This window comes from Callithrix jacchus, chromosome 14, assembly GCF_049354715.1.
Source record: "Callithrix jacchus isolate 240 chromosome 14, calJac240_pri, whole genome shotgun sequence".
NCBI classification, from domain to species: domain Eukaryota; kingdom Metazoa; phylum Chordata; class Mammalia; order Primates; family Cebidae; genus Callithrix; species Callithrix jacchus.
The window spans coordinates 88,267,650-88,828,223 of NC_133515.1; the positions used below are offsets into that span (position 1 = coordinate 88,267,650).

General features: G+C 47.1%; 9 protein-coding genes, 1 long non-coding RNA gene and 7 pseudogenes across 40 annotated transcripts; 7 read left to right on the forward strand and 10 right to left on the reverse strand.

Moving 5' to 3' along the window:
• Positions 1-629: 629 nt before the first annotated feature.
• On the reverse strand, positions 630-45,677 carry KCNK3 (potassium two pore domain channel subfamily K member 3). Its single transcript, XM_017964485.4, has 2 exons — positions 45,250-45,677; positions 630-6,366 (listed from the first exon to the last, which is right to left on the reverse strand). The coding sequence occupies exons 1-2, from the start codon at positions 45,530-45,532 to the stop codon at positions 5,450-5,452; spliced, it is 1,200 nt and encodes a 399-aa protein (XP_017819974.2). The 5' UTR covers positions 45,533-45,677; the 3' UTR covers positions 630-5,449.
• Positions 45,678-68,585: 22,908 nt separating this feature from the next.
• On the forward strand, positions 68,586-70,229 carry LOC100408336 (putative cytosolic acyl coenzyme A thioester hydrolase-like pseudogene; annotated as a pseudogene).
• Positions 70,230-93,709: 23,480 nt separating this feature from the next.
• Positions 93,710-158,231, forward strand: CIB4 (calcium and integrin binding family member 4). 3 transcript variants are annotated; one of them, XM_002757955.6, is made up of 7 exons: positions 93,710-93,807; positions 94,500-94,534; positions 105,371-105,467; positions 145,421-145,562; positions 156,154-156,263; positions 157,142-157,230; positions 158,095-158,231. In XM_002757955.6, the coding sequence occupies exons 1-7, from the start codon at positions 93,754-93,756 to the stop codon at positions 158,123-158,125; spliced, it is 558 nt and encodes a 185-aa protein (XP_002758001.1). In that variant the 5' UTR covers positions 93,710-93,753; the 3' UTR covers positions 158,126-158,231. The 3 variants fall into 3 exon arrangements, with proteins under 3 accessions (XP_002758001.1, XP_078205825.1, XP_078205826.1); XM_078349699.1 differs by having other exon boundaries at positions 105,371-105,443; XM_078349700.1 differs by lacking the exons at positions 145,421-145,562; positions 156,154-156,263; positions 157,142-157,230; positions 158,095-158,231 and adding an exon at positions 115,291-122,621.
• CIMIP2C (ciliary microtubule inner protein 2C) lies at positions 158,230-177,661 on the reverse strand. Its single transcript, XM_002757956.5, has 4 exons — positions 177,520-177,661; positions 163,150-163,423; positions 161,744-161,856; positions 158,230-160,099 (listed from the first exon to the last, which is right to left on the reverse strand). The coding sequence occupies exons 1-4, from the start codon at positions 177,591-177,593 to the stop codon at positions 159,955-159,957; spliced, it is 606 nt and encodes a 201-aa protein (XP_002758002.1). The 5' UTR covers positions 177,594-177,661; the 3' UTR covers positions 158,230-159,954.
• A 4,796-nt stretch (positions 177,662-182,457) lies between these two features.
• On the forward strand, positions 182,458-280,089 carry OTOF (otoferlin). 11 transcript variants are annotated; one of them, XM_035273590.3, is made up of 48 exons: positions 182,458-182,622; positions 204,131-204,189; positions 214,381-214,469; positions 222,914-223,013; positions 226,515-226,696; positions 230,196-230,240; positions 237,296-237,369; positions 238,720-238,846; positions 239,659-239,713; positions 247,327-247,458; positions 251,200-251,262; positions 251,639-251,723; positions 253,924-254,083; positions 254,886-255,072; positions 255,783-255,969; positions 257,284-257,507; positions 257,976-258,084; positions 258,577-258,757; positions 258,844-258,964; positions 260,349-260,449; positions 260,590-260,680; positions 260,779-260,895; positions 261,016-261,168; positions 261,502-261,691; positions 261,779-261,903; positions 262,259-262,393; positions 263,082-263,243; positions 263,446-263,565; positions 263,980-264,141; positions 264,252-264,414; positions 264,898-265,028; positions 266,259-266,288; positions 266,700-266,828; positions 268,539-268,605; positions 269,493-269,629; positions 269,769-269,903; positions 270,162-270,299; positions 270,927-271,054; positions 271,161-271,331; positions 271,975-272,135; positions 272,892-273,034; positions 273,428-273,516; positions 275,026-275,124; positions 275,271-275,512; positions 276,166-276,344; positions 276,439-276,539; positions 276,970-277,167; positions 279,080-280,089. In XM_035273590.3, exons 1-47 carry the CDS (start codon positions 182,544-182,546, stop codon positions 277,148-277,150), a joined length of 6,039 nt encoding a protein of 2,012 aa, XP_035129481.3. In that variant the 5' UTR covers positions 182,458-182,543; the 3' UTR covers positions 277,151-277,167; positions 279,080-280,089. The 11 variants fall into 11 exon arrangements, with proteins under 11 accessions (XP_035129481.3, XP_035129485.3, XP_078205830.1 ...); XM_035273594.3 differs by having other exon boundaries at positions 264,958-265,028; XM_078349704.1 differs by having other exon boundaries at positions 247,327-247,395; positions 264,958-265,028.
• On the reverse strand, positions 230,408-232,698 carry LOC144579338 (uncharacterized). Its single transcript, XR_013526728.1, has 3 exons — positions 232,620-232,698; positions 231,412-231,507; positions 230,408-230,539 (listed from the first exon to the last, which is right to left on the reverse strand). It is a non-coding gene; the product is annotated as an uncharacterized LOC144579338 (long non-coding RNA).
• A 517-nt stretch (positions 280,090-280,606) lies between the features above and the next one.
• Positions 280,607-335,236, reverse strand: DRC1 (dynein regulatory complex subunit 1). 3 transcript variants are annotated; one of them, XM_035273600.3, is made up of 17 exons: positions 335,019-335,236; positions 323,651-323,738; positions 314,558-314,667; positions 311,850-312,033; positions 306,266-306,403; positions 305,175-305,261; positions 304,354-304,476; positions 294,717-294,856; positions 292,506-292,640; positions 291,912-292,144; positions 288,746-288,858; positions 287,526-287,615; positions 286,971-287,060; positions 284,140-284,369; positions 282,515-282,658; positions 282,071-282,173; positions 280,607-280,858 (listed from the first exon to the last, which is right to left on the reverse strand). In XM_035273600.3, exons 1-17 carry the CDS (start codon positions 335,171-335,173, stop codon positions 280,802-280,804), a joined length of 2,220 nt encoding a protein of 739 aa, XP_035129491.1. In that variant the 5' UTR covers positions 335,174-335,236; the 3' UTR covers positions 280,607-280,801. The 3 variants fall into 3 exon arrangements, with proteins under 3 accessions (XP_035129491.1, XP_078205839.1, XP_017819975.2); XM_078349713.1 differs by lacking the exon at positions 323,651-323,738; XM_017964486.4 differs by lacking the exon at positions 284,140-284,369.
• On the reverse strand, positions 319,273-320,653 carry LOC144579368 (forkhead box protein K2 pseudogene; annotated as a pseudogene).
• On the reverse strand, positions 320,708-323,632 carry LOC103788048 (forkhead box protein K2 pseudogene; annotated as a pseudogene).
• On the reverse strand, positions 326,012-327,088 carry LOC103788049 (large ribosomal subunit protein eL22 pseudogene; annotated as a pseudogene).
• Positions 335,237-345,492: 10,256 nt separating the features above from the next.
• SELENOI (selenoprotein I) lies at positions 345,493-383,202 on the reverse strand. Of its 4 annotated transcripts, none has more exons than XM_054244392.2 (10): positions 383,049-383,202; positions 370,430-370,498; positions 369,894-370,002; positions 367,622-367,696; positions 363,934-364,196; positions 362,575-362,624; positions 354,794-354,842; positions 352,925-353,105; positions 351,472-351,654; positions 345,493-348,449 (listed from the first exon to the last, which is right to left on the reverse strand). In XM_054244392.2, the coding sequence occupies exons 1-8, from the start codon at positions 383,103-383,105 to the stop codon at positions 353,097-353,099; spliced, it is 681 nt and encodes a 226-aa protein (XP_054100367.1). In that variant the 5' UTR covers positions 383,106-383,202; the 3' UTR covers positions 345,493-348,449; positions 351,472-351,654; positions 352,925-353,096. The 4 variants fall into 4 exon arrangements, with proteins under 4 accessions (XP_054100367.1, XP_035129498.1, XP_035129499.1 ...); XM_035273607.3 differs by having other exon boundaries at positions 362,516-362,624; XM_035273608.3 differs by lacking the exons at positions 351,472-351,654; positions 352,925-353,105 and having other exon boundaries at positions 362,516-362,624.
• Positions 382,536-419,746, forward strand: ADGRF3 (adhesion G protein-coupled receptor F3). Of its 6 annotated transcripts, XM_078349710.1 has the most exons (15): positions 382,536-382,776; positions 382,915-383,453; positions 409,833-409,899; positions 410,304-410,447; positions 410,914-411,087; positions 411,953-412,171; positions 413,372-413,581; positions 414,084-414,227; positions 414,413-414,609; positions 414,862-415,041; positions 415,912-417,294; positions 417,723-417,764; positions 417,855-417,917; positions 418,376-418,431; positions 419,229-419,746. In XM_078349710.1, exons 6-15 carry the CDS (start codon positions 411,988-411,990, stop codon positions 419,251-419,253), a joined length of 2,484 nt encoding a protein of 827 aa, XP_078205836.1. In that variant the 5' UTR covers positions 382,536-382,776; positions 382,915-383,453; positions 409,833-409,899; positions 410,304-410,447; positions 410,914-411,087; positions 411,953-411,987; the 3' UTR covers positions 419,254-419,746. The 6 variants fall into 6 exon arrangements, with proteins under 6 accessions (XP_078205836.1, XP_054100366.1, XP_078205837.1 ...); XM_054244391.2 differs by having other exon boundaries at positions 382,536-383,453; XM_078349711.1 differs by lacking the exon at positions 418,376-418,431.
• LOC100896839 (glucokinase regulatory protein) lies at positions 415,126-469,935 on the reverse strand. Of its 7 annotated transcripts, XM_054244393.2 has the most exons (8): positions 469,819-469,935; positions 469,367-469,522; positions 469,136-469,204; positions 468,472-468,540; positions 468,004-468,077; positions 451,003-451,085; positions 417,503-417,588; positions 415,126-415,260 (listed from the first exon to the last, which is right to left on the reverse strand). In XM_054244393.2, exons 1-6 carry the CDS (start codon positions 469,876-469,878, stop codon positions 451,079-451,081), a joined length of 435 nt encoding a protein of 144 aa, XP_054100368.1. In that variant the 5' UTR covers positions 469,879-469,935; the 3' UTR covers positions 415,126-415,260; positions 417,503-417,588; positions 451,003-451,078. The 7 variants fall into 7 exon arrangements, 2 of the variants coding, with proteins under 2 accessions (XP_054100368.1, XP_054100369.1); XM_054244394.2 differs by lacking the exons at positions 415,126-415,260; positions 417,503-417,588 and adding an exon at positions 445,898-446,102; XR_004733927.3 differs by lacking the exons at positions 468,004-468,077; positions 468,472-468,540; positions 469,136-469,204; positions 469,367-469,522; positions 469,819-469,935 and adding an exon at positions 464,373-464,518.
• A 2,197-nt stretch (positions 469,936-472,132) lies between these two features.
• LOC100390078 (fibronectin type III domain-containing protein 4-like) lies at positions 472,133-474,905 on the forward strand (annotated as a pseudogene). The gene is made up of 7 exons (XR_004733932.3): positions 472,133-472,249; positions 472,289-472,303; positions 472,342-472,457; positions 472,670-472,874; positions 473,326-473,415; positions 474,003-474,127; positions 474,314-474,905. The product of XR_004733932.3 is annotated as a fibronectin type III domain-containing protein 4-like (transcript).
• A 4,215-nt stretch (positions 474,906-479,120) lies between these two features.
• On the forward strand, positions 479,121-531,001 carry LOC100396415 (intraflagellar transport protein 172 homolog; annotated as a pseudogene). The gene is made up of 29 exons (XR_013526045.1): positions 479,121-479,126; positions 480,363-480,545; positions 481,665-481,730; positions 481,941-482,020; positions 482,222-482,309; positions 484,118-484,330; positions 491,303-491,410; positions 493,298-493,382; positions 493,721-493,813; positions 494,697-494,774; positions 495,012-495,258; positions 495,433-495,511; positions 495,731-495,851; positions 496,042-496,186; positions 496,686-496,775; positions 497,311-497,408; positions 497,559-497,694; positions 497,780-497,896; positions 498,860-499,002; positions 500,337-500,430; positions 500,576-500,640; positions 500,832-500,996; positions 501,237-501,346; positions 501,459-501,587; positions 503,520-503,555; positions 529,537-529,579; positions 530,273-530,327; positions 530,527-530,614; positions 530,950-531,001. The product of XR_013526045.1 is annotated as an intraflagellar transport protein 172 homolog (transcript).
• Positions 488,248-488,986, reverse strand: LOC144579337 (p53 apoptosis effector related to PMP-22 pseudogene; annotated as a pseudogene).
• A 411-nt stretch (positions 531,002-531,412) lies between the features above and the next one.
• Positions 531,413-543,001, forward strand: LOC144579336 (uncharacterized). The gene has a single exon (XM_078349701.1). It carries the CDS (start codon positions 531,518-531,520, stop codon positions 542,966-542,968), a length of 11,451 nt encoding a protein of 3,816 aa, XP_078205827.1. The 5' UTR covers positions 531,413-531,517; the 3' UTR covers positions 542,969-543,001.
• Positions 543,002-560,574: the final 17,573 nt, after the last annotated feature.

Below are 560,574 nucleotides of genomic sequence, written 5' to 3' on the forward strand. Positions count from 1 at the left end.
CTGACCTCAGGTGATCTGCCTGCTTTGCCTCCCAAAATGCTGGGATTACAAGCATTGAGCCACCAGGCCTGGCCGGAATAGGATTTCTTAGCTCAAATAGAATCTGTCATCTTTGAAGGATGCTATCTTTAGACTACAGTTTTCTCTGTCACCGAGGTTCTGAATAAGAAATGACCACATTGTAAATAGTTCTGAACTTCTGCCAAACCTTTGCTGAAGATGTGGACCATCATGGGACAGTACACAACAGGTGGGCCAGAGCATATGCCTCGAAGCCATTGGCCTGGGTTCAAATCCCCGCTTTGCCATCAATTCACTGCCTGATATTGAGCAAGCGGGCTGCTTTGAGCTTTGGTTGAATCTGGCACATAATTGAGAATAACATATGTATTTTATGTTGTTGTGGTCTTCACTTACAGAAGGACTTGCAAGCTAAACTTCTTTTATAATTTAGTGTGGGGCGAGGAGGAAGGATCAGGCTTCTCCCTTCACCGGTGAGGTTTCGATAGATCAGCATTTCCCAAAGCCTGTGCTGTGACATACAGGACGTGGGGAGATGTCACGCAGACAGAGGCTCTGGTACTGAAATAGTTTGGGCGGTGCCAGGTTAAGCAGGGGTAAACAGCAGCTTTGCTGCGAGACTTTTCATAACCTTTATTAAGCTAAGATGCCTTGCACAGCTCCATGAGTGGGTGATATTGACAGAATTTTCTCAAATTCATTTGACCAACGAACCCCTTTTCCACGAGGCATACCATGGGACACGTTTTGGAAAGAATTGTCGTTACATCCCTCTTTCTCTCTTGGCCCCCGGAAACTTCTATTTCCATCTGATGCTCACCCCGAGTATCCAAATCAGCGGGGATCTGGGTATATTTATACCCCACCTCCACTCTGCTGTGCTGGTTTTCTATTTTTGTTTTGCTGTACATATATCTTTTAGTGCAGGATGCCTCAGATGCTGTGTAGCAATGAGGGGGGTGGGGATGGCATCATCTGGAGAGAAAGAGCCCACGCTGGAATCTCAGGCAGTTCTGAGATCTTAGGAGCTGTGAGCAGGGACATGGGTGCAGTTCCTCACTGCTCTGCCCAGCTGCCACAATGCTGATCATCCCTAGGGAGACTGGGATAAATGCAGCCCCTTAGGGGACCCCTTCAAGGTCTGTTTGTGAATTCTGTCCCAAGCAATGAAGAAAGGAGGGCAAGTGTCAGCACGTTTATGTCCTGTAAGCACTGCTTAAGAAAATGAGTCACCTTGAACTGATCACTGCCGACCTCAGAAACAAGTTATTTCTGCTGTTGTTGCATTTAGTGGTTCTAAGAAAGACAAAGGCAGGTGGGCCAAGGCTGTATGTCGCAGATTTTGAAGTGGTGGCCTTAGGAGTGGGTGAGCCAATGGCAGTGAAGCCCCCTGAGGGCTGCAGGCCAACAAGGAGCTGCCAGGAGCAATGTCACAGGAGGGCTGGCTGTGTCCTGCCTCTGGGGGCAGGGAGTGCAGGTGCCATCATTTCTTTCTTTGAACTCTGAACCCCCCTCAACGGATCCCTCTCTGTACCTTTCAACTGACCCACGTGGGTAAGGCGAGGGGTGGGGACTGGGAGAAAGTCTCCTTACCCCAACTCCCTTTATTTCTGCAGCATATTTCAATCTGCAGTTATTAAACCATTAGTGGGTAGAGACATCAATTCAGTGGGTCGTGACTAGCATTTTATAACATGAAATAGAATAGAAAGTATTAGAGTCATTGGCTGTAGCAGGGTTGCTAAGTATGATTTTGTGAAAGGTCGACAGATAGGTAGGCACGGAGCTAGATAGGTATGGAGCTGTGTGCTGTGGATGAAGTTTGGGGGTCACTGTAGTTGACCTGGGGAGCTGGCACCAGATGGGCAAGGTGGATCTGCTCTCAGGGTCTGTCTGGGCTCTGAGGCCCAGTCCCAAGCCTGAGGTGTCCCTCTAGACCCAGAGAATAACATACCCCAAAGAAAGGTGCTTGTGATGCACTCTCTTTCAAAGAGTCATGTTTTAGTCAATCAGGCCACTCAGCCAGGGGCCCCTCCTGCAGGAGAAGGGCATCCTTGCTCCTGGCTGACTGGGAGGCACCACTGTCAGCTGCAGTATGTCCAGGTGGACTCTGCAGGCTGTGTGAGGAGGGGGAGCACTGGAATAGGAGTCCCAGTTCTGGTTCCTAGCCCAGGTCTGCCACTTACTGCTGTGTCTCAGGGCAGGTGAGTTGTTCTCTGTGGGTATCAGTTACTCATGTACGGGGGGACAACAGGACCAGGTGATTTCTAATGTAGAACAGACTCTCTTAGTCTGTTCTAGCAGGACATTAAGAATATCTGGATCTTCTGGGAAATCCCAAAAGGGAAGCCAGTGTCACCCCAGGCTTCTCCCGAAGGCCCCTGGAGCAGGGTCCAGTGAGCCCACGGTGAGTCAGCTAGGTATGTTATTTTATTTTATTATTATTATTCTTTTAGACAGGGTCTTACTCTGTCACTCGGTCTGGAGTGAAGTGGTGCAATCTCAGCTCACTGCAACTCCCGCCTCCCGGGTTCAAGTGATTCTCGTGCATCAGCATCCTGAGTAGCCAAGTAGCAGGATCACAGACATGGGCCACCATGCTCAGCTAATTGTTGTGTTTTTTTGTAGAGATGGGGTTTTACCATGTTGGCCAGGCTAGTCTTGAACTCCTGACCTCAGATGATCCGCCCACCTCGGCCTCCCAAAGTGCTCGGATTTCAGGCGTGAGCCACAGCACCCGGCAGCTAAGTATGTTTGTAGACCCCGGCAGGGAAGTGGGTGGGAGATGGCCCCTCCCTGGCAGCAGCAAGGGCACACGATGACAGAGGCAGCTGGAGCCTGAGCCTGGTCTCCGTGGATAGCATTTATTAGGTGCCATACTCAGTGTGAAGACAGATAGGCAGGAAGAGCTGAGGGAGGCTGTGGCGGCCACTGCCTTTGGAGTCCAGGGGCTGCCTGGGGTAGGGGTGTGGGCGTGAGGGCACGTCACCCACACATATTGCATATTCTGTGGCAGTATGCCCAGGCATAAGGCATTGGGGAAGCAGAGAGGCTGCCTGCAGTGAAAGGGGGTAAGGGGGAAGCAACACTGGCCTTCCAGGTCCCTAGGAAAGACCCAGCAGAGACCGGACAGTCTGCCATGCTGTGCCCCATGGCCTTCTGTGCCCTTCCCCACCTTTTCTCCGCAGCTTTGGTTGTGGCTCCCTCGGAACTGACAGGACAGGACCCTTCGAGGGCAGGGTCACACACAGGACAGAGGCAGCCAGTGCTGCCCTCCCACCCCCAACATAAACATACAGGGCACCTGAGGTCCTGGGCCCTGCTTTCCTGGCACGTGGGCAGCCAGTTCCTTGACACCGAGATGGGACTCACAAGCTGGGTAGACTTCTTCCCCTCAAGGTTCCCCAGAGACTAGAGGACATGGCTGGGGAAGGGGGGGCCTGCGGCTGGCAACCCTGTGGGTGCTGCCTTCCAGCTTCCCTGAATGCCAGGGCTGGCCTTGGTCGGCAGTGTTAAGGAGCTGGCAGGGGGAACAGCATGGGAAGGCAGTGTTGTGGAAGGAAAGGCCCCTCATCCACCCCTTGATGCTGTCCTGGTCACTGTACCAGCTCCAGCTGTGGGGCCCCAACAGTGAACCTTGGGCATCACCTTCGGCAGCTGCATTCCATCTGGGTTTCTGGGTTGGTGGGCAGAGGGCACCTCTGGTCCAAATCCTGCCACCTGGGAAGGGTGTTTCCTGCTGCAGCCTCAGCTTATCATTAGGTACTTGGGACACAGGCACCAACAACGACAATGGTGCCAGGGGTGATGTCCCATAGGATATGCCAGCCAGCTTTCTTTGCAGCTCTGCCCAATTTCCAAAGTCCTAGAGCCCCAGATCTTGGCCCTTCTGCCATGGGATCCAGCCCTGGTTACCTCAGTCCTGTGAACTGCACTGTTCGTAAGCATGCAGCCCAGTGACAAAGGCCCCTGTGCTGCCTCAGGGGCCCATTCAGAGCCATTGCCTCCTGGCCAAGAAAAGAGGCTGAGCTGCAGCAGTCCCCTCTGCCCTGGGACTTCTAATTCAGGTTTAAGCCCTGGCTAGCCACACAATGCCAGGATGTACACTGCAGGAACTTTGCTTTCAAGAACAGGCCAAGCTGGAAGGAAAGAAAACCTCAGCTAGGAACAAGTAGGCTGGGCTCTTGTCTCCCTTTGCCTTTTTTTTTTGAGACAGGGTCTTGACCTGTCACCCAGGCTGGAGTACAGTGGATCAGGGCTCACTGCAGCCTCTCAAGTAGCTGGGACTCCCAGGCATGTGCCACCACACCTGGCTAATTTTTTATTTTTTTTGTAGAGATGGGGTTTCACCATATTGCCCGGGCTGGTCTTGAATTCTTGGGCTCAAGCAATTCTCCCACCTCAGCCTCCAAAGGTGTTGGGAATACAGGCGTGAGCCACTGCATGCAGCCCCCCACCCCTTTGCCTTTTGCTATCTGGTCACTTCACCTGTCCAGGCCTCAGTGTTCTCATCTGTAAAATGGGGGTTAGAACTCCTGCCTTCATGACCTAAGTAGGGTGTTGTGAGACTCAGAGGAATCAGTGGCAAGCACAGAGGCTAAAAATCACTCCACAAATGTAAGAGTTGGTAATTATTAGTGGCTGGGGATGGCGAAGTTTTCTGTTCCAGATTCTAAGGGCAGTGTCTGGAAGGCTGAAGTCCGACCTGCTATGAGAATCTGGCTGGAGGCCAGTTAACTTGAACCTCCAGTGTGACCATTCTGCAGACTGGCAAGCCTCCTGGCTCACCCCTCCTGCTGCCTGCCGGTCCTTTCTTTCTGTCCTGCTCTCTGGGGACTAGCTTTAGGGACTGCTGGGTTTCCACTTTCTCCATAACTGCAAAGCCATGCAAAACAACACGAAGGGAGTGGGAGGCTGGGAGACACAGCTGGGGACCGAGTAGGGGAGTGGGACTGAACGGGGTGACTTGGACAAAGACACACTGGCTTTTGGAACCAAGGAAAGGTGGGAGACCTAGCAGGACAGAGGTATAAATAGAGATGCAAACGTACACGGAACATGAATGAAGTCCCCTCCGGAGGTGGGGGTCTGGGTACCAGCAGGGTCTCTGAGGACTGGGAGCTTCTTAGATTTTCAAAGGGAAGGGAGGCTCCCAGCTTCTGTCTTCCCTCCCTGACTTCACCAAGTTTCACATTTCTCGGAATTTGCAGGGCTCGGACCCAGGGGTCCTCAGAGCCCGGCCTCCTGCCGGCTGGTGCAAGCAGGCACAGTCGGAGATGGGGGCGCTGGGGGAGAGTGGTGAGGGGATGTCGTGGGGGGTCCCACTGGGCAGAAGGCGGCGGGGGCAGTCTCCTGGCCGACAGCAGCAGGTCCGCCCGGCAGGGGTCCCCCGTTCGCACCCCCAGGCGCTCCAGGCCCCTCAGGGCGGTTACACCGAGCTCCTGCGCTTCATGAGGCCGCGGAAGGTGGACAGGCTGTGCAGGCCCGTAGACACCGAGCTGATGGCGGAGCGGGGCGCCCCGCTGCACAGGCAGCGTCGCGAGGGCGTGTCGCTGTAGCGGCCGCCCCCTCCTGGCGAAGAGTGGCTCTGCTCCACGCACGTGTCGGACGTGGAGAGGTCCCGCGGGATGATCATGGGGATGGAGTACTGCAGCTTCTCGCGGCTCTTGTACCACAGGCACGAGCACATGGACTGGAAGTGCAGCACCTCCGCGTAGACGTTGCGGAAGCCGCCGCTGCCCGCCGCCGCCATGGACGAGGCGGTATCCGTGGTGTGCGCGCTGCCGCCGCCGCCGCCGCCGCCGCCGCCACCACAGCCCGCCTGCCCGTTGCGCGTGAGCAGCGCGCGGTGCTCGGCGTCGCGCTTCTCGTCCTCGGCGTTCATGGTCATGAAGCGCAGCACCACTAGGTTGAGGAAGGCGCCGATGACCGTGAGGCCCGTGAGGATGTAGACGAAGCTGAAGGCCACGTACTGCGGCTGCGTCTGCAGGGCCTGGTCCTTTTGCAGCGCCACGTAGTCGCCGAAGCCGATGGTGGTGAGCGTGATGAAGCAGTAGTAGTAGGCCTGGAAGAAGGTCCAGTGCTCGTAGTGGGAGAAGGCGGCGGCGCCGATGCACAGCGTGCTGATGCACGAGAAGAAGCCGATGAGCACCATGTTGGCCATGGACACGTCGGCGCGCCGCATGCCCAGCCCCTTCTTGGCACGGTGCAGCAGGTACCTCACCAAGGTGTTGATGCGCTCGCCCAGGCTCTGGAACATGACGAGTGTGAGCGGGATGCCCAGCAGCGCGTAGAACATGCAGAACACCTTGCCGCCATCTGTGCTGGGCGCCGCGTGCCCGTAGCCTGAGGGAAGGCATGGCAGAGGAGAGAAAGCACATGCTATGGAGCTGCCCTTCCAGAAACTCTCCTCTCCCTCCTCCTTGCCCCGCCACCTAGCCACCCTGCGGGTCTGGGCCCACAATGATGGGTGCTCCTTGTCCCCATGCACTGGGCTTGGCCCTTGCTCATGCTTTCTACTGTACTCTTGTAACGCCTGCAGAAGGTATGTAGGAAGGAAGAGATAGGGAGGGCTAAGTGACCTCCAAGGTCACATGGCTTGGAAGCAGAGCAACCCGTGTTTGAACTTGAGTCTGTTTGACCTCAATGACTGGACTGTTTTGTATGCCTGGAGAAGGAGTGGCGTTGGTGCTACTGAGAACTCATCAAGAGGAACAGGGAGAGTGTAATGGCATAGGTCAGCTGGGAGAGCTGGATTCTAGCTCAGTGTCCTGGGCTGCCAGCATGCTCCTTGTCCTTTCCATGTCTCAGTTTCCTTGACTACAAGGGGAGGTGGTTGCCCTGAATGGGTTCTGACATCCTGTGATCCAGTGTACAGGAAGGGAGTCTGAGGTAGGGTGGCTTCTTGATGGTTTCCCTACTGCCAATCAAAGCTTATGGGGGGTTTGGTTGGCAACAGGGGCCCTCCAGTCTCCCGGGGGCAGCTGGCCCACTGTGCCAGGGGATAAAGGAGATTGCCTGCCCCTCCCTGCAACAGCTGGATGAATGAGTGCTCCAGGGTCCTCATCAGCCTCCAGTCAGAGGCCCTGGGGTCTTCCTCTGTGCTTCCTCTGTCCTCATGAGGAGGTGGCGTAACCCTTGGCAAAGCAGGAGCCCTGGTTGTCCTTCCAGATATCTTACTATCATCAGCCAGACAACCTCTCTGTGGCCCACCTCCACCCTGGCCTTCCCTGAGCCAGGATCAGGACAGAGGCAAAGCTTCCCTCTGCACCAGCCATCCAAAGGCCTAAGTTGAGAATTCTACCTGGCTACCTGGAGGGAGAATGGCCCTGGATGGGAAGTCATCCCTAGTGACAGGGCCCTAGTGGCTGTGTGACCTTGGGCAAATTACTCCCCCTCTCTGAGCATGTTTCTTCATTTGTAAAGTGTATTTACTGGTGCTGGCCTGCTTCTTTCATTGTTGAGATATTTACTAGGTTTATTAATAGAATCACAATAATAAAACAATGCTGACATTTTCCTCCTTTCTAAGCCTTATGAAATCTTAACCAAATGTTTCTTCTTCCATGCAGTCCTCCTGGATTACTCACAGCTAAAAGTGATCTCTGCCTTATTTGAGTGGCACTGAAAATGTTCAGCTTTTAACTCCAGGGCCAATATTTCCACCACCTTTTGTCCTCCAGGATCCCCAACTACAGAGGGCAAACGCTAGCTCGGGGGAAGGGGTGGCACTGATGGGCCTTGTCACATTGCTCTCTAGCTCTACTTCCACATTGCCAGCCAACCTATGGAGGCCCAGAATACGTTTGATGATTAAATTGCAGGGCAAGATATGTGTGACTCTGTTGTGGACTTGTGCGTTCTCTCTCTCTCTCTCTCTCTCTCTGTGTGTGTGTGTGTGTCTGTGAGAGAGAGAGATCTCTGAGCCTTAGTTTCTACATCTGTAAAATGGGTTAATAATGCACTTGCCTCACAGAGCTTTGGGAAGGAATAAGTAAGATGATGTGTGTATCACTTAGCCCAGAGCCTGGTACATATCAAGTGCTCAATAATGGCTCCCTGTGATTAATAATGAGTGAAGTGCCAGATTACTCTGATGTTTCCAAGTGAGCAGCCAGGCTTGGGGGCAGCTCAGTTCCAGTAAAGCTGGCACCTCTGTCAACCCAGGGCCATTCGGATCTTAAAGCTCAGGGAGCTCTGGGGACAGCTGCTTGGGCTGCCCTTAGAACCGGCTCCCCTGCCCGCCTCAACAGCGTCGGGCCAGTGACTGTGTCACTGTTTGCCAGTGACCCGGACAGCTGAGCTGTTGAGCCGCCGTGCTTGGGATGTCTGCGCCCCAGCAGGGTGAGAACAGATTGTGCCCGCCAGCTCGGCCATGGCAGCCAGACCACAACTCACCTCGACAGCTGGGCAGGCCCTGAGCCAGAGCTGCTTCTCACCCGGTCCTTCCCTGTCCCCCAGGCCAGCACTACTTGGTGGAGGGGGGAGGGCATGGCACCATGGATGGGGCTCAACAGGGAGTAGGGAGTGTGGACACAGCCCCAGCTTGACCACGTGATAGCTGTGTGACCTTGGGCAAATCCCTAGCCCTCTCTGGGCTTACTTGCCTCGCCTGCACTCTGCAGGTTTGAGCTAGAGCTATTAATTCCCACCCTTGCTGCCCATGAGAGCTGTCTGCAGGAGCACAGAAGAGACTGGGCGTGAGAGTTCTTTGGAAACTGTGGCTTGTGAGATGGAAGCAGTGGTGGTGGGATCTCACAGGGGAAGGGTGACCTGAGAGTGTGGGCCTTGGGATAGGGCCATCTCCGTGGGGTCAGGCAGCCACGTACCACTGCCAGGGGCCCTCACCCCCTCTCCGCCACCACTGCTCCCTTGTCCCGTGTTTGTCATAGCCTGTGGCTTCCCGGGGCCCAATGTCTCTTAGGAAAAGCCAGTGCCCGCCTATCTGGCAGCCTCACTGCTCACCGTGACTGTGCTCACAACCCCCCCCCTGCCCCCACCGCATCAAGCAGCCACACATCCCTTCCTTGCCCTTCTCTTGTTGTACCCTGCAGCCACCCCAGAGACCTGTCCTCACCCTACACCCAGCCAAACCAGCCCCTGCTACACAGTGCTTCCCACACTGCCTCGTGGCCCTCTTCCACCTCTCCTACCCCAGCCCGCAAGGACCTAGCTTCAGCTGCAAATGACAACCCCTTCCCAGGCTTAACCAGAGGCTCTTATCCCAGGCAGAGCCTCATGCCCCACCACAGCCACTGTCCTCTCTGGGGCAGCCATGGCCTAGATGTGCCTCCTCTTTGAAGGGCTCAATCTCACTTCCTACTGCAGGCTGAGGCTTAAGAATAAGGGTGTGTTTTTTTGTTGTTTTTTTTTTTTTTGTTTTTGGATGAAGTCTTGCTTTGCCCAGGCTGGAGTGCAATGGTGTGATCTTGGCTCACTGCAACCTCCGCCTCCCGAGTTCAAGCAATTCTCCTGCCTCAGCCTCCCAAGTAGCTGGGCCTACAGGCACGCGCCACCACACCCAGCTAATTTTTTATATTTTTAGTAGAGACAGGGTTCCACCATGTTAGCTGGGATGGTCTCGATCTCCTGACCTCGTGATCTGCCCGCCTTGGCCTCCCAAAGTGAGCCACCATGCCCGGCAAGAATAAGTTCTTACCCTTCAGATGTATTTTTAACTTAATTCTCAAAAACTTCTTACAAGATCACTATTATGACTGTCTCTATATTACAGTTGGGGTCAGGAAGTCCAGAGAGGCCTTGTGGGTTGGCCAAGGCCACTGAGCCTTTCTGACTCAGCATTCATTCCGGTACACGGGAGCCAATGCATCACCCAGAAAGGGCGATCAGGCAGGGAGGCCTTGGGAGGAGAGCATTTCACTTGGGCATCGGCCTCAGGCATTGCCCTGTGCTGGATGCAGCAGAGGTGGGAACAGAAAGGCCATGCTCAGGCAGACAGACATTTCTCCAAGTATCGGGCCTAAGGTGCCCTCCCCCCCACCCATCTCCTGTCCTATTGTCACTGGGTGAAAGGACAAGGGAGTGTGAGGACCTGCTGACGTGGGTGCCCAACTCGGAGGGGTGCCAGCTGGGTGGAGCCACTCCCAGGGGACCCTGGAGCTTCTGGGAAGTAAGTGGGAGTTTGGCAAGACCCATCTGGCTGCCAAGAGGCCTGCTGCCTGCCTGGTCCTTGCCCATGTCGGACTTGGCTTTACAAGGCAGGGGGCAAAAGATGTTCTCTATCTTCTCTTCTCTGTCCTGCCCTTTGAGTCTCTGGGTGAGGGCTGCATCTGTCCTTACGTGGCATCCATGCACACAGAGGCTTCTCGGCGGCTGACTCTCTGAGGACTCTCTTGCAGTACCTGCTGGACTCATCAGCCAGAGCATGTGTTCCGGCGAGGAGACTCCAGCCACTGCCTCTCAGAAAATGACTGGGACTGTCTACACCTCCTCTCCCAGCCTCCCTTCCCTGAATCCAGCATAGGTTTAAAGATTCTTAGAGCCAGAAATACCCTTATCCATCATTTGGTCCAGTCTTTGCACAGATGAGGAAATGGAGGCCCAGAGAAGGAAAGCAATCTGTTCAAGGTCACAAAGCTTGTGAATGGCAGAACCAGGACTACAACCAGGATACTTGGTTCCAAAACCAATGCTCTGTCCACCGCCCTGGCTCAGGTATGACCACAATTATGCCTTTTCATTCGACCATGGTCCTGCAGCTCCTATTTGGGAGCAACTCAGCTCAGACATGAGCCTGGGAACCTGGCTGGAGGCACAGAATCCACCTAAGGAAGCCAGGTGGCTAGACATAAAAATTAATTATTAGTGTAAATATTTTAGGATAGCAGGAAAACTGAGAGATCGGATGCAAACCCTGGACCACCTCAGTTCCTCTGTTTTCCTCCCAGAATCACCAAGGAGGTCAGAAGCTGGCTGAAGCTGTCTTCCAGGGTGATGTGGGGTGGGGATGGGGGTGTAGGAGTGGGGTTGGGTCTGGCCTTCCCTTTTACTGGTCTTTCTCTCCATGTAGTTTATTTCCTTCTAGTGGAAGCATAAGCAGCCACTCTGGGCCCTTGGTCATGGCTTTGGCTGGACTGGGCTTGGCTGCTTGTTCCCCACTGGCCTCCTATGCCTGCTAGCCTGCTAGCCTGACCTCCTACCCCTGGCCTAGCTGGCCACAGCCTTGGGCGGAGGAAAGAGCATGGGGCTAGGAGTCAGGAGACCTGGGGTCTGACCTGACCCTGTTCAAAGACAGCTTTGTGTCTTGGCAAGTTCCTTCTGGGCCTCAGGTTTCCTCATCTGTGACATCGAAGATGGGGCAAGAGATGAGGCTCCCACCTTTTCCCACTACCTTTTATTATTTTCACTGTTTACTCACCCATTCATAGAGTCAAAATTTTGAAAGATTTTATTTCTGCAGTTTGACGTGGTGATCAGTGCAGTGTGGATACTCTCTAGAGGAGGCACTGAATAATCATTGTTAGGGTCATAATTAATTTCTTTCTCCATGAAAATTAATTAAGAACACATCTGCCAGTCAGAACGTCTGATTAGCCTGAGAGAATCTTTGAGATGGAGTTAAGTTATTATATGTTTGAAATACTGAACCACAGGGAGAGGATCTCTGCAGTTTAGGGGAGTAGGGAAGATCACAGACTCTGAAGCCAAACAACTTTATCCTTGGCCACATTGCTTAATCCACCGTACCTCAGTTTTCTCATCTGTAAAATGGCAATAAGGAAGTACTCACTTCATAGACTTGGTGTGGGGACTTGATTGAGTAATTAGACTTAAGGTGCTTAGGAGATCAATAAACATTAATTGTTAATATGAATATTTTGGGGAGCACCAAGATTCGATCATCTTTAAAGTTCCCTTCAGTGCCAACATTCTGTGATCAGTGTTGACTCAAGTTGTTTTTCTGAAATGCCAGCTCCATGGAATGTTAACAACTGTTGGATGAGAAGAGCTGCTTGGTTCAATTAAACTGGAAAAATGCTGAATTTAACAGGAGTCACTGTCATTTGATTTGAGCATAGGCTTTCTTAGGGCTATGCATGTGTTCACGTGCAAGGTCATTCACGGTCAGGAAAAGGTGCCTGTCTTCCCGCTTCCTTGACCATAGGGCACTTTTCTCATAGCACACATCACCAAGCAAGTGTTCCTGGGAGCACCGTTTGCGAATTGCTCCCATGCAGCATCAGGAACCTCTAAGGTCCTTCCCCCAGGTCTCTGATGTTATGATTCTTTGATCTCCTTCTCTGGGTGGCCCAGCCCTTCTGTAGATTAGAAACTACAGCCCTTGGCAATGCCAGCTGTGCCTGTCTCCAGGCTGACCTAGTTATCTAATGTAAATAGGCAATGGCTGGGCTAATGTTTGTCCTGAGGGAAGATGGATGAGGGACCTGTGGCCTGAGGAGCCCAAAGGCCATGAACTCTGGGCTGATGCTGAAGTGCATGGGTGCATGGGTGACCTCAGTGTGTCTTGGGCCTGGTGTGGCCGCCAGAGAGGATGTGGGCTTGGTGGAGATAGAGGCAGCTCTGGGGGCTGCAAGAAACAGGGAGGCCCCTGAGGAAGGCCGGGCTCCCCTGCTGGATGGCAGAGGGCAGCTGGGCTCAGAGGGCACCTAGGGGAGGGCCCAGGAGGAACCAGCCCTTCAGGGGCCTGAGGCACAGACAGGGAGCCACCCCTCGGTGTGGGGATGGCAGCAGTGTGGAGCCAGGAAGTGGAACTGCAGGCTCCAAGTTGCCTAACTGGTGTGTTAAAGGAGATGAGGCAGAAGGAGCCTCTGCTGTGTGCCCAGGTCCTGGGGGAGGAGAGAGGAGGGAGGAGGGAGGCGCTGCAGCTTGGTGGAGATGGGAGGAGGGCGCAGGTGCTCTCCTTCATCCTGTGAGATGCAGCTCAGACACTGCCTTTCCCAAGAACCTTCTGGGAACCTTCTCTGGGCACTGGAGGGGCCCCTTTCGTCCCCCACTCCGTATTTGGGCACTGAGGTCTACAGAGGAGTCCTGCAAGGCTGGCTTGTCCTCTCAGTGTCCAGCACAGGCTAGGGTGGGGGCAGCTGCCCAGCAAGGGCTGCAGAACCCAGAGGCCCCATTTCTGAAGGACTTTGAGGTCTGGGATGGTGATGAGAAACTACCCCTTAGACACCCAGGATGAGGACGGGAGGTGGCCCTTGGCAGGAGGGCTTCGGGTGACTCATCACTCCTGCCCTCACTGTGGACCCTAGCCGCTTCAAAATGAGGTCAGCTGCAAGGCTTAGAAGAAATCCCCCTGCTCTGGGCCTGGCCAAGCCCCTAGTTAGGCCTGGGAACCACAGGGTTTCATGAGCTGGAGTGGGGGTAGGGCCAGTGTACAGAACAGGGTCTGGAGTTTGTTTCCCTTCAGGCCAGAACTCCTGGGAAGAACAGCTCTGAAGCAGAGCACCCATCTGCTTCTCCTGCTCTGCCCCTTCCTGAGGCCTCTCTTCCCATCGTCCCATCTCCTCTCCCAGCTCTTCTCCCAACTACCCCCAGCAGTTTATCTCCCTGACCCATCCTTTCTCCCAGACTCCCCACTCCTGGGCCCACTGCTCTCTCTTCTCTCACCTTGATCTGCCTCCCATCCATAGGTGGCCCTAGTTGCAGGCTCCCTGATTTGGGAGCCTCTGATATAGGACAAATCCTCAAAGGCCCCTCCCCCACCCTCCCCAGGCCTATGTGCGAGGCCGGGGAGCTCAGAGGGAGGGTGCTGGTGTCATGGAAAATCCCTGCAGCAGCCAAGGTCAGTGTTTGCAGACACAGCCTGGCCTAGAGCCAGGCCTGCCTCCCTGGCCAGCTCCCTCTGGCCCATCCCAGAGGCCGGCTTTGTGCAGGGGCCCTCAGAGGCATCCCAGGGCTGCTCTGGGTGCCTGGGGATAGGGACCTTAGGAGCGATCAGTCCTGGTGTGACAACTTACATAGTTCAACCCACTTTTTATTTTATTTTTTTGAGACGGAATCTCACTCTGTCGCCCAGTCTGGAGTGCAGTGGCGTGATCTTGGCTCACGGCAACCTCTGCCTCCCGGGTTCAAGCGATTCTTCTGCCTCAGCCTCTGAGTAGCTGGGACTACAGGTGTGCGCCACCATGCCCAGCTAATTTTTGCATTTTTAGTAGAGGCAGGGTTTCACTATATTGAACTCCTGACCTCGTAATTCACACCTCCCCTCGGCCTCCCAAAGTGCTGGGATTACAGGTGTGAGCCACTACACCCGGCCTCCACTCATTTTATAAATGGGTAAACTGAAGCTAAGAGAGGTGCAGGGACTAGCCCGAGGTCACAGCAGCTCAGTGACACAGCTGGGACTGGGATCCAGGGCCCTCATGTTGTCTTTTACTGCCCCATGCTGCAGACAGGAGCATCCTGAAGTCTGTTCTCATAGGCCAAGGAATAACAAAGGCTGCTTAAACACTTCTGTTATACAAGGGCTAGCCTGAGGTTGTGCTGGACTTGAGCTGGTGATGTGGCCAGGAGAAATAGACCTAGATGTTCTATTGATGAGATCCCTGACCTCAAAACACTTTCCATTTGTTATTGAATCAAATGAAACCTCTCAGTGGAAGCACTTTGAAAACTTCAGTGCCCCACATAAAGCAGAGGTTATTATTACACAAATTATTAAAATGCATGGCAAAAGTGGGGAATATTTTAGGAGGGATTTAAGATAGAGGCTGAAGGAGTGCTGGAGATAGGGAACTTTAGTTGGGGTATCAGGGAGGGCTTCATGGAGGAAGTGACATTTGCTCTGAGCTCTGAAGGGTAGATGGGAAACGCAGGGTTCTGATGAGTGGAGCTACTGAGGCAAGGATACAGTGTTAGGATGACACACGATGTGTTAAGGCCAGAGAAAATACACCTGCGTAGGACTGGTGGGTGTGCTCCCAAATGGGGATGGGTGGGGGCTGGCAGACTCTCTCAGAAAGGCAGCTGCATGATACACATCAAGAACCTTAGAACTGTGTCTGCCCGGTGGCCCTGCAGTGCCACTTCTAGGAATCTCTGCTCGGAAAATAACCAGAGATCAGAACAAAGATTTATGAACAAGGATGTTTATAGCAGCATTTTCATTGTGAAAAATTGTAAACAATCCAAATGTCCACCAATAGGTGGTTAAACATATTAAGGTGTATTTATGTGGTGGAATACTGTGCAGCCATTAAAGTGCCATTGTTGAGAAGTCTCCTGATTACGTAGAAAACTACCACATCATGTTAAGTTACAAGAGTAGGAGACAACGCTTTCTATACTGTGGGATCCCATGCTGACATGAAAATATGAAAGATGTGGCTGGGCACACCGTTCTTGCCTGTAAACCCACCATTTGGGGAGGCTCAGGCGGGAGGATTGCTTGAGCCTGGGAATTCAAGACCAACCTGGGCAACACAGTGAGACTCATGCATAGAAAAAAACAAAAAAATTAGCTAGGCATGGTGGCATGCAGGTGTAGTCCCAGCTACTGGAGACGCTGAGGTGGGAGGATCACTTGAGCCTGGGAGGTCGAGGCTGCAGTGAGCTGTGATTGCACCACTACACTCCAGCCTGGGTGACAGAGGGAGACCTGTTCCAAAAAAATAATGTATATACACATATACATTTTGTGTGTGTACACACACATATACAGCTGTAAGGAAATATTCTAAAGCTCACATGGCTTCTCCGGGAATAATGGGCTCATGATTAATTTTAATTTTCTTCTTATAAATTCTATACTACAAAAAACTATTACTTTTGTAAGTAGAAAATGTTGAATATTAGAAACCTAACAACATCACAAATGCTTTTGGTGTTCTTGGAGAAGGAAGTACAGTTGAAAAGTGAAGATTGGCAAGGTGGGAAGGGGCCGACATTTGAGGAGCTTTGAAGGGTGGGTTCAGGAACGAAGTCTTCATGTTAAGGCAATGAGGAGCCACATATGGCTCTTGAGGAGGGGAGGGCTGTGCTAAGAGAGAGATTGAGCTGAACGCCTGGCATCCCTGGGTGGGGGGTGGCTGTGGGAGATGGAGGCAGGAGGCTCCACTGGGGGCCTCTGCATGGTCTAGTTGTCAAGTGCTCAGGCCTGAGCTAGAGCAAAGCAGAGGATCCAAGAGTTCGGGCTGAGAGGAGGAGGTAGGGACGAGGGGCTGAGAAGGGAGAGGAGAGGAAGGGGTGAGGGGAGGTGAGTGGATGCATGGTGTGCGAGATGGCCTGCATTCTTGGGTGAAACCGTCAGCCTCATGAGGACAGGGGTTCTCGTCTCTTCTGTTTGCTAGTCAATCCCCCACACCTGGAAGGAGGCTTGGCACGGAGCTGCTGCTTCATCAATTTCTGTTGAATGAATGACTTAGGGAGAGGGAGGCATCAGAGATGAGCCTGAGGTTTGAACAGAATGGAGACACAGGGGATAAGCAGAGAGTGAGGCCTAAGGGGGGCAGTGGCACATCACCAGCCAGTGATCCTGGGGGTCCTGGGCAAGGCCCTGACTGGGGCCAGTGGGGCCTGTTTTAAGCTAGCCACTAAGCCAGTTGCCATGGCCCAGGCCTGTGGCCTGTCTGCGTCCTCATGACCAGCTGGACAGGGCATCTGTGAGCCCAGAACTTCTAACAGATTGGATCTGGTGGGGTTTTAATTAAACGAATCCACCAGGAACAGCCTGGCATTGCGCAAGGAATTCCACAGCACAATTTAAAGTGGACTTGGCCCTCTCTGCGGATGGCTGAGGTGCCAGTTCTCCCCCACATGCTTTTTTCAAGGCCCTGTCCATGACACTGGCATCTGGCTGGCCTGAGTCTTACACACTTCCACTCCCTGGCTTTCCTGTTGAGCCCATTGAGGAGAAGCCGGGTGTGTTGACATCTCCTTGCCACAATCCCCAAAAGGGAATGAATTGCTCCCAGCTGGAAGCCCTGTTGGGTCTGAGGAGCGGCAGAGGCCAGCCTAGGTGTGGGCCCAGAGCCTGGCTGCCTGAAATCTCACCTTGTGGGCAGTGTTTCGGGAGCAAGGCAGGGTCTAGAGGGTGATGGTGCATAGGAATTACAAAGCACTAGGAGTCAGGAGGCCTGGCTCCATCCTAGCTCTGCTATTACCTTGCTGTAGGACAGGGGTCAGTGAATTGTTTCCTATAAAGAGCCAGATAGTAAATATTTTAGGCTTTATGAATCTATGGTCTCTTGCAACTACTTGACTCTGCCATAGAACCAAGAAAGCAGCCATGGATACTATATGGGATTGGCATGGCAAATTAAGTGTTCCAATAAAACTTTATTGACAGCAACAGGTGGTGGGCCAGATTCAGCCCATAGATCCTAGTTTGCTAAGCCTACTGCAGGGTACTTGTTAAGGCACACCACCTCCTTGAGACTTATATGAGTCAGTTTTCTTAACTTCAAAAGAGAAGTTAGATTAGAAGATCCCTAATGTCGACTATAAATCGTTCTACTGTAAGGACACATGTACACGAATGTTCATTGCAGCACTGTTTACAATAGCAAAGACCTGGAATCAACCCAAATGCCCATTGATAATAGACTGGATTGGAAAAATGTGGCACATATACACCATGGAATATTATGCAGCAGTCAGAAATGATGAGTTTGGGTCGTTTGTAGGGACATGGATGAATCTGGAGAACATCATCCTCAGCAAACTGACACAAGAACAGAAAATGAAACACCGCATATTCTCACTCATAGGTGGGTGATGAAAAATGAGAACACATGGACACAGAAAGGGGAGTACTAAACACTGGGGTCTTTTGGGGGGAAAAGGGGAGGACCAGTGGGAGGGGTGGTGTGGAGGGATAGCCTGGGGAGAAATGCCAAATGTGGGTGAAGGGGAGAAGAAAAGCAAAGCACACTGCCATGTGTGTACCTACGCAACTGTCTTGCATGCTCTGCTCATGTACCCCAAAACCTATAATCCAATAAAAAATTAAAAAAAAAAAAAAAGAAGATCCCTAATGTCTCTTCCTCCCTGAAAAGCTATATTTTATCATTGAGTAAATTACTACTTCCTCCTGTTCCATGTACCATGCAGAGGCCCCGAGGAGAGGGGTACATTTTGAGCAGCATCTGGTGCCTCAACCTGGCTGTGGGTATGGTATCAGCAGCTCTTAGGGAAGCCTCATTTCCACATCTCTGGACACTGCTGGTGCTCTTTGTTCTCCCTGTTGGGCTTCTACTCCTCCGTCCAAGCCCATTTCAAAAGTCACCCCCTCTCTGAAGCCTTCCTTGATCCCACCCACCTAAACAAATCAGTGCTCTGGGCCCTTCGTTCATTACTCATCATACTTCACACATTCCTCCACTCAACCAGCAGATGCTTTTGAATCCTTAATAGGTGCTGTGCTCCAAGTTCCGGAATAATAATTCCTTGTATTTCATTTGCCCAGGACTTTATCATTTACAAAGCAATCTCTGTCCATTCTATTGTTTGAGCATGCATTGCTATCCTATAAAGGAGGTGTTATTGTTATTCTTATTTTACAGATGTGGAACTTGAGGCTCAGAGAGACAGTGTTTTATCTCAGGCCACAAATGCTAGAATCAAACTTGACATTCAAAAGCAGTTTTTTCTGCTGCACTTGGCTGCCCCAGGACTCTTCACACCAAGATGGAAGTCAGAAGACCTGGGGTGTGATTCTAGTTGTGCTGCTGTGTGATCCCAGGCAAGACGCTGCCCTCTCTGGGTCTTGAGTGCTTCTTTTGGGAAATGAAGAAATTAGAAGATGTTCTTGAGGCCCTTCAGTATTATAGGATTGTGGGCTTTCAAAGGGCCATGATCTCTCCCCCACAAACAGTGGAGATAGCAGTAGTCTCAGTCAGACAAAGGCCAATGGGAATGTCAGCTGCCTCAAGCAATGACACTGGGCATTTGGGTGTATGTCAGCCCCACAGTCCTGGTGGGCACTGATCAGATGCTGTGGAGAGAGTGAGGGCCTGGCCAGCCCAGCTCTGATTGTAACATTCCCCAGCTGAAGAGGAGGGGAAGCTGTTTGTTTGCAGTCCAATGCTCTACCCCTGAGCTATACCCACTCCTTAAGGTAGAGATCCTACTTTCAAAATGTTTACAGAACTAGGGAGATGAATATGGACAAGATGTAAAGAACTATTTTAAGAAGAATAAAATGTGATTTATGAACAAAGCATATATACTGTGTGTGTGTGTGTGTGTGTGTGTGTGTGTGTGCCAACAAAGAGGCAGTTAGGAGGATTGCACAGGGAGGTATCATTAGAACAAAGCCTTAGCAGGTGAGAAGGCTATAAAGACATTTAGAATATGGAAGACTTTTGACAGTGGGAACAAAGGCATAATGACAAAAGTCAAGGGCATATTTTGGCCTGGAGTGGTGTGTGTGGCTTGAGAGTGGGCAAGAAGAAAACCGCCTCTGTAACAGGAAAGTAGACAGAGGCATGACATTGAGAGCTTTGTCAGCACGCTAAATGTAGTGAACAAGAGCTAATAAAATAAAGTAATGTTAAAAAAAAAAAAGAGGAGGGACAGACAGAGCCAGGTGGAAAATCTCCCACCCATCCCATACAGCTTCCTGACCCTCGGGGGCACATAGAGTCAGGGAGGGGATGGCCACATGTCCCTGCTTGAGTCTCCCATGCCAAGACAAGCCAGAGCATTTGGGAGTCTTGTTGGTCCCAGCTTCTCCCCTGCTCCCTGTCACTCATCTCACGCTGGAGACCAGGTTCCCGGAGGCTTGAGCCTTTGCTTTCTTTCATTGGTTTAGCTGTTGCTGCTCTTTATTTTGGGTCTCATTTTGTCCTTTGAGTCTGGGCGCAGGGGCTGTGGAGGGCAGAGGTCCTGCCTTGTGCTTTTCAGTGGCTCTGTGCCTGGCACACAGCAGCTGATGGTGGTGGTGGTAACAGCAGCAGCAGCAGTAGTGATAATAACAAAACTCGCATTTATGAAGCACTTTATGCCAGACACTATACACACCGTACACTGTACTAAGTGCTTGCTGCATATTATTTTTAGTCTTCACAGAAATGTTAGTTGAGTATTATGTCCATTTTGCAGGTGAGAAGACTGAGGCACAGACAGTTTCCATGATTTATTCAAGCCCATACAGCTAGTGAATGTCTGAGCCAGGGGACAAGATCAGGACTGTCACCTTGTCCAGTCTAATGTTAGTTGAATGGATGCTGAATTCTGGAAGGCAGGTGCCCTGGTTTTCCAGCTAAGGAGACTGGGCTGAGTGAGTGGCTGGTGATTTGGACAAAGCCACACAGGTATGCAGCCTCCAGGGCCTCTAGGCTGGGGCCCAGGGATCAGGGTCCATGGGCCATCTGAGTGGGATCTTGATGCATTCCTCCTTTTTTCGTTTTTTTGAGATGGAGCCTCACTCTATCACTCAGGCTGGGGTGCAGTGGCATGATCTCAGCTCACTGCAACCTCTACCTCCCAGGTTCAAGTGATTCTCCTGCTTCAGCCTCCTGAGTAGCTGGGACTACAGGTGCATACCACCAGTCCTGGCTAATTTTTGTATTTTTAGTGGAGATGGGGTTTCGCCATGTTGGCCAGGCTGGTCTTGAACTCCTGACCTCAAATGATCTGCTAGCCCTGGCCTCCCAAAGTGCTGGGATTACAGGCATAAGCCACTGCCCCCTGCCTGTGTGCTTCCTCTTAAGGTTGTTCTGGACAGTGACGGCCTGGGGAGGGCAGGCAGGTTGGTGCTCTCTCCAGCTTGGCCTCCTGCTCCTTCCTGCCCAACCCCTCCCCAGTAGCATCCACTGGCCTGAGCCACATGTCAGGAGGCCATAGGCCAAGGCTGGCTACAGGCTGTGGGGGCTCATGGCCAGCCCTGGAAGAAGACACCCTGCCTCTGGCAGAGGGAGCTGTGGTACCTGGGGAGGCTGAGCGGGAAGCAGGGTCCCCAGGGAGGCTGCAGCACTTACTTGGCCGGTCTCAAGAATTTCGTTTGGAAAATCAGCAAGGCGAAAATGGCTTTATTCCCTCTTAGCTTGTCTTAATTAATTAATTGAGCAAACATTTCTTAAGCACCTACTACTCTGTGCCAGGCACCAGGCTAAGCGCAGGAGAGGATGCAAAGACAGTCCAGCTGGATCTTGCCCTCTGGGAACAGAGACTTGTTGAGAAAGGAAGGAGGTCTTTGCACTAACTGTGGAAATCTGAAACTGCTCTAAAACAATTGCCAGCAGGTAGGTGGGACATGGCTCTAAGTAAAGCTTTGCCCCAGGATATGCCAGGTCTATGCAAGAGGGGCCCATTGGGTGAAGGCAGGACCCAGGGACTTGGAAAGGGCGTCAGAAGGCCAGGGAGTCTTGCCAGCGCTCCTGCGGCAGGGAGCATGGCATTTTCTGCTTCTCACAGCCTCCAAAAATGACCCTGGACACCTGGAAACGTTCAGGGTCGGTGTGAACACCTGGCTGGTGAGCAGAGCTGCTTGACGCTGGTTGTCACTGCATATTGGATCAAGGTCAGTGTCGGAGGCCACGCCCTCTTTTTTCCTCCTTCCTTCTTTGTTTTCTGGTTTGTTTGCAATTTACTATTTTTTAAAACCAACTTCTTATTTTAGAAGAGTTTTAGATTTACAGAGTTAGAGCAAAGACCTCCCTTCCTTTCTCAACACTCAGCACTTCTCCTACGTTGATGCACTGCTGGCTGCTGTTCCTCCCCCTGCACCTTGCCTTCCCCCAGAAAGCCTCCTTCCTGCTGTGGCCCCAGGAGCCTCCTCTGCTCTCCCCACGTGACACCCATCTCTGCCACTCAGTGGGCCTCTCTTGGCAGGCACTGGCTGGCCTATTTACCCATCTCCTTATGCACAGCGGTGCCTCTATGAGCAAAGCTCCTTTTAGTCAAGTCTGCCTACACAGCATGGGGGATGAGGGCTGGCTCACACGGAGGGGTGCTGGGCACTGGACAAGCCTTTTGGGAGGTGGTCAGGACTCAGGCCTGGACCCCTGGGTGGGTGCTCTCCTCCTGGCCTCCCCTCTGTACAGCTGAGTCTGGGGCTGCAGGTGGGAATGCAGAGGATGGCGTGTAGGAAGTAAGGGTGAGAAAGGGAGGCATTCACATGCCAGAGCAGAGCCTGTGCTATGGGAGCCTCTGTGAACAGTGGCAACGGTGGCAGGAACCTGGACGCCCTCACGCTTCTTATCCCTATTGTCCCCCATGACTCTCAAGGTGGCCATGATTTGCTCCTTTTTGATGGAGAAACTAAGGCTCAGGAAGGCTAGACACTGCTGGCTCAAAGTCGCACAGATAAAAGTTGGCAAAGGTAGGATTCAACCTTGTCTGACCCCCTTAGATCTCCCCAGGACCACTCCCTTTGTCAAAGTGCATAGAAATCACGTCCAACAGGCCAACATCCCAAGACCGCTGTACGCCGCTCAAGGCAGAACCTGGTCTTGCGGTCTCGGTGCCCCGAGTATAGCAGGTGCTCTAACTCTGTGAGGGTGAAGGAGGCCTTCCTAGCTAAAGACCCTCTCTCCTGAGCCCTGCCCGACCCTGCTTTCTGGAGGTGGATGCACCCTGAGTTTGGGTAGCCATGGCTTTCTGTCCTAGGGATGCATCAGTGTGGCCCTGAGCCAGACAGAGCAGGAGGTGAGAGAGGGAAGCTGGAGTGCAGGGGTCAGGGCCCGAGGGAGGCTGCCTATGGTGGGCATGGTTGGGGGCCTGCCCACTTCTACCTCTTTGGAACTGTCCATCCTATAACAACCCTAGTCAAGAGGGGATCAAGGCAGCCCCTTTGTACCATGTCACCTTGGCACCAGAGCAGATTAGACCAGGGTTGGACACTGGGGCTGAGAGGACTGGGCTGGACTGAGCAATTCTTGGGCCCCAGGAATTGTGATGAGGGGCTGAGGGGCTGGGTCAGCTGTACAGGGCTGAGCTGCAGGGTTAGAAAGAGGTGAATCTGGCTGGGTGTGGTGGCTTGCACCTGTAATCTCAGAACTTTGGGAGGCCAAGGTGGGTGGATCACGAGGTCAGGAGTTCAAGACCAGCCTGGCCAACATGGCAAAACCCTGCCTTTACTAAAAATACAAAAAAAATTAGCCAGGCATTGTGGTGGGTGCCTGTAATCCCAGCTACTCTGGAGGCTAAGGCGGAGAAGTGCTTGAACCTAGGAGGTGGAGGTTGCAGTGAGCCGAGATTGTGCCACTGCACTCCAGCCTGGGTAACTGACTGAGACCTTGTCTCAAATAAAAAAAAAAAAAAAAAAAAAAAAGAAAGAGGTGAGTCCTAGCTGGGACCAGGGTGAGCCAAAGCCACATGCAAGTCAGTTACAGGGGAAGAGAAGCCCAAGAATGGTGGAGCAAGGCAGAGACAGGAACGACACAGCCTGAGGGATGGGAGGGAGAGGGCTGGGCTTTGGCCTGCTGGCCTTTGACATTGGCTGTGTGGCACTGTTTCCCTTGAGAAGTCCCCTTTACTTACTCTGGTCCAAAGGGGCACTGTGCCCTGTCTATGCCCCAGCCACTCTAGACAGAGGGTCCTAGTTCCCAAGCACTGTGTCCCAGGGGTCCCCAGCATAGTGAGCAGTGCAGGCCCATTCCTGTTGAATTCCTGTGGCTCACTGGGTGAGGTGGTGTCCATTCAACAGTCGGGGACACCGAGGCATGGGGAGATTGGGTGTGTTGCCCACAGTTGGAACTCCTGAGCTGGACCTGGGACCTCAGCCTCTTGCTTCCAGACCTGCTGCTTCTCTCCCTACCCACACTGCCTCGCTGAGTGCATCTCTTGCTAGGTGGCTAGGTGACCCTGGGGTTAGAAGACAGCATGTAAAATAGTGTCCAGTACAAGGCCTGGCATCTGGAGGGTTTTGCAAAGTAGGAGCTGTTATTAACACATACATGTTTCTTTCTTTTTCTTTTTTATTTGAGATGGAATTTTGTGCTGTTTCCCAGTCTGGGTTCAAGCGATTCTCCTGCCTCAGCCTCCTGAGTAGCTAGGATTACAGGTGCGCCACTACGTCCAGCTAATTTTTGTATTAGTAGAGATGGGGTTTCACCATATTGGCCAGGCTGGTCTCAAACTCCTGACATCAAGCGATCCACCCACCTTGGCCTTCCAAAGTGCTGGGATTACAGGCGTGAGCCACTGCGCCCAGCTCCACTCACCTATTTTTTTTCTTTTTCAGATGGATTCTCACTCTCTTACCCAGTCTGGTGGTGCGATCTCAGCTCACTGCAACCTCTGCCTCTGGGTTCAAGCAATTCTCCTGCCTCAGCCTCCTGAGTAGTTGGGATTACAGGCATGTACCACCACACCTGGCTATTTTTTTTGTATTTTTTAGTAGAGATGGGGTTTCACCATGTTGGCCAGGCTGGTCTTGAACTCCTGACCTCAAGTGATATGCCCACTTTGGTCTCCCAAAGTGCCGGGATTATGGGCGTGAGCACCGTGTCCAGACCGCATACATGTTTCTAAGACCAGCTCTGTGCTGCCATTCACTACTCAGAAACCTTCCTTAGTTTCCTGAGTCCACACAATACAGTCTGGGGTTTCCTGGCCAGCAAGTGGACTCTCCATCCACCACCTGATCCCGCACTACTGGCCTGCCCTCTCCTGACTCCCTCACCATTTCTGGTCCCATCTGTCCCCGCCTCCACTCTGAGCACTTCTACATGGAGTGGCCGCTGCCCTGACTTCTCTCCCTCATCTCTTCTGGGCTCCATGGAAAGCCCCAGGGCTGCCTCCTCCTTGCTGTCTCCCCGGGGAATGGCATCTTCTTCTGCCCTTACCTCCATCTGCCAGGTATTAGGTTTTGCATGGAGATGGCCCCTCTCCGGCTGCTCTGCCTTGCCCAGTACCCACAGTGGAAAACTAGCAGCTGTATGAAGAGCTAGTCTTGATGAATGAGTTGGGTGTGGTGGAGGGAGCTTGGGGCATGTGTGGCCCCATCTCCATCTTCTGTTCCTCACTCTCCTTTCTGGTCATGGCCCAGACAGCTCTGGGCTGGCAGGGAATTTGGAAGCAGATGCCAGGAGATGTGAAAGGAGGCTTTTCTTAGGCTCTGCACCCTCCCCAGGGCTCAGGAGCTCAGATGGTGTAGGTTGGCAGAGTGCCCAGGAAGAGAGGGACTCCAGGCAACAGGGACTTCAGCCTGGAGGCAGCTGCTAGGACCTTCTCTCCCTCAGAGCCAGCCTGCAGACATGGGGTCCTCACCCCCAACATTCACATGTGTGTGTGCAGTCCTACACACACATACACACAAACACACAGTACAACACCCAGCCTCTCCCCCACTGTGGCCTCTGGGCTACCATCCAGATAGGTTACAGGATGGAGAGACCCAGGGAAGGGGGACTTCTGCACCTCAACAAAGGAGAGGGAGCACCCCACAGGACCTGGTCTGCTGTTCCCACAAGCACCAGGCCCTTAGGGATCTAAAGAAGCCCCTGAATTCAGCCTCCCCTTCTCTCCAACCAAGGGGACACAGACTCTTCTGGGAGGCGATTCCACCACTCTCCATAGAAACACACTCTCAACCCTGCATCCTATCAGAAATGCTCTTTCTGCAGAATGAAGTGAACAAGGCTTCAGCTGCTTGACTCAGTCTATCCTCTGGGGAGACAGAAAACAGCTGTCCTCATCCTTGGGGACACTGCCCTTTACACGAAGACAGGGAGGCAGCTGCCCACCCCAGCCTGTTTCTGAGACCTGACTCGCCCCAGGCTTGCTGCTCTCTTCTGACCTCTGATTTTCCAGCCTCTCCAGTGGCTTTGGCCACCCTGAAGTCTCCAGCTTCTCTGTTTGCACCCACTGTTCACAGTGCAGAATCAGCAAGAGATCAGCCAGCATAGGGTATAAGAGGAGAGTGATTTCCTGGTTCCTGTGGTCTATAGAGGCTGCCTGTTTATGCACTTGTGTCCTGAGCTTGCTTTTTATGGTGCCAAGAGCTCTAAGCTGAGCAGCCTCCCCAGCACCCAGGCAGTGTCCCCAGGACCCAGCTCCCCCCAGCTGCTGCTTACAGTGCTACCCTGCTCCCCTCCCCCTAGCCTCAATATGGAATCTGGGCAAGCTGGCTTTCCCTGCAATTGACTTTTTATTCAAATGATTAAATACCGCTGTCACTGATCCTCCTCTCCAATTCAAAACAATACTAGCTAACATTTATAGAGTGCTTACTACGTGCCAGGCACTGCTCTAAGCCAGCTAATATACGTTCGTTGTATAATCTTCAAAGGACACTATTTGTAGGTATTATTATTATCCCCATTCGAAGATGCAGGAACGGAGCCACAGAGAGGTCAAGTCATTGCTCAAGATCATATAGCAAGTAAAAGCAGAGCTAGTCTCTCCCTTATACTGTCTCCCCTATACTGGCTCCCTTCACCCCAGGCAGCCTGGATTAGGGTTCATCCAGACAGAAAATATGGAGGGCAGGTCTCAGGGCAGGTGGGAAAGGGAGAAATGGGAGAGGAGCCTTCCAGACTGCGAGTCACTCTGCTCGGGAGAAAGATGTGCCTTGGAGGGGACTTCGTGAGAGAGTGCAGGGCGGCATGCTTGTACGGGAGTTCATCACGCTGTTCCTTGATGTCTGAGCACCGATTCAGTTTATTGCACACATCAGAGAGTTTTGACGGTGTGAAAGGCAATGTCACTTTCACTCATCCCACTGAGAAATGAGGAGGCGATGCTGAGACAGGTGAGGTGACTCGGTAAAGGTCAGGCAACACGTGTCTCAGCGGCATGACGGAGACCTGGGCATTTCCCAGGGGTCTTCCCCAGGGGTCTTCCACTGCTGGCCTACCTGCTTACCCCAGGCTGGACCCTGGGCTTCAGAGCAGCAAGAATCCCCCTGGAGCCAGCCAGTGAGGGGCCGGGTAGCTCCGGCTCTCCGGGCAGGACCATGAGGGAGGGGGCACATCTTGCCCTGCTCCATTCCTGGCCCAAATTGGCACAGGCACCTGGGAAGGGCAACCGGCCAGCCACGTGCCAGTGTTACTTTAAAAATAAACCAGGGGAGAATGAGACAAAAATAACCCTGGGGATATGTGGGGAGCTAATTACTACTGCAGCCCCCTGTCAAGCTTTGGGGAGAGTGGTTGGGCCTCCGTGGTGTCTGGGTGTTGGTTCTGCTCTACTCATCTCTTCCAGTTGGGAATAGGCTTCCAGCCCCTCCCAGAGCAGCTAGGGGTTAGCAAGGCCTCAGAATCCCAAGGGTCAGAGCTGGAGGCTGCTCTGGGAATCCCAGACAGCCTCCTTTATCCCAGAGACCAGGGTAGGGCAGCTAGGCTGGGCAGGCCCCAGCTCCTGCCAGGGCTTCCCACTTCCCCTACACTGTCTCTGGGCCTTGAACATGACTTCCCACTGGAGTCACCCTGGCTCCAAAAGGGACTTTGAAGTCCTGAGCCCCTCCTCTCTTCTCTGAAGCCTGTATGGTGGTGGCAACCCACACTGGAGGGCGTTGCTGGCTACCACTCCCTATTTACTCCCTGTGTGTGTTTGTTTATATACAGAGAGTGAGACTCTGGCCCACTGCTCTTCATCTGTGCCCTTCTCTCGAGAAGCACTGAGGCCTTTCTTGACCCATCAGGGTAAGGAGACATGGCCCTGCTGGCTGCTTGCTCCTGGCTGCCTCTGTAGGCCTCGATGGACTGCGCGCTTGCCCAGCCAGGCCCAAAGAAACCCAGGCTCTTTCCCAAAGAGCAGTTGGAGACCGGGCACCACACTCCTGTCTTCAGGCCCAGGTTCCCTGCAAAGCTCTTGGTTACTCTTCAGCCCCTGACCCTTGGCAGAGGGTGCAGGAACATCTTGCTGGGACAGGGCGGGAAGGACATAGGGCCCAGCTGAGGATGCAGCAGAGGACAGACGCACAGGATCAAAGAGAAAAAGCAGAGCTTTCCCGGAGGAGTGAGGCAGAGGCCAAGACTGCTGGAAGCTGACAGAAATGATCAAAGGACAAGGATGGATGAGGTGGGAGGGAATGTGGAAGGCAGTGGTGGGGGAAGGTGGACGGAGCTGGTGGGGCTGGGGCAAAGGGCTGCTGGGGAAGTGCAGGGGCTTTGGAGTCAGACTGGCTGGGACTCAGCTTCCTGGCAGTGGCTCTGGGCCCAGCGCCTTGCTGGGCCTCAGGCCTCATTTGCTGGAGGGATATAAGGCTAACTCCTTGGGTCTCTGCAGGGGGAGGGTGGGAAGCATTTGTGGAAAGGCCTGAATATAGGGCGACCTGTGGTATGGTCTGCTCTGTTCCTGCCTCTCCTGGAATCTGGCCTCTCTGACTCCCACCACCCTCCTCTTCCCTCGCTCCTGGAGCAAGCTGTTGAATGTTGCACTGCGTTCATGGCCAGTGTCTCCAGTGACCTCCATGCTGCAGTTCTACTGGCGGTTTCCAACCTATTTCATCCCCAGCAGTGGCTTGCTTGGTTGATTGTTCCCTCTCCAGAAACACTCCCTCAGCCCCTGGGCTGCCACAGTGCCCAGGTCTCCAATCTGTCTCCTGGCAGGTGCCCTTCCTTGCTTGACCTCCCGGCACTGGAGGAAGGGCTGGGCGCTCTGCTCTTCTGCCAGTTCTACCCCTTCCCAGCTGATCTCATCTGGCTCATGACTTTCAATATTATTTCCATCTGATAACTCCTGAGTTTATATCTCAGCTTTGACTTCTCCCTCGAGCTGCAGACTTATCTGTCTGACTGGCTTCCTGGATTTGAAATGAGCATCTCAAAATTAACCTGGGTATCAAAAACGGAAGTCTGGAATCTCTACCAAACCTTCTAGTCTCTGGATGTTCTTTTCCATCTAGTAAATGTACATCCTCCACTTTGTTGCTCAAGTCAAAGCCTGAGGATCATTCTTGATTGTTCTCTTCCCCCTACTCCTACAGACCTCTCCGTCAACATATGTACCCCACCCATCAGCAAATCCTATCTCCCCTGCCTCTCAAACAGAACCCAGTCCACCCACGAGCTCTGTCTCCACTGCCATCAGGCTGGTCTAGTCTGCTACCATCCTCTCTTTGGAGGGGTTGACTTGTGGGTGGCCTGGTGACCTGTGGCCTGGTGGTGTCCCTGCTTTCACTTTGCACCACCCCCATCCGATCTCTGCAGAGCAGCCAGAGTGATCTTGTAAGAATTTCTGTCATGTCACATCACAACCCACTTAGAACCTTCCAGTGACTTTTATCATACCTAAAAATCCAAACTCAGTATTTTTTATTTATTTTTTATTTTTGAGATGGAGTTTTTGCTCTTGTTGCCCAGGCTGGAGCGCAATGGCACAATCTTGGCTCACTATAACCTCTGCCTCCCAGGTTCAAGAGATCCTTGTGCCTCAGCCTCCTGAGTAGCTAGGATCACAGGTACACACCACCATGCCCGGCTAATTTTTTTGTGTTTCTTTTAGTAGAGACAGGGTTTCATCACATTGGCCAGGCTGGTCTCGAACTCCTGACATCAGGTGATCCTCCCACCTCAGCCTCCCAAAGTGCTGCGATTACAGGTGTGAGCCACTGCGCCCAACCAAAAATCCAAACTGTTGACCATGGTCTCCATGGCCCTGCAGGGTCCAGCCCTTACAGATTTCTGCTTCTTCTCCCCAGTTCACTCAGCATGCCACAGGCACACTGCTCTGGTTCCACCCAGCACTGGCCTACTTGAGGCCTCTGCATCTGCTCTTCCCCTGCCCAGTAGTCTCTTCCCCCACCTCTGCCTTCTACAGCCCCCTCCCAGAAGGTAGCTTTCCCTGTCTCTTTCATCCCCTGGCTTTCTTATCTCGCTGGCACATATTACCATTGAGATGATGTTTATTTTTTACAACATAGTTTAGTTTGTTGACTCTCTACTTTTAAAATGAAGTCCCCATGAGAACAGGGGCTGCTTTTTTTCCCTGCTGAGTCTCTGGGGCCTAGAATGGGGCCTGACACAGGGAAGATGCTCAGAGAGGCCGAGTGAATGGAGGAATGACTGCGTGGGTGCCTGAGGGGAGTGGAAAGAGTTGGGAGCCTGAGTTGAGGACTGCTTTATCACCAGACTGCTGTGCGGACATGCCACTGCCCATCTCCCCCGTGCCCTGCCTTGGGTCTCATCCTCTCATCTGGAAGAGAGAAGGGTTGGGCCGCCTCAGTGGTTCTCAAAGAATCTGAAGCATCTGCAGGACTCCGGGAATTGCCAGAATGCTATCTGCTGTCCACACGAGCCCCTTCTCTGCAGGGGCGGGCCAACAGCAGCACCCTGAACTTACCCCATCCTGGCCAAAGGTTTAGTACATGTCCATGGAGGCTCTGCAGCAGGGAATCATGCCTTGCCCCATAAACATTCTGAGTGATCAAACCACAGTGGGGACCCCTAGAGCTAAGCCCTGGCCCCGAGGAGATCCAGCGGGTTTCTGGTCAAGGTGAGATGTTGAAGGTTGATGCATGAGCAGAACACAGCTCCTGAGACCCTGGGAGCCTTGGACCAAGCCCAGGGCCTGGATGGCAGAACTGACCGCCAGGGCACTCATCCTGGGTCAGCTCTGGTGCAACAAAGCTGTGTCTGCAGCCTGGCTCCTGGCCACTCCCTGTCCGAAGGCAGTGGCTGGGATCAGCCTGCCCTAAGCACCAGTGCTCAGTCACTCCTGCACTCCATTCCAGGGACTACTGTGGGAGCCCGAGCAGCTGACCCTGTCTGGGTGGGAGGCTCCTGCATTCCAGCAGCCCCAGGGGCTGGGGCAGTGGACTCGCTGGGCTGATAAGCAGGACCTCGGCCACACTCAAAAATGCTCTCTTTCCAGAAAGGGTGACATGGAGGTCCCCGACAGAGCTCTATTCTTGGGACTGGACCCAGAGGAAGTCCCTCCAAGGCTGGGACAGCATGGGGTGAAGTGGGGACAAGAGTGTAATCTTGGGTAGCATGCTTCTCGGGAGGGCTGGAGGGGAGGCCAGGGCAGGTGCAACAGAGACAGCCCTAACTGGAAGGGCATTAGGTGCCACCAGCCCAGTCCCTCACAGCCAAGGCCAGGGGCAGGTGTGACTCGCCTCAGGTTTCATAGCCAGATGGGAACAGAGGAGCAGTGGAGGGGGCTGGATCCCTACTTCCCTTGGCCCAGTCACAGCTCTGAGAAAGGATAAGACGCCTGCCTCTAGAATCCACTGGTCCATCCCCTGGGAGCAGGCAGGGGACAGCAGGGCCTCTTTGGAGCCCAGGCAGATGAGTGCTCAGGGCTTGGGGCATTGAGCTGGGTACAGCCTGCAAGAGGAGGGCTGCCACTGAGTTTAGTTCCAGGTTTTCTTGCTCTGGCCCCTTTTGGTGGGCCAAGGACAAGAGGGGCCCCTGCTCCAGAGCTCCAGGAAGCCCTGGAGGGTCTTACTCAGCTTAACCCTCACAGTGGAAAATCCATGACTCAGTCACACTGAAGAGGGGCCACACTGGCTCAGCCTGGCTGCAATCCTGGATTTGTTCCCAGTGCAGGGGGCCTCCCCTGGGCTGACCCCCTTCCTTGGGGTTGTTTGAGAGTAGGCAGTGAGAGCTAAAACCATGACAGGGAAGACATGGCCTGTCCCTGGGACTCCGCCTGAGGCCCTCTCCATCTCCTTCTCCCCTAGGGGAGGGGAAATGACCTTCTCCTGGGGCCACCTACTGACTCCTGATGTCTTGGCCACCTGGCTCACCCCAGGAGATTTGGCTTGAGAATGACCAAAGATCTTCCTTAGCCACCTTTGCATGTTTCTGAAACACCAAGGGCAGCCAGAAAGAAAATTCTAGCAGCTGGTGAGTGGCCCAGCTTCCCAAGTATGGAATACAGATCCCAACAAATTCTCTTCTCCGTTATCCCCAGTCCAGGCTCAGATTCCAATTGCCTGAGGGGTCCTTCAGACTTGAAGCCTCCTGGGCTTACCCCAGCCCTAATGAATCAACTCCCGTGGGCAGGTCCCTCACACCCATGACTCTGGCTCCAACAACCACTGTTACGAGCAACACCTCCCTACTCAGCACACAAGGGCCGTCTGACCTGTCCCCAAACCTCTGTACAAGGGAGTAGGTGAGTTGCCTAAGTCACCCCCAACAAGGCCCCCTCTCCACCCAGTGGCCACTCTTAAGAACTGTCACTCTGTCCCCATTCTAATCTCAGATTCTCATCCTATGCAGTGGGATGGTGTGGACAAAGGCTAGGAACCAAGGCCATTCTGTGACAACTGCCCCTGCCCCCAACACTGCCTTTTTGCCCTTCATAGGCCAACAAAACCTCTGTGACATCTCTAACATCCCTACGACAGGAATGACCTATTTTCTGCCATGTCAAGGGGGCAAGGGCACTTGTGGTTGGGGTGGGTTGGGGAGAAGCTTGGTGTTAAGGTTGGGAAGTCTGGACTGGACTCTGGCTCCTGCATTCACTGGCCCTCAATTGCAGGAAGTGACCTTATGTCTCAAGTCCAGTTTCTTTGTTGGCAAAGTGGGAATAATGATGTCTACACTTTGGGGTAGACATGAGGCTCAGAAGAGACACTCGATGATGGAGTGCTTAACATATCCCTGCTCTGCCACCCGCCAGCTGCATGACTTTGGACACATCCTCCGGCCCTGTGACTCTCAGTGTTCTCATCTGTAAAATGGGGATTATAATACTGCCTCCAGGCCACATGCAGTGGCTCTCACCTGTAATCCCAGAACTTTTGGAGGCCAAGATAGGAGGATTGCTTGAGCCCAGGAATTTGAGACCAGCTTGGACAACATAGAGAGATCGTGTCTCTACTTAAAATTTAAAAATTAGCTGGGTGTGGTGGCATATGCCTGTGGTCCCAACTACTTGGGAGGCTGAGGTGGGAGGATCATTTGAGCCAGGGAGGTCGAGGCTGCCAGTGATCCATGATCGTGGCTGCACTCCAGCCTGGGAGACACAGTGAGACCCTGCCTCAAAAAGAAAAAAAAGAAAAAAGAAAAAGAAAAAATTGTGTCTCCATCCTAGGGTAGCTGTGAGGATTGGATGGGGTAATGTCTATAAAGGGCTTGGCCTAGAGTGACCTCCCAATGAATGCCACCCTTAGTTCATGACTATGGAAACTGAGGTAGGCTTCCTGAGGAGTGGCTGCTCCACTGATCTGTGTGGAACAGCCCAGGGCAGATCCATCTGTTGCATTGATTGGGGAGGCTTGCTCTGCCTGGAACTGTCTGTACCGTGCCTGCCCCCAGAGCCCCATGGAAGGTCCTCTGTCTGGGCAGGGGGATTAAACCTTGTCCTGGAGGAGCAGCCGCCCCTGTCTGAGTGCCTGTGCTGAGCTCTTCAGGCTGCCCCACTGGGCCCTGACAGTTCACTTCCTTGGAGAAAGCCCCTCACATGGTCCTATGACTGTTGGGCTGGAATGTGACTCTCAGGATGTTTCCAAGATGGTTATTTCTGAATTGGAGCTGTGGTTAGGAGAGGCCCTGCGCATTCCTGATGAGGGACACTGAGTCCATGCCAAGCTTCGGAGCCCGGAGCAGAAATCAAGGAGGATACACTTAGGATCCAGAAACGTGGACTTGTGGGAGGGTATGTGGGAGAGAAAAGGTGTCTGAGAGCAGGGGCCTGGGGCTTTCCGTGTAGAAACTATGCACTCAGTGTTGGGTGACAGCATCACCTTCAGCTCAGCGCTGTCCTGCAAACCGTCAATAAAACTGTGCTTGATCTGAGCTCCAGGGTGGACCTTTGGCTCAGAAAAGGAAATGGGGCAGGGGAGTCAAAAACTCCCTGGGGACTGACTAAGGGCTGCTGGGTGAGCAGGGCAAGCAGCAAGTGAGGCAATCAGGATTCAGGTCACTATTACCTTTGGGTTCGACTGGAATCACAGGACACCCACTGCTTCAACTGGGATCATGGGGTGTTCACTGGTCAGGACCCAGACAGGGGCACACAGATCGGGCCTGTCACCTCTGTCTTCAGTGCTTGTCCACTCAAGTCTACCCACCAGAGCCCGGAGCCCTCCAGGGTCTGCTCACGAGCACTTTTCCTTGGGCACGCTCAAGCCCTGGCCTGTGTAATGCTCACCCCGGAAAGCTCTGGCTGCCGATCTTCACCTCCTAAAGTCCTCACTCATAGTTCAAGCCTGTCCCAGGACACCTTCTCAGACCCCTCTTTGAGTCACTCCACTTGGATTTAGCATGTACACCATGTAACTGATGCTTTTCAGACCCAAGCCTCCTTGGGGAAGGCTCTAGGTCTTAGTCTTCTGTTCTCCTGATGCCTCACATAGTGCCTGGCATGCAGGATCTCAGGACATCTCAAATGATCTTTAGTTAACTGAACTGAAAGGAAGGCTGAAGCCAATTCTATTTGGAAGCGAACCCGGGGGTCTGAGGGCCTCAAGGACACTCCTGAGTCCCACTCTGGGTGTTCTAACTCTCCGGGCTGCCCCTTTGAAGATCAAGAAATCAAAGCATCTCAGAGTTGGGAAGAATCTTAAATGCCATTTATTGTGACCCTTAGTGGGATATATGGGTGGTGTGACAGTCTTTTTGATGTGTCATCTTGGCTAGGCTAAAGCCCCTGGTTGTTAAATCCAACAGGAACCGAGGGTTGCTGTGAAGACATTCTGTAGATGTGACTGAAGTCCATAATCAGTTGTCTTTAAGTCTGGGAGATAATCCTAGATAATCTGGGTGGGCCTAATACTAATCAGTTGAAAACCTTAAGAGTAGAGCTGAAGCTCCCTTGAAGAAAAAGCTCTGGATAGCAGCATTAGCACATACTGAAGAGAGCTCTAGCCAGCCTTTTTTTTTTTGAGACAAGAGTGTCACTCTGTCATACAGGCTGGAGTGCAGTGGTGCAATTTTAGCTCACTGCAGCCTCTGCCTCCCAGGTTCAAGCAATTCTCCTGCCTTAGCCTCCCGAGTAGCTGGGATTACAGGTATCCACCACCACACCTGGCTAATTTTTGTATTTTTAGTAGAGATGGGGTTTCACCACGTTGGCCAGGCTGAACTCAAACTCCCAACCTCAGGTAATCCACCTGCCTCGGCCTCCCAAAGTGCTAGGACTACGGACATAAGCCACCACACCTGGCCCGGCCTGCCCTTCTTGATGGCCTGCCCGATGGATCTCAAACTTGCCAAGCCATCCCCTCCCAGTCTATATGCTGATTCCTTGCAATACCTCTCTCATTACGCATCGCCTGTTGGTTCTGCTTCTCTGGTGGAACCCTGGCTAATACAAGCGGCCTTTGCAGTACATCCATCCAGGTGTCTGCTTATATGCTTCTTGTGATGGGAAGCTCACTAACTCTTGAGGCAGCGCAATTCATATTTGGTTAGCTTCGATTTTAACAAGTTCTGCTTTACAGTGAACTAAATCAAGTCTTTCTATGAACTTGACCCCACTGGTGCTGCTTCAACCCCTTGGACACAGTCAGAACCAGGTTGGTCCTTTTACCTCGCAATAGCCCAGCAGATATTTGAAGCTGGTACTCATGCTGTCCATGCCCGCCCCACCAAGTGTCCCTCATTTGACCTGCGGCTCCCCTCCTCTGACAGTCCCCCAGTTGTTGATGTCCCTCTTAAAGTTTGCATACACACATGGCCCGAGGGTTCCAGAAGAAAACAGGTCTGTGCTACTATCTGCATTCCACACTGTAGCCTGCAGCAGGGTGAGTGTCTGGTAGCTCTCTCTCTCTCTGTGTCATGTGAGGATGTGAGGACACAGTAAGAAGATGGCTATCTGTAAGCCAGGAAGCCAGCTCTCACCAGACACTGGATCCACACACACTGGGGCCCACTAGAGGGTGGACGGTGGGAGGAGGGAGAGGATCAGGAAAAATAACTAATGGGCTTAATACCTGGTGATGAAATTAATCTGTATGACAAACCCCCATGTCACAGGTTTACCTGTATAACAAACCTGCACGTGTATCCCTGGACTTAAAATTAAAGTTTTTATTGATTGAGACGTGGTCTCTCTCTGTTGCCCAGGCTGGAGTGAGATGGTGCTCTCTTGGCTCACTACAACCTCTGCCTTCCAGGTTCAAGTGATTCTCCTGCCTCAGCCCCTGAGTACCTAGGATTATAGGTGTGTACCACTAAGCCCAGCTAATTTTTGCATTTTTAGTAGAGACAGGTTTCACCAAGTTGGCCAGGATGGTCTCAGACTTTTGACCTCAAGTGATCCTCCCGCCTTGGCCTCCCAAAGTGTTAGGATCACAGGCGAGAGGCATCGTGCCCGACAAAATAAAAGTTTTTTTAAAATGTGCGTTGTTCAAGCCCCCCAGTCTGCAGTCATTTATGATAGCAGCCCAGACTAAGACAGGCTGATGGCATGAGGGAGGAGCCAGTTCCCTACTTTGATGTTTAATCTCTGGGGTGCCGGTTCTCCATTGATCTAAGGCACTTTCCGAGCAGACAGCGGGTGGGGGGGAATGGCAACAGCTGAGGACCAGCAGTCTCCTGCTCCCCAGCTTCCTCATGGGGAAAGCCTTTCTCCACTTCTCCCTTCTCTTTTTCTATCCACAGTCTCCACTTCCCTTTCTTCTATCCCACGGTGTGAGCCACAGCACGTGGCTCCACCCAGGCCCTGTAGCTGGCTCCTATGGGGCAAGACACAGCATTTCTCCAGCCTCAGGGAAGAGGCCACAGCTCCTGGAACCCCAGCTCTGACATTTTACCGCCAGATTCCCAAGGGCTTTTCCAGCTGTAAACATTCCTTTTCTTAAAACCAGGGTCCACACCTCATGGCTATTCCCAGAAGTCAGGCCTCTAGGTTCCTTAGATCCTTGCTTCTCAAAATGTGGACCATGGATCTGATCCACAGTGTCAGTGTCACCTGGGGGCTTTTCAGAAATGCAGAATCTCAGGCTCTGCCCCAGATCTGCTGATTCAGAACCTGCATTTACACCAAATCAATCAGGTTATTCCCTGTACATTATAGTTTGTGAAGTAGAACTCCGCATTGCTGAGCTGGCTTCCTCAGTTCCCTCTGTGGACTGCCTCCTCTATACAGATGGGAAGACTGAAGTACATCAGGGAAGTGTCTGTTTCTTCAGTGATCACAGAGACACCAGAGAGAGAGAGAGAGAGAGAGAGAGAGAGCGAGAAGGATGATGATGATGGGAATGATGATGGTGACGATGATGATAGTGAGGATGGTGATGGTAATGATGATGGTGATGGTGATGCTGATGATAGTGAGATGGTGATGGTGATGGTGATGATGATGGTGATGATGGTGTTGGTGATGGTGATGGTGATGATGACGAGATGATGATGATGATGATGGTGATGATGGTGATGATGGTGATGGATGATGGTGATGATGATGATGAAGAAGCAGAAACAACAGCAGCAGCAGCAGGAAACGATTTGTCTAAGATCTCTCTAGTACCAAAGCCAGCCTCCTTCCCCACATTCTTGGCAGCCATGTGCCCCCTTCACTAAGGGATCTTTGCTGTGTCACTGGAGAAAGCAGGGGTAGTAAAAAACTTGCTTTTGTGAAGGATGAGGATGGGATGTCAGGCCCAGCCTGAGACGCCACCAGCCCAGGAGAACTGGAGCTATGGCTCCAGGCAGCAGTTGAGGCTGGCTCTAGCAAATGGGAAAGTGAAGGTGTGACTTGTGGCAGTAGCTTGGGGATACTGGCCCCAGCTGAGGGGCAGGTCTCTGGGAGCCACGTGGGAGCTGCTGCAGCGTGGGCAGTTTCTGGACAAAGAGATAGTGTGGACAGACAGGGAGGCAGTGGCATTAGCTGGATGGTCAACTGCTCTCTGTGCTGCCAGGAAAGACATTTGTCATGTGGCTCTCTGAGGACAGAGGCTGGCGGAAGGGTCAGGAAACAGGGCTCTAAGCCCAGCTCTGATGAGAGCTGTAAGCATGACCTTTAGCAGGCCCCTTCTCCAGCCTGGCTTTTAGTCTCCACACTGTGAACTGAGCGAATTGGAGCTAAAATTCTGTTCTGTCTTTGGGCTAAATGCTCTATCCATAGTTCTGAGGGCAAGAGACCCTGAAGCTGAGCCCACAACTGAGCACCCTGCATAGACCCTGGTGCCCATCTGCCATTCCAGCTGCGTTCACATAGAAGGAATCGCAGAGGCTCTGTGGGGAGTGGGGGTTGCATGACTCCATGAAGATATATTCCCTGCAGACCTGGGTGCAAGTCCTGGTGCTGTCATTTTATATTTGTAGGGTCCTGCACAGATTTCTGACCCTCTCTGAGGGTCCTTTTCCTTGACTGTGCAGGATGGCACTGCCTGCCTTCCTGGAGTGGTGTGGGGATGCTGGTGACAGGACATGTGGACAGCACCTGGCCTGTTATAGACACTTGTCTGTTCCCTGTGTCCAAGGTGGAGCAGGAGTGGAGGAGGGAGTGCCCGTCCTGGGTCTCCGCTCAGCTTAGCCTGGACCCACTGTGGTCTCAGTTAGAGCTTGGTCTCTCCACTTGCTGCTGGTTGATTGCAGGGAAATCATTTCTACATTTTTTTTATTACAAAATCAACTCACAGATTCACCGTTTGTGCAGCCAGCTGAAAGCTGTTTATAGTGGTGATTTGCACCACATTCATCTGTGCTTGTTTATGTTTGCTTTGAAAATACTTATTGTGTTTGTCCTGTCCCCACTGTGGCCAGGCGTGTGTGTTCTATTTTTGTCCTGTTCTCACCCCCACTCTCTCTGTGCCTCCAGACCCTGACGGCGATGGTGGAAACGGGACCTGCAGACAGGAGCACGGCAGAGTCAGAAAGATCTTCGGCCAAACACACTCTGTAGGTTCTCCTAGTGCCATGTACCTCTCTCCCCTGCTAGCTTTCTTTTCTTTTCTTTTTTTTTTGAGAAAGTCTCACTCTGTCGCCCAGGCTGGAGTGCAGTGGTGCTATCTCAGCTCACTGCAATCTCCACCTCCAAGATTCAAGTGATTCTCCTGCCTCAACCACCTGAGTAGCTGGGTTCACAGATGTGTGCCACCATGCCCAGTTAATTTTTATATTTTTAGTAGAGACAGGGTTTCACCATGTTAGCCAGGCTGGTCAAACTCCTGACCTCAGGTGATCTGCCCACCTTGGCCTCCCAAAGTGCTGGGATTACAAGTGTGAGCCACTGTGCCTGACCCCTGGCTAGCTTTCTGCAGGGTCTGCCTGCTCAGAGGAGGGGTAGGAGCCTGAACAGTTAGGGAGACTCCAGGCATGGTTTAGGAACGGGAAACGAGGGGTGGTTAGTGGGATTGGGAAGATAAGGGGAAGGGATGTGGCAGTCTCCTGGCCCCTAACCCCATTGACCCCGCCTGTTAGGAAGCAGCAGAAGTAGCCATGGTCATGGTAACCCTTGGGAGACAGAGCAGTTCTTTGGTAGGTCAAGTAATAATACACAAACAATAGTATTAATAATAATAATAATGGTAGATTATTAAGTGCCTTCTCTGTACCAGGCAGTTTCTTTTCATGATCCCATTTAATCCTGGCAGGCAGATATTATTATCCTCATTTTGTAAATGACAAAACAAGCTCAGAGAGATTAGATAACATGTCCAAGGACATACAGCTAGTGGGGGTAGGGTGGATTGAGATTAACCCAGGCACTTCGGCTTCCAAGTCAGTGCCTATGCTCCTCCACTGGTCTGCTTCCAAGTCAGTGCCTATGCTCCTCCACTGGTCTGCAGAAATTGGGGCTGGAAGAAGAAGGGCTAGCCTGTGGGCAGGAAAGGAATGCTGACTGAGGTGGGTGCCGGGACTTTTCTAGGCTGGGCTGCCCTTCCTTTACCATGGAAAGTCGAAAGAGGACTTGAGCAGTGGAGTGATGAGCTGCCAGAGGCCTGAGTGCTGGGGCATGGGGGAACAGACTGGAGGATGGAGCGTGTGGGCACTTCCAGGGTGGGCACTGGAAGGCCTGGTTTCTAATCAGGGTCATATTCTCAACTCCCTGTGTGAGTGTGGACAAGCCGCTCACCTCTCTGGGTGTTTGGAAGATTGCTAATGTCTCCTCTCACTCTTATTTTAGGACTTCTGGGATTTTGGAGGTGGCAGGTCACATCTGTACTTTCCTTCTTGAAAACATGGAAAAAGTATAGGTTTCCTCATGAATCACCTGCTTGAATTAACAGTCTAAGGGTTTTCAGGCCACATGGGGGGTGACGGGAGGCAGTGCTCAGCTGAGCACAGGCTAGAAGCTGGGAAAAGAGCGGAACAGAAGGTTTCTGCCCAGCTTCATCAGTGAATCAGTTACCTGGTCTCTTTCTTGTTGCCTTAGAGCCAAAAGGATTCCCAGGATCTGCAGTGGGAGAATGGGCACCTGTGAGCCTGTGGCAGGTGCCCATGGCAGGTTCCGGGCACAGCTGTGACAAGTCATCTGGTTTGATCAGGGGCCAGTGTGCAGGGAGCAGCAGGCCTGACTGGTGTATGCTGGAACAAGAGGCCCCCTGCTTCCAGGGAGGACTTTGCCGGGTAAAGGCAAGCCTTGGCTTCTAGGTGCCCTAGGCTGGAGTGCAGTGGTTAGATCTCTGCTCACTGCAGCCTCTACCTCCTGGGTTCAAGTGATTTTCATGCCTCAGCTTCCTGAGTAGCTGGGACTACAGGCATGAACCACCACGACTGGCTAATTTTTGTATTTTCAGTAGAGACTGGGTTTTGCCATGTTGGCCAGGCTGGTCTTGACCTCCTGGCCTCAGGTGATTTGTCCGCCTCCCAAAGTGCTGGAATTACAGGTGTGAGCCATCACATCTGGTGTGGAATGGGCTCTTAAAATGGAGAAAGAATTGGTGAAAAATCCAGGGCATGAGAGTCAGAGAGGTCCAATCGAATCTGGGCAAGTGCCATGATTCCAAGGTCTGCAGTGGATAGACTGCAGGGACAGTGTCCAGTCCTGCCCTTTACTCCCTCAGCTCCTGTTGACCCCCAGGAAAACAATGCCCTCTGCATGGGCTGCGCTAAGTGGCAGTGAGCCCCTGGGAGCCTGGCCAAGGCAGGGAAGGGGGCTAGGGAGAGGAGAGGGAATGGGAAAGATGGAGAAAACTGCTCTGGAGGCATCTCAATGGGCTTTAAGGGAAGGTGGGTTTCATCTCAGAATCCAAGCACATCGGGGCTGGGGAGGAGCTTTTGAGATCATTTCGGCCAGCTCTCTTTGTCTGGAGGTGAGCCTGAGATCCAGGTGGGGGAAGGGACTTGCCAAAGGTCTTATAGCACAGTAATGATGGGGCTAAGCCGGAATCATAGGGAATTGGGGATGGATGAGGTGTTATTCCTGTCTGGACAGTTTCTAATAGCACCACCAAGGGCCTGGCTAGAGATTCCTTTCCTGGACATCATTTGTGCTCTCTCTCTCTGGGTGTGTGTGTGTGCCCACCCGGTGTGCCCTGCGAGTTCCTGTGTGTACCTGTGTGTATGTGTGCCTATGACTGTGTTGTGGATAGACTGGGTGTACCTGTGGCCTCCTACATGGTGATCCACCCTGGCTCTGAGGCCATAGGTGAGTCATCTACCCTCAGAGCCTCAGATTCCTCAGCTAAAAAATGGGGGTAATAATGCCCATCTAGAGATGTTGGTGAGAGAATTAAATGAGAGGGTACAAATGAAGCGTCTAGTATAGAGCCTGCCAAAGAGTAAATAATAAATGGTGGTTGCCATTGTTATTATTGTTGCTGCTGCTGTTGTTAATAAAAATAATACATAAATATCCGAACAAGTTAGGAGTGGGGACTGGGGGTCAGGTTTTTGCTACCGTCTGTGTGATTTCTGTCACTTCTCTGACTCCTTATCTGTAGAACAGGGGCTGGTACCAGCTGATCTCCAAAGCCCTTCCTGCTCTGACAGCCTCTGAGCTGTGAATAGATGGGGCTGGGGCCCTGGAGGAGTTTAATGACTCAACAGCTAAAGAGGTTAAGGCTTCCCAAGAAATCACTTTCAATTAGTGTTGGGTGAACTTAGGGCACCAGCTAAGGAAGTGTTTCCTGGCTGGGAGACCAGGGAGAGGGAGCTAGAGGAATACTTCCGGCCAGTGGAGACTGTGACTAACCAGGTGAATGACTAAGTCAGACCCTGCCGACCTCCAGCCAATCAGGGCTGCCCATGAGTGCCCTATGAGCTGGCATCACTGAGCACGGCTTGGCTGTGTCAGGCCTGGCTGGGTCTGAGCTTCACAGCATATGGAGGGAAAGGAAGCAGCCAAGAGACCAGCAGGGAAAGAGCACTGGGCTTGGAGTCAGAAGACCCAGCTTCCCACTCTGACTCTGCTGTTCACCAGCTGGGTGACTCTGAGGGAGCTGCTTCCCCTCCCTGAGCCTTCACACCTTCATCCATGCAGCAGAGCCAACAATACCTGCCCAGCAACTTCACCAAGTGGTGAAGACTGAGAATCATGACATGAGATACAAGTGCATTGTGTTCACTAAGGTACCAAATGATGGGAGGTGTGGTCAACATTCCATCCCAGTGGGATGCCCGGTATCTCAGAAGGAGACTCATTTATATCTTCAGAGGGGTCAGGTGAACCAGGCTGTTACCCTTGGGTTTGGGGCTAGAATCACCCTAACCTAGGGCCTCTTCCACCCATCTGATTACAGTCCAGTTAGGTTTTTCTTAGAGCAGAGCCCCTGTGGACAGCTTCCAGCAAGGTGGCATAGCAGCAGTGGAAGGCAACATAAAGCCAGGATGGCTGGGTGGGGCAGGAAGGAGCAGTGCTAGACTGGGGCCCTCACGGAACCAGGGTGGTGGTTTGATGTCTTTCCTCTTGCCCAGCACATTATAAATAAATAATCACTGGAACCGCACTCTGTCTGTCTCTCCCCCCATAGCTTTTAGCAACTCTCTTGGTGAGGACTGCAAGCACTTTGGGAAACAGCAGGGATGAAGGGAAGGATGCTGCCCTTTCATTTCTGCACACGTTAAACCCATCAATAGCATTCTGCGTGTGCTCACAGCCTCTGGGTACAATGCTGGCACTTGGAGCACAGAGATAGAAACTGCAGTGTCCTGCACATGTGGAGGTTAAGTACAGCATGGCCAAAGAGACAAAACACTTCCCCTATAATGTAAATAACCACTCAAAAGAGCCCACAGTGTGTCACCAGATCATCTTGACAGTGAGACCTGCAATTGTGCAGAGCAGTGGCCTGGGAGGCTTTGAGGAGGAGGTGGAATTTGAGCTGGACCTGGAAGTTTAGCATGGACAAGATACACGGAAGGTAGAGCCAGGAGCAGTGGCTCACACCTGTAATCCCTGCTCTTTGGGAGGCCACGGTGAGATTGCTTGAGCCCAGGGATTTGAGGTTGTACTGAACTATGATTACACCACTGCACTCCAGCCTGGAGGAGACAGAGTAAGACCCTGTCTCTCAAAGAAAGAAAGAAGAAAAGAAAGGAAAAGAAAAGAAAAGAAAAAGGACAGAGAAAAAAGCATGCCAGACAGGTATACTTATGGTACTCTCAGAGGACAGGTTGGCAGCCATTGAGAGGGATCACGTAAAAAGTGAGAAGTGAAGTCAGACATGGAGGTTGGAGCCAGATATGGAGATCCTCAAAATTTGAGAAGAGCATAGACCAGATTCCAGGGGCAGTGGAGAGCCCTGAGGACTTCCAAGAAGGGGTCGGTTTGATGACAGCTGAGATTTTCTTTCTGGCAACATTGTCCAGGGGAGCATGCCTTGTTGCGCGGTAGGCAGGGAGGTCAGTTGGGGGTTACTGTGGAGCTGGGGACCATGGGCCTGAGAAGGAAAGAGGACACACACACAAAGGCTTGGTGTGTGGAAAAGAAGCATAGGGAGGATCCGAGGATGCTCAGTCTGATTTGTCTGATTCTCCAGACAGCTAAACAGCTACTGAAACCCTGGCAAGTGGTAGCAGGGTGTGAGAGTGGAGGAGACTGCAGACCAAACCTGGGCTGGTCTTTTTCAGGAAGCAGGCTCCTCTTCGGGCAGGCCTAAGTCTGATCATCCTATGCTAAACTCACAGGGTCAGCAGGACCCAGAGGTGCCCCAGCTGGGCCATATCCACTCCCAGGGCCCTTTCCTTTCTCTTCCAAGAGAAGACTCCAGAAACCACACAGCATAGCTCCTCATGGTCCCCAGGGAGCAGTAGATTCTTGGAAGAGTGTCTTGCAGTGGACAGACTGCAGGGACAGCATCCAGTCCTGCCTTTTACTCCCTCAGCTCCTGTTGACCCCCAGGAAAACAATGCCCTCTTCATGGGCTGTGCTAAGTGGCAGTGAGCCCCTGGGAGCCTGGCCAAGGCAGGGAAGGGGGCTAGGGAGAGGAGAGGGAACGGGAAAGATGGAGGAAACTGCTCTGGAGGCATCTCAATGGGCTTTGGGGGAAGGTGGGTTTCATCTCAGAATCCAAGCACGTTGGGGCTGGGGAGGAGCTCTTGAGATCATTTTGGCCAACCTTCCTTGTCTGGAGGTGAGCCTGAGACCCAGGCAGGGGAAGGGACTTGCCCAAGGTCATATAGCACAGTAGTGATGGGGCTGAGCCGGAATCATAGGGTATTGGGGATGGGTGAGGTGTTACTCCTGTCTGGACAGTTTCGAATAGCACCACCAAGGGCCTGGCTAGAGATTCCTTTCCTGGACATCATTCGTGCTCTCTCTGTTTGTGTGTGTGTGCCCACCTTGTGTGCCCTGTTAGTGCCTGTGTGGACCTATGTGCCTATGACTGTGTTGTGGATAGTCTGGGTGTACCTGTAGCCTCCTACATGGTCATCCGCCCAGGCTTGGAGAGGAGAACTGGGGTCATGCCTGTGAGGTGATTGTTTTGCTGGGACAGCAGAGAAGAAGGCTGACAAGGCCGGATCTGGTTTCCCGCACCAGTTCCGCCGCCCTGAGAAAATCACAGGCACTGACTGGTGGCGAGCAAACTCCTGGAGCTGGAACACGCAGACACACGCACACTCGCAGCCGCCGTTAGAGGGTGGCCCCGAGTGCCCCGAAGTGCCGCATTCCGGCATCCTCATGCCTCCCCGGAGTCCAGCAGGTGTAGACCCGCTAGGCTGTGGAAGCCGATTCGCAGGGACACGGAGCAGTGGCGCGCTCCCGCCGCTCACACTCAGCGCCCTGCTCCAGGGCCTGGCCCGGCCACACCCCTCCCGCCCGAGCCTCCGCCGCCGTCTCTGCCCCTCTCACACACTCCGGAGTCCCTGGGGGGCCTCCGCAACCTGGCAGGGCCAAGTTAGGGCTGGCCCGGCCAGAGAGTCAGGTCCGGAGCCAGGAATCGACGCCTCCCCGAGTCCCGTCCCCGCGGAGCAGACGCGCCAGGCTGAACTCGGGTTTCTGCGAGCGCGGGGTTCGGCGCACAGTCCCGCACGGGGGAACCCCTGCTCCCAGCCCCAGCCCGCCCCGGACAACCCTGGGAGCCCCGCGCCCAGCCCCGGGTTCCCGCCCCCCGCACCGCGCCGGGCGAGCGGTTACCGATAGTGGTGATGACGGTGATGGCGAAGTAGAAGGAGCCGGCGAAGCGCCACTGCACGCCGGCCTTGTGCGGCTTGAGGCGCAGCACGACGCGCTCCAGCTCCTCGTAGCCGCCCTGGCTGAGGTTGTAGCGCTCCCGCAGCTCCTGCTGCCGCAGCTCCAGCCGCTGCCGCTCGATAAGCTCGGGCTCCGACTCCAGCGCGTCGAAGACCGCGGCGCCCACCAGCAGGTAGGTGAAGGTGCACACGATGAGCGCCAGCGTGCGCACGTTCTGCCGCTTCATCGTCCCGCCCGGGCCGCCGCCGGCCCCCCGGCGCCCCCGGCCCCGGCCGCCGCTGCTGCTGCCCCGGAGGCGGCCTGGGGCATGGCTGCGCTCGCAGCTCTCCGCACCGGGCACCCGCTCCGCGCCCGGGGCCGCCGCCGCCACTGCAGCCGCCGCGGAGCTGTCCCTTCAGCACCACCCACCGCCCTCCTCCGCCCGGCCCCGCGCCCGCCCCCCGCCCCCCGCCCGCAGGCCGCCTCCTCCCGCCAGCCCTCCCGCCCAGCCAAATAAGGACTGGGAGACGCGCCGAGGAGGGAGGAGGGGGGCTGGCGGAGGGGACGGGAGGGGCGGCCGCGGGAGAGCCCGGGCAGGACAGAGAGAGAGAGAGAGAGAGAGAGAGAGAGAGAGAGAGAGAGAGAGAGAGAGAGAGCCCAAGAGACAGAGAAAACTAGACAGCGAAACGCTGATAACTACAGAGGACGGGGAGAAAGCAGTGTAGGACTGAGGGAGGGGGCTGTGTGACAGAGGAGGAGATAAAATCAGAGGTGCACTCAGACAGAAAAAGAAGAGAGGCAGGCAGAAAAATACAGAGCAAAAGATGGAAACAGAGAGAGCAACAGACTGAGACAGAGAGCCTGGATTGCTGAAGATAAACTAATGACACAGAAACAGACAGGCAAGGAAGGCAAAGCGATCCCCTCCCCACCCACCCACCACCCTCATCACAGCATATTGCAGCCTGGAGGCACCTGGGGCCTCGCTGTCTTGCCCTTATCCTATGGATGAGGAAACCGAGGCCCAGATAGGTCAAGTGACACGCATGGGCACGCAGTGTGAGTTCGTGACAGCACTGGAACTCAGCCAAGCGTTCCTTCCTCCCAGGCCACACTCCTTCCTCCCTTGGGCCAGGCTCTGGCTGTCTTGGAAGCAGGCAGGGCCCAGCTGTGGACCTGGGAACACATGAGCTGACACCCAAGGGAAAGTCCTGTCCTCAGGCAATGTGGGCCTCGCCAGGTCAGCACAGCTCTTGGAACTGGCTGAGAAGGCACAGGCTGGGAGTCTAGGGCTCCTGCTTTGCTCCCAGGGGCTTCCAGGCTGTCCCGACTCCCATGGCTCCTGTCCTGCACCCATGCACCAGGCTGGGCTTAGGTTGGGCTGTCAGGGATTGCACCTGCCACCACCTTGAAGCATCCCAGCAGAACTGGGATCTAGCTGGAACTGGGCAGGTGGGGCCCACAGCAGGAGGCTCACTGGCAGACTGGGGGGAACTGGGGCAGGAGGGGGTTCCCCATGCCTCAGTTTCTTCATTTGTCAACATGGTAGCTATCGTGTGAGGTGAGAAGAGCAGCAGAAACTCAGACATCACTGCCCCTCTCAGAGCCTCGTTTCCTTATCTCTTCAACGAGGTGTCATAGCAGAAGATCCCACAGGCCTTGCCCAGCTCCAAACAACTCCAGACTTGGATGTGCTGAGTGAGCAGAATGATTGGAATGCAAATCTCAGTGCCAAGGAGGGTTAAAAAGTCCTTCACAGGACCCTGGCATGGGCTACGCAGAGAGACGTGGAAGAGACACCAAGGCCCCTATCTGCGAGCAGACTCAGGAGGCAGTCAGCCGGAAGCCGGAGAACTATCTGCCCACAGGTTGGGCTGACCTGTCACTGCCAGATACTACCCTCCTTCTTTAATGACACCCCAGAAATGCCGCCAACTCATTCCTTCCTTCGACAAGTATTTATTAAGCATCTGCTGTGTGTCAGGCTGTCATCATTTCTAGTCCTTACCTCAACCCTGAAAGGTAGATATGGTCATGCCTATTTTATAGATGGGGAAACTGAGGCTAAAGGCAATGTAGAGAATCACTGAAGTTCACTCAGCTAGGAAGAGGCTTCAGTCTGTCTGCATCTGTCTTAAGCCCATGCTCTTTGCCATGACTCCTTGAGTCTCTAATTTTTCAATTTGTAAAGCAGAATGGATAATAATATTAGCTCTACCACCTCTTTAACCATTTGTTTTGAGAGATCAAAGAACACATGTGTGCAAATCAGATGATATTAAGCACTCTAATGACTTCTGGTTTCTGAACCAGAGCCTGATGAGAGGGTCCTACATTTATAGCACCATGTTTCCTCTCTCCCTTCAAAGGAAGATCTTTGTTTCTTTGCAAGCAGAAACCTTCTGGTCTTGCCCTCTGACCAGGAACTCAGCCTATTGCAGGCTTTTTCCCTTGCATCTTCTGGCTTCCTGGAAGGAAAGTGCTGCCTTTCCTGGCTTCTCAGAGGTGAAAGTATAAGTTAGGTTCTGTGCCTTTCTGACATATTGGCTCCTGGAGCCAATTACCCCAGAAGCCAATTCCCCTAAAGCTTGCCTAGATGAGCAAGTGGCTTGCTAGACCAGGCTTCCAAGGTGAAAAGGCTGTGTCCAGGTTCTGCTTGCTTGTGACTGCCAGGCTAGACAGCTGTACGAATGAAAGGTGATATTGTGAGCGAAAGAGCTTTGGAAACGGGAAAAAGCTGTCTTTAGGGGCAGGACATGTATTATTAATCATGATGAAGCTTTTTCTCACAGCACTTCAATACTGAAAGGACCTTTAGAGATCATCTGGCCCAACCTTCTTATGTTACATATGAGGAAACTGAGGCTCAGAGAGTAGGAAGGGTGTTGTCCAAGGTCACACAGTTAGTGAGGGGGGACCAGGACTCATGTCTCAAGGCTGGCATTTTCTTGTTGCAACCATTATGTATGGGACCAGGGCATCTATCAGTGGGGAGGCCCTGAAGCCCAGAGGGCAGCCTGGGTCTCCTTCTTCCTGCCCCTCTTCTCTCCGTTCTCTTGGGGAGACGGTTCTGCGGTAGAAGCCATGCTGGTACAAGTCTAGGTTTCTGAGTAACCCCTGGGACTTGTAGGCAACCTGGGTCAGATTGTGCCAAAGGCCTATCAACTTATACCATTTCCTCCCATCCTGGGCTCCTCAGACCTGCCTGCACCTGCCCAGTTTCTGTAACCTGTCTCTGCCACATGTTTGCTGTGGCACTGGGGGCCGGTTGCTCCTTCTCCCTGGGGCTTGAAGGGTTTGGAAATGTCTACACTCCCTTCATTTATAGCATCCCATGACCATCCTGGACTCTGTTTTTCTAGCTCTCCCAAGAATCAGACAAAAAGAGGAGATAGCATCACTTTTAAGATTCTAGTTTGTTAGGTAGGATAAATTGAGCATAATGTGTCATTAGTTACTATATTTTATTATATACTAATATCATCCACAATTATTTTCCAGCTTTATCTTCCACTCCATTCCTCTCTAAGTTCTAAACACATCCAAGTTCTTCCATGCTTCACATGGCTCATGTGGCTCCCGTAACCTGGGATGTTGCTGCCCCTTTGCCTTTCTCATCTTCTCTCTGTTGAACTCTTATTTCAACAGAGTTCGGCTCCAAGACCCAGCTCAAAGACCACTCCCTCCATGAAGCATTTCCCAGTTGTCTCTGATCAGAACCACTGGCTCCTTTTGTGCTCACATTACCCTAAGCATCAACTCAGCAGGTGTTCCTCCTGCTTAGAAGATTAGTGGCTCTTTCATATCTGTCTTCCCCGCTGGCTCATTATCTTCTCCAGGGTGGAAGAAACCCTTCTCACTCATGCTTCTCTCCCCTCAGTGCTTTGCACCTTAGAGCTGTCCCACATGTTTCCTTGGGTGACTCACTCAAATGAAAGCTTTAAAGAACTCTATACCTGAGTTAGAGACCATCAGTGTCAGAGGGAGAGGGGCACAGATGGCTGAGTCTGCAGGCAGAAAAACCCTAGCAATCTGCTTCTGTGGCTCTCTGAAGAGAGATATTCTAAAGCTGGAACAAGCACTGTCTAGGTTAGGAGAGGAGGATAAAGACAGATGTGAGTGTTTCGAGGCCCAAGGAAGCATGTTGTGTAGTGGAGAAAGCATTGAACTAGAAGTCCAGAGGCTGGAGATTGGTCCCAGTTCTGCCATGCGTTCCCACCAACTAGATGGGTGGACTCAGGAAACTCACATGGCCTCTATGTGTCTCAGTTTCCTTTTCTACAAGACAAAAGTATTGGCCGTATTCAAAGGTCCTTTCCTGCGCTGACATTCTGGGATATTAATGAGAGCCCTGGCCATTTGACCAGCAGTGTTTATTATATAATGGCCAAGAATGTGGCCTGGAGGATGAGGCGCCCAAAGACCTATCCATTGCTTTCCAGCCCTCTGTATGGGCAGTTTGGCTGGAGGATGGGGGCAGGATCAATGAGGTAGGACCCTGAGTCAGACAAGCTGACCTTCAAAGCCTGACTCCATCAGTTTCTAGACCAGATCCTCACATGAATTTCAAGTTAGTTCTGTTTAGACCAGACCATAAGCTCCTGAAGGACAGGGGTAGGGCCTTACTCATGTCTGTAACCCACAGATTCCTTACACAGAGAAGGTGCTCTGTAAATACCCCTCTACTTGGTCCCGTTGGCCTGGGGGGCTCAGATGGGTTGGTAGGGCCTGGGGCCCGTGGTTCATGTAGGAAGCAGGATCCAGAGCCATCTCGACATTAACCCAGGGACAGGCCTGAGAAGGGGGAGAGAAGCCCAGAAACTGCTGCAGAAAGACAGGGAGGACATTGCTGACACTGAGCACTGCACCAGGGATCCCAGTCCCCGACTGTGGGATGATCAGATTTAGGGTGCTTTGGGTATGATTGGGGCATTTCTTGGTGTATCTTTGTCAGGAGAGAAGTCAGGGGATTAGCTTGGCTTTACGGAGCGTAACTGGTCCCAGTGCAGCCGGCTTGCGTTTGTCAAGAGACACTATTTGTTTAACATCTCAAGCCCAAATCAAACACAAAAGGCAACTGTTAACAAAGAGAGGCTCTGCAGGCTGAGGGGGAGAGTGCACAGGGTTGGGAGGCTGGACACCTGGCCCTGATCTTAACCCTGCCCAGTCGTGTGGTGGGATGGGGAGAAAGGGTTCCCACCCGGAAAGGAGGGGTCAAATTCAAAGATCTGTGAGGCCAGCCCCATACCAGGACTGGGCTTGGCTCTCCTACTAGTGAGAGTGAGGAATAGCTGGGCTTTGTGGAGTTGCTGTGGGGTCAGGCTTGCTCCTGCTCACAGCAGCCGTCATCAGCATTAAGCCGTACCCCTCATTCCACAGTCTGCACCCCCTACGTGTGACAAAGCCCTGCCCCTAGTGCGGCCTCCTAAGTGGCCTCCGCCTCTCTCAGCCTGTGCTGAGCATCCTTGTGTGTGTGTGCTTAAGGATCTGCAGGGAATTGTTCAGTGGCCACAGTGCTTATGCCCACTGCATGTCACTAAACACTGCCGGGCTGTCCTTGGCACGGCTGTCTTGGTTTTCATTCTCCCCAGCAGTGCACAAGATTGCCCGCCTTGTCCTCACTGGCACTGGGATGATTCACTTTTCTGACTTTGCTGTTTGCATGCCTCCCTCTGCACTTTCTACTCATCTGCCCCTCTTCCTTTTCCTTTTCTCGTCAATGCCTTCCCCTCCCCGCACTTGGGGCAGGGGCTGGGATAGACCAAGGCATTACTGAGGTTTCAGGAGAGCCAGCAGGTGATACAGAGCTACACCTGGGAGGAAACAGCCTTTGTTCTCCAGCCTGGCACGCGCGTGTGTGTGCGTGTGTGTGTGAGGCTGTGAGCCTGAGAATTTCAGTTTCAGTCCAGGTCTCCGCTTCGCCCCTTCTTTTGTCTCCTGGCCCTTTGCATTTTTCCCTCCATGCCCAGTCTTCTCTGTATTTGGCCAAGGATCACAGACTAATTAAACCTGGAGAAAACTGTAGAACACCCAGTGCCCATGAGGAAACTGAACACCTCCAGGCCTCACAGTTATCCTACTTCCTAACAAAATACCACAAGGTAAGTTCCCTAAACTCACTCTCTTCCCACTACAAGAATTAAGTCCCTTAAGCTTGTCCTCTGCAGAGGTTCTGGAGTGGCCACAGCCTGTATTTCCTGACAAACATGTTGTTGCTAAGGAAGAAAGTGAGCCCGGAGATCACGTCAACAGCCTCACAAATCTTGAAATCCTTCTGTGCAGGTTTATGGCTTCTGAGAAGCAAGCAGAGGCAGCGTGTTCTCAGCACCAAATGCAATAATTACAAGAACACTTGCAATGATTAATCAGCTGGTGTGTATTGAGTGGTGCCTGTGAGCATGCACAGCAGTGTGTGTGTGTGTGTGTGTGTATGTGTCTCGGGGCGAGGCAGAGGGCAGCAGAGTCGACTGCTACTGGTGAGCAGGCTGCAGGTGTCCTTTCTTCAGTGGACAGGCTCAGGTGGCCACCATGGTGCTCCTCGGGTAGTGTCATGTTCTGCTAGGGCTGTAGTTGTTTCTGCCAAGGGAGGAATCTTGACACCTGTGGCCCTGGCTGCTGGGCTCCTGACCAGCATGCTGGGAGGAAGGAATTGACAAACAGAAGCAAGTTGCAGGCCTGTCAACCAGATTAATGAGGGGCCCTGCCAGCATGATGTGCATGGCACAATGGAGGGGCCTTGGGAGATTCAGCCGGAAGAAAAGACCCAGGGGACACGTGAACTGCCACCTGAGGAGGGATTGGCTTTGCTCTGTGTAGCCAAGAAGGGGCCAGTGATCTGTGGGGATGATGTGACAGGGGAAGAACTTTCGGTTCAACATAAGAGGAACATTCTCCATGCCCCTGAAGAAGGAGTGAGCTTTCCAGGATGGTGATGAGCACTTGGCCACCAGAGGTATACAAGCACAGTCTGGTCGATCCCTTGGCTTGAGGCTATTTTAGAAAGATTCTAGGAACTGCCTGGCACATGGCAGGTCGCAAGAATTGCCTTTTGTCTTGACTGTTGAATGTGTTGAGTTTGGGGCTGGACTAGATGCCCTTTGTGGAACCGTTGGGCCCAGTTTAACATTATGGAGCCATCTGTCTATGCCAGACTCTTTATCCCTCCCACCTGGAAATGCTGTATTCCCTGGCTCCAGGCCTCAGGAAGGGATGCATCTGGAGTTCTTGCATAGCCTCCACAGCACTGCTTTCTCCCAGCTCCCCACCCGAAGTCGGAAGCCCACCCACATACACCCTACACCCTGTTACCTGCAGAGGGAGGCCCATCATGCACAGGTTGGAGTGAGGGCTTGGGGGCCCTAGGACTTCAGCAAAGGAAATGGGCCTCTGGCAGGCTAATTACTGGGAGCTGATTGTATTAAGCAGATAGCTCGCTCTAGGCAAAGCAATTACATCTAATCAGCCCCTTGCAGCGGTCCAAAGGGACAGCCATTTGAGCCAGACACATGCGTGAGTAGGAGCATCAGAGCAGTCTGAGGTCCAGGCCTGGGCAGGCTGGTCTGAGGCCAGGGGCTGCTCAGAAAGCAGTTCTCTGGCCCCTTCCACAGGCTTCCCGGATCTCAGGGCACAGGGCACTGTAGAAACAGTACCAAAGGGGGACTCAAAGACCTGAGCCGAGACTTGGCTCTGCCACAAAGGAGCTGAATTTCACTGGGGAGAGCACTTCTCTATTCTGGGCCTCGGTTTCCCTATCTGTCAAACAAACAGGATGGACTAGAGAAGATCCTTTCTAATCTTGAAACGCTGCTTTATCCAGCCCAGCTGGCTTGAATTCTGGTTCAGGTTAAAGTGAGCTGATTAGCTAGAGAAAAATTTGTTTGAAATCCCCAAACATAAAACATACACACTACAGGATCTAGTTATTCAGACTGTGTTTTAAAAAATAACTAAAATAACACATTAAAAAATATGGATGTCCTGGTGGTATTTTTCTTTTTCTCTAGAAATTTTATAAAATGAGTGTTCCCCTCAAAACAGCTATGATATTTTGGACCATGATTTAGTGGCTTCGGAGTCCCAGATTCGTCGAGGAAGTTGGGTGGGTCATGTTAAGAGTGTTAACAAACGGGAAGGGTGTCCCTGGAAATGAAGGGGGATGAGCAAGATGGAAAGAGACCAGGTGTGGGCCACGATGGCATCTGCTCTATTCATGCTGCTTCACACGGCATTCTCCTTTTCCAGAGGAAGAACTCCCTTGAAGATTTTCTGAGTGCTGCCCCCTCCCCATGCTGGAGGAGGTTTTTAAACAGAAGTTCTAGAACTCTGGATCAGTACCAAACAACTAATGTAAACCAAACTCACCAGATGGGCAGCCCGGTGGAAGGGACCAGAAGGCAAGAGGCCTCTGCAGTGATCAGCAGTGAGACCTTGGGCAGGCCATGGCCCTTCTCTGAGCCTCAGTTTTCCCTCTACATGAGAAAATGGAGGGAGCAATGCCTGTGTAGCCTATCTCACACAGGGCTGGGGAGACTGCAAGTGAGGTGTGAATGTGAAAGGAAGATAATATTTTAGTAAAAAGTGAGAATGTTGTTAATAGCCGGGCTCAGGTCTCCCTCTCCAGCTTCGCCCTGCTCTCTGTTTTGATGGTCATGACTGTAGCTTTGAGAGCCGGCCAGCCTTGCTGGAGCAGACAGTGGGAGCTACCTGACTTAGCTCTTCCTAGCCTTGGTGATCTCAGATGCCTGGTGCCCATGTCATCAGACCAAAGCCTCCATCTGTCCTCAAAGAAGAGCCCTGGTGCTTACTGGCAACCATTGGCCTTGCTGAGCCACACACAACCTTTGTGTGGTATTTAGAGGGGTGGGGAAGGGGGCAAGGAGCAACCTTGATTCAGAGACTGGGGTTGGGGAGAGCTGATCTCCTGGATCAGGCTCAAAGGAGAAGAGAAGGGAGGAGGCAGGACATGGGGGCTGGAGCACGGAGGCAGGCCCGGACTGTCCTGCTCCTCCGCACCTGGCACTAATCATTCACTGAGAAAGAGGCTATAAAGAAGATGCCACTTTATTCCCCATCTTTTTCGCGGTGTGATGGGAGAGAAGACTAGACAGGATGCTTGCTGGAAAGCCTCAAGGGTTGGCTAAAGAAACTTGCACTGCCATTTGGAGGCAGTTGGGGGACATGAAGGTGCTTGGGCAGGGGCATGACATGATGAGCTCCTGGCTTTGTTGGCTCTGCCTGGCCTGGGTTCCTTGCTTGGTCCCCCGTGCCATGCACCATTCCCCCAGCTGGCCTCTCCGGCCACATGCCCTATTGCTCCCCTTAGGGTTCCTCGGACCTGCCATTCTGTGTTCTTTGCAGTTCCTCCAAATATACCGGGCTCTTTCTTGCCTTTATGCCAGAAATACACATCACACCAGGTACATACGTGAATGCACTTAGTGCCCCCAACAGCCCTAGGAATGGCAGCATTCCCAGCTGACAGGTGAGGAAACTGGAGCTTCCAGCAAAGCAACTTGTCTAAATTTTCGTAATTAAATAGACGACATGGCCAGGTGTGGTGGCTCACGCCTGTAATCCCAGCACTTCGGAGGCTGAGGCAGGCAGATTACTTCAGGTCAGAAGTTTGAGACCAGCCTGGCCAACACGGTGAAAACCTATTTCTACTAAAAAAAAAAAATGCAAAAATTAGCCAGTGGCACACTCCTGTAATCTCAGCTACTTGGGAGGCTGAGGCACCAGAATTGCTTGAACCTGGGAGGTGGAGGTTGCAGTGAGCAGAGATCATGCCACTGCATTCCAGCCTGGGTGACAGAGCGAGACTCAGTCTCAAATAAATAAATAAACAAACAGATGAAAGATCCAGGGCTGAAACCCAGATCAATCTGACTCCAAAGTGTGTGCTTTGCCTTCTGTGCCACACTACCTCACTAGCAAATGGTGGGGCCAGCGCTATCAATGGCAGGGGAGTAAAACAGAAGGTGCTGGCAACACTGGTCCTGGCACATAGTGAGAGCTTAGGATCATACTGGTCACATGAATGAGTAGCTCAGAAGGGAAGGCTGTTGGGAGGGCCGGGACCCAGCACCTGGGTTCATCCAGAAGGAACTGACGCTTGACTTGGAACAGGAAGTATGTAGAACTGTGGTACCAAGTGACTTGAGCATGCAAAGGGCCTGGGAGAGAAGACTGCCATGCAAGGTGGAGGTGGGGGACAGGAAGAGCTGGCCATGGCCCAACCTGACATCCAGCCCAGGAAGGGACTCACAAGGGTCTCCATATCTGTGCACAAGTTAAAGGATGAGGAGAAGAGCCATGTCTCCAGGGCACCCAGGGATTTGAAGGGGCAGGGACCATCCAACCACATGGACAAAGTTGGTCATGGTGTTGGGTCACCATGGGGAGGCCCGGGAGTACCCAGGCTCTGAGCTTCACAGATCTCAGATGATCCACAGATGATGCACTCAGTGGTCCATGGAAACTACAGTATGCCAGGGAGATGGAGATCAGCTGGGAGGCAGTGCTCAGGCGGGAGGGCACAGTGCCTTTGGGAGATGGAAAAAGTGATGTCGTTAAGGAACAATGTGGGCCAAAGGAATGAGCTGCAACTTGCTGGATCCAAAAGAACAATTGGGAAAACAGCTGCCAGAGGCCCATGGGTGTCTGATGATGGCCTGCCACTGTCATGGGGGCACGACTGGGCCCAGCCCAGGGGCTGGAAGGGAATCACCCTATAGGTTCCACAGTCACCTTCTGACCCCTAACACCATGCCAAGCAAACCTTCTGGTCTATTAATAAATATTTGATGAATTGAGTTAAAGCAGGACTCCTGGCCAAATAACTCTGCCCTCCTTTCCCAGAGGAGATCTAAGGAGGCAGCACGAGGCTGAGGAAGGAGCCCAAACTCTGGAGTCGGCACACCTGGGTGGGGCCTGCCCCCACCCCTTCTTATTAAAGTGGGGTTCCAGCCCCGTCTGCCTCTGGAGGATGGCAGGATTAAGGGAGATAATGGAAGCGACAGTCATTACAGTAGGGCTGGCATACCATAGCCCTCTGTTCCCTCTTTTCTTGATAAGGGCTGGAAACCAGTGCATGCCATCGCCCAAGAAGGAAGCCAGCCTGAGGCTTAGGTGATCTGCCTGGGTAACAGGGACTGCCAAGGAAGGAATCCTGACACCCATGGCCTCAGCTGCTGGGCTCTGGACCAGCATGCTGGGAAGAAGGGACTGACAAACAGAAGCAGGTCCTAGGCCTGTCAACCAGATTAACAAGGGGCCTCGCTAGCATCTAGCCTGGGGTTGGGGGTGGGCTGTGGAAGGACTGAGTTGACGAGAGGCAGGCAAGGGTCTTAGCAGGACTCTGAAGTCTAGAATCTTGAAATGAGTGCCAAAGGGAACTTGTGTGTGATAGAGGAGGTCATCTGGGCGAAATTCCCATTTAACATGCGATGAAACAGAGGCCCAGAGTGGGCAAGGGCCGAAGGCTAACATGATGAGGGCACCAACACTTGATTGAGCTCAAAGCTTGCTACTGAGTTTCCTAGTAAGACAAATTGAGGCCTAGCAAAGGGATGATGGTATTCCAGGCACAGGCCAGGGCCCTGGACTGGAGCAGATACTTGTGCTGACCTTGGGAATCTGGAGGAACTGGGACCTGCTTTTTTGTTGCAGTCAAAATTTCTGGGAACCTGATTAGCCCTGGGTGAGGGCACTAGCTCACTTTGTGCTACCCTGGGGAGTCCGGCCATCTGCAAAGTGGAATTCTCTTGGGATTTTTGGGCAAGGAAGCTACTGGGTCTGATGGACTGGGACGCCAGGAGGCAGTTGATCTCCAGTGGCTTGATGAAGGTTGGTGGGGACCACAGATGGTCACACCAAGGCCTCTGTCCACCTACCAATGCTGGCCTTAGAAATGCATTCTCATGCTTGCCCCAAAACTCAGTTGTAAGAGCATAGCCAGCGCAAATGTGGTCCCACAGTCACCCCCATTTTTCCAGGGAGGAAAGGTCACTCCAAGTTTCATCCAGACAGGTGGGATTCCTGGCAAGTATGCCACAACACACTGCTGTCTGTGCACCTTCCTCCTCTCTCTGCTCACACCGCAGAGCCTCCCTCAGAGCCTATTGTCCTCTCTCAGCTGCCAGGCCAGGCCCCCCAGCTTCAACTGTGAATCCTGCTTCTCATCTCCTGTGTCTGAGCCCTTTTGCTCTAGGGCTGGACAAACCACTCTTGAGAAAATGGATGGAAAAGGAAGCCCCAGGCCTCTGTATGGAGAAAAACTGAGGCATGGAGCTGGCCTGAGTAGAGACCAGGTTCCAGGCATCCCTGTCTTCAGGGCCAATAAGAGAGGCCCAGAACTTCAGGGATAGGCCGAGGCTGAAAAATGCAGATCTGTTTCCTTAAGCTCCAGCTGGGGCTGAGAACACCAAATCCTCTTTGAATAAAACAGAAAAGGGATTTAAAAAAAATCAAGACATTAACCTTCTGAAACTGGATCCACCCACCCCCATGTAGAGATTAACCTCTTTCCTAAGCATTTTTTTTTTTCATTTTTATAAACATCTTAATTCATGTTGACATCATGGCCATCCTGGATTACAGATGGATGGAGAGACAGATGACCTTGTCTCAGCCATCTATGTGTGTGCACACACACACACCTACACACACGGTATGCACACATGCACGCACACAAGGATCTGTGTACACACTTTGAGTAGTAGGAAGAGCAATGGAGAAGGAGCTAAAGAGCTGGGTTTTATTTCCAGTTCTGCTACTGAACCCTGGACCTCAGTTTCCTCATTTGTAAAAGGGGTAGTTGGACCCACCGATTTCTAAGATTCCTTCTCAGCTCGCTCTCTGGAGGTGCTCTGATTGTGTGGGGCAGTATCTCTTGCTTATTTCCTTCTCCTCCTCCCCTCCTGCTCCTCCAGCTTCTCAAGGGTCCTGCCTGTTTCTCCTGGAAGCTCCCTGACAACCTTCAGGCTTGGGACACCCAACTCACTGCGGGGTGGGGGAAAAGCATGCACCCCAGCTTTGAGTGGGCCAGGGCTTCTTTTCTGGTTATTTCAGCTCTGCTGTAAATGCAATGCCACATGTGAGGCACCCAGCGTGCTGCCTGAGCTCACTAGGTACTTCCCAAAGTCCATTCTTTTCCTTCTGCCTCCTTCTTTTTAGTTCACCTGGACCCCAATCCCCACCTGAGGTGAGGTGAAAAAGCCACATTGGATTTTGTAGTTTCAGATCAGGTGGGATCGGGGTCCAGGTGATGCTCCCACTTTTCTGCCTCACGAGTTTTAGATTGAAAGCCTGGGAAAATGCACGTGACTGGTGGAGGGAGGTCACATGCCTCTCGCCTAGCTGCAAGAGAGGCCGGCACAATGTGGACTGGCTTCATAGAGCTTCTATTCTGGGCACAGCCTCTGCCTCAAAACATAGGAAGTCCTCAAACATAGGAATGGGGAGCAGATGCTGGGTGGTCCAAAAGAGTGACAAATGTTCTCTACGCTGTGGCCCCTGAACACCTCCCTTGAGTTCTCTGCAACACTCTAGGACAACGTTTCTCAGTCTCAGCACTGTTGACATTTGGGCCTGAATACTTCTTTATTGTGGGGTGTCCTGGACATTGTAGGATGTTTAGCAACCAGGCCTCTACCCATTAGATACCAGTAATACCCTCCCAGTTGTGATAACTAAAAATGTCAAAATACAGAATGCAGAATGAGGGGTCACAAGCTCCTAAAGTATGGGCCCCGACCTCCTGGCCTTGCCTTTGGGAAGGAGCTGTTCGTGTTGCTGCTGCCGGGCTGGAGTGACACAGCACAGGGACATGTGTGTCACTGGCACACTCAGCTATCCAATCCAGGGACTTCTGTGAGCTGGCAGTGTCCCCACATGGATGGCCTAGCTCCCTCTTGCAGATTTTTTTTTTTTTTTGAGACAGAGTCTCACTCTGTCACCCAGGCTGGAGTGCAGTGGTGTGATCTCAGCTCACTGCAACCTCTGCCTCTTGGGTTCAAGTGATTCCCCTGCCTCAGCCTCCTGAGTAGCTGGGACTACAGGCGTGTGCCACCACAGCTGGCTAATTTTTGTATTTTTGGTAGAGACAGGGTTTTATCATGTTGGCCAAGCTGTTCTCAAACTCCTGACGTCAGGTGATCTGCCCACCTCGGCCTCCCAACATGCTGGGATTAAAGGTGTGAGCCACTGTACCTGGCTGCAGCTTCATCTTTGAAACTCCCCCCTGCAGTGAATTCCGGTGACCTTAGCTCTTAACCTTGGGAAGCTGGTACAGGGGAAATAGGATGGGCCAGACTTAGACAAGCCTGTGTTGATGTACCTTGGGCATGTCACCTTCTCTCTGAACTGTAATTTTACCATCGATATAGATTTTTTAAAAGTGATTTTCCTTTCCTTCATTCTGTATTTTAGGTACTGACTGGTGGCTTCTGGGTCAGAGAAGGGGAGCTCCCTGAAGGCTCTCTGAAGACTCACGGCCCCCATGCTCCGGTCTTCAGGTTTCATCTTCATGGGGCAGGGGAGACAACTGGAGTGAAACAAAAAGGCTCGAAAATGCGTTGGATCCCAACCAGCCAGAGGATGCACCAGTGGAAAATTCCTGCTGTGTGTCAGAGGTCCACCTGGCCCGGGGGACAGCCAGCCAGACACGCGGGCCCCACAGTGTGTTTAGACAGTGCTTTCCTGCCTCAGCCAGAGCTCGTCCTGGCCCTCACCAATGCTCATCCTGGGACAGTAGCGTGGGCCAGGTCCTTGCCTGGGCTCAAAAGGCTTCTGCGGCTCTGTTTCTGGAGCAGGGTCTTGGGACAGTAGCATGAACTTTGACAGAAAAAAGTGGGCAGTGGGGGTGGGCATGGTGGCTCATGCCTGTAATCCCAGCACTTTGAGAGGCTGAGGCGGGTGGATCACCTGAGGTCAAGGGACTGAGATAATCCTGGTCAACCTGGTGAAACCCCATCTCTACTAAAAATACAAAAATTAGCCGGGTGTAGTGGTGCCTGCCTGTAGTTCCAGCTACTCAGGAGGCTGAGGCAGGAGAATCTCTTGAACCCAGGAGGAGGAGGTTGCAGTGAGCCAAGAAAGTACCACTGCACTCCAGCCTGGAAACAGAGTCTCTCTCTGTCTCAAAAAAGAAAAAGAAAATAAGAAAAAATGGACAGTGGGAGCCCCAAGTTCAGCCCCAGATCTGCCCTGAACCCACCTCTGGGGCCCAGGAGTAACTGTGTCCCCTCTTTGGGCCTCAGGCTCCTCATCTGTGCAGCACATGGGGTGGACAAGCATGTCTAAGGAGTCTTCACCAGCCCCGCCCTTCTGCTGGTGCAGATCCGCAATCTCTAAGGGATCCCACATCTGCCTCTGGAGAGGCCAAGGCTTCTTTCCTGGGCAGAACCAGGGGGCAACTCTCAGAAGCTGCCCTCAGAGACAGGTGGCCCATTGGCTGTCAGAAACTGTGGGGTCCATGCCTTTGAGAGTGTTCTCAGCACCCACTGAGGTTCACTGGGATGGGGGTGATGAATCTGGGAGGAAAAAAAGGTAACCCTGAGCCCCAGGGCATGGGATTTGTCCAACACTGTAAGGGGAAGTCCTTGAATCTAGAAATGACCCAGGGACCAGGCCACATGCTCTGATGTGGTCTGGGCAGGTTATTGGGCCTCCCAAGGCCGCATGGAGTGGCCCTAAGACTTTGCACAGACCCCACACTCACAGCTTCAGTCATGGGGGTGTCCTGTGCCAGGCTAAGGCAGCCTAGGGTGTGGGGCATGGGCATTCCAAGCCCTCATAAAGGTTGAACACGTTGGCCAAGGAGGGTCTGCAGGTTCCCCTCTCTTTGGAGTTTGATTGGCTCCATCTGGGATACTGGTCAATTCACCAGGGCAATGCCACCTGGGAGGTCCCTTAGGTGATGCTTCCTGTCCTACTAGACTACTTATCCCCACCCTACTAATCACCTCTTCTTAGCTCAGGTTCCCACAGCAAGAGCTGCTCTCAGTGCCTGTTATCACCCCAGTTAATGCCAAGAGGACATGACAAACCTCCCAGGGCCACCCCAGCTTCCAAACTCTGCCCCCGCCCCCCTTCCCTTGCCCCCGACATCCCCAGCCCATCTGTGTACAGACCACCCCCCAGGCATATACTTAAAGGAAAGCTCTGGATGACATCACACACAAGCCAGGACAAAGAGAAGCCCTGGCCCACAAGACCCACTCTGGCTGGTTGCTTGTCCCAGCCCATTGGAGGGGTTTCAGGCCTCATCACAGCCTGCGCTTCCTTTCATCCTTTGATCTAAGGCCAGATCAGTCCTTACTCAGAGATCCCCCCGTCGCTCAGAATGAATGGTCCCTTTCTCAGATCCTAGGTCTGTTCCTCTTTGTTCCAGGTTAAACCTGCCCTTTGCAAAGCTCCTGCTGTCCATGTTCTACCCAGAAGCTAGCCGCAGGGAAGCTGCCCCTCCGGAGGTGGCTCCAGAATCCTTCTTCCACTCAGGAATCCCTTCTCCTGTTTCTTGTTCTCTTGCAGTTTCCAGTCCATGCTCTTCCCCTTCTGCTCTTCCCAGAGCTCTAGGGGCTCTGTTGGGATTTGGGTCACCCCAAAATCTCTTTCTTGCCTCTTCTGAGGACCACAGTCAGCATCACAATGTGCATCTCTGCATCTCCAGAATCTCAGGGCTCTCCAGGATGAATAAGATGGGAGTGGGTGCACATGTAGGTGAGTGTGTGTGTGTATGCACATGGGCACACGTGTGTGTGTGTGCAAGGGCATGTGTGCACACATGTATGTGTGTAAACTCATGTGATTTGGGGATAGTCTTGGCTTCTAAAGAGAACACAATGTCTCCCTCTTCCACAAGTTCCCCAAAGAACTTCTGTCTCTGTCAGTCAGCTAGGATGGGTGAGTGCAGGTTTCAGGAGGGTACCTGAGCTCCCTCTGGGCCATGCCACCAAGCAGGGCATGGTTTCCAGGAGCCCTGAGCCCTGCTGCAGGGCCCTTTGTATCCCATGCTGCTTGAGCATCAAGAGAAGGAAGTTTGAGCCCCAAATATCCTTACTGGGGGTGGTGGTGGTGGAAGGCCGTTTGATCCCATGGGTAGGTCTGAGTTCCTGAGATGATATTTAAAAACAATCATCAGGTGATTGACTTCCTTTTCCAGAGCATTCCTTTGGTCTCTCAGCTGAGCATACTGATTTATGGGGCACAGGATTCCAGCAGCTCTGAGAAGGGTTCTGGTTTTTGCTGGGCTTAACTCACAGGGAGGGGCAGAAGGGAGGGACTTGTGCTGGAATGTTAGGGGTTGGGAGCCGAGGGAGGGGAGCTCCATGGTAGGACTGAAGCAGAAGCCCCGAGATGCTTATACTGGCCTTCGAGTACAGATCCTTGGGCACAGGGAAGTGGGCTGGGGGCCCCAAGTCCTACTGGAAGCCGTAGGTGAGCAGCTCATCACCACTGTGGCTCCAGGTGCTGCTGCTTACAAAATGAGCTTCTCTGTCTCAAAGCACAGTCATATTCACTGCAGTCACAGGGAAACTGTGTGTGCTGGGCACTCACTCTTTTCCATTTAACAGATGAGAAAACTGAGGCCTTAGGTTAGGAGTAGCTAAGTGGTGCATTCAAGGCTCTCACAGCCAGGAAGAAAGGGAGCCAGGCTTCAAACCTGCACCTTCTGATTTAAAAGTTCAGCCTCTCTCTATGAGTGCAGGCAGCCCCCGTTACCCTCAGCAGAGAGAAGAGCAGGGGCCACTGAGCTTCTAGACAGTCAGGCTTGGGTTTCAATCCTGACTCTGCTAGTATTGACTGTGAATCTGGACATGTTTCTGAATTTGCTTTCTTATAAATAAAGTGGATAGAGACGGTGATGGACTGGAGCTGGCTGGTTTCCACCCTGGAAAGCCAACTACATGCATTTCTCCCCAGCTCTGCATTCAGTAACATGAGATTGCTCAGCTGGAAAGGGCCAAAGTGGAAGCATTGACACCACAGAAATGGGCAAACACCACAAATCAGGGCCTTCCCCGCAGCTGGCTGGCGGCTAAGCATTTACCCGCACAACCCTGGGTACAGTTCTCACCTCTAGGTCTCAGTATGAACTTAGATAAAGTATGTAAGTTTCTCACCACAATGCCCGGATGAGCAGATGCTCACAAATACTTAGCAAGAGTAAACATTTTACATTGTCTGCAGCTTTATTGTTTTTTATTCACTCAGGAAAGTAATTTGGGCAATAATGACTTTTTTCATCCTGTAGATGAGGATAATGAAGCTCTGAGGGGCACAGAGGTGCTAAGTGGCGCCCAGATCTGAACCTGGATCTTTGTACCCCTCACCTTAGACTCTGTCCATGACCCTCAGCTGCCCTCTCACAGGCCAGGCAATTTACAATCTTAGAAATAAAAGAATCCCAGTGCCAGAAGAGATGTTTCAGACCACCTGTCGGTAACACAAGCCTCTCACATGACCAACAAGGGAATTGTTGCCCAGAGAAGGGAACAGACGAGCCCAAGATCACTCAGCCAATTATGGCAAAGCTGGACTTTGGATCCCAGATCTCTGGATTCCCCGTCTGCATCTCTCTCACTGGACCAAACTGCCTTTAGACCCATGCACGGGGGTGGGATTGTCCTGTCTGAAGGGCATGGCTGCTGCCCAGTGGGAGGGGGTAGGATGGCTACTGGGGCAACCACCACTTGTCCACCCTGAGGAGAGAGGAAACTGTCTTGGGCATGCTAAAGCTTTCGTAAATGTAAGTTACTAACATTTTGTCAACCAGCAAACCCTGAAGAGCCAGATCTTCCTACAGTCTCATGCTTGGGCCTCTGTGGGCAACAGAGCACTGGGATTCATGGGCCAGTGCTCTGGAATCCAGCTCCAGAATCTCCATGGCCTTGCTCGTCTCCCTGCCTCCCTTCCCGTCATCCCTCCCTTCTTCCCTCCCTCCCTCCCTCCCTTCCTTCCTTCCTTCTTCCCTTCTCCTCATCTTCTCTAGAGACCCATCCTTGGGCTACTGGAGCCTGCTTTTCCTGCAGGCACCAGAACAGCCTGGAAATTTACATCCCTGGGTGTCCTCTAACCAGTGACTAAGTGTGTGGGGGTGTGGAGGGCTGGGACCATGCCGGTGATTCCTGCAAGATCAGGCTGAAGCCTCCTCTGTGAGGCTCAACTTGAGGCTGAATCCCTGAGGGCCTCCTCATCCCCTGCCCTTCACCCCCAGTCCCTTACCAGCAGACCCTGGGAGCACTTTCTTAGCAACTGCTTGTCTCAGGGGCTGCTCCTGGGGAGCCCAATCTGATACACCTGTTTTACTGTTTTGCAGTCACTTACCACTACTTGACATGATGTCATGCTTTCATTTATTCACTGTCTGTCTCCCTCCACTAGAATATGAGCCCCATGAGGGCAGGGACTTGATCTATTTTGTTTACTGTATGCCAAACACAGGCTGAAGCTGTGTTTGGCATACAGTAGGTGTCCAAAAGATATTTTGTGGGATAAATATTCTCAATTAATTCTCACAATGACCCTATGAAATGAGAATTATTATCCCCACTTTACAAATGAAGAAATAGTTTCAAAAAAGTTTAATAACTCACCTTGGCTACACACGTTGTGTGTGGCACAGCCAGGATGCCAAACTCTGCCTGTGTATCTCCAGACCAGAGCTTCGGCTTTAAAACCTGACCCCATGTTTGCAGTTTCCAGAACATTCCAGGCTTTGTCGCACCTCCTCAGTGAGGCTGAAGCTGCTTCTTTTGCAAAGAAATGCTTCCCCGACACCCCCCAACCCCCACAGTACCCTTTGAGACCTTTGCATCCCTATGGTTCCTAGACAGACTAGTGATGGCTATTTCTTATGATTCTTTTCTCTTTCTCTTTCCTATAATCATTTGGGATAAGGCTTCGTCTTGCATCTTTGCTTCTCTAGCACCTAGTTAGAGCCTGGCAGAAGGCCAGCAATCTGTGAATGTTTGTTGAATGAAAAAAAAAAAAAGGAAGGGAGGGAGGGACAGAGGGAGAAAGGGAAGAAAGGAGAGAGAGGAAGGGAGAGAGACGTTCTGTACTATGAGAGGGCAGAGGGTGTAAGCCCCACACGGACAGGGAAGGCTGTGCTGGGATGTTGTAGGAAGCCAGGGGAGTCGGCCACATCCTGGGCCCTCTTGTCATGTGGTGTGGTTGGGACAGCTCTGAGCAGTCACTTTTTTTTTTTTTTTGAGATGAAGTCTCTCTCTGTTGCCAGGCTGGAGTGTAGTGGTGCGATCTTGGCTCACCGCAACCTCTGCCTCCTGGGTTCAAGCAATTCTCCTGCCTCAGCCTCCTGAGTAGCTGAGACTACAGGTGCATGCTACCATGTCCAGCTAATTTTTGGCATTTTTTTTAAAGTAGAGACAAGGTTTCACCATGTTGGCCAGAATGGTCTCCATCTTTTGACCTGGTGATCCTCCTGCCTTGGCCTCCCAAAGTGTTGGGATTACAGGCATAAGCCACTGTACCCGGCCTTGATTGGTCACCTTTTTAAGCTCTGAGTCCAGCCGTAGGGCAGAAGCAGGATGTATCCTGGAAGCCAGCACCCAGTCTGGTACCCAGTAAGGTCTTAGTAAGTGCTGAATAACTGAGTGACAGCGTGGTATGAAAAGCAGATATGATTTGGAGTCTGAGTCTGAGGTTCAAGTCTTGATGGCCTCTTTTCCAGCCTTTCTTCTCTATTCGCTGGCAGCTGCCTTAGTTCAGGTATCATGTGTGCCCAGACATCATCTCTCCTGAGGCTGCTGCTGAAATGAGCCTCTTGCAAGAGGAATTGCCATGTCTCTCCTTTCCTGGTTTAGCAAATCTTATTTGTAAGGTATAGTCAGACTCTACAGGCTCATCCTTGTTCATCTGTGGGCAACAGAGCCCTGGGATTAATGGGCTGGGGCTCTGTGCTTCAGTCTATGAGGCTCTTCAGACAGTGTGGAGATAAGAAGATGGATGGCCCCTGGGGACCATCTCCCTGGGCTTCGGTCTTACTTCCATTACTTTCTAGCCACATGGCTTTCAGATGGTCACTTAACTTCTCTCTCTGTCTCTCTCTTTCTCCTGGGCTCAAGTGATCCTCTCACCTCAGCCTCCCAAGTAGCTGGGACTACAGATGTGTACCACCACTCCCAGCTAATTAAAAAAAATTCTTTATAGAGGGGTCTCATTATGTTCCCCCAGGCTGGTCTCAAGCACCTGGGCTCAAGTGATCCTCCTGCCTTGGCCCCCCAAAGTGCTGGGACTATAACATGAGCCACTGCGACCAGCTGACTTCTCTAACTATATTGTCTCACAGTAACATGGAGATCATGACAGTAGCTTTGTAACTGGGGTGTTGTACATGTTCAATAAGCTAATGCTTAGGATCGTGCCTAGCACACACATTGGCCGTCAGATGATAAACCCTCTGGTCAAATCAGTCACTGTTTTGGTGCCACCTCTCCCAACCCCCTTGCCACTGCCTGCTTGAGTGATCCAGAACAACCTGTGATTTCCCAAACACTCCAGGTCGTCTCATACCAGGGTACCTTGGCTCATGCTGTCCCTTCCTGGGATAGAAAAATCTTAGTCATCCTTCATGTCTCAGCTCAGATGCTGCCTTTATGCCTGTGAATACTTTCTGGACTCTCCCAGGGCATCCTGGAGGCTCTCTCTGCAACCTCTGCATTGGGTACTGAGGCAATAATCTGATGGCATTGGAATTGCCTGCTCTTCAATCTGTGTGCCTTCAAGCTTCAGGCCTATTCCTAAGCCATTTAGCCAGCCCCCAATACAAACGGACCTTGGTGAAGATCCAATATTGTAAAAACGTAAATTTTCCCAAAATTAATCTATAAATTCAGTGAAGTCCCAATAAAAACTTAACAAGAGTTCTAAAAATGTAACTTTACAAGCTAATTCTAAAAGTCATCTTAGAAGAAAAAATGTACAAGAATAGTCAAACAAATTTTGACACAGCAAGAACAGTGAAGAAGAAACAGCCCTTTCACATACAAATATTTACTGTGAAGTGATTAGTGCAGAGTGATGGTGGTGTAATTCAATCAATGGGACAGTAAAGAAACAGATCCATGGAAATGTAGTGTATGCTAAAGGGGCATTTTTAAACCAGTACAAAAGGACTGGCTATTCAAAAATGGTTTGGGGGCAATGATTTGGGGACAACAGATTTCCCACTGGGAAAAAATTAACTTAGATAAAATATTGGTGATGACTTTGCTTCCTGCAAAGAGAATTTATTCTAAATATTTTAATCAGAAAGGAATTTATGGAAGGTACATATAACAGTCAGGGTTGTAGGAGGCATTGAAGAAAAAGACTTTAGTTGAGCATACCAGACACATTTCCAAAGTCACATTGCAGAACTGAGCCACTGATGGAGATGATGTGTGCTACAGTCTGGAAGCTGCCAGATAGTAGGAAGTTTTTGCCATGGATGCTGTTCTGAGACCACACCACTTCTACCAGGATCTGTGCTAATAAAATGGAGGTGGTGCTAGCTATTTCTCCAAATAACTTGAAGCTTCATGTCAGTTGTATCTGCTTAGGTCCCCAGGATGCAGACATCAAGATGGAGTTTAAGAGGGTAAGAGATGTGTTGTGGTACTGTCCATGTAAGGTAAAAGGGAGAGGGAGCAGAAATAGCAGGGAAAGTCTTCTGACTGTGACACAGTTATGGCACCTGTGAAAGGAAAGAGAGAAGGAAGAAGCAATGGCCAGAAAAGGCCTCAGACTCTGGTGAAGCTCTGAGGAAAGTCTTGGCTACCCCAGATTGCCCGTAAAGAAGTCTCATGGTGGGAAGAACTGGCTATGCCCTAATTTCCTCTCTGTGCTCAGTCATTGGCTTGGAGCTGTGATGGACCCTGAAGACATCTAACCAGGGGATTCTTCATTACATCTGGAATTCTAGGGCATGAGGGGAATTTTTGCAATACAGGAAGACATACCAGAAGGGCACTGATATGAATTTCGAGTCAGCCACCATAGAGTATCTATCTGCCACAGACCCCTATCTCACACCACATACAAAATAATTTTCAGATGGATTAAAGAAGCATAGGTAAAAAGCAAACCTATACAACTATTAAAAGCAAGAAAATATAGGGATGTACTTCTATAACCCTGGAGTAGGGAAGGTCTTTTTAAGAAAGGCACAAAATCTAGGAAATATAGACATATTTTAAATTAGTTTTTATTGCTTTCCACATTGTAAGAAAGCACTTGGTACTATCATACTTAGTGATGAGAAACTAAATGCTTTCTCCCTAAGATTGGAAACAAGACAAGAATGTTGCCTTTCTCCAGTCCTATTCAACATTGTCCTGAAAGACATAGCTAATGTGATAGGACAAGAAAAGAAAAAAAAGGTATACAGAATGGAAAGGAAGAAAATAGTTTTGCTTGTGAATAATGTGATTATCTATGTAGAAAATTTCAAAGAATAGACAAAAAAACTCCCAGAACTAATACATAAGTGCAAGGGGCAGCATACAAGGTTAATTAATATATAAAAGTCGATTGCTCTGCTCCGGGCCTGCCAGACACCTGTGCCCTCCTGCAGCCACCTGCCTGCCGCTGCCAGTACAGCTGCCAGCATGTCGGGCCGAGATGTCAAGACGCCATCCACCATCCAGATCTGCAGGGTCATGCGGCCAGATGATGCCAACATGGTCGGCAATGTCCATGGGGAACCATCCTGAAGATGATTGAGGAGGCGGGTGCCATCATCAGCACCTGGCATTGCAACAGCCAGAACGGGGAGCACTGTGTAGCTGTGCTGGCTTGGGTTGAGTGCACCAACTTCCTGTCGCCCATGTGCAGCCAGGAGGTGGCCCATGTCAGCGCGGAGATCACCTATACCACCTATAAGCACTCGGTGGAGGTGCAGGTCAACGTGTTGTCTGAAAACATCCTCACAGGTGCCAAAAAGTTGACCAATAAGGCCACCCTCTGGTATGTGCCCCTGTCGCTGAAGAATGTGGACAAGGTCCTCGAGGTGCCTCCTGTTGTGTATTCCCGGCAGGAGCAGGAGGAGGAGGGCCGGAAGCCTTATGAAGCTCAGAAGCTGGAGCACGTGGAGACCAAGTGGAGGAACGGGGACATCATCCAGCCAGCCCTCAACCCAGAGCCAAACACTATCAGCTACAGCCAGTCCAGCTTGATTCACCTGGTGTGGCCTTCAGACTGTACCCTACACGGCCTTGTGCATGGAGGTGTGACCATGAAGCTCATGGACGAGGTCGCCGGGATCGTGGCTGCACGTCACTGCAAGACCAGCATCGTCACAGCTTCCAGGGACGCCACTAATTTTCACAACAAGATCAGAAAAGGCTTCGGTCATCACCATCTCAGGACGAATGACCTTCACGAGCAATAAGTCCATGGAGAGATTGAGGCCTTGGTGGATGCCGACCCTGTTGTGGACAGCTCTCAGAAGTGCTACCAGGCCGCCAGTGCCTTCTTCACCTACGTGTCGCTGAGCCAGGAGGGCAGGTCGCTGCCCATGCCCCAGCTTGTGCCCGAGACCGAGGACAAGAAGAAGCGCTTTGAGGAAGGCAAAGGGCAGTACCTGCAGATGAAGGTGAAGCGATAGGGCCATGCAGGCCCCAGCCCTAGATACCCTCTTCCCCCCTGATGGGGCCCCAAGTAGCCATGGCAACAGGCCCAGTGTCCAGTCACTTAGAAGTTACCCCCTTGGCCAGAAACCCAATTCACACTGAGAGCTGGTGTCTGAAGTTTTCGTATCACAGTGTTAATCTATACTCTCTCCTGCAAACCTACACACCAAAGCTTTATTTATATCATCCCAGTGTTGATGCTACAGTGTTGTCCTGAGTGCCGGGAGGCATTCCATGGAAACCCTCGGAAATGCTTCCAAGCACACTGTAAGGTATGGGGAGAACCCAGTGCCACTAATAAAGCTGCTGCTTGGCTGGAAAAAAAAAAAAAAAAGTCAATTGCTTTCTTATATACCAGCAATTAACAACTGGAATTTGACATTAAAATCACAATGCCGTTTACATTAGAACCAGAAAGAAGGAAAGATAGAAGAAAAGAAAGAGAAGGAATGAAGGAAAGAGGAGAGGGAGGGAGGGAAGGGAATTAAGTAAGACAGGCTGACTTAGGCATAAATCTAACAAAATATATACAGGATCTATACAAAGAAAACTACAAAACTCTGAGGAAAGAAAACTCTGGTAAATAAATGGATAAATATTTCATGTTCATCAATAGGAAGACTCAATATTGTTAAGATGTTAGTTCCTCCCAACTTGACCTATAAATCTAACACAATTTCAATAAAAACCCCAACGAGTTATTTTGTGGATTTCAACAACTTGATTTAAAAATTTATATGGCGAGGCAAAAGACCCAGAATATCCAACACAATACTAAAAGAGGGCAATGTCAGAGGACTGACCCTACCTGACTTTAAGATACTGTAAAGCTACGGTGATCAAGACAGTATGGCACTGGCGGAAGAATAGGCATATCAATCAATGGAATAGAATAAAGAGCCTAGAAATAGACTAACACAAATATAGCCAATTAGTCTTTGACAAAGGAGCAAAGGTAATTTAATGAAGAAAAGTCTTTACAACAAATAGTGCTGGAACAATTGGGCACAAATGCAAAATCAATGAATCTAGACACAGACCTTATACACTTCACAAAAATTACTTTAAAATGGATCATAGACCTAAGTAAAATTCAGAACCACAAAGTTTTTAGAAGATAATATGGGAGAAAATCTAGGTGACCTTGGGTTTGGTGATGATGTTTTAGATATAACACAAAAAACATGATTCATGAAATAAGAAATTGCTAAGTTGTACTTCATTAAAATTAAAAATTTCTGTTCTGTGAAGGACACTGTTAAGAGAATGAAGGACAAACCACAGACTGGGAGAAAATCATTGCCAAACACATATCTGATAAAAGACTTGCATCCAAAATACAAAAAGGACTTAAAACCTAATTTTAAAAGTTCTGAATAAGCACCTAAATAAAGAAGATACCCAGGTGGCAAATAAGCATATGAAAATATGTCCAATGTCATATGCCACTAGACACTTGCAAACTAAAACAACAATCAGATGTCACTATACACCCAAGATGGCTCAAATCCAAAACACTGACACCACCAAATGCTGGTTAGGACATGGAGTAACAGGAACTCTCATTTATTGTCAGTGAGAATGCAAATGATACGGCCACTTAGTTTTAGTTTTTTTTCTGAGATAGTCTTACTCTGTTACTTAGGCAGGAGTGCAGTGGCATGATCTCAGCTCACTGCAACCTCCACCCCCCAGGTTCAAGCAAAGTACTAGCTCAGCCTCCCTAGTACCCGGGACTATAGGTGGGCACCACCACGCATGACTAATGTTTTGTATTGGTGGGGCCACTTTGAAAGATAGTTTAGCAATTTGTTACAAAGGTAAACATAGGCTTACCATAAAGTCCAGCAATTGTGCTCCTAGGTGTTTACCATAATGAGTTAAAAACTTTGCCCATGAAAAAACCTGCACATGAATGTTTATAGCAGCTTTGTTTGTAATTGCCAGTAATCGGAAACAACCAAGATATTATTCTTCAATAGATAAATGGATAAACAAACTGTGGCACATCACTGCAACGAAATATTATTCATCATTAAAAATAAAGGAGCTATTAAGCCACGAAAAAGCATAGGAGAACTTTAAACGTGGATTGCTAAGTGAAAAAAGCCAGTCTGAAAAGGGTACATGCTGTTTGATTCCAATGATATGATACTCTGGAAGGGGCAAACTATAGAGACAGTAAAAAGATCAGTAGCCTCTAGAGATACAGGGGAGAGTGGGAGGAACGAATAGATAGAGTACAAACCATTTTTAAGGTGATGAACTATTCTGTATAATACTGTTATGGTAGATATAGGGTACTATGTATTTGTCATCACCCATAAAATTGTACAACACAGAGAATGAAAGTTAACGTAAACTACAGACTTTAGTAAATAATAATATATTGGTACTTGTTAATCAATGGTAACAAATACCACACTGATGCAAGGTGATAATAACAGGAGTGTGCGCATGCATGGGGTTGGGGAGGGTGCAGGGCATATATGAGAACTCTGTATTTTCTGCTTAATATTTCTGTAAGCTTTATACTGTTCTAAAAATATGTCTATTAAAATGTTTTAAAACAATATACTTGGAGAAAAGTTGAGCAGCAAATACAACAGACAATAAGATAACTACACATTCTAGTTTTCCCAGAACACTTCTAGTTTATATTTGTTGTCCTGGTGTTCCATCTGGTTTAGGATTTGTCACTCTCAAAGTGTATCACTTTGGACAATAGCTTATATAATTGCCCTAGACAAAAGTTTCTATTGTTAACATATAAAAAACTCTTATAAAGTAATAAGATAGTCCAGAAGAAAAATGGGCAATATATGTGGACAGGTGTATTAGTTTGATTCCATAAAATCCCACAGATTAGGTGGCTTAAACAATAGGAATTTATTTTCTCATAGCTCTGGAGACTGCAAGCCCAAGATCAAGATATTGGCAGGTTTGGTTTTTTCTGAGCTCTCTGTCTTTGGCGTGCAAATGGCTGTCTTCTCACTGTGCCTTTCCTCTGTGTGTGCTCAAGTCTGTGTCCTAACTTCTTGTAACACTAGTCATATTGCATTAGAGCCTACCCATATGACTCATTTTACATTAATTACTTATTTAAAGGCCCTATCTTGGCTGGGAGTGGTGGCTCACACTTGTAATCCCATAACTTTGGGAGGCTGAGGCAGATGGATCATCTGAGGTCAGGAGTTCAAGACCAGCCTGACCAACATGGTGAAACCCCGTCACTACTAAAAACATGAAAATTAGCTGGGCATGGTGGCGCATGCCTGTAATCCCAGCTACTCGAGAGGCTGAGGCAGGAGAATAGCTTGAACCCGCAAGGCAGAGATTGCAGTGAGCCGAGATCGTGCCATTGCACTCCAACCTGGGCAACAAGAGCAAAACTCTGTCTCGAAAATAAAAATAAAAATAAATAGAAATAGAAATAAAGGCCCTATCTTCAAATATAGTTATATTATGAGATGCTGGGGACAAGGACTTCAACATGTAAATTTTGGGGAGATTCTATTTAAGGTTGGCAAGAATGTAGGAAAATGCTATTAGTGAGAGAAACAGATATAGCTTTTTTTGAGGTGAACTTAGCAGTCTCCATCCAAATGAATATATGCATATCTTTCTACCCAGAAGTTTCACTTTTGAGACTTGACCCTACAGAAATACTTAGAGAGGCTCAAAGAGGCATGGCTGGGCATGGTGACTCATGCCTGTGATCCCAGCACTTTAAGAGGCCAAGGCATGAGGACTGCTTGAGGCCAGGAGTTTGAGACCAGTCTCGGCAACATGGCAAAATCCTGTTTTTACAGAAAATACAAAAAGAGCTGGGCATGGTGGCACACACTTGTAGTCCAGCTACTCAGGTGGCTGAGGTGGGAGGGTCACTTGAGCCCAAGAGGTGAAGGTTGTAGTGAGCAGAGATTGCACCACAGCCTGGGTGACAGTAAGACCTTATCTCAAAAAACAAAACAAACAAACAAAAACAAAGAGGCATGAATAAAGATATTAATTACGATATTTCTTGTAACAATACAAATTTGAAAAAATATTTAAGTTTCTATTGATAAATAAGCTATGGTACATCCATACTGTGGAATACTAAACAGAGGTTAAAAGAATAAGGTAGATCTATGATAAAATGAATATCATGTAATATCCAATGAATAAAGTAAACCTATGATAAATGGAATCATGAAACATATTAAGTAACTCAAAAAGAGAGAACAAAGAACAAGGAATAAATGGAATAACTAGAATACAAATAGAAATATGGGAGATTTAAACTCAACCATATCAACAATCACATTAAATGTAAATGATCTAAACACCCCAATTAAAAGGCATAGATTGTCAGGTTGTGTTTTTTAAAAAAATCATGATCCAACTATATACTGCCTACAAAAAATGCACTTTAAATATAGTCATAAATAGGTCAAAAAAGAAAAATGTCATAAACATATAGCCTGAAAATATTAATAAAAAGAAAGCTGGAGTGGCTATATTACTATCATACAAAGCAAATTTCAGAGTAAAAAATATTTCCAAAGATAAAGAAGATTATTTCATAGTAACAACAGGATCTATTTATCAATAAGCCATAGTAGTCTGAAATGTACATGCACCTAATAAGAAAGCTGACTCAAAATACATGAAGCAAAATGAGATAGAACTGCAAGGAAAAATAGACAAATGCATAATTATAGCTAGAATTTGCAAATCCTCTTGTTCTTATTTTATAATTTTCTACTCTTGTTGTATGGGAACCTCCTTTATCTGTTTCACTTCTTAATCAAACGTAAGGCCCTTTCAGATCACTTTTTAGTCTCTAGTTCCTCTGATGTGTTATTCCATTTGTTAAGTCAGTAGAATATTTATCTTGGCACTGAACTTTCCCATCTATTGTATAATTTTTGTGTGTAAGCTCATCTTCAATAAGTGTTATTTTTCACAGGAATTCTGTAAGTGCCTTGAGTTATTGAGGCCTTCTTATGGGATTATTTCACTATTCTTCTACTCTTTTTGGGGTTTCTCCTTTCTGCCCTCTGTGGTTACAGGTTTCTGCTTCATTTCTGGTACCTGGAAATTTTCTTTTTCTTGCTTTTGATCTTAGTTATCTTTTAAACTGAAGTTTTATATACAATGTTATAAAATGCTACAATTATATAACCTTTAACTGTGTGGAACAGATTTGGGAAACTCCCATGTCTGATTAAATTTTAGTTTTGACTGGATGTCTTAATATGTCTTCTATAACAAAATCTTGAAGTCAGCCTTCACCGTCTGTCTCTCCTTGTTGTCCTTTGTCCTGGAATTAAAAAGTTACTCTATAGTAAATTGAAGTTTGTTTTGTTTTGTTTTTAACTGAGAAAAAAATGACATTTTAGGAATACAAACCATGTCTACCTTTTCAGATGGAGACTAGAATTTGCTTTGTGGCAGATGTTTTTTTGTTTTGGAATGTACCACTAGAGTTGACCCTTGGAGCTATGCTAATATAAAGCAGCCAGTGTCTACCTATCATTCTTGGGGAGTATGAGAAAGCACGGACAGGCCCCTAACCGGGATTACTTAGTTTGAGATGTTAATACCCTTTAGTAATATACATGTAATGAATTTGCTGAATGATGTCTCTGAGGATTGTTTTATTTAGAGCACCACCATCTCCTAATTTGGAATGAGACTGTTTTATGCCTGAAATTGGTGTGTTCTTACAAAGTTGTGTGTGTTACTCCGGGGTCAGTTGTTTGCACAAGATAAGGAGCTGCAGTGGAGAAGAATGTGGGAGAGAAGGGATCACTTCTTCAGCTTAGGCTGGAGAAACAGCTGTGCAAGTGAGCCTGATGGGGCCCTGCAGAGCCCAGCCTGGACCTGGGAGTTTGTGCCCCACTGAGGTGCTAGTTTATGCTGCCCAACCCAGCTTTGGGGAAATATCCTAGCCAGTATTATAGATATATATGCCCTTATTATCAGTAATGCAAGGAAGAGGCTAATTCTGGGGTAGGCAAGGGGACATGGGAAGCAGATCTTAGATGTGAGTGAGAGGAAAAAAACACTTCCTGGGGCTGGGGAGGTTGGAAGAGTTGCTTAGACCTGGACTCCAAGGAGGGGGATAGCTGGTATAGGCCCAGTGGTGGAAGAAGATTCATCCTTCCAGCTCCAGGCAGCTGGTGGGTGAGGTAGGGAGGTTGCCTATGAAGGACTTTGAGGGTTTGTGTTTTTTTTTTCTGAGATGGAGTCTCGCTCTGTCACCCAGGCTGGAGTGCAGTGGTGCAATCTTGGCTCACTGTAACCTCCACCTCCAGAGTTCAAGTGATTCTCTGCCTTATCCTCCCAAATAGCTGGGATTGTGCACCACCACGCCCAGCTAATTTTTGTATTTTTAGTAGAGATGAGATTTTGCCATGTTGCCCAGGCTGGTCTCAAACTCCTGACCTCAAGTGATCTGCCTGCCTCAGCCTCCCAAAGTGCTAAGATTACAGGGATGAACCACTGCATTTGGCCATGGCTTAAGTTAGCTCTGGGCCATGTGCTCTCAGCAGAGCCACTTCTAAGAATAGTTATAGGTTACACTTGGGCGTGTACTTCCCTTTTCTCCCTAAGATTTTAGGAAACTTTTGTTAATTTGTCTTTGGCTGTGCTGTAGAATTAGGAGAAAGTCTGGCACATGGGAGGACGGAGTGAAGCCTGACTGGCTCTGGGTGGGATGGTGTCAGGGACCGGGGGGAGGGGGCAGTGGGCAGAGAGTGGTTGGAGGCGATGCTGAGCAGGGCACCAGGGCCAGAGCCTGGAGGGCTTTGCACACCATTTGAAGGAAGCTGACCTTACCCTGTAGGCCACTGAAGGATATTAAGCAAGATGGTGATGTGCTCAAACCTGCATTACAGAGAAATGCCCCAGGCTTCCTCATGACTTTATAGACAGCCACAGCAGATGCCGGCTGTTTTCATCTGTCCAGCACCTCTTCCACCCCTGCTGCAGTAACGGAACCCCTCTTTCCTGTGGGAAACCTTTTTCATGTGATTTGGACAGAGCTGACCCCAGTCTTTTCAAAACCAGAGAGTGTGCTTATGACCTAGGCCAGGCCAACAGGAATACCTTATTGGGCAATGGGTACGGCTTCAGGGACAGGGCTGTGATTCAAGTTTGGGCCTAGGACTTTCCCAATAGAGCTTCAAGGAGAAACCAATTCATTCTGGTGGGGTCTATAAGCTGATAGGATAAGAATCTAGTGCTACTGATGACCAAGAAGGCTTCCTACCATGTGGAGAGAAAATATTTGATAGATGGCATGAGACAGAGCCCAGAGATATAGTTTGAGGCACAAGATCCAGACATAGATAATGCCAAGTAGAGTCAGGTGAAGGAGAGAGAGACTGAGAGAACCCTGAGGATCTTGTTGAGCTATTAGAACCGTTCCTGAAGCTTACTTGACCTGCCCTTTTACATAAGCCAATACATTTTTTTTCTTGCTTAACTTACTTGGTTGGATTTTTCTCACTTAGCAGTGAGAGTCCTCACTAATAATTGCATGTTCTTCACAACTGGCTCTTCCCTAGACTCAATATCCCAAATTCATTTTACTTCTGAGATGGTTTCTAGATCCCCTCCTTCCTGGTCATCCTCCTCTAGAGGGAGATGCCACACTAGTTCTCTGAGGAACTCTGCTTTCTAAGGGTTGTATTACAGTAAAGCATACGATGGATTCTTCCCTGAAGAAATTGAGATATAAAGTTGATCCCTGTGGCTTAGGTGTTGTAAGGCCTTTTGAGGGCACCCTGGTCAGGGCCATCCAGGACTTGAAGTAGCTACACCTTTTTTAAAAAAATAATATATTATTTATTATTATTGTTATTATTATTATTTTGAGAGAGTCTCACTCTGTTGCCCAGGCTGGAGTGCAGTGGTGCAATCTCGACTCACTGCAACCTCTACCTCCTGGGTTCAAGCAATTCTCCTGCCTCAGTCTGCCAAGCACCTGGGACGAAAGGCACCCACCACCACGCCAAGCTAATTTTTGTAGTTTTAGTAGAGAAGGGGTTTCACCATATTGGCCAGGCTGGTCTTGAACTTCTGACCTCATGATCCACCCGCCTCAGCCTCCCAAAGTGTTGGGATTACAGGCGTGAGCCACTGCATCCAGCCAAATTTTATTTCTATTTCTATAGTTTTTGGGGTACGATTGGTTTGGGGTTACAAGGGTAAGTTCTTTAGTGGTGATTTCTGAGGTTTCAGTGTACCTATCACCTGAGCAGTGTACACTGTACCCAATGTGTAGTCTTTTCTCCCTCGTCCCCCTCCCAAGAAGTAGCTATGCTTCTATAAAGAAAAAAGCAGGCCAGGTATGATGGCTCACACCTGTAATCCCAGCACTTTTGGAGGCTGAGGCAGGAAGATTGCTTGAGGCCAGGAGTTTAAGACCAGCCTAGGCAATATAGTGAGACCCCATCTCCGTTTTAAAAAACAAGAAGAAAAAGAACAAGCAACTTGACTTGAATATGGGGAGTTCTGGGGTCAGCCCCTTGAGTGACCTCAGTTTCTAAGTGGTAGGGAAAGAAATGTGTTCTCATCTACAGCCAGAAGGATGCCAGGGCTGCCCTGAAATACTGAGGAAACCACTCAGTCATCTTAACTGGCTACTAATGAGCTGATCCATAATTTACAAATGGCTTCAAAGCCACTTTTTCTGCTTTAAGAAACAGCAAAATGGAGGGGTCAGGGGAGACATGAGTCAGACCTGTACTTTTCTGAGCTGAGGTGGTTTGTGGGGGGCCAGGGTGAAGGGGACATGGGGGTGGGTGCACACAGGTGTGTGACGCAGGAAAGGGCAAGCCTAGGTGACCTGAGGACCTGCCTTTGACAGAACAGACCTGGATTTAGACTTGAAGGTGATGAATCTCCTCCTGCCCCTTAGCGACTGCCCTGAACTTCCCCAAGTTCTGCTCTTCTTGCTGATCACTTAGTAAGCTACACACAAAAATAAAACCCAGGTGTCTGCCATTTGGATGTTTCCACGTCCTGTGGCCTTATGTAGCCACCTTGCTTTTTATCCAAGAGAAAGTAGATGAAACCCTCAACCCACGATAGAGAAAAACCCAAGATTTCCTGCAATAACTCTGGGGACTTGTTTGCAAACCCCTTTTACTCTGATATTCTGTTTCTACTGAAGTCCAGTCCTCCCTCCCTCCCTCCCTCCCTCCCTCCCTCCTTCCTTCCTTCCTTCCCTCCCTCCCTCCCTCCTGAGGCTGCTATCATTTCTGCCTTCTATAAAGACAAATGTAAAACATAGATTCTTTTCCTTGATTTCCTCCAAGAAGCTCTAGCATAAGGCATATGAAACATGTTTTTTTCTGTGTGCAATTGGGAGAGCTACGTGCATTTTAGCACAGAAAACCTTAAGGTTGATATTCTTTTGGCCATGTCCTCTACCCACCTCCCCACTCCCAAGAGCCATGTTGCCTCCTTGAGGCCCAGCTTCCACCAGACTTATTCTCTCTCTCTCTCACACACACACACACACAGCCAGACTCCCATCACATCCTTTTCCTTTCTCTTGTGGAGTAGTCAGCCCCCATCCCCCACCCCAGACTGCATCTGGGCCCATCTCTGTCTGCTCAGAAACCCACTAAGGACCAGCTTTGAAATTACTTTTTCCTTTAACACTACCAAATTATCCGTCATAACTCCTTCCCCTAGCAGCCTCTACAGGCATGTAAAAATGCATCATCTTTTTGATATGAATTATACCACCCCCTTAGGAGGCAGAAGAAGCTAGAATAATTTTGCTGGTTGTTTAAATAGCAGCTTTTTCTTTTCTGTTGCTCAAGTTTAACTATAGCCTAGAGATGCTTCCATGGGCCCCACCTGCCTTGTTGGATAAATCTTACCCCACCTGGCTCCATCCTGCACTTGTCAGCATCTCCCTAGCCACACCCTACTTCCCCAATACACGAGAATTCTCAAAATAGCCTAAGTCCTTATGTCCCCGTTCTCACTGCCTCCCAAGCTGGAGTATCAGCCATGGGGCACCCTGAGCCATAAGAAGGCCCTCTTTCCCCTCCTCCAGGAAGACCTTAGGGCCCTGCTGCTTGTCTGGGGTCAGTCTCCCATGTCACTCTGCCTCCGTGTGGTTGAGGGTCTCCTAGTGTGTGATTCAGACCCAGGGTCCCTAGCCCTGGCAAGTCCCCGACACTGAGCAGAGCCCCAGGCTCATAAGCAGCACTCCAGACACGTTCGCCTGCCTCATCCAGAGCTGCACTGTGTCCTAGGCCCAGGATGGAAGCAATCAGACTGAAATTCAGTCTCTCAAGCGTTGCACAAACTGCAGCCTGTTCCTTGGGCTGCCCTGTGGTTTCTGAGCAGGCAGCCTGAGGAAGAAAAAGGAGCCCTGCTCCGGGAGGCGAGACACCGGCCAGTTCTGCTCTCAGCTCACTCCAAGTGCTGGGCAACCTTTCGCCCCTATTTGGGCCTCTGTCTCTCATCTGAAAAAGGAGGGGCTTGATAAGGCCCAGAGAGCTCCTGGGAAGGGCTAATCTTACCTCTGGCAGGAGTTCACTGTGGCGCCTGGAGCCAGGCGACCTGTGAGTGCTGCCCCAGCTGGAGGGATGAAGGCTGCTACCAGCTCTTGGCCTGGGGTGTCCAGGATGCTGGTGCCCTGAGGAATGGAGGGAGGTTAGTGTGGCTGGGGTGAGTGGGAGAGAGTCACTCAGGATGGGGCTGGAGAGACAGACAGGCAGGGGCGCACAGGCTATCGCAAGGTACTGGTGTTTTGTTGTAAGTGCAATGGAGCGCCACAGAGAAGGTTTTTGTGGGAGGCCTGACATGATCTGATCTGTGTTTAAAAGATTGTGCTGCCTTCATGCAGAATGGACTAAAGGGAGGCCAGAGGGGAATCAGGGCCATGCAGGGGCTGGCGCAGTGGTCTGGGCGGGAGAGGAGGGTGCCAGACAAGGGAAGACTGTGGGGATGGAGGTAGAAATGAATATTTTTGCAATTAACGTGGTAGGTGAGGATACTGGAAAACAGGGGTCTCTTACCACCTACTTTCCAGTGATTTCTCCGGGACTCAGGTACCTCTGGCTGTCTACACAGAATGCAGCTCAGCTAGCCTCAGGAGGAAGGGTGGTCAGGTGGGCTAAGGCTCACCAAGCTTCACTGCTAACCTAGAAAGTGACTAAGGTGGAAGGCTGGCGTCATCCTCCCAGTGACTCCAGGAAGGGTAGGAACTGCTGGGAGCAGAGGTGGGGAAGCCTGTGCGAGGGATTGGAGCTTGGCCACTGCCCTGCATCAGCACTGAGGAAGAACACCCCAAATGTCATCAGCCTCCAAGCCCAACACCGGCCTCGCCCCCAGCCCTGTCCCTGCAGCAGGGAAGACCAGCTCCTGCGGGCGAACCAGCTGAAACTCAGGAACCTTCTCCTCTAGAGGTGCTTCAGACTCAGCTCGTCCGCTCCAACTCCCAGAGGCCTTTGGGCTGACTTCCTGCTTCCGGCTCGGCTGGCCAGGAGTGGCTGACGGGAGCAACTCAATTGATCGGGTTCGCCTGGCAGGTGGGTTGGTGCTCTCTGGGAATGGGGATAGAGGCAGGATCCTGAGAGACAGAGGAAGAGGGAGAAGAGCAAATAGGGGCTTGGTGTGAGAGGGGTGGGCCATTTGCTAAATAAAATTTAAATCCTTGCCTTGGTGGCTGCCAAGAAGAGAGAAGTGACTGATGAAAACCATATGTCTCCAAGTAAGTGGAAAGAGGAGCCCTGCGTGGTGTGTGGAAGATGTTGCTGTTGGTCTCCATGCAATGGAAAAATCTCCTGTTCTCAAGAATACAATGTTAAGAGGCACGCTGAGACAAACCACGTTTCGCAATTAAGTAGTTTACAAGGTCAGTAAAGGAAGGACAAAATAAACCAGCTGAAAAAGGTCTTGCTCAATAACACAATTTGTTTAAAAGTTCAATCTTACAGTCCAAAACGGTAATATAGGCTCGTCACATAGCTTTTGGAAAAAAAATAGCAAACAAAAGATGAAACTTTTCAGGAATGTTGAAGCAGATCAAAATGCTTTAAGTATGGATGCTGCTATTGTATCTCCTGATGTTTGGGGAAAAAAAAGAGTAATTAAAAAAAACCGTAAACTGTATCACTTTTTACTTTTTCTAAATTGACCCGGAGACAAACTAAAAGCAGAGAAGCAGACAAACATAACTACTGTGCACTCAGTCTGCGAACAGAATTCTAATTTCATCATCCAACATTCAAGTTCCAGCAGTTCCAGCATAATGTGGTCCCAATTGTCCTTTCTTGAATTTTCCTCCATGGAAAGCTGCTGCCCCTTCCATCCCCCACCCCCACCCCCACAATCCATCCTGTTTCAGGCTGCCACCGTGGGGCTTCCTGGTACACCTACTTCCCCCTGGAATGCCTTCCTCCCTGCTGTATGGAAAAATGTCAGCCCTTCTTCAAGATTATCTATTTCCAGCTGGTGGCTCATGCCTGTAAATCTCTGCACTTTGGGAGGCCGAGGTGGGCGAATCATGAGGTCAGGAGTTCGAGACCAGCCTGACCAACATGGTGAAACTCTTGCCTCTATAAAAAAAAAAAAAAAATCCATTTACAAATTCTACCCATTCCACCATAATTTACATTGGATACTTTTGCATACATTCCAGTTCTCTGGTGAAATTCTCTATCTTGTCATCTATTTTCTTAACTATGTGAATCACATTTATTTTGAAGTCTGTGTCAGGGAGCTCCAGTATCTGGGTCACCTGCGGGGCTGTTTCTATGATGGAGATACTTTTTGGCTCCGACTGATGCTGTCCTTCATCATGGAGGATTTACATCACTTTCCGGAAGGCAGTTAGAGAAGGGAAGGTCATTTGTAATCCAGGCTGCGGTTGAGCTGGTTTGAAGCTGTCAGGCTTTTTGAAGGCCGCTCTATTTCCAGCTCACCCTGTCTCCTGGTGTGTAACCCATCGGAGGTTCTCGCTGGAAGTCTGGCTTGTTTTCTAGGGCCCTTCCTTTTTGGTGGGCCTTCAGTTCCAACTTTCGTCTTCCAAGCCCCGCGAGACTGCCAAAAACTCTGCTCAACTTCCCGTCTCTTAGCCATGCTTCACTCCCTGGCTGGGTGCTGGTTACGATCCGTGAATGCCTTCCAGATAAAGGGGCCTTAGAAACAAATCTCCACGTGTTTCTCTTCTCCAGACATCTTGGCCCCCAGGTCCTGCTTGCCTTGTAGTTTGAGCTCCAGATTTGTCTCCCAGCCCTTGGAAATTGCCAAAGTCTCCTACTCAAGTTCTCAGCTTCTTATCCACACTTTCTGCTTGGCTTTAGCCTCTTGGCCCCCACGCTGCTCACGAATCAGCAGATGTCTCCAGGGGAGGAGTGGCGCTCCTACTACCCATAGGCTTCCCTTTCCCCGGGGACCCTGCCCTCTCCAGCCTGGCTGCCCTCAACAGACAGCTTTGGGATTTTATTCAGCTCACTCCTGGTGGGAGGCCTGGCTACTCTGACATGCCAGAAAGTGAAGTCTTCTATCCATCCATTAGAATGCAAGCTCCGTGAGGGCAGGAACCATGTCTCTGCCACCACTGAGATCGCTGGCTAATCTCTTCCATGGCTTTAAACATTCCTGGACATTCCCAGATGCCTGTCTGAAGCCCAGAGCTCTGTTCTGAGCCCCCAGCCCCACACATCTAACTGCCTCCTTGTCATCTCCATGTGGCTGCCACACAGACATCTCAAATGCAACACCTCCAAAATCTTGTTCTTCTACCCAAGTCTGCATCCTGCTGCTTCTGTCAGAATCCCCAGGGTCACCGAGACAATTCCTGCTCCCTCCCCTCCCACATCCAATCTCCCCATGTTGCCGATTCCGCCTTAAACCTCACATGAAGTCATCTTCCCCTTCTTGAAGCCAAAACTTGTCCCCAAGACTGTGCCCTTCTGTAGGTTACTCAGCAGTCCCCTCACAGTCCTCTAGAGCCATGCTGGCCTCCTTCCAACACGCTCGCCAGCCACCCTGTGGGCAGAATGATCCCTTGAACACAAAAATCGGATGATGTCATTTCTCTGCAGAACATCCTCCAATGACTTCCCAGGGCTTTTAACAGAAGCTTTGAAGACCAACTCTCAAGAGCCACTGGTCCTTCCTGGGCTGCCCCAAGCCTCCTCCCAGTCTCTCCTGGCTCTTGACCTTGAACACACCTCATCCTTGGGGCCTTCTCTGTTTTGCCTTCTCGGACGTCCATAATTCGTTAGGTGCCCTTGGTCCTCCTTGCCATCACTGCATCCTCCACTCTGCTTATAACGCCCAGCACAGTCTTCTTCATTAATTGAGAGATCATTGCCTCCCTTTCTCCCCTAATAGACTCTAACCTCCCTGAGGCCAGGAACTGTGTCTGTCTTGGTCACCATTCTATCCCCAGCACCAGCAAGCTACCCAGGATACCTTAGAAGACTTATAAATAATCTTCTGAATAAATGAATAAAAGATGGACAAAGACAGCAGATACCCCAAACCCCTGGGCACTCAGCAGAAGGCCATGCAGGGAGCACTTGGCAGTCAGGGCAGCTGGGAGAGGGCTTTTAGTTAGCAAGTGTCTGAGGACGAGACTACGAAAATAAGCAATTGTGTCTAATGCAGTCTTCTGCTGTCCAGGGAGCCAGTAGATCTGGGTTCCTGTCCCAGGTCTGGCACACATCATGACAAATAGCATTTTTATGATGCTTCACACTTTACAAGGCATTTCCACAGATGGGATCAAATTAAACCAGCTCTGTGACCTCCACAAGCAGCTTTGAGAGGCCCCTGGGGAGGAAAGAGCCAGGCAGCTGGCTCCAGAGCCAGCTCGGCCGTCAGCTCCATGTGCTGGTTGGCCAGCCTCTCCAGTCTCAGTCTCCTCATCTGTTAAATGAAGGGCTCCATCAAGATGACCTTTAAGGTTTGTCTGTGACATTTTAGAATTAGAACTTCAGAATTGCTCAAATCAGAAAGCAAGTTTTTGGAGTCCCCCTTCTCAAATAGCTGCTCCCTATTTTCAGCATAAGTAGCAGGGCAGCGTCACCAGAAGCTCCTAACAGTACCAGGGTGACTTAGTCTTCGTGTGACTTTGTGTCACATCAAAGCAGAACCTGAAACCAGGGCTTTTTTTTTTTGGTTTTTCTTTGGGATGAAGTTTCCCTCTTGTCGCCCAGGCTGGAGTACAATGGCACGATCTCAGCTCACTGCAAACCCTGCCTCCCAGGTTTAAGCGATTCTCCTATCTTAGCCTCCCAAGTATCTGGATACCAGACACCTGCCACCAAGCCCAGCTAATATTTGTATTTTTAGTAGACATGGGGTTTCACCATGTTGGCCAGGCTGGTCTCGAACTCCTGACCTTAGGTGATCTGCCTCCTCAGCCTTCCAAAGTGCTGGGATTACAGGTGTGAGTCACTGTGCCCAGCCTGAAACCAGGGCTTTTGAGAGCTGACCCCAGAGGAGGAGTGAGGGGCTGGTAAGGGAGAGGCAGGGAAGAGGAGAAGCCCAGGTGGGCATCCAGGTGTGTCTAGGCCACCTCCAGGTGTCTAAGGGCCTTGACTCCACCAGGACCTGCTAAGAAGCCACAGAACCCCTCCAGAGCTGTCACCCAGAAATGTGGGTGAGGGAGCTTTTCCACCAGCTTCCAGCCCCACTGGCTGAAGGTCAGTGTTGCTCTGAACTTCGGGTCTGTGTGTACCCATAGCCTGAGGGGTCAACTTGATAGTGAAGGTTCTGAGGCAGAAAATGAGGCCTTATGAGCCCTTGAGGCAACACTGCCTCGGTGAGAGAAAAACTAGGTTCACAGGAACCTGTCTGTGTAGCAGCACCTGAAATCAGGTGTCTCCTGGGGCACCAGGGCATCTAATGCAAATTGCAAAATGCAGGATGACTGCTGTCCAGCCCTGCCCAAGAACTAGCACTGGAGTTTTCTCCCATGCCCATCAACCCTCCGCTCGCTGAATGTCAAGGCCCCTCATCCTCTTTTCTGGGAAACTTTTCGGTGTCCTGTGTCATTGGAAATGGAGGATGCCTCTCTACTGGGGCAATTCAGATGGGGCTCAGCAAAGCCTTCAGACACAAGCAGCTGCCACTCTGCTGGGCAGTCCCTGAGGACTGGATGCTGTGATGGGTGTCCTGCCCATAATGAGGCAGTGCTGGTCCATATGGCTCCTTCCCCTCCTCCCCTAGGCAGTGAGTAGTGCTCCCAGGGCTGGCAATGGTGATGCCCCTGTCCCGTTGGGAGACCCTCACCTGAGCTCCCTGGTGACATGGTGCTTCCTCCCTGTCTTCCTCATCTGTACTTATTTTATTAACTTTAGACTCTGCTTCCCTCATCTTCCCTGATTCTTTTTTTTTTCTTTCTAATATTGAGTCTCACTCTGTCGCCCAGCCTGGAGTGCAATGGTGTGATGTCAGTTCATTGCAACCTCTACCTCCTGGGTTGAAGCAATTCTCCTGTCTAACCCTCCTGAGTAGCTAGGATTACAGGCGCTTACCACCATGCCCGGCTAATTTTTGTAGTTTTAGTAGAGATGCGGTTTCACCATGTTGGCCAGGCTGGTCTCGAATTCCTGACCTTGTGATCCGCCTGCCTTGGCCTCCCACAGTGCCGGGATTATAGGCACTTTGAGCCACCGCCCCTATCCCCTTCCCCCACCATTCTTTTTTTTTGAGATGGAGTTTCTCTCTTGTTACCCAGGCTGGAGTGCAATGGTGTGATCTCGGCTCACCGCAACCTCCGCCTCCTGGGTTCAGGCAATTCTCCTGCCTCAGCCTCCTGAGTAGCTGGGATTACAGGCACACGCCACCATGCCCAGCTAATGTCTTGTATTTTTAGTAGAGATGGGGTTTCACCATGTTGACCAGGATGGTCTTGATCTCTTGACCTCGTGATCCACCCGCCTCGGCCTCCCAAAGTGCTGGGATTACAGGCGTGAGCCACCGCGCCCCCACCATTCTTAACTGTCTGATTTGTTAGTAAAAAAGGAGCGTTGGCTCTTCCAGCTGGCTGCTTCCAGCTTTTTCCCTCAGGCTTTAGCAATTCTGCTTTTCCCTCAGGCAACATGAATGGGAGACTAAAGAAAAAAAAGGTCTCTCATGAGAAGATGGGAGAAGAACACGAAGGTTTAAATTTCAAGATACTGTCTTCTCCTTCTCCGCACTGCTGTGGGAGTCCTCGGCATCTCATTTCACCCTGGGAAGTGTGCTGAGCAGGCTCTTGATCCTGGCCAGGACTTTGCCAGGCCACTGTGCTCTCAGGCCCTCTGCATCCCCTCCCCGGGGCATGTGGGAGCTTTTGGGTTCCTACACGGTGCCATCAGGCCAGGGAAGCCAGGTGCCCTGCCTCGGGAGTCGGCTAGAAATGGCTAAGAACAGGAGGCAGGCTTCTAGAGATGGGCAGGCTCCCAAGGCCCCTGCCCAGTGAGCTCAGGGAAGATCCTAAGCAGCCCTGCACTCCCCACTCCATCCCTGGGTAGCTAGTTCTGGGAAATCTCACATCCTCACGGCCTTCTTCAGCCCCTCTCTCCCCAAGACCAGCAGGATAGCCCTGCCATCCTTTTCTTCTTGTCTACCCAGGAGGCCCCCATAGAAACCAGGATCGGCTTCCCCTAGGCCCGCTTCTTGCCACACAAAAGGAATTTAGAAAATCTTCCCTCCAGACAGAGCATAGCTTTCCAGCCTACTCGTTTGCTGGAAACTCAAACAAAAGTCTAACTGATGTTTGGAGCGGGGAGGGAGGGGGGGTTGACTTGCCTCAATAGGTTTTACCTTTGCCCCCAGCGTGGAATGACTGCAGTGCTGGAGCCCCCTGGGCTGCAAGACTCAGGCTGAGGAAACAGACCTGAAACAATTTCAAATATAGTCTCCCATGTACACATTCCTTTAATAATACTCATGGTGAAGCACTGAGTTAGGACTTAACCCCTTGACATTTAAAAAAATCACAGCTTTTTAAGATGTAATGGACATATCATGCAATTCACTTTTTTAAAGTGTACAACACAATGGTTTTTAGCATGTTCACAGTTGTACAACCATCACCATCATCTAAAATCATATTTTCAACCCGCCAAAAAGAAACTCCATGCCCATAAGCAGCCACCCTCCAGTCTCCCCACCACCCAGTTCCCAGCAACTACCAATCTACTTTCTGTCTCTATGGATTTGTCTGTTCTGGACATTTCCTATAAATAGAATCCTACCATACATAGTCCTTTGTGACTGGCTTCTTCCACTTCAAATAACGTTTTTAAAATTCATTCATATCGTAGTGTGTATCAATACTTCATTTCTTTTTATTGCCAAATAATACCCTACTGTATGGACATACCGCATTTCATTTAATTAGTCGATGAACATTTGGGCTGTTTCTACTTTGGGCTTTTGTGAATAATGCTGCGATGAACATTATGTGAAGTTTCTGTGTAGACTTTGTTTCCATGTTTCTTGCGGATGCACCTGGGCGTGGAATTGCTGGGTCCTACTGTAACTGCTTAAAACTGCAAGGAGCTGCCAAACTTTCTCCCAATGCGGCCGCACCGGCCAACATTCCCATCAGCAACGTATGAGGGTTGCAATTTCTCTATATCTTCATCAACACTTACTACTTGAGCTTTCTTTTATTTCTTTCTGTTGTTATTGTTTTGAGACAACGTCTTGTACTGTTGCCCAGGCTGGAAGTGCAGTGGCACAATCTCAGCTCACTGCAACCTCTGCCTCCCAGGCTCAAGCGATCCTACTGCTTCAGCCTCCTGAGTAGCCGCAGCTACAGGTGCATGCCACCATGCCCCGCTGATCTTTGTATTTTTTGTAGAGACGGGGTTACACTCTGTTGCCCAGGCTGGTCTTGAACTCTAGGGCTCAAGTCATCTGCCTGCTTCAGCCTCCCAAAGTGCTGGGATTACAGGCATGAGCCACCATGTCCAACACTTCTTCCTTGTTCTTTTGATTTTGGCCATGCTGGTGGGTGTGAAGAGGTGCCTCACTGTGGTTTTGATCTGCATCTCCCTGGTGGCTATTGATGTTGAGCTTCTTTTTATATGTTCATCGGCCATTCATGTATCTTCTTACATGTCTATTCAAATCTTTTGCTCATTTTTAGTTTGCTTATTTGGCCTTTTATTGTTGAATTGTAAAAGTTCTTTATATATTCTGAATGCAAGTTTCTTTTCAATTCCTCTTGAATTCTAAGAGACCCCTAGATCAGGGTTGGAGCAGGGGTTGTAGTTTTACCTGTCTGTAAAACTGTAAGTTGCAAGGTGACAGAAACCTTGCAAAGAATACATTCTGCCCTACACAGAGGATTCCTGCAGGGGCGGACTCTGGAGGGGAAGGCCGTGGAAGTGCCCTTCCCCAGAGCCTCCTCCCTGCTCAATGACATCCCTTTCAAAATCTCTGCTGAAGAGGAGTTTGAGGGTTGTAATGGGCTGGAGATGGTAGAGAGGCAGGTTGGTTAGTGTATCAAAGGCAGAATCATATGGAGGGAGGATTTCTCTCTCTTTTTAAAAGAACAATAGCTTTTATTTCTGGGGCAAATGAGATGGTACATAGAAAAGCATTTTGGAATTATAAAGGAATATGCAAATATAAAGTGATATTCTTATTGTTAGTATTGTTATTGTAGAAACCAATGAAAACCCCCTCTGTGATGAAATGACAGAGCCTTTGGGGGTGCAGGGCAGACAGGGGTTGGGGAATTAGGGGGATGAAAGATCAAGGAGAGAGAAAGGCAGCAGAGTTTGCAAATCTTGGTTTTGTGCGTGTGTGTGTGTGTGTGTGTGTGTGTGTGTGTGAGAGAGAGAGAGAGAGAGAGAGAGAGAGGGAGAAAGAGACAGAGACAGAGAGAGACCTTTGTGATTTCTGGCATATTTCTTTACCACCTGTATAATTATTTACTTATTATTTTTTTAATAAGTTCCTATTTCTTTTAATTAAATAGATACATTTATAAAGGAAACTTTAGATCACAGTAATAAATGGCAAACCTGCATCATTTTCAACATGGAAGATACCTTTATATAAACAAATACAGTGAAAACCCGTGTTATTAAATTCTAGCTGGATCCCGTGGCCATCTGGGCCTGTGCAACTACCCCTGACTTCTTAGCCTGGCTCACTCCTCCGGTTCCTCAGGTCTCTGCTCTGGTGCTTCCATGACCACCAGCCCCTCCATTGTCACACCCTCTTCCCCCCCCACCCCATTCTCTGCTTTCCTTCTTCCACAGCATGTATGGCTGTCTAACGGATGGGGGTGCACGTATTGGTATCTGGCTCCATGAGGGCATCGTCTGTCTCATTCACCTCTGTCTCCACTGCCTGGCTCTGTGAATAGAGTCAGTAGCTTAAAGCTACAGGGCAGCTCCCTCCTTTGTTTTTGTTTTCTTTTTAGCAAGTGTCAGCCAGGTTGTTAAAGTCACAGTCAGTCAGTGACAAGCTGCCACTTGCACCTGATGTGGTCAGGAGCCCTGAGGCCGGAGAAGGAAGTGGCTTTCTGGGGTGTGGTCCTGCAGGTCACCTGGATTCCTTGAGTTTCCTGTTCTGTGCTTTGGGAATCCACAGACCTGCAGCTGGCCCACTTACCAGCTGCCTGGCCCAAGAGCCAGTCTTTGCCTTCCCCTGAGCTGAGGAGCGAGGATGCCCTACGGCCCTCGCTGAGCTGCCTGAACCTGAAGGCAGACAGTTTACACGGACACACCTGGCAGATAGAAGCTGCTCAATCAAAGATGGGAGAAGTTCAAAGGGGTTAGGAGACGATGGGGTGTAACCACTGGCTTAGCCTGCAAAGTCCGACCCTTCTTTCTGGGCCCACCTTTTTTATTTTTTATTTTTGAGATGGAGTTTTGCTCTTGTTGCCCAGGCTGGAGTGCAATGGCACGATCTCAGCTCACTGCAACCTCCGCTTCTCGGGTTCAAGTGATTCTCCTGTCTCAGTCTCCTGAGTAGCTGGGATTACAGGTGCATCCCACCATGACAAGCTAATTTTTGTATTTTTAGTAGAGATAGAGTTTCATCACATTGGTCAGGCTGGTCTCCAACTCCTGACCTCAGGTGATCTGCCCACCTTTGCCTCCCAAAGTGCCATGATTTCGGGCCTGAGACACTGTGCCCAGCCCAGGCCCAACTTTTAAAATTAGCTATATAATTTGCACTGTTTTTTCTTTCTTTGAGACAAGGTCTCGCTCTGTTGCCTAGTTTGGAGTGGAGAGGCACGATCTTGGCTCACTGCAACCTGCGCCTCCTGGGTTCAAGCAATTCTCATACCTCAGCTTCCCGAGCATCTGGGACTACCAGTGCATGCCACCATGCCTGGCTAATTTTTGTGTTTTTAGTAGAGATGGGGTTTCGCCATGTTGGCCAGGCTGGTAATTTACCCTTTACTGAGAATGCACTACGTAACAGGTATCTTGCTAAATAAGAGCTTTACGTTACACTCGTCATTTTATTTTGTGCCTGCAATTCTTATGAAGTAGGGGTTTACCACTCCCCTTTTACAGATGAAGAAACTGAGGCTTATAGTATTTTATGACTTGCTTGAGGTGATGCAGTAAGAAATGACAGGCCTTTCAGATTTCAGAGCCCATATTCTTAACTCACGCATGATAACCACATAAATGTCTCCACCTACATGAAAGCTTGCTGCCCAGCAAGTCTTTCCTCTTCGAAACACTCGTAACTCTGTACTCTCCCCCGTCTGACATCTGCCTCCATCTGCTTTACCGGGTGTGTATGTGTGTGTGTATGTGTGCATGGTGAGAATACATTTCTTTCTTTCTTTCTTTCTTTCTTTCTTTCTTTCTTTCTTTCCTATTCCTTAAGAGTATGAAAAGCATATGTTTCTTGAGGTCTGAAGTCATGTTCAGTCCTCTCTCCCCCAGGTCAAGCCAAGTCCCTGGCACACTGTGGATATTCTACCTGTGTCTGGTGAGCAAATGAAGGAATGAGGGCCCCAGGTTTCCTTCTGCCAGGCTCCAGCCCCATGGAGGACAGTCAAAGAAAAAGCAGGCAGTTGCACTTCAGAGATATAAATAAGCTTCATCAGAGAGCCACTGGGATGTTTACTCAGGAGGGCACAGGGAAGACGCATCCTAGAACAAGGGGACCAGCCCTTCACAACAAAGGTGGGTGTGCAGACCCTCCCGGAGGCAGGGGATGGAGAGATGGCTTCTGGAAGACCCTGCTGGCCTGTGATGTTGATGGCTGTGCTGGGCGTTGTCTCTGTCTACCCTGCTCCACCCTCCTCTCTGCCCTGCAAGAGATCAGAGGAAGAGGAGAGAGTAGGGCTGGGGTATGGCTTCCAGGTGGGTGGTGCCAGGGCGTGGTGGGTAGCAACTCTTTTATTTTTGAGACAGAGTGTCATACTGTTACCCAGGCTGTAATGCAATGGCTAGATCTCGGCTCACTGCAACTTCTCCTCCACCTCCCGGGTACACGCAATTCTCCTGCCTCAGCCTGCTGAGTAGCTGGGACTACAGGTGCTCACCACCATGTCCTGTTAATTTTTTTTTGTATTTTTAGTAGAGACCGTGCTTCAATATGTTGGCCAGACTGGTCTCGAACTCCTGACCTCAGATGATCCACCTGCCTCAGTCTCCCAAAGTGCTGGGATTACAGGCGTGAGCCACCGCTCATGGCCAGTAGCAGCTCTTTGTTGTTGGCCTCGGGAGTCTGTGTTGTCCGTGTGATTTCCCTACACCCTGAGAGTCCCTTTATTAGACTCTCTTCACACGATCCTGACTTGATGGTGCCTTTTGTTCCTGTATGTTCCTGCAGAGACCCTGACTGATGGGCTGGAGTGCCTTTTTCTGTTCTTCTGGGCCACTTCCTGAAGTCGGATCTATGCTGATTTATTTCTGTATCCTTTTGCCTGGCACAATCTGGGGGTCATGGTTCTTGTTTATTTTTTATTTTTATTTATTAGAGACAAGATCTCACTCTGTCACCAAGCTGAGATGCAGTGGTATGATCATCGCTTAATGCCGCCTTGAACTCCTGGGCTCAAGTAATCCTCCTGCCTCAGCCACCTAAGTAGTTGGGACTATAGGCATGCACCTCTGCACCTGGCAGGTTGTAGGTTTTTTTTGTTTTTTTTTTGAGATAGGTTCTCACTCTGTCACCCAGGCTGGAGTGCAGTGGTGCGATCTTGGCTCACTGCAACCTGTGCTTCCCAGGTTCAAGTGATTGTCCCACTGCATCCTCGGGAGTCACTGGGACTATAGGTGTGTACCACCACGCCCAGCTAATTTTTGTATTTTTTGGTAGAGATGGGATTTCACGCCAGGCTGGTAGCAAACTCCTGACCTCAAGTGATCCACCAGCCTTGGCCTCCTGAAGTGTTGGGATTACAGACGTGAGCCACCACATCCAGCTAGGTTGTGATTCTAACAGCTAGCGTCTATTGAGCACTTACTATGTGCCAGACATTATTCCCTGTATTAGTCAATCCTCGAAACAATCCCTTGATTATCATCCCCGCTTTACAGATGAGGAAGCTAAGACACACAGACATTGAAGAGCTTGCCTCAGGTGACATGGTCAGTGTGGGGCAGATCTGGGATTGGAGCCCAGGCAGTGTGACTCCTGAGCGGACAGTGTGACTCTCAGTCCTGCCGTCGGGCTGCCTTTCTGCTTGTTGTGTTGGGAGTGATGTCTCTTAGCCTTGGGAATGAAAAGTATTTGGTTTCTTTGCCAACTCAGTGACTCAGGTGGAATGGGCAGAAGGTGGAATGTAGGTCACCATGGCAACCAGATCAATAAGGTGCCCCAGCTGGTGAGTGCTTGGGGCTGAGGTTCTACTGCTGGCAGAGAGAAAGGCAGGGTTGGCATGGGGCAATGCTTGAGATACCAGATGCACTGGGAGGACCTGGAAGAGTACCAGGTAGGTAGATGAGGCCAGGGATTCTGGGCAGAGGTGGGTGCTTTCTGAAGCAGATGGAATGAATGGGAGAATTCTTTCCTGAAGCTCTAGCAGGGGTGTCCAATCTTTTGGCTTCCCTGGGCCTCACTGGAAGCAGAAGAATTGTCTTGGGCCACACATAAAATACACTAACACTAAGGCTAGCTGATGAGCTAAAAAAAAATCCATGAAAAAAATCTGATAATGTTTGAAGAAAGCTTATAAATATGTGTTGGGCCCCGTTCAAAGCTGCCCTGGGCTGCATGTGGCCTGCAGGCCATGGGTCAGACAAGCCTGCTCTAGAGTTTACCACAGGGTGGTAGTAGTCTTCGTCTTTGCTAAACCTGTATCCATGTGGCCCAGACTGGTTCTCTGAGGTCACCTTCCTCCATCTGTCTCCTGCTCCAGAGCCCAGAGTTTCTATCTTGTCTCTGATCTCTTTTCCATGTCTGTGCCAGTGCCCTTCTTCCCAGGGCCATCAGAGACTGGGGGGTAAGAAAGAGCCCCATTTCCTCTCCTGCTGCCCCCCAGGCATCCACCTTAGCCTGGGGTTCCCCCAGCTGTGTAACAAAAGAATGAGCATTTCCTCCCCAGCCCCTGAAGTATCCCAATCCCCAGGGGTCACAGCAGGGATGAATGGAGTGGACACATCACTTCTCTGTGATTTGTTGCAGGCCCTGACCTTCCTGACCAGAAATGAAATTCTGTGGTGAGTAAAGGCCCCACCCTGTTTTCCCTCTCCAGGCTCCTCCCTCTGAGCTGGGTTCTTGCCCTAATACAGCCTCGCTCTGGTCCCTGAGTGTGGTCCCTGCTCAGAGCCACACATGCCTGGAGATGGGGCTGGGACAGGGCAGGCAGGAATCGGAGGGCCCAGGGGCCATGATCCCCAGAGCCCCACTGGAGTTGAATGAGACATCAGGCTGTAGGATGCTAACCCTTTACTGGGATCCAAGGTGGGGTTTCTTCATAAGATCATGGAACTTTCTTTCCTTGCAAGAAAGAAAGTGTAATGACAAAACCTCTTTGGAATAATGATGAAGCAAGGAAAGGACTTGGGGAGCTTAGGTCTGAAGCCCATTTTGGCTGTTCACTGGCTGGGTAAACTTGGATGACTAAAGCCCAGCCCTTCCTCCCTCCCTCCCTGCCCTCTCTCCAGTGTTTGTGATGGGCCCAATGGAGGCCCTGGGGGTGGGATGGTGAACAGCCCTGCTCCCTGTTGTCATAGGGACCCCTGTCCAGTGGGGAAGGACCCTCATTCAGCGTGGAGGTGGGCAAATGCCCTTCTGGTGGGGAGGCTATGGGGAGAGTGAACAACGTGAGAGGTGTGTTTGCGTGTTTGGGCCAAGCCAGGTACTCAACAAAACCTGTTAGATGAATAAAGAGACTCACCAAGGCACTCCCAGGAGAAGGTGGAGGAAGGTTCCTTCTCATCATCTGTGCTTGGACTAACCCTCCCCAGTTACCACGTGGAAGCCACATTTCCCACTCAGGGTCGGGGAGGGGGAGGGTAATGACTCTGTCGCAAGCACAAGACTCTCCAGGCACAAACAGGGATGGGGGATGGCCAGGGCATGGGGAGTTACAGAAACCTTTTGAAAATAATATTCACTCACTTTTTTAAATATAGAAAAATATGACATAACTCCAAATGACCCATATCCTACTACCCATATAACCTCTATTGAAATTTTCTGAAAAGTAACATGTGAATAAAAATAAATGAAGTCTAAAAGAAAAATCTGTGAGCATGGCTAGAAAATCCAAATCGTGTGAAAGTTCTAAGTGAAAAGTAAATGTCTCCATTCTCTCCTCCCAGTCCTTTTCCCTCAAGGCCACCTCTGCTCACTGTCGGCTTTTCTTAGCATCTAGCCTTCCAGAAGAATATTCTATGCATAGGCAGACACATTTATCCTTCCTTTTACCCCAGTCACACTGTTGCATTGATCCCATTCATACTGTTCTGTACCTTTTTAAAAAAAGTTTTTGGGGTTTTTTTGAGATGGAGTCTCACTCTGTCGCCCAGGTTGGAGTGCAGTGGTCCAATCTTGGCTCACTGCAACCTCCGCCTCTTGGATTTAAGTGATGCTTGTGCTTCAGCCTCCTGAGTAGCTGGGACTACAGGTACCTGCCACCACATCTGACCAATTTTTGTATTTCTATAGAGACAGGGTTTCACCATGTTGGCCAGGCTGCTTTTGAACTCCTGACCTCAAGTGATCCACCCACTTCAGCCTCCCAAAATGTTGGGATTACATGGGTGAACCACCACACCCTGCCTACACTTTAGAACTTCGATAGGTATGACAATGTTGTCCTTCAAAGGAGCTGCACCAGTTTATACTCTCATCAATGGGGTATAGCCATGCCTGGCCCTCTTTCCACCCCAGGGGCTTCAAATGACATTCTTGGATCCACCCCTGGGGCTCCTCCTATATGCCAGGAAAGAGCATGGGGTGGGGGATGAGGGGAGAGAGAAGAGGATGGGAGGGGTTCAGACTCTCTCTTGAACACCGATCCTCCATTTTCATTTGTTCTCCATTGGCCTTCAGAGAAAGATTTCCTTGGAAGCGAGCCATGCTTAGGGACCCTTCCCTTTTGAACCTCCCACCCAGGCCCTGAGATGGCCTCCTCCCAGATCCTGTTTCCTGTCTGTTTCCATCCCCGTGGAAGGTGCCTTTCCCCTGAGAAGAGCACAGCTTGGCTCTGTGTTTTGCTGGGAAGGCGGGTCCTGGTGAATGCTGCCAGGGAAGGCTCCAGTTCACAGCTCACAGTTCATGGTTCAGTGCAAACTTCTCCAACAAGCAGTTCTCAAAGCTCTTTCTGGCCTGCCCCTTCTCCTGACAGCCCATTCCTGAGCCTGAGGGGCCCATGCCTGCCCCTGGGTAGCTCCTGCTGGTGGGGTTGGGGCAGCAGTGCAGAAACTCCCAAATGGGAAGGTGATACCAGGAAGAGCTCTCTGCTGCTTTAAGCCAAGGGGAGTCTCCAGACCCAGGAGACCACAACCTGGGGAGAGCTGAGGATGTGGAACAGTTGTCAAGAGCTTTGAAGAATGGAAGAAGACCAATGAAAGCAGGAGGTGCTGAAATGTCTCAGTTCAAAATGAGACGTACACCTTGACCCAGCCATTGAACTTGCACAAAGAGGACATAGGTGAAGTAAGCACTGATTCATCCATCTGTGGGAGACTGCCCTTGGAGAGGAGGAGGAGGAGCTTTCTGTTCCATATAAAGCCATCTCCAAGATATGTTATGAAGTAAAGAAAGCAAAGTGCAGGGGGCTTCCAGTTACATGGAGAATAGAGCATTTTCTTTGACCTCTGTTTCCTCTACTAAAAGGAGATTAAAGGAATTTAAAAAGAAGAAGGAGGAGGAAAAGGAGGAGGAGAAGGAGGATGAGGAGGAGAAAAAGAAAGAAAGAAACCCATAAGGACAAAGAGGACACAAGCGATGACAGCAGATGAGAGAGGTCAACAAAAATTATTGAAGTGCAAAGCAGATAGACCCATGATACAGACTTAGCTGAATAGAAAGCTGAAAGAGTTTTGCCTGCAGGGGCTGGGTGATGGAATTGAGAACCCAGAAAGTCTCAGGAACCTCTGAATGCTGGGATGCAGGAGCAGGTGAAAACAGAAAGGCAGACTGAAGGTTTTATGTGATTCCTTCTTTCTTACTTTGCCATCCACTTCCCTGCCCTGCCCCAGTGGAAGGCAGGAGCTAACCATCTGGGGAGAGCTGGAGCCAGACTTGGGCCCCTGACTTGGGCCACCAGAGTGATGAAGAGCAGGGTGAGCTTCTGGTCAGCATTTTAGAACCACCTCATAAGTAGAAATCAAAAGTTAAGGGCCACCAGTTATTTGAGGAAAGAATAAAAAACATCCGCCTACATATACTAAGTCATATAATCATGACATTTTAGAACGCCAGAGATGATGGGAAGATCCTAAGTGCATCCATAGAGAGAAAAACAGACTACAGAGAATCAGGAATCAGAATAGCTTTGGACTTATGTTGAAAGACAGTGGCTAAACATATTCAAAATTCTAAGGAAAAAATTTCAATCTAGAATTAAGTTCTAGCTAAACCATTAATCAAGAGTGAAGGCAGGATAACAATACTTTTTGACATGCAAATTAAACAAAAATTATCTCTTATGGCTCTTCTCTTAGAAAGCGTTTGGGGGATGTTCTTCATTAAAACTAGTGAGTAAACCAAGAAGAAAGAAAACCCAGGATCAGGGAAAGAAAGACTTTCAACCCAGAGGCAAAATGAATTACAAGGAAGATAGCAAAGGGAAGCTGAAGGATGACAGCAGTATGGTTGGCCTGGAAAGCAATCAGTCCAGATTAGAATTAAGCAGTCAGGGGTTCCAGGAGTGGTGCTTCTAAGAAGACATAATGAATCTGTCTACATACCATATTGAGAGGTACTTTATAGTTCTGCGGAAAGTTTGGGGATGAAATAAAGATATACAAACACTGAAGCAAAAAACCAAAGGTGATTATTAACTCTGGGAAAAACAAAAAGCTTTGCAAGAAAGGAAACACAATCATGTTGCACTAGGGAACTCAGCTTGAGCAATGTTTGAATAATGCATATACTATATTTAATATTATTATAAAGACTGAATATTCATTCAGGAAAATTGCTTTATATTAGGAGTTTGGGGAAAAGAAAAGAAGTATATATAGAGAAAAAAATCCTCTTTTTTCCTAGTAAGAGGTCACAAGATAATGTCAATAGTGAAAACAACAACAACAGAAGGCAGTGGCAGCACAGCATTTAGAAGTGCCATGTAAATATTAAGCAGAAACCAAGTGAAATAGCAAAATGCTGCCAAACTCCTGCCTCTGGAGAGCAGGGTTAGAGAGGTGGTGTGGGGTACAGAGTATTAGTACTTTGATTGTAAGCCTCACAGTGCGATTTGCATTTTTCATCTATTTAACTGTATTTCTTTGGCAAACAAGACTAGTACATACAGGCTGCTACTGCTCTTGTGAAATAAAGGGCTGTTCATACATAACACCCAGAGGAGAATATCCCTGGAAGCAGACACACAAGCAGATACTAGGTTATCTTCTTGGTGGGGCCGTGGGGAGTGGAATATGTTAGGGTTGGTGTGAGTGTACTGTCTGTAAAGTGAGGGGACAGCTGTGATGTGGATGCCCAGCTGGTCTGGCTCAGGGAGCAGAAAGCCTGTGATACTCTGGGAGAAAATGGCCATCCTGGGCTGCCAAAGACAAGTTGAGCCAGACCAAGCCCCAGTCACTTTTGAATGATTTTCCACTGTGGCCTCTGACAATGTCTTGTGATTTTCCTATGGGTATGATAGAGAAATGTGGCCCAGATGGCAGTACAGTTGGATGGACTTAGCCAGTTAAAAATGTATTCAAGAGACCTATGGGTAGGAGTAAGCTTTGCAGAAAGGCTGCTCTGTCCAGCACTTTCCCACCTTCTTATCTGTGGCTTGCATAAGGACATAAAGGCCTGGTCACCAGACCTGCAGATGGCACCTCCTGGGGACAGGTCGGGGAGACCTCATGTGCTAGACTTGTCTTGGAGCCAGCCCCTTCCCCGTCCATGGCTGCTTTGGTTTGGCCCTCCAGTAAGAGGTCTGTTCACTCTAAGTTTCAGCCTATGGGACTTTCCTTTCACATATTTTTGATCTCAGCAAAAGCAAGGTCCCTTTCCTCCTCAGCATCGGAGCAGCCCTCTCTGACTCTGATTAAATTGGTTTGTCCCAGAAGAAGCCTTTTCCCTATATGCCTCTTCTGGGCCCAGGCCCTTCTGGCTGTGACTTCAGACCTTGCAGACCCAAAGAGGGCCCATGTGGCTTCCTGGGCAAGGCGCAGCCTGACTCCAGCTCAGACCTCTGTGTCTCAGGCACAGGACAGCCTGACTCAGTCTGAGCCCTTTGGACTACTCTGCGTCACCTAGGATGGCTCCTGACACCCTCTTGGGTGGGGTGGGGTCTTGTTTAGGAGCCTGCAGCTTTGCTCTCAGCCTCTGCCCAGGCTGATCCAGCCACAGGGCCTGATTCTTCCTAGCATCCGTGGAGGCTCCAATGCTTTATAGACTCTATGGCCCTGTCCTGGCCATTAACGGGCACCTCAAGGCCAGCAGGTGGAGTGGTTGGTTACAGGTTTATTTCCTGGAAGCCAAAGGCCTGGGTTTGAGGCTCGGCTCTGCCACTTAGTAGCTGTGCCAACATGGGGGAGTTTCTTACCCTCACTGAGCCTCAGTTTCCATCCTTACAAAATAGTTGAGAGAAGTAGAACCTAATTTCACAAGGTGTTATTAGGACAACTGGAAGATCAAGTCTATCATGGTTAGAGCGACGCCTGGCACATGGGTCAGCCCCGAGTATGTGGCTGCTGTGATTATCATGGTATTATTATCCCTCTTTTTGCAAATGAGGAAATCAGCTCAAAGAAATGAAGTGATTTTCTCAAGCTCACGCAGATTGGAAGTGGCAGATCAGGGAACTAAAAGCCACGTTTTCAGGCTAAAGAAGGACCATTTATAAAATACGTACTATGCAGTGCCATAGAGCAAAGGACTATTGACCCCATGGAGTGTGGGTGAAGCCAGAAAGCTGAGTCCAGGCTGGGACTTGAGGAGCGGGAATTCGGGGTTGTCATGTTCTTGATCTTGCTGGGGCAGTAGAAATACTGAGAAGCTTGTGGAACCGGTGGACACCTGGGGCTGTATCCTGGCTTTGAATGAGAATCTCAAGGGGTGGGGAGGGCAGATTCTTTTACAAACTCCCTATGTGATTCTTACATCGGACCCCCTTGAGAACCACTAAACTAGAGGGTCAGAGGCAAGGGGGTAAATGGGATGTCAGAGAGAGGCAGGAAAACCTAGAATCACAGGATTCCTAAATTGGTGGGAGCCAGAGGGGATGCTGTGACTCTCATTTTACAGAAGGGAAACTGAGGCCCAAGAGGGGACTTGGTGAGTCCAAGGTCCCAAGGAGAGTTGGCGGCAGAGTGGCCTCCACCCCATCTTAGGGCCCCTGCTCCCACAGACAGCCCCTCCTACCTCTCTGGGCAGTGTGGAAGGGAGCCATGGCCTGGCTGCTGGATTGCTGGCAGGCTGAACGTGTGAGTTATTCAAATGGCTTTGACTTTTGAGTCCATTAGTGATTAATTCAGGGTTCCTTTTAGAGCTGGCTGATCCATATTTGGAGGAGGAGAACATTTTGTGGCAGCCGAGATGCAGCCACGATTCATCTGTGGGCAGCCTGCCCACTCTGCAGCCTAGGAAGGCACCAACTCCAGGCAGGGCCCCCCACCAGCACCCTCCCCAGAGGACTCTCCATGGGGGCGACTTGAGTCTCTCACCTGGAAGAAGGGTGGGCCCTTTAGGGGTGCGTGGCACAGCCTGAAGATCATGGTTTAGGAGTCAGCCCTCCACTTTGTCTCTTCCCAGCTGTATAACCTTAGGTGCAACCCTTAAACTCTCTGAGCCTCAGTTTACCCATCTATAGATATGGTGGTCCCTCTACTTCTCCCACAGGGAATTGTTGGGAAGATTCAGTGAGAAGATGTGTTTGTGTACCTGGCACACAGGCTTTGTCATGAGAAGAGGGTGTCGAGGGTGGGGGAGTTTCTTCTCTGTCCTTCAGCAGTCCCTGATGCCTCCTGGGGAAAGAGCTTTGTGTCTGTGTCTTTAACATTTAACACTGTGTGACCGTAGGTAGATTATTTTACCTACTTGACTTTCGGTTTCGTCTCTTGTAAAAGAAACAATGGCCCCTTCCTTGCAAGATTGGCATGAAAAATGAAGAATATCCGCGAGAGCTGCCTGCGTAGAGTAGGGACTCCCAGTGGTGCCCGTGGTTGGGGGCAGGGAGCCCAAGTGCACTTGCACATTGCCTTAGAGATTAAAAAATGACAAAATATTAATTTTTGTTGAAAATTGGTCTTAGTAAAAGTTCATCTGCTCTTTATCACCTCACACCAGCAATTCTTTTTTTTTTTTCTTTTTTTTTTTTTTGAGACAGAGTCTCGTTCTATCACCCAGGCTGGAGTGCAATGGCTCACTCTTGGCTCACCACAACCTCCATCTCCAGGGGTTCAAGTGATTCTTCTGCCTCAGTCTCCCAAGTAGCTGGGATTACAGGCATGCAGCACCATGCCCGGCTAATTTTTGTATTTTTTTAGTAGGGATGGGTTTCACCATGGTGATCAGGCTGGTCTTGAATTCCTGACCTTGTGATCTGCCTGCCTAGGCCTTCCAAAGTGCTGGGATTACAGCTATGAGTCTTTGTGCTGGGCCTCACGCCAGCAATTCTAATAATGACAGGGACAGAATGCTCCTTTTGGTTGGCGTCGACCACTCCCACTGCCCCGACTCCCCCCGGCTTTTTTTTTTTTTTTGAGATGGAGTCTTGCTCTGTCGCTCAGGCAGGCTGGAGTGCAGTGGCACGATCTCAGCTCACCACAACCTCCACCTCCTGGGTTCAAGTGATTCTCTTGCCTCAGCCTCCCTGGTAGCTGGGATTACAGGAGCGCACTGCCATGCTCAGCTAATTTTTAATATTTTTGGTAGAGATGGGGTTTCACCATGTTGGCCAGGCTGGTCTCAAATCCCTGACCTCAAGCGATCTGCCTGCCTCAGCCTCCCAAAATGCTGGGATTACAGGCATGAGCCACTGCGCCTGGCCTGCCCCCTGCCCCTTGTGGGCCACTGGAGACTTCAGCAGTGACAGATTTTCTCCCTCCTTGTTGACCTGTGGTGCCCACCCCCACCCCAATACCTTCCTCGATAATCTCTTCCCCAACCCATTCCATACCCTGCTTTCCTCTCCCTCCCAAATGTGTGCAGTCCCTAGACCCTAGTGACAGCTCAGGCTCCTCTTGTGGCCAAGGTAGCAGTCATGGTGTTCTCCATGGATACCACAGGGCACTCCAGCTCCCATCCGTCAGCCCTCGCACAGGTCTGCGCAATGCCTCTGGAAAGAGGTTGGCTCCCCATAGGACAGAGTCGAGATTTGAACCTGGGCCTACATGTGCACAGAGGTCTGGCAGTTTGCCTCAGATCTCACAGCTAGAGGTAGAGAAATAGGATCCAGATAGATCTGTGAGCGTCCCGGCGGGAAACAGGTGGCAGACTTAGCAGGGTCTTTGAAGGTGCTTTGCAGTGAAGGAACTGTTCAGAAGGAGGCCCAGGGACCCACCCAGGGGCTAGTCCTGACTGCCCCAGGCGTGAGGTGCCAGCTGAGAGCTGGAGCTGCAGAAGTTGGCTGCTAGCCTGAGATAGCAGAACACAGACATTGCAGAGTCGTGTGGGGCTGGAGGGAGGGGAGGATAAATCCCCACCCCTCTCTCATGCCTCCAATCCTCCTAGAGCTTCCTTTAAGCCGGAGGGCAAGGGAGGTGGGAACGCTGTCGGTAGAGATGAGCCTCACAGGCCACAGAGCGCAGTGGGTGCGCAGAATTCCAGCACAGTTTCTCTCCATGCTCCCACGGCTGGGATCTGAAGGATGTTTTTCTAGTCAGTGAGATGTGAAACAGTGAGTGGTGGTGGTGTGCGAGGCATCCACCTGCTATCGTCAGGGCCCTGGGAGAGCCTCCTGCTCTATCTCTGAGTCTCTGCCCATAAAATCACCCTCCACATTCTTCACTTAGTTTTTGTTGTTCTTTGAGACAGGGTCTTGCTCTGTTGCCCAGGCTGGAGTGCAGTAGTATAATCACAGTTTGCTGCAGCCTCAACCTCCTGGACTCAAGCGATCCTCCTACTTCAGCCTCCCGAATAGCTAGAACTATAGATACGTGCCAACATGCCTGGCTAATTTTCAAAGTTTTTGTAGAGATGGAGTCTCCCTATGTTGCCAGGGTAGTCTTAAACTCTTCGACTCAAGCGATTCTCCCACCTCGGCCTCCCAAAGGGCTCGGATTACTGGTGGTGTGAGCCGCTGCACCGTCTTCACTTCGTTACATGTCCCTAATTCCACCAATCAGAGCCTCACTTGAGTCAACAAACCACAAGCCCTGGAATGTCAATAGGGGACTATTAGTCACTCACTCCTGCCAGCAGAGTCCTTTCATGGGATTGCTGGCCTCTTAGCACTCCAAGGAGAATAGAGGTTTGATGGCAGACAGGAGAGGAACAGGAAAGGTGTAAAGGAGGGAGAGGTCATTTTGGAGTACGGCGGGGACTATGAAGAGAGGGGAGAGAAAGTTGGGGTCAGGGTGGGGGGCTCCCACTGTCACAATCTAGGTGTGGGTTGTGCCCAGCCTGAGGGCACAGGGGCTCCTGGAGTATAGGAGAGGAACACAGAGAGAGGGGCAGGCTGGATGTCCCCTCCGGGGCCCCAGGTAACACAAACACTCTAACTTACCACACACTGCCCTGACGTTTCATATACCTCCCCTCATTTAATCCTCACTAGCGTGTGCGGGGAGATTTATTACCCCCATTGCAAAGAGGAGGCTCAGGTAGATTCAGAACCTTGCTCCACGTCTTAGAACTATGAAGTAGCAGAGTCAGGATTTGAACGTAGATCTGGCTGGCTCTAGAGACAGTGTTTTTAACCAGCCTGTGGTTACCCCACCATCCACCATTTACACATAAACACACACACCCTTCAGCCTCCTTCACACCACAACCTCCAAGAGTGGTATCATTCTCTCCCTTATCCAGATGATGAAACTAGAGCTCAGAAGTGTCAGGTGAGTTGCCCGAGGTCACACAGCCCTGCCACAGCAGTTCAGGTTCTGACATCCAGGCCTCCTGGGTCCCAGGACACCACTGTCCTCCCTTCACTGTCTGCCTAAGGGCCTGCTGGTGGACAGGGACCCGGGTGCAGGATAGGGTGAGAGGGACAGGGAATGAGGGCTCATCCTCTCTTGGCCTGGGGCAGCGCTCCTTCCTGCCCTCTTCCTCTCAGGGGTCACACGGCCTCAGGGGTCATCCCCTGCCTGTATCTTATAAGCAAAATCCTCTTGACTGGCATGGGGTCTTATAGACAGAGACGTCAATGACAGGGACAATTAGGAAGACACCCAGTCCACATCTGCTGGAACCAAGCTTGCTGTCAAGTGGCCTAGGAAGGCTGGTGGTTGGCTGGTGGCAGGCAGCTGGGTTTTAATCCCAGCTCACTCAGGCCCATGAAGTGACCTCTTTTCTCGGGTTGAGGATGGAACCGGGCAGATGGCCAGAGGAGGGGACCCTGGCTTCCCCACAGTCCTGCTGGCTTCCCCATCGGTAACCAAGGGACTGGACAGAGGCCCTTCAGCTCTGACATCCTGTGATGACCCCTTGTAGAGTGTGCAGCTGGCTACAGGATGTATTTGCCTAACTTTCCTCTCATGTGGCTAATTTCTGCATCCCCCATGGTGTGCCTGGCACGCCTGAGGGTCCAGGGATGTTTCTAGAAGACATATTTGTTACTGTGTTTTATTATTATTGATTACAGCCTTCTCTGTGTCAGTCAAGCCCGAGTCTCCTTCCCCAGAGTGACACCCCCCCACCCCCCGCAGCAGGAGACGAGCTTGCTGGTCTTCCTCTCACTCACATGGCCTTCACGCCTCTCTTCTCAGCATCCACGACACCTTCCTGAAGCTCTGTCCTCCCGGGAAGCACTACAAGGAGGCAACACTCACTATGGACCAGGTCAGCTCCCTGCCGGCCCTGCGGGTGAGTCCAGGATGGTGGCTGGGGCGAGGCAGCATCAGTGGGACCTGCTGATGGGCTGATGGGTGCTGGGAGGGGTGGGGTGGGGTGGGGTGAGCACTCTGGGCTGTGGGATGGTCACCTCACTCCAAGGGGCTTCTGGTCCTCCAGGCAGAGGACCCTGAGGACCTGGCCTCCAAATGCTTCCTGGCCACATCTGGCCTCCCTCTATCCTCACCTTGGTCCTGGAGCAGGACAGTGTGGTAACTGTCACTACTTCTCAGGTGAGGCCAGGGGCAGAGAGGGCATGAGACTTGCTCCAGGCCTCACCACGGGAGGTGGTGCCTAGCTGGAGGCTCTTACTGGCCCAGCCTCCGGGGCCAGCCTGTGGGTCCTGGGGTGGGCTTCAGCTTGCGGTCCACCTGACGCTGTCTGCTCACTCTTTAGTTAATCCTCACCCCAGCGACCCCGCACCAGCCAGTTCCCTCTGATGCCTGTCAAGCCCCAAACCAGGGCAAGTGATCCTAGACCAATACCCTGCAGGACCGTTAGGCCTTGAGGAAGCCAGGGCGCCACCCTGGCCATCAGCACAGCCCCTCAGCCCTTCTCTTCTCCTCAGGCAGCCTCAGGGGACTGACGCTTTTCTGGAGGGACTGAGAATTCTCTCAGGTATCTTCTCTGAGAAGCCGGGGTTAGACTGTCCTCCCAACCTGACTTCTTCCAGCTCCAGGAGTGGCTAACAGAAAGCAGGGCGCTTGCATTTCTGCTCTTGCAATCCTCTCTCCTCATCTCACCCTCAATTTAGCCAACTGTCCCTGAGCTAGTGGCTCCTGTTACACAGAGGGCTGGTTGAATGCTTATTCCCTCTCAGCTTCCCCAACTTTTCCTGGGCTGAATCTTACCTTCCACGCACCCAGAACATGCTCCCGCGCCCCACAAACACACACCCTTGCTATGGGTGGGTCCTTGTCAAACCTTCCCTGGTCTTGGTTTCCTCACCTGTAAAATGGGTAGAGCGGTGGGGGAGGCTGGGAGTGACCATGTGCTCACTAAGACCCGGGCCCCTCACGGGCTGTGCGGGCCTGAGCTGTCCCTGTTCCCCCCACCTCCCAATCCTTTAGGGACAGTTATCTGAGCCTTTGTCTGTGTTATAAAGAGGCCCTGCCCTTCCCCCAGGGCAGCCTGGAAGAGCCCAGAGGCACACAATAAAGGACTCCAAAATCACTCCTGAGATTTTAATTAAAATTTGTGCATTGCATTGAGAGGCAATGTCACGGTAACAAATCATGGCTACGTCAGGCTTCCGTATTTTTCATTCGGATCTTGGCAGAATAATGATTTCAGTTTGTCATTGTGCAATGAGAGCCCATCTTCATTTCTCTCTGGAATGAACTGGGCTCTGAGCGCTGTGGGCACCACTTGGAAGAGGCCCGGGAACACCAGGGCAGTGGAGGCTGGCTCTTGAGAGAGGGACATGGAGAGGGCACAGACATGTCATTCAACCCACAGCTGCACTGCCTTTCCTAGGTGACAGGCCTATCTGTAGGGCAGACAGAGACAGAGGAAAATGCACAAACCTGGGTCTTGAAATAGAGGCTGGAGTGGAGAAGATGAATGCGAAAGGGTGAGGGGTGGGTAGTTGGGTGGGGGAGCTGGAAGAAGCTGGGATTCAGGAGGGGAAAGAAATAGAATCCCCGGAAAGGTGAGTGAATCAGAGACTATGATGGTTGTGCCAGAAACAAAATGGGGAGCCTGTCTTCCTAGCACCCTTTCCCTTCCCAGCCTTACCTCCACACAGCCACACCCCATATGCACACATGCTCCACCACACATACACATGCAGCTGGGACTTCCCTCAGACCCAGACCATCCACTAAGGGATCCGGGACCAGGGCCAGCCAGAGAGGCAGGACTGATGGGAAGCTTCTGCCTCCCTTGGGTGGGGGCAGGGTCATTGGTCAGCCCCAGACTCTCTGAATGCTGAGACTAGAAAGAAACTTAACGACTACCCAGTCTAGTCACTGTCAAATGCTCCCCACCTTGATTTTACTCATGGGAAAATTGAGGTCCCAAGAGGGAAACAACTTCCCAGGGGCCATGTGATGGAATAGTCTGAACTGGTCCTTGCTCTGGGGGAGTCAGTCTGGACTCTGACACAGGCAGGGTCCCCCAGTTCTAATCAGGGCTTGGCTGAGCATAGACCATGTGCCTGGGTCTTCCAGGCACCACAGAGGGCCCATGGGGAGCCAAACTGGAGGGGTGGCATGGAAGATGCTGGTGACCCATGGCCCCAACACATCCTCCCCCAGAAATAGCTTAGTGTCAGCAAGGCCTGGGACTCTGTTTGAAACCCCAAAGGAGTAAGCACTGGACTTAGATCAGGAGGGCTGTGTCTGGGCCAGGGGTAATCATACTCCACGCATGTTACATCCCCCATCTATAAACCAATATGAACAACTTGTGCTGGGTGAGAGATCCGGGGCAGGGGGCGGCGGTTAGCCATCATCCTCTGCACCCTTTTATGCTCCCCACCTCTTCCTCTCTTGCATATCAGGGATGAGGAGCCTGTTGTGGTTAGGCATGGGGTACAGCAAGGCTTGAGAAGACCTGGGGTGGGGCAGGTGGGGCGAGGCCTGCTCTTCCCAGCTGGTAGGCTGGGTGCACAGGGTGGGGCTGGGATGCTCCACCTTTTCTGGAGTCTCAGACTCCCTCTTCCCCCTGAGCTTGCTCACTGGAGAGCACCTGGGAAGCAGGGTCTTGGCCTTTAATTTTACTTTTCTGATTTAATCTTCCTAAATGGTCATGATTTTATTCTATTATACAAATAAGAGCCAAGTCATTGTAGAAAAACTAGAAAACACAGAAAAACAAAAATAAGATAAAAATGATCTATTAGTTCACTTCAAGGGATGACTGCCACAACCATTTTGGCTTATTTCCTTCCAGACTTTCTTTCATACAGACATAGACATGTTGATTGGGATCCCATTGTGTTTCTATGTATGTGTTGCTTTTTCTTTCTACTTGAGTTTCTTTCTTGCTTTTCCAACTGGCCTCCAACAGCCACAACCATCTTATGAACTGAAGACGCTGAGCCATTGCCCCACCTAGAGAACTAGGGATAGGCACCGGGCCAGGTGTGAAAGAACTAGGCTTGGATTCACTTGCTAGCCATGTGATCTTGGGCAAATCACACCACAAGAGGAACGGGGTGGGGAGAAGCAAAGAGGCAATTAGATCTCAGCTAACTATACTACAAGGCTACAGTAACCAAAACAGCATGATACTGAAACACAAACAGACACATAGACCAATGCAACAGAATAAAGAACCCAGAAATAAGGCCACACATCTACAACAATCTGATCTTTGACACACGACAAAAATAAGCAGTGCGTAAAGAGTTCCCTATTTAGTAAATGATTCTGGGAGAACTGGCTAGCCATATGCAGAAAATGGAAACCGGATCTCTTCCTTATACCTTATACAAAAATTAACTCAAGGTGGATTAAAAACTTAAGTGTAAAACCCCAAACCATAAAAACCCTAGAAGAAAATCTAGGCAATACCATTCGGGACATAGGCACGGGCAGAGATTTCATGATGAAATTGCCAAAAGCAATCACAACAAAAGCAAAGTTGACAAATGAGATGTAATTAAACTAAAGAGCTTCTGCACAGCAAACAAAACTGTGAGAGTCAGGGCAGGAAGCGGTGGGGGGTGGAGCCTGTTTTCTGCAGGTGAAAGGCTGTCCTTAGAAGAGGAAAGGCCTTGCTCTAGGTGGTCCCAGGCATAGGTCCAGGTTCCAGCACATGTAGGTTTCTCCACAATACAAGGAAACACTCCCTAACTGCCAGCGCTATGAACTGAGGGAATGCGCGCTCTGTCACTGAGGCATGTTCCAGCATCCTTAGGTCTCAAAGGGAGATTGGACCGATGCTCTGGTGCCCTCCTCACTCTCTGAGTCTGTGGTTCTGGCCCTAGGGCTTGGTCTTACTCTCTTTTGTAGTGTGTTATCTACCACAGTATGTCCCAGACTTAAAAAAAAATTACGGTATATATTAGGTGTATATATTTATGGGGTACACAAGATGCTGTGGTGCAAAGTGAAATAAGCGCATCGTGGAGAATGGGGCATCCATCTCTTTAAGCATTTATCCTATAAGTTATAAACAATCCAATTACACTGCAAGTTATTTCCAAATGTGCAATTATTATTGACTACAATACCTATATATGTAACATATATATAGACCACAATACCCTGTTGTGCTATCCAATAGCAGGTCTTATTCATTCTATTTTTTTTGTACCCATTAACCATCCCTGCCTGCCTGCCCGCCCCCCGCCCTTCCACTAGCCTCCCTAGCCTGGTCCCAGACTTTTTATTTAAAAAAAAATTCTTTTTTGAGGTGGGACTAGAGATGCCAACTTTCAGTTTTGCCAAGTAAGGACATTAAAAAAATATGTCATCCACCGTCAGTGACCATCATTTTATTTTAAAGAAATGTTACTTTTAAAACAAAAATATAAGAAGGCTTGCCTGTTTTTCAGACACACCCCTTTTTGTCTTTATTGTTCTCCGTTTGTCACTGGTTGTCAAGAACTTTGTCACTGACTCATCCCTAGGGCTCGCACCAGCTTTTGGAGACCTAGTGTGAGGACTAAAGATTCCTTCCATGTCTTTCCGATTCTGGACAAAGCAGAAGCCTTGCTTCCCAAAATGAGCAAGGAGAGGCTTGCTGGGAGGTGGGGGCCTGGGTGTGCCTGCGTCCTCTGCGGCCGCAACGACGGGAGCTTCGTGACTCACACTGCCCAGAACTGGGCCCCAGGGAGCTCTGGGTACTGATATAACTTGGCTCAGGGGCTTGAGTGGTCTGGGAAGAAAGTTCTGTTTTCTTAACTCGTGGAAGGAGCGGGCTTGTGGATATTGGGAAGGGTCTGCCCATCCTCGGAGAGCAAGGCGAGAGAACGTCCTGGGTAGCGAGAGGAGCCTGCTGACCGGAGTGCCCTGCACAGCGACAGCACGCCGTGCCCCCTTTCCACTCGGTAGTTTCTGTTTTCTTCTGGTCTGATGTATTTGGTATATTTAAGAGTGTATTAGCTCAGTGTTTCTGTTCTTGTAAATAATTATCTTGCTTTCTGTAAACACAGATGAGTGTGGCATGGCGTGACTAGGGTTTCTAGTTTCCGGGCCCAGAGCTGACTTTTTGAGCACGGATGGCCGGAAACAGGGCCTGAAGGAAGATGGCAGGGTCTTGGAGCAGGCAGGGTGGAGGCCTGTGCACTGGCGGGGGCCACCCCAAACCCCTGGCCTCTTCCCTCCTCCCGCTTGGGACTTCCTGCAGGCAGATGGTCTTTGCATAGACCCGCCCCTACTACACTTTATCCCATCTGTCACAGCGCAGAGAGGTTTGGAAACCTGCCCAGAGAGCTGTAGGGAGGTACGGTCAGGATGGCTCCCAAGGTTTCAGCTCCATCTCAGCTTCCATCTATCCCCCAAAGTTTTCTGAGACTTTCTGAGATCTGCTTACAGTCTGGTACCTATCTGCTTAGATAGCTTGCAAAGAACTCACTCCAAGGCTGAAAGCAATGAAAAATCCTAATATTTATTTACTCAGACTCTCAAGAAATCCTAAAAGTAGGTGGAGTTGGGATGGTAGTGTATTTTTAAACATTTAATATTTATTTATTTAGAGACAGGGTCGCACTCTGTTGCTCAGGCTAGTGTGCAGTGGTGTGAACACAGTTCCCTGCAGCCTCAATCTCCCAGCTGAAGCAATTCTCCCACCTCATCTTCCTGAGAAGCTGGGACCACAGGCGTGTACCACCACACCCAGCTAATTTTTTTATTTTGCATAGAGATGGGGCCTTGCCATGTTGTCTGGCTGGTCTTGAACTCCCGGGTTTAAGCAATCCTGCCTCAGCCTCCCAGAGTGCTGGGATTACAGGCATGAGCCACCATACCTAGCCTTAATTTTCCCTTAATTTTCATTCTAATTACACATTTTTATTATTTATTTATTTGAGATGGTGTCTCACTTTGTTGCCCAGGCTAAAGTGCAGTGGCACCATCTAGGCTCGCTGCAACCTCTGCCTCCCAGGTTCAAGCAATTCTCCTGCCTCAGTCTCCCGAGTAGCTGAGATTGCAGGTGCCTGCCATCATGCCTGGCTAATTTTTGTATTTTTAACAGAGATGGGGTTTCACCATGTTGGCTAGGCTGGTCTTGAACGCCTGACCTTAACTGATCTGCCCGCCTTGGCCTCCCAAAGTGCTAGGATTACAGGTATAAGCCACTGTGCCTGGTCTTTTTTTTAATTTTTTTTTTTTGAGACGAAGTTTCTTGCTCTTGTCACCCAGGCTGGAGTACAATGGGGCAGTCTCAGCTCACTGAACCTCTGCCTCCCAGGTTCAAGCAATTTTCCCACCTCAGTCTCCCAGGTAGCTGGGATTACAGGCGCCTGCCACCACGCCCAGCTAATTTTTGTATTTTTTTAGTAGAGTTGGAGTTTCACTGTATTGGCCAGGCTAGCCTCAAACTCCTGACCTCAGGTGATCCACCTCAGGCATTGGCCTCCCAAAGTGCTGGAATTACAGGTGTGAGCCGCTGCTCTGTTTTAAGTTTTTAAATCAAAATTATTCATGTGCGCCAGGAGTTAAGTTGCTCTATGAAGGTTGCTACATTTCCCCTTCTCTAAGACAACATTTTCAGCTGTTGGCTGATTCTTTTCTTATTTGCCTCTATATCTTTATAGAGCACCTTGTATTGCCCCTTTTGATAGTTCAGCTGTTGACTTCCCCCTAAGAAGAGCTACAGCTCTTCCCCTCCCCAACACCTGTTCTATTCCTCACTCCTCGTCCCCCTGCCCTCCCAATATAGTTATTTCATAGTTTGGGAGAGATCAGTATTCAATGTTTTGTATTACTATGACCACATGCACTGTTCAGAGCTGAGTCATGAAATAAGCTGTGGTTACTTTCCCTTTCTGTTTAGTTTTATTTTTCCTGGACGTAATCATTGTTTTTGCTTAGTTGTCCATGTACTTTTCACTGAATTGACACCAAACCTTTGCCAATCTTCTAAATCTTCTCCAAAGGCATTTAGAAATGAGGAGTTTCCTGTACATTTTATTTACCTAGCAAAATTTCTCTTAGAGCCTTGTAACATGCTCTAACCAGGAATGGGTTGCCCTCTGAGACTGGTACATGTTACCACCCTGGTCCTTTCATGACCATCTCAGATTCTTCTCATCCCTCTCTTGGGTCTTGCATTTTCTGATTTCATGTCTCTCCATTTACTCCCCTTCTTTTGGTGGAGCACATCCTCTGGTAGCTTTCTGATAAAGGGTGCATGGAGGTAAATGTTTTTACAACTTACATATCTGAAAATGTCTTTTTCTCCTCTTATACTTGACTGAGAATTTACTTATTTATTTATTTTTTGTAGAGATGAGGTTCCACTATGTTGCCTAAGCTGGTCTTGAACTCCTGGGCTCAATTAATTCTCCTGCCTCAGCCTCCCAAAGCGCTGGGATTGCAGGTGCACGCCACTGAACCTGGCCTTTGACTGAGCATTGAGATGGAATTATAGGTTGGCTATCATTTTTCTTCAGAATTTGGAAAGCATCGCTTAACTGCATTTTAGCTTTCGCTGTTATCGAGCGGTCCAAAGCCTTTCTATTTCCTGGTCTTCCTTCATGACCTGTGTTTTTTTTTTGAAACTTGTAGACTCTTTTATTTGACTATCCTGATATTTCCAACAACAATTAATAATCATTGGCGTGAGTCCTTTTCCCTGTGTGTGAGGGATGCAGAGGACCCATTCAGTCTGGAAACTCATGCCCTTCAGCTCTGGGACCTTTCCTTGAATTATTTGATTGATAACTTTCTCCTTTCTGTTTCCAACTCTCACATCCTGCTGCTATACATTCTAGATTGGTCCTTTATTCTCTCTTTTCTCTTCTACTTTTTACCTTCCCCTTTTTGTTCTTCTTTCTGGGCGATTTCCTCTAATCTTTCTCTTTTTTGGAGCGTCCTCTCCTTTTTCCTTCAAGGTGCTTTCCCCACTTGCCTGTTTGGGTCCTTGACTTTCACGTCAGAGGCCTTCCTCAGATATCTGGTCATCAGCGGCTCAGGATTATGAGTGAAGGGTGGTGGCTAAAAAGTTGTTTTAAAGCTAAAGTCCATAGGTGGGATTTATCACCTGGGTCCTGCTTCCTCTTGCAGAGGCCTGGGCTGGAGGGGTCTCAAAGGCTTTTGGGTTTTTGAGCTTCTTTCCCCTAGTTATGGCATAGCTGGAGGGCGTTAGAACCTGCTAGAGGAGGTAGGGCTGGGAGGGAGGCAGAGAGGAGGTCATTTTGAGGATGACCTAGAACAGTGGGGAGTAAAATTCTGCCTGCTAGCATCCTAGGGCCACGTTCAGAAAGAAGACTGATGAGGTCTCAGAGCTTAGCACCTATGTATTTATTCACTCCCCACTTCTCAACTGTGTCGGACGTCCTCTGTGGAGAAAGCCTCTACTGTACTCTCCCCAGAGAACAACCACCCGTCTTTTACAGGGGCTGGGGATGGGCAGTCGCCCCATGGTGCTGAGCGGGGTGGTGTCTAGGACTCTCACTGCTTTCAACACTTGCCACTGGCCTTCCTTTTAGCCAACCTCTATTCCCAGAGCTTCCAGGAGCTTCCAGTCGCAGAGCCTATAGGGGATTCCGAGATGTAGATCAGGGTGGTGTCACCTTCCCTGCCGTGGGCTTAGGGTTCTGCTTCCTTAGTCATAGATTCTGTAGAGGATTCTGGGATGTAAATCAGGATGGTGTTGCCTTCCCCACTGTGGGCTTCGGGTCCTGCTTCCTCAGTTGCAGAGTCTGTAGGGGCTTCCTGGATGTAGATCAGGGTGGTATCACCTTCCCCACTGTAGGCTTGGTTAGGGTCCTCCTTCCTCAGTCACAGAGCCTGTAGGGGATTCTGGGATGTAGATCAGGGTGGCGTCACCTTCACCACTGTGGGCTTAGGGTCCTGTTTCCTCTTGTCTGCTGGGTCACTTCCCCCTGTCTGTTTCCCGTGGATGTCACTGTGAACCTGCTGCTGTTTCCCTGTCACGATCTCTATGTTTTTGTGGGTCACGCCACTGAGAAACCCCTTTACTTTCATTTTAGCAGGTGTCAGGAGAGAGTGATGTATGATGCAAGGGATCGTTCACCAGGAATCGCACTTGCCATTCCTATGTGCAGTAAAACATTACAGAACCCCCCCGTCCCCACCTCATCATTGTCCTTGCAGAACTTCCATACACACAGCCGCTGCCCCACAACTTTCCTCTTCCACTGTCCACTCCCAAGCACTCCACATGGCTGGTGTCCTCAGAGCCTGGTACTGTGCTGTCCTTCTTCCGGTCCCCATGCTGGGAGGCCCAACAGCCAGGCATCTCCAGAGCCTCCCTCACCGCCTGAGAGGGCCCTGTGCAGAGACTCCTGGGAGATGTCTCTCCTCTTCCCTTTGATTTCATCCCCAGAGGGAAGAGACCATGAATAAGAGATGTCTTTGTGGAGAGGCTCTCATGCCTTGTTCTCATCTGTCGCCCCGTAAGAAGTTACTACACGTTTACTGTGCGTTGTGCACTGAGTTTGGTCATGGGAGCTGATGGGGCCTCTTCCCAGGGAATTCTGGGTAAAGAACAGGAGACTCACTAGCCACGGGGCTTCTCAGAGCTCAGATTCTTGACCCAAGTGCCCAAAACTGGGTCCCAGATGGTCTCACCCAGGCTAACGGTAGGCACAGTCCCTCCAAGAGAGGCCAGTGGGAGACGCCTTGGTCATGCCAGTCAGCATCTGCTTCCTACCTCCTAGGAGCTGAGTGGCTTCTTGGACGGCCATGCAAGTCTTGGCACAACTCCCCCCGCCACAAGGATCCAGGAAGGACCTCACCAGTGCTGCCTGCGGCCAGGCCAGGACCAGACCCTCGGAGCACCCACATGTAGACTCTCCCCCAGCACTCCACCTGGCTGGACCCCCAGCCCCCAGACAGGCTTGGTTCTCTGGCCCAATGAAAACTTTGCCATTAAAAATGACAGTCTTGGCTGGGTGCAGTGGCCCATGCCTGCGATCCCAGTACTTTGGGAGGCCAAAGTGGGAGGAATGCTTGAGCCCAGGAGTTCAAGACCAGCTTCGTCTTGATCTCACTGTGTTGCATAGTGAGATCCTTTCTCTACAAACAATAAAATTAGCCAGGTAAGGTGGTATGTGCCAGTAGCCTCAGCTACTCAGAAGGCTGAGGTGGGAGGATGGCTTGAGCCTGGGAGGTTGAGGCTGCAGTGAGCCATGGTGGCACCACTGCACTCCAGCCTGGGTGACAGAGTGAGATTCTGTCTAAAAGAAAAAAGAAAAGAAAAGACAGTCCTGCTTCCTTTTGCAGAGACCTGGACTGGAGGGGTCTCAAAGGCTTTTGGGTTTTTGAGCCTCTTTCCCCTGGATATGGCACAGCTGGAGGGTGTTAGGACCTACCTGTCCACCTGAGAGGAGGTCGGGCTGGGAGGGAGGCAGGATGTGGACTCCAGGGAGCTTCCTGGTGCATTTTTTGATCAATTTTGTCAGAGCCGCGTCATGGCCACCACCTCAGCACACTTCCCAAGGGTAAGCACGCCTTCATAGATGGAGAAACTGAGGCTTATGGGCAGGATGCAACCTACACATGTAACAGGGCCAGTCAGAGGCTGAGCCAAGGTTTCAACCCAGGTTTCCCTCCCCAGCATAGGCTGTTCCACACTCAGTGTTCTGATTTTCTACTGTGTCCAGAGGAAACTCTATGTCTGAGGTTTGGTCCGTGAATGAGGAGTTGCCTGACCTCCAGACTCCCACAAGCTCAGAGCAGCCCTTGGGGCATGCCATGCGCAGCCAGAGGGCAGAGGATCGAGCAGGAGCGAGGAGCCACAGGGGAGTCTTTGATTATCCTCAACCCAGGCAGGGACAGCTGGACTGGTGATAATCCTCCTCCTGTATTTAGGCCACTGCCCTGAGCCCCTCTCACTCTCATTCTTCCTGGTTTGTTGATGAAAACAGCAGATCAGATGAGTATGGCAATTCCACTCTCCAGCCCCATGTGTTCTCTGCCCTAGTCACTGCTTTATGGTTTACCCTCTGCCTAGTTTGATCCTCACAGCAACTCTGTAAAATGCAGTGGTATCTCCCCATTTTACAGATGAGGAAACTGATGCTCTGAGAAGCTAAAATCCCTCCCCAAGGCCACACAATTGCCCAGAGACTGTCCTGCCAACCCGCCTTCATCCAGCTCCAGGAGCGGCCACAGGAAGGAAGGGCATTTGCATTTCTGCTCTTGCCAACTTCTCTCTCCTCATCGCGCCCTCAATTTAGCCAACCCTCCCTGAGCTACAGGCTCCTGTCACACAGAGGGCTGGTTGAATGTTCATTCCCTCCCAGCTTCCCCAACTGTTCCTGCGCTGAATCCCACCTCCTACACACCCAGGACACAATCGTGCCCACACACACACACACACACACACACACACACACACACACACACACTCTGTGCCCTTGCTGTGGGTAAGTTCTTGGCAAACCACTTCCCTGGTCTCGGATTCTTCACCTGTAAAATGGGTAGAGTGGTGGGTGATGCTGGGAGTGACCATGCGTGCACTAAGGCTCCTGGCCCCTCACAGGCTGTGTTGGCCTGAGCTGTCCCTGCTCCCCCAACCTCTCAGTCCTTCAGAGGCAATCCTTTGAGCCTCTGTCCCTGTTATAAAGAGACTCTGCCCTTCCCCCAAGACATCCGTTTGCTCTTCTCCATCCCTCTTCATCTTCTGGGAAAGATAGAAGTCAAGGTCACCATGAAGGTGACATGTGTGTATGCCTGTGTGGGTACACATGTGTGCACATGTCTATGTATGTATATGTGTGTGGCAGGGGGAGGAAGGAGGAGCAAGGAGGATGGGAAGGAGCTGGTGGCCTGGGTGGCTGATGGCTGAGAGGGAATTCATTTTCTCATATACATCTGGGAAGCCCTGCGGGGTGTGTGTCCTGGGTGTTGGGGTGGCCTGGGCTTGGGTCCAGCTCCTGATAGCAGGGCCCCTTCAGCTCCGAGCACCCAGTTTCTCAGGCTCCTGTGGCAGGCCTGGGAGTTGTCTGATTCCTGAGTCCCCAAGCCAGGCCCCACCCTTAGTGCCCAGACTCCCCATTGGGACAAATCTTCCGTTGAGAAAGGAGAGAGAGAACAAAGAGCCCAGCCCGGCCTCCCAGACTCCCACCCTGAGGCTCCACCTCACAGGGCCTGAGGTCATGGAGGCTTTCATCCCATTGGAGAGGGGCACACTGGCTCTGCACGCACCCTCCACGCTGGCGACCTCCTCTCTTTGCTCACCCAGGGCTGCAGGCATGGCCCCTGTGCTGCATCCAGCTGACCTCAAGCCAGCTGGTTGCTCCCTTGACCAACCCCGGCCCCCAGGCAGTCCTGAGATCTGGCCTGTGCCCAGCTCAGTGTGGGATTCACACGTGCCTCATCTCACTTCCTCCTCAAGGTAACTGCCTGAGGAGGCAGTTGCTCGCCTCATTTACAGCTGGGCAGCAGAGGCCCACAGGGGTTAAGCAGCCCAGCCACCACCGTCACAGGGCTGATGGAAATCGGCAGCCTTGCTCTCCAGCGCTCACCCCCACCACCCCCCAGCACTGGTGGGAGGGTCCTGACGCCTGCTGCCAGTCGGAGCTGGGAGGGCAACTTGGCAGCTGGCTCATACCCTGCATTTTCAAGCATCATTAGATCTTTTTCTGACAACTTCATCAGTTAGCAGGGCTCAGAATTGGCAAAAATCCTTATTTAGACATTCAGCCAAAGAATTAAGAAGTGGTTTGTTTCAGAAAAAGCTCAGTGATGTAGGAGGCAGTCTCTGTTCTGGGTCGAGCAGGCAGCAGTGGAGGGACAGGCTCTGGGCCTCGCCGCTGCCACCCTGAGGTCTCCGGCTCCGAACCACCCTTCTCAGGGCCTCAGTGTCTTTATCTGCCAAATGGGTGTGGTAGCACCTCCCGCAGGTGAGGAAGGTAGCAAGGAAAGCCTGGGAAGGTGGGGAAGAGCTGGGGCTCTAGCTTTAGCTTTCCCATCTGCTGGCTGTGTGGCTGGGGGCCAGTTCCTTCCTCTTCCTGGGCCTCAACTTTCTACCTGGACCAAGGGGCGAGGCATGGACGACCTGAGACTCTCATCTCACCGGGTGAAGGGAGCCTGCGGGGATGGAAGCCCCTCCCCCAGGATGCCCTGGGAGCCTGCAGCCGATGTGTGATACCTCTTGCAGGGGACGATGGATGGGTAGGACTCCCCACTGCTCACCTGGGTGCACTTTGCTCCACCCCTCTTTCATGCTGTCTTGCGGGGATGAAGAGGAATTCTGCTTTCATTTGTCCAGAGCTTGGCAGTTCCCCTGGCTCCTCACATGCCACATCCTACTGGGAAGCAGCATCCAGCTTCTTACTGTCTCCAGTTCATGGAGGAAAAAATTGGGCAGAGGGGACCTGAGCGACCTGCCTGAGTCACCCAGCTTGTCCTGTACGAGGCCAGGCCCCGGAACTCAAGCCAGGACTGGCGACTGCAGGGCCAACTCTCCTTGCTTCTCACCACACTTCTCACTTCCTGGGAAGATTTTCTCATCCAGCCAAACCCACCCAGGCCTCTAGTTGGTTCTGCCAATGATTTGTGACTTCTCTCAAAGCTTCCGAGAGCAGGGCTCATGGTCCTTGCCATGCAGCGCTGGAGAGGCCATTCAGCAAATGGAGGGCCTGCAGGCCTCTGGCCAAGCCGCTCCACCTCCCGGAGCCTCCGCTTCCTCACCTTGAACTTGGGCATGGCAAGTTCCCTTTGCAGGGCTGTGTAAAGATTCTGCAGCTCAGCCCTTCCCTAAGGACCCTCATGTGCTTCTCCCTGCGAGGGGTGCGTGCGAGTCAAGATGGGAATAATCAGCCCCACTTGACAGATGAGTAAATGGAGGCTTCGCCGATGGTGGAGTTACCCGAGGTGGCAGGACCAGCCAGTGACCAGCCGGAACTGGGCGCCCTGTGGTGCACGAACTCTGCCAGGCTCTGCCTCCTGGGAAAATTGTTCATGTGTCTGAGGTGAGAAGTGAGTCCAGGCTTCTTTCCAGAGGCGGAGCCTCCTCCCTCTAGTGCAAATGACACGCTGATGGGATCATTTAAAAGGGATTACTCGTGCCTGAATTCCCCAGTGGCACCAAGGGACAGGCAGATGAGGGCCTGGGGAAGGGGCCGGCGGGCTTGGTGCCATGCTCGTCCAGTCCCTCGGCCACAGTCCTGCACTCCCAGAGCACAAGATAAACAAACTCCATTTCAGCTTTTCAAGAGTCCTGGTCCCAAGGGCCCTGCTCTGCCTGCTGGCTTAGGGCTTTATTCCATCATGTCTTTTCTGATAACTTCATTTGTGCCCCAGAGACCTCAGACTTGTTTAAAAATAGAAAAATAAACAATATTGTTCCTGAAGTGCCCCCTCCCCACTTTGGGCCTCCTAACGAGGTGCTGGCCGAGCTGGCTGGGGCTGTGTTCCCAGGGTTTTTGACCCTCTGCAGGCCCCGGGCCTGCTGCTGCCTCCACAGGGAGGAGACGCCCTGCAGCTTTGGAGGGCTTCCCGGCAGCCTGGATGGCTAGTTAGGGGAGGCGGTCAACCACCTGCCTGCCGCTGTTGGCGGCCTCTGCTCCTCACAGCTCGGGCAGCTGGGATGCGGAGATATATTCACCTGCAGAAGGGCAGGACAGGGCCCGCACAGGCCCAACCACAGAGAGACCTGGTGGGGACATTTCCCCTCCTCTAAGCTCTGGCCCCAGCCCCTCACAAGACCACAGGCCCCTTCTGTGTGCCAGGCACCAGATTTGACTCCTGGATGCAACCTCCAGAGTCTCCTAGGCTCTTCAGGCTTGTCATCAAAAGTCCTGGAGTTGAATTGCACTTTGTGTATAACCTCAGCTTTCCCCATCTGAAAAATAGATCCAATGATGGCAGCGCTGCCTACTTCAGAGGGTTTTTATAAAGACTGGATGAGTGAATGGGGGTGAAATGCTAAAATTCTCCAGGAAAGTGAGGGGGATTTCAGGCAGCATTCCTAGAAACGGCACGAGGAGGGAGGGCGTGGCTGTGCCCTCTGAGTGGCAGGATGACCTGGGGAGTCTTTATGTGTAAACTCCAGCCTCACACCAGGGGCTTAGAGGGAAGGGGCAGGTCTCTCCAAGACACACCACTGGGAAGGTGGCTGAGAAACTGGGGAGTTCTTGGCTGGGTGTGGTGGCTCACGCCTGTAATCCCAGGATTTTGGGAGGCTGAGGTGGATGAATCACAAGGTCAGGAGTTCAAGACCAGACTGGCCAACGTGGTGAAACCCCATCTCTACTTAAAGTACAAAAAATTAGCTGGGCATAGTGGCAGGCACCTGTAAGCCAGCAACTTGGGAAGCTGAGGCAGGAGAATCACTTGAACCTGGGAAGGGGAGGTTGCAGTGAGCCGAGATCCCGCCACTGGCAATGGAGCGAGAGACTCCTCTGTCTCAAAAAAAAAAGGAAAGAAAGAAAGAAACTGGGGTGTTCCGCCTGCAGAAATACTTGAGAAGATGCACATTCCTTACATACTTGCTGGTGGGTAGAGAGGAGGAATTAGATTTGGCCCTGGAGGTACTACTAAGGTGGGTGGGAGAAGTGAACCTGGGGTCCTTTTTATTGGCCCTAGAGAGAAAATACCCTAACAAAGAGATGAGGCACTTTTAAGAGAAAGCCAACTCCCTGCCGCTGGAGGCCTCCAGGGGTGAGATGGGGGATGGGGCTCTGGTGGGAACAACCCACTCTCCCAAAAAGCGGAAGCAGAGAGGAGGAAGAGAGAGGATGAATGTCCTTGCATCTGCTGAAAGACCCACCCAGCATCTAGGGGAAGGCAGGCAAAGGGCAGTGACCAAGACGTCACTTCTCAGGTGGCAGAAAACCCAGAGATGGGAGAGAAGTTCTCTCTGGAGATGGTTGGAGCACCTGCCACCCTGGCCCCTGTTGATGCAGAGCCTCCCCCTTGTCCCATACTCCGTGAACTGCCCCAGGGCTCAAGCCACCCCACCTACAGGAGGGTCGCCAGGGGGAGCAGCTGGCAGGGCTGTTGTGGATGGAGGACAGTTTCCTTCTCTGCACATGCAGCTACTCGCTGGGCCAGCTGCTCCTGCTCTCTCTCTGGGCAAATGGCCTCCTGGAATAGGAAGAATCACCCAGAAAAGGGAAGGCTCCCAGCAGGGTCAGGCAGTTGGCAGTGGTCCCACTTGTTCCCTTAAGTCCCTTCCTCCTTAGAGAGGCCTCTGAGCCACCAGGGACCCTGGGTAGGGAGGGAGGCCAGGAAACCACTGCTTTTTCAGGCCTGCACACCGAGAAAGTAGAAGCAGTAGGGGGGCCAACAAGGCTCTTAGAATCCTGTAGAATTAGCCACAAAAATGCCCACTGCATCTTAGTTATCCATCTTTGGCTCCGTATTTTGGAAACCGTATGGAAAAGTATGGACATAGATCGATGCTCTAAGACTCAAAGATGGTGAGATGAGCTGGGGCCATCTTCTACTGAACTTCCATTCTTATTGAGCTCTGAGCTTAACAGGACTCCTGTTTCCTGCCAGGCCTTAAAGGAGAAGGGCTCCTGTTTCCTGCCAGGCCTTAAAGGAGAAGGGCGTACATCAGCCCCTCACTGGGTCTGGGAGCCAGGAGTTAGCTCTGCCTGGGTTCAGCCCTTGCCCTGCAGAGAACAAAGCAGAAGAGAGAAGCAAAAGCTCCTGCCTCCAACCCACTGGGAAAGAAAGTTTTTTTGCTGGCTTAGCAGATTGTCTCTGGAGTGCACTTTTAAAATTTGCTTATTTATTGTTAAAATAGTATGACAGGAATAAAATAAAACTTTAGGAAAGCAATTCCTAAGCACCCAACCACCCTAATATAAATTTTCATTTTCTATTTTCGTTTGCCATCTTTCCCCCAGGCAAGCTTTATTTTATGATATTACAGACATACATAGATATAATTTTATTCCGTGCTCTTTTCCATGAGGCATAAATGCTTTTTCTTGCTGCTACGTAGTCTGTGTAATTATCATTTTAATGGTGTGTAATTGCATTGAGTTCTGATTTACTAAACCATCTCCTCATTGCTGGACATTCACATCGTTTCCAGGGGTTTATTTATTTGTTTGTTACTATAAATACTTTTGTAATAGACATCCTCATCTATTATTTTTTTCATTTTTTGAATCGTTTTCTTAGTTTAGATATCCAGGTTCTCCCTGGAGGCTTCAGATGGATACAACTGTCCACTCCAAGAATCTGAACTATGCAATCATTAAAATGTTAATTATACTGAGTATGTAGCAACATGAAAAAAAACCTTTATGCCTCATGGGGGAAACTGCACAAAATAAAAAGCTTGAGCTTTAGAATATCCTTAACCCAAATCAATCACAAAAGGTAGAGCCCTGGGACACAACACTAGAAACCTCTCTCTAAAGTCAACATTGCTCTGTAAAGGTCTCATCACAATGTCACATGCGGTTTTCTTTCTTTCTTTCTTTCTTTTTTTTTTGAGACGGAGTCTTGCTCTGCGGTGCCATGTCGGCTCACTGCAACCTCCACCCACCAGTTCAAGCAATTCTCCTGTCTCAGCCCCCCTGAGTAGCTGGGACTGCAGGTATGTGCCACCATGCCCAGCTAACTTTTGTATTAAGTGGAGACAGAGTTTTACCATGTTAGCCAGTCTGGTTTCGAACTCCTGACCTCCTAATCCGCCCTCCTTGGCCTCCCAAAGTGTGGGGAGTACAGGGGTGAGCCACAGCTCCCAGCCTCACATTTGGTTTTTCAATAGGCAGCTGGGCCTGTGTTATCATACAATCCATTCTCTCCATCCTCCCATGGAGGGTTTTATGTGAGAACTTCCCAGATGGATGGTGTTGATCAGGGGCCATAGCACTGCTGGGCTGCATCTCCTGCTGAGTGTGCAGTGGACCACAGCCCCAAGTCTCCTCCACCGGCACTGCTGCCCAGAGGGTGCCATCCTAGAGGGAGAGATGCAGAAGTTCTCACCACTCCTGTGACACATCATCAGCTCATCTGGCCACCCTAGCAAACGCAGGGATTCACAGGGCATTTTTCACTTTTCCCCTTAGTCTTCCGGGAGTGAGCTTGTTCCTGGACTCTGAGCCTGGACTTGTTTGCTGGCCCAGGAGTATGACACCCCCATGTGCATTTTTTTCCATTGCAATGCAGTTTTCCTGGAAAACATTCCAGGGAAGGAGCTCAGGCTTGAGGGTCAGACAGACCTAGGATTAAATTCCTGCCTTTTCTGTTATTTGGTTAAGCTCTCTAACCTCCCTGCTTCTCAGTTTTCTTATCTATACAATGGACTTGCTGGTCTTCACTGCTTGGTTTCTTGTAAGGGATTAATGGATAAATAGATGTGAATTTGGCTGACACAGCAACTGATGTACAGTAAATGTTTAACAAGCACGAGTTTCCTTCCTTCCTTTCTGCCCTTCTTGGGCCTAAGGGAAGGTATAGATAAGGTGTGGTGCCCAGAGGTCTGGGTGCTTAATAAATGCCAACGATAAATCAGGCTGGCTGCTGGGGCCCTTAGCAGGCAAGGGCAGCCTGATGTTACTGGGGCAAAGTCCCCAGGATAAAGGAGAGAGGAGAACAGAAAGCTGGGGGTTTCAAAAATCCAATAATCCAAAATGTCAAGGGCTGAAACATTAAAAGAACTTTGAGTTGCTTAGGTTTAGACTGGGTTGTTTAGAGTCACCGAGCATGGGGCAGTGGGTAGGCAGGGGAAGAGGTGGATTTTGGTGAGAGGAGGCTGCAGTGCAAGTCAATTTCTGTTTATATCAGTTGATTCAAAATGAGGGACAAAATAGATCAATTGTTGCTTAGATGTGTTGATAAAAGAGAAACTGTTGTCTTGATGCAAAGATCTACAGCCTGCAGAGTTCACAGGGAACATGGTTCCCAGCGTGTCCTGGACTGGGTGTCCCCAAACAGCTGCAAAGCAGCCCCGACACCATCTCAGAACCTCTGGCGGTTTACAAACAGGAAGGCTGCTTGTAAACAGTAGGCCGGAACCCGGAGGGTCTCGGAGGCACAGTGGGGCCTGGCCACTCAAAGCAGGACCCAGCCTGCTCCCATGAGAAGCAGAGGAGCTAATGTTCTAGGCAGTTTTCTAAGCGCCCGCTGCCTGGTCTGCCCTTGAGTGGGTGACTTCATCCTGTTAGTTACAGTCTCTGGCTTTGTACTAACTGCCTGTAAAGTACAGGTACAGATTGTGTTTTAAAGGGTTTTTTATGTTGGTTGTTTGAAATGCTGTTTGTATTTTCCATGGGAAAACATATAAACTGTCTTTAAGTTCCCAGCCTGAGCCACAAGCATTCAGGCTATTCAGTGCAACAGCATTAAAATTGAGAGAACAACCTTGCTGCCCAGACCTGGAGCCCTAATGCGCCTGGGACCTTCCCGACATGAAAAATGGAGTTGAAATGGCTGTGAAATCCCTTCCCTCCTCCTCTGGCTCTTGAGACTACTCGGCCTCCCCTATCTTTCTGTTCTTTTGTTTGGGGTGGGGGTGAGGGTCACCAGGAAGAGGGGCTCCTACATCTTCCTTCTATTCCCTCTGCCTGCATCTCCTGCTTCACTTCATATTCACCCAAACAAAACTCTCAGCCTCTTCACTGACATCTGCAAAAATTCCACTCATGTCAAGCACTGTGTGAATTTCGGTCAGCGCCACTGAAGGCTGGGGAGAGGGAGGTGGGGAGAGGAGGGAGGTGGTCTCCAGAAGGGCCCTGGCTTGTAGCGTTTGCATCTGCTGCTGCCTCTCCCCTCCCTCCTCTCCCTGCCCTGCTCAGCCTCTCTCCTGGCATGCCAGTAGGGGCCCCATTCTCTCTGTACTAGGCACCAGCTTCTGCCCCGACCCAGGCCTCTTTAGCACAGAGGGGCATCCCCACTCACAGGACTCACCTTCCCTTACACCAGTTGTTTTAATGTCAATAGCAATCTTTTTCTTGTTACTGTCGTAATTCGATAAAACAAGCGAAGTGGCGGAATGCACTAGAGCCATCCATTTCACAGCAGTGCTTTATATGGGGCTCTGGGAGAAGTGGTTTTTGTCAAAAGGGCTGCAGTGGTCAATAGAAACATTTCCTAAATAAATCTGGCAGAAATGGGAAGCAGTTAAAGGACAGCCTTGCAGGAGAGGCAGTTCATCTTGGGGAAGTGACCGTGAGCAACGAGAGAGTGCAAGAGAGGGAGAGATGAGAAGTGGGTGGGCCCTGGGGTGGGGTGATATGACATGCTGCCGAGACAGGGGTGCAGGGAGGGAAAGGAGGCCTGGAGAGATCCGTGCCAAACCACTGTTTCCAGGTTGGTTGTTTGCTCTGGAGTGAGGCCGGGTGTGGTCTGTGCTCCGTGCCACTTCTCTCCACAGCCCCTGTTGCATGGCAGGCTCCATCTGGGCAAGGATAGGGCAGCCTGGGAGTCAGTCCGACAGCATCTGGTGTCATGTCTCTGCCATGTAGTGGCCCTTGGAGTTTGATCAGGTCATTTAGTGTGTGTAGTCTAAGGATTGTCCTCAGAAAAACCCTGGAAGCTCGTTCACATAGACTCTTGGGTCTTATGACTTAGAGGGGCTGACTCGGAAAGTCTATGCTGGAGTTAAGGAATCTGAATTTTGTTTAAAACTCCCTGTGGGACTCAGACACACAGCCAGTGTGTTGGCGTCTCTGTGATTCTCTAGCCTCAACTGCAGAACAAGGTGAAAGGTAGGTAGGTGCGCAGCCTGCGAGCCCCCTTCTCACCCGCTTCTCACCAGAGCTGCTCTCCTTTTTTTGTTTTGAGACAGAGTCTCACTCCCAGGCTGGAGTGCAGTGGTGCAATCTCGGCTCACTGCAACCTCCGTCTCTGGGTTCGAGTGATTCTCCTGCCTCAGCCTCCCAAGTAGCTGGGATTATAGGTATGCACCACCGTGCCTGGCTAACTTTTGTATTTTTAGTAGAGATAGGGTTTCATTGTGTTGGCCAGGCTGGCCTCGAACACCTGACCTCAGGTGATCCATTCGCCTCAGCCTCCCAAAGTGTTGGGATTACAGGCATGAGCCACTGCGCCCCGCCAGACCTTCTCTCCTTTGAATCCCCTGGAGATTTCACGTGGAGGCAACATCCACATCAGCCTGGCTGGCCATCTGAGCCTCTGGTCAAGCCCAGCATCTGAAGAGCCAGAACACACATTTCTGCTGTCCTCCGGCAGGCATGGTGAACCCCTGAACACACGCTGTCCCAGGTAACAGCTTTGCTTGGAGCTCAAAATGAGCAGCTCTACCAGAGCCAGGAGTGCTGGTGGTGCTGATGGAAGGCAGGTGAAGCGGGGTGGGTGACTCATGGTAGCGAATGTTTATTGGGGTCCTGGCAGTACCAGCTGTTTGCAAATATAATCTCATTCAATCCCCATAAGACCCTGTGAACAAGGTTATGACTGCCCATTTACAGATCGGGAAATAGGCTCTGTGACCTACCCAACGTCACACAGCTTGTTTTTGTTGTTACCTAGGAAATTGAATATTGGTTAATGTGTTTTAAGATACTGTAGAGTTGATCACAAGCTATGAAAAATGGTAATGTACAAATGTAGATAGATACTTATCTATAATAGGGGTAGGTTTTGTTTCTCCTGTAATGCATGTTGATGAACAAGTGAGGGGACAATTGATTTTTGCTTCTCTTTTTTTGCTCAGGCAAGTTGCACTATTAAAATATTGAGATTGTATAAACACACTCAAGAGCTGCAAGACGGGAAAATCTTGTAGATGTCAAATAAGAAGTATCATAGTAACTTTTTAGAGTCAATCTGACTCCAGAGCCTCTGCTCACTCTACTCCCTACCCCGAATCTCCCACAACACAGGGCCAGGCTTCTAGGTGGCCCTCAAAACCCCAGGCCTGCAGTCCTTTGAGCTCCACCTAGGAGGCGTAGTTAGGGAAGATGGCTCTTTGGGAAGTTTGCTCCAGAGTGGCAGTGCCTGTTGGGCTGGAATCTGGGGAGGACTGGTTTGGTGGGTCTGAGCCAGGTTCGGGCCACATGATCCCGTGGCTGTTTAATGATATTTAACATTTTTACTGCCTTTCTTCCCTATTTGTTCCATTAGCGATCCGCCTCCAGCTGCCGGCAGGACACATCCTTAGCCTGTCCCTGCCAGCCCATCTGTCACTAGGAGACAGCTCCCATTCGAGCCTCTCTGTCTGTTTTTAGACTTCAGGAAGGTTGAACATCTCAAACACAGAGACTGTCCCTTTCTTATAAACAATTAGCAGGAAAGATGCGTCCCACACCCCGGATAACAGAGGGAGTGCATTCACCTAGATGAATTTCATCCTCCATGCTCCCTGGGCCCCAACGCCCCAGAAATGACAATTTCAGGGTTCTTTCTACCTGGTGAGGATCATACAGACCACTTAGAGTCTTTGAGGGGTTTCAGGGTCCAAGTTAAACCCCACTGCTGCCCCCTCTTCCTTCACATATGCATTCACTGGAAGGGAAGGAGACAGCTTGAGGGGCACCGGAGGAGAGGGGAGTCCTCCGGCCCTGCCTCATTTCCCATTCCCCTGCACAGCTTCTCCCTGAACCCCACCACATCCCCCTCCCTTCCTGATTTGGCCTCGGCTTTGCTCTCCTCTCTGTCTTCCTCCTGGTTTCTCCTTCCAAGCCCTTTGTCCGTCCCACCTCCCAGCCTCACTGTCCTGTCCTGGCTGTGGTCATCACACTTCGCTTGCACTTGATTGAGACATTTCCCCACGCTGTCTGTTTCAGAAGTGACGTCTGCAAGGGCCTAGGCTGAGCTTCCTGGAGTGCAGCGGCAGCATCTGCATCATTTTGGGGGCCCCAGGACCCACTGCAGTGACTGTTGCTCAGTACCTCACCCTCTCATTTGCTGCAAGGACTTGAAGTTCAGATTATGAGCTTTGTGTCTTCGTCCCCAGTGGAAGAAGCCACATCTTTTGCTCTCCCCAACCTCTCTCCCCTGCCCTTGGCCTGTTCTCTGAGTAACTGCTGGCTGGCAGGGCCATGGGACTCATGGCAATGCCTCAAGTCCCACCTGCATGGTAGGCAGGAGTGTACTTTTTGAGACATTTTCTTGGGAAACAATTAAATACTCGATGGAATCAAGAGTGGCTGTAGTTCAGCATTTGAATTCAGAATTGGAGTCCTGACCTTCGTTTGGCCAGTTGCTTTCCTTCTTTGGACTTGAGTTTCCTCTCTTTGTAAAATGAAGTGATAGTATCGACCCTGCCACCTGTCTCAACCTAACCCAATGCCTTGCACACAGTAGGTGCTCAATCGTGTTGGGTTTGTGAACTGACTGAATGATGCTGACCCAACACTGCCACCTTCTGGTAGAGCCACTCTAGTGCTGAAGGGTGACTCCTGGTTTAGACTCAGAACTAGGAATTCCGTGTAGGCAATGGGATGAAGGAAGAAGAGCCTTCCATGAAAGGCCATCCGCTCCCCTGTTCACAGGTGAGTCTAGTAGCTTCATCTACCCATGGCGTCCAAGCCACTGTGGGTGGTGATACGCTCTTCCGTTTCTTCCAGCAGCCACTTGCCTGGCTGTAGGTAGCCCAGGAGCACCAGGTCAGAATGCGTTCCATCACCCACCAGCTGACAGACATTTTCTCCCAGTGCCCCACTGCCAACAAGGGGTGAAGGACTTCTTTTTTTCACTTAAACAAACATTAAAAACCTTTCTTTAAAAAAATGCAAGTATTTAATGCTATTAATTTCTCTATATACACTGCTTTCACTGAATACCACAAATTTTCATATGTTGTTTTTATTTTCACTTAGTTTAAAATAATTTCTAATTACTTATGATTTCTTTGACTCTGAGTATTTTCAAGACTCTTTCTATTATTGATTTATAATTTAATTTTGTTGTGTTCAAATAAGATTTCCTGTATGCTTTAAATCCTCTTAAATTCATTGAGGTTGTTTTTATAACCCTGAATATAGTCTATCTTCGCAAATACTCCAAGTACACTTTGAAAACACACGTGTATTCTGCTGTGTGGGGTGGTATGTTCTGTAAAATGTCAATTGGGTCCAGTTGATTGGTAGACTTTTTACGTCTCTTACGTTCTTAATGATTTTCAGAGGGCCTACTTCTATCAATCATTGGGTGTTGAAATCTCCAACCATAGTTGTGAATTTGTTTTTTTTGAAAAGGATTTAAAATGTGGGGAAAAACCCTTTTATATTTACTCACCTACTTCTGATTTCTAATGTTCTTCATTCCTTTGTGCAGATGCAGGTTTCCTTCTGGAATTTTCCTTCTCTCAGAAGGTCTTCCTTTTATATTTTTTGTAGCTCTGGTCTACTGCTGATGCATTCACTCAGCTTTTGTTTGTCTGGGAAAGAAAGATTTTTCCTTCAGATTGGAAAGGTATTTTTGCTGGGTATAGAATAGCAGAATAAGAGCCTTTTTTCTTTCTCTCAGAGAGTTAATGATATCACTCCAGTATCTTCTGGCTTGCTTCGTTTCTGACAAGAGACCTAGTGTCATTTTTATTTTTGTTCCTCTCTATGTATGCGTCTCCCGCCTCTGGAGAAAGATTTTTCTTCTTTCATTTATTTATTTTTGAAACAGGTTATTGTTCTGTCAGCCAGGCTGGAGTGCAGTAGCATGATCGTAGCTCACTGCACCTTTGTTCTCCTGAGCTCAAGCAATCTTCTTGCCTCAGCCTCCCAGGTAGCTGGGACTGCAGATGTGCACCACCATGCCCAGGTAATTTTTTTATTTTTAGTAGAGACAGGGTCTTGCTATGCTGCCAAGGCTGGTCTCAGACTCCTGGGCTCAAGCGACTTCCTGCCTCTGCCTCCCAAAGTACTGGGATTCCAGGCATGAACCACCATGCCCGGCTCTGATTTTTCTTCTTATTACTGCTTTTTAGCAGTTTGATTATGCTGTGCATTGATGTGGTTTTCTTAATATTTCTTTTCTTTTCTTTTTTTAAGATCTGATCTTGTGCTTTTGCCCAGGCTGGAGTGCAGTGGCACGATCTTGGCTCATTGCAATCTCTGCCTTCTGGGCTCAAGCGATCCTCCCACCTCAGTCTCCTGAGTAGCTAATGACTACAGGGGTACAACACCACACTTGGTTAATTTTTGTAATTTTTTTTTTATAGTGATGGGGTTTTTGGCACTTCGCGCAGACTGGTCTCGAATTCCTGGGCTCAAGGGATCTGCCTGCCTCAGCCTCCCAAAGTGCTGGCATTACAGGCATAAGCATGGGTCTGTTTCTGTCAGCTGATTTTTGTACTGGTTGTGGGTCTTGTTTTCCTACTCTTTTGCATGATCGATAATTTTTTTATTGGATGCTAAACATTATAAATTTTGTATGATTAGGTGTTTAATTTTGTTGTATTCATTTAAATGTTACTGAGTTTTGTTCTTGGATGCTGTTTTATTACCAAAATCATTGATTCTTTCAAGTCCAGCTTTTAAGATTTAGTAAGACGAGTACTGTATACCTTTCACCCTGTATTCACATCAGGGAAAGCTGGGTGAAAGGGGCACAGGACCTGTATACCTATAACATTTTTATATAGATATTTTTATACCTATTATGTTTTTCAAAACCAAGAAATAAAAATTAGTGCTTGTACTGTATTAATGCAATACAAACTTTGCTTGGTTTTCACTAGTTTTAAGCCAATGTTTTTGATCTGAGTCAGGATCCTCTCCAGGGCCCCGCCTTGCATTTAGTCGTCATGTATCTTTCATTCCTCCCATCTGTGACAGTTTCTGTCTCGCTTTTCATGACTTTTTGGAGGGCACGGACCAGGTGAGCTGTTTTGCAGATCATCTCTCAACTTGGATCTGTCAGATGTTTTCTCATTATTGGTCTGAAGTAATGGATTTGTGCAAATACCACAGAAGTGACCTGCCCGCTCCCACCCCATTTTTTAGAGACAGGGTCTTGCCGTATCGCCATGCTGAAATGCAGCGGAGTGATCACAGCTCACTGCAGCCTTGGACTTCCGGGCACAAGTGATCCTCCCACTTTAGCCTCCTAAGTAGCTAAGACTACAAGCACATAACACCACACCAGCTTATTTTTACTTTTTTTAGAGATGGGGTCTCACTATGTTGCCCAGGCAGATTTCAAATGCCTGGCCTCAAGTGAGCCTCCTGCCTCAGCCTCCGAAGCTCGAGGTTACAGGTGTGAACCACTGCACCTGATCTGAACCACCGTTCTTATTGCGTCACAGCAGGGGATACCTGACATCAATCAGCATGACCTATTACTGGTGATGTTAACCTTAATCATTTGGCTAAGGTAATATTTCCAAGTTTCTCCACTGTAAAGTTATTTGGCAGACAGAGCTAGAAAATATAGGTATGTATACTAACTCGTGTATACTACACATCAATATTTATTTTGTATCTGTCCATCTGCACATGTAGTAAAATACCCATTAATTCATATTTATGTCTCTGACTAATCCAGTACCACATCTAGCCTTCCATCTTGCTTCTTTATAACTTATTTGATCTTACTTATAACTTAGTTGTTATTTATTTACCTATTTGTTCACTCCCAGTATACCGGCAGTAAGAATTGCTAATCCATAACCCTGTGAGAATCAAATTCACTCCCTAGAATACAGATGCAATGCACGAAATAAAATATGATTAGAAAATAAAGATGCTAAATGAGGTCTAAATAAAAAAAAGAAAAAGAAAAAAGAAAAACACTAGAAATTAAGAAAACAGTGTTTATATCTGTTCTTTTGGTCTTTAGACTACGTACCTGGTCACACACCATTTTCCAAAGTTACTTGGTCACTTCCTCTTCTTCCACTCCTTTCAGGGAGCTTTTGTCATGCATTTGTCGTACAGTTGGTTTCATTTGCCATGATCTGCATTCCATCCTGGGTTCTCCACCATCCCATGTTGTCCAGTAAAGTTCACCGTTGGGTGTACAATTCTATGGGTTTCCCGAAATGCAGAAAGGCATGGCTTCTGTCTGTACCATAGCACCCTGGAGAGCAGTTCCACCACTCCCAAAATTTCCTTGTGAGGCTCCTTTATAGTCAACTAATTCCCTCTCCCCCAACCACTGACAACCACAGATCTGTTTTCAGCCCTGTGGTTTTCCCATTTTCCAGGCTGAACTCATACAATATGTAGCCTTCTGGATCTGACTACCTTTGTTTAGCAAAATACATTGAAGAACCATCCACATTGTTGCATGAATCAACGGATCTTTGTTTTTATTGCTGAGTAGTATTCCATCGCATGAACGTGCCTTGTATGTTTATCCACTCGCCTGTGGGAGTACCTAGTGAGTGTTATGGCTCGCCTTTTTGTTGTCTTAATTATGTACTTTGAGCAATGTAATTTGAAAATTTTTAATAGACTCGAGTTTATGAGTTTTCTCCTATGATTTGTGCTTTTGTGTATTGTTAAATGGTCTTTGCCTCCAAGATCATAAAGATATCCTCCTGTGATATTTACCTAATGTTTTATTTTGGTCTTATATATTAGATCTATGATGAATCTGGAATTGATTTTTGTGTATGGTGTGAGGTAGGAATAAAGATTCATTTTTCCCCCATATGCATATCCACTAAACCCAGCACCACTTATGGAAAAGACTGTTCCTTCCCCCACTGCATTGCATGTTATCTTTGTCATAAATCAGGTAGCAATATATGTGTGGGTGTGTTTCTGGAGTCTCCATTATGGTCATTGATCTATTTGTCTATCCTTGCACAAATACCACATCACATTAATTACTAAAGCTTTAGCATAGATTTTTTTTTTTTTTTGAGAAAGGGTCTCACTGTCACTCAGGCTGGAGTACAGTGGCATAGTCAGGGCTTGCTGCAGCCTAAATTTCCCAGGCTCATTGACCCTTGCATCTCAGCTTCCCGAGCACCTGGAACTATAGGTATGCATGACCACACCTGGCTAATTTTAATTTTTTTGTAGAGATAGGGTCTCACTATGTTGCGCGGGCTGGTTTCAAACTCTGGACTGAAGCGATCTTTCCCCTGTCAGCCTCCCAAGGTGCTGGGATAATAGGAGTGAGCCACTGCGACCAGTCTAGATCTTGCTCTCTACTGGTATAAGTTTTTCAGCTTTGTTGTTCTTTAGGATTAACTTGGCTATTCTTCACCCTTACATTTCCATGTAAAGTTTAGAATCGGCTTCTCAAGTCCAGCAAAATGGACCAGCGGGAAAAGTTTAACTAGAATTGCATTAACTTTATGTATCAATTTGGAAAGAATCAACATTAATAATATTGAGCCTTCTTTTTTCTTTTTTTGAGACAGAGTCTTGCTCTGCTGCCAGGCGCCAGGCTGGAGTGCAGTGGCACAATCTCGGCTCACTGCAACCTCTGCTTCCCGGGTTCAGGCAATTCTCCTGCCTCAGCCTCCTGAGTATCTTGGACCACAGGCATGCACCACCACACCCAGCTAATTTTTGTATTTTTTAGTAAAGATGGGGTTTCACCATTGTCTCGATCTCTTGCCCTCGTGATCCGCCTGCCTCGGCCTCCCAAAGTGCTGGGATTACAGGTGTGAACCACCGCACCTGGCCATATTGAACCTTCTAACCCATAAGTATATCTGAGGGAGGTTTTAAAAGACACTAAAATACAAAAAGTTTTGTTGCACCCTTCTCCCAGGACATGGGCTCTGCTCACCTAACCTTACACAGCCACGAGGGACCTTTTGGGCAGCGCCTCTCTCGATGAGAGGGTGCTTTAGGTAAACTGAGGTCTCCACTCAAGACTGAGGAAGGACTGACCTCTTCTGTACCACTCTTAACAGACACCTTCATCTACTGCTTTCTTTAACAAATGCTTTACATCTGTGTAAAATGTTTACAAATATAAACATTAATTATCTCATTTATTTATTTGAGATGAAGTCTCACTCTGTCACCCAGGCTGGAGTGCAGTGGCTTGATCTCGGCTCACTGTAACCTCTACCTCCCAGGTTCAAGCAATTCTCCTGCCCCAGCTTCCTAAGTAGCTGGGATTACAGGCACCCACCACCATGCCCAGCTAATTTTTGTATTTTTTAGTAGAGATGGGGTTTCACCATATTGGCCAGGCTGGTCTTGAACTCCTGACCTCAGGTGATCCACCTGCCTCGGCCTCTCAAAGTGCTGGAATTACAGGCATGAACCATCATGACTGGCAGCCACTGTGCCCAGCCAATAAATATTAATCATATCTTTTTTTTTTTTTTTTTTGAGATGGAGTCTCATTCTGTCACCAGGCTGGAGTGCAGTTGGTGCAATCTCAGTGCACTGCAACCTCTGGCTCCCAGGTTCAAGCAATTCTCCTGCCTCAGCCTCCCAAGTAGCTGGGACTACAGGTACATGCCACCACGCCCAGCTAATTTTTGTATTTTTAGTAGAGATGGGGTTCCACCATGTTGGCCAGGATGGTCTCAATCTTCTGACCTCGTGATCCGCCTGCCTCAGCCTCCCAAAGTGCTGGGATTTTAGGCGTGAGTCACTGTATCTGGCCAATCATATCATTTTAGTAAGAGTGGCTAGCAGATACAATGAACAGAATAAAGTATGATTAGAAAATAAAAATGCTAAATGAAGTCTAAATAAAAAAAGAAAAACACTAGAAATTAAGAAAATTTAGAGATGAGAAATTTTAAATAAATTAATACTGTTTGACTTTTTAAAAATGAGATCTTGAAAATCCAAGTCCATCAATGACATCATCATTGAGTTACTGGCGTATTTTTGTGTGAATTTTTTCCAGCAACTGTAAAAAGCTTTTTTTGACCAGGCACTAGTTGGAGAAATGGTGAGGAGATATTTTTAAGCTAGGTCCAAATATTTTTCCTCTGACTTTCATCTTCAAATCAAATCTCTTGTTCAATAACTTTAAGAAGTTCTTAAAAAAAAGAAAACTTTTGGTTATTGCTGCCTCCCCCTGCCCGGAGAGAGAGGGAGCTGAAAGTGGGGAGACAGATGGTGCAGCCAGGTGGGTCCCTCCCTCCCCTCCCCCACAAACCCCAGAGGGCTGAAGCACTAACTCTAGCAGGTTGCACAGCCAGTGCCTCAGTCTGAGCTGAACCCTGAATGATCCAGTTCTGTGGAGGAAAGGTCAACCCACCATTAAAGAGGCGGGACTAGGCTTCATGTTTTTTTTTTTTTTTTAAAAAAAACACAGGAAGCCTACGTAGCAATGGGACAGTGTTCTTGACCACCCAGCAGCGCCTCCAGGTCAGTGGAAGAGGTGGGCCTAACCTCCCAGTGAAAACAAAAAAGACACAGGAAGCCTACCTAGTAACCTGAAGGAGTCCCTGGAAACCCAGTATTGCCTCTATAGGCAGATAAGTGACCTCATCAAGCAGCTCCCTGAGATCAGAGCTAAGTAAATCCATGAAGATGGGAAAAAAACCAATGCAAAAGATGTGAAACCATCAAAGACCAGAACTCCTCTTCTCCTTCAAGGGATCACAACTCCTCATCAACACAGGAACACAACATGACCAAGAAAGAGTGTGACGAATTGACAGAAACAGGCTTCAGAAGGTGGGAAATAACAAACTTTTCTGAGCTAAAGGAACATGTTCTAATCCAATGCAAAGAAACTAAAAGCCTTCAACAAAGGTTAGATGAAATGCTAACTAGAATAATCAACTTAGAGAAGAACATAAATGACTTGATGGAGCTGAGAAACACGGCACGAGAACTACGTGAAGCAAACACAAGTTTTAATAGCTAAATGGAACAAGCAGAAGAAAGGATATCAGAGATTGAAGATCAACTCAATGAAACAAACAGTGATGGCAAGACAAGAGAAAAAAGTGAAAAGAAATGAACAATCCTCCAAAAAATATGGGAATATGCGCAAAGACCTAATCTATGCTTGATGGGTGTACCTGAATGATGGGGAGAATGAATCCAAGCTGGAAAACATGCTCCAGGATATTATCCAGGAGAACTTCCGCAGCCTAGCAAGGAGGTCCAACATTCAAATCCAAGAAATACAGAAAACTCTACAAAAATATTCCTCAAGAAAAGCAACCCCAAGACACATAATTGTCAGGGTTGAAATGAAGAAAAAAATTGCTAAGGGCAGCCAGAGAGAAAGGACAGGCCACCCACAGAGGGAAGCCAATCAGATTCACAGCGGATCTCTTGGCAGAAACCCTACAAACCAGAAGAGAATGGGGGCCAATATTCAACATCCTTAAAGAAAAGAACTTTTGACCCTGAATCTCATATCCAGCCAAACTAAGCCTCATAAGCGAAGGAGAAATAAAATCCTTTATGGACAAGCAATTACTGAGAGATTTTGTCACCTCCAGACCTGCCTTACAAGAGCCCCAGAAAGAAACACTAAACATGGAAAGGGACAAGTACCAGCCACTGCAAAAGTATACCAAATGGCAAAGACCAATAATGCAATGTAGAAACTGAGTCAACTAACGGGCAAGAAAAGAAGCAAGCAACAAAATGGCAGGATCACATTCACATGTAACAATATTAACATTGAATGTAAATGGCCTAAACACCCCAATCAAAAGACACAGACTGGCAAACTGGATAAAAAGTCAAGACCCATTGGTATGCTGTATTCAGTAAACCCATCTCATGTACAAAGACACACATAGACTCAAACTAAAGGGATGGAAGAAGATTTACCAAGCAAATGGAGAACAACAACAACAAAAAGTAGGGGTTGCAATCCTAGTCTCTGATAAAATGGACTTCAAACCAACAAAGGTCAAAAGAGACAAAGAAGGGCATTACATAATGATAAAAGGATCAATTCAACAAGAAGAGCTAACTATCCTAAATATATACACCCCCAATACAGGAGCACCCAGGTACACAAAACAGGTTCTTAATGACCTAAATCGAGATTTAGACTCCCACACAATAATAGTGGGAGACTTCAGGACTCCACTGTCAATATTAGACAGATTAATGAGACAGAAAATTAACAAGGACATCCAGGACTTGAATGCAGAGCTGGACCAGGTGGACCTAATAGACATATACAGAACCCTCCACCCCAAATCCATAGAATATACATTCTTCTCAGCACCACATCTCACGTACTCTAAAACTGACCACATAATTGGAAGCAAATCACTCCTCAGCAAACAGTCTCTCAGACCACAGCACAATCAGATTAGAGCTTAAGATTAAGAAACTCACTCAAATCCGCAGAACTACTCGGAAACTGAACAACTTGCTTCTGAGTGTCGACTGGATAAACAATGAAATGGAGGCAGAAATAAAGATATTCTTCAAAACCTATCAGAATGAAGACACATCTTACCAGAATCTCTGGGACACCTTTAAAGCAGTGTCAAGAGGGAAATTTATAGCAATAAATGGCCACATGAGAAAAAAGGAAAGATCTAAAATCGACCTCCTATCATCAAAATTGAAAGAACTAGAGGAGCAAGATAAAAAAAAATTCAAAAGCTAGCAGAAGACAAGAAATAACTAAGATCAGAGCAGAACTGAAGGAGATAGAGACACAAAAAAACCTTCAAAAATCAATAAATCCAGGAGCTGGTTTTTTGGAAAAGATCAACAAAATAGACAGACTGCTAGCCAGATTAATAAAAAAGAAAGGAGAGAAGAATCAAATAGATGCAATAAAAAATGATAAACGGGTTATCACCACTGATTCCACAGAAATACAAATTACCATCAGAGATTACTACAAATAGCCCTAGGCACATAAACCAGTAAACCTGGAAGAAATGGATAAATTCCTGGACACTTGCACTCTGCCAAGACTAAACCAGGAAGAAGTTGAAACCCCGAATAGACCAATAACAAGGGCTGAAGTTGAGGCAGCAGCAATCAATAGTCTAACCAAAAAAAGTCCAGGTCCAGATGGGTTCACAGCCTAATTCTATCAGATGTACAAAGAGGAGCTGATTCCATTCCTTCTGAAACTATTCAAAACAATACAAAAAGAGGGAATCCTCCCTAACTCATTCTATGAGACCAACATCATCTGATACCCAAACCAGGCAGAGACTCAATTAAAAATGAAAACTTCAGGCCAATATCCATGATGAACATAGATGCAAAAATCTTCAATAAAATACTGGCAAACCGAATGCAACAGCACATCAAAAAGCTTATTCATCATGATCAAGTAGGCTTTATCCTGGGGATGCAAGGCTGGTTCAACATATGCAAGTCCATAAACATAATCCACCACCTAAACAGAACCAAAGACAAAAACCACATGGTTATCTCAATAGATGCAGAGAAGGCCTTCAACAAAATTCAACAGCCCTTCATGCTAAAATCTCTCAATAAACTAGGTATCCATGGAACATATCATAAAATAATAAAAGCTATTTATGACAAACCTATGGCCAATATTATACTGAATGGGCAAAAGCTGAAAGCATTCCCTTTGAAATCAGGTACTAGAAGAGGATGCCCTCTCTCACCACTCCTATTCAATATAGTATTGGAAGTTCTAGCCAGAGCAATCAGGCAAAAAATAGAAATAAAAGGTATTCAAATAGGAAAGGAGGAAGTCAAACTGTCTCTATTTGCAGACTGTATATTTAGAAGACCCCATCACAAAAACAGTGTGCAGAAATCACAAGCATTCCTATACACCAATAACAGACAAACAGAGAGCCAAATCATGAGTGAACTCCCATTTACAATTGCTACAAAGAGAATAAAATACCTAGGAATACAACTAACAAAGGATGTAAAGAACCTCTTCAAGGAGAACTACAAACCACTGCTCAATGAAACGAGAGGACACAAACAGATGGAAAAACATTCCATGCTCATGGTTCAGAAGAATCAATATCGTGAAAATGGTCATACTGCCCAAAGTAATTTATAGATTCAACACTATCCCCATCAAGCTACCAATGACCTTCTTCACAGAACTGGAAAAACCCACTTTAAACTTCATATGGAACCACAAGGGAGCCCATATAGCCAAGACAATCCTAAGCAAAAACAAACAAAGAAGCAAACAAACAAAGCCAGAAGCATCACACTGCTGGACTTCAAACTATTCTACATGGCAACAGTAATCAAAACAGCATAGTACTGGTACCAAAACAGAGACGTAGACCAATGGAACAGAACAGAGGCTTCGGAAGCAACCCCACACATCTACAACCATCTGATCTTGGACAAACCTGACAAAAACAAGCAATGGGGAAAGTAATCCATGTTTAATAAATTGTGTTGGGAAAACTGACTAGCAATGTGCAGAAAGCAGAAACAGGACCCCTTCTTGACACCTTACACTCAAATTAACTCCAGATGGATTAAAGATTTAAACATAAACTTAACACCATAAAAACTCTAGAAGAAAATATAGGCAAAACCATCCAGGATATAGGCATAGGCAAGGACTTCATGACTAAAACACCAAAAGCAATGACAACATAGGCAAATTGGATCTGATTAAACTTCAGAGCTTCTGTACAGCAAAAGAAACAATCATTAGAGTGAACCAGCAACTAGTGGAATGGGAAAAAATTTTGCAACCTACCCATCTGACAAAGGGCTAATATCCAGAATCTACAAAGAACTAAAACAGGTTTACAAGAAAAAAAAAAAACCATTCAAAAGTGGGTGAAGGATATGAACAGATACTTTTCTTTTCTTTCTTTTTTGAGACTGAGTTTCCCTCTTGTTACCCAGGCTGGAGTGCAATGGCGCGATCTCGGCTCACCACAACCTCCACCTCCTGGGTTCAAGCAATTCTCCTGCCTCAGCCTCCCGAGTAGCTGGGACTACAGGCATGCATCACCATGCCCAGCTAATTTTTGTATCTTTAGTAGAGACAGTTGACCAGGATGGTTTCGATCTCTTGACCTCGTGACCCACCCGCCTCGGCCTCCCAAAGTGCTGGGATTATAGGCGTGAGCCACCGTGCCCAGCCATGAACAGATACTTTTCAAAAGAAGACATAGATGAGGCCAACAAACATATGAAAAAATGTTCATCATCATTAGAGAAATGCAAATCACAACCACATTGAGGTATTGTCTCACACCGGTTAGAACGGCAATCATTAAAAAATCTGGAGACAACAGATGCTGGAGAGGATGTGGAGAAATAGGAACACTCTTACACTGTTGGAGGGAGTGTAAATTAGTTCAACCATTGTGGAAGACAGTGGCGATTTCTCAAGGATCTAGAAACAGAAATTGTGTTTAACCCAGCAATCCCATTATGGGTATATACCCAAAGGACTATAAATCGTTCTGTTTTAAAGACACATGCACATGTATGTTCACTGCAGCCCTATGTACAATAGCAAAGACCTGGAACCAACCCAAATGTCCATCAATGATAGACTGGACAAAGAATATGTGGCACATATACACCATGGAATACTATGCAGCCATAAAAAACGATGAGTTCTTGTCCTTTGTAGGGACTTGGATGAATCTGGAAACCATCATTCTCAGCAAACGGACACAAGAATAGAAAACCAAACACCACATGTTCTCACTCATAGGCAGGTGCTGAATGATGAGAACATGTGAACTCAGGGAGAGGAGCATCACACACTGGGGGTAGTCGGGGGGCTAGAGGAGGGACAGCAGGGTGGGAAGGGTGGGGAGAGATAACATGGGGAGAAATATCAGATATAGACGAAGGGGGAACAGAGGCAGCAAACCACCTGGTTATGTATGCACCTATGCAACATCCATGTATGACCTCCACATGTACCCCTAAAGTAAAATAAATTTAAAAAATCATTAAAAAAATAAAGAAAGTTTTCAATTTTTTGGCAGGGATTGCAATCTTTTTATTGTCGATAAACTGTAGTTTCTATTTCCAAAAAAACTCCCAGCATTTGGGGTTTATTTTCATCTTCTTTAGTTTCATCACGCTTAGATGGAGATCACGGTACTGAGTTACCTGTGTAAATTGTTACAGTGACATGTTTATCTTCCCTTTGTTCAAAACGCCCTCAAAATAGGGTATGTGTTATTCTTGAAATGGAAGCATTGCTTTGTCAACTGTCACTTCCTTCCTTCTCGGGAGGATTGAAGACTTCTAAATGAGTGTGAAATTTAATACAGACATAACTCTCTGGGTAGGTCCCCAAATTTATTGGTTCAGCTTTCAGATTGTTAAAGTTACAGCATCAAAAATCTGGAATCCAGTAGTCTGGACCTGTGATCACTAATGAGGCTTGCTCTTTCAGCTTCCCCTTCTCGGCTGTTCTGTCTGCCTGGGGCTAGGCTGAACCAGACCTGAGGACATCAGCTGAGCTGGCCTTTAGCTCAGGATGGAGAGCAGGGAGGAGCATCAGGCTGCACCACCAGGAACCTTAGACACTCTCCCGCAGCACTATCAGTGCCCTTTTGACTGGAGCTTCTCTGTTGAAGGGGGGCTTGTGCCCTGGGCTATCCCTTGAGACAGGGACCCTGCGGGAGAGGGAAGCTGCACCTTGTTGGAACAGAGACAGTCCTGGGACATTCTCCTGGCAGGTGCCTGCCAGGCCTCACAGACACCACTCCTGGACCCCCAGGACCCAAACACAGCTCTGGTGAGCTTGGCCCTAGCCCTGTGGCCTGACATCTGCCCTGCCATCCTCTCAGGGACAGTGTCCCCTGCTCCATACTCAGATTCCTCCCTGCTTCCTAAGCCCGATGGCTCCGTGTAAGCTCCATCTTCTCCTTTGGGCTTCTCCCTCCTGCTGCCTTTGGTCCCATGGCCTCCTCCTATGCCTCTCACTTTCATAGTGAGAGTCACAGAGTCATTTCTAGCCAGCCACTGAGTTCTCTTAGGCCATGAGCCATGTCATTAACTTCAATCTAGATTCTGGTTTTGCACTTTATGGCAAACGGAGAGAGAGAGAGAGAGAGAAAGAGAGAGAGAGAGAGAGAGAGACAGAGACGGAGTCTTGTTCTGTCACACAGGCTAGAGTGCAATGGTATGATCTCAGTTCACTGCAACCTCTGCCTCCCAGGTTCAAGCCATGCTCCTGCCTCAGCCTCCCAAGTAGCTAGGACAGTAGGCACATGCCACCACACCCAGCTAATTTTTGTATTTTTAGTAGAGATGGGGTTTTGTGATGTTAGCCAGGCTAACTCCTGAACTCAGGTGATTCATCGGTCTTGACCTCCCAAAGTGCTAGGATTACAAGTGTGAGCCACTGTGCTTGGCCTTTGATGTTTGTTTGGCACTAGGCACCTTAGTGGAAACAGGGCAGGAAGTCCTGGTCTCAGGCCGACTCTCCCACTTGCTGGCTGAGTCTCTTCCCTTCTCCAGGTCTCATTTCCACATCCATGACATGAGCAGTTAGCCTAGATCACAAATCTCCAGCCATTTTTAATCACGCATCCCCAGCAATAATGTAAAAAAATGAGAAGCATGCACACATCGTATATATTCATGTATAAACTGTATACATTTACTACTATATTGATCTGATATAATATCAAAATAAAAAAATTTTAAGGACAACCTAAAAACTACATATTTAACGAACAATTTTCCCATTAATAGATATAGTAAGATTTCTTCCTTGCACTATTGTTTGAATGTAACACATGTGTAAGGGAAAGCAATGTGATTGGATATGCTTCATTATTCTTTGAAATCTTGCTTTTAGATTGAGCTAGAGCTATTCATTCAGAGGTCTGGTTCTAGTTCAGTTTCTTTTTAATAGCTGTCATAACTGCTCCAAAGAGAGGAAATGTATCATGGGCTGCATGTCTTAAATCATAGCACTCAGTTTCAGCCCCACTCACCAATCAAAGACTTTTGATGGAAATTAAGCTGGTAATTGTCTGCCTCCCCTGATGTCAGTCAGTGGCTTTTACACTAAGTGGAAAGTGTTACATCTTTATATTTTTAACAACGTATTCAAAATCCACAGACATTCTTTATTTGGAGAATTTCCAAACAGGTCAGAAGATTCTGTTTCTATATTTCCAGGTATGTAATATAAGCATTTCTATAGGTGATACACATGTTTTTAACCACATAAATCCCATTTAAAAATATTCTCTTCAAAGAATGAGTTTCTTTAGAAAAGTAATAATGTTAAAATGAGTCATCTTTACCTTGAAGAGTCAAAAGAAAGTGAGATTATTTTTTGGTGGATATTTGCTAGGTAGCACACTGCCAATAGCTACTTATCATCATAGAAAGGTCAGCAAATGCAGAACACTTGTCTTTTTGTGCCACCAAAACATAGAACTCATCTTTAAGTTTGATAGCTCTTTTAAGAACTCTTCCAAGAGCTAACCAGTAAACTCCCATGTGGTTCAGAGATTTTCATACTCACTTCCCTTCTGATTACAAATCATTGTGTGTGTGTGTTTATTTGTATAAGTTTTACTATATATACATATATATACGTACATATGTATGACTCTATATATATACAAATGTGTGTACATGCATATATAGTAAAACTTATACATATATATTTACCATATATATACATAATATATATATATATATATATTTTTTTTTTTTGAGATGGAGTTTTTATCTTTTTGCCCAGGCTGGAGTGCAATAGCACGATCTCAGCTCACTGCAGCCTCTGCCACCTGGGTTCAAGCAATTCTCCTGCCTTAGCCTCCTGAGTATTTGGGATCACAGGCATGAGCCACCACACCCAGCTGATTTTTTTTTTTGTATTTTTGGTAGAGATGGGGTTTCTCCATGTTGGCCGGGCTGGTCTCGAACTCCTGACCTCAGGTGATCCACCTGCCTCGGCCTCCCAAAGTGCTGGGATTATAGGTGTGATCCACTGCACCTGGCCAAGTTTTACTATATTTTAACTTTTTTTTTTTTTAAAAGAGAACAATTTGAATGCATTCTGCTGTATTTAGGTATTTCTGGGCTTACCTTCCTGACTGCAGCAGCCTGCAGGAAATTCTTCAAGGAGGTCTTTGGCATGTGTTGCCATCCTGTACCCTCAACCCAGAATACTTTTCCATCAGGGAGCAGCCACCCCCTCATGCCCAAGAGCACCTTCACGGTTCCCCATCCGTGGTGTTTTCGTTGAAGACATTCATTTACTATTCAGTCCATATCTCTTTTCCCTTCAGTGGCTCAAAGAAATGTGGTTTTTCACGTACAGAATCTAAGAAACCCACATTAGAAAATCTATACTTCTATTTAACTATTTAGCAAAGCTTTCACAGTGTAAAATTTGTTTGAATACTTATTTCTCTGTATCTTTAGCAATATTTGCTCTGTACCTTCCAGCATGTTCGCATGTTGTGTGGTAGGTACTATTCTCGCTACCAGCAGCTACCACCTCAACTGCCCTGTTTTCAGTCTCTATAAGACGTGTGTGTGTGTGTGTGTGTGTGTGTGTGTGTGTAGATGAGTCACGTAGCACGGATCTAACAAGTGTATTGGTGGCCTGGCAACCACCTCCCTCCCATCACTACCAGCAAAGACAAGGGGAGGTCCGCAGGGGAAGGAAGCTTGGTGTCTCAGTCCCTGGCTGGCTCTGCGCGTAGACAGTGAGCCTGTTGACTTGCCTTATATCTGCCTGAGTGCAGGGAGAGAAAATTGATACAGGGTCTTCTTGTTATGTCTGCCTGGATGCTCCCGGTTTCTACCCCATAGAGCAGGACTCGTATTTAGAGTAGGAGACGTTTCAGCTCTGACATGATTTTGTTCATTTGCATTTGCATTATAAGCATTATCTTCAATGGTGGCATCCTTGCAGAAATCTTGCAAAGTCACATATCCATCTGCAAGAGTCATTGCCAGCACCCCATCATGCCCAGGGTCCTGGCTCAGTGAGTTACTATCTACTCTGATATTTAGGTTGTGGCTGTCATTTTCATCTGAAACCCAGGACATAGTGTTTGTGACAGATGAGAGAGGCCCGAGGTGACACAACCCTGACCCTGATAGACCTCTTCGCTCCTCCTCCCCTCGCCCACAGGTCAACCCTTTCAGAGACCGTATCTGCAGAGTATTCTCCCACAATGGCATGTTCTCCTTTGAGGATGTGCTGGGCATGGCGTCTGTGTTCAGTGAGCAGGCCTGCCCCAGCCTGAAGATTGAGTATGCCTTTCGTATCTACGGTAGGTGCTGTGGGGGACTGAGGGGTGAGGGGTGGAAGGGCCAGAGAGAACATACCATATCGACTCCATCATCAGTTCATTGATGGATGGTGTAAGCTGGGGTTTGCTTGGGTATCTATGGGTATGTGTTGTGTTTTGCACGTACCATGGAGTAAAAAGAATGATTGAGAATGACAGCATCAATGGATAGACTCCCCTCCGTGTCATCAGAGGGCAACGGGGTTACTGGCGTTGATATTTGGTGGTAGTGTGTGGTGTGTGGGCAGGCGAGAGAGAGAGAGGACCACATATCCATGTAAAGGATTTATGCATATTTGGCAGAAGGAGCATTGGATGAGAAGTTAACAAAATTTGAACAATCTTGGACAAATCACTTCACTTTTCTGGGGCTCAGTTTTCTCATCTGTAAAATGAGGGATAGGGAGAGATAATCTCTGAGGTCCTTTGACATATTTTGGTCTCTGACTCTGTCCTGGTTCAAAGTCCTGCTCTTCACCAGGCAAATGTCCGCGCAGCACAGCTGGGATGCAAGGGAATTCTCAAAAGGAATCAAAAGGAAAGAAAGAAGTCTCAAGAAGCCTTCGAACAAACCAGGTGCAAGGCTTTAGTGCATCCTGATCACTCTTTGGCCTCAAAGGACTTGCACATTTAGACTTGCTCATTCACATCTCACCTGCCTTCCTTTCCTGCCAGCTCCTCCCTGGTCTCCACATTGGTGGACTCCATCTCATTTCTACCTCACCCCAGTGGATGGGGATAGAAGACAGTAGAAGACGTTTCAGCCAGATGGACCTATGAGGCCTCAGCTTTTTCATCTGTAAAAAGGACTTAGTAATAATTTTATATCCCATTAATCCTCAGGTTCAGCATTCAATAAGCACACAAGAAATCAGAGTCCCCTCCTGAGAACGGCGGAGTAAACTCCTATCATACTGTCACTCCTGCGGAGAACAACTATAAAACTCTAAACTTACCAGAAAAATCAACCAGCTGATGGTATTGGAAAGCTACCAAAAGCAAGATGCGTTCTAGACAGATCTGATGCCTGGAAGAAGGAAATGGTAGTAGATGGGGTTTCCATCACCCACCTTTTTTATTTTTAACTGTTTTAGCCAGAAGGTAGGCTTCAGTGAGTGGAAACACTGCACTCCTTCTGACTTGAAGAGCCAGAGAGTTTGGGGCACACACAGCCCCTGCAAAGTGAGGGAGACCCTATGAAAGAGAAAGGGAGTCCAAATTTTGCATATAAACTATACCCATATCGCTATCTGAACTCTATACCACATACACCAGGGCAAACTCAAAGCAGCTCAGCTAAGGATAAAAGAACTAAATTGAGATCTGAGCTGCCACCACATTTTAACCAGGTCCATGAGTGACAGGGTTTGCACTTTGAGTCCATACCAATCGCTTGCTAAAACCAAAAATTCAGCAGTCTTTGGGGAATGCAGAGTCTCTACAACAAAACATTTATTATGTCCAAGCAGCCATTCAAAATTGTACACAGTATACAAAAATGTGTTTTTAAATTGATGAATTCTCAAGAATGGAGACTGACTGACATGACCCAGATGTTGGAATTAGCTAATAAGGATTTAAAAACAGCTACTGTAACTGGATTAATCAGGATTCGGCAGAGAAACAGAACCAGTAGGCTGTTTATATGTGTGTGTGTATATATGAGTGTGTGTATGTGTGTCTATATGTGTGTGCATACACACACACACACATCTCTACATGCATATGTAGAAAGAGAGAGATTTATTCTAGGAACTGGCTCATGTGATTATGGAGGCTGAGAAGTCCCATGATCTACTGTCTGAAGCTGGAAAACTAGGAAAGGTGGTGACATAATTCATTCTGAGGGTCCAAGAACCAGGATCATCAAAGTCTGTGGATGGGAGAAGATGGATGTCTCAGCTCAGAGAGTACAAATTCATCCTTCCTCTACCTTTTTGTTCCACTGGGCCCTCCGCGGATTGAACGATGTCCAGTTGGTGAGGGCAGGTCTTCTTTACCCAGTCTACTGATTCAAATACTAATCTCTTCCAGAAACACCCTCACAGAGACACCCATAAAGAATTTGTTGCCAGCTATCTGGGCATCCTTAGCCCAGTCAACTTGACCCACACCAATAATCATCACAATAATCATGCCCAAGGATGTAAAAACTGCTCATAACAAATGAAAAGATAGGAAATCTCAGCAGAGAAGCAGAAACTATAAGAAAGAATCAAATAGAAAACATAGAATTGAAAAATAAAATATCTGAAACAAAAATTCACTGGATGAGCTTAACGGGAGAATTGACATAACAAAGGAGTCAGAAAACTTGAAGATACATCAATGGAAATAATCTCATCTGAAGGATAGAGAGAAAAACTATTCAAGGGAAAGGAGAACAGAGCCTCAGAGACAAGCAAGACAATAGAAAGGTCTAACATGTATCCAACTGGAGTCTGAAAAGGAGGAGAGAGTGAACGGGGCAGAAAAGATATTTGAAGACATAATGGCCTCAAATGTCCTACATTTGATAAGACACAGGTTTACAGTGAAGCCCAAGCAGGACATGTAGAAATGAAACCACATACCCAAATTCTGTTGGCTTCGTAGGCCCCACCTGTCCACACCGGCCTTCCTCCTTCCTTACCCCAAGTATTTCTGGGAGTCTCCAGGGAGTTCCTGATGCTTCCAGGGAGTTGGAGCCCTCTAGCTGCTGCTCCTCTCAGTCAGGCCTTGTGCTGGCTCAAGCCCCCATCAGTGCTCCTCTGGGAGAATGCCAGCCCAGGCTTGGTGTTCCTGTCTTAGCCAAGAGTCTTTAGGTTGCAAACCACAGAAACTTACCTGTGTAAAAGCAACGGGTAAGACCCAGCAGTAGATGAGTTCTCCACTGTCTTAGAAAATACCACAAGCTTAGAGGGTTTAGATGACACACATTAGTAACCTCACAGTTTCTGTGGGCTAGGAGTCCAGGCATGGCTTAGTTGGGTCCTCCTCTTAAGGTTTTGCAAGCTGCCATCAAGGTTCCAGCCAGGCTGCCTTCTCACCTGGAGGGTGCTTGACTTGGGGAGTCTGCTCATGAGCTTGTTCCCGTTGTTGGCAGACTTACTTCCTTTTTCTGCAGGACTTAGGGTCCTAACTTCTTGCTGGCTCTCAGTCAGAGGCTGCCCTCAGCTCCTGGCTACATGGGCCCCTCATCGTGGTCACTTGCTTCTTCAAAGACAGTCAGGGGGAGAGACTCTTGAGTCCCCGACTGGCAAGATGGAGTTAAAAACATAGCGTGATGGTGGAAGTGACAGCCCATCACTTCTGCCAAGTTCCATCAGTTGCAAGCAAGTCACAGTTCCCACCCACACTCAAGGGGGCTGGGGATTATACCAAAGCCCGAGCACCACCCGTGTGGCTCTTGGAAGAGGTCACTAGAGTTCATCTGCCAAGAAGAGCAATATGGAACCCATGGTGGAAGTGAGGCAGGCCTCTCGGGGCCGTCGGGCACAGCTGGATGGGGGTCAGGAAGCAAGGCAGCTGCGGTCTCCTCTCCATGGCTGCCTCATCTCTCATCTCTGCCTCTCCCTGTGGACTTTCCTTCTCTTTCTGCAGATCTGCTATGCCTCTGTGCCCACAGGTCAAAGATGACTACATGGCCTGCAGGCTTCACTCTGACTGAGTAGCCACAAGCATCTGTTTCTCCCTTCTTTTTTCTCACTGAGCCAATGATCTAGCTGCCCCTGGGATAGGTGACCAGCCTTGTCCAATCACCTGAAGCCAAAAGAGGCAGAGTTGTGAAACAAGCATGGCTCCAGAGGCCTGCCACGGGGTGGGGAGGTGCCCCTGGAGATGGTAGAGTGTAGGCTGGGTAGAGGCTGCAAAAGATGCCTGCCTCCCCTGACTTTCCATGGTTTCCTGAGCTAAACAAACAAAAACACTGAAAACACTCAAACCCTTCAGGAGCAAGGTGAGCAGCAGGTTCTCTTTGGGCTTCAAGGCACAAGCTAAATCATGTTCAGCTCTGACTCAGGGAGAATGCCCATGGTCCCAAGAGGCCGGACTGGGAGCCTCAGGGCAGATCAAGGACCAGACACCACAATATCCTCCACAGTGTCTTTGTATCTTCCTCCATCCACTCTCTCTAGGCCCCTGGAGCATACAGGTTCCTTCCTCCAGCCTAAGCACAAACACAAAAAGCTCAAACCTTCATGCAAATCAGCTGTGCAAATAGATGCCCAGGGACTGGTAAACTCCCAGGCTTCATCAGACAGACTCAGACAAACCTGAATTCTCTCTGGGCTCAGAAGCCTTCTTTACAGAGCTGTCAGCAGGATCGGAGATGGGATGTGTGGATCCTGAGCCTGCATCGTAAGTTGAGGAGGGGGTGGGCCGCAGTGAAGGATGAAGAGGGATCATAAAAAAGGAGAAAGAAGGCTGAAAGGGAAAGGAGAAGGCGGGTGTGGTAATCGTCATGGTGATGATTCTCAGCAGAAGCCCAAAGGCGGAACTCAGCGCTGCGGCCCTTGCTACCCCCGGTGTGGCCCACGGATCAGCAGCATCAGCACTGCCAGGAAGCTTATCAGAAATGCAGAGCCCCAGGCCCCACCCCGCCCCACTGAATTCAAATCTGCATTTTAGCAGGAATCCCAGCAGATTCTTCTGTGCTTCAATGTCTAAGACGCACTGCTCTAACCCAGTGCTTCTCATACTTGGCTGTACATTGAATCACCTGCGAGTTGCTTTTGTTTTGTTTTTTAAATACAGATGCTTGGGCCCCAGCTCCAGGGATTTGATGGAATGGTATTGGGTATGTCGTGGTCCTTGGGCTTTTTGGAAGCTTCCTGGATGGCTCTAATGAGCAGCGGACTGTGAGAGCTGTTGGTCTAAACCACTGCAGGAGTTAGGGTTGCATTCGGTGATGTGGAGCAGTGACCATGGTATTTTAAAAAAAGAAAAAACTCTGGGAGGCCAAGGTGGGGGGATCAGTAGGTTGGAAGATAGAGACCATCCTGCTAACATGGTGAAACCCTGTCTCTACTAGAAATACAAAAAATTAGCCAGGCATTGTGGCAGGCACCTGTAGTCCCAGCAACTCGGGAAGCTGAGGCAGAAGAATCGCTTGAACCCGGAAGGTGGACATTGCAGTGAGCCGAGATCGTGCCACCGCACTTCAGCTTGGGTGACAGAGCAAGACTCTGTCTCAAAAAAGAAAGAAAGAAAAAACAAAGTCTAGGGTCAGGCCGTGCAGAGCTGGAGCAATGGCTTCAGGAATAACTGAGGACCCAGGTTCCTTCAAGCTTCCTATGCAGCCAACAGTCGGGACCACTGTCCTCATAGTCACAAAATGGCTTCTGCGCCCACAGACATCTCATCTTCATTTCAGGAAGGAAGAAAAGGTGATAAGAGAAGGGATCCAGACAAAAGTGTGTCCAAGGTGCAGAGAAGTCCACTCTCCTTTCATAAGCTTTCTTGGAAGCCCCACCCAGCATTTTTGGTTTGTATTTCATTGACCAGAACTACGGGACTATGCCACCTGGCTACCCATAGCTCAAAGGAGACATAAAACATCCAGCTACACATTTTAAGCTGGGTGTCATCCTGGAAAGAAACTGCAGTTATGTTAGTAAGAAAGACGGGAGAATCGCTTTTGGTCAAGAATCCAGCGGGGGCTGGCTGGGCGTGGTGGCTCACACCGGTAATCCCAGCACTTTGGGAGGCTGAGGCAGGTGGACCACCTGAGGTCAAGAATTTGAGACCAGCCTGGCCAATATAGCGAAACCCCAACTCTACTAAAAATACAAAAGTTAGCTGGGTATGGTGACAGGCACCTGTAGTCCCAGCTACTCAGGTGGCTGAGGTAGGACAATCACTTGAACTTGGGAGGTGGAGGTTGCAGTGAGCCGAGATTGTGCCCCTGCACTCCAGCCTGGGCGACAGAGTAAGACTGTATCAAAAAAAAAAAAGAAGAATCCAGCAGGGACAGCCACACCTCCCTGGAGCTTACATACTGGGCTACAGATCGTGATTTGACAGACACTCTGGTCTCCAGCCAATCAATCTCCTCTCTCTGTACCTTGGAAAAAGTTTCCACCTGTGAAAGACCACCATCCCAGCAATGTCTTCCTGCTCTCATCAGCACAGCCTCACCAGATAGGAACTATCCCCAGACAGGTACCGGAGCACCTGTGGCAGGTCTTCCCATACCTTCTTCCTGGGACCTGACGCCACAGCAGGTGCTGCTGGCTGGGGAGAGGCAAAGAAACCTCAGTTCTCAAGGAAGTCATGGTGAAAGGAGCCCACCCTCCCTTTATCAAGCAGGTTGATTTTTGTAAAAGTCCCGGGGTAACTGGAAGGAGTAAGAACGACAGAGACTTTGAGTGATGATGGTAAGATTCTTCGGGGGGACCTGAAGGCTAAGCCCCTCCTAGCATTGTTGGGAGACAGCAAGAGGAAGGCTCCAGGCCCTCCCAAGTGGTCTGAGGCTGCAGAGGCTGCCTGGGCTGGTCAGCCTCCCGGAGCTCCCAGCCCCCAGCCCCCATCCCCTCCTAGGCTGCTCTCCCCTTGCCATCCCTAAAGGAGGGGAACTGTCTAGGACTACATTTACTCTAGCAAATTATTCTGTTTCCAGACAGCTTGGGGCCAAAGCCATGTCATTTGCTGCAGTCTCTGCATACAGGAGCTGGGCTAGTAGGACGCCTGGGGACACTGCAGGGTCTCTGAGAGAGGCTGCAGAGGTTCCCAGCAGCAGTGCAGCATCACTGAGGCTTCCAGGCCCCGGGGCTGGTCCCTCCACCCCCTTCACCTGCCCTGAGCCACTTCCCATGGAGGTGCAGGGAGAGAGACTCCAGTCCCGGCCCTGACAAACATTCAGCCAGGGAAAGGCACTGCTGGAGGAGTGAGGGGCAACTTACAGCTTCCACACCCATATCCTGCCATGGGGAACAGAGACGAGTCTCGACTCTGCCACCAAAGGACCCTGTGACATCAGCAAACCTGGGCCTCAGTTTCTCTAGTAGGAACAAGTATAGAAACTGGAGAAACCAATAGCTCTTGTTCGTTTCCTTCATGGTGGGTTTATACAGTCTCTTCGGCTTGCATTTTTAGGGTTTAGCAACCATCAAGTGATATAGAATTGAGCCTCTTAATACAGAAGATATAACTATGCTGAGTTATAGCGTTGTACAGTTACTGAGTATTGAGGATAACTATATATACTAAGATATCTTAGTATAGAAGATTCTTATTAGATATAACCAATATGCTTATTCTTATTTACATCTAATAAGCGTCTTCTATATTGAATATCTTCCATATTCCAGGTGATGTCCATGTATTTTCTTATTTAATCTCCACAGCAACTCTGTGGTACTGCTATGACTCCCATTTTACAGATGAGGAAACTGAGACTCAGATAATGAATTAGACTCAGATAATGAATTGGCCATTTGGTGGCCATTGACAATATACCACAGGTAACAGCGGCTTAAGCAAGATAGCTTCCAGGATTACTGAAAGGTATATATTTATTTATCTAATATGCAGAAGTCAAGAGATAGTTACCCACAGTGGTTCTAAAGAGCAGTGTCAGGGATCCCAGATTTCCCTATCTCGTCGCTTTATCCTTTTTTCCCAAGGTCACCTCATTATCCCAGAGGACCACACCTTCTCTTTATTACAGATGGTCCCCAAAGTTGTCTGTGCCTCTTCTGCTTACATTTCATCGGCCAGAACATAGTCACATGGCCACATCTAGCAGCAAGGGAGGCTGGCAAATGTAGTGATTGTTTTGGGTGATCCTTTGCCCATGAAAGACTGGCTCTTTATTGCAATAAAGGCAGTTAGGGGTGGTTAAGACCATAGACTTCCCATTAAGTGAGATGGCCTGGGCTTAGTTCTGTCTCCATCACATACCAATGGTTACCCTGGGTAGTTCATTCATTATTTATTCAACAATAGTCATTGGGTGTCTACTGTGTCCCAGGCACTGTTCTGGGAACTAGGGATACATCAGTGAGCAAAAAAGCAAAGATGTCTGCCCTTGTGGAATTTATATTCCAGTGGAGGGAAATAAGCGAGCTAATGACACACAGTGTTGGGGAGTATTCTGTGCTGGGAGAAAAACAAAGCCGGGAAGACACAGAAAGTGTATGTCTTCACAGGGGCTGGGTAGTGCCCTAGGAGGAGCTGGCACTTGAAGAAAGACCTGAGTGAGAGTGTCCCGAGGAGGGGGAGCCTCCATGCAAAGACCCTGAGGCAGGAGTGTGCCTGGCTTGATTGAGCAAGGAGGCAGAGTGAGGGTGAGCAGACTTGGGGATCAGGACCTGGGCTCTGCTCTGGGTGAGACAGGCCTACAAGAAGAGGGCAATGAGGAAGGAATGACGGTCAATGGACCACCCGGGCTGCTGTGCTGGGAATAGCCTTCAGGGGGGCAGAGAGAGAGGAGGGAAGCTCAGCAACAGGCTGTCAGAGCAAGCTGGAGAGAGGCAGCGGGGGCCGGGCTGCGGGGAGCAGTGCATGGGAAGTGGGGGGAGCTGGGAGGATTTGCCAAACCATCGCCTGTGGGATGCAAGGGAGAGAGATAAGGATGACCCTAGGTTGGCCTGAGCGGTTGGAGGTGGAGCTGCCCACTTCCTAGGAAGTGGGCAGCTGTGAGTGCAGCAGGTCTGGGGGTAGGGGCTGGAGAGGGGAGCACGAGGAGCCTGGGCTTGGACACATAGAATATGAGGGCCTGTTGGCTGAGAGCAGGAAGGCAGGTGCATATGTGAACCTGGAGTCCCAGGAGGAGCCCAAGGTGGAGACATACATTTGGGATTCATTCGCCTATAGGGATATTTAAAGGTTGCAAAGAGCTGAATGAGATTAAGGAGGTTATTTAATCTGTGTGTGCCTCAGTTTCCTCATCTCTGAAGGATGGGGAGTAAATGCAGTGAACTTTAAAGCGCTTAGACCAGTGCAGGACCACAGCAGAAACACCTGTGCTTGTGGTGGTGATTATTATAGCTCACGCGGGCAGCTGTGTTTACCGTCCCGCCCCCTCCGCAGTGCTGGGTGCTTGAGGGGAGCAGTGCTCAGGATGCCTGAGAGTCACCTCTCCTGCCATTCAAGGAATTTGAAACTCCGCCCACCTGCCAGACTTAACCCCGATGCTTCTCCTCCCAGGCCCTCCCCGAAGCCTCTGTTCCCCTCACGCTGCGCCAGTCACTCCTGACAAGTACCTTAGGGTGGCTCCTTCTCTGCTGCCCCAGGAAGCTCGGTCTCTGCCCGCTGGTGGCCCAGCACCTCCTCCACCTGTCGTCCCTCCAGGTCATGATCTTCAGAGGTCTGTTGAGAAGACCTGTTTAGGTGGCCCTGAAGGGACAAAGGATGCCCCTCAAGGTGGACCTGGCTGTCTAGTGCTCAGGAAGTTTATGTAATGACCATGTTTTCTGGCCCTAAAAGGAGGACCCAAGGCCTGGCCAGGCCCCAGGCAGCACTCCCTAACTAGCAGGACGGTGGATGGGCACTTCCGAGCACTGTCCTGGAAGGCAGGGACCCTGGGCTGTGGCCGCAGTTGAGGAAGGAGCAGCCAGCAAGCACGAGCCAGCGCGGCCCCCAGAAGTCTACATCCCAGTGTCAGCTCCACTACAGCACACCTCAGAGTCCCAGGGCTCCCTGCGGCTGGAACCCTCTGTGCATACCCAGGCCACAGCAGCACCCTGGGCTATCTTGCGGGGGGATGTGAAGTGTGTGGACCCTGCCATGGTCTGCAGGCTCCCTGTCCTTTACCCTTTTTCCAAGAGTTGTGGCTTTCCTTGGATGAAGAAATGGTGCCCATTCTTGCCCATTTATGGACTCCACTTCATGAAGGAGGCTGCATGGGGTTGGAGGGAATATTGCCTCTTGTCTCTGTGACCCTTTGAGGGCACTATCAGGGTCAATGTGGCCAGCCCCACTCTGGACAGATGGCAAAGACCACTGTCCCCCCTTCACTGCACATGCCTAGATCACACATGCCCAGATCACACAGCTACTGCATCAGGACAGAAGCAGGGACTGGCCCCCAGGCCTTCTGACTTCAGATCCAGGCCATCCTCTGTGCCACACTGCGTGGCTCCCAGCCACCAAAAGACACCCTGGCTTCTGGGTTGTGAGATAAGAGTTGCGAAGCACGGGGTGGATGTGGGGCTCGGAGGTCAGCCTGGCCGGGCTAGAGTCTCCCTTCCACCTCCTGGGGCTGCAGACAACCACAGAACGCTCTGAGCTTCAGTTTCTTTCTGGTAAAAGACTAATAAAGGTTGATTGGGAAGATTCAATGCCTTAAAGCTCTCACGAGAGGTCTGAGCATGTAGTACCCACACCATCAATACTCACTGCCATTGGTATTTCTGATGGGTTATTTAGCACGTGTGTGCTCTGGTGCTGCAGTGCCTGCCTCTTAGGCCTGCCCAGGTCTCCCTGGGTCTCAGGTTCTAGACCCAGCTGGGAGAGTTGGGCTCTGGGGGGCCTCCCAGAGGCTGATGGGCATCTGTGGGGTCCTGGCTGGTGCCGGGTCCCCCAGAACTCCTCCAGGCCTCTTCCTGTTCAGCTCCCAGCTCCCTCTAATGCAGGCCTGGCGTCTTTGCAGATTTTAATGAGAACGGCTTCATTGATGAGGAGGACCTGCAGAGGATCATCCTACGACTGCTTAACAGTGACGACACGTCTGAGGACCTGCTGGTGGACCTCATGCACCACGTGTGTGCTGGGGACTAGGAGCTGGTGGCTGGGGCTGGGGATAGGGGCCATGTTGCCACCCAAAGCCCCTGGATGTCAGGCCACCTTCTTGGGAGGAGACCCAGGCCAGCCTGAGGCAGATGACACATTGGCCTTTGGTACACACATTCCCTGGGGGCTGCCAAGGGGACAGGCAGCTCAGGGTGTCCTGAGGAATGGGCACACAGCTGGAGGCAACTGCCCTTTGACTTTCCATCCTTCCTCCAAGACCTGCCCAGGGTCCCCAGAACATTACGCCCAACCCACCCACTCAAGGGGCCTCCCTACATGGCGGGGACTGCTGGTGGCTGACCAACAGCAGCTCAGCCTGAGAGGGACCTATCTCAACATCTCCTCCCCACACTGTCGCAGCGCGACACAATGCCCAGGTGTCCTGGAGTGTCAGACATGAGGATGGCCGTGCAAACTCAAGTTAGGGCCTGCACCTCAGCTTTCAGAACATGACAAGACTCCAGTGTTTCCAGTCTCGATGGGGCTAGAAGGAAGATGAAACCATGAGCCCTGTTGAGGGAGTCCCCACCACCTCCTAGCCTGCCTGGGCCCCTGTGTTACTGATTGGAGGGGCAGATTGGGGGTACTATTGTTCCCTCACTGCCAGGCTGGTGCTGGAGCCCCCAAAGAGTGAGAGAGGCAACCTGCAGGGTCCCCAGCCTTGGTGCATGTAACCTCATCTCCATGGGGTCACTGGGGTCAGGGGACCCGGGAGATGAGTGTTAAGCACTGGCAGAGCTCCTGGCATCTGGCAGCCCCTGGCATGTGGCTCTCCCCCTCCGCCCCCTGCCTCACCTCACTGCCAGGCACCAGGTCCCACTCAGCCACCTTCTGTGCTCCCCGGCCAGGTCCTGAGGGAGTCAGATCTGGACAATGACAACATGCTGTCCTTCTCAGAGTTTGAACATGCAATGGCCAAGTCTCCAGATTTCATGAAGTAAGGCATTCTGGAGGGGCGGGACTGCCCAGAAGAGTCAGGATGGGGCAGGAAGGGCCCCCCAGTCTCCCCTCAGTCCCTGGGACATCTGTCTTTCGAAGGAGGTCATGAGTTTCCAGGAGACTTTGCAGATTCTTTCGGAATCAGCAAAACTGGAGCTTCTGAGAAATAGGTAACCCTGGGGTAATTAAAAGGCAGAGGTGGGGACTGGATTCCAGGCTTCGAGAATGACGTCACACCTCCAACCTCAGAGCATTCCACGTGCCAGCCGGCACACCTCTGTGCTTCTCCTGAGGCCCACTGGGCTCCTGGACGACCCCACCACCTCCAGCAGCCCACTGGGAGTTGGGGCTTTGCTGGCAGGATCTGAAGATACTGGTGGTGGAGCTCATAGAAGAAAACAGACAATGAGAGAAGCACCCAATTCCATTTCTTAGAGTGAGGAGGGGGGCGGGGGGTGAAGGGTCTTCTGTGGCCCAAACGTCCCTGAGAAGTTTGGCCATCTCCAGATCTTCCTGGCCATGATGAAGTCTTTTTGGGGTTCTGCTAGTTTCGGGAGATGCATGCGCTCTGGAAGCAGGGCGTGCCCTGGAGGAAGAGATGGGGGGAGCTGGCGTCTGAGGGCTGGCGTCTCCTGCTCCTGGGTGTGACTCTGCCCCCCGGTCTCAGAGGCATGCTGATTTGGAATGTGCCCACTCAAGGTGCTTTTACAGACCAAGGAAAACAACAAAGAGTAGACCTCAGCCAGCACCAGGACAGGAGCCCAGGGCTGCTGGGTCCCTCTGTGCCTCCCCTTGGCCCTCCACGCTCACTCTGTGCTGTGCACCAGGTGTCTCTGCTTTGTCACAAAGTTCTTTCTTTCAGCTCCTTTCGGATTCACTTCTGGGGATGCTGATGTGGCCACAAACACCTGGCGTGGCAGCCTCGAGGGAGAACACCGGAATCGAGCCCCCTCCAGCACTGGAGGGAGCTGGTTTCAAGTATGACTTTGTCCTGGGCCACGCTCACCTCTAGAATATTGTTTATTAGATAAAATAAAAACCCTTTTCCATAGCCCATCAGATCATCACTTTTGAAATGCAGGAGCACACACATACTTTTAAGTAAGAACTGCCATTCCAATTCAAGCAGGCTGTGGAGGCGATTGTTTTGAGGAAAGAGTTCAAATCTCAACCCCTGTCATAGCAGGGGACCAGGCCAAATGGGATGAGGGTCCCTAGAAAGATACATGTTCTTCCTTCCCTTCATAGGAACCCCTAACCCCCAGCCCCTTGCAGTCCCGAGGTGCACATAGCAGCCATTCCAGCCGGCGTCTGGCTCCCCACTCCCCTTCCGAGGGAGAAGGCATCTTGGCCCTGATTTTGGAACCAGCAATCAGAGTTTATTTGCTTTGCTATTCAGCCAAGCCCTGGAATGAAATTGGCCTCCACAGAGAGTCTTTGGGGCCCAGCTCGTCAGGGACTTGGAGGCACAGAAGAAGCCCCTCACAGGGTTTATCGTACTTATACTGTCCTGGGGGAGGTGTCTATCGCTGGCTGCAGAGGAGGGGCTGTTTCAGCCCCAGGCGTCCTTGAACCTGGCTGTGTTCCCCTTGCCCTTAGGTCCTGACTCACCCACTGTCTTGTTGCTTCATGGAGTACCCTTGGTCAAATCCAAGAGGTGCTGGAATGTTGGAGAAGGTCTCTACCTTGGCGTGAGGTCCCCACCCCAAATCCTGCCACTGAGGGGCTCTCACCCATGTCCTGCCCCTGCCCCAGTGGGCAGAAGCCTCCTGGGCTGTGAGAAGCAGCAGCCTGGTGGGAGCAGACCTGCCAGACCTCAAAGACCACCCCAGGCCTGCAGCCTCAGCACCCATGCCCAGCATGCGCTTCTGACCCAGAGCCCCAAAACATAGGTATTCCTGGAAGAGTGGCCTGGTCCTCGGTCATTCCCTCCCATCCTCTTCTAGAAACAGCTTCAGGGGTAGATGCCACATCCACCTGTCCAAGCCAGCCTGGGCAGAATGCAGGAGCTACCTGCTGCTCACAGCTTCTCCCAGGCTTCACCCTCCACAGGGGCCTTCAGGATCCCCAGGTCTGTGTCCTGCCTGCCCCTCAGTCTCCAAATGGACCACAAGCAGGCTGTGTCATGGGAAAACTGGAGCTTGGGAGTCAGAAAGACCTGGATTCAAATTCTGGCTGTGTTACTTCCCAGCTGGGTGAGCTCGGACAACATTCTCACCTGCTCCAAGCCTCAGTATCCTTATCAGTAAAGAGGAGATAACACCTCCCTCACAAGTGATCGTGTGGACCAAACAATGCCAAATCAGGGCTCCGATGAAGATTCCTTTCCAATCACAGCCGGCGCAATTGTTCTGGGTCCACATCCCCTTCATTCTCAGATCGGGGTAATTGGGCGTCCTTGCTGATACCAGTGAATCGGGTGGCAGTTCTCTGTACCTGAGTGACCTGCCACTAAGATTTCCTCAATTCTACTTGCCCCGCCTCGGGGAGAAGGTAGGTGGACCTGCCAGGTAGCCGGACACTGCTTTTCCTTTGCTTGAGTCCCTGGGGCTGAGCTCTCCGCAGGCCCTTAGCTGCGTGACCTTCAGGGGCATTTTCTACCATGGCCAAGTAGATCCCTGGGATCCAGAGGAGAGGTGGGAAGGATGGTCATGCTAAAGATTTTATTCCAAGCAAGCCGGGCTGGTCACAGCCCAGGATCTCAGGCATCAGGCACCTGGTCTCATGCTCTGAGCTCGAAGTAGCAGTCTCTCTTGTTCCGCTCTTGTGGAGAGACCCTCTTCCCTGACGGGAAGGTCTGGTAGGTCTTCAGGTTCTCAGGAGCTAGTCTTAAAAGGTGCCACTTCTTCTTTGGGCTCAGAGGAGGCCTAGGGGTAAGGATGGGGCTGGTGTTATGCAGTGTGCCAGGGAAGGAGGGTGATACATGCCCACCCACAGCCCCACGTGCCCACTCTCCAGCTCACGCTGGCCTGCTGGCTACTCGTCAGTTTAACCCTGATAAGTCCCCCTGGACTTGGGGCAGGAATAACCTGCATTTATGTAACGGCACAGTGGTTAAGAGTGAGGCTTCGGGTGTCAGACTGACCTGGGATGGACTCTGGCCCTAACTCCTGCTAGAAGAATGGCCCAGTGGTGGTATCCCCGTTAGCTTTGACTTGAGGAAGAAATGCAGTAATGCACGTAAAGCTCTGGACGAGGAGTAAACACACAACAAATGTTCTAAGACGTGATGGTGCCGATTCGGGGACTCCAGGACGGGAGGGGCTCGCCCCAGGCCGGCCACTGACCCTCTTTCCCCAACCACCTGGTTGGTCCTTTGCATTGGTTGTGAAACTGTCAGCAGCTGAGCAAGTGGCCAGGGAATTTGGAGAAGGAACAGAGTTGGGGTGTCCCACTCTCCCCACAGTGGTGGGGATCGGGGGTGGATCCTCATCAAGAGGATACTTGTCTCCGAGAGTCCCACCCTATTCCAGGGATGGACTGGCTTAGAGCCATCCCAAGCTTGGAGAGAGGCCCCTGAGCCCCAGAGTTGGTGATGGGAAATGCTGCTTCCTTTCCAAGCTCTGCCGCCAACCAGCGAGGCCACACAGCACAAGTTCCCCAGGCGACCACAGAGCCTCGCATTCCCTTTTTGTAAAATGATGCTGTCTGTCTTGCAGAAAGGAACTTTTAGAGGCAGTGAAGTCTGTTTCTTTAAAAACCATTAAACTTATGGAAACAGATACTGCTTTATCAATATGGATTATGGTGAATTTCAGGGCTCTGAGACAATCAGGCAGTGGTCGGCATGGAGCTAAATCCCAAGCTCTATCCACTGATCTCCCAGGCCAGACACCAGCCACCATGCTACCACAACCCCAGGACACCTCGTGTGCACCAGTGGTCCCCCTGCCTGCGCTTCAGGAAGGAGACAGTGCAGAAATCACAGTATCCAAGTCATCTTTCAGGACAGAATGGGCCTTCCCTGGAGAAAGGAGTTCTCCTAGATAAAAGCAGTGAGGGGGAGGAGACAAGGAACTTTTCTATTTTGTTAGATGGACAGAGAGTCCTCAGGAAAACATTTTCCTAATGTAGACAGGGCTGGGAGGGTGGCGGGGTGGGGAGGGATTCGTCAGTGTAGTGTCCGCTGTGGCCACCAGAGGGCAACAGCTCCTTACTGCTCGCTGCATCAGCACCCACGTTTGGACTAGTGTAGCTGCCAGGCTGCTTCTGCAGGGCAGCAGTCGGCAGATTCAGGCCCGCCTAAGCTAAACGATTGCAGTTTTCTCCCAAACTCCCAATGCATCTGGCTGGGAAAGCACTCTTCCAGATACACCCATTCAGGCTACCAGCATCCCCCCTGAGGCTGCCAGTGCCCCTGCCCTGTCACCATCACTCTCTGCACTGCATGTTTTAGGGTGAGATCCTCAACTCATTTCTCAGTCTGTGTGCTTTGCATGCCTGCTGAGAGCAGGTGCCCTCTAGGCTGGGTGCGTTTGTTGACTGCATGGATGAAGGAGGCAGTCACTCACAGGAAGGTGGGGAGGGGGTATCGTTCCGGCTCCCTCACAGGCAGCACAAAGGAGGCGACGCGAGGCACCATGCCCGTTTTGTCTTGATAGTACTTCCGATGCTCCTGGACCATCTGTGGTTCAACCGAGGAAGAGGTGACAGGCTGTTAGTGCGCACCCGGGCAGGGTTGGGGACTATCTCCCTGAATGCCCCTGGAGGAGTCCCGGCATTGCTGGGGCCCCAGCTAAATTGCCAACCCACTGGGTATCCTCACTGAGCCTCGATTTCTCATCTGCCTAATGGGAACGACACCCACCTGACCAGCTTTACTGCAGACAGTAAACGGAGACTATGGATCAGCTAAGACCAAGTACAAAAACCCAGCCCCAAAGGCATCGCCACACCTGCTGTGCACACAGGCTCCTTGTCTGCCTTGCCTGTGTTTGCTCCTTCCTCTCCTTCCCCTTTGTATAGGGCATGTTCAATGTGGGAGCCAAGAAGAAGGAAGAAACTTTCCCAGACCCCGAGATGGTCGCACCTGCCTCAGAGGCTGATGGCATCGGCCTCCTCCTCCGCAGAGGAAGCTGCCTTAAGCATACAAGTTATCTGTCCTGGGGCCAGGACATACCTGTGTCCTTGCAGTCAGGCTAGAGGGGGATGCTTGCGAGAGAAGGTGATGGGGAGAGTAAGTTTTTGGAACACAGAAAAGAATGAACCCTTATCCCTGTCAAGGTCATAAGGGCCAGCTCAGGCCGCCGTGCACCTGTGGTCTGTGGGGACACATCTGAACCACATCCGGGGAGCCTTTATCAGCCCAGACAGCGGGAAGAGAACAGGGGTGTGGGCAGGTCCCCTTCCTCGGGCTTGCTCCTCGCAGGGCAGTCTCACCCAGCCTGGGGCTGAGGGTGACTCAGGACACACCCCCTGGGGGTTCTGCAGGGCAGGGAGGGGTGAGCCGTCTCCAGAACACGGGTGGATTAAACACTGTGGGCTGGACCTGGGGTCGGGGGCTCTAGTGGGGCCTTTGCTATTCATCGGAGGGGAGGGTGGACCTTAGACCTTTTTACTCACCTAGAAAATATATGGCATTCCACAGACCCAAGAGACTCCAGGGGGCAGAAGGTAAGGGCAGGAGCACCCCTAGAGACCCCTAGCTCCACTAGAAGTGGGATGAGTAGGAAGAGGAGACCCTGAAGCCCCAGGAGGTGGGAGGAGATTGGGGAGGGGGGTGGACAAAGTCCTGAGACTCCCCATTCCATTTAGCTAAACCCGCCATGCTCCCTGCTGGCTCCAGGGCTCTGAGAAAGGAAATTGAGACACTGGCAGGTGCAAGGTCTCCCCTGCCCCCGGCCCCCAGCTACCACTCCCTCCCATGGTGGGGCAGGTGGGCAAGAGGGGAGGCCCCAGTGTGGCTGGCGCAGCTTACCTCGTAGAAGTGCGTGAGCTCCGTGGAGCGGTGGTTGTCCAGGTTGAAGCGGGTGTAGCTGGGCTTGTGCAGCCAGCGGTCCTGGTTGCTCGTGCGCAACATCAGCAGAAGGTGGGGGTTGGTGGAGAAGAGGGTCGGGAAGTGGCCACCTTGGCTGAAGGGAGTGTGGCTCTTCTCCATGGCTGTGTTGCGGTGGTCCTGGAAGTATTTGAGGGTGGTGGTGCCATAGGGAGAGCCAAAGGAGAAAGCCACACTGGGGACATGGCCTTGGTACCTGCAATCGAGGTGGGGGTGACAGGGCCACAGATCAATGAAGGGCCCCAGGCCTGTTCCCAGAGAGGCCTTAAAAGTGGAAGGTGCAGTGGCTCATGCCTGTAATCCCAGAACATCGGGAAGCTGAGGTGGGAGGATCACTTGAGCCCAGGAGCTCTGAGACCAGCCTGGGCAACATAATGAGACTCTGTCTCTCTATAAAAACGTAATAATAATTAAGAAAAAAATGAAGGGCAAAGTCAGGGGAGCCCAATGGCCATCTCTAGCCCTGAGAGGCCTCCCAAGGTGCACTGACCTGTTCAGGACTTTGGGGAAGGCCAACCAAGTTCAAGGGGCTCTGGGCCTCTCCCTTCCCACAGAGGTCTTTGCCTAGATGCTCCTCTCTCCAGACCAGGGGCTTACACACAGGGGCCAGAATACCGGGTACCCCTCAGGCAACGCTGCAGGCAAATTGCTGCCCCTCCAGGGGCCCAGGTTTGCTTGGGTATTGGCCCGAAGATACAGAGGCCTCCTCTGGCTCCCACATTCTGCGGTTATCTTACGAAAGAGTAAGGGGAGTATGAGAAGCCGGTGGGGGCCCGGCCAGTGAGCGGCCATGGGTGGGAGATGTGGTGTAGCAAGGACTGGATTCAGAATGCGGCTGCTTGGCTCCCAGCACAGCGGGCTCCCAACGTGCTACTCAGGCAGCCTGGAGACCCTGACCAAGGTTCTGGAGCTTTGAGAACCTACAAGGAAGGAGCTCTTTCACCTTCTGCGACCAAGGAGCTTCTGTGAGAGGGACAGGTGATGAGCAAAGGGAGGCCCTGGTGACACAGGCACTCTGGAGATCTTTGGTTAAATAAGACTCGCTCCAAAAGCTAAACACTTGTTTTTACAAAGCAAGTCAACAACACCCAGAGAATACGGGCACCAGACTCTCAGCCAATGCGGAAGCTTCCCATACAGCATGGCCCTGCGCTCCCCTGCACGCTCACTCTCTGGGGTCTGACTTCAGTCCCATGAGCCCTCGAAATTGCCCTTCCCAAGGCCACCTGTGCCCTCGCTGCTGCAGGTCGGTGGGCACGCTCTGTTTTGCTGGGCCTTCTGGCAGCTCGGGGCGTCACCCGCCCGGTTTGGACGACACCTCTGCTCCTTTCTGCTGCTTCCACCACCATCTCTGAGCACACCTTCATGAGCCTTCTCCTCTGCCCACTTCTGGAGATCCTTGATGAACCTCCGGGGTCTGTCTTGGGTGATGGCGGCCATACCATGGCCATAGCCACCTCCTGTGTGCAGATGGCCCCGGTCCACAGCTCCAGCCTGGGAGTTCTCGCCAAGCCTTAGACTGCCATGTACAATTGCACACCAGACATTTCCCTCGGATGTCTCCCAGGCTTGATCTCCCACCCTGACCTTCCCTGACAGTCTGCTCTCATCTGTATGAAAAGTACCCCCTAGCTGTACAAGTAAGAAACGGAGGCATCCACCTCCCACACAGCTAGTCAGTTACCAAGTCCTGTAGCTCCATCTGCACCACCTGAGCCCTGCTGTGCGCCCTGGTACCTGGACTGTGGTCATAACAACCTCACTGTTGTAACCGCACCCAGACCCCCGCCTCTGCAATCCACTCTCCACCCTTCCAGCAGACTGAACTTTCTAGAGTCAAGTCCTTGGTATGGCATTAGAGTCCACCTGTGATCTGACCCTGGCCTAGCTCTCCAGCCTCATCAGCTGCCCTACACCCCAGTCTGGCAGAGCCATCACAGCCATCTAGATGTAACTCAGTCCCCCACTCTCGCCTCTTCTGGGGTCTTTCCCCATGCTTGGGCCTCAGTCTCCTCACCCACAGGATGAGCGCTGCCTGGAATTAGATAGCAAGGCATGGTTTCCTTCTTTTTGTCTTCAGGAAAAAGGCAAAGAAGCACCGCAGAGTGACTGCTGACAGGCGGGCCACTGTAGGGAAGGTCACACAAAGTGGGTACTTCCCTGGTTCCTGGTCCCACCACCCTCAATAGCTGTGTCTCCCTAGAGTCTCATGGCACCAGGTGTTGGCTGGGCCAGAGTCGCGATGAGGCCATAGAGGGGAGAGGCTCCACCCAGCTGCACAGGCCCCTTTCCAGCCTCACTACTCACAGTCCTGGATGCCACAGAGGCACCCCCCTTGACACCATAACCCTGGAGATCCTGACTCTTCACCTACCTCAGCCCTCCCTCCTTGGTCCCCTGAGTCCCCCACGGAGGCCAGTTCTCCTCCAGAACTGGGAAGATGGAGGGATTGGTGAGCGCCTTGCTGTCTCTCCTGTGAGGCTGTGTGGTCACCTTGGCTGCTTCAGGAGACAGAGTCCTCCTCCCTGCCTGGGCATTGCTCCTGGGTCCGGAGCTCCTGCTCCAGCTTCTTCCAAGGCCTCACTGTCCCATCTGCCTCTCCCTGTCTCTTTCTGCCTCTGCCCTTCTTCCGTCATCTTGAATGTCCCCCTCTCTTGCCCTCTTCCCCTCTGCCTGTAAGTGGGCATGAGCGGTGGTTCCTAGACTGTAGATTTCCACAGTAAAGGCCGGTGCATGTTTATAGGTGGAGCGGAAGCAGCTAAGAGAGGAGACATCAAAGATGGAAAAGAGGAAGGCCAGATTGCAGGTTCCCTCTCACAGAAGGCTGGCTCCCTTCCCGTATTGCTTGAGCTCACTAAGGAATCTGCTGCACCTTCTCCCTGATTTCTCAACCCTCATCCTTTCCTTGACCTCCCTCAGCCTGCCTTCAGACCCACCACTGAAATGCGCACCTCTACGTCTAAATGAAGGGCGTATCAGATCATGCTGTTGCCAAATCCAGCGTCCTCTGCTCACACTGCCCCACTGCAACATTTGCATGGGTGAAGAAACTTGTTTGGAAGAAAACCTAACCTGAGACGTGCAAGCAAGTTCCTGAGAGCACTTTGTGCTGTAGATGAAGCTTAATGAAGATATAGATTAATATCTAATTAATATCTAATTATAGATTAATGTCTAATATAAATTAAGATGTCAAAGGCAAGCGATGGGGAGATGCTGCCTCCTCTACCCTGAGGGCTCCTCCCACGTGGAGGGGAGGTTCCTCCTGCCCAAAACCACCTCCCGGCCCCACGTGCTCTTGTGTACTGGAGGTGGAGGAACAGCTGGGTGGCAAGTCGATGGGAAACACTGGCAGCCTGCGGCCCACCCCTCCCTTCCGTCCTCCTCGTCCCTCCCCTCCCTCCTCCTGCTCGACCCTCTGGGCCTTAGGTTTTAGATGGACAGACTCTGCCCATGTGAAGGAAGCTGGCCCCAGCGCAGCCCTGCCTGTCCCGTTCTGAGGCTGTGTTCACCCCATTCTCTAACAGCAGCGTTCCTCTTTCATGTTTCTCAAATGGTTCAGAACGTAGGGAATGTAAGATGCTGGTCACCAGGTGCTGCCAATCCCAGCAAAAAGATGAAGTGATAGAATGAGAGGCAAAGGAAGATATCCACAGCATTCTGCAGGGAAGAGCGTGACCCAAGAATGCCGCACCAGCCAGGGGATCGCGGGGGACAAAGCCGCCCTGTCCCAGCATGAAAGGGCTCAGCAACTAAAGCACTCACAAGCTCTTCTTGAAAGTCATGTTCAGTGACAAAATCCTGCCAACCAAGAGATGATTCAAAAGAAAAAAAACCAATTCAGCGATGTAGAACCTCCGTTAGAATGAGCGGCGATGAGCTTCAAATCTATGTAAGTGCAGAACCAAGAATAGCAACTAGGTGAATGCTGGTTACAGAGCGGAACATAAATGTTATACAACCTGTCAAAATTGGGGGGTGGGTGGAGGGGAGACGGGGGTGCACTTACTAAGAATCTCTTTAAGTCAGAGTCAACCTGTGGTATCTAAATTGAGATAGTCGTTAGAAAAAAGTACAACATAATGATTCTAGCCCTTTGAGGGTTTTAATCCTCTCTCTCTCTCCTATAAAGGGATCTTTTTATACTAATATTTCTTGGGATTAATTAACATTTATCTCAAATCTACCTGTTCTTCCATTTTACTTCAGTTTCTTTCTCTTTGGTTATGTTCTATTAAGATTCAATTTTATGCATTTTGTTTAAAAATAGCAAATATGGTATGATTATATTTTAATAAAGCTGCTTTTGTCCATCTTTCTATCAGCCATCCATCCACTCCTCCATCTAGTCTTTTATCTGAATAGACACATAAGGTCTACGGCCGTACGTCCTGAACACACCTGATCTCGTCTGAATACACACATAAGGAGAAACTCTGAATACAATTCACCCAATGTTCACCCTAGATAATTCAGAGTGTTTGGTGTTGCTTTCTTCTTCATACACACATCGTTTTTTAAAAATAGAGCCAGATGGCATCAAACATTAATTTATCAGGAACCCGCTGTGTGCTGGCCCACACTGAGTGCTGGGAACACAAAGACCCACGGTGCTCGCCTGCCTTCCCTGAGCCCAGTCTTCACTCAATGTTTACTTAGTCATGGGCTGTGTGTGTCAGGGCCATGCTGAGCGGGCCTGGGTGCGACCAGCTCCAACTCATGTGGGACCACAGTCAAGGCTCTAGTGCTATGAACCACAAGGAGGGAAGGCCATTCCTAGGGTGGGTACCACAGGCGCTCCATGAGCAGTTTCCGCTGGGGGGAGGCTTTGAGGAGAGCCCCTGGGTCTGGGGGGAGGCTTTGAGGAGAGCCCCTGGGTCTGGCTCCTTCTCCAGGTGATGGTGTCGCCCCAGGGTCCTCTTCTCTTTTCAGGGATGCATTCCTTCTGAGAGATCTCATCTATGTTAGACTTCCAGTGTGTCCTGTATGTCAGTGACAGCCAGATCTGAGTCTTCAGCCTCTACCATTCTCCTACCCACACAGGGCTGCCCTGCCCCCCGCCTGACTCAGCGCCACTGAAACTCTCTTCCTCCTGTATGTATATCCCTGCCCCCTCCAACCGCCATTTAGGCCAGAAACTGGGACTCGATGGCCCTGAGTCCTCACTTCTCCATCACCCTCCACATCTGACCTCTCCCTAAGTCCTGCTTAGGCTCTCCCTTTGCCACTGGCCTGTGGCCCTCCTCTGTCCCACTGCTGCGAGCCTCCCTCGTTGCTTGCCTAGACAATCTCCAATCTCCTCCCTGGTCTCCTGGAGCAAGTATCACCCCCTCCAGCCTGCTGTCCACATAGCACCAGAGCCATCCTTCCTCTCCCCCACCACTTCCCTGTAGGTGCTCTGGGCCCCAGCAGCATTACTTATAGTCTCCAGGGCCCCACGTGCTCTTCAGGCCTCTGGGCCTTTGCACGGAGTTCCTTTGCTGGGATGCATTTCTCCTCTTGCTCACCTGGGGATCTGCTGCCCACTCCTAAGGAGCCAGTGCCCTCTGCTGCCTCCCCTGACTGCACACCCTATACCCAGCTCCTGCCTCGCTGGGAGGACTGTCATCCTTAAGTCCACACTCAGACCCAAATGAACTTGTCTCTTCTGCTAACCCATGTTCTCCTTTATCCTTGGCACCTGGCACATGACAAGTACTCAACAAATGCTCACTGGAGGAGGCAGAATTCCAGAAACTCTGGGGTCACCATGCCCTGGAGTCCTGATTTAAGAGCAGCGTGGCTCTGATCAGCAGAGCACACGTTGGCATGAAGCATCCTGCCCACAGGGGCGTTGGGCTCCTCCAAAGAAAGGAGCGATAGAAAAATGATGTGTTCTCGTGATTCTTCTCTTCGCCCCCAAGCTCTCTGCCATACTCCTCTGCTCCCTGCTTCTCCACCTTCTCTGAATGCCAAGATATTTGCATCCTAATAGAATAGAAGCCCTCTCCTCCGCAATCCTCCTGAGTTCTGCCTGGATTCCGTTCAGGGCTTGCTGCTCAGGCAGGTGTGTGTGTGTGCACATTTGCACACATGTGCAGTTTCACATTCTTTAGCACTCAGTGGGCTAAAGATACAAAAATTAGCTGGCGTGGTGGTGGGCAGTTAAGTTCTATTAACATTCAATTTCATGCATTTCATTTTAAAATGGTAAATATGGTATAATTATATTTTAATAAAGCTGCTTTTATCTGTCTTTCTATCCATCCATCCGTCCATCCACTACTCCATCTAGTCTTGTATCTGAATAGACACATAAGATCTACGGCCACACCACCCTGAACGCGCCCCATCTCGTCTGAATATACACATAAGGAGAAACTCTGAGATTGCCACAGAGCTGAGCAAGCTGGATCTGTGTCCCTTAAATGCACCTGCATTTGTATTCCTTTGATTATACCCTGAGCTCCACGGTGGAGCCTTCTGCAGTCCTGTTTGTGCTGGTCTGTAGCAGGCCAAGGTAGGGAGGAACAGAGGGGAATGGCAAGTTTTATAACACGGCATCAAGGGGTCCCAATGGCAGCATCTGCTGTGTTGGCTGGTGCCACCACCACACCTCCTCTTCAACCCCTTCATCTGCTCCCATCCACCATTCCATCCCTCCATCCATCAGTACACCACATAAGCCAGGAGACTGTACCAGGCCGGGCCCCTGGGCAATGGTCACATGTGAATTCTAAGGCCCACTGTGGGTTACTGTGTGTAAAAGGAGCAGTCCCTTCCCTGCCTCTTAATAGCATTGCTTGGCCCTAGAGCCAACATTAAAACTAATTACCATGAGCCATCGGGGATCCCATGATCAGCCTTATTAACTAATTAACTAGCAACTATTTGGCACGCCCCCATTCCACAGTGCATCCTCTCCTCTCCTCCACAATGCCTCCTACTGCGGATGGTTCTGATCAGATCCCTCCCCAGGACAAAACCCTTCAAGGGCTCCCCATTGCCTGTGACACCAAGCACAAGTGGGGCCAGGGGTCAGCCCCTCCCTGCCAGGGGCTCTTCGGGAAGTCTTCCCAGCTGCATCATCCACCGTCATATCACAGCTTTCCCAACCCAGTCGAAGAGGCCACTTGCTGCTTTGAAAGAACATCCTTCTGGCACCTCCACACCATTTTTTTTCTCAAGCCACACTCTCCATGCAGAGGGCTCTGCTCTCCTCCCCTCCCCCGTTGTGATCTTACCCATCCTGAAAGGTCCATCTCAAATGCCCTCTTTCCCATGGAGCCTCCATGACCCAGCTCATAGACCCTGCCTGTTCGCTCCATGGAACCGTCTTTGCCCTTTGCACCTCTCCTATGTCTCCTGTCTCCGTTCACATTCTTTTTTTTTTTTTTTTTTTTTTTTTTGAGACAGAGTCTTGCTCTGTCGCCCAGGCTGTAGAGCAGTGGGGCAATCCTCACTGCAATCTCCACCTCCCGGGTTCAAGCAATTCTCTCTGCCTCAGCCTTCCAAGTAGCTAAGATTATAGGTACCCACCACCGAGCCCAGCTAATTTTTATATTTTTAGCACAGACAGGGTTTCGCCATGTTGGCTAGGCTGGTCTCGAACTCCTGACCTCTACTTCGGCCTCCCAGAGTGCTGGGATTATAGGCATGAGCTTCTGCACTGGCCTCAGTTCACATTCTTTCATATCACAATAATCTGAGCCACTGGAATATTCTTTCCGCATGAATTAGAAGCTCCCTGGGGAGAGAGGGTTCTGTTATACTCATATTGGCATTCTTGGCGTTCCCTGCACCCAGTGGATGCTCTGTAAATATCTGTTGAGTGAAATTGACAAACGGCAGAACATTTTTAAGGGCTGGTCTTTCTTCTGGAGAGAAGGAGGGTCCCTGTTGTACAGCCCAAGTCTTCAGGAGCCCCTGATCCCCTGTTATTAGGGGGCTCCCCAGTTCTTAAAGGTTAAGAGGCACCAGTTACCTATGAAATGTCCTTGAACAGCTCAGAGGTGAATTTAAGGAAAGGGATAGGGGCTGGCCTTGGGCAGAAGTCTGGGAAGGGGGTGGGGAATTACGTGGCTTATGAATCCTCTGGAAGAGAAGACATTGCAGCAGAGAAAGTCAGGTGAGTGGCTGGAGGCCTCCCTAAGAGCATGAGGCCCTCTGAGACCAGGCTGCCTCCTGGGGGGATACACAGGGAAGCTCCCTGCAAGGACAGGGCCCAGAGGGAGAAGAAGAATTGAGGGGCTGTAGAATTTACTTTCTCCTTCTGTATTTTGGGCTTGAATCAGGGACAATGATCTGCTCCCTCAGCTGTGGATGAGAACTGAACAAGGAAAGTAGCAACTGCTGTGCCTTCAGTCAGACCTGTCAGCCTGGGGGTGGGGGTATGCCAAGAATGGCACAGGTGGAAGGCTCCACAGGAGGAGGTCCCTCCTTTCAAATGCTTGAAAACAGGACCACACCAGTCCGTTCATCAACAGTGCTCTGCCTTGCAAGGAGCCATAGAAGTTCTCAGGCAAGCGTTCTTGTCCCTGGTTACATCTTAGAATTACCTGGGAGGATTAAACACTCCTGAAGCCCAGGCCCAGCCCAAACAATGCCATCAAAATCTCTAGAGGAGGCCTGAGCACAGGTTATTGTTAAAGCTCCCCAGGAGATTCTAATACCAACGAATGGACACACAGGGTCCCCTACATCTTCCTGGGCAGATGGCCTTTGTTTCATACCCCAAGATGCCTGTCTGGAGGGCTGCAGCTCCTGTGTCAGGGCCTGGGTTGAAGTGGAAGGGGCTTCGGAAGTGCAAATGCTTTGGAACCCTCCCTTCCCAAGCCTGGCCTGACCTCTCTCCCTGAGGGTAAGACCACAGGCTCCGGGAAGCTGGCAGGGGGGTTCTCACGCTGCTATAAAGAATGGTCCAAGGTTGGGTAATCTATAAAGGAAAGAAGTTTAATTGACTCACAGTTCCGCAGGGCTGGGGAAACCTCAGGAAACTTATAGTCACGGCGGAAGGAAGCAAACACATCCTTGTTCACATGGCAGCAGGCGAGAGCAATGGGTGCGCAGCAAAGGGGGAGCCCCTTATTAAAGCATTCGATCTCGTGAGAACTAACTCTCATGAGAACAGGATGGGGGAACTGCCCCCATGATTCGATTATCTCCACCTGGTCCCTCCTGTGACATGTGGGGATTATGGAAACTACAATTCAAGAGGAGATTTGGGTGGGGCCACAGCCAAACCATATCACAGGGTCAGGCCATGGCGGGCTACAGGCAATGCCCTCTGGCTTCAAGGGAATCAATTTCTAAATTTTTGGGAATTTGTTAAGTCTGTTATTGAATAAGTCAGTATTAAATATCAAATTATATTAAATTACAATTAAATATGTTATATTAGGCCAGGCATGGTGGCTTCTATAATCCCAGCACTTTGGGAGGCCAAGGGAGGCAAATGGCTTGAGCCCAGGAGTTCAAGACCAGCCTGGGCAGCCCTGTCTTTACAAAAAATACAGAAATTAGCAAGGCACATGCACACCTGTGGTCCCAGCTACTCAGGAGGCTGAAGTGGGAGGATCACTTGAGCCCAGGAGGTCAAGGCTGTAGTGAGCTGTGATTGTGCCACTGCACTCAAACCTGGACGACAGGGTAACCCTCTTCCTCAAAGGAAAGAAAAACATTATATTAAAATCAAAGGAGAGAATAGTCAAAACTCCTCACTTCCTAATTATTTTACCACATTATTATCGTCTGTGCTTGAGGTTGTCATGTCCACTGTATATGTGGGTGGAAATATTATATAATGGTGCACAGCTGTGAATTCTTCCCTCCCCAGCTCTGCAATTGATAGTTTGAAATCAGCTTTGGTGAGGGTATTTATACCACAGATATGAATGAATGTTACAAACCAAAGTACTTTTCCTCCAGAGAACTGGTTGGTAAATATTTGCCAGCACACCACTGGGTGTGTGTTTGCCAAACAGGGATTCTGGGGACGGGGACACAGCCACCTTTGTGGGACCATTCTCCTGGCAATGGCAAATGTAGAATGCACTGATTTTAGGACCAGAGGCCCCTGAGTTCTCCGAGGTCCAGCTCAGTGACAGATGTGGGCACAGCTGCCACCCTAGGCAAACAGAGAGAGGGACTGGGAGGCAAATCCTCCTGCCTCACTCTTGGTGAGAGCCGCTGGGCAGGAGCTGTGGGGATGGGGCACAGTGGCAGTCTGGGCATGAATGAAAGCCCAGTACAGGCCAAGTGTCTGCATTGAGAGCCAGGTGAGGCATGGCAAGAAACAGAGAATGAGGAGTGGATGCCACCCAGATCTGACCTGCAATCAGGAAGCTCAGATTCTCACTGTGGCCAATCTCATCCCTTCAAACCCCTTCAAACCCCAGGGACTCTGACCTAAGAACCCACTGCAGGGATGGCACCCAGGTCAGGCGCAGGCAGGCACTGCCTGTGGCAAGTGTCTAGGAGCTGTGTCCCCAGGATCAGCAAGGGACCAAACGGAGCACCATGGCCAGTGAGGCTGAAGATCAGCTTCGTTCTGGTCTCATGTTCCCCCGGGGTGCCTAGAATCAGGCCTTGAACACAGTAGGATTCCAACTAATGAGAACAGCTAACAAGGATCAAGTGCCAGGCTTCAGGTATGTGAAGAACTGAAACCTCTTTAACCTACACACCATTACCATCCCCACTGAACAGATAAGGTAGGTGGGGCATAGGGGATAAATAACCTGCCCAGGGTAAGGAAGCAATGGAGCCAGGATTCCTACCAGGCAGGCTGGCTCCAGAGTCCATCTCTTACTGTCGACCCCATTCCCTCCCTGCTAAATGAGGGATACAGTGTGAAACGCCACATGAGGGTTGGGGAGATTTTGGGGTGAGCTGGGGTGTTGAAGTCACAAAGATGAGACTCGGCAACTTGCTGAATGATTTTGAGCAAGCTGCTCCTTCCTCATCTGGGTTGTTGTGAGGATTTTAAAAAAGAAGAAAGGCTGGTCACCATGGCTTATGCCGGTAATCCCAGCACGTTGGGAGGCTGAGGTGGGTGGATTACCCAAGGTCAGGAGTTTGAGATCAGCCTGGCCAACATGGCAAAACCCTGTCTATAATAAAAATATAAAACTTAGGCGGGCATGGTGGCATGTGCCTGTAATCTCAGCTACTCAGGAGGCTGAGGCAGGGCGAATTGCTTGAACCTGGGAAGCAGAGGTTGCAGTGAGCCAAGATCGCACCACTGCACTCCAGCCTGGACAACAGAGCAAGATTCCAACTTGAAAAGAAGAAAGAGAAGAAGGAGAAGGAGGAAGAGGAGGAGGAGGAGGAGGAGAAGGAGGAGGAGGAGGAGGAGGAGAAGGAGGAGGAGAAGGAGGGGGGAAGGGGAAGAGGAAGGGGAAAAAGAAGGGGAAGGGGAAGAAGGAGAAGAAAAGAAGGAGAAGAGAAGAAGAAGGAGGAGGAGGAGGAGGAGGAGGAGGAGGAGGAGGAGGAGGAGGAGGAGGAGGAGGAGGAGGAGGAGGAGGAGGAGGAGGAGGAGGAGAAGGAGAAAATGTTGTAAAGTACCCAGCACAGTGCCTGGCACATAGCTGGAACTCAGACTTAGGAGATCATGGTGTTACTGCCAGGCATTAGGGACTTGGCTCCAGCCCAGGACTTCCATCACCAGTATGAGTCTCAGGCAGGTTCCCCTAGACCTCAGTGACCACATCTGAAACAGGAGGGGACAGTGCTGCAGGATCTCTGAGGTCCACACCAGCATGAATATTTTCTGCCTCTATGAATAAAGCAGGTAAGGGGCGTATTTGAGTGTCAGAAGAGACTGGCTGTGATTTAAAATCCTGCAATTAATGTTTGAACAGACACACAAAAATAATAATTATCCAAGTGTGGTCAGGGATCTTGGGTTCTTTCATTAAGTTAACAGAATTGCCAATCAGGTAACATTTGGAGACCAAACGACTCAATTCATTCCTCATTGATGGGAATCTTTAAGGAGAACACATCCCTCCCAGAAAGATCCAGATGAGAAAGCAGCAGATACGGGCTCAGCTGCTCAGCATAGCCCAGTCTAGGCTTGAGGCCTCGTTCATTACCCTCTTATCACCATTTCTAAATCAATCACAGGATGGGCGCTCAGGGAACTGCCGAGAAGCAGCAGGAACAGGAAAGCACCCAGCGGACTGCTTCTGAAACCTGCAGCTCCCACCCCTTCCAGACAGAGTCGGGAAACCATGGGGCAGGGTTTGCAGGAGCACCAGGCCTTGCCCCTCAGATGGGAAACGTCCAGGAGTCAGACAAAGTTTCCAACTGGAGACTGTGGGAGGCTTAAGAAAAAAAAAAAATCAAAGTATAAAACCTCACAATAAAATGAAACCTCATGCAGCTACTCAGGAGGCTGAGGCAGGAGAATTGCCTGAACCCAGGAGGCGGAGGTTGCGGTGAGCCGAGATGGCACCATTGCACTCCAGCCTGGTTAAGGAGCGAAACTCCGTCTCAAAAAAAAAAAAAAAAAAAATCAAACCTCCCGATAAACACCCAGAATGTGGTGTCAACACCACCATCCGAAGCTGCAAACATGGATTTGAACGAAACCTTACGTGTTTACACCACACGAGGGCAGCCCCCACCTGTCTGTCTTTGTCTTCCCAGCCTCCCAACATAACACCTGGCGTGTCCCTAACCCAAATGAATGGCTTAAATTAAGGAAAACAGGCAAATACTAAGTCACCTGGCTTGGCTTCAGGAAACAACCATGACCTCGTAAATCAGTTTTGCCTGATGGGAACCCAAGTCACTTTGATCCCTCTCCAAGGCCCAGAGAAAAGGGGCATCCACAAATGGGTTTAATTAAAACTACAGCACCGGCCAGGCACGATGGCTCACACCTGTAATGCCAGCACTTTGGGAGGCCGAGGCAGGTGGATGGCCTGAAATCAGAAGTTTGAGACCATCCTGACCAACATGGTGAAACCCTATCTCTACTAAACATACAAAAATTAGCCGGGTGTGGTGGCACATGCTTGTGATCCCAGCTACTCAGGAGACTGAGGCAGGAGAATTGCTTGAACCCGGGAGGCAGAGGTTACAGTGAGCCAAGATCATGCCATTGCACTCCAGCCTGGGTAATGAGAGTGAGACTTTGTCTCAAAAACAAACAAAAGAACACCTACAGCACCAGCCCCTAGTTGCTACTTTCTCATGCAGTTTCCTGAACTGATTTGAATATCACAGCACCTCAGTGTCTAGCTTATTCTGCTTCAACACAATCCCAGCTTCGTGTCATATACGCTTTTCTTCATGATGCCAACTGCTCCATTTGCAGGAAACAGCATCGGGGCATTTTCACCCATTTGGAGACCCTGCCTGCAGAACCCTCAAGAGACTCATTTCATTCATTCCTTCAGTCTTTTTTTCAGACAAGCGTTCTTAGGATCATTCATTCGTTCTACGCAGATATGCTGATACTGTGAAGGTTGATCTCAGAATCCAGTCCTGCTCTCAGCACGGGTGCTGACTGGTAGGAGGGATAAAGACAGCCTTACACCCTGGGAGAGGAGGTCCGGGGTGGAAGCATCAGACACTAGGAGAAAGAGCCAAAGAACAGGGGCGAACAGTCAGGCTTGCATGTTTGATGTTTGGAGTATGCAAATATGCAGAGAAAAGAAAGGTAGGTGTAACCTATCATCTCAAAGTGCTAAAAAGTAAGCCAGTGCTCAGGGCAAGTGGCAAGGAAGCTTTCCAAGAAAAACTTCTGGGAGGATAAAGTGAGATCGGTGAAGGGGCTGATCGCAAAGTCGGGCGGGTACAGCATACATTTCCCAGTAACTACAGCTCTTCCTGCCTTGCCAGGCTCTTCGAGCGGGCACCACCCGGTATCCTTCCCGCCTTCCACCAACAAAGACTCACCTTGCCCCAATGCTGGGTGCGGGCCTTGTGCGCCAGGCGGCGGGGCCTGCTTTTCCTTGCATTCTAAGTGCAGCTGGCTACTCGCCTCGGGCGTCTCCAAGCACCAAACTGCACGTAGCTCCATCTCCTCCCTCTTCCCCGCCATGTCCACGCAAGATCCCTTGTCCCCTGCTGGCTGTGCCCGATCGCCAGGGAGCGCCTTCCTAAGAAGGGGAATCTGGGGAGGCCCTGCCGGTGCCCTCCCGATTCCTGCTCTGGGACCGCAAACCCCTAGGAAGTCTGCTCACCCAGTAGGGTGGAAAACTGACGCCTCGGAGTTCCTTCAACCCCAAAGTCCGGGGACAGGGGGCTGAGTTTCGACCACAGAGGAGGGCGCTCGCGGAAGGGGGCGGGGAGAGGTCTTACCCAGGCATGAGGCCAGGGGGCACATAGGCGGCATTGAACTCGGTCAGTAGGGTACCTGCGCTGCGGGAGGCCATGGTGGGTGCGCGAGTGCAGCGAGCCTCGCGCTCCGCTCCGCCCGGCGGTAAATAGCGGCGGGTCACCCGGCAACCGCCACGGCGCGCCTGGCAACCCCAGCTGGCCCCGCGGTCCTCGCGTTCCGGGACACTGCGCCCTCCTGGCGGTCCCCGCCCGCAGCAGCCCCACAGGGCGCGCCCCGAAGGCGCCTGCTGTCTCCGCGAACTCTGCGAGGTGACCTCTGCCCCTTGTCCTGGCGCACCGCAGGTCTCTGCCTGGCTGTGTGTGGGATGTGGAGGCAGAAACTCGCTGGAGAGGCCTGGAGGGATCCCTCTTGTCTTGACCCGGCTTGGAACACGACGCTACTGCAAAGGACAGGCCAGGTCCTGACTTAGGAGGCCACGCACAAAGCAGCTACCCCACCACCGCTCAGGCTCAGAAACCTGAGCAGCCGAAGAGGCCCCAGGAACTAACTCTCTCTCCCCAAGGGTTTCCCCTGCACCCCAGCTCGGTGGAGGCTCCAGGAAAGGGCTGGGCAGCGCTGAGCGTGGTTGCCTAGGATGCTGTGTATAATTGTGTGCGTATGTGTGTGTATATGTGTGTTTGTGTATGTGTGTGTATGCATGTGTGTATGTATGTGTATGCATGTATGTGTGCATGTGCATATGTATGTGTGTATGTATGAATCTCTGTGTGTATATGTGTGTTCATGTATGTGTGTGTGCATGTATGTGTGTATGCATGTATGTATATGTGTATGCATCTGTGAGTGGGGGTGGGTGTATGTATCTGTGTGTATGTGTGTATATATGTGTTCATGTATGTGTATGTGTGCATGTGTGTGTATGTATGTGTATGTGTGTGTTGCGTTCAATTTACTCCTGAATCTCTAGCTGGTAGCTTCCTTCTCACCTCATTGTGCCCTTCCAACTACTCCACCAGAGTTTCATTGGTAAGCAGCGCAAAGAAAATCATAGAAAGTCTGGGTGTGTGATTTACATTTGTCCCCAATGCCACCATTCATTTTGGGGGTGGCACCTGCAGGTGGTGTTTGCCCCGGAGAGCAGGCCTGCTGAAGGCCCACCCCTGTGTACTCCTGTCTCCCTCCCTCCTGTGGCTGTTCCAGCCTCCACATCCAGGTTTCTCTGGGGACCCTCACACCAGCCTGGGTGTATAGGGCAGGGCCAGGGCCTTTGGGTTTTCCCTAAGGGGTGAAGGTATGGAGACAGCTTCCATGGTCCAGGCTCTTGGTGACTCGGGTGGAGGCTCCACCACCTCAGCTCCCTTTGTAGCAATCCTGGTGTTATGAAGAAGCCTGGCAGGTCCCCTTTCTTCTCCTGGTCTCACTTCTTCCCCTCAGATGTCAGATGGAAAGCTGAGAGTCAGGGGGTGAATGAGAAATCAGGGAAGCCTGGAGGCGGCATGGGAGAAAGCCTGGGGCCCAAAGCCCCCAGCAAGCCGGTTCTCTTAGGCCCTCTCTCCCCTCCCTGGGCCAGCCAGACCAAACCCCTGCTAAGCTCCAAAGCTCTGAGCCCTCTTTGAATGAAGGAGAGGGCCTCTAACGCCAGGGCAGATGGCCTGGGGCTGCTGTGGGAGTCTCAACAGGCGATCCTGGGCCCCAGGGGAAGCAGCAGGCAGGAGGGAGGGAGAGGGCTGAGAGTTGGGGTGGCTGAGAAGGCAGGGAAGGCTGGAGGCAGCTTGGGAGAAGGCCTGGGGCCCAAAGCCCACAGCAAACCGGCTCTCCCAGGCCCTCCCTCCCCTCCAGAAGCCAGCCAGGCCCAGCCCTTGTCTAGCTCCAGAGCTTCAAGCATGCTCAGGTGGAAGCAAAAGCCCGAGGCACAGGCCCACAGTCCTGAGGCTGCCGAAGTGGGTCTCTACGGGGTGGCCCCGGGCCCCAAGGGAAGTGGCAGACCTTTGGGAGAGAGAGAGCTGAGAGTCCGGGGGTGGGTGAGAAGGCAGGGAGGCCTGGAGCCAGCTTGGGAGAAAGCCTGCAGCCCAAAGCCCCCAGCAAGCTGCTCTCCCAGACCTTCTCTCCCCTCCAGGGGTCAGCCAGACTCTGCCTCTGCCTAGTTCCAGAGCTCCCGGCTGGCTCTGGGTGGAAGCAAAGGCCCAGGCACCCCAGTTTGGTTCTGTAAATGGCGATGGATGAAGACCACAGATGCTAATGGGTTCACAGGATGTGGCTGCCACCAGGATTCTCCAAAGACTTTTCCTGGCAAATGCCAGCGAAACAGAGGCGAGCCACAGGCTTCCCAGAGGCTCAAGAAGCAGAAGCACTGAGGCCTGGTTGGAAAGGAGCTCTAGGCAAAGGAATGGTTGCAAACAAACTCAGTGGAAGGAAAACATCCTCCAGAATGCAGTCATATCTGTATTTTTCTAAATTCTCCCTGGGGAACATGTTCTACAATAAGGAAAACATTAGTCAAAGACCCCCAGCCCTGGTGAGGTTGACCACCCACTTCCTCCCTCCCCCATCAGGGCTGCCCAGCCAGTCCTGCTCGTAAACCCACCACCTGCCTGTGTCCATCTGTCTCTTCTGCTTGGGATCTGGTGCCATCCATATCCTATTCATCCCTGAATCTCAGCACCTGGCTCTGGAAGGAATTCAGTAAACGTTCATTACATAATTTATATACGGAGTCACCAAAATGGGTAATAGAAGAAAGGAAATTAAAAAGTGGGATATGGCTGGGCACAGTGGCTTAAGACTGTAATCCCAGCACTTTGGGAGGCCAAGACAGGTGGACTACTTGAGGTCAGGAGTTCGAGACCAGCCTGGCCAACATGGTGAAACCCCATCTCTACTAAAAATACAAAAATTAGCTGGGTGTGGTAGCACGTGCCTGTAGTCCCACCTATCTGGGAGGCTGAGGCAGGAGAATTGCTTGAACCCAGGAGGAAGAGGTTGCAATGAGACCAGATGACTCCACTGTACTCCAGCCTGGGTGACAGAGTAAGACTCTGTCTCAAAAAAATAAAATAAAATAAAAGTGGGATCTATCTTAGGTTTCAGAAGGGTCAGCTGACTCCACTGAAACCTGCAAAGTGGAAATGCTACCATTTTATGGATGTGGAAACTGAGGTTCAGCAGAGATCAGTGCCTTTGCTAGGTCAGGTTCATGGGCTTTTTTCTAAAGATGCAAAGGTATATTAGAGGCCTCATGAAATTCACCTTCAGAGGAGGACCTCCAGAGAACCAAGGAAGGAGATGGTTTTCTTTATTTGTTTGTTTGTTTTTAACCTTGTAGCCACTAAGCCTTAAAAACACAGATTCCCTGATGACCTCATGGATAGAAAATGCTAGTTTTTTTTTTAAAGAGACATTAAACTAATCTAGCTTTTGAAATTAGAATTCGCATTCACTTGCATTTAATAAACAGAATACTCTAAAACATTTTTAACTTCAATATGATTAGATAAATGTGAGAAAGGTAAGCAAGAACTGGGTAATAAAAAGGGCAAAGAAAGAAAAAACATAAGTAGGAAAAGAAAAGGGAGGGCATGGTAGCAAGGAACTATCTAGAAGGAGGAAAGAAAGCTCTTGGGCCATCCCTTGGGTTATTTGGAATGTAGCATTCGAAGGCAGTAACCTCTTGTTACCATACTGTGAACAATTAGTATTTCTCTTTTAAACCTGTAGATTCTGTTTCAGGTAGATCCCTGAGCTCACTCTTTTATCCTGTCAACATTAATTGGGCATTCAACTGTGCACAGGATACCATGTGGGGCTCTGGGGTGCAGGGATGCTGTGCTCCAGAGTCTCCCTGGGGTCAGTAGGGGAAGAGGAAAGGGGAACAGTCCCAGGACTCTGTAAGATGAGTGGGGCGGGAACAGCACAGAGGAGGGTGTAGGTGCAGAGGCACCTCCAGGAGCAGGCACTTGAGCTGAGTCCAGGTAGGGTGGGGGTCATTCCACCAAGAACAAATGGCAAGAACAAGGGTGCACAGGTTCCAGCAACAGGGATGCTGGCCCCCAGGGTCCCTTTCTTTGGTGTATGCTGCTGGAAGACAGGAGGGGTAACTCCTTTGGTCCTTAGAAATTTCACTATAGACATCCCTTCTCCTGCCCCTAGCAGGATTAGAGCAGAAGGCCATTCAATTCTGCTCCTCTGGTTGGAAAGCAAGCATCAGCCTGGCTTACCTTGGCTAGCCTGCCTGATCCCCAGCTTTGGGCTGGGGCTAGGTTAGCACCCTGGATCCTTAAACATGGCCCCTGGTAGCACATAAGCATAAGCCTCTGCTGCCTCCACAACCAGGCATCTGCATCATGCATGGCCTGGTCCTGAGCTTCCCCTCAGGCAGCAGCCCCAGCCTCTCTGCTTCCTGAGATTCAGAATCAGTGATCCCGGGGCAGAGCTCCGGGCCCAGCCTCTAGGGGGCACAGTCTCCATCAGGGAAGAGGCAGGGGCAGGTGAGCAAATACATTCCCTCCTTCTTGAAGCGTGCCCCTGTGGGTGGGAGTGCCCCCTGCCCTGTACCCATCCCACCCATGCTCATGCCCACTCCTCTCTGCCTACTGCTGGTGCAGGGCTTGCTTAGCAGGGAAGCAGCAGAGCCCCGGGGTGGTGGGCAGAGCTTCCCTTCTAGGAGCTCAGAGAAGACACCTGAAGCTGGACAGGGCTTTATCTGGGAGCCGGTGGCTGCTGAATAATGAATTCCAACTCTGCTGCACTCCCAGGCTGTGCACGGAGTGCACACGCGCGCGCGCGCATGCACACACACACACACACACACACACGCTGGGCTGACAACTTGGAGGGGCGGGGGCTGGCAGGGCTGTGAGGCTCTGTGAGTCACTGCAGGAGCAGCTTAGCTCGGCTTGGTTGCCTTGGTCTCTGTGGGCAGCATCGGAGGGGGGTCAGGAAGAGGAGGAGGAGGCAGCGGCAGAGAAGAGAGGCGTGTGAGCCGCACTCCACTGGCTAGCTCCTTCCCGCTGCTCCCGCCTGGCAGTGCCAGGCAGCCCACACCAGCATGGCCCTGCTCGTCCACCTCAAGACGGTCTCGGAGCTGCGGGGCAGGGGCGACCGGATCGCCAAAGTGACTTTCCGAGGTAGGGAAGACCCTGTCTTAGAGGGTCGCCAGCTCTGAGAGCTGGACCAGCCCATGTTCTGGAGGCACTCAGGGATAGGACAGGGCTGGGAGGAGGGGTGGGAAAAGTTCTAGCAGGGGCTGGGGTGACGAGCCTTTTCACAGGTAGCCATTTGCCTGGGACTGACTGGTCATGCTGATTCCTGGAAAATCAGGGTCTCCTTGTGCTTGCTAACATGGCAGTGCCTGGGCAGGGTGCAGAGCCCTCTGCCTGGGGAGGCAGAAGTGAGGATCCCATCACTGGGCTCAGGGAGACCCAGGAACCCCTCCTCCTCTTTCTCCCTCTCCTGCAGGCTGATTTCCTTGAGCACAGGGTAGGGGCCGGGTCTGGAGCCTGGGACACCCAGGGTGGCTGGGAGAAAACAGGCAGCCAGTAGCTCCTTGGGCACCAGCGTCATGGGGGACACTGTTGACTTCTCTTAGATCTATTCATGGCTGGGGACCCTGGGAACATCCGGCTTCTCTTCTGTCAAGTCTTTTTCCATCCTTTTCACTCGTGTTTTCAGCGACCATTTATCATGATCTACCACGTGCCAAGGAGAGGGCTAGAGACACAGAGCTGAGCACAACCCAGCCCCAGCCCCAAGGAGCCTGCATCTGTTGGGCAGGTGAGGGACAAGCAGGACAGGCATGTGAGACAGAGGATGGGGTGAGTCCAGCATGCCAGCTACAGAAGCAGCACCCTCACCCAAGCTGGTGGCTGGTGGTCAAGGAAGACTTCCTGGAGGAAGCAACACTCAGCAACCCAAGGGCCCAGCAGGAGGGAGCTAGGGGAGGAGGTAAGGACTGAGCAGGCAGAGGGAACAGTGTGCTCAGGGCTGAGAGAGAAGCTGAGACTCTGGAACTGAAAGAGGCTCCATGTGTCTACAGCTCAGAGAGAGTGCAGGAGCGGAGGCTGGAGAGCCAGGCAGGGCAAGGAGGTAAGGCTGGACCTGCCCCTGAGGGCAGTGGAGCCCCTGAGCATTTTAATTGGGGAAAGGCAGGGCCAGGCTGACTCTGTCCTTCACCACCCACCTCTGCCTCTCCATGTGGTTGCTGCCCAGCCCTGGGGGTTGGGGGTACTTCTCACTAGACATGGCCCCTTCTCCCAAGAGAGGGGTCTGAGAGTGAGGGTGGGAACAAGGAGGTGAGGAGGGGGCAGAGAGGACCCCACCATACTGAAGAGCAGAGTGAGCCTTAGGGTCCAGGCTGGACACAGTGCCTGCACCTCTGTTGGAAGGGAGGGGAGAGGCCACTGGCAAAACGTTCCAGCAGGAACCCTTCTCAGAGGCCCTGGGAGGCCCACACTGCACTTGTGTTCATAGCAACAGGCAGGGGTGGCGGTGATGGCAGTATTCCTGCCGGCCAGAGGAGGTCAGGCGGGGGGAGGCGGGGGGAGGGGGGGCGGGGGGAGGCAGGGGGTCTGGGTTGCCTGTTGCCTCCTGCCCCAGCCCAGTGCCTGCTTTCTCTGCAGCACCCTCATCTCCTCTGTGTGCCACCTGCCAGCTCATGCTGGCTTTAGAAAAAGCAAATGTGTCCTTTCATCTGCGAAATGTGGCCCTGAGCCCCACGGGCAGCACGGGGTGGGGCTCCTAAGCTACAGGTTGCCATCCTGTTGCAGCTGTGCTTGAACGGTCCAGACTGCACCGGACAGGCCCATTTGCAGGCCGAGAAACCAAGGCTTAGGGGTAGACACTGTGTGTGGCATTCACGGAGGGGCCGAGGCGCAGTGCTGCCAGCTCTCAGGACCTCATCCTGAGTGCTCAGTCCTGCAAGCTCTTTATCTCCTGCTGGGCCACCGGGGGCCAGCATCTTATCAGTCTGACACCCATCTTCTCCTTGGAGCAGAAAGGGCTGGCCTTCAGCCTCACTGACCACACAGGAATTAGCCTATTTGCAACCCCTGCTCTCCAGATTGAGTGGAGAAATCACTTCCAAGCTCCACATTGGCAGGAGGTGGCCATGGGCAGAGCTCCTGGGTCAGGGCACTGGGCGCAGGAACAGGCAGATGGCAAGCAGTTTCCAGAAAGTTCCTTTATTACAACCAGAGATGCCTCAGCCGCTCACTAGCTGTGTCCAGCAGTTGACAGTTGTAGGCGCCCCCAAAGACCAACCCTGACCACAACTCAGAGGGATCAGACCTGCTCTACAGTGTTCTGCAGCCTCTCCCGGTGCACACAGCCGCCACTCCCAGCGCACGCAGCCACCGTGGGTCAAGCAGGTCCTCTGCAGGAGAAGCCAGAAACTGGCAAACACACAGAGGGAGACACTGACCCCAGGTTCCCCAAGGCTTTTGAGTGAAGCTCAATGCCAGGGTGGGTGGGGAACCCTTGGTGAGCTGTGTCCATTGGCAGTGGCCCCAGGTAGGCCAGAGCAGCTGGTTGAAATACGACTTGACTTTCTGTGCTCTGCCATCCAGGACACTAAGGAAAGAGCCCTGCTGGGCTATCGTGGCCCTCGGTCCTACCTGGGTTCTGCCACTTACTTCGTCTCTCTGACCCTCAGTTTCCTCATCTGTAAAATAGGCATGTTAGTAACACTCACCTCACTAGATTGCTTCAGGGAACCATAGGTACAGAAGAGTTTGAGGAAAGAGTATCCAAATGGCCTATGTGTTTGTGAGGTGGTCATTCTCGTTCTCCTTGGAAGCAGCTGCCAGCCCCTGAGGTATCTTTTCTCCAGCTCAGCTTCCTCCCTCTGTAGGCCAGGAGTGAGCAGAGGCCCCTGTGTGACATATAAAGGGAAGAGGAGAGTGCATCTGAGGGGTTCCAGTCTGTGCCAGGAGCAGGCAGGCTGGACCTGGCCTCTGCTCTGCAGGAGCCTCCACTAAGATGTTCCACATTAACCCAGGCAGGCAGACCCCCAACCCCTGTTTGCATCAGGCTGGGCGCGTACCAGCTTTGCCTGTGGTCACCTCTTCTCCCACCACCCTCAGGTCAGTCGACCCCATGCTCGGGCTCACTCAGTGCTCCCAGCCAGCTCTGTATCTAGCTCTTAGCTCTTACTGCCCCTGGCCGCTCCTAAGCTGGTCCCGTCCTGTTTATGCATTTCCTGAACATGCTGATGTCTGTGCACAGGCCTGGGACTCTGAGGTGAAGGGGCCCACCTGGCCCTCCAGGAGTTACAACCCCATTGGGTCAGACAGGAGGTAGAGAGTGTTGGGTGAGTCTCAATTGTGCCTGCAGGCCACGGGGCTCAGCTGGGTTTCCCATTAACAAGATGGAGACAGTGGTCCTCATTTAGCTCAGAGGCCCGCAGTTCCAGGAGTAATCAGGAGTGGGTAGTCTGGGAAGGAGCCTTCTGGACCACAGGTTGCTACTCAAAGAGAGGAGGTATTAGCATCAGATGTTCCTTTATCAACTCCTGAGATGGTTCCTGCAAAAAGGGTACTCTCGTGGAAAGATTGCTACGGGAGTACCCTTTCTGCAGGAAGTAAAAAGAATTGCTTTGCTCAGAGATCCTTTGTTGGAGAAAGTACTAATTTTTCTTTGCGGCACCGAGCATCTATTTCCAACAATCACAGACCCGTGGAATGCAGGGTGAACAGTCTCAAGGTTCTTTTAGTCCAACATTCTGTCCAGTGCTGAGCCCTGAGGCTGGGAGACCTGGGCTGCCAGGCTCAGCACTGGCCAGCCTTGATGTCTCCCTTCTCCTTCTATCCCCTAAGCCTTCTTGACAAGACCTGTGGTTTGGGGATTTTCTATGTGAGGCAGGGACATCTGAAGGTTGGACCTGGCTTCCACATAATTCACCTGGGCTGGGAATTGGCGCAAAGGTTTGCAAGGCCTCCCCCTCCGCCTTTTCATTCTTACTCCTCTTCCCACCCTACCCCTGACTCCCATCCTGCTGTGTTCCCACTACATTCAACTTCTAGCCATTCCCAAAAGATACCACACCCTTTTACACCTCCAAGCCTTGAGACATTGATCATGTTTCTTCTGCCTGGAATGACTGCCACCCCCCACCTAGAGAACGCCCATTAGTTCTGCTCGTCCTTCAAGGCCCAGCTCGTGTGCTACCTCCTCCATGAAGCCTTCCCCTCTTCTTGCAGCACTTCATGCACATCCTAGTGCTCTGCCACGGTACATTGCAGTTTAGAAACTGGCCACACCTTGGAATGCTGCCCTGACTTTTGAGCATCTTCAAGACAAACATCAGACATGGTTTCTGTCTTAGAGGGATTCGCTGTGTCATGGGTTTGAGTTCTTCCACTGTGGCACTGCCACTCTTTGGTTCCATTTCCCCAACTGCGAGCTCCCACCCCATAACTTTCTATCCAAGGAGGATCAAGGGACTGGAAAAGACCTCACGAGTTAAGAACTAAGAACCCTGGCTCTTACTCCCTCTATCGACTTCCCTAACCCAGAGAATCTTCCAGGGCTCCAGAGAGGCTTAAATATTAGCAAGTTCAGCTCCAGCCCAGAGGTGGGAAGCAAGAGTAATTGCATGTGTAAGCCAGAGTCAGTTAGGGGAAGACAGAGGAAGCAGGAAGGGCAGATGGGAAGGGAGGTAGGAGCAGGCTCTGAGTTGGCCCCTAGAGCCAGAAGTGAGGCAGGAGTTTTTATTGAGCAGGGGGAATGGGTAGTATTTAAGAAGCCATTGAAGGATCATGCTCATTGGCAGGAACAAAGGCCATGAAAGGGCCAGGCATGGTGGCTCATGCCTCTTTCCGAGCCTTACTGTGACTACACATGGTGCAGGGTTGGGGACGGGGCAGGGTTTCAGCATCTGACAGAGGAGAAAAAATATATACATGACCAGGCGCGGTGGCTCACACCTGTAATCCCAGCACTTTGGAAGGCTGAGGCGGGTGGATCACGAAGTCAAGAGATTGAGATCCTGGCCAACATGGTGAAACGCTGTCTCTACTAAAAATACCAAAATTAGCTGGGCATGGTGGTGCACGCCTGCAATCCCAGCTACTCAGGAGGCTGAGGCAGGAGAATCGCTTGAACCCAGGAGATGGAGGTTACAGTGGGCTGAGATCATGCCGCTGCACTCCAGCCTGGCGACAGAGCAAGACTCCGTCTCAAAAAAAAAAACACCATATATATATATATATGCACACACACAGAGAGGTGAAATGAATGCTATATACAGGAGGGCCGTGGTATGCTCAGGGGTGGGGGTAAATCACAACAATGTTCAGAGGATGACAGCTTAGAGCAACAGAGGCCAGGGAAGGCTTCCTTAGCAGGAAGAGGAGCAGGAGGAGGAAGTTCGTAAGCTGGGTCTTGAAAAACCGTTCCTGTCTGCACCCATGGAGATGCAGGAGGTGAGGAATTGGTGATGGAGGCAGGTGAAGTCATTCTGGGTCAGGGACTGACCAGAACAGAGGCTGGAAGAGGAGAATTGCAGCCACGTACCATGATGAGGAAGCCACATCACGTAGCTGGAGCAGAGGCTATAGAAAGTGGTAGAGGGAGAGCAGCTAGGAAAGGTGCAATGGGCCTGGTGAGTGAATGTGCAGGGAAGAGCTGCAGCTGAGGCCCTGGGGACAAGATTTCCCCTTACTGTTGGCTGCAGGCACCACTTCAGACACCACATTAGATTTATTTTCCCAAGTAAAATGAGGGAGCTCTCCCTCTTGATGATAAATATATCTACTATTTGGAAACTTACCTGCCGCCCCTGGTAAAGGAGGCAGAATGCCCAGTGACCCTATCCCTGAGATGCTCCTTCAATGCCTAGGCCTGCCTATGGGCTCTGGTACAGCCTAGCACCCGCTCTGTTGGACGATCTGGGGTTGGCATCATCCCTGCTGAAGGCGGCAATGCAGGGGACCCTTACGACGACCCTGGCAGCCTGTGGCTGGCTATGGACACAGCCCTGCGCTTTTGCTGTAGACCCAAGAGATATGCTCCCTGCAGCCTCCATTCTTCACAGCACACTCAGGCCCCCTCACCCCACCTGGGAAATTTCTGCCTAAAGCCCCAGGTAGAGAGTGTTCTCCCTTCCTCCCTCCCCCAGAGCAAGCCATTGCACACCAGAGAACAGCAGGCAGAGCACACAGAACATTTCCCAGGCTTCTCCTGCTTTGATAAGTAAGAGTGTGTTTTCATGTAATGGAAATGATGGTAAAACTGTCTTCCGCTGCAAAAGCCCTCAGGAAAATGCTGCCATAAATGTGCTCAAGAACAGACTTGCAAAGCATTTCTCTGAATTGGGAAGTCTTGGTTATCTTAGCCACCTTTACTCATCACACAAAAGCCACACCTCTCCCACCCACTCCCATCCCTAGGTCTCTCTCTCTCTCTCTCTTTGTTTTCCTGTTGCCCAGGCTGGAGTGCAGTGGCACAATCATAGTTCTCTGCGACCTCAACTTCCCAGGTTCAAATGATGCTCCCAGCTCAGCCTCCTGAGTAGCTGGGATTACAGGCACACGCCACCACACTCAGCTAATTTTTGTATTTTCAGTAGAGATGGGGTTTCACCATGTTGCCCAGGTTGTTCTTGAACTCCTGGGCTCAAGTGATCTGCCTGCTTCAGCCTCCCAAAGTGCTGGGATTATAGGTGTAAGCCACTGTACTTGGCCTTAGCTTTTTTTTTAATTTTTTATATAAAAAACCTCAAATATATACAAGAGTGGGGAGAACAGTCTCATGGCCCCATGTTCTCCCATCCAATTTCAGCTGCCATCGATTCATGACCAATCTTGCTTCATTTGCCTCCCATCCTACTTCCCTACCCCAAATTACCTTGAAGAAAACCCCGAACCCCATACCATTCCATCTGTAAATATTCAGTACATAGCTATACAATGTAAGAACTCAGAGAAATACCACATACTTTGTCATTTTAAAGAAATTAATAACAATTCCTTAGTACTATCTAATCAGGCAGTGATCAAATTCCTAATTGTCTTGTCAATGTCATAATTTTTCCCCCAATTTATTAGAAGCTTCATTTTAATGTGTTTTGTAAATCAGGTATTAAATCATATATTCACTCATTCTGTTGATGGACAGCTGTGTGCCAGGCACTGTTCCAGGCACTAGGGGATGGCGGGGTAATGAGACAGATGTGCGTCCTGTCCTCAAAGGGGGAAGATGACTGCTGCACCTGTCACCATGGAGAGCATTCTGGAAAGAAAGGCACAGGTGCCCAGGAAGCTCATGGCGAGGAAACCCACTTAGCCCAGGAGGCCAGGAAGCCACTCCAGTGCGTGAGCCAGAGTCAGTTAGGGGAAGACAGAGGAAGCGCAGATGGGAAGGGAGGTAGGAGCAGGTTCCCAGTTGGCCACCAGAGTCCAGAAGTGAGTCAGGAGTTTGTATTGAGCAGGGGGAATGGGCAATATTTAAGAAGCCCTTGAAGGATTGCAGCTCGGAACAAAGGCCACGAAAGGGCCCAGTGCAGTGGCTCACACCTGTAATCCCAGTACTTTGGGAGGCTAAGGTGGGGGGATCACTTGAGGCCAGGAGTTTGAGACCTGCCTGGCCAACATGGTGAAACCCTATCTCTGCTAAAAATACAAAAATTAGCCGGGCATGGTGGTACATGCCTGTAATCCCAGCTACTCAGGAGGCTGAGGCAGGAGAACCACTTGAACGCAGGAAGCAGAAGTTGTGGTAAGCCAAGATTGTGCCACTGTACTTCAGGCTGGGTGACAGAGTGAGACTCTGTCTCAAAAAAAAAAGCCATGAAAGGCTTCATCCTAGGCAGAGGGGCTAGGAGCTAACACTAGTGCAGCTGTGTGCCAGGCCAGGTGTGGAGATGCATCAGGGGAGGGTGGAGGGGAGGCTAGAAGGCAGGGCAGGTGGGGGAAGCAGCCAAACAGGGAGGGTCTTCAGTGTCACACCGGAGACACTCTTAGCAGGAGAATAGGATGCTAAGATCTTGTTTTGGAGAGAAGATTCTAGAGCTGAGGACTGTGGGCAGGGATGATGGGGAGGCACCCAGGGTAGGCAGAGGGCTGAGAGCCTCAGCAGGGGGGCATGAGAGAGGAAGGATCAGTGCTGGGATCCTGGAGTGAGTGAGAGGGCAGGACAAGTGGCCTCAGGACAGGAGTACACTGTGGTCTTGGGGGACACCGCGGACCCAGGGATTGGGGTACAGGGCCTTAGTCAATTCTCCTCTAGATTCCTGCCAGCTGCTAACACCCTGAATTCTGGCAAACATTTGGACATCAGGGTGAAAACACCTGGAGCCATCACCATCCAGGTGGATGCCTTGAGGGCAAGCCCCTTGGCTGCTTTCCCAGGAACAGTACAAAGCATGGCACAGAACAGACCTGGCATAGAAATGGGAGCAAGGAGTACCACCTGTGGGTGCAGAAGCAGTGATCAGTTAGCAACAGGGCCCCCTGCAGCCTGCCATCCAGGCAGCACCAGACAGTGACCTATTTCTCTCCATGGCAGTTCAAGAAGAGGCTCCTGAGACAGGGACTATCATGTGATCATTTTTACCCTAGACCACTTGACCACTTTCTGTCTGAAATGATCAACCCACTAGATGCTGGCTCAACAGTCCTCCTTTCTATTTTATTTTATTTTATTTCAAAGCAGAAGGGCTAATCTGCTGAGTTGGAGATCAGTGTTCACCCATTGGCTTTTTTTTCTAAACCAAAGTTTAAGATAAAGTCAGGGCTGTGGTTTCCACAATATTTTTTCCCTATCAAGGGTAGAAGAGTCCCCCTCCCATTATACCTCATTGTACTCCCAGTGCCTGGCACAAAATGGGTACCCTACACACTTGTGGATCACTGGGACCACTAGCTTAGGACCCAGCAGTTACTGACTGAGTGGGTGGCACTGTCCCAGACTCAAAGACAAATACCACAGGCCCTCCCTGCCTCAGTGCCAGGGTCTGAAAAATGGGAACCAGCACTCTCAGTTGCAGGGCAAAGCAAGAGTTTGTGTGAGGGTGTGGAAGAAGTACGGGTTTGAGCTGAGCCAGAGAGAGGGGTTTAATCATCCCTGCCCTGCCCCTGCCTCTTAGACGAGTCTCTGACCCAAGCCTAAGTTTCCATAGTGTAAACCTGGGTGTTAGCAGGGTGGGTTGCGGGGAAATACATGAGTGGAGGCAGAAATGACATTTGAGTACAATTTGTGGAAAATAAAGGGTTATAGTTCCATGAGGCCTGCATTTAACTGAGAAATGGGAAGAATGAAAGGGTAACCTTCTCCAGCGAAAGGCCCAGGGACTCTATAGTATCCCACGTCTGGCTCTGAAAGTCCCTGGTGATTTTCGGAGTACACTGTGTGAGAAATGTGAGGAATCGCTGCTTCCTGGACAGCTCTTTGAATTGAATTTCTTTCTTCTACCGTGCCATCAACTGTCATTACAAAATTGAAGACGTGTTCCTCACAGGGAAAAAAAGTGTTATTACCAGAGATAATCACAAACAACTAGACAGAAAAATCACACCACTGCCAGCCACCTTGATGTAACTGTCATTTCCAGAACATTACACATCCAAAACTGAAAAGTACGCATTCTTCTTAAACGCACATAGAACACTCGCCGAGACAGACCATATGCTGGGCAGTTAGACAAGTCTCAATACATTTCAAAAGACTAAACATCTTACGAAGTATGTTCTTTGACTATAGTGGAGTCAACGAAAAATCAATAACAGGAGGATATCTTTGAAAGCTCCAAATATATGGAAATTAATACCCTTCTTAACGTATGGCCAAAGAAGAAAATAAAAGAGAAACCATCAAACATTTTAAACTGAATTATAATGAAAATACAACATATTAGCATTTATCATTTTAAGTACTTATAGTAGGAAAGAAGAAAAGTGTAAAATTGTAATCTAAGTTTCTGCCTTAAAAAAATACCAAAAGAGGCCAGGTGCGGTGGCTCACGCCTATAATCCCAACACTTTGGAGGTCGAGGTGGGCAGATCACGAGGTCAGGAGTTTGAGACCAGCCTGGCCAACATGGTGAAAACCCATCACTACTAAAAATACAAACACTAGCTGAGCATGGTGGAGGGCACCTGTAATCCCAGCTACTCAGGAGGCTGAGGCAGGAGAATCGGTTGAACCTGGGAGGCAGAGGTTGCAGTGAGCTGAGATTGCGCCATTGCACTTCAGCCTGGCGACAGAGCAAGACTCTGTCACACACACAAAAAAAAGCTACTAAAAGACAAGTAAATTCAACCCAAATCTTGAAAATATTATCCTAAATGAAAGAAGCCAGACACAAAAGACCACATATTGTATAATCTCATTTACAGTGAGGCATCACTTAATGATAGGAATATGCATTCTGAGAAACACATCCTTAAGCGATTCTGTCATTGTGTGAACATCATTTAGTGTACTTACACAAACCTAGAGGATGGTGTATGTGTGTGTGTATATATATATATCGCCAACCACACACCTAGGCTATATGGTATGGTCTGCTGCTCCTCAGCCACCAATGTGGACAGAAGGTAACTGTACTCAATACCATAGGCAAGTATAATACAATGGTAAATATTTGTGTATCTAAACATAGAAAAGGTGCAGTAAATACAATATTATAATCTTATAGAACCACTGTTGTATGTGCAAGATGTCTTTGACCAAAACAGTGTTATGTGGTGCATGAATGTACATGAAATATTCAGAACAGGCAAATCCATATGGACAGAGAGTTGTTTTGTGGTTATCAAGGTCTGTGGGGAGGGAGAATGGGGGTGACTTCTCACGGGTATGGAGTCTTCTTCCAGGGTGATGGAATTACATAGCAGTGATGGTTACACAACCTTAGGAATGTGCTAAAAACTATGAACTGTACATTTTAGAAGGGTGAATGTTATGAAATGTGAATTACATTTCAATAAATAAGAATCAAACACACTCCACCAAATTAAACCCAAGGAGAGTAAAAAAGGAAGGAAATAGAAAATAGACAACAGAGAAATTGAACAAAGCCAAAAGTTGGTTCTTTGAAAAAATTAATAAAATAGATAAACTCTAGCAAGACTTACCAAGAAAATAAAGCAAGAAAACACAAATTACCAATGTCAGGAATTAAAGAGGGAATATCATTACATTAAAGGAAAATATGGGAATATTATAAATAACTTACCTCAATAAATTCTACAAGTCAGATGAAAATGAAAAAATCCTTTAAAAAACAACTTCCCAAACTGACATAAAAAAATGGAAAATCTAAAGAGCCTCCATATATATTAAAGAAATCAAATATGTAATAACAATGATGATGTTGATTACAATGAACTTCCACAAAGAAAACTTCAGGTCTAGATGTTTTCACTGCTGTATTGTAGAAAACATATTTTTTTCCTTTTTTTGAGACGGAGTCTTGCTCTGTCGCCCAGTCTGGAGTGCAGTGGTGCATCTCAGCTCATTGCAACCCCTGCCTCCTGGTTCAAGAGATTCTCCTGCCTCAGTCTCCCAAGTAGAGTAGCTGGGACTACAGGTGCTTGCCACCACACCCGGCTAATTTTCAGTAGAGGCAGGGTTTCACCATGTTGGTCAGGCTGGTCTCAAACTCCTGACCTCAAGTGATCTGCCCACCTTGGCCTCCCAAAGTGCTGGGATTACAGGCATGAGCCACTGCTCCCAGCCTGTAAAAGACATTTAAGGGAAAATGTAATACCAATCTTACACAAACCCTTTCAGAAAATAGAGAAGAAAGAACACATCTCAATTCATTTTATGTTATCAAAACCTGACAAAGACCTTACACAAAAAGAAAATTACAGCCCAATATCTCTCATGAACACAGATGTAAAAAATCCTTAACAAAATATTAGCTGACTGAATAGCAATATATGAAAGGATAACACATCATGATAAGGGAGTATTATTTCAAGAATGCAAGATTAGAATGATTTTCTAATTGTAAATTAGAAAATCAAAATATTTTACTATATTAACACAGTAAAGAAAAAAATCACGATTATAGCAGTAGATGCAGAAAATGCATTGGACAAAATTCAATAACCATTCATGATAATAATTCTTAGCAAACTACCAATAGAAGGAGCTTCTTCAATCTCATATAGGACAACAACAAAATATATCTGGCTAACAGTATACTTAATTCAGAAAGATTGAATATTAAGATCATGAGTCAGGCAAAGTTGCCTACTCTCACCACTTCTATTCAACACTGTGCTAGAGTTCCAGCCAGTCCAAGATGGCAAGAAAAAAACAGCTCAGACAGATTGGAAAGGAAGAGGTAAAACTATCTTTTTTTTTTTTTTTTTTTTTTTTTTTATGAGACGGAGTTTTGCTCTTGTTACCCAGGCTGGAGTGCAATGGCGCGATCTCGGCTCACCGCAACCTCCGCCCCCTGGGTTCAGGCAATTCTCCTGCCTCAGCCTCCTGAGTAGCTGGGATTACAGGCACGCACCACCATGCCCAGCTAATTTTTTGTAATTTTTAGTAGAGACAGGGTTTCACCATGTTGACCAAGATGGTCTCGATCTGTTGACCTCGTGATCTACCCGCCTCGGCCTCCCAAAGTGCTGGGATTACAGGCTTGAGCCACAGCGCCCGGCCTAGAAGACCTGATTGGTTATGTGGAAAATCCTAAGGAATCTATTAAAAAGCTAGTACAATTAGTGAGTGAATTCAGCAAGTTTTCAGGATATAAGATTAATACACAGGAAAATACATTTCACCAAAGACATGAAAGATTTCCACCCTAAAAACAAAACAGAACAAAATGCTGAGTGAAATTTTTAAAAAACCCAAACATGTAGAAATTAGACTATGTTTATGGACTGGAAGATTCTGAATTGTTAAGATGACAATTCTTCACAAAACAATCTATAGACTGAATGAAATCCTGATAAAAATCATAACAGACTATTTTGTAGAAATTGAAAACTATTTTAAAATTTATATGGACATGCAAATGATCTAGAATAGCTAAAGCAACCTTGAAAATGGAGAAGAGAATTGGAGGGTTCAAACGACAGCTGACCCCTGAACAACATGGATTTGAACTGCACGGGTCCACTTATATGTGAATTTTCTACTCACCTCCACCACCCCTGAGACAGACCAACCTCTCCTCTCCTTCCTCTTCCTCAGCCTCCTCAACATGAAGATCATGAGGCTGAAGACCTTTATGATGATCCACTTCCACCTAATGAATAGTGAATGTATTTTCTTTTTCTTTTTTTGAGATGGAGTTTCCCTCTTGTCGCCCAGGCTGGAGTGCAAAGATGTGATCTCAGCTCACTGCAACCTCTGCCTCCTGGGTTCAAGTGACTCTCCTGCCTCAGCCTCCCAAGTAGCTGAGATTACAGGCATACACCACCACGCCCAGCTACTTTTTGTATTTTTAGTAGAGATGGGGTTTCACCATGTTGGTCAGGCTGGTCTCAAACTCCTGACCTCAAGTAATCCCCTCACCTTGGCCTCCTAAACTGCTAGGATTACAGCTGTGAGCCACCACGCCTGGCCATATTTTCTCTTCCTTATCTTTTTTTTTATAACATGTTCTTTTCTCTAGATTACTTTATTGTAAAATACAGTACCTAATACACATACAAAATATGTTAATTGGCTGTTTATGTTATCATGAAGGCTTCTGGGTAACAGCAGGCTATTAATAGCTAAGTTTTTGGGGAGTCAAAAGTTATGCACAGCTTTTCAACTATATGAGGGGCCAATACCCCAATCCCTGTGTTGTTCAAGGGTCAACTCTATTTAATTATAAGTCTAACTATAAAGTTAAAGGAATCAAGACAGTGTGGCATTGGTCTAAGAGTAGATATATAGACCAATGTAACCGAATAGTGTCCAGAAATAAACCCTATACATATAAAATCAATTGATTTTGAATCAAGGAGTTGGATATCTATAAGTAGATATCTATATAGAGAAAAAATGAACTTCAAACCCCTACCTTGTATGACCCACAAAAATTAATTTAAGATGATTATAGATTTAAACATTTAAAAAACTACAAGCTTCTAGAAGAAAATATAGAACATCATTATATTCTTGGGTTAGGAAAAGTTTTGTTAAAAAATTTTAAACACTAAACATAAGAAATTCACTAAAAACTTGCATTTCTTAAAAATTAGAAATTCTCTTTGGCTAGTCACAGAGTAAAAAAAATTGAAAACTCCTATTCATAAAAAATTCACATTTAAGAAGACACGAGGAGGCAAGTCACACACAGGATGAAAACATTCACATTTATCTGATAAAGGACTTGTAGCCAGAATATATAAAGAACCCCTATAAGTCAATGATGAGACAAATAATGAAATTTTTTAAATAGGCAAAAGACTTGAACAGACACTCCATAGAATAAGCCAGACATATGACCAATAAACATAGGAAAATGTGATCAACATCTTAAGTCATTAGAGAAATGAAAATCAAAATTACAAAGAGATACTATTTCACATGCTCTAAAATGGCTAAAATGTAAAAGTCTGATGGTAATCAAATGTTGATGAGGATGTGGAACAACTGAAACTTTTTTACATTGCTTATAAGAGTGTGAAATGAGGCCAGGTGTGATGGCTTATGGCTGTAATCCCAACACCTTGGGAGGCCAAGGTGGGTGGATTACTTGAAGTCAGGAGTTCGATACCAGCCTGAACAACATGGTGAAACCCCGTCTCTACTAAAAATACAATAATTAGTTGGGTGTGGTGGCGTGTGCCTGTAGTCCCAGCTACTAGGGAGGCTGAGGCAGAAGAATCTCTTGAACCTGGGAGTCAGAGGTTGCAGTGAGCTGAGAACGTGCCATTGCACTCCAGCCTGGTGACAGAGCAAGACTCCATCTCAAACAAACAAACAAACAAACAAAAAAAGAGTGTGAAATGAAACAATCCCTTTGGAAAGCTATTTGGCAATTTCTTATAAAGCTAAGGGTACCTACCCTGTGACATAACCATTTTGTTCTTAGGAATTTCCCAAAGAGAAATAAAATTATATTTCCACAGAAAGACTCACATAAATGTTCATAGCAACTTGACTCATATAGGCCAACCCTGGAAGCAACCCAAAAGTTTACGTCATCAACAGAGAAATGGATCAACAAGTTGTGGTATATGCATACAACAGACTATCACTCTACCACAAAAATCAACACATTACTTATAAAGGCAACAACATGGATGAATCACAAAAACAGTACATTGACCAAAAGACGCCAGCCACAGAAAAAGTACATTCTGTAAGATACCATTTATATGAAGTTCAAAACAGGCAAAAGTGGTGATCTTTGGTGCTAGAAATCAGGACACTGGTTACCAGGGGGCTAGAAATAGATGGGAAAGGGACACGAGAGAACACGTGGAGCAAATGAAAATGTTCTGTGTCTTGACCGTGTGGCAGTTACACAGGAAAATGCATTTATTGAAACTCATTGAATTTTACCCTTAAGACTCATGAATGTAAATTTCACCTAGTTTTGAAAAAAGAAAAGAGAATCACACCTAAAATACCTCAAATTTGAAAAATATTATATAAGATGAGGGAAAAATTATTTCTGATTACATGCTACTAAAAATAAGCTATAAATGTGATTCATAATAGAAGAGGCCATTTTTATATTTAGCATATAACTTAAAGGTCTAAAGGAGAAGTGCTCTGAGTGCCATAGCTCACGCCTGTAATCCTAATGCTTTGGGAGGCCGAGGTGGGAGGATCACTTGAAGTCAGGAGTTTGAAACTAGCCTGGCCACATGGTGAAACCCTGTCTCTACTAAAAATACAAAAAAAGTTAGCCAGGCACACCTGTAATCCCAGCTACTTGGGAGGCTGAAGCAGGAGAATCACTTGAACCCAGGAGGTGGAGGTTGCAGTGAGTGGAGATCACGCCACTGTACTCTAGCCTCGGTGACAGAGCAAGACTCCATCTCAAAAAAATAAAGGAGAAACAATACTCTTTAGTAGACTGATAATAGCTATTTCTTATTGAAGGATAAGCTGCACCAGACTCTCTTCTAAGCATTATCATTTCCTTCATTTTAAGGATGAGGAAATGAGGGCAATGTGAAGTTAATTAGCTTCATCCAGGGCATGCAAACTAGGAAGAGGTAGTTGGGATTTGAACTCAAGGACTCTGGCCCAAGAACCTTAACCTCTATCCTATGCCCTTGTGGTTGTAAGGGACTTGATGCTTTGCTTAGACTTTCCCATAACAGTTTCTTATCATCCTCGTGGTGGCCCCAGGACATGGGCTGGTCTTGGATAATGACCCCAGCTTACAGATGGTAACTCTGAGACCCCAAGGGTTTTGATGACCAGCTCCCGGGTCCCCAGCCCATGGGCCGGTGTGCCAGTCTGCACACCTGAGAGGGCCTGGCTCTTTTTCCTTCATGAAGGGGTAACTGGACCCTACTTCCTGGTGCTCCATGGGAGTAGCTGGCCTTCAAAAGGAACAGATTGATCTGAAGTGGGGAGAAAGAGAATACAGCAGGGCCATCGCTCAGAGAGCCGCAGTGGAGGAAGAGAGGAAGAGGAGACGCCAGGACGTGGGAGCGTCACGGGAGGGGACGGGGCTGCTTGCCGAGCTTTGTACAGCCCATCCCAGGCAGTGGGCTTGAAATCAACAAGGCTTTGCTAATTTCAAATAACATGAGGAAATAGCAGCACCAGGTCTGAGTCACCAGCAGAGTTTTACTCTGTTTCTCAGTTCCCACAGGGCAACAGCAATGGCAGGCACTGCTGGGAGACAGGCCAGTGGGCTGGGTCCTGGCAGAGTCATGACGTCCTTGAAAAACAGCTGTAGGACCTTCTCCTTCCCCTTTGGATAGCCCACCACCTCACCCTCTGCCCTCTTGGGACCCCAGCCTCTCTCCAGTCTTGCTTCCACAGGCTGCTCCCTGAGGACAGGCCATTTTCACTTTTCCCTTCACCATGGGTACTCCCCTGTCCTGTGTCCAGCTCCTTGGGGCTTCCTTCTGTGCTCCACACTTTCAAACATTTTCTTACACTGTTCTCTCTTCCTGCATTTCCCTCCTTCTCCTTGCTCTCCAGTCTCTCTGAATACCCAGAGTTCTTCTGGTCTTCTAGTGTCAATGCCCATGCTTCTGCAGTGCCTCCTTAATCTGTTACATTGAGAGTCATTGCTCCTTTTCCTGTGTTCTCACTTTGTTGACACTTTTTGCATGCCAATGACAAAATTCTGCCTTATATAATTGGCAGAAATTTCCACATCTGACACATCTCCCTCTGGATCATAATACTCTCCTAAAGGCATCATCCAGATTCGAATGATCTTCGTACAACTCCCCTCTGTGAAGGCCAAATGCCACACAAGCCAGGAGCAAGAAAGTTCTGGTTGCCTGTGGAAATGAATGAACGCACATGGGCTGGCAGCCGTGTCCCTGCACACCTGCCTTTTCTCAGAGGCATGGCCCTAGCAGGGTAAACTGTCTGGAAGAGGGAGCTATTTTGTGCCGATGGAACATTTTGTCCCCTTAAATCATGTCCCATGAAAGGCCAGCATGCCACGCTGCTTCTGAAACAAGCTCTGAGCTCGTCTCCATTTACGAGGGTAGCTGCAGTGTGGATATTTTTAAATGGTGAATGGAGAAATGGGTATATCCAATGCCACGGCGCTTGCTGCACTTTGAGCACAGACTCTGCTATTCATACTCCCTCTATTGACTCAGGGAGGAGTTTATTTCAGACCAAATAGCTCAGCTATCCCAGGAGCAGCTGCCTCAGAAAGAAGGAGGATGCTGCTCTAGTTTCCCCATCTAACCTCCTTCTCACTCCGTCCACACAGTCTCTCCATGCAAGGAAAAAGCTATTTTCTTTCAAGGTTTATTCTCCATCTTCCCTGTGGCAAGAAAGGTGATTGGATATTGGGATTTTTTTAATGGTTTTGTCTGAAAGCCATTTAAAATGAAGCTGGAATGTCAACAAGACTGACTTGGAACAAAGAGATGTTAGGTGGAAATGAACTTGAAACAAGAGATGGGTTAGTCATTCCCTTGATCGCTTGGAAAGGATGATGGAGGTCCCTGGCTCTGCTCCAATGAACAGAACAGAACCATTTCAATACTGCCAGCCACTGTTTGTACATGCCCTTCTGAAATGGCTTTCCAAAAATGCTGAAGGAGTTTCGTTTTCCTAATAAGTTGGCCTTTCCACTCTTTCTATATGATTGATGTGTTTCAGCAAACCTTTTTTAAAGAAGAATAGCTAGAGGTAAATTTAGCTCATCCTGTTTGAGAATATTCACCATCTCTAAATCCCCAGGGCCTAAATCAATGAGGTTTTAGCACAGTTCAAAGCAGAGCCCTGATGTAGAAATTTTGCAATGGCTAATTTCATGTATTTTACTTCCTCTCTAACAAAGCTATGTGGAAATGCACAAGTAGGGGAGGGCCTGAGCCTCAGTGCTTCATGCACATTTGAAACTGACACCACCTTGGAGCAGGGCCCCTCCCCACCCTCTCCTAATCCTCAGCTGGGTTGCTCCATTTTTCACTCCAAGAGACCTTAGAGGACAGCTATATTCAAGGCTCATTAAAATATTCTAGGATGAAAAGGTCTTTGATTATTCAGAGCAGCAGGTCTTTAGGGGAAGCCCCCGAGCACAAACATGCTCACCTGATTCTCAATTTATATTGTGTGTTACTTGTGGGAAAAATTGAAAGCTTAAACCTCAGGCACTTTCCCTCTCCTCCCTTGGTTGCTGGGTGGCAGGGGGTTGGGGAGCTTCTTGTTGAGATATTTCTTGTTGATTCTTTTTCTTTTTTTTTTTGGTCCCTGGTTAGTGCTAAAGATTCTTCCTTTCCTATCTTGTTTATTTCACATCTCTTCTGCGTAGATAGCTTCTGCTTTATGGCTTTTTCCTCCTTATCTCAGATGCAGCCAGCCCTTTCCCCACATGCCCCTACCCCAAAACACACAGACAAATACACACCCTTCCGAAGTGCATCCACTCTCTTCGTTTCAGTAGATCTGACACCACCACACCCCCCCCACCCCCTCCCCCCAACCCCGCCCTCCTTGTCAGCGAGGAGCTCTGCACTGAAGTAGTACTAGCTCCTGGGTCATAAAAGCTGCCAGGACCCTGGAGAGCTCTTCCTATACAGATGAGGCCACTCACGCCAGAGGAGGGTCAGTTCCTGGAGGGAACAAGCCTGCTTTGCTGAGCCCCCTTCCTCGACAAGCTCCCAGCATCACAGGGAAGGTTCAGAGGAGCTCTGATCCCTCCAGTACCTCCTTAGCTTGGTGCCACTCTAGCCCGGTCTCCTAGGTTTTCTGTAGGAAGAGGAGCAAGGAAGCGGGGAGCCCGCTCCCCCCATGCAGTGGGTTCCATTAGTGACAACTCTAACTCCCAAATAGGACTGGCTTCAACCTGGAGAGAGCCCTTCAATGAAATGGTTTATACTGGTGGAGATTTAAAGGTATTTGTCTTTTTGCTGAGTGCTGTGGCTTATGCCTGTAATCCCAATATTTTGGGAGGCCGAGATGGGCAGATCACTTGAGGCCAGGAGTCAGAGACCAGCCTGGCCAACATGGTGAAACCCCATCTCTACTAAAAATAAAAATATTAGCTAGGCACAGTGGCACATGCCTGTATTTCCAGCTAGTCAGGAGGCTGAGGCAGGAGAATTGTTTGAACCCTGGGAGGTGGAGGTTGCAGTGAGATGAGATTGCACCATTACACTCCAGCCTGGGTGACAGAGCGAGACTCCGACTCAAAACAAACAAACAAAAAGGGTATTTGTCTTTCAATTACAAAAATCAAGCATGGTCACTGAAAAACAAATTCAAATTCACATGTATATTTTTTTGTCTTTCAGCCAGGCACAGTGGCTCACATCAAAGTATGCTGCTTTCAATATCTTCTCACTCTCCCTCCCCAGGGGTAATCACTTTCAATGGTTGGAGATGTTTGTCTATTCATATAAGAAATAGATGCATATAATTTGGGTGGGTATTTTTTTTTTTATTAATGGAGTTCTATTATAGATGCTGCCCTTTTACGCTTGGTGTGGAATTGACAGAGGATAATAAATTAATTCTAAGTAACAACTTTCTTTTAACCCATCCTGTCTCTAGGTTTCTCCTTACAGAAGTGACAACCCCTTCTCTTGTGGTTCCATCCCGTCCCCAAAACAGTATTTATCCTCCCTTCTCTGTACCATGTCTGTTTCTTGTGCAAAATTGCACCTTGGCATATGTACTGAATGGTGTTGCACTGGAGGCCACGTGCAGTGGCTCACACCTGTAATCCCAGCACTTTAGGAGGCCAAGATGGATCATCTGAAGTCAGGAGTTCAAGACCAGCCTGGTTATCATGGTGAAAACCCGTCTCTACTAAAAATACAAAAATTAGCCAGGTGTGGTGGCAGATGATTGCAATCCCACCTACTTGGGAGGCTAAGGTTACAGTGAGCCGAGATTGTGCCACCGTACTGCAGCCTGGGGACAAAGTGAGACTCCGTCTCAAAATAATAATAATAATTATTATTATGGTGTTGCCCTTGCACTGGTGCCCTGTTGGCTCCTGGCCTCCCTTCTAGACCATCAGCTCCCTGCGGCGGGGGAGCCTGTGCGTTTGTCCCTGGTCCATCCTCTATCCCAAGGCCCAGGACATGGCCTGGAACACCAGAGACTCCAGTGGCTGTTTCTCAAAGTGAGCTGAACTCGCTGGTGTTTCCCACACACTAGAGCCTCCTCAACCTGCCCTCGATTCTCTAGAGCCCCCTCAACCTGCCCTCGATTCTCTAGAGCCCCCTCAACCTGCCTTTAGTTCTCTCCTGGCTTATTTCTCCCCACACCTTGGGCCAGTTCCAGCTGGCAGCTTTACCTCTGTCCTCCTGACACACCCTACTGGGTGGCGTATGGACAGGGGAGCCTGGGACAATGGGTATCCATCTCACACACTCTCTACTTCCTGTGCCAGTGGGGAAAGTGGTGGCAGGAACAGAGCCCAGGAGGAAACTGCTGGAGACCCTCTTCACTGCTAAGGCTGACAGGAAGATGGAGAACCATGACAGTGGCGGAAGGGGAAGGCCTTGGGCCCATGGGGGATGACTGGGATCTGACTTGCTGTTGGGGGCTTGGTTTGGTCAGGAGCCCCTGGGATGGCTGCAGACAGGGTCACAGAAGGAGGCTGGGCTTCACAGACCCCTGTTGGCCTGTGCTCTCCAGACCAGGCCTCTGCTGAGGGCAGCAGGGCCCAGGGCCACCGGCAGAGCTGGGGAGGCTGCAGAGGAGTCTGAGAGAGCCACTGGGGCAGCAGTGTGGTGGAGAAGAGCACCTGGGGGCCGCTCCCACGGCCACACTGGCCAGCCTGGACCTTCTGTGCTGTAGCATTCCCGTTCCTAACATGGAGCTCACGACCTTTGACCTGCCTTCCTCCTAGGGCTATTGAGAGGGTCAGAGAAGAAGCTGCAGGGGACTGGCCTCACCCTGGGAGAGCTGTGCACGCTGTCCCACGTTGCACGACAAGTCAGATGCTGTTAGGACGACTCCCAAGCTGAGAGGTCTGACCCCACGCTCATCATCTGGATGTGTCTGACCCCACACTTGTCATCTAGACTGGTTCGATCCTCGAATTTATTTCCTCTTTCCCCGCAGGACAATCCTTCTACTCCCGGGTCCTTGAGAACTGTGAGGATGTGGCTGACTTCGATGAGGTAGGAGGCCCAAGACCCGCACCCTCAGCCCTGAACCCAGAGGGGGACAAGCAGCATTGCTGCCTCTTTTGGTAACACACTGGCCCCCAGTCCCAGTAGCTGGCCTGGTCCAAGTCCCTCACCTCTCAGCTGTCTCCCGAAAGAAGTGGTGAGAAGGGTGTGTAGGAAACCCCCATACTGCCCCCAGAAACCTCTGCACAGGCGAGGCCCGTTTGCAAGTGACATAGGGGGCAGCAGCCTGGCCTTCCTCGGTGGCCCTGCCGGGTCTGGGCCCGTTACTCCCTGTGGAGAATGAGCCCACAGGTGCTGTAGATCTGAATGTGAGTCGCCAGCTAAGGGCCCAATGAGGTGGGTGAGTGTTGGGGATGTCGCAAAGGCCAGTCTGTGTCAGTCCCCAGGGTTGGAGAGCAGGGCAGACACGGGTGCTGAGGTGGGAGTCACCAGGGAAACAGTGTTAATCACCCCGCCTGAGTCAAGGCCCCATCTGCAGACCTTTAGGGGAACCATGGGGAAGGGAAGACAGTCTGGATTTCCAGCAACAGCTTTGGGGGTCCATGAGAAAAGACATGAGCTGCTGGTCTATTGACAACGATGCTTCTCAATCCTCACTCCAGCCGGGCTGCTGTCACAATTTTATCAGCAAAGGAGTGGGCGACAGCCTCCCACTGGAGTGCCTGGGAGCTGTGAGAGGACTTACAAAGCATCACTCTCCCTGCCATCCTCTCAGCACCTGGCCTGGCTGGGAGCCCCAGTCCCCACACACACACCAGCTCAAGCAGCCTGGGGCCTCCTCAGCCACCTCACACCTTTTTTTTTTGATACAGTTTCACTCTGGTCACCCAGGCTGGAGTGCAGTGGTGCGATCTCCGCTCGCTGCAGCCTCCACCTCCCAGGTTCAAGCCATTCTCCTGCCTCACTCTCCCAAGTAGCTAGGATTACAGGCACCACCCACCACCACACCCAGCTAATTTTTGTATTTTTGGTAGAGATGGGGTTTCAGCATGTTCACCAGGCTGGTCTTGAACTCCTGCCCTCAAATGATCCACCCACCTCAGCCTCCCAAAGTGCTGGGATTACAGGCGTGAGCCACCACGCCCAGCCTCCTCACATTCTTTTACCTATTTGTTTGCAGCTTCCAGGATCTGTATTCCCCTCTGGTTACTATAGTTTCTCCAGGGTTGACTTTGGGGTGAGGACCAGCAGTCCTCCCTCACCATCTTGGCACAAACTGGAAGCTCTGTCATGACCCTCGAATAGTGTACCCTTTCTCGCCCAGGCTTGGCTCTCTTGTCTGGCTCTGTGGGGGTTGGGAAGAGCCTCATGACAGACTCTGCCTCTTCAGGCTGGCTGCTGGCATTTGTCAGAGCAGCCACCAGGCTGACACTTGGCACCAGCTGTCTCCCCCTCCCCCTGAAAGCCAGCCACATGGTGTGGCTGTGTCCTTGACCCAGAGCTGGAGACACAGGGAGCAAAGCCTTGTTCCTAACTCAAGCTCAGGTGCAGCCATCAACCACTGCTGCTCAATGCCACGCCCTCCCCACCCACTGCAGGGCACAGCTGCCACTACCTCCCTGTGGGCATGTTCCCACTGCTACCTAGGACAGGCGAATTCCTCATTTAAAGTGAATCACTAGAGCTAAGGAAGTTTCTGTCCTTACCTTCTCCCCCTCCTGGTTGTACAATGACTTCAGTTTCTGAGCCTGTCACCATGTTTGTCAAATGTGGTTGGTGATGGGTGTGAAGGTATCTGTGAAATGATGAAAAAATGAGGGGTGATTGTGAGAGTGGAGCCATGGCTGCCCACTGAGCCAGCTGTCATAGAGGCTTCAGGCTTGCCCCATTTCACACCTGGCCTGTTCCCTCCCCTCCGCATTTCCTTAGTCTGGGCACTGGGTGGGCTGGGGGAAGATGCCAGCAGCCTGGCCCGGTTCCCCACAGTCCTACCTTCCTGGGCTTCTGCCCACAAATCCACCAGGCACAGCATCTGACTTCCTCTTCCCAAGACTCCCAGGGGACATGTCAGCCCAGGCATCCAGCCAGGGGGCAACCTGATGCCCCTTCCAAGGGTACCACTACCCCTTTCCATGTCCAGCGCCCTGGATACCTGAGCCACAGGTATACATGACATTCAAAGTTAATCACTGTGTCCTTCCTTTTCCCAACTCTGCCCAACCCGCCTTGGGGGAGAGTCTGTCTCTGCTAGCCCTGAGCAAGGGGCCACATTCTGTCTGGGTATCTCATGCATGTTGGGCTGGGCTTGAGATACCTTAGGGGGAGGAACCTGGGCTCAAAAGTCCATGACGATTCATATGGGAGCTTAGGAATAGGGTAGCCAGAGTCAGTGTAGAGAGACTGGAGTCGGGCAGAAGCCACGGAATAAGCATGTGACTAAGGTCAGAGAGCAGGGCACACGATGAGGGAAGTAGCTCTCCCCTGGGGAAAGTGCTGCCTGCACAATGCAGGGACAGGGAAGCTTCCGGTTATCGCAATGAGGAATCTACTGGCATTTATTTAGCGGGGTGGGGAGCAAAGATGCAAAATGACTTGCAACGCATAGGCCGTCTTGCACTTCACAGCGGGGAGCCCTGTGGGAAGACAGCGGCAGCCCCAGCAGCAGCCCTGAGCTGCCTCCTGAGCCATACCCCTTCCAGTCAAGCTCTGAGATAATCCACAGATGAAATCAGGCTCAGATGGTAACTACCCCAGGTGACAGCTCTGGAATCAGCCAAGCCAGGTTTCTGGATTCATGCGTGCATCAGACCCACGCCCTCTCTAGATACAGTGACAGGGCCTGACTCCCACCACCCCTCAAGGCCCTTGGTGGAGTCTCTCCACACCCCCTGCCTCCATTTCTCCCTCTGCGAAGTGGCTGCAGCCCTGGCCACCACTGGTCAGCAGTGCACATGCCACAAAGCAGAAGGCCGCCTCCCATCTCCTGTTCAGGAAGGCCCGGGAGGCCTGGGTCAGCCCGGTCCCAACGAGAGCCTGGGGCTGTCCCTTGGCTTTAACCTCTTTCCCTTGACCCGGTGGACAAGTCATAAACTTCCCTGGCTTTCCCCTGAAAGAACCAGCCTGCCAGTGGCTCCAGAATATCCTGGGAAAGAGGTATTTCAAATCCCCCTAAAGCCTCTTGACTTCCCAGAAAGCCTCTTCTCTCTGCCTTACTCTGCCCAGGGCCTGCAGGAGCCAGCTTAGTGAGACACACTGGCTCATGAGGGGGGGGTCATGAGACCTGCACCACAGTCCTTGCTGGGGAACCACTTTGGAGCTCGAATTCCCCTTCTGTAAAAGGGAAATGCTCCTTGCTCTACCTGCCCCACGGGACTGTCACAAGGCTGAAAAAAAAAAATGCAATGAGAGACCAGAAAGCAAATGTCTCTCACGGCTCTACTAGGTAAGGGATTCCAGGCAAGGGAGGGGCCCCTCCTCCGCTCAGGCAAGGGTGAGAGGGGCTGCAGCAGCTGGGCGAGGAACCTGAGTGGGGAGGAGGAGGCCATGGAAGAAAGACAGTGCTCTCTACAACAATGGGTGGAAACAGAGCCTGGACACGGTGTCTCCTTTCCCAGAGGCTGGAACCTGAGCTCCTGCATTTAACCTACAATGCTGGAAAAGCTGGGGGGAGAAAGACTCAGCCTTTGTGCCCCGGGGAAGCAGGAGTGGCCACCTTTAGCCAGTTTGGTTTGGCTCTAACACAGGCCCTGTGTGGACCAGGCCCCATGGGAGAGGCCAGAGTAACAATCATACTTGCAGCAACTATAAGAGGAACTGCTATTTACTGAGCACTGAGCGTGCGGCAAGATGGGCTGAGAGCTTGGCACAAGCATTAGGCTCACTAGAACTTGCTGAGTTGGTAGCATTCTAGGTGATAAGGAGCTGCACCAGGATTTAACCCAAGTCTCTGATTCCAGGGCCTCTGGTCACTTGCAAAGTAGACAAGCCTCAGCCCTGCCCTCAAGGGGCTCAGTCTAGCAGGTAGATGGACCCACTACAAACAAGGTGGGACCCTGGGCCTTCTGAGTCTAGGGGAGGAAGAGGTCACCAGCCTGGGGGATGACAAGGCAGGGCATCTTGGCCTCATCTGCCCCTTTCTGCTTGTACCTGGAAGTCATGGGCTGTAACCTCTTGGAGGCCAGAAATGCACTTGTTGTGTTCATCATTGGGCTGGCACCCAGCATGGGGCTCAGAAAATGTCGCCAAATGAAAGAATGAACAAAACAGTGACATTCACTAGGACTGGCACCTGTCATCGCAGGCCTGTGCCCAGACCTCATGGGCTCAGTAGTGCTAGTGGTACATCAAGCCCTTTGCTGGGGCCTGGATGGAAAGGAAGCAGGCAAGGCACAGAGGAGATCACCTAAAGGGACTTTAGATCACCTTGATCTCTAAGGTTAGAGATCATGTGGTTTAACCTTCTTGTCCTGCACTTGAAGAAACAGGTCTTAGAGTGGGGAAGAGAACTGCCCAGGAAGACCAGCTGAAACTTGAGATCTTACATTTAACTTACAACACTGAAGAATCTGGGGAAAGAGACAGAGACAAAGACAGAAACAGAGGCAGAGAGACCCAGCCTTTGTGCCCTGAGAAAGTGCAGTGGCCACCCTAGGGGAACTGAGCCCAGGTCTTAAGACCCCAAGTCTGTCTCTTTCCATTATACTTTAAAGCAGCAGTCCCCAACATTTTTGGCACCAGGGACCAGTTTTGTGGAAGACAATTTTTTCAAGGACTGGAATGGTGGTGGCAGGGGGTGATTTGGGATTGAAACTGTTCCTCCTCAGATCATCAGGCATTAGATTCTCTTCAGGAGTGCACAGCCTAGATCCTGCGCATGTGCAGTTCACAGTAGGGTTCCCACTCCTGTGAGGGTCTAATGTCACCACTGATCGGACAGGAGGTGGAGCTCAGGCTCATCCACCACTCACCTCTTGCTGTGTGGCTCGGTTCCTGACAGGCCATGGACGGGTGCTGGTCCATGGCCTGGGGGTTGGGGACCCCTGCTCTAAAGCTTTGTAGTGCATCTCAATGTTTTCAGGCTCAGTTCATGGCCAAGCTGGACATAATCCAGGTCATTCTCCAGTGTGCATCAGGGAAACCTTTTCTGCAGAGTCCTAGATCACTGGGGCTGATAGGATGCAGAACCCTGCGCCCTGGCCAGCACCAGCCAGGTCAGGGCTCAGCCTAGACCAGGAAAATGGGTCAGGACTCAGCACTCCCAGGGCTCCTGAGACCGCCCCCCAACAGAGACCCTCTTTCCCTCTCTGTCTGTACTACCTACCACCTTACTTCTGTCAAGAGTCCTATTCCAGGTGTCTAGTCCAGGCCTATGTCTGTCTCCAGAACTATCCAGGACCAACACCAAGACTGAGAAACAACCCTGCATCCCTGCACTCTGCCCAGGATCGTGCACAGAGCCTGGCACACAGCAAGTGCTCAGCTAATGCTCACCCCTGCATGGGGCTTGCTGGCTCGTGACATCTTGAGTCACTATGTTTGGCCTGAATGAGGCCTGTGGGCCAGGCTGCCTCCATTTCCCAGGCCCTTCTGCCAATTCAGGCTTCAGGAGAGGGTTCAGTAGTGGATTATGCCCTGAGGACTGAACTCCAGACTAAGCATCCTGAGACTTGAGTTTGAATCCTGCCTCTGCCACCAACCAGCCCTGTGCCCCTGGGCAGCTCCCGCCTCTCCACGTTCCCACTTGTCAAAGGAGCACTTCTTTGCCACATTGCTGTGAGCCTTAGTTGTGGGTGAAAGGTGCCCTGGAAGTACTAAGTGTTATCCAGATGAAATCTTCCTTTGGAAGCCCTTACCTTCAAGCATTGTTTTTTTTTTTTTTTTTTTTTGAGGTGGAGTCTTGCTCTGTCACCCAGGCTGGAGTGCAGTGGCTCGATCTCAGCTCACTGCAACCTCTGCCTCCCAGGTTCAAGTGATTCTCCTGCCTCAGCCTCCCAAGTAGCTGAGATTACAGGCATGTGCCATCACACCTGGCTAATTTTTATATTTTAGTAGAGATGGGGTTTCACCATGGTGGCCAGGCTGGTCTCAAACTCCTGACCTCAAATGATCCACCCACCTCAGCCTCCCAAAATGTTGGGATTACGGGCGTGATCCACTGTGCTCAGGCCCTTTTCCTTCAAACTAATAGCTCACAAGTTCAATAGCATAGTCAGGAGAGGAGTGTGGCTCCCAACCCCTCAAAATCCTCATCTCATCTTGTGTTCTCAGCACATCGCCCCAAATGGTGGAAAGGACACATGGCAAAAATGAGGAGACAATGAAAAATGAAATTAGGAAGAGAAGAAGCAGTAAACAAAACATGGGAAATCCACAGGCCAAGGCAGAAGAGGAAAGTGATGGGGGAGTGGGGCGTGGCAGGGAGATGAAGCAGCCGCTCACCTGCACCGCGTTCCCACTGGGAAAATCTAAACACATGCTGCAGTGCGGTGTCGCTTACAAATTGCTGTCACCTGTGAGATCTCATTAGAGTCTCTCAATAGCCCTCTAAAGTAGATACTGTCACCCCCATTTCACAGATGGGGAAGCTGAGGCACAGCTAGTGAGTGGCAGAGCCAGGGCTAGAGCTCAAGTCTCCTGACTCAAACTCAGTTTCTGCAACACTACGGAGGCTCCCAGTCTGCATGAGATATATGCAGACTTCGTTGTCAGAAGAACGAAAAGAAGCAATGGGTGTGCATGTCCCTGGGAGCTCTGTGAAGTACCCAGAGCTCACAGGCGCTGGCTTAGCAAAGGATGTCAGCAATGGGATCAGGGCTGGAATGCTGTCTGGGCACAGACAGGGGAACTCTGGGTGTGGGAAACGGAAACCCCACCTCTTTCAGGGAGCCGTGGAGGAGCCATTGAAAAGCTTTAACAAGGAGAGGTATAAAGGGAGGGAAAAGACTCTTTATCAAAAAGTCTCTTTATCACAGCCCATGCCTCTGCTTCTAGGGAGGCCAAATGGGAATCACCCCCAGTCCCAGTCCTGAGTCACCTCCCTCCAGCTGGGAGGCCCATCACCCTTCGAGGCCCACGCTGATGCCCCGACCCCACCTAGAGGGGCCGATGTAATCCATCTCCAGGCCTGGGCCTTGGGACTTTTAAAAGCTTCTGGGATGGATTGCAATGTGAGGCAGTACAAAGAACCCCTGAGAGAGACACAGGGAGACAGAGACAAAGGGAGAGATAGAGACAGAGAGACAGAGAAAGAAACTGAGACAGAGACAGAGGGAGAAACTGGTAAAAGATAAAACAGACGTGGTGAGGAGAAGCATGGGAATGAAGTGGGAGGGAAGGAAGAGAGAAATGAGGGGAAAGCCTCGTGTAGGTGGAAAATGTGGGAGGAAAGAGGGACATGGAAGAGGGGGAGCAAGTCAGAGGCCGAAGAAGCTGCTGTGACTGTGACTCAGTGAGGCCCCAGGCTCCTCCCTCCCCGGAAGCCTCCCAGAACTTTCCCCTCTGGTGTCTGCAGGGACTGCTTAGACCCCGCTGATGAACTCCTGAAAGGGCACCTGAGCCACAAACCCCTCTCTCCTGGGCCCTCCCGGATCCCCAACTCTCACTCAGCAAACTGGCCCACGCCCCCTGGCCAGGCCCAGGTCCCTTAGGCCCCAGCCTCCAGCCACTGTTCAGTGCCCCTTCCCTCTCACAGGGCCATCTCCACCGTCTCCTGATTTCTCTCCTTCCAATGCCAAAATCCCACCCACAGACCCTCAGGGGTATCAATCACCCTTGCCAGATTCATCCCCACCCCCACCCTGCTCTCCTGCATGCTGCGGCTGATGAGCTGGGCCTTCCTGGGCTTCGTTATTTCCCTGCAGCCCCATAAAAGCAGCTTCATTAAGAAAACCACACACTCTGCCGAGCTGCCAGAGGCATCCAGAAGCTGGGGCTGCTGAATGAGGCCTGTGGGCTGGGCTGCCTCCGCTTCCCAGGCCCCTCCACCCACCCTTCTGCCCTGTGCCCGCCTCACCTCTAAAGCCCTCCCCGCCTCTAAAGCCCTCCCTAGGCCCTGCTTAGAATCCTCCCCACCCCATCCCCCAGACCCTCTCCCTCTCCTTCCTCTGCTTCTTCCTCCCTCTCATACCAAGGCCAGGTCCTCCCTGCGACTTAGCCAGTCCTGAAGGGAGATGTCACCAAGGCCATTTTCCTGAGACAGGCCCTGCCCACAGTGGTCAGTGACCTGTAGGGCTGGCCCAGGGTACCCAAGCCCTCTGAGTGCCCAGGCTGGGAGAAGGAATCTCAGGGTTGGTGATGGCAAACGCGCAGGGTGGGCTCTCAGAAGCCTCCTCCTGAGCACCTGCTCAGCCACCAACAGAGTGCCCTGAATCACACACCTGCTCTGAGGCCTACTTCCTTGTATACAGAGCACGGAAGCCATTACCTGCCTCCTGGGCCATTGAAAACACTAAATGAATGAATACACATAAAGCATTCAGACCCCTGCATAAGACAAATTTCCCTATAAATGACAGCTATTATTACTATTATTATTTATTATTGGCCTATGATAATAATAAATTAGTCTGAATTTATTAGGGTATAAAATGGAACTGTCTGAATTTAGTAGGGTCTAAAATGGAACTAAAAAATAAAGAGTCACTGCCTTCCAGCCGATCTGTCAAAATCCTCTCTAACATGGTCTCTCCACAGCGTCCTGAGCAGCGTCCTCAGCGCTGCCTGGTCCTGTCCAGAAGGGCTTCCTACTCCAGTCTCGTGTCCTGTTCACCCCTGGCCACCCCATTCCCTTATGCTTGTGGCTCAGGGCGTGGAGTGGGGCAAGGACCCCTGCTGAGGCCCTCCGAATCCTCCCCAACTCCAGCTGGAAGCTGTGGGCCGAGGCTTGATGTCTGCCATGGACGGGGCCCCTCCCTGCCATGTGGTGGCTTCTCTGACATGCTCCAGCCAGGTCCGATGCTGCCAGCACAGCGGGCCTGCAAATGCTAGCTTTCTCATAGGATGCCACGTGGGTGCCTTCCATGGGAGACCTGAGTGTCCTGTCACATGGTATGGAGCCCAAGCTAGGACACCTGGCTCCATCGCATTCCTGCTCCTGCCATGGGACACAGCCCCACAGCCTCATCTGAGATGAGACTCTTACCCTAGTGGGCAGCTCATGGAAAAAGTGTCATCAGGTTACTTAAGCACAAATCAAAGACTTGTCACAGCCAATGTTGGCAGGCTGGGCTCTTTGCTCTGCAGTGTTCTGTGGGGATCCTGCCAGGCCACTGCCCTGCAGATGCCACTGGGGACCTGCATGCCACATTCCCCTTCTTGCAGGTACCTCATCGCCATGAGCCCGCCAGGAAGTACCACAAAAACAGCACGCCCAGCACAGAATTCTTCCCATCTTTCCCTCACTCAGTCTTCTTTCCTATCCCAGGAAGGTGGGCTGGGTCATGGCTGGAGGTAGCAGGGCCTTTGAGGAAGCCCTAGGAAAATATCTGGCTCTGCCCATGGGCAGCTCTTTACAGAATGGGGCACTGGGTCGCTTCAGTCTCCATTTTGAGCTCTCGTTGCCACTTTTAGGGCACCAGGAAAAATCCCAATCAAATTCCTATTCATCATTAGTACTAAGTTAGGGAGGAAGCAACACAGAGTGGTAAGGGCGAATCTAGAGACAGTGAGATGGGAACAGGCTGTGGGCCTGACCCCAGTAACACTAAGCAGCTCAACCCTGTCCCCGATGTTACCATTGCCGGAGTGAGGAGTGATTTGAACTCCACCTAGGAGTCCAGGTGGTGCCTGCACCGGTCAGGGTGATTCTGATGGGAGAGAGTTGGAAGCTCACAGCTTTATTCAGCACCCACCAAAAACCAGGCTTACACCCACAATCCTTGCTGTCACTCTGGGTCCCAACCACCACCCTGGTTGCCCATGGAAGCCGCACTGTGTGGGCAGTGAGAAGTCCTGGTTAGGTCCAGGCTCTTCATCTACCACATGAACTTGAGCAGGGCCCTCAACCCCTCTGAGCACTCCTTCAAAGTGAAAGAGGAGTGGACCCAATGTCCTCTCTACAAGGCGGTCGTCAGAACTAGATGAGATTCCAGGTGTCAATGTTTTGTCCCTGGGGAGCATGGGGCCCAAGTGAGGGACCACTCTGGCTGTTTGTTGGAGACCTGCACACCAGAGTGCCCTCATATGCCCCCAGACTCCTACCTGTTATTGCCACTAAAGCCAAAGCTGTCCCTCTCTCCCCAGACGTTTCGGTGGCCAGTGGCCAGCACCATCGACAGAAATGAGATGCTGGAGATTCAGGTTTTCAACTATAGCAAAGTCTTCAGCAACAAGTAAGTGCGGGATGGAGCAGGAGGGGCTGGGCCTGGAGGGTCTGGGAGCCTGCCCTTCTCCTTGGGCTACCCTCTGCTTGGGGCTTAAAAGGGGGACCTACACTCCCAACCTGCCCTGGATTGACCTTCAAAGACCAAAGAAGTCTTGGGCTGGTCTTTGATCCCCATTCTGCTCCCTCTTCTTGTCCTCAGAATCCCCCAGTCCTCCCAGCTGCTGTCAGCCAAGAACACCCGCCTCCTATTACCCCTTCTGTCCCCAATCCCATCAAAGCTTCCTGTCCCTTTCTTAAAGTCTCCCTCAATGCCACGCTGGGGACAGTTACCCACTGGAAAGACAAAGGATGGAGGGGCTGATGATCTCCTCCAAGAGATACTCTGCAGCCTTGAGGGCAGGCTTGACAGTTTAGGGTGCTGGTTTAGGAATCAGGCAAGCCAGATCTCAGACAATCGTTGTCAGTCACCTACTGCATGACCCTGGGAAGGTTACATACCTCTCCGATTTCAATGTGCTCATGTGTGAAAGGACATTTACCTCAAAGGGCAGCTGTGAGAATTAAGTGAGATAGATGTTCACTCACTCATTCAACAAATGTTTCCTAAGTGCCGACTGTGTATCAGATACTGAACTAGGTGCTGCAGAGGGCAGGGTGCCTAGCCTCATGGAGCTTCCACTCCACAAGTGAAATACACCTGCCATATGAGCATTAACACTATGAGGTGTTCAATCAAAGCAGTGTTCTTCTCTCTAGGCCATGGAGAAGAATTCAGAAGGATTTGAACAGGTTGGAATAGTGGCTAAGTATTATAAATGTAAAGTACCTGTCAAAAATTCAAAAATCACAGCCAGGTGTGGCACACACCTGTAGTCCTAGGTACTTAGGCAGATAAGTGAGGAGGATCATTTGAGGCCAGCCTGGGCAACATAATAAGATCCCATCTCTTTAAAAATAATGATTGCTCTTACACAAGCTGGAGGAGTTCATGGCTTAACTGCAACACGTCCAAGAAGGTATGGAAGTATTAGCTCACTGAGGACTCAGAAGACTCAACAGTGGGAGGAGACTACAAACAAAAGGAAAGTAGGCCCCATCCTAAGTCATACTAATAGAATTAAAGCGCCTCTGATCTGAGCAGGAACGACAAGGAGCCTACTGCTCTGATACTGGTTGCAGAGAATTCTTGTAGGTACCACCCTATAGTTGCCAGGAGGAAAGGGACTTTAAGGATCACCTTACGACAAATGGATGAAAGCCTGAAAGGGAAAATCACAGAGGACCTGTTCATCCATTCACCCATACATTGATCCATTCATCCACCCATTCATCTGTCCTTCCTTTTAGTCATCCATCTGTCTAACCATTTGTTTATCCATCAATTGACTCAACTCATCCTTCCTCCTTTCATCCATTTATCAATCCATCCCTCCATCCATTTTTAATTCATTTATCCACCCATTTATTCATCTGTCCATTCATCCATCCATCTATCCATCCATTCACCCATCCTTCCTTCCATCCATTAGTCCATCAATCCATCCTTCTATCTTTCCATCCATTCATCTACCATCCATCCTTTCATTCATTCTTCAATCCATTCATCCATCCTTCCATCTTTCTATCCATTCATCCACCATCCATCCTTTCATCCTTTTATTCATCCTTCCATCCACTCATCCATCCTTCCATCTTTTTTTTTTTTTTTGAGACAGAGTCTTGCTCTGTGGCCCACGGTGGGGTGCAGGGGCCTGATCTTGGCTCACTGCAATCTTCGCCTCCCTCAATCAAGTGATTCTCCTGATTCTCCTACCTCAGCCTCCCAAGTAGCTGGGATTACAGGTGCTCACCACCATGCCCAGCTAATTTTTGTAAATTTTGTATTTTTAGTAGACACAAGGTTTCACCATGTTGGCCAGGCTGGTCTCAAACTCCTGTTCTCTGCCCGCCTTGGCCTCCCAAAGTGCTGGGATTACAGGCATGAGCTACCACTCGCAGCCCATCCTTCCATCTGTCCATCCATCCATCCATCCATCCATCCATCCATCCATCCATCTTTTCATCTAGAAATGTCAACCTTGTAGTCACTCATTGTACACACACTAAACAAATACTTTCTGCCAGTCAGACACTGTGCTAGTCACTGGAGATACTGAGATGAGGGATTGAGGCACAGTCCCTGCCCCTACACTTCCAGAATGTTTTCTGCCATGGGAAGAAGAAAGAGAGGTGTGTACTTAGAGGCAGGATGAGGAACAGGCTTCTGGAAGACAGCAGACAGCAGAAAGATAACCAGCCTCTCCAGCCAATGTGCTGTCTTAGGAGATAATAAGCTCCTTGCCACTGGGAGAGAGTGAGCAAAGAGTGGATCATGTTGTAGAGGGGATTCCTGAGTCAGGAGAGGCCCAGACATCTGGGCTCCAGAGAGTCTCTGGTTCTGTGGGTTTTATTAGGAGCTTTCAAAATCTCAGCTGAGTGCGGGGCAAGGGCATTTCAGACCTGCTGGTAGAGCCACATGGAGAGTGTTTAGGGCACAGATGCCTTCCCTTTGCCTCCCATGGCATCACACCATTCAGGAAACTGCCTTTGGCACCCATAAATAAGGTTGGTGAGACCCCCACCAGGGGCCCCCAAGGCAAAGCACAGCCTTCTTCCCTGGTGTGAGATACTATGAGAGTGTGGCCTGTAAGGACAGGAGAAACAGGAACGAGTGCAAGGGCCACACATAGACCAAGTGGGTGTGAAGGAGGAAGCCGAATCAGAAGTCAAGCACTAGGGAGGGCGCCTGAGAGCTAGGAACCCAACTGTGGGTGTCAGAGCATCCAGGAGCCGTATGGCCTGGCCACTACAACCTTAGCTGTGCAGGAGAGGAAACTGAGTCTCAGAGGGGATCCTGAGGTCACATGGATAGACAGTGGTAGAGCCAGGGCTAGAATGCATGTCTGTTATCTCCTCTTCCTAATCCAACTCCCAGAAACCAAAGTATCTGAGCAGTGATGGTGGAAACTGAGGACTTGGAAGACATTGTTAAATTATTTATAATGAAAGCCGCCAGCCTAACCACTGAAATGCTGGAAACCCTTGAGCCCATCAAAAAACCACTACAACAAATCAGAAGTATTTGGGAAAGTGACTACCATGCAGTGAATATGTTGAAAGTTACAGTTTCCATTTGGTGGTTTCGTTTATTTGTTTGTTTGTTGTTTGTTTCGGAGAGAGTCTCACTCTGTCATTCAGGCTGGAGTGCAGTGGTATGATCTTGGCTCACTGCAACCTCTGCATCCCAGGTTCAAGTGATTCTCCTGCCTCAACTTCCCAAGTAGCTGGGATTACAGGTGCCTACCACCATGCCCAGCTAATTTTTGTGTTTTTAGTAGAGACAAGGTTTTGCCATGTTAGCCAGGCTGATCTCAAACTGGCCTCAGGTGATCCACCTGCCTCAGCCTCCCAAAGTGCTGGGATTACAGGCGTCAGCTACTGCATTTAATTTAGGTGTTAAGTGCCAATAAGAAGGAAGACAGAAAGGGGGATAGTTCCTATCCTAACTCTCCTTCTTCTCTCCCTGCCCCCATCCAAGAGAAGGCAGTGCCCTAATTCGTTTGTGGAATAAAAGAATGAATGAATGCCCCCGTGGTGTTAGGAGGCAGAGGGTATACAGAGCAGGAGAGCCTGCAGGAGGGAATCAGAGCAGCCTCTCTTCTCTGAATGGCTCAGGGCACTCAAAGGTAACACTCAGCATCACATGACTGATGCATTTGGGGAAACTGAGGTAACGGAGGCTGGTATGAGAAATGAGCCTGATCCCATCACTGCCATCTCAGAGAGAGGGACTGTCCTAGAAGCAGAGAGCAGCATGGAAACTGGCCCTCACCCAGTGGTTCTAGAGGCTGCCAGGAGGCAGAGACATGGTGTGAAGGAAGGAGGCATCCTAGTCAGAAACCAGGAGACCTTCACATCTGCTCTGCCCCATCTGGAACAAAGACCACATCCAGGAACCTTTGGCTTTCCCATGAGGAAGAAATGTTAGGTTCAGGAGATTTTGTGCATCCAGCTCTGCCTGCCTGGGACCTCTGAGGGGCCATGGCCTGGCCTCCAGCCTCCTGCCTGCTGAGGATGCCAGGGGCCCTGAATAATTCAGGAGTCAGGAGAGCAGGAGAGGCCTCGAAGGGCCCAGGACACCTGACACAGGCTCCCAGGGGAAAGTGATGAATTATTGACGGGATTCTGGTGCCCAGTTGCCGCTCTATTGTGGTCAGTTTGAGGGCCCGTCTGGGCTGGAGGCCTCCTCCTGCCAGCTAATTATCTGGGGATCCTAGCTTTTCCCAGCTGCCCAGCCCTCGTGGGGCCAGCCAGCCTCCTGTGAGAGGTGCTCTCTTTGCCCTGGTGACCTGGATGCCATGTAAGGCAAGCAGTAGGAGGACATGGAGTTAGCCCCAGCTCCTTCACCTAATAGCCCCCGGGAAACTGAGGCCCAGAGAGGCCTCTTGTCCAGGGTCACACAGCAGATTCAGGACAGAGGCAGGTCTCAGCTCAGGCCTCCTGACCCCTAGGCCAGTGCTCCTTCCCACAGAACACATGATCTCACAACTCCCATTTCCAGGGAAATGGCTCAGCCGTCTAAGGGGCATATGAGCCCACCATTCCTTTGTCATCCTGGGCCCCACTCTTTCAGGCAGCTCCTCCATGCTGACCCACGCAGAGGAGCAGGACCCTAATATGCGTGCAGACAGGATGCACATAGGCCAGCTGCGGCGGGCAGGGTCACCTCTGGGGTCACCACAGGGGCCGGAGCCAGAGGCTTCTCCTACCTCCTCCCGTCCCAGCTTCTTCCCAGAGAACATCTATAGAGGATGGGCTGAGGAATAGCATCCTAGAAGCAGAGTCAGGGCCTTTGTTTTGAAACTGTGTTTTCACAGCAAACACTGTTTTTGCTTAAATGGTATGTTACAGACCAAAGGTTTATAAAAATGCTTTTCTGTATACTTTACATAAGACTGAGATAATATTAATTATCTGTGTCAAAGAATATAATCTTTACTTTTATTTGAGAGTGGTTGGGGGTGAATCTTAGAAGTTAAAAGCCCCCAAGCCACTCTTGGGAGTATGGGAAATTGATTCCTTTAATCTTGCAAACTCCTAGCGCCCCAGTCCCCCTCTCCAGACCGTAGACCAGCCCAGGCTCTTGGAGGCTGTGTAGAGCTGGAAGAGTGGGGGACAGCCTGGATCTGCTGCTGGAGCCTGTCCTGCGAAGGAGACGCCCCCGTGTGGGCCCTCCAGATGGTCAGCCTTACGTATTATTAGAGAGGGAGGAGGGGCTGGCATCTGAGTGCTGGTGGTGTTCGAGGAATTTCGCATGAGCAGTCTCCTCACCACTGTCCGGTGGAAGTTGGAGGGCTAGGAGAAGGAGCCAACACCATACCACTGCCAAGGGGTGAAATCTCCCTTGGGTCCTGCTGAGTGAGCCCGTATCTGTCTGACTCCAGAGTGCAGCCTCTTCACTGTCTACACTGCTTCCCTTTAGGGATGGCATTCTGCGTGTGGATAGGGCTCAGACCAGGGTGTGAAGAGTGGGGGATTTGCCTGGAGCCCAATCTTGGCACACTGTGTGATTAAAAGCTGTGGCTGAATGGACTACCAGTGAGAGCCCCATCACTGTCACCACCACGGGAGTATCCAGCAGAGGTTTGAAAGCGCATGTCAGGGAGGTTGTTCCAGGGATTCCTCCTGGAAGGGGTGCTGGACAAGGTCTCCTCTCAGGTTCTTCCCAAGTCTAAGGTCTGAGACTCAGGCAGGTTAGGCCTAGAAGGCACCAGATGCCTCTCTGAGCACTTGCAGGGGGAATAGCTCCACCCTGCCCCCTGGGGGTGTCTTGTCACATTGCAGCACCTCTGCTAATCTTGGGGAGCTGTCTCTGCTGTACTTGGGCATCTAATTCTGCAGAGATGTGCCTGATTGCCCCAGGCTCAACAGGTGCCCGACAGGCCCTAGAGGAATCAAGGCAGCTGAATAGCCGTCAGCAAAGGGTAACAGTAGAGCAGGGATCCTCAAAGTGTCTCCCCAGCCAGCAGCTTCAGCATCACCTGGAAACTTGTCAGAAATACACATTCTCAGGCCCCCTCCCACCCACTGAATCAGAGCCTGGGGGCAGGGCCAGTGATGTGAACCAAAGTACGGTGGACTCAGTTCTGTGACTTCACATTAGAAACTTGAAGTGGCCGTAGTGGGAGTATTTATGCCACAGAAACCAGCAAAAGCTACAGATCAGCACTGCCCTCTCCTCTCCCACCAGTGACACATTTTCCAACACATCCACGGAGGAGGGTGTCGCAGCTATCTGTGTTTTCACAAGCCCTCCAGGTGATTCTGTTCATGCTGAAGTTTGAGAACCACTGATTTAGAACAAACGAGGAGAGGCTGCAGGAAGATGAGTGTATTCTTTTATGCCTGTGGTCTCCTGTTGGAATGTCTACATGGTATGGAAATTAAGAGTCCTCTTCTCTCTTCATTTTATAAAGACCAAATTGAGACTCAGGGACAGTGGCTCCAGGGCTCCTGGCCCCCAGCCCAGCACTTCCGTCTCTGGGGCACTGCCTGAGCTGGGGAGAGGTGCCTGCAGCTGTGGGAGAAGGCTTCCACGGGGCTGCTCGAAGCTCCCAGAAGCCCAGTTTGGCTTTAGAGTGGTATGAGCAGTTTCACCCTCGGGGAGGTGGAGTGCACTGGCAGATGAGACTCTGAGCTCCAGAGGGGAGCATTTCATATCCATCCATCATGGCTGCCCCTGCCACTTCCTCCCCTCACACAAATGGGAGGATTTTTTTTTTTTTTTAATCAGTGTTCACCCTCCACAGACCTCAGGGTGGTATACACATCAAGCACATCTAAGTCAGAATTCACCTGACACCTCACCTTACCCAGATGTGTCATTAATTACCTGTGTCCCTTCCCCTTCCATGGCCTCACTGTCTTCCTCTATCAATCTCAGGCAGATAATGCCCAAGGTCCCTTCCAGCTCTTACATGCCCTGGATGCTTCCCTCGCCTTTGTGCTTTCAGCTACAAATGGTGTGTGTGTTCCAATCCACCCCATGTAGAAGCATCATGTGAGGACGTCTCTCTGAGTTCCCTGTTCTCTCCCAGAGCAATAAAAAGCCTTCGGACCATGGGGTGCAATGGGGTCGAAGTCGACTCCATCAGCATTGATTGGGCACCACTGTTGTTCATTAATTCAGCCAGCAGATATTGAGATCTCTAGTATGCTAGAAATGTCAGACAGAGGCTGGAATAGAAAGCACCAGCCGTGCCCTTGAGAGGCTCACAGTTTAGAGGCAGCACGTGAGTAATGACGGACCCAACTGCTTTGGAGTGCTAGCTGTGTGCTGGGGGCTCTGATAAGAACACCTGCAGGGCCAGGCGCGGTGGCTCACGCCTGTAATCTCAGCACTTTGGGAGACCATGGGCAGGCAACTCACCGGAGGTCAGGAGTTTGAGACCAGCCTGACCTACATGGTGAAACCCCGTCTCTACTAGAACTATAAAAATTAGCCGTGTGTGGTGGCGGGTGCCTGTAGTCCCAGCTACTCAGGATGCTGAGGCAGCAGAATCACTTGAACCCAGGAGACAGAAGTCCCAGTGATCTGAGATTGCGCCATTGCACTCCAGCCTGGGTGACAACAGTGAAACTCCATCTTAAACAAAACGAAACAAAACAAACAAACAAAAACACTTGCAGATGATCTCATGTAGTCCTTCAATAACAACTCTGTGAAGCAGGGCTTGTCAGCTCATCTTACGAGAAAACCGAAACTGAGAGAGCTTAAGGAAGTTGCCCATGAAGCAGGTAACTTGCTAGTCAGTGTCAGAGCTGGGCTTCAGATCCCTGTCTCTTGGACACCAGGACTGTGCTGTTAACCAAAGCATTGCACTGCCTTTCCCCAGCTGTGCAGCTCCGTGGGGACGCTGCAGTCACAGGTTCCGGCCATCCAGGAACTTACAGGCTGCGGATGCCGAATGGATGAGCGAGCGCTGTTTGTGTGGGCTGGAAGCCTCGGTCATGGTTAGGGAGGTGGAAGCAGAGGAGCTACTTGTCCAACCAGGAACCTCAGGTCCTTCCCCAGCCTCCACACTGAGCATCTGGAAGCTTCTCTGCAAGGGCTTAGTTGAAACTGGAGTCCGTGCACCCTTCTCTGCAGTCTGTAGACATCCCCTAAGGGTGCTCACTGCTCCTTGGAGCTCTCCCAAGGAAGTGGGCCTCCCACAAACAACCATCCACAGTGGGACATGCTGCCCTGGCTGCGACCAGCCCTGACTCCTGGGCCACCTTCTCCAACCCAGCCCAGAGCCGGGAGCAAGCTCACCCGAGTCCTCCCCAAGCCATTACAGCTCTTGGGACGTCAGTCTTGTTCCTCACCCTGGTCTCTTCCATGTCACCACCGTGCCCCCTTTCCGTCCCCAGGCTCATCGGGACCTTCTGTATGGTGCTGCAGAAGGTGGTAGAGGAGAACCACGTGGAGGTGACCGACACGCTGATTGATGACAACAATGCTATCATCAAGGTGGGTGTGCCCCAGGGAGCTCCTGGACTTTGCCCTATGGGGCCATCTGGGTGTCTGTTCTCCCTGCCCCACACATGGAGTGGTCTGGAGAATGTCCCACATGCATGGTGAGGTGTGGCAGGAGGAGGAGACTCAGGTCAGACTCAGCCAGAACGGCTTGATCTGCAGCCGTGTCTGGGGCCCTGCAGTAGGCGTCTCTGTGCTTCCTACAGTGAGTCACTAAAGAGGCTTCTCTCATCACTCAAAGGCCAGACTGAGCCCTGCAGGGGCTCGAGGGCATGACCTTCACTCTGCACATCTGGCTCGGCTTCCCCCTGGGAGGGCAGAGACCTCATTTCCTATTGTTTGTCGCATCCCAGACCGTTTCAGTGAGCATGCATGCACTAGTGATGCACAGCCCCGAGGCTCCTGATACGTGTTCTAACAAAGGAAGGAAGTGACCCACTAGGAAGGCCTAGCCCCAGGCTCTGCTTTCATTCCTCAGTCCTCTTGAGCTCAGCCATGGCCACTCGTGGGCACCTGGCATGATGATGAGAAACAGGTATGAATCTTGGGCCACTCACTGACTGTGTGACCTGGGCAAACTACATGTCATCTGCAAAGTGAGCACAATTACAGTATCCATCTGACAGAATTGTTCTGAGAATTAAAGGAGAATACACAGAAAGTACCTAGAACAGATATGCACAATAAATCTATAATATTGTTAGCTATTGTTTCCTGACCTCAGTTTACCCATGTATAAAATGGGGCTGTGCCATGGGGTCCTATGTAATATATGGCCCTATGTAGTGGCCAGGAGGAACAGCCTCAGAAGCCAGGACTGCAGCCATGGGGGAGTGAGAAGGAACCCTCTTCTCCCACGGGCAGGGGTGGGCAGGGAGGGTTTCTTAAAGTTACGTGGGTCTCAGCCACCACAACAAGGGGAGAAGGGGTACAGAACAAGCCACATATGGAGACCAGTGGGAGGAGGGCTGGTAGGAGAACACAGAAGCCTGGATGAAGCATGGATTGTGTGGGAAGTGAGATGAGAGGACTGGGGAGCGAGCAAGACGGACAGACAGCACAGCCCATGCCCTGGATTTCCAGAATCAGACTTAAGATGTTAGCGGAGGAAAGGACTCACAGATCACCTAGCTCACTTGCCACCCACCTCCTCTACCCATTGTTATAAACAGGAACAGTGAAGCCCTACATGCAGAATAAATTTGGCCACGGTCAGAGCAATAGTCAACAGCAGAGCCAACACAGAGACCCAGGACTTCCAATGCCAGACCACCATTTTCCCACAACAACATACTTGGTTTCACATTTATTCCACAGAAAGGACATGGGGCTTGGAGACAGGCAGCCTGGGCCCAAATCCCAGCTCTGGTACTTCCTAGCTGCGTACTTAAAGCAAGTCATTTAATCTCCTGATATACTAGGTAAGGTAGGTTGCAATGGTGAAAAGATCTAATGAGTGTACATAAAAGCCTCTTGGCATGATGTCCAGCACGGCGACGGGTCAGAAAACATGTGCACCTTTCCCTTCCCTTGGGAAATCTAAGCTGGGGCACCGAGCGGTCCAAACACCAAATGAGGGCCACCTATCTGGGGCTCAGGCACAAGTCACCTCTAGACCTGTGAGGAAGGTTGATGCCTTCTGGGGACCTCCCATCACCCGTGTAGCTTGAGGAAGGAACTAGAATGAGTATTCCCTGTGCACTGGGGGAAACTAGAGCTGCAAGAGAGTAATGGCCCCAGGACACAGAGCAGGAAGCCCAATTATGATTCTTCATTGCTAAGCCTGAGCTCGGGCTGGGTGCTGTTAGAAACAGATATTCAGGGCCTGGAGTGGTGGCTCAGGCCTGTAATCCCAGCACTTTGGGAGGCCAAGGCAAGTGGATCACGAGGTCGAGAGATTGAGACCATCATGGTCAACATGGTGAAACCCCGTCTCTACTAAAAATACAAAAAATTAGCTGGGCATGGTGGCGTGTGCCTGTAATCCCAGCTACTCAGGAGGCTGAGGCAGGAGAATTGCCTGAACCCAGGAGGCAGAGGTTGCAGTGAGCCGAGATCGTGCCATTGCACTCCAGCCTGGGTAACAAGAGCGAAACTCTGTCTCAAAAAAAAAAAAAATAGAAATAGATATTCAGTACCACAAAGAAAAATTAGCACGGAGACAAATGATCTTGTAATGATGCAATTTTTATTTCCTGGACTTCAAAAAGGGTACTCTTGCTAGCCATCTTGCCACAAGAGTACAATGAACAAAGGAAAACAGACAAATTTATCCCTTACGCACTTGGGGTGGTCCTTACTGCTGTGTCTGATCTCCATTGGCTGGAGCCAGACCTCACAGTCTAAACCAAAACCCGATTGGCTAATAACTTAAAACTTTTCTAAACGGGTAAAAGCAATGGAGAGCTGGGACATGTCTGTGAGCACGTCCAGAACAGGTATCTTGGTTAAAGTACAAGGACATAGAATGTACTACGTGACTGTGAGCATGGCATGTCTAACAGCTACATAGGATAGGGCTTAACAAAGTTATTAGCACACTTATTCTTTAACAAGAAAGGAAACTTTAAAAAATAACTTTTCTACTTCCCACAGGCCCTTTACTTTCTCCCAGAGGAAAACCCTAGGGCAGCTCCAAGATTCTCTCCCTCTCCAGGGTAGGAAGTGTGGGTGTGAGCCTGGCCTGGGCGCCTCTCCTGGAGGCCACTTTCAGCTCATTCTGATGCATTTCCAACAAGCCGATTTCTGGCTGGACACGCCTCATGCCCACAGGAAGCCCTTGTTCTGAGGAGAGGAGGTGACCTGATCATGGGAATGCCGAATGGCACTCTGGGTTATGTATACAGTGGACTCAGGGGGTGAGTCCAGCCTCAGTTGTCCCAGGCAGGCCAGGCCCCTCCACCTTGAGCACCAGGGAGGAGTGGAGCCACGGGCCATGGGACCTGGAGCCAGATCCCAGTAAGCTGACCGGGTCTGCACAAGTCAGCCTTCCAGACCCTCCGTTTCTTCTTTTTTCTTTTCTTTTTTAACAGATTCTTGTTCTATTGCCCAGGCTGGAGTGCAGTGGTGCAGTCCTGGCTCACTGCAACCTCCACCTCCTTTAAGTAATTACTTGATCCTTCAAGTAATTCTCCTGCCTCAGCCTCCCAAGTAGCTGGGATTACAGGCATCTGCCACCATGCCCAGCTAATTTTTTCATATTTTTAGTAGAGATTGGGTTTCAACCATGTTGGCCAAGCTGGTCTCAAACTCCTGATCTCGTGATTTACCTGCCTCAGCCTCCCAAAGCGCTGGGATTACAGGGGTGAGCCACCATGCCTGGCCGAGCCTCTGTTTTCTCATTAGCAAAATGGGGTAGAGGGATCATACCATCCTGACCTCCTCTAGTGAGGTAAGGGTGTGGAAGCACTGCAAAACACCACCAAGCAGCCACATAGACAGGGTAAGGATTGCTGTCGCCGTCCCAGCTGCTCATCACCCCCTCTCTCCCTTCAGACTAGCCTCTGTGTGGAGGTCCGGTATCAGGGCACCGATGGCACAGTGGGCTCCTGGGACGATGGGGACTTCCTGGGAGATGAGGCTCTTCAAGAGGAAGAGAAAGACAGTCAAGAGACGGACGGACTGCTCCCAGGTTCCCGGCCCAGCTCCCGGCCCCCTGGAGAGAAGAGCTTCCGGAGGTAACAGGCAGGGCCCTTCTGGCTGCCCGATGCCCCCAAGACACAGGGAAGAGGCCTAGGGCCTGGTCCCCCTGGCAGGCCTGTCTAGGCCTGGCTGGGCTCAGAGTATAGGGCTGAGCTTCTGGAGAAACATCCAAGAGGTGGGAAGATGTTTCTGCAGCCCACCACCCAGCCATCTGCCCCTGAGCTCACTGGGCAGGGAGCAGCTGCAAGTCCAAGGCCAAGGTCTCCCCCACAGCCCTGAGGGAGGTGGGGCCCTAACACAGGGATGGGGCTACATCTCCTGCCTTTCTCAGAGAAAGGAAGACGGGGATGGGAGGGACCCTGGCCTCTCTGGTTCAAGACCCAGCAATGTCCACCAGGTACCAGCAGCCTGACCTGCACTCTGGCCCAGTGAGGAGGCCCAAGGGAGGGCGGCTCTTCCTGCAAGAGTGAAGCCAGTGATCCTAGCTGGGCCCTGGCCTTTCTTCCTCTTGAAAAGAGAGTGTGCCCGGGAACCCCCAGAGTCCAGGATTATGCCCTGCAAGTGTCCTGCCATCCACAGACCGCAGGAGGCTGGGTCCGGGCAGCTCATTCCACGTGCACTATTTTTACAAAACAGAAAACACAGTTGTATTACTATTAGAGTCCAAGGGGACTCTAGTCTGGGCTAGCCTGGTAAGACATTGTCCATGGGTTCCTAGGTCACTGAAACATATGTGTTAAATGCCAGTAAGTCAAGGGTGCATCTAAAGGACCAGGGTGTGTTTTGAGAAGGGACCCTCCATGCCATTACAGGAAACATACCCCTGTAAGCTCCTTCCACACTTTCCTTTCCAAGTAAAGGTTACTCAGCCCCTCCACTGAAGAAAGCATAGTTTCTAAATTAGTGTAATTGAATTGAAATACTTTTATGAGACAAATATATTTTCTCCTTTGCACTTGAATGAGTTCCCACCCTCTTAGGCACCCCTCATGCACACGTGCACATGTGTGCACATACACAAGCTTCAGAAGCCCTGGGAGCCAGATGAGTAATAGTAACAAGGTCAAAGTGACTAGGCCTGCCACAAATATGGTGAAACTATCTACTCCAGGCCAGCCGCCGGCATGGGGCAGCCCCACACCAGCTTGGAGCTGTCCCCTCGGACTCCTGGCTCCTCAGCAGAAGACCCCGGCCTGAGTCCCAGCTCTGCCTCTTACTCATCATGTGACCCTTGATAAGTCACAAAACCTCTCTCCTCACCTGTAAAGTGGGGGACACAGCAATGAAAACCCCCTGCTCTGCTGTTGGGAGAGCCAGAGGAATCATGGAGGAACAGGTGGCAATGGAGGTGCTGAAGGCTGCCCATGTCCAGGCTGGTGACAGACAAACAGGTTTCTTGGGAGCCCCCATCCATCTGTCAGGATGTCTCACAGGAGTGTCAGGATTGAGTGAGGTGCACCTGTGAGCCCCCACCCCTGTGCCTGGCATGCGGCAGGTGCTCGGCCAGTGCTCACTTCCTTCCTCTTCACAGACTCCATGTTACCCTGATGTCAGCTTCTGCGCTGAGCAGCACTTGACCTTCTGGCTCAGGCGCTGTCCAAGCACCTTCTCAGCTCTTGTACCCTACTCTATACCACAGTCTCTGCAGAAGCCGCCCACACAGGAGCCTTACTGCCCAGGGGCAGGGGTAGGAGAATCATTTACTCCATGTTCCCCTCGCATCCCCAGGCTCCCAGTGTTGCAGAGACAGAATGAATCCCTAACCACGTGGGCACTCCACACTCAGCAGCACAAAATCGGTGTCCCAGACCCTTGCAAGGCAGTGGATGCCTGCCCTAGACTCTGGAGAGAAAGAGACTTCGGCCCTGACCACACTCACATGCACACACATGTGCACACAAGTGCCCATGCGTTTGCACAGACTCACATGCACTGCGTCACACCGCTGGATTCTGGGCTCTGCTGCTGATACTGGTCTGTAGGAGCCACATCTTAGAAAGGATGAAGAAGGAAACCCCAGCTTTAGTCTTGCACCTAAACTTTAGACACCTGAGCCTTTCCTCCTGAGTCCCTGTATTCTGCCACCCTCTCCTCTTCTCATTTTCTCTACCTGATCTGGCTCTCCTGCCCTCCATGACCCCCACCCCCTCTGCTGCCCAAAACCTCTTCTGCTGGTGTCTTCTCTGCTGGGTGTCATCCAGGAGGAGTTTGGGGCAGGAGCCACTTTTCTCATTCTCCTTATTGATCATTCTTCCATTCCAGTGGACACCTGCAGAAGCCAGGTACCTTCCTCCTATCCTGGGGCCAGAGGGCAGTGGGGCACTGTGCATGGTAGGGCTCTGAGGCAGAGGGGCATAGGGTGGGCATGCAGAAGCGTGTACATGTGGGGTCAGTACACAACACGCAGCCTCACACCAAGAGTGTTTTTAATCGTTCCAACAGCCCCTAGAGAGCTCGAAAGGCCTCTGCTGCCCGCCTTCTCCAGGCTGAGCCCCAGAGTTGCAGCAGCTCCCAAAGCAGCTCAGAGGAGCCGGCACAGCCGGCCGCGCTGGGATGTTGTGCTTGAGACACGGTCGTCCTCTGCCGGGAGCTGTTCTCTGCTCAGTAATCTCAGGTCTTAGCTGATTTGGGCAGCCAGAGGCCTGGCTGATATTACAGCCTTTGAATTACAGACTGACCTGCTTGCCTAATGTAAGGGTTAGCCGGCCAGAGCTGGACTCCCACTGCGCTGCATCTAGGACTTCAGGTCTTGAGCCATCAGGGCATGGAGTCAAGCCTACCTGGGCAGCTCTGTGCCAGAACAGGGTGTGAGGAGAGGAATCATTTGCTAATTGTTATTCATTTTCTTGTCTTCATCTTCATTGTCGCGGCATTGGGAAAGCATTGAGAGAACATTCTGGAAAAGTTTTCTGGAAGCCTCCCTAAAGTGAGATAGGAGCACCGTTTTCCCCTGCTCTGAGTCCTGGAGTCATAGATCACTTACTGCCCCACCTACACCCCCAAAACTTCCCCACCCACCAGTGCCCCCTCCACAGCAGCACCCCCAGCCCCCTCTCAGCCTCGAAGAACAGGCTTAGCCCACTGTTTCCCTAGAGGCCCAGAGCCTGGGAGTTCCCATCCCATTGGAGGGGAACAGGGGAGCCAGTGGGCAGAGGAGCAGGGTGGCCCAGAGCCAGAGGGTGGCCAAGCTCATCTAACCCAGTGTTCCCTGAGGAAGTTGCGACCCACAAGGTGGAATCTGCACACCTTAGCCTGGTGCCCTGAGATACCAGAGCTTGGGGCTGAGACAGTGGCCACCCAGGCCCAGCACTGTGGGCCCTTCCCCTCTCCCCAACGGCAGAGTCCACAGCCCTGGGACCCCTACCCTGAAGACCTAGGCTTGCTACTGTGAGCAGCTGTTGGGGGAGAGGTCAGCAGGATAAGGAGTCCCCTAGGGAGAGTCTAGGTCTGCGGGGCCAGGGCTGAGGCCAGTGTCTCTGGTCCACAGCCTCTCACATGTGTCCCCTTGTCTCCTCATTTCTTCTCCCTACTCAGCAAAGGCAGAGAGAAGACCAAGGGAGGCAGAGATGGCGAACACAAGTAGGTGTCCCAGGCCAGGGCAGATGGGCATCATCCCCGCAGGCTGTGGAGGGTGGGGCAGGCTCGGCTGAGAGGCTCAGGAGTGGGTTGTCCTGGCGGAGCTGTTATGGGGAATGCAGGGTCAGGGAGGCCTTTTCTCCTGGCCACAGGGATGAAGGATGAGAGGGGTGAGGGTGGGGGCAGGAGGTGGCCAGGCCATCTGGTGTCCACTCTGGGCTTTTGGGGGGGTGACCGTCTTCCTGTCAGTGTTTTGTTCCTCCTCCACTGTTCAGCCCCCATCCTGTGGCCTTCAGGCTTCCCTGTGAGGGAGGAGACAGCTAAAGGCAAAGGGGAGAGGGGCATGAGGACCTAAGGGACCCCTCCCCCAACAAGGTCAAGGCAGAGCCAGGCAGTTGGGGGCCTGAGGAGGCGGAGCTCTGGGTATTGTTGTGGCTGCAGGTCGTGGGCGAAGCTGGAGACCCCCAGGAAGCTAAGGAGAGGCGACCATTCAAGCAGCCCTCTCTATCTTCATCTCCGCAAAAGACTTCCTGGGGAAATGAGATCGGGGTGCTCTCTGGAGAGAACTGGAGAAGGGGACTGTAGATGGGAGGGCCGGTCACAAGGACCTGGGAATATTTGAAGGCTGGGGGTTGTGAATGGGTCTGGTAGGCACCCCTAGAAGCACACTGACATCTGGAGGACTCTAGCATCACGGGGTCTCACAAGGGCAGGGTAGCCAAGGCTGACCACACTGGAGGAGGCCCCCTCAACACCTGCTCTTACACATGACAAAGCTGAGTCTCAGAACAGGGCCGAGCTGGAACCAGAACACACAGAACCTGATTTCTAACCTGGAGCTCACCATAGACCCATGAAGTTTAGAGCACTTAACTGTACCCTAAGTTTAATCTAATTTTCTAAACACCAATGAGAGCTAAAAAGCCAGGAATGTGGTCTTTCTATTTTCCAGATAAGGAATCTGAGCCCCAGAGATGTTAAGAGGTTTGCTCAAAACTGGCCTCAATACATTAAAAATTAGTTCATCTGAGGATGTCCTGGGAATATCAGGATTGTGTGTTTAGGGGTCTGAACCAAGCAACACTGGTGTGGCCTTGGGGTGTCTGCTTGCATTAAGATCCTAGGGAACTCAGCCTCATTCATTGCTTCAAAAAAAGTATGAGTCGTAACTCACGTTTGTTTCGTACAAGCAAAAGCAATGGTGATGCAGCGTAAATTCGGTAGTGATGGAGGAAATGGCGCTGTGTAGAAGGAGCTCCAGCCCAGAGACCTGAAGGATTGAGGCGTTTTCCAGGTTCCCAGTAAGGAAAGAAGCCTCCGGCAGAGCATGTGTCAAGGCTCAGACAGGGCCAGGGAACTGAATCCAGGGCAAGTGGAGATGATGGGGAATGCTGAGCTGGGGATCCCCTTAGGGAGTCCTTCAGGGTTCAGGTTTCTCCACAGATGCTTAGATGTAAAGGGCATATGAATGAGATACGAGCAGCCTGTCCAGCCCCAGGTTCTCTGCCTGAGATCGGCGATGCTCTAAGGCCCTTCTTGATGCCCAGCTCCTCATTCTGTCCCAAGCCAGACCCACAGGGACACAGACTGGCCTGATCCCTTTGACTGGCTACCGTTGGAGTAAGAGGTGCCTCACAGTGCCAGCAATTAGTAGGTCCACAAAAATGCTGGTTCCCTAGCCCTTCTGTGTCCTAATTTCTTGCCATCTCTAATTAGCACATGAGATAAAGTAAACTGGCATGTATTGTTATTATTATTTTAATGTGTAGAGCAATACGATTATTGAAAGAATAGGAAAATTGGATTTCAAGAAGAGATTGAACAAATGTAGGCCAGGTGCAGTGGCTCACACCCATAATCCCAGCACTTTGAAAGGCCAAGGTGTGTGAATCACAAAGTCAGGAGTTTGAGACCATCCTGGCCAACATGGTGAAACTCCGTCTCTGCTAAAAATACAACAACAACAAAAAAATTGGCTGGGCATAGTGGCAGGTGCCTGTAATCCCAGCTACTCGGGAGGCTGAGGCAGGAGAATCACTTGAACTCGGGAGGCAGAGGTTGCAGTGAGCTGAGATCGTGCCACTGCATTCCAGCCCTGGTGACAGTGATACAAAAAAAAAAAGAGAGATTGAACAAATTTTTAAACTCTTTAGCCTGGAGGACTGAACGGGGGGCCAGATTTCAATCTCGGCAATGCTAATGTGTGGCAAAGCTGGTTTGTATCTGTCTCCACTCTTGAGAAGAGATAAATGGAAATAGATTGAAGTTACAGTAGAGGAACAAGATTCAACCCGTGAAAGAACTCATACTGTGTGACATTCTGGGATAGGCTGGTTTGAGGAGATAGGAAATCACCCCAGCATCTTCCCTGCTGCTACTTACTTGAGCCTTGCAAAGGCCTGGGCCCCAGCAAGAACTGAAGAGCCAGCTTCCCTGACAGTCCTTGGGTCAGGATAAGTGCATGGGAGTCACATAATAGAAGGGTCATCCCAACCCTTCTATTATGACATGGGCACATGTGCAAAGGGGCCAGTTTGGGGACAGGGTGGTTCTTGTATAAAGGGTCAACCTGTCCTGCCCTCCTGTAGGAAGCTATTCAAAAACTAACTGAAATTCAACACACTTTCAAAGATACCTGTTAAGACTGAAATTATGAAATTCCCTGTGCTTGGGGCATGGAACATTTTTAAAAATAAACCATTAAGGGGTGCTTGGATGACATGCTCCCAGGTTTTGAAAACTGAGCTGTTCGAGCAACGCAAAGAAGGACCTCAGACCCTGTTTCTCATCGATAGGAGTCTTCATCCTGATCGATGACCTGAGGTCTTAGCTAATGAGTCTAGTAGTTTCAGCTGAAGCCAGTCATGGGCAGAAGCCCTAGGCAGTGAATGGACTCCACCTGCCGTTCATTTATGGTTAGGGCTCTCTATTAAGCTTCAGAGTAATCCAGAGACCTGAATTAATGAAACACTCGGGTCACTAAATTTAGTTTGGTGAATGTTCCCAAGTCATTCTGAATACTAAGCTCTTTCTAGGACCCTGTGTGCGCCACACAGCCAGGCAACATGCTTCTAAATCTGGGCCATAAAATGAGCAGAGAAATCATCAGATTTATAAATGACGAGTTTACAATAAGTGAACTAATTTTAGCGTTTTTTCTCTAGAGAGAAATACCAGTCTAGATTGTAGGCGTATTTCACTCTGACCATGGTGAATGCGGCAACAGGAAACTCAGATGGATTCTGAATCCTAAGGGTCCTGAGGCACTGGCCTCCCCCTGGCTCTTGCTTCTCAAGTTTTAATGCGCCCAAGAATAAGGAGCCGTTTGGTTGCAAAGTGAGTTTTCACTGAGTTGATTATTGGCTTGTTTTCTTTGTCTGTTTCTCGCCATATCCTATTTTTGGTAATTGTGGAACTCAACTAGACCAAACACAGAATTTTATTTTGAAAACCAAAACGTCCAGGACAACAGAAACCTAATCAGCAAATTACATTTTTTTGAAATCTAAGTCTTTCAGACAAGTAGGTAATCTTCAAAATTCCCTGATTAAGTTGACATTTTATTTCAAAAATCTCCTTTACAGAGTGATGACATTATGCTCTACTGATTACAATTCAGATTAATTGAAGAGCAAGTCTAGGAGACTCAGGTACAGAGAGAGCCTGTAGTAAGAATTCTGGAAAGTACATCCTTCACTACACATTTCTGCATTTTTAATGAAGAGACAAACACGATATCCTTTTGAGATATTGCCAGGCACACGGGAGTACTACCAGTACTACCACTTCAGACGACTAAATTATGCAGGGTTGGGAAGGGGAGATTTCTCCTTTGAGTTGCTTCAAGGTACTATAGAGATGTTTGGACTAGTATAGTGTGTGCGTGTGCGTGTGTGTGTGCGTGTGTGTGTTTGAGAAAGAGTGTTGCTCTGTTGCCCAGGCTGGACTGCAGTGGTGCAATCTTGGCTCACTTCAACCTCCACCTCCCAGGTTCAAGCGATTCTCCCGCCTCAGCCTCCCAAGTAATTGGGACTACAGGTGTGCACCACCATGCCTGGCTAATTTTGTATTTTTAGTAGAGATGGGGTTTCTCCATGTTGGCCATGCTGACCTCAAACTCCTGACCTCGTGATCCACCAGCCTCTACCTCCCAAAGTACTGAGATTACAGGCATGAGCCACAATACCTGGCCAGGATAAGTATAGTTTTTTAAAGCCTCAATCATTACTTCCAAATCTGTTTGTGTTAAGGGATAAAGTCACTTTCAAATTCAAGGTCCATAAGTGCCCCAGGGATGCCTCGGGTCCTTTTGCACCTGGGCGAGTCCATGGGACCCGCCTCTGAAAGCCACCATTCATTTCCTGCTATCTTGCACTGCCCCTGGGCCTCAGACAGCAGGGCCAGATCCCATTCCAGGGGGCTAGCAGCTGGCTTCTCCAGGCAGGGCCTGCCTCTGACCTGCCAGCTCAGAGCACTTCCTCTATGGGGAGGTGGGGAAGGGGCAAGGGAGAGGGAAGTCTGTGGCTGGAGCAGGCTGCAGTGGCAAAGGCGCTATGTAGGTCACACACAGGGAAGGGCTGGGGACTCTAGGCATGACACAGCCCAGGAATGGCCAAGAAGTAATGGTACAAAGTCAAACACTGAGCCTTGCAGAAGACTCCTGGGTAATTCAGGAGAGGCATAGGTGAGCAGCAAGGCTGGGAAAAAAGGAATCCCAAGTACTGAGGCAGGAAGCAACATGTGGGGAGGTGGGGTGGAATGAGAACCCACAGAAGCCACACTTCTGAGGCTGGGCCTGTGGCAGGCATCAGGACAGCCAGCGCCCCTGCCCTTGGGGCCACCAGGTGGGGAGAAAATCCCACAGGATACTTCAGGGCAAGTCAGCCAGGATGGTCCTTTCCCCACCACTACCCAGTTATTTCTGGTGAGTTCACTGATCTGTTTAACATTATGTCACCAGCAATTTAACATGTACAGCAGTCCCTTCCCAAATGTGTGGATGCTCAGGTTCTTTTTGAATGAGCCCCTTCTTTATAAACATCGGCATGGTCTGTGGGACTCCACAGATGACAGCATCCTGATCTGTAAACTGTGCCGCCACACAGACCATACATGTATCTATGGGTGCCAGCCCTGTGGCCTTTTAGCTAAAATTCCAAATGGTCAGGTTGGGATGGAATTTGTGCCCACAGAAAAGTGCAGTCCTATGGCATTGAGGCAAAGGACCTGAGGTGCAGTGAAAATATTGTTGGCTTAGAACACAGGAGCTTTCTGCTTCAGTCCCAGTTCTGCCACTCACTGAGTGATCCTGCAATTATTTTCACCTCTCTGAGCCTCAGTATTTGTATTGGTTGAATGAGGAGAAGCATATGGCCCTCAGAGGATTGCCAGGAAGATGAAATGAGCAGACATCTGCAGACATCTGGAAAGGCCTTTGGCCCTATGTAGTCTCTTTTTGGCCATTCTGTGTGTGTGTGTGTGTGTGTGTGTGTGTGTGTGTGTGTGTGTGTAACTCATCTCCCCCATCAGAAGGCAAGAAGCTTTTAAAAATAATTCCAAAGGCATCAGCTTTGATTTTAGAGCCTCTTTCTTTCCCTTTCTTCCCATCGTCATATTGCAGACAATATGCTTACTGAAGAGAGCAGACATCAGCCTTCTTCCATTCCTTTTTAGGAATTCAAGAACATGCTAATGTTTCCTAGATTGTGAGCTGCTGCCACTAGAAAAGGGTGATTCTCAATTGTTCCCTCACTGGGATATGAATGTGCCTTTGTCCTACGTATGAACATTAAAGGAAAGGCCTGGGGATTGTGGAGCCAATTTGGGGAATAAGATTGGCTCCACAATCCTGAGGAGAGGGGCTTGGGGTTTCAAGGCCATCTGCCTGAGGACAGAAAGATTTTCCCCAGCCTCCCATAGCCCAGCATAAAGAAAAAGGATCTGGGGTCTTAGAAACCATAGTCAAGCCTCCACAGGGAGATGCGTGACCCAAAGAGGGGTCTGCCATAAGTGAGCTCCAGTTTGCAGCCCACACCTGGCCCCACCTGGGCCTACAGGATGATGGGGCCCCACCCAGGAGGAGGGAGAATGGGAAGTGGAGGGAGTCAGGTATCCACTCATGCAATATGGATGGGGTAATGGAATACTGCATGTTACCCCCTGCTGATCCTGCTCCTGGTGCCTCCTGGTGCCGGGGACCACAGGCTCTGCTGCAGGGACATCACTGAAGGGCAGTGAGGACCCTTGTCCCTTTTCTTCAGCCCCCCTCCCCCGACTGCAAGGCCCTTCACCTGGGGGCACAAGGCCACAGAGGAAGAGGTAGGAACTATGGAGCCTGCCATAAGTTCCTGGGGTTGGGGGAAAGGGGGATTCAGCAGTGAGAGGAGACAGGTAGAAGGGGCAAAAGCCAGGACCTAAGATAGATGGAAAAGGGCCTACCTCCCCCTTTTCCATGGACCAAGGAGCATCCCAGAACACTGAGGGGTTGGTGAAAGACCAGTCAGGCTTTGAGCACCGGGGCCATCTGAGAACTGAACAGCTCATTTCAACCACATCTCCCATCTCCTCCTCAGCCTTTGCCCCTGAGTCCCCTCCCGTCTCTGCCCCACTGTTCTGATGCTCTGTCTCCAGTCCTCCCGCTTTTTCTCTAACCAGCTGAGACAGGGTACAGGGTCAGGGAGGATGAGTGTGGAGGGCTTGGAGATCTGGGGAGACTAGACTGAGGGGCTGGGATCAGGCTGAAAAGTCTAAGACCCAGAGGAGCTCCAGTTAAAACGGCTCTTTCCTGCTCAAGGCCACCTTCCCTGCTTGCTGGGGACCCCATCACTCTGCTCCGTTTGTGAAAGGATGGCAAAGGGGGAAATGGAGGGTTCCCTCTCTGCCCTGATTCCCCCTCGTGGCTCCCAATTTGGGAAGGCAGGCCCTGATCTATCTCGGGACTAGTAGGTGATGGCCGGGTCCATCTCCCTCTTCTCATGTGTTCTCTCGTGTTTGGCTCTTCTGTGTTTTCCTCCATGCGTCCCTCTCCCTGCACCTCATTCCGGCGGCCCCCCTCACAGAGCCGGGAGGAGCGTGTTCTCAGCCATGAAGCTCGGCAAAAACCGGTCCCACAAGGAGGAGCCCCAAAGACCAGGTAGGACAGGTGCCGCGCCCGCCCCGCAGCCCCGAGCCTCGCGGCGCCCTCCCGCCGCCTGCCAGCCCCTGCCCGGCTGCCAGAATGCCCTCCTGGGAGTGGTCGTCCAGAGCCATCTGGGCGGGGCCTGGCCTCTCACGCCCTGAGGGGCGTGGTCTTCTAGGAGGGGGACGCCCTGGGGCCGAGGGAGGGAAATGGGCAGCGCCATCTGTCGGATGGGCCTGATTACAATGCTCCTCCCGCCCTCATTGCTCCTGGTCCGTTCTTCACACAGAAGCCCAGAGAGTTCTAATTAGGGCGGTGAATATCAATCAAGAAACGTTGTTTGGCCAACTCCCTATTTCTGGGGGGAAACCGGCGTCCCACGAGTGCGGCGTGGGCACAGGCCTCTGACATGGCTTTCGCCCGCACTGCAGCCTAGCCTAAGGGGAGGCCCTGGGGCTGCTGGAGGGCGCGCCAGCGCTGGGCCTGGGAGGCTGGAGGCAGGTGGCACTGGGCTCTCAATGGGCAGCAGGTGGGGAGGGGAAGACAGCTGCTGCAGAGGAGGAAGGGAGGCCTAGTGGAAGACAGGGAGAAATGGAGCGGACAGGGGAACTGAGAGAGGGCCATCTTCTCCATCGTGGGCCCACCATTGGGGTTCCCGGCTGCCCTTCCCCCAGCATCCCCTCTGTGGCCCACCGGCCCTCAGGCTCTCTCCCCCACCCTCTTGTCCCCATGCCAATTCCAGCCGTGCCCTTTGCCTTCTTAAATGGAGAGCGTACAGCTGCTGGCGGATGCGCAAACCCAGCATCCTTGGGTGGCTTTTCGGAATCTGCATGTCTGCATCTCATTAGACGAATAGGCACAGTCCATTAGGTTCTGAATTCCATCGGCTATTTGATATGGATAAGTTACTTCCTAAGCCTTCGTTTCTCTACCTGCGACATAAGAATGATGCCCATCTTGACAGGGCAGGGCTCTAAGGACTAGAGGTACTCACGTAAAGTCCTGGCATTGTGCCTGGGACAGAGTATCCACCCAATAAATGGCAGCTATTTATTGAGAGGCGCAAAAGTACGGATTCTTTGTTCCCTACCTTCTTCCACGAGGGATATTCAGTGCCTAAGTACATAGTATACAATAAGCGTTCAATTAAAATAAAAAGGGAAGAGCAGACATAATATCCATTAAAATCAAAGATTGGGATTAGGTAGAAAACACTGCAGATATTCAGGCCATACCATTCTAAGCAGTAGTAACTGAGTAAACCTCGAATGTCACTCTCAGCTTTCTGTGTGCCAGAGTAAAAGGAGAAACAGTCACTATCCCACCATCAGTCAGCCCACCTAACCAGTCTTTCATCTTCCCCAGATGAACCAGCGGTGCTGGAGATGGAAGACCTTGACCATCTGGCCATTCGGCTGGCGGACGGACTGGATCCGGACTCGGTGTCTCTCGCCTCAGTCACAGCTCTCACCACTAATGTCTCCAACAAGCGGTGAGTGGATGGGAGCCCCACAACTCCCATTGCCCCCACCCTGTCAGGCAGGACCTGGCTTACCATTCTTGGAATTTGGGTAGGGAAGAATCAGGGCCCATGGATGGCTTCTTCCTAACCTAACCTTGCTTTTTTCTGCTTTTCCTTGGGTGTGTCTCTCACCTCTCTCCCTGCAAAAGCAGAGCACAGGCCAGGTACGGTGGCTCACGCCTGTAATCCCAATGCTTCGGGAGGTCAAGGTGGGCAGATCACAAAGGTCAAGAGTTTGAGACCAGCCTGGCTGACATTATAAAACCCTGTATCTACTTAAAAAAAAATACAGGAAGTAGCCAGGCATGGTGGAGGCTGCCCGTAAGCCCAGCTACTCAAGAAGCTGAGGCAGGAGAATTGCTTGACCCTGGGAGGGGGAGGTTGCAGTGAGCCGACACTGTGCCATTGCACTCCAGCCTGGGCGACAGAGCGAGACCCCTCAAAAAAAAAAGAAAAAAAAAAAAAACAAGCAAAGCACAGCAGCTGCAGGCATGTTCTCAGGTCCTTGAATACCTCCAAGCCCAGGGAAGCCACATAGCTGCCCACTCCGTATTTGAACCTGTTGACCCCCTGTCTGTCTCCCCGTTACTTCTGCCTTTGATTAGTTCTTCGTGTCGAGTCCTCTGAAGACAACTAATCCCCACTCTTCTTGGCAGTGCTTGAGTGTTTAAAGACCATGCTTCTGTCCCTCTGCCCTCTCCGAGGTCTCACCACTGTCAGTGCTCTCTGCCCCCATAAGCAGTCCCCATACACCATGCCTGATGGTACATTCTCCTCCTCAGATCTAAGCCAGACATTAAAATGGAGCCAAGTGCCGGGCGGCCCATGGATTACCAGGTAGGTGGGCACCGGGAGATCTCATGCCTCTCAGACTCTGCTCTAGTAGGGGGTTATAGCTGGATGTGCATTATCCACTATATTGAGGCAAGGATCCAGGGGTCACAGGGAACCACATGCTGAATGTGGTTCCCAAAGTAAGCTTGTTCCTGGGAGGCATTCCTAGAAGTATCATCAGTAGCAATACAAACCCAAAGAGAAGCTTGAGAACTCTGCTTATGCTGATCAAACCCTTCCAGTATTTCATGTTTAGCAATGGACTTCATAGAGTAAGAAGCACCTAGGAAAACCATAGAGACCAAAGAGAACTACAGAAAAGTATTCAAACATTTATTCAAACATTTCTAAAATAAGAGCCTTTGAAGAAAGTTTTCCTGGTATGATGTTTAAATTTTTTCTATTATTTTATTGCTGGAAGTAATGTCAGTTCTGGTTATCTGTGGATGGCGAGAATGTGAGTGATATTTTTCTTCTTTTTGTTTCTCTGTATTTTCTGAGATTGCCACAACTTTCTTATTTGTGTGCTTCTAAGACTAAAGATAAAAGACTGAGGCAAAGTGAGGTTGACAGCTGTAAGATTGTGAATGTGGGTCAAGCACGGTGGCTCACACCTGTAATCCCAGCACTTTGGAAGGCTGAGGTGGGCAGATCACAAGGTCAGGAGTTCAAGACCAGCCTGACCAACATAGTGAACTCCTGTCTCTACCAAAAATACAAAAATTAGCCAGGCGTGGTGGCATGTGCCTGTAATCCAGCCACTAGGAGGCTGAGGCAGAAGAATCAGTTGAAGCCGGGAAGAATCAGTTTGCAGTGAGCCGAGATCGCACCACTGTACTCCCGCCTGGGTGACAGAGCAAGACTGTCTCAGTTAAAAAGAAAACAAAAAAGATTATGAATGTGGTCAACAGTGCAGGCAGTACAGGTGATGAGCACATCGGGTGGCTGCTGGGACACCATCTCTCAGGAAGGGCCCAGGGACCTTCCATTGCTCTAGACCCTCCCTTGGAGGCTAACAAGACTCAGCTATAAATCAGAAGCCTGCTGGGTATTCCTAGTACTGAGTGAGAATGCTGGCTGGTCAGAGGGGACAGGGCCTTCCCACCTGGCTTCTCACCTGCCTGCCACTGCACTTCCTGTCCTGGGGGTGTTCAGCACCACGCCCCAGGGGCCCCAGAGTGAGCCCCATTTCCCAGGGTAAAGTTTTATCTTTGATGCCTATTTCCCATACCCCATATGCACCAACTTTTCTTTAAGGACAATCCCACCTCCCCTCACTCAGGTGATGATGGAAAGAATGAGATGGCACTTTTCTATGTCACAGGTACATCTGGCCATATTTTCTCAAGAATATACCTCATCTCTCTTCATCTTTGATTTAGTTAGTTTCCATCTACTCAGCAGCTGTCTTCCCAGGTGCCTGACAAGCAACCTAAGGCAGTGTCAAATGGACCTATGGTTTTAAACAATTTCAAGCCACTGGGTTCGTTGGAGGTTTGAGAATCCTGGCCCCTCCCCTCTGCCAAAACCGAAACATAGAGTGTCCTGAGACTTCTGGGGGCTTTTCCCAGGGATTGGGCTCAGGGCTTTGTTTCTCTGTGTCCTGAGAACAGGAAAATTCCGAAGGACAAAGACTCCAACTCAGATATCATGTCACTGGCCTGAGAGGTAACGGCACATTGAAAATAGTCATTATTGTTCATGAAACTTATTTTTTGAAGGTTTGTTCTAGGCACTGTGCTAGGGCTATATATGTTTTCATGGAAGTTAATGTAATTTTTCAACCACCCAAATATAGGTGTTACTGCACTTTAGAGGTAAGAAAGTGATGCCCCAGGAAGGTCAAGAGCTGGTCCCAGGTCGTTGCTGCAGTTAGCCAAGGCTAGAGTCAGGGTTCAAGGCCAGGGGTGTCTGGCCACAGCCATCAGAGCAATTGACTTCTCTCTATCAAGCCTTCTAGACAGCTGCTCCCTTCGGTTCCCTGGTTCATCTTCATCTTGCTACTTAGTGCTTGTTTTTGAAACCTTTTCAAACTGCTTCCTACCAGAGAGTTTTATTAACTGGACCAGACATTTTCCCCTTCAAAGACTTTTTACACCCGAACTGAACAAAACAGTTGTTGTCTTTAACTTGGTAGCACAGTACTTCCCGACAAGTTCATTCACCACTAACCTTGCAAGCATTAATACACTTTGAGAGAGAGCTAGAGGATGCAAATGCGAAATTATTTTCGCCTCCAATAAATCCAATGTATAAAGCAATACAACCAGGCTGGGCACAGTGGCTCACAGCTGTAACCCCAGCACATTGGGAGGCCTGGACAGGTGGGTTGCTTAAGGTCAAGACCAGCTTGACCAATATGGTGAAACCCCATCTCTACTAAAAATACAAAAATTAGCCAGGCATGGTGGCACACACCTGTAATCCCAGCTGCTTGGCAGGCTGAGGCAGGAGAATTGCTCGAGCCTGGGAGGTGGAGGTTGTAGTGAGCCAAGATCGTGCCACTGCACTCCAGCCTAAGTGACAGAGTGAGACGCCATCTCAAAATAAATAAATAAATAAATAAATAAATAAATAAATAAATAAATAAGAACCTCAGGAAGGACACCCAGTTGGTGAGAGTAGGGGAGCCTTAGCTGAACTCAGATCCAGGAAGTGTCATGAGGGCTCAGAACCATTCTGAAGGTTATGGCATTGAAAAGCCTGGAGGTAATAGGACCATGGTGTACCCACACCCCTTGTTTCTTCCATTTAGAATGGATGTCAGGTATAAACTCTTTCCTGATTATTGCCATCTTCAAGGCAAGGAACCACAGCCACCTCCCTGTGAATGTGCAGTTTCCCCACCAGAGTGAGCAATGCTTGGCACTTGGCAGAGATGTTCTTGGGGGGGTCAAGGGTCTTGAGTCTCTTCATTACCTTCTCTTCCTGCCACCAGACTTAATATATTGTTGCCCAACATCCTTCCTGTTTTCACCTCCATTTCATGCCCCTGCCACTGACCTGAGGTCCCCAGCCTCAACTGCATGCTTGTACCCACTTTCTACCTGGTCTCCCTGCCCTCATATTGCCTCCTCCACTCTGACCTGTATACCACCCCTGGAGCAATCTTCTGAAAATGCAAATCTGGTCAAGTCATATCTCTGCCACCTGGAAAAGTGGGGAGGGGGTACTGGGTGTTGCAGAAGGACAGTGCTAAAGGGCGCACCAACTCACATCTCTGGCTCCCAGCGGGTGTTCTTGAAGCTGGATCAGGTCCCTGGGAAGCAGGTCACAAAGCATCATTACTCTTGAGTTTTCCCAGGACAGGGGTGTAGATTTGCCATTCAGCATTGTTCCTTGTGATCACTTTCATGAAGCCACTGGGGATTATCTTGAAAGGAAATGGTGGAATAGTCAGCTTGTTGGTTGGTCCCAGCTGTGGCTCGTTTGCCTCTTCATCTTCCATATTCTATGCTGATGATTGGAGAGAAGGATGGCCAAGCCCCTCCCCTAGAACCCTGGAGAATGGCCAGCTGTTTTGTTTTTTTTTTAATTTCAAGTGCATCATTTCCCTTTCCTAGAGCCCCAGGTGAGGTGGGAGGCAGCAGGAATGGCATTTCCCTTCCCCCAACACCATGTGTGTGGTGGTCGTTCTCTAGCACCCTCAGCTTCCCCTCAGGGCTGCCCCTCAACAAGCAATGAGCACCCTCTGGAGCTTCTTTTCCCTTTGTTGCTCCTTCAAGCCTCTGCCCACCTCCCCCTCCACCCCCTTCCTCTGCTGCCAGAGCTTCTGTCCAGGTTGTCACCTTCACTGGCTCTGCTCCATGGAGGAAGGGAGAAACATATGAGTCCTGAAAAGGGGGACAGGGACAAGTAACCTGTCATTATGGCCAGGCCTGAAGATGGAGAGCATAAAAACCAGGACCAGGTGCAGTGGCTCACACCTGTAATCCCAGTACTTTGGGAGGCCAAGGTGGGTGGATCATGAAGTCAGGTGTTTGAGACCAGCCTGACCAATATGGTGAAACCCTGTCTCTATTAAAAATACAAAAACTTAGCTGGGCATGATGGCGTGTGCCTGTCATCCCAGCTACTCGGGAGGCTGAAGCAGGAGAATTGTTTGAACCCAAGAGGTGGAGGTTGCAGTGAGTCAAGATCATGCCACGCACTCCAGCTTGGCAACAGAGCAAGACTCCATCTAAAAACAAAACGAAACGAAACAAAAACCAACCACTCTCTTGGCAGCAGGAAGATGACTTTCCTCTGGCTTATCTTTCGTAGGTGCCAAAACTATGTCTGACTGCTTCCCAATCTTGAGTTATAGAAAACCTCTTTTTATTGTTGGTGGGAGTGTTCATTGTGGAAAAATTCATGGGGCTTCTATAAATCTTTGGCAAAAAAAAAGTTCATGGAAGTTAAAACTCTATAAACTGTTGTGCAAAGGAGGAGTTCTAGTGTCTGTTTGCTCTCTTCACAGTAAACTTCTCAGAGCTAAGTTAGTTAGTTCTATTTCCTTTTTAGCTCCCTGAAGAAGTGGTGAAGATTGAACTTCTGTGAAGCTCCAGATTCTAAGCTTTGAATTCAGTCCCTTTGGCACTTCTCATTCCAAATAGAAATGTTTGCTCCCTAGCTCAAACGTCACTTCCTTTGTAAATATCCCATTTCCTGGCAATGATCTCATTATCATCAGAATTTCTATTCCCTTAATGTTATTACTTCTGATGTGTAGATTTTTCATCGCCTTCAGAATATTTTTAAGAATTTGATGCACTGGATGCTCATTTTAGTGGTCATTCTTTTTCATGAAAAGGGAAGATAATTCCCTTGAGTAAAGTTGTACTTAGATGTTGCATCAAAGTACAACTAAAATATGAAATCTCCAAGATGAGAGGCATGAAGAGCAGCCCTCAGAGTCTCATTAGAAGAATATACTGAGGTCCACGCTCATCCTAGCTTGGGAAAGGCTTTTCTGTTAAAATACAACTTTGAGAGGGGGCAAATGAGTCAATTCTAAGCATCGTGCACAACCTCACCTACTTGAGAGATCAGCTGCTTAGCTGTTGGAGTCACTCACATTTTATAGAGCTTTCTGCTGTTTAGGATGCATTTTGACACACATGATGTCATTTAACCCTCATACAACCTTATGGGTAGCTGGTATCTCTGCTTGTAGCTGAAAAACACAAGGCTATGTAGTCATTTACTCTCACACCTGGCAACATGTCAGGTCTGGGGTTCAATGCCAAGTCCAGCAACCCCAAGTCCATGCCTCTGTCTGTCTTACCATGGCCACCCTGACAGGAACTGACACCTCCAAATTCAAAATGAGACCTGATGGCTTAAAATGAGCATTCGGGAAAAGTAGTAGTGACGTCAAAAATTACCAGTGCTCTGGCTCTCTCTCTGTCTCTCTGTCTCTCCTTCTATCTTTTTAACTTGAAAAGCCAGTAATTGGCTGGGCAAGGTGGCTCACACCTATAATCCCAGCATTTTGGGAGGCCGAAGTGGGCAGATCACCTAAGGTCAGGAGTTTAAGACCAGCCTGGCCAACATGATGAAACCCCGTCTCTACTAAAAATACAAAGCTTAACTGGGCATGATGACATGTGCTTGTAATCCCAGATCCTCAGGAGGCTCAGGCAGAAGAATTGCTTGAACCCAGGAGGTGGAGGCTGCAGTGAGCCAAGATCAAGCCACTGCACTCCAGCCTAAGTGAAAGAGTGAGACTCAGTCTGAGAAAAAAAAAAAAAAGCCAATAATCGTTTGTGGTAAGCTCCACAAGGATGAATTTGTTGCAATCCCACCTGTGCCTGGCTCCAGCAGGTTTTCAGGAAACATTGGTTGCATGAATGAACAACTGAAAAAGGGCTTCCCAGAATAGAAGTAAGATTCCAGGGAGCTGGAACCCACTTAAAGGACACAGTAGAGTGCACACCAGGCTGGACAAGGTGGCTAAGGCAGGCGCCAAAGCCACACTGGCCACTCAAACAAAGAAACTCACCAAAAGGAGGAGGGGCAGAAATGTAGAAAGGGGACCAAATTCCAGAAACACAAAGACGTATCAGAGGCCTGCAGGCTTACATAAGAATTCCTGGAGCAGGAAATTAAATGCAAGTTAATGAAGACTTTAAAAGCTTTATTCCTGCGTGCATTAAACCTGTGCTGTGGGTTTGGCAGCTTTTCTGAGGCAGAGCCGTCGATGCTGAGGAAGAATGCAGGGCACTTGGCATCACCTAGGAGCTTTAAAAAATATAGATGCCATTGAACTTGTTTGTTCTTTCCTCTCTAGTTCTTTTAATTGTGACGTTAGGGTGTCGCTTTTAGATCTTTCCTACTTTATCTTTTGGGCATTTCGTGCTCTAAGTTTCCCTCTACACATTGCTTTAAATGTGTCCCAGAGATTCTGGTATGTTGTGTCTTTGTTCTCATTGGTTTCAAAGAACATCTTTATTTCTGCATTCATTTCGTTATTTATCCAGTAGTCATTCAGGAGCAGATTGTTCAGTTTCCACGTAGTTGTTGATAGACAGGGTAAAGAAAATGTAGCACATATACACCATGGAATACTATGCAGCCATAAAAAAGGATGAGTTTATTTCCTTTGCAGGGACCTGGATGAAGCTGGAAACCATCATTCTCAGCAAACTAACACAAGAACAGAAAACCAAACACTGCACGTTCTCACTCATAAGTGGGAGCTGAACAGTGAGAATACATGGACTCAGAGAGGGGAATACATGTCAGGAGGTGGGGGCTTAGGGAAGGGATAGCATTAGGAGAAATGCCTAATGTAGATGATGGGGTGATGGGTACAGCTAACCACCATGGCACGTGTATACCTATGTAACAAACCTGCATGTTCTGCACATGCGCCCCAGAACTTAAAGTACAACAGATATATAGATAGATAGATAGATGATAGATAGATAGATAGATAGATAGATAGATAGATAGATAGATATACATAGATGCCAGGCTGGGTGCAGTGGCTCACGCCTATAATCCTAGCATGTTGGGAGGCCGAGGCAGACAGATCACTTGAGGCCAGGAGTTTGAGAGCGGCCTGGTAAACGTGGCAAAACCCCATCTCTACAAAAAATACAAAAATTATCCAGGTGTGGTGGCACTGGCCTGTAATCCCAGCTACTCAAGAGGCTGAGGCAGAAGAATCACTTGAACCCCAGAGGCTTAGGTTGCTGTGAGCCAAGATCATGCCACTGCACTCCAGTCTGGGCAACAGAGAAAGACTCCGTCAAAAAAAAAAAAAAAATACAAATGCAAATACCTAGGCTGCATACCCCGGGATTGGATTGGATTGGTCTGGAGGTGGCCTGGACATCAGGGTTTTTAATGCCTGCCCCTCTCCCTGCCCCGGCAAGTTAAGTCTAGTGAACACTGACTTAGAGGTTAGCCAGCTCATACTCCTCTAATATGATGACACTGAGGCCTAGAAGGGGAAAGAGCCCATGATCACCCAGCAGATGAGACGCAGTGGTCAGAGTGGAGCTCAGGAGCCCAGTGCTGCCTCCCGGGCCCTCCCTCTGGCCCTGCTGTCCCAGCCCCTGGACCCCTGTGGGACCAGGCTCCCAGGCTCAGGCAGCTTTCCTTCTGGCTCCCCCTTCTCCTGCCCACAGGTCAGCATCACGGTGATCGAGGCCCGGCAGCTGGTGGGCTTGAACATGGACCCCGTGGTGTGTGTGGAGGTAGGCGACGACAAGAAATACACCTCCATGAAGGAGTCCACTAACTGCCCCTATTACAACGAGGTCAGTGGCCCTGTGGGGAAAGGGACCTCCTTAAATGTGGCAGGAGGGTGGGCCCCAGGAGAAACAGGAGTGGCTGGGAGTCAAGGAGCACACAGGGCTACCAGAAGGGGTGACCTGTCCTGTTATAGCCCCCAGCACACTGACACGCAGAGCCACATCCTCTGAACCCCCGAGTCTAGAGCCCAGGCTGGCACAGGTCTTTGACATGTACACGACTCGGGTGCTCCCGCGCAGCCCCCAACAGTGCCTGTGAAAGAACCGCCCACCCCACACCCAAGAGGCCTGGTCCCCACTGTTTTCCAGGCCTAAGCCCAGAGACAGGGCTGCCTGATTCCAATCCATGGAGGCATTGGCACCATTAATAAGCACTTTCTAACTGCCAGGCATACTCCTAAATGCTTCTGAGCTGGACCATCCCAAGTTATCACTATCATTTCCCTTTTTCACCAGGGGACAGTGAGCCTTCTGAAGGCAGACCTTGTCCAACCTCACAGTGCCAGCATCGAGTTCTGGGTGCTCACCCCTGGCATGCACCCACACCTTTGGTTTTATTCAAATTGCTTCCTCTGCCCCAAGGGCACAGAGCCGCTCTCCCCACTCTGTGGCTCCCCCAGAAAACTCCTACTCACCCGGCAGGGCCCAGCTCAAATGTTCTTGCTACTGACCAGCCTTGCCTACTCTGTCTGGGTCAGAGGTCAGCACCCCCCTTTCTCCGCAGCAATAACATCCCGGAATTGAGGTTGGTCCTTGGTGTCTCTGTCCTGTGGGCTGGAGGCTCCCAGTCTCCTGCATCGCTGTATCTGTTCACAGTTCAACACAACAGCCTGGATCAGAGCCAGGCATGTACTTGGAGGGGTTCAGTAGCACTCACACAAAAGAAGACAACATCCACTAAACATCTGCCGCGCGCCAGACAGTGGCATGCAGGGCAACATGGGGGCTGCCGAGATGAAGGAGTCACAGTGTCCGCCCTGCACAGGTCCCCCCTCATTTCAGCCTAGGATTCTTCTAAATTTCCTATTTGTATCCTCTAAGACGATTCATTCTGTGCATCTTCGGACGATCTGAAATGTGTTTCTGATCATGTTTTTGTTCTTTTTCACAAACCCAAGTAGCTCTGATTGTGTTTCTGTCTCCTCTAAATCAGGGTTTCTCAAACTCAGCACTATGGATATCGTGGATTGGATAAATTCTTTGTGCTGGGATTGTCCTGTGTCATGTAGGATGCAAGCAGCATTCCTGGCCTCTACCCAGTAGATGCCAGAAGCAACCCCCTTTAGTTGCAGCAACCAAGACTGTTTCCAGACATTGCCAAATGTCCCCTGGGGGTTAAAACTGCTCCCAGTTGAGACCATCACTCTAAACTATCTTGCTACGATTCCTTCCAGCCTCTTCTTCTCTTCCCTCTTCTTCTCTTCCTATGCTACATTTCTTTTCAATGAGGGACCTCCTCCTCATCGTGGGTATGTATTATTTCTAGCTAATTTTCTGAGCTGGTAGGAACCTTCCTTTGGCTCCATTAAAACAACAGAGGGAGGTGGGAACAATCCATATGACTTAGCGGATATCTAAGCTGTTACAAAAGGAAAATATGCTAGGAAGTAACAGAATTTGATTGCAGACAGCTCAGAGAGTTCAGGATTCTGGTCCTAGCTCAGCTAGCTTGCTCCCTAGGGGCTCGTACAGCTCTAGGTGTCTGGCCTGATGGCACTGCCTGGCTCTGAGCCTGCCTGCATGCACAGGGTCACAACCTTTGCCCTTCCAGAACAAGTCAGCCATTCACAGACCAGACTAAGACTCCTTTCCTGTGTGTGCACCTGGACCCGCCCTGGGCATCTTGGGAGCACCGCCATCCTTCCTCCTGCCTAAAATCTACCTCTGGATCCTTCTCTTTCTACAGCCCAAAGAACCTGGCATTGCACAGCCCAACTTTATGTTTGTTTTTCTTCCAGCCCTTTCTCCCTTGCCTATAAGGTGATCTACTCCAGCGTATGCTAAGTACAACCATGAAGACTCGCGTGTGCTCAAGGATAGGAACTAGGAGTCTGTCCTCTCTCCCTGGGCCTTTCCTCATTCCCACACACCTCTCCAATGACCACCTTTTTCCCTCCTCCCTCCACAGTCAGACCATATGGGTTGTCTTCACTTCCTCCCCCCGGTCACACCTCAATCTCTGCAGGGTTTCTGCCTCTAGGTGTCATTGACACTGCTCTCCTCAAGGTTGTCAAGAACCTTGCTGCTCCTGAGTATAATGCCCATGTTATCCTCCTCTCCCTTGATTTGATCACACAGTTTCTTTCATCCCACTGCCTGCTGCTCCTCTCAGGGGCCCTTCATGCCACTCTCCTGCTTTCTCTCCATCCATCTCCTCCAGCTCCATCTCCCCATCCTGACTTCTTGGCTGAAAGGCTATGGTTTCTTGGAGCCCTGTCCTGGGCCTGCTTCCCCTCCCATGCTCTCCCTAGGTATCTCCTCCATCCTCAAGGTGTCAGTGACCATCTGTGTGCTGACAATTCCCACATCCATATCCCCACCCACCTCCCCAGAGCTTCAGAACCCTGGCCAGCACCCGCTGGGCCTGTTAGTGTCATGCACAGCTATTGCTGTTTACTGTGTGCTTGCCATGGGTGCACACCTGGGTTAAAGGCTTGACCAGGTTGTCTCATTGCAACTTCACAACCACACCTTGAAGCCCTGCCATGTGAATGGCACCCCGGAGCAGTTCAATACAACAGCCTGGATCATATCTCCACATTCATATGACAATAGGTCAACTGAGGCTCAGGGAAGAAAGTGACTGACCCAGCAGTAACAGCCAGATGGGGCTGGCTCTGTAGCTGGCTTTACCCTTAGGGCTCAAGGGCCAGCCCCAGCAGCCAGGAGCACATTCTCTTCGGACACTCACCCCAAGCACCTTGGAAACATTTTTCCCTTCTCCCCCATCACAGTTCACCAAGGCAGTGGCCCCTCTAATCACTGTCCACACCCTTATCCTCAGCACCGGCACACCCAGGCCAGGGGAAGAGGTAGGGACTGCACGTACACAAGGCAGCCCACAGCACCAGAGGACAGGGCATGCCCATGGCATCTCACGTCTACCCCCAGCTAAATGCTTTGGCACACCATGGTTCATCTGCTCTGAGACTTGGATTATTTTACAGTTCAGCATCTCTGAAGTTGGGATGCACCTCCTAGGCACCCTTGTGGCTTAATGGCAATGTCCATGTGCCTGTTAAACCGCAGTAGAGCTTACATCCAGTAGCCACTTCAGATTTGGTAAAATTTATGTTACCATGTCTCATCAGAGCCTCATAACAAGATTCTGAGGTGGGTGCCATTATCCCCATTTCACAGCTCAAGAAACTGAGGTTCAGAGAATGTGTTGCTTTAGGCCACACACCTAGAAGATGCCAGAAGTGGGACGAGGACACAGGTCTCCTGGCCCTGTGCTCTTCTGAGCACAGTACAAGGGAGTAGGCTGTTCCACCTACTGTTCTCACTTCCTTCCGCACCCCACACTACCCGGCACCAGCCCCACCTAGGGGATGGGGCTGTTTCCTACCACCCACCACCAGGGTCAGTCAGAATCAGATGAGTTGCACCTGCTGCTCCTCTGAACTTTGGGGCTCAGGGAAAATGGCCTGGGTAGGACATGCACTGCCAGGAGGGAGGGTCCCAGCACTGCCTGGGCTGTAGGGGCTGCCCGCGGTGACAGCAGGCCTGGATCCTTCCCCCCTCTAGTACTTCGTCTTTGACTTCCACGTCTCTCCTGATGTCATGTTCGACAAGATCATCAAGCTCTCGGTGAGTGGGGAGCAGCCCCTGTCAGGCAGGGCCACTCCCTTAAACTGCACCTTTGTGCAGACTGGAGAGAAGGACCCCTCTGGCTAGCCCCATCATAAAGAGGCAGCGCTGTGCCTAGACACATGGCTGGACAAGTGGGGCACAGGCTGGATTCTGGCCCCTGCCTGCCCCTTTCATCAGGTGCCTCTGAATAGTGTATTCGCACAGCGGCTAGCAAGAAACTGGCGTGGGCGGGACGAGCTGATGCTGAACCTCAGTGAGCCACCCACTCTGCCAAATGCCCTCTCGCTTCACTGCAAAGCTTGTGTCCCACCGCTGCCCCATGGAAACCTCATTCTCGCCGGGGCTGACATGTGGCTGTGGTTCTGCCTGAAAGGTGATTCACTCCAAGAACCTGCTACGCAGTGGCACCCTGGTGGGCTCCTTCAAAATGGACGTGGGGACTGTGTACTCCCAGCCAGGTGAGTACCTGCGCACGGCCAGCCAGCCAAGGTGTGCATGGCTCAGGAAGCATGATGCACAGGGCCCTTCCCACTGTGGCAGTTCCTGAGCACAGCCTGGCAAGGACCACAGTCTGGCGACTGTTAGTACACACAGCCATCTGGCCTGCAGAGAAGTGGCACGCACAGTCTGTACACAAATGCAGTGAGCAACTGTGCACCCAGTCTGGTGGGTTCTCACTCATAATCAGGTCAGTAACTCCGCACAGAGCCTGGAAGGAGTTCCAGTACACACTCAGGAGCACATGGCAGCCTGGTGCATCACTGGCCATATGCAGGCTGACAAGTACTGGTAGAGGATATGGTGAGGGAGACCCATCACAGCCTGCAGAGGGGCTATGCCCAGACTCTGCCTCCTGGGCTGGCACCCACTGAGCAGAAAGGAACCCCTTTCACCCCTCCTGAGTAGTATTCACTTTCCTTGCTAAATATCCCCAATTCATCTAACCATGCACACCTCTATCCATCTACCCCTGTATCCATCCATCTACTCACCCATCCACAAATGCATCCACCCACCCACCCATATATCCATTAGTCCACCGACCTATCCACAAATCCATCCACTCACCCATATATCCATCCATCCACCCACCCACCCATCCACAAATCCATCCACCCATTTGCCCATCCAGAGATCCACCCACCCACATATATATCCATCCATCCATCCCCCCACCCACCCATTTATATATCTACCCACCCACCTGTCCACATATTAATGGCTCCTTCTATCCAATAATCCAGCCACCATTTGTCCATCTATCTCTCAGCCAGCCAAGCAGCTCACCACCCATCCCTCTGCCCATTTCTGCCCCCATTTAGCTATCCGTCCATCTCCCCATCCAACACACATCTGCTCTGGTGAGACCCTGAAGCTCCTGGGATATCTGGGACACAGCCTCTCCCCTGAGGCCTACCAGCCTGGTTGAGGTTCTCCAGTGACTCCTTATACACATGCCTTCCTGTCCTCTAGTGATGCTTGTCTCTCTCTTCAGACTCTACTGTGGCATTATCTTTGCTGAGATGCAGGTGGCCTGGCTATCCCCGGAAAGGCCGACTTCTGCACACAGCCCCTAACCCCTCCAGGAGCGACCAGGGCCACAGGCTTGCAGGATGCAGGCCTGGGCTGCAGTAGAAGGTGGAAGAAGAGGGAGTGAAGGAAGGAGGTGCTGAGCCCTCAAGGTTCAGTGCCCACAGAACACCCTAGGAAGTAGATTCTGAAGGCACCATGATGGGCTTCCCTCTGCTTGCCCACTGGGCTTAAAGTAAACCTGAAGAGGCAAATCCTTCCTGAAGCGCCTCCTTCCCTGACATCTGTCCTTCCTTCCACACGGTCCTAGGTTATGGGACACTGGGATGAGACTGCCAGTCCCTTGTCTAAAATCAGAAACAAACAATACACAGATCAGCACAGTGCACAGTGAGATGGGAGATGTGCATGGAGAGCCCACAGAATGCCAAAGAGCCCAGGATCAACTCTTCTGTGGAAGTCAAGGAGGGCTGCATGGAGGAGGAGAAACTTGAGCAAAATGAGTAGAAGTTTACCAATTGAATAGAGAGAGGGAGAGGTGGAGGTGGGGAGAGCAGGGATGAGGGTGTTCCAAGCTCAAAGAGCAGCAGATGCAAAGGTGTGGAGGTATAAAAAGGCAAATAAAACTTCAACATGAGTTCAGTGAGGAGGAACATGGGGCTGGGTGGGCTCAGCAGGGTGAGTCAGGGAGCACTGGGTCGGGAGCCCGCAGGCCAAGGCACTGGCACACCCCAGAGGGGCTGAAGATGGGGAGCAGGAGTGAGAGCCTCCACCTGGAAAGGCCCTGTGGGCACACAGCTTCGAGAAGGCTGGCCAACTGGGGCAGGCTGTAGAAGAGGTCATAGGCAGAAAGAAGGCAATTAGGAGGAGGCTGTCCCTCCCAAGTCACATCACTCATGGAACTTACGTCCATGAGTGGGCCATGTACTCACACCCACTGCCCTCGCTCCAGAGGACCTCAGACTCTGTCACCCCCTGGGCTAGGGACAGGCAGAGCTGTGGCCCTAGGTCCCAGGACTCTAGGGGCCAAGACAGCATTTGGCTATGCCAACCCTTGGCCTGCCCTGAGCACTGGGAGACACCCTGGGTGGGGGCATCTGGTGCAGTACCCACCCCTCACCACTGCAGAGCACCAGTTCCATCATAAGTGGGCCATCCTGTCTGACCCTGACGACATCTCCTCGGGGCTGAAGGGCTACGTGAAGTGTGACGTCGCCGTGGTGGGCAAAGGGGACAACATCAAGACGCCCCATAAGGCCAATGAGACCGACGAAGATGACATTGAGGGGTAAGACTCAGCTACCCCAGCCCCTGGAGCCTGAGCCAGCCCTTCCTTCCCCCAGGGGGCTTCCGGTGATGGTTTGCTCAGAGCACCTGCCACCTGTCTCCCTCACCCTATTCTCGCCCACTCTCCCAAGCAGCCCCGAGCAGCGGAAGGGGGTGATGGAGGATGGCTGAAAATAACAGTCCTTTGACAGCCTTTCTGCCAGTGAGAAACAGGGTAGAAAGCATCAATACTGACAGACCAGAGACCAGCGGCTGCTGGGTCCTGGGTATAGCACAGGGTAGCACTGGGAGAGCCAAGGTTTCTTTTGGTGTGCCAATTCCAGGCGGCTGTTGAGAAAGATTCTGTGGCTTTGTCTGGAGTCAGTGGGTAAAAGTGCTGGGATCAGTGAATCCTGTCTTTCATGAGCTGGGGAAGGGAGAGTGGCTACTATGAACTTTTTGTCTCTGAAACAAAGGATACAGCACAGAATTATAGAACACTGATGATAATACTAAGATCATATCCCAGTGTACAATCTATAAACCACTCATAAGCTTTAGCGTGCTGGAGCTGATCACATTCTCAGAAAGCGGATATTATTATGGCCACCTCAGCAGCAAGGAAACTGCAGCTCGGTGAGATGGGAAGATCTGCCCAGAATCCCACAAGGGGCAGGTGCCATGAAGGCAAGTGTCTAATCCTAGCTTAGCAAACCCCAGCCGTCCCTTAGAGACCATGCCAGGACCCAGCGGTGTGTAGATGCCAGGACAGGGGTTGGGGGTCTGCCCCAGCCACTATGGCCCTGGCTTGTATGTGCTGGTAGGAACTTGCTGCTCCCCGAGGGGGTGCCCCCAGAACGCCAGTGGGCCCGGTTCTACGTGAAAATTTACCGAGCAGAGGGGCTGCCCCGTATGAACACAAGCCTCATGGCCAACGTAAAGAAGGCGTTCATTGGCGAAAACAAGGACCTCGTGGACCCCTACGTGCAAGTCTTCTTTGCTGGCCAGAAGGTACTGGGGTAGGAGATATGGGAGGCTGGGGCTGGGTGACAGGCATCACAAGTGCAAGCCGATGGGCGTGGGACCTAGGGGGCAGCTGGGCGGGTAAGACAAGGCTAGGAATTATGTCAGCCGGAACAGACTTAGAGAATCCTCCCTGCCTCCTGGGGTCGACGGTGAGCTGCACAGCAGGCATGAGAGGGAGGAGAGACTGGGGGCATGGGAAGAGTGGAGGAGACAAATTCACACACAGGCATGTATGTGCACATGCACTCACTCACACATGCATGCACCCACTCATGCACGCACCCACTCACACATGCACGCACCCACTCACACGCACACACCCACTCACATGCACACACCCACTCACGCATTCACACACCCATTCACACACAAACACACAAACACACCCACTCTCACACGCATGCACCCACTCACTCACGCACACCCCCCACACACCCATTCACACACCTTCACACATGTACCCAATCACACATGCACATATATACCCACACACCACACATGTACTCACACACACACACCCTCACTCACACATGCGCACATACACTGACACCTGCACATACCCACTCAGACACATGCACCCTTTCACACATGCACATATACACCCACACATGCACACATGCACCCACTCACATGTGCACACACTTCCACTCATACATGCATGCCCACACCCTCACCCTCGCTCCCTCTTCCACCAGGGCAAGACTTCCGTGCAGAAGAGCAGCTATGAGCCCCTGTGGAATGAGCAGGTCATCTTTACAGACCTCTTCCCCCCACTCTGCAAACGCATGAAGGTGCAGATCCGAGACTCGGACAAGGTCAACGACGTGGCCATCGGCACCCACTTCATTGACCTGAGAAAGATTTCTAATGATGGAGATAAAGGTCAGCAGCGGAGACTGGATGTGCTATGGGGAGAGAGTGGGCTGAAGGGAAGATGTAGATGAGACCCCTCTCTTCACACCACCACCATCAACTCCAGACCCCAGCCTCACGGGCACTCCCAGATCTGCTCAGAGCTGGCCTCAGCCCAGCTGACTGGATTTAACAGTTAGTAGCCGTGTGACCTGTTTTCCCATTTGTAAAGTAAAAATAATGATAACATGATCTAATGATAATAGTCTGAATATGCATATTATTGCAGTGTATACACTGCATTTGTATATCATTACAGTGTGTGTGTATATATAGGACCTAATAATAGCAATATTATTAGGTATTATTATGTAGACTCGTGGGGATTGACCACCTGCTGGGAACCCTGCACTGTGCTGGGTTCCAAGGACATAGAGTGAGATAAGAATCTGTTCCCGCTTCCAAGTGCTCACTGTGTATGAAGGAGATAGATGTGCTACCAAATGGTCAAAACATAAGGCAGAAGATGCAAAGGCCACATGTCATCTGATCCATGGATGTGAAACATCCACAAATCCATAGAGACAGAAAGCAGATTGCTGGTTTCCAGGCACTAAAGGGAGGGGAACTGGGACTCCCTGTGAAATAGGTGCAGAGTTTCTTTTGAGGGAATGGAACTGTTCCAGAATTAGATGATGGTTTTTACAACATAGTGAATATACTAAAAACCACTGAAATGTGCACTTTAAAATGGTGAATTTTATGTCATGTGAAGTATATCTAAATTTTTTAAAAGCTCTAAGTGTGTTTTTAAAAAGCAGAATAAAAAGCAAACGAACCAAAAAACTTGGATCATGCCACCCCTGTCAGAGGGACTTGTGCCTAAGAATTGGGAGGGCTTCGTGAGGAGGCAGCATTTCACAGGTGGAGCTGGAGAGGGAGGGCCTTCAGCGAGGGGGGCGGGGTCTGCACCAGTCGGGTGACCATGGTGGGACAGATCGGCAAACATGGCTCAGGGCCCAAGGCCATGCTGGGGACTTGGGAGGACTGGCTCTGTCCTGCAAGTAGACTGTTGGCAGCTCCTGCTCCAAGTCCCAGGAAGCAGGGAGCTAGGCTTTGCCTCCCCACCATATCCAGCTCAGGCCCCCGCAGGGAAGAAGTAGACCCAAGAGTGTGCTCCCCACAGCGCAGCCTGAGAAAGCTGCCCCACCCATGCCGTGCACACATGATGTCCTCAGCTCAGTACCCAGGAGGTGGAGGCCAGGGAACCCACAAAGAGGTCCCTCTTCCCCAGGGAGCCCCAGATGTGATGCAGTCCCCTTGTTTTTCTGCCCAATGCCACAGGCTTCCTGCCCACGCTGGGCCCAGCCTGGGTGAACATGTATGGGTCCACACGTAACTACACGCTGCTGGACGAGCACCAGGACCTGAACGAGGGCCTTGGGGAGGGCGTGTCCTTCCGGGCCCGGCTCCTGCTGGGCCTGGCCGTGGAGATCCTGGACACCTCCAACCCTGAGCTCACCAGCTCCACAGAGGTGCAGGTGGAGCAGGCCACGCCCATCTCAGAGGTGAGACCCCAGGTACCATGCTGTCCCACAAGGCCCCCAGCTCAACCCCTTTCTCCCCAAGGCACCTGGTGCCAGACTTTGCCTGTTGCTGCCCTATCTACCTGAGAGGTCAGACCTCAGGATTCAGCTCCTCCCCAGGAAGCAGAGGCCCCCACTCAGCCCCCAATAGGACTCTGCCCTCGTCTACTGCCTGCCTATGCTCTGTCTCATGATGGCAGCCAGGTCTCACGAAGGTGCCTCCCCTCGACTCCTCCTCCCAGCCACACTGTCCCTGTGGTGTCTGGAGCCAGCCCTGCTTCTGTGGGTATCCAGCTTTGGGGGCCGTTGGGGTCTGGGCTGCCTGGCCCCAAAGCCGGGTGGGATGCCCCCACCATCTGTGGGGGCCTGTCTATGAGATGGAAAGAGGCCAGGCCCCCAGCCTGCCATCCCTACTCAAGCTCAGGAATGGTTTGAACTACTTTGCCACAGAGTTGTGCAGGGAAAATGGAAGAATTCTTTCTCTTTGGAGCCTTCCTGGAGGCTTCGATGATCGACCGGAGAAATGGAGACAAGCCCATCACCTTTGAGGTCACCATAGGTGAGTGCTGGGCCCACAGGGCTTCAGGCCTCGGCTGCAGGTGGTGAGTATGAGGCTCTGCACCCAAGCCCTGAGGAGATGGGCACGTTGACCTCTTTCTCCTGAGAAGCCTCAGGCACCCAGGAAACAGCTTTATGCGTGCATGGGGGTGGACCAAACCCCACAGAGGGGCAGGCCCTCAGCTCCATCTACCCGGTGAGGCTGTGTGTGGGGCCTGGGGCAGAAGGCAGGGAGAACCCTCCCGGGGCTGGAGAGGAGAGAGTGGGAACTCAGGCCGTGGCGGGGCCGGGGCTGGGCCTGGCACACAGGCGTCATCAGGACTCCCCCACCTCTTAGCGGAGTGGGGACATGGCTAGTGTTGTGTCACATCTGAGCCCCCTTCCCTGACTCGCCCTCTCCCCTTTCCCAAACCCAAGGCAGCACCGGATTGGACAGTGGGTGGGGCCTGGTGGGGAACGCACTCGAAGTCTTCTAGGCCCATTCTGCCTCCAGGCAACTATGGGAACGAGGTCGATGGCTTGGCCCGACCCCAGCGGCCTCGGCCCCGGAAGGAGCCTGGGGATGAGGAAGAAGTAGACCTGATTCAGAACTCCAGTGACGACGAGGCCAGCGATGGCGGGGACCTGGCCTCAGTCTCCTCCACCCCACCCATGCGGCCCCAGGTCACCGACAGGTGGGCCCAGCCTCCCATCCTCTTCGGCCTGCCCTCCCGCCTCCCTGGGACCCCAAGACCTCACGTCCCGTCTGTGCCCACCCCAGGAACTACTTCCATCTGCCCTACCTGGAGCGGAAGCCCTGCATCTACATCAAGAGCTGGTGGCCAGACCAGCGCCGCCGCCTTTACAATGCCAACATCATGGACCACATCGCTGACAAGCTGGTCAGGGCCAGGCGGGTGGCCAGCAGCGGTGGGGCCAGGGGGAGAGGGTGCCACCTGCAACACACAAAGCTGGTCTGCCCAGGGGGCTGCTAGAACGGCCCCAGCAGGACCTCTGTTCCCATCCTCAGCCCCAGGTCTCAGGGCACAGACACGAGCAGGAGCCACCTCTAGTTACTGCAGCCTCCAAGGAACCTGGGGCAGGAGTGTTGGGTTCCCTGATTTTTCCAGAAATCTTAAAAGCAACGCTAGGGAGCCAGGCATGGTGGCTCACGCCTGTAATCCCAACACTTTGGGAGGCCAAGGCGGGTGGATCACCTGAGGTCAGGAGTTTGAGCCAGCCTGACCAACATAGTGAAACACTATCTCTACTAAAAATACAAACATTAGCAGGACGTGGTGGTTCGTGCCTGTAATCCCAGCTACTCAGGAGGCTGAAGCAGGAGGACTGCTTACCTAGGAGGTGGTGGTTGGAGTGAGCAGTGATCGTGCCACTGTACTCCAGCCTGTGTGACCAAGTAAAACTTCATCTCAAAAAACAAAAATAAAGCAAGGCTAGAGAAGGGAAGAAAATGGGGAGAAGGGAGAAGCGAGCAGTGTCTGAAGCTCAGGAGCTGCCCCCTCCTCCTTCTCCCCATCCTGAGTGGGCAGGGACCAGCAGATAATCCCACCCTTCCCTGAGCTATTGCTGTACTCTGAAGCTCAGCCAGCTCATATTTTATAAAAATGAATTAAAACCTCCAAAAAAGATCAAGGCTAATATGAGGTTTGCTCCCAGCCCCCTGCCAATGTCCTCCCTGTCACCCTTGTCTTTGGCTATAACCACAATTAAAGCCCATACCCTTTCCAGTGTGACCTGGGCCTGCAGTTATCTGCAAGGCTTCCCCCTAAGGAGTTGGGGTACTAGCTGACCTGTGTCTCCTGTAAGGCCTGGGCGCCCCCAGTGATCTCAGAGCCAGAGCCACTCCCTCCTCCCCCAGGCACCTGTTCCCATCCCCTGTAACAGGCCCCCCAGCATTCTGGAGTGGTCAGGATCCTGGCGAATCCAGTCTTGGGTTTCCCTCTGTCTCTGGCCTTCCCTGAGCCCCTTCCCTATCCCTGAGTTCTGCCCAGGCCCTGTGAGCCCACCAGAGCCACAGACTCACAGCCCAGAGGTGGCTTCTTCCTTCAGGAACTGAAGAACCCACGAACACGAAGGTCTCCAGGTTCTGAGAACAGAACCTGGGAAATTGATGACTTCCTCATGATGACCGATACTCAGGATGGCCCTAGCAAGAGCTCCCAGATCATGAGGTCCCTCACTCACCTGATCAATGGGGTGGAGACATTTGGGGAGGCTGGAGAGGCTGGGCTGTGGCCTGGTGTCACCCGCACTCCTGGTTCACAGGAAGAAGGCCTGAATGACGTGCAGGAGATGATCAAAACGGAGAAGTCCTACCCTGAGCGTCGACTGCGGGGTGTCCTGGAGGAGCTGAGCTGTGGCTGCTGGTGAGATGGGAGGGGCAACAGGTGGGGACAGGACAAGATGGAACTGGACAAAGGGGACCCTGCCAGGGCTGGGCAGATGAGGAAGGATCTACAGAGCCCCTGCTGGTCAGGCTCTCTAAACCCAGCCCCCCGACCCCTAGCCACTTCCTCTCCCTCGCTGAGAAGGACCAGGGCCACTCATCCCGCACCAGGCTTGACCGGGAGCGCCTCAAGTCCTGCCTGAGGGAGCTGGTGAGCAGCTGGACTGCAGGGGCCGGAGGGAGGGCCTGGCTGTGAGAAGGTGTCACAGCTGCCTGTCATGGCCTGAGCTGTCACCCCTTCCCGGGCAGGAAAGCATGGGGCAGCAGGCCAGGACCCTGCGTGCCCAGGTGAAGCGGCACACTGTACGGGACAAGCTGAGGCTGTGCCAGAACTTCCTGCAGAGGCTGCGCTTCCTGGCGGACGAGGTGTGGCCCAAGTGGAGGGGCTTCGCCTCATGCAGGGCTGGCTCTCTGGGGTCCCTCAGGCTCAGGGGGCTCAGTCAAGAGGCTGGACCCCCTTACCCACTGCCCCTGGCCACCCCCCAGCCCCAGCACAGCATTCCTGACGTCTTCATCTGGATGATGAGCAACAACAAGCGTGTGGCCTATGCCCGCGTGCCCTCCAAGGACCTGCTCTTCTCCATCGTGGAGGAGGAGACCGGCAAGGACTGCGCCAAGGTCAAGACACTCTTCCTCAAGGTGCCCGAGGGGGCAGGATGGATGGGAGCCTGGATCCTTTCCAGGGAGCAGCAGCTCTTACCTGGGGCTAGAGGGCCTGAATGACAGGGTGGGGCCTTCAAACCACAGGTGCTTAGAGAAGAGCCAAGAATGGGAAGGGGGTGGGGGAAGGGTGGGAAAGGGAGTGGGACGGCCCCCTGCCCATCTCCCTGTCTCCACCCCACCCCAGCCCAGCGGGATGGCTGTGAAGGGGCAGGGTAGCTCTGGTCTGGGCCTCCGTCGGCCCCTGCCCCTTCCCCACCCCGTGGGCCCTGACAGCTATCAGGCTCCTGGTGACCCCATGCCCACCCCCAGTTGCCAGGGAAGCGGGGCTTCGGCTCGGCAGGCTGGACAGTGCAGGCCAAGCTGGAGCTCTACATGTGGCTGGGCCTCAGCAAACAGCGCAAGGACTTCCTGTGTGGCCTGCCCTGTGGCTTCGAGGAGGTCAAGGCAGCCCAGGGCCTGGGCCTGCACACCTTCCCACCTGTCAGCCTGGTCTACGCCAGTGAGTGAGGATCCCTCACTTGAAACCTCACCTGGGAGGGGTCGGAGGGCTGCCCATCCTGGAGCCTCAGGCTTCCCTTCCCCGCAGAGAAGCAGGTGTTCCAGCTCCGAGCCCACATGTACCAGGCCCGCAGCCTCTTTGCCGCCGACAGCAGCGGACTCTCAGACCCCTTTGCCCGTGTCTTCTTCATCAACCAGAGTCAGTGCACAGAGGTGAGGGGCTGCGGGAGAGAGGAAGCCTGTGAGCCTGTGGGGCCTGAAACACAAGTCAGCCAGTGCTCTGGCTTCTCAGGGGAAGCCCTGCAGATAACTGCAGACCCGGGTCACACTGGAAAGGCTACGGCTGTAGTTGTGGTTATAGTCACAAGGTGGGGACAACAGGGAGGAATTGGCAGGGGGCTGGGACAAACTTCATATTAGCCTTGATTTTAAGATTTCTGGAAGAATCAATGAACCTGTCACTCCTACACCCAGGTTCCTCGGAAGCTGAGTGAGTAGGGGCGGTTTCTGTTGGTGCATCTGCCTACCCTCTGTCACTTGTCACCTGCCTCCCCATCCCCTGCTGCAGGTGCTGAATGAGACCCTGTGTCCCACCTGGGACCAGATGCTGGTGTTCGACAACCTGGAGCTCTATGGAGAAGCTCAGGAGCTGAGGGACGACCCACCCATCATTGTCATTGAAATCTACGACCAGGATACCATGGTGCGGATGGGCTCTGGTGCCAGGGACCCCAGCAGCACCACACCTGGCCCTGGTTCCCTGCACTCCACCTGCACTGAGGCTATGCCAGCCACCTCCACCACCCAACCCCCATCCTACGGCAGAGCTGCAGGTGCTGGCTGGGAAGCTGAGCTGCCACCCAGTCCATCCAGATGCCTCCTTGCCGCTTGTGGAAGCCTGACCCCTCCCCTGGCCAGGATATCCTCACCTCCTGTCACCCACAGACTGAGCCCTGGAGATGTGCTGGCCAGTCCTGCTCTCCCTAGCCTCCCCACCCCAGGGTTCCCCTACCCCTGCCCACACCTACCACAACCAGGAACAGCCTTGCCACCTTCCCCTCCGTGGAGGTTCTGAAGTAGGGAGTAGTAAGGGATTGGGGTGATTCCCGAGAGTTAGCGAGCCACCTTCCCCCGCACCACCTCAGCTGCTGAGGTACCCAGACTAGATTAGAGGTAGGAGGACTTCATGTCCAGTCCTGAGCCAGGCATTTGCCATTCACTGCTTGGCTTTGAACAAGTCTTTGGCAGGCCCCAAGACTTGGTTTCCCCATCTGTAAAGTGGGGGGATCACACCTGTCCCTTACAACTCACGGGGCTGTGGGAAGGACTAAATGAGATCGCAGGTGTGGACAGCAAGCATCAAGAGGCATCCAGGTTGTTTGTTGTGTCAGGGCAAAGCCGACTTCATGGGCCGGACCTTCGCCAAGCCCCTGGTGAAGATGGCAGATGAGGAGTACTGCCCACCCCGCTTCCCGCCCCAGCTTGAATACTACCAGATCTACCGCGGCAATGCCACAGCTGGAGACCTGCTGGCAGCCTTCGAGCTGCTGCAGGTGGGACTGCAGGGAGGAGAGGCTGGGGGCTAGGGCTGGGAGCTGGGACCTGGGGGCCTCTTTCCTTCCCATCCTGACCGAAGCTAGGGATTTGTGGTTCTTAGGGGGCCTGTCTCCCTAGATCTCATGGCAAACAGCTCATGGGGAGAGAGACCCTGCCCCTGGGCTCCCCAGTGTGTGACCTGTGACCCCCATTCCCCAGATTGGACCAGCAGGAAAGGCTGACCTGCCCCCCATCCATGGCCCAGTGGACATGGACCGAGGTCCCATCATGCCTGTGCCTGTGGGCATCCGGCCTGTGCTCAGCAAGTACCGAGTGGAGGTGCGAGCGCCCCATGTGGCCCTTCCCTTTTGGATGAGGAGACTGAGGGCCCAAGGGGGAAGTGACTTGTCATCCCCCTCCCACCACCATCACCAGGAGCCAGCAGCAGCCCCAGGCCTTTGCCCAGTCCAGGGCCTGCCCCCATCTGCACCAAGTCACACTGCCGTGTCCCAGGACCGTGCCCAGCCCTCCTGTCTGCACCCCGGACTCTGCAACCCTTCGCCCGGCAGCCCCACCCTCATCCCTGGAGGACGCCCGCCTCCTTCCCCACTCTCCTGGCCTTGCTCTCGCCCTCTGAAATCTGGGGAGGGCTTTTGCCCATCCCACTGCCCAATTCCCTCTCGCATGGTCCAGCGTCCCCACAGCTGGCTCCCTTGACCAAGGGGCTCTCTTCGCCTCACCACCTTCTCCCAGGTACTGTTCTGGGGCCTACGGGACCTGAAGCGGGTGAACCTGGCTCAGGTGGACCGACCACGGGTGGACATTGAGTGTGCAGGAAAAGGGGTACAGTCATCCCTGATCCACAATTATAAGAAGAACCCCAACTTCAACACCCTCGTCAAGTGGTTTGAAGTGGTGAGTGCAAGCCCTAGTGGAGGCTGTCCTGTGGCCAGTGTGGCTCCACTCAGCCAGTGGCTTCCTCTGCCCCTTCTCGGAGGCTCAGGCTCCTGTCGCCAACACCCCAGGACCTCCCAGAGAACGAGCTGCTGCACCCGCCCTTGAACATCCGCGTGGTGGACTGCCGGGCCTTTGGCCGATACACACTGGTGGGCTCCCATGCTGTCAGCTCCCTGCGACGCTTCATCTACCGGCCCCCAGACCGCTCGGCCCCCAGCTGGAACACCGCGGGTATGGCCACACCCACCCTGCCGCCAAGCCTGGCTGCTCACCACCAGGGCAGGGCTCCAGGTCTCAGTCCAGTCCAAACGACAGCCAGAGTTTGCTCCTTAGGGACAAGGGGGCGGGCAGGGAAGAAGGTCCACCCTGGTGGGCTAGGAAGGCTGCCCAGGGTGACCCCAGCTCTACAGCCAGAGAGGGCAGAGCTGGAGACAGCCTGGGAGGACCTGGGGGCAGAAGGCCCCTGCGCGGGCCGATGAAGAAGACCAGGGCCTCCCTGCCACTGTCTCCTTCCCACGAGCCTCTGCAGCTCCCCCTTCTCTCGGGCTCTCTTCCACCCTCCCCACGCCCATCTTTCCTCCCTTGACTGCCTTGTCCACTCTCCCTCAGAAAGCTCCAGAATCAGCTTTAGTTCTCTGCACCTTCCTGCCCCCCAATCTCACTGTTCCTCTTGCTCCTTCCTCTGTCTGCCTGTCTGTCCACCTGTCTGTCCAGTCAGGCTTCTCCGGCGCTGCCATGTGCCGTGCAATGGGGGCTCCTCCTCTCACTCCACAGGGGAGGTCGTGGTGAACATGGAGCCAGAGGTACCCATCAAGAAACTGGAGACCATGGTGAAGCTGGACGCGGTAAGGCGGATGGGATCGGCCCCCCGCTGGCTGGGAACGTATGACCTCGTGTAACACATCCTATGAACCAGACTATCTGCCCTGAGAAAGAACAACAATAAGAACCTCCTTTGGCATGTGACTGTCAGGGGCTGACCTTGAATGTGTGTGCAAACGGCTCCCTCCTAACATTGTCCTGGAATGCACATGCCTGTGTGTGCATGTGTGTGGTGTGTAAATGTTCATGTGTGGTGTGTGTGGTGCATGTGCATATGCACATGCATACATGTGGGTGGTGTGCAAATGTGCGTGTTTGTGCATGTGTGGTGTGCGAATGTGCATGCATGTGGTGTATGTACATCTGCACATGTGTGCATGTATGGTGTGTAAATGTGTGTATGTGGTATGTAAATGTGCATGTGTGTTGTGTAAATGTGTATGTGTGTGGTGTAGGTGCATATGTGCATGTGTGCACATGTGGTGAGTAAATGCATGTGTGTGCGCATGGTGTGTAAATGTGCATGCATGTGGTGTGTAAATGTGCGTGTGTATGGTGTGTGTGCATGCATGTGTGGTGTGTAAATGTGCTTGTATGTACATGCATGTGGTGTGTGCGTGTGCATGTGTGTGGTATGTAAATGTGTATGTGTGCGTGCATGTGGTAGATGTGCGCATGTATGCATGTGTGTGGTATGTGTGTATAAGAGAGCAAGCCATCACCATTTAAGATAATCATCTGCCATAATTTTTACTCCAACAAATGACACCTTAATGATTCCTTGAGATCACCAGTGTCCTTTCCAAAGGGTACCTGTTTTCCATCCCAGCCATTCACAAATGACACTTCCCTGGCCTGAGTAGGGGGAGGATTTCCAGGTAGAAGCTTCCTATTCCTCCTGGCTTTGGGACTAGGACCGTTGATCTGCCAGAGAGAGATCTGCCACCTGGGGGTTGCATGTGGGAGTGGCCTACAAGCTGCAGGCTCTACGGGGAAGGGCAGAATGCCGGCCAGCCTGGAACAAGCTCCCCCTCCCCCACCCCGTTTCTTTGGCCACCCAAAGAAACATCCTCACACAGACCCTTTGCAGACTCACCAGTCAGAGTGCTCTTATTAATGCAGAGTTGGCCTTGTGGGAACAGGGGCTGCCAGTAATTTCCATCTCGGCTCCTCCATGCACCCTGTGCTGGGATGCTGCCTGCCACTCATGCCCAGTGGCTAATTCTGTCCTTGTCTCCTCGGTTCCTCTGCAGACTTCTGATGCCGTTGTCAAGGTGGATGTGGTGAGTGTGGGGACCATGCAGGGGCTCTGGGGTGAGAGGGCCCTATGTTGGCAACGGTGTCAGGCCATAGGGCCCAGCATCAGGGACACCTGATCTGCTTGGGCCACCACATCTCCCCCAAGATGTGCTTGGGCCACCACATCTCCCCCAAGATGCAGTGGAAAAGAGCTGGGTGCAGGACTCTGAGTGCCAGTCCTGCCTGGGCCAGTGGCTCACACTGGGCAGGTCATGACCCTCTGTGAGTGATGGCACCCCCTCCATAAAACAAGGCACCCTTTGGACATGGGTGGCTCTCCAGAGCCTCATGGAGCCCAAGGCTTCCTGCGAGCAGATGGCAGAATGGGTGTAGGTGCTCAGGATTGTCCAGGCAGCAGGGGCCCATGTAGGACTCTGGACCTGGCCAACCTACAGGCTGAGGAGGAGAAGGAGAAGAAGAAGAAGAAGAAGGGCACTGCGGAGGAGCCAGATGAGGAGGAGCCAGACGAGAGCATGCTGGACTGGTGGTCCAAGTACTTTGCCTCCATTGACACCATGAAGGAGGTGAGACCTCAGGCAGGGTGAGGGGAGGCAACCCCTCCACACTCAGTCCTTCCTGTCCAGCTTCTTTCCCATGGCCCCCGGAGCTGGGTCCCACCTCCATTCATGTGAGCTTAGGATGGCCTTGTCTCACATCCTTGAAACCTGCTCAGAACTCGCCTTCCCAGATGGTGATCCGGCCTACCTTACTGGCTTGGTTTCCTTTTGTCCTCATTGATTTATTCCACAAATGCATCTTGGGTATATGCAATGAGCCAGGCTCCATACCAGGTGCTATGGGAGCCAAAAGATAGCATACCAGCCCTGAGGGGCCCCCAATTTACTGGGCAAAGTGGACATGTAAACAGACACTTAGAGGATCAGGTGATAACAAAGGCAAATCATGGTCTGGGGGAATCAGGGAAGGCGTCCCAGAGGAGGTGAACTTTGTGAAAAAGGAGAAACATGTTCTCAGAGGCTATAAGGGAACAACTGCTTATCAATAGTCCTGATGACTCTTCTCCATACTGTTTTATTTTATACATCTTGGTCATCAGCACATGAATGTGTAGGGCATGATTCTTCCCCTATATGTGGGTTCCATCTGTATAGCCAGATTGCAAGTTCTAGAAAGTGCATTTCCCCTCTCTGTTGTTTGTATCCTCTCCATACTGCCCACCTAGCTCAGGGCGCTCTGACTGGCCACCTGGCCAGGAGGGACATGTGCCTGCAGTTGTGTTTCCTCAGTGGGGCCAGAGCTGATCCAGTCACACTCTCTCCCAGGCCCTTTCTGTGATCCGGGCTGGGTGTGATATTTACCATCCATATTAGTTAGAGCACACATTAAGCTGCTGTATCAAGTTAGAGTGACATGAACAAGACAGTAGTTTCTCACTTAACATCTCAGAGAGTGGGGGTTAGGCTGGTATGGTGGCTCAGTGGTGTCAAGAACTAAGATCCTGACCTCTTGTTTCTCAAGTCTGTAGGGGTAGAGGTGACTCAACATCATGTTCGAGTTCAAGTGCACAGGAAGGGTTAAAGAGGAGAGGAGGCATACCCCTTTCTTTTTCAGGGCCCAACCCAGAAGTTGCATATATCACTACTGCTCACATTGACCAGAATCTAGTCCCTTAGCTACACTTATCTGCAAAGGAGGCTGGGAAATGTAATCTTTAACAAGGTGGCTGTGTGCCCAGCAAAATTTCTAAAACTAGGAGAACAGATCTTTGGAGACTATGAATAGTCTATTTGCCCACCATCAAGTTGGCCAGGCTGGAGCTGCAAGAGGCTACCAATTGTCTTGTCTCTATTCCTGCAATTTTCACAGACTGCCACCAGGTGGCGGTGGCGACTTAGTTGAAACCTGGTTTCTAGTTTCCAGTAAGATGGGATGTGCTGAGTGAAAGAAAATATAGCACATTTTCTTACTGTTATTCTTTTCTATATTAAAACAATTTATTAATACCACTAAAAGCAGCATTAAGATACACTATTTTTAAATGATACACAGTGTAAAGATGCATAAACCCCTAAGTACCATTAGTCACATGGTACACATTACAAACTTCTTTTTAATTCACTTAAGCAGAGTACATGGTGGATCTGAAATGCAGTCGGGAAGACTGTGCATCAGTCTTCTAGCGCATTAAGACTGGTCTGGGCCCACAGTTTGGGGTCAACACTCTCCTCCCCAGGAAACCCACCTTCTCTCCTTCTCATCTTATTTTTTGGCAGCAACTTCGACAACAAGAGCCCTCTGGAATTGACTTGGAGGAGAAGGATGAGATGGACAATACTGAGGGTAAGCCCTGGAATCTGGATTCTGCCTCCTTCTCCCCGCCCCTGGGTGGCCGGCTCTCCTGCCCACCCACCACCTGCCTCTCTTTCCCCTGCCTCCAGCCCTCCCATTCTTAGTAGCCAGGAAAACAGCATCAGTCATCCATGGGCACTGGGCAGGCTAAGGCCCTTGTCTACAGTGCTTTTACTCTGACCAGTTCAGCACCCACAGTGATAGACAGACATTTAGAGCCACAGAACATCAGAGCTGGAAGGAACCTCAGAGCTCATTCCATCCAGCATTTTCCAGACTCTTTTCTATGAAGAAAATTGATGGGTGTTCTAGAAGGAGTAAATTAGTTTTGGTCAAATTAGTTTAGGAAAAGCTGATTGAAACAGCCTGTTTCTGTGCAGGACTTTTCAGAGCCTTTACTTTGCAAATGTTATTATACATCTCTAAAAGGAAGTATTTTAGAAATACATAGTATAAAGTATCTCTCCAGCTTACTGGACCGCAGCACCGTTTCTTCTAAAGCATGCCAGCAGCATCTGCACCCGGTGCTCCACTGACTGCACTTTGGGAAATGCTAACACAGAGTGTTATTATTAGGGACAAGAAGAGGGAAGCTAGTGAGGAAAGTAAAAGGGCAGGAACAGGCCTCCGTCCCCAAACCTGTGCTCCTTCCTGCCCCTCTCTGCCAAAGAGCATGTTAATGGCCTTCGGACACCTTCCTGAGCATGAGTTTCCTGGGGCCCCCAGCACCTGTATGAGGCGGGCATGCCAGGGAGTATTGTCTGCGTTTGACAGTACATGGACATCAGAGAGTTAAATCAGTAAAGCAAATTAGTGTCAGAGCTGGGTCTGAATCCAGGCCTTATTTCTGCTCCACCTCCTTTTCTGCTTCTGGCCAGGCCTGAAGGGGCCAATGAAGGGCAAGGAGAAGGCAAGGACCGCCAAAGAGGAGAAGAAGAAGAAAACCCAGAGCTCTGGCTCTGGCCAGGGGTCTGAGGCCCCTGAGAAGAAGAAACCCAAGATTGATGAGCTTAAGGTGAGACCCTGGAAGCAGAGCCTTCTAGGGAATTCGGGGGTGAAGTGGCAGGGGGAGGGGTGGGGGGGTGATCCCAAAGATGGGGCAGGACGAAAGCCAGAGACCAGGCAGCGCCCCCTAATGGCATGGTCTGGTTCAGGTGTACCCCAAAGAGCTGGAGTCCGAGTTTGATAACTTTGAGGACTGGCTGCACACTTTCAACCTGCTTCGGGGCAAGACCGGGGATGACGAGGATGGCTCTACCGAGGAGGAGCGCATTGTGGGCCGCTTCAAGGTCAGGCGAGGAGCCCAGGCCCAGCCCCTGAGCAACCCCCCGGCCCCCTCCCCAACACAGGTTCTCCCGCACACATCCCACCACTGCCCTGGCCACTCCCTCCATGAAAGTCCAGAGCCCCGGACTTTCCCATGACTCAGCTCCTAAAGGGCGAAGGCCCTGCCACATCGGGGTCCAGGCTTCCCGGTGCTGTTAGCTATTTTGACTGCTACCCGTGCCGGGCAAACCTACACCCTGACCCACATTTGCCTTGCCCAGGGCTCCCTCTGCGTGTACAAAGTGCCACTCCCAGAGGACGTGTCCTGGGAAGCTGGCTACGACCCCACCTACGGCATGTTCCAGGGCATCCCGAGCAATGACCCCATCAATGTGCTGGTCCGAGTTTATGTGGTCCGGGTGAGATTCCTGTTGCTTCCCCTTCTTGCACATCTCCCCATCCTCCTGTCTGGGAGGGACTGGAATCACACCTGTAATCCCAGCAATTTGGGAGGCTGAGGTGGGCAGATCACCTGAGGTCAGGAGTTTGAGACCAGCCTGGCCAACATGGAGAAACCCCATCTCTACTAAAAATACACAAATTAGCCACGGGCAGTGGCACAACCTGTAATCCCAGCTACTCCAGAGGCTGAGGCAGGAGAATCCCTTGAACCTGGGAGGCAGGGGTTGCTATGACCCAAGATTGCACCATTGCACTACTGCCTGGGCGACAGAGCAGGATTCCATCTCAAAAAAAAAAAAAAAAAGAAGAAGAAGGAAAAAAAGGAAGAAGCTGCATACTGACGGCCCCAGACTGGGAGGCACCAAGGAGGTCATTTGATCTAGTCCTCATCTTTTCTAGAGGAGGAAGTCAAGGCCCAGAGAGGGGTAGCCACTTGCCTAGGCTCACACAGCAAATCTCCTAACTGGTCCAGTGCTCCTGCCACTGCCCCTCACCATCATAGGACCCTCAGGCAGCCTGGTAGGGGCACTGGAAGATGAGCAGGGCATGGTAGCCTGCTCAGGCAGCCCTCCTCCCCATCCCAGGCCACAGACCTGCACCCTGCAGACATCAATGGCAAAGCTGACCCCTACATAGCCATCCGGCTAGGCAAGACTGACATCCGCGACAAGGAGAACTACATCTCCAAGCAGCTCAACCCTGTCTTTGGGAAGTAAGGCTTCTTGGTGCCCTTGCCTGCCACAGCCCAACTTCTCCAGCCCAGACCATCTCCCACCCTAGCCCACCCTTCAAACCTTATCCTAACTCCACCCTGCTAGGTCCTTTGACATCGAGGCCTCATTCCCCATGGAATCCATGCTGACGGTGGCTGTGTATGACTGGGACCTGGTGGGCACAGATGACCTCATTGGGGAAACCAAGATTGACCTGGAGAACCGCTTCTACAGCAAGCACCGTGCCACCTGTGGCATCGCCCAGACCTACTCCACGTGTGTGGGGCACGGGGCAGAGGGCGGGGGCAGTGTGCCTGCTTCACCTCCACTCTAAAATGAGGTTCAGATCGTGGTGACTTGGGAAGGTAGATATATTGAGGTTTCTGTCCCAGGCCAGGCCTCTGCTCCTACAGACCCTGCGTACAGCCTTCAGGGGATGGGACTGCAGATCCCAAGACCAGGAGAGGGCCAGAGAATTCCAGGACAGAGGAGGCAGGATGAGGAGAGACAAGTGGGCTAGGGAAGGTAGGGGCCAGCAGAGGAGGAGAGGAAGAGTCCCCTGGGGATCCAGGCCAGCTCTGCCACTTACAGGCTGTGTGACCCTGGCCAAGTCCCTTCACCTCTCTGGTTTTCAGTTTCCTCATGGGAGTCTCTGAGGTTCCAGAGGAGTGGGCACAGTGAAGGGACGCAGTGGGGCTGGGCTGGGGACACTGATACATGGGCCAAGGCCCAGGGCAGGAAGGTTCAGCCTCCAGCAGCCCTAGTGTCTCAGGTGAGCCTGGGGCCCAGGGCAGGAGAAATCAGGCTCACTTGCTGATGAGGGCAACAGCTAGCTTTAGAGAATTGGCCACAACTAGCTGTCATCCAGGACAGCTTAGTCCCACCTAGCCCCTCCAAGCCTATGTGTCCCCTCTCACAGACATGGCTACAATATCTGGCGGGACCCCATGAAGCCCAGCCAGATCCTGACCCGCCTCTGCAAAGACAGCAAAGTAGACGGCCCCCACTTTGGACCCCCTGGGAGAGTGAAGGTGGCCAACCGAGTCTTCACTGGGCCCTCTGAGATTGAAGACGAGAATGGTAATGGGGCACTGGATGTAGCCGTCTGCTCCCTCTTCAGGGGGGGTTCAGAGGCCAGGAGGGGCCTACACTTCCCTGCGGAACCTCACGACCTAGCCTGGGGTGTCCTCAGCCTAAGCCTGGGCTTAGCGATCCTCTGCTCATCAGCCCAGAGCCCCGCTTCTGCCTGCCCAGCCTCTGTGCTTCCACCCCTCAGGTACAGAGCAGTCCCACCTGCTTTCTCTCTGTCTGAATCTCAATGAGGTAGAGAGGCTATCCCCATTCTGCAGATGAACAAACCAAGATCCTAGTTCTAGTACTTGCCCAAGGTCATGTGGCTCTTTAGAGGCAGAACAAGGGCATTGGCCCAGGTCCATCTGGCTCTAATCCCTAAACTTACTCCTGTCTCCATGAGGCACTTCCCAGAGAAGCAGAGAATCAGGAGGTGTCTGTGCTGGTATCTGATCACTTTCAGGTGCTGGGACAGGAAGTGGATTCTCCCCTCCCTGACCTCTCTCTCACAGCCCAGCAGAGTTCTCCAGTCAGCTTCCCCCAGCAGAGGACCAAGGGCACAGACCTCTCTTGGCCCTGTGGGGCAGCTAAGACCCTGGGCAGGCCAATTCTCCTTCGGCACCTCAGTTTCCCCAACAGTAAAAAGGAGGTGGGGTAGACAGGTGATGGCACAGGGGCTTCCTTGTGCTCCTGAGTCCCTAGCCCCAGCAAAGGTTTCCTGGTTCTGCTGAGCCATGTGGGCAGCTGAGCCACCGGCATCCACAGGTCAGAAGAAGCCCACGGAGGAGCACGTGGCACTGTCAGCCCTGAGGCACTGGGAGGACATCCCCCGCGCGGGCTGCCGCCTAGTGCCGGAACACGTGGAGACGAGGCCGCTGCTCAATCCCGACAAGCCGGGCATCGAGCAGGTGACACTGGCATGGCCAAGACTGGGGGTCTTGGGTATTGAGAATCAGGGATTTCCAGCCTGGTTTGGTAAAGGTAGAAGCCAGGCCTCTCAGGCCTCTCGCTGTCCGAAACATTCCAGAAAACCTGGCAGGCACCTCCTTACCAAGGTCCCTCGGGGTAACTTGAATGTGACTTTGCTTTGAGTGAGAATTACATCAGCTCAGGCACACCTGGGTTGTCTCCCTCAGAAGCCGTGATTGGCTATTGGTGACATCATAGGAATTCCTGGCATCCAAAGATGGAAATGGATGAATTGGGTCCTTGACAGAACAAAGGTTAGGAGGGAGAGGAGAGCTGACCTTCCTGGGCAGAGGGAGAAGGCCTGGGAGATCTGCCACAACCCTCTTCCTCAGGGCCGCCTGGAGCTGTGGGTGGACATGTTCCCCATGGACATGCCAGCCCCTGGGACGCCTCTGGACATCTCCCCTCGGAAGCCCAAGAAGTGAGCGTCCCGGGGCCCAGTGCTACTCCCTCCCAGTCCACCCCACCCACTTCCCTCCATGGCCCAAGACTTCCTGCTGGAGGCTCAGGCCCAGATGGCCTTGGCCAATTGGCATCCCAAGGACCTGGGTGTGGCCACTGGGCCTTATGGGGTAAAAACTGACCAACCAATCAGTAGAGTTTAGGGCATGTCCTGGAGAGCCCCCATGTGCCAAGGCAGGACAAGGCCTTCTACCCTGCACTGTTGGTGAGGGAGATGAGCCCCACGCAGCACACATCCACCTGCACAGTCAATGCACCCCATACGTGCATCTCATGCACACGCACAGCACAGCACTCCCATGGGCACCCACACACTTGCCCGCACTAACACACTCCTTCACAACACACACAACCCCTGGGAGCCCGCCCTGGGTCGTCCTCACATCCAGGCTAGTGTGATGTTCTGCCGAGTTTCCTTTAAAATGCCTGCCGGTGATGTGTGCAGGAGTGAGTACCTGGAAGAGGCAGGACATGGCGGAGTGAAAAGAACCCAGGTTTCCCATCTGTAAAGTGGCAGGTTTGAGCCCAGCTGCCAGACAGTGCCTGGATTCAGGGATGGCTTCAGGGACGGAGGAAGCCACACACAGTCCCACTCTTGTTTCCATGCTCTGAAGTTGCCATCTTGAAATTCTTTATGACAAGTGGCCCTGCATTTTTTTTTCTTTGAGACGGAGTCTCACTCTATCGCCCTGGCTAGAGTGCAGTGGTGCGATCTAGGCTCACTGCAACCTCTGCCTCCCCAGGTTCAAGCAGTTCTCCTGCCTCAGCCTCCCAAGTAACTGGGACTACAGGCACTCGCCACCATGCCTGACTAATTTTTCTGTATTTTTAGCAGAGACGGGGTTTCACCATGTTGGTCAGGCTGGTCTTGAACTCCTGTTTGCACTGGCCCAGGCAAGTGCAGCCAGCTCTGCCAAGAATGTGCTGGAAACCTGAGGTCCTGAGTCGGCTGTTCCAGGTCCTGTCACTAGGGGGCACCCAACCCACTGGGCCACTCTGGGCTCACAGCCCTTTCTGCAATCCAAGGAGAGCCATGCTCGGATCAATTTTTAGTGAATGACTCAGCCTTACTCTTAATGATTGAAAGGACTACATAAATACACAAATATATTCATAAATACAATTAAATCTCCAGGGGAAAATCCTGTGGGGACAGGGACATGCAGGAAACCAGATTCCATGGGCTTCCATTGCTTGCTACTGGGCTTAAGCACACTTCTCTTGGAACTAGCATCTGAAACAAAGGGTGGCTTCCGCCTGCCACCCACAGCCATGTGCCTGGCGGGCCCTCCCTCTCATGCCTCTGCTCCCTCAACCCCCATCACTCCAGCCCCAGCCTGGCCCAGGCCCCCTGCTGACCCCAAGTTCCCCCAGGCTTCTCTCCACCTGCCATCCCAGCCCTGGCACCCGGGCACCCTGGCATAACCCCCACGGAGGCCGCTAACCAGCCCTCTCTCCCCGGGCCCAGGTATGAGCTTCGGGTCATCATCTGGAACACGGATGAGGTGGTCTTGGAGGACGACGACTTCTTCACAGGGGAGAAGTCCAGTGACATCTTCGTGCGGGGGTGTGTTAGCAGTCCCTGCATGGGAGGGACTAAGCTGGGGGGGGCTCTGCTTTCTGGGGGGCAGGAGAGGAGGCAGGGGGAAGGTGGCTGTGGGTGGGAGAGGCCCCGCCGGCCTGGCCACAGGGGTGGAGATGTGGCACTCGCAGGTGGCTGAAGGGCCAGCAGGAGGACAAGCAGGACACAGATGTCCACTACCATTCCCTCACCGGTGAGGGCAATTTCAACTGGCGCTACCTGTTCCCCTTCGACTACCTGGCGGCGGAAGAGAAGATCGTCATCTCCAAGAAGGAGTCCATGTTCTCCTGGGATGAGACTGAGTACAAGATCCCCGCGCGGCTCACCCTGCAGATCTGGGATGCGGACCACTTCTCCGCTGACGACTTTCTGGGTGCACAGCAGGGCGTGGATGGGGGGCTCAGGATCCAGAACTGAGGAGGGGCAGGGGCCAGGGAGGAAGGGACAGGGAGAACCCTGCCCTGGGGGGAGGCATTATTGCTTCCAATTTGTGAGACCCACAGGTGTCCAACGGGTTTCCACCCCCAAGGACCCACCTAAGCATTCCCAGGCCAGATGTCCTAAGTGTCATAACCAAACTGACAACAAGCTTTGGACACACCAAGAAGGGGGCAGTCAGTGCTCATGGGGGAGGGGAAAGGCTCCCTAAGGGAGTCAGGAAACTTCCCTGGGCCTCAGGTTGCTTCTCTGTAAAGCAGGGTTCCCCCTAAAATTCTAATCTGCCTCGGCAAGCTTGTGGGATTAGCAGGTCTTTGACAGAATGCATGGTGGGGAGTGGCAGGGGAGACCCCAGGAGAGACCCTCTGGGGTGAAAGAAGGACCTGAGTGAAGTGTGAGGGCTGGGACTGCCCAGGGAGCTCACGAGCATGCTTTCATTGAGGCCAGTTGCTGAAGTGAGGCAGGAAGATGAGCTCTGGGCTTCGGGAGGTCTGCACTCGGCAAACAAGGGGCCGAGAAGCCCAGACCCTGCCTACCCCACCCAACCCCAGCCCCGTTCACTCAGAGCTGACTCTGAGGTCACCACAGGGGCCATCGAGCTGGACCTGAACCGGTTCCCTCGGGGCGCCAAGACAGCCAAGCAGTGCACCATGGACATGGCCACCGGGGAGGTGGACGTGCCCCTGGTGTCCATCTTCAAGCAAAAGCGCGTCAAAGGCTGGTGGCCCCTCCTGGCCCGCAATGAGAACGATGAGTTTGAGCTCACGGTGCGCACCCCCTCTAGCTCAGGCAGTAGGCAGGGCTGGGGTGCTAAAGGTCCAGCACCTGGCCTGGACTCTGGGACCTGTCTGTTCTCTGCAGGGCAAGGTGGAGGCTGAGTTGCATTTACTAACAGCAGAAGAGGCAGAGAAGAACCCAGTGGGTCTGGCCCGCAATGAACCTGACCCCCTAGAGAAACCCAAGTGAGTGCCCTGCCTGCCCAGCCCCTCCCCATGCTGGTTCTTGTGGGCACTGGAACAGGAAGGAGACACTCCCCAGACACCCTATCCCTTCCTGGGCCACAGCCTCATTATAGGGGAGCTTCCTCCCTACCCTCTGCCGGCCCGGAATACCACTACATCCCTTTGAACCAGAGGATGGGCTAGGAGTGCTGGAGAGCAGGACTTTTCCAGTAAAGACACCATTTAGCAGAGATAAATGCTATTCCCTTCCTAGCTTTTGCTGAAGAGTCAGCTCCAGTGGTGGCCTCTGGGACCTCAGCCAGCCTTCATGGCCAGAGCGGTGCCTAGAACTGCACACACAGCCCAGGGCAGCTTCCTTCTTGGTCCGGGCCCCTCGCCACACCCAACCCCTTCTCCCTGTCCCTCCTCTGCGCTGCTTTCCATGCTCCAGCCGGCCTGACACGAGCTTCATCTGGTTCCTGAACCCTCTCAAGTCGGCTCGCTACTTCTTGTGGCACACGTATCGCTGGCTGCTCCTCAAACTGCTGCTGCTCCTACTGCTGCTCCTCCTCCTCGCCCTGTTCCTCTACTCTGTGCCTGGCTACCTGGTCAAGAAGATCCTTCGGGCCTGAGCCCGGCAGCCTCCTGGGTCTGATACTTCTCTCTTCTTCCTCTGGACCAAGGGCTAGGCAGGCATGCGCATGCACACACACACACACACACACACACACGCACACACTTAAGCCCACACACATACACAGCCACTTCAAAGCTTTAATGACAGAATAACAGACTCTCAGAGCTGGAAATGACGATTTTACATTTTTCCATGTTAAGCCAAAGAGGTGAAATAGCTTGCTCAAGGTCACCCAGCAAATTAGGATAGAGCCGGGACTCAAGCCAAGGTTTCCCAACTGCCAATCCTGTGTTCTTTGCACACCACATCTGCTCCCAGCCATGTTTCTCACAAACTCTAACACAATTTCATTGGCAGAAAGAAGCTGAGCTATGGACAGGGAAGAGGGAAGGGTGTGGCTAAGGTTAGCCAGCGGGTCTGGAAATGGTACTCACTAGTGTGTGACCTCCCAGTCCAAGGCTGTTTTCTGCCTTTCATGGTTCCATTCAACTCAAACATTTTATTATTATATTATTATTATTATCTTGAGATGGAGTCTCACTCTGTCACCAGGCTGGAGTGCAGTGATGCGATCTCAGCTCACTGCAACCTCCGCCTCCTGGGTTCAAGCAATTCTCCTGCCTCAGCCTCTCATAGCTGGGACTACAGGTGCATGCCACCATGCCCAGCTAATTTTTGTATTTTTAGCAGAGACGGGGTTTCACCATGTTGGCCAGGATGGTCTCTATCTCTTGACCTTGTTATCTGCCCACCTCAGCCTCCCAAAGTGCTGGGATTACAGGTGCGCGCGCCACTGCACCCAGCCTCAACTCAAACATTTAATAACCACCATGACCTGAACACCCACTGCAGGTGCTCAGAGCTCCCCAAGCACTGGCTCACTTCACCATTGCACCAACCCCAGGAGGTAGATAACTGCTTGCAACCCCATTTTATACATGAGGAAACCAAGGTTGATAGAGGTGCCTAACTTGCCTGTGAAAACCATTCAAAACCAGGCACCCTGAGCCAAAGCCCTGGCCCGGTGTCCCTCCCAATACTGAGCTCAGCTCTGAGGCTGCGCACCATGTCCTCTGGGAGGCACTAGTTTGAAAATGCATATTCGGTACTTTCACTTTGTATCTTGATATTTTATGAAACCTATTGTTTTTATAACACAAACAACCGATAGTGAGGCTGGCTGAGTGCTTCTCGGCTGGGAGGCTCTGCAGAAGGTGGAGTGGGTCTGCACCCTGACAGTGGGCAGCTCAGACCCTCGGCAGGGCCCAGTAGGAACAGGTGTTTATGTCCATCAAAAAGGAAGAGATTTTGAAACACTGGTCTCACCGAGGACATGGGGAAGTACACAGAATGAGCTGACCACAGGAGCTTGCTAACCATGAGAACTGCCTGCAGGGCCAAGGCTGCCCCATGCTGCAAGTAGCTCCCATCTAGGCCTTGGGAGGAGACTTGAGCCCCAGAGGTCCCACAGGGAGGATAGGGTTTTGTAAGCAGCAAGCTGGGTACTTAGAAATGGGATCAAACCTGGCAGGACACAGCAGCCAATGCCTGTAATCCCAGCACTTTGGGAGGCCAAGGCAGGTGGATCCCATGGTCAGAAGATCGAGACCATCCTGGCAAATGGATGAAACCCATCTCTACTAAAAATACAAAAAAATTAGCCATATATGGTGGCACATGCCTGTAGTCCCAGCTACTAGGGAGGCTGAGGCAGGAGAATCGCTTGAACCTGGGAGGTGGAGGTTGCAGTAAGCCAGCGCACTCCATCCTGGGCAACAGTGAGATTCCATCTCAAAAAAGAAAGAAATGGGCTCAAATCCTGGCTTCAGCATTCACTGCTTTTGGGGTCCAGGACAGAGGATGGGGTGCATTGGGAGGCAGCTCCTGCCCACTGGCTGATGGACTCCTCTCTTCCTCTTCCCAGCCGGCCCGACACGGCCTTTGTCTGGTTCCTCAACCCTCTCAAGTCCATCAAGTACCTCATCTGCACCCGGTACAAGTGGCTCATCATCAAGATCGTGCTGGCGCTGCTGGGGCTGCTTATGCTGGGGCTCTTCCTCTACAGCCTCCCTGGCTACATGGTCAAAAAGCTCCTTGGGGCATGAAGGCCACCAGCTCCCGCCAGCCGCTCCCCAGGCCTGCCGCATTTCCTTTCGGTGGCTTGGCCTCTCCCATCTCCCCTGGAGAGCCTGAGGTGCCCCGTGCCCACTCTTCATGCCGTGGGCCCAGAGCTTACCTCCTACCGCGGGGCCGCCTGTCCTCACTGCCCCAGACTGCCGCTTGCGCAGTCCTGCTCCTCTGACCCCTGCCTCTAGGCTGGTGAGCCTTGGATGGGGTGGGGACCTGGAATGGGTCTCTCTTGCCCCATCTGGCTGAGATGCCGCCCTTCTTCAGGCCCAGGCTCCAGAGGAAGCCTCCAAAAATCCTCCCCAGGCCTTCCAAGTACAGGATTGAAGCTTTAGTGAAATTAGCCAAGGACCATGGGCCAGTGCCCAGGGTTTAAAAAGAATGAAGGAGCAAAAGGTATCCCTGTGTCACGTCCCTTGCTGACAGCACTGGTCTTTGATCTGCAGCCGGGGCCAGACCCTGCCCACAAGTCCCAGGGTGGCTGCTTCTGCCACTGCTGGGCTCTGCTTGTCTCCTCTCGCTTCCCAGGGTGTTGTCTGTCCTGCCTGTGGGTTTCCATACTTCCCAGAGCTCCCTCTGCCCCAGCCAGTGCTCCCAAGCCCAGCTAAGGAGCTGTGAGAAGCAGCAGAGGGGACTCGCCATCCTGGGCACACCTGTCCCCCTTTCCTTCCAGCCCTTTCAGCTGCAGCTGGGAGCTGCCCCCTTAAGTGCTGCCCCTGCCTGCCTCTGGGTTACTGTTGGTTGTTTTTGTTTTCTTGAGTGGTGATTTTTCTCTAAATAAAAAAAGTCAAGCACTGAGCTGACAAATCCGCACTGGTCAAGTTGAGAGGAGGAGCCGCAGGTGTTGGGGGAAGTGGTCAAGTTGAGAGGAGCCGCTGCAGGTGCAGGGCAGAGGCAGCAGGACTCTAGGTTGGTGGATTCAGTACCGGCTCCCATAGCCTTTCCCTTTCAAGTGGAGTCTGGCGCCCAGGGTCCAAGGCAGGCCTCAGGCACAGGGCTGCCCACCCAAGCTGGCCACAGGAGGGGTCTCACACCCTAGTCTGAAGGGCACACCAGCCTGGACCCAGGGGCCCCCAAAGCACGGAAAGGATCCTTTGGGCCTAGGCCAGTCTGAAGGCTTAAGACCCCACAAGGGCCCAAAAGCTCCAGCCTCCACCCATAGAAACCAGCTGCCCCCAAAAGCAAGAAAGGAGCCCCTTGGCCCCTGGCCTTGGCCTCTGGCTCACACCACAGTCTGAGCCTGAGGTAAAGTCCCTCATGACACAGAGGTAGGGTTAGCAGCCTAGTTTCACTAGACATGACCTCTTTAAAGAGATTCAGCCACAACTTTTAAAAGGCTTTAATCATAATGCAGGACATAGGTAACTCCTCTGGCTCCTTATTTTGCCAGACCAGCAAGACAGCTCTGGATACTCCAGAGACAGGGCCCAGGTGCAGCCCATTGGGTGCTACGAGCCAGCTCCGGCATGGACACTAGCATCAGGCCAGCCCTAACACCCTGGGCTTTGAAGGTCCAGCTCTATTTTGTGGGTATCCGCAACACCTGAGTGGGAGGAACTTGCAGTTCAGAGTTGATCTGGAAAGGAAGGGTGACGGTCATTACATTTTCCCCAGGGCCCTCCTTTGCCACCCCTGCAAGTGACACTGGCTCTCCCACGGGCCTCAGAAGCCCTGCACGCATGTCCTCTCCAAAGCTGAGAGATGCTGATCACCCACGGGCTGCCTCCCTGCAGCAGATAAACCTGGGCCTTCTTGCTTAGCTTCTGCTCCAGCTGTGGTCTCTGGTAGCATTCTTCATCTCCCGCCCATCCATTCCCCTCTCCCCTCTTCATGTACCCATGCACCCATGCACTCATGCTATCGCCAGTCTAGCCTGCTCCACCTCCTCCACCCCAGCCTCTTGTACACAGTAGCATCTGTGGAAGCAGAACCCATACAGTCCAGAATGCCTGGGCCCTGTTACAGGTCAAGGGTCATTATGTAGTGAGGCCAAGGCTCACTACATTCCCCTTTCAGGCATGGCCTGGCACCTGGGACCATGTTGGGGCCACATGCCCCTGAGCTTGGACTTGGGGCTGGCCCCAGTCACCTCACACGTGTGCAACTAACAGCTATGCCATGGCCTTCCTGGCCTACAGCCCCAGTTCCTGGAGCCCACACCTGCAGGGCAGGAAATGTTAGTATCCAACTTTTTCCTTCTCCTCTTGCCAGGCCATGGGGAAGTTGCCCACAACTTTTGCAGCGGTGGGCACAGATGGGGGCCAGGGAATAGCTGCCCCAGCAAAGCCTCCTCCCCCATGTGAGGATGACCCTCCAGTCATATCTCAGTCAGGGAACCGGGGCTGGCAGGTGGAAAGAGCCCAGGCTCTGGATAAGTTGCAAACTCTCCAAGTTGTGATTGTCCTTTTTATGAAAAGGGGAGCATCATTTCCTCCCTGTCCACGTCACACAGCAGTAGGGACGATGGAAGAAGAAACACAGCTGGGGGCTCTGTAGCTGGGGAGCTGCTCCTGGCTGTGGCACTGCTTCACACAGAGTGGTCCCAGCAGGCCACTGGCACCAGAAACCTCAGCATCAAAGAGACACTGTCACCCCAGAGCTATCCAGGAGGAGACTTCAGGCAAGATCTACTCCTTTGCCCAGTAATTGTCTCAAGGTGCCACTGTTGATTTTTCACATCACATCTCCTCTGGTGGGGAGGGGACTCCTTGTTCCCTACTGCCAGCTCCTGTCCCCTGTCCCCACCCCCACCACCTGCCACCCCTCCTTGGAAGGCCCTGATGCCCACCTTAGAGGTCAGATACTGCTGCAGCAGCGCCTGCAGCTCTGTGTTCTGCTGCTCTAGAGAACTGTTTTCCAACAGCAGCTTGGCCCTCTGGGTCAGGACAAGGCTTTGGACAGAAAAATCGGTTAGAGGCTCACTGAATCCTCCATCCTCTCTGCCCAGTAGGGGCCAGGGTCTTGGTGTTTCTGCTCTGGCCACAGGTGGAGGGAGACTCCAGAACCATATTCTTTACCCAGCCACCAGGTGAGCCAGGCTAGCGGGAACAGAACAGGCAGGACAGGGCCCCAAGACCCACTGCCCCACAGGACCCACCACACAGGAGTTGCCAAGGGCGGCTCTTCCCTCCCAGATTTGGTGGGACAGGGAGGCAGGAAACGTGGGCTGCTCCCGGCAACCGCTCCTCACCCACCCGCCAGCGCCATCCTGCTCCATGACTTGCACACTTACTGGTACTTCTCCAAGGCCGTGTAGAGGGCATCCCAGAGGTTCAGCCTGGAGGGAGGGATCACCGTGGTCAGGGCCCGCCAGTACTCCGAGTCCTTGGAGTTGCTGCGCACACTCTTCTGCACCCTCAGCGGGGCCTGCGAGTCCCTGAAGGCCAAGAGCACTGCAACCGTCATCTCCACCGGGCACTACCCAGGCCCCCAGGCAGTGCCAGTCACAGGCTTATCGCTTTCCCACCTGTTGCCTTCCCACTTAACAATCCAAGTTTATTACATGGTGGCAGGTTCTCCTTATTTTTATTTATTTATTTATTTTTGAGTCGGAGTCTCGCTCTGTTACCAGGCTGAAGTGCAATGGGGCTATCTTGGCTCACCGCAAACTCCACCTCCCAGGTGCAAGCGATTCTCCTGCCTCAGCCTCCAGAGTAGCTGGGACTCTGGGCGCCCACCACCACACCTGGATAATTTTTGCATTTTTAGTAGAGACAGAGTTTCACCATGTTGGCCAGGCTGGCCTTGAACTGGCGGCAGGTTCTCAGAAAGAACATGTGCTTATCATCAATGTTCCTGACTCGGTACCACTGCTACCTTTGTGAAGGCATAATCAGTGTTTCACCCACCTCTCTCTCTCCCAATCAGTTACCTTGCCAGCATTACAGCTCATCACTGTGCCCATCTCTTGCACCAGTGCATTCAAAACAGCACTTGAATTCAGTCATGTCCTCTCCATCCCCCATGACAGCCTTAATCTGGGGGATCCTCAGCTCCCACCTGGACGAGCCTCCTGATGCTCTCCCTGTATCCAGCATCATCCCTTCCCTGCCGCCACCACGATCTCTCTAAAAGGCAAGGTTAATCACGGCTCCTCAACTGCTTCAAATCCTTTCTGGCTCCCACCCACCAAGGGGTAAAGATAAAAATCTTAGGTGCACTGGGCCTAAGATCTAGGAGGCTATGAGATGATGGAGAGGTTCTGTTTCTAAATCCCGGCTCCCAGGTGTGCATCTAATTGACATTCATAAAGCTTGCATGTTATAAATCTCCTTTGGAATCATGATACAATTAAATTTTTGCTTTAATCGTTAAAGGCTCTCCAAGACCTGGCTGGCATCCACCAGTGCCACCTCCCAGGCCCTTGACACTCCAGCTAGACCTGTGATGATTCTTGAACAGACCAGACCTTCCCCACGCTGCTGCATCCTGAAATGCCCTTACCCCATCTTTTCTGCCTGAGAACACCCAATTCCGGTGCCCTTTCCTCCCAAAACCCTCTCTGACATGCCACATGGAGACAGCCACTTCCTCCTCTGAACAACGGTGCACCTTGGATGTGCTTGGACTATTGCTCTGATCACAAGGCAGTGTCACCACAGTGCCCACACACAGCAGACTTCAGTGCATGTCTGCTGAATGAATGATGAACGAGAAAAGTGCACAGCACAACTACACCCCATTGCTTTCCTGAGTCTGTCCAGCAACTGGTTCCCCCAGCTCACCTTCAGATAGCTCTGCCCTTACTTCCCGACTCTTGCCCAGTGGCCTCTTCACTCACTGGCTCTGCCTGGCTCCCCGGCCCATCCAGCTCCCCTGGTTCTGGTCTCAGGCAAGCCCTCCAGCCCCGCAGCCCACCTAGGCTTCCTCAGACCCTTGACGAAGGCCTTCAGAATCTTGAGGACATCATTGGGGTGGATGACCCAGGGGGAGGGCGGGGTCTCCTCCTCTTCTCCCTTCTCCCCCTCCACCAGGCTTGCTTCCTTTTCTCCTTCCATCTCTGTTCGCTCAGCCAGCTCCAGTTCTGACTCCATGCTGGTCTCCTCCACACTCGCCTCCTCCACACTTGCCTGACTGCAGGGCTTGCTCTGGAGAAAAACGCAAGGACAGAGGTAGGCTGCAGACAAATGAGCACGAGCACGGAGAGTGAGGCAGGAAGAGGAAAACCAGAAAAGTTTAGAGAAAGTTACAGAAAGCTTGCCCAGGGAGACATTTACACAGGGACAGAAACAGGAGAAAGAGTGGCCAGAGCGGGGGATGGGGTGGGCAGAGGCTCTAGGAGGCTATGAGACAATGGAGACGTTCTGTTTCTAAATCCAGGCTCCCAGGTGTGCATCTTACTGATGTTCATAAAACTTGCATAGTATAAATCTCCTTCAGAATCATAATACAAATTCAATTTTTGTTTTAATTGTTACATTTAAAAGGTCTTCCTCCTACTCCTACCTTGCAGTTCATGCAATTGACCTCCCACAGGCAAAGGAATGCTATCTAGTTTCCCATGTTTCCGTCTAAGGACACAGTGTGTCCATGTAACGGCTGTATAGAAATACACGCATACATTTTCCCATATATCCTTTTCCTTCTCGTTTTGACATCAGTGATACTATGCCACACACAGAGTTCAGCAGTTTGCTTTTTCACATACCAGTAAACCTTAGATATTTTTTCATGTGAGTACATAAAGAACTTTGTTTTTTTCCACCGTTTCATAGTACCCCACTGTGTAGATGTACCATATATTATTAAACAGATTCATCGACAGACATTTGGGTTGTTTCCAATCTTCTGCCATTTCAAACAATGCTATAGTGAATCAGCTACAATAAATACACCATTCCAACTGTACTGAGATATATCTAGAGAATAAAATCCTAGAAAAAGAATTTCAGAGGCCAAGGTGGGCAGATCATTTGAGGTCAGGAGTTCAAGACCAGCCTGGCCAATACGAACCATGTCTCTACTAAAAATACAAAAAGCAGCCAGGCGTGGTGGCAAGCACCTGTAATTCCAGCTACTCGGGAGGCTGAAGCAGGAGAATGGCTTGAACCTGGGAGGTGGAAGTTGCAGTGAACTGACATCATGCCACTGCACTCCAGCCTAGGCGACAGAGCGAGACTCTGTTTCAAAAAAGAAAAAAAGAATTTCAAAGTAAAGTATATATAGTTTTGTAATTGATACTGCAAAATTGTCCTCAATGGAAGAAGTTACAATTTAAACTCCTACCAGTAACTTATAAGTGTGCCTGTTTCTTACACCTCAGTCATTACTATGTTATACTTGATGTGTTATCAAGCTTTTTTTTTTTTTTTTTTTTTTTTTTTTTTTTTTTTTTTTGCCAGGTGGGAGGTGAGGATTGGCAAAATGGAATTCAGCCATTTTAATTTGCATGTTTCTTATTATAAGGAAGGCTGATTATCTTTTCATATGTTTCAGAGTTATCTGTATTGCCTCTCCTAGGAGTTGTTCATTCATATTTGTTATCTGTTCCTTGAGTTGTTGGTCTTTTTCTTATTGATTTCTGGGAGCTCTTTATGTATTAAGGAAATGAGGTCATAACTATGATATGAGTTGAAAATATACTCTGCAACTTGTTATTTGTCTCTTAACTTTGCTTATCGTGATTTTTGCCCTACAGAATTGTTTTAAAATTCTGTAGTCAAATATAGCTTTTAATCCCTTTATGGCTTTGTGGTTTTGTCCCTTCCGCCAACTCTTTTTTCTTTTCTTTTTTTCTCCTTAGAAACAGTGTCTCCCTCTATCACCCAGGCTGAAGTGCAGTGGTGGAATCACGGCTCACTGCAGCCTCGAACTCCTGGGCTAAATTGAGCCTCTCAAGTAGCTGGAACTATAGACATGAGCCACTGCACCTAGCCCAGCCAACTCTTTTTAGAGGCATGTCAGTATACTCAGCCTTGAGCTAACAGTACTAAAAACATTTTTCATTTACATTTTTAACTTTTAAATTGAAATGTTATATGATTTTTATATGGCAGCTTCTTTAAAATAGTTGAGATTTGTTTCACCTTCTGAAATCAATTACGATCAAGATATGTATGACAAACGGGCCCTGCCTTGCTGGAAAGTGTTAAGGACAAAATACTCAGAACCTGGTGGGCTCTGGTCTCACAGTGGCTGAGACCTGGCTTTGGGGGAGGGTGCGGGAAGACTCCTTGGGCCTCAGTATAAGAACAGCATCTCATTCCTCAGCAATTCTTCCCTTTACAAAGAGACAAATCAATAAACAATAAGGAAAATGCTAAGTCAGTTATACCTGACATAAAAGCCCCACTTTTTTTTGTTGTTGTTGTTTTGTGACAGAGTCTCACTCTCTTGCCCAGGTTGGAGTGCAGTAGCGTGATCTTGGCTCACTGCAACCTCCACCTCCTGGGTTCAAGTGATTCTCCTGCCTCAGGCTCCCGAGAAGCTGGGATTACAGGTGTGCACCACCATGCCCAGCTAATTTTTGTATTTTCAATAGAGACAGGTTATACCATGTTAGCCAGGCTGGTCTTGAACTCCTGACCTCAGGTGATTTGCTCACCTTGGCCTCCCAGAGTGTTGGGATTACAGGCATGGGCCACCACACCCGGCAAGCCCCATTATTTCTTCAGAAGCCAGCACTGTTTTCTGGAGGCTTCCAGGAGAGCTGAAAGATGTAGCATTGTTCTCACTGCATCTCGCCTTACCTGGAGGCTGGAAGATAAATGGTGAGCTCGATATTGAAGGAAGAAGCTCACCAGTTTATACAAGTCATCCTCACTTTCAATTCCAAGGGCCTGGGGAAAAAACAGGATGGTTGCTCAAAAACCCCCCTTGAAGAAGCCAGGGGCTTGGGCAGCTGCCATGGAGGGCACTCATCCAATGCTGGGAAGCCACAGTGGATTTGGGGACACACGCATCAGAACACACAGAAACAATGCTCACAGAGCCAAGAACTGCTCTCAGGGATTCCAAGACTGTGAGGATGCCAAGTAGGGCTGCACACATATCTCAGTCTGGGGGTGTCAGGGAGAACCTACAGTCTGAGAAGAAGATGCTCATAGAGGAAGGGGCAGGGGTGGGGCACTGGAGTCTGAGGCCAGTGTGTTTCGTGGAGAGTAGGTTAAGGGAAGGGAGTGACAGGGAGCAGGGGGAGCCCCAGGAGACCCTCATCCACTGCCAGGGCTGAGGCAATGGCAGGGCCATCTGAGGACATGGCCGGCTGTAGCCCCGCCCGTGTCCTCCCAGCTCGTGGGACTCACAGAGAAGATGGAGTCCAGCCTCAGCAGATAGCATTCACTCTGCTCCAGGGGCAGGAGAAGGCTCAGCAGCTTGCTCTCTATGAGGAACCCCTGGGGAGAAGGGAGAAGGAAGAAGGCATCTCCTGTCAGGGACAGGTTTCAGGAGCGAGTCCCAGGGTCTGCGACCGCCCTCTGTGTAACACTGTAGGGACCATGCCACCGAGCAGATGCGCAGGGATGGGAGCCAGCAGTGAGCCCCAGCAAAGTCTGTTTGGGTACCCACGAGCCCTCTCCCCCCTTGCCCACAGGGGGCAAGGCCAGGGACAAGCAAGGCCAGGTACAAAGCCCAGCCTCACCATGGACTTAACTTTTCCCACCCAGAAGGGCACCAACCCACCTCACCCACTAGCCACTGGGCAAATGCCTGAGGCCCCCACCACAGTCCAAAGCCGAACCAGTCATAGGCTCCTGCTTCACCCATAGTCTTGTCCCCAAATATCTACAGAACACAGCAGCAGGAGAGGGAGCCATGGAGGGCAGTGGGCCCCCAAAAACATCACACCTGCAGTGGAGGGAAGAGGGCAGCCTAGCAGATGTGGTGCCCACTCTGAGCTGGGATGCCAGGGGAAGGGCTCCATGGGGAGGTGGCCTCTTCAGGTTGAGAGGGCAGAACCTGCCACCTGACCCCTTCAGCAGCAGCACCCTCAGAGGCAGGAGCCAGCCAAAGGCAATTGTCCCCACTGTCCCAAAAGAATACACACTCAGAACCTTAAAATCCAAACCAACACTGCCCACATCAAACGACAACGCAACTTCCAGCTGGGCCAGCTCAACGCAGCTTTTATGCCAAGTCGAATCATGCTTGCTAACATACAGTGCAGACATCCAGATCCCAACACACCCAGAGTGATCCCCAAAACAAGCCCCTGAGAAGGGCCATGTCAGTGTGGCCATGTCACTTAGCAAGTGGTTCATGGAGGTGAGCCAGTGTACCTCGTCTCAGAACCAGCATCGTTTTAAGCTGGCCAGAGCCCTCCAGCCAGCCTGAGCTGTGCCATGACCAACAGAGGTTAGGCCCATTTTTCCAGCTGGGCCCCCTACTCTGCTCCTCGGGCCCCAACCCTGAGCTTGGCCAGGGGAGGACTGGCCCACTCCTAACTCAGGCTGGCACTGGCCCGGCAGAGGCCTCTGCAGCAGAACACGCCCGTGAGTCCCTCAGCTGCAGCCCTGCCCCGCCTCACCGACTCATCACACAGGAGCATCAGGATCCTCTTGGCAGTTTTTTCAGAAATTTGCTTCGGCAGGTCCAGGTAAGACTCTGATTCAGAGGCAGCCTCTTCTGCTTCCTCCTCTTCTGCAGATGGGTCGTGGGGAGAAGAGAGAGAGAGAGAAAGAAGATAATTTCGGGACCTAGTTGACTCTGAAAAACCGTCAGATGCCTTTTCTTGAGAAAATGTACCTCTTAAAAAGCCTCTTTGAGGAGGCGTTATCACAGTCTCTTTATGCTGAAAAAAGCCTACTTTGTGGGGGGAAAGAAGGCTGGGGGGTCAGAATCAGAGATCACCTGAAGAACTTGGCCATTCCCAGCCAGTAGTAATGGTCTACTTTTCCAAACTGCGTCTACCTGAAAACATCATACTCAAAATCCAGCCATGAGCCAGGAGGTGGAAGGGGGAGTGCAAGCGTGTTTATTCTCATTTCAGAGATAATCTAGCAAATGGCTATATGGTTTCTAAACCTCCCCACAGATGAGATAGAAGCAGCCAACTCAAAGCAGAGGGGGTGGCTGTGCACATTCACAGAGACATTGTTTTTGAGATGGGGTCTTGCTCTGTCGCCCAGGCTGGAGTGCAGTGGCACAATCTCGGCTCACTGCAACCTCCACCTCCCAGGTTCAAGCGATTCTCCTACTTTAGCCTCCTGAGTAGCTGGGACTACAGGTGACTGGTCACCATGCCAGGCTAATTTTTGTGTTTTTAGTAGAGATGGGGTTTCACCATGTTGGCCAGGCTGGTCTTAAACTTCTGACCTCAGGTGATCCACCCACCTCGGCCTCCCCAAGTGCTGGGATTATAGGTGTGGGCCACTGCACCCAGGCCAGAGAAATATTAACAGCAAGAACTGACAGATGACAGCAAGAGTCAAAAATTTTCTTAATTAAAATTAAATTTTTAAGCCAGGCACAGTGCCTCACATCTGTAATCTCAGCACTTTGGGAGGCTTAGGGCAGGTGGACCATGAGGTCAGAAGTTCAAGACCGGCCTGGCCAACATGGCAAATAAAATAAAAATAAAAAAAATTAGCTGGGTGTGGTGGTGCACGCCTGTAATCCCAGCTACTCAGGAGGCTGAGGCAGGAGAATCACCTGAACCCGGCAAGGCAGAGGTTGCAGTGAGCTGAGATCATGCCACTGCACTCCAGCATGGGCAACTGAAAGTCTGCCTCAAAAAAACAAAAACAAAAAGAAAACATAATTAAATTGTAAAAAGCAATCCCTAATAATCAAAAGTAAAATGAAAAAAAATACCTATATGTGTATTAAATTGGTGCTATAACCACACAGAAACTATTCCAAGTGACTTTTAAAAAAATTTTTATTATTATTGTTTTTGAGACAGACTCTTACTCTATTGCTCAGGCTGGAGTGCAGTGGGACAATCTTGGCTCACTACAACCTCTGCCTCCCGGGTTCAAGCAATTCCCCTCATCAGCCTCCTGAGTAGCTGGGATTAGAGGCATGTGCCACCATACCTGACTAATTTTGTATTTTTAGTAGAGATGGGGTTTTGCCACGTTGGCCAGGCTGGTTTCAAACTCCTGACCTCAAGTGATGTGCCCACCTCAGCCTCCCAAGGTGCTAGGATTACAGGTATGAGCCACCGTGCCTGGCCCCAAGTGACTTTAAAACATAGCAATCTGTCTGTATACCCCTGGAGGGACACACTTTAAGAACAAAAAGAACCATAGAAAAGTGTGAGCTGTCTTTAGTAATCATTTGTTGGTGTTAGGGCTGATATTTTCAACCGAGACAGCTCTGTGGTGCTGTGAGGAATGCATGTGATTCTTTATTTTGAAGTCATTGAGCACTAAGAATTTCAAGTTGGAAGAAAGTGGATAAACTTTCATACTGTTAAGTAAAAACTCTGGCATACTGTTGATGAGGAGGATTTAGGATGAACTCATGATTTATTTTATTACTAAAAAAAATCCTATACTCAGCTCTGTCCACTGAAAAGTCCTAAAAACAATGGCCAACCCAAAGGAATAAGTACCCAGCACCCAGAGCATGGTTTCAAAATACCGCTCCCTGGGTAGGCATGGTGGTTTCACGCCTGTAATCCCAGCACTCTGGGAAGGAATCGTTTGGCCCAGGTGTTTGAGATCAGCGTGGGCAACATGGCAAATCCCTGCCTCTACAGAAAATACAAGAACTAGCTGGGCATGGTGGCATGAATCTTTGGTCCTAGCTACTCGGGAGGCAGAGGTGGGAGGATCGCTGAAGACTGGGAGGCGGAGGTTGCGGTGAGCTAAGATTCCACCGCTGTACTCCAGCCTGGGTGACAGAGTGAGACCATCTCAAAAAAAAAAAATTCCCTGTTGAAAAGGACCAGGGTTCCCTTGGAGAAATGGCTGACTCCAAGTATAAGGCATGCCTGGAACACCTGGTCATCCCGGAAAGCCAGGATGCTGTTAAAAACTACTAGGGCTGAATCAAAAGGACCCAGAAGCCAGTATGAAGCTTCCACTGGCCGAAGATGAAACAATTTCAGCCTCAATAAGGATAATTACTTTAGTAAACTAAAATACATCAAATCTGTATAAACTCATGCATTCATAATATTTTTTAAAAACTCATTGGTACCTTTGGAAGATGCTAGAGACCCAATCCATTGTTTTGAAAACTGGTAAACAGAAAAAATAAGCATCTATCCTGCTTTTCTTATACAGACTATCTCAGGGTAGCAAGTTGCTAATGAAGGAAAGATTTTCTTTTAAGAAGTATTCTAAATATTAAATAAAGACACAAGAATAGAATTTAAAACATCACCATTCTCCAATCCCTAATAAAGTTAATAGATCTCAGACAATGAATGGCAATGATTGCTAATATCACACAAAGAGAGACAACTTAACATCAGTTTATCCCAGTGGTGGTACTACACAATAGTGTATTTAGCAAAATAAATTGGACCTGCATCTGATCAAGTTTCTAGACCTGACTACCAGTTTCTAATACAGGGGAGAGAAAAAAGCTATAGATTGGAGAAGACTTAAAAGGTACATCATAATCATACTCTCCTACCTCCTAGCTATGGGAGCTCTTCCCCTCCTCCCTAGACTGTCTCTAACATGACGGGGTTGACCCGACGTTCACAGAGGGCGGCTCTATGACAGTGTTCTCGTCACCTGTGCGCAGAAGCATTTCTTCTACTATCTGCGTGGTGGACTTCTGGGGCTGCTGAGAAATAGGCCCCACGTTCTTCAGGAACCAGAAATCAGGTGCTGTCCAGGGGAGCCCCAGGTGATGGGTGTGGATGATCCTGTCTACATCAAAAGCTCTGGCTATTAGGTCCTTCGCCTCCTCCTCATTCATCAGCCAAATCTCCCGAAACTTTTCATCATCGATGAGAGCAAAATGCCTGTGAAGAAGAGTCACGGAGCATGGCCAGCTGACCCCAGGGCCTGGCCGGGGTCCCCTCAACTGGCAGCAGGGCAAGAACATGCAAAAGAGCTGTGCTAATTCCCAGGCTTGGCCCCATCCCTGGGCAGCTGATTCCCACTTACGATAAACTAGAAGCCATCCCAACATACCTCAAGAAAAGGCAGGTGACACACAAGTAAAGGGCCAAGGGAACACAGCACAGAGGGTTAACTAGTGCCTGGTCCGGCTCCAAAATAGCCGACGATTTCAAGTCCAGTGAAATCACAGCCTATATACGAACTCCGCCCCTGCCACCTCGACACTGGCACAAGTGCCATAGGACCAGGTCCTTCAGATACCTCACGGCTTTCTGTAGCTCCTTGAACTGCGTCATGAGACGTTTGTACTCCAAGGTTAGAGACTGGTTCTCCTCCTGGAGCTGCTTTATTTGCTTGGCATATTTTGATCTCAGATTGTTAAGTGTATCCTGCAGGCTGGTTGAAGGAAAAAAACAAAGTTTGTGGCTAGGCACAGCGGCTCATGCCTGGAATCCCAGCACTTTGGGAGATCAAGTCAGGTGGAATGAGAGGTCGGGAGTTCGGGACCTGCCTGGCCAACATGGTGAATCCCCGTCTCTACTAAAAATACAAAAATTAGCTTGGCATGGTGGCGCACACCTGTCCCAGCTTCTCGGCAGGCTGATGCAGGAGAATCGCTTGAACCCAAGAGGCAGAGGTTGCAGTGAACCGAGATTGCACCACTGCACTCCAGCCTGGCAACAGAGTGAGACTCCATCTCAAAAAAGAAAAAGAGGCCTCCCAAAACCTTTGGCCAGCTTGCTTTCCCACTCTTCTGCTGTGTGAGGACACAGCGTTCCTCCCCTCTGAAAGATGCAGCCCTGACTAGAAACTGAACCTGCTAGTCTTGATCTTGGCCTTCCCAGGCTCCCAGATCTGTGAGAAATAAACTTTTGTCTTTGTAAACTGTCCAGGCTCAGGGAGTCTGTTATAGCAGCACAAACGGATATGTCAAATTATGAAATGTTGGGTGATAAGTGATGAGGAAAGGAGCAAGAGACAAAAAGGTAGTGCTCAGAAACTGCAGGGGCTGCTGAAGGGTTTTTCGGGCTGAGGGAAAGCTGTCTGAATCTGAACTAAGAGGGAAGATCCCACTCATCTCAGCCACGTGCATCAAACCCAAGCTCTGCCTCAAGCACCTCCTCCCGCCTCCCGCCCTCCCCATTTTCTTCACCTGCTGTGTGACCTTCTGATTCCTACCTCTTTGCCTTCAGACCAGCCACTCCAGCTACCAGCACTGGCCCCCTGGAGTCTCCTCTTAACTGCCTTTTGCCAATTCCTGTCCCCACCCCCTTGCAATATTTCACTTCTTTGGGAAGGTTTCCCAGGTGCCTCCTTGCTGTATTGATGTGTGCCTTTCCTGGATGTTCCTCTATCTGGTATGGTGCATATATAGGGGGATGTTTTTTCATAAATATCGTCCCCTGACTATTCTTGTTTCTCAGATAATCAGGCTTAAGATGACATACCATTTACTCAGTATCATTTTCTGTGATAAGTCACTATCAAAAGGTCAACTGGTGTTCCTCTATACATTCAATATGTGTCCAAAATGTATTATTATCAACCTACAAGTGGAAGAATTCATAAATAATAATAGGCTATTCGGGGTTTGGAGAAAAACCTTCAATCTTGTCTGCTACTAATAAGAAGTCTTCTTCCACTCTGGTCCTCAGAGCCTAGCGCAGTGGTCTGGAACTTAGAATGCAATTCTTAAAGGAAGAAAGGCAGGAAGGATGGAAGTAAGGAGACAAGGAGGAAGGACAGGACATGTGAGACGTTTCAAGCAATAGGGACCTTTCAATGAGCCACGGTGTCTGCACAAAAGCAAATTGGTGCATTGTCATGAGTATTTAGGTTGGTATTATTTGTAAGAGAAAAAGGCGGGAAGCAATCTATGTGTCCATCATTAGAGACTGGTCAAATAAATCATAGTGCATCTATGCAGTGGGTAGTAAGCAGCTTAAGAAACCGTGAAAGCAGCTGGGCGCGGTGGCTCATGCCTGTAATCCCAACACTTTGGAAGGCCAAGGCGGGTGGATCACCTGAGGTCAGGAATTCAAGACTAGCCTGACCAACATGGTGAAACCCTGTCTCTATTAAAAAAAAAAAACGCAAAAGTTCTCTACGAACTGAGAAGGGGAGGTCTTCAATATATACAGCAATGTGTACGGACCACCATCATTGTGTAAAAGCAGATGGGGGATGAAAGTATGTGTGTGTGCTTGTGTGTGCCTAATGAAATTCTGGAAGAAACAATGTTACAGAGGTGGGAAAGAGGAACAAGACGATGGGGACGGAAGACCTTTGCTATGTACTCTTTTCTTGGGGAGAAACCACTTGAATGTATTAACTTTTCCCAAAAAAACGATTTAATTAAGTGTTGGTTATATTTTTACTGGTTTCTACCCCTTCAATAGAGAAAAACACATACCCATCCCTATTCTCAGCACAGAAGGGCCCAGAAGAAAGACGCTCTGCATGCTAGCATACCGATTGATCTTCCTCTTCTGCTGGGATTTAATCACCGTGCTTTCCTCATCTCTCTTCTTCAGCACCTGCAGGTTGTACTCCAATTTCTCTTGGTTTAGCTGATAAACTGCTTTCCTCTGCTGAAGATGCTGCTCAAGAATCTAAAGTTAAAAAGATTATGTGTGTGTGAATACACACACACACACACACATACTAACTCTACACCTGTATCCTTAGTATTACATACACTCATGTATTTAAAATGTCTTTTGGGGAACATGCTTCGTATAGGTAAATATTTACATAGACATCCTTATATAATCCTGTTTGTGTATGTTTATTTACCTAGCTATGTATATCCATATTCAGATGTATTATTCATCTTTGTACCTATACTCAGAAATAACAAAGATGTACAAGGTAAAGGTATTGGCAGAAATTTATACTGAAAGTAATATAAAAAGAAACTTCCCTACATTTATAAACTTATCTGCCCTGTGAATTATATCTAGAATTGTACACAAATAAAGGTATGCTCTGAAATACTATATATATATATATACACAGACTAATTGGCCCTAGCTTGTGGGCCTCTGATAAATTGTTCAAGTCATGTTAGAGGAACCTTAGGGATAAGTGCCTCAGCATGCCTTGTAAACAAAGTCTATCATGAGACTCAAGTTAAAGGCCAAGATAAAATACAAGTCAACAAACTGTAAGCTCAAATCTGTGTACCTAAGTCTAAGAAAGATCACAGAGATTTCAAGTCCAGCTAACTCTGGAAACTTTCACCAGACCCTTTAGAGATATGAGCAGCCCCTCTAAAAAACACCATAGAAATAAATATAGCCACAAAAACTTGAAGTTTCCCCACTTTGACCTTCCAGAGTGGAAGCGTTACTGTTTAACAACCCAGGTCCACTTAAAAGGACAGACACAGTCATGCTTACTTTTTGGACTTCCATTAGCTGTATTCATTCATTCAGCAAATATTTATCATGTGCCTAATCTGCATCAGATACTTTTCCAGGTGCCATTGGGAAAACACTAATGATAAGAAGCAAGAGAGAGGGAAGCCCAGTTATGGGACCAATGAGAAGAGTACAGTCCTTGGTCTTGAGAAACAGGGAAGGCATCCCTGGAAAGATGGCCTGTCTAGCCGAGGCCCAGATAATGTGCTGGAGTTACGCAGGTGACACCTGAAGGGAGAGGGCTCTAGAGAGAGGAAACAGCATATAAGAGGCGAGAGAGAGGGGGGCTGTTTTGGGAAAACCACAAGAAGTTCAGGATGTGAGACATGAGGCAAGAAATGGTCAGAAATGAGGCTGACTCCATTTCCGAGCAGCAGACCCCTCCCCAAGGCCAGGAATGTAAAGCATTTTCCTGACGCCAATGGAGGCCTACTAACAATGTTAAGCAGGGAAGGAAAATGGTTGGTCCAGTCACTGCAGAAAATCTGTGAAAAAAAAAGATCAGAGAGAGGCAAGGCTGGAGGTTGGCATGCTCCTGCCTCTCCTGAGTGAAATGCAGGAATGGGAAGGCAATTTAGTGGAGTCAGAAACTCAATAAAGCTACCATGTGCATGCGCTCTCCAGCCTCCGTCCCGTCTCCCTCTGCTAGGCTACACATCTTGCCTAGGAATCAACAGAGGAAGTGATTCCAAGTGGCTATCACAACCCGCTCTGGGTCATACTCGAGGAGGGCTCCTGGCAAGGAGGCGACACTTCATTGGGTCAGGAAGCACGTCATTTCCATGTGTGCTGTGAAATCCAGTGATCCCCACGTTGTAACGGGGAATTAGTCAAGGATATTCTACATCACCATGGCAGAGATTTTTCAACCTCCATTACGAGATGAATATTTGAATGTCTCCTGCAGAACAGAAGCATGTAGTATCTTTTAACAGATGGTAAATGAATCCTATTGGTCCCTGAGATCTAACTAATCTACCTCTCAATTTCTCTACTTGCTTTTTATTTACTTTTTCTAGTTAGACATTTTTCTTTGTAAAAACTGTTCCTGAGCACAAAAGCAGTATTTGCTCATTGTAGAAAATGTGGAAAGTACAGCAAATGAAAAAGAAGACACAGAAGAAAGGCTGCTTGATGACTGATATCTGCACCCCCGAAGATGATGTCAGTTAATATCAGCATGCTTCCCTCCAGTGTCCTTTACACAGCTGCAATCAGACTATGTCTACAATTTCATATCCTACTTTTCTCCCTCAATATTGCAGCAACAATTCTCCATGTTAGTAAAGTTTTATTAACATCATTTTAATGGTACACAATACTTTTGTTTTGTTTTAGATAGAGTCTTGCTCTGTCACCCAGGCTGGAGTGAAGTGGCATCATCTCAGCTCACTGAAACCTCCACTTCCCAGGTTCAAGTGATTCTCCTGCCTCAGCCTCTCAAATAGCTGGGATTATAGACACCCACCACCAAGCCTGGCTAATTTTCATATTTTGAGTAGAGACAGAGTTTCACCATGTTGGTCGGGTTGGTCTCAAACTCCTGACCTCAGATGATCCACCTGCCTCGACCTCCTAAAGTGCTGTGATTATGGGCTAGAATACTTTTATATAGTATGGCATTTTATCATATATGAAATATTTAACATGTTTATCATGTAATAATTTACAATTTCCCAACAGTTTTGTGTGTGTGTGTGTGTGTGTGTGTGTGTGTATAGTTATATATAGTTTTAATAAGTTTCTCTATTATAAAATAATACTGGGACAAATTATATATAAAACTCTTGGGGTAATTTATATCCTTATGGTAGATTCTGAGAAGTGAAATGACTAAGTCAGAGGTTCTCAATAAATTGCTTTCCAAAGAGCAATCTACGGTTTATACTCCCACTGGCTATGGGTGCAAGTGCCCACCTCACCACATCCTGCCAGCACTGAGCATCGTGCAGGGCAGACCCTGGAGCACCAGGGGCAGGCCTGGCCCTTGGGTGGGAACTTGGAGCAGGACAGGGAGCTGCCAGATGCTACAGCTACAACTACAAAGTACCCTTTCTGGGACTGTTTAAAGTTAATTTTGAAATGTCGGACCGAAAGGATATCCCAAAGGGCCTATGGATGATGCCAATAGCACAGCCGCATTTCAACTGCAATTATCTGGGTGGTCCCAGGCTGAGTTACTCTGGGCCCTGTCCCCTTCTAGGGATGAGTGTTTCCCGGGAAAGGGACTCTCAGCAGCTCTTCTGGCAAAGTCGCAATAATTTATGCCTCTATTCCTCAAATGAAACCAGATCTGCCACTTCAAAAGTCACCAGCCTTGGTCATAGTGAGGGAGTTAGGAATCAGAACACAAACCAAACACACATGGACTGGACATAAGGGAGGTCATTGATCTATGAGGCAGCTTGGTACAAAAGTCCAGTAGAAAAGCTCTAGCCGGATGCAGTGGCTCATGCTTGTAATCCCAGCACTTGGGGAGGCCAAGGCGGGTGGATCACAAGGTCAGGAGTTCAAGACCAGCCTGGCCAACATGGTGAAACCGTGCCTCTATTAAAGATACAAAAAACTGACCGGGCGTAGTGTCATGCGCCTGTAATCCCAGCTACTCCAGAGACTGAGGCAGGAGAATCACTTGAACTCAGGAGGCGGAGGTTGCAGTGAGCCAAGATCATGCCATTGCATTCCAGCCTGGGCAACAGGGCAAGACTCCGTCTCAAAAAAAAAGAAACAAACAAACAAAATTTCCACGTGGGATGTAACTACCTGAGAATAAACGAGCACTCACAGAGTAGGAGGGTCTTCAGAACTGCTCTCCATTTGGGATGACAATTAATGGCTGTTCAGTCTTCATGGGAACTGATGCCTAGGGGCCCTGAGACCCATAGTGTATGAATGTCTGCTCCAATGATTTCCAGGGAGCCCTCCTTTTTCTCATGGCCTTGCAATAATTCCCTATCCCTAAGACAGCATTTTCCAGACTTATTTGGCCATAGGATTGTTTTTATATTTACAATACAACATGAGTATGTGAACTACAAATGCAAGCTCTAGCACGTGCACTCTCATGTGAATTTCATTCTTAAAGGCAGATCATTACATTATCTATATATAATATAATTATATACATATACTGTAATTATATATATATAATAGTGTGTGTATATATGCATATATATATGTGTGTGTGTGTATATATATATATATAGAGAGAGAGCGAGAGAGAGAGAGAGAGAGAGAGAGAAATGGCTGGACATGGTGGCTCATGCATGTAATCCCAGCACTTTGAGAAGCCAAGGCAGGAGGAGTCCTTGGGGACAGGAGTTCGAGACCAACCTGGGCAACAAAGTGAGAAAGTGAGAACCCATCTTTACAAAAGAATTTTTAATTAGCCAGGCATCGTGGAATGTGCCTGCAGTCACAGCTATTCTGGAGACAGGTGGGAGGATTGCTTGAGCCTGGAAGGTCGAGGCTGCAGTGAGCCAAGATCCTGCCACTGCACTCCAGTCTGAGCAACAGAGGAAGACCCTGTCTCCAAAAAAAGAAGAGCAGATGGGATTGGGCAAAGAACATGAACAACACTTTTCAAAAGAAAGCATACATGTAGCCAACAAGCACATGACAAAATGCTCAACACTAATGACAAATCACTAATCATTAGAGAAATGCAAATTGAAACCACAAGGAGATACCATCTCACACCAGTTAGAATGGCTATTAAAAAGTCAAAAAAACAGGAGATGCTGGTGAGGTTGCAGAGAAAAAGGAAGACTTGCACACTGATGGTAGGACATAAAGTTGTTCAGGTATTGTGGAAAGCAGTGTGGCAATTCCTCAAAGAACTTAAAACAGAGGTACCATTTGACAAAGTAATCCCATTATTGGGTATATACCCAAAGGAATAGAAATCATTCTGCCACAAAGACACATGCATGCATATGTTCACTGCAGCCTAGTCACAACAGCAAAGACATGGAATCAACCTAGATGCCCATCAATGATAGACTGGATTTTTTAAATGCAGTACATACACACCATGGAATATTATGCAGCCATAAATAAGAACAAGATCATATGGTTTGACATATGGGTTTAGGAAAAAATAAGAACAAGAACAGCAACATAGTTGGAGCTGGAGGCTATTATCCTAAGCAAACTAACAAAGGAACAGAAAACCAAATACCCAAATACCGCATGTTCTCACATACGAGTGGGACTGGTGAGAACACATGGACACAAAGAGGGGAACGGTAGACACTGGGCCTATTTGAGGGTGGAGGTTGGGAGCAGGAAGAGGATCAAAAAACTATCTATCAGGCACTATGCTTATTACTGGGGTAATAAAATAATCTGCACAGCAAACCCCTGTGACGTGCAGTTTTCCCATATGGCAAACCAGCACATGTACCCTGAACCTAAAATAAAAGTTAAAAGAACTGTTAATTGATTTTGTTAAATGTCTGTGCTTATTATTCAATTATCCAAATATATTTTACAAAGTTATAGTTCATGTTCCAAAGACTAATGGCAAAACACAATGTTTGTGTCATCTATAAAGATTACAATCTAACCTGCCGCCAAACTCCTTCTATGGTAAAGGCAGCACAGGCGTTGATAACACCCTCCCCTCTCTTCCCTGGGCAGTGCAAGCTTCTCCACAGCTGCTTTTGGGCATCATCTCTTGCCCATGGGCTCAGGAAAAGAAGCTGCCACCAATGTGCCAGCAGAATGGAAATTTGAAACAGCCTTTCCCTTTGGCCTTCTGGCCTTCTCTGCTGACTCCAGAGACCCCATTGGGCTGATTCACCCCAATTCTCTAGACCCTAAGCTGGGCCTGTAGAATCCCAAGTTGGAATCCTAAGACTGGCAATGTCATCTCAGGCCACACTCTTGCTCCCTGTTTCTGTTCCATCTCTTGCTTTTTTTTTTTTTTTTTTTTGAGACGGAGTTTCGCTCTTGTTACCCAGGCTGGAATGCGATGGCATGATCTCGGCTCACCGCAACCTCCGCCTCCTGGGTTCAGGCAATTCTGCCTCAGCCTCCTGAGTAGCTGGGATTACAGGCACACACCACCATGCCCAGCTAATTTTTTGTATTTTTAGTAGAGACAGGGTTTCACCATGTCAACCAGCATGGTCTCGATCTCTTGACCTTGTGATCCACCTGCCTCGGCCTCCCAAAGTGCTGGGATTACAGGCGTGAGCCACCGCGCCTGGCCCCATCTGTTGCTTTTTGACACTATTTGTGTAGCTCTTTTTCTTACTCAATAGATTACACGTTCCTGAAGGGCAGGGGCTGAACTCTGTTTATCTCCGTGTTTGCAGAATGTAAATTTGTATAGTGCAAATAAATAACACCTTTAACTTTGGGGAATTAATATTCTGGTATTAAAAGTTAATGGCCCCTAAATTTGAGCTGAACGTCTTACAGTCCTAAATGAGTATGTAAGGTGTACAGATAAAAACATTTGTATCTTCCTGCATCAAGAATTAAATGTTTTCTAGCAGTTTTCTTTTAGAGTGGTGGGCAGGGGAGGGAGTTTCCACCTAAGCATGCAATGTTCACAGGCTTCTCTTTGCTCTGTTTCTAATGCCATGACCTTTACTGGCAGTAACCACTTGAACATTAAGACTTTTTTTTTTACATCTTGTACTTTACCCATTATCCAAATCTATGTGTACTGGATCCTTCTTATTTTTGCGGTTTGCAAGAATTTTAGTTCCATATTTTAGAATTGACAGAGTGCTATGTATTAGTTGGGAAGAGCAAATTTGATGTTGAGCTGCGTGTTGTATCTTCTTAACAAAAATCAATGCCATTTGGCTTGAAGGTCTAGTGAAAGTGCACTTAAGAGCCACCATAATCCCAGCATGTTGGGAGGGTGAGGTAGGCAATCACAAGCTAAGGAGTTAGAGACCAGACTAGCCAACACAGTGAAACCTTGTCTCTACTAAAAATACAAAAAAAAAAAAAAATTTAGCTGGGCATGGTGGCAGGATAATCGCTTGAACCCAGGAGGTGGAGGTTGCAGTGAGTTGAGATTGCTCCACTGCACTTCAGCCTGGGCGACAGAGGTAGATTCTGTCTCAAAAAAAAGAAAAAAAAAGTGTCACTATAATAAACTTCAACCCACTAAAACATTCCACATGTTGCCATATGGGTAGTCCCTGATTGGATGATTTTTTTCCCCCAGTTACAGTGTGAAAGTGGGACAGATAGCCTCAGTTTCCATCTGAGGCAGGAAAGAACTAAGATGCAAAAGCACTGTGCCCTCTTCCTGCCTGAAATGTCTCCATCTGTCTGCCTCCCACATCTGCACATGCCACCATCAGTCAACCTGGACAGGGACGGTCAGTGGTACCGGGCCCCCTGCCTCCCTGCCCGCCATTTCTCTGATCTTACCCTACCTCCTACACCCACCCCCAGCATCTCCCCATGTCCTAGTATTTTTTGCCTCATTCAAGTATTTGAACATTGGATTAAGAACACGAAATTCTGGCCAGGCACGGTGGCTCAAGCCTATAATCCCAGCACTTTGGGAGGCAGAGGCGGGTGGATCACGAGGTCAAGAGATTGAGACCATCCTGGTCAACATGGTAAAACCCCATCTCTACTAAAAATACAAAAAATTAGCTGGGCACGGTGGCGCGTACCTGTAATCCCAGCTACTCAGGAGGCTGAGGCAGGAGAATTGCCTGAACCCAGGAGGCGGAGGTTGCGGTGAGCCGAGATCGCGCCATTGCACTCCAGCCTGGGTAAGAGCGAAACTCCGTCTCAAAAAAAAAAAGAACATGAAATTCCATATATCTCACTGAGGCCAAAAATATGTAGTTTTGTCTCATAAATTATCACAGAACCAAGATAAATTCAGAAAGCTTAATAGCCATTTTCAGTAAAATCGTATCACAGTACAGCCCACAGAAATAGTGCTGCTGTTGGCTGGGCATGGTGGCTTATGTCTGTAATCCCAACACTTTGGGAAGCTGAGACAGGTGGATCATCTGAGGTCAGCAGGTCAAGACCAGCCTGGCCAACAAGGTGAAACCCTGACTCTTCTAAAAATATAAAAATTAGCTGGGCATGGTGGCAGGCATCTATAATTCCAGCTACTCAGGAGGCTGAGGCAGGAGAATTGCTTGAACCTGGGAGGCAGAGGTTGCGGTGAGCTGAGATCACGCCACTGTACTCCAACAGGATGACAAGAGCAAAACTCTGTCTCAAAAAATAAATAAATAAATAATAAAATAAATAGCGCTACTGTCTTACAGACTTGTACTGTTCTATCAGTAACTCTCCTTTCTGTGACATTAGTATAAGAAGGACCTGGGAAGACTCTCAAGACTGGTAAATATATTTGTAACCTAACAGGGTTTAACTTCATGATATCAAGTAACAGGAAAAGAACTGAAATTCTACCAAAAGCTACATGGAAAAGTGTTCATCTAAGACCTTTTTCTACATAGAGACTGAAGGGAATAGACCACACTTGAATATTAAGATGCAAGTACATTACATCTAAATGTAATTAGAGAGACTTTTTAAAACCGGTGTTGAAACAGAATCCTAGACTTGGAAAAAACTTTAGAAACCAGAAAGAACCTCCTACTGCTTCAGGAGCCCTTCCTCCACACCGAAGACAGACAGTCATTCAGCCACTGCACAGTCTGAGATAAGCAATCTTTGCTTTGTAGGACGCCCTTCTGAATATTAGACAGTCCTAACTCTTAGATGCTTCTTTCTGATAGTCAGAATTTGCCTCACTGAAATTTCCAACCATCAGTCAAGGGGCTGTTTGAAATAAGGGGAAGGGTATAGGCTTCTGAGCCAGACAGAACGTGGTTTGAAACCAGGATTTACTGTGTGCTAGACATACAGCTTTGTCTCTAAGCTTCAGATTCCTGAGGTATAAAGTGCTGTTGGTGATGAGGATCAGAGATGCCATTCATGAAGTACCTGGATTATGGGAGAGACTCACTTGATGGCTGCTGCTTTTAGCAGTAGCTGTCCTAGCTTTGGCTCTCAGACACAGCCAACTTGTCTTAGGGACATTTTCCCTTTGCCAGGAGAAAAAGGCTTCCAGACCGCTGTAGTATCTCGGCAGTTTTTCTTTCTCTTCCTTCCTTACTTTCTCTCTCTTTCTCCTTCCTTCCTTCCTTTCTTTTTCTTTCTTTCTTTGTTGTCTCTCTCTCTCTCTCATTCTTTCTGACAAGGTCTTGCTCTGTTGCCCAGACTAGAGTGATCACAGCTCACTACAGCCTTAAACTCCAGGGCTTAAACGTGCCTCCGACCTTAGCCTCGTGAGTAGCTGGGACTACAGGTGTGTGCTACCAGGTTCAGCTAGTTTTTTGTTGTTGGTTGGTTGTTTTTGCTGAGGCAGAGTTTCACTATGTTTCCCATGCTGGTCTCGAACTCCAGAACTCAAGCAATCCTCACACCTCGGCCTCCCAAAGTGCTGGGATTACAAGTGTAAGCCACCATGCTCAGCCCACCTCCACTGGTTTCTTAAAGAAAGCATCCCTCTGCATATATCCTGTACATGAGCTCCTTCAGATAGGAATATTTAAAAGGCAGATGGTTAATAAATATGTGCTGAAGGGACTACCTCTAGAACATCACAGGTAGTCGCTAAATATAAAACATTCACAGGTGTTTTGCCGCCCAGGCACCCTAGTGAGGACCAGCTGTTGCACCTGCACATCCTGCTCCAGCTTGATCTTGATCGTATTGTATTCTTCACAATCCCAGATCCTCTGCTTGTTCAGCTGCTTCTCATAGTCCTCCACTTTCTTCATGCGGTTGATAAGATACTCCAGCTAAAGGCACAGGAAGACAAGGGAAAAGTTAGGGACCATCCTTGCCCCACCTCAATCCTTCAGATGGCCTGACAAGCATAACACAGGGGAGAGTTTGGAAGCTTCATGACTCCGGGGAGGAGTCTGGTGGCTTTCAGAAGTCCTGAAGCCCCAAGGCTTTTAGTACTTGGCTTGTATTGCCTAATGGGGTCATTACTCCAGAAACTCTAAGAGGAATGTTCCACTATGAAATTAAGCTCCTCTCCTTGAAGTCTAAATATTTGAAAAAAAGAAATTACACACAGACCCTGAAACCTGGACGTTAATTGCTCAGCTGGAGGCTCTAGGCTTCATATTTCTAAACAGTCTATTGGATCTTGGTCAAGTCGCTTCTTTGTTGTTTACAACTCTGAAATAAAGTGATAATCCCACACCCTTTGAAAATGTGTCTTAAAACACCTTGGGTCATGAATATTCACAGCTGCATTAGACACCCAGGAAACAAAGGAGAAGTGACAGGACCTTGGAAACCCCAGCAAGCTGCCTCGGTGGTACTCACCACCACCAAAGAAACAATCCCCATCCGAAAGCGCAGTAATGAACACAGTAGTATTCAACCACAGCAATTCTGCTCAAGATACAGAAAGGCTAGCAAATTCAGTCACAGTAGAAATCACCCCAGACCCCCCGGATCACCCTTGACAGCTTTCACCCTTTACCTCTTTGGCATTATGAGCCTGAAGGGCCCTCTCCCACTTCTTCCTATTACTGGCCAGTAGCTCTTGGCGTTCCATCTCAAATGCTTTCTACGACCAAGAAGAAAAAAGACTCTTGCGTCTGTTTTGATTGGGCAGGTCCCAGCAGTGTCAAAGAACTTTTGGATAACTGTGCCATATCACCGACCATACAGAAAAAGTCAAACCCAAATGCAGACTTGCCAAGTTTCATGAGACCAAATGGCTGCGGAAGGAGTTGCATGGAAATCAGCTGTTACGAAGTCTATACTCCAAATGCAGAGAGAAAATGTGCCAACAGTTCTGTGGCTTAGTCAATATCAGAGGCTGGGAGCTGGAGGAAGGCCAGTGGCCCTGTTGGCAGTCACAGGGCCAGCCCTGATGTGTAATTCAACTGTGCCTAGCATTGCTGTGTTGCCATGGTAGGGGTCCCCATGAAGCAAAGGCAGCATGAAGCTCAGGAGGGGCAGGCGTGGGAATGCAGAAGCGAGTCTCCAGCCACGCAGAGAGAGAGGCCTCCACCCTCTTGGCTCTCTTCCATCTTGGAAAGGACTAAATTTCCTTCTCGATCATGACCGTTTCATTCAAATTCAAAATACGGATTCCTGAATCCTATGCAGCACTCCCCTTCGCCACTGTCCGCCCCAGTAGCCATAAAGAAACAAACAAATAAATGCCTCACATATGCTTTATGCTTAGGGAGAGCTAATCCCCCTTTTACTCCCCAACTCCTTGTTTATTTTCTTTCAAAACACTTATTACCACCTGTGAAATAATATATTTAGTGACTTGTTCATTGTCTAGCCATCTCCTACTAGAATACAGGATCCACTGGGAACTTGCTTTTGTTCATAGCTGCATCCCCAGCCCCCTGGAACACTGCCCAGCATATAATAGACACCTGATACATACTTGTCGAATGAATAAGTAAATAAATTAATAAAACCCACAAGCAGAAACAGAAATCAGAGGACAGAGAGGTCATCTGGGGCCCTCCTTGGATCATTAGGACAGACCTAGACCTCCTCCTAGGGGTTCCCCAAGTGCAGAAAGCAGGTCTTTTCACACCCCGTTACCTCAATGTGATAGAGCTCCTCACGAAAGGTTTTCATTACATTCTTCACCTGTTCTTCCATCCGCTCCAGAAGCAGGCAGATGTCATCTGACTGTTTCTTCAAATCCTTCACATACTGGTCATCCTTTGTTTTTAACTCCTAGAAAAAAGCATGTAAAAGGCTGGGCACAAACTGTGTCACGAGCAAGAGGTACCAAGCATTCTCTCTCTAGACCCCTCTCATCAGAACCTGTCAACGCTAGGACATGAAACTGCACAAAGAGGGCTGGGCACAGTGGCTCACACCTATAATCTCAGCCCTTTGGACAGCTGAGGCAGGCGCTTCAACTCAGGAGGCCAGCCCGGGCAGTATGGCGGAAACTGTGTCTCCAGAAAAAAGTACAAAAATTAGCCAAACATGGTGATACATGCCTGTGGTCCCAGCTACTTGGGAGGCTGAGGTGGGAGGATCACTTGAGCCCAGAAAGTTGAGGCTACAGTGAGCCACGATTGCACCACTGCACTCCAGCCTGGGAGATGGAGCGAGACCCTGTCCCAATAATAATAATAATGAACTGTGTAAAGAGAAAGTGTCTTCAGAAGAGTCTGAGAAGGCCTGGGATAAAGCACAGAAGATGGAGTGGAATGGGCTCTGCTCAGGGCAAAGCTCTTAACAAGCACCCAGGACCAAACCCCTCAATGTTATCACCTGCTGCAAATTCCCTGCAAGCTCCCAGAAAGCCTAAAGCCTCCCAGCCGAGCAATTAATGTGCAGGTTCCAACACAGGAACATATCTACTGCAGACTAAATTGCATTCCTTAACTAAGGACATAAACTCTGAAACAGCATTCGCTATAAAAATACTACAGTCCTGTGCCACATAACATCTCAGTCAATGATAGACCATATATATGACAGTGGTCCCATAGGATTATAATACAGTATTTTTCCTGTGCCTTTTCTGTTTAGATACACAAATACTTAGCATGGAGTTACAACTGCTTACAGTATTCAATATAGTAACATGCTGGACAGGTTTGCAGCCTAGGAGCAATAGGCTATATCATATAGCCTAGGTGTGTAGTAGGTTATACCATCTAGGTTTGTGTAAGCACATGTTATGATGTTTGCACAACAATGAAATCACTAACGATGCATTTCTCAGAGTATATCTCCATCAAGTGACACGTGACTGTGTATCTATTAGATAGCTAATAACTCTACAATTATCGCAAGGCTTTTTCTTCTAGTTAAAAGTTTATAACTTGAAAAGACATCAAAATTGGAAGAGTTAAAATTATCTTTGTTCACAGATGACATGATCTTATATGTAGAAAAACTAGAGATTACACACACACACACACACACACACACAAACCTGTTAGAACTGAAACAAATTCAGCAAAGTTGCAGGACACAAAATAAAAATTCAAAAATCACACAAGGCAGGGCATAGTGGCTCACACTTGTAATCCTGTAATTCCAGCACTTTGGGAGGCCAAGGTGGATGGATCACTTGAGGTCAGAAGTTCGAGACCAGCCTGGCCAACATGGAGAAACCCCGTCTCAACTAAAAGTACAAAATTAGCCGGGCGTGGTGGTGCATGCCTGTAATCCCACCTACTTGGGAGGCTGAGGCAGGAGAATCAATTGAACCTGGGAGGCAGAGGTTGTGGTGAGCTGAGATCGTGGCATTACACTCCAGCCTGGGCAACAAGAACGAAACCCCATCTCAAAAGAAAAAAATATCACTATTCCCAATGGCCAAGATTTGAAATCAACCTAAGTGTCCATCAACAGATGAATGGAGAAAGCAAATGTGGTTCATATACACAATGGAGGACTATTCAGCTGTAAAAGAGAATGAGATCCTGTCATTTGCAACCACATGGATGGAATTGAAAGGCATTGTGTTAAATGAAAAAGCCAGGTATAAAAATTCAAACTTTGCATGTTCTCATTCATTTGTGGGAGCTAAAGATTAAAACAATTAAACTCGAGGAGATCGAAAGTAGAATGATAGTTACCAGAGGCTAAGAAAGGGTAGTGGGGAGTTGGGGAGGAATGGAGATGGCTAAAAGTTAAAAAAAATACAGTTAGAAGGAATAAGATCTAGTATTTGACAGCACAACAGGGTGACTAAGGTCAGCTAGATTCATTGTACATTTTAAAATAACTAAAAGAGTAGAATCGGATGTTTGTAACACAAAGAAATAATACATGCTTGAAGGGATGGATACCCATTTACCTCCATGTGATTATCACACATTGTATGGCTGTATCAAAATATCTTATGTAGCCTATAAAATTTTTTAATTTTAAATGTAAAAAGAAAAAGGTCAGGTCAGGCGCAGTGGCTCACAACTGTAATCCCAATAGTTTGGAAGGCAAAGGTGAGTGAGTCATTTGAGGTCAGGAGTTCGAGACCAGCCTGGGCAATGTGGTGAAACCCCATCTCTACTAAAAACACAAAAATCAGCTGGGCATGGTCATACACACTGTAATCCTAGTGACTCAGGAGGCTGAGGCAGGAGGATTACTTGAGCCCAGGAGGTAGAAGTTGTAGTGAGCCAAGATTGGGCCACTGCACTTCAGCCTGGGTGACAGAGTGAGACTCTATCTCAAAAAAATACAATAAATTGGCCGGGTGTGGTGGCTTACGCCTACAATACCAGCACTTTGGGAGGCCAAGGTGGGCGGATCACGAGGTAAGGAGATGGAGACCATCCTGGCCAACAAGGTGAAACCCCATCTCTACCAAAAAGAAAAGAAAAAAAAAATACAAAAATTAGCTGGGCTCGGTGGCAGGCACCTGTAATCTCAGCTACTCAGGAGGCTAAGGCAGGAGAATAGCTTGAATCAGGGAGCAGGAGTTTGCAGTGAGCCGAGATCGCGCCACTGCATTCCAGCCTGGTAACAGAGCAAGACTCCATCTCAAAAATAAAGAAAGAAAGAAAACAAATTTTTAAAAAATGTTAAATCCATTGCATTTTTATATACAAATAATGACCAATCCAAAATGGAAATTACGAAAGTAAACCATTTACTATAGCACCAAAAAGAATGAAATACTTCGGAATAAACTTAACCAAGTAGGCAAAAGACTTCTACACCAAAAACTATAAAACACTACTAAAAGGAATCAAAGAAGATACAAACAAACAGAAGATATCCTGTGCTTATGAATTGGATGACTCAATATTGTTGAAATGTCCATACTATACGAAGTGATCTACAGATTCAATGCAAGCCTTATCAAAACCGCAACATTATTTCTTGTGGAAATAGAAAAACCATGCTAAAATTTGTAAAATTCAGCATCTCAAGGGACTCCAAATAGCCAAAATAATCTTGAAAAAGAAGAAAGTTGGAGGCCTCACATTCCCTGACTTCAAAACATACTACAGGGCAGGTGTGGTGGCTCATGCTTGTAATCCCAGCACTTTGGGAGGCCAAGGTGGGCAGATCACCCAAGGTCAGGAGTTTGAGACCAGCCTGACCAATATGGTGAAACCCCGTCTCTACTAAAAATGCAAAAATTAGCTGGGCATGGTGGCACATGCCTGAAGTCTCAGCTATTCTGGAGGCTGAAACAGGAGAATTGCTTGAACCTGGGAGATGGAGGTTGCAGTGAGCCGAGATTGTGCCACTGCACTCCAGCCCGGGCGACAGAGCAAAACTCCATCTTAAAAAAACAAAACAAAACAAAAAAACTACAAAGCAACAGTAATTAAGAGAGTGTGGAACTGACATAAAAGTAGATATACAGACCAAGGGAACTAGAGAGCTCAGAAATAAACTCCTGCGTATATGACCAAATGGCTTTTGACGAGGGTCAAAATGATAAATAAATGATATATAAACCCTTACATCCATGGTCAAATGGCTTCTGACAAGACTATACAGCGGAGAAAGTATGGTCCGTTCAACAAATGGTATTGAGAAAATTGGATGTTCACAGGCAAGAGGATGAAGTTGGGCCCTTACCTTATACTATATACAAAAATAACTCAAAATTGATTAAAGACCTAAAACTATTAAACTCCTAAAAGAAAATAATAGGGAACAAGCTTCTGCACATTGGATTTGGCAATGATTTCTTAGACATGACACCAATAATACAGGCAACAAAATCAAAAATAGACAAATGGGTCTGCACCAAACTCCAAAAGTTTTGTACATCAAAAAAATCAAGAGTAAGAAGACAACATATGGAATAGGAAATCATAATCGAAAATCACATATCTGATAAGGGGTTAATGTCTAAAATATATAAGGAACTTCTGTAACTCAAAAATAACCCAATTTAAGCAAAGAATTTAAACAGACATTTCTCTAAAGATAATATATAAATGGCCAATAAACACTGACAAATATGTGCAACATATCTAATCATTAGGGAAATGCAAATCAAAACCGCAGCAAGATATCACCTCTCACCATCAACATAGAAACTATCAAAAAAACAGGATGTAAGTGGTGGTGAGAACAGAGAAGTTAGAACCCTTGTGTACTGTTGGTGGGAATGTAAAATGGTGCAGCCATTATAAAAAACAGTATGGAGGTTCCTAAGAAAATTAAAAATAGAATTACCATATGACCCAGCAATCCTACTTTTAAGTGTACATCCAAATAATTCAAAGAAGGATCTCAAAGAGATACGTGCATACCCCTGTCCATAGCACCGTTACTCACAATAGCCAAAAGGTGAAATCCAACCCAAACGTCCATTCACAGAATGTATGAACAAAATGTGGTATATATATGCAATGAAATACTACGCACCCTTAAAAAGGAAGGCAATCCTGTCACATGCTACAATGAAGTCCATCTACACTAAGCAAAATATGCTAGTCACAAAAGGACAGATGCTGTCGGTTCACTCACGTGAAGTATCTAAAGTAGTCAAAATCATAGAGACAGAAAGTAGAAAGGTGATTACCAAGTGCTGGGGGGTGGGGACGGGGAAGAAGGAATCAGTGTTTGATGGGTACAGTGTTTCCATGTTGCAAAATGAACAAGTTCTTAGGGAGCTGTTGCATCCGAATGCTGTATACTTAACATGACTAAACTACACATTTTTTTTGATTTTTACTTTTTGAGACAGAGTCTCACTCACTCTATTGCCTGGGCTAAAGTGCAGTGGTTCGATCTTAGCTCACTGCAAGCTTTATCTCCCATGTTCAGGCGATTCTCCTGCCTCAGCCTCCCAAGTAGATGGGATTACAGGCGTGCGCCACCACACCCAGCTAATTTTTATATTTTTAGAAGAGATAGGGTTTCACCATGTTGACCAGGCTGGTCTCAAACTCCTGACCTCAAGTGATCCATCTGCCTTGACCTTCCAAAGTGCTGGAATTACAGGCGTGAACCACCACACCTAGCCCATGAACTATATACCTTAAAATGATTGTGATAGCAAATTTAATGATACGTGTTTCTTACCGTAATAGAAAAAAAGTTTATAATATGAGTTGTACAGCATCCTAAATAATGAAGTAAAAGGTTTCTACATTTTTCCATTTAGGAAAAGCAAACCAGTAACCCAGCTAAATCCCAGGTAGACCCCCCCTCACTGCTGGGTTTGAGGGCCCAGGCCTCTTGCCTGCTGTAACTCGCTGATGAGCTTGTTCTTATCTTCTAACAGCCCAGCACAGTGCAGCTGTTGGGTATTGAGCATTTCCCACAGCTCCTGGGGAATTCTCTTCTGCTTGCCCTCTTCCCACTTTGAGGTGATTTTAACGAATTTGTCCTGGCTGGTCTTAACTTCATCTTCCAGCTTCTCAATCCTGCAAATACAAACACGCCAGCCATGCCAGGCCAGCTTGAGATGCTGCCTTCCAACAGAGCAGGTATGTTCTCTAGAATCGCTATAACATATGGCCTAGGTACTGGGCACTACCCAAACACACCCACCCACCCAAAATCAAACTCAGTGCTGAGAGATCTTTTAGTTTAATGCTTGACTACAAGTAACTTAGGCCAACTAAGGAAAATGACGCATAGCAAAAACAGATCCACATTAAGGCTACACACACACCCCAAGAGTCAACTTGTCACCTGCTTCTGAGTAAGATGGTAACACACAACAGTCAAACACTGGGTCTCTGGAGCCACAGAGCTTATACTGAAGTCCTGACTTTGCTACTAAGTGACTGTCAACCTTTTAGAATAGTTGCACAACCTGTTCAAGCCTCACTTTTCTCAACGGCAAAATGAAATGGATGAAAGTATCCACCTTCACGTGGCTGGCTATTGTCAGGATGAAATAAGATGATACTCGCAGCACAGGTGCTCAGTGTGGGAGTCACTTAACACATGGTACTTAAATTATCAATTTTTTATTAGTAACATGACCTCGTGTGTCTGGCTACTCCTCTCCCATGTTACCAATGAATGACTACTGGAATGTACAAATAGGGAAACTCCACCATGAGTAATGGAAAAGAGGGAGAACCTTGCCATCAATTCCAAATAACTCCATGATGGAGCACACGGAGGATGGGGCGAGGCAGCAGGAAGGCAGGAGAGCTGAGCTGGGGCCCCTCTGGGAACAGTGGCTCGGATATCTGACAGAGACTCTGCTCCTTGTAACAGACTAATCCTTTGAGGGCACCTCCAAACAAACCCCCTGAGGAACCCAAGTCACGAATTAAACATCCTGTAATCCCCTCTCCCTGTTCCATCCCCTACCCACCCCACCTTCCAAGCTAGGACACTTTTTAAATTTAATTGACTTTTTAATTTCAAGAAATGAGAAACAGCTGTCAGGTCATCTTCCACAGCACACTGGCCTCGTAACCTTGCCACCTGAGACCTTCAGCATTGCTCAGTGGCTAGAGGATGAGGCCTAACTCCTTGTCATGACCTTCCCCACCTTTCACAAGCTGACCCTGCTGGGAATCTGCCGACTCAGTTCCTGGTACAGCTCATAGGGGCAGTGGGAAGTTTCGAGAATGAAAATCACCAACCTACACTGGAAGAGCTGGTAAAGTTGCTAACGAGGGAGCTACTTATGCTGAACAACTAAAAACATTGTTAAAATCGTCCCCTGTAGGTATAAGATGAGCCAAAATGGTCAAATGGTTGCTTTCTTTCTTTCTTTTTTTTTTTTTCTTAAGACAGGTTGCACTCCCATTGCCCAGGCTGGAGTCCAGTGGCACACTCTTGGCTCACTACAACCTCCACCTCCTGGGCTCAAGTGATCCTCCTGCCTCCTGAAGTACTGGGACTACAGATGTGTGCGTGCCACCACACCCAACTAATTTTTTGTATTTTTAGTAGAGACAGGGTTCACTATGTTGGCCAAGCTGGTCTTGAATGCCTGACCTCAAGTGATTCACCCACCTTGGCCTCCCAAAGTGCTGGGATTACAGGCGTGAGCCACCTCACGCCCGCCAAGTGGTTGTTTTTCTAATTGTTTAAGAAATCAATTGAAGAACAATCCAAAGTTTAAATGAGGAGCTGCTATCAGTGTACCTCTGTGTACAAACCAAAGAAGTTTAATTCTTCTCAGCAGCTTATCCCTCCCTGCTGGACAGCCTGAGACCTGGGGCATGGGTGTGCAGGGCAGCCTGCCTCCAGAGGACAGGAGCTGAGGGCTTGACACTGGTTCCTGTTATCCCTCTGACCCTCCATCCTTCTAGGCATGGTGCCCTTAGTATTCTTTAATAACACTGCCATCTTTACACATAGCACTGAGACGCTTATGGGTCTGGTCATTCTCACCAATTTAAACCCAGGACTGCCCAGTTGACCTTCTTAGCCTCATCTCTTTCCTTCTGCCACCACCTTCACTATCCTTCACTATTATGCCATTCCCAAGCACGTCACGCGATCCCACACCTCTGCTCTCAAGTGTTCCTTCTGCCTAAAATGCCTACTCTTCAACTCCTCAAACTCCTATTCATCCCTCACAGCCCAACTCAATGTCACCTTGCCTGGGAAGTTTTCTCTTATCTCTGCAGATAGAATGAAAGGCCTCCTTGTGTGTGTTACTACAACCCTTTACACATTATCTATTTTAGCACGAATTATGGGAGTTTCCATGTCTCTTGACTAGACTGTGAATACCACACACAGAGGCCATGTCTCACTCCATTTGTATATACACAGCTTGACACTTATCAGCAACATAGTACTTGAGGAAGGAAGGAAAGAAAAGAGAGAAGAGGAGGGAGGGAGAACTTATAAGGGCAGGAAGGGAATTGCCTAAGGTGGACAAAGTCACCTTCCAATGATTCCAGAGAATTGCAGAACCCATGGAGGAGATTACCTTCACGTCCATCAGGCGCAGAGTAGCACAGTCCTTACCTCTGACGCTTTAAGTCCTCTTCGACTCTCCTGTGGATCTCTCTGATATCTATTGCCACCTGGATATTTGTCACCAACTCAGTGCCACAGAGCAGAAGTTTAGCCAATTTCTGAAAAGAGAGAGAGAATTTACAAAGTTAGAACACTTTGGAAATAGCGTATAAAGTCAGAAACATTTGCACAACTGTCCGTAGCTCTTCTTCCATTCAAGCAGGAAGCAGCAGCTACCTTAAGACTTTTAAGAGTGGCCTCTATGTAGCAACCCTTTTCTATCAGGACATTTGTGATGTGATTTTACAGCTCACAATTTAAAAGCACTCTGCAGTTCTTGGCCAGGCACGGTGGCTCATGCCTATAATCCCAGCACTCTGGGAGGCCAAGGCGGGTGGATTATTTGAGGTCAGGAGTTCAAAACCAAGTTGGCCAACATGGAGAAAGCCCATCTCTACTAAAAATTCAAAAATTAGCCAGGTGTGATGGTGGGTGCCTATAATGGGAGGCCAAGGCAGGAGACTCACTTGAACCCAGGAGGTGGAGGTTTCAGTAAGCCAAGACCATGCCACTGCACTCTAGCTGGGGACAGAGCAAGACTCTGTCTCAAAAAAAATTTTAAAAAGGTGTTTCCCTTGCACTGGTGCCCTGTTGGCTCCTGGTCTCCAGCCTAAGTGACAGAGTAAGATTCCATGTCAAAAAAAAAAAAAAAAAATTATATATATATCCTTCTGTCTCAATGCCTTTATAACAATTTTAAAGTCTTAGTTTGAATGCAGATACACCTTGGAGTTCTACTCATAACTGGGTAGCTAAGGGAGAGCCTGCCTCTGGTCGCAGCTCCCAGCCCACCCCTAGCTGTCCTGCAGGCATATGGATTTTCCAGACTACACATCAAAGCTCCATCTATACCCTGTGGCCCTCCGTCAGGCCCAGGGGTTGCATAACAATGGCCTCATCTGCTCTGAGGAGGACAGACTCTGGGAAGAGGCACACACAGGTTGAAGGTAAGCTCAAAGTCATTCGGGCAGGAACTTTTGGCTCCCATGGGACTCAGTGATCTAGAGAAGACAATGGGGGTTTGAAGAGACATGAGGAAAGTCTACTTGAGGGGGTGCATCCACAGGAAATCCAGAGCAGAACCCAGACCCCCATCATCACCACTTCTATTTAATGAGCTGGAGCATCCAACTAATGCAATAGGGAAGTCAAAGAAATAAAAGATATAAAAATTAGGAAGAAATAAAACTCATTATTTTCAGATGATATGATTACATATGTAAAAAAAAAAATCAAAAATCCACAGGTAACTATTAGAATTAACAAGTGAATTTGGCAAGGTCACTGGATACCAGGTCAACGTATTAGAATCAACTATATTTATATACCACCAATGAACCATTATAACGTGTATAAAAAGTGTCAAACAGGGCCGGGCGCGGTGGCTCACGCCTGTAATCCCAGCACTTTGCGAGGCCGAGGCGGGCGGATCACGAGGTCAAGAGATTGAGGCCATCCTGGTCAACATGGTGAAACCCCGTCTCTACTAAAAATACAAAAAATTAGCTGGGCACGGTGGCATGTGCCTGTAATCCCAGCTACTCAGGAGGCTGAGGCAGGAGAATTGCCTGAACCCAGGAGGTGGAGGTTGCAGTGAGCCAAGTTAGTGCCATTGCACTCCAGCCTGGGTAACAAGAGCAAAACTCCATCTCAGAAAAAAAAAAAAAAGTGTAAAACATTGCTGAGCCAAATTAAAGAATACCTCTCATGGATTATAAATTCAATTCAATCAATTGAAATCACAGCAGGTTTTTTTTGGTAGAAATTGACAAGCTGATTCTAAAATATATATGAAAATACAAAGGGTCAAGAATAGCTAAGACAAGGCTGGGTGCAATGGCTCATGCCTGTAATCCCAGCACTTTGGGAAGCTGAGGCAGGAGGATCACTTGAGGCCAAGAATTTGAGACCAGCCTGGCCAACATGGTGAAACCCCATTTCCAGTAAAAATACAAAAATCAGTTGGGTATGGTGGCACATGCCTGTAATCCCAGCTACTCAGAAGGCTGAGGCATGAAAATGACTTGAACCCTTGAAACCAGGAGCCTGGTGGGAAATGATTGGATCATGGGGGTGGATTTCTCGTGGTTTAGCAGCATCCTCTTGGTGTTCTTATGATAGTGAGTGAGTTCTCGTGAGATCTGGCTGTTGTAAAGTGTGTGGCACCTCCCCGCACTCCCTCTCTCACTCCTGCTCCTGCCACATGAGATGCCTGCTTCCCCTTTGCCTTCTGTCATGATTGGAAGCTTCCTGAGGCCTCCCTAGAAGCAGAGCCCACCTTGCTTCTTGTACAGCCCACGGAACCATGAGCCAATTAAACCTCCTTATAAAGGGTCCAGTCTCAAGTATTTCTTTATCTCAATGTGAGAATGGAGTAATACAGACAGACATAAACACCAAGGAAGAAAACAGAGAATGTAGACAAAAACTCACACATACATGATCACCTGATTCATGACAAAGGTGCACAACAGTGCAGTGGGGAGAGGATAATTTTTAAGTAAATTGTGCTGAGTCAACTAAAAATCTCTATAGAAAACAATGAACCTGGAACCGTACCCTTTCATGGTAGACAAAACCAATTCCAGATAGGTCACTGGGCAAAATGTAAATGGTAGAATAATAAAGCTTCTAGAAGAAACCATAGAAGACTGTCTTCATAAATATGAAGTAGACAAAGGTTAAACAGGACACAAAAATAATGACCATTAAAAACATCATAAACTGCAGGGTCAAGGGTGGGGCCAGCCTGCCCAGATCTTATGTCAGAACTAATCGTCAATATCTGAATCTTGAGGACGGGAGCATCTGTTGTGTACATTTCTCCTTGATGCCAAGGCTCTTCACTATTTAAGTCCTAAGTGAAAGGAACGTTCAAAACCTGCTAATGATAATATCAGAGGGAGAAGAGGGAAAAAAAGGAAAGAAAAAAGGAAAAAGACATTTAAAAAAACTTGCTAATGAAAACAATATTATCTCTTTGGGTTTTTTGCTTTGTTTTGTTTTGTTTCGGTCCCATGATGGTTTTGTTTTTTATTTCTTAAATGGCTGAATTATAATCCAGCTGTGTGTCATAATTTCATACTCTTCAATGTGTGTCACTGCAGTGAAGCTGTCACAGCCCCAAGTTGAGGGCCAATACACAATTCATGGAACTGATTCATCATATTTGGTCTTTATGTAAATAATAAATGTTTTTAAATTGCCTAAATATACCATTCTTTCATGGTAGACAAATTCATCCCACCAGGAAATTGCCTAAATATACCATTCTTTCATGGTAGAGCCATTTCATCCCACCAGGAAAAAAACATCCTCTCTAAAAATATTAAATACCAAAATAACTACACTTAAATAAATAATGTTACGATGATGACATTAAAAAGCTCAGCATCAGGCTGACGCCCTTTCCCCATGTGCACTGCTGCTCATCCCCAAGCTGGTGCACTTGGGACAGTTGAGCGGTTTTCTTCCCAAGGAGCCGGGCAGGTCCAGGGACCTCCCACTCTCATTCCCTCCCACTCTCCTCTCCTTTCATTTTCTGTAGAGTAGTCAGCCTCAGGATTAGGTTCAGTTCTGAAAGGTCAGGGATGTTTCCTACCACAAGTCAGGAAATGCCCCAGATGTCCCCTGCAGGGCACTGCTGGGACCCTGCTACACTATGATGGCTGCTCACCATGGGTGGGAAAACTGCAATGTTAAAGAGTTGACGGCGGGTCGGAGGGCACCCAGAGCGGGGGATGACACCCAAAATACAAACATACCACGGAGAGACCTCGAATCTTAGTTTCCAAGGGCCTGTGAGAGAAGACTGAATTTTTTTTCCAAATGAAGTAGTAATGGTTCCGTCATTTTAAACATCTTAGGAGACTTGTGTTACTTAGAGTGGAAAATTTTGCCAGGGACAAAGTCAACCCAAAGAAACAAACAACAAAAACAGCCAGAAAGAGAACAGTTAAGCGCAGCTCGGTGAGTCACGGCAGTTCCCCCACAGCACCAGCTCCTCCCGGGGTTCTCAGGCTTCCAGGTGGCGGCAGCATCCGTCCACCTGTCCATGCCACCCACACGCTGAAATGGAGGTGGATGAAATTCATCAGGCAGCTACTGTAGCATGGAAATGTGCAGATGCCACAAAGTAGCTTCATCTGAACTTTAGCCAGAGAGACAAAAGGAAATCATTCTAGGCTGAAAACAAAAAACTACATTGTTTCTTTTTCCCCAAATGATTCCACTGAAAGGTCCTGTGTGATTCCAAAAGTCTGAGTAGAAATGGAGTGATGTGAAATGCCCAAAACCCCATTATTTTGCAAAGAAAGTACACCTCAAAATACTCTAATTCCACATGTGAGCAACAAAACACCGTTTTGTCTCTGCTGCTTGGTGGGTCCTGTGAGGGCGGTGGGGACAGCTCCCCCAACGTCCTGAGGGCCTAGTACTGGGAGACCCACCAGCAGCAGGCACGGACTCTGCCGTCCTCACACAGCGTGGTCCTCACAGGAGGACCAAGAGTCTCACTCGTAGGTAAAAGCTGAATCAATCCAAAGGCAGCAGACCAGCAGGTGCTCAGTGGGGGAGACACTGTCTCCAAAATCGGGTTTTGTTGTGTGTGGTTTTTGTTCAAGTGTGACTTCTGTCTTTAAATTAAGGAGTTTTAAGGCCACCTGAGTTTTGTGTTTTCAGTACTGAGAGGTGAAGTCCAACCACAGGGCCCTGCATCCACTGAGAGCGGGTGGGAGGCAATGTCTCCTTTTGGCACCAGAAAGTTGATAGTGTTCAAGAAAAGCTCTCCCAGTAGCTAGTTCTGGACACCCTTTTCCCTCACAGCTGCTGGTGGCATGTCCACACTCAGGGCTATGACAGTACTCTCGCCGTCTTCCATCTTGCTCTGCTTCAGCTCTGGCTGCTCCTGCTGGTCACTGCTCTGGCACTGTGTAGACAGGGAGGCTGATGTGGACGCTTGTGTCACCAACATGTGCAAAGGACCGCCACTGCATTGTTCACCTGGCCGTGGACCACAGTGGGGACTGACACCACACGAGTGCCGTTTTGTGTTACAGTTTTTATGGGTAGACCCAGAGGTGCCTGTTGCACTATAGTCACCATCTGGGCCAGGGTGGTCCGTGCTGTCTGGATGGTCCGGCTAGCAGTGCCTAGCATGGCACGGCCAATGGCAGGAATAGGCTCTACTTTCACTTGGACTTCCCTGTGATCTCCATTCTCCTGGGGCTTTCCCAGCACAGCTGCCGGGGTGACCACAGCTTGTCCAGAGACAGTGTATGTGTTCGCTGGGGCCAGTCCGGCCACACCACTGGTATCTGGTGGATGACATGAACTATCTGCACAATGGGTGGCTAGGAGGTCGAGTGGTCACTGGGGTGGCTACAGTGTAGGTGACAGGCTTGATGGCTGCCGCTGGACGGTGATTAAGACTGGCTGACTGGACAGAGGTGGTCCTGGTGCACTCTGGGCAAATGGGGCTTCCTGGATGACAGTGAGCCTGGGCTGTGCAGTGCCCGGGGGGCTGGCAAACCTTCCCTCCAAAGGCTGTCAGGGGTCTGGGTGCCACTAGAGTGAGCACTCCATCATGACTGGGAGAGGCTGGGACACTCCTAGAAGAGAGCAATCCAGGGGGTTCTAAAGCAAGGCATGCCCCTAGGCCATCTTTCCTAAAAGCCTGTTCTGTTAATTTGCTTTCAGAGGCAGGATCTATCCTCCAGAATGAGCCTTTGCCTGGTTCTTCCTGGGAATACAGAACTTTGATGAAATAACGATTCAGAGAGAGACTATGGCGCATTGAATTCTGCCAGCCCTTATCTGCAGTCCTATAGCAGGGATAATTTCTATTGATGTGTGTATAAATTCCGTTCAGGGTGAGCTGTTAGTCAGGAGCCACTGTAATTGCTCGTACAGTTGTGCACAGGAGTAAGGTGGCTTTGAATCATCCTTCAGGCTGTCTCCACCTGAAGCTTCCTTTTCTTTTTTTTTTTTTTGAGACGGAGTTTCGCTCTTGTTACCCAGGCTGGAGTGCAATGGCGTGATCTCAGCTCACTGCAACCTCCACCTCCTGGGTTCCGACAATTCTCCTGCCTCAGCCTCCTGAGTAGCTGGGATTACAGGCACGCGCCACCATGCCCAGCTAATTTGTTGTATTTTTAGTAGAGACGGGGTTTCACCATGTTGACCAGGATGGTCTCGATCTCTTAACCTTGTGATCCACCTGCCTCGGCCTCCCAAAGTGCTAGGATTACAGGCTTGAGCCACCGCGCCCGGCCGAAGCTTTCTTTTCATTTTCAGGCTGTGAGTTGTCAGCCATTAAATGGAGGTCAGATGGCATCACTCGGCCCACCTTCTACCATGAAGACCCTGCTCCCTGGGGTCTGGAGGGATAGGAGTTTGCAGCGCTGATGGTTCCTGTGGGTGAGGACAGAGGGCTGATGACGTGGGCCAGAGTGTCTTGGGCGAGAGTGCGGCTGCCCAACCTTCACTGGAGACTCAGACACATCCTGCTTCTCCCTTTTCTCGCTGGACAAGGCAGTGAATACCCTGATGTTTATGCTCGGGAACCTGAAGATGCACACGTATGGCAGCTGCAGCGAGCGGCACCTCGGAAACACGCTGTCCATGAACATGCTGTTCTGGCCCAGGCAGCGCACTTAGGAGCCACCACTGCCCAGGGGCGTGAGGATCTCGAGGTGGCACCTGCCGTGAGATGAAGCTCAAGTGGCCCAAGCTCATGTCCTCAGAGCCCTGTGACAAGTTGAGGCCGACGGTCACCGAGTGCTTCTTCATCAGATACTGGAACTCGAGGCCCTCCAGGCACTGTAGGGCCCAGCCCCTGAGCAGGGACCCACCGCCTCCACTAGCCCCACTGCCTGCGAGCAAGCCGAAGCCTATACTCTGGTTTTACACTTAATTAGGAAGTGCTTGGGGTGAACTGTATATCAGCATTTAAAAAAAATCTAATATCATTTTGTCCTACACAGAAATGCTAAGAGATCACTGACCTTTTTTTTTTTTTTTTTTTTTTTTGAGGGCGGGGGGACAGAGTCTCCCTCTGTCACCCAGGCTAGAGTGCACTGGCCTAATCTCAGATCACTGAGGGTTCAAGGAATCTTCCCGCCTCAGCCTCCTGAGTAGCCAGGACCCCAGGTGTGCACCACCACCCAGCCAACTTCTGTATTTTTAGTAGAGATGAAGTTTCACCATGTTGGCCAGGCTGGTCTTGAACTCCTGACCTCAGGTGATCCGCCCGCCTCAGCCTTCCAAAGTGCTGGGATTACAGGTGTGAGCCACTGCACCCGGCTGAGCTCACTGGCTTTTAAATGAAGAGAACTAAGTACAAAAAGGTGACATGCACCATCTACTCTGCAGAGGTAAGAGATCAGGAACAAGAACCTCATCAGTCCAGTTATCTTTCCCACAGTAAAATATCTGATCCCTCACACAGTACAAGGTATTCAATGATCTCTCTATCCCTCTATGCTTTATAATCATGTTCAGCAACCTGAGTATTTTTCTCACCAGAAATGATCTCTCTCTTCTCTGCTATTAAAAGTCGCACCTATTTTTCTAAGACAACTTGAATCCCATGTTCTCCACAGAACTTGCCCTGACCAGGCCAGCTTGGTGAGCTCCTCTCCATATTCCGAGTTCACACGGTATCACCATTTTTGCCTTTCACTTAGCATTGATGAAATGCGCACGTTGCCAGTTCCGGTCTGCTGTTTTGAGCCGCTGTTTATCCCTCCTGCATCTCTTGTTCCAGGTCCTTTATTAAGCAACCCAGGAGCTGTTTCATTGCCATAAAAAGTAATCAATGATTTTCTTTTTTGTGTCTACTGAGTACAAGCTACACACTACTCCATGGCTCCAAGAAGAGGCTCTCATTTTCACAGTACATACAGTTTCACTGTGGACACTGCAGGCACACACATCTGGAAAGTCATATGCAGCAGAAAACTATCAAAATGAAAAGAATGGCGCAGACAGGAAGTATTCAATGTGTGGAGGAAGGGAGTTCAGGCTGGGCTGAGGAAGAATCCAAGAAGGATTTGGGTCTTGAGAGGGTTGTTAAAAATGGGAAAGTGAAGCCAGGTGCGGTGGCTCATGTCTGTAATCCCAGCACTTTGGGAGGCTGAGGCGGGTGGATCAAAAGGTCAGGAGATCAAGACTATCCTGGCCAACATGGTGAAACCCTGTCTCTACTAAAAATACGAAAAATTAGCTGGGCATGGTGGCGCGTGCCTGTAATCCCAGCTACTCAGGAGGCTGAGGCAGGAGAATTGCCTGAACCCAGGAGGCGGAGGTTGCAGTGAGCCAAAATTGCGCCATTGCACTCCAGCCTGGGTAACAAGAGCAAAACTCCATCTCAAAAAAAAAAAAAAAAAAATACAAAAATTAGCTGGGCGTGGTGGCACTCGCCTGTAGTCCCAGCTACTCGGGAGGCTAAGGCAGGAGAATCACTTGAACCCAAGAGGTGGAGGTTGCAAGTGAGTTGAGATCATGCTACTGCACGCTATCCTGGGCGAAAGAGAAAGACTCTGCCTCAAAAAAAAAAAAAAAAAAGGGAAGGTGGTCAGATGAGCGGAGAGAAGCGGAGGAGAATTGAGGGGCCCTGGCATTCCAGATGATCAAAGGCACAGAGCAAGGATGAACAAGGCCCCACTGGAGGGGAGTGAGTGGATCAGATTGCCTCACCAAAGCAGAAGGCCCAAATAAGGTAATGAATGGGAGATATGCTTGGAAAATTAAAACAGGAACAGGCTATCAAAGGCTTTGAATGCCTAGGCTAAAACATCTGGACTTGCTCCTATGAAGAGTGAATACCACTAAGAGTGCATGAGCAGAGAAGAGACAGCATAAATATAAGAAACTGTCATCTGAAAGCTCACTCCTAGAGAGCTCTTAAATGGGAAAGGTTCTATTCTGCTCTGCCTAGAGACAGCAACATCGACCATATGATTTCTTCCAGTCTCAATGTGAAAGCCATGATGTCACCCAGCTCACTAGTCTTCCAGAGCCCATTTGCCAACCGATTCATACCAATCTGCTTTCTTCTTTCTGTTTGTAGCTCTTGCTTTGATCCTCCTCACTCTCCTTCTTCCCATCTAAATGTTCTCCAAGTGCTTCCCTGTGGTGGGAAAAAAAGAAAAAAAACAAAAAACAGAAAAAATGAAGTTATTTCTTGTACTTAAATTCTATATTTAAAGGTTTTGGCCTGGCACAGTGGCTCACGCCTGTAATCCCAACACTTAGGGAATCCAAGACAGGATGATTGCTTGAGGCCAGAAGTTCAAGATCAGCATGGCCAACATAGCAAGACCCCATCTCTATTTATGTAAACAATAATAAAAATGGTACCATTGTATTTCATATATAAATATATATTCCATATGGATTAAAATTTAAATATTGGCCAGGCGCGGTGGCTCACACCTGTAATCCCAGCATTTTGGGAGGCCAAAGCAGGAGGATTGCTTTAAATCAGGAGTTTGAGACCAGCCTGGGAGACATAGAGAGACTCTGTCTCTATCATAAAGAAAAAATTAAATATTTTTAAAACTACAATCATAAAAGCACTAGAAGTAAATACAGGAGAATATCTATACAATCTTAGCATAGAAAACCCATCTTTAAATAAGATCAAACTCAGAAAAAAAAGATTAAAAGATTTTACTTTGTAAAATATAGAAATTTTACCCTTGAAAGTCAAGGGATAAACTGGCAAAAGATATTTGACAAAATTGTACTATCCATAAAATAGGAAGGGCTCCTTCAAATTAATACATAAAAGACAAAATACCAAAGAGAAAAACAGGCAGAGGATATGAACTGGCAGTTTCCCGAAGAAACACAAATGGCAAATAGCCATTTGAAGATAGAGTCAGCTTCACATATAATCAGAGAACAAAAACCCTGTGAGTCATCATTACCCTATTATCAGACTAAAAAAAGATTTTAAAGGTTGACAATATCAGGTGGGAGCCCAGCTTTCCACACTCCAAGGGTGGGAATGTAAAGTGTAAAAATCTGTCTAAAAGGCAATTTGGCAAGATTTGTCATAAACTTAAAAGTGCCTCCCCTCTGACCCAACAATCCTATCTTTAGGAATTTTTTATAGAAAGCCTTCACAAGTACATAAATAAATATGAATGTGCAAGAAAGATGATTGTAGCACTGACTATACTAGCAAGAGCATGGAAACATTCTACATACATATTAATAGCTGACTAATTAAGAGGAAACATTTCAAAAATACTTTGTAGCCTACAAAAAGAATGGTGCAAAACCTAGCAGCAAGAGAAAACGTCCACAGCCGTTAAGTGAACGAAGCCAGTTGTAGAACAATATGTAGACTATAATGCACATTGCTTTTTAAAACAGGTTTATATGTGCACAGGACATTTTCTGGAAGGATAGATTAAAAACAGATAACAGCAATTACTTAAGGAACATATTTTCTGTATTTTTGTATTGCATGAATTTTATAAATAGTGCATGTGTGTGTGCTTGTCTGTGTGTGAATCAGAAAACAAGTCGCAAGGGGCAGCGGCGAGATGAGGTTCCAGATTATGGACTTCAGAGGAAGCATGGGGGAATGACCTCACCAACCCCCATACTACTTACATCATTGAGACCCGGCTCTCTCCTCTGGCACACAGTGGCCATAAGGGCTCCCAGTACTGCCTTAGGAAAAATGAAACCAACATCCAACATGACACAGATTTTTTTTTTTTTGAGACAGAGTTTTGCTCTTTTTGCCCAGGCAGGAGTACAATGGCACCATCTCAGCTCACTGCAACCTCTGCCTCCCAGGTTCCAGCGATTCTCCTGCCTGGCAGATCTCTTTATCCCATTCTTTCTCAACTTTTTCTAACTCTGACTTCCCTCTCTACTCACTTTGTTCAAAGTCCAGGACAATCCTACCTAGTGTAACACTAGTTTGGAGATAAAGAGCTGAGTTACCATCCTTTACTCCCAATCTAAGCAAAACCCTTGTTTTTTTTTCTTGCCATTTCATTGACTTCCCTATTCTTTTTTTTTTTTTGAGATGGAGTTTCGCTCTTGTTACCCAGGATGGAGTGCAATGGTGCGATCTCGGCTCACCGCAACCTCTGCCTCCAGGGTTCAGGCAATTCTCCTGCCTCAGCCTCCTGAGTAGCTGGGATTACAAGCATGCGCCACCATGCCCTGCTAATTTTTTGTATTTTTAGTAGAGACGGGGTTTCACCATGTTGATCAGGATAGTCTCGATCTCTTGACCTCGTGATTCACCCGCCTCGGCCTCCCAAGTGCTGGGATTACAGGAGTGAGACACGGCGCCCGGCTGACTTCCCTATTCTTATTGAACATGCTCTTTGTTTTCTTACTAAGCAAACTTATTGTTGTTCCATTTTACTCAGATTTTTTTTTTGTTTTGGTTCCCAAGTTTTATTCAAGAACACATACAAAATATTCCAGATAAATGAAATTTAATCTTCATCTTCCTCCTCTTCTTCGTCCTGGTTAATCTGGAAGTAACGTAATTCGTAACTCTCTTTGCTATTAGCAACTACACGCAACCAATCACGTAGATTATTCTTCTTCAAATATTTTTTGGTGAGATATTTCAAATACCTTTTGGAGAAGGGCACCTCAGACGTCACGATGATCTTGCTCTTGCTCCTTTCGATGGTCACCACCCCTCCACCAAGGTTACCGGCTTTTCCGTTCACTTTGATCCTTTCTTGCAAAAACTGCTCAAAATTGGCAGCATCCATGATTCCATCTTCTACAGGGTGGGTGCAATCAAGAGTGAACTTCAGAACCTGCTTCTTTTTTTTGCCCCCCTTCGCCACAAGCTTTTTCACGGCGGCAGCGGAGGCAGAAAGCTTTACTCAGGTCTTCAGCTATTGCCAGGCTTATCATGTTCCCATCACCACTCAAAAAGTTCCCTTGACTTTCTACTTTGACTACCAATTAATGACCAACTCTAAAGTATCCCTTCCAACTGCTTTCTGCACCAAAGATCAGTGCTTCAGAAAGAAAAAAACGATGATGCAGTCCAGATATGCTACATATTTTTTTTTCTTAGAGTCTTCCTCTGTCATCCAGGATGGAGTACAGTGGAGCCATTTCAGCTCAGTGCAGCCTCCACCTCCCAGGTTCAAGCAATTCTCCTGACTCACCCTCCCAAGTAGCTGGAATTACAGGCATGCACCATCAGGCTTGGCTAACTTTTGTATTTTTAGTAAAGATGAGGGTTCACTGAAGCAGGAGCAGCTATGACAAACAGACCTCTCGACACTGAACTATGAAGGAAGGAGTGATTTATTTCAGTTGGGAGCAAGGTGCATAGCTGCCCAATAGCCAAGCTCCTCTAACAAAGAGAAGCTCTGCCTTTATGTAGGATTACAACTCTAGATATTACACACGAAAGCGTCTTGGGTTTACAGCCTTAGAAATTACCTGTGAAAGGGTCTTGGTCCGTGGAGTAGGCATGGGGTAGGTGTTTGATCTTGTTTAAGTAAAAACAATGCCTTCTGGAGAGATTCCCCCATACTATGCCTGCTATCTATAGGAAGGCAATTAAGGAGGTGTGGGTTAGCCAGCCTTTTCTTCTATTGAAATGCAGTGTGGAAGTCAAGGGGGAGGTAATCCTAGATGCTTGGGTCTCTTTCCTCACTTCACTGCATTGGCTGGGCTGCAGACATGCTATAAATTCTTATTAACTAGTTTTAACTTAAATCTCATCACTGGCTTTTATTCATCATTTTTTACTGCTTAGCACTGTACTGTCCAAATATGGTAGCCATAACCACATGTGGCTATAAGGCCCTTGAAGTGTGGCTGGTGCAAACTGAAATGTGCTATGAGTATAAAATACACTCTAGATGGATTTTGAAGACTTTGAACAAAAAATATTTGCAATATATCTCATCAGTCTGATTTATACTGATTGCATATTAAAATAATACCTTTCTATATTGGGTTAAATAAATTATTAATTTCACTGTTCTGTTTTTAGCACTTTCAATGAGACTACTGCAAAACGTGAAATGACACATGTGGCTGATATTGTATTTCTGTTGTTCGGCAATGACCTAGTATATTCTCCAAAGGAATCGTCTCAGACTTCTGTCTCTTCAGATTTGAGCTCCCTCCAGTGACTGAGTCCTCTTTTGGGAAGCTGTTTCCTCACCACCACCCCATGTATGTGGTCTAAATGGGACCTGCCATCTTCCTGACCAAAGTCCATTCTCAGGATTTAAAAAAATTGGAACTCGGTTGATTATCTACCTGGGTTTAGAGTTCTAGGTTGGAAATAACTTTCCTTCACTGTTTCCTTCCAGTGTTGCTAACTGAGAAACCTGAAGTCATTCTATCTTTTACCTCTCTCTTTGTATGTGACCACGTTTTTGTTTTTTGTATGTGACCATGTCTTTGTTTTTTTACTCTGGAAGCTTGTAGGCCCTTTCTCTTTGTTCTCAGCATTCTGAACTTTCTCAGGGGTGTGCCTTAGTGTGGGTCTATTTTCATCCGCTATGTTAGACATTTCAATCAGGAACCTCATGATCTTCAGATCTGTGACATGTTCTTGAATTCTTTCATGATAATATCCTCCCCACTCCATTTAATCCGTCTTTTCTTTCTGGATCTAGAAAGGTGATAATATCCTCTAATTTTTAAAAATAATTTTCTCTGGCTGGGCACAGTGGCTCATGCCTGTAATCCCAGCACTTTGGGAGGCCAAGTCAGGTGGATCACCTGAGGTCAGGTATTCAAGACCAGCCTGGCCAACATGGTGAAACGCTGTTTCTACTAAAAATACAAAAACTAGCCAGGCGTGGTTGCAGGCGCCTGTAATCCCTGCTACTTGAAAGGCCAAAGCAGAAGAATTGCTTGAACCTGGGAGGCAAAGGTTGCAGTGAGCCAAGATCATGCCATTGCACTCCAGCCTGGACAACAAGAGCAAAATCCATCCCAATAATAATAATAATAATAATAATATTTTCTCTATAAGTTTCTACCTTTTTTCTTTGTGCTCTATTTTCTAGGGGATTTCATCATCTTTATTTTCCAATCCTTCTAATGTTTTCTATTTCTACACTTTTAATTTCTAAGAGCTGTGTTTTTTTTCTCTGAACACTCCTTTTAATAGCATTCTGTTCTCATTCCATGGTTGCCATATCATCTCTTTTTTCTCCTGAGGATCTGTTTTTCCCCCTTTTTCCCCCTAAAGACTTCAAAGATCTGAATGATCATCTTTTTGTGGCATTATTGTTTTTTTCTTCTCATATAGTCTTAATTCCCTCTTAGGTGCTGTTTTCTATTTGTTAATTTTTATATCTACCTTTCATGTTGAAGATTTTCCTCACATGCGTAGAAATCCTTGGTTACTGACTCATGATAAGAACTAAACAGCCTATGAAAAAATAAAATTAGGCTGGGCTCAGTGGTTCACCCTTGTAATCTTAGCACCTTGGGAGGCCAAGGTGGGCAGATCACAAGGTCAAGAGATCGAGATCATCCTGGCCAACCTGGTGAAACCCATCTCTACTAAAATTACACAGATTAGCTGGGCACGGTGGTGCACACTTGTAGTCCCAGCTACTCAGGAGGCTGAGGCAGAAGAATAGCTTGAACCCGAGAGGCAAAGGTTGCAGTAAGTCAAGACCATGCCACTGCACTCCAGCTTGGCTACAGAATGAGACCTTGTCTCAAAAAAAAAAAAAATAAAGAAAGAAAGAAAAAATTAAATTAAAACATTGGTTAAAAATAAATAAACACTGTTTTACGTGCAAAAAATCAAGCTAACGATAAAACAACTCTTATGAGGTAGATTCGAAGCTGTTTCCACTTATATCATGTAATTGTAAAACTTTGAGTCCTATTATTCTAGTTGTGGCTGAATGTGTCTATTGTTCTTATTTCCAAAATGGTCTCCAAATTCTTGCCTATCTTGTCTAAGATGTACCAAAGACCTAAAGCTACAAGTGTAATGGTAACTTTCATGACAATTTAGGGGAAGGACACTAATACTACCAATTTTAATGTTACCATGTTCATAGTAGCTACCTAGTTGTTGCTGAAGTGAGAGGGGCTTTAAAAAAAAAGCAACTACATAAAGGATGCTTTGTTTTGGTTATGTGTACCTAAACACACCTGATTACACAGAATCCAAGAATTTAGAGAAAAGAAGGACAGTTCAGTATCATTTCAATCTAAGTCCCTGGCCATTTGGAAGCGTGCAATGTGGTGTCAGGATAACGCAGAAAAAATAAATTGTAATCGTATGACAAATAAAAATTTAAAACATTAAAAACAAACCGATGGGGCTGGGCACAGTGGCTTATGTTTGTAATCTCAGCACTTTGGGAGGCCAAGGCAGAAGGACCAGGAGTTTAAGACTAGCCTGGGCAACATAGCAAGATCCCATCTCTAAAAAAAAAAAAAAAAAAAAAAAATTAGTTGGGCGTGGTGGTGTGCACCTATAGTGCCAGATACTCAGAAGGCTGAGGCAGGAGGATTGCTTGAGCCCAGGATTCAAGGTTATAGTAAGCTATGATCAAACCACTGTACTCCAGCCTGGGTGATGGAGTGAGACTCTGTTCCTTAAAAACTAAGTAAATAAATAAATAAATAACAAAAATAATATTTTTTTTAAGCTGATGGGAGCTGTGAGTACAAGGGTGTGCATTAACAGCTGCATGTCAGTGTGGGCTGATTTAATCAGGCTGTTTTGTGAGCAAACCCAATGTTAGTCACTTTTTTTATTATTTATTTATTTATTTATTTAGAGACAGAGTCTCCCTCTGTCACCCAGCTGGAGTGCAGTGGCCCAATTTTGGCTCACTGCAACCTCTGCCTCCCAGGTTCAAGCAATTCTTCCTGTCTCAGGCCTGTGGACTTGGCCAGCCATCATGTCTCTAATCGCCAAAAGTATAATTGGGACTGACATACTTAGAAGTTTGAAGAACTCCACTCCTGGGCCTATCAGTAGAGCTATCATAGCAGAGAAGGCCAAAAGAACAGCTCTGAAGCTGCACCTGAATACATAAAAAACACTATTGCTGCTGAGGGGTGCTGGTGGGGATTGGTGTCACCCTGAAGGATCTCAACAATGCAGGAATGCTGATCTCTATCAAATTTTCTTTTAATTCATGGGCCTGGCACTTGCAGAAACTGAATGGATCCTAGAAAATAACTGTCAACTACCAGAAGCTCCACAGGTAGCACTCCTGAACACAGCGTCTATGCAACTGTGGTAAGCTTCGCTAGAGCAAATGTGTACGGCCTCCGGCACAGTACATGTGGCTACTGATTGGGCCAAATGCATGCTTTTCTACCTTAGTCAGGAAAAAGAATCAGGAAGTCTACATTCACATGGAGCAGACAATGATAATCACTTACATGTCTGTCACGCTCACAGGACCATGGTAATATTCTCCTGACCTCTGTCATAATATATTCTGAATATATCTGGGACATCTGGATATCCCAGAGAACATCACATGATCCAGTACAGCATTGGCAAACTGTGGCCTGTGGGCCAAATCCAGTCCACCATCTGTTTCTGCATGGCTTCCAGGCAAATAATGATTTTTTTCTTTTTTGAGACTGAGTTTCGCTCTTGTTATCCAGGCTGGAGTGCAATGGCACGATCTCGGCTCACCGCAACCTCCGCCTCCTGGGTTCAGGCAATTCTCCTGCCTCAGCCTCCTGAGTAGCTGGGATTACAGGCACGCGCCACCGTGCCCAGCTAATTTTTTGTATTTTTAGTAGAGACGGGATTTCACCATGTTGGGCAGGCTGGTCTCGAACTGCAAACCTCAGGTGATCCTCCCACCTTGGCCTCCCAAAGTGCTGGGATTACAGGCTTGAGCCACTGCACCGGACAATTTTTATAATTTTAAGTGGTTAAAAAAAAAAAAAAAAAAAACTAGGACGAATAAGTAGAGCAGAGAGGATTTTTTTAGGGCAGTGAAAATATTCAGTATAATACTATACTGGTGGGCACGTGTTACTATAAATTTACCCAAACCCATAGGATGTACAATGCCAAAAAGAAACCCTAAGATAAACGATGGAGTTCGGGTGATAAAGATGTGTCCAGGTTCATATATTGCTACTAATGTGCCCTCTGGCACAGGATGTTGACAGTGGTAAGTCTCCCGAGCTGTGCATATGTGGGGGCAGGGAGTATATGGGGATGCTGTCCTTTCTGATCAGTTTTGCTGTGATCCTAACACTGCTCCAAAAAGTAAAGTTTATGGGCTGGGTGCGGTGGCTCATGCCTGTAATCCCAGAACTTTTGGAGGCTGAGGTGGGCAAATCATGAGGTCAGGAGTTCAAGACTAGACTGGCCAACATGATAAAACCCCATCGCTACTAAAAAAAAAAATTACAAAAATTAGCTGGGCATGGTGGCTCATGCCTATAATCCCAGCTACCTGGAAGGCTGAAGTAGGAGAATTGCTTGAACCAGGACCAGGGAGGTAGAGGTTGCAGTGAGCCGAGATCGAGCCATTGCCCTCTGCCTGGGCTACAGAGCGAAGACTCCATCTCAAAAATAAATAAATAAATAAAGTTTATTATTATTATTATTTGGAGACAGAGTCTTGCTCTGTCGCCCAGGCTGAAGTGCAGTGGCACCATCTCAGCTCACTGCAACCTCCGCCTCCCAGGTTCAAGCAATTCTCCTGCCTTAGCCTCCTGAGTAGCAGGGATTAAAGATGCCTGCCACCATGCCTGACTAATTTTTGTATTTTTAGTAGAGACAGGGTTTCACTATGTTGTCCAGGCTGGTCTCGAATTCCTGACCTCATGATCCGCCTGCCTCAGCCTCCCAAAGTGCTGGGATTACAGATGTTGGCCACTGTGCCCAGTTTATTATCTTTTTTAATCAAAAGAAGGCTATTTTGTAAGACATGAATAGTCTATGAAACTCAAATTTCAGTGTTCATAAATAAAGCTTTATTGGAACACGGCCATGCCCATTTGTTTATGTCTTGCCTATAGCTGCTTTTCCACTACAATGGCAGTTCAGCAGCTGGGAAAGAGGCCATAGCATCCAAAAAGCCTAAAAGATTTACTATCTGGCCCTTTACTGAAAGGGTTTGCCAGCCCCTGCATTCCACCGATGGACCTGCAGCAATCAGCCCGGAAGAGTGAGTGACGGACACATACTGCAGGTCATGGTGAGACGTGTGTGCTCCAGATGGTGGGCAATCAACCCTGTGAAGACCCAGGGGCTGCCAAGTCACTCAAGTTTGTTGGGGTCCAGTGGTCAGTGGCATACTGGGATAGCCTATCAAGTAAAAAACAAATCTACTGCATCTTGCATCTTCAACAGAGAAGGAAACTCAATGCCTCTTAGGCCACTTTGGATCCTAGAGGCAATTCATCCCACACTTAGGAATACTGTTCAGGCTGACACAAAAAGCTGCCAGCTTTGAGTGATGCCTAGAACAGGAAAGGACCCAGGCCACAGTGTAAGCAGCCAGGCTACTTGGGGCACATGATCCAGCAGACCCTATGGTTTGGAGGTGCCTGTAGTGAAAAAGATGCCATGTGCAGTTTATGGCAAACCCCAGTGGGAGAATCATGACCCAGACCCAGATGTGAGCTGGGTATCTCACATCCATCAGAGTCATGAAGTTGGGTAGGCCCAGAGGCAGGCCATTGTAAGATGGAAATGGTCAATCTGAGATGGAGCCCAAGCAGGACCAGAGGGCACAAGTCACCTGCATGAGCAGGTCGCCCAGACCCAGACATCGCCTTCCATGTTTGTACCAATGCCTCTTCCTGTGGCCCAGGAGAAGTCCTATATGACCAGCTGAAGAAAGAAGAAATAGCCCAAGTTTAGCTTATGGATCGGCTGGCAGGGTTTGTGGGTTCAGGCTAAAAATGGACAGCAGCTGCACTGCAAGCCACATTCAGGGATGGCCTTGAAAGATAGTGATGAAAAGCCTTCAAAATGGGCAGAGCATCAAGCGGCACACCTGGTCATGGAGTTTGTATGGAAGGAAAAGTGACTCACAGAGCCTAGGCCAGCACCACTATCCAGGGGGTTGAGGAGTGTCTGAAGTTCAAGCATGGACTCCTATACAATAAACCCTCTGACCAAGTGACTCACTTCACAGCAAAAGAGGTGCAGAAGTGGGCCCATGACTACTGGTCATATCACATACGAAACTTCCAGAATCGCTAGCCTGATGGAGGCACAGCTGCAACCCCAGTTCAGAGGCCCTGCACTAAAGAATGCAGTGCCACATTCTTGAATGCAGTGCTGCACGAAGCCAGAGACTGTGTGACTCTGTCCCAGAAGAAAAAAATATATGGGACTGACAACCAGTGTGTAGAAGCTGGAGTGGCCCCACTTATCATCATTCCTAATGACTCATGGGGGACTCTGTGCTTCCTGCATCCACAACTCTGGCGTCTGCAAGGTCAGAAGTCCTGGTACCCAAAGGGGTGTTTTCTTGCTAGGGCACAAAGCAAGGATCCCATTGAACTACAAGTGATAGCTGCCACCTGGGCACTTTGGACTCCTGGTGTCCAATGAGCAGCTGACGAGAAGTCACCATCTTGGCAGGGCAACTGATCCTGACTGGCAGAAGAAGGTCTTAAGTGCACACAATGAGGACGTTCAGGAATTAGGTGCCTCCAGGTCCTCCCTTGGCCCACTGTGGCTGTGAGTGGATGGGTACAGCAACCCTAGCCTCGGTGGGTATGGTCCTCAGACCTTCAGGAATGAGGGTTTCCACCACACAATCATGTAAGCCATTTAGACCAGTGGAAGTGATAGTTGAGGTCCACTAAACAAATACTTATGAAAGGAAGGAAGATTGGGAGGGAAGGAGGCAAGACCCCAGAGGGCAGGTCACAGGTCGCCTGATTCCTTCGTGTACTGTCCAGTGCCTGAGCCACAGCTCTCAACCAAGCAATAACTGGATGAGCATTTCCGTCTCTGACTTTACAACAGCGATAAACGTTTCTTTTTGTTTTATTTTCTTTACTTTTTTTTTTTATTTTGAGACACGACCTCGCTCTTTCACCCAGGCTGGAGTGCAGTGGCTCGATCTCGACTCACTGCAACCTCCACCTCCCGGGTTCAAGCGATTCTCGTGCCTCAGCCTCCCGAGTACCTGAGACCACAGCCGTGCGCCACCACGCCCGATTAATTTTTTGATGTTTTCTAGAAGTGGGGTCTCTCTATGCTGCCCAGGCCGATCTCGAACTCCTGGGCTCAAGCGATCCGCCCGCCTCCGCCTCTGTAAGTGCTGGGAAGACAGGAGCGAACCACCACGCCCGGCCCAGCGTTTTACTTTCCCATACTCTGCCTGAACCTTCCAGAAGAAACGTCTCTATCTCATCAGGAAACCAGCCCCTGCTGCGCGGATCCCGCCCCGTTCACCCCCGTGCTCACCGCCTCCGGGCTTCCAGGCGCGCCGCGATGCGGAGACGCCGAGCCTGGATGCGCTCCTGAGGGTTGTCGGAGTTCACCGAGGGCTCGAGAACCTGCGTGGACAAGTGCTCGTCCACGTTCGGCTCCAGGCCCTCTAGGGACCCCGGCGGATTCATGGCAGGAGCCCCCAGGCGGCTCCCTCCGGTCCACCTCCGGACCACAGGCTGGTTGCTAGGAACAAGCCGTTGCTAGGGAGAGGTCACCTGAGCCACCGCCCAGTGGTTGCGCGCGCAGCTCCCCGGGCACCGCTCGCCGCCGTTGGAGCGATGCATCCCAGCCTCTGCCTGATGCCTTTCCCGCCGGTGGGATGTCTGGTCTGTCCGCCCCGGTCGTATTCGAGGAGCTGTGGAGTCTCACCACGAGACTAGAGGACTAAAGAGCTGGACCAAGCGGTGGTTCATCACTTACTGACCTTGATGATTAATTCATCTTTCATTCATTCATCAAATATTCCTCCAACTCATATTCACCAAATAAAATTGAGGGCCTACTCTGTGCCAAGTGCTGTGCTAGCGCTAAGGATACAGGCATTGTCCTCAGAGAGAGTACTGAATAACAGGTATGCGCTTAAGAATATTGCATCCATCCATTCATTTTTGCGCTTCTACTTGACGTATTCGGCAGTCTCCTCTAAACTGAAACCACCCTGCCATCAATGAATTTATACCCAGCAAGGAATTGTCTTCTGTAGCAGTTTTCAGCATGGCTGCAACCTAAAACAATCCCACTGCCACCACGTGCAATCAAATACTTACGAAAAAGGAAAACTCCGTGAGAGGGGTGAGGGGATAAAATTTAGAAATGCAGAAGCGCTGTTAAATTCTCAGCTATCTCCAGAAAGTCACTATCTCCTGGGAGTCTCATTGTCAACAAAAATAGTGTTGTTATTTAGAATTAAAACCAAACTGGGGCCGGGCGCGGTGGCTCACGCCTGTAATCCCAGCACTTTGGAAGGCCGAGGTGGACAGATCACTTGAGATCAGGAGTTCGAGACCAGCCTGGCAGACATGGCAGAACCCCATCTCTACTAAAAATACAAAAATTAGCTGGGTATGGTGGTGGGCGCCTGTAATCCTAGCTACTCGAGAGGCTCAGGCAAGAGAATCGCTTGAATGTTGGCGATGTTGCAGTGAGCTGAGATGGAGCCACTGCACTCCCCTGGCAATAGAGCAAGAAGCTGTCTCAAAAAAAAAAAAAAAAAAAAAAAAAAAAAAAATCAGCCAATCAAACAAAACCTGGATTCCATTTAACATAGTTCTGTCCCATTAGCCCGTGGGGAATTAAAGGCACTGGATGAGCAGTGAGAAAGGGTGGGTACTAGTTCTAGCCCTGCCCTGCCATCTTGGGCAAGTCACAACTTCTTGAGGGCCATTTTCTCAGCTGTTAAATGGTGCAACCCACAGACAGTTGTGAGGCCAAGAAGATAAGTTTTTTATTCTTTGTGAATAAGAACTGCCCAGAGGCAAATGGAGTGGGTTTTAAAAATCAATTCTACTGCAAGCAGTAGAGAGGTTTAGGAGTGCCAAAACCATCCAACAGCTAGAATCTAACAGCAGCTGCCTGGATCCTCCTTTCACACCTGCCAGGTGGTGGTGTAGGAGGAGCGGGGGAAGTTGCTTCTAGGCTTCAGGGCCTTCTGCCAGATCTCTGTCTCCTTTGGTTGTAACCTAAAGTGTTAACCTTTCCTAGGAGCCATGGTACACCCTCTGACCACAGACTCTTCCAGGTTCTGGTTCATGTTTCCACTATCTATAAGGACAGAAACAAGTATGTGTGCATACACATGTATATAGTTGGGAGTAGGATACCATGAGAAAGTCAGTGGGATTCAGCTATTGCACAAGAGATAAGTGAGAGCAAAAGGTACCATACGACCCATGAAGAGTGATCAGTGAGATCCTTGGCCCTACAGTTGTCCTGATACACTTCCAACATCTTTTGCAATAAGAAATCTGACTCCATTTTTTGCTGTTTGGCTGCTGACTGCTTTTAAGCAGCACTCTCTTTTCTCCACATCTGGGCAAGCTGTTAAAAAAGCCTAGGTGCTCTTTTTGGTGCTGGCAGATTTCAACTACATGCACTGGGTACGTTTCTCCCAGCCTCACCCCTTAACCACAGTAAAAGCCCCAAGCTTGTCTCCTTTCCTGGCTCTCTCTGGTAATTTTCTGACCGGCTGGAAGGCCCTCTTTGCTCCCACAGGCAGACTCAATTATGTGATACACCTTTTTCATAGGTGTGGGAAACAAACACTTTCACTCACCACTGGAAAGACACCTCCTAGAAGGACAGTTTGCCAAAATCTATTAACTGTTTAAATTGGCATATTAGGAGAAAGGGAGGAATAGGGAGAGATTTGTTAAAGGATACAAAATGATGGGTTCTAGTGTTCTGTACCATAGGATGACTAGAGTCAATAACATAGTTTCAAATAGCAAAGAAGATTTTGAGCATTCCCAACACAAAGAAATGACAAGTGTTTGAGATGACAGATATGCTAATTACCAGACCAGATCACTATACATTATATGCATTGAAACATTACTATGTATCCCATAAACATATATGAGCGTTATTTGCCCTTTTTTTTTTTGAGACAGCGTCTCACTCAATTGCCCCGGCTGGAGTGCATGGCACAATCTTGGCTCATTGGAACCTCTGCCTACTGGGTTCAAGTGATCCTCCCTCCTCAGCTTCCTGAGTAGGTGGGACTACAGGCATGTGCCACCATACCCAGCTAATTTTTTGTTTGTTCAATGTTTTTTGTTTTTTTGAGATGGAGTCTTACTCTGTCATCCAGGCTGGAGTGCAGTGATGCAATCTCAGCTCACTGCAACCTCCACCTCCCAGGTTCAAGCGATTCTTCTGCCTCAGCCGCCCGAGTAGCTGAGATTATAGGCGCCTACCACGCCTGGCTAATTTTTGTATTTTTAGTAGAGACGGGGTTTCACCATGTTGGTCAGGCTACTCTTGAACTCCTGACCTTGTGATCCACCCGCCTCGGCCTCCCAAAGCGTTGGGATTACAGGTGTGAGCCACTGTGCCCAGCTAACTAATTGTTATTGTATTTGTAATAAAGATAGGGTTTCACCATGTTTGCCAGTCTCAGTCTCCTGACCTCAGAGGAGCCACCTACCTCCGCCTCCCAAAAGTGCTGGGATTACAGGAATGAGCTATCCCAACCAGCCTACCAAATTTTTTTAAATATTAAAAAAATTTTTTAAACTGAACAAAGGACAGAGAGAGGAAGAAATATTTTCATGGAGCAGACAACTACGATTTTAGAGGTCAAAGGAACGAAACAAACAAAATAAATAAATGAAGAATCCAGGCACAGTGGCTTATGCCTGTAATCCCAATATTTTGGGAGGCTGAGGCGGGTAGATCATGAGGTCAGGAGTTCAAGACCATCCTGGCTAACACGGTGAAACCCCGTCTCTACTAAAAATACAAAAAGTTAGCTGGGTGAGGTGGCACGCGCCTGTAGTCCCAGCTACTTGGGAGGTTGAGGCAGGAGAATCACCTGAACCCTGGAGGTGGAGGTTGCAGTGAGCCGAGATTACACCACTGCACTCCAGCCTGGGTGACAGAGTAAGACTCCATCTAAAAAAAAAGAAAAAGAAAACCATTAAACAAAGTCAGAAGGCATGTAATGAGTTATAATTAAATATAAATAGGAAAATTAATGGTTAATTTTCCATGCCTTTGTAAAGAGTTCATGAGTTAAATTTAGGAAATTGTTAAAAACGGAAAAAACTAGATAAAAACATTTATTTGTATACACACAAAAATAAATTAGCATATGCATTGACTAGGCAATTCTAGTTAAAAGAATCATCATAAGGAGATCATGAGTCTAGTTATAGCTCATTGGGGTCACAACTACATCAGTTTCATTCAGCATTGTACATATAGCACTTAGCACAATATTTGATATGTAATAAGTGCTCAACAAATACTTTTTTGAAAGAAACATACACAGATGTGTCTGTACACTCATTCCAATTCCTTCTAACAGTAAAAAAACAGATCTGACAAAATCCATCAATAGGGGAACCAATAAAGCAACCATGGATTCTCTAACACAAGGTAAGAATAAAGGTGACCTAGAAAGACATCCAAGATACATTACATGAAAGGGAAGATGCAGCTCAATGTAGAGTATGAGCCCAGTTTTTTCTTTTTTTATTTGAGACGGAGTTCTTGCTCTTGTCGCCCAGGCTGGATGCCTCCCGGGTTCAAGCGATTCTCCTGCCTCAGCCTCTGGAGTAGCTGGGATTACAGGCATGCACCACCATGCCCGGCTAATTTTGTATTTTTAGTAGAGATGGGGTTTCTCCATGTTGACCAGGCTGGTCTCAAACTCCCGACCTCAGTTGATCCGCCAGCCTCAGCCTCCCAAAGTGCTGAAATTATAGATGTGAGCCGCTGCACCTGGCCTGCCCCGTTTTATTAGAAATGTAGACAATATGTACACAGGAAAAACAGGGAGGCCACAAAGTAGTTGATATCCCTCGGGGGTGGCCTTATGGGTTACTTTAACATTCTCTAAAGATTTTTAAAAAAATGTTTACAGTGAGGATAAATCACTTTTGACTCAATAAAACATAAGCTTATTTATTCATGTTTTTATAAGAGAAATGACAGGACCCCCCCTCACCCCCCACCAAGAAAGTGAGGCAGGCGAGTAGGGCTGTTACAGATGAGAGGGAATTGGGGTCACAAAGACATCCTTGTGACCAGCAGTTTAATTCAGCTGATCTACAGAGGGAATCAAACTCTGATGGGGAAGTCCCTTGACCTGTAGGCCTGACTACCATGGTTCAGAGGCTCACAATGGGGATAGCGTGCCACAAGAACAATTAAGTCCCTCATCCCTGGGTAGGTTTTGAGAAATCTGACCTATATGGGCTTCCCTTGCTAAGGAAGGTACCTGGGCATCCACCTTCAGCTTTTATAGTCTTTTTCCAGAAAAAGGATGAACTGATTTGATTTTTGTCTTACTAAGTCTAGTCACACTTAATTCTACATCCATAAGTTTACACTAAATCACCTTAATTGGAACGTGGGGATGCAGACAAATTCATGAAACATTTAGATAACTTCCTAGGTTATTTCTTTCAATTTGTGTGAAATTTACTAATCAGATTCTGAGAAGGCAATCTTACTCATTTTTAATTTTGGGAACTGCCTTACCATCATCTTCATATACTGCCTCAAAATGTCTGAAGGAGAAAAGAGAGGGGAGAAGGCATGGAAGTCATGAGCTATGTCACATGGTTTAGAAAAAAGCTCAAAGTAAAAAGACAGAGAACTAGATATTAGTAGAAACCAAGCATCTACCTTAGTCCACTCACTATGCTAAACACTCTGTATGTGCTATTCTCATTCAATCCTTCATATGGTTTAACTGTGGTAATATGAATCCCATTTTATAGATGAGGAAACTAAGGCTTTAGGAAAAAAGTAAAAAATTCTTTCTTCAAAGCTTGCAGAGTTGAACATGACTAAGAAACAGCCACTGTATTAAAACTTTGGGAGGCTTTAGGAAAACTCTGGGAATGAAAAGAAGAAAAACGGTAGGAGCAGTTGTAAAGTTTTCTTTCAGTAAATTTGTGAGCAGAGGAAAGAAGATGAGTGTAAAGAGGCACAAGACACTTTGGGGACATAGGGTGTTTTTAAGTCTTGGTAGCCCTAGAGTGTTTATGTAGTGTCTACCTGGTATGTGTCATCAGGCACTTGGGAGGTGTCTGAGGTTCGCAGATAGAAGGAAGGGAATAACTGCTACCACAACCAAGAGTGTGGGAGGGAAAGGGATTAAGAGCGCACAGCTGGAGAACAGCCTGGGTTAAAACATGGGCATTTTCTTCCTCATTGTCTTCAAGCCTGCTACTGAAAACTTTTTTAAGTGCCTACTGACAGAGCTGGGAGATTGATATGAAAAAGGAAATATTCTCCTCAGAAGCAATGTCATGTAATGGGAGTTATAGTTTCTGTAATTTAGATGTACTAAGTGTGGTCTAACAGGTTTTTGTGGGATTTGTCTGGAAAATGAATACCATATGTTAACACTCTTTCTAAGGGAAAATGCTTGAGGAAGAAACCACCTTACAAACTAATTTAAGTGTGACCCAGTCATTAATTATTAGGACTATAGAGACTGCCACCACCCAGTTCTGGGCGAGTCAGGAGCAGTGGACTATGAAAAGCTGTTACTGCCACCTGCCTCATTTTCTGCCTTTTGAAACAAGTCATAGGATCACAGAACACCCAGGAGCAAGCAGGCTGATCTTTCTAAAAACAAAAGAGATCAAAAACCTTTTCAGTGTTTTGCTCTGACATAATGATTCTCTGAGACAAGTGGTGGACATTAGTTTTCTCCTTGTAGCTCCCTCCCCTTTTTCACCTACCAAGGAAAACAAATAAGACAATCTGAAAACAATTAAAAGGATTTAAAAATTATTTACTTTTATTACAATAAATAATTATCAATAATAGAATTAAATAATTTTCAATTAAAACTACCGCATTACTTTGGGGTTTCACAGCAGCAGAAATAAACATAAATCCAGTTGAAAGGGCAAGGCTTCCAGAATCCAGTGACGAGAAGCAGTCTGGTCTTGATTATTTGGGCTAGCAATGGGAAACACTAATACAGATAATGCAGAAACGAGGAAGTGCTTCGTCATACTCTATTTGCACATCACATTATCTGACACTTCACAATATTCCAGCTAAGTAATTTAAGCAAGTCATGAAGCTGTTTCTGCAAGAGTTAGAGTTTTCTCCCAGCAAGCCTGCCGCACAACTGCTCCCAGAGCCACCCGCTGGCCCATCATCATGCAGACCCAGAAGCCTCCACCCTGGTGGAAGCAGCCATCTTCCTCAAAGCTCTTTCTGGCTCACACAACCCCTGGTTAAAGGAAAATGGGAATGTGACATATTTAAAGGGCCCTTCTCGAGGACTGAGATGAACTGGAAGACAGACAGACTGTGGCTCCAGATCAGGAAGAGGCTTCGGAGTAAGGGCCACATGCAGATTAAGTCCACGTGAAGAAACGATCTAATAAAGGCTGACCATTTTGCTGATAATCAAGTAGACTGCATGTATATATGAATATATCATACATACATATGTGGAGAACATGTGTGTACATATTTCAAAGGCATATACACACATAACCAGATAAAATAAATGGTACATACATTGCTACTATGAACACAGCAAGTCCCAGACAGACCAATGACTAATATGTCCAATTAAACTCCTCTTCCTCTCCACCTACTTGCGGCAAACATATTCCAGTTGCAAAAGTGGTGTTGTTTCTAGGTTCCTGAGAAGGAATGGAATTGTCCTCTTGCTTCAAGACACTACAGAAAGCCAACTGCAACAGTCCAAGCTAAACGCAATAGGTGGCATGATTCCTGCCTCCTATTCTTAGTCACAGGGCATGAACCCTTACTCAAAAAGATACCAATTTCTTTTGCTACAATTGGCTACAAATTTACATATTATGTTAGATGAAGGGGAGGGGAGGAGGTAGGCAGCAGGGAGTTTACACCTTGGCAATTATTCATTGCCTTTCCCTTTACCCAGAGAAAACGCTACCTGAAAAAAAAAGAACAACAACAACCCTGAAATTTAGAGTTCAGTAATAAATTCTGCTTTCTTGGCACATTTTTTGAAATGAGCGTATCATTACACATAGTTAGGTCTTTATCTCCTGAATGGTTTTCCGGAGAGGCAAGTTATCTAAACAACAAAATAAGCTATAAAAAAAGTTAATATTGTGAGCAGTCTCAATGCGTAGTTAGTATACTCAAAGTCTAATGCTGAATGACAACAGTAATTTAAACAAATGTATTTATTTATTTTGAGATGGAGTCTTGCTCTGTCGCCCCAGCTGGAGTACAGTGGCATGATCTCGGCTCACTGCAATCTCCATCTCCCAGGTTCAAGTGATTCTCCTGCCTCAGCCGCCCCTCTAACTGGGATCAAAAGTGCATGCCACTACGCCCAGCTAATTGTTTTTGTATTTTTAGTAGAGATGGGGTTTTGCCATGTGGCCCAGGTTGGTCTTAAACTCCTGGGCTCAAGCAATTCACTTGCCTTGGCTTCCCAAAGTGCTGGGATTACAGGTGTGGGCCACCATGCCTGGCCCAGATTTATGATGCTATTCACAGATCTTGCAGAATTATAACATGCTCCTTCTACAACTTGGTTAATGACATCAAGTACTAACTAAGTATGTTCCAGGTCAAGAACTTACTCTTGAGATAGTCAAATAGTGCTTGTTGAGAATATCAGAATCTAGAATTCATGACGAATTGTATATATTTTAATAAAATTCTAAAATCAATTCTAAGTTTAATTGCTACCCATAGAAACTGCTCAAGAGAAAGTATTAGCCAAAGAGACATGAAATATCCACAGCATTTGGCTACCCGCTGCGTCTTCAATACTGTCTCTAACTTCAATTTTAGTATATGTGTTGCTGAAGAGAAGAGTCTGCCTCCAATTGCAACATAGCATTAAGGTACTCTATAGACAGCATCCAATATACATGCTTTAAAAACAGCACTACTCTGATTTAGCCTGGGTTTCTAAGAATGATTCTCTGGAGAGAAAGACCATGTGAATGGTCTGTGGAAGACCAGAACAATCCTGTTGCGATCCAAATGAATTTTCATGGAGACAAGCCTTTGTTGAAATATTCTTAAATCAGTGTATGTGGCATCTTCCAATTCTGGGAACCTGGCCTTTCTAGGCAAATGCAACACAACCCCCTCACTTAAGCTACCTGTGAGAGAGCTACAAATGGCAAAACTTTTTTGCTACTCCAAATGTTAATACATTAAAAGATCTGTCTATATAGAGAGAGCAGATCCCTGCTCAAAAAAAAGAGAGACAGATTATTATCTCTTGCATATTTGTTTACTAAAGAGCAAAGCATCTTTTTAGCATGCAGGCTTAAAAGGTTACATCTATTCTGCACTGTAGAAACACTGGAAATGAATAGCCAACAAATCCAATTCCCACAGCTCCATGCAAGGAAGAAGCATATCACCACTTTCTCTGGAAAAGTTAGACAAGCATGATTAACCATATACCCTAAAGTAACTGCCTGCCAATGTCAGTCATTTGTACCACTGTCAAATATAAAAACTAAAATACGCAAATCACATGGGTCACATAATCAATTTACTTAAGCTTCTGAAAATGCCCAGAGAATCGTACGTTCAAGTTTCAGAGATTTAACACCATTTCACTATTAAAACTGTCACTTTAAATGTACGTGTCAAAGTGCTTCGAATGTAGCATACTAGTTAAAATTCTTCCTGGAAGGTTCTAGTACTGGCAGCTAACTTACTAAAGTTATTCACCCACAGGGTGTTCAAGAAAGGGCATGCTGCCTTACAAAGACACCTCATGGGACAAAGAAAATTCTGGTCTGACTTCACAAATTTTCTATAGAGTACTTAAGTCCAGAACTGAGGTCAAGATGAGGCCATTCTGAACACAGGCATCATTACAACCAAAGATTTCTATATCTGTTTTTGGCTTTTCGGGAACCCAAAGTCAAAAGTTCCAGCCCATCAAGCTTACTTTGTTCCCTCTGGCACGTTCCTAGTACTTGACTAGTCAAGAGATCTAAGGCCATCAAAGAGATCTGAATGTGACAACATCTAGGGCAACAAGTCAAGACTGAGTGGGCAGGCTCTGTCCTACGTGATGGCTAGTTAAGAGGAAAGCCAATGACAAATAGGCTTCTATATAAAATACAAAGGGGAAAAGTAGCCTCTGACTCAAACACCTTCAGATTTTTATTCTTCATAGGTCACAGAGTCAAAGTCTGTTAAGGAAGCAAGGTACATTCCAAATGCATTTTGAATGATTACAAAATAAACCAGTTCTTTGAAAACAACACTTAGGAAACTTTCAAATTCAGGTGGTCCTTTCTTCCCTTTAAAGTGGATACTATGCCTGCTTTTTCCTTTGTATATTTTCCCAAAGCTCAGGCTCCAGGTCATAATCAACTCTCTTTTGGTATCTGTTTAGAATTTGGGTAACTCTAGACATATACTCCCCTCCTCTCAATACCTCTAAATTACAATAAATAACATGATGGTATTAGTACCGTAACATCCTAAACTCAGCATTTAGCTTTCTTTTCAAAATTAGAATTAAAAGTATTTTAATAATGACGTTAAAATGCCAAGGAGGGGGCCAGGCGTGGTGGCTCACACCTGTAATCCCCACATTTTGGGAGGCCAAGACGGGCAGATCACGAGGTCAGGAGTTCAAGATCATCCTGGCCAATATGGTGAAACCCCGTCTCTATTAAAAAAAAAAAAAAAAAAATATATATATATATATATATATATATATATATATATATATATATATTTTTTTTAATGCCAAGGAGGAATATTTAGCTTTTTATTTGGAAGTTATTCACTCTCTTACCCTTAAGACTAAAACCCATAAACTCTATCAATTACCTATTTGTGGAAGAATGACACTTTAAATTGTGGCCATTTCAAACTGTGTACTGCACTAACATCATGGATTATATTAAAGGATCACAAAAGGCAGCATTAGCATTCTCTATCCAGGTATTATTAAATCTTTTTATCCCATGCCCACCTCAAATCTAGAATTATTATCTGACAAGCCTGAAGGATGCTTTTTCATGCCATAACCTAAAAAGACATTTCTTACAGGTGTATGCAACTTTGGTCGGCAGAAACACATTAAGAACCTCTGGCCTAGCTAAGGCACTCTATTCTGAAAGTACAGAAACATGCATGTATGCTCCTTATCTGGCATTGCTCCCCAAAAGGCAGCTCACTGTATGCTGGGGAGAAAGGCTGGGTGTGAAGTCACCCACAATATCATGCATAAGCCTGAAAGACCTTTTATACTTTGGAAATGTTATAGTAATTGGCATGACATAAATGCAGACAGCTACCTGTAATGAATCCTGCCTCAGCTGCTATATCTCTAGGCAACAAATGGGGGCTTTCAAGATGGCAAACTAAAACAAGAAGAGTCAGCAGTACACTAAAGCTTCACAAGTTTCCTGAAACAACAGTTAATTGCTCTATTTCACTTTCCCCTTGTGAACAGCACTTTTCTTTCATCTAGCAATGTCAATAAAACTGACTATGGCATAATTCTTTACCACTATAAGGAAACAGGTCATAAAGTACAGGCACAAAACAATTTTCAAATAAATATGATACAACCAAAAGAGCTGCAGAAATGCACTTTTGAAGTAAAAGAGCCCCCAAACTATTGGACATGACCCTAATGCCAGAAGTAAAGGGTATTTTTACTAGACTGTACAAGGTGAAGAAAGCCTGCAGTCCAAATTTATCATTTTATAAATATGTATCAGTTCATTTCTTATATAATACAGATTAGCCTCATTCTTGTGTACAAGGTCAGCAAAACAGTAAAATAATTAGCTTAGAAATCTTAAAGCCTTTTCCCCACCCCGAATTAACACTTTATCCAGTTCAATTTTACAGATCACAAAGAACAAGGTATACAAAAAATAGTTACCGTCACTTAATTAGTTAATTCTCTGACTTCCATGATGGCAATTAACAAACATGGGTTCACTCTCCACATTCTTCTGCATCAATTTCTCATCTATTTCCAATGTTCATCTGTGTCTCAGAGAAAGTCACCAAATACACCTCAACCTTTATAATTTTTTAAAATGAGTATAGAACTATGAGCTAGTGCTGTGACTCATTTCTAATAACTTCAATGACAATGATTGGAATTTATAAATTTTAAAAGTATCAATTACAGTTTTTTTTACAAAGCAGCAGGCTGAAATTCAACAAAGAAACACACTATAATTAAATTTAGCAATGGTCACATTCATAAATAATAGTGATGAATTTAATTACATATCAACACAGTGGTGCCTATTTTATCCAAGTGCAACCTGTCCAAAAAAAGGGGCTTTAAGATACACTCTTCATTAAAGCACAAACTTCATCCAGTGAAAAATAAAAGAATATCGGCAAGTAAATTTCACCACCACCAAATTAAATGAAGACTAAAAAAGAAACAGAAGAAAATATATCCACATCATGAAAAAATATGGTTTATAGAGTAACTACATTAAAATTAAAGACATTTTTATGTTTATCAGTAAACCTCAGAAATTACTCCAAGTCATATTAACATTAAAGAGAGCATGTACTCAGTAAGGCATATATATCAAAAGTTTTCTTCAAGTGGGGAAATAGATAAGTTGGGGAAGACAGAATTTCTATCTGTTTCATCGTGTCTGAAACAAAAAACACCCCACCCTGAAAAAAGAGAGAGGGGAAGGACAGACAGACAAACTGAATAAAAAAATTAATTTTGGTCATAGTGAGGTTCATGAAATTCCTAACTCCAATTTGTATGTATCTTATAAGATATTTTATCTGCATGCCTTACAAGTCATTATCATAAGAGTGGACTGTCACATACATTCCTACGATCAGAGCTCACAGGCACCAAATCTCAGGAACCTACTGCTGAAGGGGGAAAAAGGTCACATTTAAAGAATGAACCATCCCAATGGGTGAGCTTTAATTACAACCCATTCTCAAATTCTCAACCGAATATTTCTCTTTAGGAGAAAATTAAACTGTTTATCAAGATCTGTTCCATAACAAAGAGAGCTAGAATACTAGAGAATCTAAACATATATTAGCTAAATGTATTAGCTCTCTTATCATTTGAGGACAAAAGGCATTTTCTTGGGAAAGAGAAACCAGTATTTGGCAACTGTCTATTGTTGGGTAATCATTGGCATCTCTTGCTGAAGGTGACTTACTTTTAGCCTTTCTCTATACTAGATTTGGACTATTGCTATGCCCACTATTACAAAGTACCAAATACAAAAACACATTGTGGTTTTCTGAGTGTTATCAGTGTTCTAAAACCCATTTTGGTATTTAAAAAATAAAAACAAAGCATCTTTAACCCTGCATGAATCCAAACATTGTAAACTCACGAAGCTAGAATCACTAGGAAAATTATGCTCGTCTAACGCACATTCTGCTCAACCAAAATGTCACGTAGTTTTTTAAAGAATAAAATAGGCTAAGAGTTAGTAGGTCCAAAATTTCACAAGTTCAGATTATATGTATCATTCCTGCTGTCCAAGTACCATACTGAGACCCCATGTCTGTCAAGCAGATCAGTGTAGTTCAATGGTGATGGATGAAATATTTACAAGCATTTATTTACAGTACTTCTTTCTGTCCAAAGAAAGAAGATTATTACAGACCAATATTCTTTTCTTCCATTCCTAGTCAATCTGAGTTTGGTTTCCTCAATGAGAAGGGGTAAATCTGAAAATGGCTGCTCAGTTGCTTTACCTATGAAAAATCAGAACATGAGACAATGACAAATATGTACCTTATTACTTTTTAAAGCACACAGAATTTACCCCATAGAGGTTAACAATTCATTGACATGGCAAAAGTCATGATAAATACTGAAGAGGTTTTTCTGGATTAGGATAGCTATAAGAGCTAGACAGCTAAATGGGAGTGCTAGAACTACCCTGGGAAAGTTAGGACTTGGAACTAAAATCTAGTCTTCAGAACACTCAAGACCACTCAAATTCACAACCAAATCTGAAAAACTATAGGATTAGTTGACCTGTAGTATCTAGATCAAGTAATCATATTTATAGTTAGATTTAATATTCAGCTTGCTGAAACATTTCTAAGTAACCTTTCCTAATCCCGATGAAATAGTAGAAAACTAGATCTATGAATCTGGGGAGGCCTTATTAGTTAGGGTATCTCTAGTGGGAAAGCAAGAGCTTAGTTATAGGCCAGTGAGTGCATGTCATTTACTTGATACTTATTATTTATATTTCAGTAGTTCAGTGAATATTTTGTGTGGCCTAGCAAGTTTTATCTTCTGGCCAGAAGTTGTAGAAGTGGTAAAAGTACATACAGACAGACAAAAAAGATGATCCTAAATATTTTTCCAGTTAGCTTATTTATTTTCCAGATTTTTAACAATGAAAATGTAGTCCCTTCATAAGTAAAAAGAAAAATGTATTTGGGTTTGGTTTGGCATATCTGTAGTTTTCTAAAGACATGCTTCTAAAAGGCTGTCGTAAATTAAAACAATTAAAAAAGACACTGGCGGCCGGCATGGTGGCTCACACCTGTAATCCCAGTACTTTGGGAGGCCCGAGGTGGGTGGATCACGAGGTCAAGAGATCGAGACCATCCTGGTCAACATAGTGAAACCCCGTCTCTACTAGAAATACAAAAACTTAGCTGGGCATGGTGGCGCATGCCTGTAATCCCAGCTACTCAGGAAGCTGAGGCAGGAGAATTGCCTGAACCCAGGAGGCAGAGGTTGTGGTGAGCCGAGATTGCGCCATTGCACTCCAGCCTGGGTAAACAAGAGCGAAACTCCGTCTCAAAAAAAAAAAAAAAAGACACTGGCAAATGGAGATTCTATGCCATGCATATATTGATGAAATACCAGGAAAAAGGCCCAAGAGTGTTGATATAAGGCATAAAATGTTACATTTGTACAAATAAAAACAAAAATAATTATGTCTTACATCACAATTCATCACATTTTTTTTTCCTTAGCAATTTTGTCTAGTTTGTTCTAACAAATGAGGGCGACTTTGGAGAGAAACACTAAGGGAAGAAAGCCCACATATGGCAGCACATGCAAGGTGTAAAGTTGTTATCAAGCATGATACCTGCCTCTCCCACTTAAGAACTGTGTATGAAAATACAGAAGATATTTTGTTTCTCAAACGGATTTACAGTAGGGTTCCTTTCCAAACATATCAAAGAGAAGTACTGTAAGAGTCATAAAAATGTGAATAGCCTATCACAACTCCATTCCTGTGAAATTATCCTCAGAAAACAAAACAAATGAAATAAAAATATTCTAGATTGTTTATGCCAACTTTTTTTTTTTTTTTTTTTTGTGAGACAAGGCCTCACTTTGTCACCCAGGCTGGAGCACAGTGGCATCATCTTAGCTCACTGCAGCCTTGATTTCCTAGGCTCCAGCGATCCTCCCACCTCAACCCTCCAAGTAGCTGGGACCATAGGTGCACACCTGGCTAATTTTTTTTGTAGAAACAGGGTTTTGCCATGTTACCCAGGGTGGTCTCGAATTCCTGAGCTCAACTTAGCCTCCCAAAGTGCTAGGATTACAGGCGTGAGCCTCCACATCCAGCATAGACAATATGTATAACAGTGAAAATCTGGAAACAACCTAAATGATTAAAATAACTGGGCCGGGCGTGGTGGCTCATGCCTGTAATCCCAGCACTTTGGGAGGCTGAGGCGGGTGGATCACAAGGTCAAGAGATTGAGACCAACCTGGTTAAAATGGTGAAACCCCATCTCTACTAAAAATATAAAAAATTAGCTGGGCATGGTGGCGCATGCCTGTAATCCCAGTTACTCAGGAAGCTGAGGCAGGAGAATTGCCTGAACCCAGGAGGCGGAGGTTGCGGTGAGCCGATATCACGCCATTGCACTCCAGCCTGGGTAACAAGAGTGAAACTCCATCTCAAAAAAAAAGAAAACTGTGCTGTGCAAGGTCATTATTAAGTAATCTCCTTGGTGGAATTTTGCACAGCCTATATTAAAATATGTAAAATAATTAGAAAAGAATGTTAAAGTGAAAGAAAAACCACATGATTCTATTTGATTTCATTATCTATATTCATGCACTCATCCTGAAACTAGTTAATTTTAGAAGAAAATATTAAGTTTACAAAATATTTCTTAAAATCCATTTTCTTCTATATTTCCCCTTATTTATTTCTTTTGCTGATGAGGGCTCGAGAATAGCATAAGTGAAGTAAAACTTCAAATAATGCAAAAGTCTTCCTTCAGTCAGAAATTCTAATCTCCCTCACCTCAACTGCTTATCAAACTGGGCATTGGGAGGGGAAAAGCACTATAGGACCAATTTTAGTTTCTTTCCAAATTTTGTTAATAAACAATAAAAACACCCCTAAAAGCTAAGAAGCAAGTAAAAAAATAATCAACAAATGTGATTATCTGGTCCCATATAACTAAATGCCCAAACAGTTTACAATTCTACTCACCAAGAAAATGGCTTATACGTACCCACTTACAATAAGAACTAATTCCTCATAATAATTACCCAGCTTTAAAATCATTTGTAATTACAGTAACATACTCATTAGAGAAACAATATCTGAAACTACACATCTGGATATTATCCACAATTTAGAGACTATCACAAAACGCTTACAGCTGCTATAATAAGCAACTTTCTTTTTAAATTTTTCCATTGCCTTCTTTCTACTAGGAAACATTTATTGGTTCCATTTATAAGACCCAACTTGTACCAATTTTGCTGTAGATTACTCACCACTCGTACTCCATAATGGATGTGGGCCAGAGTGAAAGCAGTTGTTAATGTATACAGGATAATGCTCTCAATGTAAGAGGACACTCCTAAGTTTACCACTAAGACAACCAAGAAGAGAGGAACCAGCAACCAATTCAAAGTTGGACACCGGGTACTACTCATTTGGCAAACAATCAGCTGACACTGGAAGTTAGTTTAAAAAAATAAGAAAGAAAAAAAGAAAATTTTCATTAGCAAAGCACTTCCAAAACTAGTCATTCCAACATCTGAAAAGCATTCAAGTACCTGAGCCAATACACTTACATTATCTAAGTTCAGAAGTTCTCAATGCTTAGAGGCCCAACTGGACCCTTGGCCCACCACAAAAACCATGGACCCTCAAACCATGGACCCTCAGAGTATATGTCAGCAGAGGCTGGAAGATAACTGAATAAGGATGCTATAGCAGGCATTCTTCCACTGGGCAACAAAAGAAATTTCTCTCAATTTTAAGACTCTATGATATGCAAAAAAATGATAATAAAAATAAAAAATAAAAAAATTCAAAATAGCCTCCCACACCCCCACACAATTAAGTGTCTTTATGGCAATGATGAAGAAGTGCTACCTCCAATTCAGTCCCATTGCCATCATTAATATCTCAAACCCTCTTCGGCTCCTTTACTTTTGAAGACCTTACTTAAATAGTTTATTCTTTCAGAGATATATTTTGCACAATGCAGTCATATTTTTAGATATTTAAACCCTATAAAATCAGAAGGACTTGGGACATTACACATGTTACAAACATGGAAACATAGGATGAGTAGCAAAGTTACAAAATAAAAACTTATAAAGACCCAGCCTGGGCCGGAGCACAGACTTTCTGGCTTTCAGGACTATCAGGGTCTTTTCTCAACTACTGATTTCTGCTTCCTGTCTGCTTCTCTTGCATGGTCCAGCATGGGAAGAAATTGATAAAAAATACATTCTATTTATTACAAAGTTTTAAATTCCATGTTCTTAATTTTAAAATCAGCTGATTTTTAAAGCGTGTGTTTTCTCTCTATCAGAAATCTCTTCCAAGCTTCCTAGAATAATCATTTAGGTCTGCAGCCATTTCAGCCATCCTGGTAATGCATTTAGAGACTAAAGGGAATTTACAAACTTTTTCCATGAATTCTTCAGCAGAGAACCAAAATAAAAAATTTAAGTGTGCCACGGTTCCAAACTACTACTGTAGTCTCCAATCCTATTGGTTTCAAAGGGCAAAATAAAACAATTTTCAGCATTTCAGTCTTTGAGGTTATTATTCTTTCAAATTTCTGAAATAAAAATCTTTATATTAAAATGTTTATTCTAATATCAAAGATTTTTTGAATTATCAAATTCTGTCATACATTCCTAAATATATATTATAATTTTTTCTTTTTTTAAATATATAGTATGATTTTTTTAAAAGAAAAAATCTTACTGTGATATTGGCAAAGGCTGTTCCAACCATAAAGTAGAATATTCTAGGATGTATCTCTAAAATATCTGAAGGTGACCAAAGGATCCACGCTGTAGACAAAATGAACAGCAAGCATGGAGAAAAGAAGGGAACCATAGCTTCATAGACTGAATTGTGTTTCAAGGTGTTATTTTTATAGCTTCTGGAAAAAAGAATCAAGTAATACAAAGAACATTACATAGAAATTGTACAGTACTTATACTGCAATTTATAGTTTCCATATTTATACACTTATTTTGCACTCACAAAAATCCTGTGGCATAGACAGAACCAACATCATGAATCCCATTTTGCAGACAGGTTAAGTGAGGATAACAGAATTTAAATTTACAAAACTTGCTACCAAGTGGCAGGGCCAGGGTAGAACTGAAATTTTCTGACCTCTAGTCCCATTTTTTTTCTCTTTAAATCAAACTATCAACTGCTGTGCTAAGAATATGAAGATGAATAAAATTTGGACTTTGTTCTATAAGATATTCTAATGGAGGAAATAAGATGAACATAAAATATTCAAAGAGTACCTCAAAGTGCGACTTTGACACAAGTCATAGAGTAAGACAGAGCTCACATGAAAGACTCTGAGGTGCAACTGCCACACCACATCTCTGTGTCTCTAAGCACAAAGGAGGTTATCCAGTACACATCTGCTCATCTGAACAGAGCTCCAAATGCCAATCCTGGTTATGCCACTGATCACCCCACCTTGGGCAATATGTTGCCCAATCAGAGCCTCACTGCTACAAAGTGAGGAAAAAATGTAGAGAAATAATCTCTACATCCTTCAGAGCTTTAAACTGTATGGCTTCTACAAATGACTGCCAACTCCAATAAATGAAGAAGATTCATAGAACTTGGTTTAACATAAATAAGATTCTGCTACACAGATTCGAGAGCTAAAGGATGAAGTGGGAAGTATAAGAAAATGTTTCAACCGGAGGAAATAGTAGCAAAGGAAACAGTGGGAGCAAAATTACTAAAGCAGGAAAGAGGAAAATCTATTCAGGACCCAATAAGCAAATTCAGTATGGCTGAGCAAGAGTGGGGAAGTGCATAGATCAGAGAAATGAAGCTCTACCTGAGCAACTCCCGTCTCCCCGCAACCCAGACAGGAACTTCTAGAAGAGCTATTTAAGAAAAGTCAGCACAGGTCCAGTTTGGTCCTAAACTACACACATTCAGAAATTTTATGATCTTGTATATGTAAGATCATAAAATGTAAATGTATTAATATTCAATAGGGACATATTCCCTCCTGGTGAAAGATTCACTTAAAAAAGTGACACTAGAAGGCTATTTAAAGAGTCCAAAACCATACAAAAGAACTAGTAATTTTGTGCTGTGTTTGAAATGACTACATTAGTCACCACAGACACCATAAACTATCCTACTGCATCCTAGATTTAAAATATAGGTTTTGTGATCTTTTCCTTTTTTTTTGAGACGGAGTTTCGCTCTTATTACCCAGGCTGGAGTGCAATGGCGCGATCTCAGCTCACCGCAACCTCCGCCTTCTGGGTTCAAGCAATTCTCCTGCCTCAGCCTCCCAAGTAGCTGGGACTACAGGCATGCGCCACCATGCCCAGCTAATTTTTTGTATTTTTAGTAGAGATGGGGTTTCACCATGTTGACCAGGATGGTCTCGATCTCTTAACCTTGTGATCCACCCACCTCGGCCTCCCAAAGTGCTGGGATTACAGGCATGAGCCACCACGCCCTGCCCTTGTGACCTTTTCAAAATGTCCTGGATCCAAAAGGAAAACAGATCCCTAAGTTCGGCTAACTGCTAAAACTTCTGATATTTGTTGTCCATTTAAAAAATAAAATACTTACCTGAAAAAGTTTAATAAACTCATTGGAAGAGTCACACATAATGCGCAGCCTAAAGGGAAAAATATTTCAATCATTATGCTTATTCAAGAGTGATGATTAGCAACCTAAAGGAATAGTATTTCAATGATTAAGCTTATTCAAGAGTGATGATTACATTATCACTGAATCCATCCAAAACAAATATTTTTAGACCCCAAAATTTTCAGGTTCAAGTTTACTTTTGTAATAAAATTAAATACATTTACAAATAACATTTACCACAGGAAGAGTGGCAGTACAATTTGGTGATTCGGAGGGCAGACTCAAAGAGCCAGCTAGGCCTCAATTTCAGTTGTACCACAAACTGGTTATGGGACTCTAGGCAAGTTGCGGTTTTAGTGCCTCACTTTCCTTATTTATAAAATAGAGATAACAGTTGTACCAACCCCACAGAGTTTTGAGAAGTGAATGAGTTATGACATGTTAAGATACCTGGAACAGTATGGGAAACTGAAACTGCAGAGTAAGCATGAGCTACTCGAAAGGGGAATCGTGTTGCTTCCCATTTACTTTTTAGCCTCCTAGCTTTTTTTGCCCAGGCTCTGGCTATATTGCCCAGGCTGGCCACGAACTCCTGGAGTCAAGCAATTCTCCTACCTCAGCCTTCTGAGCAGCTGAGTCTATAAGCATGAGCCACCACACTCAGTCTTCCTAGCATTTTCAATTTCTCCCCCTAGCTACCCCCATCTGCATACTAGTTCTCTCCCCACAAACTTAAGACAAAGATGGGGCCTTCCCAAGAAACCCTACCACTGATTCTGCTGTCCTCAGTATCTGCTGTCTTCTTCTGCTTTGTCTTATCATTTGCTAATCCAGTAGTCCTCAATTTCTTAGCACTCCTTTTATTCACTGTGTTCCCACTTTGCAGAAACTGTACTCTTGAAATCTACCAAGATTTCCTAATGTTCAAATTCAGTATCATTTTTTCATTCCTGACTTCTAAGTGAAATGCCTTGGTTGACTATCCACTACACTGCAATTCTTTCCTCCCTTTGCCTTTGTGATCCCATTCTCCCTGTTTCCACTAGCCATCTCATCATTTCATTCTGTGTCCATTGCTGGCAATTCGACCTCCTGCATATTACTACCTTGGTGCCCCTTCTAAACACTTGCTAAGACATCTGGCTAGAACCCAACAGAAATCTTATCTCTAAAGAAGATACTCTGCTACTTCCAAGTCCAAGTAGAACAAAGTACTCTAAATTAGACAAACTTAGAGGGAAAGGAAGGAGAAGACCACCTGAGGTCCTCAGTGTTCTCAGGAATTTTTAGCAGCTTACTCCATGTCAAGCTGGGAAGCACTGGAGGGGAGCCAAGGTTAAATGAATTAATGCAGAATTACTCATAGCTCTGAGGTGTTGGAAATAGGCTGAGAGAAACTAGCAAAAGATTTGCCACCATGAGTAATTTTAGTTTTAAAAATCTTGAAATAACTATCTCAAGTATAGTGAGCATGTAGAAAGGCTGGGCTCTATACAGGCTGCATCTTCTGATTCTTCTCTATAGTACTTAATGTACTTTCTGTAACCAGTACTTAATTGTTCAATACTTATCTATGAAGCTCTATGTTTCAAGTAGAGAACAGTGATAGAGACCATACATATGAAGACCTGCTTTTCATCTTGCCATAAGTGAAGGCCCAGACTTCATAGTATAGGAAACTTAAGAGGTATAGGAAAATCAGAGTAGAATTTGTTTAAAAAAAAAAAAAAAAAGGACCAAGTTCAATGAGACACATTCCAAAGATAACATGGTCATAAAAAAGTATTTGGTTCCTCACATTTTCAGTTTATTTATTAAGTAGGAACTTCAATTAAAACCAACAAGACAAAAAGTTCCTTAAGAAAAGTTAAAGGAGAAACAACAAATGGGGAAAACTATAACCTATATCAAAGAATGAATATACCTAATATATGAAGACCTTCTAAAAATAAAGGAAATGGCCAACAACCCAATAGAAAAAAATCTGCTTGCGAGATATAAAAGTACAGAAGACATACAAACGGCTCTTAAACACTAGAAAAGTTCACTCATAATAACAGAAAGGCAAATTAAAACTATACAGACACATCATTTCTTACCTATCAGACTGGCAAAAATCCAGACGTCTGACAATAGACTATGTTGGTCAAACTGTAAATTAACAAGCACTTTCATACACTGCTGGTGGGAACAGAAAATCACACAACCCATATGGAGGGGAATATGGGAATGTTTAGCAAAATAGCACACATTTGTCCTCCACTAGCAATTCTACTTCTAGGGACTTCTTCCTCAACACCCTGGCAAAAGTATGAAAAGACTGATATATAAGACTATTCACTACAGCAATCTGTATAACAGCAAAAACTGGAACTAATCCAAAAGTCTATTGATGGTGGCTGGTTGGACACACTATGGTACATTCATGCAATGAAGTGCCAGGCAGCTGTAGGAAGACTGAGGAAGATCCTTACAGACCACTACGGAGTAGCTGCTAGGATATACGATTAAGCAGGGGGAGGAAAAAGGCACAGTATGGTACAGTATATACACAATGGAATGCTACCATTTATCTATGAAAGTGGGTGATAAAATGACACACAAATTTTTACTCATAATAAGAAAGAAACAAGAAAAGGTAAGCCATAAAATTAAAAACTAAGAATGGCTACCTCTGAGGAAAGACAGGATTGGGTAGCAACAGAAGGCAAATTAAACTTCTTTGAATATACCTCATTCTGTAAATTTGACTTTGTCGTCAGAAATATTTTACTAATTATAAAGGGTAAATTTTAAAAGAAAGAGTAATTCCTAAAAGTCAAAGTAAAATAAATAAAGCTGTAAGTCCACGACTGGTGGCACAATCACAGAGTGGTGACTGTAAAATACAGTCAACTGCCTGGACATACCTAGTAGGGTAAGACATAAGGATGAACAAAACTGCAAAAAACAAAATCTTAATTCTCAGTTTTCTTCTTTTTGCTGATTTAGGTACTGTATTCTGAGACTATTGTGAGTATTTCATGGAAGAAAGCAAGTGAGTATTCTATGTCAATGAAAACCAAGGATTTTGCCAAAGTTTAAAGGAGATAAAAATGTAAGATCAATGAAGTAAAAGTTCTGTACTATCATATTTGCTTTGGAATTATCAGCATGTATGCACTTTGTCATAAAACCAAAAACTTGATTTCCTTACCTATCCACTGAATGAATGAATTCGTTAAGTCATGATAATCAATGTCTGTTAAGTTTAACCCTTAATAGTTTAAGGTAGCCGGTTAAAAACGAAACAAAACAAACCTATTAGGTAAATAGGTAAAGCGATGATGCAAACTTTGTAGGAATGGAACAGACATACAAAACATGAACCCACTACGTGCCTCCTAATGTGATGCAGTAGAAAGACCACTACGTAGCAAGTACGCCCCCGCCCCCACCCCGTATCAAACTAACCTCACAGATCTAACTATCATTTACAGGAAAGTCAGAGGCAGAGGAGAAAATGCAGAATCTAAGAGTTCTACTGGCCAAATGACCCACTTTCTTCAACACATAAACGTCAAAGAAAAAATAGGGAAAAGCTATGTAGATTAAAAGAATTTTTTTTAATGCATTTATTTATGTATTTTGAGACAGAGTTTTGCTATTGTCACCCAGGCTGGCAATGGCATGATCTCAGCTCACTGCAACCTCCGCCTCCTGGATTCAAGTGACTCTCCTGCCTCAGCCTCCCGAGTAGCTGGGATTACAGGTGTGTGCCACCACACCTGGCTAATTTCGTATTTTAGTAGAGACAGAATTTCACCATGTTGGCCAGGCTGGTCTCAAACTCCTGACCTCAGATGATCCACCTGCCTTGGCCTCCCAAAGTACTGGGATTATAGGCATGAGCCACTGCACCTGGCCAGATTAACAGAAATTTAAAAGGCATACCAACCAAAGGCAATGTACAGGGACTTGGCAGCTACAGAAACATATCAATTGTGGTTCTTTTTTTACAGAAATCCTTATTATTTAGAGATAAACAATTAAATATTTATGGATGAAAATAAATGGTATCTGGGATTTGCTTTAAAATAATCTAAAGGAAGGAAGATGTCTATTAATGATGGCATAAAAAGGAAGGACAATTCTCACAAATAATTATTAAAAACCAGACAAAAATATTTAAAACAACGACTTGAAGGTACTAGAAAATACTCAAGGGCAGGCAGAAATTTGAGAAGCATTTACACTTGAAACACTGGGGAACAACTCCAAGTTCATGGCTTGCCTACCCCCAGCCCAGCCCAGATGATGGAAAGCTACAGTCTTCCTTACCAGCTTGTGGAGGCAGACAATAGAATGTAGAGCAGCAGAGGTACTACAAGGTAGGGTGGGGGTATTGTAGAAGAGAGAGATGCAGAAGGGTTGAGATTCTAAACCCGAGTAAAAACTCTGCCCAAATTCCTGGGTGGATGCTAAACTAAGCAAGCAAATAGGGGACCCCATAGAACATAGTGAAAGAGAAGGCAGAAAGTAGAGGAGATGCTGTCCTTGAAAGACAGAGGTATTCTTGGTGTGATGTGAATCTGTTGTGTCTCTCACTAAGTGTGTTTCCAACCCACACTCAAGACTGGGCTGAAGAAGGCAGAACCTTACTGGCTTGACGTGATGGGGGCGGAACACAATTGCTGGAAACACAGCTGAAGATTCAGGATGGGGAAATCCCAGAAGCAAGAAAATCACAGAGAGGTGAATGCCAAAATCTCAGTATCAACTTTGCCCAAATCTCTGGCTCACCACTAAACTATATAGATACAAAGGAGACCCCCAAGAGACCTGGCTAAAAAAGCAGCAGCTAATAAGCTGAAAACAATCAAAGACAAGAGCTACTATATAATGTGATGGGACAAATTTTTCCATCTGAGTTCCAACAAGTTAAATGCCTATCAGAACAAAAAAACAAAATCTTCAGCGCAGAACAGATTATAGTCTCCACAAATGTAATCTATAATATTCAGTTTTCAACCAAAAAAAAAAAAAATGCTAGATATGCAAAGAAATAGAAAAAAAAGCAGTCAACAGAAAATAACTCTTAAGTGGGCCCAGATGTTGGACTTAGTAAACAGACTTTAGAGCAGCAATTTTAAATATGTTCAAAGAGCTAAAGGAAAATATGATGATAATAATGAACAGAAGAATCATGACAAAGAAATACAAAGTTTAAAAACCAAATAGAAATTCTAGAGCTGAAAAGTACAATAAGATTTTTTTTTCTGTTGCCCAGGCTGGAGTGCAGTGGTGCAGTTACAGCTCACTGCAGCCTCGACTTCCTGGGCTCAAGTGACGCTCCTGCCTCAGCCTCCCAAGTAACTGGGACTACAGGCATACACCACTATATTCGGCTAAATTTTTCTACTTTTTGTGGAGACAGGGTCCCACTCTATTACCCAGGCTGGTGTTGACTTCCTGCCCTCAAGCAATCCTCCCACCTCAGCCTCTCAAACTGCTGGGATTACACTCATGAGCCACCGCACCCAGAGAAAAGTACAATAACTTAAATGAAAGATTTCCTAGATGGGCTTAACAGCAGATTGGAGATGGCAGAAGGAAAAAAAGCAATGAACTTAAAGATAGATGAATAGAAGTTATCCGCTACAAAGAATAAAGAGATTAAAGAAAACTTAATAAAGCCACAGAAAATTACTTTTAGGACAGTATCAAGCAAACCTGTATGACATACATGTAAGTGGAGTCCCAGAAGAAGAGAGAGGGGAAGAAAAAATATCTCAAAAAGTAAAACTATGATGGAAAACTTCCCACATTCAGTCAAAAATACTAACTTACAGGTCCAACAGAGTCAACCAGCTCAACAAATACCAAGAAAGACAAACACAAAGAAAACCACACCTAAGTACATCTTAGTCAAACTTCTGAAATCCAAAGATGAAAAGAGAACCTTGAAAGCAACAAGAGGAAAATAATACATTACAGAATGACAATGATATATGAACTGACTCAGAAACAATGGATGCCAAAAGACATTAAAATGATATATTCAAAATGTCGAAAGAAAAAATTCGGGCAAAATCAATACATTTCACATAAGCAAAAAGAGAGAATAAATTGCTACCAGACGTGCACTATAAAAAAACCTAAAGGAAGTCCTTCAAACTTCTGGAAAAGAACACCATATGGTAGGTCAAATATAAAGGCAAATGAGTCAGTAAGTAAAATAAACTGTATATTATGACACAACCCGGGGGCTAGAGAGTGCTGGTGCATTTCAAACAAGATTGGCACTGGTATTGAAAATAGTTGAGGCTGGGTAATAGTATAAAGGAGTTTATTACATAAAAGTAGAAACATGATATGAAGAAAATTATGTGCCTGTTAGAGTAGACACTTAACATTAAAAAAAAAGTCTCATATATCAGAGGATTCTGTCTGATGTAAATTTAACATTTAAATGTAACATCCAGGAAACCTGTCATGGGACAATCAAAAGGGTTGCTACCTAATCAGAGAAGAAAAATAGCTTTTCAAGGTAAAGAAATAACAGTTTATATAAGTATCAAAAATTAACATTTGATAGACTACAAGATAGCTCCTAAAATATGTGCAGTCCAGAGCTTCAGAAAAAAGCCCAAACCACTCCTTTTCTGAAAGCCAGTGCCTAATATGCCATCTTCTGAGCCTTACCTAATTCCCATTCCATTACCATGGTTTGCCAAATGGGAAAGGGTTATTTTTTATTCATTCCCTCTTTTTTTTTAGACAGGGTCTCACTCTGTCACGCAGGCTAGACTGCATTGGCACACGCGATCATAGCTCACTGTAACCTCCTACTCCTGGGCTCAAGCAATCCTCCCACCTCAGTAGCTAGCATTACAGGCGCATGCCACCACACCTGATTAACTTTAGTTTTTTCTAGAGACGAGGTCTCATGATGTTGCCCATGCTAGTCTCAAACTCCTGGGCTCAAGAGATTCTCCAACTTTGGACTCCTGAAGTGCTAGGATTACAGGCATTAGCCACTTTGCCTGGCCTATTTTTTTATATAAGAGAACAGAACACAGTACATAGCCTACACGTATACCTTTTTACTTCTACAGAGGTTCTCAGCGCCACTCTTGGGGCCCCAAAATAACCATCTAGATTTCTCTTTACCTCTTTCTGTACCACTAACACCCTCCTCCACTCAATCATCCTATAGATATCCCCCTGTTAGCCAAAATCACAACAGAAAGATTACCACCATAAAAAAATCTTCAGCAATCAGTGGGTTAAGAAGACAGTATCTGAGAGGAACAGATGCTTAATTTTCTGAGTGGATAAATTATGAAATAACCTCTACATTTCATCTGTTCTATATTTCATACAAACTAATAATTTTCAACTTTGAGATAAATATGAAACCTACACCAAATATGAATCCTCCAATACAGCCTAGGTTAATTTGAATACTTCATCAGGCTTGTGTGATCTATTTTGATATTTCCCTCTCATTAGAAATACTTGGTGCTGAACAAAACAAAACAAAACAAACCCTTATATATTTTTCTTAATGGTTAGGCTGAAATCCTACAAGGTTGTAGGGTTGGTCTGCTTTCTGGAGGTTTTGTGAGGGAAAGGGTGTTGTTGCTTATTATAGTCAAATACTGGCTCTTTTGATAACAAAGTGAAGGTTAAAACAGGCTTCAACATGGAGCTTCTTACCAATAATCATTGTAGTGAATAGGTCTCTATATAAGAAATTAAACAGGAAAGGTTCATACCAGGCCTCAACTCCCACAACCGCAGTCACTATGTAGACAAAAGAAATAGTCTGGAAGGAAAATGCAGACAAAAGCATATAGAAGCATTAACGCTAGAAAGATCAGGAGTCATCATGCTTTATGCAGCATTAATCTAGTCAAATAGTTTTAGTAAGAGCAAGAAGTATGCTTATATTTGCTATGTGCCAAATCTTACCTTTAAAAATATGATATTTTCACTAACAATGCTATAAAATAACTAACTTCTAGACAATGCAAGCCACTAGCCATCATTTGGATCCCTTTAACAGCATCTCATAAACTGGTTAAGTTATAAGATGATCCAAGTTTATCCACCCAACCACTTCCTTCAACAAACACTCTAACTTCTGATTTCTTTACTGGAGGCTTCGGTGTAAATGGGCAAAATGGCAACACAAAAAGTTGGGATTCAAAGGCAGGGAGAGTTAATAGCAAGCCCATTAAAGTAAGAAGAAAGAAATCTCTCTACTCACCGAAAAGGTGGCAATGAACACAAAAAGCCAATCATTTAATTACATGTGCATATCTTTCTTTACAAAATCAAGAGTTCAAATGATTATTTAATAACATTAAGAAATTGTTAAATTATTGGTGTAATACTGGCATTGCAATTATGTTTTTTTAAAGGAAGCTCTTATCATTTAGAGATATATAGTAAAGTATCATATAATATTAGAAATTTCCTTTAAAATAATTGAGAAGGGCCGGGTGCAGTGGCTCACACCTGTAATACTAGCTCTTTGGGAGGCCAAGGCGGGCGGATCACTTGAGGTCAGGAGTTTGAGACTAGCCTGGCCAACATGGTGAAACCCCATCTTTACCAAAAATACAAAAATTAGCCGGGCATGGTAGTGGGCACCTATAATCCCAGCTACTTGGGAGGCTGAGGCAGGAGAATCGCTTGAACCCAGGAAGCAGAGGTTGCAGTGAGCCAAGATTATACCACTGCACTCCAGCCTGGGTGACAGAGTGAGACTCCATCTCAAGAACAAAAATAATACAAAACAAAACAAAAACAAATAAAATAATTGAGAAGAGGGCTGAGGGAGGGTATACATGAAACTAGACTGGCCATGTGTTGCTAACTGCTAAATCTAAGCAATGGGTACATTAGGGTTCACTATGCTATTCTCTCTACTTTTTCTCAACTATTCCCTCTACTTTACTGTTCACTATACTATTCTCTACTTTTTTGAAATTTTCCACAAATAAAAATAAAATAAAACATTTAAAGCACATATCAATTCTAATCAAAAAAACCTAGGAGCCATAAAGAACAATGACAAAAACTTTCCAAAAGTATCATGGCAATGTTGAAACTTTAAGGTATATACTTACCACCTGGCTAATGTCATATCCCCATGGCAGGAAAAGAATCCCTGTGTTATACTTTTCCCAGTGGGACAGGATGAAAGAAAACAAAACTACCCATAGTAGCAGATAAAGAACAAAAACACTGACACCAGTTGATCCTCTTCCAAAGATGGAATACACAGTTACAACAAAGTAAACACATGACCAACTATCCAGGCCATGGTCAAAAAGCTCCCCTAAGGGAGTGCTAGAATTGGTTCTCCGAGCTTGCTTTCCGTCTACACCATCTGCAACAAAAACAAACCACAGGAAAAGTTCAACATATGCATCAGGATGGAGAAAGTCTTCTTTAATAAACTAGAGGAAAAAACAAAACAAATCAGCATGTCAACATGGTGAAACCCCGTCTCTACTAAAAATACAAAAATTAGCTGGGCATGGTGGTATGTGCCTGTAATCCCAACTACCTGGGAGGCTGAGGCAGGAGAATTACTTGAACCCAGGAGATGGAGGTTGCAGTAAGCTGAGATCATGCCACTGCACTCCAGCTTGGATGACAGCATGAGACTCCATCTCAAAAAAAAAAGGAAAAAAGAGAAAGGAACAAAATATGATAATAAAGGTATGATATGTCACAAACCATAAAAGAGTACAGATAAGGGAAAGGTTCTCTTTAGGCTAAGATAAGCTAGAATGGCTTTTCAGGCAGGTGAAATCTGAGTAGAGAACATAAAGAATGAGTTGGATTTCAGCTGATAAGAGATAAAGAAGTAAGTCATTCCAAGAGGACGGAATGCCATCAGCAAAACACACCAGGGTGGAAAAGCACAAAGCCTGTTCAGAAAATGCCAAGTACTTTAGTTTGACTAGAAACTAGCATGTGAAAAGTGAAGTATACAAAAAGGTGAAAAAGGAGGTTTGAGCCAGTTTAAAAGTTTTAAGGAATATGGGGAGTTACTAAAGGTATCTGAATAGAGAAATGACAAGAATGAAAGCAAAGCTTCAGGAAGTAGCACCTGACAGTGTGAATGACAGGCTGGAGAGAGGGATGCTAATTAGTAGGCCTCAACTGAGATGAAATGCAGTGGGAATAAGAAGCTGGTAGTAGGTGAGACATCAAGGAAATAAAAATGACAAAATGCAGCAAAAGATGAGACATAAGGCCTAAGGACATGAAGAGAATCTCCAGTTTCTATTCTGGGTAACAAAAAGAGGAGTAGTGTTAATAGAAAAAAGGAAGTCAGAAGAAGCAACAAAACTGACAGATAAGATGCAGAGTTCAATTTTAGATACTGAAATTGAAGTGTTAGTGAGATATCCACATGGTAATGTCAAGGAACTCAATCCAAGGGTACTTATTAGGAACTCAACACAGATGAGGGATAAATATAAACATGGGAATCTTAACTTATACTGTAGAGTGAGAATCACAATTACCAAGGGAATGAGAAGAAAGAGAGTTTAGGATAAAGCACAGTGGAACACCTTCATTTTACAGGCAGAAACAGAGGTGCCTATTAGAGCCAGCCTGTCCCACTGAATTATATAATTCTTCCCCCAAAAGAAACAGTTTTATTAACTAAGTGCATTAGAATTAGACTAATTGTAAAAATTCATATTAAGGAATTAAAAACCCCTATACCTACTGTTAATCTTGCTCACTACAGTATATTCATTCCCCAGTACCTAGATAGGTCTGTGGCATAATATATTGTAGAAGACTATATGAAAAGATGAATCCCAAACTCCCTGTCCAAATACTATAGATTTCTCTTATTCAGCGTTGGGAAAGGTTTTGCCCTTAAGTAGCTAAAATATTCCCAGAAAGTCTTTTCTCATTATTTACTGGTTTAACAATTTCTCGTTTTCAATGTAACTCCTGTGCAGTTATTATAATACCGAATTCATGAACTATGTATTAAGTTTTATACATTTTCTCACTATACCCATTCCATCTCTACAAGTTTGAGGTCCAGATATGCTTCAGTTTTTTTTTTCCTTAAAAAGGTAATTCAGGGTATATATCATATATCATAAAAGACTCCCCAGTAGGACCTAGAGCAGCATCCCGTGATCAAACATATTAGTATTTCTGCAGCAAAATCTCATGAATAGAATAAAAATTATAAACTGCCTCACGTACATTCAAGACTGGTTTGCAACAATAGTTGCAAACCATAGTGTTGCAAACTATCATGTCAGGTCAGGGGTTTGCCAGAAAATTGTGGACCTAGAACAAGTAGATGGTACATCAAAAGGATCTTACGGCATGTTGTCAAAAGTCAGAGCTCACAGGCCACTCTCAACTTTTCCCTATTCCTCTCAGCAGTCCTTGGCAACCAAATCCTTCAGCAGCAATTAAAGACCTGCTCATCTTTAATAACAAATGTGCAAAAGCCCTGCCTAAATATGTAGCTTTTAACTAAGCTTTCCCCTAATTCTTCTAGACGCCACTGACTTCTTCCTACTCCAAACTCTTGCAGATCTGGTCAGCATGACATCTACCATATCAGCATTTAATCATGTAGCAGGTTATACTGGTTTTATGAGAATACGTCATTTTTATCAGAAAAGGTCTAAGCAACTTGAAGTCAGGGTCTGCTACTTTACATGTATTTAAAAACTATGTACTGAGTGTCTACAATACTCGGGATGCAGTAGAACAACATAGTACTCACTTTCACAAAACTTAGCATTTTAGTTAGAAAACAGAGATACTAAACAAGCAGGCAAGTAAACAGATAACATGTTACATGGTTTTAAGTGCTATGGAGAAAAATAAAGCAAGCAAGGAGCATAGAAGAATGAAGGACAAGCCATGCGGATAATCCCAATGAAAAGCATTCTTGGCAGAACAGACAGTATGGTCTAGCACAGTAGGCCTCCCTGACTACTCCCTCTACCATAAAAGAATTGATCACTTCCGGCTGGGCACGGTGACTCAAGCCTGTAATCCCAGCACTTTGGGAGGCCGAGGCAGGTGGATCACGAGGTTAAGAGATCAAGACCATCCTGGTCAACATGGTGAAATCCCGTCTCTACTACAAATACAAAACAAATTAGCTGGGCATGGTGGCGCGTGCCTGTAATCCCAGCTACTCGGGAGGCTGAGGCAGGAGAATTGCCTGAACCCAGGAGGCGGAGGTTGCGGTGAGCCGAGATCGCGCCATTGCACTCCAGCCTGGGTAACAAGAGCGAAACTCCGTCTCAAAAAAAAAAAAAAGAATTGATCACTTCCTTATTTGTTCTCCCACTGTGTTCTATTACTTTCCAAACTTAAGTGGAAATGATATCTTGTTCCAGAGTTTGCAAATATTTTTTAAAGGCCACATGATAAATATTTTTCACTTTGCAGGCCATACAGTCTTTGTTGCAACTATTCCACTGTGTCTTTATCACAGGAAAGCAGCCATAGACAATATATAAAGAATAGGTGTGTGCCAGTAAAACTTTACTAACAAAAATAGGCTACACACCAAATTTGGCCCACAAGAAGCGGTTTACCAACTCCTATCTTATTCTGTGAATCCCTCACAATGAAAGACAATATTTTTCATAGAGAAAGTCAAAACCATATTTATCAACTTGAACCGAATACTAATAAACCTAAGTTAAAATGAATTAAGCACAGGAGAAAATGTTATTTTAATAGGTGGCTATCCTTGCTGATTCACCAGTCACTGACTACAGTAAGTATTTACCAATTCCTTACCTAGAGTGTAGGCCACGAAGTTGAGGATGCCCACTACAATCCAAACCCAGTCAGGCACATGCTTGTGACCTGGTGCTGAAAAGGAAAGCAAGTAAGATTTTAATACAGTTTAACTAAGTAACAGTAGTTCTTACCATAGCATATACTGACAGTGAGAAATGTTGCTCTTTGTTAATTAGAAGTTAAAGTACTTCACAATATATTTTGAATCCAGAACTAGGTAAATAGTACCAGGAAACTGACAAAAGCAAAAAAGCAACTCCCCAGCCCCTCACAAAACAGCACTTATTTTGAGCTTTTAACATAACTCAAGACTGAGTATTCCACCTTTACTTGAAAATAAATAATTTTCATGTGCCTACAATGAAAAATAATATATTTTTGGAATTCAAAAACTAATTGCATTTAATCTAACCCTTGTTGTTATGATTATATTACAAACTTGTATTGAGCCTTTACCCTATCCTTTCTTATACTATTAATTAGCTAAACAAAAGACCTTCTGATTTGGGTATAGATAGATCAATTGAATGATCTGGGCATCAGAATCATTCTGATATATCAGGAGCTCACTTTTCCCCCTAAGACAAAACAACTGAGAATCAAAAAGTCTTGAGTGCTAGTCCTGGCTCTGTAATTAACCAGGGGTGTAACCTTGAATATATCATTTACTCTCTCCCACCTTGTATTTTCCAAATATATTGGGAAAAGATAGTTTATCTGGTCCTTCAACTTCTATGATTTGAAGAAATATATATAACATTTACATACGTTTGGTTCTTTTAATAACTAAGTAAATAATCTTAGAAAATAATATTTCTAGTTACAAAGATACATTCTTTAGGGTGTCCTGATGATTAAAATACATTAAAAAATTAATTTAAAAAATGTAATACCCGAATAATGTTTAATAAAATTTAAATCTTACTTATTATTCACATGTACTTTATGATCTTCTCATGCTTCAGAGTTGGCATTTCCAACTTCAATTACCATTTTATTACATGTACAGAAGCTATGACTAAAAGTTTCAGTAAAGTTCAGCATATATATAGTTTCAATATTCAGAATTTCTGTAATATCAGAAGTCTTGGCCAGGTACAGTGGCTCATGCCTGTAATCCTAGCACTTTGGGAGGCTGAGGCAGGCAGATCACCTGAGGTCAGGAGTTTGAGACCAGCCTGGCCAACATGGTGAGACCCCATCTCTACTAAAAATACAAAAATTAGCCAGGTGTGGTGGTGCATGCCTGTAATCCCAGCTACTCGGGAGGCTGAGGCAGGAGAAACACTTGAACCCGAGGCAGTGGTTGCAGTGAGCCAAGATTGCACCACTGCATTCCAGCCTGGGTGACAGAGCAAGACTCCAGCTCAAAAAAAAAAAAAAGAAAAAAACTCCTTAAGTGTTTGAAACTCCCAATTTTCCTACTAAAACAATGTTGTCAGTGGTACTCAGTTTCTCCAGGTCAGTCCAGAAAAGTCTGCTGAACTCACACACAGATGAATTCTAACACTAAGACTCCTGACTAAACCATTTCTAAGTATTACAATTGGAAAATAAATTATCTTAGGATGCAAAAAATGCCCATCTGTCTCCACCTTTCCATTCCTCTCAATGCAATCAACTCACTGAACAATAAAAACAAACCTTGTCTCCAACTATTCCCTCCTCATCCCAAATACACTCCCAATTCTCTCCTATGATCTGGGGCAGAAGCTGGGTGTGAAACAGAGTGAAGATAAAACGAGTAAGAGCGAAGATGTTGGAGCAGAGGATGGGAGCAGACTGACCACTGGCTCCAAAAGTGCCTCCTTCCTCTCTTCCCCAATAAGGGTTCAGACTTAGCAACAAATTCTTAAGGTCTAAGAATTGTTTTCAGAGGAAACTAGGAGTCATTAAAGTCAAGAAGGGACACAGAGCAGAAGGAAAGACGATCACATTTCCTTCAAAAGAAAGGGGATTTCTCTTTCATGACTAGAAAAGGAGAAGGGATATTCCTAGAACTGACAGGTATACTGAGCCCTGCTTGTATCTGTTTTTAGGCAAAGTTTTGAGTCTTAATTTTCCATCTTCATGTAAACCCAATTATTCTTTATCTGCCAAAACCTCACTGCTTTTTAGACAGCATGTCTAATTCAATAGGCAAGGTGATGCCATTATAATATCCAAAATTTTTTGGAAATACAAACATTTTAAGAGAACCAGAAAATAACCAACCACATTTCATTTTTCTCAACTCATTTTAAATTTTATATTAAAGTAATAGTCTTACCTGAAGCATAAAAGTCAGGATCAAAGTATGCCATTAGTAGAAAATTGAATACAACCAGCAGAAAGCCAGAAAAAGTTATCAGATTGGGAGCCAGCCAAGTAGGAAATATCTATTTTTGCAAAATAATTAAAAAATCATTAAAGTAGAAGAATCTCTGTCCAATATACTATAGCATGCAAATTAAAGTCATAATAAAAGTTATCAATTTGAAAGATCATATGCAGAAGTTACAGACTTTAATATGTAAACAATCATCTCCATTGCATTCTTTCTTCTATCCTCTATATTTATTTTAACTCTGTAATTAGCAAACTTCTATAATCATAACATTAAATCTACTTTAGAAATTTTTAAAAGACATTTTATTTTAAAAGGGTATAAACTTCAACAATAAGATAAATCAAAAGGAGGATGGGGACGGTAGTTTCTCTAGATATCTTCTTAAACTGAGAACTGCATTTATAATACTCCATAAAATAGGTTAAAATATTTAAAACTTATTGAAACAAAAAGTACATGCATATTAATTATCTTACCTTTACTATAGTGTTCCAAAATGGATGCATCACATACAGAGAAAGTGGATTGGTGTCCACAGCACTGTACTGTTAAAAAACGAAAGAAAATATTCAGAGTAAATCCTTGCCTACTAGTAAACAGATTAACAGTTCTCAAATGAAAATAATAGTAAAGCCAGGTGCAGTGGCATATGCATATAACCTAGCTACTCAAAAGGGTGAGGCCTAGGCCAGGTGCAGTGGCTCATGCTTGTAATCCCAGAACTTTGGGAGGCCAAGGGGGGCGGATGACCTGAGGTTGGTAGTTCAAGACCAGCCTGACCAACAGGGAGAAACCCTGTCTCTACTAAAAATACAAAATTAGCCGGGTATGGTCCCAGTTACTCAGGAGGCTGAAGCAGAAGAATCGCTTGAACCCAGGAGGTGGAGGCTGTGGTGAGCCGAGATCATGCCATTGCACTTCAGCCTGGGCAACAAGAGCAAAAACTCTGTCTCAGAAAAAAAAAAAAGGCTGGCCAGGCATGGTGGTTCAAGCCTGTAATCCCAGCACTTCAGGAGGCCAAGGCAGGCAGATTATGAGGTCAGGAGATGGAGACCATCCTGGCAAACACAGTGAAATGAATCTCTACTAAAAATACAAAAATTAGGCCGGGCGCGGTGGCTCAAGCCTGTAATCCCAGCACTTTGGGAGGCCGAGGCGGGTGGATCACGAGGTCAACAGATCGAGACCATCTTGGTCAACATGGTGAAACCCCGTCTCTACTAAAATTACAAAAAATTAGCTGGGCACGGTAGCGCGTGCCTGTAATCCCAGCTGCTCAGGAGGCTGAGGCAGGAGAATTGCCTGAACCCAGGAGGCGGAGACTGCGATGAGCCGAGATCGCGCCATTGCACTCCAGACTGGGTAACAAAAGCAAAACTCCGTCTCAAAAAAAAAAAAAAAAAAAAAAAAAAATACAAAAATTAGCCAGGCGTGGTGGTGGCTGCCCATAGTCTCAGCTATTGGGGAGGCTGAGGCAGGAGAATCGCTTGAACCCTGGCCGTGACCAGGCCACTGCACTCCAGCCTGGTGACAGAGCGAGACTCCGTCTTGGGGAAGAAAAAAAAAAAAAAAAAAAAGGCTGAGGCGTGAGGATCATTTGAGACCAGCCTGGGCAACATAGTGAGGTTCCATCTCCAAAAAAAAAAAAAAAAGAAAGAAAGAAAGAAAAAAAGGGAAAGAAAGTAGGAGAACAAAAATAATACAGGCTGGGCATGGTGGCTCACACCTATAATCCCAGCACTTTGGGAGGCCAAAGAAGGTGGATCACTTGAGGTCAGGAGTTCAAGACCCGCCTGGCCAACATGTTGAAACCCTGTCTCTACTAAAAATACAAAAATTAGCTGGACCATGGTGGCACATGCCTGTAATCCCAGCTACCTGGGAGGCTGAGGCAGGAGGATTGCTTGAACCTGGGAGGCAGAAATTGCAGTGAGCCAAAACCGTGCCACTGCACTTGAGCCTGGGCAACAGAGCAAGATTCAGTCTCAAAAAATGATAATAATACAAAAATAACCTGGAGAATACATCTATTTTATGATGTCCTCATCTGAGTGGCAAAAGTGGAATAGCAACATAAATGAGGCAAAGATTGTCAAGCACAGTCAGATATTGTTATGGGAGGAAGAACAGGTCACAGAGCAAGTCTAAAGATCAACCCCAAATCATGGAGTTAATCAGGGTTCTTTCATTGGTACATACTCATCCAGAGTCTAAATTGCCAGGATAATCTCTGACTCATCCTTTGCTCTCAATCACCTTCTACATTATGGTGTTTCAGCAGAGAAATTCATACTGCTTACATGTCCTCACTTATGCAGGACCAGTAAAATGCACGCTGCATGCATTCAAACACTGACCACACACCTTCTAAACCTCCTTCATTCCTCTCAACTTAGAGGAATCTGTTTCCTCTTGATACCATTACAATACACTTACTAGCTGTGTGACTTTGGGCAGGTTTCTTAATCTCTCTACCTTAGTTTCTTCACCTGTAAAATGAGGATGATAGTCCTTACCTTAAAGGATTGTCATAAGGATTAGATACGTGAAGTGCCCTACAGTAAGCACTATGCAAGTATTAGCTACTAAATTACATGTGTTTTGGCTACCAAAGGAATGACAAATCCCTGTATAGCAGGATCCTGGATTGCATAAACATGCAAAGGAAGACAAAATAGGTTAGGGTTGCATGATTAAAGAGCTTATTCCCCACTTATTGAGCTATTAATAAGAATGTAAAGGAAATTGTAAAAGACATACATAAACATGTAAAACTTTAAGGGTCATGTTGACAACTTATTCACTCTATGCACACATACATTGCTAGGTATGGGGAAGAAGGGATACAAAACTGGTAACAGACAAGTTTTGACCTAGGTAATATTAGCCTAGTTCAAACCCTCCTTGAGGGTTCACAATATTACTTGTGCAAATATTACCTAATTGATCCATCTGAAATTTACATGATATATACCAGTCACATGCTTGAAAAAGTTTTGCTTATATTTTCTATGTATGCTCAGTATGTATACAAAATAAGTACTAATCATTTGAGTATCTGATTTTTAAAAATCATAATTAAAGATCAAAATTTCTTTCTGAATAAGCTTTGTGAATATGCAAGAAATAACATCAGTGTTTCAAGACTTTAAAGTGTAATGGAACAAAGAAGTAAATAAATTGAAAATGTTTAAAATACTGTCATCTAGGTCTAGTTTAGTATACCAGCGGTTGGAGAGATTTTTCTGTAAAGGGCTAGATAGTAAATATTTTAGGCTTTGCAGGCCATATGATCTTTGTAACAAATACACAACACTTGAAACAGGAAAGCAGTCACAGAAAATATGTAAACAAATGAGCATGGCTGTGTTTTAATAAAACTTTATTCACAAAAACAGGCAGACTGGGGGCTTCAGTTTGACAACCCCAACTTCAGACAATCCAATTTGTTGTTAAACCAACACAAACATGGTCTAGGGCAAAAGGAGCATTTCAAGTGGTATATGAGTAGGAAGCAGAACATGACTATAAACCCCTCTTCCTTGATAACTTTTGCTGCTCAAGATACTATCAATTCCTGGGACAACAAAATCATACTGCAGTCATCTGAATCCCCTTCAGGCCTGTCTCATATGGACTGCAAAGCCATCTTTCTCTATGCTAATATGAGGTTGACTACTGGAACGTAGGTGTGACAGTCACTGCATCTACTGTTTTAACATTTCATCTTGCTAAAGGTCAACTCATTTCTACCCTCTCCAGATTTCTTCCGATCTTGGTTTAGTTATCCAAGGAAACAACTATTCCTCCCAAAACTCTCAGCATATAAATCTGGTCATGCTAATAATGCTTTCACTTACGTCTCTATAAAAATGCCAGTTAAGGTAGACCTAAACATTTCCCTCAAGACTGCTATTACAGGCCAGGCATTGTGGCTCATGCTTGTAATCCCAGTGCCTTGGAAGGCTGAAGTGGGTGGGGCAGGGAGGGTCCCTTCAGCCCTGGGGTTTGAGACCAGCCTGGGCTACAAGAGGTTTTTTAAAAACTAGCTGGATGTGGTGGCATGTTCCTTCAGTACTAGCTTCTCAGGAGACTAAGGCAGAAAGACAGTTTGAGCCCAGTTCAGTGCTGCAGTGAGCTGTAACTGCACTACTACACTCCAGCCTGAGCAACAACAGAGCAAGACACTGTATGGTGTTTTTTTTTTTTAAAGATTGCCTATTCCAACATTTAACAATTATTTGGGTATAGAATTCTGAATTGTCATCCACAGCAATTATGTCTATTTTACCCACTTCATGGAAGTCTCTGTGAAAGTCAGTTACCTTAAATAACATTTTCTCAACTATTAGAGAGTTTCAAAACTTTGTAGAACTTCAAGTCAGGAAATAAAGCAGAGTTCATTTTCCATTCATCCATTCATTCAGTGAGTCAAGAAATACTTGACTGAGTGTCTATGATGTTGCCAGGGGCTGTGCTAGACCACTGGGAAGAAAACGGCGATCAAGACCAATGTTTCCTATGTTCACCAAGTCTATAGTCTAGTGTGAGACCAATGGTAAGCAGGAAAACAAGTAAATAATCACAACTTGCGTGTAATCTCAACTACTTGGGAGAATGAGGCAGGAGGATCCCTTGATGCCAGGAATTCAAGACCAGCCTGAGAATATTAGTCTGTTTTCACGCTACTGATAAAGACATACTCGAGACTAGGTTATTTACTTATGTAATTATGTATGTATGTATGCATTTTTTTGAGAAAGAGTCTCGCTCTGTAGACAAAGCTAGAGTGCAATGGCACAATCTCGGCTCACTGCAATTGCTGCCTCCCAGGTTCAAGCAATTCTGCCTCAGTCTCCCAAGTAGCTGGGATTACAGGTGCACACCATGATGGCCTGGCTAATTTTTGCATTTTTAATAGAGACAGAGTTTCACCACGTTGGCCAGGGTGGTCTCGAACTCCCAGCCTCAAGGGATCCACCCGCCTTGGACTCCCAAAATGCTGCGATTACAGGTGTGAGCCATGGGGCCCCGCTGAGACTGGGTAATTTACAAAGAAAAAGAGGTTTAATGGACTCACAGTTCCATGTAGCTGGAGAGACCTCACAATCATGGTGGAAGGCGGAAGGTGAAAGGCACGTCTTACATGGCGACAGGCAAATACAATGAGAGCCAAGTGAAAGGGGTTTCCCCTTAAAACTATTAGATCTTCATGACACTTATTCACCACCATAAGAACAGTACGGGGGAAACCACCCCCATGATTCAATTGTCTCCCACCAGGTCCCTCCTACAATTCATGGGAATTATGGCAGCTACAATTCAAGATGAAATTTGGGTGGAGACACACCCAAAGCAGATTGGCAACAAAGCAAGACACCCCTCCCCACGCCCCTTAAAAAGTAACCCAGGTACACAGTTTGTAATAAATACTATGAAGGGAACTATCAGAATATTATGTAAGAAGAGGACAGGCAGACAGACACACAAGGAAAAAGGCCATATAAAGAGAGAGGGCAAGATTGGAGTTACACTGCCACAAGCCCAGGCAGGCCACTAGAAGCTGAAAGAGGCAAAGAAGGATTCTCGCCTAGAGCTTTTGGAGGGTGTGTGGTTCTGCCAATACCTTGATTTTCTACACTTCTAGCCTCCATAACTATGAAATAATTAACATTCCTCTGTTTAAAGCCACTCGGTGTGTGGTAATTTTTATGGCAGCCTTAGGAAGCTAGTAAAGATGGTGACCTGCTCCCAAAAAAAGAAGAGAACAAGTGGAGCAAGAAGTGTGCCTAGTCAGAGTGGTCAGAGACAGCTTCTAGAAAGGGAAATTTAAGCTGAGTCCTAGATGAGAAGGCAGTCAGGTAAAGAATGTATGAGACATAATAGTGAGTGAAAGGCAGATGCTAAAGACAATGTGCTTTCATAGATTCCACTTATATGAAGTTCAAAAAACAGAACTGATTTATGGCAAAAGAGGTCATAACAGTAGTGTGTTGAGAGGGACTGATAAAGACTTTCTGAGGCACTAGAACTAATTCTGTACCTTGAGCTGGGTGGTGGTTACACGTGTGTGTGTATATATATATATATATGTGTGTGTGTGTGTGTGTGTAATAATGCATTAAATTATACACTTAAGATCTTAATGTATTATGATATTTATATGTGATGTATACCTAAAAAGGAAAAAAGAGAGAGAATAAAGACTATATGTATGACTCTCGTGTATGCATGTGGTGGGGGGAGGTAATACATGCCAAGAAACACCTTTGAGGCAGAGAGAACAATGACATATACAAAGACCACCAACAGGTAAGCATTAGAAATGCTGAAGGAAGGCCAATCTATATGAAATGAGACTGGAGAGCTGGGTAGACACCACCTGGCAGGACCACAGGAGTTGGATTTTATTCTAAGCACAACATATATCCTGATTTACACGTTTAAAAGACCATTCTGATTATGGTGTAGAAAATGGACTTGAAGAGGATTAAGTACAAACTAGAGACCAGTTAGAAACAATTATAATTTATCAGGCAAGTGACACTTGGTTCAGTCTAGGAGCAGTACAATGACTCGTAGAATACTTTCTAAATATGCTGTGAAGTGTCAATTTCTGAGGATATTAGAAATAAATCCCCCCTTAATTTAAGAAGGAAATTGGCTCTAACATAAGGAAAACTATGAAACCACCTCCTTGGACCTAGAAGTTATCCTTTATACATGTATTTCAATCCCTTCTATGTACTAATAAGAAAACCGAACTGACACATCTTTGCACTAAACACTGAGCTCTGGCAACTTGTTAAAAACACTGAGTCCCTTGCCCCGGGTAATGCTCTACTATCTATTAACCAGGCATGATAGTGCACGCCTGTAGTCCCAGCTACTCAGGAGGCTGAAGTGGGAGGATGGCTTGAACCCAGGAGCTTGCGGCTGCAATGAGCTATGACATGTCACTGTACTTCAGCCTGGGCAACAGAGGGAGATCTTATCTCTAATTAAAACAAAACATCACTAAACTTAAAATGTAAAAACTTAAAATGTAAAATGTTAAAATTTATCCTGTGGGAAAGGATAAATTAACCCTAGGACAGAAATAAAAAGTTTCTTAATGCACTTTTAATCAATACAAGACTTGAGGCCAGGAATGCTGGCTCGGCCTGGCAAGGCGGCTCATGCCTATAATGCCAGCACCTTGGGAAGCTGAGATGGGCAGACAGCTTGAGCCCATAACTTTGAGACCAGCCTGGGCAATATGGAGAAACCCCGACTCTACAAAATAATACAAAAATGAGTCAGGTATGGTGGCGCACGCCTGTAACATCATCTACTTGAGAGGTTGAGGTGGGAGGATCACCTGAGCCTGGGGAGGCTGATGCTGCAGTGAGCTGGCATTATGCCACTGCACTGCAGCCTGGGCAAAAGAGTAGACATCATCTCAAAAAAAAAAAAAAAAAGAGAGAGACTTGAAGAACTACACCCACAGAGAACATGACTCACTGAGCAAGGAGATCTAATTTCAGTGAATATTGTCATTTATATCTAACAAGTCGGAGAGAAAGGGAGAGAGTAGGAGACTGGAGAATCAGAGCAGTACAAGCAAGTCATGATGACAAACAGGTTTGCTTGCTAGACTTTAAGTAAGCTGGGCCAGGCACAGTGGCTCACGCCTGTTATCCCAGCACTTTGGGAGGCTGAGGTGGGCCTCCGTCTTAAAAAAAAAAAAAAAAAAAAGTAAGCTCTAAAAAGATGAGAAGATAAGGCAAAAGGAAGGGTCATTTAGTGAAGGAACCTGAAATCTTTGCTGAGGAATTTGGATATCAAACAAATGGAAGCCACTGCAGACTCTTAAATAGGAGGCAGTATTTGAGAAAATTTATTTATTGCCTCTTGTGCTATTACATATCATTAAAAAGATGAAGAAATCTGAAGCCAAAGACTATCTGTGGGACCCAAGCTAGACAGACTCCTCATTACTCTTTCCGACTGTCCATTAAGTTGCCTTTCTTAACTTCCTATCTGTAAATAGTTTATCTTGGTATAACCTCCAGGAATGTGTGTAAGTATGGAGATATGTTATATGCTAGCCAATGTTCATCTGTGTAGGAAATCACAAATGTCAAGTTTTATTTTTTATTTACTCAACACTTATACAGCACCACATGCCAGGCACTTTATAACTATTAACTCATTCAGTTTTCAGAATTATCCTGTGGAATAGGTACTACTACTCCATTTCACAGTTGAGGAAACCTGGCTAGAGAGATTAAGTTACCTGCTAAGTATGACACAGGTGGGTGCCATCACGTCCAGCTAATTTTTGTATTTTTAGTAAGGACGGGGTTTTACCATGTTGGCCAGGATGGTCTCGATCTCTTGACCTTGTGATCCTCCCACCTTGGCCTCCCAGAGTGCTGGGATTACAGGCATGAGCCACTGTGCCCGGCCTATTAAATTTATTTTCGACTACAATAGGTTTATCAGAAACAGAAACCCAACATAAATGGAACAGCATCTCTCTCTGTATATATATATATATGATCTATCTATTTATAGACAGATAGATATTCATCTTTCTAGACTGAGCTTTGCCTTCACCTCCATCCCCTGAAGGTTTTCTCAGCTCTAGCTACCAATCCCTGGAAGCTGCCTCCTCTCCTCTTCCACAGCACCCAGCACTTGCCTAACTGGACTTATTAACTATTTATAACCATTCATTTACATGTTCACATGCCACCAAACCAAGTTCTCTGAAGACAAGAATTTCAACTAAGCTTAATTTTGCAGCCCTAATGCTATGCCTAACACTGAGTAGACCCTCAATAAATGCTTGTTGAATAAACAAAATCAAATTGTATGATGGCCAGGCATGGTGGCTCCCACCTATAATCCCATCACTTTGTGAAGCCAAGGGAGGAAGATCACCTGAGGAATTCAAGGCTGCAGTAAGCGATGATCACATCACTGCATTCTAGCCTGGGCAACAAAGCAAGACCCTTTCTCTAAAAAAAGATAAGAGTAAACATAATTTTTTATAAAATCTTAAGGAACTGGTAAGGGTAAAGGCCAGATTCTGGTTCTTTAGCATTGCCACTAAGATGCAAACACCCAGATGAGGTGAGGTGGCTCACACCTGTAATCCCACCACTTTGGGAGGTGGGCAGATCATGAAGTCAGATCATCATTCCAGTTAACACAGTGAAATCCCGTCTCTACTAAAATACACACACACACACACACACACAAAAGCCAGGTGTGGTGGCACTCGCCTGTGGTACCAGCTACTCAAGAAGCTAAGGCAGGAGGCAGAGGCTGCAGTGAGCCAAGAATGCGCCACTGCACTCCAGCTTGGGCAACAGAGCAAGACTCTGTCTCCAAAAAAAAAAAAGATGCAAACACAGTCCCTCTTTACCACCTCTTAATTGTAATACTAATAAATTCACAACTATCATGATTCCTATAATCGGGCTGTAGTTGTTGAAAGCCAAGTTAATTATCGTAGTAGCAGAAACTAATTCATCATGAAACCATATATATATACATTTACATACACACACTTTTTTTTTTTTGAGTCAGGGTCTTTCTCTGTTGCTCAGGCTGAAGCACAGTGGCACAATCATAGCTCACTGCAGCCCAACTTCCAGACTCAAGTGATCCTCCCACCTCAGCCTCCCAAGTAGCTAGACCATGGGCACATGCTACCATGTCTGGCTAACTTTTTTTTTTTTTTTTTTTGGTAGAGATGAAGTCTCACTATGTTGCCCAGACTGGTCTCAGATCTCCTATCCTCAAGCCATCCTTCCACCTCAGCCTCCAGAAGTGCTGGGATTATAGGCACAAGCCACTGTGCCCAAATTACCTTATTGAAACCAAACAAGTTATTTCACAGAACACTTCCTCCCTGAGGCAAAATGATACAATTTGAAAGCAGCTGCTACACTATCAGTTAAAACTATGGCTTCCCAAGGTTAGATGAGCAAACTAGGACCAAAAAAAAAAAAAACCCTTGTAGTTTCACCCTTAGATAAGTGGGGAAAATCCCTCAACTATAAAGACCTGTCCAAGGGCCGGACTGGTGGCTCACATCTGTAATCCCAGCACTTTGGGAGGCCAAGGTGGGCGGATCTCCTGAGGTCAGGAGTGAGAGACCAGACTGGCAACATGGTGAAATCCCGTTTCAATTAAAAATACAAAAATTAGCCAGGCATGGTGGCGGGCGCCTGTAATCCCAGCTACTCCAGAGGCTGAGGAAGGAGAACTGCTTGGACCCTGGAGGCAGAAGTTGCAGACCAAGACTGTGCCATTGCACAGTTACTCTGTAACTGCTGTGCCTAGGAGACAGGAGTGAAACTCCATCACAATTTAAACAAAAACAACAACAACAAAAAAAAAAAAACCTGTCTAAAACAAAGGATGGGTAGAGAGCAAAAATAAGGTTGAAATCCTTCAGTATAATTCTCTGAAGTTATGTTAGTCAATGAGCAACAGAGAACAAAGGTAGTTAAACTGGATATCTTCACATTTAAAATACAAAAGCATCCTTCCAATATCCAGACATAGAGCTCCTTTTTTTTTTAATCCATACTTCCAAAATGGTTTATATTCTTCTACACTCTCATTCCTTCTACATTCTCATTCCTTCTATATTGATTTAGCACTTACTCTGTTCATGTTAGTGTGCTAGACTTTAGACATGTTACTAAAGAAAAAAAAAGTCAACTACAGGACCTGCCCTCCTAAAGCTCATGTCCTAAAAGAGAAAGCAGGCACTCAATTAATATTCAACTAACTGTTTAAAACAATTGTGTTAAGAAACACAATGGAGAATACAAGTGTTAATAAGTAACACAGAATTCATCCCATGCTCTTCTGTACCAAAAATCAATTGTTTTGTAGCTTCTTGCTACAGAAACTCCACGTGTGCACCCCTTTCAGCAGTTACTCTGTAAAACTGTCAGGTTTCCAACTGCAGCTCTCAGATACACCTCTAGGGAAGATGAAGAAATTAAACTACTTCGAAAGTAATTTCTCCACCAGCTGCTTTTGTAGTATCAGTTTTTCTTTACATCTCTCTTATAAAGCATCACATAAGGGAATACGAAAATCTCTTTTGAGTGTTTTGAATCTTTACCCATTAATGAGGAAAAAACATTTTTTAAAATAAGCATTTATAAAGCACTTACTATCTGAAGACAACACAAGGTAACACAATGACAGGAAGAAAAGATCTGTGCGTGAGATTCACATTCTAGCAAAACAGATCACATGGATTTTTTCCTTTGTATACCACTGCATTCATAATTTTAACATGAATGCAGTATTGAGTAAAGAACTCTCCACTAGAAGAATATTTAGGTTACAAATGTGGGTGCTTTTTTCCCCAAGGAAGTCTCATTATAACTAAAATAACATCCACAAACTATTTTAGTGAACATTGGACGCTTGCTAAATCGACCTTTGTTTTCCAGGATGATAGGAAATCATCTGCTGTCAGATACAGGAACTTAGCTAATAAAAATGGGGAAAGATCAGAACAGAAAATTACATCGAAACTCTGGTAAATTAGGACACCTATCTAGTTGAAAATATAAATCTAGGAAAGATTCTTTCTAAGAAAAAGGAGATTCCCTATTACAAACACTGCTCCCACTGAAATAGCTATTTTATTGGCACTTAGAAAGTCAGACCCTAGCAAGGAAGAAAATGTTTTACATGTCAATATTTACCCTGCAGAACAGATAACAAAAGGGGGGTAGAGCTTTAGGCAAAGCAGGAGGTATCTGGGTTAACTGCCTTCTAAAATGAAAGTTGTAAAACCCTGGCCTGAGTTACCAAGAAGGCTCTGGACCCTCTTTCCGCTTAACATTTTAAGACCGATCACTTCAGTTCAGAATGGAATGGCACAATACGGCTTGAGAGCAGAGAAACATGCTATGTGACCTTCTAAGGACCCTTGCATTTTTTTTTTAACTCGAGTTAAACAAAATCCATTATGATTTTTTCAGTTACTCATTCCACAAATACTTATTGGGTGCCTAGTATGCACATCGCCCTATGCTTAAGCCATGGTGGTCCACAAGAAAAGAAAACTCTACTTGGCCATTATATTCTAATGGGGAGACACGCTAAAGCAACAATTCTATAAACGAACAGAGCGCACGTTTAAGGGGTAAGGGATACTCAGGGCTTCTTTGAGGAAGTAATATTTAAGCTAAGATGTGAAGATGAACCGGTAACAAGGATGAAAGGTTAAAGCCCATACTTCGGGCTTGGCCGACTGGATGGTTAGAGTCATTCATTGGTAGAGGAACAGTGGAGGTGAACCAGATTTGGAGGAAAGTTAACCACCAGCATTTATTTACTGGGGTCCTAGTATGTTTCCAGGCGCTTCCCAAATCCTTTTAATCATTTTGCGCAGCAGAAACTATCACTTTCAGTTTATATACACAAAAGAGAGGCTGAGCGGGGTTAAAATGACGTGCCCAAGACGAAATAAAGAAATCTGACTCTGGTATCAGGTTTGTATGTGCTCGAAAACCCGCGCTCTTTCCACTCCATATCTCCTTCCTGTGTGCACGTCCCTTTCATCTGGTGGCTCCAGCGTGACAAGCTGCCGCTGAGGAAGCCCCTGTCGGGAGCATAAGTGGAGGCATCAGCAGGATGGCCTCGGCAAGTCGCTCCCCTCCCGGGCCTCATCTGCCTAACGATCATCTCCTCCTCCGAAGTTGTATGCATGAAAGGCGAGTGGAAACTTCACTAAAATGAAGGCGACTGAGACACCACAGAAGGAACTGCATCCTTCCGGAGACTTACGAAAATAGTAAGTTTGAAAAAAAACAGGAAGGGAATTCCCTCGCTCCCTAATCACTGAGATCTCTCCTAAGGAAAAGGGTATCTCCCGGGCGGTGTCGAGTCCGGGCGGCGGACTTAGGATGCTCCCACGCTCCCCGACCCGCAGGACCCCCGGAGAAACGCCCGCCAGCCCGCCTGGAGCCACGCGGCACAAGGTGACACGGACCACGCCGTGCCGGCCCCTCAGCCGCCTGGGCGAGGCCGGGAGCAGGGAGAGGGGTGTCCGCCGGCCCGCGCTACCTTGTACTTATCAAAGCCAGCCAGCTGCTCCGGGCTCACGTATTCGTAGCCAGCCATGACGACCCGAAAACCGAGCACCCACTCGGCAGCGACTCTCAATTAGAAGGCGGTGACACGCGAGCACCACACCGGCTGGGCAAGGCTGGGAAGGACTGGGCTGGCGGAGAAGGTAGCCGCGCTCCGCCCACCGCGCAAGCGTACCCGTCTCGGCCGCTTCTGCCGCCTCCCAGCGCGCAAGCGCAGCCCAAGCTTCTCCCCACCCACTGAGGGAGTGTCGCTATCCCGCTCGAGCGGCCCGTCCCCCAAGCTGTCGCTGTCCAATCGACGTGGATCAGGCAACACTAAGTCCCGCCTTCTAGCTCTCTTCGTCGCTTCATTTGCTAGCGTCAAAATTGGTGAGCTGAGGTAAGGCAAGAGGGTATGAAAGGTCAATTTCCCAGCGGGCTTTGCTCAAGGTCCCGGGAGTAGGTGGGCGTTTCCGTGGTATCCTCACTAGAGTGGACATCTGGGGGATACTCTTTTAGTCCCGAGGGTAGGGTGACTGCTTGCGAGCCAGTCCAGCAGTGTTTCAGGTAAGAAGACAGTTATCCCACCGCAGCGAAGTACAAAAGGAAGGAGGTCTGTACTGCGGGCCGCTCCCAGCTCCTGGTACGGTGCGCTGCATGCACCGTAAACATAACATGTTTATGTTTACGAAGAGGGTATCCCCCAGATATCCATTCTAGTGAGGATACCACGGAAACGCCCACCTACTCCCGGGACCAAGAGCAAAGCCTCATCGCACTCCGCTCTGTCAAACCGTTCCAAATTGAGATTGCTGGTGCCTCCTGACCAGATAAAAGCAGTGATCTGTCAGTCTTGACGAGTCCTTAACTGTGTTTCCAAGAAGTGTTTTTACTGGAGCCCAGTTAGTTGGAAAAAAAAATTAGATCAATGGCTAGTGAGTATCTACTAAGAAAATTTATAATTGTTGCTGCTTTTTATTGAGCATCTTCTATGGGGAGAACTTCACATACATTATTATCAACCCCATAACAACACTGTGATGTGAAAGGCATTATCCCCATTTTCAGATTAGGCAACCTGCCCAGTGTCACTTAGTCACGCAGCTCGGAAATGATCGACCCAACGTGAAATGAGATCTGTGTTATGGGAAACCACTAGCTCAGGGAGCCTTTCAGTCTCTCTGGGTCTCTGAAATAAGAGCTATTATTTTGAGATACTTTTATGTTCATTCATTTACTAGCTACTTACTGGGGACTCAAGATATGCCAAGCACATTATTATTACTACATGTCTAATGTCTCCTCCTAAAGCATAAAATTCTTATAAGGTAATAGGTATCTTATACTTGTTATATGGTAGATAATAAGCTTTTTTTTCCCCTTGAGACAGGTACTCACTTACACCCAGGCTGGAATCCAATGACGTGATCATGGCTCACTGCAGCCTCGACCTCTCCTGGCTAAGGTGATCCTGCCTCAGTCTCCTAAGTAGCTAGAACTACTGGCTCACACCACCACACCTGGCTAAATTTTTTGCATTTTTTGTAGAGTGGGCACCTGGCCAATCAATAAACTTGAGTGTCCTTTATCACACTTGCCCTCAAGGAGAGTATTTGCATCTTATACATCTCAATTTTCCCCATGTTCCATAGCCCAGGGGCTTGCAAATAATACGTGATCAATATATTTTACTGAATGAAGGAGCAAAGATCTCTTTGATATGCTGTGAAGTACCAGTTTTGAGAAGAACATTAGAAATGAGAGTCTCAGCCAGGCACAGTGGCTCATGCCTGTAATCCCAACACTTTGGGAGGCTGAGGTGCCAGGATTACTTGCGGCCAGGAGTCTGAGACCAGCCCGGACAATATGGTAAAACGTTGTCTCTACTAAAAATACAAAACTAACCAGGCGTAGTGGCATCCGCCTGTAGTCCCAGCTACTCAGGAGACCAAGGCAGGAGAATCGCTTGAGCCTGGGAGATGGAGGTTGCAGTGAACCGAGATTGCGCCACTGCACTCCAGCCTTGGGCGACAGAGCAAGACTCTGTCTCAAAAACAAAACAAAACAAAAAACCTTCATACTTGTAAAACTAGTTAATTATGAAAAGCCATAAAATGTTACTTCAGTGCAAGCTAATAATAGTTTATAAACTGCACTTGCTGTTAATCAGTTCAGATATAAGCAAACTCAGAATGCCATGATTGCTTTTTAAATTGTTTTCTTCCTCTGATATTTTCTTTAAAGGAGCGATTTTTAATTTTGTGAAAGCAGTTACAATTTGCTGCCTATTCTCTGCATAAGGTTGTAACAATTTTGAATCAATTGTAAATACATTGGTAATTTATAAGCTAAAATATAACCTAGAAATTTGTTTATATTTTGACATGTTACTGGCTGTGTAATCCCAGACAATTTACTTCACTTAGCCCAAGTTCTATTTTTTAAAAAGAGGTCATTTGATCCTAAGATCTAATTCAATCCATTAGATCCTAAGATCCTATTCATCTCTGAAATTCAATGAAACTATATATCATAACTTCTCTGAGATTAAGTCACTCACCTGGAAAATCTTGTCTTACCTACTATTATATGGCTTAAGTCTGTTCAATTAACCCCATACAAATATCAGATATTACCATCATGCTCTATGTAACCACATTTCAGTCAATGAGGAACCACCTGGTGGTCCCATAAGATTATAGCGGAGCTGAAAAATTTCTGTCACCTAGTGACATTGTAGCTGTCAAAATGTTGTAACACAAGGCATTACTCACGTTTCTGGTAATGCTAGTGTAAACAAACCTATTGTGCTGCCAGTCATATAAAAGTATAGCACATGTAATTATGTACACTTCTGAATACTTGATAATAAATATCTTACTGGCTTTTGTATTTACTATCAGAACATAGTCTGTCATTAAGTAATGCACGAGTATATTTTCCCAGAATTCCATTAATCCTAGACCAAGCAGGCACTGTCACCTTGGAAGAGAAAAATGTCATGTAAACAAATTTGCCTTTGGGACTAAGTCAGCTTTCTGTTTCCTCTTTCCCAAATTTTATTCCAGGAGGCATTTTTCCCTAAGGCAGCCCAGCTGCCCGGGACTGCTCTAGATTGACCTTGTTATTCCGGTCTATGCTCTACACGCCCAGTTACTGAGTGTAATTTATTGTTGCTGTGTTTCCCTTGTCTTCCTCCTCATCCGTTAACGTTTATCTCTTCTACATCTTGTACACTCAAGATAAGACATTTTGCCTTCCAGCATAATAATCATAGAAAATATCAATTTGTGCTAGAAACAATATTTTTACTTTTACAACATAACTGAACAAAAGTGTTTTAAATTCCTGGAGTGCCTGTTTTATTTAGTCTGGATAAGAGTGCATTAGATAACTGAAGACAGCCAAAAATATTGGAGGTTAATTAAGGACTAATATAGTTAATAACTCCAATATGAGTTACTGAAGCCATAAAAATGGGCAGGGTCTCCCAAGGAAGTTTGTAAGAAGGTGTTGGTTTAGTTCTCATTTTAAAATAAATTGAATGCCTTATACACATAAACTCTGTGGTTGTCAAAGTAATTTCACATGACTAACAATCCTGAGCTATAGGCCTGATGGTTGTTCCAATTGTACAGAGTGGAACTATGGAATGGTAATACATCTTGCCAAAAGTCACCCAGGAAAGAACACAGGTCATCAGACTTTTAGCTGAACAATTTTCCAGTACACCATGCTTCTGTGAGTTACCATGATAAGATGTTTAAAAAAAAAAATCACAAGTCAATTTTTAATCCAGACTGGAGAGGAAAAAAAAAGCAAAGAGGCCAGGTGTGGTGGCTCACACCTGCAACTCCAGCACATTGGGAGGCCGAGGCGGGGGGATTACAAGGTCAGGAGATTGAGACCATCCTGGCCACCATGGTGAAACCCTATCTCTACAAAAATACAAAAAAAAAAAAAATTAGTCGGGTGTGGTGGTACGCACCTATAGTCCCAGCTACTTAGGAGGCTGAGGCAGGGGAATTATTTGAACCTGGGAGGCAGAGGTTGCAGTGAGCCAGGATGGCGCTACTGCACTCCAGCCTGGAGACAGAGTGAGACTGTCTCAAAAAAAGAAACTCCCTGGCTATTATAGTAAATATTCTCAAGTGGGGTTATGTCGGCCTGTTTTTTGCTATATTTTAAATTTTTCAATCACAATCCTCCTAGGTAAGAATGTATAGTAACTGAATAAGTCATCAGTCATATTTTTATCACAGAAAAAGTTTGTGCAATATAATGAGATTCAGCATAAACTAATACTTCCTACTTTCTATGTTGCTGGGGGAGGATGGTGTCTCGTCTGTTTTGTGACTTATCATTCCCAACCAGCTTCCCAGTGATTTTTTTTTCTAGATGAAGTCTCACTCTGTCCCCAGGCTGGAGTGCAATGGCATAATCTTGGCTCACTGAAACCTCTGCCTCCCAGGTTCAAGTGATTCTCCTGCTTCAGTCTCCTGAGTAGCTGGGATTACAAGCACACAACACCACACCTGGCTAATTTTTGTACTTTTAGTAGAGACGGGGTTTTACTGTGTAGGCCAGGCTAGTCTCAAACCCCTGACCTCAGGTAATCTGCCCACCTTGGCCACCCAAAGTGCTGGAATGACATGCGTAAGCCACCAGGCCCGTCCTTCTCAGTGGTTTTATGGCCATTTTTGTGGTCTTAACCTACCAAACCAATAGTGTCAGTAGTCATTCAAATTCTAGAGACAGTTTAAAGGTTCAGAGGGACCCAGTGTGATATGAGCAAGAGTAAAAATCATAGGTCTAATAATTAATTTAGACCATCTACATATTTGCCATTCTTTTTTTGAAGGTGAGTGATTGTTTCTCTATTATAACCAATACTCATGATCATGTCTGTTAAATAAAAGAAGCATTATGTTAAAAACTAATTGCAAGCAAAGTTTTACATAGGGCAAAGTCTTATTTGCATCTCTGAAAGTTCTGGTAGTGATCCAGCATCTGTATTCTATGAATTGAGAAAGAATTAATTCCTCTCCCACACATACATCCTCCCCTGCTTCATTACTCCACTGGAATGGAAGCAGAACTATAGGTAAAGAACAAATCATTCAGATGAGTAGCCACGGTGGCATCATCTTTGCAAGGCCTTTCTCTGTATTTTTGTTTGGGAATGTTAATCTCATCTAATGTCAGGTATGCAGATGCAACCAAATGTAACCACTACTCTTTTTCTATTTCAATTTGAACATACAGCCATGCAGGGGCCTTCATTTTGGAATGGGGATTATTTTTGTCTTCGTGAAACTTTGAGATTATCGGATCAATGGTCATTTAGTTTTGGTGAAAGAGAAGGTCACTAGGAGAAAAAAAACATTGTTATAACTCATATAGTTCATTTTTCCTGTAGGAATTCTAGAAAACTGAGGTTAAGGCAACAGTTGTGAACAGAGATCTCTACTACCTAAGGCTTTGACTTTTTACTTGATGTATATAACTAAGGCTATGTGGCCTGCTTGACCAGAACTCTGATGGAAGCTGGCTCTATTTTTTTTTTTTAATCAGACACTGTCGTCTATAAAATAAGACTTACAAAAACAAGACTTCTAGAAAACAAGACTTACAAATAGGAAACAATATGTAAAATTGCAGCCAAACACAGGTCGGGATGCTCACTTCTTGCAGAGTCTACCAAGAGTGAGGTCTGGTAGAAAGAAAATGATTTTATTAACCAAAACTAGTAAAAGGAAAGTGGCCAGATTAAATCATTTCAATTTTTGAAGGGAAAGCCATTTAAAAAGGGAAAACTTGATAAGGAAGGCAGGCAAGAATTGTGCTGAACACAATGTGGCTCTTGTTCTGGTGGCTCTCTTGGGTCCCAGTCCACCTGGAATGTGGGCTGGCCTCACATCAGCAATGGCCAGGTTGTTAACTAGCTGCCTTGAAGTCATCACTGGAATCTTATAGCTGGGTCTCCAGGCTTGGTCTGTCTCAAGATTAGTCCTTGGAACTTCTAAGAAGGCACAATAATCAGATACCAGTAAACAGATAAATGTGAAGGGAGTATATACCATGAGAAACGGAGGGACCATGGAGTCGATATAGTTTTGCTTTAAAATTACATCTTAAAACCCAAGAGGAAAGAAAAAATACAAAATGCATTTGGGGTTTTGTTGTTTTTTGTTTGAGTCAGATTCTCTGTCACCCAGGCTGGAGTGCAGTGGCTCGATCTCAGCTCACTACAACCTCCGGATTCAAGCAATTCTCAGCCTCAGTCTCCCATGTAACTGGGATTACAGGCATGCCACCACACCCAGCCAATTTTTTTGTATTTTCAGTAGAGATGGGGTTTGACTGTGGTGACCAGCCTCATTTCAAACTCCTGACCTCAAGTGATCCACACGCCTCGGCCTCACAAAGTGCTTGGATTATAGGCGTGAGCCACCATGCACAGCCATTAAAATGCATTTTGAAGTTAAGTTGCCCAGTTACAAAAGTAAAAACTTTAATTTTTTGTTTTTTTTTGTTTTTTGAGACAGAGCCTCACTCTGTCACCAGGCTGGAGTGTAGTGGTGTAATCTCGTCTCATGGCAACCTCCACCTTCTGGATTCAAGCAATTCTTCTGCCTCAGCCTCCCAAGAAGCTGGGATTACAGGTGCACACCACCAAGCCCAGCTAATTTTTGTATTTTTAGTAGAGATGGGGTTTCACCATGTTGGCCAGGATTGTCTTGATCTGCTGACCTCATGATTCACCCGCCTTGGCCTCCCAAAGTGCTGGGATTACAGGCGTGAGCCATCACACCCAGCCAACAACTTCATTTTCTTTTCATGTATTCTTATTGGACACTGTACCAAATACAAATTCCACAATGGACATGTAGATACAAAGTTGAATTAGACATGGTCCCCAAGCAGGAAGAAGTTATTATTGCATTCTAAAACTGACCAGCATCATCCAGTGCTCTGGCTCATCATTTCTCTCTCTCTCTCTCTCTTTATAATCTATTTTTTAGAGACAGGGTCTCACTCTGTTGCACAAGTTGGCCTCAAACTCCTGGACTCAAGCGATCCTCCTACCTTGGCCTCCCAAGTAGCTGGGACTGCAGGTGTGCATTACCATGCCTGGCCATATTTCTATGTTTCCTTCATCTTCCTGGCTACCTCTCTTCTCCATTTTTTAAATTCACTGTCAAGGTGTGGAATATTTTGTTTTGGATAGAGAATTGACTTAAAGACAGGAAACAAAGGTTTAAAATCAAAAGAAAATTCTAAATAAAGACTGAAATGTTATAGGGGTTTATTTATTTATTTATTTATTTTATTTTTGAGAAAGAGCCTTGCTTTGTTGCCCAGGCTGGGAGGGCAGTGGTGTGATCTTGGCTCACTGCAACCTCCACTTCCTGGGTTCAAGCAATTCTCATGTCTCAGCCTCCTAAGTAGCTGGGATTACAGGCATGTGCCACTATGCCCAACTGATTTTTGTATTTTTAGTAGAGACAGGTTTTCGCCATGTTAGCCAAGATGGTTTCGAACTCCTGGCCTCAAGCAATCCACCCGCCTCGGCCTTCTGAAGTGCTGGGATTATAGGTGAGCCACTGCACCAGGCCTAATTTAATATTTTTATGAATAATCTAGAAAGTGGGGTACAGAAACAGCTCTTCACTTTTACTTACAATACTTAGCCCTTCGTGATGAAATGCCTTATGAATAGACATAGACTGCAAAAAAATACATTTTTAAAATAAGCAGTTATAAAAGTTATGTTTTGCCATATAAGAAATTACTCAAAAATCAGTAGCCTAAAATAACAACCATTTTATTTGCTCATAATTCTGTGGGTCAGCAATTTCAATTGGGCTTAGTGGAGCAGTTTTGCTTGTCTTGTTAGATATGTTAATTAGCTTGAGTGCGGTAATCATTTCACATTGTTCTCCATATCAGACTATCACTTTGTACACCTTAAATATATACAATTTTTATCTGTCAATCATATCTCAGTGAAGCTGGAAGAAAAGTAAAGTGGAAGCTACAAGGCCTTTGACGGTCTAGGTAAGATACCACATAATGTTGCTTCTGTTGCCTTTACCAGACAAATCACAAGGCCAGTGCAGATTCATGAAGGAGAAATAGATTCCACCACTCAGTGGATGGAATGGCAAAGTCACACAGCATGGGGCCTAAGAATAGTTTAGGACAATCACTGCTGCCATCTTTGTAAACAATCTACCACTTCAGATTAGCTACGTTCACTAAAAATACAGTAAGTAGGCTTCATGAAAAGACTTGGAAATCACTGACTTACACCTGAATTGCTTTAAAATATGCAGAGTAAGAATGGTAAAACCCTTGTCATGGGCTTTTTTTAGTCATCACAAGCTATCCCTTACTTCCAAACCTCCCACTTACTCTTCATTCATCTCCAGTCCAATTCCAACTTCACTGACTCCACTGAGATGGCTGCTGCCTCTTTCTTGCTGAGTCAAATGGACACTTTCAAATATAACTTACTGGGCTTTTCTTCCACTTACCCTGCTCACTGTTATTTCCTTGAAACTTCCTACCTTCTTTCTCCCTTGATTGCTTGATTTTTTGGGGGGAGGGGGGATGGAGTCTTACTGTCTTGCCCAGGCTGGAGTGTAGTGGCACAATCTTGGCTGACTGCAACCTCCGCCTCCCAGGCTCAAGAGATTCTCCTGCCTCAGGCTCCCAAGTAGCTGGAATTGCAGGTGCCTGCCACTACACCCAGCTAGTTTTTGTATTTTCAGTAGGTTTTCACTATGTTGGCCAGGCTGGTCTCAAACTCCTGACCTCATGTGATCCACCTGCCTCACTCTCCCAAAGGGCTGGGATTACAGGCCTGAGCTCCTGCGCCCAGTTTCCCTTGATTGCTTTGAAATGAATTACTCTTGTCATCATTCTCTCTGACCCTTCCTCCCAACACACACACTTGATGTCCCCAGAATGCAAGATTATTCCTAAATCACTAAACATCACAGGCTGCATATACAAAGCTTCTGTTCCTTTGTTCATGACTGGTTAACTCCCTCTCAGTCTTCAAGATTCATCTTAAGTTTCATTTCTTCCAAGAAGCCTTTTTTTGTCCCAGTTTCCAACCTCCTTCCACCTCCCCTCACTGTACTCCCACAGTATCTTGTGCATACCTTTATGTTTATATGTTATGAAATTATCTATTCTTTTCTGTCTTACTGGTCTGTAAGTGCCTTGTGGGTACAGACCAAATCTGTATACCTCTGAGTCTGTAACATAATGCCTCAGACACAGCAAGACCTCTGTCAGTGTTTAATTAAATTACACTGTGAAGGAATAAGGAAATACTTGGCACTGGCAGCAACAAGTGCTTTTAACATAAAACTATTCCTACTTATTAACCTAGTAATCCCACTTTGAAAGAATATACTTCCAGGAACTGATCTGAAAGAGAAAAATCTTGTTGCAAAGACTTATAAGGAGCCATATTTTGTAACTGCAGAGGGAAAAGCAGGCAATCAAATGCCCAATTATATAAGAAATTAAACTATAAACTACAGTAAATTAATGTCATAAGATATACCATAATTAGAAAGAGAAATCAGTGAATATAAAAAAAAAGTGGGAGAAAAACATAGAAAGTGTTGGCAAGGATGTGGAAAAACTGGAATCCTCATGCAGTGCTGGTGGGAATATAAAATGGTACAGCCCCTGTGAAAAAATGTTTGATAGTTCCTCAAAAAGTTAAACATGTCATTACCAGGTGACCCAGTCATTCCACTCCAAAAACGTGTACATGAATGTCCATAGTAGCTATTCATAAAAGCCAAAAAATTGAAAGAAGTCAAATGCCCAACTGATGAATGGATAAATAAAATGTGTATGTACATGCAACTGTTCTGCCATAAAAAGGAATGAAGTACTGGCTGGGCATGGTGGCTTTCACCTGTAATCCCAGCACTTTGGGAGGCTGAGGCGGGCAGATCACAAAGTCAGGAGTTTGAGACCAGCCTGGTCAACATAGTGAAACCCCATCTCTACTAAAAATATACAAAAATTAGCTGGGTCTGGTGGCATGTGCCTGTAATCCCAGCTACTCAGGAGGCTGAGGCAGGAGAATCAATTGAACCAGGGAGGCAGAGGTTACAGTGAGCCGAGACCACACCATTGCCCACCAGCCTGGGTGATAGGGTGAGACTCCATCTCAAAAAAAAAAAAAAAAATCATGCTACAACATTAACTTGAAAACATTATGCAAAGTGAAAGAAACCAGACACAAATGGCCATATATTACATGATTCCATTTATAGGAGATGTGCTGTGCTTTCCTTTGCTCTGGCAAATCCATAGAGACATAAAGCAGATTAGGGGATGCGGCAGGGAAGGATTGGGAATAACAGCTAACAGGTGTGAGATTTCTTTTAGGGGTGATGAAAATGTTCTGGAATTAGATAGTGGTGAAGATTGCACAAAATTGTGAATATACTAATTACCATTGAAATGTACTCTTTAAAATGGTGAATTTTGTCTCAATTTTTAAAAAGGGGAAATTGGTTATTAACATTATATTAAAAAGAAAAGCACATACTGAGGGAGGTAAAAAACAAAGCACAAAGTAACATATGCGTACTTGTTACAACTAAGAATGTATTGTTAACCTGGGGAAAACACAGAGGATATGAATTATAGGAGTTCCATCAAGGTGGTAGGAAAAATTGTAAAATGAACACAAACCTCCTTGCAAGGCCAGAGGGTCTTGCAAAACCCTCAGAATAGGATTTGGCTAAAGGCAGCCAGATTCTCTTATCCGAGGCCTGAAAGCTTAAGTTAGATAACTAGGGGATGTAAAGAAACTGATCTAGATAAGTTAGTTTACTTTCTGGCCTTTAATCATCTGTAGGACTGCTCTCTCCCGGGGGGCAACCATGTGAATTATCCACAAGTGTGTTGACTCAAAGCCTTTCTCATTAAATCTATACTGAATAAATGCCCACAGTGCCAGCTAGTGAGGGCTGTGGCTGCTGACTCTTTATAGCATCCTCCTCCGTGTCTGTGAGTGGCCCAGACCCCTAGCCCACTCTGTCACTGGATATCTGTATCTGAGTACATTTGTTCATCCATCATTGGGTCAGGGTCTGCAGGTCGGACCTGATACATTGTAGATCAAGTTGCTGAAAATTTAGTACTTTTATAGGCATATCTGCCAGAACAACATGGTGAATTATACAAAGTTAAATATAAACCTATAAAGTTCTACATGATAAGGTCACTTATAAGGTTCTATAGTTTTATAATGTAAAGTAGGAGAGGACAAGTCATTGTGTTAATAGAGTGCTTGTTAGGATAACCTGTGTTTTCTTGGTGGGGAGATGATCAAAGGGACTCAATGTGAACATCAACAAATTGCCCATATAAGGTTTCTCACCCTGGTTTTGCCATGAGAATAGGAATACAACAGGCTAAAGGGGTATTTTGAGAAGCAAGCCCTTGAGGTAGCCACCAGCTAGTTTTCTCTTGAAAGCATTTGGGAGAAAGTAATCAGCAATCAGGAGAAAGTAATCAGGAGGACGTGAATTAACAGCTTTTCTAGAGGAATTTGAAATAAAGAATGAAGGCATTAAGACGTATTCTAAAGTTCAAATTGCTACAAAGTAGTAAGGCTTGCAAATAAGAAAATAGCTCAAAAACCACAGGGAAAATTAGGATATAGCACTGTGAGTGGTTTTTTTAATTTACTTTTTTTTTTTTTTTTTTTTGAGATGACATCTTGCTGTGTTGCCTACACTGGCCTTGAACTCCTGGGCTCAAGCAATCCTCCTGCTTAACTTCCCAAGTAGCTGGGACTACAGATGTGTGCCACTGAGCCTGGCTAACTACTGAAGGGGATTTTTTTAAATCCTATCTGGGCATAGGTACAACCCTTTAAATTTTGGCTAGGTGCAGTGGCTCACACCTGTAGTCCAAGCACTGCAGGAGGCTGAGCCGGGTAGATCACTTGAGGTCAGCAGTTTGAGACCAGCCTGGCCAACATGGTGAAACCCCATTTCTACTAAAAATGAAAAAAAAAAATCATTAGCCAGGGATGGTGGCCTGTGCCTATAATACTAGCTAGTCGGGAGGCAGAGACAGGAGAATTGCTTGAACCTGAGAGGTGGAGGTTGCAGTGAGCCAAGATTGCACCACTGTGCTCCAGCCTGGGCAACAGAGCAAGACTCTGTCTCAAAAATAATAATAATAAAATAAATTTTATGAAATCCTAGCCTTGTACAGATAGAGCCCTTTAAATTTTATTTTAGGCTAGACGTAAAAACTTTTGTGTTAGAAAACCTAGTTATGATAAAATAACCTAGAATAAATGATAGTCCGGTAAAAGAAGGCATCTGTGGCTGGGGTTCCCTCTAACCAATGGCCGCCACAGCTGCTCCTCTGATGCTGTGGTGCCCTTGTCCCGGGAGGAATTGCTCCCTGTGATGTAATAAGAAATATATATTTGTTCTCTGCCCCTGTTTGGGTGTCTTCAAAGTTTAAGGTCTTTCTGTATGCTAATGAGATGACTGGTACCTGGGGGCTCTTGGATAACCTCAGGATGGTTCCCAGGGGAACCAACCATGTGATTAGAAGCTAGGAATTTTCCACCCTGCTCCCCACCCTCCTGGGAGGGGAGAGGAGCTGGAGATTGAGTTAATAATCAATCATGACTGTATGATGAAGCCTCCAAACAACTCTCTTAAGTACAGAAGTTCAGAGAGCTTCCAGGTTGGTGAACATGTGGAGATGCTGGGAGGGTGGTGTGCCCGGAGCAGGCATGGAAGCTCTGCACCCCTTCCTGAGTACCTAGCCCTATGCATCCCTCCCCTCTGGCTGTTCCTGAGTTGTATCATTTTATAACAAACCAGTAATCTTCTAAGTAAGCTGTTATTTCATTTCTGAGTTCCATGAGCTAGCCAATTATTGAACCCGAGGAGGGGGTCGTGTGTTTTATAGCTGGTCAGTCAGAAGCATAGGTGACATACTGGACTTGCAAATGGTGTCTGAACTGGGTGGTGGGGGGCAGTCTTGTGAGACTGAGCCCTTAACCTGTAAGATCTCACACCCCAACTAGACAGCATCAGTACTGAATTAAATTGTAGGACATCCAGTGGTGTCCACCAAGAAGTAGAGGATTGTTTGGTGTGGGAAAACCCCCACATTTGGTCACTGGAAGTTCTGTGTGAGTCGAGAAAACAAGAGTTTGTCCCAGAACACAAGTTTTCTCCTGAAAGGTGACTCTGAGAAGACTGAGGAGAAGCTGGAGGAGACTGACAACACGAGCTAGATGAGACCCTGTCGGAGAGAACGTGGGGTCTGACAGACATGTTTTTAGAGAGGGTTTGGTCCCCAGCCAGAGCCATTTTTAACCTCTCCCTCTTCGTACCTCAAAAAACATACAGGTTTTCCAATACAGCCTTGCAGATTGGGCCTACTTCCTTTATGACCCCGGTTCTTCCTGTTGTCTTTGAGCCTGAAAGGTCGTAAATGGAGTCAAAGCAGCAGCAGCAGATACTTCCAGGGCCTAAGCCTGCTGTCAGGAGGAATAGAAAGATCTAGATTGTTACTGCTCTATTTGAGCTTTCTTGGTAGGAAATCTGAAATTCAGTATTCTTTGACCTACTGATTATGTGGATTATTTTTATTTTTGTTTTAAACTTCAACACATTGATCTACCTAAACTTGGTGGGGAGAAGTCCCCCTTCTTCATCTCAGGAAAGATTCCCAACTTCAGCAGTGCCCTCCATGCTGTCAAAACACCTCATGGCTATGGTGTAAAGCAGCCACTGTCTCTTCCCAGTGCATTGGAGAGGAAGAGGGAGGGCCTGCAAAGCTTCAACCACAGGATGGGGACTGTGGAGGACAGATCAGGAGCACATTTCCTCAGTGCACTTTGGCCATTAGACGTGTGTATGTGTGATTTTAAAAAAAGTCAGTTCTCATTTTTTTTTTTGTCTTAAAATATTTAAAATGGGCCGGGTACAGTGACTCATGCCTGTAATCCCAGCACTTTGGGAGGCCAAGACCTGCAGATCATGAGGTCAAGAGATTGAGACCATCTTGGCCAACGTGGTGACACCGCATCTCTACTAAAAAATACAAAAATTAGCTGGGCATGGTGGTGCATACCTGTAGTCCCAGAGTACTCTGGGGGCTGAGGCTGGAGAATCGCTTCAACCAGGAGGTGGAGATTGCAGTGAGCTGAGATCATGCCACTGTACTCCAACCTGGTGACAGAGCAAGACTCCATCTCAAAAACAAAAACAAAAAAAATTAAAATGTTTTCAACTAAAAAAAAAAAAAAGACATGTATGTATCTGTGCCTTTAAAGACATGTTATGTACCTTATCCACAAATCTGTTAGTAGAAAAACCATAGGATGAATCAAATGCTCTCTTATGAGTTCAGACCAGGCATAGCCTATGAATAGAAAGGTTCCTAATCCCTCCTTATCCTCATTAGTATTCTTCATCTTAACTATAACATATAGAAAGTAATATATTTGATGTTCATATGACACCAGGAAATAACGGACATTAACCTTTCACCATATATGTGCTAGAACTTTTTATTTTTTTATATGCATTTCAGCTACAGCTACAGTTCTTGACCATCCCGTTCCATTTTGTCCCTGGAGTTAACCTCTTTTTTGAACTTGTCATTTACATTTATATTTTTAAACTGCTATTATGTGTGTCCATATCTGGATTCAAAATAGTATTATTTTTATGCTTGCATATGTGTATGTGATTTACATAAGTGGCATCCCACTGTCTCTAACCTCTTAGGACATTTTTTACAGTCGACATTGTTTTGAGATTGATCCCTATTAATTCATATAGATCCAGTTCAGTCATTCCCATTTCTGTATGGTAGTAGTAGTGGGTGGGTTCCGTCAGCTCAGAAGTTCGAGACCAGCCTGAGCAATGTGGTAAAACCCTGTCTCTACAAAAAAATAGAAAAATTAGCTGGGCATCTCTACAAAAAAACAAAAAAATTAGCCGAGCACGGTGTGTGCCTGTAGTCCCAGCTACTTGGGAGGCTGAGGTGGAAGGATCACTTCCCAGTTGTACTTGCATGGCTCTGACCCTAAACCACAAACCCCCAGGAATTGTACCAAGATATAGACCATCCATCACACAGGTCCCAGACTGGCCACTGGGTGGCACACATCTGCCGAAGATCTCAATAGCAGTAGATGAGAATTGATGTTGAAAGCACAGTTCACAGTAGTGATAAGACCTTGTGATTGAACCAAGCCAGGTAGATTACCTGCTAAAAAAAAGCATTAACATTTCCCACAGGTTTTAAACAAGGTCCAGAGTCTCATAATATTCAAAATTTCCGGATAAAACTCAAAAGCACTTTAAGAACCTGGAAATCTCAACTCACAAGGGAAAAACAATCAACAGATACCAATGCTGAAATGACACAGATGTTAGAATGATCTAAAAAAGATGTTAAAGTGCCTATTACAGAAATGCCATGAGTAAATGTGGACACCGTTTTAAAAATGAATGAAAAGACGAAAAGCTTCAAGGAGGAAATAGAAAATGTAAAGAAGAACCAAATGGGAATTTTAGAACTGAAATATATAATAACCAAAATTTAAAAGTTATTGTGGCCAGGCATGGTGGCTCATGCCTGTAATCCCAGCTACTCGGGAGAATCGCTTGAACCTAGGAGGCGGAGGTTGGCAGTGAGCCAAGATCACGCCACTACACTCCTGCCTGAGCGACAGAGGGAGACTCTGTCTCAAAAAAATAAAACAATTTTTTTAAAAAAAAGTTATTGCATGAGCTCTGTATTAAATTACTACCATGGCTGCTATAAGAAACAGCTACAAATGTAGTGACTTACAACAAAACAATGTATTATGTAATGTAATGTGTTCTGAGAGTGAGAAATGTGAAATGAGTCTTACAGAAGTAAAATCAAGATGTCAGCAGATTTGAATTTCTTCCGGAAACTGCAGGGAAGAATCCATTTCCTTGCTTTTTCCAGAGTCTGCAGGCTGTCATCAATCCTTGTCTCAAGGCCCTTTCCCTCATCTTTAAAGTACATCAGTCTCACTGGACACAGTGGCTCACACCTGTCATCCCAGAACTTTGGGAGACCAAGGCAGGAGGATCATTTGAGCCCAAGAGTTTGAGACCAGTCTCAGCAACATAGTGAGACACCATTTCTACAATAAAATTAAAAATTAGACAAATGTGATGACACACACCTGTGGTCCCAGCTACCCAGGAAGCTGAGGCTCACTTGAGCCCATGAGGTCGAGGCTGAGTGAGCCATGATTGTGCCACTGCACTCCAGCCTGGGCAACAGAGTAAAGCCCTGTCTCAAAACATATTTACATAAATAAAGTGCTACATCAGTCCAACCTCCATGTTTTGGTTTCTCACGTTCCTTTCTCCCTTTTATTATTTCTCCCTTGTGATTACATTGGGCCCACACAGTTAATCCTGGATAATCTCCCTCTCAGTATTCATAATTTAATCACATCTGCAAAATCCCTTTTGCCATGTAAATTCACATATTCAGAAGTTCTAGGGATTAGTACATGGACATCTTTGGGTGGTCATTATTCTGTATACCACAGGCTCAACAGCAGAACAGAGATGAGAGATGAAAGAGTCAGTCAACTTGAAGATAGATCAATAGAAATGATCCAATGTGAAAAACAGAGAAAAAAAGATTAAAAAACTGATCCCAGAGCCACTGGGATCTGTGGATAAAATACCAAAAAGGCTTAATAGTTGTGTCATTAGGGCTCCAGAGAAGAGGAGAAATAATTCAGTGCAGAAAAAGAATTTGAAATAGTGGCTGATGAAAGACATAAATCTACAGATGCAAAAGCTCAGTGAATCCAAAAAGGATAAGTCCAAAGAAAGCCCACCCTAACCACATCATAACTGCTAAAAACTAAAGTCAAAGAAAAAATCTTGAAAGCAGCCAAGGAAAAAGGATACATTACTTATAGGGGATCAATGAGTTTATGGCTGTGGATTTTGTTTTAGAAACTATGAAAGTCAGAAAGAAATGGAACAGCACTTTTAAATACTGCAAAGACCATATATTTTAACTTTATTTTATTGTTGTGAAAACTGAAGTTTAGGAAGATGAAGTGGTTGTCTTGAATCACAGGCTCATTAATCCCATTTCTAATATAATGACCACTTTTCTACCATGCTGTGGTTTCAATGCGTCTTCCACAGTTTGTGTATTGGAAATTTAATCCCTAATGCAACAGTGTTGAGGGGTGAGACCTTGAAGAGGTGATTAGGTTGTGAGGACTCTGAATCTGTTTTGTGTTGCTATAACAAGGTACCACAGACGGGGTAATTTTTTTTTAAAGAAGATATTTATTTCTTACAGTTCTGGAGACCCATGGGAGTAGGCTCCTAATAAAAGGATAAGTTAGGACCCCCTTTCCCTTTATGTCTCTATATCTCTGTCTCTCTCTCTCCCCCACTCCCTACACTGCCTGCCTCCACAATCCCTATCTCTCTCTCTTTCTCTCTCTCTCTCTCATGCTCTCTTGACTTTCTGTCTTCTGCCATGGGATGACAGAGCAGAAAGGCCCTCCCCATATGTGAGCCCCTTGACCTTGGACTTCTCAGCCTCCAGAACTGTAAGAAATAAATGTCTTCTTTAAAAAAAAATTACTCAGTCTTCTGTTATTGCAACACAAAACAGACTCAGATGTACTGATGCAGCATCCTTGTTTTTTCTGAACATGTGTTTTAGCTGCAAGTAACAGAAAACTGCTCTTACCAGCTCAAGCAAGAAGGGAAATAATGGAAGGAAGTCAGGGTCCCTGATGGAACTCAAGATCAGGAGTGCAAATGAGCATCAGGGATAAACTGAATTTGGAAAGAGGAACTCACCTCATATTTGTCTATTTCTGTCTCCACATTAGCTCTACTTTTCCTTGGAGCTCAAACTATTTTCCCAGTTCATATGACAGAAAACCAAGAGCTGCTGAGTATGACAAGTTGTAGGCCCAACCCCAGACTCTCACTGGGTCCCAGCTCCAAAGTTACCCCAGAAAAGAGAAATTGTTCCCACTTGGTTTTAGATGTGGACTTACTGTAAAGTTAGGGGTTAGTGTAACCATGTATAAAATGGCTACTTTGGCCAAGCATAGTGGCTCACTCCTGTAATCCCAGCACTTTGGGAGGTTGAGGCTGGTGGATCACTTGAGGTCAGGAGTTTGAGACTAGCCTGGCCAACATAGTGAAACCCCATCTCTACTAAAAATGCAAAAATTAGCTGGGCATGGTGGTGGGCACCTGTAGTCCCAGCTACTAGGGAGGCTGAGGCAAGAGAACCTCTTGAACCTCAGAGATGGAAGTTGCAGTGAGCCAAGATCACGCCATTGCACTCCAGCCTGGGTAACAGAGATAGAATACATCTCAAAGAAAAATAAATGCTACTTTCATGGTAAACCTATGGTTTTGGGCAGGTAGTTTCTAAGAAATGAGTCAGAAAATAAGTGGAATATAAATCATGAACAATAGGTTCTCGATACAAGAACTTGGTATTTTTATTTTTTGCCCTTGACACACATTTCTCTAGGGCTTCTAACAGGCTGCTCAAAATATTTTCTAGGTTTATTGACTTTGTAAAATCTACTTACTTGCATATTTCATCATTAAATGAAGTTTTTCCGTTTTCCTTCTCACTAGAATATTGAAATAAGTTCTCTACTGCATGGTTTTGTCAGTGAATGCTTACTCCTCACATTTCTGCAGAGGAAATGGAATTTCTACTTCCCAGAAGGATATATTCTCTGTTACTGCTCCCTCTCATCCAATCAAAAGGTGACTTGCATCATTTTTTGATGTAAGGGGAACAGAGAAGGAACAGAGAATAAATATATCCTTCCCAGAAGGATATATTCTTGTAAGACTTGGAGAATGAGCTCTGGATGCTCCCTCTTTTGGAGTGGCCAGTCCTCCATACTTGTCCTCAGCTCCCCCTCCCCAGAGAGGTAGACTTGGAGATGGCTTGCTGTGCCAGTGACTGAGTTAGTCAATTCAGTTCAAGGAGGATGTATTGGGAAGCACACTTGGCTCAGATCAAAATCACCTTCTCTCACTCAGCTTTTCCATGAATGAAGCATACTCAAGTCTGCTTTCCCATTAGTGACTCCTTCCCAAACTATAACACATAGTTGTTGACTCAGAGAGAAAACTGTTCTTCTTTCATGGACTAATACTACCTACCATCTTGCAGCCATCCAGGATTTGTATAATACATCTTATATTTTTATTACATCAGTCATCTTCTCTTATATGATTTTAGGATTTTTTTTTTTTGAGACAGAGTTTTGTTCTTGTTGCCCAGGCTGAAGTACAATGGCGTGATCTCATCTCGCCACAACCTCTGCCTTCCGGGTTCAAGCGATGTTCCTGCCTCGGCCTCCCAAGTAGCTGGGATTACAGGCATGCACCACCACACCCAGTTAATTTTATATTTTTAGTAGAGACAGGGTTTCTCCATGTTATCAGGCTAGTCTCGAATTCCCGACCTCAGATGATCCACCCGCCTCAGCCTCCCAAAGTGCTGGGATTACAGGTGTGAGCCGCCGTACCTGGCCTATGATTTCAGAATTTTATCTCATACTTAGGTAGGTCATCTACACCTCCAAAATTATAAAATAATTTTCATTAATGGGTTTAAATAGATGGGGAATGGTACCTAACAGTTACTGAAGTTTATAACATTATAACCCTGAATTATACATTAAAATTAGGCAAGACCCTGGTTTAAAGCATTTGAAATTATTTTATCTTTAGAAGAAATAGTTCTTCTCCACTCTAATCTCCTGGTCTCTCCATAGGTTTATTTGTATAAAAGGTTAGCATGAAACTTTTGTGAAGTCCCATATCTTGTAAGAATCAAAGAAAGCAACCGAAATTCCATGAGTTTCTTCAGCTTCTCTAAGTTGTGCCCTTGAGGTACATAGCTTTAATATAAAAGCTGAAGCAGGGTTTTCTGAACAGTCGCAGACAGCAAATATGGGATCTCATTGTAGGGTCCAGAGTTAGATACTTAAATTATGGATCTAAGACTGTCATTATTTATTCTGAATAACTTTGTACCATTTCTTATAACATTTAATGTCAAAAATATGTTTTTCCTATAAAGACATATATTAATGCATCCAGCTTTTTGTTAAAATACCTCTTCTTGTCAAATATTTCACAGATTAGTAATTTTATGGCATCAAACAGTTTTGAACAGACTCTTTCTATATTAGAGTTTTCTGCATCTGCCGAGGGTTGGCTGACTAACTGTTACTGGAACTGTGCTGCATCTGGGTGAACAGCTGTGCATTTCCCCTTTGCTCTATGCACATCCCATGACGTGGCCACTGCCATTGGCCAAAGCTTGGTAAGCACCCAGCAGAAATCCTTTATCACATAATAGCTGTAATGACCTCTGTATCCAAATCATATTTGTGCAAAAACACCCAGATCCCCAGTAAGAATGGCTGTTATTAAAAAGCCAAAAAATAACAGATGCTGGCAGGGTTGTGGAGAAAAAGGAATGCTTATACACTGTTGGTGGGCGTGTACATTAGTTCAGCCATTGTGGAAGACAGTGTCAGTTCCTGAAAAACCTAAAGACAGAAACACCATTCTACCCAGCAACGCCATGACTGGGTGTATACCCAAAGGAATACAAATCATTCTTTTATAGACACATGCAGCACTGTTCCTAGTAGCGAAAACATGGAATCAGCCTAAATGCCCATCGACAAGAGACTGGATAAAGAAAATGTGGTACATATACACCATGGAATACTATGCAGCCATAAAAAAGAATGAGATGTCCTTTGCAGGGGCATGGATGGAGCTGGAGGCCATTTTCCTCAGCAAACTAACACTGGGACAGAAACCAAATACCACATATTTTCACTTATAAATGGGAGCTAAATGATGAGAACATGTGGACACATAGAGGGGAACAGCACACAGTGGGGCCTTTCAGAAGGTGGAGGGAGAGGATCAGGAAAAATAACTAATGGATACTAGGCTTAATACCTGGGATGAAATAATCTGTACAACAAACCCCCAGACTCAAGTTTATCTATGTAACAAACCTGCACTTTCATCCCTGAACTAAAATAAAAGTTAAAAAAAAAAATACATCAAGATTCAATGTTGGGTTCATAGAGGCAATTAATGTGTAGCAATCCCAGCAGTTTCTTTTTTCTTGTCTTTTTTTTTTTTTTTTAAGACATGGTCTTGCTCTGTTACTCAGGCTGGAGTGCAGTGCAGTGGCATGATCACAGCTCATTGTGGCTTTGACCTCCTGGGCTCAGGTGATCATCCCACCTCAGCCTCCTGCATAGCTTGGGACTACAAGCATGTGCCACCACACCCAGATAATTTTTTGTGGAGATGACGTTTTGCCATATTAAGGTTTTGCCATGTTGCCCTGGTCTTGAATTCCTGTGGCTCAAGCAATCCACCTGCCTCAGCCTCCCAAAGTGCTGGGATTATAGGCGTGAACTGCCACAACTGGTCCCAGCAGTTACTTTCTATAAGAAGTAATGGAGGCCAGGCGCGGTGGCTCACACCTGTAATCCCAGCACTTTGGGAGGCTGAGGCAGGTGGATCATGAGGCCAGGAGTTTGAGACCAGCCTGGCCAACATGGTATAATTCCGTCTCTACTAAAAATAGAAAATTAGCCGGGTGAGGTGGCACATGCTTGTAATCCCAGCTACTTGGGAGACAGAGGCAGGAGAATCACTTGAACCTGGGAGGTGGAGGTTGCAGTGAGCCAAAATCACACTACTGTACTCCACCCTGGGCAACACAGTGAGACTCCATCTCAAAAAAAAAAAGAAGAAGAAGTAATGGAGGCCTGGTCCAGTGGTGGCTCATGCCTGTAATCCCAACTACTTGGGCAGCCTGAGGTGGGAGGATCACTTTGACCCAGGCCTTTGAGGCCAGTGTGAACAACATAATGGGACCCTGTCTCTAAAAAATAAAAATGAAATAAGGGAGCACTGCTTCACAATCCATGTTTAGAGGTGTCCAGGAAGCAACCTAGGAGTTCAGAGAAGCTGCCAGCCATTAAAAACTTATTCGTTTCCAAAAATCATTCTGTATATTGGAGGGACAAAGGCCAATCACCTACTGATTCACTTTGGACTTGGGAGTAGGTAGGTGACAGCAATAAGTTCCTGTTCACTTGAACTCCGCTCTATGACTGAGACCTGATTCAGCCTGTGGGTGCTTCCTGACACCCCATGAAACTTGGGCAAGTCTAGAGGACTCTGAACCTGATTGGTCCGTAAGACTGTAAAATTTGATATAAACATATATACAGTGTTTTTCTTTTTGAGACAGAGTATCATTCTGTTTTCCAGGCTGGAGGGCAGTGGCATGATCTTGGCTCACTGCAACCTCCACCTCCCAGGTTCAAGCGATTCTCATACCTTAGCCTCCCGAGTAACTGGGATTACAGCCACCCACCACCACCCCTGGCTAATTTTTTTGTATTTTTAGTAGAGACGGGGTTTCACCATGTTGGCCAGGCTGATCTTGAACTCCTGACCTCAGGTGATCCACCTGCCTTGGCCTCCCAAAGTGCTGAGATTAGATTACAGGTGTAAGCCACCACACCTGGCCAGATTTGATATTTTTATTAAGATCTTTTCTGATGCAGAATACAAAATTGAAAAATACAGAAAAGTAGAAAAACATACCAAGTCCTACCATTTAGTTACAATCACTGTTTATGTCTTGGTATATTTCATTTATTGATTGATTGATTTGATACAATATTACCTAAGGCCTCCAATGCAGGATGCTAGGCTCTGGGGGGTACTCAACACTTTGGAAAGTCTGCAGCATTTCCCTCCAGTCTTTTTCTAGATACTTCTGCACATGCAAAAATGTTTCAATCTTTTCTAAAATTATAGGAACAATCTAAAAGGTGTAAAATAAATCTCAAATCTATCAATAGTTTTGGACACTTCAGCTTTACTTGAACTAGGAATATGTTGCTCTCCTTGCTATTCTCACTATTAGTCATGAACTCAAAGTGGTTAAGATGAGAGATGAGTTAGGAATTAATTAGGGAAAATTATGTTCTAGGAGTGGAATATGGAGGACTGCTCCAGCTCCAGCTCCATCAGCTTTCTTTCTTTTTCTTTTCTTTTTTCTTTTTCTTTTTTCTCTTTTTTTTTTTTGAGATAGATTCTTGCTCTGTCACCCAGGCTGGAGTGCAGTGGCGTGATCTTGACTCACTACAAGCTCCACCTTCTGGGTTCGAGACCAGCCCAGCCAAGATTGCGTAACACCGACTCTACTAAAAACACAAAAAATTAGCTGGGTGTGGTGGTGCAAGCAGCCAAGACCAGGCTGGACCTTGTGATCTTCCCACCTCAGGCTCCCAAAGAGCTGGGATTACAGACATGAGTCACTGTGTCTGGCCAACTATACTTTGAATACTAAATGTAATCAATATTTTATATTTTGAAAATTAGCAGGTGAGAAATAGTATCTTCTTATTTTGATTTGTATAAATGTGAACACTGTTGTTTTAAGGCCTCTGAGCTCACATATTTGATGTTGCAAGCTAATTTCTTGGTTCCTGAGCCCACTTTTCTCTTTTTTCTACCTCTGTCCTTCCATTTATTATACATTGGTTTCTTCATTCTTTTGTTCTTTCCAGAAACATGTATTCATTCTCTACTATGTGTCAGCAGTGTTAGGCATTGGTAATACACAGATAATTATCTGTAAGACATTGTCCCTTGGATCAAGGAGATCATTATAACAGAGGACACAGACATATCAATCAAACTATTTCTTTTTTATTTTATTTATTTATTTATTTATTTATTTATTTATTTATTTATTTATTTATGTGGAGATGGAGTTTTACTCTTGTCGCCCAGGCTGGAGTGCAATGGCATGATTTCAGATCACTGCAACCTCCACCTCACAGGTTCAAGCAATTCTCCTGCCTCAGCCTCCTAAGTAGCTGGGATTATAGGCACCCGCCACCACCCCTGGCTAATTTTGTATTTTTAGTAGACACAGGGTTTTGCCATGTTGGGCAGGTTGGACTCAAACTCCCAACCTTAGGTGATCCACCCACCTTCGCCTCCCAAAGATGGGTGGATCACCTGAGGTTAGTGAGCCACCACGCCCAGCCATTATCAAACTATTTCTATTCCTTCTTCAGTGAATTGCCTGTTCCCATCTTTTGCCTATTTTCTATCTTATTGATATGAACACTAGAAGAAAGGTCCTATGTTGAGAAAATTATTCTTGTTAGGCCAAACTTAAAAGTTTTTAGACAGTCAAATTTATTGCCTTTTTGGCTTCTCAGTTTTATGTCTTGTTTAAAAAAACCTTTCTCACTTCAAAATTATTTCATGTCATAACTTGATAATTTCTTCTAGTATTTTCTCAGATCCTTTTTTACATTTAAGACTCTAGGTCAGTGCAGTGGTGCACACCTGTAATCTCAGCTATTTGGGACGGTAAGGTGGGAGGATAGCTTGAGCCCACAAGTTTGAGGCTATGGAGAGCTACAGTCATGAGCTTTGATCATGCTACTGCACTCTAGCCTGGGCAACAGAGGGAGGCCTTGTTTCTAAAAGAAAGAAACAGAGCGAGAGTGAGAGTAAGCGAGAGATTGAGAGAGAAAGAGATAGAGAGAAAGAAGGAAAGAGACAGAGAAAGAGAAAGGAAGGAAGGAAAGAGAGTGAGAAAAGAGAAAAAGAGAAAAAGAAAGAGAAAGAAGAAAAAGGAAGGAAGGAAGAGAGAGAGAAAGGGAAGAAGGGAAGATTCTTGTCTATCTGGAAATTATTTTAGAGTAAAAATTAGCTCTCATATTTTTATCTTTTTCAAAAATTTTTTATTTTCCAACCTTGACTCTTCAATCAGTGATCCACCTTCTGAGGAGTTCCAGAACAATCCAGATTTCCCAGGTCCTTGGGAACATGACTGAACCTGGCTTATTGACATGTTGCTGGTTGTGACTTCAAACCCCTAAGCCTCTCCTGCTCTCTGAGCTTTTGGTCCAGAGCCCAAGAGGAGCCTGGGCACCATTCTCACTGAAGCACATGGGCTCCAGGTGGCCCCCAGAGACCTGGATCCTCATTTGACTCAGAGTCTCAGGCTGTAGCGCTTCCTCTGTAACTGCAGCCCTGGCTCCCCACCCCCACCACCACCCCCAACCCCCGCCTTCCCTCCTATCCCATCTGCACACTGCCCCGACAGCTCTTCCCTGCAGAAATTTGCATCATGGGCTTGCAGGGAAGGCTTCACTGAGCCATGGTCTGTTCAGCTGCCCCGCTGCTGCTCCTGGCTCTTCCCCTGGTGGGGTCACCAGTTGTCCAAGCATCCCAACCCGTAAGTGAGACTGGGGTGAGACCCAGGAAGGGTCTGCGGAGGCGACAATGGGGACCTCTGGTTGGGAGAGACAAGGCATGGAATGAAAGGACAGGTAGCAGGAAAGGGCAGAGGCGACAGGAGGTAGTGTGTAAGGAAAGTGTCTGCTTTGTTATGCGATCTCTGAGAACTCAGTCTTGTTCTCCTGGGTGTGGGGGATAGCTTCTGTTTCCTTATTTGAGTCCCTGTAAACTTCTATGACACCTGCTGCACTTGGGATAAAGGCTTGTCCAGTCAAGTTGGCCATTTGAAAAGAAAAAGAAAAAGAAAAGCTTTGTAGATTTCGGAACTATTGGCTTAGAGGATGGGAGAGAATCTGAGGAAAGGCATCAGAGTCTAGAGGGTGCTTTTCCATCTGTGTTCTCCCCAGCAGATAGCTGTCTCCATGCCTGTGTCTATATCTGTATGTCTCTAAGCCTAAATCTATCTACACTACTAAATCTCTGTCTTCGTGTAAATGTATATCTGTATCTGTACCTAAATCTGTCTATATCTATACCTTGTTTTAGACATGCTCTCACCATGTTGCCCAGGCTGGACTTGAACTCCTGGGCTCAAGTGATCCTCCCACCTGAACCTCCCAAGTAGCCAGGACTAAAGGCCTCTGTGACCAGATTATATTCATATCTTAACCATATTCTTATCTATATCGCTATCTGGTATTGGCTAGATAGCCACACGCACAGGCAGGTGCATATGGACAGGGCTCAGGTCTGTGGCGCTGGGAGCCCCTCCAGATTTCCTGGAGGAAGGACTGCCTGGTTCTCTCTCCTTGGCCCAGCTCCTTCCTCACCATCCTACCAGACAGACCCTTCCCTACCTGCCCCATCCCCTTATCTTCTAGCTTTGGCAAATGGCCCAAGAGACAGACAGTGTGGGCCCAGACCTCCACCCTCACCCTGACAGAGGAAGAATTGGTGAGGAAATAATATACAGGAACCAAAGACTAAGGAAAGAGGCTGCTCACCCTGCTGTCAAATCCTACAGAAGGAATAAGCTCCCCAAGTGCCTGGACCCCAGCCAGCTCTGTCCAGCCCACTGCTGGAGCTCCAGAGCCAGCTATTTCAATTAGCCCAGAGGCCCAGGGACAGGTAAACTCAGGGAGGAATTAAACAAAGCATGTTGACTTCCCAGGGTGTGCCTGGTTCCTGGTCTTGTGTGGGATCTGTGGGCTCTAACAGGGCTCCTGGGGTTGCATCTCTGGCAACCCCTAGAGGAAGCAGGCTGTTGAGACTGAGTCATGCTGGCTGAGACTAGCCAGGCTGGCCCCTGAGGTGTCTTTGGAAGAAACTTGAGGTCTTTCCTCTGTGTTCTGTTCCAGGGACAGAGTCAGGCTGGAGGCAAATCTGGATCTGGGCCGCTCCTGGACCAAGAGAGTGAAGCAGAGGGTGAGTGGATGGACAGGAGGAGGAGGGAATGAGGTGGGAACACAGGATCCTTAGAGGAGAGGGCGGACGCAGCGAGGGAGTGGTAGCGGAGAGAGAGGACTGGCTCTGATCGCAGACAGGTCAGTGACCAGTTCTCTAGCAGTGAGGCCTGGAGATGAACTCCTTTGTCTTTGGAGCCTCATCCATAAAATAGACGTTGCTGGGCGGAGGGCATGAAGCCGTGTATCTGAAGGCACTGTGCCTAAGGGAGTAGTTCCCTTCCTGAGCCCTGTCTTTATGCACCTGAACAGGCTGTGGGAGGGGTTCTGTCCTGCATTCCTGGGACAAGCCAGTGAGGTAAGAGAATCCAGAGGGCTTGTGGCCTCACTGCCTGTCCTCGCCAGCTGTCCCCTCTGCTCCTGTAGAATCAGTGCTGGTCTCCGTCTATGTACATCTGGACTTTTCAGATAAGACCTGGCCCCCTGCGGTCTCCAGGACCCTGGATCTCCCTGCTGCCTCAGCTTCCTCTGCTCCAAGGCCTCTTCTCACTGGCCTCAGACTCACAACAGGTACCGCTTCTGTGGGAAGGGGTCTGAGAGTGAATGAACATGGGCTCCTGGGCCTCCTGCAGCCAGCTTGCCTGAGATGCTGGGAGCCCCTCTGTGTTTCCTGGAGGAAGAACTGCCTGGTTCTCTCTCTATGGCCCAGCTCCTTCCTCACCTCCCTACCAGACAGACCCTTCCCTGCCTGCCCCATCCCCCTATCTTCTAGCTTTGGCTGATGGCCCAAGGAACAGGCAATAGGGCCCAGACCTCCACCTTCAGCCTATTCTCTTGCCTCATGTGACCTCTGCTGCTTCAAGTCCTGACTAAGGGGGTAGTCCCGATGTGTGGGCCTGACTGAGGCACGTGGAGTTTGGGGATTGGGCCAGATACCCAGCCCTAAAGCCTCTCAGGCATCGGGCAGGTGTTGGCCCTACCTGCCTAGCTGCGTCAGACAGTCTGCCCACTCCCTCTTCCCTTCTCTCTGTCACAGAGTGTCATGTCAACCATGAGGGGTATTTCTATTGTGCTTGCCTCTCTGGGTACCAGTGGAACACCAGCATCTGCCTCCATCACCCTCCCTGTCAAAGCCCCCACAACCACCAGCCCTGTGGCTGCCTTATCTTCAGCCATCCCGAACCTGGGTACTGCCAGCTGCTGCCACCTGGTGAGGAAGGTTGGGAACTTGGAAACCAGTGGCCTTAAGTGAAATAAATGCTCTCAGTGGTTTCTTCCTCTCTGAACCTGTAGTTTGGCCAGCAGGCCCAAGCCCTTCTGGGTAGGAGAAAAAGCCAGCCATCATAGCAGATCACAGGCCCTGAGCTTGGAACCTGTGTAGGGAGACTAATGATGGGGTGGCGGGGGGTGGGGGTGGGCGTCCAGAGACATAAGGACAAGGAGAGAAAGTGCTAGAGTAACCCTGCCTTTTTTTTTTTTTTTTTTTTGAGACAGAATCTCGTACTTGCTGCCCAGCTGGAATGCAATGGCATGATCTTGGCTCACTGTAACCTCCACCTCCCGGGTTCAAGCAATTCTCCTGCCTCAGCCTCCTGAATAGCTGGGATTACAGGCACCTGCCACCATGCCTGGCTAATTTTTGTATTTTTAGTAGAGACGAAGTTTCACCATGTTGGCCACGCTAGTCTCAAATTGCTGACCTCGGGTGATCCACCCACCTCAGCTTCCCAAAGTGCTGGGATTGCAGACGTGAGCCACCACTCCCAGCCATGACCCTGCTTTTTACCTAAGGAGGCAGGAAGCAGCTCCAGCAGCCCCAAGATACCTGGGGGAGGGAGAGACATAGACCAGAAAGGTTCTTGCTTTGCTTTCCAATAACAGATAGAGTCTTTCAGGCTGGATTGCAGCAGGCCACATTCAGATGCCCAACCAGGGACAAAAATAAAAAATAAAAAAAGCTAGAGAGGGAGTATGGAGGAATGGGTTCCAGAGTCAGGGGAGGAGCAATTGCTCAGCTGCATCTGAGGGCCAGGAGTCCCTCCTCCAGGGGTCCCCTGTCACTTGCCTCCCTGCAGTCCCCGGGATCCTGAGCCTGAACTCCCAGCTGCAGATGCCTGGCGACACGCTGAGTCTGACTCTCCTTCTGAGCCAGGAGGCCACTGACCTGAGCTGGTTCCTGAGGCACCCAAGGAGCCCCAGCCCTATCCTTCTGCAGCCAGGGACACAGGTTTCTGTGACTTCCAGCCAGGGCCAGGCTGCCCTCAGCATCACAAACATGTCCAGTCACTGGGCAGGTAGCCAGCCTGGCTTCCTCTCCTTGCCTCCCTTTTCTTTCCTCTTGTTCCCCTTCTTCCTCCTCCTCTTCCTCCCATGTCTCCTTCCCTTCCCTTTCCTTCTTTTCTTTCTGCCTCTTCCTTAGCCTTTTCATCTTTCCATTTACCATTCTGGGGAAACAAAGGCTAAGAGATCCCTTGGTGTAAAAAACTGCAATGTGTCAAATTCTAAAAGTGGCCAACTTTTTCACTGTGATCTGGGACTTCTGAGACCCTTTTCAGGGTTCACAAAGTCACAACTACTGTCCTAATATCCTAAGATGTCATCTGCCCCTTTCACTGCCACTCCCTCGAGGGTAAACACGGCCCTTTCCAGAGGCTACATGGCTATCGTGAGATTGAATGCAAAAACAGATGGGAGAACCCAGACATGGGTCAGATTTGCAAACATGTAAAACAAAGTCACTTGCCTAATTATGTTTTGGAAAATGTCGTTATTTTTCATAAAAATGTCTCTGTTAACAAATACTAGAATGTGGAGAATATGGTCTCCATTTCTGCTGAGAACAGATCCATGTTTTTCAAGATGCTAAAATGGCAGGGGTGGTGCAGGAAGGCATCTGCTCTGGGGAGAGGGGTTCATTTTGGAATTCATGGGCTTGTGCTGATAACAAAAGAGATCTTGGCCAGGTGCGATGGCTCACACCTGTAATCCCAGCACTTTGGGAGGCTGAGGCGGGCAGATCATGAGGTTAAGAGATCGAGACCATCCTGGCCAACATGGTGAAACCCTGTCTCTGCTAAAAAAAAAAAAAATACAAAAATTAGCTGGGCATGGTGGCATGTGCCTGTAGTCCCAGATACTCGGGAGGCTGAGGCAGGAGAATTGCTTGAACCCAGAAGGTGGAGGTTGCAGCGAGCTGAGATCACGCCACTGCACTCCAGCCTGGCACCTGGCAACAGAGCAAAACTCTGTCTCAAAAAATAAATATATACAAAATAAAAAGATCTCTTTTAGAAATCTCTTCTACTTCCTAGAAATCCTTCTTGGGGACAGGGAATGTCCACTAAAGGGGCCACCCCGGGATCTTTCTTGCTGGTTTTAAGCACTGGGTGGCAGGCAGAGGACAGGAGCGAGGCTGTGGTATGGAAAGCGGCAGAGACTCTGTGGTGCAGGGGGGCCTGGAGGAAACCCAGTGTGCAGCCGACGCGTGTCTGCAGGTGAGTACATGAGCTGCTTCGAGGCCCAGGGCTTCAGGTGGAGCCTGCACAAGGTGGTGAAGGTGACTTTGAAGGCGACAGATGTGGCTCGACTTCCAGTCCGGCTGTCCATCTCCTGTGCCACCTCCCCTGGCTTCCAGCTGAGCTGCTGCATCCCCAGCACAAACCTGGTCTACACTGTGGCCTGGAGCCCCGGAGAGGGCAGCAGAGGTATGAGAAGGGGACAGCAGTCAGGGGTCAGAGGGACCAGGGGGCAGCTAGTCTCCTCCAGGAAGCTGGGTCTTCAGCTCATGAGAAACAGGCCACAGTTCAACCAGAGAATGGGGCCCCAGGCCATTTCCAACCACATCAGAGCCATCCCACGTCTATTGCCATCACATAATCACACGCGCAGAGAAAACTTTCTGCAAAATGCTGTCATCTACACAGCCTCATTTAACTCTCTATGGAATTAGTTTGATGATAGTCCCCATTTTACAAATGAGGAAATGGTAGAAACTGAGTCCTAGAGCTTGTTAGAGACCCCCTACCCCTCCAGCAAAATCCAAGCTCTCTCCCACTGTCCAAGTGGAGCTGACACAGCATTTAGCTCTTCCCCACTGCTTCCCTGTTTCTGAATTGCTAAAAAGACCGAAACAGCGTGTGGGAGCCTGCCGGGTTCCAGGCCTGTCCCTGGCCCAGGGACAGTTCCCTTCTCTCGTTTTGCCCTCAGCCTTCTCCTTCAATGAGTCGGGCTCTGAGTGCTTTGTGCTGGCTGTTCAGCGCTGCCCGGCAGCCGACACCACGTATACTTGTGACCTGCAGAGTCCAGGCCTGGCTCCACTCAGGGTCCCCATCTACATCACCATCATCCAGGGTGCGTAGGGCTTGGGGTCCAGTGGGCCGGCCCCAGCTGCTTGCCTTGGCAGCAGGGCTCTCTTGCATGGTGCATCCCTGCCCTGGGCAACAGAACTGGGCTCCGGGGCCTGCACAGACTCCTGCCCAAGGAGAGGCTTGGGTGAGGCTGTGAACGCTGAGTACCCCCTACTCGTCATTCTTCAGATGGAGACATCACCTGCCCTGAGGACTTCTCGGTGCTTACCTGGAATGTCACCAAAGCTGGCCACGTGGCACAGGCACCATGTCCTGAGAGCAAGAGGGGCACAGTGAGGCGGCTCTGCAGGGCTGATGGAGTCTGGGGGCCCATTAACAGCAGCTGCACAGATACGAGGCTCCTGGCCCTGTTCGCTAGAGCCAAGGTGAAGCTTCTGTCCTGCTGCCCACATGCTCCCTCCATGGCCCACCTCAGCCTCTCTAGGACCCAGCTTGCAGACCCTTTCCCCCTGAGGCCCAGCCCACAGGCTATTCAGCTTTTCTGAGCTGGAGCCAAGCAGTCAGGAAGTAGGTGTGGGAGGGCCCGAGGGGGCCAGCAATCTCCATGGGGCTGGGATGCCCTTCTCAAACCATAATTCCACCATGTGTCCTGCTTCCTGCTGTCTCGTCTGTCTCAGCTGCTGCAGGCAGGCCAGGGCAGGCCTGCTGAGGAGGTGCCACAGATCTTGGCACAGCTGCCAGGGCAAGCGGCAGAGGCAAGTTCACCCTCTGACTTACTGATCCTGTTGAGCACCATGAAATACCTAGCCAACGTGGTGGCAAAGGCCAGAATACAGCTTGACCGCAGTGTCCTGAAGGTGAGATCTCTGAGCCATAGTGGGGGCTAGCTGGGCAGTGGAGTGGGGGGTGGAGGATCCTCACCTGTGGGCACTTCTGACCCTCTGACATCACCATGGGCTGTCGGGCAGCAGAGCTCTCCAAAGTCCAGGGGTCTGCTCCTGGTCCATTTCTCCTCTTGGACAGCAGTTTCCAAGGCTGCGGATTGGAGAAGGCCTGGCGCTGGGAGCACATGGGGGCTGGAAGGCAGGAAAGAGTGTGGAGACATGAGGCCTGAGGCATGTGTATGCATGCAGATGTGTGGCTATGACACAGACAGGAGGTTTCCATGGAGATGCTGAAGTGTGCTTGGTGTGGCTGGGCTCACCTAAAACGGCTCTCAGTATGAGCATCCGTTGGTGACCCACAAGCTGCAGCCAAAAGTGTAACAAAGAGCAATGATATGTCACACTGTTCACACTTGGGAATACACAGCATCTGTGAATGCACAGAAATGTTTGTGGGCCTCACCTCCAGGACACATGCCCTCTACCACAGTCACCATTCCTAGCTTTGCAGACTTGGAGGGGCCAAAGAATAGGAGAAGTCCCCTCTTAGAACCTGGGTGGCCCCAAGGGATGGAGGGGGAAGAAGGGTTTTCAGCAGAGGGGCTGGGTGCAGTCAGGGGACAGATTCTTAAAGATGCCCCCAGGTGTTTGGCCCAACAGATCCCCATTCTTCCCATCAGGAAAGTCTCCCTGGACAGACCTGTCTTTCTCTCCCTTTTCTGTCCAACCTCAGGTGATACTCTGGACTGGGGAGGGAAGCTTTGGGGTCTGTAGTTCTCATTGCCCCGGCTCAGTGCTATGGGCGCCAGCAGACGGGGCTCATCTTTCTGTTGGGCGCCGCAGAATCTCCTGATTACCACAGACAAGGTCCTAGATATGGATACCGGTTCTCTGTGGACCCTGGCCCAAGCCCGGAAGCCCTGGGCAGGCTCAACTCTCCTGCTGGCGGTGGAGACCCTGGTGTGCAGCCTGCGTCCGCAGGACCAGCCCTTCGCCTTCAGCTTGCCCAATGTGCTGCTGCAGAGCCAGCTGTTCGGACCCACATTTCCTGCTGACTACAGCATCTCCTTCTCTACTCAGCCCCCGCTACAGGCACAGATTCCCGGGCACTCCCTGGCCCCACTGGTCCGTAACGGAACGGAAATAAGTATTACTAGCCTGGTGCTGCGAAAGCTGGACCACCTTCTGCCCTCAAACTATGGACAAGGGCTGGGGGATTCCCTCTATGCCACTCCCGGCCTGGTCCTTGTCATTTCCATCATGGCAGGTGACAGGGCCTTCAGCCAGGGAGAGGTCATCATGAACTTTGGGAACACAGATGGTTCCCCTCACTGTGTCTTCTGGGATCACAGTCTCTTCCAGGGCAAGGGGGGTTGGTCCAAAGAAGGATGCCAGGCACAGGCGGCCAGTGCCAGCCCCACTGCTCGGTGCCTCTGCCAGCACTTCACTGCCTTCTCCGTCCTCATGTCCCCCCATGCTGCTCCGGAAGAACCTGCCCTGGCGCTGTTGACTCAGGTGGGCTTGGGGGCTTCCATCCTGGCGCTGCTCATGTGCCTGGGTGTGTACCGGCTGGTGTGGAGAGTCGTGGTGCGGAACAAAGTCGCCTATTTCCGCCACGCTGCCCTGCTCAACATGGTGCTCTGCTTGCTGGCTGCCGACACCTGCTTCCTGGGCGCCCCCCTGCTGCCTCCTGGGCCCCGCAGCCCACTCTGCCTTGCTGCCGCCTTCCTCTGTCATTTCCTCTACCTGGCCACCTTTTTCTGGATGCTGGCACAGGCCCTGGTGTTGGCCCACCAGCTGCTCTTTGTCTTCCACCAGCTGCCCAAGCACCGAGTTCTCCCGCTGATGGTGCTCCTGGGCTACCTGTGCCCACTGGGGTTTGCGGGTGTCACCCTGGGGCTCTACCTCCCTCAAGGGCAGTACCTGAGGGAGGGGGAATGCTGGCTGGATGGGAAGGGAGGAGCGTTCTACACCTTCGTGGGGCCAGTGCTGGCCATCGTAGGCGTGAATGGACTGGTACTAGCCATGGCCTTGCTGAAGTTGCTGAGACCTTCGCTGTCAGAGGGACCCCCAGCGGAGAAGCGCCAAGCCCTGCTGGGGGTGATCAAAGCCCTGCTCATTCTCACACCCATCTTTGGCCTTACTTGGGGGCTGGGCCTGGCCACTCTGTTAGAGGAAGTCTCCACGATCCCTCATTACATCTTCACCATTCTCAACACTTTCCAGGTAGGTGACAGGGGGGTGGCTGTGCTTTTTGCCTTTTTAGATGGTCTAAGTCATGGCCGATCCCTTCTCTAGGAGGTACCCAGGTGGAGCAGAAGAAACATAGGTTCAGGAATTTTAGAAGGCTTAGGTGTGGATCCCACTTCCTCCGAGCACTGGCTGGATAACTTTGGACAAATTACATAACCTTTCTGAGCTGTGGTTTTCTTACCTGTAAAAAATGTTGGAGAAATCAGGAAATTGTCAGTACCCGATCCTTTGGTGTCCCTTTTCTAATCGCAACAATAAGAAAAGCACCTGAAATGGTGGTAACAGGAAAATTGAGACGGGAAGCCTTAGGATGTGAATTACACAGGAGGACAGAAGGAGCACGCTGATTCGGGTGGATCCCTTCCTCCTTGACCAGCTTACCCCCATGTTCCTCTTCTCAGGGTGTCTTCATCCTATTGTTTGGTTGCCTCATGGACAGGAAGGTGAGTCTGCCCACCTAACCCCCTGCCTCACTTGCAGCCCACAGGTTGGGGCTGTGGCTGGCATAAGCACAGCATTTACGCCTCCCACAGGTACAAGAAGCTTTGCGCAAACGCTTCTGCCACGCCCAAGCCCCCAACACCACCATCTCCCTGGTGAGTTCCTGGCTTCAGATCCTCAGCTCTCCTCTGAGAGCATGTCAGAAGGTGTTCCATGGCCTTCCCCAGAAGACATGGGCACAGCCAGAAGCTGAGAGAAGACTGGGGTTGGTTTTTAGAATGAGCAGGTTTCAGGTTCCAGCTTCCCACCGGTGGAGCAAGCAGCCCGGTCAGAGCCGTCAGAATAGGGTTCCTGGGTTCCTGATTATCATCGGGACTCCTGCTGACTCTCTTGCCTCTGGTTTTTCCATCTGAAAATCTGCCTCCAGTTAGCATTTGAAGGAAAAATGTGGGATCAGTACTCACAGGAGTTATTGTAGCTGAGAGCGCAATTTCTAGGATTCCTGTAGCCCAGGCAGGAGTGCATTTGAGAAAGTAAAAACAGATACAACCTCTTCAAGGGAGAGTTGACCAGAATAATTGCCCTGCAATTGGGCCTTTCCACCCCTTCCTAGGCCACAAATGAAAGCTATATCTTGGAACACAGTAAAGGCGGAAGTGACACTGCCAGGTGAGAACTCAGCTTTCTCAGGGCAGCCTAAGCAGGGTGGATTGAGGATGGTGTGGCAAAGGGCCTCCTGGCAAAGTTCTGGACAGAAGCCTTCTCTTTCCGTACCCAGCCCACACCAAAGGGTAGGAAACAGGTTTTCAGGGTAGCCAGTGCTGGATGGGTGGGGACGGTGGAAATGTTGGAGAGCAGAAGGCATAGCACCTTCTCCTGCTTCCCAAGAAAGCTAAGGGACTTTCACCACCACCAGTCCTTGACTCACTTTCCTGAAAATTCCTTTTCACGTGATAACACTTTTAATTATCATGAGAATCTTGCCTCAAAGGGATTGCCATGGGTGGGCTTGGTATCCAGAGGGGAGGGCAGCCTGCAGAAGCTGGGCTCAGTATCCATTCACCAGCCCCGAGCTCTTTCACAGGAAGTCAGATGCTTCAGCGTGAACCACACACAGAGCCATGTTCCTGCAAAGGAGTTGATGCTGTGTACTCTTCCCTCCTCCCAGAGCTCAGCCCTTGAAAAAGGCAGGCTTATATTTCCCTTAGTCACACTTATTTATCTTACAGCTCACCCTTTCTCATTTCTAAGTATCCAGCAAGAATAGCAGAAAAAACTAGCTAAAGGCTAACTAGCTAAGCCTGCCTTTGCACCAGAAATTCTCAACAGATATTAAAGTGCAGAATAATTACGAGGAAACTTTCTCAACCAGTTTTAAACTACAACAGTACATGTTTTGAATAGATTGGATGAAATTGGTTTTAATTGACCTATTCAGTGATTTCTGATTATTTCTTTTTCAATAGTTATGAAGAAAGGACGACTAATTGACAGGAACTTCTGATCTTCCAAACACTGGAGACGAAGGGCAGAATTTGATTTGTCTCTTTTCCAGTTTAGGAAAAGATGAAGCTAATTGGTCCCTCTTTCTTTAACCTTTAAAAAAATCAGTATAAAGTGTAAGTTTAATAACCATATCCATGTATAGAAACAGGCATTCATATGAGCACATTGTAAGAATGGGTTATAAAAATTTAAAGTTTAATATGAATTTATGTCAATTAATGAAGTTTAATTGATATTTGAAAATGAATACTAGATATAAAGAAGATAGATTTAGAAAAAATATTTTTGAAGACACCAAGATAGCTATCTGGCTTATGGAATTCACAAGAGGAAGATGACGGGATTCTGAGAAATTTTTAAACTAGATAAATGAAAAAGTCTAATGAATCGGTCTTTGTTAACTATGCAATTCATGGATTTTTTTAAATAAAATGGGATGGGGCATTTTCTGTTAAAATAAAAAATGGATATGCTATCATATGCCATTGAAAATACCTTTCTTATAAACACAATGCCTTCACTTAATGATTAGTGTGAATATTTTAATTGTGTATAAATTGGCCCAAATGTTTCTATAAGTGGATTCATTATACTTTTGGAGAGAAGCCAGCAACTCAGCAGGCCCATCATGGTGTTTCCATTCTTTTATTTTCTTTTTTTTTGAGACAGAGTCTTGCTCTGTTGCCAGGCTGGAGTATAGTGGTGCAATCTTGGCTCACTGCAACCTCCACCTCCCAGGTTCAAGTGATTCTCCTGCCTCAGCCTCCCGAGTAGCTGGGACTACAGGTGCATGCCACCACCCCCAGCTAATTTTTGTATTTTTAGCAGAGATGGGGTATCACCATGTTGGCCAGGATGGTCTCGATCTTTGACCTCATGATCTGCCTGCCTCAACCTCCCAAAGTGCTGAGATTACAGGCATGAGCCACCGCGCCCGGCCCATTGTGGTGTTTCTAATAGGCCTCACACTCGCTCCAGCCCTGTAGGAGGCAGGTGGTGACTAAGACAGGGCAGGCTCTGCCTCACAGCACAGGCATGTCTCATTTCCACTTCATTTCACTTTCACTTTATTGACAGTTACAGTTTTCATTTTATAAATTACAAAAATTTATTTCAGTTACAAATTCAAATAATATGCTCTCACTTTAGAAACATCAGGGGTCCCCTTTCTGAGTGCACTTCTGTGGATATATGTGCTCTAATTTTCCTTTGCAATTATTTGCCCATACTCAATGCATGCTTTCCTGGTAAAAACACTCAGAATTAGGCTGGGCATGGTGGCTCAGGGCTGTAATTCCAGCTCTTTGGAAGGCCCAGGTGGGCAGAACACATGAGGTCAGGAGTTCAAGACCGGCCTGGCCAACATAGTGAAACCCTGTCTCCACTAAAAATACAAAAATTCACCAGGCATGGTGGCACATGTCTGTAGTCCCAGCTACTTGGGAGGCTGAAGCAGGAGAATTGCTTGAACCAGGGAGGCAGCAGTCACAGTGAGCCAAGATCACACCACTGCACTCCAACCTGGGCAACAGAGCGAGAGTCCATCTCAGAAAAAGAAAAAGAAAAAAGCCACACACAGAATTGACAGATGGAATGACATTAGGCCCTTGTTTACTTGATTCTCACCAAAAAAAAAAAAAAAAAAAAATGACAGGACTGTAAAAGGCTTTGGACACAAAGGTAAGAAAACTGACACTTGGCAGCAATTCAATCTCTAAAAAGATAGCTTTAAAAAAAAGTGGACCAGGCACTGTGACTCATGCTTGTAACTTTGGGAGTCTGAGATGGAAGGATCACTTGAGCCCAGGAGTTCAAGACCAGCCTGAGCAACACAGCGAGATCCTATCTCTACAAAATAAAAATAAAAAAGCCAGGTATGGTGGCACATGCCTGTGTTCCAGCTACTCAGGAGGATGAGGTGGGAGGACTGCCTTATCCAGGGAGACTGAGGCTGCAGTGAGCTGTGATCACACTACTGCATTCCAGCCTAGGGAAGAGTGATGCCTTGTCTCCAGAAAGAAAAGAGAAAGAAGAAAGGAAGGAAGGAGGGAAGGAGTGGACAAGTGAATAGATCATACGCACAAATGATGTGCATTCCAGTGTGTTTATGCCATAGAAAGGAACACCAAGTGGTCATTAAAAATGATGATGTATAGCTACACCTACTGACAGGGAAACATATTTAGACTGTATAGCTAAGTAAAACAACAGCATTCCAGAATAACATTATACTATCAATTTTGGTCCATATGTAACCAAACGCAGGTGCAGATGCTTGCCCATGGCAGCGTCCAATTAACAAGAGCGAGTTCTGGTAGAAAGAAAGTGATTTTATTTTCCAAAACTAGTAAAGGGGACAGGCACAGCGGCTCATGCCTGTAATCCCAATACTTTGGCAGGCTGAGGCAGGTGGATCACCTGAGGTCAGGAGTTCGAGACCAGCCTGGCCAACATGGCAAAATCCTGTCTCTACTAAAACATACAAAAGTTAGCTGGGTGTGATGGCGGGCACCTGTAGTCCCAGCTACTCAGGAGGCTGAGGCAGGGAGAATGGCTTGAACCCAGGAGGCAGAGGTTGCTGTGAGCCGAGATTGCAGCACTGCATTCCAGTGTGGGTGACAAAGCGAGACTCTGTCTCAAAACAAACGACAACAAAAACTAGTAAAGGGAACGCGGCCAGATTCCCGTCTAGAAAAACCACTTCAATTTTTGGAGCGAAGGCAGGGGTTTAAAAAGGGCAAACTGGATAAGCAAGACATTCAAGAATTGTGGTAAGTACAATGTATGTGTGTCTTGTTCTGGTGGCTCTGTTGGGTCCCAGTCCACCTGGTGCGTGAGCTGGTGTCATCTCCACAACGGCCAGGTTCTTAACTAGCCGCCTTGAAGTCATCTCTGGCATTTTGCAGCTGGGTCTCCAGGCTTGGTCTGTCTCAAAATTAGTCCCTGGAACTTCTAAGCAGCACAATAATTGGATACTAGTGAACAGATAAATGTGAAGGGATTATATACCGTGAGAAAGGGAGGGACGTGGAGTCTATTTTAAGGGTAAAGGAAAAGGTTTCTGCAGTTTGCTTCAAGGTTGTATTTTAAAATTCAGAACAAAGAAAAATAAATTTTTTAAATACATTTTGAAGTTAAATTGCCTGGTGACATATATGTCCATACAGGTATGAGTGCCTCGAAAAGGAGAGATATCAAAACATTATCAGTGGGTATCTCTACCTGATTTTTCTCCTTCCTTCATTCTCTCTCTCTTTCTCTTCCTCCTTCCCTCCCTCCCTCCCTCCCTTCCTTCCTTCTCCTTTTCTTCCTTCGGGGTCTTGCTCTGTCACCCAGGCTGGAGTGCAGTAGCTCAGTCATGGCTCACTGCAACCTCCACCTCCTGGGTTCAAGTGATTCTCCTGCCTCAACCTCCCAAGTAGCTGGGACTACAGGCGTGCACCACTACACCCGGCTGGTTTTTTTCTTTTTTGCAGTTTTAGTAGAGACAGGGTTTCACCATGTTGGCCAGGCTGGTCTCAATCTCCTGACCTCAAATGATCCACCTGCCTCAGCCTCCCAAAGTGCTGGGATTATAGGTGTGAGCCACCGCGCCCAGCCATTTTCTTTCTACTCTATATTGAGTTACTCTTTTACAATGAGCATTTTTTTTATTATATATACACCATGAACTGATATTAAAGTCGAGCTGATTAACATATCCATCATCTCATCTTTTGTGTATGTCTGTGTGTGTCTGTGTGTGTAATTAGATCCCTCAGACTTACTCATATGTAACTGTAATAAACTTTTTTTTTTTTTGAAGCAGGGGCTCTCTCTGTCACCTAGGCTGAAGTGCAGCCTGAACTTCCTGGGCTCAGGTGATCCTCCCACCTCAGCTTCCCAAGTAGCTGGGACTACAGGAACGTGCTGCCACATCTGGCTACCTTTTCTTTTTTTGTAAAGACAAGGTCTCGCTATGTTGTCCAGGCTGTTCTTGAACTCTTGGACTTGAGTGCTCCTCCCACCTCAGCCTCCCAAAGTGCTGAGATTACAGGTATGAGCCACCTCACCCAGCCAGCATGTATCTTATATTAGGTAAAATAAAATGAGAATCAGTTGAACCTGGGAGGCAGAGGTTACAGTGAGCCAAGATTGCGCTGCTGCTCTCCAGCCCTGAAAGAAGGAAGAAAAAGAGAGGGAGGGAGGAAAGGAGGGAGGGAGAGAGAGAGGGAGGGAGGGAGGGAGGGAGGAAAGGAGGGAGGGAGAGAGGGAGGGAGGGAAGGAGAGAGGGAAGGAGGGAGAGAGGGAGGGAGGGAAGGAGGGAGGGAGAGAGAGAGGGAGGGAGGGAGGGAGGGAGAGAGAGAGGGAGGGAGGGAGGGAGGGAGAGAGGGAGGAAGGGAGGGAGGGAGGGAGGGAGGGAGGGAGTAAGGGAGGGAGGGAGAGAGGGAGGGAGGGAGGGAGGAAGGAAAGAAGGGAGGGAGGGAGGGAGGAAAAAAGGAAGGAACGAAGGAAGGAAGGAAGGAAGGAAGGAAGGAGGTAATGATTTTGGAAAAGTTCTCTTGAATGTTTTGCACATTTAAAAATATAAACTTGTGCCCTTGCTTTTCATTCCTCAAGAAAGACTAGCATTTGAGAGACCTGGAGAAAATAAACACAACTGAGAAAGGTTAGGAGGGGAGGAGAGGCTCTGGAATGGGCCCAGTCATTTTCTTTCTACTCTATATTGAGTTACTCTACAATGAGCATCTTTTATTACATATACACTGTGAACTGATATTAAAGTCAAGCTGATTAACATATCCATTATCTCATCTTTTGTGTACGTCTCTGTGTGTGTGTGTGTGTGTGTGTGTAATTCAATCCCAAAAAAGGCAGGAATTTTGGTCTGTTTTCCTGGTTGCTGTAGCCTCAGCGTCCAGAATAGTGCCTGACACATAAAAGGCACTGAATAGAATGAATAAATCAATAAACTATATATAGAAAGAACATGCAGTTACTTAGAATCAGATCCCTGGAATATTATGCAGCAATCAGAAATGATGAGTTTGTGTCATTTGTAGGGACATGGATGAATCTGGAGAACATCATCCTCAGCAAACTGACACAAGAACAGAAAATGAAACACTGCATATTCTCACTCATAGGTGGGTGATGAAAAAATGAGAACACATGGACACAGAAAGGGGAGTACTAAACACAGGGGTCTATTGGGGGGAAAAGGGGAGGGCCAGTGGGAGGGTAAGGTGGGGAGGGATAGCCTGGGGAGAAATGCCAAATGTGGGTGCAGGGGAGAAGAAAAGCAAAGCACACTGCCATGTGTGTATCTACGCATCTGTCTTGCATGCTCTGCTCATGTACCCCAAAACCTAAAATCCAATTAAAAATTAATAAAAAAAAAAAAAAGAATCAGATCCCATTAGAAGCAAATAAGCAGGGAATAGGGGCGCCGACCTTTTGAAGTCTGAATGAAGAAGATGAGGACAAATAAAAGGCTCTACTGCCAAATGATGATTTGGTGGAGCAGAGGCTGTACTAACAGTTAGAGCTGGTTTAACTGTGGTATATACGTGCAAGGGAATACTATGCAGCCTTAAAAAGGAAGGCAATCCTGTGACATGCTACAACACGAGTGGACCTTGAGGACCTTATGCTGAGTGAAGCAAGCCAGTCACAAAAGGGCAAATTCTGTAGAGGCTGGTCTCAAACTCCTGGGCTCAAGTCATCCTCCTGTCTCGGCCTCCCAAAGTGCTGGGATTACAGGCATGAGCCAGTGCAACCATTTTCAAATGTACAGTTTAGTAACGTACATTCACATTACTGTTCAACCAATCTCTAGGACACTTTTCATCTTTGAAAACTAAACTGTATCCACGAAAACAACAACTCCCCATGTCCCTGGCCCCCAGCCCCTGGCAGTCACCATTCTACTTTCTGTCTCTGTGAATGTGACTACTCTAGGTCCCCCATGTCAGTGGAATCCTACAGAATTTGTCCTTTTGTGACTCAGCATAGGGTCCTCAAGGTCCACCTGCGTTGTGGCATGTTACAGGATTGCCTTCCTTTTTAAGGCTGCGTCACATTCCCTTGTACGTCTATACCAATTTATCTGTATTTTGTCCATCCAGGTATCCATCAACAGACATTTGAGTTGCTTCCACCTTCTGGCTATTGTGGTTAATGCTACTATGAATGTAAAAATACAAATATGTCTCTAAGACCCTGCTTTCAGTTCTCTTGGGTATACGCCCATGAGTGGAATTGGTGGCTCATAGAGTAATTCTGTTTAATTTTTGTAGGAACTGTCATGCTGTTTCTATAGCAGCTGCACCATTTTACATTCCTAAGAACAGCCCAAAAGAGTTTCCATTTCTGCTGGGCATGGTGGCTCATGCCTGTAATCCCAGCACTTTGGGAGGCTGAGGTGGGTGGACCACCTGAGGTCAGGAGTTTGAAACCAGCCTGGTCAACATGGTGAAACCCCTGTCTCTACTAAACATACAAAAAAATTAGCCGGGCATGGTGACACATGCCTGTAATGCCAGCTACTCGGGAGACTGAGGTAGGAGAATTGTTGGAATCTGGAAGGTGGAGGTTGCAGTGAGCTGAGATCAGGCCATTGCACTCTAGCTTAGGCAACAAGAGTGAAACCCCATCTCAAAAAAAAGAATTTCCATTTCTCCACATCCTCACCAACCCTTGCTATTTTCTGTTCTTTTGCTAGTAAGCATACTAACGGATAAATGGCTGTGAAGTGGTCTCTCCTGGTTTTGATTTGCATCTCCCTCATGATTAGTAACGTTGAACATCTTTTCCTGTGCTTATTGGCCATCTTCTTTGGAGATGAAGATATTCAAATTATTTCCCCATTTTTAAATGGGGGTCATCTGGGTGTGAACGTTATTTATTTATATATTCTGAATATTAACCCCTTGGCAGAAACATGATTTGCAAATATTTTCTCCCACTCTATAGGCTACCTTTTCATCTGTTCATTGCACCCTTTGATGCAGTTTTTAATTTTGATGAAATCCTATTTAATCTGTTTTACTTTGTTGCCTATGCTCTTGATATTATATCCAAGAAGTCATTGCCAAATCTAATGTCATGTATTTTCCCCCATGTTTTCTTCTAAGTGTTTATAAAACTTTATAAAACTATGTTGTAGCTTTTATCTTTCTATCTTTTTATCTTTTTTTTGTTTTTGAGACGGAGTCTCCTCTGTCACCCAGACTAGAGTGCAGTGGCCCCATTTCGGCTCACTGCAACCTCTGCTTCCCAGGTTCAAGTGATTCTCTGGCCTCAGCCTCCCATGGACCTGGGACTAAGGGCGTGTGCCACCACTCTTGGCTAATTTTTTGCATTTTTAGTAGAGATGGGGTTTCACTGTGTTAGCCAGGATGGTCTCGATCTCCTGACCTTGTGATCCACCTGTCTCGGCCTCCCAAAGTGCTGGGATTACAGGCGTGAGCCACTGAGCCTGGTGGCTTTTATCTTTCTTTAGGTCTTTGGTCCGTTTGAGTTAATTTTTGTATATGGTGTAAGGTAAGGGTCCAACTTCATTATTTTGCATGTGGATGTCCAGTTTTCCCAACACCATTTGCTGAAAAGACTGTCCTTTCCACATTGAATGGTCTTGGCACTGTTGTCAAAAAGCATTTGATGGCCAAGCACAGTGGCTCACATCTGTAATCCCAGCACTTTGGGAGGCAGAGGCAGGTGGATCACTTGAGGCCAGGAGTTCAAGATCATGTTGGTCTGGCCAACATGGTGAAACCCCATCTCTACTAACACAAAAACGTTTAGCTAGGCATGGTGGTGGGCACCTGCAGTCCCAGCTACTTGGAAGGCTGAGGGAGGAGAATCACTTGAACCTGGGAGGCAGAGATTGCAGTGAGCTGAGATTGCACCACTGTACTCCAGCCTTGGAGAGATTAAGCAAGACTCTGTCCCAAAACACGCCCCCACCCAAAACAAAAAGCATTTGACTACATATGTGAGGATTTATTTCTAGGCTTTAAAAAAAACAACTATTAACTCCAGACTTTATTCAGAATTCACCAGTTTTCTATGAGTTTTTCTGTTTCAGAATCTAGTCCAGGATATTACATCACATTCAGCTGTCATGTCTCCTTAGCCTCCACTGATGTATGACAAATCTCAGTATTTCCTTTTTATGACCTTGATAGTTTCAGGTTTTGAGTCTTGGTCAAGTATGTCACAGACTGGCCCTCAGTTTGGGGTTGCCTGTTTTCTCATGATTCGACTGGATTATGGGCATTTGGAAGGAACACCACAGAGGTGAAGTGTACCTTGATTACATCTTAGGAGGCACGTGCATCCACATGGCAGCGCTGATGATGTTAACCTTGGGTAAGCTGGTGTTTGCCGTTTCTCCACTGGAAGGCAGCCTTTTCCCTTTCTATACCGTATTCACTCGAGTTGAGTCACCTAGTCCACACTCAAATAGGAGGGGTATGCTCCACCTCCTGGAGTCAGGAGTATCTACGTGTATTGTTTGGAATTCTTCAGTAAGGAAGATGTGTCTCTTTTTCCTTACCTTAGCTGTTTCAGAAACTTTTTTTTTTTTTAGACGGAGTTTCGCTTTTGTCGCCCAGGCTGGAGTGCAGTGGTATGATGTTGGCTAGCCACAACCTCCACCTCCCCAGTTCAAGTGATTCTCCTGTCTCAGACTCCTGAGTAGTTGGGACTACAGAGGGGTGACATCATGCACAGCAATTTTTGTATTTTTAGTACAGACGGGGTTTCACCATGTTGGCCAGGATGGTCTCAATCCCTTGACCTTGTGATTCACCTGCCTCAGCCTCCCAAAGTGCTGGGGTTACAAACGTGAGCCACTGTGCCCAGCCTCAGAAATTATTTTTACCTCGCCTGTAGGCATCCTAGATAGTTTTGCTCATTTTTGAAACTGTCCTGCCAATGATCATGAGTTATTTACAATATTTCGCTATTAAGAGCAATGCTGCTGTGAACAGGCTTGTGCGTATCTCCTGGACTCATGTGCAAGTTCCTTTAGGGAATATTCCTAAGAGCAGAAATGCTGGGTCACAGACCCTGTGTCCTATTCAGATATACAAGATAATGCCAGACTGTTTTCCAAAGTGGTTGTGCCAATCTGGATTCTCACCAGCAGCATATAAAGTTCTGATTGGTCTACATCCTCATCAACATTGGAATTCTCAGTCTTGTTAATTTTTGCCAGTCTGGTAGGTGTATCTCATTATGACCTTAAATTACTTTTTCTGATTACTACTGAGCATCTTTTCATGTTATTTACCATTTGCATATCATTTTCTAAAAATTGCCTTTTAAGGTCTTTTGCCTTTTTTTTTCTGAGTGGTCTTTACTCTTACTGATTTATAGGAATTAGGAATTATTTATATATCCTGTATCATATATATATTTTTTTAATTTTTTTTTTGAGATGGAGTCTTGCTCTGTCACCCAGGGTGGAGTGCAGTGGCGTGATCTCAGCTCACTGCAACCTCCGCCTCCAGGGTTTGAGCAATTCTTCTGCCTCAGCCTCCTAAGTAGCTGGGCCTACAGGCACCCACCACCATACCCGGCTAATTTTTGTATTTTTAGTAGAGATGGAGTTTCACCATATTGGCCAGGCTGGTCTCGAACTCCTGACCTTGTTATCCAACCCCTCGGCCTCCCAACGTGCTGGGAGCATGAGCCACTGTGCCAGGCCGTCCCGGATCCTTTTACAGCTGTATCTACTGTAAATATATGCTCCACTTTTAGCTTGTTTCTCCACCACTCTGTATCATCACATGAACAAAACTTGTTATCTCAACACCGGCAAAGTTATACATCTTTCATGTCAGTACTTTTGATGTCTTCTTCAAGAAATCTCTCTCCCTTCAACCTAAGGTCACAGGGGTATTTTATTTTTCTATATTTAACTTAGCTATACCTGATTTTTGTGATACATATGTAAATATAATGCTTTTCGGTATTAAAAACTCACATTATAATTACCAAGGAAACCCTGGGGAAATTATGCTGGGACTCTCAAATATCCTTTTAAGAGGTTAGCAGTGGGTCTCCGGCCCAAACTACAGAGTGATTTTTGATTCCTAGTAACTTTCATAGACCTAAGCAATAGTCACATAAATGTTCACAAAAAGAAGATAGTGTTTGCTTCTTTAAACACTAGCATCCATGTTATTTGGTACAGGGTAGTTGTCAAAAATCTGAGAGGATTTAGAGTAGTTAATTAAAATAAAAAACTTCTTTAAACTTTATTTAAATCCTGGCTAACAGAAGCATCTCCAAAGAGTGATATAAAAGTACTACAGTTCAGCTGTGGGGAAAACAAAAGTGTTATTCTAAAACAGGACTTCAGGCCAGGCACAGTGGCTCACACCTGTAATGAAGCCCAAGGCAGGTGGATCACCTGAAGTCAGGAGTTCGAGACCAGCCTGGTCAACATGGCAAAACACCATTTCTACTAAAAATACAAATATTAGCCAGGCATGGTGGCAGGCACCTATAATCTCAGCTACTGGGGAGGCTGAAACAGGAGAATCGCTTGAACCTGGGAGGCAGAGGTTGCAGTGAGCTGAGATTGTACCACTGCACTCCAGCCTGGGTAAGAGCGAGACTCTGTCTCAATCAATCAATCAATACATACATACATAAATACAGGACTGTCTTTATGTTCCCAGCAGTCTTGCCATTAACCAAAATAGTTAGAGCCAAGATTGCGCGCGCCACTGCACTCCAGCCTAGGCGAGAGCAAGACTCCGGCTGATTAAATAAATAAATGAATAAATAAATACAGGACTGTCTGTCTCAATAAATAAATAAATACAAACAGGACTGTCTTTATGTTCCCAGCAGCCAAGCCACTGACCAAAACAGTTAGAAGTAATAAATGAGTAATTCAAGGGAAAATCTGGTCCTAAGGCAAGAGAACCTCCCTCCCCTGACCAATAAAAAATGAGGCAGAGTTCTCCAATATTTCTCCACTTTATTAAGGTTGACCACCATGATATTTATGTATCTAAACATTTTTTTGTAAGTTTTCAGTGATGTTTAGATTCTCAATTATTTTTCTACAGTTAAGTTAATTTAGGCACATTGGTTTGTATTTTATAGAGAACACTTATCTTCAGTACACAGACAGGAACAAGTATAATTTGCAAATATTACAAAGACAATTTCCAAATCTCGGCTGACCTCTTTCCCAATTGCAAACCCTCATTTAGTCTTTACTGACAACAGAGACCACAACCACCCACACATCTCTGTGTGAGCTTCTGGCGGCTCAGAAATCCCTGAAAGAGCAGTAAACTGATTACTGAAAAGCTCAGAACACTGGCAAGGCTTAAGTCCAAAGTATTTAACAGAAGGCCACAAGAATTGTTTTCCTAAGGGCGCTAGGAACTATAAATGTCACTTAGTAATGCATTGAAATGGCACTGCCTAGTGTGAGTGCTGCACAGAACTTCAGGTTACGTCTGGATCTATTATTTTGGGTAAGCCTCCACTATCATAGCATGGCCCTGTAAAGAAAACAAGTCCAATTAGAGCAACGAATGGTGATGAATCCAGCTAGTACAGAGACAGCAGAGAACAGTGAGAAGTTTGATCCTGGCTGCCATTCAACCACTGTGTGATCTTGGGAAGGTTGGTAGTCAGTCTGAACCTGAATTTCCTCTATAAATGGGGCTCACAGTGTCTACTTCATAGAGCTTTTGTGGACATTAAATAACATACAGTATTATATTTGTGTGTATATATATACACATACATATATACATATACATATATATGCCTCAGGCTGTCTAGTACAGAATCTAATTCCTAGCGATGGTCTATAAATGGATGCTGTTAAGAAATCCAGGGGCTTTTTTAGCTGTACAAAAATAAACATGATACAGCAAATACCAATAGAAGTAGGTTTCTAGAGGGGAAAACTGAGGCTCTGAAAGGTTAAGTGACTCACCCAAATCACAAAGCTATCAAGGTAACGGGGCCAGGATTTGAAACCAGGTCTAGGTGATACCAAAGCCTGGGCTTGTCCCTTGTTCACTATTCTACGTAGGTTAAGGAGATGATCTGAGGGACCACAAAGGGAAGAAGCAGAGTATCTTTTCTCCAGCAGTATGCACAGTGCTGTGTACTAGTTATGTCCTTAGTTTAGATGAGTCTAAATCCTAACATAGGATTTTTAGACACCCTGTCTCTGAAAAATAAAAAAGTAAAAAAAAACTATTAAAGTGCCAAGTTGAACACCGTGCGGGTTTAAAGAGTGGTCTTTGTTCTCAATCACGTATACACTGGAGTTTAAACAACCTGTTAGGTACTTTGGCTTTTTGTTTGTTTGAGACAGGGTCTCCCTCTGTCACCCAGGCTGGAGTGCAGTGGCCTGATCACGGCTCACTGCAGCCTCAACCTCCTGGGCTCAGGTGATCCTCCCACCTCAGCCTCCCCAGTAGCCGGGACTACAGGCACACACCACCACATCCAGCTAGTTTTTGTATGTTTAGTACAGATGGGTTTTGCCAGGTTGTCTAGGATGGTCTCGAACTCCTGAGCTCAAGCAATCTGCCCACCTCGGCCTCCCAAAGTGCTGGGATTACAGGTGTGAGCCACTGTGCCCAGCCTGTTAAATACACTGAAAAGGCACAAGCAGAAAAAAAGAGCAGGGATAGGAGGGTTTGACTGGACTTGGGGGTTGTCCTGAAAGAATTCATAATAAGGTAGACTATGCCTCTCTTCCTTATTTTATTTTTAAATTCTAGTTTCTTTATTTGGTTTTGGAGACAAGGTCTCACCCTGTCACCCAGGCTAAAGTACAGTGGTATGAATACAGCTCACTGTAGCCTCAACAGCCCAGGCTCAAGGAATCTTGTCACCTTAGTCTTCCGAGTAGCTGGGACCACAGGTGCATGCAATCACACCTGGCTAATTTTTGTATTTTTGGTAGAGATAAGGTTTTGCCATGTTGCCCAGGCTGGTCTCGAACTCTTGGGTTCAAGCTACCCATCCGCCTCAGCCTCCCAAAATGCTGGGATTACAGACATAAGCCACCACTCCGGGCCCTCTCTAGCTTTATTTAAAATACACTATTTTTATGCTCCATGTTTTTTCTTGCTCTAGATCAGATTTGGCAACACCTGGAGATACTTCTGGTGGTGCCAACTGTGTGTACACGGGGCAGGGGTGGGGAGGAGTTTGTTGCTACTGCTATATGGTGGGTAGAGGCCATGCTGAACATCCTATGACACACAGCATAGCCCCCCACAACAAAGAATTATTTTGTCCAAAACGTTAGTGCCGAAGTTGAGAAACCTGCTCTAGAATCACCATGATAGATTTCTCCCCTGTCTCCAATCATGTTGGTACCGCTCACATGGCTCTTGAGGAAACAACGTGAAGTTTAACCTAGTTTATCAGATGCATTTTATCTTCTCTCTTCACTATACTACAAACTTCTAGAAGAAAGGTGCTAGGTATCATTCCTTGTTCATCCATAAAAGTTTCCAGTACTGTGTTATTTATACTTTACATGTTAGATAAAGAATTAGGGAACACAGACTCAAATCTGCAGGCATCACCCTATGTGGATTACGCCCTATACTCGTGTGTAATGTGCACAAGTTATCTCCCTGGTAGAAGCCTGGCAAGGAGAGAGAGAGGGATATCACTAGTCTTAATGGACCATGGTTTTCTGTAGATGAAATTACACAGATTAGAAAACATTTCTGATCATAAAGTCCAAAATGTTCCAACCAATAAATGACTGACCCATAACCCATAACCCTCTGCCATAATCAACATTGCAGATGTGCCATCAGTCTGAAATGTCAACCAGCACAATGTTAAATTCTTCAGCCTGTCTGGAGGTCTTTCTCCAGCCATCTTATATATTCTGTAACTGACTATTAACTCATTAGACTTCTACAGAGATTCTGTAGAACACCACTTAACTTCACTGTATCTATCATTAAATCAGAGTTCTGAAGTAGTTGGCTGACCCATTAATTTTACCAATTCCTGGCATTTCCGAACTAAGAGAAGTAACTTAGTTATGGTAGATCTTAGGAGACTATTAAATGTCTTTTGTTGCTAGTTTTATGTTCCCTTAAGTCTCAAGAAAAACGACTGGAATAGGGGAGACCAAAAGGCACCAGTAAGTGGGAGATCACAAAGAACAGTCCAGCCCAGGAAGCCTCTTTGTCCTTGTGGGTCTGAGACTACAACACCTTCCCCCACCCGCAAGATGCTGAGCAGCCAAGTAGCTCAAGCAAAGGGGGTCAGGCCAGGAAATGTCTGTCCCCACAGGCTGAAGACTCCCTTTTCTCCATATCTGCAGGCATCAAACAGCTCAGCCTGTGAAAACTCCCACCCCTCAGACAGAAGCAACAGAGATCAATAAGAAGCAGCAGAGGTCAATGGGAGCCTCTGCAGCACCAGATAAAACAAGCAGACCCAATACCACTGCAAAGGCTCTGAAAATTAAACTGTTATTGAAACCACAATCCACCAAAACAGTCCAGGACCAGCACGGTAAACCTAAGTAAACATGGTTACTGCCCGCCTAAGTAAGACTGGACATGCCCTAACACGATAGCCAAAATATCCAGGGTTCAATGGAAAATCACTAACTGGATGAAAGAAGACAATTAAAGGACGCCAACACTGAGACAGATGTTCAAATTGTAAGAAAAATTCTGGAGTAGGCCAAGTGCAGTGACTCATGCCTGTAATTCCAGCACTTTGGGAGGCCGAGGTGGGTGTATCACCTGAGGTCAGGAGCTCGACACCAGCCTGACAAATACGGTGAAACCCCATCTCTACTAAAAGTACAAAAATTAGCTGGGCGTGGTGGCAGATGCCTGTAGTGCTAGCTACTCAGGAGGCTGAGACAGGAGAATTGCTTGAACTAGGGAGGTGGAGGCTGCAGTAAGCTGAGATCACGACACTGCACTCCAGCCTGGATAACAGAGAGAGACTTGTCTCAAAAAAATAATAAATAAATAAATATTGGAACAGCTCTCATAAAAAATGCTTCAAAAACTACTTAAAATTCTCTTGAAACATATAGAAAATATCAGCAAAGACAGAACTTATAAAAAGAAATGAAATAGAAATTATAGAACTGAAACCTACATTAAGAAATTTTAAAACTCACTAGATGAAATCAATAGGAGAGTAGAGACGACAAAGGATAGAATCAGTGAGTTTAAGGACAGGTCAATACAATTTACTCAATATGGACAGAAAAAAATAACACTGAAAAAAATTACCAGAATCCCAAGGCATTGTGGGATAACAACAGAAGATTCAACATTCATAGCATCAGCATACTAGAAGGAAAAGAGTAGGGTGGGAAGAGTATTCAAAGAATTGACAGGGTGTTGTAGCTCACACTTGTAATCCCAGCACTTTGGAAGGCCAAGGTGGGCGGATCACTTGAGGTCAAGAGTTCACGACCAGCCTGGCCAATGTGGTAAAACCCCATGTCCACTAAATTAGCCAGCATGGTGGCACACACCTGTAATCTCAGACGCTAGGGAGGCTGAGGCAAGAGAATCGCTAGAACCTGAAAGGCGGAAGTTCCAGTGAGTAGAGATCACATCATTGATGCAGTCTGGCTGAGAGAGTGAGACTCTGTCTCAAACAAAGAAAAAAGAGTATTCAAAGAATTAACAGCTGAAAACATCTCTTATTTGGTTAAAGACATATACATAGGTTGGGCACAATGGCACATGCCTATAATCCCAGCACTTTAGGTGGACAAGGCAGGCAAATTGCTTGAGCTCAGGCATTGCTTGAGACCAGGCTGGGCAACATGGTAAACCCCTGCCTCTATAGAAAATACAAAAATTATTTGGGTGTGGTGGTACACACCTGTAGTCTCAGCTACTCAGAGGCTAAGGTGGGAGGATTGCTTGAGCCCAGAAGGCTGAGGCTGCAGTTAGCTGAGATCACACTACTGCACTCCAGCCTGGACAACAGAATGAAACCCTGTCTCAAAAAAACAAAATCCTGGCCAGGAGCGATGGCTCACACCTGTGATCCCAGCACTTTGGGAGGCCAAGGCGGGAGAATCAAGAAGTCAGGAAATAGAGACCATCCTGGCTAACATGGTGAAACCCTGTCTCTACTAAAAATACAAAAAAGTAGCCAGGCATGGTGGCACACGCCTGTAGTCCCAGCTACTCAGGGAGGCTGAGGCAGGAGAGTCGCTTGAACTCAGGAGGCGCAGGTTGCAGTGAGCCGAGATCATGCCACTGCACTCCAGCCTGGGTGACAGAGCAAAACTTGGTCTCAAAAACAAAAAACAAACAAACTAATAAATAACAACAAAAAACCTGAAGACATAACAGGATTTAAAAAGAAAAAAGAAATAAACCTGCAGATTTAAGAAATTCAGTGAATCTAAATAGGATAAATCTAAATAAGTCCACCAAGACTAAGTAAGTCCACCAAGATACATCATAATTAAAATTCTGAAAACTAAATCCAAAGAAAAAGTGTTGAAAGCAGTCAGAGAGAAACAACACATCACTAGAGGAAACACCAATTCAAATGACCATAGATTTTGCAACTAAAACCACATAGGCCAAAGGAAGTGGCATGACATTTCACAAATGCTGAATGAAAAGAACTGTCAGTTGTGAATTCTGTATCTGATGAACCAGCTTCAGACTAATTGAAACTAAAAGAAGTCGTTTACTAAAAAGGGTAGACCTATTCTTACAGAATGACTAAAGGAAGCCGTTCAATAGAATGGAAATGATAAAAGAAGCAATCCTGTAGCACCAGGAAGAAAAAACACAAAGAGCAGGAATAAGTATATACCACAGAATATGCTTCTCATAAACCATATAAATCACATTTGACAACCGGAACACAAATTTTAATACCATCTCATACTCAAGAATCTAAATGGAAGTGCGGTTTCCACACTTCACTTGAAGTGGTAAAATGTTATCAGTACATGGTGATAAATCACATGTATATATTGTAATACCCGGTTGAAACAGTTAAGAAAACTATGTAAAGACATACAAATAAATACAATACTATAAATAAATCAAGACAGAATCCTAAAATACGATCCATAGGGAAGTCAAGAAGAAGAAACAGAGGAATGAGAAATAGAGGAAGCAAACAGAAACAAAAAAATGGCGGACAAACTCACCTATCAATAATTACTTTAAATATATATGGTGTAAATACACAAATCAAAAGGCAAGGATTGGCAGTGTGGGCCAAAAAAAAATTGGAGCAGTGTGAAGAAGAGGCAAGAACGCCCCCCGGACAGACCAAAGCCCACGCGCTGCTGCATCCCGCGCCCATCACCTACCACCGTAGCCACCACGCCCAAGAGAAAGGCTGGAGAGGATGCTAAAGGAGATGACGCCAAGGTGAAGGACAAACCACAGAGAAGATCCACAAGGTTGTCTGCTAAATCTGCTCCTCCAAAGCCAGAGCCCATGCCTAAAAAGGCCCCTGCAAAGAAGGGAGAGAAGGTACCAAAGGGAAAGAGGGAAAAACCGATGCTGGCAAGGAGGGAATAACCCTGCAGAAAATGGAGATGCCAAAACAGACCAGGCACAGAAAGCTGAAGGTGCTGGAGATGCCAAGTGTAATGTGTGTATTTTTGATAACTGCGTATTTCTGGTGGCTGTACAGTTTGAAATACTATTTTTTATCAAGTTTCATAAAAATGCAGAATTATTTTTTAAGCTATGTTGTTAGCACACAGAACAGGTCATTGTTGTTTTGGGGGAAGGGGCATATGTCACTAATAGACTGTCTCCAAAGCTGGATTGATATGGGGAAAACATCTTTCCCTTCTAGTTTTGAGAGACTTCCTTCCTCTTGGCTCCCAGGAGGAGGGATTCCCTGACTTTGACACACATGGCTACCTTGGCACAAAAGCCTTAGAGTATGGAAAAACAAATTTGTCTTTATGTCCTCTTTTCCCTTTCCATCTTTCAGTATAGACTTAACACCCTTAAACTCAGACATCTGTTGGAACCTGACCCCCAATCATTAGTTACCAGTGTGTCAAGCAATCTGGACTTTCCAGTGATGCCACTGAGATGGCACCTGTCAAAAGAGCAGTGGTTCCATTTCTAGATTGTGGATCTTCAGATAAATTCTGCCATTTTCATTTCACTTCCTGAAAGTCAGGGTTGGCCCATGAAAAGCGGTTGAACGACATGCTAAATGTGAAATGTCAACCTCACTCTAAACCTTCCCTGTTCAGAGCATCAGATGAAGACTTCATTGGGTTTTATAGTGGCTTTCTGATTTTTGGTAGTCCATCAAAGGAGGGAGTTTGAAAGTTGTTGTGCACTGTTAATGACTGTCTGCCCATGTCCTGCCTGAAATATCATGATTGTTTATGGAAAGTATCTTTAAGAAAGCTGGATACAGTTAGGCTTGGGAAAAAAAACTATATGCAGTTTATAAGAAATTCATTTAGTTTCAAGGTCTCTTTCAAATTAAACATGCACTTACCACACAACCCAGCAACAGCACTTTCTGCACATTTATCCCAGAGAATGGAAAATGTATGCCCATACAAAAACATTGACACAGATGTTCATAGAAGTTTTATTTTTAATAGCCAAAACCTGGAAACAATTCAGATATCATTCAACAGATAAACAGTTAGAAACTGTGGTACATCCATGCCAAAGAATACTACTCAGCAATAAAAAAGAATGAACTATGGACACGATAACTTGGAAGACTCTCCAGAGACATACCAAGAGTGGGGGTTGCAGGGGAGCCAATCCCAGATGGTTACATACTGTATGATTCTATTAAACACTTGAAATGACAGAATTATAGAAATGTAGGACAGACTAGTATCAGGAAGGTGAGCTAGAGGAGATAATAGGGAAGTACATGTGATTTTAAAAGGAGAACACAAGGGATACTCATTGAAAGTATTCTGTATCTTGATTGTGGTGGTGGGCACATGCGTCTATACACATGATAAAAATCACCTAGCCCCCATCTTAAAAATAAAATAAACCCCATCTTAAAAAAAAAAAATCACCTAGCACCCCACACACATACATACATCTGGGTACCAGTAAAACCAGGTGGGTTATATCAGAAACAATATTCTGGCTGTGATACTGCACTATGGTTTCATACAATGCTCCTTTAGGAGAATCTGCCTAAAAAATTATTTCTTACTACTGCTTATGGCTTACATTTTTCGGGTATACTCTAATTTTCTATAGAGAGCAATGGAAAGCTATTGCTTCTGCCTGGCCAATATCCATTCCCTCTTCTGTCAAGAATGCTCAATTTTGGTTGAGCATGGTGCCTCATGCCTATAATCCCAGCACTTTGGAAGGCTGAGGCAGGCAGATCACTTGAGGATAGGAGTTCAAGACCAACTTGACCAACATAGTGAAATTTTGTCTTTATTAAAAATACATAAAGTTAGCTGGGTGTGGTGGTGTGCACCTGTAATCCAAGTTACTTGGGTGGCTGAGGCAGGAAAATTGCTTGAACCCAGGAGGCAGAGGTTGCAGTGAGCAGAGATTGTACCAAAACACTCCAGTCTGGGCAACAGAGCAAGATTATGTCTTAAAAAAAAAAAAAAAAAAAAGAATGCTTACTTTTGCTTTGGGAAACTATGTCCTACTCTACTGGAAGCAGTCTTGCTAAGACCATCCATCAAGATGTCTCACCATCCCTGAGCATTGGGACAAGAAGTTCACTGTCCCTTAAAGTTTAACCTTGAGCGGAGTAGACAATGACTAATTTAGCCCAGCTGGAGTATCATGATGAGACTAGGCATTAGTTCGATCTACCTGATCTCTGAAGCTGCCTTCCTCCTCCTAATTTCAGAGCCTGTTTCTTGCTTTGAGTCCGAGTCTTGCCTTTACCTCCACATTCTTCAAATAAACCTCATTTTGCTTAAGTTATTCGCATTTGGTTCCTATCATTTGCACTTAAACAACCCAAACAATGGCCAGGCCTGGTGACTTAGGCTTGTAATCCCAGCACTTTGGGAGGCTGAGGTGGGCCTTCCTTGACTTGAGGTCAGGAAGTCGAGACCAGCCTAGCCAACATGGTAAAACCCCATCTCTACTAAAAATGCAAAAATTAGCCAGGAGTGGTGGCAGATGCCTGTAATCCCAGCTACTCGGGTGGCTGAGGCAGGAGAATCACGAAACCTGAAAGGCAGAGGTCGCAGTGAGCCGAGATCATGCAACTTGCACTCCAGAGCTTGGGTGACAGAGCAAGACTCTGTCTCCAAATAAGTAAATATGCTTCCTTCAAACAAACTAACCAAAACAAAAATTTACCTAGTTTTGATTTTTAATTATAATTTAAATTGGTAAGACCTTGATTAAGCTTTCATCCACAAACTCTTGCTTATAATAAATAGGTTCTTACAAATGAACTTAATGAACTACAGATTTAACTAGAGTTAAAAAGACTAACTAAGCTCTAACTATAACTCAAGCATGCCGTGTCCACATAACATTGAAATACATGGACATGGCTGCTGGCCTCAAGTCTCACAGGCAAAGTAGACAATAGTACAGCACGGGAGCTGCTATGGCAGAGACGAATCTAAAAGGCCATGCCCACACACAAAAGGCCAGTTCAGTAAAGGATCCAGACTATGATGTTTAACCCATTCTGCCCTGGTTTTAAGTATCATGGCCCTAGAGGATTTCCCTTTTTTTTTTTTTGAGATGGAGTCTGGCTCTGTTGCGCAGGCTGGAGTGCAGTGGAACGATCTTGGCTCACTGCAACATCTGCCTCCCAAGTTCAAGCAATTCTCCTGTCTCAGCCTCCCAAGTAGCTGGGACTACAGGTGCCTGACACCGTGTCTGGCTAATTTTTGTATTTTTTAGTAGAGATGGGGTTTCACCATATTGGTCAGGCTGGTCTCGAACTCCTGACCTCAGGTGATCCACTCACCTTGGCCTCCCAAAGTGCTGGGATTACAGCGTGAGCTCCCATGCCTGGCCAATTTACCATATTTTATCTAAATTAGAGCATAAACATACATTTTTGATCTTACAGCTATAAAGCAAAAGTTAATATACACTTTTCCAGTCTATTAAATATTTTCATCATTAATCTGCAAAATACTTGGTATCCCAATGCTATTATAGGTCAAATGTTGATTTTAATAAATTTTAATGTAGATTGGATTTCTAAACTTATGATCAAACAATGAATACAGACTGGAAGAACCGAAAAAAGCACACTTAATGAATGAACATTAACATAATGATATTGATATTACATGGTTTCTGGACAATTATTTAGTTTTATAAGGTAAAACTCATGCCTCCAAAGGTAAGTTAAATTTATAAAAGTGTGCTTTATAATTGCATAATACTTCCTTAGAATAAAGTAATACTTCTTTCCTTTTGGAGTTGGAATGCAGTGCAGGAAAATGAAAGAAGGGGGAAAAAAAAGCTTTTTTCTTACAAAGCAACAATAAAGCCCAAAGCGAAACTGTCCCTTCCCCTCCCAGCAATATCCACAATTCCCCAAACTAGCAACCCTCTCATTATGCTACATAGAACATTAATTTCTTCATTAAAATTTACAAGTTAGCCAAAAATATCATATCCAAACATATCTAACAATACTCCAATTTAGGTAAATAGTCTAAAATGCTTCAGAAAACAGTTGTAGTAATTTGATTATTTCTAAACTTATGATCAAACAATGAATACAAACTGGAAGAACTGAAAAGAACAGTAAAACTGTTAGGGCAATTTACAGTTAAAAGTGAATACAAGGAATACTTCCCATTCTTTAATATTCTTCCCATGCATTTCAATGTCAAGGAGCCACCATAAAGCCATCAGTTACGGACTTAAGGTTTATGAGCTTCCCTGTGACCCGGTAATAGAGCTCTTGAGGATTTGAATTACAATGGATAAGAATACTCTTTTCTGTCGAGACCCAAGTATTTCGTTGTCATTTTTTCATTATTAATCCTTCTTGACATCCCTACCAGTTTTGTGAACCTCAAAGCAGATTACAACTAATAGGCAGGGAAGATGGCTGGGCACAGTGGCTCATGCCCAGGCCAAAGCAGGAGAATTGCTTGAGCCCAAGAGTTCAAGATCAGCCTGAGCAACATAGTGAGACCCCATCTCTACAAAGAATATTTTAAAGATGTTTAAAAAGAAGAGGAGGAGGAAGATGCAGGCTTAACCATGAAGGTATCAGCCAACCTTAGATATAATATCAATACAATACAAGATGTTCTTCATTCTAAAACTAAGCTCTTTCTAATGAAATCCTAGCAAATAATCGAATGATCTACTCTGCAGGGGTAAGGATTTCTGCTGGAAAGTCACAGAGAACATTGACTTTATTTCCCTTGCTATATACTTTTGCATGTGGAGAGATGGGGAAAAAATAGGTGCTCCGATTGGTTTTTGTGTAAAGTAAGCTAAAACATATAACCTTAAATACTGTAGGAAAGAGATCATTTTCTTCATAGACAAATTAGTACTAACAGATGTCATTAGGACTCCCCCAGACAAAGAGGTAAAATCCCAATCTGTAAAATGTTTACTGAGCATGGTCTTTGCTGGGTGGTTCCCAGAGTTCTTTACAATCTAGGCAGTTGGTCACATGCATTCATTAGCTTTATAACTTACTTATTCATCTTATATGTAATATATGTGTGGAAGATTCAAACTCACCAAAATTACTAATTATATATCAGGAACCCTTGGGATCACTCATAAATGGTTTAATTCAGAAAATGCCCAATTCATGGATGATAAATTCATGAACAAATAATCTTCCTAATTTATTTCCCTTCTTCTATTCATGAATGGAAAGACAAGAAAAACTATTCAGAATAGGATCTCAAGAACGAAATACTTTACTATTTTTCTCTTCTTTCCTAAAAACACTATTTCTCCATTAGCTGATATAAGAAGAGTCAAGATAATACAGCTAACAAAATGAGCAAAGCAGGTTAAGGAAACTCCAAAGGCAGGGAGGGGGAAAAGCACTAAGGTAATAGCTACTTTAGAAGGAAGGCATTAACTCCTACAATTAATGCTATAAAAGCACATCTGTCAACCAATGGCAGCCACAGCTGATGGAGGGGGAAAACCTATTGTATATCTAGCCTAAGAGTAGAAGCAGTCATGAGTAACAGTAAAGAATTAACAGGCATGGTTTCAAAGAGTATTCAGGGTGTGTATTCTGTTAACAGTGTGTATGCTTAATGTGTAGATTTAATTGTTTTATTTTGTATAACAAGCCAAAATATCAAAATTGCACACAACTAGTCTCAAGTTCTTATCTGTTAGATATATACTGACATACTCATATGATAAAATGACTGCAATTTATTTCAGAACACCCAAGGTATAAAGACTATTTATAGTTTATGATGGAGGATGTATACTTTTGTTTTAGTTTAGAATTTTCCAAAAGTAAAAATTTATATTTTTAAAAAGTGTCTTTAGGCCAAGTGTCGTGGCTTACACCTATAATCCCAGCAGTTTGGGAAGCCAAGGTGGGAGGATCCCTTAAGCTCAGGAGTTTCAGACCAGCCTGGGCAACACAGAGACCTTGTCTCTACCCAAAATTTAAAAATTAGCCAGGAATGGTGATGTGTGCCTGTGGTACCAGCTACTAGAAAGGCTAAGGTGGGAGCATCACTTGAGGCTGCAGTGAGCTGTGATTGGAAAAAAAAACAAACAAGAGGTGGCCAGATGCAGTGGCTCATGACTGTAAACTTTGGGAGGCCAAAGCAAGAGGACCACTTGAGTCCAAGAGTTCAAGACCAGCCTGAGCAACATGACAAAACCCTGTCTCTACAAAAAATATAAAACATTAGCCAAGCACGACGGCACATGCCTGTGGTCCCAGCTACTTAGGAAGTTAAGGCTGCAGTGAGCCATGATTGTGCCACTGCACTCTAGTCTGGGTTACAGTGAGACCCTGTCTCAAAGAAAAGAAAAAAGAGAAAGAAAGAAGTTACATTCACTCATGTGTTTAGCTGTACCTGTATATTTCTATATATTACATAAATACGTAGTAGCTAATATTTATTCCCCAAAAGGTTGGACAGGTTCACCAGCAAAGGGCTTTACAGCAAAGCTCTTCTAGTACCTAGCAGGCAGTTTTCCTGTGGCCACCTCAGGTTACAGCACCGCTGAACTTTGTCATCCACTGAACCAGAGCCCTGCTTTCTCTTTACCTTTGAATAGTTAATCCCTAGTTAATCTGTTAATAACTTCCAGCTGGTAATGTGCCTGTTCAAATTACTGTGTAGTTTCTGGTCTTCTGATCAGACCCTAAGAACTATAGAACTGTATAGCTCAGAGGCTTACAGAGAACATTTAAATAAACTATCAATGTCCAAAATCTCAGATAGTTCCATGAAGCTGTGTGGGAGTAGCTATGGGAGCATATTTGGGAGACTGCCGTTTGAATCACCTCTGACACTTCCTGACCAATGGCATAGTTTGTAATGACAAGAAGAAATATGGGCTCGAGTTGGGAGAAACTTAAAAACAAACTGGGGCACTAGGTGCTCTTTGTTTCTCTGCAAACTGTAAAATCAACATCACTGGACAAAAAGGAAAGCACTTGTTTAAAAGGCTGTTTTATATCCTGGTGGCTAATGACAGCCATTTTGCCATAAATGTTACTTTGATTCAAGGTAACATAAAATTCTGAATTGTTTCCCTTAGAGAGTAACTGAAGTACACCATCAAAATGTACACAAGTGGACACATCTCTCTGAATCCTTGGTTTTATTTCTAGTGTCTCAGAGGGAAACAAAATACCTAGCCATTCCTTCAATATTTAGATTTATACAAATGCACAGTATAATCCAGAATCAACACACGAGATATAATAATGAGAATATGGGCTCTTTTATTTTTTTTTTTAGAAACAGGGTTTCACAGTGTTAGCCAGAATGGTCTCAATCTCCTTACCTCATGATCCACCCACCTTGGCCTCCCAAAGTGCTGGGATTACCGGCATGAGCCACCTCGCCCAACCAGAATATGGATTCTTTAACTAAACAAACCCAATAAACAAAATCTCTACCCCATATATAGATTGATTTTTAAAAAGCAAACTGTCTACAGAAAAACAAATGAGTAAAAGTTTACAAAATTGTTTTAAAGGTTCTAACAGTACTTCAAATTTGGAACAAGCAATTCTGTGTCGAAGCCTCAACCCTAGGAAACAACTGGCACATTAGCATTGGTATTTATGGAACAAACAAAAATCAGGTTCTATTTTAGCCACAGAAAACTGCACGAGGACGTGAGACGTCTCTCAACAAAATTCATCTTACTATTTTTAATTTTATGAAACAACTGTTTATTGGTAAACAGTATGGGAGTTAACTTTTCTCTACTTACAAATGACCAGATACCACAGTTACAAAATTTATAATATCAATAACTTCTCATGGCTTGTTTCAACTGTTCCAAAAAGAACGAAGCTACTTTAAAGAACTCTACAATGCCTTTGCTACTAAGTGTACCAGAAACAGTTCTTAACCTCTCCTAGCCTAAGTCATGTCCTCCTCCCATTTCACCTGAAACATCAAAACTTCTGGTTTTTTTCCTCCCTATTACTCTATGGGAAATTCTTTTTTTTTTTTTTTTTTTTTTTAAGAGGCAGAGTGTTGCTTTGTTGCCCAGGACTGGAGTGCAGTGGCACGATCATGGCTCACTGCAGCCTGGACCTCCTGGGCTCAAGAGATCTTCCTGCCTCAGCCTCCCAGCATATTTGGGAGGCTGTAGTTTGAATCACCTCTGACACTTCCTGAGGTGATTATCATTAATGTACAAGGTATTAGTAATACCTCATATATTCATAGAACATACGTTCATGGAACCATAGGCCTGCACTAGCATGTTTTGTTTTTTGTTTTTGGTGAAGATAAGGTCACACTATGTTATTCAGGCTGATCTCAAACCTCAGGCCTCAAGTGATTCTCCTGTGTCAGCTTCCCAGAGTGTTGGGGTTACAGGTGTGAGCCACCATGCCCCACCTAAACAATCTTTAAAATTAGTGCATTAATGTATAAAATAATAATAATGGAATACACAGTCATAGATAATGGTAAGCGGGAAAATTTAAGGACCTTTTTCTTCCTATATTTTCTAAAATGCGGCCATGCTTTATAGTTATAAACAGGCATTTAAAGATTGTAATGCTTTTTTTTAAAAAAGGTAATTCATGTTTCTAATTAATTCTCAGGATTCCATACTTTGGATAAATGATTGTCAGTCTTACCACCTAAATTCTTAAAGGGGTTAGCAGCTGAAACTTTCTCAGCGAGGAGCTAACCACTTCTTTTTAAACATTTTATTAGTTGGTTGTGGCAAAGCCCGCATAACACAAAAGTTACCATTTTAACCATTTTTAATCAGTGGCATTAAGTACATTGACAATGTTGTCACCATCATCCATTTTCAGAACTTGTCTACGTCTCTAACAGAAATTCTGTACTCATTCAATAGTAACTCACTTTCTACGAACTTACCTAGATATTTCATGTAAGTGGAGTCATATATTTGTACTTTTGGGTCTGATTACTTCACTTAGCATAATGTTTTCAAGGTTCATCCATACTGTAGCATGTATCAGAATTTTCTATCTTAAGACTGAATAATATTCCATTGTGTGCATGTACCTTATTTTGTTTATTCATTAATATGTTCATAATATTTCAGTTGTTACCACTTTAATAAATTTTAAAATCAATCAAAACTGGTGTTGAATAATCAAAGCAAAATTCTTCCAAATGTAGGAGCCAAAGGGAAAATATAAAGGGAGAAGAGTTCCAAGTCATGTACTGAGGTCTGAGGAATGAAAATAAAACAGGAAGTAGTCACACACCTTTGAGAAGCATAGTACGTGTTTCATTCTGTAATCTTTCTAAAAACTTTTAAGAGTATAAGACTACCAGCTGGGCATGGTGGCTCACGCCTGTAATCCCAGCACTTTGGGAGGCCAAGACAGGAGTATTGCTAGAGTCCAAGAGTTTAAGACCAATGTGAGCAACATGGTGAACCCCTTGTCTCTACAAAAAATACAAAAATTAGCTAGCGTTGGTGGCACATGTACCTCTCATCCCAGCTACTCAGGAAGCTGAGGTCATGGGATTGCCTGATCCCCAAAAAACAGGGCTGCAGTGAGCCGAGGCACCACTGCACTCCAGCCTGGGTGATAGAGCGAGAACCGGTCTCAGATTAAAAAAAAAAAGTCTACCATTTGACATATCACTGCAGCAAGAGAATGATCTATAACTACATATGAAAATGATCTTTCAACCATATATTCATTAGCAATGAGGTTTTATTTATTTATTTATTTTCTTCTTTTTTTCTTTTTCTTTTTTCAGTTAGTTGTAAACAAGCAGGTTTGAAATGCTATGCACCATATTTATGTACCATATGCTGAGGGGTGGGGGAAAGATAGTGTCACTGCCTCTGGAGCTAGCTTAATGTAAGGTACAGAGAAATAGTATGTTTTTTTACAATCACAAAAATATATAATTTCAGACCTTAATGCTATGAAGAACACAGAACACGCTGGGAGCAGTGGCTCACACCTGTAATCCCAGCACTTTGGGAGGCCAAGGAGGGTCGATCATTTGAGGTCAAGAGTTTGAGACCAGCCTGGCCAATACAGTGAAACTCTGTCTCTACTAAAAATACAAACATTAGCCACTCGTGGTGGCACGCACCTGTATTCCCAGCTACTTGGGAAGCTATGGCAGGAGAATCGCTTGAACCCGGGAGGCGGAGGTTGCAGTGAGCCAAGATCACACCATTGCACTCCAGCCTGGGTGACAAGAGCAAAACTCTGTCTCAAAAAAAAAAAAAAAAAGAAAAGAAAAGAAAAAAACACAGAACACTAAAACAAATTAAAATAGGTAGATATGATCAAGACCACTAAGTCAGGCAAAATTCTCTCTGAAAAAGAGGTACCCAAATGGAGACCTGAAAGATTTAACTGTCAAATAGCTGAGTGAAAGCACATCCCCTGCTAAGGGCGGTCAGCAGGTACAGAAACTGAGAGGGAAAGTAGCTTCCTTATATATGTGGAAGTTAACAAAACAGAAATGATATTTAAAGCTATGGAAATGGAAATAAAAACGGCATTTAAATTGGAGAGAAGGTTATTAGCACAAACGCTGAGAAAGAAAGCTTAGAGAGGAAGGAAGGTAGGAAACTTCATGGCATCACTTAAGTTTCAAGAAGGAAGTAATACAATAGCCTCCTATGTTAAATAATTCTAAGAGGTAGAAAAGGCAAGAAGTAAAAATCCTGTAGATTTGGCAAAATGAAAGTTACTGGTGACGTAGAAAGAACTGTTTTGTGTTCCCATAACTGCATAACCACAATATAGTTTAACCAGGAAAAGCTACTTTAAATTGTCACCAAGTGAACCAGAAGCTATCTGATGATCCACATACTTTACTAGCTTTTTTAAAAAACCTGCTGTTGTTTTGTTTTGTTTACTAATCTTTATTTACTATTCCTGCTTGCTCCCAGGAAATAATCATGGCAAGTTTAAAGTCCCAAAGGCTTACTATGTTAGAGCTGAATGATACTGACATTTAGACCTCCTAACCTCACATGATCTTCCTGCTTCGGCCTCCCAAAGTGCTGGAATTACAGGTGTGAGCCAGTGCGTCCAGCCCACAAAAAGTATTTTTAAAAGCAAATTCTTGAAATGTATTTTTTTTTTTGAGATGGAATCTTGCTCTGTTGCCCAGGCTGGGGTGCAGTGGCACAATCTCAGCTCACTGCAACCCCCACCTCCCAGGTTCCAGCTATTCTCCTACATCAGACACTCGAATAGCTGGGATTACCGTGCACGCCACCATGCCTGGCTGATTTTTCTTTTCTTTTCTTTTTTTTTGAGGCGGAGTTTCGCTCTTGTTACCCAGGCTGGAGTGCAATGGTGCAATCTCGGCTCACCACAACCTCCGCCTCCTGGGTTCAGGCAATTCTCCTGCCTCAGCCTCCTGAGTAGCTGGGATTACAGGCATTCACCACCATGCCCAGCTAAGTTTCTGTATTTTTAGTAGAGACGGGGTTTCACCATGTTGACCAAGATGGTCTCGATCTCTTGACCTCGTGATCCACCCACTCGGCCTCCCAAAGTGCTGGGATTACAGGCGTGAGCCACTGCGTCCAGCCTTCAAATGCATTTTAAAGTTTTAATTTTAAAATGTTTACATTCCATTTTTCAGGGATGTGTTATATAACACTAATTTATAATTCACTTTTTCATATCCATGAAGCAAACCTAATTTATTTCAGCCTACTGAAGTTTCACTATAAATCAAAACAAAAAAAAAATGGAAACTGCTTTAGAGAAAGCCAATTTAAAAACTCAATTAGAATTTCATGTCAATGAAAAAAAAAATGAGTGCCCATAGTCCTGGCTTTAGGAGGCAGAAATGGGAGAATCACTTCAGGCCAGGAGTTGAAGTGTACCATGATCAGCCACTGCTCTCCAGGCTGCGCAATATAATGAGACTCCATCTTTTTTTTTTTTTTTGAGACAGAGTCTCACTCTGTCACTAGACTGGAGTGCAGTGGCACAATCTCAGCTCACCACAACCTCCGCCTCTCTGGTTCAAGCAATTCTTCTGCCTCAGCCCCCCGAGTAGCTGGGATTACAGGCACATGCCATCATGCCCAACTAATTTTTGTATTTTTAGCAGTGACAGAGTTTCACCATGTTGGCCAGGATGGTCTCGAACTCCTGGCCTCGTGATCTGCCCACCTTGGCCTCCCAAAGTGCTGGGATGAGCCACTGCGCCCAGTCAGAGACTCTATCTCTTAAAAAAATAAAAATGAAAAAGGCCAGGTGTGGTGGTCATGCCTGTAATCTCAACACATTGGGAGGCCGAGATGGGTGGATCACCTGAGGTCAGGGGTTTGAGAGAAGCTCAACCAACATGGAGAAATCTGTCTCTACTAAAAATACAAAATAAGCCGATGTGGTGGCACATGCCTGTAATCCCAGCTACTGGGGGGCTGATGCAGAAGAATCGCTTGAACCTGGGGGGCGAGGTTGTAGTGAGCTGAGATTACACCACTGCACTCCAGCCTGGGCAACAAAAGCAAAACTTTGTCTCAAAATAAAAGAAAATGAGAAACAAAACCTAGAACATGCAATGGCTATTCATCAGGAAATATATTGTCCATTTACAGATATTTGGGCATAGCTTCCTGTTTCTCAATGGGAACACTACTGGTACCTGAGATGAAAAACTATTCAATGTGAAGCAATATCCAGCACAGTGCCAGACATTTAGCATTCCTGTGACCTGCCCACTAAATGACACTGTGTTCCCCCACTGCAATCACTGTATAATCAAAATCAGCCCCCCAAAATTCTGAACTCTTTCTCTAAGGGTGTTATACAATCCCACCCATAGCTGAAAACAACTAGTAGTTTGAAAGCACTGCAGCTTTTCCTATGTTAATGAAAATCTAACATAGTCTCCCAATTTTCTGTCTTAATATACAGAGCATACTTAATATAAGTTTAACATTTCCTGATGTTAGAGAGCCTTGATTAAGAACATTGACTATTGGCCGGGTGCGGTGGCTCACGCCTGTAATCCCAGCACTTTGAGAGGCTGAGCCAATGGATCACTTGAGGTTGGGAGTTCAAGACCAACCTGGCCAACATGGTGAATCCCCGCCTCTACTAAAAATACAAAAATTAGCCGGGCAGGGTGGTGCGTGCCTATAATCCCAGCTACTCAGGAGGCTGAGGCAGGAGAATTTCTTGAACTGGGGAGGCAGAGGTTGCAGTTAGCCAAGATTGTGCCACTGAACTCCAGCCTGGGCAACAGAGCAAGACTCTGTCTAAAAATATAAAGAACACTGACTATTAGGTATTATTGTGATTTTTTTTTTTTTTTTACAAGACAGAGTCTTGCTCTGTCGCCCAGGCTGGAGTGCAGTGGCATCTTCTTAGCACTCTGCAGCTTCAAACTGCTGGACTCAAGCGATCCTCCCACCTCGGCCTCCCAAAGAGCTAGGACTATAGGAGCACACCACCAAATCTAATTAATTCCATTTTTTGTAGAGATGAGGTTTCACTATGTTGGCCAGGCTGGTCTCAAACTCCTGGCCTCGAGCAATCCTCCCATCTCAGCCTCCCAAAGAGCTAGGATTACAAGTGTAAGCCACCATGCCTGGCTTGTTATTGTAATATAATAAGGTTCTTAGAAATTAAAGTGTGTGTTATCTTTAATCCTGTATTAATGACCCAAGTCTATTATGTTTGAACACGGTAAGATCATTACTTGACATATATACTGCTTTTTTTCATTTTATCCTTTTTAGCCAGTGTTATTTCTTCCTAGACTATCTGTCGACCTCAAGGACTCTCCCTGTATGACAATAACTTTTATCACTAATGACCAAGTTTATTAAATCAAAAGCCTGAAGTAACAGATGAAGGCTTGAAGATGGCTCCAGCCCTTCCTAAAATTTAAAGTGCATGAGCTTAAAGATAGCTATGCTCCTCCTAAGAATTTAACTAATTTCTGGTTTTAAAACTATGTAATGACTTAAAAATTCCAAGGATCTGACAGCTGAATAAACCATTAACAAATGATTAAAATTTAATGAATAATCTTCAAGACTAAAGGATACTACTATATGCTACCAAATACTCTGATCAAGTATTATTAATTATTACTAATAATATATATAAATAACTCACCTGATTTCTTTTAGTCCTTCTCTTTGGATAACCTGAAGAATTTCTTTATGACTCATGGGTGTATTGAGGTATTTTTCTAAGACCTGAGAAATAAGTATATAATAATAAATTATTTCTAAAGTTCTTATAATTCTATATGTAATTATATTTCTTATAATTATGCCTTAATTATATCCAGACCATACATATACAGAGACTTTTCATCCCTTCTATTTTGAGAAATGAAAAATTAACAATATGTATCAGATATTCTTTCCCTCAGTCATAAGTAGTAAGTCAAGTCTGAAGCAGAAATTGACCAAAATATCTAAAATTAATAACCCAATTATTCACTACTAATAAATATGTAATTGTTTACCTTCTGCCTCCATCCCCACATCCCTTCACTATCTGTGACCCAGCAGGCATGTTAGATCATCCATTTCCTGGTAAATGTACAGCAAAGCCTAGTAAATCACAGGTACACAATAAATCCTTAACCAAAAGAAGTGAACAATATAATTATAATAAAATTAAAGTGATATCTATGTTCTGGTTCCAGTGAAGAGTAGGCATAGTCCATTCTGTCTCTCCCACTGAATGTAACTAAAAACCTGGACAGAATGCATGGAGCAGCTATTCGAGGACTTGGGAAATAGTAGCAGATGGCTTAGGGAGAAAACCACAACTAGAAGTACCACTAGTCCAGCAGTGATTTTCCTGATTTTGTTTCCCTCTGGTACCTCCCCTGAGCCTGACTCAAAGGCAGCCCCAAACCCAGAACTGCAGGCTAAGTGTAGGCAGAAAGTTGTCCAAAAGAAAAATCTCTTGTTTTTCTCTGCCCTTTCCCAAGGCAGTCTCATGAGAGCAGCTGTGGTAACACCAGCAGCAGCTAGACAAGGACCTAAAACTCCAAGAAAGCAGAACCTCGCAAGGGGTCCTACAAGCATGGGAGGAATCCCTACGATTTATCTCAGTTTTGGGCACAGTGGCTCACACCTGTAATCTCAGCACTTTGGGAGGCCAAGGTGAGCAGATAACAGATAACTTGAGGTAAGGAGTTCAAGACCAGCGTGGCCAACATGTTGAAACCCCATCTCCACTAAAAATATAAAAATTAGCCAGGCATCGGGGTGAGTGCCTTTAATCCCAGCTACTCAGTAGGCTAAGGCAGGAGAATCGCTTGAACCCAGGAGGTGGAGGTTGCAGAGAGCCAAGATCATGCCACTGCACTCCAGCCTGGGGAACAGTCTCAAAAAAAGAAAAAAAAAATAGCCGGGCATGTTGGCATATGCCTGTGATTTTAGCTACTAGGGAGACTGAGGCCAAGAATAGCTTGAACCTGGGAGGTGGAGGTTGCAGTAAGCGGAGATCATGTCTGCACTCCAGCCTGGGCAACAGAGCAAGACTCTGTCTCAAAAAAAAAAAAAGTGCCTAACATACAATTCAAACTTACTCAACATATGAAGATTAAGGAAATCAATAACTCATAAAAGAAAAGACAAGCTATACACAATAAACCCAAGGTGACACAGATGTTGGAATTATCAGACAAAAGCAGCTATTGTAACTATGCTTCAAGATGTCTGGGGAATATTCTTGAAACAAATAGCTAACAGAGTCTCAACAGATATACATGTGTATTTTGTGTATGTTTTATTTTCTTGTTTACACTTACAATTCTATATGAAATTAAAATGCAATAACCAGTAATATTTCCAAACATAACATAGCAAGATAAGCGGCAGCCAAAATTCAAATCCAAGTCTTGCATCACGATAACATACTGTCTCCTGTGTTTGCAACTATTTTCTTTTGGTCAGCCATAAAATCCAATGCATATTTCTGTTGATCATCTTCTTTGATCTCTCTACTACATCTGACATTATTAACTGTTCCCTTCACAGATGTCACAGTCCTAAACTTTTCTTTTTCCCAAAAATATTTTTCTCAGTCTTCTTTGTAGATGTCTTTTCTATGCCCATCCCTCAAATATTTTATAAACATCCACTTACCCCTTTTACTTTTCACTCCACCAAAATCTCCCTGAATAACATTATCCGCACCAAGCCTTCACCACTCACACTTTGAAGGATCAAGCAGTCTACTACAAACTATTAAAAACCTGTAATCGTTGGATATCCCATAAGCATTTCAAATTTCAGTTGTCCAAAGTTGAACTTACTGCCTTCATCAAGTTAAGGCCCATACAGAAAACCAAACCTTTATTTATTTATTGTCTGTATGTTAAAAATGTATTAAAGTACTGAAAATGAACAAAAATACACTATGGACCTGGACAAGAAATAGTTCACAAAAGGGTTAATATAACTGGATAATAACCAGATGAAAAACCATTTGCACACTAGAGTATTTATGGATGAAATCATGTGACGTCTGGGAGTTATTTCAAAAAATATACAAGAGGACAGCGGTTTAAATATAGCAAGACTGGCCATAAATTGATAATTACAGAAGCTAAATGGTGAGCACAGATATTCACTATGTTATTGTCCACTTTTATGTACATATTCAATATCCCATAATAAAAATCTATGAAGCAAATGAAATACATTTGACTTTACTAGCAGTCAAATATAATACATTTCAATGTGGGTTTTTTCCTGCCAATTTAAATGGCAAAAACACCGCAATAATAAACACCATGAAATGTCTACATGTGTGAATACATACATCTGTCCAAGGAGCTAGAAGATGGAAATTAGTATTTCTGGAGTGTAATTCTCTGGCATATCAAATCTTAATTGAAAGGTGATTATTAAATCATTATCAGAATGAGTCACACTCAGAACTGAAAATATTTATATTATCCATGCTAATAGTAAAAATTAATAATTTCTAATATATTCTGCAGAATAAGGAATTAAGTTATTTTAATATTTTAATGTGGTTGAAACATCATAAAACATTAAACTATTACAAGTGGAGACCAAAAACTATGTCGTTTTAGTGAGGATTTCACTGATTTCCCAGATGTTCTGTACTTTAATGAAACAGAGAAAAACAGTTGGTTAAAACTATTTAAGGAGGCCAGGCGTGGCGGCTCACGCCTGTAATCCCAGCACTTTGGGAGACCAAGACAGGCAGATCACCTGAGGTCAAGAGTTCTGAGACCGGCCTGGCCAATGTGGTAAAACACTGTATCTACTAAAAATACAAAAATTTAGCCAGGTATGGTGTCGGGTGCCTATGGTCTTGGCTTCCAGGGAGGCTGAGGCAGGAGAATAGCTTGGGCCTGGGAGGCGGAGGTTGTAGTGAGCTGAGATCACGCCATTGCACTCTAGTCTGGGCAACAAGAGCAAAACTATGTCTCAAAATATACATATATACATATACACACACACACACATACACATACACACACACACACACACACACGCACATACTTAAGTAATGTTTATTTTCTTCAAAACAAAAATGTTTAGGCCAGGCATGGTGGCTCATACCTGTAATCCCAGCACTTTGGGAGGCCGAGAAGGACAGATCACAGGGTCAGGAGATCGAGACTAGCCTGAACAACATGGTGAAACCCCGTCTCTACTAAAAATATAAAAATTAGGCGAGGGTGGTGTGCACCTGTAATCCCAGCTACTCAGGAGGCTGAGGCATAAGGCTCGGCTTGAACCCAGGAGGCAGAGGTTACAGTGAGCTGAGATCACACCACTGCACTCCAGCCTGGGCGACAGAGTGAGACTCTGTCTCAAGAAAGAAAACTTAGTGTTGCAGTAAAACTTAGTGATGTACAGTATACATCATCGCACAGGTGAACATGCGTATCTCAGACTATTTAAAGCTGTAAGTAGTTTTGGGGGGAAAGAAAAATGTTTTTCAATTACAGACTTAAATATTATACTTTTAAGTCATTTTATTATGGAAATTTCAAAACATTTACTAAATTAGAGAGAACATTACAATGAACCATCACATATCCCTCACTGATTTTCAACAATTATCAACACATAGCCTATCTTGTTTCATAAAATACATTCAGCCACCCTCCCTCCACTAACTGGGTTATTCTGAACCAAGCCTTAGACATTTCATTCATTAATATTATATGTAGTATATATCTCTGACAACAAGGACTTAAAAAAATTTATACATCAGAAAATGACTAATTCCTTAATAACAAATTATTTAGTCAATGTCTTAAATTTACATGGGAAAAACTTTTTTTAACAGTTGGTTTGTTCAAACCAAATTGCATTTGGTTAACACATGTCTTGAAGTATCTTGTGATCTATGGGTGTCTCTCCCTCTTTTTTTCTTCCCATTTACTTACAGAAGAAAACTAGTAAACTGTGCTATAGTTACCCACATTGTGTATTTTGCTAATCATACGGTCCTCTGTCCTTTGCACTTCCAGAAAATTAGAATTGAAACCTAGGTCAGCTCAGATTCAGATTTTATTTTAGAAAGAAAACGTCAAAGGCATACGGTATACCTCCTACCACACCACATCAGAGCATACAAAGTCTCTATAATCTCTTTTTTGAGATGCTAAGATACATCAGTGGATAGATGCAGTCTACTTGATCCACTTATTAGAAAGTTTCCCATTGGCATTTCAGTCTAATTGTTTTAGCAGCCACCAATGATCACTATCTCCATCCATTATTTTATTTAGGAGCTGGAAAGTGCTGATAGTCTATCGTTCCTTTTTCATCTAAAAAGAAATGTTTTCCACCATCTATTTGGTTATCTGAGGTACAATTCATATTTTTTAAAAAGCAGGATAAGGCTTGGCACGGTGGCTCACACCTGTAATCTCAGCACTTTGGTAGGCCGAGGCGGGTAGATCACTTGAGGTCAGGAGTTCAAGATCAGCCTGGCCAACATGGTGAAACCCCATCTCTACTAAAAATACAAAAATTAGCCAGGCATGGTTGTGGGTGCCTGTAATCCTGGCTACTCAGGAGACTGAGACAGGAGAATCCCTTAAACCCTGGAGACAGAGGTTGCAGTGAGTCAGGATCAAACCATTGTACTCCAGCCTGGGTGACAGAGCATCCATCTCAAAAAAAAAAAAAAAAAACCACAAAGGTTAGCTGGGTGTGGTGGCACATGCCTGTTATCCCAACTACTAAGGAGGGCTGAGGCACAAGAATCTGAGGCACAAGAACCACTTGAGCCTGGGAGGCGGAGGTTGCCATAAGCTGAGATCATGCCGCTGGACTCCAGCCTGGGTGACAGAGTGAGACTCTGACTCCCCACCAAAAAAAGAAAGAAAATGTGCACAGATAGAAATGAGAAAAATGTGTAGACGTATTAGAAAAAAACTAAGAGGGAGAGAATGAGGGGAAAAAAATGCTAAATGGCCACATATATTACTAAGAATATGCTGCATGAAACCGCTGCATTATTTTACCACAAGTGGAAAAGACTACAACAGTTTTGCCAAACTATTATCTTACGTTAACCACAGGAGGGCAGTGTTTATCAAACAAAACCTGATAAAGTCATCGCAGATAATAAAAATTAAAAAAACCTGATTCCACTGAAATGTTCATGGAACTTTTAAGTACAATTTTAGAAACTGTGACAATATGAATAACCACTGAGAAGAATTAAAAATCAACACTACACAGATTTAAATCTAGATTTTAAGAGGGTGCTTAATATATTGACTTCTTAGCTTATAGATTCCTAATTCAGTTAATAAAAAGGATTTGAAAAAGGATCTTTTGAGCAGTCAAGAATAATTGAGTTGCCTCGAAGATTCAAGTTTGATTCTAGCCTAAATAACAGGAATATTTCAATTATTATTGCACTATGAGTTCATTCCAGATATACAGATGTGCACAGTCTGAATTCTGTATAATTCACATGACTGTTACATTTAAAATGTGCAAATAAATAACACAGTGACCTTTACATAGAGTTGTATCAGTGTTATAAGGCTCATTTAACTGCCCAAAAGCTTTAATTAGGGTAACTTGTGTGTGTGTGTAAGAGAGAGAGAGAGAGAGATTGACTTTGAGATAGCGTCTCTACTCAGGCTAGAGAACAGTGTCATGAACACAGCTCACTGCAATCCCGAGCTCAAGCAATCCCCCCACCTCAGCCTCCTGAGTAGGTGGGACCATAGACATACTCCACCAAGTCCTGTTAATTATTTGTATTTTTATTAGAGATGGAGTCTCGCCATGTTGTCCAGGCTGGTCTCAAACTCCAGATTGTGGGCTCAAGCAATCTACCCACTTTGGCCTCTCACAGGGCTGGGATTACAGGTGTGAGCCACCACACTTGGCCCCCATTTCTAATTTTTAAAATATAATAAATTTAAATGACCTAAATACTAAGATGCTTCCTCAAAACATTTTTATTATCTTGAAACATAATGGTTTTAGTTTGTCTTAAATAACCCCAACTCTTAGCCACACTGGAGGATCAAGATTTCATACTGGGTCCAGCCAACAAAGAAGGAATAGCAGCAGGAAACCAAGGCTGACAGTGCCATTCTACAAATATACAGTGTTCCCATCACAGAAGAACTTCACTAGAAGGATTCTGTGTCTAAGCTAAAAAGTAGGTGTCAAATTCTAGAGTTGTTAGGCCATCCCTGATTTAAAAAACCAATTAAAAAAAAAAAAAAAGGCCGGGCTTGGTGACTCACACCTGTAATCCCAGCACTTTGGAAGGCCAATATCAAGACCATCATGACCAACATGGTGAAACCCTGTCCCTACTAAAAAAATACAAAGATCAGCCGAGTGTGGTGGCACGTGCTTGTAGTCCCAGCAGCTTGGGAGGCTGAGGTAGAAGAATCACCTGAACTAGAAGGTGGAGGGTGCAGTGAGCTGAGATTGCACCACTGCACTCCAGCTTGGTATCAGAGCGAGACTCGGTCTCCAAAAAAAAAAAAAAACCTTCCAATGAAATGAAGTAGGCTAAATCATACACTAAGAAAACCTATTTTCTCCCTTTGTCACCCAGGCTGGAGTAGTGGTGGGATCACAGCTCACTGCTGTACTGACATCCCAGACTCAAGCAATCCTCCCACCTCAGCCTCCCAAGTTGCTGGGAATACAGGAGCACATCACCACGTCTAGCTGATTTTTTTTTTTTTTAGAAACAAGGTCTCACCATGTTGCCCAGGCTGGTCTCAAACTCCTGGGTTCATACAATCCTCCTGCCCTGGCCTTCCAAAGTGCTAGGATTACAGGTGTGAGCCAGCACTCCTGGCCTCAAACTTTAAACTCTTCAGCAATATTTCACTTTTATCCCAATCATTAATGGAATGGTTCCGAAAATTGACTGTTTATTAGAAAACTGGCCAGGCGCAGTGGCTCATGACTGTAATCTAGAACTTTGGGAGGTCGAGGTGGGTGGATCACCTGAGGTGAGGAATTTGAGACCAGCCTGGCCAACACGGCAAAATCCCATCTCTACTAAAAACACAAAAATTAGCTGGGAATGGTGGTGCATGCCTGTAATCCCAGCTACTCAGGAGACTGAGGCAGGAGAATTGCTTGAACCCGGGAGGCAGAGGTTGCAATGAGTTGACATCCTGCCATTGGACTCTTGCCTGGGCAACAAGAGTGAAACTTCGACTAAAAAACAAACAAACCTCAAAGCCATAAAGTGTTCCAACTAAATATTTTCTGACTAAAATGCAAGAGGCCAGGTGCAATAGCTCATGCCTGTAATCCCAGCACTTTGGGAGGCAGAGGCAGGCGGATAGCAAGGCCGAGTTCGAGACCAGCCTGGCCAACGTGGTGAAACCCTGTCTCTACTAAAAATACAAAAATTAGCTGGGTGTAGTGACAGGTGCCTGTGATCCCAGCTACTCAGGAGGCTGATGCAGGCGAATCACTTGAACCCTGGAGGTGGAGGTTGCAGTGAGTCAAGATCACCCCACTGCACTCCAGCCTGGGCAACAGCGCAAGATTCTGTCTCAAAAAAAGAGAGACAGGTTCTCTCTCTGTTTCCCAGGCTAGAGCAGACAGGCTAGAGCGCAGTGGTGCTATCACAGCTTACTGCAGCCTTGGCCTCATGGGCTGAGGCAATCCTCCCACCTCAGCCTCCCAAGTAGCTGAGATATCAGGCCTGTGTCACCACACCTGGCTAACTTTTGTATTTTTAGTACAGATGTGGTTTCATCATGTTGGCCATGCTAGTCTCGAACTCCTCACCTCATGTGATCCACCCGCCTCAGCCTCCCAAGGTGCTGGGTGCTGGGATTATAGGCACGACCCGCCATGCCCGGCCAATATAAAAAATGTTGATGATGATGATGATGATGATGATGATGTTGGAGACACAGTCTTGCCTTGTTGGTCAAGTTGGAGTGCAGTGGCACAATCTCAGCTCACTGCAACCTCCACCTCCCAGGTTCAAGCGATTCTCCTCTCTCAGCCTCCCACGTGAGTAACCATGCCCAGGATTTAACAAATTAGGAGAAGAGAAAGTTGCTGCCAAGGAGCTGTGACTCATGCCTATAATCACAACACTTTGGGAGGCTGAGGTGGGTGAAATACTTGAGACCAGGAGTTCAAGACCAGCTTGGCCAACATGGCAAAACCCCGTCTCTACTAAAAACACAAAAATTAGCCCGTTGTGGTGGTGGGTGCCTATAGTCCCAGCCAGTCAGGAGGCTGAGCCAGGAGAATGGCTTGATCCAGGACGCAGAGGTTGCAGTGAGCAGAGATCGCGCCACTGCACTCCAGCCTGGGCAACAGAGGGAGACTGTGTCTCAAAAAAAAAAAGAAAGAAAGAAAATTGTTTCTCACAAGTTAATGCTGATGAATACATGTAGGAAAAATAATGGCATTTAAAAGCCACAATTTAGCAATCATAGCAGTAATTATTTCATGCAAGAAACCTCATAAAATGTTACAACTAGTGGGTAAAATTCAGAGGAGGAGTGGGGATATTTACATAGTTACATAGTATCGCCTCATAAAATGCTTATTAATTAAAAGGGGCAAATAGTAACTGTATAATAGGGAATCCTGGCAGATACCATCTGAATCAAGTGCTCAAAGTTAACATTGCCAGTAACGGGTCAAGGCAATGTCACCATGCGCACCTGATGGGATACCGTGAAAAGACCACAGCATCAGTTCTGTGTACCCCCTGAATCTAATCATGAGACAGTAGACAAACCTGAATTGAAGGACTGTCTGCAAATTAACTTGCCTGGGATACTACAGTCTGTTAAGAGCATCAAGGTCATTTAGGTCATGAATGGACTGCGGAACTTTAGATGGGAGACTAAAGAGATATGACAACCAAGAGCAACCCAGGATCTGGGTTGGATCCTTCTGCTGTAATGGTCATTCTTAGGACAGTTGGCAAAACTTGAATGGGGTCCCTAGATGAAGAGTATACGCAAGTTCTTAGTGCAATGCTTCTTGCAACTGTTCCATGAGTTTTATTTATTCATTTTAAATGTGTTTTTGAGATGGAGTCTCACTCTGGCACCCAGGATGGAGTGCAGTGGCATGATCTTGGCTCACTGCAACCTATGCCTCCTAGGTTCAAGCAATTCTCCTGTCTCGGCTTCCTGAGTAGCTGGGATTACAGGCACCCAGCACCATACCAAGCTTATTTTTTGAATTTTTAGTAGAGACAGGGTTTCACCATGTCAGCCAGGCTGGTCTCAAATTCCTGACCTCGGGTGATCCAGCTGCCTCAGCCTTCCAAAGTGCTGAGACTACAGATCTGAGCCACCATGCCCAGCCTGTTCTGTGAGGTTTTTTTTTTCTTTTGAGAAGGAGTCTGGCTCCATCACCTAACTTGGAGTGCAGTGGTCCGATCTTGGCTCACTGCAACCTCTGATTCTTGGGTTCAAACAATTCTCCTGCCTCAGCCTCCTGAGTAGCTGCAATTACAGGAATGCACCACCACAACCGGCTAACTTTTGTATTCTTCGAGGGGATAGATTTCACCATGTTGGCCAGGCTGGTCTCGAACTCTTGACTTCATGATCAGCCCCCCCCCCCTTGGCCTCCTAAAGTGCTGGGATTACAGGCATAAGCCACTGTGCCTGGCCCTGCTCTATGAGTTTTAAATTATTTTAAAAATAAAATAAACATTCTGGCGGGCACATCTGTAATCCCAGCACTGAGGCAGAAGAATCACTTGAACCCAGGAGGCAGAGGTTGCTGTGAGCCTAGATCACTCCTTTGCACTCCAGCCTGAGCAACAACAGTGAAACTCTGTCTCTAAATAAATAAATAAATACAAATACAAATACAAAAATAGCAGGGGGTGGTGGCAGGCGTCTGTAATCCCAGCTACTCTGGAAACTGAGGCAGGAGAATCACTTGAACCCAGGAGGCAGCAGTTGCAGTGAGCCGAGGTCGTACCGTTGCACTCCAGCCTAGGCAACAGAGAGAGACTCTGTCTCAAAATAAAATAAAATAAAAAACACACAACAAAAACCATAAACAGTGTGTCTAACTCATCAGTCCTCATGCCTTCCAGGCCCATCCCAAGCCCGCTAATCATTTGTGTGACTTTCCAGAATCACTTTCCTTTTTTTGGCCTACTTTTCCCTGTTACAAAATAAGAGCTTTGGATATAACAATAATCACTTTAGGCTGGCATAGTGGCTCATGCCTGTCATCCAGCACTTTGGGGGGCTGAGACAGGGAGATTGCTTGATGCCAGGAGTTAGCAACCAGCCTGGACAGCATAACAAGACCCCAATTCTACAAAAAATACAAAAACTAGTTGGGCATGTGGCATGCACCTCAGTCCCAGCTACTTGGGAGGCCGAGGTGGGAGGATCACTTGAGCCCAGGAGTAGGAGGTTACGGCTATGATTGCTCTGCTGCACTCCAAGCTGAGTGACAACAATTTTTCATTATTGTCATTAACCAAAAACTAATAACGACAATCATCACCATCACTTTGGCTTCCTAGTCCAAAGAGGGAAGCACCCCACCCCACCCTCCACCCTGTTGTAAAGGGAAACGTGGCTGAGCACTGGGGTGCCTTCCAATGGCTTTGTGCCCTCTGTGCTCTACTACTCGGGAGCCCAATCCTGGTGTCACATAAACAGTGGGGGCCCCAGTGCTGGGCCTACTGAAGAGCAGGCCCACTGTGAGGATGGCTCTGAATAATAAAACTGGGACTGAGATTCTCACACTTCAGTGAGTATTCACAGAGATCACCTGGAGGGAGCAGGCATGGTGGCTCACACCTATAATCCCAGCATTTTGGGAGGCTGAGGAAGGCAGATCACTTTAAGGTCAGGAGTTCAAGACCAGCCTGGCCAACATTGTGAACCCCGCCTCTACTAAAAAATACAAAAATTAGCCAGGCATGGTGCCATGTGCTTGTAATCCCAGCTACCTGGGAGGCTGAGGTAAGAGAATCCCTTGAACCTGGGAAGTGGAGGCTGCAGTGAGCCAAGATTGTGAAACTGCACTCCAGCCTGTGCAACAAGAGCAAAACTCCATCTCAAAAAAATAAAGAAATTGGACAGGCCTGGTGGCTCACGCCTGTAATCCCAGCAGTTTGGGAGGCTGAGGCGGGTGGATCATGAGGTCAGGAGTTTGAGTCTAGCCTGGCCAACATGGTGAAACCCCATCTCTACTAAAAATACAAAAATTAGCCAGGTGTGGTGACATGTGCCTGTAGTCCCAGCTACTCATGAGGCTGATGTAGGAGCTGCACCAAGATTCCGCCACTGCACTCCAGCCTGGGGGACAGAGTGAGACGACATCTCAAAAAAAAAGAAAATAAATAAAGAAAGAAAAAAGAAATCACCAGGAGGTGCTCATTTAAGTTCAAGGCTGCAGTGAGCTATGATTGCGCCACTGCACCCCATTTGGGTGACAGAGCAAGACTCTGTTACAAAAAAATAAAAGCACTTATTATTATCCAACATGCAATAAATTGTCTTGTTTAGTTTTTCTTACTGCCCTACAATGTAGCACCATGAGGATAGGGACTTTTTTTTTTTTTTTTTTTTTTACACCATCTCACTCTGTCACCCAGGCTGGAATGCAGTGATCTTGACTCATTGAACCTCTGCCTCCTGGGTTCAAGCAATTCTCCTGCCTCAACTCTCCCAAGAAGCTGGGATTACAGGTGCACACCACCATGCCCAGCTAATTTTGGGGGTATTTTTAGTAGAGATGGGGTTTCATCATGTTGGCCAAGTTGGTCTTAAATTCCTGGCCTCAAGTGATTCACCGGCCTAAGCCTCTGAAAGTGCTGGGATTACAGGCATGAGCCACTGCACCCAGCCAGGGATTGTCTTTTCTGTTCATTTCTATATTCCCAGCACTTAAAACGTTACCTGGAACATATAGGTCCCCAAATCAAAGGGCCCTCGGGAGCCAGGCTAGCTTTGGAGGTTCCAGGCAGGCTCAGGGATTAGGTCTGGGCCTGAGGAATCCAGGATCCACTAGAGACAATCTGGACTCTTGAGACTACGTGGTGGGAGCAACAGCATGTCCCCGCCAGCTCCTTTCCCAGGGGAGGCGTGGTGGGCTGCAATCTTACTGCCACCAGCCCAGTCCTTGGGTCTAGACCTGCCATTCCCCATCCACACCATCTCACGCTCACCTGACTGAGCTCTCTCTTGTCCAGATCCTCCCTACCTTTGAGATGCTGCAATGCCCCGGTCCACAGTCTTATGGGCAGCTAATAACAGGGTTTCCAGCAGGATCTTGGTGGCACTTCCACCTTTCATCCGGGAGGAGCCACTGAGACTCTCAGGCTGAATGACGTGAAGACACCCAAGAGGAATTGGGAGAGGTTGAAGACTTCAGAGACCGCTTGTTAGTGACCCCCAGGCGTGTATGTGATGGTACTGCTGGCCCCCAGTGTGCCTGTGAGGAAGGGTGCTGGGGTGGGCTTAACTCAGAGGAAGATTGGAAAGAGGGAAAAGGCCTGCTCTGGTCATTCCTGAGTATATATTTAGGACTCTCTGGGGAGGAAGTCACAGTGATTGGGTCTCTTGTCAGCTGGGTCAAGGGTTTTCCATAAAGTGCTTTCCTTTTCTTTCTTTTCTTTTTTTTTTTTTTTCTTTTTTTCAGATGGAATCTTGCTCTGCCACCCAGGCTGGCTGGAGTACAGTGGTGCGATCTTGGCTCACTGTAACCTCCACCTCCTAAATTCAAGCGATTCTCCTGCCTCAGCCTCCCGAGTAGCTGGGATTACCAGCTAATTTTTGTATTTTTAGTAGAGATGTGGTTTCACCATGTTGGCCAGGCTGGTCTCAAACTCTTGACCTCAAGTGATCTGCCCACCTTGGCCTCTCAAAGTGCTGGTATTACAAGTGTAAGCCACCACACCCAGCCCAGAGAGCGCTTTTCTTTCCAAGAAATTTCTCCCCAACCTCTCCCACCTCTACTATTTTCTGTGGTAGTTTATCAATCCAAATACCATGTCATATGCTTTGGACAGACCGATGAAGCAGCTCTTGCAGGGGTCCAGATGTGGAACACAGCACACCAGACAGCAAAGAGATTCCGGCAAACAGAATGATAACAGTAATGATGAGAAAAGAAGATTGAAAGTCAACATTTGCAGAGAGGAGGAAAGAGAGACGAGTATTTGGGAGGTCAAAACTATGGAATTCGTACATCATACGGAATTCTACCTTCCTATGTCACAAAAGGAAGATGGAGGAGAATGTCTCAGATCACATGGCCATCACTGGTAGAGGGAGGCACCGGCTGGAATTTGGCTAAGGCCCTCCTAAGGCCCAAGTGAGAAGAAATGGTGCTAGTGAAATGTATCCACAATCCAGATGAGAAAAAAGAAACAGGAGAAAACAGCTTTCAAGCTAAGAAGGGCCAGCCAATTTTGGAGAGGATTTGGAGGCAGAATGAAACAAAACTGTACCCCATTTTTTAAAGCCCATATTTAAAATTTAAATATGTAAGACAGACAGACATAACTGTGGCTATTCAACGCTGTCTATACATAGATGGCAAAGAGCTTCTTTAAACAGGAACTGCCCCAGATCACTAAAGGGTTTAATGATTACGGATTTGAGAGGCAGGATAAGAATGAAGATGAAATATCTTAAGGTGAAAAAGTAAATGGGAAAATAGGATTTGGTTTATAACATCTTAGCTGACTCACAATGCCTCAGGAATTTAAACAAGATGTAAAAGAACCTAAAATCAGAGGCCCCAAGGAAGTGGCAAGCAGTTCCCAGGTGTTGGGGGGTTGGAGAACATAGGAAAAGGAGAAGCCCTACCCCGATGGCAGGATTGAGCACAAAAGCTTTCTGTTTCTGCTGCATTTTCTGCATCCGCTCTGCCACTTGTCGGAATGTTGAACTCCAGTCTTCAATGGGGTCATTTCTGGGGTCCAGAGTGACACAAGGTGGGGAGATTGTCTATGAGAATTTCAAAGAAGGGCCTCAGCTGGGAGTCATGATCAAGGACTGCTTTGGGATTGAGGTCAGAGGTCGACAACTTCACATAAACGTATGCTTTGGAGCTTTTAGAGGCACTGTGTCCCTGAACCCCAAGGACGGGGGTTAATAAAACATTCAGCACCTCAAGCCCAGAGCAAAGCCAACACTCAAGTTTAAAGTTCCAGCCTGAGACCCAGACTGTCTTGCATAAGCCCCAATGCCATGGCCACAAAAACCTCGCCCTCTGCAGGCCCCTTAGGGAATGCCTGTCATTCAAATGTCAAAGTTGCCACCTTATTTTCCATCTTAAGGTTCATCAGAAGCCCTTGCCATTCATGGAAATACATTCTGGAAATCCCTCCAAAGAGTGAACCCCTAGTAATGGAGGGAGGGATGATGGTGAGGGAACCAAGCTGCAAGGTAGGTGTAGCACCTCACGGTTGTCAAACGTTCCTTGAATGAATTAATCAGGAACAAATGAATGTGTTAATGAGGCAGACTTGTTATCTGCTTAGTTACAAATCATGGAATCTCAATGAATGAGGATCTTCTTTAGTTGATTTCTAATGGCTTTGCTAGGGGATAATTTGTGAATCGCCCATTATGGCAGGACCTCCAAGACTGTGACCTCTGTACATGGCAATGAAATGTAAAAGCACCCAAAATTTACATTTCATTGGGGTGCATTTCATGGTACCTCAAATTTCACCTTATCATCCCTTCCTGCAAACATTTTATCCCTTCTTGAACTATTTTTGTATCACTTCCAGGGCAGACGAGTTTTACATATTTCATGCTCGTTGTGTAAACTGTCTTCTGTCATTTGTCCTCAAACTATTTCTGAAACTTGCTAGAGATCTAAGAAAGAGGAGACCAAAGCAGAAACCAGAGACAGGGTTCATATTGCATGGTTTAACATCTAGATTCCTAAACACAGCTGGGCATCCAAATCATCTGGGGAGTTTTGTTTTTTAATAACTATCCATTTCTGGGTACCACATCCACCCTAAGATTCAGATTCAGTTGTTATGGAGTGGAGCCCAAAATTCGTATTTTTAGAAAGCTTCCCAGATGACTGAAAATCAGCCAAGTTTGGGAGCCACTGATTTAAGGAACAACTGGAAGATCTCCACGCCTACACTGTTTGAAATTCTTCATTTCACTTAGTCATAGGGCCTGACATAGCATCCACTGCAGCAGATACATTTTTGGTGAAGGAGGGCCCTCCATGAAAAGGATCAGTTAGGATATTTCAGATTCATTTACACCTTCACATGAGTTATACAGCCTAGAACCTGGGAGATGGAAAAGCACCTTCAAAAAACCCTCTTGTCCCCCTTTCCAAGACCACCGCTAAATACAAAAAGCTGCTCTAAAATCATCAACAAGCCTCTGCCGCATCCCTCTCGTGTCAGGAAGCCCTCAGCTTTGTCAGGTGGCCCACTCCAATGGTTTATTTAGCAGAGTTTCCCAAACCTGGCTGTGCATCAGAATCTCCAGGGATGCTTTCAAAAAATAGATACTTCAGGGCCTTACTCCAAACCTACAAAACCAGACCTCTCACAAGGAACTAAGAATCTTCTCTATTTTTTTGTAACATTCCCCAGGCAGCTCATGCACAGAACCACATCTGAGCATGGGAGGTGGAGGCTGCAGCGAGATGAGATCACACCATTGGACTGCAGCCTGGGTGACAGAGCGAGACTCTGTCTCAAAAAAAAAAAATTTTTTTTTAAAACAGGCAGCTGGCTGCATTGGCCAGCCGGTATACTTTGCTTACCCATGGACCAGTCCATATCTCTTGGTTGCTGATTGATTTAAATACAATCCCTCCCCATCTTCCCACATTCATACAAATCAATTCAAGTTAGTGAAATGAAAACCAAAATTCCTTGAGCAAACTTCCTGTTTTCTAGCACCCACCTCATTGATCTCTCTTCCATGCTATTCCATTCCCACTCACTTCTTCTCTCTAAAATTCATCCACTCAACCCATCTTTCTACTCACAGAGAGTCCCACAGAAATGCCAACGACAATCACCCTCTTCTTCCCGACAGTCACTTGGGAGAGGAGGATGGACAACGCAGTGTAACTGGGAGTATTCCAGGCACAAACGTAGTGTGTGAGGGTATCAGGGCCAGGAACAGGGGAGGGAGGGAATAGGCTTTGGCTGAATGCTGGGGCTTTTATGTCCCCATGAGAAGGAACAGATAGAGGTCTCTGGTCAAGTATCAGTGGGAAGCACAGACCTTCTTCAGTTCCTCGATCCCGTGCAAGGCACTATCTTCCATCCCCTCCCTAGAGGCCACCACAGACCGAAGAGGACAGACGCGAGGTCAGTGGCACTGGTTGGGAAGAAGAAGCCTATGGTTTATTAGGGCAGGCTACATTAAGAGATGGGAATAAAGGGAAAACTATCATTGAATGAGCGCCCACTGTTTGTTGGGCACCATGATAGACACTCCACAGAGTTGAAAAACCCAAATAACCCAAATACCTGCAACAGCCGGTCAGGTGACATAAGTATGTAAAGTGGACCAAGTGTAAGGCAATAAGGAATGGGGGACTAAGGCAAGCTGGACTCAATCTCTGCCCAAAGGCATTCAGCTCAATTTCTAAGAAGCGCTATTCAGGCCAAACAAAATATTCACAGCCTAACTTGGCTTACCTGTCACCCCCTGCAATGAGGTAGGTGTAAAGAGGTTTCTGTCCCAGACCTTTCATCAGCTGATTAAAGGACACCTGTCAAGGAGAGATGATGTGAAGGGGTAATGACAGAGAAGAAACAATTATCTTGGATTTTCAACTCCTAGAGGACAGAGACTATATAACGATTCTCTTAGACCAGTGCTTAACCCAGTCCTACATGGAATCTGGCGCTTAAAGCCGCCACTTGGGGATGATTAGTTGGCAGTGCATGGGATGTAGAGACATTGACAATCAGACTGGTGGGACTCAGATGGGCTCAGAAGAAATGGGACTTCATGGTGACACCTAGCTTTTGGAAGAGAGAGAGAGCCACGCTTGGTCTAGTGGCGGGGGGGGGCCCTGGGAGCTCAGTTATGGTGATCTCTATGGTCCTGAGGGTCACCTCAAAAAGTGGAGAGGGAAGGAAACCAGGGACCAGGGTGCTCACCAACATGAGGAATGCCATCCGGCCAGAGGTGCCCCCTCCACTCAATACAACCAGCCCCCCATCTGGCTCCTGAAGAAGGAAAAAGGCGTATATCACCAGGGCCTGGCTTAGGTTGGGGGAAGCATATTCTTTGTCAGTAATGCAAGAGGAACTGAAAAGGCTCCTTATCCCTCCTCTCATCACAAAAGTGAACACATACATGCAGTGTAGTGTAGAAAAAGAACACCGGATTAGAGAAACCAGTTTGACTCCCAGGTCTTGCTCCACTACTGATTCAAATCCTTACTTATCCCCGAAAGAATGGAAAGCAGCTTTGTCATCTAAATAAAAGCAGCGTTATCCAGCAATTATTAGCTGGGTGTATTTGACAAGCTACAGTGATTATCTTTCTAAGTCTTTGTTTTTTCATCTGATAAAAACAACAAACAGAAATCATGTCAACTTCACCGGTTTTTGTGAGGTAATAGCTGTGAAAGTAGACTGTCAATTACAAAGTGTTAAGCGAGAATTATTATTAATAATAAGATAAAAATAAGGATCCAAAAGGGAGGATCTTCAAAAGGGAGAAAGGAGGATGAGATCTGTAAAAGTGAGAAATAGAGACCAACGAAAGAGAAAGAGGGAAACAGAAAAGTTGAGGCAGGGAGCAGAAGGAAGGTTGTACCTTCAGCACTTCCTGAACTTTCCCGGCCACGTGTACCATGGTGGTCAGAATGGATTCTTTGTAGAGCCTCTGTAGGGGACAGGCAGGAATCAGAAGCCAAGACGAGGAGGACGGTGGATGGGGGAGGGGGTCTCAGGGTTTCCAATGTTAGGAGCCATGGTCAGGGAGGGCAGAGGTGGGATTGGGATTGGCATGTTTATTTGCAGGGTGCAGGGCATGGGTCTGGGTTACCTGGTATGTGGGCAGAGCTTGCCCTTCCTCCTGGAAGATCTCAGCATCACATTGCCCCAGCATTCGAACAATTTTCTCAGTATCTGCTTTGTCTAGGTCCCGGGTCAGTGGATTTGACTTCTCTGTGATTGGCACAGCTGTCTCATACCCAGACAACTAGAAGGAAGAGGGGACAAGGAGGGAGCAGGAAGCCACGGCCTCATTCATGCCTGCTGAGCTGGAGGTGGGAGTGGCAGCAGGCACAGAGTTTGGACTCTCATACACACACACACACACACACACACACACACACCACACCAGAAATTCAGCCTGCACTTGCTACTCTGGGCATATTAGGGAAAGAACATCAGGAAGGAAAAAGAGATGAGCAGAAACCCAGGGCAGATGGAAGACTGGATGAAAAATAATTTTAGGAATCAGCACGGAAAGCCAGCATGGAGAAGGGGTCTCACCTCCCACTGGCCAGGCTCCAGGGTCTCAAAGACATGTTGAAACCATTTTGTGGCTGGCATGGTCCTGCGCTGTGGATACACTGTTCTGCCTGCCTCTTCAGCCACATGAACCCCTCTGGTCACAGTGACTCTGCTTCCAGTTGGCAGGGCCTTATCTGAGCCACAGTGATGATTAACTGAAGCACCCTGGGCTCTCAGAGCACTATTCCCTGTACCACCGCCTGCACCACCCTTCCCTGATCACTAGGCCCCCAGCCCTCTGGTAACCTCAGGGAAACTCCTCTTTGCATGCACCCTGACTCTGCAGCCTCTGCTTTGGCCCCTGAAGGGGAAGACCTGAGGCTCCTGACTCTTGCTCTACAGGGACAATGCCCTCTTCTCCGGAGGACCTAGAGCCTGGGAGTGCAGGACAACACCCAGGGCAGTGAGAATCCCTGGGCAGGTGTCCTCCAAGGCCAGAGATCAGAGTGGCCAGGTCAGCAGATGTCAGAGGACCTGGCCCATGACTTGATCACATGCTCCACAGGCAAAGTCCCACTGGTCCCATTTTACCGTCTCCTCTCAGAAAGGAAGGCAGCAGAAGCTTCTGAGCCCCAAGTGTGCACACACTGTACTGGACATTACAGCTGGAAAAATGCCACAGAGACAGGAATACTGCATGGAGAATTAGAAACCAAAGAATCTGCCCTAAACACAATGCTAGCCAGCATCTGTTTACACTGAACAACACACTTTTCACAGACAATATCTCATGGGATACACCAACACTAAGACGGTCAATATTGACACCTTCATTTGTCAGATGATGAAACAGGCACAGAGTAGTTGAGTTGGTTGCTTAACATCACACAGCTGGACAAATCGGGACTCACACCCAGGTTCTCATTCCAGATTTCAAGCTCAACCAAAGCATGAAATACTTTAAGGGCTTACATGCTTATTGAACAAAGGAAGTAACCAAAACATTGGTGCAAATTTACAATCACCATCTATTCACATGGTGTTGTGAGATTTATAAAGATCTCTCCCCAACGTTGTCTCATCTGAGCCTCACAACAACCCTGAGGTTTCACTTGCTTTGCTTTACAGGTGGGAAATCTGCGGCACAGATAAACCTGTTTCTCCAAAACCACAGGGTAAGTGGCAGAGCTTTAGAAAAACAAAAACAATACAATACAAAACAAACAAAAAAGACACAAAGAAAGGAATAACAATTTTTTTAAAAAAGCCATAGGTCTCTGAGCTTTAATTCTCCCTAGAAGCTCAACACTCTTAATCTCTGTGTCTCCAGGTTTTAACCAGACACATAAGAGATGCTCAATAAACATTTGCTGACTAAATGAAAAGAATGAATGAGAAAGCGAACGGAATTAAATCAGATTATGAATGGGAAAGAGACTTAAAAGCTGACCCAGTCTATAAGTAAGGGATTGTTAAAGCAATTATTATCTCTATCACTCTGTTCCCTCTCCTCTTAGCCCCTCTGGCACTGGAGGTGGAATTCCTCCTGCCAACTTGGCTCTTCCATGCAGGGAGGAAGGGGATCTCCCAGGTGCCGGAGACCCTCGCACCCGAGCCTCCCTCCATGCCCCCGCCGGCTCCGCCGCATGAGCTGGGAGAGAGAAGGGCTAAGGGATCGGGGCCCCGGAGGCGCCATTGGGAGGGTCGTGGGAGGAGCCCGGAAAGGACGGGGGTGGGGGGCTAGAGGGGAATGACGGCGGCCAGAACCCCGGCGGGACGGGGTGGGGCGGGCCCGCGCGTCCCAGTGGGTCTCCGGCGGAGCAAGAGGGGCCAGCATAGCAGAAGGCGGCTGGCTCTCCGGGACGGTCACATTCCGCTGCAGGGGCGGGCGGAGGCCGCCGCACTGCCTCCCGCACCGTTGACCCAGGCCAGCGTGGGGCAACGCCCCCTGCTCAGGGACAGATTCCCCCCGCCGCCCGAGCTCTGGGCGCTCCGCAGACCGCGCCTGCTCCGCCCGCAGCTCGGCCCCGCGCTGCCTGCCTCGCCGGGCCCGCGTCAGGATGGGGTAGGGACAGCGCCACCGAGTCGGGGAATGGGCCGCCCTCTGGGCACCGAGCAGCCCCCGGAGGTCTGATCGATCCCGAGGACCGGTGGAAGTCGGTGTGGGCAGGGCTGACCGCGCTCTGGGGGCGCCCAGGCAATGCAGGGGCGGGAGGGTGGGGCGGGGGGGAATAGGGCTGTTGCGAGCTGTGGGGAGCCCAGGAGAGGTGCTGCCCCCCGCACCCGATCCCCAGGAGTTCTGGGCAGTCCTTGACCTCCCACAACTCCTGCCACCTCCAGGAGCCCCGGCTGGATGTCAAGCGGATGCCCCAGTGCCCCGCCAGCAGACTCGGTGGGGACATGGCTTCGCTAATGCCCCTTTCCCCATATCTAAGCCCCACGGTCCTCCTGTTGGTCAACTGTGACCTGGGTTCGTGCCAGTAGGTGAGTAAAGGGGAACTGGGCTGAGGGTCCACCAGAGCTAGTCAGTGGGTGAACCTGTTAACACTCTGGCTCCTGCAGACCGGCCTCCCTCTCCTGTGAATGTGACGGTCACTCACCTCAGAGCCAACTCGGCCACTGTGTCCTGGGACGTCCCAGAGGGCAACATCGTCATTGGCTACTCCATTTCCCAGCAAGTATGAATCACCCTTCTGCTCCCCCAACCTGTGTCCTTGGATTTCTGCACATTCCTTCACTTAGGTGGGGGATCTGGAAGCAGGCTATCCTGGCTCAGGCTGCCCTTTTCACGCTACTCCCCCGGAGTGCTTGGATGTTGAAGAGTCTCGGTTGAGCCTTGTGGCCTGGCACTGGGTTGAGGCTGGTCTCCTCTCCCCTCATCTCCCTGCAGCGGAAGAATGGCCCCGGGCAGCGTGTGGTTCGGGAGGTGAACACCACCACCCGGGCTGGTGCCCTCTGGGGCCTGGCTGAAGACAGTGACTACACAGTGCAGGTCAGGAGCATCGGCCTTCGAGGAGAGAGCCCCCCAGGGCCCCGGGTGCACTTCCGAACTCTCAAGGGTTCTGACTGGCTAACTTCAAACAGCCCAGGCCCAGGTGAGGGTCTGTGCTATTGGATTCTCTGGCTGCTTACCCGGCTTGCAGCCTCTTTCTTACTTCCCCAAGACAAGTAACAATCCAGCTGAGATGAATAGGATGATTTAATTCATTGTACTACCAGGAAAGGAAGGAAAAGCAGGTGGGAAGGGGACTGGGTATAGACAGGCTGGTATTGAGTTGTTCTGGGGGAAGGGCTTCTAAGCTTCCTGTTACCCAACTTCACATCAGCTGCAGCCTGCATGAGTGAGTAATTAACCTGCAGCCATCTGCTTTTTAGTCGCTAACCACCTGTCCACCAATGGCTTCCTCCCACGGAGGGGCTACTCTACACTCCAAGGGCAACATTACGATGGGTCTGCCCTCTCTAATCCCCAGCATCTCCATCCTGCATATGTCTGCGCAGAGAGCTATTCCCCAGTAACCTGAAGTCTGCCTTCTCCCTTCTCAGGTGACATCACAAGGGAGGGTTTTGATGGAGAGCGACCACTGCAGACTGGGGAAGTGGTCATCATTGTGGTGGTGTTGCTCATGTGGGCTGGTGAGTAAGCAGCTAGACGGGACCAGGGACTCACTTAAGGTGGGAGGTGGCAAAGGTTGTCAGGAGAAAAAGTGAGAGAAATGGGCCAGTCACGTGGCTCATGCCTGTAATCCCAGCACTTTGGGAGGCTGAGGCAGGCAGATCACCTGAGGTCAGGAGTTTGAGACCAGCCTGGCCAACATGGTGAAACCCTGTCTCTAGTAAAAATACAAAAATTACCGGGATGTGGTGGAGGACGCCTTTAACCCCAGCTACTCGGGAGGGTGAGGCAGGAGAATCGCTTGAACTCAGGGGTGAAAGTTGCAGTGAGCCGAGATCACGCCACTGCACCCCAGCCTGGGTGACAGAGCGAGACTCTGTCTCAAAGAAAAAAAAAAGAGAAGTGAAAGAAATGGAGTGGGGAGATACTTAGTTGAGGAGGGATGATTCGTTAGTTTGAAGAGAGGGAGAGGAGGCTGTTGAGAGCCCAGAGAGGAGGACTGCTATGGGCACCAGGAATTCAGGATGTTCTTCATGGATTTTTCTAGAAGCTATGTGGGTATCTCCCTGTTGGGGGAGATGAAAGCTCAGACTGTATTGTGTTTCAGCTGTAATTGGGCTGTTCTGCCATCAGTATGACATCATCAAGGACAACAACTCCACCAACAATCCCAAGAAGAAGGGAAAGGGACCGGAACAGAGTCCTCAGGGAAGGCCAGTGGGGACAAGACAGGTGATGTGGGGACCAGTGAGGGCAGAAAGGGTGCTTTTGCCCCTGAGGGACAGCCAGGAAAAGGAATAAAGTCAAAGAGGGGCAGAAAAAGATGAAAATGGAAGACCTGGGCTGGGGGAGGATGGAGAGAAAGGGTGGCACCTATTACCTTCCTGAAATTGAGACTCAGTCCATTTCCTTTCACAGAAAAAGTCACCATCCGTCAACACCATTGACGTTTGAGTGAAGAAACACACCCAGAAGAGAGATGCACTAACAAATTGGGGATGGGGGTGGGGCCAAGGAAAGTCCAAGATGGTGATCTCCCTGAGACTCCCAGAAGGTAATGACAGTCTCCCAATCTCAGGCCTGGTACCCATTCTCTTTCCACTGTGAGAGAGCCAGAAGGTAGGTCTGTTAAAAGTCTGTGCCCCTGGACCTGGGGAGCGGATATCAGATGGGATATCTCCTCCCATCCCCTGGTCCAGGGGAGAGTCACTTGTTCTACCCTAACCCATTAGGTCCCAAATGGGGGGCCCATTCCACCTGTATCAGGACTCTCAGCATGCCCAGCTGCCCCCACATCTTGCCTCTGGGCCTCAGAGAGGGGTGTTTCTGTGGGTACTCCTCTTTCCCCAGCAAACAAAAGGAATTGTCGCACCCTAGAGGCAGATGCTGCGCTGCACTACTCCAATGTCTTCCATGGAGCCTCAGGTGCTCCCCCTCTCACCTGGCAGCCCCTTCAGCTGCCAGTGATCTCACTCCTTGCACATTTTTCCAATAAAGGTTCTTGGACAAACTGGAGCTGACTATATAGTATGCCGAAGACATTTCCTCACCTCGTCTCTCTCCTGACCCTCCAAGGGCCCCTCACATCACCACCTACTTGACAGGAGCAGATTCTCATTGCAAGGTGTAAAAATACTCCACCTTGGGATAGGGACCAGGAAGAAGAGGTGTAGAAAACTAGAACCCCAGATTCTGTTGCTTTGTTGGGTGAGAAGGGGAAAAAGATAAGAGAAAGATGTAAGTTCCAGGACCACTGGAAACTAAGGCATATCAAAGGAGAGGGCCGTAGCTTTTTAATCTTCACTGCTTGCATCAACAGCACAGCTCCTCACCACTTATTCTTCTGACTCCTCCATCAACCCTGGGCTAATGGTCAGAAAAGGACTAAGCAGTGTCTTGGGGACTATTGAAAGGACAGCTACACTCATGGATTCCTGGTGCCACATGCTCCTATCCTATGTGTTCCTGTGTCTGTTCCTCCCTCCTTTGCATTCCCTTTCTGCTCTGCCTCTGTTTAGTCAAAGTCAATAATAAGTGTAAATCATAAATGAGTTTATGTTCATGCTCTGCCACCATATCCAGAGGAGGATTCTGAAAATAAAACTGAGGGGTTGGGACTCCCCTGTCAAAAGAATTATCATTTGAGCTCTGAAGCCTACTTGTTTCCCGTGAAAATAGGGGCTGTCCTCTACTCTTTCCTATTTTCCAAGGAGTGGTTGGTGGCCATGAGACAAACCCCTGTTGACATTTACAGCCACTGTGGGGGAAGGTTTCTGGACCCACAATCTCTCTAGAGAGCATATACTACACTTTCTGGAGAGTCACAGATCTTCCCAGCTTTGGGTCATTTCAGAGAGGCTTATGAGTAACTCCTTTTCTGCATTTCAATATCTCTGGTATGTTAGAAGATAGGCCAAAAATCTGGAAAGGAACTCCAATCCAAACAAAGATCAACAAGTCAGTATCTTTTCTACTTAACCAATCTCCAACCCCAGGTATCACAAGACAACTATCAGGTGAGCCAAGTCTGGTCTGCCCTCAATACTGAACCCTAAAAGCATTCCAATGTAAACAACAGTCTTTAACCCACCATTACCCAATTTGGAAGTAGGGTACCTTACATTTCTCTGGCAGCTGGTTCGAAAACACTCATCTCTCAGATTCTGAGAATAAATATCATCATTTATTGGGATGGGAGTGTCGCAGGTTATAGTATCATGGCATGGAGAGAGCGAGCTAGGAGATGAGAAGGAAAATAAAAGGTGTTTAAAGCTACCAACTCTGGGTTGAATTCCAGTTCCAAGTCCTTTGCTGACTGTGTTAGTTTGAGCAAGTGCCCTGAGTCTCCTGTTCTGTAAAATGAGACTAATAATAACGCTACCCCCTTCAAAAGGCGGTTTTGGGATTAAATGACATAAATGCATTTATAACAGTTTGCACAGTACCTGGCAGGCACATACTGAGCATCAATGGTTAGCTATTGTTATTAGCCTTGCGATCTCGTGCAAGTCATGTAACTAACCTATTTGGGCACAATTCCGGCAACTGCAAAAGGCCTATCATAGCAACCGCCCTGCTTTTCTCCAGGGTTTTGAAGATTAAAAGAGTGCACTCAGCAACAGTCAGGTATGACAAACAGCAAGACGGACCGCGATGACTTAGGACCCAGGGCTGGCCGAAGGCTTGTGGGCGGGGCTTAATCTTGGGTTTGCATGCGGCGACAGGATTGGTCAAGAACAGCATTCATCAAGCCCTCTCAAGGGCCCGCCCCAGATGTCACTGCGCCTGTACACCTTCTGTTTGATTCGCCGCAAAGCGACATGTGACCTTGCGACGCTTGTAGCTGTCGGGTCGCAGAAGCGTCAGTGGCTGTCGCTGCGGCTGCGTGGCGGGTTGTCCAGGTAACCACTGGAGTTGTCGCCGTCCGGTAGCAACTGTTGTTGCGCGTCAGGCAGTTGAAGCACCTGAGGACCCTGCTGAGCCTTCAGGTGACGAGTTGCGTGCCCGTCCCTCCCCGTTTCGCTTTACGTTCCGAGAAAAGTGGGGAAACTGAAGTTTGTTAGTTTGTTTTTTCTTTTTTCGTTTTGGACTTAGTCCCTGGGTGCCAAGAAACTCAAGTTTAATGATGTGGAGCTCCTACTTTGTGCAGAAGGCTGGAAAGGGTATAGCGATGACCCCGGCCTTGTCCTGTCGATACAGTGTTCAGGACGTGAGATGCAGCGCGAAGCTTTCCTTACATTTCATTCACATCAGTTGTGTACAGGCCCCGGCCCCGTGCTGGCGCTCGAAGGAATTCCAAACCACCCGACTTATTGCCCCTGCCTTCAGGAGGCTCGTATTAAAGGGAGAGGTGCCCGTGTAAGCAGCGAGTATACATCCACCCATAAATAAGCGCCGTAGGTGCAAGCCGTGAAGGGGGAGTGCAAAGACCGAGCGGTGTATACTGATGGTAGAGATCTAATCTCCTCTGATTGAGGAGAGGCAGGGCCCTAGGGGAGGAGCCCTGGAACACGGTGAAGAAAGGGTGAGCTTTGGAGTTAGCACACCAGAATTTAAGTTCTAGCTCCACCACTACTTTCTTACTTCCTTTTTCAAATGTCTTACCTTGCCCTTATTTTAGATCCACCACTAATTTATTTATTTAACAATTTATTTGAGTCTGAGTCTTGCTCTGTTGCCCAGACTGCAGTGCAGTGGCACGATCTCAGAACCTCTGCCTCCTGGGTTCAAGCGATTCTTCTGCCTCAGCCTCCTGAGTAGCTGGGATTACAGACGTGCGATAGCAGGCCCCGGGGTAATTTTATTTTTTATTTTTATTTATTTGTTTATTTTTGTAGAGATGGGGTTTCCCCATGTTGCCCAGCCTGGTCACCACATCTTTAAGCAAATGACCTTTAGCCTTCATCATACAGTGTCTCTGAGCACTCACCAGCTTCTTCATTTGGAAAACATGAGTACTAATAGCAACTTTAGGGGACTTGGGTAAGAGTTAGATAATATACACAAAAGAGCATTGTAAACTGAAAAGCAGTGTGAAAAATTCATAGACAACAGGAAAGTACATTCAAAATTCAAAGGGCGGAATAATACAAAGCTAGTAAGAATAAGACGTCTGGGTAGACACAGTGGCTCACACCTGTAATCCGAGCAATTTGGGAGGCCAAGGTGGGAGGATCACTTGAGCTCAGCAGTCCAAGACCTCTACAAAAAATTTTTAAATTAGCCACATGTGGCGGTGAGCACCTATAGGCCCAACTACCGGGGTCACTGAAGTAGGAGGATCTCCTGAACCCAGGAGGTCGAGGCTGCAGTGAGACACGATCGCACTCCAGCCTGGGTGACAGAGTGAGACTCTGTCTCAAAAATTAATTAATTAATTAAATCGTGGTTCTACCACTTACAAACTGTGTGTGGGAACTTGGGCAAATAACTTAATCTTCTTGGGCTTTCATTCCTCCATCTGTAAAACAGGGATAATAACAGCATCTACCTCAGTGTTATGAGGTAAAATGAGATTATCCTTGTCAGCCACTTATCAAAATGCCTATTCTCTGGTAGGTACTTGTTAAAGGCAAGCTCTTGTTATTTTATTCCCTACCTCACTCCATAAAACAATCTAGTGAGGTAAAGATTGTAGAGAAAGGAGAATTAATTGATTATGGGAATAAGGAAGGCTTCACTTCATACATACTGTGGCATCTGGACAATAGAAGGAAATTAGAACATAGGCGGGGCATGGTGGCTCATGCCTGTAATTCCAGCACTTTGAGAGGCCAAGGCGACTGGATCACTTGGGTCAGGAGTTCAGGAACAGCCTGGGCAATATGGTGAAACCCCGTCTCTAACAAAAATACAAAAAAATTAGCCGGGCATGGTGGCACACTCTTATAGTTCCAGGGAAGCTGAGGCAGGAGGATTGCTTGAGTCCAGGAAACAGAGGTTGCAGTGAGCTGACATTGTGACACTGCACTCCAGCCTGGGAGGACAGAGCAAAACTCCATCTCCAAAAAAAAAAAAAAGAACGAAAAGAAGGAAATTAGAACAAAAGAGAGTTGTGCTCTCTCCTCAGTTGAAGAAGGCAAAAAAAAAAAAGAGAGAGAGAGAGATTGGTGCTCATTGCTCAGCAAGTTGTCCCTTGAATCTGTAATTTACAAATTTCTTTGCCCTAATGGAAAACCTGGAAATGAAATCCTCCTTCAGTCTCTCCAAATAAGGTAATGTCATGATGCAGGTGGGGCTGAACGTCCAGGATTGGGCAAAGCGATGAAGCAGGAGGATCAGCAAAAGTTGATGAGGAGCCTCAGCCCTTCTAACCTAATGTAATGAAGAGTCAGAGGGTGATAGTGATGCTGGGGTGGCTATTTTCTGGTTTGAGGATTTGCGGGAAAAGAGCATTTTTACTTCTGACTTTGGAGATAGGTGAGTTTGGAGTGAAAAGTGTCAATGTTTTAATCAAGAACTCTAGTGTCCAAGTAATTAAAAAAAAAAAACAGTTGGAGCAGAAGAAAAGCAGAATAAATGTTTTGATTTCAAGGAAGGAAACCCTTTGTAGCAGAACCATACAGGAGCAGAGCTAGTGTTGGAAGGGTCAGGTCTGGTCAGGGTAATTCACCTGGAGATAACTTCTAACTTAGGTTTCTGTGAAGTAGGTAGGTAAGAGGAAAAGCAAGTGGCATTGTTTATCCTGAGTCTCAGCTCTAATTACTTTACTCCCCCTATCCTGAGCTCTCACTGTCCCTCCCTTTCCTGCCAAATAAGCCCAAACTCCTTTGCCTGGCTTCAAAGACTCTTCCTGAGCTCGTACATTTTTCCTGCCTTTCCCCTTCTGTTCTACTATTTATAAGGTATAATAGTCTTAAATAAACTAAATTCGTGTTTCTTGTCCAGAACTTGCCTTTGCTCATTGCCATTGCTCACATCTCAGATAATTTCTACTCAACTGCATTCATTCTTCAAAGCTTAATTTTGGTAATTTAAGCATGAAATTCTCTCAGGCTTCTCCAAACTATTACAGCACTTTATACAGACTTTAATGGGACTTTTCCTATTTTGCACCATCTTATTAGACCTGGAGGCAGGATCTATGTTTTGCTTTTTGTCTCTCTCTCAGCCCCTGGCCAAGTGCCTTGATCAGTAAGGTGCTCAAAAAATACTAATTGAATGAATGGCTAAAGATCAAAACTTATCAGACGAATTGAATTTATTTCAGTAGCAGACCTGGCATCTAAGGGAACGAGGAGGCTGTTGCAGCAATTCACTGATACAGTGGACTTAGCACACTGCCGCTTAGTACATTTGCATATGAGTCTCTAGAAGCACACGATTCTCACAGTCTAGGGTCTGAAGGCCTTGGAGACCAGGATGGGCAACAGGCATCTCTTTATTTTGAGGATAGGACCGTGACAGGAAGAAAATTGACTAGAATTACACTAGAATTAATGGAGCTGGAATGCTTTTGTCATTCTAGACCAGCACATGGGTTTGTTTTTACCCCTTTGCCTCTGCAGGATGGAACTGCAAAGGTGACCTGCATGGCTTGTCCCAGAACAATGCCAAATTTGCTGTCTGCACAGTGGACCGAGTGGTATTGCTGTATGATGAACATGGAGAACGGAGAGAGAAATTCTCCACCAAACCAGCCGACATGAAGGTAAGAGTGCATTCATGTGTACCTTAACCTACTGATAGGGTCATACAAACCTGGAAGACCTAGTCTGTCTCCTAGCCATAGGCATAGGAAATGGCGTACCCCACCTTTTTCTCCCCCTTAGGAGAACATATGTACCTTTTTTCTTTTTTCTCTTTAATGTATACTTATTACTGCTTTTTCTCTTTTTTTTTTTTTAACTTTTAGCTATATGGTGAAGGGCATGGCTTTTTCTCCTGATTCCACTAAAATTGCCATAGGACAGACTGATGTCATCTATGTCTACAAGATTGGAGAAGATTGGTGAGGATAGAGACTGGGAGATGGGATGGCCCAGGAAAGAAGGGAAAGGCAAGAGAAATGCCTCTCTGGGGAGGGGAAATGAAGAGGATGAGAAGACAAGCTTGGGTATTGAAGGCACTTTCTGGAGTCTGTTGTTGCTTTTCTACCTTCGCCTGTCCCATGTGTTCTGCAATCCCATCCCTGGAGGAATCAGTCCAAGGTCAACAGGAGGCCGTGTGAGATCCTGGAAGCCCAGAGGGATGTTGCGTCTTTGTTACTGCTCTGAAGCTACCTAGGCTCCCTCATATGCCTCCTTTCAGGGCTCCTTCAGAGTAGTCAGAAACACTAGTGGGCCAGAAAGCAATCTGCTCTTTCTTCTCTTCCCTCAGCATCATGTTTGGCAATTTGTTTATGAAAGTGGTTTTAAATATGCTCCCCTGTGTTTGTTTGGCAGGGGTGACAAGAAAGTCATCTGCAACAAGTTCATCCATACGATAAAGTTCAGTCCAGTCCCTGGAAGCTTAGGATGAGCAAACATCTATCAATATATCTATATATGTCTGTCTATATCAATATATCTACCTACTTATATATAAGTAGATATATTTGTATAGTAGATATAGTAGAAACGCAGGAGTTGCATTTCTAACATCTGAATCTGGACTTTTCCTACTGTAAGGACGGTGTTTCGTGGCTGCTCATGGTCACCTGCTTTCTTCCTCAGAGCCCTGTTGTGTCCCTTCCCTCCTATAGGAGGTGGGGGTGTGTGGTGGGGTGTTCAAGTTGTTATAAATGTGCTGGCCCCCACAGACATCGTTTCCATCGTTTCCTTTCATGCAGAGTGCTGTCACTTGTCTGCAGTGGCCCGCAGAGTACATCATTGTCTTTGGACTGGCTGAAGGGAAGGTAAAAGAGGGAAACACAAGAGAGGGGGTGGTTGGGAAAAGGGTTCTGGACAGAGGAATATGGTTCGTCCTGTTTCTTAGGATCAAGCTGTATACTGGGGAGAATGCATAGGGACCGGTTTTGTGGGATAATTTTTCCTTTTCTTCTTAGGGCCTGGTTAAATGTAAAATAGCCTGACTATATTTGTTGTGTCCATTTTTCCATTTTCAGGTTCGTTTAGCAAACACCAAAACTAATAAATCCTCTACCATCTATGGGACAGAGTCTTATGTGGTGGCCCTGACAGCAAAGTGAGTAAAGAGGAGGAGGTCACAGAGTCTGGAGGTGTTAGGAAAGCACTGTGGGGAAGTCTGGACTGCAGGACCACAGTATGAAAGGCAGGAGAACTGGTGGCAGGAACCACAGGCGGGGCTGTGTTCAACAGAGAGAGGGGCGTTCTTGGTGAGAGAGAATGATCTCTTCCTGTATTTCTCTCCTTTCTCCTTTTTCAGTTGCTCTGGGAAAGGAATTCTCTCTGGTCACGTAGTCGGTACCATTGTTAGGTATTTCTTTGATGATGAAGGCTCCGGAGAGTCACAGGTATGAATAAAGAATGTTGTGGGAGGCTGATGTGGGTGGATCATTTGAGTCCAGGAGTTTGAGACTGGCCTGGGCAACACGGTGAAACCCTGTCTCTAACAGGAAAAAAAAAAAAAAAAAAAATATATATATATATATATATGTCTATATATAATAAAATATATGTGTGTGTGTGTGTGTGTGTGTGTGTGTATAAATTAGTCAGGTGTGGTGGCATGGTCGTATAGTCCCAGCTACTTAGGAAGCTAGAGTGGGAGGATCACTTGAGCCCAGGAGGTTGAGGCTGCAGTGAGCTGCAATAGCACCACTGCGCTACAGCTTGAGTGACAGAACAAGACCCTGTCTCAAAAAAAAAACAGATGCTGTGGGATAGGGGATAAGGAAATTCCGGGAACCCTCCTAGAGGAGGCTGGACTTCTAAGGCATTTGGGTCGAGGTACAGGGAGGAGGCTAGAGGAGTGAGACCTCAGGGACAGAGAAAAAAATTGAATATGGCCACCAAGAGGATTTGTGTTTAGGAGCCTGGAGCTTACTGCTTATAAGAAGGGATGGCTCAGGTGCAAAGGACCTTGAGACAAAGGGAAATAAAAACTCTTAGGGGAATGAAAAGTGAAAATTATTCCTATTTACATAAAATATATATAATATATATTTATATAGGTAAATTTATAGAGAAAAGAGTTAACAGTTTACTCTGGAGAGGGGAAAGGAAAAAGATGGGGGATAAAAAGGAAACTTTCATGTTTTACTCCATATAATTCTGTATTGTTTGAATTATTTATATTAAGAATTACTTGTAGGCCAGGCACGGTGGCACACGTTTGTAATGCCAGCACTATGGGAGGCCAAGGCAGGTTGATCACCTGAGGTCAAGAGTTCAAGACCAGCCTGACTAACAAAGGTGAAACCCCATGTCTACTAAATACAAAAAATTAGCTGGCATGGTGGGACATGCCTGTAATTCCAGCTATTTGGGAGGCTGAGGCAGGAGAATCACTTCAACCCGGTAGGCAGAGGTTGCAGTGAGCCAAATCATGCCATTGCACTCCAGCCTGGGCAATAAGAGCAAAACTCCATATCAAAAAAAATAATAATTTATCGTATAGGCCAGGCATGGTGGCTCACTCCTGTAACCCCAGCATGTTGGGAGGCTGAGGCAGGTGGATCATCTGAAGTCAGGAGTTCAACACCAGCCTGGCCAACATGGTGAAACCCCGTCTCTACTAAAAATACAAAAATTAGCCAGGTGTGGTGGCATGCACCTTGAATCCCAGCTACTCTGGAGGCTGAGGCAGGAGAATCACTTGAACCCAGCTGGTAGAGGTTGCCATGAGCTGAGATTGTGCCATTGCACTCCAACCTGGGCAACAGAGTGAGACTCCATGTTAAAAAAGAAACAAACAAACAAAAAAAAACAAGACTTGTATAATAGTTAAATTTAACCCTCCTTAAAAAAAGAAGCCCTATGCTCTTTGTGGGCCTAGACAGTGTCGGTTAATGTGTAGGACATCTCCTTTTCAGAGGAGCTTTACCAGGTGCATATTAAAAATTTCCAATACGCAAGCATTTTGAGGTTTTCTAGAGAACAAGGTTAACAAGCATCTGTATAGGTGTGTGTGTGTGTGTGTGTGTGTGTGACAGTTTGTGAAGAGTTCCGGATTAGGATGTGTTGGGATGGGAAAATGTTGGGAGAAAGACTTCTGCAGGGTACGATGGTCAGAGTGAATGTATCAGGTGCTGAGAGTGAGGAATTTCTGGGGTGGAGTCTTCAGAGACTGATTGAAACCCTCTCCTTCTGTCTGTCTTAGGGGAAGTTGGTTAACCACCCGTGTCCACCCTGTGCCTTGGCATGGGCAACCAATAGCATCATGGCTGCAGGCTGTGATAGGAGGATTATAGCCTATGGAAAAGAAGGCCACGTGCTACAAACTTGATTATAGCCGTGACCCTCAGGAGCGGGAGTTCACCACAGCTGTAGCAAGTCCTGGGGGCCAGTCCGTTGTGCTAGGAAGCTGTGACAGGTGAGTCCCCTTTCTAGTTTTATCTTTGGCCTGCTTTCCCTGTGGACACTCCCTGCTTTATGCTTTAGCCAAATTATTCTGAGCCGGAGTGGGAGACTGGACCAAAATCGAGTGTCTGTTGAAAGAGATTCTCAGATTGTAATTCATGTGCTTTCCTCGTCCTGTTCTCACCATCCATGGGTGTGCAGGCAGTTCCAGATGTCCTGTACTCTTGTTTTGTCTGTGCCTCTCCCTGCACTTCCACAGCAGAATTCTTCTCTATGATCTGTTTCCATTGCCTGCTTTGAGACTGCGTAGAATTTCTCACATCATATTACAGTTTGTTGTTTGCATCTATCTTGCTAAATCAGAGTCCTTGAGAAGGGGGCTTATTATTCATCCTTTCATCTCCAGTGCCTAGATTAGCATCTGTATGCTGTATATATTTAAGATATGCTCAGATGTTTGGTGAATGAGTGAATGAATGGTGGAGCAGCAGATGAACAGCCATGTCCCAGGTCTCATCACTTCTCTGGCATGTGTTTAACCCCAGCTTTGTCAGTCCTGTCTTTCTATCCCCTTCAATCTTATGTCTCCTCGTGTTCTGTCCTTTCTTCACTGCCTCCTACCATTTATCTCCTTGTTCCATATTTTTTGCTCCTAACAGCTCATTTTTCTCACCTGCCCTGATCTTTTTGTTTTCTCCAATCCCCTCACTCTTATTCTGTTTTAGTTTTGCCTTGATTTTCCCAGCTTACTTCCTGTGCACCTTTGTGTCCTCTCCTGCTAGATGCCTAGCTTGTGTGTTCTTTTTATTTCCTTTTTTTTCTGTTGCATGTGCTTGTATAGACTTTGGTGGTCATTTGCATGCAGATTTTTTTGTTTGTTTGTTTGTTTTTGAGATGGAGTCTCGCTCTGTCACCCAGGCTGGAGTGCAATGGCATGCTCTCGGCTCACTGCAACCTCTGCCTCCTGGGTTCAAGCAATTCTTCTCCCTCAGCCTCCTGAGTAGCTGGAATTACACATGCGCGCCACCACGCCTGGCTAATTTTTTGTATTTTTTAGTAGAGACAGGGTTTCACCATGTTGGCCACGTTGGTCTTGAACCCCTGACTTTGTGATCCACCCACCTCAGCCTCCCAAAGTGCTGGAATTACAGGCGTGAGCCACTACACCCAGCCAAGACTTTAACTTTCATCTCCTTCCTCGTATCATTGTTTACCATTATTTTGGTTCTAATCTTTTGTCCCCAAAGTTAGCCATGATTATTTTATTTTGTTTCAGACGGAGTCTCTCTGTCACCAAGGCTGGGATGCAGTGGCGTGATCTAGGCTCACTGCAACCTCTGCCTTCCAGGTTCAAGGGATTTTCCTGCCTCAGCCTCCCAATTAGCTGGTGTTACAGGTGCCCACCACTATGCCTGACCAATTTTTTTTTTTTTTTTTTTTTTTTTGAGACAGAGTTTCACTCTTGTTACCCAGGCTGGAGTGCAATGGCGCGATCTCGGCTCACCGCAACCTCCGCCTCCTGGGTTCAGGCATTTATCCTGCTTCAGCCTCCTGAGTAGCTGGGATTACAGGCACGCGCCACCATGCCCCACTAATTTTTTGTATTTTTAGTAGAGACGGGGTTTCACCATGTTGACCAGGATGGTCTCGATCTCTTGGCCTCCCACAGTGCTGGGATTACAGGCATGAGCCACTGCGCCCTGCCTGGTTATTTTATAAGACAGAATGCATTTGGATTTACCATCATGGTACCGGTTCCCTCTGGAATGACTTTTCCTCTTCTTGGAGAGTATTACCGAGAAGTTTTTTGTTTCTGTTTTTTGAGACAGGGTCTCACTCTGTTGCCCAGGCTGGAGTGCAGTGGCACAATCTCGGCTCATTGCAACCTCTACCTCCTATGTTCAAGTGGTTCTCCCACCTCAGCCTCCCAAGTAGCGGGGATTAGAGTCATGTGCCACCACCCCTGGCTAATTTTTGTCCTTTTAGTAGAGATGGGTTTCATCATGTTGGCCAGGCTGGTCTCAAACTCCTGACCTCAAGTGATCCACCCTCACTTAGTCTCCCAAAGTGCTGGGATTACAGACATGAGCCACCGCGCCCAGACTTATTTAGAAGTTTCTTCAGTGAAAGATGGTAAATTCTCAGTTTTTGATTATCTGGAAATGTTTTTATTTAGCCTTTATTCTAAAAAGATGCTTGGACTCAGTACCCAGTTCGAGATTGACAGTTAATTTTTCTTAATTTGTAAATGTTGTCTCATTAATTGACTTACATTGCTGTTGTGAGAAATTTAACAGCAGCCATTTCTGTACAGGTGATCTGTTTTATTTTCTTTGGTTTCTTTTAAAGACTTCTTATTTAGGCCTGGGCACAGTGGCTTATGCCTGTAATTCCAGCACTTTGGGAGGCTGATATGGGTGGATCACTTGAGGCTAGGAATTTGAGACCAGCCTGGCCAACATGAAGAAACCCTGTCTCTACTAAAAATAATAAAAATTAGCCAGGCATGGTGGTGCGTGCCTGTAATCCCACCTACTCAGGAGGCTGAGGCATGAGAATCACTTGAACATGGAAGGCAGAGGTTGCAGTGAGCCAAAGTTGTACCACTGTGCTCCAGCCTGAGTGAAAGAGTGAGACCCTGTCTCAGAAAAAAAAAAATTCTCTTTTTCTCAGGTGTTTTGAAGTTTTACTACAATGTGTCTAGATATAAAATTTTCACATTTATCCTGCTTAGTATAGATTGTGCTCCTGTGTTTATGAATACACACATTTTCATCACTCTTGGAAGTTTTTTTTTAAAATAATACCTGGTTTATTGGGAAAACTTCATAATACAAACTACAATTGGCTTTTTCCACAACTTACAAAATAATAATGTGATATTTAAAATGAATTGGTTTTCATTATGTAAGTAGAAATGGTAAAAAATCATAATAATCCATCTGATGCATCATACATATGCTATTCAGAGAAACTCAAATCCCCAAATTCTCCTGTGGCACATTTTATATCAAATATTGTAAATATGTTTACCAAGAAAGACCAGGATATTAACTATATGTAGGTTTCTGCTTAACAGTTGCAAACTATCAGAAGCCTGCGTATATGACAGAGCCCAGATAGAGCTGAGATTTAGAAAAGCGAGGCATTTATTCTCCTGAGGCTGTTTTAGTGGCACTTTTGTGACAGGCATGGCCCTCCTAATGCTTTACTGTACAGCCTAACCAGATCTATCAGTCATGATAAAGTAGACCCAGTTCATCTTTCAATCCAGTCTACTCTGGTTCTGAACATATAAACACAAAACACTACAGATTTCTTAATATAGCCTTTTCCCACACCCTAATCCTATAAAGAACTTTAAAAGACACAATTCCATCTAAATATTTCACACTTAAAAGAAAGCCTTACTAACTACAGCAACAGGTTTGGACCACGAAACTATACATTCCTAGATGACATATCGAGTCAACATGAAGCTTAGCAAAAATGAATTATTCAGGATCTTAATGAGAAATTCTCACAACCAATATGCATTTAGGAAACTCTTTTGCTTTCCTTTAATAGTTTGAAGACTTGAAAAAAAACCTTTTTTTTTTTTTTGCATTTCTTTTAGACTGTTGAGTCATTGACAATTTTTGACATTATCTTCCTCTTCTCCTTAGACCTTAGCAGACCCAATCCATTCTATCTGGAAATAACAAGAACTTGATCAGATTATTAAATCTTGGAAACCTCGTTTTTACCATATGAAGTGTTAACATTCATGTTCATATTCTCTTACAAATATAGTATAAATGTTATAGATAAAAGGAAATATTGTGAAATTAGTTAAATATTGTATAATTAGTGAAAAGACACAACATCACAAAACATAATAAAAGATGAACATGAAACTATAACACTACTTAAAAAATATTTTCACCCATATTATTTTAGCATTTTTGACTGGTTTACTAATAAAAAACACTGCAAAAAAAACAAAACATGGGTTCAAAGTCACCTGGAGAAACAGTTTTCTCTCTGGAGTCCATCTCAGTAGCAGTGATTTTCTCCAGTTAGGCAGAGGTGTAGAAATACCTAGGCTTGGCATTGCCCAGGAGGTCACCTTCGTAGTTTGGGAGGCAGCAGAAGAAGGCACAGCCGATCAGGATAATCGTGACTGCCCACCCAAAGCCATAGGCCCAGTTGTAGATGTGACAGCTGGGTTGGCGTGAAGGCCGAAGGTCTGGGTGTAGTTCACGGGGTAAATTACCAGGGAGATGATCTGGAACACAGCAGCCAAGGCAAGGAGACCTCCAATCACTCTTAGGAAGACAAGCATCTGGGGTCTAATGAGGGCGAAGAAGGAGAAGATGAAACAGATCACCAGGATGATGAAGCCGCAGAAGAGCATGGCAGCTGCTGCTCTACCCCACGCATACTCCATGAGGCTCTGACAGCCGTCCTCGTAGGACCCACTGCCGCCACCCTCGTGGAAGCATCTCCACCACAGCGAGGACGTCTGGACGTGGTCGTTCGACTGCAGCCAGCCGCGGCCGGCCAGCGCAGTGATGTCGAAGGCGATGGCGCTGAGCAGGAGCAGGGGCAGGATCCCGCGGCAGCGCTCGCAGGCCAGGCCGCAGCGGATCCTGGTGACCCGCGGCGCGGGGCCGAGCGGGGCCGAGCCGAGCGCAGAGGGGCGGAGGAGTGCGCGGGGCGGGCGGCGGCGGAGAGTGGCCTGCGAGTGCGGGCGCCGCCACAAAAGGCCACTCTTGGAAGTTTCTCAGTCATTATCTCTTTGAACATTGCTTCTCCTGAGCCATTCTCTAGGCTCTTCATCAGACTCTAGTTAGGCAAATGTTAGATTTCTTGTTTTGCATTTTTAACTTCTCTTTCATACTTTCTTTCTTCTTCCTCCATGCTCTATTCTGGATAATTCTTTTTTCTTTTTTCTTTTTTTTTTGGAGATAGGGTCTCACTCTGTTGTCCCATGGTGGAATGCAGTGGCGTGATCTTAGCTCACTGTAGCCTCGACCTCCTGGGCTCAAGCTATCCTCCTATCTCAGCCTCCCGAGTACCTGGGAGTACAGGTGTATGATACCATGCCCAGCTTCCCCCTGCCCCCCCCCCCCAATTTTCTATAAAGATATGTTCTTGGTATGTTTCCCAGGCTAGTCTCAAACTCCTGGGCTGAAGCAATCTTCCCACCTCAGCCTCCCAAAGTGTTGGGATTACAGCTGTGAGCCACTGCATCTGGCCTCTGGGTAATTTCTTTAGAGCTGGTTTGATTCATTAATTTGCTTTTCATCATTGTCTAATCAGCTATTTAAACTGTCATTGAGTTTTTTACCTCAAACATTAAATTTTTCTTTATTTGATTTCTCTGGTCTGTCTGGCCATATGGATAATTTCTTATTCCTTGCTTAATTTTTCATTTCATCTTTTGAGATATTTAGGTATTTCATAAATAATCATTTTGTATTCCATAACTAGGCTTTTTAAAACAAAACAAAACAAAAAACAGCGTCTCACTCTGTCACCCAGGCTGTGCAGTAGCATGATCACAGCTCACTGCAGGCTCAAACTCCTGGGCTCAAATGATCCTCTCACCTCAGCCTCCTGAGTAGCTGGGACTACCAGTACCTGCAACCACACCTGGCTAATTCCTTTTTTTTTTTTTTAAAGTAGAGCTGAGGTCTCACTATGTTGCCCAGACTGGTCTTGAACTCCTGAGCTTCAGTGATCCTCCCACCTTGGTCTCGCAAAGTGCTGGGATTACAGGCATGAGCCACCAAGCCCAGCCTTTAACTGTTATTTTTAATATCTTAAATTCTTGAAGGTCTAAAACTGTTGTTTTTAGTTATTATTTACTCTTTCCTAGTGGTTTGCTTCCTTGTATTTTTTTTTAATTGTGAGCTCAAGTTACTTTGAATGTGTTTTTTTGGAATCCTGAGGGCCTAAGATGGATATGTTCTCCAGTGATGATCTGGTCTTGCTTCTGCAGGAATCAGGCACATTAATGATCTGTAACCATTACTTTTGTTGCCTTTACTAAAGAGTGGGTACCAGGTTTAATTAAGGATTCTCAAATTCAGCCTCCCCATCCCGCTGGAGGGTCTGATGTTTATTCTCCTGACACTCCATTTGCGTTCAGGACAACTGTACCTTTCCCATTTGCTCACTTTCCTGTTTTTCTTGCTCAGGATTTCGCTTATTGACCTTTTTCTTTCTGTCTGTCTTTTTTGAGAGAGAAGGGTAGGATATGGGTAGGGAACATTCTTAGTGATTTCTTCAAGTAAGCGCAAGCAATGCATTAAAAAGTATGTTCTAGGTTCAAGTTGTATTTTAACAAGAGAACCCTTAAGAATATCTACTCTTATGGCACTGCTGGAAGCAGAAGTGGATGCCACACTTTGTACCTCTAGGAATTGGTGCTGTCACGGTTAGGAGTACACTTTAACCCAAGGATATCACTACAAATAAAGTATTTTTTTATGCTTGAGAGAGACTAAAATGTTAGGAAAATCAGGACTGCTGTGACTCTTGAGCACTGGGTTGGATGAGGGTGAGTCTGTTCTACAGTTGATTCAGTGGAAACTAACCTGAAATTAGGGTGGGGTCGGGGATGACCTTTTACAGGGTGATGTTATAGGTCTGGAGCGGGGCGGGGGAAAGACTGAGGTGATGGTGATGGAAGCTGTGACTACTGTTGCCTACACACTGGATGAAGGCCTCATGGAGTTTGGAACAGCCATTGATGATGGCAACTACACCCGGTGAGAGGCCAGACAATAACCAGTGAGGTGGTGGGAGAGTCTGGTTCTGAGAGGGAAGGACATGGGGTGGGGTGTAAAACTGGCCAAAACTGTTAAGGATTCAGTGATCCTGGGAGGAGATGAGACAAAAATGGTCCTTCCCCCTCCCCCTGCCCCATCACCAGTCTTCTGCTGTGTCTTCCTGACTCGTCCCTCATTCCTTTTGCTTTGCTTCCTTCCCTTTCCAGGGCAACAGCCTTCTTAGAGACTCTGGAAATGACCCCAGAAACAGAGGCAATGTGGAAAACCTTGAGTCAACTGGCACTAGAGGCAAGGCAACTATACATTGCGGAGAGGTGAGGTGTAGAACAAAGGTCCAGGCAGCTAGGATGGATGACCACATGAGTATTTTCCCTGTGGGCCGCTCCAACCCAGTGTTAAGGCACTGCTTCCCTTCCCACTGCCAGCAAATAACATAGAACCTTTCTGCATTACAATATTCCAAACACTCTCCCATCCTAGATTATAAGGGTATGTCTTGGCCAGGCACAGTGGCTCACGCCTGTAATCCTAACACTTTAAGAGGCCGAGGCAGGGATATCACTTGATCCAGGAGTTTGAGACCAACATGGCAAAACCCCAACTCAACTAAAAATACAGAAATTAGCCAGGCAGGGTAGTGCGCACCTGTGGTCTCAGCTACTCAGCAGGCTGAGGGACAGGATTCGCTTGAACCCAGGAGGCAAAGGTTGCAGTGAGCTGAGGTCATACCACTGCACTCCAGCCTGGGTGAGAGTGAGACCTTATCTCAAAAAGAAAAAAAGTCAAAAAACAAGAGTATGTCTTCTGTTGTTTTTATTGCCCCTTCTTGTAACTAGGTTCCCCTTAACATGTTTTACTATTCATACCCTTCAACCCATGCATATGTGTATAATCCAGGTTTAGTATCGGAGTGTAGTTAATAGGACAGACTTGGGACTCCAGACTCCTTGAGTTCAAATTGTGGTTCCAATTACCAACTTGTATAACCTTAGAGAGGTTATTTGACCTTTGCAAACCTTGGCTTCTTTATTTTCTCTTTGTACAATAGGGATAATAATAGTATTTGCCTCATCTGATGATAAAGAAGATGGTAAGGGTATTGGTAGAGAAGGAGTGATGAGAGAATCTGTGCAAAGTGCTCAATAAATGTCACCTGCTGCCAGGCGGGAATCATCCTTGATCCCATTTTCCCCATACTTCCCACATGTAGATAGATTATCAGCAAGTCCTAAGGACTCTCTTCAAAACACATCCTGATGTCTCCATCCTAGTGCAGACCACCGCCATCTCCCACCTGCAATATTGCACAGCCTCTTAATTAGTCTTGCTGATACTGTTTCTTGTACCCCTACCGTCTGTTCATTCAGAGCAGCTGAGGTAATTTTTTTAAGCATAGATTGTGTCTTTTTCATGACAGGAACCTTCCAATAGCTTACTCTTTTACTTGGTGAGAAACCCAGACTCCTTGTGTGGCCTCAGCCCTGAAGGTTTTTGGCCTCTGCTTCCTTCTCGTGCCAGCCCCCTACTTGCCTGTTAGTCTCCAACCCACTGGCATCCTTCAGGCTCTGTGAGCGTGCCAAGCTCATACCTGCTACAGGGCCTTTACACTAGCTGTTCCCTCTCAGGAATGACTTTTGCCCATCCTGCCATGACTGGCTTTTTCTTGTATTCAGGTTTCAGCTCAAATTAGTTCATCAGGGAGACCTTCTCCAACTACCAACTAAAGTGGCCCCTTCAGTCACTATAACAGGGGCATCCAATCTTTTGGCTTCCCTGGGCCACATTGGAAGAATTATCATCTCTGGCCACACATAAAATACACTAACACTAATGATAGCTGATGAGCTTAAAAAAAAAAAGCGAATAAAAAGAAAATCTCATAATATTTTAAGAAGGTTTATGAATTTGTGTTGGGCCACATTCAAAGCCATCTTGGGCCAGGGGTTGAGCAAGCTCGATCTATAGTATTATATTACTTTATTTTTTATTATCTCTACTTTTACTAATTATTTGTCTCTATTAGAATGAGGAAGTTCTCCTGAGAGCAAGGCCCTCATCTTCCCTTTTCTCCTATGTGTCTCCAGTGACAAGCACACTGCCTGGCTCATCGTAGATGCACATCAATTTGTATTTGCTGAACCAGTGAATTAATGACGATTCTGTAATAATATTATATTAATGTCTCTGCTTCCGTGCCATAGGTGCTTTTCTGCTTTGGGCCAAGTAGCAAAAGCTCGATTCCTGCATGAGACCAATGAGATTGCAGATCAAGTATCCCGGGAATATGCAAGTATTATGCTCCTGATTCATTCCGTCTCCCAAACCGATTTCTCATAGTATTCAGTCCCATGATTCCTAGCTCTCCAGCCATCCCTAGTTTCCTTTACCCTGCCCACTCCACCTCTACCCTCCAGTCAGATCATTTCAGAGTCGCTGAAGCTCAAACCCTTAAGCTCCATAAAGTGTTTTACCTTCCCAAGACTTTTCTTTCTTTTTTTTTTTTTTTAACTTCCTGTTGATTCATAAGGTCTTTTATTTTCTACATCCATCTGGCCTTCTAATCTCAGCCCTCACAGACAGAATGCAGCAACTACAGAAAAACCAGACCTCCTTTTTCCCCATAGGGCGGAGAAGGGACAGACTTTTATCAGGTCCGAGCACGTCTAGCCATGCTGGAAAAGAACCACAAACTGGCCGAAATGATCTTTTTGGAACAGGTAACAGAAAAGAGGGACAGGATGCAGGGGGGGATATGAGGGAAAAAGAGGGAAAAGGGGGTGCAAACTCAAGGGAGGAAAGTGTACTGGTGAGCTACGTTTCCAAAGCTTTGGGGAAAGCTTTCAGAGAGGTTTACATAGTTAATTTCACCCCTTTTTAAATTTCCTCCTCTTGGGTTAGTCCTTACTTTTCTAGACAAATTTCCTTCTTGGGCCTTTGATTACTTCTTTCTTTCATAAGCAGTCTACCACCTCCCCTCTAGCCCAGAGCCTGTCTTTGCAATTCTTCTGCATAGGGGTAGATCCATGTTTTGTTTTTGGCTGGAAACTTACACAATTTGAGGAGCTCTCTTTAAGAACAGTTAGCCTTAGGCTGGGTGTGGTGGTGGCTCACGCCAGTAATCCCAGCCCTTTGGGAGTCTGAGGCAGGTGGATCACATGAGGGCAGGAATTCAAGACCAGCCTGGCGAACATAGTGAAACCCATCTCTATTAAAAATTAAAAAAAAAAAATTAGTCAGGTATGGTGGCACATGCCTGTATGTAATCCCAGCTACTAGAGAGGCTGAGGCGGGAGAATCACTTGAGCCTAGGAAGCAGAGGTTGCAGTGAGCTGAGATCGCACCCCTGCCTTTCAGCCTGGATGACAGAGTAATACTACATCTCAAACACAAAGAACACTTGCCTTGGAAAGGGCTCGTGCAAAGAAGGAGCCCTGAATCTTAAGCTTTTTTTAGTTTCCCAATATTTTTGCTGGTATAGTGGTTAAAAGGTAAGGTTTTCAGTCCTCATGTGCTGACATCTCAGCCAGGCTGAGGGGAACGTGCTGCTTTCTGATCCTCATATCCTTCTGTCATCCTCTCTGCTCTGCCTGTTTCCCCTAGAATGCTGTGGAGGAGGCCGTGCGCATGTACCAGGAGCTACACCGTTGGGATGAGTGTATCGTTGTTGCTGAAGCCAAGGTACCCATTTTGTCTTCTCCACAGTTGTTCAGAATTTGGTTCTGCCAATTTCAAAAACCTTCTTTTGTCGAGGAGGCCATACAAACCAGAACAGGGTTGGGGCTTGGACTTGGTATGGTGAGGAGTTAGGATACTGCTGACCCAGGAGGATTTACCTTGTTATAGAAGGATTAGAGAAGCATGGGAGGCACAAGGGTAGGAAGGGATGTGACTCCTAGTTCTCCTCTGTGTGTCCAGGGGCACCCAGCCCTGGAAAATCTACGCCAGTTATTACTAGTGGCTGATGGACACACAGCAGGAGGAGCGAGCAGGTGAACTACAGAAGAGCCAAGGAGATGGGCTAGCAGCCTTCAGCCTCTACCTCAAAGCTGGGCTCCCTGCCAAAGCTGCTCGGCTGGTGCTGTCCCGAGACGAACTGCTAGCCAACACAGAGCTGGTAGAACACATCACTGCAGCCCTTATCAAGGGGGAACTCTACGAAAGGGTATGCTCACTTCCTCTTCCTAGCCCTTATCTCCAGAGCTCAGGACCTTCTCTCACCCAGAGGAGTCTCAGGGCACAGAGCACTTCCTGACTGCTCGTGTTCCCTTGTTTTTGGAGCTAATACTTGATTCTTTGTGTTGTAGGGGTACCATAGTAACGTGGTATGTGTTAACAGGCAGGTGATCTCTTTGAGAAGATTCACAATCCACAGCAGGCCCTGGAGTGCTACCATAAAGGGAACGCATCCATGAAAGGTACTAGCCCCCTATAAGCCAACCTTTACTATTATGGCCTCTTGCCCATCCATCTCCCTGGCACCTCTTGGTGCGTGTGTTCAGGTTGTCTGGCTCCAGTTCTCCATTCCTCCCCTTCGCACCTCTCCTTCTCACTCCATGCTTCATCTCCCTGTCCTACCTTTTTCCTGAGGTCCATCCCTGGAAGTCTGGGCTGAGCACCTTTTCTCTCCCTGGCAGCGGTAGAGCTGGCCCAATTGGCCTTCCCAGTGGAGGTGGTGAAACTAGAGGAGGCATGGGGGGACCACCTGGTGCAGCAGAAGCAGCTTGATGCAGCCATTAATCACTACATCGAAGCCAGGTATGGGAGTATGGGAGTGTAAAGGACATTTGGGTGTGAAGTGAGGGGCAGTGGAGCAAGTAAGGACACCAAGGCTGAAAAGAAGAGATCTCAAAATGTCGGTCGGTGGAAGTGTGCTTAAGGGGTCGCTTTACCTCCATTCATCTTCATCTTTCAGCCTACATATTTATGTCTTTCCCAACCTTGCCAGGGGCTCCCTTAAGACAATTGAGGCCACCCTGGGTGCCCACCAGTGGAAGAAGGCAATTTGTATATTCAATCTACAGGACCGGAACACCGCATCCAAATACTATCCTCTTGTGGCCCAATACTATGCATCTCTGCAGGAGTACGAGGTGAGGGAGAGTCCTTTCCGCAGCATGAGGTGGTGCAGTAGAGGATAACAGTGAGAGGACCCAAAACAGGAAGTGGAGGCCAATTCACCTGATCCTTCTTTCTGGGCCCCAAACAGCATCACCACCTTGAATGAGAAAAGAACAGTTTGCTTTCCCAGTTTCATTCCAGTGTGACAGATACCTCCCTTCACCCCAGATATATAAAGTGAGTCTCTAGCTCTGTTCCAGCCAGCATGGGTGATTCTTCATGAATAACTATATAAAATTGCTTTGCATTGCAGGAACGTGAGGCCCTTTTGAATTCCACTGTATGGTCCTACTGTTTGGGGCTGGCCTTTCTTTTTAAATGGTAGAATGTATGAGACACCCATACTCATCTTTTCTTCTCTGTTATTACAAGGTCATGTCGCAGGCTCTCCACCATCCCAGCCAAGGTTTGTTCTTTCCTCATTCAACCCTGTTGCTCTGACCTTTTGTATCTACCTCTCATCAACTGCAGATTGCTGAGGAGCTCTATACTAAGGGAGACTGAACAAAAGATGCTATAGACATGTACACCCAGGCTGGCCGTTGGGAACAAGCCCACAAGGTAGATGAGAGAACTCTGCCTTAGTGGCAGTGTGGCCTCATTCCTGGGTCTGTTTCTCCTCTTTGCTTGGCTCCCTGAAAGCTGACAAAGAGTACCAAAAAACAGTCTGAGCCACTTTGATCCCTAGCCACAGAGAAAGGAAGGGATGAAGAGAGGCCCTTGTTTCCAGACCTATCTATCATTCTTGAAGGAACAGATGGGCTTGCGAGCTGCAGAATCTGAACTACCACTCCTGATGGCTCTGGTCACAATGATGACTTTGCTCTTGCCTTACACTTCAGAGCCCAGTGGTTACAGTGGCAATGGCAGTGTATGTCCCAGCACAAGGCATTGCAGACCGTCCCACCTTAGCAGAATATACTTCTTCCTCTGCTCCATAAGGACTTGGAATTCCCCGACCTGACTAGTAGAGAGGCAATAACCAAACTCCTGTGATTGTTGGGAGAGTTCAGAGTTCCTGAAAAACAGGTTCCCTTGAAGCCCTGCTTCCCTGGGGAATTGGACCTGAGGCTACCCTGCCTCTGTGCCTCCACAGCTGGTGATGAAATGCATGAGACCGGAAGATGTGTCGATGTTGTACATCACTCAGGCCCAGGAAATGGAGAAGCAGGGCAAGTACCGTGAGGCTGAAAGGTGAGCCGTGGCCTCAGAGGAGGTATAGGGAGAGATGAGATTTCATTGCTGGGAGGAGGGATGGGGCTCAGGATGTGTACCCTCTTCCCAGAAGGCACTGATAGTAGGGATCTGGGTCTAGGAGGCCCCAGATGTATCTCCCTTCCCCAGGCCCTATGTGACAGTAGAAGAGCCTGATCTTGCCATCACCATGTACAAAAAGCACAAGCTGTATGATGACATGATCCGCCTGGTTGGGAAGCACCATCCAGATCTCCTCAGTGACACACACCTACATCTGGGCAAGGTGAGCCCTTCTCCTGGCTCTACCTATCTCTTCCCCAGCCAGGCTCCACCTCCCCATCCCTCCATCTTGACTCACCTTCTTGCAGGAGCTGGAGGCTGAAGGCTGACTACAGGAGGCCGAGTACCACTACCTCTAGGCCCAGGAATGGAAGGCAACAGTGAACATGTACCAAGCCAGTGGGCTTTAGGAAGAGGCCTATGGGGTAAGGAATTCAGGCCACAGTGAGGGATACATGCATCCTATTTTCCCATGGTTTTTTTTTTCCTTGTAGACAGGGTGTCACTGTCACCCAGGCTGGCGTGCAGTGATGTAATTACAGCTCTCTGCAGCCTTGACCTCCTGGGTTTAAGCAATGGATCCTCCCACTTCAACCTCCTGTGTAGCTGGGACTATAGGTGTGCACACCACACCTGGCTAATTTTTTAATTTTTTTATAGAGGCAGGTTTTCACCATGTTTCCCAGGCTGGTCTTGAACCCCTGGGCTCAAGCAATCTACCTACCTTGGCCTCCCAAAGTGTCAGCATTACAGGCATGAGCCACCATCCAGCCCTTCTTTCCCATTTTAAGTAATTCACAATCAGTCAGAGCATCTTTGAAAATGGAGTGAAGATCAGAGTCTCTCTTGCCAGAACCACGTTCACATCTATATACAGAAAATGTCACTTATAATTTTAAGGGTCTGTGGCAGGTGAAGCCTCTCCTTGGACCCTAAGTACTTCAACCTAAGTTAAGAAACCCTAAGATGTAGCCTTCTTCCTGCTAACTTTTATTTTATGAGATGGAGTCTTACTCTGTTGCCCAGGCTGAAGTGCAATGGCATGATCTTGGCTCACCGCAGCCTCTATCTCCCAGGTTCAAGCAGTTCTCCTGCCTCAGCCTCCCGAGTAGCTAAAATACAGGCACTCACCACCATGCCCAGCTAATTTTTGTATTTTTAGTAGAGATGGGCTTTCACGATGTTGGTCAGGCTGGTCTTGAACTCCTGGCCTCAGGTGATTGGCCTGCCTCTGCCTCCCAAAATGCTGGGATTATAGGCATAAGCCACCGCACCCGGCCTCTCCCTGTTAATTTAGAACAGTTACTGGATCCTTGTCAAAGCCAAGGTCAGAGATGAGAAGGAAGCAACTCTGTATTGGAGGATTATTGAGTGAGTTTGCTTTACAGGTGGCCAGGACTCAAGGAGGGGCCAGTGCCCACAAACACGTGGCCTATCTGTGGGCAAAGAGCCTGGGAGGAGAAGCTGCAGTTAGATTGCTTACCAAGCTGGGACTCCTGGAAGCTTCTGTTGACCACGCTGCAGACAATTGGTGAGGCCCCAAACTTTCTCTCCATGAGCCCCATCCCAGCCAAAACCCCTTTCTAGATAAAGAGAATTGATGTATAACTGAAAAGTATTTCCAGAAGCAGAGGCAAGAATGAAGAAATGTGGTAAAGGAAGATCCTTGGAAGGACATGATAGAGTGGCAAGAATAAATTAACTGCTCCTATTCCCTAGGGGCTCCGAACAGTGTTTAAGTTTTGGCCGTTCTAAGAAGGGTGGAGAGGGAACAGATTGTAAAGCCAGCACTGCAGACTGCTCTAAGCCAGTCACTTGCTTCTGGGTAGGGGAAGTGTGATTCTGTCAAATTCAAAGCGAACTTTTCTTTTTTTGGAAGCACCAGAGCTCATGAGGTATTTTATTTGTAAATATGTATTACATCTCTAGAGAATCCCAGGATTTTCCCTCCGATGTGTTGTTGTCTTGCTTCTTCATGGTCCATGATGCCAGCTGAGTTTGTCAGTACAATAAAACCAAACTGGTGGCCAGGCACGGTGGCTCACACATGTAATCCCAGCACTTTGGGAGGCAGAGGCGAGTGGATCATGAGGTCCAGAGTTCGAGAACAGCCTGGCCAATATGGTGAAACCCCCATCTATACTAAAAATACAAAAATTAGCTGGGCATGGTAGCAGGCACCTGTAGTCCCAGCTACTTGGGAGGCTGAGGCATGACAATCGCTTGAACCTGGGAGGCAGAGGTTGCAGCAAGCCAAGATCCTGCCATTGCACTCCAGCCTGGGCAACTGAGTGAGACTCCATCTCAACAACAACAAAACACCAAACTGGCAGGATGGGAGCAGATTATTCTGCCATTTTTCTAGATCTCTGAGTTGCTTGTCGGATCTGGGGCTGATCGCTCCACACTTGTTCAGCCTGCCTGTGAGGTTCACAACAATATTCCTAGCTCTATGATCATCAGTGATTTCAAATTCGCCCAGTGTATTTCATCATCATCTCCACCTCAGGAGGAGGTGATGAGCACCAGGAGCCCTCCTGGCCCTGTCAGCATAGGACTGAGAGGCTCACTCCTCCCTTCCCCTTCGCAGGCCCATTATCCTTCCACAGGAGCAGCTGGCCTCAGGGAAGCCATAGGCTTTTCCAGACGTCTCTTGATCCGCGCCGACAGTGACATGGTCTTCACAGGGCTGCCTGCCTGTCTTCCTCTTTATCTCTATGCTTTTCTGTCACTTCATGTCTGTTATCCTTAAACCTGTCACTTTTTCTCCCCTCAATCCTGTCCTTTCTCTGTTTTGTCTTGTCTTGTTCCTTTTATGAAGGGAAGTGTGAAGTAAGAAAACTTTATCTGCACCTTCTGTTTCAGCTCCTTTGAATTTGCTTTTGAACTCTCTCGGCTGGCCCTCAAGCACAAAACCCCCGAGATCCATCTCAAATATGCTATGTACCTGGAGGATGAGGTATGGGTGTGATTTGGACCCTGACCGCAGAGCCCTCTTGTTCCATCCCCTAGTGCACCGCTGCCTGGTGTGCAGACCCTGGTCTCGTGGCTGCCTGTGATGCCAGTCTCCTTCCCATCACGCACAGCTGTCCGTCTCCCTGTAGGGTAAATTTGAAGAGGCTGAAGCTGAATTCATCAAAGCTGGTAAACCCAGGGAAGCAGTCCTCATGTGAGTTACCCCATACATTCCTTAATCCTGTTTCCCCAGTCACAGTCCCAGGATCTTTCATGATTATCTTGACCTTCATTCAAACCTAGAACAAATCAGTGTTACACCCCTCAGTGACATGGCTGTTTGTCTCCCCGAATTGGGGCCTTAGTCCTATATTCATTCTCTCTTCTGTCCCCATTTGGGGGCAGGTTTGTTCATAATCAGGACGGGGAGACAGCTCAGTGTGTGGCCGAGGCCCACGTGAGGTGCTTGTGGGACAGGCTCGGAGGGCGTCGGAGGAGGAGGACTTTCAGAAAGCAGAAGGGCTGCTGCTCTGGGCCCAGAGATCAGGCCTGACTCTCAATTATAATAAGGTGGGGACTGGATTCAGGGCCATGAGGGGACGGAGAGAGTCTGAGAGCCCACAGATAGCCACAGTGACCCCTGGTATGAAGAAAGATCAGGGAGATTAGTACTGGGGAGTGGGAAAGACAGAAAAGAGGAAGGAGAAGAGAGGTCTAAGGACCCAGGAGTCCGTGGACCAGGGCACCTGTGTGGCAGTGGGAAGCTGTCATGCCTGCCTCTGCCTTCTTGATACCTGGAAATCTGAGCAGGAGGCTGGATTATGAAGTGACACGCTGCAGATCTGCAAGGACTATGTGCCTGGCCAGCTGGAGGCTCTGCAGGAGGAGTATGAGTGGGAAGCTACTAAGAAGGGGGCCAGGTATGAGGCCAGAGGTCCAGCAGCAGTGGCAGCACTGGGAGGGTCATGAGGCATGCACAGGTTAGAGCATGCCGCCCCCCCATGCCTAGTCCCAGTGCTCTAATCTCCAGAGGGGTGTGGAGGGACTCGTGGAACAAGCTCAACACTGGGAGCAGGCTGGGAGTACAGCCGTGCCGTGGACTGCTACCTCAGAGTGCAAGACTCTAGAAACAGCGGCCTGATGGAGAAGGGCTGGATGAAGGTGAGGGCAGCAGGCTCTTTCTGGCCCTCCTTCTTCCTAGGCCTCCATTCACACTCAGCTTCCCTTCTCACATCTACAGCTGTATACTCTGTGTCTTTTCCTTTACAATCAGGTAGCGGGAATCTGTGGAGCGCCCGCTGGATAATAGAGCCAGAACCTCTGAAGGCTGTTAAGCAGATGTAAGACAGAGCCCTGACAGCTAAAAGTTAGGGGAGTTGGACTAACACATGGCTCAGTTGATATTATATCAGAGTAAAGACCAAAGTGCGTGACTTAGAGTTAGGTATTATGGTGAGCAAAGAAAAGTCAAACTTGGTGTTTTCGAAGTGATTTTTACAACTTTAAAAATCGCTGGGCTGGGCACGGTGGCTCACGCCTGTAATTCCAGAACTTTGGGAGGCTGAAGCGGGTGGATCATCTGAGGTCAGAAGTTCGAGACAAGCCTGGCTAACATGGTGACACCCCGTTTCTACTAAAAATACAAAAAATTAGCCAGGCATGGTGGCCAATGCCTGTAATCCCAGCTACTCAGGAGGCTGAGGCAGCGGAATTGCTTGAACCTTAGACACAGAGGTTCAAGTCTCCCAACTTCAATTCTTTTTCTTTTTTGAGACGTAGTTTTCCTCTTGTTGCCCAGGTTACAGTGAGCTGAGATTGCACCACTGCACTCTGGCTTGGGCAACAAGAGTGAAACTCCGGCTCAAAAAAAAAAGAAAAAACAAATCATGTCTTGATATGCTATCCTTTCCAACTTTGTTCCTACAGTACTACTTAATTCATTTTCTAAAATACCATTCTGTTGGCTTCCGGTCAGCAACCTTCACAGCGATGACCCCGTGCCATCTATATATTGTCCAAAATGCTTCCATTCTCTTAATGGCCCCAGACAAGGCTTTTAGAAAGCTCGGTGCTGCATTCTGGCATGTGTGGTGGTGCGTGCCTGTAGTCCCAGCTACTTGGGAGGCTGAGGAAGGAGAATCGCTTAAACCCAGTAGGCGGAGGTTGTGGTGAACTGAGATCATGCCACTGCACTCCAGCCTGTGAGAAAGTGAGACTCTGTCCCAAAAAAGAAAAAGAAAAAAAAGGAAGAAGAATGCTTTGGCCAGTTCTGTTAATCTTTGTTATAGCATGAATTGATTCCTTGTACATTTTTTGTTTAGTGAATTAGCCCTGAAGAATCCAGTCACGTCCGGATGACCTGACAGAATAAATGTTCCAGACTTTGAAAATGAGACTGTAGATTCTGGGGCAGAGTGATCCTCTAAGGTCATTTAATTTCCCTCTCTGGCATCTCTTTTCTGTCCCAGTGCAATAGCAGCTAGGAAATGTGTCAAGCCTTAGATTTAGGAAACCGTATGTCTCAAATGTTCTGAGAGTACCTACTTAAAATATCCTAGCTTTCTTTAGTTTACTTGGTCTTGTATTCTAGTTTGTGGTTTGGGACATTTAACTCCATACCTGGACTTCTAGGGAGTGACTGGCTCTAGAGAAAATGCTTGCAGGGCAGAACAGGCCACTTGGAAGGCCTGCGTCTTTGAAACCTTGCCTCTATACTCCCTACTTAATGACAAGCTGTCTAGCCCAATCCTAGAAGAGTCATAAAGGAGTTCTTCCCCGAGTTTGGCTGTCAGAGCAGAGCCTAAGAACAGCTGCAGGAAGGGGCAGCAGATGCTACTTTGGGTGTGGCTCAGAGAAGAGACCTAAGCAGCCTGCACACTGACTGCATGCTGTCAGATTTACCTGGGAAAGCCCATTGTGATAGCACATGAAGTCACAGCCTGGAGGCAGAAAATCCCTCAGCTGAGAAGAGCATCTGGTTGAAAAATGGCACCCATTTGGGGGATGGACGTCCCACTGCTGTCATGTATCAACCTTTTATTCTTATTTGTTTTTTTCATTTTGGGGCTTTGGATGCTGTTCTCTGGGACTCAGAGCTGGAAGCAGGTGCCAGCCAAGATAAACTCAGAGGTATGTGATGTAGCCCTCCCCTTGAAACTCACTGGTCCCTGCTCCTGAGGCCATAGAAACTCCTATACTTTGGGTCAGGGAGGAACTGGATGTGGAGAGAGGGGAGCTGAGACAGTGCCCATGGATGTCTTCCTATAGGTCACTATAAACCATTTTCCCTTCAATTCATTTCAGCAGACCTTGAGCACCTATTATGTATGGCAGTGTAGTAGACATTGAGGAAGAATAAAAAACTATCCCCACTTTCTAGGAGCTCGAGGTGAAGTGGGGGAGACAGATAGACACATAACTTCAAGGAAAGAGAATGTGTTAAGAGTTAGTAGATGTATACATGTTGCTAAAGACATGGGAGGTAGACAGCATTTTGAACTAGGGGGCTCTATAAAATGCCATCTGGGAGAGCTCAGGTTTGAGTGTGCTTCAGAGGAAGAGTGGGATTTGTAAGGTGGTTGGGGTGAATAGAGGAGGGCGGTGGAAACCTTGAGAAAAGAGGGCATACACTGGAAAAAGGCATGGGAAAGGGAAGAGTATTGGATGTGTTTGAGGAGAGATGTCACCAATCTGGATGGAGTATAGAACTATCGGGACTCAAAGAAAAGGTTGAAAAGTTGACAGAGGTCACATTGTAGAGTTTTGAATGCCAGGTTGAATACTTTATATAAATACAACTGTGCAATTTGAAAGACATCAAAGATTTTAAAGCCAGGTAAAAAATGTGCCTTAGATCTGTGCTTTAGAGCAATGCTTCTCAAACTTTATCATGCATATGTGTCACCCGGGGGGGTCTTGCTAAAAAGCAGATTCTGATGTAGTAAGTCTGGGGTAGGGATTGAGTTTCTACAGTTCTAACAAGCTCCCAGGCGATGCTGCTGCCCTTGGACCGGGACCGCACTTTAAGAGTGAGGCTTTAAATACCTCCAGCAGGCTTTTATTATAGTTCTCTGGCATAGCTAGGCCATTTTAATGGTTTAGTGGGAAGAAGGGAGGAAATAAAAGAATAAGAGAATACGGTGAAAAAGAGAACATAGCCTGGCAGGAGGGGGCTCACACCTGTAATCCCAGCACTTTGGGAGGTTGAGGTGTGTGGATCACTTGAGGTTAGGAGTTCAAGACCAGCCTGGCCAACATGGTGAAACCCTGCCTCTACTAAAAATACTAAATTAGCCAGGCGTGGTGGCATGCACCTGTGGTCCCAGCTACTCAGGAGGCTGAGGCAGGAGAATGACTTGAACCTGGGAAGTGGAGGCTGCAGTGAGCCAGGGTGGTGCCACTGCACTGCACTCCAGCCTGGATGACAGAGCAAGATGCTGTCACAAACAAACAAAGACAGCACACACAGAACCCCCAAAGCTAACTGTGTCACTCTGCTAAAAGTAACTAAGCACACAAAATTTCTCTGTATCCTATTGCCTGCAGCAGCATTTTCAAACCTTTTTTGATTCTCAAACTTCTTTCACTCATAATTTTGTCAACCTCCTTAGCAACTTCAAAAGCAATTTGTCCTTTGTTCATAACATATAAGTTATTTTAGATAAATTTGATTTTAAAACAATAACTTTTTATAATTGGAAAGTTATTTTAACATCATCTTAAAGAGTAAAAGACAAACGTCTACTTTTTCTTCTGTAACAAGTGATGCATGACATTTAATTGACTTTAAGTATATTAGGTATGACAGTTTTCACAACTGCGCATGAGAAATAGCAAAGGTTTTGTTTTTGATTTTTGTCTATATCAAACATAATCTGGCTTAAGCCTCCCTTTACCTAGGTTGACAAAAAAAAAAAAAAAAAGTCCAACCTTTGTGTTGTGTAAGAATTCCAGAGTTTCTGCAGTTTATCCAGAGTAGAAGTGAGACAGGCCCTTAAGCTACAGGGACAGCTCTTGCTTTTGTGCTTAGCCGTCTGAAGGCAAAAACTGTCTCAACCCCTCTCTGCCAAGTTTGGTCTCCAGGGTCTTTGCTAAGGTTCCTAAACTGCTGTATCTGGGCTCTTAACACCAAAAGGGCTCGGGGACTCCCTACCCAGGGTCCTCCTACCCAGTGCACCTGAGGCATCAGGACTGTTGGCATTTCAGGGAGCCAGCTTCCTTCCGGTCTCAACCCTCTGGGACACTTCAGCTTAAAATTTTCACAGATCTAGACTTATTTGAGGATTGGTTTCTAGGTTCCTGACAATTGTTTCAGCCCTGAAATACGAACTCCCTGCTGTGCATTAGCAGTTCCAAGACCCTGTGGATAAAGGCCTGGCTACCTTCTTTGGTACAGGGAAGCATGAATCTACTTTCTTTGTCAGAAAATGCAGCAATAAAAATATAGTGTAAATTATTCAGGAAGTCACTCTGCCTCATAAAACAACTAATACAATTTCTTACTACATATTTATGTAACAAAAAACCTTTTTGTTAACAAACAATTTTTATTAAGGTACAATGAATACCATAAGATGCACAGATCTTAAGTGTATAGGGTGATGAGTTTTGACAAATGTACATACCCATGTAACTAAAACCCTGATCGAGATATGGCTTAGCCACAGCCCTGAATGGAAATGACCCTCATGTTGTTTTCTGGTCTCTGCCCTCCTCTCTGCTCAGAGACAACCTCTATTCTGATTTCTATCATCATGGATTAGTTGTGCCTGTTCTTTTTTTCTGAAGAAATTAAAAGTTAAATTTAAAAATATCTTACAACAAATAAAAGTGTAAAAAACAACATACCGAAACTCATGGACTGCAGCAAAAACAGTTAAAAAGGAAATTTATAGCAGTAAATGTTCTATGCTTTGAATATTTTGTCCTTTCAAAAGTCATACCTAAATGTCATCCCCAATGTGGCAGCATCGTGAGGGATTCTTTTTTTCTTTTTTTATTATTATACTTTAAGTTTTGCAATACATGTGCAGAATGTGCATGTTTGTTACATAGGTATACACGTGCCATGGTGGTTTGCTATACCCATCAACCCATCATTTACATTAGGTATTTCTGATAATGCTATCTCTCTCCCCGACAGGCCTCAGTGTGTGATGCTCCCCTTCTATGGCCATGTGTTCTCATTGTTCAACTTGCACTTATGAGTGAGAACATGCCATGTTTGGCTTTTTGTTCTTGTGTTAGTTTGCTGAGAATGATGGTGTCCAGCTTTATCCACATCTCTGCAAAGGACATGAACTCATCCTTTTTTATGACTGCATTGTACTCCATGGTGTATATGTGCCACATTTTCTTTATCCAGTCTATCATTGATGGGCATTTGAGTTGGTTCGAGGTCTTTGCTATTGTGAACACTGCTGCAATAAACATACATGTGCATGTGTCTTTATAGCAGAATGATGTATAAACCTTTGGGTATATACCCATTAAAGGGATTGCTGGATCAAATGGCATTTCTGGTTCTAGATGCTTGAGGAATCACCACACTGTCTTCCACATTGGTTGAACTAATTTACACTCCCACCAACAGTATAAAAGCATTCCTGTTTCTCCACATCCTCTCCAGCATCTGTTGTTTCCTGACTTTTTCATGATCATTGTAACTGGCATGAGATGGTATCTCACTGTGGTTTTGATTTGCATTTCTCTAATGACCAGTGATGATGAGCTTTTTTTCATATGTTTGTTGGCTGTTAGTTCTGCCTGTTCTTGAACCTTGCAAAAAATAGAATCATACAGTATATGTTCTTGTGTGTCTGACTTCTTTTGCTAAACATAATGTGTTTGAGATTCACACATGTTGTTGACAATTTTTTTTTTTTTTCTGAGACAGAGTCTCACTCTGTCATCCGGGCTGGAGTGCACTGGTGCAATCTTGGCTCACTTCAGCTTCCATCTCCCAGCTTCAAGCGAGTCTCCTGGCTCAGTCTACCAAGTAGCTGGGATTACAGGGGCTCACCACCATGCCCAGCTAATTTTTGTATTTTTAGTAGAGATGGGGTTCCGCTGTGTTAGCCACGCTGCTCTTGAACTCTTGACCTCAGGTGATCCACCCCACCCCGGCCTCCCAAAATGCTGAGATTACAGATGTGAGCCACTGTGCCCAGCCCACCTTTTTCATTTTAGTCACTCTGGTGAGTCTGCATGATATTGCACTGTGGTTTTAATGTGCATTTCCCTAATGACTAATAATAGTGTACAACTTCTCATGTTTATCGGCTATTTAGAAATTTTCTTTTGTGAACTGCCTGTTCATCTTTTGCACATTTTTAATAATTGAGTTATCAGTGTTTCTTTTACTTAACTGATTTGTAGGAATTCTTTGAATACTATGGACATGAGTCCTTTGCCACATACAGGTATTTAAAATAAATTCTACCACTCTGTGACTCGTTTTTTCATTTACAGTGGTGTCTTAATGACCAAAAATTCTAAATTTTAATGAAATCCAATTTATGAAGTTTTGTTGTTAAGATTAGTGTTCTCCTCCTTACCCCCACCCCCACCCCCAGTGCAAGAAATCTTTGCTTACCACTAGACCATGAAGATACCCATCTATATTTCTTCTAGAAGCCTTATTTTTTTTCTTTCACATTTAGATCTATGATCCATCTCAAATTATTTTTGTGTATGGTGAGGGGTAGGGGTCAACACTCCCCTCCTCCCTATGTAGATATCTAATTCTTCCAGTACGGCAGGAACTAGGGTGAAAATGAGTGAGGTACTTACCTTGAACACAGAATGTAAGGAGCACCAAAACTTAATAATCGAGATATTTAATGAAACATTCTTGGCTGGGCACAGTGGCTCACTCCTGTAATCCCAGCACTTTGAGGCTGAAGCAGGCAGATCATGAGGTCAGGAGATCGAGACTATCCTGACCAACATGGTGAAACCCCGTCTCTACTAAAAATACAAAAATTAGCCAGGAGTGGTGGCACGTGCCTGTAATTCCAGCTACTCGGGAGGCTGAGGCAGGAGAATCACTTTAACCTGGGAATCAGAGGTTGCAGTGAGCCGTGATTGCACCACTGCACTCCAGCCTGGCTACAGAGTGAGACTCCATCTCAAAAAAAAAAAAAAAAATTAAACACAATACCATTATCATGCCAAAAAATTTAACAGTAATTTTGTAATACCATCAAATACCCTTCAGCGTTCAAATTCCAACTATCATCTGGGTGTGGTGGCTCACAACTGTAATCCCAGCACTTTGGGAGACCGAGGCAGAAGAATTGCTTGAGCTCAGGAGTTGGAGATCAGCCTGGGCAACATGGTGAAACCCTGTCTCTACTAACAATACAAAAATTAGCTGGGTGTGGTGGTGTGTGCCTGTGGTCCCAGCTACTCAGGAGGCTGAGATGAGAGGATCACTTAAGTCTGGAGGGAAAAGGTTGCAGTCAAGACTGCTCCCCAGCATACCAGCTTGGGTGATGGAACCAGATCTTGTTTCAAAAAAAAAAAATTCGAATTGTCTTCTAAGTGATATAAATTATTATTTACAGTCTGTTTGATTAAAGATCACAGATTGAAATGGATTTGTGCATCTCTTAACTGTCTTCTAATCTGTAAATCGTTCATTTTCATTTCTTTCTTTTATTTTATCCAATTATGTGTTGAAGAAATGGGGTCAGGTGTGGTGCCTCACACCTGTAATCCTGGCACTTTGAGAGGCCAAGGTGGGTGGATCACGTGAGGTCAGGAGTTTGAGACAAGCCTGGCCAACATGGTGAAACCCTGTCTCTACTGAAAATACAAAAAATTAGCCAGGCGTGGTGGTATGTGCCTGTAATCCCAGCTACTTGGGAGGCTGAGCCAGGAGAATTGCTTGAACCCGGGAGGCAGAGGTTGCAGTGAGCTGAGATCGCTCCACTGCACTCCATTCTGGGTAATGGAGCAAGACTCCATCTCAAAAAATAAAAAATAAATAAATTTGTTTTGTAGAGTTGGGGTCTCACTATATTGCTCTGACTGGTCTTGAATTTCTGGCCTCAAGCAATCCTCCCACCTTGGCCTCCCAAAGTGCTAGGATTACAGGCATGAGCCACCATACCCAGCCTAAATGTCATTTTCTAAATGATCCTGATACTTGAAAACACAATAGATTTTTCTATATTGACCTTGAGATGTTGCTAAATTTGCTTATCAATTCTAATTATCTATCTGTAGGTGTTTTTGAATATTCTACACAATTATATTGTCTGCAAATAATAATTTTATTTCTTCCTTTCTGATTCTTATACCTTTTCTTTCTTTTTTTTTTTTTTTACTGCATAGAAGTTTATTGTGAAAGTAAATTTAACATACAAACACACAGTATGGCTAATGGTGGCAAAAGCAATCTGGTAGCTTAAGGCAAATGTTAATGGAGATCAATTTAGAAAAGATGATGCAATTATGTAATTTTGTTTAAATATAGATTATGAAAGAATATCAAATTGCATCAATAACTTACTAGAAGTAGTTTTCAAAGCCTGCACTAATGGAGAAAAAGAGCTCATGATCTTAATGCCAGCATTAAGACAGACAGAAGCAGTGCAGTGCTTAACGACAGGAAAATCCAGTATTTACAGAAGGATGGTAACAGGAACATTTCATGGCATTTGATCGTATTTACTGGTGGACTGAAAGCCCTTAGCTAGACAATAGAGGAAAATGTACCATCATCATGTTATTTAAAAAAATTTAAGTGCAGAAGTCAAAAACCAAGGAGCTCTGTAATAAAGTAACCATCAAACACCACTGTAAGGATCACTTAAATAGCAATTCCCTCAGGGGAAATTAGGGCACTGAGTGTGTAAACATGTGAGCTGTGCAACACCAAAGCCAACCAAATTCATTCATAGTACTTATACTTACACAAGATCAGCGTGGTCTTTAATGATGCATTATTGTTTATAACAATTTAAACACACTCCTTACCATGCATGACTTCAAATATATAACAAATATTTTTATTCTGATACAGGATATCAGTTATGAAATAAGATCTATATACAATGAAAGTAACACCTCCCTCACCAATCAAGTAGTTTTATGCTTTTTAAATGCAAAGACCTTATTCAGACTTCAGTTCATTTTTTTGAATTGACTGTGTCAGTTTTTCACTCATTAAAATAATGCCATTTTATGATAAAATACATTTTTCAAAAATTCAGAAATGTAGTAACATTTAATAAATGTGACCATGAAAAATATTTGTAAGGAGGTGCCAAATGACCTAGCACTTTTTTCCAGTCTGTATCTAAAAAAAAGTTGCACTCAATTTGACAGAAAGCCTATTTAAAAAATATTCTTACATTAATTCATCTCAAAAGTTTCTATTAATAGTCCTTTTGCAAAATACCATATATATAGCTGAAAATGTTTTTTTCCAGAATTAATAGAAGAAAATGTATCCTCTGCACAGATGAACATTTTCTCTCTAAAACTAATCTTCCATCATCACCCAGCATGTTTTTACAAAAGCATGCAATATAAAATACACATAAAAGCAGCTATCTTAAACATGATTTTGATACAATATTACCTTTGTAGCTGATTCATCACTGTCTCCAGTTTAATATGCTGTTACATACATGAAGAAGCTCCAGTATCCCTTTTCTGATTGACTATTTTAAAAAATTCCTGAATAAAATAGAAGCCAGCCTGTGACTTCTTTAGGCATTTCAGTAGAAGATCATCTATGGAGACTATCTCCAGCCAAACTCATGATAGAGCAGAAGCTAAAACAGTCTGGGTCAGATTACAGAGTTAATACCAATTTTAAAGTTTTACATTTAAAAAGAAAGAGCCTGTAATTCCAGCACTCTGGGAGGCTGAGGCAGGAGGATCGTTTGATGCCAGGAGTTTGAGACCAGCCTGGGCAACACTGCAAAACCCTGTCTCTCTATATATAAAATTTTAAAGAAAGGAAGAAAGAAAGAGTGCTGATTATTAGCATTTAAAAGGATACTGCAACTTTAACCACTGTAAATTTTGTTAGAAGGCTGTGGCAGACAGCTCTAGGCTACTAGGTATTGAGCCTGTAAATAATGCAAACAACATCAGCAGTTTAAAAATGCTATAAAACTATAAAAACACAAAAGAAAATGGGGCAAACAAAACAAAACAAAAAACAAGAATGCTTATCTAAAATGAAGCTGTATAATCAAAACATCTAGAAGTACAAACAAAAATTAGAAAAAATGATTAGAGAAATCCTCTGATATAATTTTAATTTCTTGACCTGTTTTAAAATGACACAAAGTTTTAAATCAAAATGGAAGAAAAAGAGCTTTACAAGTAGATAGTTTCAACTCACTAAAATAATGCCGAGGGGAGGACTCAAGATGGCGCTGTGAGAACAACCCAGGATTGGAGCTCTTGTTGAATCCGCAAAGAGGTGAGTCCGAGCTGCATTTCCAGACTGATCTCTGTTGCCCACAGAATGGGGAAACTCCCAAGTATAAAAAAGACACGGGACGCCAGGCAGTAAGTCTGCCTGGCGAAGCCGGCAGCCGGGGTGCGGCGGCGACCGGCCCTACCCAGCAATCCCCACAGGGCGCGCTTGTCCGGGTGCCCTGTTGAACCGGCAACCTGAGACTTGAGAGGGCTGCACTTGAGACTGAACGAGACTTGGACAGTAGGCCAGCCCAGGGGATTGCAGGGACAGAGCGTTCGGGATACCCAGTGGGACGAACAAAACCGCGATTTGAAACTATCCCGGGCAGACGGTCCGAGACGCTCTGTGGGGGAGGGGCATCAACCACTACTGAGGCAACCCGCCCCAACTGAGATACACGCCCACTGCTGACGCAGCCAGCCATTGCCAAGGCAACCCGTCCCTACTGAGATGCACGCCCACTGCTGACGCAGCCAGCCATTGCCAAGGCAACCCGTCCCTACTGAGATGCACGCCCACTGCTGACGCAGCCTGCCGTTGCCGAGGCAACACGCTACAATGAAGAGACTCCGCCGCAGGGCGTGGCGGAGACCACAGCAGAGCCTGCAGGAACAGGGCGAATCACTCAACAGCAGGGCAGAGACTCGGCAGGCAAACAGTGGCTAGTCTGCCTCCTAGCTGGGCAGGACACCTCAAAGGACATCGAAAAATAAAGCCTGAACCCCCCAACACAGAGCATTTGAGAAAAAAAGGTTTTTTTTAATGAGCTCTGTTGCAGCAGAATCAAACATAGCAGCCTAACAGCCCTGAATGAACAACAGAGCTCACAGCTCAGAAATTGAGCTCCTAAAAAGAACAGACTGTCTCCTCAAGCAGCTCCCTGACCCCTCTATATCCAAAAGACTGACATTTGGCAGGCATCATCCTGGGACAAAGATAGCAGAAAAAGAAACGGGTAGCATCCCTCACTGCGCCACAGCTGCTAGAGGTGCACCCCAGACAAGCAGGGCCTGGAGTGGACCTCAGCAGTCGTACAGCGAAGGGGCTAGGCTGGTAGAAGGAAAACCAAGTAACAGAAATACTTCATCATCAACAATCTGGGTGTCCACTCAGAGACCCAATTGAAAAGTCAGCAACTACACAGATGACAAGCGGATAAACCCACAAAGATTGGAAGAAACCAGCAAAAAAAGGAGGAAAACACCCGAAACCAGAACACCTCGCCTCCTAGAAAGGACGAAAAGTCCTCACCAGCAAGGGAACAAAGCTGGACGGAGAATGACTGTGACGAAATGACGGAATTAGACTTCAGAAGGTGGATAATGAGAAACATTTGTGAGCTAAAATAACATGTATTAAATCAATGCAAAGAAACTAAGGAACTTCAAAAAAGATATGAGGAAATGATAACAAGAATGGATAACTTAGAGAGGAATATGAATGAATTAAAGGAGCTGAAAAACACAATACGAGAACTTCGCGAAGCATGCACAAGTTTCAATAGCCGAATTGACCAAGCAGAAGAAAGAATATCTGAAGTCGAAGACCAACTCAACGAAATAAAACGAGAAACCAAGATTAGAGAAAAAAGCGCAAAAAGGAATGAACAAAGTCTCCAAGAAACGTGGGACTATGTGAAAAGACCTAACCTACGTTTGATAGGTGTACCAGAAGGGGACGAAGAGAATGAATCCAAGCTGGAAAATACTCTTCAGGACATCATCCAGGAAAACTTCCCCCACCTAGCAAGACAGGCCAACACTCAAATGCAGGAAATTCAGAGAACACCACAAAGATATTCTGCAAGAAGAGCAACCCCAAGGCACATAATCGTCAGATTCAACAAGGTTGAAATAAAGGAGAAAATACTAAGGGCAGCCAGAGAGAAAGGTCGAGTTACCCACAAAGGGAAGCCCATCAGACTCACAGCAGATCTCTCGGCAGAAACACTACAAGCCAGAAGAGAATGGGGGCCAGTATTCAACATTCTTAAAGAAAAGAACTTTCAACCCAGAATTTCATGTCCAGCCAAACTGAGCTTCAGAAGTGAAGGAAAAATAAAATCCTTTGCGAACAAGCAAGTACTCAGAGATTTTGTCACCACCAGGCCTGCTTTACAAGACCTCCTAAAAGAGGCACTACACATAGAAAGGATCAACCAGTACCAGCCATTCCAAAATCACACTGAATGCTAAAGAGCATCAACATAATGAAGAATCTACAACAACTAACAGGAAAAACAGCCACTTAGCATCAAAATGGCAGTATCAAATTCACACATAACAATACTAACCCTAAATGTAAATGGACTAAATGCACCAATCAAAAGAAACAGACTGGCAAATTGGATAAAAATCCAAAACCCATCAGTGTGCTGTATCCAGGAAACCCATCTCACATGCAAGGATACACAAAGGCTCAAAATAAAGGAATGGAGGAAGATTTACCAAGCAAATGGAGAGCAAAAAAAAGCAGGAGTTGCAATTCTCATCTCTGATAAAATAGACTTTAAAGCAACAAAGATCAAAAGAGACAAAGAAGGCCATTACATAATGGTAAAAGGATCAATAAAACAAGAAGAGCTAACGATCCTAAACATATATGGACCCAATGCAGGAGCACCCAGATACGTAAGGCAAGTTCTTAATGACTTACAAAGAGACTTAGACTCCCACACAATAATAATGGGAGACTTTAACACTCCACTGTCAATATTAGACAGATCAACCAGACAGAAAATCAACAAGGATATCCAGGGCTTGAACTCAGACCTGGAGCAAGCAAACCTGATAGACATTTACAGAACTCTCCACCCCAAATCCACAGAATATACATTCTTCTCAGCACCACATCACACCTACTCAAAAATTGACCACATAATTGGAAGTAAAGCACTGCTCAACAAATGCAAAACAACTGAAATCATAACAAACAGCCTCTCAGACCATAGTGCAATCAAGTTAGAACTCAGAATACAGAAACCAACCCAGAACCGCACAGCTTCATGGAAACTGAACAACTGGCTCTTGAATGTTGACTGGGTAAACAATGAAATGAAGTCAGAAATAAAGAAGTTCTTCAAAACCAATGAGAACGAAGACACAACATGCCAGAACCTCTGGGACACATTTAAAGCAGTCTCTAGAGGAAAGTATATAGCAATAAGTGCCCATATGAGGAGAATGGAGAGATCCAAAATTGACACCCTATCGTCAAAATTGAAAGAGCTAGAGGAGCAAGATCAAAAAAACTCAAAACCCAGCAGAAGACAAGAAATAACTAAGATCAGAGCTGAACTGAAGGAGATTGAGACACGAAAAACCCTTCAAAAAATCAATAAATCCAAGAGCTAGTTTTTTGAAAAGATCAACAAAATAGACAGACCACTAGCCAGATTGATTAAAAAGAAAAGAGAGAACAACCAAATAGATGCAATAAAAAATGATAAAGGGGAAATCACCACAGATTCCACAGAAATTCAAACCATCATCAGAGAATGTTACAAACAACTCTATGCACATAAACTAGTAAACATGGAAGAAATGGATAAATTCCTGGACTCCTGCATCCTCCCAAGCCTAAACCAGGAGGAAGCTGAAACTATGAATAGACCAATAACAAGGTCAGAAGTCGAGGCAGCAATTAAGAGCCTACCACACAAAAAAAGCCCAGGTCCAGATGGGTTCACAGCCAAATTCTACGAGACACACAAAGAGGAGCTGGTACCATTCCTTCTAAAACTATTTCAAACAATCCAAAAAGAGGGAATACTTCCCAAATCATTTTATGAGACCAACATCATTCTGATACCAAAACCCGGCAGAGACCCAACAAGAAAAGAAAACTTCAGGCCAATATCCATGATGAACATAGATGCAAAAATCTTCAATAAAATATTGGCAAGCCGATTGCAACAGCAAATCAAAAAACTTATTCACCATGATCAAGTAGGATTCATCCCGGGGATGCAAGGCTGGTTCAACATACGCAAGTCTATAAACGTAATTCACCACATAAACAGAACCAAAAACAAAAACCACATGATTATCTCAATTGATGCAGAGAAGGCATTTGACAAAATTCAACAGCCCTTTATGCTAAAAACCCTCAATAAACTCGGTATCGATGGAACATATCTCAAAGTAATAAAAGCTATTTATGACAAACCAACAGCCAATATCATACTGAATGGGCAAAAACTGGAAGCATTCCCTTTGAAATTGGGCACTAGACAAGGATGCCCTCTTTCACCACTCCTATTCAATATAGTTCTGGAAGTTCTAGCCAGAGCAATCAGGCAAGAAAAAGAAATAAAGGGTATTCAAATAGGAAAGGAGGAAGCCAAATTGTCTCTATTTGTAGACGACATGATAGTATACCTAGAAGACACCATCACCTCAGCCCAAAAACTCCTGAAACTGATAAGCAACTTCAGCAAAGTCTCAGGATATAAAATCAATGTGCAAAAATCACAAGCATTCGTCTACACCAATAACAGACTTAAAGAAAGCCAAATCAAGAGCGAACTGCCATTCACAATTGCTACAGAAAGAATAAAATACCTTGGAATACAACGCACAAGGAACGTAAGGGACCTCTTCAAGGAGAACTACAAACCGCTGCTCAACGAAATCAGAGAGGACACAAACAGATGGAGAAACATTCCATGTTCATGGTTAGGAAGAATTAACATCGTGAAAATGGCTATACTGCCCAAAGTAATTTACAGAATCAACGCTATCCCCATCAAGCTACCATTGACTTTCTTTACAGAACTGGAAAAAACCACCATGAACTTCATATGGAACCAAAAGAGAGCCCACATAGCCAAGTCAATTCTAAGCAAAAAGAACACAGCGGGGGGCATCACACTACCGGATTTCAAACTATACTACAAGGCTACAGTAATCAAAACAGCATGGTACTGGTACCAAAACAGAGATATAGACCAATGGAACAAAACAGAGGCACCGGAGGCAACACAACATATCTACAACTATACAATCTTTGATAAACCTGACAAAAACAAGCAAGGGGGAAAGAATTCCCTGTTTAACAAATGGTGTTGGGAAAACTGGCTAGCCATGTGCAGAAAGCAGAAACTGGACCCCTTCCTGACACCTTACACTAAAATTAACTCCAGATGGATTAAAGACTTAAACATAAGACTTGGCACGATAAAAACCCTAGAAGGAAATCTAGGCAAAACTATCCAGGACATAGGAGTAGGCAAGGACTTCATGAACAAAACACCAAAAGCATTGGCAACAAAAGCCAAAATAGACAAATGGGACCTAATGAAACTCCACAGCTTCTGCACGGCAAAAGAAACAGTCACTAGAGTGGATCGGCAACCAACAGAATGGGAAAAAATTTTTGCAGTTTACCCATCTGACAAAGGGCTGATATCCAGAATTTACAAAGAACTCAAACGGATTTACAGGAAAAAAACAAACAAGCCCATTCAAAAGTGGGCAAAGGATATGAACCGACACTTTACGAAAGAAGACATATATGAGGCCAACAATCATATGAAAAAATGCTCATCGTCACTGGTCATCAGAGAGATGCAAATCAAAACCACATTGAGATACCATCTCACGCCAGTTAGAATGGCGATCATTAAAAAATCTGGAGACAACAGATGCTGGAGAGGATGTGGAGAAAAAGGAACACTTACACTGTTGGTGGGAGTGTAAATTAGTTCAACCATTGTGGAAGACAGTGTGGCGATTCCTCAAGGCCTTAGAAATAGAAATTCCATTTGACCCAGCAATCCCATTACTGGGTATATATCCAAAAGACTATAAATCGTTCTACTATAAGGACACATGTACACGAATGTTCATTGCAGCACTGTTTACAATTGCAAAGACCTGGAATCAACCCAAATGCCCATTGATAATAGACTGGATTGGAAAAATGTGGCACATATACACCATGGAATATTATGCAGCAATCAGAAATTATGAGTTTGTGTCATTTGTAGGGACATGGATGAATCTGGAGAACGTCATCCTCAGCAAACTGACACAAGAACAGAAAATGAAACACCGCATATTCTCACTCATAGGCGGGTGATGAAAAATGAGAACACATGGACACAGAAAGGGGAGTACTAAACACTGGGGTCTATTGGGGGGAAAAGGGGAGGGCCAGTGGGAGGGGGAGGTGGGGAGGGATAGCCTGGGGAGAAATGCCAAATGTGGGTGAAGGGGAGAAGGAAAGAAAAGCACACTGCCATGTGTGTTCCTACGCAACTGTCTTGCATGCTCTGCTCATGTACCCCAAAACCTAAAATCCAATAAAAAATTTAAAAATAAATAAATAAATAAATAAATAAATAAATAAAATAATGCCAACAAGGTAAGCTTGAGTAGAGGAAAGTTTTCAAGAATTTACCATATATGTGTAATGTTTGGTATATGGCTTTTGCAATTACTCTGTCAAACTAAGGAAGTTCCCTTTTATTTCTAGTCTGCAAACAGTTTTAGTATGAATGGGTGTTAATTTTTTTTTTTTTTTTTTTTTTTGAGACGGAATCTCACTCTGTTGCCGGGGCTGGAGTGCAGTGGTGCGATCTTGGCTCACTGCAACCTCCGCCTCCTGAGTTCAAATGATTCTTGTGCCTCATTCTCTTGAGCATCTGGGATTTCAGGCAAGCATCACCACACCTGACTAATTTTTGTATTTTCAGTAGAGATGAGGTTTCACCATTTTGGCTAGGCTGGCCTCAAACTCCTGACCTCAGGAGTTTGACATCCCAAAGTGCTCACAAGCATAAGCCACTGTGCCTGGCCGGGTGATAAATTTTATCAAGTAATTTTCATGTCTCTATGTGAGATGGTTATATGTTTTTCTTGTTTATTCTATCAATGTGCTGAATTACACAGAGTTTTGAAAATAAAACAACTGTGAATTCTTGGAATAAATATAACATGTTCATGATGATGTTCATGATGCTTTTCTTTTCTTTTCGTCTTCTTTTTTTTCTCTTTCTTGATATGGAGTCTCACTCTGTCACCCAGGCTGGAGTGCAGTGGTATAATCTCGGCTCACTCCAACCTCACCTCTTGGTTCAAGGGATTCTCCTGACTCAGTCTTTCTAGTAGCTGGGATTACATGTGCCTGCACAACACTTGGCTAATTTTTAATATTATTAATAGAGATGGGTTTCATCATGTTGGATAGGCTGGTCTTGAACTCCTGACCTCAAGGGATCCACCTGCCTTGGTCTCCCAGAGTGCTGGGATTACAGGTCTGAGCCACTGCGCCAGGCAGATGCTTTTCATATATTACTGGATTCACTTTGCTGATATTTGTTTTAGGACTTTTGTATCTACGTCCATGAAAGAGATTGGCTTATAATTTTTCTTTCTAATATTGTCCTTATTAGATTTTAGAATCAAGTCAGTCCTGCCTCCTAACATAGAAGAAGAAGTCATTCCTCTTTTTCACCTCATTGGAATAAGAGACACCCCTAAAACAAAATTCTAAAGGTTTTTGATGTTTTATGCCAGGAACCTGTGACAAAACGAGATTATTCTTTATTATAACAAACACACATATATGAGAGAGAGAGATTGATTTTACGAAATTGACTCACAAAATTGTCAGGGCTTAACAAATCAGAAATCCTTAGGACATACCAGAAACTCAGATAACTGAGTTGATGTATCAGTCTTGAGTCCAAAATCAGTGTGTAGGCCAGGCTTGAAACTTAGGCAAGGATTTTCCATTGCAGTCTTGAGGCAGAATTCCTTCCTCTTCAGGAAACCTCAGTGACTGCTCTTAAGGCCTTCAATGGATTGGATGATGCCCGCCCACATTATGGATGTTAATCTGCTTTAAGGTGTACTAATTCTAAATATTAAGCACATCTGAAAACTACTTTCACAGCAACACCTAGACTAGCTATTGAACAAGCAACTGGGCACACAGCTCATCCAAGTTGACATGAAACTAACCATCACAATTCTATGCTTTCTTCTGAGAGTTTTATAATTTTACAGCTCTTACATTTAGATATTTGCATCATTTTGAATTAATTTTTGTAGATGATGTGAATTAAGAGTCCAACTTCATTCTTTTGCATGTGGCTGTCTAGTTGTCCAAGCACCATTTGTTGAAGAGACTATTCCTATTGCATGGTCTTGTTACTCTTATAGAAAATCAATTGATTTATAGATATAAGGGTTTATTTCTAGATTCAATTTGATTTCATAGATATATATGTTTATCCTTATGCCACTACCACACTGTTTTGATTACTACAGCTTTGTAAGTTTTAAAATCAGGAAGTATGAGTCCTCCAACTTTGTTCTTTTTCAAGATTATCTTGACTATTCAGGGACCCTTGTCATTCCATGGGAATTTTATGACCAACTTTTTCACTTCTGTCAAAAAGGCTATTGAGATTGTGATAGGGATTATACTAACTCTGTAGATTGCTCTGGGGAATACTGCCATTTTAACAATATTAAATATTCCAATCCAGGAAGAAGGGATGTCTTTCCATTTGTTTAGGTCTTCTTTAGTTTTTCAACAATGCTTTGTACTTTTCAGTGTACAATCTTGCACCTTCTTGATTAAATTTATTCATGAGTATTTTATTCTTTTGGATGCTAAAAATGGAGTTGCTTTTATTAGCTCTAATAGGTTTCTTTCAGATATTCTGTATGTAAGATACGTCTTCTGTGAACACAGTTTTACTTATTTCTTTCTAATTTGGATGGCTTTTCTTTTTCTTGCCTAATTGCTCTGGTTAGAACTTCTGTACAATTTTAAACAGATGAGGCTTCACTGGGGCAGTGAAGTCAGGACTTCTAGACCCACTGGGGTGAAGGACCTGCTCTAGTGTCTCTACTGGGCAGGAGTTCCACCAAGTGAGGCAGTGGTCCCCCTTTTTGAAACAGAGGTGGCAGCCCTGATGATCTCTGAATTACCTTCCAGATTACTCTTCCCTTGTCTTCAAGAATAGTACATGTTTGTGGCTGAAGAGCTCTACGGTCCTGAACAGTAAAATTCCAGAAGACCAACAGCTTTCCTTCATTCCCTCCCATCTCCTGCTTCTTCAGTTCAACCTGGCAGTTTTCCTGCTGTGGTGACTGATTGACTGATTAATCCACGTTTCACACATATACTGATCCCCTTGTTAAAGGGTTACTTGGCCACGCCTTTAGTGTTCTCTTTCAATACACATTTTTCTTTGTTTTTGGCAATACGAATAGGCTGAGAATTTTTCAAATCCTTAAATTCTAGTTCTTTTTTGCTCAATAATTCCATATTCAAGTCGATTCTCTCTTCTCACATTTTACTTTAAACAGGAGAACCAAGGCACTTCTTCAAAACTTTACTTAGGAATCGCATTAGCTAAATATCCAATTTTATGACTCACAAGTTCTATTTTCCATGGAACATTAGAACATGAACAGAATTCAGCTAAGTTCTTCACTACTTTACAAGGATCACCAATTCTGTTTCCAATAATATGGTCCTTATTTCTCTCTGAGACCTTGTCAGAATGGCCTTTACTGTGCATATTTCTACCAACATTCTGTTTGTGATTACTTAGATATTCTCTAAGAAGATGGAAGCTTTCCCTACAACTCTCCTCTTTTCTTCCCGAGCCCTCAGCAGCATCACCCTTGATAGTTCATTCTGGCAACGTAGGCTTTTTCTGGCACGCATCTCAAAACTCTTCCACCCTCTGCTCATTACGCAGTTTTTGGTGTATGTTGCAGCAGCACCCTCACTTCTTGGTACCAATTTCTATCTTAGTCCATTAGGTTTCTATAATAAAATATGATAAGCTGGGTGGCTTATAAACAACAGAAACTTCTTTCACACAGCTCTGGGGGCTGGGAAGTCCAATATTGGGATGCCAGCATGGTCAGATTTTGGTGAGGTACTTCTTCCAGGTTGCAGACTGCCAGCTTCTCACTGTGTTTTTACATGGTGGAAAGAGTTAGAGCTATCTCTGGAGTTGTTTTGTTTGTGTGTGTGTGTGTGTGTGTGTGTGTGTGTGTGTGGTTATTTTTGTTTTTGAGACAGAGTCTCTCTCTGTTACCCAGGTTGGAGTGCAGTGACATGATCTCAGCTCACTGTAACCTCCTCCTCCTAGGTTCAAGCAATTCTCATGCCTTAGCCACTTGAATAGCTGGGATTACAGGCATGTCCCACCACACCTGGCTAATTTTTGTATTTTTAGTAGAGACAGGGTTTTGCCATGTTGGCCAGGCTGGTCTCAAACTCCTGGCCTTAAGTGATTTACCTTCCTCAGCTTCCCAAAGTTCTGAGATTACAGGTGTGAGCCACCGTGCTCAATCCTCTGGAGAATTTTTTGTAAAAACACTAATTCCATTCAAGAATTAGTGAATAACCTGATCACTTCCCAAAGGCCTCATCTACTAATACATTTCATTGAGGGTGAGGATTTAAACAAATGAATTTTGGGGGGGACATTAACACTGGGTCCATTGCAATGTCCTTTATCAGCGAAGGAAGTCTCCTTCTATTCCTATTTGGTTATGGTTTTTATCATAAATCGTTGTTGTATTACATTAAATGCTCTTTTCTACATCCAGTTATATGATCATGTGTTTTTTTCTTTAAGTTATTAATGTGGTATATTACAATGATTTATTTTCTTGTGTTAAAAAACCTTTGCGTTTTTGGGAAAAATCCTGTTTTCACTACTTCTATTCAACATTGCTTTGAAAGTTCTAGGCAGACTGTGAATAGTTTGCTTTTCTTTGACTGAACATATTCCTATTTTGCCTTATATTTTGAAGGGTAGTTTCGCTAAGTATAAAAGTCTAAGAGCCGTGTGCTATGGTTTATGCCTGTAATTTCAGCACTTCAAGAAGCCAAGACAGAGGGATAATTTGAGGCCAGCAGTTTGAGACTAGCTTGGGAAACATACTAAGATCCCATCTCTCCAAAAACCAAAAAAAAAAAAGTCTGGGTGTGGTGCTATGCACCTGTAGTCCTAGCTACTCAGGAGCCTGAGACAGGATGATTGCTTGAGCCCAAGAGTTTGAGGTTACACTGAGCTATGATTATGCCACTGCACTGTAACTTGGGCAACAGAGAGAGATCTGGTCTCTAAAAGGAAAAAAAAATCTAGGTAGGCAGTTATTTTATTTTTAGCACATTAAAGGATGTTATTCTATTGTTTTCTGGCTTCCAATATTCCTGAAAGGTATAAAGTGTTCATCTTATTCTTCCTTTGAATATAATGTGTTTTAATTTTGCCTGGTAAGATTCATTGCATTGGTATCAGATTCTGTAATGTACTTAAGTTTAGGTTTTCTTTGTCTTCATGCTGCTTCATAACACTTCTCGCATCTAAGGCTTTCTCAGTTTTGGAAAGCTCTCAGCTATTTCCTTAAAAAAAATAGACTACATTTTAAAGCCGTTTTTAGGTTCACAGCAAAATTGAGCAGAAAGTACAGAGAGTTACCATATACTCCCTGACTTTTAACTTTCAAATACTGTTTCTGCTCCCTTTCTGTCTGGGACTCCTATTCTGTCTCCCTTTCCTTCTGGGACTCCTGTTACTCGGTCTCATATGTCTGTTGGCTCTTACATCTATTTTCTTTCCATGCTTCATTATGGATATTTTCTTCAGACATTTCTTCAGTTGTGTCTAATATGTACCCCTTTCTGAGTTCTTTATTCCTTCTGTTCTACAATTTCCATTAGATTTTTTATTTGTATTTTTTTAGTTTTTAGTTCTTGGCCAAAATTATCCATCTTGTCATCTAATTTCTTGTATATTTAAAACACATATATTTAAAAAACCATGTTTTGTTATCTGATATCTGGATTGCCTATGAATTTGTTTTTATTCCCCAGGTTTATCTCTTAGTCTTCAATCACTCAGTCTTGTCTTCTTGCCAGCATGGTAATTTTTGATTTAATACCAGAGAGTTTATATATAAATTTGAAGAGAAAAATTTAAGGTTCTGGATAAAGTTGGTTTTTTCCAGAGGGTAGAGCTATTCTAGCTTCTGGCAGTCATTTAGATTAGGAATCATCTCAATCCAAATAAGGATTGAATTTGTCAGAGACTGAGATTCCATTTTTGAGCCTGGTTTATTTCAGGTTTATTCTTACTCCTAAGTATAGCCCTTTGGGGGTCCCAACTGAAAGCCTGTGATATTAGGGCCCTCAACTCATTTTTTTGTTCATCTATCCCTACAAAACTGTGAAGTTTCAATTTAGCTGGGCTTATTTACCTCCACTTCATTTTCCTCTGGGATCTTGGCTCCTCTGATTTTTGATCCCTTGATCCTTAATGACTTTAAATAGATATTTTAAAATAGATATTTGTCCAACTTTTCTTGTTATTTTTATTTGAAGGGTTCAAACCACTACTATAAATTGAAATCCCAAACTGGTGCTTTTTTCCTTCCATTTTTTCCCTTCTACTAGTTTGGAAGTTATGAACTCTGTTTCTATTCTTTTAGTGGTTACTCATCAGACTTAAATATGTGTACATATCCATTCTTTATTCAGAAATATTCTATCAATGACAAGTCCATCCATTTCAGTACTTTTCATTCTTATTAATTTCTGGAAGTAAGATTTGATTCTTTTTTCAAATCTGCTAGATCACTTTTTATGGGCTTCTGTTTCTTACAAATTTATTTATACTTGAATTTTATTTCCTTAAATATAATATGCTTAGGGGTTTTCTAATCTACATCTGATAATTCCAATACCTGACATCTCTGCAGGTTTGTTTCTGTGCTTGTGCTTATTTTTTTAATAGTTAACATTTCTGAAATTGGGGTATGTCTTACAATTGATGGTACTTAATAATTTAATTAACAGTGTATTTTTTTTCATTCTACTAGCATATAAATAGATGGTATATTTTATAATCAGTAGCATCTTAAATTTAATTATGTGGAGATTTTGAAGCCTAAGATAAAGATTTTCCTCAGAGAGTATTTCATTTACTTTTGACTCTGGCACCATCAGTCCAGGAGCATTTTAAATTCATGGCTTGAAGAGTTTTTGGGACAACTCAGATAATGTGAACTTGAGCTGCCAAATATACAGAAGTGAGCTTGTGGTTATGGCTTCCCAGAGACTTCACCTCAGACCCCTGAACTTCTCAGTGTGAAGGCAACTTTCTTTGTAGTTACCTGAGGTTAGGAGTGAGTGGCAGATTTGTCATTGTGAGGTTCCATTTGAATGTGGGAGGGTGTTCTACTGGATTAAAAATTTTTTGAGAGGCCGGGCATAGTGGCTCACACCTGGAATCCCAGCACTTTGAGAGACCAAAGTGGGTGGATCACTTGAGGTCAGGAGTTTGAGACCAGCCTGGCCAACATGGTAAAACCCCATCTCTACAAAAAGTACAAAAATTAGCAGGGCATGATGGTGCATGCCTATAATCCCAGCTTACCTGGGAGGCTGAGGCATGTGAATCACTTGACCCAGGAGGCAGAGGTTGCTAGAAACTTAGATTGAACCATTGCACTCCAGCCTGGGTGACAGAGGGAAACGCTATCTGAAAAAAATTTATTTTTTTTAAAATTTGAGACATACTAATGTATACATTTGTGGGGTATAATGTGATGGTTTGCTGCATGCTTACATTGTGGATTGACTAAATCGAGTGAATTAACATAGCCATCTCACTTATCTGTTTTGTGGGTGGCAGAAACATTTAAATTCTTCTCTTTTAGCAATTATGCCTATGGTTTATTTTTCTGAAGTTTTCCTTAAGGAGTTCTCTGCTTCAGGTCACAAAGATTTTCTCCTACCTTGTTTTCTATGTTCCAGTCTTACATCTCACATTTTAGTTTTTAATATTCTTGGAGTCCACTTCTATATGTGGTATTAAAAAGTGATCCAATTTTATTTTTCTCTATAGTGAGCCAGTTTTCCCATAACCATTTCTTTCTTTTTTTTTTTTCTTTAACATAGAGATGGGGTCTCACCATGTTGGTCAGGTTGGTCTCGAACTCCTTACCTCATGATCCTCTAACCTCGACCTTCCAAAGTGCTGGGCTTACAGGCATGAGCCACCACACCTGGCCTTTTTTTTTTTTTTTTTTTTTTAAGACAGGGTTTCACTGTTTCACTCAGGTTGGAGTGCAATGATACCGTCTCTGCTCACTGCAACCTACGCCTCCCAGGCTCAAGTGACCCTCCCACCTAAGCCTCCCGAGTAGGTGGGACCACAGGCGTGTGCCACCATGCCTGGCTAATTTTTTGCATTTTTTGTGCACATTACCCAGCCCACATTGCCCAGGCTGGTCTGGAACTCCTGAGCTCAAACAATCTGTCCGACTTGGCCTCCCAAAGTGCTGGGATTATAGGCATGAGTCACTGTGCCCGGCTCTCATCACTGTTTGCTAAACAATCATTTTCTCATTGATTTATGGAACTCCCTTTATTATAATAATTTGCCATGTATACATAAGTTTGGCTCTGAGCTCTCTATTTGTTCCATTGGTCTACTTGTTCCTGTTTTTATTTCCTACAGCTTTGTCTTAGTGTTTGTATGTTTGCTGTTTCGTACAGCAAGTCACTCCTTTGCTCTTCTTTTTAAGGTTGGTTTAGCTATTAGTAGACCTTTATTTTGTCATATTAATTTTAGAGCATTTAACAAGTTCTTGAAACATTCCAAATGAAATTTTAATTGGAATGCATTAAAATATTATTTAAGCCTGAGAAATATAATGAGAGCTTGTCTCTACAAAAACTAAAAATAAAAACATTAGCCAGGTATGGGGTCATGCACCCATAGTCCCAGCTACTTGGGAGACTGCGGCAGGAGAATTACTTGAGCCCAGGATGTCAAGGCTGTAGTGAATCATGCCACTGTACTCCAGCCTAGGAAATAGAGCAAGATCCTGTCTCTATAAACAAACAAACAAACAAATATATATATATATACACATACATATATACGTCTATATACAGACACACACATATATACATAATTTAATTTGGCTGGGCTGGTGGCTCACACCTGTAATCCTAGCACTTTGGAAGGCCAAGGCAGGTGGATCATGGGGTCAGGAGTTCATGGTGAAACCTTGGCCAACATGGTGAAACCCTGTCTCTACTCAAAATATAAAAATTAGCCAGGCCTGGTGGCGCACACTTGTAGTCCCAGCTACTCAGGCAGGTGAGGCAGGAGAATTGCTTGAACCCAGGAAGCGAAGGCTGCAGCGAGCTGAGTACACACCACAGCACTCCAGCCTGGCTGACAGACCAAGACTCTTAAAAAAAAAAATTAATTTGGGGAATAATGACATCTTTGTAATTTCAAGTTATTCCAACTTAGAACTTGGACTGTCTCTCCATTTATTCTGATCATCTTCTATGTCTTTTATTAGCATGTTTTAGTTTTCTACATGGAAGTCTTCTGTATTCTTGGTTTACTTAACACCTTGCTACTTTTATCATTTTTATTGCTATTGTGAAGAATATCTTTTATTATTTTAAATAGTATTTTTATAGTTTTTACTGTAGTAATGTTATTGATATTTGTAAGTCGTTCTGGTATTCAGAAACCTTGGTGAATTATTTTATTATGTCTGAGGAAGAATGTCTGATTATCATTTCAACTGCTTTCGTCCTTACTGGTCTACTCAAATGATCTAGTCCTTTTTGCCCAATTTTGGTATCTTATTTTTTTCTAGAAATTTATTTTATCAGCGTTTTCACATTATTAATGTGTACTTATTCAAACTGGTTTCTTCTTCCTCCTTCGCTTTCTCTCTCTCTTTTCTTTCTTTCGTTCTTTCTTTCTCTTTTTTCTGACAGCGTCTTGCTGTGTCACTCAGGCTGGAGAGTGCAGTGGCAGGATCACAGCTCACTGCAACCTCGATCTCCTGGGCTCAAGAGATCCTCCTACCTCAGCCACCAAAGTATCTGGGACCACAGGCATACACCACCACACCCAGCTAATTTTTTTGAGACTGACTCTTGCTCTGTTGCCCAGGTTGGAGTGCAGTGGCATGATCTTGGCTCACTGCAACCTCCACCTCCCGGGTTCAAGTGATCTCCTGCCTCAGCGTCCTGAGTAGTTGGGATTACAGGCATGCACCACCATGCCTGGCTGATTTCTGTATTTTTAGTAGAGATGGGGTTTTACCATGTTGGCCAGGCTGGTCTGGAACTCCCAACCCCAAGTGATCTGTCTGCCTTGGCTTTCCAAAGTGCTGGGATTACAGGTGTGAGCCACCATGCCTGGCCACCCCGGCTAATTTTTTTAAATTATTTTTTATTTTTTGTAGAAACAGGGTCTCACATGTTGCCCAGGCTGGTCTCAAACTCCTGGGCACAAGGGATCCTCCTGCCTCAGCCTCCCAAAATGCTGGATTATGGTCATGAGCCACTGCACCTGACCACTTCTACTTCTTTTTAATTTCCAAGGAGATTTACATTTACTTTCATCTTTACCCTAAAGCATTACCGGCCCAGGTTCACTCCACTTTTATTTTCAGTTTGAGGGTTCCTGGCTACACAGTGGGTTTAATTAGAATGCCAAGCCAGTATGGGTATAGACTCATGGTTGAAATTCTCAGGGAGGGGTTTGTTTGTTTGTTTTCCCCGCAAGAGTACAAATTTTCTTGTGGTGGGCAGATTTTTTCCTAGCCGCCTTTCCACTAAACATGTGGCACTTTGAGAATTCTGACTTTTTCCCAGGGCCTCAACCCAAATACACACTTCACATGGGCCTTGTCTTTTGCTCCTACTTCGTTGTTAACCTAAATCCCTTCTGATTGACGCTACAAATGATGTAGGGCATTGAAATATCAGATGATATTCCACTCACGTTTTTCACTTTTCTCCTTATTTTTGGCCTGTAACGATTTCCCTTACTCTTTTTTGAGAAGCTTAATTCAGTATTAAAAGGCTGCTGGGCTGGGAGTGGTGGCTCATGCCTGTAATTCCAGCTAGCACTTTGGGAGGCCGAGGCAGGCGGATCACCTGAGGTCAGGAGTTTGAGACCAGCCTGGCCAACGTGGCAAAACCCTGTCTCTACTATTAGTCAGGTATGGTGCCACATGCCTATAATCCCAGCTCCTTGGGAGGCTGTGGCAGGAGAATCGGTTGAACCCAGGAGGTGGAAGTTGCAGTGAGCCGAGATCACACCACTGCACTCCAGCCTAGGTGACAGAACAAGACTCTGTCTCAACAAAAAATTGTTTCATTTGAAATGGTAACAAATGCCATTACTGCCTTTAAAATGACCTGGAGCATTTTGCAAAAACCTTGGGAATTTTCCAACTATAGAATAAAATTAAAATTTTATCATTAGGCATAACCTGGCTTCCATCTACTTTGTCAGCCTGGCATCTCCCACTACTTAGCAAAAGTGCACCTGACCTTCATGACATGCTGATCTCAGTGATGTTTCCGTTTGCCTGAAATACTCTTTCTTCACCTAAAAGTCTTATGCTGATTTTTAAAACTCCAGTAGAAATGTAACTTCTTGAGTAATTCATCCCTTCCGTCTTAGGAAGTTAATCACTATCCTCTAAATATTTATGTAAGGTTATGGGTGCCAACTCTATCAATACCTGATACATGAGATGTATCAATATCTGATATCTAAAAGGTGAGATGTGCTGTCAATAAAGTCTCTAACCTAGAACATAACCTGATTTTCTTTTTGTGCTTCTATAGACTTCAAAGCACCATAGATGGAAAAAGATCCAGAAATTAACAGGTCAGAATGATTCTATCCTTTACTCTTCAGTTCCAGGTTAATGACAGACCAATTATAGGTCTGCCTTATGCCTCTAGCCTTAAATAGCAGGTGGAGGGAGGTTGGAAAGAGGATGTAAATGGAAGAAGTGTGCTTCCTCTAGTATCCCCATGTCTAAAGAGATGTATGTTAATCTGTCATAAGATTAGGAAAAAAAAAGACCTGTATGTATACAGCTGCATGGTTCCTTTCCTCATGCTTCCTCTCCTCAGCTCCTTTTGTTCAAATCCCAAGGTATTGGGAAGGAAACTTGGTGAGATTGTAAAATGGACAAAGGGTAACTACCAAGAGTTTGGTGAGGGAAGTTTCCCTATCTTTTTTCCCCCACCATAGATACTAGATAGACTCCTTTGGAGGAAAAGATATGTATCATGGCCTCTCTTTCCCCTACTCCCACTGCTTATTACTATGATTATTCCTATTCTTTCCAATGTATATAGCTTACATCTATGTATGATGAAGGCAGCATGTATGATGGAAGCAGTGTAGCTTTTTGAAAAATGTTGAGATGGGTTAAGTCTGAGATCAACCACTAACTAGCTTCATGATATTGGGCATAACTTCATCTTTATTTTTTTATTTACAAAATGAGTGGGTTGGATGAAATGATGTCGATAATCATGATGCTGACAGATCCTTCACCTCTTCCTCCAGATCCACAGAGGAAAGAAACCCTCAGGATGGCTTGCAGTGAAGCTAACCTGACGTGGTGAGTAAAGCCTGTCTTCCGCCAATTCTACTGATAAACTCTGTGAAAGTTAAAGTAAACTACCTGGTACCCTATTTTCCTTCCTTCACTATGTTAGCTTTCTCTTTTCTAAGTTAAATCTCTTACTGTTTTCCTTACTGGTATTTTTTTTATGAGACTTCAATTACATTGACATACAGTGTTGCATCCAGTGTTTCAGGACTCCCTGGGGACAGGACCCAGGAAAATACACTCTGGTCAATGATGCAGACTCTTCAACAGATCTCCCGACACCTGAAAAGCGCAAGGTCAGGCATTGTAGTTTCTGGATGAGGACTGAAGGTGGTGGAGGTTTTAAAAAGGAGGAAGGAAGGGGAGGAAGGAGGGAGGGAGAGAGTTCATTTTGTCTGTGGAGGAAGTTCTGGGTTCAAACTGGTCGAAGGGTCATTTCTGGGTGGAATGGGAACAGTTTTCTCCCTTTGTCCTGGTAGAGGAATTCTTTCTATAGGTAACTGATGTTAGCGGAAGAAACTTTTTTTTCCCCCAATTCTCCTTCAGGCCAAAAATATTTTGCATTTGAAATAGCCACTTTTTTCTTTTTCCAATTTCAATGCAAACTGAAACATTTTTCTTTATTTCTTAGATCAAGGCTTAGGGAACAGGATTTGCCGGAACCACAGGATACAATTTCTTCATCTATCGCCTCTGTTCTTGTGTCTCAGAAGACTGTTTTACGCTGTTGTAACTGTAAGAAAGCAAAACATTCTACTGACCACAGCATCTCCTTGAGATCATCATGCAGTAAATCTAGTTGTTCTGAAGGAAAAACTTGGGAATGCCAGAGCCATAGTTTACCTATCTCCCACAAAAAGTCACGTGTGGTTGAGAACCAAGGCACAACCCTGTCTCCTTTTCAGCTATCAGAGCCCCAAAAATCCAAACTTTTTCAGAATTTGACAGATCTTTCACCCTTACAATCTCAGAGCCCTTTTATCAACTCTATTTCTGAGCCTCTAAATATCTGCAAACAGAAAAGGGAAAAAAAAGATGAGAGAAGGAGCAAGAGTCATTTGATATCAGATCACGAGCCAAATTCTGTTTCCAGGGAGAGACCACAACTCCCAAGGTGGGCTCCATTCAAGCTCTCTCCTTCGGTTAGAAGAAAGCTAAAAAGACATATATCTCAGAAGGCTTTCTCTTTGCAGCAACAAATGGTACCTTTACCTGTGAGGAAATCATGGGCGATGTTCAATTATTTAACTGAAGTACAAAGAGGAGTCGCTGAATCAAATAAACTCCAAACTCAGTTATCTATGCCCATTCATCAAAACACTGAGCAAAACATTAACAAAAATTCCCCAGACCTTCCATCATTTCCACTTCATGTGAATGCTGAAGTGGGATCTGGAACAAATAGCACAGAAACAAAACTTTCACAGTCACTTATCTCAGGCAAGCAGTTACAACCTGGGGATGGCCCCCAAATCCTTGGATCCAAGCCTTTCGTTACATCAGTGGGCACTCTACCTCCAAGAAGTTTAGGACTTAATGTAACTCAAGAGGAAACCGCTTTACTGAAGAAAGAGCCAAAACACATACTAGAGCTTAGTATAGAGAAGAGGGTCATAGGTGTTCCAGAAAAAAGCATAGAGCAGCACAAGACACAAGTGACTAATGTGGACGTGGCACCAAGTCTACCATATCAAGTCAAGGACAGCATAAAGGTAACTCCATTGGCATTACTTCAGGCCATAGAGTCAATGGCGATGATCCCAGAAGCACATTCAGAATCTGTGGGTTTGTTCCCACAGCTGCCAAGTCAAGTTGTGAAACCAATGGAAACTATGAAAACAATGAGCATAACCCCCAAACCACCAAATCAAGTCATCCAGTCAATGGAGGCAGCCCCAAGGCCAAAGCACCAAGTTGTGGAATCAGAGAGGATGACCACGAGATTACTGAATCAAGTCACAGATAATGAGAAAGCAACTCCTGTAGCACTGCTTCAAGTTATGGATTCTATGGGGATGATTAACAAATATCCACACACAGAATTAGTGGGAACGACTTCAACACCACAACATCAAGCCATAGAGTCAGTGAAGATGAACACAATATTGAAGCATCAAGTCACAAAACCAGAAAAGATGAATGTAAGGCCACAACGTGCAGTTATGGAAACTATGGAAATGATGCCAGCGCCACAGCATAAAGTCATGGAATCAGTTGACATGACCTCAGGATCACAAAGTCAAGTCATGGAACAAGGAAAGACTATTCCAGGGCCAATATGTCAAGGCACAAAGTCATCGGAAGTGATCTCAGCACCATTACATCAAGTGGAAAAATCTATTGGGTTGACCCAACCATCTTTAGGAACTACTCCAGGGCCACTGAGTCAAACTTCAGAATCTGTGGAGATGAGCTCAATGTCATTCCAAGACACTCTTGAGACAATGCACCAACTTGGAAAAGCAATGGGGGAAACTCCAGTATCACAACACACAACAAAAGAATCTCCAGATTTGATACCAGGATCAGAGATACAAAGTGTGAAATTAGAAGTGTTGACCACAGAGCAACAGCCCCATGATATGAAGTTTGTTCATGGCAATCTAGGGCCATGCTTAGAAATTACTGAGTTGTCAGAGACACCCCCCACCTCAGAACATAAAGACCCAGAAACTGTGGGGTTGGCATTGCCTCAAGTTGGTAAGACCCAGGGAGTTATCCCACTATCACTAGATTCAGAAACAGGAGTTCTGGAGTTGACTCCAGGACCAGATATGCAGTATGAGAAATCAGAGCCACTACTGCAAAATTTGAAATCTGCAGAGTTAACCAGTGAGTCATCTCCATTAGTGATAGGATCTAAAAAGTTAATTACAGAACCAAAACCACATGTTATGGACCTGACCCCAGGGCCACAGGTCCAGGGAGGAAAGTCTATGCAGTTGGATCTAGAGTCACAGTTGCAAGACGCAAAACATGTGAATTTAATCCAACAGTCAACTACAGGAGTGGGAAAATCAGAGGAGATGATACTGGATCTACCGCTACAAAGTATGCCATTGGAGGATTTGACTAAGAGGGCAGAGCTCCAAGATGTAAACTCTGTGGATTTAAATCTAGGCCCATGTCAGCCAAGTGTCAAATCTGGATTGACCCCAGGGCCACAGTCACAAAGTGTCAGGTTTTCAAAGGTATTTCCAGGGCCACTCCTTCAAGGAGAAAAACCTGTAGATTTAATCTCACAACCCCTACATTATGGTGCAAAATCGGATGAACGGACCTCGGATTCCCCAGTTCAGTACATCAAATCATCAGATTTCATCCCAGACCTAACACCCCAAAGTGTCAAATTTGTACAGCTGACTCCAGAAACACAACCTCAAGGTGTGAAATTTGTGGAGCTAAACCCAGGACTAGGCTTGCAAGATGTCAAATTTTCTGATTCGATCCCAGGGTCAAAGCACCAAGGTTTCAAACATGTGCAGATGACACCAGGAACTCAGCCTGAAGATATAAAGTCTCCAGGTTTTATGCCACAGTCGTCTTTGCAGTTAAGCCAAGGGCCACATGTTGAAGACATGAAATCTGTTCTGTCTGCTGAAGGATCACAGTTTCACAGGATGAAATCTGCAAAACTGACCTCAGAACTACCAGTTCAAAGTGCAAAATCTGAGGAAGTAAACCTAGGGCCTTGGCAAAATCTCAAATTTTCTGAATTGACTTTAAGGCCAAAGCTGCAAGGTGTCACATTTGGGGATCAAACTGCAGGATCAGTGGTTCACAGTGTGAATTCTGTAGAGGTGGTTCCAGAGTTAGGGCTGCAAGATTCCACATTAGCAAAGATGTCTCAAGGAACTCAAAGCATGAAACAGGAAGGGCTTAACCGAGAGCTGCAGCTACGAGATGTCAAAATTTTTGATTTAGTACCAGGAACTCAACCTCAGGGTGTGAAATCTTTAGAGTTAAACTCAGGACCACAGCTACAATGTGTACAATTTTTAGAGTTGACCCCAGGGCCAAAGATGCAAGGGGTACCACCTATGGCAATGGCTCCAGGGCCAGAGGGGCAAGGGGTTAATCCTCAGTTGTTAGTACCAGAGCCACTGTTTCAAGATGTAAAATATGTAGTAGGCAATCAAGTGCCAAGCCTTAAAGCTGACGTTTCCAGTAAATTAATCTCAGAGCCACAAATGCCAGATGCAGAATCCATGGGGTTGACTCCAGGACCACAGCTGCCCAGTGTAAATCATTCTGAGTTAACCAGAAAACCACAGTTACAAGATAGGATATCTTCTGGATTGACACAAGGACCACAGTTCCAAGACGTAAATCCTGTGGAGGAGAGCCTAGTCTTAAAACTTCAAGGTTTCAAACATGAAAAGCTAACCCCAGAGCCACAGCTAGAAGATATGAAATCTGTGGAATTAGTCCCTGGGCCACATTTGGGAGATATGAAAACTAGGCAGCTAACACCAGAGCCAGAATTGGAAGATGTCAAATCTATCATGTTAACCCCAGAGCCACAGGCAGGAGGTGTAAAACTTGAGGAGGTAACCCCAGGCTCAAAGCTCCGATCTGAGTTACTGGTCTCACAGTCACAGTTAGAAGATATGAAATCTGTGACCTTAACTCCAGGACCATGCCTGGAAGGGATGAAATCTATGGAAATAACTCCAAGTCCACAGCAGGAAGGTGGGAAATCCGTGGCAATAAGCTTAAAATCACAGAGAGGAGATGTCAGAGCTGTGGAATTCATCCCTGATTCGGAGCTTCAAGATGTAAAATCTGCGGAGTTGGTCCCAGATACACAGCTGCACGATATGAAAGCTGTGAAATTAAAATTTGGGCTAAAGATGCAAGGTGAGAGGCCTATGGCTTTTGCACCAGAGCCATTGCCTCAAGGGGTTAAATCTATGGAGATGCTTCAAAGGCCTCAGCTACAAAGCATGAAACCTGAGGAACTGACTTCAGTCCCACAAATGCAAGATATGAAATTTGTGGAGATTACTCCACGTTTAAAGCTTCAAAGTTTAAAATCTATAAAGAAGACTCAAGATCCACATCTGCAATGTGTAAAATCTGTAAAGCTTGCACCAAGGCAGAAGAGACTGGTAGTAAAATCTGTGACTGTAACCAGAAGACAAGAGTTTGAAGAAGTAAAACCTGTGGATTTAACCCTTGAGCCAGAACAGGATGGTCAGAAATCTGTAAACTCACTAGAGCAGCAATGTGTGAATTTTGAGCAAGTAAAGAGAGGGTCTGAGTCAGAAGGTATAATGTCTTTGGAGTTAATTCCAGAGTCAAAATCTGAAGGTATAAAATCTGTAGACCTCAAGTCTGACCCACAGTCAAAAGGTAGAAAAGCATCTGAGTTGACTCCAGAACCAAATATGCAAGATGTAAAAGCTGAAGAGTTCAAACATGAACCACAGTTGCAAAGTCTGAAATATCCCAAGTTGACTCCAGGACCACAGTTGCACCAAGCGAAACCTTTGGGCTCAACTGCAAAGCCACAGCTTCAAAGTGTGAAAATCATGGAGTTAAACAAAGAGCCAGAGGTTGGAAGAAGAAAATCTGTTCAGTGGATAACAAGACCTGAGTTCCAAGGTGTAAAATCCGTAGGATTAAATCTTGGGCCACAATCTCCAAGTGTCAAATCTGCAGCGTACAAACTTTCCTTACAGTTGGGAGATATGGTAGCATCTAAATTGGTTCTAGCACCAAAACTTCAAGGTGCAAAACCTATGCAGTTTAACCTTGGGGCACAGTTGAAGTGTGTAAAAGCCCCTGAGTTGTCTGCTGGACCACAATTACAAAAAGGGAAAATTTTGGCTTCAGGCTCAGAGCCACAAGTTCTAGGTGTGAAAACTGTGGAGTTAAACCAAGACTCACAGCTTGGAAGTGTGAAATCAGTGCAGTGGATACCAGGACCTGAGTTCCAAGGTGTGAAACCTACAGGGTTAAATCTTGGTTCACAATCTCAAGTTGTCAAACCTGCAGAGTTGAAATCTTCCATAGAGTCAGGAGGTGTAAAGTCATCTCAACTGCCTCTAGGGCCAAAACTTCAAAGTGCAACATCTATGGAGTTTAACCTCGGGTCACAGGTGCACTGTGTGAAAGCTGCTGAGTTGTCTCAAGGACCACAGCTGCAAAAAAGGAAAAGTCCAGCATCAAGCCCAGAGCCACAGCTTCAAGGTGTGAAAACTGTGGAGTTAAACCAAGACTCACGGCTTGGAAGTGCAAAATCTGTGCAGTGCATACCAGGTCCTGAGTCCCAAGATGGAAAAACTGGAGGGCTAAATCTTGGTTCACAATCTCGAGGTGTCAAACCTGCAGAGTTGAAATCCTCCGTAGAGTCAGGAGGTGTAAAATCATCTGAATTGATTCTAGGGCCAAAAATTCGAAGTGCAAAACCTGTGGAGTTTAACTATGGGCCACGGTTGCAATTTGTGAAAACTCCTAAGTTGTCCCAAGGACCACAGTTGCCGAAAGGGAAAATTCTGGCATCAACCTCAGAGCCACAGCTTAAGGGGGTAAAAACTGTGGAGTTAAACCAAGACTCACAGCTTGGAAGTGTGAAATCTGTGCAGTGGATACCAGTACCTGAGTTCCAAGGTATGAAATCTATGCTAAAATGTGGTTCACAATCTCAAGCTGTCACACCTGTAGAACTGAAAACTTCAATACAACTAAGAGATGTGAAGTCATCTGAATTGACTCCAAGGCCAAAGCTCCACAGTGTACCACCTTTGACATCACTCCAGAAACATCAGGTGCCAGTGTTCAAAACTATTGATTTGAAATCTGGGTTACAGTTGAGAAGTGTGAAGTCATGTGGCCCAATTTTAACATCAAAGCTCTGTGATATAAAATCTATGGCATTCAAACCTGGGCTTCATTTGCAAGATGTGAAATCTTCTGAGTTGACCCCAAGACCACAGCGGCACAAAGTGAAACATTTGCAGGCATATCCAAGAACACAGCAGCAAGATGTGAAGTCTCTAGTGTTTACACAAGAGTCACAGTTTTCAGGGGTGAAATCTAAAGTATTAAGCCAAGAGCTACAATTACAAAGTGATAAAACTGTAGGGTTCAACTTCTTACTGCACTTGAAAAGCACGAAATCATCCGAGTTGGCTCAGACAAAGCTTCCAGGTACGAAATCTGAGGAGTTTAGCTCTTGGCCACAATGGCAATGTGTCAAATCTTTTAAGTTGAACCCTAAGACGAAGTCCCAAGACATGAAATTTATAGAGTTAAACCCCAGCTCACAGTTGAAAAATATCCCACATTCTGATTTGACCATGAAGACCAAGATTCAAGATGTCAAATCTACAGACTTCAAACCTGGGCCACAGTTGCAAAGAGTGAAATCTTCTGAGTCGATATCAAAGACAAAGCTTCAAGAAGTGAAGTTAGTGGAATCCAACTCAGGCCCACAGTTGCAAGATTTGAAATCTTCTAGGTCGATCATGGGTATACTGCTTCGAGACATTAAATCTATCGTTTTCAGTTCTGGACCACATTTACAGAGTGTGAAATCATCTGAAATGATTCCAGGGGTGAAGCTTCAGGGTGTGAAACCTGTAGACTTCAAACCTAGTCCAAAGTTACAAAGTGAAAAATCTGATTTAACCCTGGGGAGAAAGTCTCCAGGTGTGAAATCTGTAGAGCTGAAATCAGGCCCACAGTTACAAGATATAAAATCTTCCAATCTGATCATGGGTATAAAGCTTCCAGATGTAAAATCTGTGAAGCTCAGTTCTGGACAACACTTTCAAGGTATAAAATCTTCTGAGGTAACCTCAGGGACAAGGCTTCAAAGTATGAAATCAATGTATTTCAATTCTGGACAACAGATACAAGGTGAAAAATCTTCTGAGTTGATTCAAGGAACAAACTATCGAGATGTAAAATCTGTAGAATACAACCATGGTCCAAAGTTACAAGGTGTGACATCTTCTCAGTTAACCCCAGAGACAAAGCTTCAAGGTGGGGAATCTGTGGAGTTCAACTCAGGCCCACAGTGGCAAGATGTGAAATATCGTAACTCAATCAAGGGGACAGAGCTTCAAGACGTAAAATCTAAGGAGTTCAGTTCTGATTCACAATTACAAGGTACGAAATCTTCTGAAGAGATCCCAGTGACAAAGCTTCAAACAGTGAAATCTGTGGGGCTCATGCCTAGGCCAGTGCAGCAAGATGTAAAATGTTTTGAATTGTCTCTAGGTACAAAGGTACAGGATAGGACTTCGTTGGGGTTAAACTCAACCTCACAGTTACAAGATAGAAAATTATTTATGTCGACACCAGGGATACAACATCAAGGTGTGAAATCTGTAGAATTCAATCCTGGGGCAAAGTTGCAAGATATGAAATCTGGGTTGATAAAGCTTCAGACAGTGAACTCTACAGAAGGCAACGATGACCCAGAATTGCAAGTTGCAGAACTCTCTAAGTTGGCCTTGGAATCAAAGATTCACAGTGTGGCACCTTCTGAGTTCAATACTGAAAAGCAGCAGCAAGATGAGAAATCTCATATATTGAATCTGTGGCCAGACCTTCAAAGTGTTAAATCTATGGGATTCGATCCTGAGCCACATTTGCAATATAGGAAACCTTCAGAATTATGTACAGGGACAAAGCTTCAAGATGTAAAATCTATGAAATTCAATCTTCAGGAAAAGTTGCAAGGTGTGAAATCTGAGTTGCACTTTGGAACAAGGCTTCAAGGTATACAATCTTTAGATTTCAACCCTGGGCCACAGTTGCAAGGAATAAAATCTGCCAAGTTTAATCCTGGGCCTGAGCTTCAAGGTATGAAATCTAAGGTGTTCTGCCTTGGACCACATTTGCAAGATGTGAATTCTTCCGCATCCATTCCAGAGCCACCACCTCAGTGTGCAAATTCTATTGTGTGCAACCGTGGGCCATGTTTTCAAGGTGTAAATTCTTCTGCATCTATTCCAGGCCCTAAACTTCAGTGTGTAAGTTCTAATGGGTTCAACTCTGGGTCAAACTTGCAAGGTATTAATTATTCTGTATCCATTCAAGAACCACCACTTCAGGGTATAAATTCTATTGAGTATAATTCTAGGCCAGATCCACAAAGTGTGAATTCTTCTACATCCATTCTAGGGCCCAAACTTCAGAGTGTTAATCCTAATGGGTGCAACCCTGGGTCATATTTGCAAGGTGTGAATTCTTCTGCACTCACTCCAGAGCCACCACTTCCGTGTGTAAATTTTAATGGGTGCAATCCTGGGCTGCACTTGCAAGGTGTAAATTCCTCTGCACCCATTCCAGGGCCAAAACTTCAGAGTGAAAATTCTATTGGGTGCAGCCCAGGGCCACATTTGCAAGGTGTGAATTCTGCATTAATGCCACAGCCACAAGCTCTGTGTGTAAATTCTATTGGGTGCAACACAGAGCCATATTTACAAGGTATGAAATCTCCTGAATTAACTTCGGTTTCAAAACTTCAAGGTATGAAGTGTTCTGAATTGAACCCAGGGACAAAAATTCAAAGCAAGACATCTTTAATGGTCAACCTTAGACCATGTTTGCAAGATTTAGAATCTGATTTGACACCAGGGTCAAAGTTTCTACGTGTAGCACCTTTGGAATGCAACCCTGGGCCACAGGTGCAGTGTGCAAGTTCTTCTGAGTTGAATCCAGGGCTAAAGTTACGATGCGTAAATTCTATGGAGTGCAAACTTGAGCCACACTTGCAAGGTGTAAAATCAGGGTCAAAATTTCAAGTTATGAAATCTGAGTTGGATCCAGGGCCAGAGCTTCACAGTATAAAATCTGTTATGTTCAGCTCTGCGCAACATTTACAAGATGTAAAATGTGAACTGACTTCAGGGACAAAATTTCAAGATATAACACCAAAGGAGTTCCACTCTGGCCCACAGCTGCAAGGTATGAATTCTTCTGGGTTGAATTCAGAGTCAGAATTTCAATGCATAAATTCTATCAACTTGAATCCAGGGCCACAGATACGAGACATGAAGCCCTCTGAATTGAACCCTGGGTCAGAATCTCAAGGTATGAAATCTATTCTGTTCAATCCCAGACCACACTTGCAAGGTGTGAAATCTTCTGAGTTAAGTCCAGGGACTAAGTTTCAAGGAGTCCAATTTTGGGGGAAGCACCTTGGCTCACAGCAAGCTGTGCAACCTGCATTCAATTTGAGTCCTCAGATAAATGGTACAAAATCTGAGGTATTTTTACCAGAGCCACTGCTTAAAGTTGTAAAATCTGTGGACATAAATAAGCAGCCATTGCTTTATGATGCAAATTCTGCAAAAATGATTTCAGCCTCTGAGCTACCGGACTTAAAATATGAGGTATTTACGCTAGAGCCATGTTTTCAAAAAGCAAAATCTGTGGAGTTAAAACCAGAACCATATCCTCAAGGTGTGAAATCCGTGGAGTTAAAACCAGAACCATATCCTCAAGGTGTGAAATCTGTGGAGTTAAAACCAGAACCATATCCTCAAGGTGTGAAATCCGTGGAGTTAAAACCAGAACCATATCCTCAAGGTGTGAAATCCGTGGAGTTAAAACCAGAACCATATCCTCAAGGTGTGAAATCTGTGGAGTTAAAACCAGAACCATATCCTCAAGGTGTGAAATCCGTGGAGTTAAAACCAGAACCATATCCTCAAGATGTGAAATCCGTGGAGTTAAAACCAGAACCATATCCTCAAGGTGTGAATTCTGAGGAGGTGCATTCACACCTCAGGCAGCATAATGTAAGATCTATGCTATTTGTATCAGAGCCACTTTCTCGAGATGTGAAATCTGTGAAGCCAACTCTATGGCCACAACCTCAAAGTGTAAATTCTTTGACATCATGCTTTAGGTCACAATGCATTAAATCTGTGGCCTTTGCACCGAAGCTATGTTTTCAAGATGTAAAACCTATGGAGCTGACGCCAGGGGCCCAACAGCAAGGTATAAATTATCAGGAGTTGACTTCAGGATGGCAAGATGTGAAATCAATGGTGTTGGCACCAGAGCCAACTAGGAAGTTCTCATCAGGACCAATGTTGGCTAGTGTCAGATTTTCAAATTTGTCTCCAGAATCACAGCATCAAGCCATGAAATCTTTGGAGTTTACTCTAGAGTCAAAGTTGCAAAGTGTAAAACATGTGAAATTGTCTTCGGTGTCTCTGCAGCAAGAAAAAGTTGTTCAGCCTGAGAAAGCGACCCCTGGACCACCATTTCAAGTTGTAAAGTCTAGGACAACGCCAAGGCCCACCCCTCAAGTGGTAGAATATATTGAGTTGACTCCAAAACTGCAAGATGTGCAACCTTGCACACAAAGGAAGGCTAAAATTCATACTCAAGCTTTCAGGAGTTCTACTTCCACAGCAGATTTGCAGTCTGGGTCCTCCCAGTCCCCTGCTCCTGTACTAATCGACATCAGAGGAAGACAACACAGCAGCCCTGACCTGGAAGAAAAGACAATAATTAGAGCATGTAGACACTATGAATCCATTCAGGTTCACACCCTATCGGAGAGTGACTCTGAAATCACTCAGAATGAGAAACGGGCTAAAGTGAGAACCAAAAAGACCTCTGGTTCAAAATATCCAATGAAGAGAATGACCAAGGGCCTTAGAAAACACAGAAAGTTCTACACAAGCAGTAGAACCACAAAAGAGAGACCCTCTAGGGAATTACAAGCCCATTTAAGAAGGAAGACGATTGGAGCAGCTCAGACAAGTACTGCCTTCTTAAAAAGACAACCTAAGAAACCTTCCCAACCCAAGTTCATGCAACTGCTTTTTCAGGGCCTACAGCGGGCATTCCAAACAGCATACAGAGTTATAGCTTTTGCTGGGCAGAAGCCTGTGGACAGGACAATCCCAGACAATGTGTGGGCAAGCAAAAACTATTATCTGAAACAAAATGGCAGGGACTATTGCATACCCAGAAATCACAAAAGAGACAGGAGGTCAGCTGACAAGCCAAAGTCAGCAGGCTCAACCATTAAGCAGGAGGACATATTGGGGGAAGGAAGAGACCAGTGCAGATCAGCTCAACAGCCAAGAAGAGCTCACCGTTTCCAACCCAGACCTCTTCAACTTCCCAAGCCCACAGGTTCCCAAAGTGACATCACTTTCCAAGCTGCCTCAGTGGAGCAGCCTTTGGGAACTGTCCAAAAGGACAGGAGTAGCAGATCAAAGAAAAATGAAATCTTTAGCCAGGAGTCTAAGAACTTGCCCACACCAGGAACCAGAGTTCAGGCCCAAGGAAGAATGCTACATTGTTCCCCTGTGAAGAGAACCTGGCACCGTCCCCTTAAAGAGAAACTCACACACGAGGAGCAAAACCACCCCAGCTTCTATAGGGACAGAACCCCACACAGTCCTGAGAGAACCGGTCATAACCGCTGTTGGAGAAACCATCGTAGTCCCTCCAAGAGGAGCCACTGCGGTCCCTCGGAGAGGAGCCGTCACAGTCCTTCAGATAGAAGATTTCGCAGTCCATCTCAAAGAAATCAACACAGTCCCATGGAGAGAAGTCTTCACCGTGCTGCCCTTTCCAGCCTTTTTTCCTGTTCAGCCATTGCCTCCCGTTTCTGCACCCCCAGCATGGAAAGGCTTCCATGTCTCTCTACAGGGGGTGGCATGTGAGATTCATTCTCTAATAAAGTGGCAATAACTGATCTCCCTGTGCATCTAGACTGAGGCCACTGGGTGGGTGGGTAGGGAAGGCAGGGTGGTGGGACACGAGGAGTTGTGCAAAGGCTCGGAATGAGAGCAGGGTTTTAAGGCCGGGCAGAGGCTCCAAGCTCCGCCCCTTCATTTCAGACCCCATCCACAGGTTCCCAGGTTCTTTGTCACAATCCCCAGTGAGGCCGAGTCTCAGGAATCAAAGGGTTACTCATCACGTGACTTGCTCCAGCTGCAGCCCCCTCGGAAGCTGCCAGGCAGAAGTGGACTTTCAGAAGAGGGCTAGGTGGGGGCCGAGCCCACATCTGGGATAGGCGAGGAGAGCGGAAGTGGCGTTGGTCTGGCCAGAGTCCTTTGGTGAAATTGTTAGGCGTGGAGAGGGAGCAATGTCTTCCAGACTAGGTGCTGTACCCCTGAGTTTCTTGGTTTGACCGTCATGCTTTAGAGGTAGCGCTGTTGAGCCCAGAACACGCGGTCTCTCGCTTTTGTCCCATGCGCAGAGTTGGTTTTATCAGAGGCTATCGTAGGCCCCACCCTTCTAGATCAGATCACCTGTCCCCTTTTTCTTTACCCACGTTCTGCTGCCTGTTCCCCACCTCCTTGGATTTAATTCCTCGCCACATTGCCATTAGTTTCTATTTCTTTACATCCCCAGTGTCTCTCATATTCGTTGTCTTTTCTTTTGGCCTCTTTTTTAGAGCCTCGGACAGGGCTTTGAGAATGGGGAGGACAAAGGCTCTCGTATTGTTACCCGCCTTTGCACTACTGGAAGATAGGACAGCGCAGTTTTCCTAAAAAGTGTTGCCTTCTTCAGTTTGAGGTGGTTTCCCCGGGAGAGTTTCATTTCTTCTGGGCATAGGGGAATTCGTCTTTTTGTGGTCGAGGTTCAGAGGTCCCTGGCACTCACTCATCTGCTTGTGATTTGCTAGACTTCGGGACCCACAACCTTTAAACAGCAGAGAAGCACGAGGAGCTAAAAAGTACGTGAGGTTTTCTCAGGTCCTTTTATGATTGTGTCGCCAGAGCTGTCCAGTAGAACTTCTTCCTGTGATGAAAATGTTCTGTATCTGCATTGTCCAGTAACATAGCCAGTAGCCCTGTGTGGATTTTGAGCCATTGAAATGTGGCTAGTGCAACTGAGGGACTGAATTTTAAATTTTATTTGCTAAGTAAGAGGTTTTTCTAAGGTTCTTTCATGATTGTGTGGTCAGTGCTGCCCAGTAGAACTTGTGACAAAAATGTTCTGTATCTGCACTGTTTAGTATTGTAGCCACTAGCCCCTTATGGCTTTTGAGCTCTAGAAGTGTGGCTAGTGTGACTGAGGGATTGAATTTTAAATTTTATTGTATTTTAACTAAATAGCCACCTGTAACTAGTGACTACTGGATTAAACAGTGTACGTATAAGCCTAGTGTGTGGGAGAGAAACCTAGCTTGCAAAAAAAGAGTACAAATTATAATAAAAATGGAACCAATGACTTAGTGGTAATCCTGTATTTCTCCAGACATCACATTCGTGCACATAAATACATTGATTTACTTGGGATGGATGATAAAAATGGCTGGAAGAAATTCTTGTATTTTTAAACTACTTGGCTGTAAGACTGGTTTATTATTTAGAACACTGAAGGTACTTAGTGTAGGTTTATTCTTACAAGGTTTATTGCCAAGTTTAAAATGAGGAAACTGAGGCCAGCATAAGAAAATTAAATACCAATTTATTTAACTCCCAGGCAAGGTTCCATGGTCCCAGGGAAAGGGGCCAGGGAAGTTGCGCCTGACTTCTCTCAGGTGTGGGGTTTTATAGGGAGGGAAGGCATTCTGATTGGCTGTGGAGAAACAAGACATGGATGGGGCAAGCAGTTATTAGTAGGTAGGCGGGATTTCCGGTGAGCGGGCTGGATGGGGCAAAATGCTATTGGGCAGGTTTCGGCAGGGCTTCTTTTAAATTTTGGTGGGGTTTTCCAATGGCTGGCTAGGTGCTGAGTGCAGAGTTTAGTGTTGAGTGCAGACTCTGGTGTGGAGTGCAGAGATGGGCATTGGTGCCAAGTGCAGAGTCTGGTGTGGAGTGCAGAGGTGGGCATGTGTTGAGTGCAGATTCTGGTGACGTAATTTTCAGGCATGGAGAGGGATGGGCATGCCCGAGCTCCGGGTAAGGCAACCGGCCTTACATTCCAACCCTTTTGATGATACAGGACGCCGCTTCTTTCTGGCTACCTCCTGCTGAATAGGGGCAGAGTGGGGGAAAGGGGTCAGTTGGCTGGTGCCTCAGTTGCGAGTTGGACACAGAGGTGAAGTAGCATCTGGTTTATGGCCACCCTGGAAATTTCCATTATGCAGGCCTGTAAAAATCTGAGGAAAAATGGGGCTAGCATTAGTAGAAGACACACAACAATAACGGGGGTGATAATGGGAGCTAGCCAGGTAAGCATGGGGGATTGCCGCCAGTTGAGAGACGAGGCTGGTGCACTCTGCTTCCTGCGGAGGTTCTCTTGGAGATGATAGAGAGTGTTGACATTTTCTTCCACAAGGCCTATTTCATTGATGTAATAGCAGCACTGTGTCCTAGAGAAACAGACAGGTACCTCATTTTTCTGCCATTAGTAGGTCCAGGGCCTGTCGGTTCTGGAGAGTTACCTGAGCCAGTGATGTGATTTGTAGCTGGAGGGAGGCTAAAGAGGCGGTTGACGCTTCAGTAGCCGCACGGAGCTTGTCTTCCAGTTGAGCGGCTGAAGTGATGCAAACTTTGGGGTTTGCAATTACATCTGTAAAAATGAAGCAGCCCCAGTTGACGACCCAGGTGCAGTGCTTTGGGTGGGGGTTTCTGGACGTAGATTGTATACCTGCCTTAACTTTATTGTTTCCGAACCAAATGATTCCGAGTCTACTTTGCAGTCCAGGCTGGACATTGACTCCCTGACACATAGCTAAGCTTTACTTTGAGTCTACCAAATTCTGCTTTATTTAAACTGCATCTTGGCTCTACTAAAGGTTTACAATCTTCTAGTATGTGTTATTAAGTAGACGTACATATTACATATTCATAGAGTTCCATTTGGAGCATCTATAAACTTCTTTTTAACAATTAAAAAATGGTATTTGTGAAGTTAGTGACAGTTAAGCAAATCAAATGGTTTCTTTGTCTCTATGTGAAACTTGTCTGGGATTAGAGTTTTTTCAGTTCTAGTAACCCCCAAACAGTTATTTGGGTGGTAAAGCTTATTGCCCAGAAAGCTGATTTTTTTTTTTTTTTTTTTTTTTTTTTGAGACTGAGTCTCACTCTGTCACCCAGGCTGGAGTGCAGTGGTGCAATCTTGGCTCACTGCAACCTCTGCCTCCCAGATTCAAGTTATTCTCCTGCTTCAGCCTCCCCAGTAGCTGGGATTACAAGTGCCTGTCACATGCCCAGCTAATTTTTGTATTTTTAGAAGAGATGGGGTTACACCATGTTGGCCAGCCTGGTCTCGAATTCCTGACCTCAAGTGATCCACCGGCCTCAGCCTCCCAAAGTGCTGGGATTACAGGCATGAAGCACTGCACCCAGTCTGATTTTTTAAAAGTCAAATAAAAACATTATGTCAATGTTCCATTATCAAAAAATAGGATATTTGATCTCTTCAGTAGATCTTGTTGATTAGTTACTATAACTTTATTTCCATACATTATACAGCAATTATTTTTTAGAATATTCTTAGGATCTATGAGTTAATTCACTTTTCAGAACTAACTACTTAGCAATATTATCCTGCTTCATGCTTGGTGGCGAATTCTCCAGTGTTATATTCAGCTCCAAGAATGATATTTGAACATGTTCACACCTATCGGGTCTTGGACCCAATAGCAAGGTAGGTGTGAATGGCGTTCAAGTATCAGCCTCCCTTTCCTGAATGACCACTTCACATCTTTGAGTTTCAATGCTGTCTTGTTTCTCCTAAGGTATACACTATTCATGCACATTAATCCTAACTAAGAAGATGAAGGTACCATAAAATTCCTTTTTTTTTAGATCTAAATTTTGGAGATTATATTCTCTATGATGGACACTTTGGTTATTTTAAATCTCTCGCTATTGAAAGCACGCTGCAATGAACGCTTTCCTTGCACCCTCCTGAGATTAAAAGATCATCTATTCACTTAGTATTAATGGGGTAAAACACAGGCATGCCTCCCTAACATATGTAGCCTTAAGTCACACTTGCTGTAGTGGCTGCATCTCAGTTTTGAAGTCTGGATGCCAAAGCCAGTTGTACACGTAGGAGGACTGGACTGGCAGTGGCCTGTGTTGTGTGCTTTGAGAGATGCCAGGCATATCCCCACCCCCAAGCTTACCATAGTGCCTACAATTTCAACAACAAAGATTCATTCCTTTGGGTTTGTACTTTGCTATCTCAGGGAAATTCTTTAAACAAATCACTCCTCCCTAATTATGGTTATTGTAGAAAATTGAGAATGTGCAGAGAAGTTAATAAATGAAAATAGAAATTACCTGTAGCTCACAACTCAAAAACCACTACAGTTAACGTTTTGGTATTTTGTTCTCCTTTCCCATACATGAAATTGAAAAGTTGATTGTATTAGTTTGTTTTCACGCTGCTGACAAAGGCATACCCGAGACTGGGTAAAATACAAATGAAAGAGGTTTAATTGTACATAGAGTTCCATATGACTGGGGAAGGTCCAACAATCATGGTGGCGCAGAAATTAGTCAGATTTGCATCCGTGTCCCACTAATCCTGTAGGCTGATAATCTGGGCTCCCTCTCTCTAGTTTCCTCCCTAACCAAATCCACCTTGCACACTAGTGTAAGACTGTTCCTCTTCAAACGCTGCTTCCATTTTGTCACTACCCTCCTCTCTGTCTAGCTCAGCATTGTCCAGTAGAAATATAATACAAGGCTGGTCACAGTGGCTCACACCTGTAATACCAGCACTTTGAAAGGCCAATATAGGAGGATCACTTGAGCCCAGGAGTTCAAGACCAGCCTAGGCAACATAGCAAGCCCCCATCTCTACTAAAAATAAATTAGCTGGGCATGGTGGCACCTGCCTATTGTCCCAGCTACTCAGGAAGCTGAGATGGGAAGATTGCTTGAGCTCAGGAGTTTGATGCTGCAGTGAGCCATGATGGCATCACTGCACTCCAGCCTGGGTAATAGAGACCCTGTCTATAAAAAAAAGAAAAAGAAAGAAAAAAATATAATGCAAATCACCTATGTAAGTTTAAGTTTTTAGTAGCTGCGTTAAAAAAAGAAACAGGTGAAACTGGCCAGGCACGGTGGCTCACACCTATAATCCCAGCACTTCGGGAGGCCGAGACAAGCAGATCACAAGGTCAGGAGTTCGAGGCCAGCCTGACCAACATGGTGAAACCCAGTCTCTACTAAAAAGATGAAAAAGAAAAATTAGCTGGGTGTGGTGGTGCACACCTGTAATCTAAGCTAGTTGGGAGGCTGAACAGGAGAATGACTTGACCCCAGGTGGCAGAGGTTGCAGTGAGCCGAGATTGTGCCACTGTGCTCTAGCCTGGGCAAAAGAGCAAGACTCCATCTGAAAAAAAAATTTTTTTTCAGGCACCCAGCCTGAAATCAATTTTAATAATATATTTTCCTTAACCCAATATATAACCCAATGTCAACAATGTTAAACATTATTAGTGAGATGTTTTGCAATATTTTTCTATATATGTATTTTGAAATCTAGTGTGTGTTTTACAATCATAGTACACCTCAATTTGGTTTTTTGTGGCTTTAAAAAAAAAATTTTATTTTAGACAGAGTCTCACTCTGTCACCTAGGCTGGATTGCAGTGGTGCTATGTTGACTCACTGCAACCTCCATCTCCCAGGTTCCAACGATTTTCCTTCCTCAGCTTCCTTAGCAGATAGTAGAACTACAGGCTTGTGCCACCGGGCCCGGCTAATTTATTTTCTATTTATTTTTTACTTTTAGTAGAGACAGGGTTTCACTGTGTTGGCCAGGCTGGTCTCAAACTCTTGACCTCAAGTGATCCACCTGTTTCAGCCCCCCAGAATGCTGGGATTACAGGCATGAGCCACTGCACCCAGCCAGCACACCTCAGTTTGCTTGCTAGATTTGCAATGCTAAAAAGCAGAATGTAGTTCTACCAAAACATTAAAGTTTCTTTTAATTTAAAAATAATACAGCTAAAGTTCCAAATATAGCTGGGTGTGGTGGCTCATGCCTGTAATCCCAGCACTTTGGGAGGCTGAGGCAGGCAGATCAAGAAATCAAGACCATCCTGGCCAACATGGTGAAACCCCATCTCTACTAAAAATACAAAAATTAGCTGGGCATGGTGGCAGGCACCTGTAGTCCCAGCTACTTGGGAGGCTGAGGCAGGAGAATTGCTTGAGCCTGGGAGGCGGAGGTTGCAGTGACCTGAGATCATGCCACTGCACTTCAGCTGGGCAGCAGAGCAAGACTCCATCTCAAAAAAAAAAAGTCCCAAATATATACAGAAGTATAAAAAATAGTATAATGGGCTGGATGCAGTGGCTCACACCTGTAACCCCAACACTTTCAGAGGCTGAGGTCGCCAGATCACCTGAGGTCAGGAGTTCGAGATCAGCCTGGCAAACATGGTGAAACCCCATCTCTAATAAAAATACAGAAATTAGCAGGGCGTGGTGGCGCACGCTTGTAGTCTTGGTTACTTGGAATGTTGAAGCAGGAGATTCGTTTGAACCTGGGAAGCAGAGATTGCAGTGAGCTAAGACTGAGCCACTGCACTCCAGCCTGGGCAACAGAGTGAGACTCCGTCTCAAAAAAAAACAATATAATGACCTCCCATGTATCTTTACCCAGTTTCAACAAGTATTCATAATTCATGACCACCCTGATTTTATTTTTAATCACAGCCCTCCCCCAATCCCTCCATATTATATATATATACATATATATGTGTGTGTGTGTGTGTATATATATATATATATCTGTGTATGTATATGTATTTTATTTTTTGAGATGAAGTCTCACTATGTTGCCCATGCTGGAGTACACTGGTGCAATCTCGGCTCACTGTAACCTCTGCCTTTTGGGCTCAGGTGATTCTCTGCCTCAGCCTCCCAAGTAGCTGGGAGTACAGGCACACATCACCATGCCTGGCTAATTTTGTATTTTTAGTAGAGACGGGGGTTCACCACGTTGGCCAGGCTGGTCTCAAACTCCTGACCTCAGGTGATCTGCCTGCCTAAGCCTCTCAAAGTGCTGGGTTTACAGGCGTGAGCCACTGCTCCCGGCCCCCCTCCATATTATATTGAAGCAAATTCCAGATATCATCGTTTTACCCAGAAATAATATTTCAGTGTGTGTCTCCAAAAGATAAGGACTCTTTTACAACATAACCACAATGGCATTAACATACCTTTCAAAGCTAACAATTTCTTAGTCTCATGAAGTAGCCAGTCAGTATTCAAATTGTCCTAATGTGTGTATATAAATTCTTCACTTCTCTTACCTAGTTTCAAACCCATTCTTACCCTTTTACATCCCTGTGTTTTTCTATGTGTCATCCCTTCTGCCTAGATTGTTGTTGTTTTTGTGCGTAAGTGACAAGACACAGTCTTCTAGATCTGTTCAAATATCGCTTCCTCCAGCAATCTTTCCCTGGCAACACTCAGGAGTTAGTCATCCCTACAGCACTAACACTCTGCACTCTGCGCTGGGTATTTCTCTACATGGTTGTCTGTTCTCCAGATTGTGAGCTCTGTGAAGACTTGAACCATATTCTTGTGGCCTTTGAGAACCTCAGTACCTAGCATGGTGCCTGGCCCACATGATTTGCTTCAAGCCAGAATATTATTTCTAAGGAGGGGCTCCCAAGGCCTCTTCCATAGTTCTTGGTGTTCATTTATCCTTTCCTAAAGTTCACTGTCTTTTGCAAAGATAATGTCCTCTCCACTTTCCCCATTTGAGCTGGGAGCTGATCAAATGTTTTCAATCTTTTGCTTTAAGAAGCCACTGGAGGCAGAATTAATTGGTTTAGAGGTGGTGTTTTTGTTTTTGTTTTTTTCTTTTTTAAGATCCCAGGATTGATATAAAGCAGAAAGACTGAGAAAGAGAAAGCCACTTAGTCAGCAGTCGCTCTGGGATTAATGTCGTAAGAGTGGTACAGAATTTAAAAGCAAAAAGCATTGTCCTCATCCTCTAATTGAATATGATCCACAAACCTTCTGGTTCTCTGAGGAGGACCTTGGAATGTGCTTGCAGTTTCCAGACTGTAATTAATAACAGTTCAAATCATAGTTTTCAAGTGATTCTTTTACCTCAGAACCCCTTCCTCAGTTTTATCCGCCTGGAAATTCTGTTACACAGATAAAAGCTCTGGTGGGGCCAGGTGCAGTGGCACAAGCCTGTCGTCTCTGCTTTTTTTTTTTTTTGAGGCAGAGTCTCATTCTGTCATCCAGGCTGGAGTGCAGTGGTACCATCTCAGCTCACTGCAACCTCCACCTCCCAGATTCAAGTGATTCTCCTGCCTCAGCCTCCTGAGTAGCTGGGATTACAGGTGTGAACCACCGCACCTAACAAATTTTTTTATGTTGAGTAGAGAAAGTGTTTACCATGTTGGCCAGGCTGATCTCAAACTCCTGACCTCAGGTGATCCACCCACCTTGGCCTCCCAAAGTGCCGGGATTACAGGTGTGAGCCACCACACCTGGCCTAGTCTCTGACATTTCACAGGCTAAGGTGGGAGGATTGCTTGAGCCCAGGAGTTCAAGTTTGAGGCTATAGTGCACTATGATTGTGCCTGTCAACAACCATTGTACTCCATCCTGAGCAACATAGCCAGACTGTGGTGGAAAGATGGCAGACAGGTCCCTGGGACTCAGTTTTATTGGACCATCTGCTAGGCCTTCCCGGACGTGGCTCCGGAGACACAGATCCCAGAGCAGTTGCTCAGTCATTCATCAATCTCTCAATCTTCCACCATACAACTGTTTATTGAGTGCCTGCTATGTGTGGTGCTAGAGGTACTATACTGAACAAGACAGATGAACTTCCATTTTCTTGGAGTTTACATTCTAGGACAGGCTTGAGAGAGAGGAGAAATAATCACTGTAAACCAGTGCAACGGTTTGAATGTGTCTTCCAAAAGTTCATGTGTTGAAAAGTTAATTATTATTGTAACACTATTCAGAGGTGGGGCCTTTCAGAGGTGATTATCAGGCCATGAGTGCTCTCCCCTCATGAATGAATGAATGCTATTATTGAGGAGGTAGGTTACTTATCATGAGAGTGGACTCGATAAAAAGGAAAAGTTTGGCCCAATTTCTACACTGTGTGTTTTGCATGTTCACTTGCCCTTCTGCCTTCTGCCTTCTGCCATGGGGTGACCCTCTTCAAATACCAGTGCCATGCTTCTGGACTTCCCGGTCTCTAGAACTGTGAGCCACGTAAACATCCGTTGTTTATGAATTACCTAGTCTGTGGTATTCTGATGTTGCAGCAGAAGATGGACTAAGAGTGCCAGTGGTTGCCAAATTTAATTTTTGTCAAAATCAAGTTGCTACATACAGATCTTTGGATCCTATGCTCACAATTTCTGATTCAAAAGGTCTAGAGTAGGGCCTGAGAATATGCAGTTAGAACTAGTTCCCGGTGATGCTAATACTGCTGGTCCTGGGACCAAACATTAAGAGCTACTAAGGTAAACAATCAAGGAAGTAAAATACCTTCAGACACTGGTAAGTGCTATGCTTTCGGAAAATCAAATAGGGTAACAGAATAGGAAGTCATCTGGTGGTGGGGGGCTACTTTAGGTTGGGTAGCCAGGGAAAGACTCTCGGAGAAGGTGACATTTGATATGAGCAGGCCACCTAAAAATCTGGGGGATGGCCATTCTATGAAAAGAACATATCAAGTGGGTAGGTGCAGTGGCCCATGCCTGTAATCCCAGCACACTGGGAGGCTGAGGCAGCCAGATCACCTGAGGCCAGGAGTTCAAGACCAGCCTGGCTAACATGGCAAAACCTCATCTCTACTAAAAATACAAAAATTAGCTGGGTGTGGTAGTGCACACCTCTAGTCCCAGCTACTCAGGAGGTTGAAGCAGGAGAATCACTTGAACCAGGGAAGGGGAGGTTGTGAGCTGAGATTGTGCCACTGCACTCCAGCCTGGGTGACAAAGCAAGACTCTGTCTTGGGAAAAAAAAAAAAAAAAAGCCAGGCCCAGTGGCTCACATCTGTAATCCCAGCACACTGGGAGGCCAAGGCAGGCAGATCACAAGGTCAGGAGTTCCAGACCAGCCTGACCAATATAGTGAAACCCTGTCTTTACTAAAAATACAAAAATTTAGCCAGGTGTGGTGGGTGCCTGTAATTCCAGCTACTTGGGAGGCTGAGGCACAGGAATTGCTTGAACCTGGGAGGTGGAGGTTGCAGTGAGCTGAGATCACCTCACAGCACTCCAGCCCGGGCAACAGAGCAAGACTCAGTTTCAAAAAAAAAAAAAAGAGGCCAAGCGTGGTGTCTCTCATCTGTAATCCCAGCACTTTGGGAGGCCGAGGCGGGCAGATCACTAGGTCAGGAGTTTGAGACCAGCCTGACCAACGTGGCGAAACCCCGTCTCTACTAAAAATGCAAAAATTAACTGGGCATGGTGCCTCACGCCTGTAATCTCAGCTACTTGGGAGGCTGAGGCAAGAGAATCACTTGAACCCTGGAGGTGGAGTTTGTGGTGAGCCAAGAGTGTGCCATTGTACTCCAGCCTGGCAACAAAATAAAAAAAAAAAAAAATGACATAGCAAGTGCAAAGGCCCTAAGCAGAAAAGCAGCACAGTTTGTGCTTTTTGTTTTAAGAAACAAAATAAGACATTCAAAGTGCCAGGACAGCTGCAGAGTTTTGTTTTTGATTTTATTTTTTGAAACCAAGTTTTGCTCTTGTTACCCAGGCTGGAGTACAATGGTGCAATGTCAGCTCACTGCAACCTCCACCTCCCTGGTTCAAGTGATTCTCCTGCCTTAACCTCCTGAATATCTGGGTTACAGGCACCTGTAGCAGGAGCAGCCGCGGGAAACGGATCTCTCGAACGCCCAATGGAGAAGGAAGAAGTTTATTCGGCCGGGAGCCTGAGCATAATTTGTCCAAAGCTCAGCTCATCTAACAAAGGAAGGTTCTGCCTTTATATAGGCTTATTATACTTTAGATATTACACGTGGAAGAATCTTAGGTTTATAGCTTTAGAAATAACATAAAAAAGGTCTCGGTTTACAGCTTCAGGAATCACATATGAAAGGGTTCTGGTTCACAGTTTTCAGACTCAAGTGAAAAGGTTTCTGGTTTGATCTTGTTTTAAGTAAAAATAGTGCCTTCTGGAGAGTTTCCCCAAGACCAAGCCTGCCACCTACGGGAAGGTAAAACAGGAGGCACCAGTCAGTCAGCCTTTTCTTCTTTTGAAATCCAGCGTGATAGTCAAAGGGGAAGTTGAGCTGAGATGCCTGGGTCTCCCTCTTCACACCCATCACTATGCCTGGCTAATTTTGTATGTTTTGCAGAGACAGGGTTTCGCCATGTTGGCTTGGCTGGTTTCCAACTCCTGGCCTCAAGTGATCCGCCTGCCTCAGTCTCTCAACGTGCTGGGATTACAGGCATGAGCCTTTATTTTACTTTTTTTTTTTTTTTTTGAGATGGAGTTTCACCCTTGTCGCCCAGGCTAGAGTGCAATGGCACAATCATGGCTCACCGCAACCTCTGCCTCCCGGGTTCAAGCGATTCTCCTACCTCAGCTCCCCGAGTAGCTGGGATTACAGACATGCGCCACCACATCCGGCTAATTTTGTATTTTTCAGTAGAGACAGGGCTTCTCCATGTTGGTCAGGCTGGTCTCAAACTCCCAACCTCAGGTGATCTGCCCGCCTCGGCCTCCTAAAGTGCTGGGATTACAGGCGTGAGCCACTGTGCCTGGCTATTTTACATTTTAAATATGAATTATTTGCTCTTAAATATCTTTTAGGCTATGGTGTGGAGAGTACCATGGAGGATGGTGGTGGTGAGGGTGGCAGGGTGTATGGGAAAGCAACTAGAAACGGAGAGACCAGTCAGGAGGTCTTGCAATATCCTGGGGAGGGGAAGTAGCAATGGATACGGTGAGAAATGGTCAGTTTGCAGCAGTGAGGACTTGCTAATGACAACGACACTTCGCATAATGTCTTGCACATTGTGGGCATTCAGCTAACAGTCATCGAAGGAATCATGAAGTCCCCTTCCTTTCTGAAATGCATGATTATAATCCTTCACTTTACTGATAAAGCAAAGAATATTGTAAATTATTCTCCAAACTGGATTCCATTGTCTTGTTGGTAACAGTGGTTTTGTATATGTGTTATACACATATACAAAAGGGTATATGAGGGTGCGTGTGCCTGTGTTACTTGAATTTTTTTGGATATAATATTCCCCTCCACTCTCCAGCTCACTTATTAAATATTGCACTCCTACCCCTTCCCTTTTTTTGGGGTACAATGCAGGTTTCCAACAGCTTGCTAAGAATTATTTTCCCTTTGTAAAGCAAATTGAGTGGGGGTGGCTCCAGAGCTCGGCAATCCTCCTGGGAGGCGGAAGGGGTTGGTTGGTCTCCAGGGGCTCTGGTTGCTGGGAGAGGTGAATTGTGAGTGCTGGTAGTGACACGAAACTCTTCCTAGTGCACTGATGGCAATAAGCAAGTTATTCCTTGAAGTCTATTTCTTGGAAGTGTTTTTATTGTTTCCACAGTATTTCATCCCTACTGCAACCAAAGGCAATCAACATATGGGTTTAATTTGACAAGGAAAAGGGCCATAAACACCTGTAAATTGTCAAAACTGGCAGATGACAGCCCTGATCTCTGCAATAGCAAAGATGAGCCAAGCAGCCAGCTTTCGCACATCAAAGAGAGCTGTCACACTGCTCAACTGATTATGCTGGTTAGGTGAGGAAGAAAATATCTCAAACACGAGTCATCTCATCCAAGGAAATAAACCATTGTTTCAGCACAAGTTTCAAAAATGAAATAATAATAAAAGCAGAAAATCTGTTTTTTCTTTGCAGAGATGACATTGAAATCCTTCCACCAGCCAAGAGGTCTGATTCCAAGTTTAGTTTTAACTTGCTTTCCTGCTGGGGCCCTGGAGGTCTGTGGAGCACAGTGGGCCTCCTGCTGAGCCTCTTCTCAGTCTCCCAGAGACTGCATTTCTCCCTGCATGTTTCCTTTCTGAATACTGTTTTCTTTATTTCTTCCTTTCTTTCACAGGGTCTTGCTCTATTGCCCAGGCTAGAGTGTGGTGGCTCAATCCTGTGGGACCAGAGGCATATGTGCCACCCTGTCTGGCTAATTTGCTTTTATGTTTTTATAGAGATGGGGGTCTTACCATGTTGGCCAGACTGGTCTTGAACTCCTGCGCTCATGTGTCGGCCCCTCTCAGCCTCTCAAATTGCTTGGATTACAGGCGTGAGCCACCGCACCTGGCCTCTCAATGCCATTTTCTAGGTGTCTCAGGATAGCGTTTTCATTTATGTCTGTCTTTCTTTATTGCTTTCCTGAAAACCCATTTCTTCTCTCTCCCCCTTGTATAGGCATGTATTACAAATCTTAAATAGCAAAACATAAAACTATCCAAAGGCTGTGCATGGTGGCTGACACCTGTAATCCCAGCACTTTGGGAGGCTGAGGCGGGCGGATCACCTGAGGTCAGGGGTTCGAGACCAGCCTGATCAACATTGTGAAACTCTGTCTCTACTTTAAAAATACAAAAATTAACCAGGCATGGTGATGCATGCCTGTAATCCCAGCTACTCAGGAGGCTGAGGTAGGAGAATCCCTTGAACCAGGTAAGTGGAGGTTGCAGTGATCCAAGATTGTGAAACTGCACTCCAGCCTGTGCAACAAGAGTGAAACTCCATCTCAAAAAAGAGGAATTGGCCAGTATGGTGGCTCATGCCTGTAATCCCAGCACTTTGGGAAGCTGAGGTGGGCAAATCACAGGGTCAGGAGTTCGAGACCAGCCCGGCCAATATGGTCAAACCCCAGCTCTACTAAAAATACAAAAATTAGCTGGGCGTGGTGGCAGGCACCTGTAGTCCCAGCTACTTGAGAGGCTGAGGCAGGAGAATCGCTTGAACCCAGGAGGCAGAGATTGCAGTGAGCCAAGATCACGTCACTGCACTTCATCCTAGGCGACAGAGTGAGATTATCTCAAAAAAAAAAAAAAACACCAGGAGGTGCTCATTTAAGTTCAAGGCTGCAGTGAGCTATGATTGCGCCACTGTACCCCAACCTGGGTGACAGAGTAAGACTGTCAGAAAAACAAAAAAGCACTTATTATCCAACATGCAATATGTTTTCTTGTTTAAAGTCTCTCTCCCAACCCTAGAATGTAGTACCATGAGGACAGGGACTTTTTTTTTTGAGACCATTTCACTCTGTCACCCAGGCTGGAATGCAGCGATCTTGACTCACTGCAACCTCCACCTCCTGGGTTCAAGTGATTCTCCTGCCTCAACCCTCCCAATTAGCTGGGATTACAGATGCATACCACCATACCCAGCTAATTTTGGAGGTATTTTTAGTAAAGATGGGGTTTCACCATGTTGGCCAAGTTGGTCTTGAACTCCTGGCCTCAAGTGATTCACCTGCCTAAGCCTCTGAAAGTGCTGGGATTACAGGCATGAGCAACCGTACCCAGCCAGGGATTGTCTTTTCTGTTCATTGCTATATTCCCAGCACTTAGAACTTTACCTATAATGTATAGGTAACAGGTGCTCAATAAATACTTGTTGAATGAATGAACGACTACACTTGTAAGAGGTGCATTTGAGTTTCAGGCTGGAAAAACAAAGCAGAAGAGGAGAAAAGGTTGATGTCTATATCAGGAAAGCAAAAACTTTTCCAGAAATCCCTAGCAGATTTCTACTTACATCTCCTTAGCCAAAACCATGTCACATGGCAACCCATTGCTGTCATATTCATCAAAAAGATGAGTATTTCTACCTGGGCACACTGCCTTCCTTGAACAAAATTATCTTTTAAGCAAGGAAGAAGGGAAGAATGAATATTGGAAAGGCAATCTGTAGTGTCTACCAGTGGGTTTATCCTGGACATGATCAAGCAGAATCTGAGAGTGGTTATTTATTTATTTATTTACTTATTTATTTACTTCGATGGAGTTTCACTCTTGTCATCCAGGCTGGAGTGCAATAGCGCGATCTAGGCTGACTGCAACCTCCGTCTCCTGGATTCAAGCAATTCCCCTACCTCAGCCTCCTGAGTAGCTGGGATTACAGGCACCTACTACCATGCCTGGCTAATTTTTGTATTTTTAGTAGAGATGGGGGTTTCACCACATCGGCCAGTCTGGTCTCAGATTCCTGAATTCAGGTGATCCACCCACCTCAGCCTCCCAAAGTGCTGGGATTACACATGTGAGCCACTGCACCTGGCCGAGGATGGTAATTTTGATGCAAGGACCCTTGGACCACATTGTAAGAAAAATGGCTGGGGTAGGCCAGGCGAGGTGACTCATGCCTGTAATTCCAGCACTTTGGGAGGCCAAGGAGGGTGGATCACAAGGTCAGGAGGTCAAGACCAGCCTGGACAAGATGGTGAAACCCCGTCTCTACTAATAAAAAATACAGGCTGGTCTTGGTAGCTCATACCTGTAATCTCAGCACTTTAGGAGGCCAAAGCAGGTGGATTACAAGATCAGGAGTTCAAGACCAGCCTCACTAATATGTTGAAACCCCATCTCTATTAAAAATAACAAAAATTAGCCAGGCGTGGTGGTGGGTGTGTGTAGTCCCAGCTACTCAGGAGGCTGAGGCAGGAGAATCGCTTGAACCCGGGAGGTGGAGGTTGCAGTGAGATGAGATCCCAGCACTGCACTCCAGCCTGGATGACAGAGTGAGACTCCATCTCAAAAACAAAACAAAATGAAAAAGAAAAACAACAAAATTAGCTGGGCGTGGTGGCGGGCACCTGTAATCCCAGCTATTTGGGAGACTGAGGCAGAGAATTGCTTGAACCCGGGAAGGTAGGTTGCAGTGAGCCAAGATTGTGCCACTGCACTCCAGCCTGGGTGACAGAGTGAAACTCTGTCTCAAAAAAGGAAAATAAAAAATGGCCAGGGTAATAGAATGAGCCCAGATTGAATTTTTTTTCTCTCTCTCTTTTTTGAGATGGTGTCTTGTTATGTTGCCCAGGCTGATCTTGAATTCCTGGACTCAAGTGACCCTCCTGCCTTTAGCCTCCCGAGTAGCTGGGATTTCAGGCATGTGCCACCATGCCTGGCTCCAGATTAAAATTTTCTAAAGCCATTCCTGGGTGATGGACACACTGGTGAAGAACATCTGTTGTCCTGGCTGCCAAGGGCTCATTCTACTCCACTCCCACTCCCATTCTCTTTTTTGAGAAATACTTTTATTTCCACCTCATCCCTCCCCCATCTACATGGGTGCAGCCATGGGACTCTTGGAGGTTTTGTTCGTACATCATATTCCCACCCACCTGACCCAAACTGCTCAATCAGAGTCTCATTCCCATGAATTCGGCATTGGGACTGAGATGCTAAACCTCTCCAGATGGCTGGATCATGTACACAAGAGAGCTGCCAGCAGATGTATTTCCTACATCGTGAACTGGAGCAGCTGAAGACAGAGTGTAAACCCCTCACAGAAGGCAGTGTGATTAAACAGAGAGGGTCTTCGTAGTGTTTGAGTCCCTGGTACTAGGTCATTCCTGAGGCCTGGGTCTGTCCTTGCCCTTGGTTGCCACAGCACACTTCTGGGTCGGACCAGCTTAAATAATTCTTTAGTTGTGGCCAAGAGTTCTAACACTCACCCTACTCCTCCAAGGGGACAGAAGGTAGTGTTTTCTACACCCCAGCTCTAGGTTCTGAGAGCAGAAAGAAAAAACTGTGGAGAGCAGGTGTCCAGTTTTGGAGGAAGAAGTGAAACATGGCAGTTTCCTTGTCAACAAACTGTCTATCAACAAAAGACCAAGAGCCCTGGGCCAAGGGAGAGTCTACCATCTGGCTGTTTCTGTGGGGCTCAGGAAAACCACATGCTGTACAGGCGCTCCCACTGCTGACAAAGGAATTAGTGGTTTTACAATAGGATCTGCAGGCAAGGGTCTGCAGATCTGGTCTAATGCCCAACCTTGCCCATGGAGATAAATCACTCTGTCCTGTCCCTGGCTGTCACCACTTGGGAACCATGTACAGTGCCTGTCAGTTTTCCTGAGGTACACACAGGCTAGAGAAGTAGTGTGGCAAAGAGGGGAAAACATGGGTTCTAGAGCCTGCAAGCCCAGCTTCATCACGAACTGGGTCTTTAGCCCGTTGGTTAATTTCCCTTACGTCCATCTCTAAATTGGTCACTATAATCCTCTCACTAGGAGAATGAAATGACATGAGAGTGTGAGTGTGTGTGTGTGTGTGTGTGTGTGTGTGTGTGTAAAGCACCTAACATAATACCTAGCAAACATCCCCGAAGCAGGAGAGCCACTCCGGCCCTGGAATCCTGTTAAAGATCAGGGCAAGAAGCTGGCACAGACACAGGACATCCCTCCAAGAAAGCTGTC

Bases quoted from the DNA above. Each gene is read 5' to 3' on its own strand.
- KCNK3 (XM_017964485.4), bottom strand. From the start codon at position 45,532: ATGAAGCGGCAGAACGTGCGCACGCTGGCGCTCATCGTGTGCACCTTC. The intron at 6,367-45,249 runs GTAACCGCTCGC...GCCTTCCCTCAG, and splicing joins CACCGTCATCACCACTATCG to GCTACGGGCACGCGGCGCCC.
- CIB4 (XM_002757955.6), top strand. From the start codon at position 93,754: ATGGGGCAATGCTTGAGATACCAGATGCACTGGGAGGACCTGGAAGAG. The intron at 105,468-145,420 runs GTGAGTCCAGGA...CCTCGCCCACAG, and splicing joins GCTCCCTGCCGGCCCTGCGG to GTCAACCCTTTCAGAGACCG. The intron at 156,264-157,141 runs GTGTGTGCTGGG...CTCCCCGGCCAG, and splicing joins TGGTGGACCTCATGCACCAC to GTCCTGAGGGAGTCAGATCT.
- CIMIP2C (XM_002757956.5), bottom strand. From the start codon at position 177,593: ATGGCCTCCCGCAGCGCAGGTACCCTACTGACCGAGTTCAATGCCGCC. The intron at 163,424-177,519 runs GTAAGACCTCTC...CCTCGATTGCAG, and splicing joins CCCCCTGGCCTCATGCCTGG to GTACCAAGGCCATGTCCCCA. The intron at 161,857-163,149 runs GTAAGCTGCGCC...GTTGAACCACAG, and splicing joins AGCTCACGCACTTCTACGAG to ATGGTCCAGGAGCATCGGAA.
- OTOF (XM_035273590.3), top strand. From the start codon at position 182,544: ATGGCCCTGCTCGTCCACCTCAAGACGGTCTCGGAGCTGCGGGGCAGG. The intron at 182,623-204,130 runs GTAGGGAAGACC...CTTTCCCCGCAG, and splicing joins CGCCAAAGTGACTTTCCGAG to GACAATCCTTCTACTCCCGG. The intron at 265,029-266,258 runs GTAAGGCGGATG...GTTCCTCTGCAG, and splicing joins CCATGGTGAAGCTGGACGCG to ACTTCTGATGCCGTTGTCAA.
- DRC1 (XM_035273600.3), bottom strand. From the start codon at position 335,173: ATGAATCCGCCGGGGTCCCTAGAGGGCCTGGAGCCGAACGTGGACGAG. The intron at 292,641-294,716 runs GTATGCTAGCAT...TCCTTCAACCAG, and splicing joins CAGAAGAGGAAGATCAATCG to CCTGCAGGATACACTTAACA. The intron at 288,859-291,911 runs GTGACGAGAACA...ACCCATCTGCAG, and splicing joins AGAAATGCTTCTGCGCACAG to AAGAGGAGGAAGCAGAAGAG.
- SELENOI (XM_035273608.3), bottom strand. From the start codon at position 383,105: ATGGCTGGCTACGAATACGTGAGCCCGGAGCAGCTGGCTGGCTTTGAT. The intron at 370,499-383,048 runs GTAGCGCGGGCC...GTTTTTTAACAG, and splicing joins CTGGCTTTGATAAGTACAAG to TACAGTGCTGTGGACACCAA. The intron at 370,003-370,429 runs GTAAGATAATTA...TTGCAAAAATAG, and splicing joins TTTGGAACACTATAGTAAAG to ATATTTCCTACTTGGCTGGC.
- ADGRF3 (XM_078349707.1), top strand. From the start codon at position 408,395: ATGGTCTGTTCAGCTGCCCCGCTGCTGCTCCTGGCTCTTCCCCTGGTG. The intron at 410,448-410,913 runs GTACCGCTTCTG...TCTCTGTCACAG, and splicing joins TGGCCTCAGACTCACAACAG to AGTGTCATGTCAACCATGAG. The intron at 415,042-415,911 runs GTGAGATCTCTG...TGGGCGCCGCAG, and splicing joins TTGACCGCAGTGTCCTGAAG to AATCTCCTGATTACCACAGA.
- LOC100896839 (XM_054244393.2), bottom strand. From the start codon at position 469,878: ATGCCAGCCACAAAATGGTTTCAACATGTCTTTGAGACCCTGGAGCCT. The intron at 469,205-469,366 runs GTAACCCAGACC...TGTCCCCTACAG, and splicing joins AAGCTCTGCCCACATACCAG to AGGCTCTACAAAGAATCCAT. The intron at 468,541-469,135 runs GTACAACCTTCC...TTCCTTCTTCAG, and splicing joins AAGTTCAGGAAGTGCTGAAG to GAGCCAGATGGGGGGCTGGT.
- LOC144579336 (XM_078349701.1), top strand. From the start codon at position 531,518: ATGGTACCTTTACCTGTGAGGAAATCATGGGCGATGTTCAATTATTTA.